We start from the raw sequence: 462,238 nt of genomic DNA, 5'->3' as shown, positions 1-462,238 counted from the left end.
CGTGAGTAGGGTGGCGGAAATCTCCTCCCAAAACCATATATATATTTTAAAATACAACAAATACAACTATTCCAAAAAAAAGAGACCAGAGGATGCAGTACAATAGCCAGGCTACATCTACATCTGTGAGAACTCAGCATCTCATGAAGGGGGTAAGATACAACCCACGGCCCAGCAGGACCTGAGCACTCCCCCACCCCAGCTCACTAGTGGGAGGAAAGAAATCAGAGTGGGGAGGGAGTGGAAGCACAGGACTGCTAAATAACCAGCCCTAGTGATCTGCACCAGAAACGCAGACACACATTGGATGGTGTGCTGGTTATTAGGGAAATGGAACGGTAGGGTCTGAGATGGAGACTGCGAGCAGTTCCCCACAGCCAGCTCCCCTGGGACAAAAGAAAAGTGGAAGCTTTTAACAAGTCTTAAGGGACAGGGGCTCAACAGCTGAACAAAATCATCCCAGCACACTCATCCCAGAAGGCTGGGAATCTTGAGAAACTTCAGGCCCCCTAACCCGCTGGAGTGTAAAGCAGCCCCAAAGCCCCTCACAGCAATAAGCAGCCTGCCACTCATTCCCCCCGGCCAGCACTACAAATAAACCGGCCGACCTGCCACAACTGTGGACTAGCCAGAAAGTGGCCCAGCCCACAGCAACCACACAGAGTCTCCTCCTAGTACACACTACCAGGACATGCAGAGGAATCTGGAGCAAGGTCCGGAAGGCATGAAGGGGTGCCGTTCTCCCAGGAGAACACACCCAGTGTGGCTGCGACCCCCCACAGAGCTCTAGGCTAGCCTGAGGGCAGCCCCACCCACAGCAGCTCAGGAGATTGTCCCAGAGTCTGCTCCCAGGGTGCGGGTAATGGGCATAGGCCCTGGAGGAGGGCAAGGTGACTAACAAGCAGGAAGGGACTTTGATCTCCCAGCTGACACATGTGCAACCTGCTTGCAACCACTTCGATCACCATGAAAAGGCAGAAGAATCTGGTCCAATCAAAAATCACTCAGACAACCACAGACAGAGGTCCTGATGAGATAGATATAACCAATCTTCCTGAAAAAGAATTCAAAATAAAAGTATGTTGATGGATGTGCAGAGAAATATTCAAGAGCTAAGGGATTAGTCAGGAGGGAGATAACAGAAATGAAACAATCAATAGAAGGGCTTAAGAGCAGACTAGATGAGGTGCAAGAGACTGTTAATGGAATAGAAATCAGAGAACAGGAATACAGAGAAGCTGAGGCAGAGAGAGATAAAAGGATCTCTAGGAATGAAAGAATATTAAGAGAACTGTGTGACTAATCCAAACAGCATAATATTTGCATTATAGGGGTACCAGAAGAAGAAGAGAGAGAGAAAGGGATAGAAAATGTCTTTGAAGAAATAATTGCCGAAAACTTCCCCAAGCTAGGGAAGGAAGTAGTCTCTCTGACCATGGAAGCCCACAGATCTCCCAACACAAGGCACAAAGGAGGTCAACACCAAGACATATAATAATTAAAATGGCAAAGATCAAAGACAAGGACAGAGTATTAAAGGCAGCAGAGACAGAAAAAAGAATACCTACAAAGGAAAACCCATCAGGCAATCATCAGACTTCTCAACAGAAACCTTACAGGCCAGAAGAGAATGGCATGATATATTTAATGCAATGACACAAAAAGGCCTTAAACCAAGAATACTGTATCCAGCATGATTATCATTTAATTTGATGGAGGGATTGAACAATTTCCAGACAAGCAAAAGTTGAGGCAATTTGCCTCCCACAAACCACCTCTACAGGGTATTTTAAAGGGACTGCTCTAGATGGAAGCACTCCTAAGATTAAAAAGATATCACTAGAGAAAATTAAATCACACCAAAGAAAGCAGACCAACCAAATACTAATTAAAGGCAAAAAATAAAATCAACTCGGCAAAAACAGTCAAAGAAAAAACAAAAGAGTACAGAATAAAACACCTAACATATAAAGAATGGAGGAGGAGGAATAAGAAGGGAGAGAAATCATCAGACTGTGTTTATAATAGCTTAATAAGAGAGTTAAGTTAGATGGTTAGATAGTAAGGAAGTTACCCTTGAACCTTTGGTAACTATGAATCCAAAGCCTGCAATGGCAATAAGTACATATTTATCAATAATCAACCTAAATGTAAATGGACGGAATCAAAAGACAGAGTAATAGAATGGATAAAAAAGCAAGACCCATCTTTATGCTGCTAACAAGAGACTCACCTCAAACCCAAAGACATACACAGACTAAAAGTGAAGGGAAAGAAAAGATATCTCATGCAAACAATGGGGAGAAAAAAGCAGGTGTTGCAGTACTTGTATCAAACCAAATAGACTTCAAATAAAGAAGGACATTACATAATGATAAAAGGGACAGTCCAACAAGAGGATATAACCATTATAAATATATATGTACCCAACACAGGAGCACTGACATATGTGAAACAAATACTAACCGAATTAAAGAAGGAAACAGAATGCAATGCATTTATTTTAGGAGACTTCAACGCACCACTCACTCCAAAGGACAGATCAACCAGACAGAAAATAAGTAAGGACACAGAGGCACTGAACAACACACTAGAACAGATGGACCTAACAGACATCTACAGAACTCTACACCCAGAAGCAACAAGATACACATTCTTCTCAAGTGCACATGGAACATTTTCCAGAATAGACCATATACTAGGCCACAAAAAGAGCCTCAGTAAATTCAAAAAGATTAAAATTCTACCAACCAACTTCTCAGGTAACGAAGGTATAAAACTATAAATAAATTGTACAAAGAAAACAAAAAGACTCACAAACACATGGAGGCTTAACAACATGCTCCTAAATAATCAATGGATTAATGACCAAATTAAAATAGAGTTCAAGCAATGTATGGAGATAAATGACAACAGCAGAGAGCCCCAACTTCTGTGGGACACAGCGAAGGCAGTTCTAAGAGGAAAGTATATTGCAATCCAGACCTATTTAGAGAAGGAAGAACAATCTCAAATGAATAGACAAAAGCACAATTATTGATATTGTAAAAAGAAGAACAAATGAGGCTGAAAGTCAGCAGAAAGAGGGACATAATAAGGATCAGAGAAGAAATAAATGACATTGAGAAGAATAAAACAATAGAAAAAAATCAATGAAACCAAGAGCTGGTTCTTTGAGAAAATACACAAAATAGATAAATCCCTAGCCAGACGTATTAAGAGAAAAAGAGAATATACACACATCAACAGAATCAGAAATGAGAAAGGAAAATTCACAACAGACCCCACAGAAATACAAGGAGTTATGAGAGAATACAATGAAAATCTATATGCTAACAAACAGGAAAAACTAGCAGAAATGGACTTCCTAGAAAAATACAACCTTCCAAGACTGACCAAGGAAGAAACACAAAATCTAAACAGACAAATTACCAGCAACAAAATTGAATCAGTAATCAAAAAACTACCCAAGAACAAAACTCCCAGGCCACTGAATTTTAACAGACATATAGAAAAGACATAATACCCATTCTCCTTAAAGTTTTCCAAACAATAGAAGAGGAGGGAATACTTCCAAACTCATTCTATGAAGCCAGCATCACCTTAATACTAAAACCAGTCAAAGACACCACAAAAAAAGAAAATTATAGACCAATATCCCTGATGAACATAGATGCAAAAATACTCAACAAAATATTAGCAAACGGAATTAAAAAATACATCAAGAGGACCATCCATCACGATCAAGTGGGATTCATCTCAGGGATGCAAGGATGGTACAACATTCGAAAATCCATCAACATCATCCACCACATCAACAAAAAGGACAAAAACCACATGATCATCACCACAGATGCTGAAAAAGCATTCGACAAAATTCAACATCCATTCATGATAAAAACTCAACAAAATGGGTATAGATGGCAAGTACCTCAACATAATAAAGGCCATATATGACAAACCCATAGCCAACATCATACTTAACAGTGAGAAGCTGAAAGCTTTTCCTCTGAGATCAGGAACAAGACAAGGATGCCCACTCTCCCCACTGTTATTCAACATAGTACTGGAGGTCCTAGCCATGGCAATCAGACAAAACAAAGAAATACAAGGCATCCAGATTGGTACAGAAGAAGTCAAACTGTCACTATTTGCAGATGACATGACACTGTGCATAAAATACCCTAAAGACTCCACTCCAAAACTACTAGAACTAATATCTGAATTCAGCAACGTTGCAGGATACAAAATGAATATACAGAAATCTGTTGCTTTCCTATACACTAACAATGAGCTAGCAGAAAGAGAAATCAGGGAAACAATTCCATTCACAATTGCATCAAAAAGAATAAAATGCATAGGAATAAACCTAACCAGGGAAGTGAAAGACCTATACACTGAAAAGTACAAGACACTCATGAGAGAAATTAAAGAGGACACTAACAAATGGAAATTCATCCCATACTCATGGCTAGGAAGAATTTATGTTGTCAAAATGACCATCCTGCCTAAAGCAATCTATAGATTCAATGCAATCCCTATCAAAATACCAACAGCATTCTTCAATGAACTGGAACAAATAGTTCTAAAATTCATATGGAAACATAAATTACCCTGAATAGCCAAAGCAGTCCTGAGAAGGAAAAGTAAAGCTGGGGGGATCTCGCTTCCCATCTTCAAGCTCCATTACAAAGCTACAGAAATCAAGACAATTTGGTACTGGCACAAGAACAGACCCACCCACCAGTGAAACAGAATAGGGAATCCAGATATTAACCCAAATATATATGGCCAACTAATAGACGATAAAGGAGCCATGGATATACAATGGAGAAATGACAGCCCCTTCAACATCTGCTGTTGGCAAAACTGGACAGCTACATGTAAGAGAAGGAAACTCGTTCATTGTATAACCTCATACACAAAAGTAAACTCAAAATGGATCAAAGATCTGAATGTAAGTCATGAAACCATAAAACTCTTAGAAAAAAACATAGGCAAAAATCTCTTGGACATAAACATGAGTGACTTCTTCATGAACATATCCCCCTGAGCAAGGGAAACAAAAGCAAAGATGAACAAGTGGGGCTATATCAAGCTGAAAATCTTCTGTACAGCAAAGGACATCATAAATAGAACAAAAAGGCATCCTAGAGTATGGGAGAATATATTCATAAATGACAGATCTGATAAAGAATTGACATCCAAAATATATAATGAGCTCACACACCTCAACAAACAAAAAGCAAATAATCCAATTAAAAAATGGGCAGAGGATCTGAACAGACACTTCTACAAAGAAGAAATTCAGACTGCCAACAGTCACATGAAAAGATGCTCCACATCGCTAGTCATCAGAGAAATGCAAATTAAAACCACAATGAGATATCACCTCACACCAGTAAGGATCGCCACCACCCAAAAGACAACCAACAACTAATGTTGGCGAGGATTTGGAGAAAGAGCCATCCTCCTACACTGCTGGTGGGAATGTAAACTAGTTCAACCATTGTGGAAAGCAGTATGGAGCTTCCTCAAAAAAACTCAAAATAGAAATACCATTTGACCCAGGAATTCCAGTCATAGGAATTTACCCTAAGAATTCAGCAACCCAGTTAAAAAAAAACATATGCACCCCTATGTTTATCACAGCACTATTTATAATAGCCAAGAAGTGGAAGCAACCTAAGTGTCCATCAGTACATGAATGGATACAGAAGATGTGGTTCATATACACAATGGAATTATTATTCAGCCATAAGAAGAAAACAAATCCTACCATTTGCAACAACATGGATGGAGCTAGAGGGTATTATGCTCAGTGAAATAAGCCAGGTGGTAAAAGTGTGAAAGTATGAAATGATCTCACTCATCTGTGGAGTAAAAGAACAAAGAAAAAAAACTGAAGGAACAAAACAGCAGCAGACTCACAGAACCCAAGAATGGACTAACAGTTACCAAAGAGAAAGGTACTGGTTAGGATGGTTGGGAAGGGAAGGATAAGGGGGGGGAAGGGCATTATGATTAGCAGACATAATGTAGTGGGTGGGGGGCATGGGGAGGTCTGTGCAACACAGAGAAGACAAGTAGTGACTCTACAGCATCTTACTACACTGATGGACAGTGACCGTAATGGGGTATGTGGTGGGTCTTGATGATGAGGGGAGTCTAGTAATGATAATGATGCTCATGTAGTTGTAGATTAATGATACCAAAATTTTTTTTAAAAGCTGAGGAACTTTAAAAAATACATTTCCTTTTTTTAAAAAAAAACACCTTTTCTCTTCTCCTTAATCTAATATTAACAACCTTAATCAAAATCATGGCTATGATGGATTGAAGGATCACTCTGGGCCAGGCAGTGGGCTGAGTTTGCACCGTGGACCCTCCCAACCAACCCCTCTATTTTATAGAAGCAGCAGCTGAGGCCCAGAGACCAACAGCAGGAGGGTGCCTGGCCCCTATGATGGAAGTGATTGTTGAGAACTTGTCTTCTTGGCAAGTGTGGATAAAGTGAAGGTTCCTGTGGCCAGGGATTGTCACCTGGCCCTGGCTGGCAAGCTCACTACACAGGTGTGGGCAATGCATTGTTATTGACTCTATATAAAGAGCTCCGCCCAGAGCTCTAGGCGACATGGTGGTATGGCTGCAAGGCTGCAGGAGAGCAGAGCAGAGGCTGGAGTGGTGGCAGCACCAAGGACAGAGACTGAGATGGCTGCAGGACTGAGAGGTCCAGAGGCAGAAACTGGCTTGCTGCATGCAAACTCACTCTGAGTGGATGGCATTCTAGTGATTGACCTGCCACTATGGAGATAAAGTTGGGTACAAACCCTTTCACCCTAAGAACGTTCCATTGTCATTCTTTGGTCTCATTGAATCCATAGTGAACTTGCCCAGGGGTGAAACCCATTGGCAAGACAGCAAGTGACTATCATTAAGGGATCTTAGTTATCAGAGGAACAAAATATGGGCCCTTCCTGGTCTGCATAAGCCAGGAACAGCATTCAGTGTCTGACGATAATGTTAGCTAAGTGGGACTTAATGATGTCTAATAAGAAAAAGCTCTGGATTCACTTCCAGGATGGAAAGCACAGAGCTGATGTGACTAAAGATCCTCAGCACAGCTGGTAACTTTCAAGAGTTGTTTTTTAATCCCCACTTTATGGTGGCTGTGGCTAGGGTCATTGGTGATGTGAAGCAATACTCTCCTAAGTTGACCTTCCTTTTTAGGGCAGTAGAGAGCTTTCATATGTGGACCGATCCAATCTCCTTTGAAGCTCCGTTTGTGGCTACCATGTCCTCATCTCCATGCTCTTAAACCAAGCAGCATTTCATCTATCAACACTGTACTGCTTGCTATCCCCAAACACGGTGTCCTTTCCTACCTACCTATTTTTGCTCATGCTCATGCTGTCTTTTCTGACATTCTTGAACTCCTTTGCTGGCAAAATTCAGATTTCAAAGTCAAACCTGGAGATCCATGACAAGCACCAGTGGCTCCTCTGTGCTCCCACACCGCATTTCATCAGGTTTAGTTTCTTCCACTAGACTACAAGCTTCCTGAGAGGAGTGGCCGCAGCTGTGGGCTGAAGAGAACCAGCTCTAGAGACAAGCTGGGTCTAAATTCCAGCCCTTTCACTTACCATCTGTGTGGCTTTGGGAAAGGTGTTCAACCACTCTGTGTCTCATCTGTAAAATGGGGATAATATTACCTACCTCATAGGATTGTTATGAAGATGAAATGAGATAAAACACATAAAGCTCCAGAGCTGAACTTAGTATGTAAACATTCCAGGATCTATTATTATTTGTATCCCTGGTTCCTAGAACACAGAGGAGTATGAATATTGAAATGAATGCTATGGTAGCAATTTGCAATTATGTATTAATTGGAGAGGGTGGCAAGTACAATGAAGAACATGTGAATCAAACAGGAAAGTTTCAAACAGATACAAGGATAGGACATGTACCCAATTCCTAGCTTCAACAACTTTTGGCTCACAGCCAGTCTTTTTGTACCTTTATCTTCTTGTCACCCTGTCCCCAGTACACAACTGGATTACTTCAAAGCAAACTGCAGTTGTGAAGAAAGCCATTTTATGCTTTATGCTCTTAAAGCTTCCAAAAAGGAAACAAATAATTGCATATCATCCTCATTATGACTTGCACCTTGTGATGAATGCAGACAGGAAGGTTGAAGAGAGGCTGAGAGGTCAAGGGCAGCCAAGAGCTCTTTCTGGGACACCTGGGAAAGCTTGTGTATCTCCATCTGGTTTCCCTGGAACCCTCCCTCACCCCAGGACCTAACTAGTTCTTAGCCATCTTTGAGCCTGCCTGAGATATTTGGACTCAAAAATTGAAATTTGTAACACTTTCATTCACTATGGCGGCATGAGAGGTGTGACAGAAAACTCTTCCCAAAACCACATATAATACAAAAATATAGTGAATACAATTAATCCTAAAAGAGCAACAGGAAAGAAGGCTGCACCAGACTGTGTACACCTGGAGAAGAGAGCAGACCTCAAGAAACAGGGTAACATACCAAAGCCTTGATCCAGTGGGACCCAAGCCAATCCTCTACCAGACCTCACCAGTGGGAGGAAGAGAAATGGAGTGGGGAGGGGGTGAAAGTCTAGGACAGCTGAAGACCCAGCCCTGAATATCTGCTTTGGGAACACAAACCTACACTGCATGGTGCTCTGGATATTGGTGGGGTTGGAAACCTAAGACAGGTGGAATACTTGGAGAGACTGAGATTGCAGCCATTTGTGGAGGACAGAGATCCACATCTGGCCAACCTGGGACAAAGGAAAGGTGAGCAGGCTGAGAGGCTTCCTAGCAGTGACAGGGCTGCTGAAGGTGCGGGGTTTGCACAGAGCTTGCTGTGCAGTGGAAGGGATAGGTGGACAAGGTTGTCAGGGTGCTCTGCCCAGCAGGTTGGGAACTTTCGCTCCATCCTCCTGGCAGGCTGCTCAGCTCCAAGGCCCCCCACTGTGATACACAGTGGATTTGCAAACTGGTAGTCTCTGCACTGGCGTCAGGCCAGCTGGAGGGAGACCCCACCTACCACAGCTACAGATGCAAAACACAAAGGCTTACACCTGTGTGCTTGGTCCACTGTTTCTGACAGTGGAGACAGGCACTGCAGCAGGGAAGCAGGAAACAGCTCTTCCCTCCCAGAAACCAGTACTGCTCCCCTACAATCCCCACATCACTCCAGGGGCTGAGCAGCACCAGAGACTAGAGCTTCTGGGCACTAGAGGGCGCCACATACAAATATGAAACATCAAAGGAACCTGGTTCATACAAAAATCTCAGAAACACTAGAAAAAGGGCCAAATGAAACTGAACTCACCCATCTTCCTGAAAGAGAGTTCAAAATAAAAATAATAAACATGCCTGTGGAGGTACAGAAAAATATTCAAGAACTCAGGGAAGAATTTAGGATGGAGATTCAATCATTAAGAAATTCCATATCTGAAATGCAACATACAATGGAGGGATTTAAAAGCAGATTAGATGTAGTAGAAGACATGGTAAATGCAATAGAAATTATAGAAGAGAAATACAAGGAAGCTGAGGCACAGAGAGAAAAAATGATATCTAAGAATGAAAGAATATTGAGAGAACTGTGTGACCAATCCAAATGGAACAATATTCACTTTATAGGGGTACCAGAAGAAGAGAGAGGAAAAAAGGATATAAAGTGTCATTGAGGAGGTAATTGCTGAAAGCCTCCCCAGCCTGGGGAAGGAGATAGTCTCTCAAGCCATGGAGGTGCACAGATCTCCCAACACAAGGGACCCAAGGAAGACACCACGAAGATATATAATAATTAAAATGGCAAAGATCAAGGATAAGGACAGACTTTTAAAAGAAGCTAGAGAGAGAAAAAAGGTAACATACAAAGGAAAACCCATCAGGCTATCATCAGACTTCTCAGCAGAAACCTTACAGGCCAGAAGGGAGTGCATGATATATTTAATGCAATGAAACAGAAAGGTCTCAGACCAAAAATACATTACCCGGCAAGATTATCATTTAAATTTGAAGGAGGGATTAAACAATTTTCAGATAAGCAAAAACCGAGAGAATTTGCCTCCCACAAACCACTTCTACAGTGCATTTTGGAGGGACTCCTATAGTTGGAAGTATTCCAAGGTCAAACAGCTGTCACCAGGGGAAATAAAACTACTGCAAAGAAAGTAGAACAATTAATTATTAGGGAGATTCAAAATCAAATCAACTATCCCCAAAGTCAATCAAGGGATAGACAAAAAGTACAGAATAAAATACTTAATATATAAAGAACAGAGGAGGAAGAAAATGGAGGAAAAAAAGGGAAGCTTTAGGTTGTGTTTGTATCAGCATACTGACTTAAAATAGACTGTTAGATAGTAAGGAAGTTATCCTTGAACCTTTGGTAACCATGAATCTAAAGCCTACAATGGCAATAACTACATACCTATCGATAATTACCCTAAATGTAAATGGTCTGAATTCACCAATCAAAAGACATAGAGACACTGAATGGATAAAAAAACAAGATCCATCTATATGCTGCCTACAAGAGACTCACTTGAAACCCCAAGACATACACAGACTAAAAGTAAAGGAATGGAAAAAGGTATTTCATGAAACTAATAGGGAGCAAAAAGCAGGAGTTGCAGTATTTGAATCAGACAAAATAAACTTCAAAACAAAAAAAGTAACAAGAGACAAAAAAGGACATTACATAATGATAAAGGGGTCAGTCCAACAAGAGCATATAACTATTATAAATATCTATGCACCCAACACAGGATCACCTACATATGTGAAACAAATACTAACAGAATTAAAGGGGGAAATAGAATGCAATGCATTCGTTTTAGGAGACTTCAACACACCACTCACACCAACGGACAGATCAACTAGACAGAAAATAAGTGAGGAGACAGAGCACTGAACAACATATAAGAACAGATGGACCTAATGGACAGCTACAGAACACTCCATCCAAAAGCAACAGAATACACATTCTTCTCAAGAGCACATGGAACATTTTCAAGAATAGATCATATACAAGGCCACAAAAAGAGCCTCAGTAAATTCAAACTGAAATTGTACCAACCAGCTTCTCAGACAACAAAGGTATGAAACTAGAAATAAATTACACATAAGAAAAATGAAAAAGCCCATAAACAAATGGAGGCTTAATGACATGCTCCTAAATAATGGATCAATGACAAAATAAAAACAGAGATCAAGCAATGTATGGAGACAACTGACAACAATAATTTAACAACACAAAATCTGTGAGATACAGGAAAGGCCATGCAAAGAGGGAAGTGTACTGCAATACAGGCCTACCTCAGGAAAGAATAACAATTGCAAATGAACAGTCTAAACTCACAATTAATGAAACTAGAAAAAGAAGAACAACTGAGGCCCAAAGACAGTAGAAGGAGGGATATAATAAAGATTAGAGCAGAAATACATAAAATTGTGAAGAACAAAACAATAGAAAGAATCAATGAAAGCAGGAGCTGGTTCTTCAAGAAAATAAACAAAACAGATAAACCCCTAGACAGACTTATCAAGAAAAAAAGAGAGTCTACTCACATAAACAGAATCAGAAATGAGAAAGGAAAAATCACTACAGACACCACAGAAATACAAAGAATTATGAGAGAATACCATGAAAAATTATATGCTAACAAACTGGATAACCTAAAAGAAAAGGACAACTATCTAGAAAAATACAACCTTCCAAGGCTGACCCAGGAAGAAACAGAAAATTTGAATAGACCAATTACCAGCAAGGAAATTGAATTGGTAATCAAAAAAGTACCTAAGGACAAAATGCCTGGACCAGATGGTTTCACTGCTGAATTTTATCAAACATTTAGTGAAGACCTAATACCCATCCTCCTTAAGTTTTCCAAAAAGTAGAAGAGGAGAGAATACTCCCAAACTCACTCTATGAGGCCAACATCACTCTAATATCAAAACTGGGCAAAGACACAACAAAAAGGAGAAAATTACAGACCAATATCCCTGATGAACATAGATGCAAAAATACTCCACAAAAAATTCACATACTAAATTCAAAAATACGTAAAAAAGATAATCCATTTTGATCAAGTAGGATTTATTCCAGGGATGGAAAAATGGTGCAACACTTGGAAATCCATCAACATCATCCACGACATCAACAAAAAGAAGGACAAAAACCACATGATCATCCCCAGAGATGCTGAAAAAGCATTCAACAAAATTCAACATCAATTCATGATAAAAACTCTCAACAAAATGGGTATAGAGGGCAAGTACCTCATCATAATAAAGGCCGTATATGACAAACCCACAGCCAACATTATACTTAACAGCAAGATGCTGAAAGCTTTTCCTTTAAGATATGGAACAAGACAAGGGTGCGCACTCTCCCCATGTTTATTCAACATAATTCTGGAGGTCCTAGCCATGGCAATCAGACAACACAAGAAATAAAAGGTATCCAGCCTGGCAAGGAAGAAGTGAAACTGTCCCTGTTTGCAGATGACGATATTGTACATAAAAAACCCTAAAAAATCGACTCCAAAACTACTAGATCTAATATCTCAATTCAGCAAAGTTGCAGGATACAAAATTAATACACAGAAATCTGTTGCTTTCCTATACACTAATGATGAAGTAGCAGAAAGAGAAATCAGGAAAACAATTCCATTCACAATTGCATCAAAAAGAATAAAATACCTAGGAATAAACCTAACCAAGGAAGTGAAAGACCTATACTCTGAAAACTACAAGACACTCATGAGGGAAATTACAGAAGATACCAATAAATGGAAACACATCCCATGATCATGAATAGGACGAATTGATATTGTCAAAATAGCCATCCTTCCAAAGCAATCTACAGATTCAGTGCAATCCCTATCAAAATACCAACAGCACTCTTCAATGAACTGGAACAGATAGTTCTAAAATTCATATGGAACCACAAGAGACCCTGAATAGACAAGGCATTTCTGAGAAGGATGAATAAAGCAGGGGGAATTATGCTCCCTGACTTCAAGTTCTACTACAAAGCCACAGTAATCAAGACAATTTGGTACTGGCACAAGAACAGACCCACAGACCAGTGGAACAGAATAGAGAACCCACATATAAAACCCAAGAATATATGGTCAATTAATATACAATAAAGGAGCCATGGATATACAATGGGGAAATGACAATCTCTTCAACAACTGGTGTTGGCAAAACTGGACAGCTACATGCAAGAGAATGAAACTGGATTATTGTCTAACCCCATACACAAAAGTAAACTCAAAATGAATAAAAAACCTGAATGTAAGTCATGAAACCATAAAACTCTTAGAAGACAACATAGGCAAAAATCTCTTGAATATAAACATGAGCAACTTTTTCATGAATGCATCTCATCAGGCAAGGGAAACAAAATAAAAAATTAACAAATGGAACTACATCATGCTGAAGAGCTTCTGTACAGCAAAGGACACCATCAGCAGAACAAAAAGGCATCCTACAGTATGGGAGAATATATTCATAGATGACAGATCCGACAAGGGGTTAATATCCAAAATATATTTAAAAACTCACACACCTTAACACCCTAAAAGCAAATAACCCTATTAAAAAGTGGATGGAGGATATGAACAGACACTTTTCCAAAGAAGAAATTCAGATGGCCAACAGACACATGAACAGATGTTCCACATTGCTAATTATCAGGAAATGCAAATTAAAACCACAATGAGGTATCACCTCACACCAGTTAGGATGGGCAACATAGAAGAGACTAGGAAGAACAAATGCTGTCGAGGATGCAGGAAAGGGGAACCCTCCTATACTGCTGGTGGGAATGTAAACTAGTTCAACCATTGTGGAAAGCAGTATGGAGCTTCCTCAAAAAAACTCAAAATAGAAATACCATTTGACCCAGGAATTCCAGTCATAGGAATTTACCCTAAGAATTCAGCAACCCAGTTAAAAAAAACAATATGCACCCCTATGTTTATCACAGCACTATTCATAATAGCCAAGAAGTGGAAGCAACCTAAGTGTCCATCAGTACATGAATGGATACAGAAGATGTGGTTCATATACACAATGGAATTATTATTCAGCCATAAGAAGAAAACAAATCCTACCATTTGCAACAACATGGATGGAGACAGAGGGTATTATGCTCAGTGAAATAAGCCAGGCAGAGAAAGACAAGTACCAAATGATTTCACTCTTCTGTCGAGCTTAAAAATAAAGCAAAAACTGAAGGAATAAAACAGCAGCAGACTCACAGAACCCAAGAAAGGACTAATAGTTCCCAAAGGGAAAGGGACTTGGGGGTGTGGGAAGGAAGGGAGAAGGGGAATAAGGGGCATTATGATTAGCATACATAATGTAGGGGGGCACAGGGAAGGCGGTATAGCACAGAGAAGAGAAGTAGTGACTCTACAGCATGTTACTACACTGATGGACAATGACTGTAATGGGGTACGTGGTGGGGACTTGACAATTGGGGGAATCTAGTAACCACAATGTTCCCCATGTGATTTTATATTAATGATACCAAAATAGAAAATAAATCCACAGTAAAATTAGTAGACCAATTAATTAACAAGCAAAAAAAATTGAAATTTGTCTTTTCTCAATTCAAGAAAAAACTAATCTAATGGATAGAATTAATTGAAAGTTCTCCTCATACATATTTTCCTTAAACCCATGGTTCTGCCTCCATTTGTCTTCAGCTGAATGCTGGTAGAACACAGAGTGAGTAAGTGAATGAGTGAATGAATGAATGAATAAGGAAATAGTAAAAATTAATAATAATAATAATTAATGGGAAATCTTGGAAACCGGTGACCAGTTTCTAACTCCAAGCTCTCTGCCCAGCAAAATACAACTGACTCAGGACCTGGACTTAAGAAGCACACAGAAATCTGATAAAATATACATTTATTAGAAATTTCCAGCAGCAGCATTTCCATTTGCTTTTCTAATCAAAGCACATTTGAAAGTAATTGTAATAAGCATTCAAAATATAAGCAACAAATATTTTGAGAACTCAGGAATAAAATAATCAGTAGTACATGTTTCATTCATCCATCCATCCATCCATCCATTGATTCATTCATTGTTTAAAATGCGCCATATTAGCACAGAGAGCTGTGCATGCTATTTAGTATTGAAATTGTATATTCCTGCCCTGGTTCCCATTGTGGAAACTATACCTACTATGCAAGAGAAAAGCTAGGCTGTATTATAGTACATTCTGATACAAAGGTATGACTTAGCCAAAGGACCTTTAAAAAGGCTCAGTAAGAATCATTTCCCTTTCTATTCATGTTCAATTTGGGAAATAAATAGTTGTTATAATGATATTTTCACACACATCTAACCATTATCTGGTTAACCATTATTTGGTTTGCACCTTAATGAAGACACAGATTTGGTATTAGGAACTAAGCTACCAAGCTCCAGTTTCCAGGGTGGGTGGCCATCTGAGATGCCAAGCAATTGTGTAAAGTGCCCTACGGTGCATCATGTGAAAGAGTTCCTTCGATTAAATATGAACTCCTTGCAGGACATCTGCACTTAAGGACATGGGGTTTTCTCAGTGACATTACAAATAAAAATGTAGACTTGACAGCAAGTCAGATAACACATATGAAAGTGTTCTGGCTAGACAACGCAAACATGCAGAAGGATAAAACTGAATTGCTTTTTCTATCCTCTGAGTTACCTGAGGCGTCTGCAGTCAAATCGAGATGCCTACACAACACACAGTGTCCTCTAGCGATATGCCCATCAGTCAGGTCACTTTTATTATTGAACATTAATTAAGTGCTGATGTATAAAAATGGTCCCAAGAGTGGGCCCAGATTCCTTTCCTGGATAATTCTATAGGGAATATAAGTGGTGCCTCATCTGTAGGCATGGCTAAAGGCCCCAGGTCACTTATTCTTCTCACGAGATCATTTACTGTAACAATCCCAACCAATTAAGCAGATATTTTTATTAGCAAAGTTACGATGTGATCATCTTTCTGAAACTTACAAATGCACAATATATTTAACGTTATCTTCAGATAGCTTTGGTGCAAAGATATACATATAGTACATTGTGATAATTATTTGTAAAAATATGAGCCAGCAGGAGTAAAAAAAAAAAAAGACACAAGGCATAGTTTCCACAGACACTTTAAACTACAGGCAAACAGGGGAAAAATAGTTTTTAATAAAGTACTGAATGGTAACTTTTTTCCATCTGTTTGCAAAAAATTTATGTGCAAAAGTGTATTTCTAACTATTCCCTAAATAACTGGCATAGCTATACTTAAGGGTCTTCCCTAACAAGGTTTGCGGTGTCTTTGAAAGTGTCTTCTGTTGCAGTATAGGATGGAGTTGGGTCTGCTTTTGTAGGAGTTTCAGCAGGAAGAGCAGGCAGTGAAGGAGGGGCCACAGCAGCACTTCCCTTTTGCTCGCTCTCGGTCTAGGGCCACAAAGAAACATGAGTCAGCCATTTAATCCTGCAACATGATTGGGAACAGTTTCGTGTGAAGATGATGAATCTCTGCCAGTTTGCTCAGAATAATCTGAGCATGTGCCCAGTTTAGCCAAGCAAGTTACTGCTAGGAAAGAATGCCAGTGCTATGAAAAATTGTCAGAAATTACCCTTGCATAGATTGGATTTTCGAAGTTGGTAGTTTGTTTTAGTTTTCGTTTGAAGATATTCCATTTTGTTGCCTAAATGAAAAAGAGGAAAGAGGAAACTTTCAGCAATGGAATTTTTATGGCTTGTCTAGGTTTTAAAATTTCTTCTTACTGGAAGAAAAAGTAATCTGGGCCCTGGGACCATGTGACCAGGCCAGCATGGTAAATTCAATTCCTCCTCCAACAGACCCTGAACAGTAACTGAAACTATGGGTTCTTCATCTAATAATCTCAAAACATTCCTTTGATTTGACATTTATAGTTTACAGAATCTGTGCCCAGAGTATCTAGATGCTTTGACAGAGACAGGCAAGAGATTTCTTCAGAAGCTGCCTGAAAACTAAAAGAAAAAGCCAGGTTGTAACTCTCACTTCCTGAAATGGTGTCTTGACCCTTGGTCAACTCAAGCATATCCCTGCTCCGGTCATCATTTCCTCCTGTAATCCTAATAACAATAGTGACAACAAAATAGCCGATATTTGTGGAGAGTTACTATGTGTCAGGGACTAGGATTTTTACTAGTTTCTGATTTAATCTTCCCAAAATAAGAAGTACCAATGGTGCTCTAATCTCTACTTTACAGATAAAGAAATGGAGTCACAGTGTCATGATATAACTGAAGTGTAGGTAGAAGAGCAGGCCTTGACTACAGACTCAGGGGCCCGCGAACCGAGGAACCCAAGAGAAATCACCCTACACTGTGAGAGGCGGCCTCTGTCTTGCTGAAAAGTTGCCTGTGGTGTCTGTACTGGCAACAGCTCTGGCTGCCGGATGGAAGGAGACAGCGGACAGCCCACTCCAGGAGGAAGCCAAAGCAGCCTCTGTGTTTCATGAGTTGTCTCCTACTCTGTGCAAGTGGGCAAGCGACATGTGAAGGAATGGGAGCACAGGACTAGAGGAGCAGCAGTAAAGGCCACTCACTTAACCCGCACTTAAGTGGGTAGCTACTCTGTCTGTGGTCACCACCAAGGGGAAGGTGAAGACACTCAGGTCAGAGCCTGCCCGGGGGAGCTTAAGTTTAAATGGAGAAGGCCAGGGCTCTTAAAATTGCTTTGGTATAGAATGGCTATTCTGAGTTACGCAGTTACTAACAAGAGAAATGGAGTTAATTTTCATTTTTATTACCTTGGGAAATCCAATGCATGTCAATTAGACTTTTGGGAAAATAGCAGAACTGAGTCTCAGGAGTTCATGTTCTTAACTTTGAGTACTTTGAGCAGATTTATTTAAGAAAAATAAATTTGTGAGCCTCTGGCATATTAATGTCAACTTAGGGTGACCCTAACCAAGTGCCTCTAGTGCTTTATGCCACACTGGCTGTGATGTCAGTGTACCAGAAGATCCCTGGACACACCATGGAAGACAGACCTTAGAGGGGATCAGCCTCAACTGATTTTACAAAGCAAGACCCAGAACTAAAGTACTGCAAAGATGGATGTGAGAACGAGGGGGTCTGTCATTGGTGAAGATGTGCTCTCATTTGAAAGACTCAGGATCATTTTGTTTCTAACTTATGTGCAGGTCAGAAGTTGCAGCATCCCCATGACATGCACCATCCTGCTAGGGTTGGGAGAGAGTTCTGTCAGGGCAAGAGGATTGCTAGACTTTAAAGGGACTGATAACAAAATGTCAACAATATAAGAGAAATATGGCACTGCTTTGGGGTTGAGTCAGAATTGGGAACCAGAGAATTGAATATGTGACATTCAACTGCTCTGGTGTCTGTAGACAATTAATCTTCAAAAATAATCCACTTTTTAATGTAGCTTAGAGAAAAAAAAAATTCAGTCCCTTGAAAAATATGAAACTGAAAATTCCTAAGACAACGTGTTTGTGTGTGTTAGATGAAGGAATAGCAATGGAATATGAAAAAGTGTACATAGCAAAAGCTCTTCTCATTAGCATCAATTTAGTTCAACTTTTATTTTGACCCAAAGCAGAAGAGGAACCCAAGTTTGAGATGGTAAAAATCTAACATAACTTCAAGTTAACTTTGCAGACAGCAATTATGTTTATAGTTATACAACTTGAGAAATAACAACTGGAGAAATTGTGAGATGTCTAACTACCCTTATGAGACTTTTGTTTATATTATTTCACGAAGAAGTCATATAACCTCAGAACTGAGACATTCCAGATCCTGTTGTTCTCAACTGGTAATGGGGTGGGGAGAAGGGGTGGCAGCAGGAGACGGAGAGATAGGAGGGGCGATTTCTGCGATCACAGTGCGTTAGGGGAGACGATACTGGCATTTCATGGACAAGGGCCAGGGATACTAAAATGTCCTGCAATGCAAAGGATAGTTTTGTATCACAAAGAACCATCCCATACAATAGGCCAATAATGCCCCACAATGAGAACATTAAGGACCCTTGGACCCAGAGATAAAATAATTCTGTTTGCCCAAAATCGAACAGCTAGATCTTAGCTTCATATGTGCTTGTTAAAACTACTGCTATACTATCCATTAAAATAGTTTTATATCAAATTTATTTTTTGAATTTCTCTCTGTAGACAAATAGTCTAAAAATTTCAAAGGGCATGAAGGCATAGTAGGGGAGCTCCATCTACTGATCTTTTTTTCTTTTAATGTCTAGTATTAAAGGGCAAAAATTTTGGCTGGATGGTTAGATGGATGTGAATGGACACACGAAGAGGGTATGAATCATTGCTATCTCTTGGTGATCATAAGTAACAGCAGGAGAGCTCAGAGCAACATCCATTACAAAGGGAACAAAGATGCACACCTGACGAACTGTCTCCCACATGGAAGGAGAGGGTTTTCTGTATGTGTCGTTAACACACTGAGCCCCTTATTCCTAGTAAGTCATTTTCTGAGATTAAGTGCCTCTGGCCTGAAGAGGCTGGATCTACAAGTCTGTTGCCTTTCTCCTCCGCATGGTTTCCCATGTCACAAGGAACATTATTCCCATCTCAATGTTGGAATGTGACTTTACTTGGTGGAATGTTTATCAATTTACAGTTTTAAAATTATACTTACTAACTGTCTACACATCTTGGAATCTGTGAGGCTATGAGGGCCTCCCTCGTTACCGAGGATTAATAAACCCAGCAATTCCAAAGTCCTTCCCGAATCCCATAGCTTCTCAGCCACCAGCCCCTATTACCTGCATTCCATCAGCACTTGGGGAAGCCGGCTTTGTATCTGGAGCTAGCTCAGAAGGGTTTATGGGGCTTCCGTAGTTCTTGTTATCCACATTTCCCGATATAGTCACCTGTGCACATATTGATGGCTATTATTCAATTCTGAGAGAATTTTTGCTGTAAAGTTTATCAGCTCTTTGGTTCTTTTTACCACCTTGCTCTCCCACAGACATGGTCAAGCACAGTTTTTGTTGTATGAAGACTAACGCTGTGGTTCAGGACTAAACACCACTCCCATTGCCCCAAAATCAGAAGCACCAACCACAAAGTTATCTATCTTGTGCCTTAATTCTTAGAGGCAAATACACCCATCACTGGTCATACTCTTACTTAGTAGTAGCAGTTTTTATTGTGTTCTCTATGCCCCCCTATTTCCACTGTTGACCATATTTTTGGATAAAAGATCTTGTGGTTGTATTTTGGCAGCCAAATCATAGAAGAACAGCATGAATTATTCCCAAACTCATTGATGAACTGAGAATCTCATCTTGGGAAATTTCAAATAAAATTAATAATTTCAGAGGACTGCTTAAAAGAGACTGGATTTTTGAAACAAGAGGAATAATGGAATTAATAATACCCATCTGGACATTCCTGGAACATTCATGTGATTCCAAGGTTCCCTCTCAAAGTGCAAATTACCATGAATATATAATTAATAAATTACAGAGTAGACATTCACTCCCTTTCCTATATTTTTATGTTTCCTGTTTCATTTCTCAAACTTGGATATGTGTTTGTAAACATGACCTCATTTTATTTCAAGTGAATTGCCAGCAAAGCAGGGTTCTGACTGTTCTCAGGCCTCACACACTGAGGTCAGTCCCGTTGCTGCAGATGGTGAGGCTGAGGAGTGGAGCCCCGTGCTTCCTTCCAGCTGAGGGGGGGCGCACAGGGGCATCAGTCAGTCAGTCAGCAACGCCTGGAAGAAAGGGCTGTGTGATCTCTCACCTGGGTTGGCTGAACTACTTTGACAGTACCATCCCTGGATGAATACATTGGGTTTTCAAATATTATGGGTTGCTTGCCCATCTCCATGGCAAAGTGTTCACTCTGATGGAGAAAAAAACAACAAAAGATCATACTATGCTGATCTCGTTCACACACAGGGGAAGGTGCACCCCCCACACCTGGAGGTATGCCTGCTGCTATGCCACATTGATACAAAAGGAACCTGGGGGGTAGCCAGCTGAGACACAGGCCTCCATAACATACGGCATAAACTCATCAACTCGAGAAAATGGAAACATTCTTCCTATATCCGAGTTTTCTTTGGCTCTTTACTACAAACAACTTACTTGGGGGTTGAGTTTAGACCACAGAAAAAAGGATGGTGGAAGAAGAGCAAAGAAAAGAACAGGGAGAGGGAAATGAAGAAAGACTGGACAATACTGTCCTTCTAGGCAGGAGCAAGGGGGAAAGGTTGGGGGAAAGGTAGAATACTGAAAATGATTTTCCAATACTAATAGAGACTCATAACTAGGTAATAGATACTGCACTGGTCTGCTCATAAAATATCTAATTGACTCTCATAGGAGATATTACTGTACCCACTTTATAGATGGTACAATAGATCTAGCCTATTATCACACACTTAAAAGGTAACAGTTGTTAAGATTCAAAATAGCGGTATGAGAGGTGAGACAGAGAACTCCTCCCAAAAGCACAGATAGTGTGCAAATGTAGTTAATACAACTCACCCTAAAACAGAAACAAGAAAGAAGGCTGAACCAGACTGCATACAGAACTCACGAACAGAGCAGACCTCAGGAAACAGGGTAATGTACCAAAGCCTTGCTCTGGAGGAATCCAGGCCCCACCCCCACCCCAGCTCACCGGTGGGAGGAAGAGAAATGGAGCGGGGAGGGGGTGGAAGCCTGGGACTGCTGAACACCTAGCCCTGGAGGTATGCTTTGCGAGCAGAAACCTACATTGTGTGATGCTCTGGAGGATGGGGAGCTGGGACAGGCAGAGTGCTTGAGAGACAGATTGCAGCCATTTGTGGAGGAGGGGACCCACACCGGCTGCTCTGGGACAAGGGAAAGGCAGACGGTCTGAGAGGCTTCCTAGTGGTGAGAGGGTTGCTGAAGGGGTGGGATTTTCATGGAGGTTGCTGTGCTGGAGAAGGGATAGGGGGACAAGGTTGTCTGGGCACGCTCTTCCCAGCTGGTTGGGAACTTTGAGGAGCTTCAGGCACTCCATCCCCGTGGCTGGCTACTCAGCTCCGAGGCCCTCCACTGTCATACGCAGCCTGCCAAGCCTTTCTCCGGGCATGACAGCATGGCTCGCAAACCAGCAGTCACTTTGCAGGCATCAGGCCAGTCAGACGGAGGCCCTGCCTACAATAGCTGGAGATGCAAAGCACAGAGGCTACACCTGTGTGCTCAGCCCACTGGCTCTGATAATGGAAACAGGCACCACACACGGGAATCAGGAAACAGATCTTTCCTCCCGCCAGACAACAGCTCCGCTCCCCTATGACCCCAACCTCACTCTAGGGGCTGAACAGCTCCAGAGACTGGAGCATCTGGGCACTAGAAAGCACCACACAGAAGTATGAAATGTCAAAAGAACATGGTTCACACCAAAATCTCACAAACCCCAGGAAAAGAGCCAGATGAAACTGAATTCACCCATCTTCCTGAAAGAGAGTTCAAAATAAAAATCATAAACAAGCTTATGGAGGTACAGAAAAGTATTCAAGAACTCACAAATTTAAGATGGAGATTCAATCATTAAGAAATTCCATATCTGAAATGAAACATATAATGGAGGGATTTAAAAGCAGATTAGATGTAGTAGAAGAGAGAGTAAATGGAATAGAACTTATAGAAAAGGATTAGACTCAGAGATAAAAAAGAATCTTTAAGAATGAAAGAATATTGAGAGAAATGTGTGACCAATCCACATGGAACAATATTCACATTATAGGGTTACCAGAAGAAGAAGAGAGAGGACAAGGGATAGAAAGTGTCATTGAGGAGGTAACTGCTGAAAAATTCCCCAATCTGGGGAAGGAGATAGTCTCTCAAGCCATGGAGGTGCACAGATCTCCCAACACAAGGGATCCAAGGAAGACAACATCAAGACATATAATAATTAAAATGACAAACCTCAAGGATAAAAACAGACTTTTAAAAGCAGCTAGAGAGAGAAAAAAGATCACATACAAAGGAAAATCCATCAGGCTATCATCAGACTTTTCAACAGAAGCCTTACAGGCCAGAAGGGGGTGGCATGATGTATTTAATGCAATGAAGCAGAAGGGCCTTGAACTAAGAATACTCTACCTGGCAATGTTATCATTTTAATTTGAAGGAGGGATTAAACCATTTTCAGATAAGCAAAAGCCGAGAGAATTTACCTCTCACAAACCACCTCTACAGTGCATTTTGGAGGGACTGCTATAGATGGAATATTCCTAAGGCTAAATAGATGTCACCCAAGGGATAGACAAAGAGTACAGAATATGATTCATAACATATAAAGACTGGAGTAGGAAGAAAAAGGAGGAAAAGAAAAAGAATCTTTACGTTGTGTTTGTAATAGCATAGGAAGTGAGTTAAATTAGACTGTTAGATAGTAACGGAATTACCCTTGAACCTTTGGTAACCACGAATCTAAAGCCTGCAATGGCAATAAGTACATACTTATATCGATAATCACCCTAAATGTAAATGGTCTGAATGAACCAATCAAAAGATAGAGAGTCACTGAATGGATTAAAAAACAAGACTCATCCATATGCTGCCTACAAGAGACTTACTTGAAACCCAAAGACATACACAGACAGAAAGTAAAGGGATGGAAAAAGATATTTCATGCAAATAACAGGGAGAAAAGAGCAGGAGTTGCAGTACTTGTATCAGACAAAACAAATTTCCAAACAAAGAAAGTAACAAGAGACAAAGAAGGACATTACATGATAAAAAAGAGGTCAGCACAACAAAAGCATATAACTATTATAAATATCTATGCTCCCAACACACAATCACCTACATATGTGAAACAAATACTAACAGAGTTAAAGGGGAAAATAGAACGCAATGCATTCATTTTAGGAGACTGCAACACACCACTCACTCTAAAAGACGGATCAATCAGACAGAAAATAAGTAAGGACACAGAGGCACTGAACAATATATTAGAACAGATGGACCTAACGGACATCTACAGAACACTCTATCCAAAAGCAACAGGATGCACATTCTTCTCAAATGCACATGAAACATTTTCAAGAATAGATCATATACTAGGCCACAAAAAGAACCTCAGTAAATTCAAAAAGATTGAAATTTTACCAACCAGCTTCTCAGATCACAAAGGTATAAAACTAGAAATGAATTACACAAAGAAAATGAAAAAGCTTACAAACACATTGAGGCTTAATAACATGTTCCTAAATAATCAATGGATCAATGAAAAAATAAAAACAGAGATCAAGCAATACACAGAGACAAATGACCACAATAATTCAACACCACAAAATCTGTAGGATGCAATGCAGGCGGTGCTACAATGGAAAAATACTGCACTACAGGCCTACCTCAGGAAAGAAGAACAATCCCAAATGAACAGTCTAAACTCACAATTAATGAAACTAGAAAAGGAAGGACAAAAGAGGCCCAAAGTCAGTTGAAGGAGGGACATAATAAAGATTAAAGCAAAAATAACTAAAATGAGAAGAATAAAACAATAGAAAGAATCAATGAAAGCAGGAGCTGGTTCTTCAAGAAAATAAACAAAATAGATAAACCTCTAGACAGACTTATCAAGAAAAAAAGAGAGTCTACTCACATAAACAGACTCAGAAATGAGGAAGGAAAAAATCGGTACGGACACCACAGAATTACAAAGAATTATGAGAGAATACTATGAAATATTACATGCTAACAAACTGGATAACCTAGAAGAAATGGACAACTTTCTAGAAAAATACAACGTTCCAAGGCTGACCCAGGAAGAAACAGAAAATCTGAATAGACCAATTACCAGCAAGGAAATTGACTTGGTAATCAAAAAGTACCTGAGGACAAAACCCCTGGACCAGATGGTTTCACTGCTGAATTTTATCAAACATTTAGTGATGACCTAATACCCATCCTCCTTTAAGTTTTCCAAAAATTAGAAGAGAAGGGAATACTCCCAAACTCACTCTATGAGGCCAACATCACTCTAATACAAAAACCAGGCAAAGACACCACAAAAAAAGAAAATTACATAACATTATCCCGGATGAACATAGATGCAAAAATACTACACAAAATATTAGCAAACAGAATTCAAAAATACATCAAAAAGATCGTTCATCATGATCAAGGATGGTACAACATTCGAAAATCCATCAACATCATCCACTACATCAATAAAAAGAAGGACAAAAACCACATGATCATCTCCAGAGATGCTAAAAAAGCATTCGACAAAATTCAACATCCATTCATGATAAAAACTCTCAACAAAATGGGTATAGAGGGCAAGTACCTCAACATAACAAAGGCCATGACACACCCACAACCAATATCATACTTAACAGCGAGAAGCTGAAAGCTTTTCCCTTAAGATCAGGAACAAGATAAGGATGCCCACTCTCCCCATTTTTATTCAACATAGTTCTGGAGGTCCTAGCAATGGCAATCAGACAACACAAAGAAATAAAAGGCATCCAGTTGGTAAGGAAGAAGTCAAACTGTCACTGTTTGCAGATGACATGATATTGTACATAAAAAACCCTAAAGAATCCATTCCAAAACTACTAGATCTAATATCACAGTTCAGTAAACTGGCAGGATACAAAGTTAATACACAGAAATCTGTGGCATTCCTATACACTAATGATGAACTAGCAGAAAGAGAAATCAGGGAAACAATCCCAGTCACAACTGCATCAAAAAGAATAAAATACCTAGGAATAAACCTAACCAAGGAAGTGAAAGACTTATACTCTGAAAATTACAAGACACTCATGAGAGAAATTAAAGAAGATACCAATAAAAGGAAACACATCCCGTGATCATGGATAGGGAGAATTAATGTTGTCAAAATGGCCATCCTGCCTAAAGCAATCTACAGATTCAATGCAATCCCTATCAAAATACCAAGACATTCTTCAATGAACTAGAGCAAATAGTTCTAAAATTCATATGGAATGATAAAAGACCCCGGATTGCCAAAGCAATCCTGAGAAGGATGAATAAAGCAGGGGAATTATGCTCCCTGACTTCAAGCTCTCCTACAAAGCCACAGTAATCAAGATAATTTGGTACTGGCACAAGAACAGAGCCACAGACCAGTGGAACAGACTAGAGAGCCCAGATATAAACCCAAACATATATGGTCAATTAAATATATGATAAAGGAGCCATCGACATACAATGGGGAAATGACAACCTCTTCATCAGCTGGTGTTGGCAAAACTGGACAGCTACATGTAAGAGAATGAAACTGGATTATTGTCTAACCCCATGCACAAAAGTAAACTCAAAATGGATCAAATACCTGAATGTAAGTCATGAAACCATAAAACTCTCAGAAAAAAACATAGGCAAAAATCTCTTAGACATAAACACGAGCAACTTCTTCATGAACATATCTCCCTGGGCAAGGGAATCAAAAGCAAAAATGAACAAGTGGGACTATATTAAACTAAAAAGCTTCTGTACAGAAAAGGACACCATCAGTAGAACAAAAAGACATCCTACAGTATGGGAGAATATATCCATAAATAGCATATCGGATAAGGGGTTGACATCGAAATTATGTAAAGAGCTCACACACCTTAACAAACAAAAAGCAAATAAGCCCATTAAAAAATGGGCAAAGGATTTGAACAGACAGTTCTCCAAAGAAGAAATTCAGATGGCCAACAGTCACATGAAAAGATGCTCCACATCACTAATCATCAGAGAAATGCAAATTAAAACTACAGTGAGTTACCACTTCACACCAGTTAGGATGGCCACCATCCAAAAGACAAACAACAAATGTTGGCGAGGTTGTGGAGAAAGGGGAACCCTCCTACACTGCTGTTGGAAATGTAAATTAGTTCAACCACTGTGGAAGGCAGTATGGAGGTTCCTCAAAACACTGAAAATAGAAGTACCATTTGACCCAGGAATTCCACTCCTAGGAATTTACCCTAAGAACGCAGCAGCCCAGTTTTCAAAAGACATGTGCATCCCTATGTTTATCACAGCACTATTCACAATAGCCAAGAAATGGAAGCAACCTAAGTGTCCATCAGTAGATGAATGGATAAAGAAGATGTGGTACACATACACAATGGAATATTATTCAGCCATAAGAAAACAAATCGTACCATTTGCAACAACATGGATGGAGCTAGAGGGTATTATGCTCTGTGAAATAAGCCAGGCAGAGAAAGGCAAGTACCAAATGATTTCACTCATATGTGGAGTATAAGAACAAAGAAAAAACTCAAGGAACAAAACAGCAGCAGACTCACAGAACCCAAGAATGGACTAACAGTTACCAAAGGGAAAGGGACTTGGGAAGATGGGTGCGAAGGGAGGGATAAGGGGGAAAAAGGGGTATTACGATTAGCACACATAATGTGCGTGTGGGGGGGTGCACGGGGAAGGCAGTATAACACAGAGAAGACAAGTAATGATTCTATAGCATCTTACTACACTGATGGACAGTGACTGTAAAGTGGTGTGTGGTGGGGACTTGATAATAGGGGGAGTCTAGTAACCATAAGGTTGCTCATGTAAGTGTACATTAATAATACCACAATAAAATAGATAAATAAATAAAAATAAAGAAAAAGGTAACAGCTGTGATTTGAACCACTGACTCTAAAATCCGTGTTTATTCCATCATTATACATTGATGGGAAAATATATGAGGCTAGGAAACATGTATTTCCTTATTCATTACTTTAAACATACACAAAATTATCAAATAAAAACAGACTATCATGCTTTCTCTACCCCCTGTCCCCAAAATGTAATATTGTTTAAGATTCCAATTAAGCTTAAGACATTTAGGATTCTCATTCAACAATGCGGCTTTGAGCAGGGAAATACTTCAATTTTATTGAAATATTCTAGTGATATTTTTGGACACATCTGTGCAATAGAACTAATGTTTTCAAACTTTATACAGTGAAGACTTTATTATGAGAGGCATACTCTAATTCATTTCTCTCTAGGTTAATTTTATTCTTTACAAAAGGTGTTTCTTTTATAAAACAGTAAAAATGACAAGCTTCAAATGGGCATTTGGAAAGCACACTCACCATTGCCACTGATCTGCCAAGAGTAGACTCAGGCCCAAACCCAGATACTCCAACATCCATGTTAACATCTGCCCCTGGTCTGAAGGTCACCCCATTTCCATTTTCTGAAGATTTGACAAGACTGCTTAAGCTGAAAAGAAGTCATTGAAACAGGGTCTTATTATTTTCTCAATAACCTTTAGCAATAGTATACTTTCCTCCATATTGCTAAATACTACTTCACTGAAATGCTCAATTCCCATTCTGAATTTACCAACAAACATAGTAGTAAGTTCCCTGATCTACCTGGAAGTGTTAGAGCACATTCCTAAATGCCCACCAGTAGGCACAACCATCTGAACTATAAAATGTAATTTGCATTCAGGCTTGAAGGTAGCCCTCAGTTAAGAAGTTGTGCTTTGAAGTGACTGCTTTTCATTTGTGCACTTTACGCCTCTGCAGAATAGATAAACTACATATTGTACTTTTTTCAAGTTAAAAAAAATAACCCAACTATGTTATTCATGCAATCACATCACACACACAGGCTTCTAAAATCAATATTCCACATACTGAAACTGACCTTGGTAGCTTGGGAAGAGAAGGCAAAACGGAGCCAGTTTTCCTATAGTGGAAAAATCCTAATGCTGTCAAAGCTGCAGTTACGATGATCAGGATGGTTGTTAACAGCACAGCCACAGCTGTCACCAAGAAGGAAGAGGAAGCAGATTTATCAACGCGTGGAGAAGGAATAGAGCCAAGAGACTTAGTGGCAGGAGCCTGGGGCAAGAACCATTAATTCTTCAAAGACTATTAAATAGAATATAAACAGCATCCAATTTAGGAGTATGAAGTATTTCCACGTTGCTCATATTAGTAAAACTTACTTGTTCCTGGAGGAATGCCTTCTGAAAGTCCTATTTCACAATAGTTTCCCAGGTAGCCACCAGGGCACCTAAAAGTAAGAGAAGATTTTTTCACAAAATGTTGCCTGCTTAGGCTTCTGTTGTAATTTTATAAGCACAACTTGAGGTAGAAAGATGTTTGAGTAAATTACATGTTCAACAGAAAATGTATTCTGCATGATTTGTGTTTATTCTGTTGCTTATTTTAGGGGGTTTTATTTATTTTTATTTTTTTTATTTTGTTTATAACCATGAGATGATGAGCAGAAAGAATAGTAATCTGATTTTGGAAATTCGCTTTCAACGGAGTAGCTGTTGCACCTACAGGGTCAGCCTTATTCAATAAAGCCTTTTGGTGTCTTCTCTAACCTATGGAATTCTTTCCTCAACAGTAAAAATGGAAACCAGATAGTGTTCTTTCCTTTGATATGCTTTAATTCAATACTTTTTGAAGATCTCTGTTTCTCTTGCTCTCTGTCAGAGCCTCTCTCTGCTCCTGAGCGCCTTGCACAGAAGCAGCTCTGCTGACTGCTGCTCTCCTGCAACCTAGTTGTGATTAACACCAGTAGGTGAGTGGGAAAATGTGATTACCATTTTTCTAACTCCTCCCTCCTCAAAATATAGCCCACGATCTTGTGTCATCTCCTAGGAGCTTGATAGAAATACAGAATCCCTGTGAATTAGATGGACATTTGGTCCAGACCCCAGGTGATTCTTATGCACATGATAGTTGGTGAAGACTGCTTTAGTTCTCTGTGGACTCCCCCACGGAGGGCAAGCTGGTTAAGATGTGAAAATTAGTGAACTGGCAAGGTTCCTATACTTTTCCCCATACAAGCAAGGTCTACAGCTCGGCCCTCAATATTCAGACTTACTTGCATTTGGGGAGGTCATTCTCATTAAAATAGCAAATTCCTCCGTACATACACCTGCATGGGGGGGGCATGATGACAGGACTTTCCATGGCTGCAGAAAGGGAGAACCATGCATGTGTTAGTCAGTCATACTCAGCAGAGCACACAACCTGTGCAAACCTGCTTCCGGCCCAGGGGGATGGGGGCAGGGAGGTGATCGGTCTCCCTATCAAAACACTACCCTCACCCTTAATTCAGATGAATTTCTTATCAATACTAAGGTCTTGGAGAGCAACATACACTTGGTGGAAAGAAAGGGGAAGTTTGTAGTATTCCCCCTCCCCAAAACAGTGGAGAGATACTAGACTCCAGAAAGTACATTAATCGTTGAAAGAAACTAGTGGTAAAGGAAAGTCTCTTAGGACATTCACGTTCTCATTTGACATTTTCAGAATTTCCCTCTGTGAGCCCAGCTAAAATTAAGAGTTCAACTTAGGCACAGCTTGAAACTTCAACTAAAAGTTCCAACTAAAAGATCAGCAACGCATAACTCAATAGACAGATACACAGATGCAGATACACAAATGCCTGGTAGACAGCTGGTTATCATTTTTCAGTTCTCCAGAACTGCCCTGGCTCTGGGTTCCTGCTCCAGCTCGGTCCCCAGGAACTCCCTGGATGCGCCTGCTGGGTCATTAGTGCTTCTATGTCTTATACCTAGAAGATGCTCTGTAAGTCTTTATTGCCTGTGTGTTTATTCACAGAGTTTGGTTACCCTTTTGGCTCATCCCTCACTTTGTGTCTCTACACAAAGTTCACTCTATTAGAGAAGCCTTCCCTAAACTCTACCTAAAAAAAAGAAATGTTTTAAGGCAACCCCACCCCCACCCATCTGCATCCCTCTTACCCGGCTTCAGTTTTCTCCTTTCACTTTTACCACCTGAAATTATATATTTATTGGGTCCCCTATTCATTGTCCTTTTAGAATAAATCTCAACAAGAGCAGGGAAAGTCTGTTTTGCTCACTTGTGTTACTGCCAGTACGTGGTGTCCAGCATAGAATAGCTTCTCTTGGACAATTATCAAATTAACTGACTAATGTACCAGACCAAGATCCCAGTTGGAATGCCTACCATCATCCACATGCCTACTTTGGTTAAAGCTCTTTCAAACAAGAATCTTAATATAATCCACTTGACAAAAATGTAGTGAGGAAAGTGTTAGATCAGGTGACAACTTGGACAACACTTCTTCAATGCAAAATCGCAATACATGGCAGAATGATCCATCCACAGAATAAAGCAAATCTCAAAAGCTTGAAATCATAGTTTTGCTCAAAATATTCCTAAACATTGGAGTCTTGCCAAAATTTCCCTGGTAGCATTGGGATAAGAATGGAAGAAGGGGAAGAGAGGCTGGGGAAGCAGTTTTTTTCTGCCTGAGTTCGTTCTCTAAACAGGCCAACTTTTCAGCCTTGGTGGAAAAAAGAGCCCAAAATGTGGAGCCTTAGGTAACCACTTGCTCCCCCTGAGGGTAGTAGGTGGTTACACCTCTTCATTTCCCTATCAGCTAAAGCTAGGGAGTAAGTGGTAAAACATGCTGCCAGTGAACTGCAGGATGATTCTTTAACGTTCTTATCAAGCACTGGGTACTAGTTAGGGACACTAGTTAATCCCCATAAATAATTAAAAAGAGTCATTGAAGAAAGGGCTTGCCAAGCACAAATCATCCACCATACTTGGAACAAGAACTAAACCACCACTTACTTATTGTAGCCTCCATCTCTCAACAACATAACGTACCTTTTAAAATGTGACTCTTTTCACTTGTCAAAACTTTGAAATGAGCACATGAGGAATGCAGTGACCCTCCTCTGGCTCTCCCCTGTACATGGATAAAGTGCCCCACTCAGGATCTGGGTTGTTGTTCTTGAGGAACTCCAGTTAAGGAATGGATTCTGGGGTGACAGTCACCCAGTATGGTGTGGAGAAAGGGGGAATAGGCTTATAGAAAACCTGCTTTGCAAAATGTCATTACAAAACAACACAACAGGAGATATTGGGGCACTGGGTCTATATCTGCAGATCTTAGCAAAGAAGTCTCAGAAGTGATTGGAATGCAAGTTCTGTTTGTCCCCTTAAGTCCCACTCAGGTCTATTCTTATTCCCCACATTTCTCAGCCCTCCTTCTAGCCATCCCCACTCTATTCTACAAAGAACCAGCACACAGACCCCTGAAGAAGATGAAGCAAGCAGGGAGCCTGCTAATACAGGCGGAAGAGCTCTCCCAGCCCCGTGGCTGCCCAGGCAGTGCTCCTACCTGCGTTACACTCAGTGCTGCTTCCCTCTATAAAGTTGGACCCTTGAGGACAGGCACAGGTGTATCCTCTTGGCCTCAGGAGGCAGAGATGGCTGCAGACATTCTTACAGCGGTTGGGCACTGGAAAGCAGATGATAACAGTGGTTAGGTTCTGGAAGGGAATGAATACCCAAACCAAGGATATGTCCATCCACTGAGGTGTGGCCCTGCTGGGTGACATTTGAACCCAGGAAGCATCCCAACACCCTTAAATGACGTGACACTTGGCCACTCACCCTCATTTACACAACCATCCCCTGGCACCCCACCATAACAGCAGAGTCCCTCTCTGTGCTCTCCATTCCACTTCTGTACCACTCATGTGGTATGGGAGAAGTCTCTAGATTTTCCTCTGCCTGACTCCTAGGTGGCCTTCTCTACAGGGGCCAGATGGGGGTTACCATGTACACTGTACTCTCTACTACTGTCTTTAAAACAATCAAGTATAAGAGCCTCAGAAGCATTTAGGACATAAGAGCTATTATATGACAGGGGTCTGGAATGTTCTGGAGAGGACCTGGAGAATGACAATCATTACCAGCTACAAGGGAACTAGTCCCTAGAAAAGGCATTTGCTGCCAGTGTAATCTCCTGGGTGTTTCACTCTGAGTTCCAATTCACCAAGGCTGATTCAGGGTCTCAGAGAAGTGGGCTCGAGGGGACTCAGTGAACTCAGGCTCCACCTTTGCTCACGTACAGGGATGGGAAGGGATGGAGTTTGTCAAAGGCCACTTAGCCACAGAATTCAACCTAGATCTAGGGACAGTGACCATTGGGCCAGAACAGAAAGACATTGAATGGAACTGAATTTAAAAATCATTTCTATGTTTAAAGCTCACTTGCCAGTTATGTGACTTGGGCTGAGTGGTTAAATCGCTCCTGCCCTCAGTTACCTTACATGTGAGATGAGAATAAAATTTCTTTCTATAGTTTTGAAGGTTAATTCAAGTAACAGATGTCTGGGTTAACACTGAAGAGAGAATCTGACAAACAGAACTTAATAAAAATCATTTTTTTTCCTCAGTTAAAATTTTCCCTTCCCTTTAACCTTATGCCACATGATGGGAAGGATGAATTAGAACATAGGTAACCTGAGAAGTAGAACCCAAAACTAAGAAAGTAAGAACAAGGGGAGGAGGCAGAAATACATATGACTGACATCTTTAAACCAAGGTTCATGTAGCTCAGCATAACTTGACTAGCCTGGCCTTGGAATTTAAAGAATTTAAGACTTAAGATGTCCACAAAGCCCATTTTGTGACTTGTTAACCCAATTCACACTTAGGGGTCTGATGCCTGCCAGATTCTGTGGCCTAGAAGTACATACTCACAACTCCAAACAGTGAAAACGGAAATATTTTTACTTCATATCTGTTAGTCCTGTGCATTTTATTTGACCTCCAATTTTATCTTTCTTTGGTCACAATGATTAAAACACACACACACACACACACACACACACACACACACACACACACACACCTTTCATACACTAAGAGATCAGCCTACTACAATCCACTACCATTTTCCAACAATATAGCCATTAATTTGAAATAAGGATTCCAAATAATAAGGATCATCTTATTCCAAGGTTGGTGATTACCTGATCGATCATATCTATGTTGATGAAAGATTCGAGCTTGAGTGAGCCAAGGATTCACTACCAGCATTTTCTCTTTCTCCTCTTGTCCAAATTTATCTTGCTTCCATATTTCACCCTTATCTTTAGATATCCAGTATAACAAGCCTTCAAAGATGTCCAGACTATAAGGGCTCATTGCTGCTCACCCACAGGGAAAGAGCAAAACAAAACAAGGTTATTGAAAAGAAAACGCCCCAACTGCATTTGTATGTTAGAGGTCATTCTGCTTGAATTAATCCCTAGTAAAATGCCTTGAAATTTCAGGAACATTCAGGCAGACTTTCTGTTCATGTGACCGTGAAAGTGTGCTATTCTGGGAAATCAAGATGACAGAAATTAAACTAGATTAATGCATACTGGCTACCACCAGTTACAGGGGACTTGCTTACTTTTAAGCTGCTGATTTTATTTCAGTTTTGGAAAACAATGTGAATGGCAGAGGTTTTATTTTTTCCTTGAACATAAGACACCACTAATCAGGAAAACCTCATATGTGCTGGATTGCTGGGGTTCTGCAGAATCTGGATAAGACAATACAATGCTTTTCTCCTTCTAGATGTTTCCAACTGTGCATAATAAACAGTCTAGCACATTAAAAACTAATGTGCCTAGAAGTGGTTAGACATGGATCACCATTGGTACACATGAATGCGCACCTCTATTAGGGCAACCTAACAGGAAACTTGGTTATTTCAGTATCTCCTCCTAAGAGTACTTTTTCTAAATTAAGTAGAAAGGACACAAAGGACTTAACTACTGCTAATGGTTCATTTGCATTTAAATCAGCAGCTGCACTTGGGGGAGTGGTAACTAAAAAGCTATATAAACCATTTCCTGAGATCAGAGTTCCTTTTTCTGAAAATGGGCAAAAGGCTGGCAATGCATTATTTAATTATTAAATTCTAACTCATTTCTAACCTGCATTTGCAACAATTCTCCTATCACTCCCATCATATTTTATGGTCTCAATAACGTTCTCCTTGTAGTCACTCCAGTACACTCGGTCATCATTCAAATAATCAATAGAAAGGCTGGTTGGCCAACCAAGATCCTCATTAGCCAGGATGTTCCGATGCTGTCCATCCATCCAAGCAGACTCGATTTTGGGTTCTTTACCCCAGTCAGTCCAGTACATAAGCCTGTAACAGAAGGTTTCCTCATTATAACATTTCATGTAGTGAGGCCTCTCCACTAACATGGAGCACGGACTTCCAACAGGGAAATCAGCTGTTTCTCATAGGGGTCTGGATGCGGAGTGGTGCAGTTCTTACACTTCACCGCAGAAGACAGGGAGAGGAAAAGCAGAGCTGGTGTACCTGTGGTCTATCCTTCTGAAAACTGTACTTCCTCAGTAAAAATTGGCCAGCCCTAGCGGAGGATACACATTCAGACCCTTTAAAATATATAATTTCAAAACTGTTCATTCTTCAAAAACTACTTATTGAATGCCTACTGTGTGAGGAGCACTACTCTGTGTTTACGATGTATCAGAAAAAACAAGGATTACTATTCTCTAGGAGCTTACATTGTAGCTCTTTTTTTTTTTTTTAATTTTTATTGAAGGGTAGTTGACACACAGTATTACATTACATTAGTTTCAGGTGTACAACACAGTGATTCAACATTTATATATATGATAATTCTAGGTACCAGCTATCACCATACCAAGTTGTTACAATATTTTGACTATATTCCTTATGCTATACATTACATCCCGGTTACTTATTTATTTTACAATTGGAAGTCTGTTTATATATATATATATATATATATATATATTTTGTGTGTGTGTGTGTGAGGGCATCTCTCATTTTTATTGATCAAATAGTTGTTAACAACAATAATTTTCTGTATAGGGGGGTCAATACTCAATGCACAATCATTAATCCACCCCAAGCCTAATTTTCATCAGTCTCCAATCTTCTGATGCATAACGAACAAGTTCTTACATGGAGTACAAATTCTTACATAGTGAATAAGTTACATGGTGAACAGTGCAAGGGCAGTCATCACAAAAGCTTTCGGTTTTGTTCATGCATTATGAACTATAAACAGTCAGTTCAAATATGAATATTCATTTGATTTTTAAACTTGATTTATATGTGGATACCACATTTCTCTATTATTATTATTTTTAATAAAATGCTGAAGTGGTAGGTAGATACGAGATAAAGGTAGAAAACAGAGTTTAGTGTTGTAAGAGAGCAAATGTAGATGATCAGGTGTGTGCCTGTAGACTATGTGTTAATCCGAGCTAGACGAGGGCAATAAACATCCATGTATGCAGAAGATTTCTCTCAGAACATGAGGGGGGAGGTTCTAAGCCTCACCTCTGCTGCTCCCCATTTTCTCACCAGATGGCCCCCTGCGACTGTGCCTGTCTTAGGTTGTTCCTTGAGGAATCTTACTCATCTCTGGCTAACCAGTCATTTTCCGGGGCCATACAGGGAAATGTTAAGTTGGTAAGTGAGAGAGAAGCCTTATTGTTTGAAAAGGTTAGCTTTTTACTTCTTTGCATATTTATGCCCTGTGGCTTCTATGCCCAGCATTTGTCTTGAGGTGTCTTTACCACTTGGAAGAATTATGATACTCGGTAAATTCGACATGTGGCACGAGTTCTATTTAAAGGTTGTGATTAGGTAGGAAGAAGAAAAGCTATAGAAGTAGCATGCAGAAGAAAACCTGGGAAGATTGATTATTTCTTTGACATATCTTCTTGTAGAGTAACTTCAGCATGGATAGGTTTTAAACTACTAATTAAATTGTGCACACACATTAACATAATAGGAATACAGTTACATAACCAAAGCATATCTGTAATTACCATCCATCTCCAGTGAAACCAAGAAAACAAGTTAGGTACCTTAGGCATTTGTGAAAACTTATCTATGATATGGTGGATATTGTCCAACTGAACTTGAACAGTCTGAGAGAACTCAGATAAATTAGAACAACCCATTCCTGGGGACTGTTCACATCCCATATGTTCTTTTAACAGTAAATAGTCTGTGGTTGTAAGATTTTGGAGTGCTACAATTTGCACTTCTCCTAATTCTTGGTTGAGTTCCAACAGTATAGATCCAGTCAAATTTGTTGTTTTACTGTATGCACAGGCCCGCTTAGATATCTCCTTCCTCATTCCCATGGCAAGTCCAGGAACTGGTGGGATGAGTGCATCTACACCTGTGGCAGTGCGTGGATCTTTGTTGGGGTTTTTTTTTTTTTTTTTTGCTGATCATCTTCTGTCATGAGTCTTCCCGAGAGTGCTGATGTTGGAAGTTCTTTTTCATATCGTATCTTAGTTGATTTTTGGGGTAGCCCAATTAGGCTTTGATCCACTGTATAAACACAAACAGACCCTTTGCCTACCCTTTTATATGCCCTTTATATCATTGTGTAGAACTCATTGGAGGTCACCACACAGGAACTGCTTTTTTTTTTTTTTAAATTAATCTACACTTACATGACAAATACTTTGTTTACTAGGCTCTCCCCTATACCAGGTCCCCCCTATATACTCCTTTACAGTCACTGTCCATCAGCATAGCAAACTGTTGTGGAATCACTACTTGTCTTCTCTGTGTTGTATAGCCCTCCCCTTTCTCCCACCCCGCTATGGATGCTAATCTTAATACCCCTTTTTTTCTCCCCCGCCTTATCCCTCCATACCCACCCATCCTCCCCAGTCCCTTTCCCTTTGGTACCTGTTAGTCCATTCTTGAGTTCTGTGATTCTGTTGCTGTTTTGTTCCTTCCGTTTTTCCTTTGTTCTTATATTCCACAGATGAGTGAAATCATTTGGTATTTCTCTTTCTCTGCTTGGCTTGTTTCACTGAGCATAATACCCTCCAGCTCCATCCATGTTGCTGCAAATGGTTGGATTTGCCCTTTTCTTATGGCTGAGTAGTATTCCATTGTGTATATGTACCACATCTTCTTTATCCATTCATCTATCGATGGACATTTAGGTTGCTTCCAACTCTTGGCTATTGTAAATAGTGCTGCGATAAACATAGGGGTGCACTGATCTTTCTCATACTTGATTGCTGCATTCTTAGGGTAAATTCCTAGGAGTGCAATTCCTGGGTCAAATGGTATGTCTGTCTTGAGCATTTTGATGTACCTCCATACTGCTTTCCACAATGGTTGAACAAGTTTACATTCCCACCAGCAGTGTAGGAGGGTTCCCCTTTCTCCACAGCCTCGCCAACATTTGTTGTTGTTTGTCTTTTGGATGGCAGCCATCCTTACTGGTGTGAGGTGATACCTCATTGTAGTTTTAATTTGCATTTCTCTGATAATTAGTGATGTGGAGCATCTTTTCATGTCTCTGTTGGCAATCTGTATTTCTTTTTTGGAGAACCGTCTGTTCAGTTCCTTTGCCCATTTTTTAATTGGGTTATTTGTTTTTTGTTTGTTGAGGCGTGTGAGCTCTTTATATATTCTGGACGTCAAGCCTTTATCAGATGTGTCATTTTCAAATATATTCTCCCATACTGTAGGGTTCCTTTTTGTTCTATTGATGGTGTCTTTTGCTGTACAGAAGCTTTTCAGTTTAATATAGTCCCACTTGTTCATTTTTGCTGTTGTTTTCCTTCCCCGGGGAGATATGTTCAAGAAGAGGTCACTCATGTTTATGTCTAAGAGGTTTTTGCCTATGTTTTCTTCCAAGAGTTTAATGGTTTCGTGACTTACATTCAGGTCTTTGATCCATTTTGAGTTTACTTTTGTATATGGGGTTAGACAATGGTCCAGTTTCATTCTCCTACATGTAGCTGTCCAGTTTTGCCAGCACCATCTGTTGAAGAGACTGTCATTTCGCCATTGTATGCCATGGCTCCTTTATCAAATATTAATTGACCATATATGTCTGGGTCAATGTCTGGATTGTCTAGTCTGTTCCATTGGTCTGTGGCTCTGTTCTTGTGCCAGTACCAAATTGTCTTGATTACTATGGCTTTATAATAGAGCTTGAAGTTGGGGAGTGAGATCCCCCCTACTTTATTCTTCTTTCTCAGGATTGCTTTGGCTATTCGGGGTCTTTGCTGGTTCCATATGAATTTTTGAATTATTTGTTCCAGTTCATTGAAGAATGTTGCTGGTAGTTTCATAGGGATTGCATCAAATCTGTATATTGCTTTGGGCAGGATGGCCATTTTGACGATATTAATTCTTCCTAGCCATGAGCATGGGATGCGTTTCCATTTGTTAGTGTCCCCTTTAATTTCTTTTAAGAGTGACTTGTAGTTTTCAGAATATAAGTCTTTCACTTCTTTGGTTAGGTTTATTCTTAGGTATTTTATTTTTTTTGATGCTATTGTGAATGGAGTTGTTTTCCTGATTTCTCTTTCTGTTGGTTCATTGTTGGTGTATAGGAAAGCCACAGATTTCTGTGTGTTGATTTTATATCCTGCAACTTTGCTGTATTCCAATATCAGTTCTAGTAGTTTTGGGGTGGAGTCTTTAGGGTTTTTTATGTACAGTATCATGTCATCTGCAAATAGTGACAGTTTAACTTCTTCTTTGCCAGTCTGGATTCCTTGTATTTTTTTGTTTTGTCTGATTGCCGTGGCTAGGACCTCCAGTACTATGTTAAATAACAGTGGGGAGAGTGGGCATCCCTGTCTAGTTCCCGATCTCAGCGGAAATGCTTTCAGCTTCTCGCTGTTCAATATAATGTTGGCTGTGGGTTTTTCATAGATGGCCTTTATTATGTTGAGGTGCTTGCCCTCTATTCCCATTTTGCTGAGAGTTTTTATCATGAATGGATGTTGAACTTTGTCAAATGCTTTTTCAGCATCTATGGAGATGATCATTTGGTTTTTGTCTTTCTTTTTGTTGATGTGGTGGATGATATTGATGGACTTTCGAATGTTGTGCCATCCTTGCATCCCTGGGATGAATCCCACTTGGTCATGGTGTACGATGGTTTTGATGTATTTTTGAATTCGGTTTGCTAAAATTTTGTTGAGTATTTTTGCGTCTACGTTCATCAGGGATATTGGTCTGTAGTTTTCTTTTTTGGTGGGGTCTTTGCCTGGTTTTGGTATTAGGGTGATGTTAGCTTCATAGAATGAGTTTGGGAGTATCCCCTCCTCTTCTATTTCTTGGAAAACTTTAAGGAGAATGGGTATTATGTCTTCCCTGTATGTCTGATAAAATTCCGAGGTAAATCCATCTGGCCCGGGGGTTTTGTTCTTTGGTAGTTTTTTGATTACCGCTTCAATTTCGTTGCTGGTAATTGGTCTGTTTAGATTTTCTGTTTCTTTTTGGGTCAGTCTTGGAAGGTTGTATTTTTCTAGGAAGTTGTCCATTTCTCCTAGGTTTCCCAGCTTGTTAGCATATAGGTTTTCATAGTATTCTCTAATAATTCTTTGTATTTCTTCGGGGTCCGTCGTGATTTTTCCTTTCTCGTTTCTGATACTGTTGATTTGTGTTGACTCTCTTTTCCTCTTAAGAAGTCTGGCTAGAGGCTTATCTATTTTGTTTATTTTCTCAAAGAACCAGCTCTTGGTTTCATTTATTTTTGCTATTGTTTTATTCTTCTCAATTTTATTTATTTCTTCTCTGATCTTTATTATGTCCCTCCTTCTGCTGACCTTAGGCCTCATTTGTTCTTCTTTTTCCAATTTCGATAATTGTGACATTAGACCATTCATTTGGGCTTGTTCTTCCTTTTTTAAATATGCTTGGATTGCTATATACTTTCCTCTTCAGACTGCTTTTGCTGTGTCCCACAGAAGTTGGAGCTTAGTGTTGTTGTTGTCATTTGTTTCCATATATTGCTGGATCTCTATTTTGATTTGGTCATTGATCCATTGATTATTTAGGAGCGTGTTGTTTAGCCTCCATATGTTTGTGAGCCTTTTTGCTTTCTTTGAACAGTTTATTTCTAGTTTAATGCCTTTGTGGTCTGAAAAGTTGGTTGGTAGGGTTTCAATCTTTTGGAATTTACCGAGGCTCTTTTTGTGTCCTAGTATGTGGTCTATTCTGGAGAATGTTCCATGTGCACTTGAGAAGAATGTGTATCCTGTTGCTTTTGGATGTAGAGTTCTGTAGATGTCTATTAGGTCCATCTGTTCTAGTGTGTTGTTCAGTGCCTCTGTGTCCTTACTTATTTTCTGTCTGGTGGATCTGTCCTTTGGAGTGAGTGGTGTGTTGAAGTCTCCTAGAATGAATGCATTGCATTCTATTTCCTCCTTTAGTTCTGTTAATATTTGTTTCAGGTATGTTGGTGCTCCTGTATTGGGTGCATATATATTTATAATGGTTATATCCTCTTGATGGACTGAGCCCTTTATCATTATGTAATGTCCTTCTTTTTCTTTTGTTACTTTCTTTATTTTGAAGTCTGTTTTGTCTGATACCAGAATTGCAACACCTGCTTTCTTCTCTCTGTTGTTTGCTTGAAATATATTTTTCCATCCCTTGACTTTAAGTCTGTGCGCATCTTTGGGTTTGAGGTGAGTCTCTTGTAAGCAGTATATGGATGGATCTTGCTTTTGTATCCATTCTATTACTCTGTGTCTTTTGATTGGTGCATTCAGTCCATTTATATTTAGGGTGATTATTGAAAGGTATGAATTTATTGCCATTGCAGGCTTTAAGTTTGTGGTTACCAAAGGTTTAGGGTTAGCTTCTTTACTATCTTACTGTCTAACTTAATTCCCTTGTTGAGCTATTATAAACACAGTCTGATGATTCTTTATTTCTCTCCCTTCTTATTCCTCCTCCTCCCTTCTTCATATGTTGGGTGTTTTGTTATGTGCTCTTTTTAGGAGTGCTCCCATCTAGAGCAGTCCCTGTAGGATGCCCTGTAGAGGTGGTTTGTGGGATGCAAATTCCCTCAACTTTTGCTTGTCTGGGAATTGTTTAATCCCTCCTTCATATTTAATTGATATTCCTGCTGGATACAGTAGTCTTGGTTCGAGGCTTCTGTTTCATTGCATTAAGTATATCATGCCATTCTCTTCTGGCCTGTAGGGTTTCTGTTGAGAAGTCTGATGATAGCCTGATGGGTTTTCCTTTGTAGGTAACCTTTTTTTTCTCTCTGGCTGCCTTTAATACTTTGTCCTTGTCTTTGATCTTTGCCATTTTAATTATTATGTTTCTTGGTGTTGCCCTCCTTGGATCCCTTGTCATGGGAGTTCTGTGTAACTCTGTGGTCTGAGAGGCCATTTCTTCCCCTAGTTTGGGGAAGTTTTCAGCAATTATTTCTTCAAAGACATTTTCTATCCCCTTTTCTCTCTCTACTTCTTCTGGAATACCTATAATTCGTATATTGTTCCTTTTTGTTTGGTCACTCAGCTCTCTTAAAATTCTTTCATTCCTGGAGATCCTTTTATCTCTCTCTGCATCAGCTTCTCTGCGTTCCTGTTCTCTGTTTTCTAGTCCATTAATGGTCTCTTGCATCTCGTCCATTCTGTTTTGAAGTCCTTCCAGAGCTTGTTTTATTTCTGAATTCTCCTTCCTTAGTTCTTGCATATTTCTCTGCAAGTCCATCAGCATGGTTATGACTTTTGTTTTGAATTCTTTTTCAGGAAGACTGGCTAAATCTATCTCCCCAGATTCCTTCTCAGGGGAAGATGTAGCAGATGCTGAAGCTGTCTGGGTTAGTCTTGTCTGGATCATATTTTTTTGCCTTTTCATGTTGACAGGTGCTATTGACTGTCAGCTGGGAGGGCCAAAATTTTCACTTGCTACTGGCCTTTCTTTACTGGGACAACTGCGACCCCTAGTGGATTGTGTTGGGTAATTGCGTGTAGAGTGGGTCTTTGTGTCTTGCCTGGCCGGAAGGGAGAAATTTCCCTTTCTGTGGGCGGAGTTTGTCTCAGGCTGCTTCTCTGCTTTCGCAGCGCCTGGAGGGGTAATGGATGGGGGGGCTGCTTGACTGTTTACCTCCATGAGGGGTCTCAGAGCTGTTGCCCAGGGGGTTAGTGTGCCCGGTTTTCCCTATAATTTCCAGCTGCTGTACTGTGACCTGGGTTGTTTCCGTCAAGCTGTTAAGTCCCTGTCCCTTTAAGACTTTCACAAAGCCCCCGCTTTTCTTTGTCACAGGGGCATCAGCTTCGGCACCCGCTCAGAGGTCTTACTGCCCTGTTCCCCCAGTATCCAGGGCCCTCCGCCCACGCACTGTGTCTGTGCTCTGGTGGGGGTGGCTGGGGCTGGTTGTTCAGCAGTCCTGGGCTCCGTCTCCCTCCCGCTCTGCCCATTGTTCTCCCGCCGGGAGCTGGGGGGAGGGGCGCTTGGGTCCCACCGGGCCTGGGCTTGTATCTTACCCCTTTCACCAGTCGCTGGGTTCTCGCTGGTGTAGCTGCAGTCTGGCCACTGTCCTGCGTCTTCTGGTCTCTCTTTTAGGGCTAGTTGTGTTTGTTGTATTTTCAAAAGTATATATGTTTTTGGGAGGAGATTCCCACTGTCCTACTCACGCCGCCATGTTCCATTGTAGCTCTTTTAAAATGGATTATTTTGCATCCAATTAAGTTGTAGAAAAATTGTGAAGACCTGGGATTGCACCATTTCAAATACCCAGAAAAGACCAAGCAGGCAAGATAAATGAGGGCACAGAGCAACCAGAAACATCAGGTAATGGGGAAAACAAGGCCCTATGTAAAATCTCCAGGGAATACTGAACCAAGGAAAGTGTATCTACCTAGTCAAGCCAAAAATACAGATTTTGTTTTGAATGTTGTGGGTAAAATTGTAACATTTCCAGAATATCTCGCCTGGCTTTAGTGTATCTGCATATCAATAGGCGTTCAGAGGTGGAAAGCAGTATGGCTTTAGTGCATTTGCATCTTTCCTCTGGGGTGGAGAAGTTCATCTCCATATCAATGGGTGATTACCTGGGCAACAGAGGGCTTATCTGTACCTGAGAGGTGAGGGGAGGGCTGGTGTGGTTGCTGTTTGAGCAGAGAAGAAAGACGGCCTGGCACTGCAGTTTGTGAGCTATAAGCGGGTTTTAAATTTTATTTCTCCCTTTGACTGATTTTGGATTTTAGAGGTATTTTGCTCTGGGATTTCCTTTCCCTGGACTTACGAATGTGAAATATTAGCAACTAAGTAAAAATATCTTAACACTGTGTAGTTCAAATCAAATATGTCTATGGGTTATATTCAGCCCATTAGCCATTATTTTGCAGCCTCCATTCTAAACTAATCAGGTATTGACCAAATATTAAATTCTATTGAGGAATGTGTAAATTTTAGACGAACCATGCTCTGGAAAAAAAAAAGTAGCCAGAGGTCTCCAGCCTGAAGCCTGTTTGGGCCTAAATGTTTGGTGGGGTGTATTACATTTCTTGAAAAAAGTCATAGGTGCCACTCCAAAAAGACCAAGGACACAGTCAGCACAATCAGGACAAATAACTAAAGGTGTAAGTTTTTCAAAATCCAGTGGAAAATATCTAGAATATTAAAGACTCCTTCAATACTTACCCTAGTTTGGGATTCACAACCACTGCAGCTGGTTGACCCAGTTGGGTGGAAATGAGCCACTTTCTGTACCTTCCATCAAGTTCAGCCACCTCTATCCGCTGACTCTTAGCATCCGACCAGTAAATATGCCTGAATTTAGAGTTACAAAGTTAAACAACAGAAAAGTCTATACTGGTCACTTCTTGGGAAGAGGTTTAAAGATGACCAGAAGTTCTGGCCAGTGAGACAGCTACTCAGACATGGTGATTAAAGCAGTCTCCTCTCTTGAGGATGTCCCAATCTCTTCAGTCAACAAGACATCTTTGGAAGGTTACAAGTGGAAGAGTGAGGGATGGAGGGGACTCCTGCCTGATCTGCCAAAAAAGTTGAAGCAGCTAGAATCAGTAGTGATGGAGGGCCTGCCACTGACATTATCATGAGAATGTACTTCCAGGAAAAGTGGTGAGGTGCTATTGGGCTGTGCTGTGAGTCTGTGTCCTCCTCGGCCAGGAGCCCCACTGGCATCAGCTCCAAGGATGAGTGGAAATAGCCTTTTAAAATAAACTCAGCAAGGCCATCCTGCCCTTATTCCATTCCTAAGGCTGCAGGAGAAAGAGTTCTATCAGTTTCTAAGTTCACTCAATCATTAAGGCTGAAAAAGAGGTAAAACTTCAAGTAAGACAGATCTGTCACTGCACGCTTATTTCAAGGAAGAAGTGCCAAAGTCTAAAGTTGCAAGTTTCTGACTGTTTGTGGCCTTGTTTCCTGACAGAAAATAGTAATATGAATTTCCTGTTAGCCTGCAGGCAAAGTGGGGACCTAATTAACTTCTTCAGAGATGCTCAAGTCTTCCAGGAGCATTAGGCAAATTTGTTAAAAGGTGGAAATTAATTTATACTGCAAATGACTCTGCTCTTCCAGAAGGCAGCAAGACCTTGAGCCTTCCCTCTCAAACATTTTCCCATTATTAGTTCATTTTCAAGGACATAAGGGATGCTAGGAATGCTTGAGCTCTGATTCTAATGTAATCACTTTCCCATAAATGTCACTCCAATGCAAGGCTGTCCCTTGAAGGAGCTTACCAATTTTTCCACATCAGTTTGCATCTCATGTATCTATCTACCTAATGATAAAACTACTTAAGATTCATAGTTAGGGTTCATCCAAAATATCTGGCTCTCTTCCCTGGGATTCTAGAAGGTCTAAAAGAACAGAACAGAGCCAACACTTCAATTAACTTCAAACCCAAAGATTAAACAGGTTAGTCAAATTTCCTATCTGTTCAGACAAGATAGCCTGCTAGAATCACAAGATGTGTATTTTTCATCCCCAAAATAAATATCACAGAGAAAAACATTTCACCTGAACTGCTTCACTGGTAGAATTGTGAGTCTGTTTCAATTCTTCACAAAATGAACAATGCTGCCATACCAAAAGTTAATTTTGGAATGCACCACACTCTCCTAGGTAAAATGTAAAATCTTGACCTTGGTGTCTCCCCAAACCTTTTCATAGAATATAGCAAATGATATTTATATGACACACTGGGATAAGCAAGGTGATTGCTGGGGCTACAACAAGCCCAGTTGTCACCCAGCTAGCTGCACACCACTGAGTGTGCCCAGACATAGACCAGCTGAGGTCATATGCTGTGGTGAGCAGCAGGGAGCTCTGGCCAAGGGATAAAACAAGCATGAGGGCCTTGTGGCTGGACTCACCTTCCGACCCAGTCAACTGCTAACCCATCTGGCTGCATTAGGTCTTTCAGGTCCAGGTTAACTTCTACCACGAGATTATTGCTGCCGGATTCAAAGTTGGGAATGTAGGCACGTTTGATAGCACCGAAATTAGAGCCATGTCCTAGCACAGAGTAATATATGACACCTACAGAAGCAAGAAGCACAAGTCAGTTTCACATGAATAACCAGTAAGGGAGGAACTAGGGACTAACGGCTGAAGTGCTGTTCATGAATTGACATCTCTATGCCCTCATTGTTCCTATAGTACTAATAATCCAGTTACACCAATATGATCAAACTGTAAAACCTATCATATTTGAGCTATTAGCTACAAATGCTTCAATTGGTAAGATTCTATTAGAAGGCAACTAACTAAAATATATTTCATCCAAGAGTCTATTTACTCTCATTAGGATCAAATTCTAGTTTCCAAAAACAGAATGTTGAGAGTTTGAAATCATACTCAGTAACAGTGGCACTTAAGGAGCCATGTACATGAGAAGTTCTATTTTATGTACAAAGTAAAGGATAGTAGAAGGCAAGCAATTTAAAAGGCATAGGAAGACTGTGAGTTTTAAGGCATACACTTTCCTAAATTTATACTATACATAAAAAGCTTAACTAAGTGTGAAACACAATAATAAATCTTACACTGCATAGTTACTGATTTTTTGCAAAGCAAAGTTTGAAAGTTTGCAAAGCATTTTCATATTTATTATCTCATTTGATCTTGAGAACAACTCTCAGAAGTAGACAGACAGAATGAGATTATTGCACTTATCTTACAGATAAGAAATGGAGATACAGAGAATTATTTGAATTATCTAAGGTCATTAAGCTAGTAGATGAGGGAGATAGGCATAGAAGAAAAGTTTCTGACTCTTGCCCCATTACCATTTCCTACACACCATGCAATGAGAGACTCAACAATAAGCATTATTCACTTTTCATTCATTGAACTAAATGTCTTGAGCACCCACCACATACACTGTACTAGATGTTGGGTCAAGTGAAAGGCATATAAACATGAATTAGATTCAACCTCTGGTTCCCAAGGACACATGGTTAAGGGGTAGAGAGAAAATATGTGGATGACGAGCTATAACGCAGAGAAACATGTGCTTTAACAAAAGCGTATGTAAAATGCTACAGGCTCATGGGTGAGCAATCACAGAAACGTGCAGATGGGTTATAGAAGGTGTCACAGAGGGGGTGACATTTGAACCAGGTCTTTGAAATTGGAGTAGAAAATTTCCAAGTGTACAATGGTAAGGAAAAACAGTCTCTGCACCAGCAAAGACAAGACAATATTAAACAAAAGGATGTGAGGTGGTCCAGACAGGATAACCCGGAGACAGGAGTCAGGAGAGGTTGGGGGGGACCCAGGGCCACGTGAAGGTGTCTGGAGCACACTGGCTAAAAGAAGCTTCCTCTTCCTCTCATGCAATAGTATTCACTCATTAAAAAATCAATTCCCCAAAATTCAACACCTTATAATTCAATTAATATCAATGACAGATGCCAAAGTTCATACTCACTGAGGCCTGTGCCCTCAGGATCCCAATCATAATCAACAGCCTGTATATGTTCCTTGTTGTCAAGGTAATCTGAGAACTTCTCGGATGAGAGATTGTATTTTTGAATTCGCACGTTTTCTGGCAGTAACAACACAGGAGGGTTACCTGCAAACAAATGAAGGGCTTCTTTATCTGTTTGACTTCTACTTGAAATTTTTTGTATATATAATAAGATATAAAATAGCAGGCATCCTCTCCCCTTTAAAAAAAACATGAGTTTTTATAGGAATCTGACCATCTCTGCTAATCAATAGAGCTGACTCGCCCACTGGGTTGTAAAATCTGTGACTGCGGACATTCTTGTCTCCATTGCAGGTAGAAGCTAACATTTCTCTTAGGGATATTATTAGTTCTTTATTCTTTGTCCTCAGTGTGTGATGGTTTAGAGCAAGGCAAGACTGAGGCCCCTAGGTAGCATCCTCTGTTCCACTGATTTTTTTTGCTTTATTTACTGATAAGAAAGATTCTTTTCTTTATTCACAGACAAGATTGTAGACATTCAGTCAGTCTCACAGAACAAATACAATAGATACAGTCTTACTAAAAGTTTACCAGGGAGTCCTCATTCCTCACTCTTTACTGACAGACCTTATGATTTTTTTTAGCAGGTAATCAGTTCCATGACCCAATTTAGCTTCTAGCTAATGATAAAAAAGATGTTCTTGGTTTTAAAAAAATTTATTTTTTTTTACCTAAAGCAGCCATTTCAATGGTGACTCATCCCAAGATGCACTGTCCAGAATTTTTAAAAATTTAATTGACTTGCATGTCAAATACAACTTAAGTAACTTCAAAAAATTCATCTTATACATTTCCTCTATCTTGACATTGTTTTATATAACTATTCAAATTAATTTGTTACCTCCTTAGTTAAAAAATTTAAATATTTTTAGTTTGCTGCTTAATTACCAGACCAGTTGTTCAAATACCTTTGTCCTAGTTTTCATTCAGTGTCAAAATGTTTAAAGGTTAAAATATTTAAGTATACTAGGCAAATGTATGACTTAAAAACCCAATTTGTATGAAGAAATTAAACAGCCATTTTTACCCTTAGTTTGCAAAATAAAATGACATTTTCTTATCAATTCCTTATCAATTCTCATGCAAACTTCAAATTCAAATCTGCAAGACTGTAAAGACGTAAATCCCTTACCTGGGATATGCTAATTTAGATCAGATCTCTGGAAATTTGGACTGTCATACTTTTGACTTATAGTCTCTCTCTTTAGTCACTTTTATCTAGTACTAACTATTGTTCTCTATCAAGCCTGATTTTCAGAATACTGAAACTTAACTTGAAGTGTAGAACTAATGACTGAAGTTCTGAATGAGCCAGATTCTTTCTGTGATCAGTAGTACATGATGAATAAAAAAAAATTTTGTCAACAGTAGTATCCTTGATTTGCCTCCAAGTGAATGTGACTGTTTTCTGTGACCCATCTTGGATTACAGGGCCTCAAACCTTAATCTCAGTGGAGTGGGAGCTGAAAAGACTCCTTAATTGCCTTCAGTTGAACACCACCCTACAAACAAGCTTTTTGTCTGAATCTTCTGGAAGGTGATTGATATCTTGCCCACTTTTTGAAGTTTTTATCAAGGAAGACAAGAAGCTAAATCCACAATAATAAGTAACACTCAACTCATGTTTTATTTCCTATGTACTTGTTGGAGGATTGTAGTTGTTTTAATCTGGCAGGGGAGGAAAGAGAAGACTGGATGGGTTTTGGAAGGCAAGTAGCTGGTGAATTAAGTATAGGGCTCTGAAAGTCTAATGTTTATTTTCTGGCACATTGTACTTCATCAGCATCTATTTCTCCAGGAGTCAATCAATCAGGTCATGAGCCCATGTACCTTCAGCGGCACACCGTTCTCCATAGCGCTCACTCAAAGACCTGAAGCCTTCAGCACACAGACACTCATAACTTCCTTTGGTATTTAGGCAGTTCTGGGGACAAACCCCAAATTGCTCACATTCGTTGATATCTGTAAACAAGACAAAACCAAATATGCATCATCTGCTCCCACCCATTCCTTAGAGACCCTGATTCTGTTTAAATCCATGTTCACAAGCAATGAGAACTGAGAAGATTGAAGATGAAAATAAGCAACACCATCAACGTCGGTGGGATGCTCACTAAGTTCCAGATGTGGTTTCACATGGTTTTCAAGCTTTTTCCCTGATTTAATCTTCCAAAAAGACTCCATGAAATATGGACTATATAAACCTAAAGTCCCAAAGCTAGTAAGCAATGAAAACAAGGTCTGAACCAAAGCAGCTGGACTCTACACAAGAGCAGAACAATAGCACCCTTCCAGAAATAGCTGCTGTATTCCCTTCTACTAACTAGCTGCAGGGATGGGAGTCATTCATTTGGCTTTTCAGTGGCTTCGTAAGCTTCAGTTTCCAAAAGAAATGGTTCAGATCATCTAAGTATGGCACATAATGAGTTAGAAATAGTAAATTCAAACAATAAAAGGCATTTAAAGTCATACTCATCATTTACCATCTTGATAAGCTACCTTCCAACTCCATGCCTAAGAACGCATTAATGTCCAGCATACGTAGTTGTGTAATAATAATAATAATAAATTTGACTCAAGATGCAAAAAGTAAGACTTGTGTTTGTTAAAAAAAAAAAAAAGATCTCACACACTGATGCAATAACCAGACATCATAAATTATATCATCTCCACAGACATTACTGAGGATGAGCTACCTGCCAGCAATCTGTTGGGTACTGGTAGGATAATATGAAAAAAAGGAACTGCCATCCTTGAGTTTTTTTTTTCAAGACCCAAAAATTAATGAAGAAAATAGATCTTAACATACATCATCATTGGTTTTACATATCGTGAATGTTCAGCTTACAACTTCATTCAGAGGTGATCACCACCCTCTAACAGTAAAATCATGTGTGCACCTCAGCATTCTAATGAGCTAGAACCATGATATTAATCCCACAAGGGGAACTGAACAGTGGTTTAGTAAAAGGGAATGAGTAGAACACCCAAAAGTTACAAGTTTCTCCTAGTAGGACATGGAGGAAATATACTTCACCATCACAGGAGTTTCTGTCATAAATATTGGCTTTGAACCCAGGTCTACAGGAGCAGATAAATCCTCCTTCACTTAATTGGGTACAGTTTTGTTCACACAGATTCTCAGCACACGATCTTCCTTTTCCTGTATCTGAAAAACAAAATCTCAGCATTACAAATGAAACGTATAAATGAGATAAACCACAAATGAACAAAGCTTCAGAAGGCTACCCATACCAACTATAGGACATCTTAAGATGAACCTTTTCCATAAGTCTTGTAGAAGATCAGAGGCCTCTTTATTTGGGTATCTGGTAATAGCCTGAATGCCATTTATACAAATGTATGTAATGTTGTGTTAGATCCTTGAGGCAATTTTCCCATCATATTCAGCACTGCCAGGTGCATCTTCAGAGCATCCAGTTCTGGACTCCAGCAGTCAGGGGCTCTTTACTTTGTCACCATCTGCTCCACTATACTTAATCCTAATATATATATGATATATTATATATGTATATCATATATATTTATAATATATATGAAATATATATATATAACTACATTCACTACATGTAAGAATTAAAGATATATATAATATACAATCCTACTATATGTGTAATAAAGGACACTGATACAGATCAGAATGAAGTAAAAAATAGGAAGAAATTATAAAGTTATAAGAAGAATATAATTTGCCTAATATTGAGCAACTGAGAAATATATACACAAATATGTCAAGTGTTGTCCAGGGTGCAGCAAAATGAATACAGTTCTAAGTCATACAACTGCGTAGAACCAATAATTTTATCCTTCAGTTTTTGCTTTGTTCTTATACTCCACAGATGAGTGAAATCATTTGATAACTTGTCTTTCTCTGCCTGGCTTATTTCACTGAGCATAATACCCTCTAGCTCCATCCACGTTGTTGCAAATGGTAGTATTTGTTTTCTTCTTACAGCTGAATAATAATTCCATTGTGTAAATGTACCACATCTTCAGTATCCGTTCATGTACTGATGGACACTTAGGTTGCTTCCATTTCTTGGCTATTGTAAATAGTGCTGAGATAAACATAGGGGTGCATATATCTTTTTGAAACTGGGCTCCTGCATTCTTAGGGTAAATTCCTAGGAGTGGAATTCCTGGGTCAAATGGTATTTCTATTTTGAGTTTTTTGAGGAACCGCCATACTGCTTTCCACAATGGTTGAACTAGTTTACATTCCCACCAGCAGCGTGTAGGAGGGTTCCCCTTTCTCCACATCTTCGCCAGCATTTGTTGTTCCTATTCTTTTGGATGTTGGCCATCGTAACTGGTGTGAGGTGATATCTCATTGTGGTTTTAATTTGCATTTCTCTGATAATTGGCTATGTGGAGCATCTTTCATGTGCCTGTTGACCATCTGAATTTCTTCTTTGGAGAACTGACTGTTCAGCTCCTCTGCCCATTTTTTAATTGGATTATTTGCTTTTTGCTTGTTGAGGTGCATGAGCTCTTTATATAATTTGGATGTCAACCCCTTATTGGATATGTCATTTATGAACATGTTCTCCCATACTGTAGGATGTCTTTTTGTTCTACTGATGGTGTCCTTTGCTGTAGAGAAGCTTTTAAGTTTGTATTGTCCCACTTGTTTATTTTTGCTTTTGTTTCCCTTGCCCGGGGAGATATGTTCATGAAGAAGTTGCTTATGTTTATGTCCAGGAGATTTCTGCCTGTGTTTTTTTCTAAGAATTTTATGGTTTCATTACTTATGTTCAGGTCTTTGATCCATTTTGAGTTTACTTTTGTGTATGGGATTAGACAATAATCCAGTTTCTTTCTCTTACATGTAGCTGTCTGGTTTTGCCAACACCAGCTGTTGAAGAGGCTGTCATTTCCCCATTGTATATCCATGGCTCCTTTATCATTTATTAATTGACCACATATGCTTGCATTTATATCTAGGCTCTCTAGTCTGTTCCACTGGTCTGTGGCTCTGTTCTTGTGCCAGTACCAAATTGTCTCGATTACTGTGGCTTTATAGGAGAGCTGACGTCAGGGAGCATAATTCCCTCCCACTTTATTCTTCCTTCTCAGGATTGCTTTGGCTATTCGGGGTCTTTTATCATTCCATATGAATTTTAGAACTATTTGCTCTAGTTCATTGAAGAATGCCTTGGTATTTTGATAGGGATTGCATTGAATCTGTAGATTGCTTTAGGCAGGATGGCCATTTTGACAATATTAATTCTTCCTAGCCAAGAGCATGGGATGAATTTCCATTTATTAGTGTCCTTTTTAATTTCTCTTAAGAGTATCTTGTAGTTTTCAGGGCATAGGTCTTTTCACTTCCTTGGTTAGGTTTATTCCTAGGTATTTTATTCTTTCTGATGCAACTATGAATGGCATTGGTTTCCTGATTTCTCTTTCTGCTAGTTCATCATTAGTGTATAGGAATGCAACAGATTTCTGTGTATTAATTTTGTATCCTGCAACTTTGCTGAATTGAGATATTAGATCTAGTAGTTTTGGAGTGGATTATTTAGGGTTTTTTATGTACAATATCATGTCATCTGCAAATAGGGAGTTTAACTGTTTCCTTGCCAATCTGGATGCCTTTTATTTCTTTGTGTTGTCTCATTACCGTGGCTCAGACCTCCAGAACTATGTTGAATAAAAGTGGGGAGAGTGGGCATCCTTGTCTTGTTCCTGATCTTAAGGGAAAAGCTTTCAGCTTCTCGCTGTTCAGTATGATGTTGTCTGTAGGTTTATCATATATGGCCTTTACTATGTTGAGGTACTTGCCCTCCATACCCATTTTGTTGAGAGTTTTTATCATGAATGGATGTTGAATTTTGTCAAATGCTTTTTCAGCATCTGTGGTGATGATCATGTGGTTTTTGTCCTTCTTTTTGTTGATGTAGTGGATGATGTTGATGGATTTTCAAATGTTGCACCATCCTTGCATCCCTGGGATGAATCACACTTGATCATGATAGATGATCTTTTTGACTTTTTAAAAATATTTGGTTTCCTAATATTTTATTGAGTATTTTTGCATCTATGTTCATCAGATATATTGGCCTATAATTTTCTTTTTTTGTGGTGTCTTTGCCTGGTTTTGGTATTAGAGTGATGCCAGCCCCATAGAATGAGTTTGGGAGTATTCCCTCCTCCTCTACTTTTTGGAATACTTTAAGGAGGATAGGTATTATGTCTTCACTAGATGTTTGATAAAATTCAGCAGTGAAACCATCTGGTCCAGGGATTTTTTTTTTTTTAGGTAATTTTTTTATTACCAAGTCAATTTCTCTGCTGATAATTGGTCTATTTAGACTTTCTGTTTCTTCCTGGGTCAGCCTTGGAAGGTTATATTTTTCTAGAAAGTTGTCCATTTCTTCTAGGTTATTCAGTTTGTTAGCATATAAATTTTCATAGTGTCCTCTCATAATTTTTTGTATTTCTGTGGTGTCCATAGTGATTGTTATCTTCTCATTTCTGATTCTGTTTATGTGTGTAGACTCTCTTATTTTCTTGATAAGTCTGGCTGGGGGTTTATCTGTTTTGCTTATTTTCTTGAAGAACCAGCTCCTGCTTTCATTGATTCTTCCTACTGTTTTATTCTTCTCAATTTTATTTATTTCTGCTCTAATCTTTATTATGTTCCTCCTTCTGCTGACTTTGGGCCTCATTTGTTCTTCTTTTTCCAGTTTCAATAATTGTGAATTTAGACTATTCATTTAGGATTGTTCTTCTTTCCTGAGGTAGGCCTGTATTGCAATATATTTGCTTCTTAGCATAGCCTTCGCTGTGTCCCACAGATTTTGTGTTGTTGAATTATTGTTGTCATTTGTCTCTGTATATTGCTTGATCTCTGTTTTTATTTTGTCATTGATCCATTGATTATTTAGGAGCATGTTATTAAGTGTCCATGTGTTTGTGGGCTTTTTCATTTTCTTTGTGTAATTTAGTTCTAGTTTCATACCTTTGTGATCTGAGAAGCTGGTTAGTACAATTTCAATCTTTTTGAATTTACTGAGGTTATTTTTGTGGCCCAGTATATGATCTATTCTTGAAAATGTTCCATGTGCACTTGAGAAGAATGTTTATCTTGTTGCTTTTGGATGGAGTGTGTTCTGTAGATGTCTGTTAGGTCCACCTGTTCTAGTGTGTTGTTCAGTGCTTCTGTCTCTTTACTTATTTTCTGTCTGGTTGATCTGTCCTTTGGAATGAGTGGTGTGTTGAAGTCTCCTAAATGAATGCATTGCATTCTATTTCCCCCTTTAATTCTGTTAGTATTTGTTTTACATATGTAGGTGATCCTGTGTTGGGTGCATAGATATTTATAATAGTTATATCCTCTTGTTGGACTGACCCTTTTATTATTATGTATGTGTTTTTCTTTTTAATATTTAATCAAGTCACTTCATTATGTAAAAAAAGAATCCAAGCCCCATGGGGAAATTGTGTTAAATAAAGGCCAAATCAACTCATCATAGGTGGTTATTCATTCTCCTTTGTACCCCACAGAAGACAAGTTGCCAGGAAATCCTTGGATGACACAGAAAAAAAATCAATTAAAGCCCTAGAACTTGAAAACATGGAGAGCTCACCAGGAAAACTAAGCCATAGACTCCTGGAGTTTGGAGAACTTTTTTTTCCTATGAAGAAACCAAGGCCCAGAGAGATCAGCACGTGCCCAAAAGTCAGAGAAACTAGAGGCCAGCTCTCCTGGTCAGCAGTCCCAGGCTGTTCACACTCTGGCTCTGCTACTCTGTGTGACCTCAAGCAAATCACTTAAGTGATCTGAGCTTTATTATACAGATGGATTTACTAACAATAATAACAGCAATAATGGGCTAACTTAGTGACAGATACTGTATGTGAAAGTATTTCAAAACAGCTATAAAGGACTACAAAGTTGTGAATTATTAATATTTCATTCCAACGTTTCCATCACAGTATAGAGCTAGAACCATGCCTTCATTGTGTTCATCATCCTGTTCCTACAAAAATCCCTCCACCTACTTTAAAAGTAAAAATAAAAGTTGCTTCCAAGATCCTCTGTGACATTCCCATCTTTATCAGCTACCCTTAGAAGCTTTTCCTCTAAATGCCAAGGATATCACTTTTGGTTTATGCTGGAAAAAAATGGGCAAACTAATAAACAAAGTATGTAGCTTTAAGGTGCTAACAAGCACCTAGTGAACTGGGAGCAGGATGTGCTCTGAAGTTAGGTAGATCCAGAGTTCAAATCCTAACTCAAACTCATAATGGCAGGAAGACGTGGCCAATTTACTTACGCTGTAAGCCAATTTCCTCATTTTAAAAGAGAGGAGAGATTGAGAGAGGCAGAATAATACCTAACTCATAAGACTGTTCCAAAGAGGAAATGAGATAGAAGCCCCTTGGGGTATTGAGCACAGTGTCTGGTGTAGAGTTAGTGCTCAGTAACAGGTAGCTACAGGCTTGCCTGTAGTTCAGAGCAAGCACAAAGTAAGTTAAGGGGAAATATATGGTTATCATCTACTTTATGTTATTGCATGTCTTCATTAGGTAAACCTGAGTTATTACAGTGAAGTATAAAATAAGCCTTTACTTACTGCAACCTGTTTCATCAAACTGGTTCCCACAGTCATCGACATCATCACATACAAGGTGCTGGGCAATGCAGTGTCCATTGCTACACTTAAATTCATCTTCTCTACAAGGTCTAGGGGTTGAAGGTGCACCTATAATTTAAGAACAAGTTGAAGTAAAAACTTTATCTTGTGTGGAACAAGAGGAGAGCTTCCCTCTGTGGCAGAGACAGTATAGCTCACAAATAAGCCTATGCTTCCCAACATTTCCCAGTCTCCCTTGCAGTTAGGTTGAGACCGTGTAATTAGTTCTGGCCAATGAACTATGAGATGGAGGTGTCACTTCTGGACTGAAGCAGTTTGAAGTCCAAGTGCCTGCTTTGGCAACCTCAGATGCCATATGTTCAGGTGGCCTACCTATGAGATGGGAAAGGGCTGTCCAACCTGCATCAGCCTTTACATGAGTGAGAAGTAGGTCTTTACAATGTCACACCACTGAGAGTTTGGAACTTGTTGGTTGTAGCAGCTAGTATTAATGATCACAACAAAATGTAAGTAGGGTACTTCCACTGACTTCATAGTCAGGAGACAAGCAACGAGGAAAGTGACACGGGAGGCAGGAAAGATAGAGACCCATGTTGTGCTGATAAAGCAGTCACCTTGGAAAAAAGTGGAAGTCAAACACATGCCTACTGAATTTGTCAATCTAGGGCAAGAGGTTAGAAAACAAAATGTTACTCATGCACAGTATTTGCCATTGCCTGAGCTTGGCAAGGTAGTGAAGGGGACAAGCTCAGGAAAGAACTGGCTGATTTACAAGCGGAAATGAAAGAAAATAAAGTCCATGAATTTGCAGTGTGGGAAACACTGACTGCATTTAGATCCCAAACACTAAGCTTAAGTCTAAGTTTAAAAGGTTTTGAGACACAAAGCCCTAGTAAGGCTTCCCAGCTGGATGAAATGGCAGCCCACCTGTGTTGCTAGTTTGCCTGAATGTGACTGACAGCTGAGACAGCGGCACGTGAAGGAGACACAGCAAGGAAATAAAGCTGATTCAAGAACTATGCCTCAAAAGGAACACTGTGAGGTTGTTATCTTTTAGAAATGACTAGAAACAAATAGATCAAAAGCCAGCTTGGTTTCTGAGAGAAATATATGATCAACTAAACCAAAATACTGTGAGAGAGATGCTAAATGACTCTTGGGCCTGAGACATTTTACAAGTAGGAAATGGGTGAGAAAGCTGTGCAGCCCCAAAGGAGAGCATATTCTCCTGTTCCATCCATTTGAGGAAGAAAACAGACATGGAAATACTCCCAAAGGGTGGAGGCAGAGTCAGTGAGGAACAGTGGACAGAGGTGTTCTGCCTAAAGCAGAGTCACCACCTCATCAGTGAATCCCACTCCCCACCATAAGGCCTGCACAAGGTACAAGGGTACAGACAATAGTTTCAAAGTTCTCCCTGACATACAGTCCCCTACGGGATGGGAGCCTGTGGTGAGCATTCTAAGCCTACATCAATACAAATGGCGGAAAATAGAAAAATTAAGCATTTATCTAAATTTTCCCAGATAATATTCTCTTAGGAAAAACAGTAATTGGAATCAGGGGAAGTCATTTTCCTCACTTACTTTTTATCTCAGTAAATTAAACTGCCCAGAAAATTAATCAACTCTCCTCTTCAGTGGATAGATTTTAAAACATTCTCAAAATGGAAAAGCACAGATTTTTCTGTACCTGAAACATTATATCCAGACAGTTTGAAACTTCTGTCTTCAAATAATCCACCATTTTTCTCTTCTGGGAAATGAATGTTCATTTTAAAGACAGTTATAGGTAAACTCCGTTAACACCAGCACTATCTCACTTATGATCTTTTCAGCTGGGCAATGAGAAGTTCACACCTCTAGATTAATGATTAGTAACTCTAGGCTAAAGAGTGATCAAACCTCATAATTTGTGAAGTGTGGCTCAACTAGCATTTAGTGTTTATTTTCATTTTCATAAGAGAAAAGAGGGAAAAAAACACATATTGAATATTTAAATAAAGACTAAAGAATTGAGGGGCTTGCCAAATATCCAGCTCAAATGGCATAGGAATGAGCAGGGGATGGGTTGCATCTGAAGAAGGCATGTGTTTACAGGGTGTTGTAAGTAATCATGTCATCAGAGATATGCAGTCGCAGGTACAGCTAGCGCTCGAGCCATAGTCACACAGGACATGCCGCCCACAACTGGGGCCTAAGTTTCCCTTCTTGCTCTGACTTTTGCTTACACAGCTCCTCTTTCTCGTCAGTTCCATCTCCACAGTCATCCACATGGTTGCACAACTCATGACTATAAATACAGCGATTGTTGTCACATCGGAAACGGTATGGTGAATCACAGCGAATGGTCACTGAGAGGAAAGATGGAAAAACAGAGTACAGACTAAGATAGACCATTAAATGTCAGTATCCAAAGGCCTCCCACGACAGTGCCAGGCTTGCTTCATTCATCCATTCATTTGTTCATTTAATTAACTAATCAACAAGTACATCATGAGTATCTAGGACAAAAGTAGGCACTGTGCTAGTTACCAGAAACAATGCAGAACTAGAAAGACACAGTCTTTGTCCTTAAGGGACTTCCATTCCAGCAGAGAGACAGACTTTACAAATTAACTGTTCAGTCACAACTGTGATAACAGCCACAAGGGGAACAGTGTTGGGAAAGCATCTACTGGCGGGACCTGATATAGATCTGGGGGAGGCTGGTTCAGAAGAGGCTTCACAAGGGAAAATCCTGAGTCAGGAAGGAACACAGCAGGCATTTGGACCTGAATAATGGTCTCTGTGGCTGGAGCACAGCACGAGGAGGGCAGTGATGGCCATGAGAGGGGGAGCCCAGCAAGACACAAACAGCCCCATCCTAACAGCCAGGAGGCCATTGCCTGCCTGAATCTCTGGAACATCAAGTTTTACACTGTGATGGACTTTCCTTCCTGAATTCTTTCACCTCTCATGTTTCACGTTCATATCTCACAGTCAAACCCTGACTGATTTTGTGGTCCAGAGTCAGACCTCCAGCTGATGCTTGTGCGTTGTGAGGCACCCAAGCATAGAAATTGGGTCCCTTACTTGTTTGGTGCAGGGGCATGGTCTGCTATGCATGTACCAGCAACTCAGCTGACTCCACACATACATGTGTGCGTTCTTCTTCAGCACGGAGGACCTAGGTTTTCCTTCTGCCTTCACACCACGCATAGGGAGCAAGAAGTTATAATGAGGTTGTTTGAGAGAGAAAAGTCAGATAGAACAGCTGGTTCTTCCAAGTATTGTTAATAGAAATATTGCAGCATTATTTGCTGTGAAAGGCCAAGTGCAACATCGTAAAACAGCGTTGGTCACTTTAATGTGGCTGTGTCTCTGTCTCCCCAAAGTACAATTTTCTTAGTTATGGGCACTTTATGTTACAGATGGAAGCAGATTCCAAAGTATTTCTTTGAAAGAAACATAAGCTTAAGATAGATATTTTTCAAAATTTATTAAATTAAAAACAAAACATGATTAGTTACTAAAAAGAGGTGTCCAGAAAAATTGTTGGGATGCCACTGTGAAAAGATAATGCAGGCTAATTAAAGTTCTTTGAAGGGGAGGAAATACTCTGATATAGCATTCTCTAGAGACAAATCCCTAGACTAAAACTGAATAGCAATTAACCTAGGGAACAGAATGGAAGGAACAATGTGAGCTTCCGAAGGGAGCTGCAGCTGAGTTAGAGAGCGAGCTAATCAAGAACTCAGCAGGATTGTTCTGGGACACCTTCTCCCATGTCACTGGCTTTCACCTACATGAAATTCTTACCCTTTGGCTGGTATCAGAATAACTTGGAGGGCTTGTTATTATCAATGAGAGATTGCTAGGTCCACTGCTAGAGATTCATATCAGGTAGGTCTGGTCTGGGCCCGTTGTTTCGCACGTTACTGACTCTCCTAGCGCAGCAATGGCCCTGAGAGCTACTACTAGAGGCTCTTCAGTGACTCAAAGCACATAGCAAAATGATCAAAATAAACTCATTTTCATTCATTTTGTTTCAGTAGTTTTCAACCAGGGGACTAAGTTAAAGCTCAGGAGCTTATTAAACACACATTTCCCCAGGTCCCAACCTCAGAGATTCTGGCCCACTAGTTCTAAGCCTGGGTGGGGCCAGGCGTGTGATTTTGAAACATCTCCCGCCAAGTGATTCTGATGTGTAGCAAGATTGTGATTCACTGGTTTAAAAAATACACACCATACAACAATAGGGAATTAAATGGCCTTGAATTATGATGTAAAGCAAAGTGCTTTAAGGATGAACTAGTCTTGTGAAGCTCTGGGGGTTTGGAAGAGGTGCTTCAAGGGGCATCAAAAGGAAGATAGAACAGAAAATTTTAAATACCCACCACCCATACTCAGATCTGTCACTGTTTATGCACACTGTCTTTCCAGAGAAGATATCTTTTGAAGAAACTGTTTTCTAAGGCTGTAAGATGTTTAAAACAATGGATGCTTGCCCAACTTTTTCATGTTCCAAATAAAGAACAAGGCAGGAAGACCAAGTGAAATAACAGCAGGGCTGAGCATGTGTCCAGTCCTAAAAAGTTGTACAACTATCCTCCAGGATCACACGCTCTACATAAGAAGCATTGCAATTTTGCCAGACACCACCACTCCCAAGCACCCTATTTCTCTGCCTTACAGCACAGGTGACGTTCTTCATCAGATCCATCGCCACAGTCATCATCACCATCACATATCCAAGACAACTGGATACAAATGTGATTTTTACATTCGAACATAGTAGCTGGGCAGTATGCACCATTGGGAAAGCGAGTGGCTGTTTGAGGGGAGGAAACATATTCAAATTATTAGAAAAAGTTACTAGTTTTGGAAAGCTAGCCTACATTCATCCTGATATCCTGTGACCATAACCAGCCTGCAATTCTGATGGAATGTTTCTTAAGGAGAGTTGTCAAGTTCCACTTTTCAATGACATGCATTATTCTGTGGATACCACTGGGCATTCTCTTTACAGGCAAGTGCAACTTATTAGCTTTGTGAGCATTGACTCTACCCATCATCCATTTATGTAGTCTCTGAAACCATATTTTAAGATGTGGCCACCACATTCTCAACAATATCCATAATGGATAATCAGCAATAATTAGTATTTATTCAAAGATTCATAAAGACTAATGTGAATGATCATATTGACTTTACAGTTTTGAATAACTTCTTCTGTCATCATGCAATTCAGAAAATGTTTAATGCTATAAATTCAGAATGTTCTAATACCCAATCCAGCTTCTCTATACTCATTTATTCATTGCTCAAACATTCTTTACCTGTAATGTTTTTATCCAATTAATGATTTATTTCACAGCTGATAATGTATAAATATTTTTATTAGCATAGATACTTAATATGTTCTCTATTTCAAATATTATTGAAATGCACTTGAATGCCTACTATGAACTATATGGATAAGGTGACTCAGAACCTAGGTGAACTGATAATTATGCTGAACAGAAAATACCTACAGCCTTCTAATCTAAAAAGTGGTGGCTGATGGGAGAGGTGGGGTCTACACTGCCAAATCCCTGCAATTTCAGATAAGCAGTGCCACAGGTGTCTAGAAACTTACGACAAGTGGCTTCATCAGAGCTATCAAGGCAGTCGGCAGTTCCATCACAGGTCAGTTGCTCTGGCACACAGTGTCCACTCTCACACTGAAAATACCCAGGATGGCAGGTCTTCATCTCTGCAGAGAAAAGGCTCCTTGTCACTCTCAGACAGCGGTTAGGTCCACAGAGTGCAGAAGGTACTCCGTCACATTCCTGTCCACACCATGGACTGGCTCACAAGAAACCCACACCTTGTGTTAGTGAGTGAATGAACTCTCAGAACTCACACCTTCCCCATGAAGGATATGAAGATGGAAGTACCTGTCTCTCTTCTATTAAAGAATCTCCAGCGCTGAAGCTTTTCCTCAGAAATCTGAATTCCCCAGCTTTTAATGTTTGCTGATTTTTCTCAGACCCAACCCTTAATCAATAGAGAGCTATAAAAATTACTTGGGGTTTATGATTCCTATTCTAGTGCTTTGATCTCTACACCACGGAGCCCCAGCAGCAGACCCCTAAGGACCGCTATTCTAGGGCATGGTAGAAAGACTCATGCTTTAATTTGCTTAGAAGGCCAACACAGATTAAAGTCTGCTCCTAGGAAATGTTTAAATTAAAGTGAGATTTTTAAAAATCTCTTGCTATTTTCCCCTGCTATTATTTATCTACATTTTCTGTACATTAAGTAGAAAGCATAGAAAATATAAAACAGAAGGTACTGTATTATACTAAGGTTTATCTATTACATATATTTTACACAAAAATTACTCTAAAAAACCTTATTAATATACATTTGAAGTCCCTACTTCTGTCAGATGTGCTGCCCCTGCACTATACGCTATGGTCAGCATCTCAAATAACTCTGACAGTTACCACAGTCCCGCTCGTCTGAGTTGTCCCCACAGTCATTGGTTTGGTCACAGGTCCATTGAGAGGGAATGCAGCTCTGATCGTCACATCGAAACTCACTCTCCGTGCACTCCCGGGGGGCTGAAAAGCAAAGCCCGTGGCCATCAGAGGGCATCAGAAGTTGTACACAGGACAGACTTATGAGTTGGCCAAAGTAACCTTGGTGTCCCAGGCTGTCCTGTGTCCCAAGTACTAGAGGTCAGCTTGAGCTGACTGTCCTTTCTCCAAAAATAGACCTCCCACCACTAGTTTAAGGATGTAAAGAGTAACCTCTATTAAGGGATTTGTTCAAAGGTGATTTAATCTTAAAATGATTTTTGATTTCAAGAAATTCTAGATACTGTCCTCTAAGATTCACATGAATATTCATATAAACAATAAAATGCCAGTTAGATCACCCTTTCTGTAAGAAGGTTTAGCCAGTTGATTTTTGCAGTTATAATCAGATTATCTCAATTATCTATGGCAAATGTGATCACTTTTTACTTACAGAACATGAATAAAGTTATAAGGTATTTCATGTTTGTCCATCTGAAATTGACATATACCATGAGTCAATGATATATGTTCAGACCAGGACCTCATTAAAGATGTTTTCAAAATACATCCAGTTATTCAGGACTAACTCTCTAGTTTGATGTGATCCTGACCTTTGCTTTCCTTTCCTTGACCTCCCTGTCTAATTCCTTGTAGTCAGCCCCTTCACAGAAAGAGAAAGGAACTAAAAGCCTGACCTTAAAGCCATTTAGCCATGAACCCCTCTTAAAGAATCAGCTGTACCAAGATACATGACAATCCAAACTACAAGTCCTCTCTCCTCTGCTATTAAGGCCATTGTGGGGCAAGAGCTTAAGACGCAGGGTCCTTGGGTTAGCACTTTTTCTTCTGGTACTTTACTTAGTCCTGATTTTCTATTTCTATTCTATTTATCTTACTGTATTTGTCCTTTATTATAAGGACACCTCAAATTATTTTTGGAAAACAAGTTGGGTGCAAATAGATTAAACAGACAAAGGTATACTGGGGTAAACATCCTCCTCCCAAAGCTTGATTGATTATAAGCATCTCAGAAGGAAATGCATGTATCTTTAGTCCAAGAAAAAGTAGAAATGTACAAGTCAGCAGAAAGCAAGAGATGAGGTAGTTGTCATCTTACCCTTTGAGGGTGAATGGCATAGACAGTTAAACTACGGACAAAGAGCAGATATCACAGGTCAGGTAGCACCTAAAGATGATGAAACTCCACACACTCACCACAGTTTTCCTCATCTGAGTGATCTCCACAATCATCATGCCCATCACACCTCCAGCGAAGAGGGATGCACAAGTGGTTATGACAGCGGAAGTGACCCACAGGTTTGCACGTCATCTCCTCTGCAAAGCACAGTCATTGCAAGGACTTCAGAAGCCAATGGTTAAGAAATGCCAGAGTTGTACTGGCTTCCTTGTGAGAGTGGGAGAATGCAACAAAAGTGCTATAAAAATAGAACATGTTCTTGGAAGAATCAATAGGTTGTCCTTTTACAGAGGTAAACAAAAGAGAAGATGACATGGGGAATCCACACTCATCTCCTAATAATGGCTCTTGGCACTTGAATTTCTTGTCCCTCCCCAACATCCCTGTGGCCCCTACCACAGCCTTGCTCATCACTGTTGTCCCTGCAGTCATCGCGGCGATTGCACACAGCCCACTGGGGAATGCAGCGGTAGTTAGTCCGGCAGCTAAACTCTGTGTGGTTGTCACAGCGATGGGCAGGGCTTGCTGCAGAGAGAGCAGGTAGCAAAGTCAGAACTAAAGTCACAGTCCTGCCAGGAAATGGCTCAAAAAGACACCTTTCCTTTCCATAGTTACATTTAGCACACAGTACTGGGATGAGTAACGATTACCATGTTACCAACTAAATTGACTCTGGCAACATGTGTCTGTTTTAGGTGTGAGCTGTTCACCAGGGGCAAAAATAGTCCAAACTTTTCTCACTATCTCAGTACTAGTTTGTGTCACACTAATTTTGTGGAGCAGAAAGAACTGAGCTTGAAGTGAAAAATCCTGGTTGAAGTGCTGGCTCTGCTACTAATAGAAATTGTTATCATCCACTTAAGGTAAGCCTCAGTTTCCTCATCTATAAGGAATTGTTAACACATACCTTCCCTACCTCACAATGTTTGTCTGAAGCTCAAAAGAGAAAGCACTATATGCACAAATTGTAAGCAGAGTATAAAGAGGAGGAATCAACCACTTCCCATCCAGGTTTGGCTCATTCCGCAAACCACACCACTTTTCTTTGCATCATAGTGCAGAGTGAGCATGGTAAGCCAGTAAGCAGTTTCTCGTGGGGCTGCAGTAGGGAACCCTTGTCCTCTCTCAAGCCACACAGATGTTCCTGTTGTTTCCTACTCCTGGTCAGGCCACGTCCCTCCCACAGGAACTCACTGCATTCATGGATGGGCTCATCTGAGTAGTCTCCACAGTCATTGTCCACATCACACTTCCAGTTCTGAGGGATGCAGTGGCCACTGGTGCACTTAAAATAACCTGGCTGGCAGACCCTGCTGGCACAGTGGGAACTGTCTTCATCTGAGTTATCCCCACAGTCATTCTCTGAGTCACACTGCCAGGCTTCTGGGATGCAGCGTTTATTGGCACATTGCCATTCATTGGACTCACATCGGTGATTCTCTGCAAGCAGGGGCATTGGGTTATCAGTTTGGAAGGCATCAGAAATGGAAGCTCCTAATTTATAGTGATAGATCCTGGAAAACCAGATCATCATTTCTTTTTGGAAGACTTCCATCCTAATGCACATATTATCAAGCAGTAGTACTGTGTGGTCAGTTATTTCTATGGCCTGTACTGTCTCCTGAGTGTGACATACCTTGTCCTTGAATGCAGAATCAGGGAATAAATACTGAATCATTCATAGCCTATTCAATTTAAATTTAAATTGTCCTGTTCTGCTAATGGACAATGTTTTTCAAACTCTGTGTTTGTTGCTGCATTTAGTGTGATGGGTATTTTTTTTCTTTTTTGGCAGGGGAAGGCTTTTTAAAAATGGAAACATAGATAGCACAACTGAAAAGAAAAAAACTAGTTGTTTAAAATGGGTCTGGTAAACCCTTATTTCACTCTCAATGTTAGTGAGACAGGGAAGGAACAGGGGGCAGCCCCTGTCCAGTAGGAGCAAGATAAGGGCCTGGGAAGGGTAAGCAGGGTGCTGACTAAGGACCTTGAGAATGTGAGAAATGGGAGACTTGCAGCTGAAACAGTGAGACAATGTACAAGAAGGTTCTCACTAAACCCATGTAATAAAGAACCATTTTTACTAACTGTAAGTCCCATAGCTCACTAGGTAAAAACAGAAATGACCTTTAGTATGATTGGCTAAAATAGTTTCTCTCCCAATGCAATAAGCATAAAACTCCTAGACCTGAGCTCAGAAATGGCAGCCTTGGCTCTCCCAGTGTATGCCTGGGAGTTCTGTGCCTTTACTTCTCTCTATCAATAAAAAAATAAAAAGCCTCTTTGTTGCTTGCCTACCTTGAGTGTTTGAGAAGTTCATTCTTCAACTCCATCAACAAGAACCCTGGCATCATTAGCTCTTAAAGAGGATTCTATGCATGGCACATGGTAAAGAGCCACCAAAAGAGACAATTTACTGTCTACCTTAACCATGTACCTTGTACAAACCTTAAGGTTTCATAAAAAACATCACAAAAAATAGATACAGGATGAACCCTGAGTTTTCTCCTAGGACTTTGGAGTTGTTTTTGGTTTATGACACTCAGAAAATCCCCACAGTATCAGGATTGTACACAATCAACTATACAAGTGTGCAAAGAAGACATAAAGCAATTCAACATACCACAAAGAACAGGGTCCTCATCAGACCCATCAGGGCACTCTTGGTGAGCATCGCACAGGAAGTGTGGGCTGGTGCAGTTGCCATCCTTGCACTGGAACTGTCCTAACCGGCAGTAACGATATGGGCAAGTGTTGGGTTCATCAGAGCCATCTAAGCAGTCTCTCTGTCCATCACATTTCCACCAGATTGGAATACACCTGTGCAGAGTAAATACAGCACTTCTCTCAGCAAAGCACCAGGGATAAAACAGCAGGCAATGGCTCTCTGGAAAGAAGTTAAAATTGAATTCCAAGTAATAACATACATATTTGAGTTTCAGACCTAGGAAGTCATAGACCTAGAAGGTCAATTAAACCTGTTACTATGGTATATTTTCAGAGAAAAATCTAGATGAGATAGAATAGGTTGGTTAAAATCCACATACATGCTGAAAAAAAGTACTTTATGTACAATGATTAAATTCCTGCAACAACAAACAGTGGTGTGGGGATTTAGAGTTGTGGTTCTGGTAGGAGGGATTGCTTGGGATTGACTAGCAGGAAAAAATCTAAGTACAAAAGACATTTAGGTATTAGGAAGCTAGAGGGCACTAACATTTGTTGAGAGAGGCTTTGTCATGATAGGCATATGCTAGATTCTTAATCTATGATATTTTATTGAATCATCAAAATATCTGCCATTCAAAAAAATCTCAATCATAATATAAGTTGGTCACAGGGATGGTAGTGCAGCATGGAGAACATCTTCCTATGTGGACAGATAATAACTGCACTAGTTGGGGTGAGGATTTAAAAATGTGTATAACTGTTGAATCATTCTGTTGTATACTTGAAACCAATACTGTGTATCAACTATACTTCAATTCAAAAAATAATCTGCCATTGGATCTTCAATGCTATGATTGCATTAATACCTCCTCCCAATCTCAGTCTCTGACTCAGTTCCCCTAACAGTCAATGACCTATGGCAACTGTTAGGGAAATGATCTGTGGCCATGTTCTCTTACAAATGCAAATGATCAAAAATGGATTAGATTGTGTAACCTGGTTCCTCTGACATAGTTAACTAAGGAGCTACGCCAGTATATGCACACAAAAGACAAAGAAATTCTATCACTCTTGAGGGCTATTTTACAGCATATGCTTACATACACTCTTGGCCCTGACACTTAGGACAATTTATTAGAAATAAAAAACACATAATTTGGAGAGGATTAAAGATGGCGGCAAGAGAGGTGAGACAAAAACCTCCTTCCAAAACCACATATAATATGAAAATATAGCAGATATATCAAATCCTGAAAGAACAACAGAAAAGAAGGCTGTGGCAGACTGTCTACACCTGGGGAAACCAGCAGACCTCAAGGAAAAGGGTAAAGCACCAAAGCTATGATCCAGAGGGTCCCAAGCACTTCCCCCACCCCAGCTCACTGGAGAGAAGAAGAAAAGTGGAGCGGGAAGGGGGTGGAGGCCTAGGACTGCCGAACACTCAGCCCTGGAGATCTGCTCTGGGAGCACGAACCAAAATTACACGGTGCTCTGGAGATTAGCGGGGTTGGAAAGCTAAAACAGAAGGAATACTTAGAGAGACTGAAATTCCAGCTGCTTGTGGAAAACAAGGATCCACATCTGGCCACTCTGGGATAAAAGAAAGGCGGGAAGTCTGAAAGACTTCCTAATACTGAGAGAGCTGCTAAAGGGGCAAGGTTAGCACAGAGCTTGCTGCTCAGGAAAAAGGATAGGTGGACAAAATTGTCCAGGGGCATTCAGCCCAGCAGGTTGGGAACTTTCAGGAGCTTCAGGCTCTCCAAACCCCTGGCTAGCAACACAGCTATGAGGCCTCCCACTGTGATACGCAGCCTGCTGCGCCTTCCTCCCAGTTGGGATCAGATCACAAACCAGCTGCCCGTGCCATTGTGCCAGGCCAGGCGGAGGTGCCCCTGACTATGGCTGCTACAAGTGCAAAACATAAAGGCTTCTCCCTGCATGCTTGGCCCACTGGCCCTGGCAGTGGAGACAGGCACTGCAGTGGGGAAGCAGGAAAGAGCTCTTTCTTACCAACAGGCACCAGGACCGCTCACCTGCAACCCCTGCCATCATTCCAGGGGCAGAGCAGCTCCAGAAAGTAGAGCTTCTGGGCACTAGAAGGTGCCACATACAAATATGGAACATCAAAGGAACCTGATTCAAACCAAAATCCCACAAACACCAGAAAGAGGAACAAGTGAAACTGAACTCATTAATCTTCTTGAATGAGATTTCAAAATAAAAATCATTAACATGCTCACAGAGCTACAGAAAAATATTCAAGAACTATGAAGGAATTCAGGAATGAGATAAAAATGTTCAAGAATATAGTATCTGAAATGAAACATACAATGACGGATTTAAAAGCAGATTAGTTGAAGTAGAGGAGACAGTACATGAAATAGAAATTAGAAAATAAGCATACAAAGAAGCTGAGGCACAGAGAGAAAAACGGATATCTAGGAATAAAAGAACATTGAGAGAACTGTGTGACCAATCCAAATGGAACAATATTCACATTATAGGGGTACCAGAAGAAGAAGAGAGAAAAATGGATAGAAAGTGTCTTTGAAGAGATAATTGCTGAAAACGTCCCCAATCAGAGGAAGGACATAATCTCTCAGGCCATGGATATGCATGGATCTCCTAATACAAGGGACCCAAGGAAGACAACACCAACACATAAAATAATTAAAATGGCAAAGATCAAGGATAAGAACAGACTATTAAAAGCAGTCAGAGAGAGAAATAAGATCACATACAAAGGAAAACTCATCAGTCTATCATCAGACTTCTCAACAGAAACCTTACAGGCCAGAAGGGAGTGGCATGATATATTTAATACAATGAGGCAGAAGAGCCTTGAACCAAGAATACTCGACCTGGCAAGATTATTATTTAAATTTGAAGGAGGGATTAAACAATTTTCAGATAATCAAAAGCTGAGAGAATTTACCACCCACAAATCGTCTCTGCAGTGTATTTTGGAGAAACTGCTCTAGATGGAAGGGTTCCTAAGGCTTAATAGCTGTCACCAGAGGAAATAAAACCACAGTAAAGAAAGTAGAACAATTAATTACTAAGCAGATGCAAAATCCAATCAACTAACTCAAAGTTAGTCAAGGGATATACAGAGTACAGAACATGATACCTAATATATGAAGAATGGAGGAGGAAGTAAGGAGGGGGAAAAAAAGAACCTTTAGATTGTGTTTGTAACAGCATACTGCGTTAAATTGGACTGTTACATAGTAAGGAAGCTACCCTTGAACCTTTGGTAACCACAAATCTAAACCCTGCAATGGCAATAAGTACATACCTATCGAAAATCACCCTAAATGTAAATGGTCTAAACGCACCAATCAAAAGACATACAGTCACTGAATGGATAAAAAACAAGACCCATATGTATGCTGCCTACAAGAGAGTCACTTCAAACCCAAAGACATACACAGACTAAAAGTGAAGGGATGGATATATTTCATGCAACTAATAGGGAGGAAAAAGCAGGAGTTACAGTACATGTATCAGACAAAATAGACTTCAAAACAAAGAAAGTAACAAGAGACAAAGAAGAATATTATGTAATGATAAAGGGGTCAGTGCAACAAGAGGAAAGAACCATTATAAATATCTATGCAACCAACACAGGAGCACCTACATATGTGAAACAAATACTACCAGAATTAAAGGGGGAAATCAAATGCAACACATTCATTTCAGGAGACATCAACACACCACTCACTCCAAAGGACAAATCATCCAGACAGAAAATAAGTAAGGAAACAGAGGCACTGAACAACACATTAGGATAAATGGACCTAACAGATACCTACAGAACACTCCACCCAAAAGCAACAGGATACACATTCTTCTCAAGAGCACATGGAACATTTTGAGAATGGATCACATACTAGGCCACAAAAAGAGCCTCAGTAAGTTCAAAAACACTGAAATTGTACCAACCAATTTCTCAGATCACAAAGGTATGAAACCAGAGATAAATTAAACAAAGAAAACAAGAAAGCCCACAAACACATGGAGGCTTAACAACATGCTCCTAAATAATCAATGGATCAATGACCAAATTAAAACAGATATCAAATAATGGAGAGAAATGACAACAATAACTCAATCGTGCAAAATCTGTGGGATGCAGCGAAGGCTGTGCTAAGAGGGAACTATATTGCAATACAGGCCTACCTCAGGAAACAAGAACAATCCCATATGAACAATCTAAACTCACAATTAACGAAACTAGAAAAAGATAACAAATGAGGCCCAAAGTCAGTAGAAGGAGGGAAATAATAAAGATTAGAGCAGAAATATAAAAAATTGAGAAGAATAAAATAATAGAAAGAATCAATGAAAGCAAGAGCTGGTTCTTGGAGAAAATAAACAAAAAAGATAAACCCCTAGCCAGACTTATCAAGAAAAAAAGAGAGTCTACACACATAAACAGAATCAGAACTGAGAAAGGAAAAATCACTACGGACACCACAGAAACACAAATTATTAGAGAATACTATGAAAAATTATATGCTAACAAACTGAATAGCCTAGAAGAAGTCGACAACTTTCTAGAAAAATACAACCTTCCAAGGCTGAACCAGGAAGAAACAGAAAATCTGAACAGACAAATTACCAGCAATGAAATTGAATTGGTAATAAAAAAAACTATCTAAGAACAAAATCCCCGAACCAGATGGCTTTACTGTTGAATTTTATCAAACATTTAGTGAAGGCCTAATAGCCATCTTCCTTAAAAGTTTTTCAAAAGTAGAAGAGGAGGCAATACTCCCAAATTCATTCTATGAGGCCAGCATCACTTTAATACCAAAACCAGGCAAAGGCACCACAAAAAAAAAAAATTACAGACCAATATCCCTAATGGACATAAATGTAAAAATACTCAACAAAATATTAGCAAACAGAATTCAAAAATACTTCAAAAAGATCATCCATCATGATCAAGTAGGATTTATTCCAGGGATGCAAGGATGGTACAACACTAGAAAATCCATCAACATCATCCACCACATCAACAAAAACAAGGAAAAAAACCACATGATCATCTCCATAGATGCTGAAAAAGCATTCAACAAAATTCAACATCCATTCATGATAAAAAACTCTCAACAAAATATGTATAGCGGGCAAGTACTTCAATATAATAAAGGCCATTTATGACAAACCCACAGTGAACATCATACTTAACAGAGAAGCTGAAAGCTTTTCCTTTAAGATCGGGAATAAGACAAGGATGCCCACTCTTCCACTTTTATTCAACATAGTTCTGGAGGTCCTAGCCACTGCAATCAAACATGTTTGAATTTTATCAAACATTTTTGTTTGAAATTGTACCAAACAGCTTCTCAGATCTCAAAGGTATGAAACCAGAGATAAATTAAACAAAGAAAACAAGAAAGCCCACAAATACATGGAGGCTTAACAACAAGCTCCTAAATAATCAATGGATCAATGACCAAATTAAAACAGATATCAAATAATGGAGACAAATGACAACAATAACTCAACAGTGCAAACATCATAAAAGGCATCCAGATTGGTAAAGAAGAAGTTAAACTGTCACTGTTTGCAGATGGCATGATATTGTATATAAAAATCCCTAAATAATCCACTCCAAAACTACTAGAACTAATAACTGAATTCAGCAAAGTTGCAGGATACAAAATTAATACACAGAAATTTGTTGCATTTTTATGTAATAATGATGACCTAGCAGGAAGAGAAATCAGGAAAACAATTCCATTCACAATTGCATCAAAAAGAATAAAATACCTAGGAATTAACATAACCAAGGTAGTGAAAGACCTATATTCTGAAAACTACAAGACCCTCATGGGAGAAATTAAAGAAGATACCAATAAATGGAAATACATTCTGTGCTCATGGATAGGAAGAATTAATATTGTCAAAATGACCATCCTGCCTAAAGCAATCTACAGATTCAATGCAATCCCTATCAAAATACCAAGGCATTCTTCAACAAACTAGAGCAAAAAGTTATAAAATTCATATGGAACCACAAAAGACACCAAGTAGCCAAAGCAATCCTGAGAAGGAAGAATAAAGCAGGGGAGATTACGCTCCCTGACTTCAAGCTCTCCTACAAAGCCACAGTAATCAAGACAATTTGGTACTGGCACAGGAACAGACCCATAGACCAATGGAACAGACTAGAGAGCCCAGATATAAACCTGAGCATATATGGTCAATTAATACATGATAAAAGAGCCATGGATATACAGTGGGGAAATGACAGCCTCTTTAACAACTGGTGTTGGCAAAACTGGACAGCTACATGTAAGAGAATAAAACTGGATTACTACCTAACTCCATACACATAAGTTAACTCAAAATGGATAAAAGACCTGAATGTAAGTCATGAAACTGCAGAACTCTAAGATGAAAACTTAGACAAAAATATCTTGAATATAAACATGAGCAACTTTTTTCCTGAATGCATCTCCTCAGGCAAGGGAAATAAAAGCAAAAATGAACAAATGGGACAACATCAAGCCAGAAAGCTTCTGTACAGCAAAGGACACCATCAGTAGAACAAAAAGGCATCCTACAGTATGGAAGAATATATTTGTAAATGACATATCTGACAAGGGGTTAACATACAAACTATATAGAGAACACCTTAACACCCAAAAATCAAATAACCCTATTAAAAAATGGGCAGATGATATGAACAGACAATTCTCCAAAGAAGAAATTCACATGGCCAACAGGCACATGAAAGATGCTCCACATTGCTAATTATCAGGGAAATGCAAATTAAAACCACAGTGAGATATCACTTCACACCAATTAGGGTGGCCAACATCAAAAAGAATAGGAACAACAAATGCTGGCGAGGATGCGGAGAAAGGGGAACCCTCCTACACTGCTGGTACGAATGTAAATTCAACCATTGTGGAAAGCCATATGGAGGTTCCTCAAAACACTAAAAATAGAAATACTATTTGACCTAGGAATTCTACTCCTAGGAATTTACCCTAAGAATACAGCAGCCCAGTTTGAAAAAGATAGATGCACCCCTATGTTTATCACAGCACTATTTACAATAGCCAAGATATGGAAGCAACCTTAGTGTTCATCAGTAGATGAATGGATAAAGAAGATGTGGTACATATACACGATGGAATATTATTCAGCCATAAGAAGAAAACAAATCCTACCATTTGCAACAACATGGGTGGAGCTAGAGGGTATTATGCTCAGTGAAATAAGCCAGGCAGAGAAAGACAAGTACCAAATGATTTCCCTCATTTGTAGAGTATAAAAATGAAGCAAAACTGAAGGAATAAACAGCATCAGACTCACATATTCCAAGAAGGGACTAGTGCTTACCAAAGGGGACAGGTGGGGGAATGTAGGTGGGGAGGGAGGGAGAAGGGGATTGAGGGGTATTATGATTGGCACACATGGTGGGGTGTTACTGGGAAGACAGTGTAGCACAGAGAAGACAAATAGTGACTCTGTGGCATCTTACTACACTGACGGCAGTGACTTCAGTGGGATATGGGGGACTTGATAATATGGGTGAATGTAGTAACCATAATGTTTTTCATGTGAGACCTTGATAAGCATGTATATCAATGATACCTTAATAAAAAAATTAAAATACATAGTTTGCTTCCTCACTACTGATATAAAAAAGTACATACACAGGCATAACCATGTGATTAACAAATTCCTTCTACTCATGGAAGAAATTATCTGAAGTTGGAGACCAAGAGTCTTCCTAACTTCCGAATGAACCACATTAATTAGCCAAAATTTTAGTTCATTAGAAAATTCCCAGCACCTGGATCCTCAAAGTTCAATGAGTGTCCATGGGATGGAGAGGCAGTGCAGAGATAGGGAGAGGACCTTACTTTTCATTGTCAGCACACAGGAATTGGGTGCTGGAGCACATGGGGAGGCACTGGGTACTGTCACCCTGCTGGAGAGTATAGAAGTTGTCTGGACACTCGCACGTAAATCCATTTCCTCCTGCTTTGATGAGGCAGAGATGAGAACAGCCACCATTGTTGGCACCACAAGGATTGTTCACTAGTGAAAGAAGGAAGAAAATGTACGCTCATTCATCGAGAGTATCAAGCACAAATGAGCTCATTACCAACCTCATCAAACTCTCACCTCTCAGTAAGAAAAATCATTATCCTGGTTTCATGCTTTTTCCAAAAGGTCATAAATAGGACAGATAGTAGAACTGCATGAGCAACCCTGTGCTTTGAAATTGATTTGTGTTCTACCAGAAGCAAGGTGTAGCTGCTGGTGTTCTGAGCTAGGAAAGATGTGTTTCTCAAGGTCCTCGAAGAGCAGGTGAGAAATAGCTTACATTCATGTGCCCAGAACCTAAGTTAAAGTTTTTTCCAGAAGATGCTATGCTCTCTTCACTCTACGGATATAGACAACAGAAGTATGGCTAAGAATGAAGTGGATGGGTATCCTGAGCAACATCTTTACTAACTTTCTGGGTCACCACCTGGAGGTGAAGATTAATTTACACATCTGTCAAAATAACTCAAAGAACATTAATTTCCAGAAAGAAATACCAAATATCTTCATTTTGCCAATCTCATTTTTCCTTTCTTCCAAGTTTATGTTTATCAAGGCACTGCAACAATGCAGGCCCACAAAATCCATTCTCTCCCCAGTGTATATTCCAGACCTTTGCTAGATTTTCTGTAAATCATACAATGCCTTTAAATGCATCAGGAATATAAGTTCATAAGCAAGTAAAACACACATTCCCTATTTATGAGGCACTGAAGTATGTTGCTCTCAATATTACCTTATAGATGACAAGCATAACATGTATCTAATACTCAATACAATGTCATATGCAAATAGACATTTAACAGTGATATTTTATAATTATTGTAATTTTCTTTTAAACATTTATTTCAAATCAATCATTTCTATAGATTGATCCTGTTATTAAGGAATGACTTAATCTCTTAGGTAATGTAACTTACTGTAGTTATATAGGAAATATCCTTATTTTTTAAAGGTGTTTTCTTAAGTATTTGGGTCTGAAATGTCACAATAGTTTTATTATGTATTATCCAGTCCTCCCATCAATAAATGCAGTGAATGAGCCAACATAACAACTGTTACTCTTATAAAAAACAAAAACCCAGACTGATCTTTAAGAATAGAGTAGGTGTTAAGAAAAAGAAGAGTTATAAGCAGCTTTTCCCAGGAATAAGGGAATAAATGTTTCCTCCAAAGATGTTCCATACCCTCAACTTTCAGCAGCTGTCTAGGAGGAAAAATTAGCAAGCAACATCATTCCCTTTATAAATTATGATGCTTATTGCTTAAAGACACAAGAATGGCAGGCACAGAACCTAAAGTGACTGTGCCTAACTTCTGAACCACCTACTCACCAATTGGCTGCCGGTATGGATGATACACATGGATGTCAAATGGTTTATGTGTTATATTCACCAGCACAACCCTGTTTGATCCATCATATTTGTTTCCCTTTTCAACTGTCCTTGTATTCCAATCTGTCCAATAAATAGTGTCTTCAAAAATGGTGACAGCAAAGGGGTGAGGCAGTGTCCCATCATACACTGTGTGCCGATGGTTGCCCTCCAAGTCTGAGTACCTGGGGTAGAAGGAGACAGTCCCTCAATATAACTCTTCTCCTCTAATGCCTTTAAGGACAGGTGAACTGACAAATTAATAAAATTCTACCTTAGGGAGGTAACTGAAATTTAGAAATGGCAATGCTTTAAACCATCACTAATTCTTGACCACAGCTGCTTTCCTGCACATACAGATGTTCTCCTGATGCAGCTGTTGTAGGCTTACAACCTATAACATGGATGATCTCCATTCAGCATCCTTTTGATATCCTGGGGTAAACACCATTTTTTTTCCCTAAGTCATTGAAAGAAATTTGAGGATGGCAAAATTAAGCTGGAATTTTGCCTTCTCACGAACATTTCAGTGGAGAAGCTACTCTAGGAGACAGCTGGTTTCTCAGTATAACCTGAGAGGAATATGCTGAGTTAAATTTTAGGCCTGCAGGCTTAACTTTGCATACACTGGCAGCACACTTATTAACCATGCCTTGGGCACTATTAATGAACACTTTCCCAGATGAATAAAATTCCAGAGGAGGCTCTCTAATTTTAAAATGTTGCAGAACATCCACAACCTAATTTCCAGGTCCTTCTAGTTACAATATCTCACTCATTACTGAGTCTATGTCAAAATATTAACATTGCAATATTTTAAAATTTTAGAGCAGACCCTAAAACTGAAAAAGGAGGTGGAATAAGCTTGCAACTAAGAAACCTAATAATTCTAGCTATGCAATATTGAAAATATTTTCCAAAATAGCATGATTGGTGGTAACTTATGGAAACCATAGGAAAACTTGAAGATGACCTTCTTAGTCTGGATGGGTAAGATTTCAGGTAAATGACCAGAATTAAGTCACCATCTGTTTCTTTAAAAAACCATAGACGAGAAAGTAGTCTTGAGACCTTTTCTTTCAGTTCTTGCATGACCTCTGTAGAGATCTCAGATACTTCTATGAGTATTTTTTGTCAACTGCAGCACCATAGGCACAACTATAAGGATTTGTTGGCACATCCCAAGATGAACAAGAACTGGATTAGATGCTCTATAAAAATGTATTGCTTTACATAGTCTATGAAATTTATTTCTGAACACAAACATTGCTACCCCTTGATCAAGAGTTGATCAAGTCAACAAGGACACATGAATATTAAAGGTTCATTCATTTCCAGATCATAGTGCCTTATTTGACTTTTAGAAAGTAACCCACTGTCTGAACTTTAGAATCTAGCTATACAAATAATCTACTAGATTCTGACAGACAGTGAGCAGAATTTTAAGCAGCTAGGACATGCCTTTTTCTTCTACTACTCCTTAAAATACTATCTATGTGTATACTATTTCAGTTAAACTTACTAAGTGTCAAGACCAAGAATAATCTGTAAGACCTAAAGGACAACAAAAATCCAATGATAAAGTTGTGGAAGATTATTTGAACACCTTGATGTTTCTTCTAATTCAAAATGGGATTTTTATGGGAAGCTAACTAAGCTCTATGGTGTTCCTTCATGGTGTGGGAAGAGTCACAGGTGTCACCATCTGTATATTACATTAAAATGGCACAAATAAATCAGAATATTTTACTTACTCTGATGAAATTGATTTCTACCTTACAATGAATTAGTATCTGTTATGGTAAAGTCTACAAAAAGAATACTAAAGATTACCTTAATATATCAAATGAATCAGAGACAACGAAGTATTCCCAAAGCTTCACATGTCAAAATCCTAATAATCAATTTTTCCAAAGTCTCCTTCCCTATCTACCCTAGACATATTTCCAAACTAAGATCACACAACATTGTGACTGTAGCTAATAATACTATATTATATATTTGAAAATTGCTAAGAGAGTAGGTCTTAAAAGTTAACACACAAAAAAATTTGTAACTGTGTAGTGATGTTAACTAGACATATTATGGTGATAATTTTGCAATACATATGTATATCAAATCATTATGTTGTACTCCTGAAACTAACACAATGTTACATGTTAATTATGTCTTAATTTTTTTTAGAGAGGAAAAAAGAAAGAAGCCCTAAGATCCTGAGGTAAGTCCAAGGTGCCGAGCTCATAACAGACATTGAGGAGTAGCAGAGGCTGATAGCACAGCCTGTAAGAACAATGCCGCATGCTCAGGCCAGGGGTGGCAAAGAGTCTTCATCACATGTGTGTCAACTGGGGAGGATTCTTGGGAAATGTCCCAGTTCAATAAAAGTGAGTTCTAGGATTGATTAACTCCATCTTCCGTGAGCAGAGGAGGGGAGAGCACTAGCATGTGTCAGGTGTTCCTTCCTTCTGAGTGGCAGTTTCCCGAGGGAACAGGGGATTAGAGAACTTTGAAAATTTCTACACTGGCTTTGGGAGCAAAATTAATTTAACAGAATGAAAGAATATTTAAAGGCTTTTAAAAGCTCTCTACTGAATTACTGACAATTCCATGCTTCTGAAGGCAACAGGTGTGTACCTGGGTACTTATTCATAAATGTTTACCCATAAAGCATTACTATAGCTCAACTAGGCCCTAATTAGCAATGCCACAAAATAAATACATACTGCCTGGTTAATATAGTGTATTATCTTTTTTACAATGAGTATTTCAACACACTTTTTAAAAATTATCCTATTAGGAAGATTTGAATGCATTATCATAATGAATAAATGTTAATAGACTCTATTATTACTCAACACACTTCATTATACTCATCAATAAACACACAAAATTTTAGGGAAAGCCTTTTCAATACTTTTGCTCTATTTCTTTGTTCAAATGCTAAAATACATTATTCATATCTTTGGGAGGGGAGAGCAAAATAAAGATATAGGGAAAATAAGAAGAGTTGAACACCAAACTGACAACCACAGGGGAGAGATTACTAGCTCCATTTTTCTGATGAAAAAAACAATAAGAAGTGAAAGCACCAGGACAAAAACCTGATCTGTATGGCTTCAAAGTTCATGCTCTTTCTACTGTGCCATACCACAGAGCACAGTGAATTGCCCAGAGGCAGTTTTAGTTACAGGTGACCTCAGAGTGACTTCTAACACAGAGGCAAGTTAGCAGCTGCCTGGGAATAATACACTGGCAATACAGGCCCTAGTGTTCGGAATAAACAGCCACCCAGTTTGTTTTATTCTTTTCTATATACGTACTCAATGTAACCCAGGTGTGCATCTGTCCAGTAAAGTAGATCATTGGTGTAATCGATGGTGATGCCATTGGGCCACTCTAACTTGGTAGAGGTGACCACAGACTTATTGGTTCCATCCATGCCTACTCTCCCAATGTATGCTTTGTGAGTCCAATCTGTCCAGTAGACATAGCTGTGGGAGCGAACACAGTGGGTCAGTCCCTGGAGCCAGAAGAAGTCAGTGACAAAAGGGCATAGCTCTTCTCCAGTTAGAGAAGTAGAATACAGAGCCTCTCAAAAACAAAAGAGAACTAACAGAAAATAATCTAAAAGGTGACAATGTACAGCAAATGCATAAGAATGAACATAATTATCTAGGGATGTCAGTGGATTTGACATGGAAAGGCCAGGAAAGGTGGAGTTTTTTATTAACCATAATTTTCTTTGCATGCAGCCAAAAATGTGACTTGAAAAGTGAAATGATGTGTCATGGCAAAGAAAACAGAATAGCTGAGGAATATCATTGGAACAAGCCATGCTCTACCCATTATATTAACATTATACTAAAACATTTACCAGTTAGGAAAAGCAGAAGACAAGGCCCAGCAAGACATTGGCCTTGAGATGTCTACATGAGCAGCCTTTTGGGTAACAGGCAGAGGAAGGGCATGAAAGAAGAGCCTAAGATCACAGGAATACAATACCCATATTGAGGGTGAAGGGCAATTCCTCTGGGATTATCCAAGCAGAAAGTGTTGTTGGCATCCACACAGTGCTCGACCAACTTGCGGCGGTACCGACCATCGAGGTCAGAGACGGAGAGGCAGTTCAGAATGGCATCCACCCAATAGAGCTTCCTGGAATGGAGAGCCGGGAGTTACTGATACAACCATTTTGTGTGTGAAATGTGCATATTTAGCAACCCAATTTCTTATCCAAACTATCTTGGTGTCACACAGACAGCTGTTAGAAGGCACTTTTCCCCAGGCAAACAAAGGCAAGGGGGAACAAAACGCTGACTTTTCTGCAGTGAGGCAACAGAAGATGCAAGAGTGTGAGCTACAATTCCCACTCTGAAGTGGTTGTCTCTTAGGGAATTCTGGGGCCACATCTCACACAGGAGTCTGGCTCTACTTTCTTCATGCGGCATGAGGCGTCCCTCCCAGGCAATGCAAAGGCTTAGAGGAGCAGGAAAGCAGAAGTGAGAGCAATGAGTATCATGAACTATAGTTCAAATGGTAGAGTTGAGGAAGTAGACTTGTCTAAGTGTATCGTTGAGACTGCACAAAAGAACTCTGACTTATGACATCCTTAAGATCAAGAGAAACCTTAGCCCTCCATAGCCCTGCAGGCTTGGCTGGCAAAATGCGCTTCTCATCTCTGTGCCATTTTCTGTAATCAAACCTAAGAAACTTCAGAAACTGATCAGAATCTGTTAGAAACAGCTATCTCAAGGATATTTCAGCTCTAAATATATTGCCATTCAATAGAATCCATGTATTCTCTATGAGGCAGGGGTTCTTAATCTGGAGTCCTTAACCTAACATGAGGGAAGCCTGGGTTTGGGAGTCTGGGAACCCTCTAAAATGGATGCAAAACTGTGCGAACATGTGTTGAGTACTTTTATCCAGCAAGAGGTTCACAGCTTTTACTAGACTTTGAAAGCACCCATAGCTTTCCAAAGGATTCAATACCCCTAGAATTTCAATGTCTTTAGGATCTGAGTCAATTGAATTGGAAGGAGAATAATTCCCTTTCAAAAAGCCCAAATGTCTCCTTGCAAGAAGGAAGCCCTGCTCCAACCACCCTGGGCATCAGAATACTTAACTGTTAGAACCATAGCATCCTTTTAGGCCTGAGGATGAGGGAATGGCCCTGCCAAAATGTACAAGCCCTACTGGCTAATTCAGTTGGATGAAGCCTGATGAATGAGTTAGCCACATGTTTGGATTCCATCACTGTAGAGGCTAAGAACAGTAATATATTATAATAGCAGCTATTTATGGAATCATTACTAAATGCCAGGCCAAGACTAAGGACATGTAAAACATTCTATCACTTAAGGTCACAACAACTCTAGAAGTAGATGCTATTTTCATGCCTGTTTTCCTGCTATGGCTGCTGAGGCCTTGAGGTTGTAAAATTAGTAAGTGGTAGAGTATGTGGAATTCAAGACTGGCTACACCTTAGGACACTTCACTGTCGAGCTTATGCCAACTGATTAATTTCTCTCCATTCCACATTCAAAAGATCTGTCCTTTGAGCAGACTTTTCATGAGAATACAGAGGAGACATTCCATCACCACTATTGGAAAAATTAAGAGGCCTGACAGCTGGTGCAATCTTCCAGAGTGCCTACAGGTGCTGTTAAAAGCCAGTATATCAAGTTTAAGGCTTTGGAAACCAAACACTTGTGTTAGCAGTGGACATCTGTACTGATATTGGAAAATTGTTTCTGATTTCAATGCAGTTCATATCTTAGAAATGTCCCTTATAAACTTAAATGCAGCTGGGCTCTATTCTTCCTCTGTGTTTAAAGCAACTTTTTACCTGGTTGTGAACCTTCTTGAACATCTGAGAAAACACTTTGGCCCATGGGGTCATTTTCCACCACCCTCACCCTAGACCTTCTGGCTCCATCTCCCTCACTACCACACATGTATGTAATTCTCTCTTCTGCTCATGAACATGCCTAGATGGAAAGAAAAGTAATGAAATTCAGAGGAAAATATCATCCTACCAGTTTTGGGAAGAGAGGGCTGAATGGCAATGTCTCAAAGTTAAAATAATATTTTGACCTGCATTGAAGTGAAGGAAGGGGCAGGACCAGAGTTGTGTTTAGTTCTGTTCTTGAAAATCACTAATTGTAGCTGAGGCACTATATATAAAATTCTTTTTCATATAGTCAATATTTTGTTGATTATTCAGCAGACATTAATTGAGCACTGATGGCAGGCCAGTTACTATTCAGGTAGAACTGAGAAGCAAACCCCATCCCCATTTTAGGATCTTTACCCTTAAAAAGGCCAAGATTTAAAGGAGGCTTCTGGAGGCCTGGGCTGACTGCAGCAATAATATTCACAGCTTAAGTGCCTGCACCTTTATGTCTGTTAACCCTAAAGCCAACAACTTCACACTGCCAAGTATCTGACAGACCAATATTCAATACAGATGTTAAAAAGGATGGTTGATCTGGTAAAGTTTAATTAAAATGTCACTTGCCTAGCTTAAAGACCCTCAACTTCTAGAAGGAATTCCTCAAAAGAGTTTCAGGTTAGCCATTTTCTATTTCATGACCCACCCAGGCTGGGACTGACTAACGTAAGCAAGCCTGTGGATTCCAGGAAAAGTAGGACTGTGTCTCACTTGTTTACCTCTAGACTCCTAGTGCCTGGCATAGCACCTGGCATGTGGGAGGTACTCAGTAAGCAGTTTTGAATGACTGACTGTACCACTGAATGCATGAACATTCATTCGCCCCTTAACATCCTCTCCAGTTAACTGAATAGTCAGCAGTAGCAAAGTTCCTTCCTCTCTTATGGTGCCCCACCCCATAAAAATGCTTCCATAAAATCTTAAAATCACCAGATTTTAAGTTCTATGGTATCCCATTGGAGCAGGACAAATTGAGCAGAGGCATTGAATGTATCCACATATTAACCCAAGTTAAAAAGATCAATTTCCTATTAAAATGAAATCATGGTTAGGATACTGTTTTTTAAAAAACTTTTTAATTTTTAAAAAGCTCCTCAGTATTTTCTTACCTGGCAACCCAGTCTACAGCCAGACCTTCTGCAGCTGGTAGTTTGTGGTGTATGACTGTCTCCCTATTTGTGTTATTCAGAAACATTCTCTCAATGACTTTATTCTCTACATCAATCCAGTACAATCTCTTTTCTACTCGGTCAAAATCCAGTGCCACAGCATTGCCCAGTCCTTGCAAAATAAGGGAGTAAAAATGGCCATCTATAGTTAAGTTTCTCAAATAGTATCGGTTGCTAAAAATGAGGTAGGGCTCAATGTTACTGTTCTGCCGGCAGCTCTTTCCGTCTGGTTCTCGGATGTAGCCTCCGGCACACTTACAGATGTAGGAGCCTATTATGTTCTCACACTTCTGACTACAGACGAAAGGTGTCTCCTTGCATTCGTCAATATCATTACAAGCCCGCTTGTCAAACAGAAGCTTGAAACCAGGATAACAAGAACAATAGAAACTGGTGAGGGTGTCTGTGCAGTTTTGATCGCAGCCACTGAGGAAAGAGTCATTGCACTCATTAACACCTGTAGGTAAAAGACAGGTATTAGAGAACCTAAAATGTCAGCAATGGATCCACCATAATGGTCCAAAGTCAACCTTTTCACTGGACAGTCCCACTTCTTAATGGATCATACTAAAAGAAGACAGGAAGTAAGAAGTTCCTAAAAGCCATAGATTACTCAAAAGTCACTATTTTTCAGTTTCACCCCCAACATAATTCCTCAAGAGTGGTTTTGACAACTAATACAACTAATAAGCTTAAGTTTCACTTCTAATTCTATACCTACCAACCTTCTTTTAACCAATAATTCAAAAAGTAAAATGTCAGATGAGAAGAAAAACAACAGAAATAAAGATTCTGGCCAGCAGTATGCTGGGAATACAGGTATCTGTGGGAAAAAAAAGTGCTCTGATTTGTAGCATCTTCCATTTCAGTGGCGTGACTACCACTCACAACATGGCCAATTTCAGGGTTCCAGGGTGACATCACCGCACACAGAGCTGGGTTGACATGATACACTTGGCTCTCTCAAGATGGGATGAGCTGCCTAGCACACCACTGGGTGTACCTCTGGCTGGTCCTGTGATGCAAGGCCAAGCTCATCCAAAAATTGTCTATACAGGAAAAAAAACATGCTCTTATTAATCTATCATTTTACAAATTCTTAATGGGTTTACTTGTGGGGTAGAGGTTAAAACTCTCCCCTTCAGCCACCTGAAGATGGAAATGAAGAAGAGGCCAGAAACCCTAGCGGAGGGGCATTTCAGGTGGATGCCGTGCCAGGGCTCAAAGGCCATCGACATCACCTGCTTCGTTCAACAATGCTCTTAGATGTGGCTAGCCTTGAATTTGCTGATTTTCTGTTCTCTCTGATGACTGCCTGATGAATTAGTCTAAAAATATTTGTGTACTAGCCTTTTTTACTAAGAAACCCTTGCTTTTTGATAGACAAGCAATAGTAATATCCTGGTAATATTCTACTTAGAGGACAGACTAGAAAGTTCTGGTAAAGGGTTGCAAATCCACATTCAGTCTCTCCATTTTCCTTTTCCCAAGTCTTCTATTATACTCACCACATCCTTTTTCATCACTGTTGTCTGAACAGTCATCCAGGCGGTTGCAGACTTTCAACATCTCGGTGCAGTTACCATTGTCACACTTGAACTGATGAGGGGGGCACGTGGTTTCTGGGATGTGGCACAGGTGCTCCTGCTCATCTGAGTTATCTCTACAGTCATTTTCCCCATCACAGACATAGGCCTTATTAATGCAGAACCCATTCTGACAGGTAAACTGAGTCTCGCTGCAGGTAGAGTACGAGCAGTTCCTCTCATCACTGTAGTCACCACAGTCATTGTACCGGTCACACCTGTGTTATGAGACCCAGACCACTCTTGGAGAGGTTGATAACAAGTCCCAGCTATCACCCATTTGGGGCTTTGCTTCTTCTTCTATCTACCTGAAATGCCAAGTTGACCAATAACAAGATCACCAATGTCCTTAGTCCACCCCCTGCAGAATCTTCATCCACCCCACCAACCTGTAGTTCTAGAAGAACCTAATATTGAGCAATCTATACAACTTCTCAGGTTACTGCCAATTGGAAAAGTTGGTATAGAGCTATTAAAAATAATTGTATTCATTTTATCTGCAGTGGACAAATAAATTAAATACAACTTTTATAATTTTGGTGCTCGTCAGCTCTATTCATCAGCTAATGAGAGAGCTTATGGACACAGGCAATATCCTAGGTAGCCATAAGATAGAAATGCCCATACCCAAGTGAGAATTCATAGGGTGAGCGCTGTATATTATAAGTGATGCGATCATTAGGTGTGCCCTCCCAGAACACACATCTTCCAACTGGAGCAGCTTTTGTTCCTTCCACCTTTCATTATGATACTCCTGCCACCTACTATGAGAATGAGTGGTTTTGGTGATGGGAAAGAGGGAAAACAGCATGGACTATTGGCAAAGGAAGAAGGCAATACATAGCCCTACTTTGGGACCCAACATTTTCAGGCATCAAGAAGACAAATAATACAGTGTCCTGATTTCTGTGAGCCAGACTGGTCTTTCTTCTCTACATTATTCCCAGACCCCATTAAAGTTATGATTCCTGAAGGAGTTCCTGCTAACAGGAACAAAACACATAATAAGTATAAAGGAATCTGGGATAAGGGTTGGCAAAGTTAATGTTTGACAAACGATGAAAGAAATTATGATGGAGGGCACAGGAGCTAGAGAGAGAGCTTTAGAAGATGTAAAGGTACCAAAGGTGAATGTCATCAGTTGTACATCTGATCTATAGGCAGTTCACTCATCAGCACTGCCGTCCACAGACCTGGGGCACTGCCAGGGTGGATTGTACCAAAATGTGTGCACATAACTGCAAAGAAAACTGTGATTAAGGCAACCTGGCTCAGGCCCACTTGGTCTCCTGGGAGCTATTTAACTCATTTCCAAATGATATGAGACATCAATGCATTCCTTCCTCTAGTTCAGATCCAACCTTAGGGGGAGAAAAGTCAGTTAGGCAAGCAAATCACCAAGTTTCTTTTTTATTTTGGTATCATTAATCTACAATTACATGAGGAACATTATGTTTACTAGACTCCCCCCATCAGCAAGTCCCACCCACATATCACAACACAGTCACTGTTCGTCAGTGTAGTAAGATGCTGCAGAGTCACTACTTGTCTTCTCTGTGTTGCACAGCCCTTCCCATGCCCACCCCTCCCAACATTATACATGCTAATCGTAATGCCCCTTATCTTTTTCCCCGCCCTTATCCCTACCTTCCCACCCATCCTCCCCAGTCCCTTTCCCTTTGGTAACTGTTAGATCATTCTTGGGTTCTGTGATTCCGCTGCTGTTTTGTTCCTTCAGTTTTTCCTTTGTTCTTATATTCCACATATGAGTGAAATCATTTGGTACTTGTCTTTCTCCACCTGGCTTATTTCACTGAGCATAATACCCTCTAGCTCCATCCATGTTGTTGCAAATGGTAGGATTTGTTTTCTTCTTATGGCTGAATAATATTCCATTGTGTATACGTACCACATCTTCTTTATCCATTCATCTACTGATAGACACTTAGATTGCTTCCATTCTTAGCTATTGTAAATAGTGCTGAGATAAACATAGAGGTGCATATGTCTTTTTCAAACTGGGCTGCTGAGTTCTTAGGGTAAATTCCTAGAAGTGGAATTCCTGGGTCAAATGGTATTTCTATTTTGAGCTTTTTTGAGGAACCTCCATACTGCTTTCCACAATGGTTGAACTAGTTTACATTCCCACCAGCAGTGTAGGAGGGTTCCCGTTTCTCCACAACCTTGCCAACATTTGTTGTTGTTTGTCTTTTGGATGGTGGCTATCCTTACTGGTGTGAGGTGATATCTCATTGTGGTTTTAATTTGCATTTCTCTGATGACTAGTGATGTGGAGCATCTTTTCATGTGTCTGTTGGCCATCTGAATTTCTTCTTTAGAGAACTGTCTGTTCAGCTCCTCTGCCCAATTTTTAATTGGATTATTTGCTTTTTGTTTGTGGAAGTGCGTGAGTTCTTTATATATTTTGGATGTCAACCCTTTATCAGATCTGTCATTTATGAATATATTCTCCCATACTGTAGGATGCCTTTTTGTTCTATGGGTGGTATCCTTTGCTGTACAGAAGCTTTTCAGCTTGATACAGTCCCATTTGTTCATTTTTTATTTTGCTTCCCTTGCCTGGGGAGATATGTTCATGAAGAAGTCGCTCATGTTTATGTCCAAGAGATTTTTGCCTATGTTTTTTTCTAAGAGTTTTATGGTTTCATGACTTACATTCAAGTCTTTGATCCATTTTGAATTTACTTCTGTGTATGGGGTTAGACAATGATCCAGTTTCATTCTCTTACATGTAGCTGTCCAGTTTTGCCAACACCAGCTGTTGAAGAGGCTGTCATTTCACCATTGTATGTCCATGGCTCCTTTATTATATATTAATTGACCATATATGCTTGGGTTAATATCTGGACTGTCTATTCTGTTCTACTACTGGTCTATGGGTCTGTTCTTGTGCCAGTACCAAATTGTCTTGATTTCTGTGGCTTTGTAGTAGAGCTTGAAGTTGGGAAGCAAGATCCCCCCTGCTTTATTCTTCCTTCTCAGGATTGTTTTGGCTATTTGGAGTCTTTTGTGGTCCCATATGAATTTCAAAACTATTTGTTCCAGTTCATTGAAGAATGTTGTTGGTATTTTGATTGGAATTGCATTGAATCTGTAGATTGCTTTAGGCAGGATGGATATTTTGACAATATTAATTTTTCCTAGCCAAGAGCATGGAATGAGTTTCCATTTGTTAGTGTCCCCTTTAATTTCTCTTAAGAGTGCCTTACAGTTTTCAGGGTATAGGTTTTTCACTTCCTTGATTAGGTTTATTCCTAGGTCTTTTATTCTTTTTGATGGAATTGTGAATGGAATTGTTTTCCTGATTTCTCTTTCTGTTAATTCATTGTTAGTGTATAGGAAAGCAAGAGATTTATGTGTATTAATTTTGTATCCTGCAACTTTGCTGAATTCAGATATTAGTTCTAGTAGTTTTCGAATGGAGACTTTAGGGTTTTTCATGTTCTTCTTTTTCCAGTTTCAATAATTGTGACTTTAGAATATTCGTTTGGGCATGTTCTAACTTCTACAGAGAGGCCTGGGTTGCTATATACTTTCTTCTTGAACTACTTTCGCTGTGTCCCACAGAAGTTGGGGCTTTGTACTGTTGGTATCATTTGTCTCCATATATTGCTTGATCTCTGTTTTAATTGCATCTCATCTGCAAATAGTGACAGTTTGACTTCCTCTTTACCAATCTCAATGCCTTGTATTTCTTTCTTTTGTCTGATTGCCGTGGCTAGGACCTCCAGTACTATATTGAATAATAGTGGGGTGAGTGGTCCCTGTCTCATTCCCAATCTTAGAGGACAAGCTTTCAGCTTCTCGCCGTTAAGTGTGATGTTGGCTGTGGGTTTGTCATATATGGCCTTTATTATGTTGAGGTACTTGCCCTCTATGCCCATTTTGTTTAGAGTTTTTATCATGAATGGATGTTGAATTTTGTCAAATGCTTTTTCAGTGTCTATGGAAATGATCATGTGATTTCTGTCCTTTTTGTTGATGAGGTAGATGATGTTGATGGATTTTCGAATGTTGTACCATCCTTGCGTCCCGGAGATGAATCCCAACAGATCATGGTGCATGATCCTCTTGATGTAATTTTGAATTTGGTTTGCTAATATTTTGTTGAGTATTTTTGCATCTATGTTCATCAGGGATATTGGTCTGTAATTTTCTTTTTTGGTGGGGTCTTTGCCTGGTTTTAGTATTAGGATGATGCTGGCTTCATAGAATGAGTCTGGAAGTATTCCCTCTTTTTCTATTTTTTAGAAAACTTTAAGGAGAATGGGTATTATGTCTTCTCTATATGTCTGATAAAATTCAGTGGTGAATCCATCTGGTCCAGGGGTTTTGTTCTTGGGTAGTTTTATGATTACCTATTCAATTTCTTTGCTGGTAATTGGTCTGTTTAGATGTTCTGTTTCTTCCTTGGTCAGTCTTGCAAGGTTGTATTTTTCTAGGACGTTGTCCATTTCTTCTAGGTTTTGCAGCTTATTAGCATATAGATTTTCATAGTATTCCCTAATAATTTTTTGTATTTCAGTGGGTTCCATCGTGATATTCCTTTCTCATTTCTGATTCTGTTGATGTGTGTAGATTCACTTTTTCTCATAATAAGTCTGGCTAGGGGCTTATCTATTTTGTGTATTTTCTCAAAGAACCAGCTCTTGGTTTCATTCATTTTTTTCTATTGTTTTATTGTTCTCAATTTTATTTATTTCTTCTCTGATCTTTATTATGTCCCTCCTTCTGCTGACTTTGGGCCTCTTTTGTTCTTCTTTTTCCAATTTCAATAATTGTGACTTTAAACTGTTCATTTGGGAATGTTCTTCCTTCTTTAGATAGGTCTGGATTGCTATATACTTTACTCTTAGAACTCCTTTCACTGGGTCCCACAGAAGTTGGGGCTTAATACTGTCAGTATCATTTGTCTCCATATATTGCTTGATCTCTGTTTTAATTTGGTCATTGATCCATTGATTATTCAGAAGCATGTTGTTAAGTCCCTCCATATGTTTGTGAGCCTTTTTTCTTTCCTTTGTACAATTTATTTCTAGTTTTATGCCTTTGTGGTCTGAGAAGTTGGTTGGTAGAATTTCAATCTTTTTGAATTTACTGAGGCTCTTTTTGTGGCCTAGTATGTGGTCTATTATGGAATGTTCCATGTGAACTTGAGAAGAATGTGTATCCTGCTGCTTTTGGGTGTAGAGTTCTGTAGATGTCTGTTAAGTCCATCTGTTCTAGTGTGTTGTTCAGTGCCTCTGTGCCCTTACTTACTTTCTGTATAGTGGATCTGTCCTTTGGAGTGAGTGGTGTGCTGACGTCTCCCAGAATGAATGCATTGCATTCTATTTCCTCCTTTAATTCTGTTAGTATTTGTTTCTCATATGTTGGTGCTCCTGTGTTGGGTGCATATATTTTTATAATGGTTATATCCTCTTGTTGGACTGACCCCTTTATCATTATGTAATGTCCTTCTTTATCTCTTGTTACTTTCTTTGTTTTGAAGTCTATTTTGTCTGGTACCAGTACTGCTACACCTGCTTTTTTCTCCCTATTGTGTGCATTAAATATCTTTTTCCATCCCTTAACTTTTAGTCTTTGTATGTCTTTGGGTTTGAGGTGATCTCTTGTAAGCAGCATATAGATGGGTCTTGCTTTTTTATCCATTCTGTTACTCTGTTCCTTTTGATTGGTGCATTCAGTCCATTTACATTTAGGGTGGTTATTGAAAGATATGGACTTTTTGCTATTGCAGGCTTTAGATTCATGGTTACCAAATGTTCAAGGGTATCTTCTTTACTGTCTAACTGCTAACTTATGTCACTTATTAAGCTATTATAAGCACAGTCTGATGCTTCTTTATTTCTCCCTTCTTATTCCTCCTCCTCCATTCTTTATATGTTAGGTGTTTTATTCTGTGTTCTTTTGTGTTTCCTTTGACTGCTTTTGTGAGTAGTTGATTTTGTTTTTTGCCTTTAGTTAGTATTTGTTAGGTCTGCTTTCTTTGCTGTGATTTTGCTTTCTCTGGTGACATCTGTTTAGCCTTAGGAGTGCTTCCATCTAGAGCAGTCCCTCTAAAATACCCTGTAAAGGTGGTTTGTGGGAGGCAAATTCCCTCCACTTTTGCTTGTCTGGGAATTGTTTAATCCCTCCTTCATATTTAAATGATAATCATGCTGGATACAGTATTCTTTTTTCAAGGCCCTTTTGTTTCATTGCATTAAATATATCATGCCATTCTCTTCTGGTCTGTAAGGTTTCTGTTGAGAAGTCTGATAATAGCCTGATGGGTTTTCCTTTGTATGTGACCTTTTTTCTCTCTCTGGCTGCTTTTAATACTCTGTCCTTATCTTTGATCTTTGCCATTTTAATTATTATGTGTCTTGGTGTTGTCCTCCTTGGGTCCCTTCTGTTGGGAGTTCTGTGGGCCTCCATGGTCTGAGAGATTATTTCCTCCCCCAGTTCAGGGAAGTTTTCAGCAATTATTTCTTCAAATACACTTTCTGTCCCTTTTTCTCTCTCTTCTTCCTCTGTTACCCCTATAATGTGAATATTGTTCCATTTGGATTGGTCACACAGTTCCATTAATATTCTTTCATTCCTGGAGATCCTTTTATCTCTCTCTGTGTCAGCTTCTCTGTATTCCTGTTCTCTGATTTCTATTCCATTAATGGCCTCTGACATCTCATCCAGTCTGCTCTTAAGTCCTTTCAGAGACTGTTTTGTTTTTGTATTCTCCCTCCCAATTTTATCCCTTAACTCTTGCATATTTCTCTGCAGATCCATCAGCATGGTTATGACCTTTGTTTTGAATTCTTTTTATGGGAGATGGGTTAAATCTATCTTCACAGGCCCTCTCTCAGGGGTTGTCTGGTTAATTTTGGATTGGACCAAATTCTTCTGCCTTTTCATGGTGATAGCATTGGCTGTAGGCAGGTGTGTGTGTCAGCTGGGAGAACAAAGCCCTTTCCTGCTTGCTGGTCACCTTGCCCTTCTCTGCTGCCTGTGTTGGTGACCTGCACTCCTGGAGCAGCCTCTGCATTAATCCCCTAAGCTGCTGTGGGTGGGGTTGCCATCAGGGTAGCGCAGAGCCCTGTGGGGAGTGGCAGGTGTGCCAGGTGTGCTCTCCTGCGAGAGCCGCACCCCCAGCAGGCAGCTGCACACTGGCAGCAGCCTTTGCGTCTTGCCCAGGCAGCTGTGCACTGGGAGGAGATTCTGGGTGGCAGGTGGGGGCGTGGTTGCTCTGGGGCCACTCATGCGGGCTGCTCCCGGGCTGCTCGGTTGGCCGCCGCCACCGCTGCCAGCTTGCACGGTCTGCTCTCGGGCCCCTCACTCAGCTGCTGCTGCCGCCGCTGGCTCACATGAGCCACTCCTGGGCCCCTCGTTTGGCCACCGCTGCTGCCACTGGCTCGCGCACTACTGGGCCTGTGTGTCAGGGTCCGTGCTGGCTGGGGGAATGACTGGCTGGCTGGTTATCACTGTGAGGGCCTTCAGAGCTGTGCTGCTGCATAGAGGGTTAGGTTGCCCGGAGTTCCCTGGGATTCCCAGCTGCTGGGCTGAGTGTGCTGGGATGCTTCCGTACAGCTGTGAGGCCCCTGCCCCTTTAAGACTTTCAAAAAGCACTCGCTTTTCTTTTGTCCCAGGGGAGCCGGTTGTAGGGACCTGCTCGCAGATTTTGCCCTTCTGTTTCTCTAATATCCAGCACACTGTGCACCGTGTGTCCATGCTCCTGGTGTGGATCACTAGAGCTGGTTGTTCAGCAGTCCTGGGCTCCCTCTCCCTCCCCGCTCTGACGCCTCTCTTCCCTCTGGGGAGCTGGGGTGGGGGTGGCGCTCAGGTCCCGCCAGGCCATGGCTTGTATCTTACCCCCTTCATGAGATGCTGAGTTCTTGCAGATGTAGATGTAGCCTGGCTGTTGTCCTGTATCCACTGGTCTCTCTTTTAGGAATAGTTGCATTTGTTGTATTTTCAAAAATATATATGTTTTGGGGAGGAGATTTCCACTGCCCTACTCACACTGCCATCTTGATTCCTCCTCTCCAAATCACCAGGTTTTTATAGACATAATTGCACATCAGTATTCCAGCAAGCTGCTCACAACTCAGTCTCACCCACATTCTTCAGCAGCATCGGGGATGAGCCAAAAGAAAGAGCCCATCAGGATACTGATCCCTGGACCACTCACTGTGTGAGGACTGGGGGGCACATTCCGTGACACTGGCAAGAGGGCGCATGGGAGCCATGCCGTAGCCTGGGGGTGATGCCACTCCAGGCAAATGGAACTGCAAGTTTTTCTGGACCTTATATAGCTCAGGTTTCCAGACAAAGAGTATTTTTTTTTCTGTTCTGCCATAGACTTCGGCAAAAACAATTCAGCAAGCTCAACAAAAATCAAAGAGGGAGAGAGAAAAGGAAAGGGAGTGCGTGGGAGGGAGGGAGGAGGGAGGAAGGAAGGAGGAAAGGAAGGAAGGGAAAGAGAAAAAGGTGAAGGAAATCAATAAAAGTCTGGTAGGGTAGGGGTGAGTCAGAGATGGGATCACTGCAGGAATGTAATAATGAAGGCAGAGCTCAGAAAGTTCAGAAAGAGAGTGATGAGATGACCTAGAGTCTGCTCAAAATGAAGATGAGATGTAATTCCATTCCTTATATGCCATGCCTAGGTTTTCAGAATATATCTAATGCTGATGGTATTTACTGAACTCAGAAGAACCAACCAACATAATACAACTCCTTAGCAAGTGGGGAGAAAATAAAAAGTTTTATTCTCTTCCACTCACAAATAATAAAAATCTACCAATCAAATCTGTATCAGTTAAATATAGACAAAACATGTCTAAATGCAATTTGACTACAAATGGGGACAGTTCTGTCTCCTGAATGTCTTCAGAGTGCCCAACTACCACCCTCAGCAATGTCTTCTTGGGCTTCGTTAGGGGATGAGTCATCCTACAAAAACACATTTTCTACATGACATTTATCTACCTTTTGAATCATGACCATTTTTGGTCATAATTCCAAGTACCTGCTCCTTTTGCAGCTTTCAAGACCGTGAGTTAACTTTCTCGGGCTTCCTCAGGACCACACGGAGAGCAGAGCTCTGCACCACCCTGAACTCCAGCAGCACCTCAGGCCCTGTTGAGGGGCTGCCCAGCCCTATGCAAATGGTCCCAAGAGCTCTGGTGCTCTGGTCTTGTGCTTGCTTTGTCTCTTTTTCATCTCCGTCCCTAGCAGGCTGTAAGCTGACAGCTCCTGTCGTTCTCCATTTGCATGTTATGTCCTTTAACAATCCTTAGCACATGCAGTATCTCTTCTCAGCTCCAGTTCCACATGTCCAAATCCTTAATACATATTTTCACTTCAGGAAGTCCCACTACATCAAACTCACCTCCCACCTTGGGCAAACTGCTTTCTGGATTCCCCTGCTTTTCTTAATGCTCTTACTATTCTCCTAGTCCATCAGAATTGAAACCTGCATGTCCTTTTCATTTCCTATTTCCCTCTATATCCAAACTTTTTCTAAGTGGGGAAAATGAGAAGTTGGGGCTTTAAAAAAGTAGACACCTTTTGGAATGGCCCATTTGGAGAAAGTGGTAAGAATCAAACAGCAGATTATAGGAGAGGTCTCCCAAAATGGCAGCCTATGAGCTGAATCTCTTTGACCCACACAATGTTCTTAGAATTTTAAAATATGTTTCCAGCATTTAAAATCAGAATATTTCACACGACAACCTAGACTTCTAATTTCTCTCAAAAGAAGAGCACCCTTGCATGATGGTCTGCATCTCCTAGCTGGTGCACGCCCTCTTGGTTCACCTCACTGGCCTGTCCCTCCCGTCCCATCATCTCCAAGCCTAAGCGCCAAGCTCCTTCTATCAATGTGCTTGCACTATTATTTTTCTTACAGCAGAGGGAAGAAAATGATATATTTCTTGTACCTATGCCCTTACTCCAGGTAAAAAACCAAGACAGTCACCTGCTTCAAGAAAGAATTTTCTTATATCAAACCCACTTCGTTCACCTCCCAGGCCTTCCAAACAAGGTCATATTATGCCTTTTGTGAGCTATAGGCACTTTTGTACCTTCATGGGACCCTTACTTCATAAAAATACTAAAAATCATATTTCATTCCCACATTGGTATTAAAGGCAGATGTATTCATATTATATATTAAAATATTTTCTCTGATGTAAACTTTTTCTTTTGATAAAAGAAAATTTAAAATTTCATAGGCCATTAAAAATACCATGGACCTTAAGCATTGTGGCCACCATGGCTAATGGATAGGTCAGCTCTGCCCCCATGGACATTTGAGGTCTGCTGGGAAATTGTTTGATCCTCAATTCACCTGTACCAGCGTGGGACACACAGTCCATTACTACAGGTGAAATCATTTTCAGAGCAAGATCTCCTGGTGCAATTCTGATACTCATCATAGCCATCGGCACAATCTGCATCACCATCACAGACCCAAGATTGGGGGATGCACCTCCTGGATGGAGGCGCGCTGTTTACACAGAAAAATTCCAAATTTGAGCAGGTGTGACTCTCTGAAAACAAAGCACACAAGATTCAGTAACCACCTGAGAGCTCATTCTAGCAGTTAAATTCATTCTGACAGTCATTTTTCCTGCTTATGTTACTTAATAGTCTGAGATTGAAAGAACATGAGAGTAAATCAAGTAGACAAATCACATTGCTGTAGTAACATTATATCATAATAAAAATACCTTCAAAAATTCCATTTTAATTGCTCTGGACCTTAGATTTTTCCAGAAATAAGAAATAAACATAATAAAACACCTCATTTACTTTTCCATAAAATTAATATAATATATTTTTCTCTCAGAGCTTCAGAAAACTATTCTCATTTTGTTAATGAGATACCAAAAATGTCTTACATTTGGCATCATGTTTTAGTTTACACAGTGTAATCACACAAACAGAATGTGAGGAGGTATTGTTATGCCAATTCTACAGATGAGAAAAGTGAAGCTCAAAATAACCACATGGCTCCGAGTCACAGAAATTTCTAAAGACTTAGGGCTTCAAACCTAGGGTTTTTTTCTCCAAATGTAGTGTGTTTTCAACTATATTAAGGGACCACCCATGTAGAATCAGAGCATATAGGTGGGATGCATGTGAGCAAGAGTTGTCGGAAACCATGACACTGGTAGGAAAGAGATAAATGCTAAAATATATTCATTAATGCCCACAGAATAAAAGAACAGGTATTGTCTTATCCAATCTCACTGTGGGTGAATAAAACACAAAAGGATAGAATCCTGCTGATGGAAGGTGGGAGAAAAGTACATGCTATAGTCCATGATTGTACAGCTGCCAACCACCCATTTCAGTGAAGAGAGTATATGTGGAGTTATTTATCTCTTTCCCAGACCACCACCAAAGTCAATGACATATGAGGTTATAATCAAACACAAATATCAGGGAACCATTGTTTTTATTGCTCTACCATTGGAAAACTGTCTTCCAAGACATCTTAAGAGTTCCATGCTCTGTTGGTCATGGAAAACAGTTCCCCCTGATCTGTTCCATAATCCACTTAAAAGGAATAGCCCTCCATCCATTCCCTCCCCCAGATGACAGCACTTAAAGAACAGGTGAAACTGGAGGCACAGTTGATCCTCATACTGTGAAGGATGCTACTACATGTGGCTGAGTCCCCTTTATCTGCTCTAGAAGTGTAGGAAATTATTTCCACTAGAATTATTTCCACTACATGCAAGAGAAAGAAAGTAAATATTAAAATCATTTCTCATTTTAAAACATTTAAGTGGATTATATAAAGCAATTCTACAGTAGAAAAATAAAGGTAACATTCTATCAGTGTACATTCAATTAAAGAGAAATCTGCCTGACAATCATACTCTCCAAGACAGAAAAATACATCTCCTGTGTCCCCATGAATGTAAGTCTCCAGAGGAATGAACAGCCTCACTTACCACAGTGGTGCCTTTCATCCTCATCACTCATGTCGCCACAGTCATTATCACCATCACAGATCCATGCTTTTTGGATGCACCGCCCAGTGTCACACTGGAACTCATCACTTAAGCATTCTGGATCATGATACACTAAAAAAGATAAAAAGCACTTTCAGTGAAAAGAGTGGCTTGAAAGCCAAAAATCTTGAGAGAAGCTTGCTGTACTTTGGGCTGTGTAGAAAACTTGAAACAGAGCATTCTCTACTTGTGTAAAGCTATGCTAAGTCCTCCAAGAAGACTCATACCAGTGACCAATGGTTTGAGATTAAAGTAGTTGATTGACAGTGCAAAGCCCTAATTGCTTTTTCTTATTAGGATGACATCTGGTATTCACTTACAGGTATGACAGAGAAAACAATTTTTCCCCAAGGGGATATAAATTACTTATTATTTCACATCCTTCCATTATTGAATCTACTTTTCACCCAAAAGCATTTTGTTTGCTGCAAACCATCCCCCCAGCATGCCTGACCCTTTTCCCTTTCTCCATAGCACTGATCACCTGTCAACATATTCTACAATTTACTTATTTGTTTGATTTGTTGTCTCCCCTCACTAGAATATAAGCTCCATGTAGCCAGGGATCTTTGTGTTATTCACTAAGGTATAGCCCCAAAGTACCTAAAACAAAAGTGTAGTTAATGAACTAAAGTGGTAAGTCCGCCTTATGCTTTAAGTTAGTCATCACTGACTCAAATTCTTTAATCATATCCCCACATGTCCTTATTCAACTAATCAAACTGTCATAGGCCCATGTCTTGCCAATGGGTTTCAGCCCCAGGCACGTTTGCTATGGATTCACTATGACCAAAGAAATCGACAGCAAAACGTTCTTGGGGTGGAAGGGTTTATTACCCAGCTTGTTCTCCGGTGGTAGGCCAACCACTAGCGTCTCTGCCTCCGCCCAGAGCACTGGGCCAAGCTCTCTGTATAGCGTAATAATAGCTTGTTGCCTACAGGTGTGGAAGCGGCAGCCCAGCAACAGGCCAGTTACATCATCAGGTGGTTTAAGTTCAGTGAGGATCCTGGACATAGGAACCCCAACTTCCCCACAGCCCATAAACCCAGGGACCCCTCAAAATTAGCCTACGGCAAAAGTAAATTTAATTTGCCCTATTAAAAATACAACTCAATGACAAGAGTAAGGAGAAACAGGACTTTTCATAAGCTGGTAAGAAAGATGTTGTGGATAAAATGAGAGTTCCTGTGGCCAAGATTCTCACCTGGCCCTGGTTGACTAGCTCACTGCACACCCGTGGGCAATACATGGCTGTTGACTCTATAAAAAGAGCTCCGCCCAGTGCTCTGGGTGCAACATGGTGGCAGGGCTGCAAGGCTGCTGGAGAGCAGAGCAGAGGCTGGAGTGGTGGCAGTGCTGAGGACAGAGGCCCAGAGGACAGCTGTGCGGACAGAGGGGCCCAGAGGCAGAGGCTGGCTTGCTGCATGCAGACTCGCTCTGAGTGAACGGGATTTTAGTGACTGACCTGCCACCTGGAAATAAATTTGGGTATAAGGCTTTCACCCCAAGAACGTTTTGCTGTCAATTTCTTTGGTCACACTGACTCCACAGCGAACTTGCCCGGGGCTGAAACCCATTGGCAAGACACTAGCCTATAAGAATCTTCCCACACATGCACAAAGAGGTTTCTAAAAGGATGTGCAATCCAGCATTGTTTTTCACAGTGTAAAAAACAACCTAAATGTCTATTAGGAAAGGGATAAAAACACATGGAACATCCATATTGTAGAGTAATATTCAGCATGGCAAAAGAATGAAGTGGATCTGTATCTGCTAACATGCTGACAAAACATTAAACAGAAAAGAGAGGGGAGGGCAAATTGCATGGTAATATCCCATTTGTGTTTTAAAAACTCTATATTAGCATATATAGTTTAAAGTAAGGAGAATTCACACTCACCCTTCACAGTGATTAGCTTTGGGAAATGAGGGGATTGGAGAAAGGTGGAGAAGGATTTTCTGGGAAATTGTTTGATCTTCAATTCACTTCCTTTTTTTTGGAAATTTAATTTTTTTGTTTATATCCCATGACTTCTTTAAAATAATACCTCTGCTTATTATGAGAATGTATTCATATATGGAATCTGTGTTTATTTTTATTTAAACATGGCAGGCAGTTGGTACTAACTGCTACTGCTACTTTGGTTCCCATGGAGAAGTTTGGAAGTTATATTTATTCTTCATATATTTGAACCAATCATTCATATATCTAAATCAATGTCTAAGACTATCCGACTCACTTAACATTTATAAACATTTCCTTTACAGATGCTTAAAATTCTGTGTGCCCTTGCTTTCTCTAAGACTTTCAGTGTTGGGAAAAAGAACTTGGTAGAGTTTCAAATACCACTCTCAAACTATTAGGCACAGAATTGGAACCTGAGAGAAAGTAGGAATAAAAAGTATTCTGAACTCAGCTGTAAAACTATGATAATTGTCCTAAGAAAATATCTCCCCAAATAAAAAGTTTCCTATATGATGGTATTTAAGGCAGCAAAAGTTATAATAGAGGAAAAAAGTAAAGCAAGCTAAATGCTTAAAATAGAAATAGTTACTGATAATATAGCCACTGAAATATCAGGCAACCATTAAAAAGGAGTATGAAGCCTGTGACAAGGATCGGCAAACTTTCTCTTAATCAGACAGTAAGTATTTTAGGCTTAGAGAAGCCACATGTTTACTGCTGTACCTACTTGACAACCGCCATTGCAGCAAAGAAGAAGACATAGACAATATGCTGATGCATTCTAATAAAATTGTATTTATAAAGACAGCCAGTCCATGACCATAGCTTACAGACTATTGACAAAAAGGAAATATAGAAGACCATATCTTTATATGTTTGCAATTACATAAACTAGTGTGAATGGATACAGATGAGAAGTTGCAATGGTTAATAGCAGCCTCTGGAAATATAAACAGGCACAACTGCCTCCAGGAATATATCCAGAGGGCCCCTGGAACATCTTGGGAAACTCAGATGGCCATGGGACCTTACCTCATAAGCCAGTGACCAGACAGAACAGGAAGAGGATGTGTGCCTGTAAAATGCCCCTTCCCCACACACATGAGGGTTTCAATCACTTTTGGACCTTTCCCACAGACTCATGGACCAGAAATCAGTCATATTCAAAAATTTCAGTTCACAGTCTATCAAAATTAATTGAGTTCTACAAGCTAGCGCCAGTACTAGGTACGTCACCAACATAATCTCACTTCATCAGCATCAATCAGCAACCTCCATATCCTAACTGGCTCCCCACACATTACCTGCATGAACATGCTTTTAATGAATGTCTGCTAAGTGGTTTCAGCAGTTGAGAGTAAGAGCACAGACTGCAAACATTCAGCAGCCACGGCCACAGTCTACATTTGGAATTAGAAGGAGGAGGTTTTCTAGCTGCATCATAAAGCTTTTCGGGCTTGCTTACTCTCTTACCACAAGTGTTAGGTTCATCAGAGCCATCATCACAATCTCTGTCTTGATCACAGTACCATCTTTCAGGAATACAGCGTCCAGATGTGCAGTGGAACTCACTGTCACTGCATGGTTGAGTGGCTAGAGGAAGGAAAGAAGATAAAATCCATGAGCAAAACAAACTGTCTTCTCAACAGTCTTAACAGTCTGCCTGTATCTCTGAGCTGGGTGACAGCTGCTGAGAAAGGAAGACTGGGGCATGCGGTATCCGCTTTTGTATAAGCTCTCCATGGGGAGGGAGAAGTACTGAGGAGAGAGAAGGCAGGCAATGCCTCCCAGTTTTCGAGAATTACTTTTCTAGATACCAGAAATCCAAAAGTAAATTGTTTTTGTTAGAAATACTAAAGAACTGTAATTTTGATACATGAAGTCACAAATGACATAGAAGACTTGGATCTATTTTCTACTATAACATAAAATTAAATTAATTCTGTTAAAACACTTAAAAGCAAAAGTGACAATATGACCAGATCTGAAATCACCCACACACAGGTTTTTTGTCAACCATGTTAAAACATGATTCTGGAGCATTAGCAAAGTTCTGCTCTTATCCTTGTTACACAGGACTTTACATGGGTACATGGCCCTGCCTATGTTCGAATATTGGGTCTTTTCCCATGTGACCTTAGGCAGGTCTGGTCAGATGTGTTTTCTAAATTATTATGTGGGCACCAACCAGGATCAAGTTCTATAACTTCTGGTGTACAAAGCTCCCTTGTTTTGGCTCATGACCCCTGGTGATTCACCAGAGAAAAATTAGTAAGGAAGCAGAAACATGGCCTCCAATCTGTCTGCCCCTATCTGGGAACTGCATCCAGACTCTGCTTCCTCTTGCTGCTCTTAGCATGACTGTCTCTTGCTGTTGGACTGTAGCTGGGCCTAGTTACAATTACTAAATTCTTAAATTATGTATCAATTTATACTAACAGACTCAAGGTTATCAACCTTAAGAAAGGACTTTGAATTTCAGCTATAATACAGGACATTGATTGAACCAAGTTGCTAAATATGAAATAAACATTTCTGAAATCCAAACATATTAAAAAGATAGACAAATTTTTTAGTTACTAATAGTCACTATAATCAAACTAAGAGTAAATACAAGGGCTTCACATGCAAATTCTGCCTGGAGTTTCTGAAGGCAAAAGAAACTCTGGACTAAATGGCTCTGCAGCATGTAGAATGTCAGGTATCAAAGCAGGTAGGTCTCTGAAGAAATATTTGGTGTCAGGCCCCCCAGTCAGAGAACAGAGAAAAGGGGCTTCTTATGCTCCTCCAAACACAACCTAAAGTAACTCCTTACTGCATCTACATACAAGGTCAATTTGAGATGACAAATTGGAATCAGCCCAAACCCCAAAGCCATCTACCATTGTATTAGCTTAAGACCTAGGTCCCTAGAACCAAAGAAGAGAAGCAGGTTTGTCTTACAGCAGAAAATGGGGTTTTCATCGCTCGTATCTCCACAGTCATTGTCTCCATCACACAAGTAAAGATGATGAATACAAATATTTGTAGTCAGACATTTGATCTGTCCAGGGCGGCAAGTGCGATCAGCTTGAAAAAAATAACCAGATAAACATTTGTAACATATTGACCACATACATGTCATGAAGAATATCTACGCTAACAGATCTACTGCAGAACTCAAACACCTGAAGAGAGCCATTTTCATAGTCATCACGGAGGCATGATCCATGACATTTATGTTACACCATAGGTACAATGGTAAAAAGAGGTATTTCCAGCTAATACTGTTGGTGGGGGGAAGAGCTTGGAGAGGAGGGGAGGCTTGCTTTGTAGTTCAAATTATGTTTCTATTACTTAATAGCATCAACAAGAGTCCCAACTCCTAGTTAAATAAACTATAGCATACCCACACAGTGGAGTAATATGTAGCTGTAAAAAGGAATGAAGAAGGTCTCTCTTTCTTTTTAAGGAATGATGGTTTGACCTCTAGGATAGATTTTTAACAGTAACAAGGCACTATTCAAAACATCAGGTTATCTTTTGTGTAAGAAACATGATGCTGCTCATGATGATTTGTGTGGATGCGTGTGTGTGTGTGTGTGTGTGTGTGTTTACAAGAGAGAGAGGGAGAGAGAGGTGCTTGTATTAAAAACATTATCAGTGAAAAGATAAACTAAAGAAAACTGTCAACCCTGTGGATAGATTGAGAATAGTATGGAGAGAGCAGGTGGAAACGACAAGGAAGAAAGACTTCATGAATGTATCTTGTCATATAATTTTTAACTATGAATCCAAATACATTATTTTGTAAAATTAAAAACAATGAAATAAAAATGGAAAAAAGAAGGAAATTCTTGAAATTTGGAAACAATAACAAATGAAGCTAATAGCAAATCAGGTTAATAGCATAGCCATATGGAGAAAAACTTAAAATGATTTTAAAACCAGCATTTTGACTGCATATCCCTACTGGGACATAATCTAAAAACAAGTTACATTTAGTAGATTTATTGCTAGTAATTCTTCTATTTTGAAATTATTACAAACATCTTGAAATTAGTGTAGAATAAAGAGAATAAGTAACTATGTTAATGTCATTAGAAACCAAGACTTTAAGCATAAACGAGACATGGTTATAAAATCTAAGAAGCTAAGTTAAAAACCTGTAATTTTAAAATGGGAAATACCAATATAAATTAATTTTGTCCTTAACAATTTTATTTCCTAGTTCTGTCCACTGAAAAGATCTAGAAACAATGAAAGCCAAATAGGAATGAGCACCACAGCACTGTGGTAAAAGGTCTTTTTGAATAAATGGCTACTTCCAGGCCTGGGATGGGAAATGTACAAGTCTGAGCTATGGACCACTGAATAGGCATATGTCAAAATAACAGAGAAGACAACTTAGCAGGGCTCCCACTGGCCTAAGATAGGACCGCTGAGCACCAAAGAGAATAAATGACTTCACTGCATTGAAACTCATCAGATATGTAAAAATCCATGAGTTTACCATAATACTAAAAACAAAACAAAACAAAACAGAAACTTATAACTCTTTGGTCACCAAGTTATTACTCTGAAAACTGACAAAGGAAAGGAACAAATCAAGTATTTATCCTGCAGAATGGTAGTCGAAGGTAACAAAAGTTGATAAGGGACATTTCTTCTTTATGGGGCTTCAGGGAAGGAATAATAGAATTTTAAAATGCTTATTTTATAACCCTCAAAGAAATAATGGATTTATGTAATAACCACCCATGAATGCTAAAGCCATTGGATGAAAGGTTGATGGGAAGTTCCTAAGGGAAGATTCAGGCTCACTTCCAAATCCACTAGTTAATCATATCATCACTTAAAGTAGAACCACCAAATAATATGTGCCTCAGGATACAATACATAGGAAATATACAGCTCCATCTATGAAGAATTTATACCCAAAGAATTGAACTTAATGCAATCAAACACCTAGGTATAAATTTCAATTAATAGAAAATAAGAGGAATAAAATAACAAATTAAATGGCTCAGTTATTAAATGACTCAGTTATGCAGCCATCCATAATGTAGTGCATTCCACAGGACAAATGTGGCATTAAAAAAAAAAGTGGGCACTGCTGTGGCATAAAAGAGATTAAAGAGTTCTAATCACCAAAATCAATGTGTAGACCTTGTCTGAATCCTAATTTGAAGGAGCAACTGTAAAAGACATTTGGGGGATAAGTGAAAAAATTTGAATATAGATTGAGTACCCAAGAATATTAAGGAAGTATCATTGATTTTGCTAAACATTACAATGGCATGGAAGTAGTTTTTCAAAATGTCATTATTAGTAACATGTAAGTCTGGGAGTTGCTTTAAAATAATCAGAAAAAAGCTTGGGGGAGATGGATGAAATAGATTGACCATTTGTTGATAAATGTTGAAGCCAGGTAATGGCCATGTTATACTATTCTTTCAACTTTGGTGTATGCTTGAAATTTTCCATAAGAAAAAGTTCTTTTAAAAAACACACCCAAGTAAATAGTGTGAAACTCTACCTACAAAAGCAGTGGAGCATGTAGATACATCCAAATTGAAAACACTTGAATTTACACTCTGCTCTTTTGTTTTCCCAAGATGGTAAAATTCAAATCCCAGAAATCTTGAAAACATCAACTAGCTAAAAAGAAATTTACCAGAAAAACTAAAGAAACAAATCATTTCAGTCAGCCCTATACTGTATAGCTTTTTGCATAACAAACATTAACCACAACACATTTATGCAATAATTTTTGTCAGTAACTAATGGTAAGGCTTTAAAACAATCAAAAATTGTGTTCAGTGAATTTTTTTGATGCGAGTGTTTATATTTTGAATGAAAAATATAAAAAACAAAATAATTAAAATTAAATCAGTATAATAAGGCCAAGAAAAAGGGAGACACAAGTACATTGACATGAACGTTCTCATTGAACTTCAAATTTGGTTTCATGAATTGTTCTTTCTTGTTTAGATGTCTTTGCTGTTAATTCCACATATCAGATCTTTGTCATGTAAAAAATTAAAATAACAATTTAATAATTTCCAATTATTAATATTTATTTTGAGGAAAATGAACACAAATACTTAAATATAGATTTAGGGGATTCACACACTTCCTCCTATGTACAGATAAAAAGCAGAAGAGTAATGTAGCCTCTGGTTACTTTCAAACACTGAACAGTTTTAAAAACCAGTCCACTTTCCCCTTCAAAGATCTGAAAGCAGAGCATGAACTCAACCCATATTTTTTTTTCTACTTGCCTGACATCAAAGATAGTGACTAAAGCTTAAGGTTGCTTTAAACTAATACTGTATTCCTCAAGTATTCTTAAACTAATACTGTATTCTTAAAGTATAAAGGAGATAGAGTTGGCATCCAGGCAAAAAGAAACACTCTATTGATCCCTGAAGAGACATTAAGAAAGCCGAAGATCACATAAGCAGTCTGTTTGGCAGTGGCGACAGTGCAAGGAAAAGCTATTATTAAAAAGGACTTTGCCCACCAGGATGCAGGAATCTGCTCACAGAATCTCATTTTGCTATTGCAATATTATTTTTGTTTTCCACCAATTGGATAATATGCATCGGTAAGACAAGCAACATTGCTACTCAAACAAAGAAATAGTGGGTAAAAGAACTGATAAATGATTAGCGAAGTCAGATCTACTTCGGTCAAGGACATCACAAGATATATAAATCACATAAGATTGCCAAAGTGCCTACAGGACCACTGAGCAAGTCTTTGGGGAAAATGCTATGAGAGTAGCTCTGTAAATGCATGTTACACCTTGGAAGCTCCTAATAATGTGGGGGTAAAAAACATGTGCATACACATGCATAATGCTCTATTCTCATAATGTTCCAAATTCTAAAAAATATATGTTTTTTGACTGGCATGAGTTGTCTCTATGATACAAGTAAATTACCTGTTTTTCTAGCTTAAAAACTTGGAAGAGCTTTTTTGTAGATTAAGAGTATGCACTGAAAAAAAGGATATATTATTTTCCAGGAACCATAATCATTAGAAGCTTTTGGAGGAGAGAAGAGATTTTTGTAAATTGGTACTGTAGATCTCAGTAATTTTGAGAGTTTTAGTTCCTCCTTAACAGAAAATGTTGAATTTTTCCTCTCTAGTGAAAAGGTGTGGACTAGAGACAATGACTCTTATTTAGGGCTTTGAATTAAACTTCTAAAACGGCTTTACAATCCAGTGAGTGTCTGGGAAGTCCCTCTTCCATTCCCTCTCAATGTGTAGAATAATGTCATTATTCTGAATAATGTATTTTCTTTAACTTGCTTACTTTATTTCTGGTCTTAAGAGAGGCACTGTGAGTTCCCCTGATGCCTACTGTGTCAAGGCAAGAGGAAATATCTCAGAAAGGCCCTCCACCCTTGTTACTCAGAGACCAGCAGGAGGTATCACCTGGGAATGTCCTAGAAAATCAGAATATGGGTTCCACCCCATCGTACTGAGTCAGACTCTGCATTTCAACGAAACTCCAAGTGATGCAAACACAAAGTAAAGTTTAAGCAGCATTGCTTAAAAGCACATCCACTCTTCCCTTCCAGGGATTTTTCTCCCTGGCTGTTCTTCGATTTAGAAAGAAGTGTAGCATCTCTGTGAAACAGTGGCCCGTTTTCAGACAGACATGAAGTAAAGGTAGTATTTTTTATTTACAGTAATCTACTTTCTATGTATATGACCTTCTTCACTGTCTGAAGACATCCATTCAGGGTAGGGGGATTAGTTTTGTTATAGCTGGATTGTGAAGAAAGAGAGAAAGGAAGAGTTCAGCCTACAACATCCAAAATAAATTTTTTAGTTCTGCAAAAGATGAGGTCTTTGTTAAGTGAATTTTTAATCTGACAGATATATATACTAAAGGTAAAATATTTAAGGTTATAATTCAATGGTTGTATGGATCCATAAATTTAGATGATTCAAATATATTTGAGTTGTTTTTGAAAATCAAGTTGATTTAAACAAAAGTGAAGTTTATGTTTTAGATGAATACTTAGTTCTTTTTTTTTTTCCAGAAAGCTTTTATCTCTACATAAAAATTTCATCTCACATGATCTAAGACTTCAGACCCCAAAGCACAATAAATACTTAATGTGAACTTACGGCAGTTTTTCTCATCTGAAGTATTATTATCATGGCAGTTGTTTACACCATCGCAGACAAGGTGAAGAGGGACGCACTTTCTGTTACCGCAGGTAAACTCCATGGTGGCGTTGCACTCCCTGAACAGGCACCCTGCCTCGTCGCTGCCATCAACACAGTCGTTATAGTGATCACATCGGTAACGATACGGGATGCATCGCCCATTGGCACAGGTGAAGGCAGTCGACTGGCAGGTGTGAAGCGCTAAGAGGAGGAAAAAACACTTAAGAAATACTAACTAAAGCATCGTCCTAAGTTCTAAAAAGACACAGTCAAATGAAATGGACGCTTTGAGTTTACGAAAGCAAAAGCATCTGCAAAACGGACTGCATGCGAGGTAAGATGATACCTTAAATCAGTCAGACTAAGTAAAATGTGTTGGATACGTTTTTTAAGAAAATGAAGTATTTTAAACAAATGTCAAAGCCATTTCAATTCTCTAACATCTCTATGTAAAAGTTTATCTGCATCACAGAAAATCATGCAAATTCAATTTCTTTGGGGAAAATAAAACTCTTAGCCACTACATAGTCTACTAGAAAAAGATAACTTTTTTAGAACATCCTAAGAAAGTCTACTGTGTTTTACTCATCTATTCAAGTGGAAGCTGAATATTGGGAGTGATTTCAACAAAATGATTGAATTAATGATCCTTTTGCTATGAAAATTCATAAAGAGGTAACAGCACTTACTGCTATTCTTAGCTCCAAGCTGAGCCATGCCTAACATGCTCCAGGCCCCATGCTGTGTTTTTTATATATTGTTTGTGTTATTGCTTGCAAGAATCCTAGTGATAGCTCCATTTTACAGGTGAGATGTCTGAGGCTCAGAGAGGTTTCCTAACTTCCCCAGAGCTGTAGATTGAAAATGACATAGCCAGGGTTTTAATTCAGCACCAATGCTCTTAACCAAGACCAAGGTGCTTCCTAATAAAGCATCATATACTACTACTCCAAGGCATGGATCAGCTCATATGAGACGTAACAGAAACGTGGTCTGGATTCTCAGAGTAAATGTTTCTCAGTTCTAACAGGATGCTTAGGCACAAATTGCAAACCTAATCGCACATGGCAGGATTCTGTACCAAACACTTGGCGTAAAGACATCATCAGCTCCTAACAAAAGTCCTACTCACCACAGACAATTGTAAGCTCATCACTGCCATCACCACAGTCATCATTATGGTCACACAGCAACTGCTCCGAGATGCAGTGCCCGCTGAAGCAGGTGAATTTGGAACTATCACACCGTGTTCCACTGTCCACGATGCAGTGCTTATTGTTGTTGGCCAGATACCAGTGGCCTGGATGGGGACACTGGCACTCAGCACCATTTGGACCTGAAGAAAGTAGGACCAGAAAAAGCAAAAAACTTGGGTAGCAGCCATGCATATTTTCTCCTCCATAACAGCAGTGGCAACAGCTTCTTTATTAAATTCATTATAAGATAAGCCATGAAAACTCTTCCCATCAACCTTTCAGCTATATTCTGAATAATTTTTCCATGAAGAACCACCACCAATTCTAAAAAATGTAGCTAATTCACCCTAATCTTATTTATTTATTTACTTACTTATTTAATAATTTTTATTGAGGTATAGTTGACAACAATACTATACTCATTTCAGGTTTACAACATAGTGATTCAACATTTATATACATTAAGAAATGCCAACCACACAGTAAGTGTAGTGACCATCTGTCACAATACAAAGCTATTACAATGTTATTGACTTTATTCCCTGTCCTGTACTTTTCATCCCTGTAATTTACTCTAGTCTTTAAAAACTACCTCTTGTCTATACTGAAAAAATAGAAATGATTCTTCTCAGCAAAATCTGCAAAGCACTGGTATCAAAAGATACATTTTCCTATAAATTAATGGTTCCTTATACAACAGATTATGAAACACATAATATCACACTCCAAAATATCATCAGAAATACTTCAAAGTATAAACAGTACCTCCTAACTGGAAGAATGAAATCCTTTAGTAAGGAAGGTAAGTTCATTGATGGAATTTCTATTTAAGTCATGAAATGTGGCAACCAAAGCCCCCACATTCCTTTCTGTCTTCAACAAGCTTGAATTTAAAATGCTTCCGTAAGAGGGCATAGTGAATGGAAATGAAACCTGTCAATGTCTCCCTCTTAGCATACAAACCCCGAAGTCAGTTTTCTGAATTGCCCTGAAACCAAGGGGAATGTGGATTTCTTCTCCCCAGTCAGTCTGGCCCACCACCATCCTCATCATTATCACCCTACATGATTCTGTTTTCATGGGTGATGCCTTACCTGCTGTACAAATATGGCTGCATCCACCATTAAACTGATTGCAAGGATTGCTGCACTGCTGTTGCCGGTCCTTCACAACACAGATACCCTTAGGCCGGGAGGGAAAACTCGGAGTCATTGCCATTTGACCTGACCCATCATATTTGTTAGCTCGGTAAATTTTTTTTGTGTACCAGTCAGTCCAGTAAATATACTGGTCATAGAGAGTCAAGTCAAATGGATGAAAGGTAGTGCTGACAATGACCTCACGCTCTGTGCCCATTAGAGTGCAACGTTCAATCTTCTGCCTGAAATGAAGGTAAAAAAAAAAAAAGCGATGGGATCCAAAATAATGAGCTCCTCAATTAGCAGCCCAATGCCTGGGCCTAACCATTGCTTTACATAAGCTCCCTGCTTTCTTTGTAAGTGCAGTATATGGCAGCAAGAAGTGTTTCTTCTGGTGGTGGAAAGTCTTAATTTGCTTGTCAGGCAATGCCCTACATAAATCATTGATTCCAAATATTAATATAACCTACAAGTAATCCTATGAAAAGGAGCAGGCTGACATTAGAAATAGAAGAACTATGTGAAATAACACATGTGCTACCCAGAACTCTGTGTTTAGCACATAGTAGTCACTCAGTAAAATGTGACTTACATATCTCTTCCCACTTCTTTAATAACTTTTTTGATTTGTCATTTACCTGGAGGGTATTTAACTAGAAAAATCCAAATTCAGACACAAAATATTGCTGCTTTGTTTCAAATGATAAAATGAAGAAAAGATGAGGTTGTGAGATACTCAATATCACAAGACCAAAATCATAAGAAAATAAGCAAGAAAAGTTCAGATTTCTGACATACAGATACCAGCCATAATAAATAAAATCATCTCATCTCTTAGACTTCTCCATTAGGGTGATTGAAATGTGAGTAATTTGGGAGGTACTCGGTACTTGGAGAACTTATATATAAAATTAGAGATGACAAAAGTTTGTAAGAAAAATACTATGAAGTTGGCTGAGAAGAAGCTAGATTAAGAAGAAAGAATTTATTTGAAAAGATGACCAAAACGTTTTTACAGGACACTGAATGCTTAAAGCCCAGAGAAAGCATGATATCCATGTGCATTTAAAAGTCATTCATATTTTAAGGTAGTTTCATGAGGCCTGTAGGTTATAAATTGAGTGATTAACAATTGTAATTATAGTTGGAAGTAATTCTTCTGGGAAGACATGTTTAGATGCCTTTTAATTCATAATTATTCAGTCTCATGATCTATATCCACTTTCACAGGTACATTCACCAAGCTAGAATATAGTTCCTAAGACTGTGATTCTACATTTTGGCCACGTCTATTTGGTTTATTATGTTTTCATCACATTACACAAATCTCTCCTTTTTGGAAGTGGGAGGAAGAACTCTTCTTATCAACACCCTCACGAACAACGAAAGACACATACATGCTGGCATCTGTCCAGTAGAGAAAGTCTTCCTGATCGTCCAGAGTGAGCCCACTGGGCCAGACCAGGCTGCCGTTCACAATGGGTGCCCGGAAGTTTCCTCCCATTGTGGCTTTCTCAATTTTGGCATTAGTACTCCAATCGGTCCAGTACATGTACCTAGTCATCCAAAAGAAGTCATACTTAATTCACCTCAAGGAACATCTTACTCCTTTTTACTTAAAAAAGAATGGCAATGTTCTTTAACTGCAAGTTGACATTAATATGGCTAATAAAATCCTACTTCATTGCCATCCACACTTGCCCAGAAAGGATTTACCGAGTCAAAGCATTGATTTCCTAGGATGCTCCCAAACTTTCTAGCATCAATGAGAGTTCCTTCCTAAGTAAAATCACTCATGCTCTTTTACCCTTGAGCTACAGTATTACAAGCCCATAAACTGTTGGCCTTCTATGAAAATAAAATGATCTCAGACTTCACGCCCTCCAAAAGTAAGCAAATAGAAATGTGATTTTAAAAAATAAGACATGGCATACCCTTGGCAAGGATCTAAAACAATCGCTCTTGGGTTTGAAACATGAGCTAATACAGTGTGATCTGACCCATCCTCAGCCATGGAGTTAATTGTTTGGTTGATGAAGTCACTGTAATAAATTCTTCTATTGATCCAGTCAAAGGCAATGCCATCAGCAGCCCCTACAGCTGGACATACACCAACAAAACACACACATAAAAAGGGCATTAGATTTCATGTGAAATCTTCATTAAAAAAAAAAAAGTCGTTAGAGACTCAATATGTATTTTAGAACCACTAAGTCTCCGTGTGTGTTGATTCCATTTTGTCTACTTCCAATATAAGCTGCACCTGGAGCACACTTACCTGAAACAATGACAGTGGCAGAACTGATCTCTGAATTCAGGTCGATGTAGGAAATCTGGCCACGTCCAGAGTCTAAAAGTTGTGTGAAGTAGATTCTGTTATCTACGCTCTCATAGTCCAGGGCCACAGCATATCTTTCCACGCTTACTGCTTGGAAAGGTAGGGTATGGTCTTCAGGGTCCAAGTGTAAGCTTCTCAAGGAATTATCCAACGTAAAGATGAGGAAATTTTCTGTTGAAATGGCACAGCTTTTTCCATCATCTTCCAGGGTCCCAAAGGCACAGCCACATTTTGGGGTGTGTGATCTGGGCAGAGCAAAGCAGAGATGGGAGCATCCACCATTATTTTCCAAGCAAGGATTGTCATCAACCTCTGCTGGTGACCGGGGCTGGGTATGCTGGTCAAAGATTGTCACATCTCTTAGCCAACTGATATTGTCCCGTATCACTCTTGGTGTCTCTGTGGTCCCTGGTTCCTTGCTAGCTTGGAAGATTTTTTTTAAATTCCTGTCTGCCCATATGATAGAATTTCCAAAAACAGTGATGGCATAAGGAGTTGGGTAACGACTGCCAAAACGTATTGCTTCAGATTCCTTTCCCTCAATACGGATCCTTGAAATTAAATCTAAATAGTCATCAACCCAATAAACGTAGCCACTGCTATAGTCCACTGCCAAGCTCCGTGGTGAGATAATGTACTCTGATACAAGCACAGTTCGATTGGTACAGTCAAGAAAAGAGCGTTCTATTTTGGGAGTTTGCCCATAGTCAGTCCAGAAGAGGTATCTGTTCTTAGGATCTACAACAATATCCCTGGGCATATCTTCTGTGACTTTAAGGAGAACACGACGGTAGGTGGTATTGATCCGCAGAACTTCTATCAGTGTTTCAGACACAAAAGCATTGGTAAAATAAAGATTTTCTGCAGGAAAATGAAACAAAATGCTGATGAATGGAAACTAGAAGAAAAAACAGGACACTTTTTCAAATTCAGAACAAAATATGTACAGTTGAGGTTTGGATCACTATATGTTGCCTTTTCCAAGATGATAAATTTCTCAGTTTAGACTTAGAAATATAAATATTTACTGTTAAGAACTAAAGAGATTTCTTCAAATTTAAAGAAAATGTGCCATCTTCAGCTTCTAAAGCAGATTAGTATTCATAGCAAACGTCCTAACCCACTTTCAACTGAAAGATGTATTTTCCAGAATGTCCTTCCTCTTCTACCTGAATGTTTAACCTAAATCTTCAAAGACTTTAAACACACATTAATACAGCACAATTTCTACTCCAACATGATGAAAAAAGCAAAGAGGGAGAGCCAGCAGCATCTCGGGTTGTTATCAATGTCACAAAATGTTTGTTACACTTAGCATTACCATGAGGTCTTTTCCTAGTCTTTTTAATTAATGTACATATTTTCATTCTATGGACCTTCTAAAGAAACCAGAACACAAGTCCATTTGCCTTTAGATATTACAAAACAATATAAATGCTAGAATAAAAGACCATGATGTGAAAATAGGATAATGCCTAGAGAATAATCCTTTATTGATACCATGTAGCCGAAAATTTGTTGAACTACCAACACGGCCACCAAGGCACACTTCTTTATCCCTATAACTGACCTAAAACTGCTCTAGAGAAATTGAGACCCTGTGCAATATGCTACTGATCTATTCTTTTCCTTACCTATCTCTAATTGTAATATGTATATTCCAGTCTTTTAACCCAGTGTTGCAAACTTTTTCTGTAAAGGGCCAGATAGTAGATATTTTAGGTTTTGCAGAGCATAGAGTTTTTTTCACAAGTTCTCAAGTTATAACATGAAAGCAGCCATAGATAATACATAAACAAATGCGCACAGATATGTTCCAGTAAAACTTACAAAAATAAGCATGGTCAAAAGGTACATATTTCCAGTTATAAGATAAATAAGTACCAGGGATGTAACGCATGACTATTTACACTGCTGGATCACATACAGTAAAGTGGCTAAGAAGTGATTCTAAGAGCTCACATCACAAGAAGAGAAAATTTTCTTTTTTTCTTCTTTCTTTTCTTTTTACTGTGTCTATATGAGATGATGGATGTCAGCTGAACCTATTGTGATAATCATTACATAATATATGTAAATCAACTTATACAGAGCTATATTCATATAATTATTTATCAATAAACAGAGGGAAAAAAACAGCCAGTAGGCTGCATTTGGCCCATAGGCCATAGGCTGCTGACCCTTGCCTTATCTACACCCTCAGAAATAAGGTAGTAAATTAGTCCTCAGAGATTTAGGAACCCAGTTAAAGGCCTATCTAACCATATTACCATACTTACTATTTGCAATAAACTTTTATGATAGTACCTAGATTTTCATAATATATTTTAATATTTCTAAGTGACATCTATTTACCAAGTTTGATAATACACAATGATACCTATTTTTTTAATGGAATAATATTCTAAAAATTTTAATACATTTGTTTCCCAGTTTGTCATTTAAAATGAGTGGTAATTCAAATTTAAGTAAATGAATCAATACAACTAAGCTAATGTACTATTGATCAAGCATTTTGATAGGACTATGATAAAGCACCTGATGATCAAAAGGGTCCTTACACATCAACAAGAGGGAACAGTCAGGAACATGGTGACTAAAATTGCTCAGCTTTAAAATAAATGATTGGAATTTCATGGCTTATACTATATATTAATATCCATTTCTCTTTGAAAATTTAGACATTTCTAATTTAGAAATTAGGTGCTAATCTAAGTATGGAAAACCCAAATCCAAATAATTTAAAATTTCTAGCCATTTTGACTACAGTTCTTATTTTGTTAATAATAGAAGAAAAGGAGATCATCTCTTATGAATCTCTCCACTGAAATACCTTATCATTTACTTGAGTGTATAGTATAGTCTAAAAGCACAATTCAATTTATTTTAAATAATCTCAGTAATTCTCTAGAAAAATAGGTCTGTGGCACATAAAATGTTAGGCTAAACTTTCTAGCATAAAATAAGATGAGAAAGAGATGCAAACACAAACACAGCTTACCTACCTGCTACCCAATCCACTGCAACACCCCGGACTCCATTCTGTCCAATCCCATATGTAACAATATTTGTAAAAGCAGACCCATCTGGTTTGATTCTACGAATTGCGTTACCAGATGGCACAGAGCTGCTAAAATCACACCAATAAATAAAGCCAGAAGATACATCAACATCCACATGCAGTACATTTCGTCCTGGAAGATTTAAGAAAAGAACATTAAACAATGCTCTAGTTAGAGTCACAACTTTCAAATGTTTACCCTTCTTCTCAAACCCTCTTTCCCAACTCCCTGCACTAACCTTACCACCATTACAAAATTAAACTTTGTTTCCCAGTTGCAATTAGCACACCTACTACCCAGATCTTAGTTTCTAAAAACCATTTCCCACAATAAGGAGCACTGGCTCTTGGGAGAAATGGCAAATTACTGGTGTAGAGAGGAAATTTACACAGTAAGTCTGGAACATCTTATTATACCAAGAAGCAAGGAAGCACCCAAACACCAATGGGATCATGTCAAAAAGAGTAATTATTCTAAATGATTACAACATGTTGAATTTTTAAAAAATTAAAATTTGAGTCCCTGTGATAAATTTTTTTGAAAGAAAAAAGGAGAGCTCTCCTTCAGAGAAAAATGTTACTTAATAAATGTAGAAGGAATGATAGAAGAAGAAAATCACCACTTTGTAATCCCAATTAAATAATAATTAAAACAAATAATCATTTTAGACAAGTTTCATCAATGGCCACTCAAGCGAATGGGTGAAAGGTGCTCAGGGAACAAGATATTCTCAGGATGCAAAAATGTGACCCCAAAATTTCACACAAACTACAAAGGGAGAAATATACCCTTAAAAAGCAGAGATTTCATGACGACCACCTTAACCAAGTGATCAAACTTAAGTGTCACTAGGCAGGGGACAAGCCATGTTCTTCCTAATGAGGTTCTGTCTCAAGTACACAGCTTCATCTATGAAGTATTCTTGCCAATTGTGTTCAGCTACAATCTAATCAAGCAATTAGACCTAACTTTTATTTCATGAGAAAAGTAGTGTTTAATTGAATGACAGGTTAAAGGATACCATGAGGAGATAGACAAATCCTTAATGTGAGACACTAAAAGGCAATAGGACTCTCTCTTCAAAAAGTCACCATCATAACAAAAAACTGCTGACAAGTACTACAGATTTAAAGAAACTTAAGAGACATTCCAAATACAATGCATGAATCTTGGCTGGATCTGGGCTGGAACAAAGCAACAGCTACAAAAAAATATCCTGAGGCCAAATGGGGAAATATGAACATGAATATTAGATGATAATGCCCTGAGGAGCTGCATGTCAAAGGTAGGGATAAAAGTGTCATGATATCTGCAAAATATTTTCCAAAAGTCCATTAAAAAAGAGTGTATATGTATGTTTACACACACAAACACACAGAGAGAGACTGAAAGCTCAAATGTGGTAAAATGTTAACAACTGTCAACTCCAGGTTAAGGGTATAAAGATGTTCCTGTACCTTTCTTTCAACATTCCTGGATTTAAAATTTTCCAAAATGAAAACCTGGGAGAAAATTTTATCCATTTCATAATATCTGAACAAGATGGTAACTTAGATCACAACTTTTTAGGTATGGGAAAACAAAGACGAGTCATGAGAAATGGGCCCTGGGCAGGAGCACATGTGGTGCTAGCAGCGCCTTGACTCCTTAGACCTTCGCATGTCTATTTCTTCTCACCATTTCTCCCACCTCATTTCCTTCTTCCTTTTTCCTTCCCTTCCTACCTTCTATTTCTATTGTCAGCCCCTGACACATTCCTATTCAACACCTAGTTCCTCATGTGGTGACACACAGGGAGGGGCCTCCTGGTTCGCTAGGAAGCACATGATCACTTACACATTCATAGTATCCAGGCATAAAGTGCTGCAAAGATAGAGTCATTAAGGAGAGACTAATACTAATATCTATATCAACTCATCAAAAATACATTAATAAATTGTGTTGCAGACTATTTCATTACTATGTAAATGGCAGCATACCCTCTAAATCTCCATTAACTGTTCTTCTAAACACCAGCTCTGTAATACTTCTTGCAATCTTTTGCTATGTTCTGTATTGCTCTAGGCCTATCATTGTCAGTGTGCTCCATGGACCAGCAACATCAGATGTCCTGGAAACTCATCAGGAATGCAGATTTTCTAGTGCCACCCCAAACTACTAAATCAGAAAATCTGGGGATGGAGCCTAGATCTGTGCTTTAACAAGCCCCCCAGTTCTGATGCATACTGAAGTTTGAGAATTACACTCAAGGCTGAACCAATTTACTTAAAGGGAAAGACAAGCTTCGTTATGTACTGAATTCAAACATGAAAAATACTTTATGGTACCAAAGTGTTCCACATGGCCCAATGGGAGTCAAATCTTACTTATATTGGAGCTGGCATACCTTGACCTGCCACTGGCACCATGGCATCTGAATGATCTGAGAATTCCAAGCTAAAGCCTCTGATTGCAGACAGCATGGAAACAACAAGGAAGGAGCTATATGGAGAGCAGGTCAAATTATCATGATTGAGTTTAAATCCAGTGGCACAGGCACATGAGAACAGTCCTCCTGGCACAGGCAGGCAGATCTGCTGACAGGCATTCACATTGTTGCTACAGCCATTTGAGGATTTGTCAGAGTCTAAATGAAATCAGAATTAGTTTGTAACTTTTGACCCACCTACCTGCCACTCCAACGAAAATTGTTTAAATTGGATCACCAAATAAATCATTATAAAAATTAATTAAGAAAATATGATATCTGAGATAACAGCCTAAAAACAATATTGGACAGACCAGAGCTTATAAAATTAACATATAAAGGTATTAAAACAGGAACACAACTATTATATAATAATTAGAGAATAGGGCATCAATTGTCTTTCTTCATGAGTCATGTAAGAATTAGAATAATTAGGGAGGTCAGTATACAAAGTCTGATTTTTTTTGCCTTCTTGATCTATGTACTGGGATTTACAATTACATCACTTTAATTACATGATCAACAATGTGTTGGGCATTTGATTTAATGCATATTAAATAAGAATACTTAAAGGTTTTTTTCACATGCAATAAAAACAAATTCCAAGTGACAAACCTAGGTTATAGGACAGCAAATTATTTAATAATGTTTAGTAAGAGATTAAAAGCTGTAAAATATGTCAAAATTAGAAAAAAAAAGTCTAGATCATAATGCTAATTTAAAGGGGCAAATCAAAAGTTAGATTATCTCTGAAAAAATATGTTGAAAAGGCAATATCTAAGAGTATTCCTTTTAAGATTAAAACTTCTATCCCATTTACACTTTCCCAGCAGGTATCCAACAAGTATTTACTGAGCACTTTCAATGTGCCAGGAGTTATTCTAGCTACTGATTAGAAATCAAGAAATAAGACTTGTCCTTGATACTTTCTAATGAGGAACACAGACTGTTGTGAAGCAAAAGCAGAGTAAGGATTCAAAGTGATGGGAAAAGAATGGGAACAAACTTATTCTAAAATCAATCTGGCCTTTCAGGTGCTACCTTATAGTCTTTGACACCTAGCCATGCTTAAAACATGGTTACCATGGGTCATTTCAATTTGGACGCATGTGTATAAACATGGGCCTGTGTGCGGGCATATATTTATATATGTAAATGTGTAGATGTGTCAATATACATTGTACATCTGTGAATGTGTTTGTTTCAGTGACAAATACTTACTACGTCTGTAATAAACTCGAAGTCCCCTTAGGTTTGGGATATTATCTCTCAAGACCACTTTATTGGCCCCGGTGGCCTTGTCAACCCGTTCAATGGCCTCATAGTGTTCATCAGTGTAATAAAGGAAGGAACCATAGACGGCAATTCCCCAGGGGTGGGAAAGGTGGTTCACCAAGGCCATTCGACTTGTACCATCCACATTGCCACTTTCAATCTAAAAGATCAGAATTATCATTATGGGCTGATTCATGGTGAAATGAGAGAAGCATTTAAAAATAATATTCTCTTAATAGTAATACCTCATATTTATGTAACACTCTATTCTTAACAGAGATTTTTCTTATTTATTTTCTGATTTGACAGTCACAGCTACACAGAGCACAAGGTCGGGCAAATATCCATTATTTCACTGATAATGAAACTGGAGTTCAAGTAAGTCAATCCGCTTTTTCTCATGGCATAATGAAGAAAAAGAGCTAAACCGCCTTAGTCCATTCTGGTTAAGGATATACATTTCATTCCAACTGTGGGCCATTGCACAGGAGTTGACTGGCCCTCCATTTAATATATTCACCAACAATTTCTGCAATGGGGATAGAAAACATGCTCCATACAAGCACAGAAGATAGGCAAACTGAATGGAGCAGGGTAGTGCTGTTACATGAGGACAGGTAACAATCCTTAGTCAACAAGACTCTGACAAACTGGAAAAGAACTCCCAAGAATGATATCCTAATGGGAAATGACAAGCTGCTTGCTTCTAGAAGAAAAACAAAATGTAGACCTTGCTGGTTTGGTTTGATTTCATTCCAGAAACTTGTGCCAAGTGCCTCTTCTGCCAGAACCTGAGCTGAGGTCTGGCAAGAGAGAAAACGGGGTCTGGCTCAGTGCCTCACAGGACAAAGGAACCCAGTTACAAAGATCAGTCAATGCCCTAGGAACTGGTGGGAGTTCCAGAAGGCTAGAGCATGAGGAGGAAAAGCTGGAAGGGCATGACCAGGAGTAGAACAGCTGACCAAGCTCAACTTAAGTACTCAGAGCTAGTCATCTAGACCAGGGCTCTAGGCTGCCCAGTGATCAAACCAATTTGTTGTGGTTTTTGAAGACTACATGTCTCCCTCATGAAAGCAGGGCTCAGCAGTGTGGGCCATGGCCTAGTCAAGGCTAGAGAGAAGTGGTTCTCGATGGTGAAGGTGGCAGAAAAAGGCTGGACCTGAGGTAAGAAGCAGAGAACAAATCGCTAGGATTTTCTGATGATTAAATAAGGACATGGTTCTTAGAGTAAAGGTGAAAGATGAGGGTTCTAGCCTAGGAGAAAGGATGGAGAGTCACACCACTAGGAGGGCTAGAGCAGAGGTAGACACAGGAAGGGAGGGAGATGGGAATAGTTGTCTAGGACATGCTAAGTTGTATGCAGAAATCATAGCACATGGGAAGAGCTTCCTCATCATTACACACATGCAGCAAATTCTGCAAAGTGCTTTCACAAACATCTCTACTTCTTTTTAATCCTCAAAGTTGATCACCATTATAAGTACATATTAGAAGTGAAATCAGTACTTGTCAAACCAAATCTACTGCATTATGGAAAGCTTCCATACCAAAGACAGATCTGAAATCAAAACTGTTTAAAGAATAAGGAAGAAACTAGCACATGTTCAATTCAACATCCTAAGCAATATTTTAATTGATCAATAATTATTGAACACCTTCTACATGCCTAGTTCCAGTTCAGCTGCATAAGCACAACAGTGAAGATCAAATATTATTTCTGTGAATGAATGAAACTACATAGTTTCTGCTTCTTATTGCAGAATATAATACCCAATCTTGGTGTTTTAAATTGCCAATAAAGGGAGTTTTCACATATGCATCAACCACATTAGGACATTAGAGAATTCTGTGTAGCTATGAGGGGATGCTGAGTTCATAAGCTTGCTCTATATTTTTTGTTTTCTTAGTCTCTAAACTGCAGAGCCTAGAGAACTTTCAAATAAAAACACTGAAATCACTAAAATATGAAAGAAATGGCTCTTAAAGGACAAATAAGAAATGAGAAACAGAATTACTTTATGTTGAAGAAAAAAAAAAGGAGGGAAAAAGATGATAAATATTGCTCTATAAGGAAATATGTGCATACTATGATGAACTGGATTGCACTGAGAGCAAGATTTGCTGGAGAGAAAATGGTATAAGAGACCAAGTGAGGTTGTTTGGTAACCACTGCCAGACAACTCAAAACAATCAGTATCAGCTACACAAATCAGCAGCAAAGACCAACAAGCTTAAGGAGCGCTCATACCACTCCCCTGCTGGTGACTGCCCAGTAGAGTTTCTGCTCCTCGATGTCAAGGGTGATAAACTCCAGGTGTTCAAGGTTCCCAGTGAAGAGAGTTTCTGGAGATGTGCCATCCATGTTAGCACTTGCAATCTTAGCAGGAACACCACTGTCAGTTCCTTGGTCTGACCAGTACAATTTCCTACAACCATGAAAAACACCAGCATTTAATGAAGCAGAAAGTTTCATTAAATATTCAAATGAAAAATGTGCATTTCTTGTCTTCAAGGATGTGCACAATTCAATGGAGGAAGTCTTAAGTCTGAACCACTAATATCTTATTACATACAGTGCGGAGAAGTCCTTAACCAGTGCTCTATTGATACCTGTATATTTCCCTGCTATTATTGGGGTTGAGGCCATTTAGAATGTATCTAAAACAGGAGGCTAGAATTCTCCCCTGGTGGGTGACCCTTCAGCTTGGTCAGGACCATGGTGCCTGAGGCCAAGCGAGCAGTGGCCTGTAATTGAGAGTGAGCCTACAGTCAGCAGGCAATCTCCTTCAGGGAGTCATATACCACCTGATCCACTGGGAAGGACACAGCTAATGTGAGACTTGTTAAGTGACTCTCTATTCACCAGGCTTCTTGTTTAATTCTTCTCCGAACCATCCATCATTTACCACAAGACTAGTTACTTTCTTGTCTGACTTGTATGATGAAAAATGCAATATGTACACCAGTCACCACACAGATGGGACAAATCCATGATAGATGAAATTTTTAAAAAATATATGAAGGGTTGTTTCTGTTTCCACTGAAGACAAAAAAACTTCTAGACTTGAATCCAAGTTTTTACTCCTTTCTATCTCACCTGCTGCTATAGTCTAAACAGAAAATCCTCTTACACTCTTTTCCCACTGGTCCTCAAACCCTTTAACTCCAATCAGCTTTGTTTCCACACCAATCCACTATACCCATCCTGTTAACCTCATCTTCAACTAACTCTAAACTCCCCTCCCTCTGAGTTCTCAAAATGAAATGCTCTGCTTCAACAGAACTCTCCCATTTCTTCCCCACTTTACTTCCCCTACTGAGCCTGTTCTTTGACCTTAAGACTTGCCTGAGCTCCCAAACCTCCAGTTTCTCTATGCCTAGACCTCATACATAACCATTTTAACAAAATTCTTTTTTATTCTCTCAATCCCCCATTGAGACCACCTTGCTAATCATTAATGCTGAGTCCCTGCCATGGTTTTCTTTCTCCCCTTCCATTCCAGGCTCCCAGGAGTTTGCTGGACAAAGTCACAAAATTCTTATGAATTCTGAGTTAACTAAAAATTTAAGTTACTTAACTTCAGCTGAGAACTCACCCCTAGCTCACCCTTAGCTGAACATCTTCTGCTAACTGGCCCCCCTGATCCTGGCCTCTTCCACTCCAATCCTGACCAATCTCTCTGAAATACAGTCCTTGGTTCTCTCAACCTTTCCTTCAAATTACCTGCTGGCTCCTTATTTCTCAGAAGAATAAAATACATCTCATTAGCATGACACTAAAGTCCTTCCGTGACTGATTCCTGAATTACCTTAGCTGCTGTACCTCACATCTGGTCAGCTGCCTCCTACTCTAAGCCTCCGGGTCAGGCCCTCTGCACAGTTAAGCTGAGCACTGCCACACTCCTGCTCCTCTACTGCTTGGCCTCAAGGTGTGCTCCCCAATGGGAATCCATGCTCCACAAGTTGGAAGCCTTCTCGTCCTTCAGGTCTATTTCAAATGGTATCTACCCCTTTAAAGTTTCCCGCATTCCCTCAAAGTCAGAATTATTGGTCATTCTTATACTTTAATTTTAAATTGCCTGACATTCTTGCTTCTTTGGAATTAATTTTAAGTCCAGTGTTATTACTTTGAGGAACAAAGAGTGAAACATGAATCGGAGCCTTCACATCACGTATGACTCAAAGCTCTTTCTCGTTCTCACTGGGATCTATATTTTTCAAACGTCGGCCTGTGAAATCAGACAAGGTTCTAAGTTTGAAATCTTCCATTTCATCAGACAATAACATTGACAGACATGGTGCTGTATGGATGACATGTGCCATTCATGAACTCTCACCCATGAACAGGATCAACAGTTATGCCAACTGGAAAACCAACTCCAACAGCAGTCCCATCATTGGTAATGAGTGTTTTTCTGTATCTGACATCTCCCTTTAGCGTCAAAACCTATAACATAAAGTCACTTATTAGAACTGAGTTTCACACATCTGATCTCAGATGTGTGAGCTAACTTTAAAAATATTTTATTCTTCTTTGAATATCCAGGATTAACCAGGGACTGATCTGTAGAAGCATTTGCTAGTATTTGTTGAATGAATCAATAAATGAGCAAGTAAGCCAGACTTAAAGCCAGGTCTTTGGACTCCAAAGCAAATGATCTTTCCTCTGTACTTCACTGCACTGAGCAAAATCACAAACATAAGGTTCATATGATTACAGTGACCTTGCCAGTGTTCACATATGCACACACACACACACTCAGTTATTCTTCAGCTGGTGCCCTTTCATCAAACCTAACACTGATGGAGGAGATATGTTCTCCACTTCTGGGAAAGTATCAGTCCAAAGGGAAGTCCCCCATTTGCAGAGCAAGACAGAGTTGGAACATATTAACTGTCACCCAGAATCAAGACAGCTTTGAACTGAGTAGAGTCTAGAAAGATGTGAGTTTGGAAAAAAGGGTTTTAGGCAGTAAGTGTTGCTTATACTTTGATGGGAGAATAATAATTTTAGTCAAGAGTATGAAAAATAACTTCTGTCACTGTCAAAGGAGATTAAAGCAGACCGATCGCTGGAGCTGTGGTTTGTCACAAGCGAAGTTACAGTGCCACCTGGGAATCAGGGCAGAGAAGCTGACTGTTTAATTAAGCCAAGTTGTTAACTTCTGTGGGCTCCAGGATCCTGTCTAAAAAAAAAGGGTTTGAACCAGATGAGCCTCCAAAGTTCCCCTCATGTTAAGAGCTGATGAGATGATGCCACCTGGCTTGAGATATGCCAGGTGTAAGGTTGGAGGCACCAGAGGGAGGGGTGAGCACGTCAGACACTGATGATGTGCCAAAGTCCCCGGCTGCTGCCCCCTCCCAACCTGAAAAATGTGCCTCAGGCTAGCCGCTGTAAATCTAAGCTCTGCCTCCCCCTACCTTCTTTAAAAACTCGCTGCCTGCCCTGCTGAGTGTAACTTCCCCTGCCTGTGATAGCCAGACCGCGGAACATCACCCGGGAATTTGCGTTCAAATAAACTACCTGGCCCTTTGTTGCCTCTCTTCACCTGCTTATTTCGGCTAAAATTTATCTTACACCAGGAGCTAGTGTTTGCACACAGTACAAATGTCCCCCTCGCTGTGCATGTTTCCTGTGCTTGCCCACCCTCAGAAATGCTGTGAAGATCAAAGATGGGGTTTGTGGAAGATCCTTGTGAGTTTAAACGCTGTTCTGACTATGGAATGAGCACTCCTCCAATTGAAATCAGCCACTTGGCTGCTGTGTGCCTTCCCCATCTTCGGTGTTTATCTTTCTGAATGCCCCAAGGAGAACCGGCTGGTGCCTCTCCCTGAGCAGTGGACCGTCACTCTACATAAACCCAATCTCTGCCTTTTCACAAGAACCTCTGTTTGTCTTAGGAATTTTCATTTTTGAAATTATTATGAATTAATAATCTTTCACAGGTTTAACCTTCCCCAGTAGTGGAGGAAATCAATACTAGTCAAGTTACCTCTCATTTGCTTCATGTAATTTCATACCTGCACCCCATCTAGAATTTCTTATCACAAAGAGGGTAGTATCAAAGGAATTAAAATCAAGTTTCTAATTTCTTTTTCTTTGTTACAAAAACTCCATTGGAGCCATAGGAAGATTTCTATCTTAGAATAGAGGTAACCTATAAGTCTGATTTAAAACTAGAGCAGCATTGAAGACTTGATAAGAAAAGATAATGAAAATTCCCTCACTACCAAATCTTCCCCTTATGCTGAGTTCCTAACACTTCTTTATCTTTTTTTATATTTTTGTAAATTATCTAAAAATAATTTACATGAACAAGTTAGTGTTAACACTTAGGAGGAAACAAAATAGGGCAGAAGAAAGTCCCAATAATTCATTTTTTAGGTGGTTTTCCTCCTTAGCTTCAGAGACTTTGATAGTAAATACTAGAATCTCTTTCCTTTGCTTCCTGCTTAAAAAAAAATGTCAAAATCCCTATGACAGCATTTCCCGAGGATAGATTTTATATGAATCAGTGCTTGTATAACTAGTATTATGGAATCATACCTCAATGGACTGAGATCCAGGATTAGTGTAATACAAGTTTTTTGATATCCAATCTAAGGACAGGCTCATAGAAGACCCCATACTAGACATAGGAACAAGCACTGTCCTGTTGGTGCCATCTGTCTTCACTCGGTAAATTTCACCCTGGAAAGAAAGAGAAGTCAGTTGCTTCAAGGCCACAGATTTAGCACTGGAAACACTTTCTTCACTGTAGCTCCTGCCAGCTGCTGTTTCTCTAACACTCCTTACACACCATACACCAGACAGGCCTACTGTGTATGATGCTAATACCAGCCACATTTTGAAAACACTGATTTTTCAATGTGTCATGGGAATACACAAAGGCTCGCCATTCAGGATACCTCTGATATTGGCTACAAAGATTTATTTCTTAACTACCAAAGGTCAGAGAGACATAAGAGTAACCCAAGTCCCAGGGGAGAACCAGGAGGCCAGGAGTATGTTTTGCATGGAGTGACAAGCACCAAGCTCAAAGATCTTTCCTCTCTTCCTGATTTGTATTCTCTTTACCCCTTCCCCATTCTCAAGGGTTTCTTCTCTGAAGGATGAGGAAAGGGGCCCTATGGAATGGAATTGAAGGAATGTTCTTTTTATTCTAGAGGCAAAGATACTTAAAAAGGCACCAATGCTTTTCTTGAATTCCCTTAGGGAACTTACTGCTTTTTTTCTTGAGTTATGATCATTTGTACATTAGTCTAATATCTTCTATTAGCTTAAAGTCACTTAAGAGCAAGCTTTGTATCTGCTTCCTCTTGGCAGGTTGAAAGCAGCTAGTTCAGTGCAAGGCAAACAGTAAGCACTTAATAAATACTTGCTAAATGAATAAATAATTCCCAGTAGCTTAAATGTGTTTACTGTCTTTGCTCTGGATCAACCTCCCATCTACATCCCTTATTTAATCAAATGAACTCAGTGGTAAATTAATTTATTTCAGGACAATTTTCCTTTTATCAGCCCAGCAAATTTTGGCCATATTAAGGCACCAGTGCAAGAAGGCTGTTCAAGAACAAGATAAATACTTCGAATGTTATTCAAAACTTACTGGATTCTCAACCCAATAGATGAACTGCTCTGAGTCATCAAATTCAGCATCATAACCATTCAGTATTCCTACTATGGGGATCATTGCATCATTGGTCTCCACCTCAGGGTTAAGGGAGATTCCAAAAATTATACTGTGTCTTACAGCTATTAAGAAAGGCTGTTCATCTGTAAAAATAACAGAATATCAGTCAAAATTATATCCCACTACTCCAAGACATTTAGAGTAATGGAAGGCAGTGGATTGTTCCCATCTTTTGAGATAAAATGCCATAGCAGCATTGCAGCAATAAATGTGATAATGCATGGTAGATATTTCATCAGACTATCCAGGGCCTTCCATTGGGTTTCAGTGGGTTGCTGGGTCCCAGACCTCCAGCTTCACACACAATGCTTCTGGACTTTTCCAAAGCACATCAGTATGCACCTTACTCTTCATTAATTCCTTACTTACTGATAAACCATCCATGTTTGCTAAAAGTGTCATAGTCAAGAAGTTCTTCCATTTCTACATAAATTTTACTAATGCTGAATAACTCAGGGGAAGGAGAGTGGGATTTTGAAAAAAAAAACACAACAAAGTGAAGAAAACTTACAGACTATCCTTGGTGAATGGCAGTTTACTAGTTTTAGGTATGTTCATAAAATAAAACAACACTATAAAATGTTGCCTAGTGTTTATTAGAGACATTAATTAACAGATAAATCCAGTTTTTAATCCCACCAACTGGTTGACTAATATCTGTTTTCCACATGAGATTCTAACTTCCAAAAGGCAGTGACTATGTCTGATTTACTCACTGTTATGGCCCCAGAGCTGGCATATAATTACTTGCCTAATAAATATTTGCTAAATGAATGAATGACCACATAAACAAATCAATGGATGGATGAGTAAGTGAATATGTAAACAGTGTTTTATAAAGCAAATGTCTGTACATTACACCTTAAATATCAATGTAATATTTTATTCAAACTATCAGTTCACTTAGCCTTCTTAATAGATAATAAGAGGTCATTTTTCAAAGACAGTCTTTGAAGATAACCTTTATCTTAGCTTATCAAAAAAATCTAAATTGATGACATTGAAGAGTGGGGTTTTACTTTATAATTCCTCTCTGAAAAACGAAAATCTTTGGAATGTGAGTTTTGTGTTATAAAGGCACATATATAAGATATGTCACATATTAAGATTAAAATATAAAATGATTAATCATTGCATAATTTTCATGGGCTAAAAATGATGTTTTCATTATTTTGATAATCTGAGAAATTTTTCATCTTCAGCAGGATTATTCTGACACCTTTTTCTTTACTTATTTTCAAATCTCACTAGCTTTTCCTTATTCTTGGCATTTCTATTACTGAGAAACAACACAGCATTTATCAACCTAGTACAAATTAAAGTAAATTTTGCAACTATAAATTCTTTATATTTTATGAAGTTCTGTAATATATAGCATTTAGTCTTTCACAACAAGCCTGCAAAGTTGTTTTCCACTGAGGCCAATGAGACTTGCAGGGACTATGTGACTTCTGCAGGAAACATGCAATAAGGGGCTGACTCACAGCCCCCCTCTCTTGATTGCTTGACATTGCCTCTCTGAACAACTGCAGTAGCCATATCACCCCCATATTTTGATACTTTGTGTCACACTGTATGCACCTGGCAAATACTATTTTACCTAATTCATCTCCCTGAAGCCTCACTACCCTGTTTGCTAGTTACATGCCCCCACCTCCCAACTTTCAAATGAGGTACAAAGAAATTAAGTAATTTAACCAAGATCACACAGCCAGGTCTCTTGGACTCCAGAACCTATGTTCTCAATCACTACTTTGCAAAAAGTACAGATCAGGCACTACTTACTGAATATCAAGCTACCACTCAATTCATCTGATTTAACTGTGGTAATAAAAGAATGAAAGCTGTATTATGAGTTTCAGATGTGCCTTCAAATTATATTGAAATGATATTTAATTATTTACTGATTATATGTTATAAATGCTCATTGTTTCAGTAAAAACAAGAAGTATTGTTCCCAATTTCACAAGGGGAATTTTAAATTTTACTTAGTCAAAACTTGATACTGTTCTTTCTGCTTAGTTGGAGGAATTCCCAACTAAAAAACTGTTTAAGGCCAAAAAACTTTGCATTTCTCATCTATCAAACAAGTCTTCCTCATTCCTTGGAGGAGCTCTTCTCTCAAGCACTGTCCAGCTCTCCTCTTCCTTTGGCCTTTGCTCCTCCCAGGGGGCATATCTCAGGCTGTTTATCTGATCGCTGCTAGTGTGCTGAAGAGAGCTTAGCACCATGAACCCCAGCAGGCAGTGCACCAGGGCCAGAGGGCAGGTGCCATTTAATGTGGCACTGGCTGAATGTGTGGAAGCCAAAGTGAAGGCCAGGGCCAGAGCTGCACTAGAAAGGAAGTGACCACAGAGATAGATGGCACAGGGAGGGCGCAGGAAAAGTATTCTGTAGGAAAGAATAAAGGGGTGATTTTAAGATGCTCTACACCTACGAAGGAGCAGATGGGTAAAAGACATAGGGCAGGAGAAGGAGCGAAAGAGGATACTGAAGGGTTTGTCATTCGCTTAGCATTTACTGAGCACCACTATGTGCCATAAGCAACAAGCATATGTTGACCAATCAGGTGGACGTTTTGCATAATTTTCATGGGCTAAAAATGATGTTTTCATTATTTTGATAATCTGAGAAATTTTTCATCTTCAGCAGAATTTGGAGTCAAGAGGGCAAAACAAGGTTATCATCCGGCCTTGATGATTCCGAATGAGAATGGCCAAGAAGGATTAGCACAGAACCACCTAGGTCAGGTGGAAAGGAGTTCAGGAGGATGTGATATTTAAGCTGTCCTAGGTTAGTATGTCTCAGTCTTTTGAACTGAAATATCATTTCTTCATTTTTATTTTTCATGTTATGGTCCCTTAAGATTAGTGGTAGCAGAGCAGAGAAGTGAAAAGAACAGCCAAGAATGGGAAATTTATGCTATAATCAAAGGGCAACATTTAACTGTTGGCCTAAACCTAGGACCTCCTTGAGGTGGACCCTGCACAAACTGACCAACACTACAACCTTTCCAAGAACATGGGCAAGGAGGGTTTTCATATTTTGCACAAAATCACTAAAACAATGGCCTGTGTCCCTCCGACTGACTCAGAAACCTATTTGGAATTTGAGGTTGTTTATTTTAGGGGTGATGGAGAGATATTTTGGTTGGACTTTTGTTTGCTTGTTTATTTTTGGCATAGTAGAGGACATATTTTCTAAAGAATTTCTAAAGTTTCTAAAAAATTATTGCATACAGATAAAGTTCTTACTTCAATATTTTATAACATAAAATTAGGAAAAAAATAGAAATATCTCATATTTCCCCTACCTAACTGTAACCACTACTTGTATGTGTTGTCTTCCAGATTTTTTTAATGCATATTTTTACATGGCCGATATAGACAGTATCTATTTTTTCACTTAAACCTTATCAGAAAAGCACTTCTAAACAAACTCTGGACTCTTAGTAAACACTGTTTGAGAGACTATTAAACATGTAAAGCAAGTAATATATTTCCATGTAAATGAGTCTTCTAAGCTTTTTGTTGAAACAACGTGTGACTTTTTTTTAGTTAACATATATTGGCAATTGGTTACCCAACTGCTGTTCAGAAACACATTGGGAAATGCTGAAAAGGTTTCACCTCAGTAAAGTCAGCCCATGGAAAAACCACTGGTGGAATTATTTGTGAAACAACAGAGGGTACTATTTAGACTTAACATTTGTCAATCACCGTCAGAACGGTAATACTGATTACACCAATCCTCAATACACAGTTCCACAATCTTTGTGTGGTGAAAGAATGCTTTGTATCCAATATATCCATAACCCAGCTTAATCTTCTGCTGAAAGACTCTGAGGACACACTAAATTAAACACTGTCAACAAGGATTAGGTGCATAATAAGTTTGTGAAGAAAAATGGCAAATGCCAATCCCTTTGTAAGCATTACCAATAATTAAAATCTCTCATCATGAAGGTATTATTGCAAAATATTACAGGCTAATGGAATTCTATTTTCAGTAAGCCTACATCTGCATAACCTGTAAACACCATAAATTTCCTGGATTCAGAATCTACTTTCCACTTGAAAAACAAATTTTCCACTGGATTAGGATTCTTTTCTCTTAATTTAGGAATTCTATCATTAAACACTTAATTTTAAATTGTCTACAGCCATTTTTATCAGTATCAAGACACATTCACTCCTCTTCACTGAGAAATTAAAGAAACTTGAATTTAGATTAACTGTTGATACTTTTAAACAAAGATGAAGGATTTTGTAATAGTTTATTGAACATCAAGTACATACTCCAGAAGAAATTTCTTTTGTGGATTGACTACATGTTTTCCTTCTTTTATTACTCCCTGAAGTACTTATTATAACACTCCACTACTCTTCTAATACTCTTCAATCACCCAGTAAAACATCTAGGATTAGATGAAGATTAAATTGCTCAAATAATCACTTAAAATATTTCATACCAAGAAACTTTCCTTTTTAAGGTATCAGAGAGTCATAGTAAAGGTACTGAAATTGGAGTCAAAAGATGTAGGCTAGAACACTCATCATTGTTATATGAGATGAACATTAAATAAAAATGAGATAAGGAACCTGAAAAATGAAGTCATACACAAAGGTCAAGAATTTTTCTTCTTAAGGGCAGAATTTGAAACCTCCGTTATTATAGCATGTCTAACTATAACCAGGTAAGAGAAAATGTGAGGTTTAAGAACTTTGAATCACATGCATACATAATATTAGCTCCATATGCAGACACTATATTATAACTGAGATGCTCAATTAAATCACCCCATATAGCACACACTCCACCAAAGGCTGCTGAATCAAAGGGACACAGCAAATATTTTATTAGCAAGTGGCTTAAAGCTCACAGTACTTTGCACAAACTGTGGCAAAATTCACCGTCAGAGACACTTAAAGGGCATACTGTACCTCTTGAGCAAGTCACAGAGTCGTGAGAGAGACTCCACCCTGAAGGACAAGCGCAGGAGCAACGCCCAGGGTTCTGTGTAGAAAGCAGGCATAGATGGCTGCAGGATGAAAAGGCACATGAGTTTGTGGCTGTAGTAAAAAGAGAAGAGAAGAGAACACTGGTGAATAGAAAACTTCCCACATTAAGGTGCACCGAAAGAATGGATAAAGATGTCAGGTATACAGACAATGGCGTATTAATGAACCACAAACAAGAAGAAAAGCCTGCCATTTGCAACAGCATGGATGGGCCTTGAGGACACTCTGCTAAGTGAAATGAGTCAGGGAAAGAAAAATACTGTAATGATTGCCCTTATATGTGAAATCTAAAAGAAAAACAAACTCACAGAGAGAACAGATAGGTGATTGCCAGAAGCAGCAGGTAGGAGGGTGGGTGAAATGGGTGAAAGTGAGTCAAAAGGTACAAACTTCCATTTACAAGGTAAATAATCCTGGTGGTGTAATGTACAGCATGATGAATATAGCTAACAATATGTATTTTATATTTGAAAGGTGCTAAAAGAGTAAACCTTAAAAGTTCTCATCATGCAAAAAAGCTTTTATAACTAGGCATGGTAATGGATGTTGGATGTTCACTAAACTTACTGTAGTGATCATTTCACTACACATATATATATATATATATATATATATATATATACACATAGCGAATCATTATGTTGTATACCTAAAACTAACACAATTGTTATATGTCAATTATTTCTCAATGTAAATAAATTTTTAAGCATGGACAAAGTCATGCTGTTATTGTCCACCCAGAGACCCCCAGAATTTGGAGACAGAAACACATTAACTCTGTTGGTTTGGGTTTTTTCGCTGAGCTACTTTGCCCTTCCCTAGCATCATGCTTTCAGTCAGAAAATTCATGAGAAGCATAAAAGGAAGGGGTGATGTGCCTAAGATCACAGATCAAAGCAGTTTGTAATGGGATTACAAACAAACAGCCATTGAATCCAGAGCTGAGCAATAGAAATATGATGCTAAATAATAGGTGTCTCCTTGCCTGACTTAAAAGACATCTTTTTACACCAAATGAAACCAAGGTGTGTGTTCCCTCTATGACCCTGACATTCACCCACAGTTGTCAAGTTTTACTTAGATAATAATCTTATCTTTTTCTATTGATGACACCTGTGTGTGTCTCTTGTTCTTGAAAAACAAAAAACAAAAATAACGGATCCTGTGTGCATCCAGGCTCACAGGATGCTGTCTAGATCTTATATGCTCTCAGCACATATGCCTTGTTAGAGTCATTAATGCATGCATTCACTCAAAAAATGTTAAGCCTCCACTATGTACCATTCTAAGCACTGGGAATACTGTAAACATGACACAGATATTTTAACAAAGGAAGACAGACCTAAACTCATAAACTGTCTGATTTCAGAAGTGAGAAGAAAAAGCAAAAGGATTATGAAAGAGGCAGGCTACTTTAGATAGAGTAATCAAGGGCCACCAAGAACTATTTGAGAAAATCCTCAATGACATGAAGGAGCAACTCTTACAGACATCTTCAAGCATAGGGAAGAGCTAATGCAAAAGTCCAGATGGGGGAAATAGCCTGGTAGGCTTCTTCACCAAATATATCCAATGAGGTCCAACATGGCAAGAATAAGTGTGAGAAGAGATGAGGGAGATAAGATGGGGACAGGTCCTGAAGGGTCCATTGCAGGACTTTGAAGAGAGATTAAGTGACTTATTCCCTCTTCTCACCAGAAAGAATATTGCCAAGGCCAAATTTTTAAATCACCTAGCCACCCACACAACAAACTCTAGGATGACCTAGGGTGGCTGCAGCACAGCACTTACTGGGCAATGGCACAGAAGTAAATGAGTCCTAAAAATAAGCTGCTTCGTACCACAGAGTGGCAGCAATAAAAGACTCTGAGGAGCTGCCAAGTCTCTGCTACCTTTGTCCTCAGGGACCTGAGACCCGTAGGAAAGCCACACAGGCTGTGGTCTGAACAAGATAGTAAGAGTTCAGACATGCTGCTGTTACATACAAGATTTGCGTTTACCATGTTAAATAAAAGTAATGGTTAGTAAAGAGGAAAAGAAAATTTATTGCCCAAACAAATGCGTATCCAACAAATACCAAGGAATGAACCTAACTAAGTAAGTGAAAGACCTATACCCTGAAAACTACAAGGCACTCATGAGAGAAATTAAAGAATATACCAATAAATGGAAATACATCCCATGCTCATGGATAGAAAGAATTAATATTGTCAAAACATCCATCCTGCCTAAAGCAATCTACAGATTCAATGCAATCTCTATCAAGATACCAACAGCATTCTTCAACAAACTAGAGCAAATAGTTCTAAAATTCATATGGAACCATAAAAGACCCCAAATAACCAAAGCAATCCTGAGAAGAAAGAATAAAGCTGGGGGTATTGCGCTCCCTGACTTCAGCCTCTACTACAAAGCCACAGTAATCAAGACAATTTGGTACTGGTGCAAGAACAGACCCATAGACCAATGGAACAGACTAGAGAGTACAAATACAAACCCACACATGTATGGTCAATTAATATATGATAAAGGAGCCATGGACATACAATGGGGAAATGACAGCCTCTTCAACAACTGGTGTTGGCTAAACTGTATGGCTACATATAAGAGAATGAAACTGGATTACTGTCTATCCCCATTACACAAAAATAAACATGAAATGGATCAAATACCTGAATTTAAGTCATGAAACCATAAAACTTAGAAGAAAACATAGGGGAAAATCTCTTGAATATAAACATGAGCAACTTTTTCCTGAACACATCTCCTCAGGCAAGGGAAACAAAAGCAAAAATGAATAAATAGGACTACATCAATCTAAAAAGCTTCTGTACAGCAAATGACACCATCAGTAGAACAAAAAGGCATCCTACAATATGGGAGAATATATTTGTAAATGACAGATCCAACAAGAGGTTAACATCCAAAATGTATAAAGAACTCACAGGCCTCCACACCCAAAAAGCAAATAATCCTATTTAAAAATGGACAGAGGATATGAACACACAATTCTCCAAAGAAGAAATTCAGATGGCCAACAGGCACATGAAAAGATGCTCCACATCACTAATTATCAGTATATGCAAATTAAAACCACAGTGAGATATCACCTCACACCAGTTAGGATGGCCAACATCGAAAAGACTAAGAACAACAAATGCTGGTGAGGATGAAGAAGAAAGGGAAACCCTCCTACACTGCTGGTGGGAATGTAAACTAGTTCAACCATTGTGGAAAGCAATATGGAGGTTCCTCAAAAACTAAAAATAGAAATACCATTTGATCCAGGAATTCCACTCCTAGGAATTTATCCAAAGAAAACAAGATCCAGATTCAAAAAGACATATGCACTCCTATGTTTATTGCAGCACTATTTACAATAGCCAAGATATGGAAGCAACCTAGTTGTCCATCAGTAGATGAATGGATAAAGAAGATGTGGTACATATACACAATGGAATACTATTCAGTCATAAGAAAGAAACAAATCCTACCATTCGCAACAATATGGATGGAGCTAGAGGGTATTATGCTCAGTGAAATAAGTCAGGAGAGAAAAACAAGTACCAAATGATTTCACTCATTTGTGGAGTATAACAATGAAGCAAAACTGAAGGAACAAAACAGCAGCAGACTCACAGACTCCAAGAAGGGACTAGTGGTTACCAAAGGAGAGAGATGTGGGAGGGTGGTGAGGAGGGAGGGAGAAGGGGATTGAGGGGCATTATGATTAGTAAACATGGTGTGGGGAGGGTCACAGGGAGACAGTGTAGCACAGAGAAGGTAAGTGGTGGCTCTGTGTTGTCTTACTACGCTGATGGACAGTGACTGCAATAGAGTATGGGAAGGACTCAATAATATGGGTGAATGTAGTGGCCACATTTTTTTCATGTGAAACCTTCTTAAGAGTATATATCAATGATACCATAATAAAAAAAAAAGAATAGAGGGTAGTTAGGGTGGGGCTGGGATATCTGATAGATCCCAGATCTCACATATTAATTAGACCTAACCGAGGCCTAATTAAAGTGACTATTTGTGGAAGAATTAAAAGATCAATACTAGCTGCTTGTTAGCATATATTCAAAGGAATACTACAGAGCCACTAAAATGATAAGACAGATCAATTAGTCAGGCATGGAAAGATCCCTGAAACATTTAGCTGAGAAAAATAAAAGGCAAGGTGCATAACTTGTAGGGAGGCTGTGATGCCATTTCTGCATGAAAATAACTTGTGTATTTTAATAAATGCATGTAAAGAAAAAATATGGAGGAATATACACTGAACTGCTGGACTGATGATTTATGGAAGGTGGAAGATTTTCACTTGTAAATTGTAAATGTCTGTGATGTTTAAGTATTTTTGCAAAGAATATGTTTCTAGACAAAAAAAATACATTAAAAGCTTGTTAAAGGTAAAAAAACATGGGTCTGCAACACTTTGCATTTAGCATTCCCAAGTGATATAATAAGTAGTTTTATTATATAAGGTGAATATAGTGTTTTCCAAGTGATTCCCAGCAGCATGTCTCTCTGTATCACTTACAGTTTGGGTGTTTCACAGGATGAACTGCAACAATCCCAAGGGGCTGATGAACATTATATATTATGACTGACTGGTTTCCCCCATGCCACTTGTTGGCTTGCATGACATGGTGAGTAGCATAGTCAGTCCAGTACATGGAATCCTCAAAGAGAGTCAGGGCATAGGGATGCCGCAGCATCTGTGACGCCAAAGAGAGCAACGTGACTTCACCCAAAAATAAAAACAAGGTGGACAAAGTAGAAAAGTGTGTCTGCTCAAGAAGCTGATTTCCTTTAGCATTTAATTATTTAATAAAAACATAGGGAAATCATTGCTAAAGAGGCAGACAAAAAATACACTGCTTAACCTATAAATATCCTTTCACATGTGTATATCATTTCATCTTCATTTTTACTCTGGTAATGACACTGAGCATCCATTTCAAAAATTGAAAAAAAAACTGAAGTGCAGAAAGTAAACTGACTTCTGGATCTAGTTACAAGTTCCCCATCCCTTACTCCCAAGCCCTAGCTGCCAGCCCATTTTCACCACTCCTGAGCCAGTGTTACTTCCTCCATCTTGTTCTGCTGCTCACAGATCCGCACAGACCTGACACAGCTTAGACGCGTATTTCCTGAAGGTAGGAGGCCCTCTCAGAGTCTTCTCAAGTCACAGAATTATAACCAGTGACAGTCTACACAGATGTCAACAACAGCTCTTTGGTAAAATACATATTTTCTGTACTTTACTATTTAACTTGTGAAATAAAATTCACCAGAATTTCATTAATAAAAATACAAAATACATAACAGGCTAGGATTTAATTAAGAAGCATAATTAAAGTATTAATTTTTGCCTAACACAGTTTTTACAGGTATTAAAGCAACAAATTAGCATCTACAGACCAACTAAATCACACTCACCATTAATCCTTCCCCTACATGGCACAGTCTGACCATGAACAAGAGTAAAAATATTTAGTTCCTGTTAGTAGTAGAAGATGGATTGGCCCTCACTCCTGCTATTTTCTGGATTGAGCTTGTAATGTCTATGACTCAAAAATTAATTTCTTAGTTTTCTTGCTCTATATCTGCTTTCTACTAAGCCAATAGTGTGGGTTCAGTTTAGTTTTCCCCATGTCCAACTTACCAAATCACTGGCTATCACCTGCCTCCGATGGTGTCCATCATAATTACACAAGTCTATGTAATCAAGGTAGGCATCCATAAAGTAGATCAGTCTGTTGGCATAGTCAATAGTTAAGCCATTGGGCCAGTAAATCTTGTCCTGGACAATGACAGTGCGCTCACTGCCATCCATGCTGGCTCGCTCGATATGAGGGTGATGGCCCCAGTCAGACCAGAACATCAGATGGTCACTGTGAAAACAAAGTAGTTACCAGTTGGAGGGGTCTCATTTCAATATGCAAACTAACCATCATTTTAAATAACAGAACATCATCTTTGTGATCTTAAAATAAATAATCTCCAGTTCAGAATATATGCCCAGAGCTTATTATTTCCTCTGAGTGTCACAAAGTAAAACTATTATCATACTGCAATCACAGGCCATCTGAACGTTTTTATAATTTCACAAAACATGCAATACCTTAGGACAATGAAATGTCTCAATGCCAATTCATGATTTGTGTAACCCATAAATAATCTAGAAAAATCCATCTGTTCTTATTTATCTGCCCTATCATTTTTGACTTAAGAGAGTCAATTTATTCATCATCAGAGATTCAACATAAAGTTCTGGTGTGTAATACAATATCTAGGAAGTCTACATTGCATTGAACATAATTTGTCTAACTCACCATTCTGCAGAAAAGAATCTAAGTTAGAGAATTTAAGTAAATTCAAGTAAGGAAGTCCTCAAAGTTACTAAGCACATAGAAGAATTTCTCTTTCTTCCCTTTAGGACCAGCGGGCAGAAATTTTCTTCCTCATGAGGTGGAGCCAAGATGGCAGTGTGAGTAGAGCAACAGAAATCTCCTCCCAAAAACATATATATTTTTGAAAATACAACAAATACAACTCTTCCTAAAAGAGAGACCAGAAGACACAGGACAACAGCCAGACTACATCCACACCTGCGAGAACCCAGCACCTGTTGAAAGGGGTAAGATACAAGCCTCAGCCCGGCGGGACCCAAGGCCCCTCACCCCAGCACCCGGCGGGAGGAGAGGAGTCGGAGCAGGGAGGGAGAGGGAGCCCAGGACTGCTAAACACGCAGCCCCAGCCATCTGCACCAGAGCGCAGACACAGTGCGTGCATGTGGTGCTGGATACTAGGGAAACGGAACAGTAAGACCTGTGAGCGGGTCCAGCAGCCGGCGCCCCGGGGACAAAGAAAAGCGAGTGCTTTTTGAAAGTCTTAAAGGGACAGGGACCACACAGCTGGACGGAAGCATCCTGGGACACTTAGCTAAGCAGCTGGGAATCCTGGGGCTCCGGTCACCCTAACCCCCTGGGCAACAGCTCTGAGACCCCTCATGGCAAAAAACAGTCCCCCGTCAGTTCCCCTCCGGCACGGCCCCGCCATAGCAGAGTAGCAGCCTGAGGCTGGCCACGCCCACAGCAAGGGAGCTTCCTCCATAGCGGCCGGGCAAGAAACAGAGACCCAGTTACGTGCAACTGCCCAACACAAGCCACTAGGGGTCACCGTTGTCCCAGTAAAGAAAGGCCAGGAGCAAGTGGAAAGGGTCTTGGTTTTCCCAGCTGACAAAAGGGCAAACAGCATACCACTGCATCTATCAACAAGAAAAGGCAGAAAAATTTGATCCAGACCAGACTACACCAGACATCCTCCACATCCTCCCCTGAGAAGGAATCTGGGGAGATAGATGTAACCAATCTTCCTGAAAAAGAATTCAAAACAAAAGTCATAACCATGCTGATGGACTTGCAGAGAAATATGCAAGAACTAAGGAGGGAGAATACAGAAATAAAACAATCTCTGGAAGGACTTCAAAGCAGAATGGAGGAGATGCAAGAGACCATTAATGGACTAGAAATCAGAGAACAGGAATACAGAGAAGCTGAAGCAGAGAGAGATAAAAGGATCTCCAGGAATAAGAATATTAAAAGAACTGTGTGACCAATCTAAATGGAACAATATTCACATTACAGGAGTACCAGAAGAAGAGAGAGAGAAAGGGATACAAAGTATCTTTGAAGAAATAATTGCTGAAAACTTCCCCAAACTGGGGGAGGAAATGGCCTCTGAGACAACAGAAGCACACAGAACTCCCATGACAAGGAACCCAAGAACTGCAACACCAAGATACATAATAATTAAAATGGCAAAGATCAAAGACAAGGACAGAGTATTAAAGGCAGACAGAGAGACAAAAAAAGGTCACGTACAAAGGAAAACCCATCAGGCTATCATCAGACTTCTCAAAAGAAACCTGACAGGCCAGAAGAGAATGGCATGATATATTTAATGCAATAAAACAGAAGGGCCTTGAACCAAGAATACTGTATCCAGCACGATTATCATTTAAATATGAAGGAGGGATTAAACAATTCCCAGACAAGCTAAAGTAGAGGGAATTTGCCTCCCACAAACCACCTCTACAGTGTATCTTACAGGGACTGCTCTAGATGGGAGCTCTCCTAAAAAGAGCACAGAACAAAACACCCAACATATGAAGAATGGAGGAGGAGGAATAAGAAGGGAGAGAAATAAAGAATCATCATACAGTGTTTATAATAGCTCAATAAGCAAGTTAAGGTAGACAGTAAGATAGTAAAGAAGCTAACCTTGAACCTTTGGTAACCACAAACTTAAAGCCTGCAATGGCAATAAGTACATATCTTTCAATAATCACCCTAAATGTAAATTTACTGAATGCACCAATCAAAAGACACAGAGTAATAGAATGGATAAAATATCAAGACCCATCTATATGCTGCTTACAAGAGACTCACCTCAAACCCAAAGACATGCACAATTAAAAGTCAAGGGTTGGAAAAAGATATTTCATGCAAACAACACAGAGAAAAAAGCAGGTGTTGCAATACTAGGATCAGACAAAATAGACTTCAAAACAAAGAAAGTAACAAGAGATAAAGGACATTACATACTAATAAAGGGCTCAGTCTGACAAGAGGATATAACCATTATAAATATATATGCACCCAATACAGGGGCACCAACATATGTGAAACAAATACTAACAGAATTAAAGGAGAAAATAGAATGCAATGCATTCATTTTGGGAGACTTCAACACACCCCTCACTCCAAAGGACAGATCCACAAGACAGAAAATAAGTAAGGACACAGAGGCACTGAACAACACACTAGAACAGATGGACCTAATAGACATCTACAGAACTCTACATCCAAAAGCAACAGGATACACATTCTTCTCAAGTGCACTTGGAACATTCTCCAGAATAGACCACATACTAGGCCACAAAAAGAGCCTCAGTAAATTCAAAAAGATTGACATCCTACCAACCAACTTTTCAGACCACAAAGGTATAAAACTAGAAATAAATTGTACAAAGAAAGCAAAAAGGCCCACAAACACATGAAGGCTTAACAACATGCCTCTAAATAATCAATGGATCAACGACCAAATTAAAATGGAGATCCAGCAATATAAGGAAACAAACGACAACAACAACACAAAGCCCCAACTACTGTGGGAAGCAGCAAAAGCAGTCTTAAGTGGAAAGTATATAGCAATCCAGGCATATTTAAAGAAGGAAGAACAATCCCAAATGAGTAGTCTAATGTCACAATTATCGAAATTGGAAAAAGAAGAACAAATGAGGCCTAAGGTCAGCAGAAGGAGGGACATATAAAAGATCAGAAAAAAAATAAATAAAATTGAGCAGAATAAAACAATAGAAAAAAATCAATGAAATCAAGAGCTGGTTCTTCAAGAGAATAAACAAAATAGATAAGCCTCTAGCCAGACTTATTAAGAGAAAAAGAGGATCAACACACATCAACAGAATCAGAAACGAGAAAGGAAAAATCACGATGGACCCCACAGAAATACAAAGAATTATTAGAGAATACTATGAAAACCTATATGCTAACAAGCTGAAAAACCTAGGAGAAATGGACAACTTCCTAGAAAAACACAACCTTCCACGACTGACCCAGAAAGAAACAGAAAATCTAAACAGACCACTTACCAGCAACAAAACTGAAGCAGTAATCAAAAAACTACCCAAGAACAAAACCCCGGGGCCAGATGGATTTACCTCGGAATTTTATCAGACATACAGAGAAGACGTAATACCCATTCTCCTTAAAGTTTTCCAGAAGGTAGAAGAAGAGAGAATACTCCCAAACTCATTCTATGAAGCCAACATCACCCTAATACCAAAACCAGGCAAAGACCCCACCAAAAAAGAAAACTACAGACAATAACCCTGATGAATGTAGATGCAAAAATATTCAACAAAACATTAGCAAACTGAATTCAAAAATACATCAAAAGGATCATACACCATGACCCATTGGGATTCATCCCAGGGATGCCAGGATGGTACAACATTCGAAAATACATCAACATCATCCACCACATCAACAAAAAGAAGGACAAAAACCACATGATCATCTCCATAGATGCTGAAAAAGCATTTGACAAAATTCAACACCCATTCATGATAAAATCTCAACAAACTGGGTATAGAGGGCAAGTACCTCAACATAATAAAGGCCATATATGATAAACCCACAGCCAACATCATACTGAACAGCGAGAAGCTGAAAGCTTTTCCTCTGAGATCGGGAACAAGACAGGGATGCCCACTCTCCCCACTGTTATTCAACATAGTGCTGGAGGTCTTAGCCACAGCAATTAGACAAGACAAAGAAATACAAGGAAGCCAAATTGGTAAAGAAGAAGTTAAACTGTCTCTATTTGAAGACGACATGATATTGTACATAAAAAACCCTAAAGATTCCACTCCAAAACTACTAGAACAGATACCAGAATACAGCAAAGTTGCAGAATACAAAATTAACACACAGAAATCTGTGGCTTTCCTATACAGTAACAATGAACTAATAGAAAGAGAAATCAGGAAAACAAGTCCATTCACAATAGCATCAAAAAGAATAAAATACCTAGGAATAAACCTAACCAAGGAAGTGAAAGACCTATACCCTGAAAACTATAAGACACTCTTAACAGAAATTAAAGAGGTCACTAACAAATGGAAACTCATCCCATGCTCCTGCCTAGGAAGAATTAATATTGTCAAAATGGCCATCCTGCCCAAAACAATATACAGATTTGATGCAATCCTTATCAAATTACCAACAGCATTCTTCAATGAACTGGAACAAATAGTTCAAAAATTCATATGGAACCACCAAATACCCTGAATAGCAAAACATTCCTGAGAAGGAAGAATGAAATGGGGGGATCTCGCTTCCCAACTTCAAGCTCTACTACAAAGCCACAGCAATCAAGACAATTTGGTACTGGCACAATAACAGAGCCACAGACCAATGGAACGGAATAGAGACTCCAAACATTAACCCAAACATATATGGTCAATTAATATTCGATAAAGGAGCCATGGACTTACAATGGGGAAATGACAGTCTCTTCAACAGATGGTGCTGGCAAAACTGGACAGCTACATGTAAGAGAATAAAACTGGATCACTGTCTAACACCATACACAAAAGTATATTCGAAATGGATCAAAGACTTGAACTTAAGTCACAAAACCATAAAAATCTTAGAAAAAAACATACGCAAAAATCTCTTAGACATAAACATGAGTGACCTCTTCTTGAACATATCTCCCTGGGCAAGGGAAACAAAAGCAAAAATGAACAAGTGGGACTATTTTAAGCCGAAAACCTTCTGTACAGCAAAGGACACCATCAATAGAACAAAAAGGCATCCTACAGCATGGGAGAATATATTCATAAATAACAAATCCGATAAAGGGTTGACATCCAAAATATATAAAGAGCTCACACACCTCAACAAACAAAAAGCAAATAATCCAATTAAAAAATGGGCAGAAGAGCTGAATAGACAGTTCTCTAAACAAGAAATTCAGATGGCCAATAGACACATGAAAAGATGCTCCACATCGCTTGTCATCAGAGAAATGCAAATTAAACCACAATGAGATATCACCTCACACCAGTAAGGATCATCACCATCCAAAAGACAAACAACAACAAATGTTGGCGAGGTTGTGGAGAAAGGGGAACCCTCCTACACTGCTGGTGGGAATGTAAATTAGTTCAACCATTGTGGAAAGCAGTATGGAGTTTCCTCAAAATGCTCAAAATAGAAATACCATTTGACCCAGGAATTCCACTTCTAGGAATTTACCCTAAGAATGCAGCAGCCCAGTTTGAAAAAGACAGATGCACCCCTATGTTTATCACACCACTATTTACAATAGCCAAGAAATGGAAGCAACCTATGTGTCCATCAGTAGATGAATGGATAAAGAAGATGTGGTACATATACACAATGGAATATTATTCAGCCATTAGAAAAAAAAATCCTACCATTTGCAACAACATGGATGGAGCTAGAGGATATTATGCTCAGTGAAATAAGCCAGGCGGAGAAAGACAAGTACCAAATGATTTCCCTCATATGTGGAGTATAAGAACAAAGAAAGACTGAATAAACAAAACAGCAGCGGAATCACAGAACCCAAGAATGGACTAACAGTTACCAAAGGGAAAGGGACTGGGGAGAATGGGTGGGAAGGGTGGGATAAGGGTGGGGAGAAGAAAGGGGGCATTACGATTAGCATGTATAGTGTTGTGGTGGGGTACGGGGAGGGCTGTGCAACACAGAGAAGACAGGTGGTGATTATACTGCATCTTGCTATGCTGATGGACAGTGACTGTAGTGGGGTGTGGGGGGGGGACTTGGTGAGGCGGGGGTGCCTGGTAAACATAGTGTTCTTCATGTAATTGTAGATTAATGATCGCAAAAATAAAAATAAATAAAAAGTTTTCTTCCTCATATTACATAAAAGGGAGCTCTATTAAACAACATGAAACTGGCAACAGGAAAGTCTGGCTTTTTTCATGTGTAACCATGAGGTGTCAAAGTTGCAAAAAACTGGCCCATCTATGTAATATTACTGTATGTTCATGAGAAACTTAATAATATAATTGTACTACAATCATTTCAATCGCCAGCTGATATAAATCAATGTGGTTTTACAATAGAGTAAACAATCAACTGCTCTTGTGCACCTTGTGAAGAAAACTACTCAGATAAAAGGATAGAAACAAGGTTGTTACCACTTTTATGGAGATGTTTAAACAAGGAATCATTCTAAATTCTGTGATATCCATATCAGCCATACCACACTACTATTGTTTTTCCCTCATAACCATGTCAAGGCAACGTCATTAAAAAAAAAAATAATAAGTCTTACCTAATTCTAGGATCTAATGCTAGTCCTCTTGGATTTGTTACATTGACACTAATCAGCACAGTCCGGTACCTCCCATCCAGTTCAGAGACTTCAATTGTTTCCAGAGCATAGTCTGTCCAGTAAAGTTTGCGACCTACCCAATCTACTGCAATACTTTCAGTCATGGTGACACCACTGTCAACTATCTACAAATAAAAGTGAATAAACAGTGAATTCAAAAGGGAATAAATTAATGCAAACATGGAAATTATATGAAAATCTATAATAAAGCATCTAACTTGTCTTATGATTGTGAGAATTAGAAAATTTTGTCTTTCCATGTAGCTAACCACCAAATCAATAGTAGAGTTTTCTAGGAAAAATATACAAGATTTAGTAGAGTTGAACACTCTAGGGCAACTTACTATTGGATTAGTGTGTGGCTTCATTTGCTTTTAAAGTTTTTGCAATTAAACAAAAGCTCTACACATTTGCTAAGTTGGTAACCCTATGAAACTTTATATTGTTCACATGCCAAAAGTAATGTCTTTATTGATTAAGTGCCAGCAATTACAAAATCAAGTTCTAAGGAGCAGAGGAAATATAACCATCAAGGATCATGAAGCTGAAACTTTGGGAGATGGATTGAGAAACATAACTAAATTAAATCTAAGAAAAAAACACCCTTAACTCCCTGCATTTTCCTCTGCTTTCATCCACAGGAAAAAAAGAAAATCGCAAAAGGGACCTCAGAGACTTTGTGAAGTCTCTGCATTATGTGCCCTGGAATCGAAAAACATGAATCTGCTTTCAGAGGCCACATTCTTATCTAAAACACCCATAAATGAGGAGTTATGAAAGACCAGGCCTCTTGGGCATGATGCGGCCCAGAGGGGAAGACAAGAGCTACCCAGGGTGAGGTACGGCCTTTCTCACTGGTAAGTAATATAAAATAGACCCAAGACAAGGAAACTAGGCAGGTCACAGGTCAGTAGAAATGTACTTACTACTTTGCTGTCTGTTCCATTGTGAAGCGCACTCCAGATTTTACCCTGAGTTCCATCAGACCAAAAGATGCGACCACTGACAGAATCAAAGTCAATAGCTACGATGTGAGAACCATTCTGTATGAGTGATTGGACATTGTGACCCTGGGAGGTAATATTGTCAGCAACAATTTGGTTCCTGCTTGCCACAAGGAGCAGCAGACTTTCAGAAGCTGCCAAGAAGAAAATGCAAAAATGTCAATGATTCTGGGAGAAAACACAGTTAAAGTGTCTCTTTAATATTTGATTCAATACTTTTGGTAACAAAAGGAAAATGTAATTCCAAACTTTAGAAATGAGAAAACACAAAAATCCCTCTAAGAATGATTTTGACCACTTCATTCTTTACCTTAACAATTAGCTGATCTTGGTGAGTATTTAAAATAAGCTTCTTCTGAAATACGATTCTTCCTTGAATTATACTTCAATGTTTGTCTATATATCAATCTGGGGCAAACGATACCTGCACTCTTCCTCTTACTATAGTTACTTTTGTACTTTGCTTATTTTCCTTTCTGGGTTTTGTCTTCTTGATACCAGGAATCATATCTTAAATATTTTTGTTTTCCCCACGACCTTCAGCTGTGGCAGAGACCTCTAATCATCTCCCAGTATCCCCTCTCCTCTTTTTCCTTTTTAGTGATAAATAATGCCATTTTTTAGAGTGGCATGCATGCACCCAGCTAAAGACATCTCTCTGCTTCCATTTCAGTTTGGAGTGGCCATATGATTAGGTTCTGACCAACAGGATGTGAGTAGATATGATGTGTCAAATTCCAGGCCATATCCTTAAAAGGAAGCTACTTGTCCTCCACTTTCTCTTTCCTTTCCCCACCTTCTGAGAGAGGTCAAAGGCCTGAGCAGGAGCCACAGCATGGGGACTGCAGACCAGCGTTACCCCCTGGATGGTCTGCCATCCAGACTCCTACTTGAAAAAGAAACTGTCTGTTTTGTGTTAGATTCCTTTGTTTGTTCACTTTTAAAGTAGCTGAGTCAATATCTTAATTCATAATATAATTACTTTCATATAGTAGAAATTCAATTAACATTGGTTGAACTGAATTACACATTACATAAAGATATCTAAATAAATCACAAGAATAATTTTTAAATGATATAAAAACCATTTTGATATTATTTTAAATAATAAAAAAATCATCTTCTACCTACATATGTTTTATCATCTATTTTCCGAAAGATCTGTATGTGTGTTCACTCATTTAATCTTCACAAGCAACTGAGGTTTAAGGAGGCTACATAACCCATCCAGGATTCAAGTCCATACAGTTCCTAATCAAACATTGTCAAATGCCTACATGCAACACTTGATCTCAAGCTCTGAGGTGTGCTGTTAAGCTGGCTGGAGTTAGTTGATTTTCAAATTCAGTCCTTACCTGCAGCTTTGCAAGTCCTCTGGTCAGCGTCTAACATGTATTCTTTGTCACACCAGCACCGGAAAGAACCTCTCGTATTGTAACAGTGCTGGCTACAAAAGCCTGGAATATCACATTCATCTATATCTTCACAGGTCTTAGAATCATTGGCAAGCAGGTATCCAAATGGACAGACACATTGAGCCCCAAAGGGCCCTTGAATACACTGGTGAGTACAACCAGCATTGGAATCTGAGCAGCTGTCCTGGTCTAGAATAAAGGGAGACAATCACAAGGGGAAAAAGTCAGGAGTCTTTTCCTCTTTTGTTCTCCCTCTATTGTGATACTTACCGCATAGTCTCATGCCACCTTCAACAAAGCACACAGGTAAGAACTAAGAGCAGAATTCACTTGGATGAGCTCTGCAGGTTTTTCAGTGTGTTCTCTAATGTACCTAAGGATTTTACTATCCACTTAGACAACTTTCTTCACCACAACCCTTTATTATATCTCCATTCAGTGCAATATTTGGAAATATTGATGACATCAAGAAACACAACTGTCATTGATAAAGTATGCAAGGAGTCCTAAATTACTTCTCATTTGCTTCCTGTCATTTTTTTTCATAGAAATGGAAAACTGACATTTAAGAGCAAAGGCTGGAAGGTCTATGAAAGTGAATAAATGGAAGGGGAAAGGCAATCAGAACACAGATTCACCAACATGATTACTGTCGGGGCCAAAATGGCAATGCCCGAAGCTGGCAGGCCACATGCCGGGGATGCAAGTGCCCTCTATGTCAATGTGTGCTGTGACTTACTTATAAGAGCTGTGATGTGAAACATGCATTAGAAGGGGAAGTAAGTCAAAATGATTAGGACATTTTCAGCACAAACAAAATGAATATAAAATCATAAAAATTTAAAATACTTTGCAATCATACCTGGATGGGGTTCATCTGAAAGTGAGCATTGATTAAAGAGGAAAGAGAGAAAGGACAGTAATTAGGATTACATGCCAATCACAGGATTTTAATCACAGCAAACATAAATCCCTGGACTTCCATTTGTTTTGTGGCAAGTTCTGATTAAAATTAGAAAATATTAAAGTTAGAAAAACTTATGAGCATATTACAAACAAAACCAAATTTAATTTGACAGTCTAATGGCCTCATTTAGTCTCATTTTTTTAAATGATAAAGAAAGAAGTAAAAACACAGAACCAAGTGCAAAGGATTTAATGAGAAATATATCCAGTGATGATTTATTTAAATTCCAAGATGGTTACCCCCACACAGACTTAAACTCAAAGAGGAAATGAAATCCTTTCCTGCAAAGCTACACAGTGACCAAGTCAATGGTAGAGCACAGCAGGCCACTGCTCAGAATGAATTTATGACCAGTACACTGTGGTCAGGAAACTTACTGCAAAACGGGGACTCATCTGTCCCATTGGGGCAGTCAGAGATGCCATCACACACTGCACTCAGATTCACACAGATGCTATGCCCGGGGCAATGCCATTGCCCACTGAGGCAGTAAAAGGGCTGAGTGGGGCAGTCCTTCTCATCACTCATATCCATGCAGTCATTGTCCCCATCACAGAGCCACCCTCTGTGAATGCAGTTTCCATTGTCACAGAGGAAATGAGATGGAAGGCAGGTCCTGGGGCCACAGCCATGGTGCTCATCAGATCCAAGGATGCAGTCTGAGTGACCATCACACTCCCAGCTCCCCGGAATGCAGACACCATCTCCTTGACACTGAAATTCATCTGCATGGCACATACCAGGAGGCCTGGTTGCTAGGAAAAAAGCATGGGTAAAATGGGCTTGTGAATATAATTCATAATCCCTTTCACAGAATTCCAAAATTCAGAGGAAATGATTTTTGAATCAATGGTAGGTTTATAATAATGACTATAACAAATCTAATATTAAAATCTAAAATGACATAGGATCTTCTCCCATATTGTGGCACCCAGAAATCTTTGTTATATGACTGATTAGTGGATCTGACAACTAAGATCAGGATGCACAATGCTTGAATAGAAAGTAAATCCCTGAGTCAAAAGAAAACTCTGTTTCCTGTGTTTCTAATGCACTTTCAATTATATATTAAATATTAAAATTTCTCTGTCTCTTTATGAAAGAATCACCAGAGTATTTCAACAGAGCTTATTTAAGCTATTAAGCTATGTTTACTTTGAATTCATGTGTTTAATATCATATATTTGGATATTATAGTTTTCCCTCAAATGAACTATATCCAATGAAAGCAGCACACATTAAGTAAACAAAAGGTGGCAATAAATCCTTAATTCTTTGCAAACTTTCTGCCATTCACTGACCAGTTCTTGAGAAATAGGTAAGAACTGCTTCCCTACTTCACAGAGATAAACCCAAATTCCCTCAGAGGGAAGGCACAGCAAGTTAGTGTCAAGATCATCACAGAAGGAATCCCATATTTTCAATGTGAAATATGAGATCAGTGATTAAGAATTTCTGGGTTTATACAAGCCTCTAAAGTATGTAAGAATTTTGTTTACCTTCTCTTTTTTATCCATAGACTTAAACACTTCTTTTCTGATTAGGGAGGACAATTAATGGAATGGTCCAAAAGACTATTATTCAAACAATGACTGCCTCACTGACAATTTTTTACAAGTCTAAAATTCAATTAACACAAAAAGTGGGCAATAACAAGTTCTGTTCATTATAGGTCTCCAGCCTATGGAGATTCTAGGTTCATCAGATTTACATTTCTTGAAGTCCTCCTTGAATCCTCTAACTAGACAGAATTTCTTTTCTCCAAACCTCCATAGAATTTTATCTGTATCATTCGTAAGGCCCTTTTAACTGTCTACCTTGTTTTATCTCTTACTTCCTGTAATTTCTCTTTCCAGACTCTTGGACAAAGACCTGTGTAACAGCTTAGCAGATATTCAACAAATAAAAGCTGAAAAATGAAATGATTAGAACCAATATCATACACCACTCCATACCATATCTATACCATGATTTGACTTCTGATTGAGATTTAAGCCATTAAATATCTTTAGATGTGGTAAGCCTCAAAAATTCGAAAACCACACTAACTTGAGATGTCCAAAACTAATAGGGAGAACATAAATATTCAAGAAATATTTAACCTACCTAAGAGACTATTTGAAAGTGTCCATTTGTATAATCACTTGATTCACAAATTACAAATCATTTGATAGTGCCTATCCAACTTATTGTATGTTCACTACTGCATTCCTTTGACAATATGACAATACTTCGCAATTCAATCTATCTTCCCTCCAGTTTGTCTGAGTTAGAGAAAATCCATGGCGATATCTATCTAAACTGATGAAAATGAAATGATCCCTTTTCCTGAAATATGCTGAGTATATGTACTTACGACAGTCTTTCTCATCAGAATGGTCATTACAGTCAAAAACACCATCACAATGATATGCATCGCTAATACACTGATCTTCACTGGCACATTTGAATTGAGAAGCTGTACAATTAATTACTAAAAATAAAAGAGAAAAGCATTAGAAATTAGCTCAAAGAGGAAATGACTAAGCATTGAGATTTTTTCCTAAACATTAATAAAAATGAAGCAATTAACTTACCACAATTATTCTCATCAGATCCATCAACACAGTCCTCATCCCCATCACAGACAAAAGATAGGTCAATACATCGATGGTCAGGGCAGTGAAACTGACTAGGCAGGCATGTCTCTGTAAATGCTAATGTCATCCAAAAACAAAATAACAGTTATTTCTTGTTCAGTGTGTACAAGAGCCAATCTGGACATGAGTTATCTCAGTTGTACTCTTGTTCAAAATTCCTTCAAATCAGCCACATTGCCAAAATCAGCCCAGCAAAAGCACTCAAGGCTCAGAACAGTTTGTGGGAAAAGGAATACAAAGATGAGAGCATAGAGGCAGAAACTGATAATACACCTTGAAAAACAGACCACGCTTAGAAAGCGAGCACGCTGGGCCTCAGCTGATCTATATTCATGAACGCTGTTAAGACCATGACTCAACACCGAAGCTAAGCAATGGAGCCAATGAGGCAGCACGGTCAGCACGACCCACAGGCCCAGCAGCAATGATGCATATTTGAATGGGAGCATTATGACAAATAAGGAGAAATATGCAAGTCATTGGTATTACCACCATCATCATCATAATTAGCTGACATTTATTCAGCTTTTCTAAGTGCTTTGTTTTTTCTCTCTTAATCCCCATAAGAACAAAATGGGGTATATGTAATTATCTGCATTTTACAGATGAGAAAACTGAGTGTGTGAGAGATTTAGGCATCTTCCCAAGATTCAATCATGACAAGTGGATTTAATCCAAAGCTTCAGCAGAACCTTGCTGGAGAGACATAGCCTTAAAGTCAGGTGTGTTGGCTGCCCCAGCCACAACATGAAGCCATATTAAATATAAACTCTTAGAATGTGACAGCTAGTAGGGTCCTTAAAGCTCATAGGCAAGATAAATGGAAATCTAAATCTGCTGGGCCTTTCTATTCTATTGCCTTTTTTTCTGTGCCAAATGAAAAAACAACAATAGCCAAATATGGATGTTTATATGATTTCAAAAAAATTGTTTTAAATATCCAAATCGTTAGTTGAGGGATTTTTTCTTTTTTTTGCTTTCTATCTAGATGTTGGACATCAGAGACAGTCCTGATGTCTGTTCCATAGAATTCAATATTTAGGAGGAGAACTCTAAGCTTCCCACGTCTTTGCTCTTATAGCCTATTGATACAGAGATTGACAGATGGAATAGAAGTGGTCAAAATAAGATGAAAATTGTGTGAGACTTGGAGGGAAGTGTACAAAGCCTACTTGTTGTTCAAATCAATTTACTAGGCTGACCGACCAAGAAAAATGAGTTCAAAACTTACTACAGTTCTTTTCATCAGAACCATCTTCACAATCATTATCTGTGTCACAGAGCCAGTTCTTTGGGATACACCGGTAATTATTACAGGTGAAGTAGGATGCAGAGCAGGAAGTGGGTGCTTGGGTGGGGCAGTTCTGCTCATCACTGCCATCCAAACAATCTTTGTGCTTGTCACAGTGCCAGCTGGCAGGGATGCACCCTCCTCCATGGCCACAGGTGAATGCTGAAGAGGCACAGGAATTATCTACAACAGAAACAACGTGGTCATGAAGTCATTTGTTTTTACGGCCTTTTAAAGGCCCAATTCTTCTTCTATTTGAATGGGAGCATTATGACAAATAAGGAGAAATATGCAAGTCATTGGTATTACCACCATTATCATCATAATTAGCTGACATTTATTCAGCTTTTCTAAGTGCTTTGTTTTTTCTCTCTTAATCCCCATAAGAACAAAATGGGGTATATGTAATTATCTGCATTTTACAGATGAGAAAACTGAATGTGTGAGAGATTTAGGCATCTTCCCAAGATTCAAGTTCTAGTTGCTGTGACTGTAAGGTCCATCCTTTAATTCTAAGTTATACTACCTCCAATTACAATTTCAAACATACTTTGCAGAAACCTTGCAAAAACCTTGAAAAAATGCAAATTGATAAAATATTTCTGGTAAAAATTTGCACTTTTAAAAATGGGACATTCTAAATACAAAAAAGGAAGACAATTTTAGAAATTTCAGAAAAGTTCAAGTGGGCACTCTCATTTTCAGATTATTACTCTTTTTTCAAAAAAGATTATTATTACTATTAATCTCACTTTAAAAGAGATTTCTCAGATTTCAACTGTCCTATTTTTTTTATTAATTTTAATGGAGTAATATTGTCTTCTGTAATATAGCATTTATTAGGACCCAAACTTTATAGACTGGATCACCACCAAAAGAAGACTATAAAGGTTATATTCTATTCACTCTAAATTCATTTACTACAAAGTGAGAAACGAATATAGCACTTGAGCTTTTCAAAAGCTATTATTTCACATACCTATTATGTGTTATTATTCTCTCAGATACCGAAGATGGTATCCTGTTTATTTTTTGGCTTTTTGAGGAGTTTGCTACTATGTAATGACTGCATTGATCCAAACAGCCAATGTCGGAAAGAAATTTTATTGCAGATAAAGCCAATCAATGCTAGAAGTCATTATAACATTATCTATGAATGATATATAGTATCTAGCTTCCTAAAAGCCTTGGGGTACACATTAAAAATCTGAAATTCTAAAAGATTTCTTTTCCCATAGAGATAACTGAATGACTTTTTTTAAGTACACCTCTCTTTGCTGTATTCATCCCAGAAACTATTACCAAATTATAAGCTACTCACTGAATGTGCCACACTGATGCTCGTCACTGTTATCGTAACAGTCACTGATTCCATCACAGCGGTAGGAATAGGGCACACATCCACCACTGTCACAGGGAAAGGAAAGGGAGCCACATGGTTCCAGGGGTGGTTCGTTGGATGGGTCTTCCACACAAGTCAAGTGACTGGAAGTCAAACTCATTCCATAAGGGCAACCACACACCCGCTGGAAATTTGGCACTGGGAAGCAGAAGTGGCTGCAGTCACCGTTGGGGTGGGCCGGTCGGTCACAGTAGTTAGAACCTGGAAAAGCAATGCCCTGAGATAGTGAGCTGTGCACATTTCCATTAGGCTGATCACAGGTTTGGTTGATGAAGGAAAACAAACAGGAAAGAACCATTTTCAGACCCAACACTAAAAAGCAGCTTCCTCTTGGAAATTAACATTCTAAATATAACATTCAACTTAAATGCATAAAAGTGCTAAAATGTGTTTTTCTGGATAACATTTTGAGGGTTAACAGAGTTGAACAGAGATTTTAAGTCTTACCCTATTAAACTACCTAGAATATAAAACTATTAGGAGCTACAAGAAATAGTGAGTACTTAAAGAGAAAAGGAACCACCATATTAAATAAGTACATCCATGTAAAACAACTTGGCAATCTCACTCACCTGTCTGGGTGTTGGCATCATACGATTTCACATTCATTACATTACTGATGCCACTTCGGAGAACTGTCCTATCTCCACCATCAGTTTTCCTGACTCGAAGGATAGCATCCAGCCTCCAGTCAGTAAGAAATACATAATCTAAGAAGAAACACCAGTGATTAGTATTGTTAGCACAGCTCACTTACAAGTATATCAGTTGGGAAAATGCAATAGGTTTTTAATGCTTCTTGCAAATGTGAGAGGCTTCCTCATAAATATCTGTAATATATTTCAATAGTCATTACCTGTGGCCTGTTACTCTAGAAATGACTTCTTCAGAATCCTAAATATTTAATGATACCAGGGTTCAGGTTCAGGCAAGCATGTATGGAATATTGCATTTAATAGCAATTATTTTAGACTCCAGGGATAAAATAAAAATTTTTAGATTTCAGGATTATTCAATAAAGCATTAGATGGTGGTTCATAACACTCAGTTCTTATGCCAGCTAAAGCACCAATCTTCTGAGTGTTCTTAGGCAATACTTAACTGTCTGTGGGTTCATTTTCTAGTAAAATCAAGGAAATAAGACTAAATCGTCTCTCACCTTCCTTCCAAATCAAACATTTTTTATCACGTGTCCTAATGAAAATTTAAAAGTTCCAAAAAGGAAATTCCATTGTATGTCTAGTGATCAATGAAATTATCCACAGAAGTGTGCCTGCATGTACAACTGTAACAATGTTCCATGAAGCTCCAAGTAGTAAGACAGAGGCGATGTAAAATATTTAAAAATCAAAATTAAATCATGTTCACTTTACATTAGCTACTGAAGCAGAGAAGTAAACATATTCATTTCAAGAGTCTTTAAAAGAAAAAAATTGAATCAGTGGATTTTCTCTTTAACAATAGCTTAGGTAATTAAAAATTCCAATTAAGCAGAAAATGCCTAAAATGTTACAAATTTTATCATTAGACCTATTTCCCTCATCTTTGGTCTAATCAATAACTAATCAGTCATTGGACTCACTAAATCTTATCTAGACTGCCTGGCAATCTCAATCTCACCACTCATGAAGGCATCTTTAAATTTAAGTAGATAAGGAAGTTAAATATTTATATTTAAATAGATAAGGAGTTCAATAAACCTTTCATTCCTGTGTGGCACAGAGTCAAACAGTTCTAGCCTTTGATTAAAAAGGTGCAGAATTTCCACTATGTTGCTGAGTAAAAGAACTTTCCACAAGTAATTCACAAGGAAGGGCAGGTTGGAAGAAACATTATTATTATCATTATCATTATTGTTATTATCATTACAAAGTGCTATACCCATTTAAGTTGTCAATATTATTATGTACAACAGCCTTAAAAAAGTGAAATATTCAGTCAAAAAAACCAAATGTTTAATCTCCACATAATAGCACCACTTTAATTTCTTTGTATTCTAAAGTGACCAGCTCTTCTGAAATCATGAGATTGCCAAATGAGGATGAATCTATTGTTAAAGTTTGCAAAGTATAGCACAACGTTCACTTTGATTGCTTCAAAACATACCTTCAAAGATAGTAAGTCCAAATGGATGTGTCATCTGCTGTATATGGCCCAGGGCTCTTCTATCTGAACCATCAAAGGTGCTGTGCTCAATTTTATCAAAAAGCGCATCTACCCAGTACAATCGTAAAGCACTAAAATCATAAAATACTTAGTTATCTGTTATCCAGGAACTAGCAAAGCAACCTTTACACTGAGGGCATTCAAAAACAGTAGTTCAGTTGATATACTTATTAAACAAAATTTTTAAAAACTAAATTATACTCATTAAAAATTTAATAGTTTTATGCCCCTGAGAAAGATAAAGCTAATCTCATGAAGTGATTTTCAATTAACTGTCTTAGGAAAATTGAAATGCTATTGTAATCTATGAGTTAGGAATTTTTTCTCCTTATTAAATCAACAAGCTAAGAAAAATATTGGTAACAATATATGTCTAGAAGATTAAATACATTTCTTTTTTTCTCTCCTGTGACCTACTTTGGCATTTCATATATGTAAACTTATTAAACCTGTTACCTTTTTCTGTATCCCTATACAGATCATGAATTTCTTGAGAACCGTATCTTATAGTTCTTCAAAAATTCTCCCAGAGTACATACAGGCAACTGCACATTTGTTGATTAATTGGCACTACAGATCTCCTATCCTCAGGATGCCACCTGTTAAAATTACACATAACCTGCATTTCCTCAAATCCCCGTCTTATTTCTAAAGGGATTTAGGCCTTGCATCCCCCATACCGACCTTCCATAGGTCCTATCACTGGACTTCCTCTAGCAATTTCCCCAGAATACTCATGAATGCAATGATTTTTGTCCCAGCAGAAGTTGGCCAACTATGTTTGTGTTCTTATATCAGTCATTCTGTATCCTTCTCCCTTTGCCAATCAATGATGTAAAAATATCTGAAGGCAAGTAGTACCAGTTTCCCTACTCCATCATATTTCCACATCTTATTTCATATGTGTTCCATAGTAAGTGGGAACTCAGTAATTCAGGATGACTCCTACTTACTCCCAATCAATGGCTAATCCATTGGGCCATCCAAGAGTAGTGTTTACTATAGGCAAAAGGTTAGATCCATCACTCCATGCTCTCATAATTTTAGCAGGACGGAACCAATCGGTGAAGAATATATATCTAGAAAGGGAGGTAATAAATAAATTAAAGATGTGAACACTGAGACAAACTACATCACTCAGAGAGATTTAGCCCAAGCACAGATTTCCAGAGACTTGCTGCAACTGATATTATTTTCTGTGTGTGCTACAGGGTTTATAAAGAAAGAAAAAAACTGCTTACTAAGCAAACTTAATGTATAACTGATCTAGTTCTTAATTAAAAGTTCAGTTACTGTCATATAACCAAAGTCACAAATGTAAATGGCATTAATATGGACAGCCAGACAAGAGAACCACTGTGCTACTCTGAGAACCTTAAAGGATTGTCACCAAGTAAATTCTTTAAAAAGATACAATTCAGGCTACATTTTAAATACTCCATGTTGTTCAAATGAAATACACTATGAGCCAGAAAACAGATTTTAATCCCTCTCTCTCTTCTGGATTAAACATCCAGGGTCCACTAGATCACCCTTTAATCATCTTCCACAAAGAACTGATAAACTTACAAGAAGGCATTTCATCCCTGATGCAGAATGCATCTAAATCAAGGTAACTATTAAACAATCTTACCCAAGGTGTCTTTTTTATTCTGAGGAGTGGCAAAAGATTAAATAAGAAAAGAAAAACTTTTCTCCTTCCTATGAACCTGAGGAACTAAAATTAAATTTTTCCAAAATGTAAGTTTCTGAAATGTGATTTCATATTATTTTAAATGAAGGAGTCACTAGGGAAGGATTTATCAGACTTTCAAAATCAGATGCCAAAGATTTAGTTTAAGATAAAGTCTTTGGAAAATCACCTGTTTAACTTTCTATTAGGCAATAACATTTCTTACCAATAATGCCAGTTTTAAAATGTTGCTTATACTCAGATTCAAAAAAAAATATTCACCCCTATGTTTATCACAGCACTATTTACAATAGCCAAGACATGGAGGCAACCTAAGTGTCCATCAGTAGACGAATGGATAAAGAAAAGGTGGTACACATACACAATGGAATATTACTCAGCCATAAGAAAGAAACAAATCCTACCATTTGCAACAACATGGATGGAGCTAGAGGGTATTATCCTCAGGGAAATAAGCCAGGCAGAGAAAGACAAGTACCAAATAATTTCCCTCATTTGTGGAGTATAACAATGAAGCAAAACTGAAGGAACAAAATAGCAGCAGAAGCACAGACTCCAAGAAGGACTAGTGGTTACCAAAGGGGAGGGGTGTGGGAGGGTGGGTGGGGAGGGAGGGAGAAGGGGATTATGGGATATTATGATTGGTGCACATGGTGTGTGTGAGGCCATGGGGAAGACAGAGTAGATCAGAGAAGACAAATAGGGACTCTGTGGCATCTTACTACACTGATGGACAGTGACTGCAATGGGGTATGAAGGGGGACTCAATAATAAGGGTGAATGTAATAACCACATTGTTTTTCTTGTGAAATTATCATAAGAGTGTATATCAATGATACCTTAATTTTAAAAATGTTGCTTACATTATTTCACAAGAAGAAAACTAAAATATAAAATAAACACTCTAGAGGCAGCATACAGAGTTGTTAGACACACAGCCTTTGCAGTAGACAGGCCTGGAATTGAACATTAACTGTTGCTTAATGTTTGTGGGTATTTGGAAGTCACTCTATCTCTCTAAGCCTCAGATTCATTATGTCTAAAACAGGTATTATATATACCTCCATCATAAACTAGTTTTTAGATTAAAGTATAAAATATATATATATATATATATAAGACATTTATATATATATGCCATTCAAATATATATATATACACACATATATATACACATATATATGTATATATATATAATACAACTACCTAGCTCAGACTTGTTCTAAACAAACATATTTATATTAAATATATTTAAATGGGAGAGGGGCAGAAGATGGCGGCGTGAGTAGAGCAGCGGAAATCTCCTCCCAAAACAACATATATCTATGAAAATATAACAAAGACAACCCTTCCTAGAATAAAGACCAGAGGACACAGGACAATATCCAGACCACATCCGCACCTGAGAGAACCCAGCGCCTCGCGAAGGGGGTAAGATACAAGCCCCGGCCCCGTGGGAGCCGAGCGCCCCTCCCCCCCAGCTCCCGGAGGGAGAAGAGCAGGCAGAGCGGGAGGGAGACGGTGCCCAGGACTGCCGAACACCCAGCCCCAGCCATCCGGGCCAGAGTGCAGGGCGCTCGATACTAGGAAAACAGGGCAGCAAGAACAGTGAGCAGGCACTGGAGGCTGGGCGACAGAGGGCATAAGAAAAGCGCGCGACCATTTTTTTTTGCTTTTTTGCTGTTTTGTTTTGGCAAGTGCTTTTTCGAAGTCTTAAAGGGATAGGGAACCCAAAACTAGGGAAACAGGGCAGAAAGACCGGTGAGCAGAGGCCTGAGGCTGGCACCACAGAATAAAGAAAAACGAACGACCACCTTTTTTTTTTTTTTTTTTATTAAAAAAATTTTTTTTCTTTTTTTTTTTTGGTGGGCGTTGTTTTGTTTTGGCGGGTGCTTTTTGGAAGTCTTAAAGGGGCAGGGCGGGTCACGTAATCCAGAGGTAGGGAATCCGGGATCTCTGGGCACCCTAACCCCTGGGCTGCAGGGAGCAGGGAGGCCCCTTACGGAGATAAATAGCCTCCCAGCCGCTCCTGCTCCAACGCGACTCCACCATTTTGGAGTAGCTGCCCGAGCCAGGCCACGCCCACAGCAACAGCAGAGATTAACTCAATAGCAGCCGGGCAGGAAGCAGAAACCCTGTCTGCGCGCAGCTGCGCAGCACAAGCCACTAGAGGCCGCTGTTCTCCCAGGAGAGGAGGGCCACAAACCAACAAGAAAGGAAGTCCTTCCAGCCGTCACTCGTCCCAGTTCTGCAGACTATTCCTATCACCATGAAAAGGCAAAGCTACAGGCAGACAAAGATCACAGAGACAACACCAGAGAAGGAGACAGACCTAACCAGTCTCCATGAAAAAGAATTCAAAATAAGAATCATAAACATGCTGACAGAGATGCAGAGAAATACGCAAGAGAAATGGGATGAAGTCCGGAAGGAGATCACAGATGCCAGAAAGGAGATCGCAGAAATGAAACAAACTCTGGAAGGGTTTATAAGCAGAATGGATAGAATGCAAGAGGCCATTGATGGAATTGAAATCAGAGAACAGGAACGCATAGAAGCTGACATAGAGAGAGACAAAAGGATCTCCAGGAACGAAACAATATTAAGAGAACTGTGTGACCAATCCAAAAGGAACAATATCCGTATTATAGGGGTCCCAGAAGAAGAAGAGAGAGGAAAAGAGATGGAAAGTATCTTAGAAGAAATAATTGCTGAAAACTTCCCCACACTGGGGGAGGAAGTAATCGAACAGACCACGGAAATACACAGAACCCCCAACAGAAAGGATCCAAGAAGGGCAACACCAAGACACATAATAATTAAAATGGCAAAGATCAAGGACAAGGAAAGAGTGTTAAAGGCAGCTAGAGAGAAAAAGGTCACCTATAAAGGGAAACCCATCAGGCTAAAGTCAGATTTCTCAACAGAAACCCTACAGGCAAGAAGAGAATGGCATGATATATTTAATACAATGAAACAGAAGGGCCTTGAACCAAGGATACTGTATCCAGCACGACTATCATTCAAATATGACGGTGGGATTAAACAATTCCCAGACAAACAAAAGCTGAGGGAATTTGCTTCCCACAAACCACCTCTACAGAACATCTTACAGGGACTGCTCTATATGGGAGCACTCCTAGAAAGAGCACAGCACAAAACACCCAACATATGAAGAATGGAGGAGGAGGAATAAGAAGGGAGAGAAGAAAAGAATCTCCAGACAGTGTATATAACAGCTCAATAAGCGAGCTAGGTTAGGCAGTAAGATACTAAAGAGGCTAACCTTGAACCTTTGGTAACCACGAATTTAAAGTCTGCAATGGCAATAAGTACATATCTTTCAATAGTCAACCTAAATGTTAATGGGCTGAATGTACCAATCAAAAGACATAGAGTAATAGAATGGATAAAAAAGCAAGATCCATCTATATGCTGCTTACAAGAAACTCACCTCAAACCCAAAGACATGTACAGACTAAAAGTCAAGGGATGGAAAAACATATTTCAAGCAAACAACAGCGAGAAGAAAGCAGGGGCTGCAGTACTAATATCAGACAAAATAGACTTCAAAACAAAGAAAGTAACAAGAGATAAAGAAGGACACTACATAATGATAAAGGGCTCAGTCCAACAAGAGGATATAACCATTCTAAATATATATGCACCCAACACAGGAGCACCAGCATATGTGAAACAAATACTAACAGAACTAAAGGGGGAAATAGACTGCAATGCATTCATTGTAGGAGATTTCAACACACCATTCACCCCAAAGGACAGATCCACTGGGCAGAAAATAAGTAAGGACACGGAAGCACTGAACAACACAGTAGAGCAGATGGACCTAAGAGACATCTATAGAACTCTACATCCAAAAGCAACAGGATATACATTCTTCTCAAGTGCACATGGAACATTCTCCAGAATAGACCACATACTAGGCCACAAAAAGAGCCTCAGAAAATTCCAAACGATTGAAATCCTACCAACCAACTTTTCAGACGACAAAGGCATAAAACTAGAAATAAACTGTACAAAGAAAGCAAAGAGGCTCACAAACACATGGAGGCTTAACAACACGCTCCTAAATAATCAATGGATCAATGACCAAATCAAAATGGAGATCCAGCAATATATGGAAACAAATGACAACAACAACACTAAGCCCCAACTACTGTGGGACGCAGCAAAAGCAGTCTTAAGAGGAAAGTATATAGCAATCCAAGCATATTTGAAAAAGGAAGAACAATCCCAAATGAATGGTCTAATGTCACAATTATCGAAATTGGAAAAAGAAGAACAGATGAGGCCTAAGGTCAGCAGAAGGAGGGACATAATAAAGATCAGAGAAGAAATAAATAAAATTGAGAAGAATAAAACAATAGAAAAAATCAATGAAACCAAGAGCTGGTTCTTCGAGAAAATAAACAAAATAGATAAGCCTCTAGCCAGACTTATTAAGAAGAAAAGAGAGTCAACACAAATCAACAGTATCAGAAACGAGAAAGGAAAAATCACGAAGGACCCCACGGAAATGCAAAGAATTATTGGAGAATACTATGAAAACCTATATGCTAACAAGCTGGGAAACCTAGGAGAAATGGACAATTTCCTAGAAAAATACAACCTTCCAAGATTGACCCAGGAAGAAACAGAAAATCTAAACAGACCAATTACCAGCAACGAAATTGAAGCGTTAATCAAAAAACTACCAAAGAAAATCAATGAAACCAAGAGCTGGTTCTTCGAGAAAATAAACAAAATAGATAAGCCTCTAGTCAGACTTATTAAGAAGAAAAGAGAGTCAACACAAATCAACAGTATCAGAAACGAGAAAGGAAAAATCACGAAGGACCCCACGGAAATGCAAAGAATTATTGGAGAATACTATGAAAACCTATATGCTAACAAGCTGGGAAACCTAGGAGAAATGGACAACTTCCTAGAAAAATATAACCTTCCAAGATTGACCCAGGAAGAAACAGAAAATCTAAACAGACCAATTACCAGCAACGAAATTGAAGCGGTAATCAAAAAACTACCAAAGAACAAAACCCCCGGGCCAGATGGATTTACCTTGGAATTTTACTAGACATACAGGGAAGACATAATACCCATTCTCCTTAAAGTTTTCCAAAAAATAGAGGAGAAGGGGATACTCCCAAACTCATTCTATGAAGCTAACATCACCCTAATACCAAAACCAGGCAAAGACACCACCAAAAAAGAAAACTACAGACCAATATCCCTGATGAACGTAGATGCAAAAATACTCAACAAAATATTAGCAAACCGAATTCAAAAATACATCAAAAGGATCATACACCATGACCAAGTGGGATTCATCCCAGGGATGCAAGGATGGTACAACATTCGAAAGTCCATCAACATCATCCACCACATCAACAAAAAGAAAGACAAAAACCACATGATCATCTCCATAGATGCTGAAAAAGCATTGGACAAAGTTCAACATCCATTCATGTTAAAAACTCTCAGCAAAATGGGAATAGAGGGCAAGTACCTCAACATAATAAAGGCCATCTATGATAAACCCACAGCCAACATTATATTGAACAGCGAGAAGCTGAAAGCATTTCCTCTGAGATCGGGAACTAGACAGGGATGCCCACTCTCTCCACTGTTATTTAACATAGTACTGGAAGTCCTAGCCACGGCAATCAGACAAAACAAAGAAATACAAGGAATCCAGATTGGTAAAGAAGAAGTTAAACTGTCACTATTTGCATGATACTGTACATAAAAAACCCTAAAGACTCCACCCCAAAACTACTAGAACTGATATCGGAATACAGCAAAGTTGCAGGATACAAAATCAACACACAGAAATCTATGGCTTTCCTATATACTAACAATGAACCGACAGAAAGAGAAATCAGGAAAACAACTCCATTCACAATTGCATCAAAAAAAATAAAATACCTAGGAATAAACCTAACCAAAGAAGTGAAAGACTTATACTCTGAAAACTACAAGTCACTCTTAAGAGAAATTAAAGGGGACACTAACAGATGGAAACTCATCCCATGCTCGTGGCTAGGAAGAATTAATATCGTTAAAATGGCCATCCTGCCCAAAGCAATATACAGATTTGATGCAATCCCTATGAAACTACCAGCAACATTCTTCAATGAACTGGAACAAATAATTCAAAAATTCATATGGAAACACCAAAGACCCCGAATAGCCAAAGCAATCCTGAGAAAGAAGAATAAAGTAGGGGGGATCTCACTCCCCAACTTCAAGCTCTACTATAAAGCCATAGTAATCAAGACAATTTGGTACTGGCACAAGACCAGAGCCACAGACCAATGGAACAGACTAGAGAATCCAGACATTAACCCAGACATATATGGTCAATTAATATTTGATAAAGGAGCCATGGACATACAATGGCGAAATGACAGTCTCTTCAACAGGTGGTGCTGGCAAAACTGGACAGCTACATGTAGGAGAATGAAACTGGACCATTGTCTAACCCCATATACAAAAGTAAACTCAAAATGGATCAAAGACCTGAATGTAAGCCATGAAACCATTAAACTCTTGGAAGAAAACATAGGCGAAAACCTCTTAGACATAAACATGAGTGACCTCTTCTTGAACATATCTCCCCGGGCAAGGAAAACTACAGCAAAAATGAGTAAGTGGGACTATATTAAGCTGAAAAGCTTCTGTACAGCAAAAGACACCATCAATAGAACAAGAAGGATCCCTACAGTATGGGAGAATATATTTGAAAATGACACATCCGATAAAGGCTTGACGTCCAGAATATATAAGGAGCTCACACGCCTCAACAAACAAAAAACAAATAACCCAATTAAAAAATGGGCAGAGGAACTGAACAGACAGTTCTCCAAAAAAGAAATACAGATGGCCAACAGACACATGAAAAGATGCTCCACATCGCTAATTATCAGAGAAATGCAAATTAAAACTACAATGAGGTATCACCTCACATCAGTAAGGATGGCTGCCATCGAAAAGACAAACAACAACAAATGTTGGTGAGGCTGTGGAGAAAGGGGAACCCTCCTACACTGCTGGTGGGAATGTAAACTAGTTCAACCATTGTGGAAAGCAGTATGGAGGTATATCAAAATGCTCAAAACAGACTTACCATTTGACCCAGGAATTGCACTCCTAGGAATTTACCCTAAGAACGCAGCAATCAAGTTTGAGAAAGACAGATGCACCCCTATCTTTATTGCAGCACTATTTACAATAGCCAAGAATTGGAAGCAACCTAAATGTCCATCAATAGATGAATGGATAAAGAAGATGTGGTACATATACACAATGGAATACTACTCAGCCATAAGAAAAGGGCAAATCCAATCATTTGCAGCAACATGGATGGAGCTGGAGGGTATTATGCTCAGTGAAACAAGCCAAGTGGAGAAAGAGAAATACCAAATGATTTCACTTATCTGTGGAATATAAGAACAAAGGAAAAACTGAAGGAACAAAACAGCAGCAGAATCACAGAACTCAAGAATGGACTAACAGGTACCAAAGGGAAAGGGACTGGGGAGGATGGGTGGGTAGGGAGGGATAAGGGGGGGAGAAGTAGGGGGGTATTAAGATTAACATGCATGGGGGGGTAGGAGAAAAGGGAGGGCTGTACAACACAGAGAAGGCAAGTAGTGATTCTACAACATTTTGCTATGCTGATGGACAGTGACTGTAAAGGGGTTTATAGGGGAGACCTGGTATAGGGGAGAGCCTAGTAAACATAATATTCGTCATGTAAGTGTAGATTAGTGATACCAAAAACAAAGCAAAAAAAAAAAAAAAAAGGGGCAGTTCCTGTGTGGTAACCTCCAACGAGTTCTACACAAGGGTATAAAGGGCATATAAAAGTGTAGGCAAAGGGTCTGCTTGTGTTTATACAGAGGATCAAAGCCTAATTGGGCTACCCCGAAAATGAACTAAGATACGATATGAAAAAGAACTTCCAACATCTGCACTCTCTGGAAGACTCATGCCAGAAGATGATCATCAAAAAACCCCAACAAAGATCCACGCACTGCTACAGCTGTAGATGCACTCATCCCACCAGTTCCTGGACTTGCCATGGGAATGAGGAAGGAGATATCTAAGCTGGCCTGTGCATACAGTAAAACAACAAATTTGACTGGATCTATACTGTTGGAACTCAACCAAGAATTTGGAGAAGTGCAAATTGTAGCGCTCCAAACTCTTACAACTACAGACTATTTACTGTTAAAAGAACATATGGCATGTGAACAGTCCCCAGGAATGGGTTGTTTTAATTTGTCTGATTTCTCTCAGACTGTTCAAGTTCAGTTGGACAATATCCATCATATCATAGATAAGTTTTCATAAATGCCTAAGGTGCCTTAATGGTTTTCTTGGTTTCACTGGAGATGGCTGGTAATTACAGATATGCTTTGGTTATGTAACTATACTCCTATTATGTTAATGTGTGTGCGCAATTCAAGTAGTAGCTTAAAACCTATATATGCTGAAGTTACTCTACAAGAAGATATGTCAAAGAAATAATCAATCTTCCCATGTTTTCTTCCGTCTGCTACTTCTATAGCTTTTCTTCTTCCTTCCTAATTACAACCCTTAAATAGAATTCGTGCCTCATATCAAATTTACCGAGTATCATAACTCCTCCAAGTGGTAAAGATACCTCAAGACAAATGCTGGGCATAGAAGCCACAGGGCATAAATCTGCAAAGAAGTAAAAAGCCAACCTTTTCAAACAATATTGCCTCTCTCTCACTTACCAACTTTACATTTCCCTGTATGGCCCCGGAAGATGACTGGTTAGCCAGAGACGGGTAAGATTCCTCAAGGGAGGAACAACCTAAGACAGGCACAGTCGCAGGGGGGCCATCAGGTGAGAAATTGGGGATCAACAGAGGTGAGGCTTAGAACCCCACCCCCCCTGTTCTGAGAGAAATCTTCTGCATACGTGGATGTTTTATTGCCCTGGTCTAGCTTGGATTAACACATAGTCTACAGGCACACACCTGATCATCTACATTTGCTCTCTTACAACACTAAACTATGTTTTCTACCTTTATCTTGTATCTACCTACCACTTCAGCATTTTATTAAAAATAATAATAATAAAGAGAGAAATGTGGTATCCACATATAAATCAAGTATAAAAACCAAATGAGTATTCATATTTGAACTGAGTGTTTAGAGTTCATAATGCATGAGCAAAACCGAAAGTTTCTGTGATGACTCCCCTTGTACTGTTCACTATGTAACTTATTCATTATTTAAGAGTTTGTTCTACATGTAAGAACTTGTTTGTTATGCCTCAGAAAATTGGAGACTGACGAAAGTTAGGCTTGGGGTGGATTAATGATTGTGCATTGAGCATTGACTCCCCTATACAGAATTTTATTGTCGTTAACAACCATTTGATCAATAAATATGAGAGATGCCCTCACAAAAAAAAAAAAAAAAAAAAAGGACAGACTTCCAATGGTAAAATTAATAAGTAACCGGGATGTAATGTATAGCATAAGGAATATAGTCAAGATATTGTAACAGCTTGGTAGGGTGATAGCTGGAACCTAGAATTATGTATATAAATGTTCTACCACTGTGTTGTACACTTGAAACTAATGTAATGTAAAACTGTGCGTCAACTACCCTTCAATAAAAAATAATTATTTAAAAAAAAAAAAAAAAAAACTACCAAAGAACAAAACCCCCGGGCCAGATGGATTTACCTCGGAATTTTATCAGACATACAGGGAAGACATAATACCCATTCTCCTTAAAGTTTTCCAAAAAATAGAGGAGGAGGGGATACTCCCAAACTCATTCTATGAAGCTAACATCACCCTAATACCAAAACCAGGCAAAGACACCACCAAAAAAGAAAACTACAGACCAATATCCCTGATGAACATAGATGCAAAAATACTCAACAAAATATTAGCAAACCGAATTCAAAAATACATCAAAAGGATCATACACCATGACCAAGTGGGATTCATCCCAGGGATGCAAGGATGGTACAACATTCGAAAGTCCATCAACATCATCCACCACATCAACAAAAAGAAAGACAAAAACCACATGATCATCTCCATAGATGCTGAAAAAGCATTTGACAAAGTTCAACATCCATTCATGTTAAAAACTCTCAGCAAAATGGGAATAGAGCGCAAGTACCTCAACATAATAAAGGCCATCTATGATAAACCCACAGCCAACATTATATTGAACAGCGAGAAGCTGAAAGCATTTCCTCTGAGATCGGGAACTAGACAGGGATGCCCACTCTCTCCACTGTTATTTAACATAGTACTGGAGGTCCTAGCCACAGCAATCAGACAAAATAAAGAAATACAAGGAATCCAGATTGGTAAAGAAGAAGTTAAACTGTCACTATTTGCAGATGACATGATACTGTACATAAAAAACCCTAAAGACTCCACCCCAAAACTACTAGAACTGATATCGGAATACAGCAAAGTTGCAGGATACAAAATCAACACACAGAAATCTGTGGCTTTCCTATATACTAACAATGAACCAACAGAAAGAGAAATCAGGAAAACAACTCCATTCACAATTGCATCAAAAAAAATAAAATACCTAGGAATAAACCTAACCAAAGAAGTGAAAGACTTATACTCTGAAAACTACAAGTCACTCTTAAGAGAAATTAAAGGGGACACTAACAGATGGAAACTCATCCCATGCTCGTGGCTAGGAAGAATTAATATCGTTAAAATGGCCATCCTGCCCAAAGCAATATACAGATTTGATGTAATCCCTATGAAACTACCAGCAACATTCTTCAATGAACTGGAACAAATAATTCAAAAATTCATATGGAAACACCAAAGACCCCGAATAGCCAAAGCAATCCTGAGAAAGAAGAATAAAGTAGGGGGGATCTCACTCCCCAACTTCAAGCTCTACTACAAAGCCATAGTAATCAAAACAATTTGGTACTGGCACAAGAGCAGAGCCACAGACCAATGGAACAGACTAGAGAATCCAGACATTAACCCAGACATATATGGTCAATTAATATTTGATAAAGGAGCCATGGACATACAATGGTGAAATGACAGTCTCTTCAACAGGTGGTGCTGGCAAAACTGGACAGCTACATGTAGGAGAATGAAACTGGACCATTGTCTAACCCCATATACAAAAGTAAACTCAAAATGGATCAAAGACCTGAATGTAAGCCATGAAACCATTAAACTCTTGGAAGAAAACATAGGCGAAAACCTCTTAGACATAAACATGAGTGACCTCTTCTTGAACATATCTCCCCGGGCAAGGAAAACTACAGCAAAAATGAGTAAGTGGGACTATATTAAGCTGAAAAGCTTCTGTACAGCAAAAGACACCATCAATAGAACAAGAAGGATCCCTACAGTATGGGAGAATATATTTGAAAATGACACATCCGATAAAGGCTTGACGTCCAGAATATATAAGGACTCACACGCCTCAACAAACAAAAAACAAATAACCCAATTAAAAAATGGGCAGAGGAACTGAACAGACAGTTCTCCAAAAAAGAAATACAGATGGCCAACAGACACATGAAAAGATGCTCCACATCGCTAATTATCAGAGAAATGCAAATTAAAACTACAATGAGGTATCACCTCACACCAGTAAGGATGGCTGCCATCCAAAAGACAAACAACAACAAATGTTGGCGAGGCTGTGGAGAAAGGGGAACCCTCCTACACTGCTGGTGGGAATGTAAACTAGTTCAACCATTGTGGAAAGCAGTATGGAGGTATATCAAAATGCTCAAAACAGACTTACCATTTGACCCAGGAATTGCACTCCTAGGAATTTACCCTAAGAACGCAGCAATCAAGTTTGAGAAAGACAGATGCACCCCTATCTTTATTGCAGCACTATTTACAATAGCCAAGAATTGGAAGCAACCTAAATGTCCATCAATAGATGAATGGATAAAGAAGATGTGGTACATATACACAATGGAATACTACTCAGCCATAAGAAAAGGGCAAATCCAATCATTTGCAGCAACATGGATGGAGCTGGAGGGTATTATGCTCAGTGAAACAAGCCAAGTGGAGAAAGAGAAATACCAAATGATTTCACTTATCTGTGGAATATAAGAACAAAGGAAAAACTGAAGGAACAAAACAGCAGCAGAATCACAGAACTCAAGAATGGACTAACAGGTACCAAAGGGAAAGGGACTGGGGAGGATGGGTGGGTAGGGAGGGATAAGGGGGGGAGAAGTAGGGGGGTATTAAGATTAACATGCATGGGGGGGTAGGAGAAAAGGGAGGGCTGTACAACACAGAGAAGGCAAGTAGTGATTCTACAACATTTTGCTATGCTGATGGACAGTGACTGTAAAGGGGTTTATAGGGGAGACCTGGTATAGGGGAGAGCCTAGTAAACATAATATTCGTCATGTAAGTGTAGATTAGTGATACCAAAAACAAAGCAAAAAAAAAAAAAAAAAAAGGGCAGTTCCTGTGTGGTAACCTCCAACGAGTTCTACACAAGGGTATAAAGGGCATATAAAAGTGTAGGCAAAGGGTCTGCTTGTGTTTATACAGAGGATCAAAGCCTAATTGGGCTACCCCGAAAATGAACTAAGATACGATATGAAAAAGAACTTCCAACATCTGCACTCTCTGGAAGACTCATGCCAGAAGATGATCATCAAAAATCCCCAACAAAGATCCACGCACTGCTACAGCTGTAGATGCACTCATCCCACCAGTTCCTGGACTTGCCATGGGAATGAGGAAGGAGATATCTAAGCTGGCCTGTGCATACAGTAAAACAACAAATTTGACTGGATCTATACTGTTGGAACTCAACCAAGAATTTGGAGAAGTGCAAATTGTAGCGCTCCAAACTCTTACAACTACAGACTATTTACTGTTAAAAGAACATATGGCATGTGAACAGTCCCCAGGAATGGGTTGTTTTAATTTGTCTGATTTCTCTCAGACTGTTCAAGTTCAGTTGGACAATATCCACCATATCATAGATAAGTTTTCACAAATGCCTAAGGTGCCTTAATGGTTTTCTTGGTTTCACTGGAGATGGCTGGTAATTACAGATATGCTTTGGTTATGTAACTATACTCCTATTATGTTAATGTGTGTGCGCAATTCAAGTAGTAGCTTAAAACCTATATATGCTGAAGTTACTCTACAAGAAGATATGTCAAAGAAATAATCAATCTTCCCATGTTTTCTTCCGTCTGCTACTTCTATAGCTTTTCTTCTTCCTTCCTAATTACAACCCTTAAATAGAATTCGTGCCTCATATCAAATTTACCGAGTATCATAACTCCTCCAAGTGGTAAAGATACCTCAAGACAAATGCTGGGCATAGAAGCCACAGGGCATAAATATGCAAAGAAGTAAAAAGCTAACCTTTTCAAACAATAAGGCTTCCCTCTCACTTACCAACTTCACATTTCCCTGTATGGCCCCGGAAGATGACTGGTTAGCCAGAGACGGGTAAGATTCCTCAAGGGAGGAACAACCTAAGACAGGCACAGTCGCAGGGGGGCCATCAGGTGAGAAATTGGGGATCAACAGAGGTGAGGCTTAGAACCCCACCCCCCCTGTTCTGAGAGAAATCTTCTGCATACGTGGATGTTTTATTGCCCTGGTCTAGCTTGGATTAACACATAGTCTACAGGCACACACCTGATCATCTACATTTGCTCTCTTACAACACTAAACTATGTTTTCTACCTTTATCTTGTATCTACCTACCACTTCAGCATTTTATTAAAAATAATAATAATAAAGAGAGAAATGTGGTATCCACATATAAATCAAGTATAAAAACCAAATGAGTATTCATATTTGAACTGACTGTTTAGAGTTCATAATGCATGAGCAAAACCGAAAGTTTCTGTGATGACTGCCCTTGTACTGTTCACTATGTAACTTATTCATTATGTAAGAATTTGTTCTACATGTAAGAACTTGTTTGTTATGCCTCAGAAGATTGGAGACTGACGAAAATTAGGCTTGGGGTGGATTAATGATTGTGCATTGAGCATTGACTCCCCTATACAGAATTTTATTGTCGTTAACAACCATTTGTTCAATAAATATGAGAGATGCCCTCACAAAAAAAAAAGACAGACTTCCAATGGTAAAATAAATAAGTAACCGGGATGTAATGTATAGCATAAGGAATATAGTCAAGATATTGTAACAGCTTGGTAGGGTGATAGCTGGAACCTAGAATTATGTATATAAATGTTCTACCACTGTGTTGTACACTTGAAACTAATGTAATGTAATACTGTGCGTCAACTACCCTTCAATAAAAAATAATTATTTATTTAAAAAAATAAATAAATAAATAAAAATAAATATATTTAAATGTGAAAGGTAAAAAACCTAAAAGGAACAGTGAAAACTGCTCTGTCCTTACTGGTCTGACACCACCAATTATGGAATAGTCTCTGTGATTGGCAAGAGTTTTTATTCTGAAAACTACTGAATGATTAAGCAAACTTTGCTAAGGTCTACATCAATACATTGAAACAAGGAAAGAATTTGAGCCTTTTCTGATAATTTCACTTCATATTCATTCCTTCCCTACTGAATTTGTTCAGTATCTCATTGTTGAGTCCTCTGCAGTGTGGAAAAAACACACTTCTGTGAAGACTGGGAAGGCTAAAATTAAGGAGAAAGTTTTGTTAATGAAATTGATTACTTAAGCTTATGCTAAAAGGACAAATTGAAAGTGATTTCAATTTATATAGCTGAACTTGTCAAATCCGTATGGCATCACTCTTCACTAGCTTTAATAGACATACAGGTTTAAGCCCTTAGGAAAACATGAACAAACTTACCCAGCAATAGGATGAACTACGATTGCTCGTGGATTATTTAAATTCTGGACTATTTCACGTCTCGATTTATCAACTAGCCTTATGACACTGACACTTTTGTAAGACGCATCCGTCCAATAAAGATTCTTTGAAATCCAATCAAAAGTCAAACTTTCAACACTTTGCACCCTGTCAGCTGTGAGAATTTCTCTTCCTGTAAATTAAAATATAGACATGGTTTAAACTAAGCATACTTTGTAAAACATATTTTCCTACTATATATTTAAATTTGTGTCAGAGTTAGGCCATATTTTAGTAATACATGTGGAATTCTTTTTAAAAAACACATAAAACTATTAATGGTTGAAGAGACATGAAAAGATGCTCCACATCGCTTGTCATCAGAGAAATGCAAATTAAAACCACAATGAGATATCACCTCACACCAGTAAAGATCACCACCATCCAAAAGACAAACAACAACAAATGTTGGCTAGAGGTTGTGGAGAAAGGGGAACCCTCCTACACTGCTGGTGGGAATGTAAATTAGTTCAACCATTGTGGAAAGCAGTACGGAGGTTCCTCAAAATGCTCAAAATAGAAATACCATTTGACCCAGGAATCCCACTACTAGGAATTTATCCTAAGAATGCAGCAGCCCAATTTGAAAAAGACAGATGCACCCCTATGTTTATCGCAACACTATTTACAATAGCCAAGAAATGGAAGGAACCTAAGTGTCCATCAGTAGATGAATGGATAAAGAAGATGTGGTACATATACACAATGGAATATTATTCAGCCATAAGAAAACAAATCCTACCATTTGCAACAACATGGATGGAGCTAGAGGATATTATGCTCAGTGAAATAAGCCAGGCGGAGAAAGGCAAGTATCAAATGATTTCACTCATCTGTGGAGTATAAGAACAAAGAAAAACTGAAGGAACAAAACAGCAGCAGAATCACAGAACCCAAGAATGGACTAACAGTTACCAAAGGGAAAGGGACTGGGGAGGATGGGTGGGAAGGGAGGGAGAAGCAGGGGGAAGAAAAAAGGGGGCATTACGATTAGCATGTATAATGTTGGGGGAGGCACGGGGAGGGCTGTACAACACAGAGAAGACGAGTAGGGATTCTACAGCATCTTACTACACTGATGGACAGTGACTGTAATGGGGTTTGTGGGGGGGGCTTGGTGAAGCGGGGGGTCTAGTAAACATAATGTTCCTCATGTAATTATAGATTAATGATACCAAAATAAATAATAAAAAAAAACTATTAATGGTTGAGCAAGAATAGGAGATAAACCTAGAATCTATCCATTTCCAAAAGTTTAGGTCTCAAAGAACAGATATGATTCTGGTAAGTAGAACCCAGAGTGGCATAGCCTGGATTTCCTCTCTTGTTCAACCTTCCAGAAAAATTTCTCATTGCAGAACATCTGAAGAAGAGATACCTGAGCTCATGCACTCACGAACACCCCGCCACAGACAGGTCTGGGAATCTGCCACCGCCAGGTGCAATGGGGCGTATCTCTGAGGCATGACTGCCCAGCCCTCCCATCAACAGTCTCACTGCCACAGCTGCCAAGTTTGGAAAAGACCAGCAAAGACACCAGAAAGGAAATCAAAACTGGGTACAGGAGAAAAAGACCATTTTCCTCTTTGTGAAACTTGTATGCTTTTCCCCTTTTTCCTTTTTGCCCCTAAAGAAAATCTGAATCAGAATAAACAAATCACACCTCTTTCTTTTGAAGTAGGAAAATAATTCTGGTGTTTTTCCACTCATTTATTCAGCAAACATAAAAAGAAAGTTCTCTATGTCTACACAACTTACTAGATTTAGTAAATGTAAATATTGCTAATAATATTAACAATAATAGCTCTTATTGAGCACTTACTATGAGTTGGGAACTTGATATTTTACAGTGAATTCATCCATCCACAACAGCTCAATCAAGTGGGTATTACTGCATCCCTATTTTACAGATGAGAAAACTGACTCATAGAGAAGTATAGTTTCTTGAAAAAAGTATGGACACTGCCTTCAAGATACTTATAATGAACTGGGAGAGAGAAGAGGAGACAATTAGGCCACGAGATAAAAATAAGAGCATAATGGGTGCTGTGATGGAGGTATGCACAGGATAGTATGAGAACACATACTCTGAATGGAACATATGGCAAGGTGGAGGTATAGAGAGGTTTCCCAAAGGAGTTGGTGAATTGGGGGCTGCAGGAAAGCATGGACTTGGAAATGAGAGGGAGAGAGACTGAGAACTCCACATGTTCCAGAGCATGACTGAAGGTTAATATGTTAATAATAGACATTCAAAGAGGGAGAATTTTAGATAATGACCAGATTTCTAGGAAGAATAGCGGGAGGGAGGAAGATGAGTGGTTGTGCTGTTCCCCTAAGACAGCAGGTCCATGAGAAATGGGAGAAAGGTGTCCACTTAGGTATATTAATTTTGAGGGGATTGTGGGATATTCAAATTAGATATCCAAAAGGCAGTTGGCACAATGGGTCTGAACCTCAGAGAGCTTTATCATCACCTACAAGAAGCCTTCCCTGACCTTTCCCTAATTCCCCAGTTAGGAGAATAAACATTCAGAAGATGCCCTACCACAAGTCTCTCCACACTAGTTTACAATGGCTACATAGGTGAGGATCAAAGACATGGAAGGTCAAAATTACATAAGTGAATAAAAGAGGACCAACATTGAGTACTAGAGACCACAGTTATTTACAGGAGAGGCAAAGAAGAAAAGACCTCTAAGAAACACTAGAAAAAATAGCCAACAAATAGACGGAAATCCTGGAGTGTGCTGTCATGAAAGAAAGCATTTTAGAAGTGCCAGAGATAAGGACTGAATATTTAAAACAAAGTTGGAGAAGAGAAGGGATAATTAATGGAGTAAGTTCCCTGAGGGCTTCATTCAGCCAATCTTGACTTTAATTTTATTCCTGACAACTCATTTTCTTCGTATATACTCACTGTTACTCAACCTTCTCACTCAAAAAACAACAATGTAATACATCTCAACAGAGCATAGAGAGTTTAACCACTGACCATAAGAATATTTTAAAAGGTAACTTGCTAAGATGGGGCCTTGAAGCTGACAAAAAGCATAATGAGAATTCCAGTGTGACAAAGCAGAAGGAAGCGAGCTGTGGAGGCACCTGCAGAGCCCTCAGCCTGCACGTGGCTCAGAAACCCAAGACTGCCTTTCTGTGAGAGCCAAGATTGATTGGAGTTCTCCAAGGTCAGTGGATGTAATTCTAGTCCCCAGGAAAGTTGAATTCTGGTTCAAAATAGCAGATTAACCACATGTGTTTATCTCCTCTTCCTTCCAGATTCTAATAAAATGACAATAAAAGAGCAGCAGATGAGAAATTTCCACAGTTTGGAAAAGAAACGGATTAGAGGGGTGGTAACTCACTAAATCAGAGGAGAAAGCTATAAACTGCATGCCAGCAGAGGGGAGATCCACACCCACACACCCACAGAAGCCTCAGCATATTCCCACTCAGAGGCACCAGGCTCCACAGAAGGCAGTGGCAAGGAACTAAGGGGCTTAGTTAAAAGCCGGCATCCCAAGCAATTAGACCCCCAGGTCCCTCTCAGACCCTGAGCATCTATGCCACTTGCCTCCATCTACTTCCTAGAACAGATCAGAGATTTTCTTCTCTGGAGCAAAGGAAGCAGAGAGGTTGTAAGCTCAGGATACAATGCACAACAGAGGGTTGAGACAGACACAGAACTGGGCACAGGGGGATTATGAGAATACTGAACTAAGTGGTCCCAGCTCCCTGTCAAGAACAGAGAGCCAGCTACCCAAGCCTCCTCTCCACCCCAAGAAGAAGAAGGGCACATCTATCAAGGAGAAATTGCCTATCTCCAGAGAAAATGTACTAATACTGACATCTGGAAGCACCCCAACAGAGAGGCTTCTTCAACACCTGAAGTTCACCAGCTGATGCAGCCCATCCATACATATAGATGTTTTGGCCAATTTTTTATAACCCTGCCCTTAATATCAAACAAAGGTCACAGAAATCTGAAGAAAACAAGTTGAAAACAAGCTACATTTATACCCTTAAATACTATCACTCTTATCTCCTCCCTCAACCCCTTGATAACCATCATTTTCAGTTTTTCCAGGTTTAATATTTTTAGATTCCATATATAAGTGTTTTCATGCATAGCTGTCTTTCTCTGACTTATTTTTCTTGGCATAATGTGCTCAAGGTCCATCCATGTTGTTGCAAATGGGAGAATATCCTCCTTTCTCATGGCTGAATAATATTCCATTGCGCATACATACCACACCTTTTTTAACCATTCACAGGCACTTGGGTTGCTTCCTTATCTCAGCTATTGTGAATAGTGCTGCAATAAACATGGAAGTACATATATCTCCTCAAAATTCTGTTTTCATTTCCTTTGGGTACATACCCAGAAGTGGAATTGCTGGATCTTACATTAGATCTATTTTTAATTTTTTGAGGAACATTTTCTTCCAGAAGTTTTATGGCATCAGACATTTTTGAATCTTTGATCCATTTCAAGTTAATTTTATGAGTGATGTGAAATAGGGGTCCAATTTATTGTTCAGCATGTTTCTCCAATTTTCCCAGAACCATTTGTTGAAGAGACTATCCTTTTCCCATTGGTTATTCTTGACTCCCTTTTCTAACATTAGTTGACTATATATGCCAGGGTTTAATTCTGGGCTCTCTATTCTGTTCCACTGATTGATGTGTCTATTTTTGTGCCAGTTCCATACTGTTTTTATTGTTATAGCTATAGTTTTAAGTTTGAAACTATTATGGCTTTAATAGTATAGTTTGAAATCTGGAAGCCCAGTAACTCTGGCTTTGTTCTCCTTTCTCAGGATTGCTTTGGCTATTGAGGTTCTTTTGTAGTCCCACACAATTTTAGGATTGTTTCTCCTATTTCTGTGAAGAATGGCTTTGACAGTTTGATGAGGATTGCACTGAATCTGTAGATGGCTTTGAGTAGTATGACCATTTTAACAATATTAATTCTTTCCATCCATGAACATGGGATATCTTTCCATTTGCTTGTGTCTTTGATTTCTTTCAGCAAAATTTTGTAGTTTCCATTGTACAGATCTCTTATTTTCTTGGTTAAATTTATTTCTAAGTATTTTATTGGTTTTGATGCTATTGTGAATGGGATGGTTTTCTTTATTTTTTTATATGTCTTATTATTAATATAAAGGAATACAATTGATTTCTGAATGTTGCTTCCTTGCGTTGCAACAGCCTAAAATGTATCAGCCTAAAATTCTCTCAAGCTTATGAGCTACGTAGTACTGTATTCTTAAATCATTAAAGATAAAAGATACCCTGCCTCTTTACTGAAATCATGAATTCAATAGTTTTTTGATTCTTTGGGATTTTCTACATACAGCATCATACTATCGGCAATTAATGACAGCTTTACTTCTTCCTTTCTGATTTTGAAGACTTTAACTCCTTTTTCTTGCCTGATTGCTCTAGCTAGGACTTCCATACTATATATATTGAAATAAGAGTGGAGATAACAGACATGCTTGCCTTGTTCCTGATTTTAGAAACACTTTCAATTTCTCCCACTGAGTATAATGTTAGCTGTGGATTTGTCATATATGGCTTTTCTTATGTTCCATCAATACCCAGTCTGTTACAGGTATTTATCGTGAAAGCATGTTGTATTTTAACAAATGCTTTTTCTGCATCTATTGAGATGATCATATGATTTTTATCTTTCACTTTATTGATGTGATATATTATATATTTGTATATATTTTTTATATATTATAAATATATATTATACATTTTTGACTTGAGTATGTTGAACCATCCTTTCATTACAGTGACAAATTCTATGGTCATGGTATATAATCCTTTTAATGTGTTCTTGAATTCGGTTTGGTAATATTTTGTTGAGAATTTTCACATCTATATTCCTCAGGGATATTGGCCTATAGTTTTCTTTCTTATGGCATTCTTACCTGGTTTTGGTATCAAATTAATGCTGGCCTCATAAAATGAGTTTGGAAGCATTCTCTCCTCCTCAGTATTTTGGAAGAGTTTAAAGAGGATTGGTATGAATTCTTTAAATGTTTAGTAGAATTCTCCAGTTAAGACATCTGTGTCTGGAGTTTTCTGTATTGGGAGTTTTTTTTTTTTTCTGATTCAATTTCTTTACTTGTTATTGGTCTGCTCAGGTTTTCCATCCCTTTGTAATTCACTCTTGGTATATTGTACATTTCTAGAAATGTACCAGTTTCTTCTAAGTTATGTAATTTATTGCCATATAATTGTTCATATTAGTTTCTTATGATTCTATGCATTTCTGTGGTATGGAGTATTAATTTTCTTTAGGTAATTCATATCTTCAGAGAAGAAGAATTTATCATTTTTCTTTTTTCATTGAAATATAGTTGATATACAATATTATATTAGTTTCATGTATGCAACACAGTGATTTGACATACATTCATGATGAAATGTTCACCACAATAAGTATAGTTATCATCTGGTCACCATAAATAGTTATTATGATATTATTGAGTATACTCCCTATGCTGTACTTTTCATCCCTGTGACATTTATTTTATAATTGGAAGTTTGAAACTCTTTATCATCTTCTATTTCATCCATCCTTCCATTCCCCTCCCCTATGGCAACCACCAGTTTGTTCTCTGTATTTGTGAGTCTATTTCTGTTTCGTTTGTTCTTTTTTTTTATTTTTAGATTCCACATGTAAGTGAAACTTGTCTTTCTCTTTCTGACTTATTTCACTTAGCATAATAACCTCTAGGTCCATCTACATTCTCACAAACAGCAAGATTTCATTCTTTTCTATGGATAAGTGATATTCCATTGTATTACTTTTTACAATAGCCAAATATGGAAACAATTGAAGTGTCCATCAATAGATAAATGGGTAAAGATGTCACACATCTATACAGTGGCATAAAATACTGAATTTATGAAACAAGAACACATTTTATGAATAAAGGAATAACCAGAGAATAAAAAGGTACTATTCAAAATTGAAAATAGTATAAATGAAATGAAAAATTCAATAGAAAGGATGAAAACTAAAATGCCAAAAAAATCTCATAGAAAGTAAAATAAAATATTAAAGATAAAAGATAAGAAAAAAGTAGATGATTAACCAAACATTTTACCATTAAGAATTACAGAGAGCTTAGAAAAAAACAGAGGCAAGAAAATTCTTCACACTAGAAAGACATAAATCTCAAGATTAAAGGGATACAAACGGGACCTAAAATCTTCCAGAAAGGAATGAAAATAAAACAACATCAACAATAACAAGTCATATACAAAAAAAAGTCATATACATTAAAATGGCATTCCAAATGGCACTGGACTCTCAACTCTGCAAACTAGAAGAAGGTAGGGCAATTTCTTCAAATGTCTGGGATAAAATTACTTTCACCCTATAACTCTATACCCAGCCAGTCAAGATGGAAGGCAAAATCAAAACACTCTTGGACATTTAATAACTCAAAAAACATACCACTCTACTAATTCTTCTTCAGAAGCTTCTATATCATGTGTTTCAGCAGAGTGAGGAAATAAATCTTGAAAGAGAAATAAATGGCCTGCAGAAACAGAAGATCCAGCACAGGAATGGGGTGAAGAGAAGTGAGAAGACAAGAGCTGTGAACCAGATTCAGAGAGAAATGAGTCCCAACTGGGACAGGGGATAGAAGTTTACAGAGGGGAAAATACTTGAGATCATTTGCATTCAGTAGATAGATAGATAGATAAAGCATTTGATAGATCTGTTGGAGCACTGAGGAAAATACATGAAAGTTAAATAGAAAACTAAGCAAATGAAGATAGGGAAACTGTTAACTCCAGTAAAAAATAAAAAATTGTTCAAGAAATATCATCACAGAACACTACTTGGCTTAGCAGAGAATATTAATATTTATACTATATTAATAATATAAACAGCTACTACAAACTCAATCAAAAATTACCATCTAGGTTTTAGGGAGAATCAGGGTAGGAATGTAAAAGAGCTAAATTCTCAACTATAACAAGGAAGTAAATGTCTAAAATAACAAATCAAAAAACAGTATTATAAGCAAAATATTTAGAAACATGGAGACAAATAATAGAAGAAACCCCAAGAATGGCAGGCAATTAACTCTTGAAGAGTAAGTCTGGGTCGGGGACAGGATAGAACAGGGTAATATGGCTTTTCACTAAAAACAACTATAATAATTGCTAACATTTACTGAATATTTACTATTTTCCAGTCATTACTAGAGGTGTTTTTCATGTATCAGCCTAAAATTCTCTCAAGCTTATGAGCTATGTAGTACTGTATTCTTAATCCTTTTTAACAGATTAGGAAAATAAGGCATAAAGAAATCAAGTAAATTCCCCAGGATTACACCACTACGAAATGAAAGAAGGCAGGATTCAAAACCAGGCAGTGTAGCTCCTGAGCAGGTCCTTATCGCTGCTGTTATACTGGCTTTCAATTTTTTCAAATTGTCAGTTTCAACTCATTAGTTAGTTGTAAAATCAAAGTACCCCAACAGTAAAGTGTGACTGGCTGTAATTTATCTTTCTGTGATGATTATGAAAATGTAACAGAATTCCAATCAATTAAAAACTTAATGTAAATCTGTATTTACATACAATTCATGCCTTTTTAAAGAATTACTATTATTCCAAGCCCAGCTTTAAGGTAGCCCAACATCCCTTAAAGAGAGGTCATCCCATTGCTTCAATCTTGCTTTTAAATACGAGGAACAGCCTCTAGTCAACTAACTCATACACCCGACTCTCCTTCTACAGAGTGTCTTCTCTATCTATGATAGTATTTGTCATTGTTAGAATGCACCCTCATTTAGAACTTACCTTGAAAATAAAGGAAAAGTGTTTATTTCAAGATAATTCATAAGAAAAGCAATAGATTTCTTTTCTCCATCTAAAAGTATCTAATAAGCTTAGTAAAGGACCATGCTTAAGAAGTGAATGCAAAGGTTTACTGGGAAAATTATTAGTATTGATACTGAAAATGGATAAAACATTCAAAAAAATTTACAAAACCCATCTCACCTGTGCCATTGACATATTGTTTAAAAATTATGTGTTTTGATGTATCTGAATAAAAGATAGTGTTCTCCCAGGCATCAAAATCAATTCCAACAAAGAAAGAAGGCATTTCTGTCACTGGAAGTATGACATCTTCCTGAGTAGAGAGGTTGAATGGGATGCCACGAACAGCCACTTCGGATGAGAAGAGCAGGAACTGCCTAAGAGCTGTAGGAAGAAGTCCCAGTGCCATCAGCCACAGCATTGCTCTTGCCCTCTCTGAATTAGAGAATTACTATGCCTCCACAAAGCACATTTTATTATTCTGAAATGTAATTTTGAATAAACATAAAAAGTAAATCTGTGGAAAACATAGTTGGAGATAATGGAAGAAAGGGAAGAAAAAGATAAGCAGTTATGAAGGCAATACAAGTATTACAATCTTATTTCTTCCTCAGAAATTTATCCTTAAGATTTATTTTTATAAAACATGGTCCATATGCTTAATTTCTAAAGTAGTATTATTTGAACTGCAGAGTAATTTCACCAAATTTCTTGGGCTAGATTAACTTTTGTATAGAAACCTATACCAAAACTCCTATGGAATGTCTGCTACATTTATGTTAATACTTGTCATTGTTAGAATGCACCCTCATTTATAACTTACCTTGAAAATAAAGGAAATGTGTTCCTTTTAAGTTATTTCATAAGAAAAGCAATAGATTTCTTTTCCCCATCTAAAAGTGTCTAACAAATTTAGTAAAGGACCATGCTTAAGGAGTGAATGCAAAGTTTTACTGGGAAAATTATCAGTATTAATATTGAAAACAGACAAAACACGCAAAAAATGCAGTTTTTGAGATATTAAGACCAGTAAAAAAGAAGAATTAATAGCAACCAGGTAAACTATTTAGAGAGAAATAAAGGAGGGAAAGAAAGGAGATGGAAGGAATGGAGGAAATAGGAAAGAAGGATCGATGGGAAAACAAAGACGGCAGTGACAGCATGTCAGGGGGTCAGAGAGGTGAAGGAGGATGGCCAAGGCAAAAATAAAAATTGTAGAGGGAGTTTAAAAGCAAAATTATTAGACAATGTACTGCCAATATACAGTTAGAAACATGTGGTCTTTTAAATGTGGGTGATTTTTTGTCTGAGTTAGAAAAATAAAATTTACATACTAAGCCAGAGCAGCACCATCTGGGGAGCAAGAATTTGTTCAAGGCATTAAAAAGGAGAGCTGTCAAGACAGGGATGCCCACTCTCCCCACTTCTATTCAACATAGTACTGGAGGTCCTAGCCACAGCAATCAGACAACACAAAGAAATAAAAAGCATCCAGACTTGCAAGGAAGAATTTAAACTGTTCCTGTTTGTAGATGACATGATATTGTACATAAAAAACCCTAAAGAATCCACTCCAAACTACTAGATCTAATACCTGAATTCAGCAAAGTTGCAGGATACAAAACTAATATACAGAAATCTGTGGCTTTCCTATACACGAACAATGAACCAGCAGAAAGAGAAATCAGGAAAACAATTCCATTCACAATTGCATCAAAAAGAATAAAATACCTAGGAATAAATCTAACCAAGGAAGTGAAAGACTTATACTCTGAAAACCACAAGACACTTGTGAGAGAAATTAAAGAAGATACCAATAAATGGAAACACATCCTGTACTCATGGATAGGAAGAATTAATATTGTCAAAATGGCCATCCTGCCTGAAGCAATCTACAGATTCAATGCAATCCCTATCAAAATATCAAAAGCATTCTTCAACAAACTAGAGCACATAGTTCTAAAATTCATATGGAAACACAAAAGACCCTGAATGGCCAAAGTAATCCTGAGAAGGAAGAATAAAGTGGGGGGGATTATACGCCCTGACTTCAAGCTGTACTACAAAGCCACAGTAATCAAGACAATTTGGTATTGGCACAAGAACAGACCCACAGACCAATGGAATAGACTAGACAGCCCAGATATAAACACAAGGATATATAGTCAATTAATATACAATAAAGGAGCCATGGATATACAAGGGGAAATGACAGCCTCTTCAACAGCTGGTGTTGGCAAAATTGGACAGCTGCATATAAGAGAATGAAACTGGATTACTATCTAACTCCATACACAAAAGCAAATTCAAAATGGATCAGAGACCTGAATGTAAGTCATGAAACCATAAAACTGTTAGAAGAAAACATAAGGAAAAATCTCTTGAATATAAACATGAGCAACTTTTTCCTGAACGCATCTCCTCAGACAAGGGAAACAAAATAAAAAATGAACAAATGGGGCTACATCATACTAAAAAGCTTCTGTACAGCAAAGGACACTATCAGCAGAACAAAAAAGACATCTTACAGTATTGGAGAATATATTTGTAAATGACATATCTGACAAGGGATTAACATCCAAAATATATAAAGAACTCATATGCCTCAACACCCAAAAAGCAAATAACCCTATTAAAAAATGAGCAGAGGATATGAACAGACAATTCTCCAAAGAAGAAATTCAGATGGCCAACAGGCACATGAAAAGATGCTCCACATGGATAATTACAAGGGAAATGCAAATTAAAATTGCAATAAGATATCACCTCATGCCAGTTAGGATGGCCAACACAGAAAAGAATAGGAGCAACAAATGCTGGTGAGGATGCAGAGAAAGGGGAACCCTCCTGCACTGCTGGTGGGAATGTAAACTAGTTCAACCATTGTGGAAAGCAGTATGGAGGTTCCTCAAAAAACTTTAAATAGAAATAACATTTGACCCAGGAATTCCACTCCTAGGAATTTACCCGAAGAATGCTGTTTCCCAGTCTCAAAAAGACATATGTATCCCTATGTTTACTGTAGCACTATTTACAAAAGCCAAGAAATGGAAACAACCTAAATGTCCATCAGTAGATGAACTGATAAAAAAGATGTGGTACATATACACAATTGAGTATTGTTCAGCCATAAGAAGAAAACAAATCCTACCATTTGCAACAACATGGATGGAGCTAGAGGGTATTATGCTCAGTGAAATAAGCCAGGCAGAGAAAGACAAGTACCAAATGATTTCACTCATCTGTGGAGTATAAGAACAAAGAAAAAACTGAAGGAACAAAACAGCAGCAGACTCACAGAACCCAAGAATGGACTAACAGCTGCCAAAGGGAAGGGACCCAGGGTTGGGGAAGGAGGGTGGATGGGAAGGGAGGGAGACGGCGAATAAGGGGCATTACGATTAGCACACATAATGTGGGGGGGTGGCACAGGGAAGACAGTATAGCACAGAGAAGACAAGTAGTGATTCTATAGCATCTTACTACACTGATGGACAGTGACTGTAATGGGGTATGTGGTGGGGATTTGATTATGGGTGGAATCTAGTAACCACAGTGTTGTTCATGTAATTGTATATTAATGATACCAAAATAAAAAAATAAAAAGAGAGTTGTCAAAGTGAAAATATGAGAAACAAATATTGCAGGAGTACATTTCATTATCAGCCAAGGCCAAGGCAATCGCCTGTTTATGTGTAGATTTATAGGCAACCAAAGAGGAAGAAACGAAGTGTCTGAGGTAAGAATGAAGTCCAGAGCACAGAGCCAGGCATGAAGAAAAATATCCTAGAAAATCACTGAAAAGTGAGGAACTAGAAGAGGAAATGACCACCCAATGCTTAGGAAAGCTCCTTCACGGTGAAGCAGCAGGACAGGGGCAGGCCCAGTCCAGTAGCAGTACATTCCCCCTGGCCACCTGTCAAGCAGAGACAAGGGCCAGCTCCTTACCGACGCAGTGGCGGCTGTCCACGTCCAGGTCGAAGCCAAGTCGGCATTTGCAGCGGTAACCCAAACCGTCATTATCTGTTCTGTGGCTGAGGATGCAGACCTGTTCACAGCCACCATTGTCATCTCCACATGGGTTGTTAACTGGAGGAAAGCACACACAGGATAAAATCTCAATAGAAATGTGGAATTATCCAAGACAGGTGAAACCCCTTTGAGCCTCGTAGGTGAAATTGAATAATGGTTTTGAAATTCCTTGAAGACATCAGTACCCATGGCTGCTATATATGTATATATACAGTTTAGCTGTACTGGCCTTCCAAATTTCACTGCTGTTCTCCGATCTACTTTCAAACTGGTGGTGGTAAAACAGAAAAAAAACAGGATTCCCACAACTGGATAACTTTGGGGATTCTTTTTTCCCCAGTAATTATGTCAGACTCTGCTAGCTTCAGTGATTAGAAAAACACTGTGCCCCCAATAAAAGATTTAGTGCAATTTTGACCATTCGCATGATGTGATAACAACCATAATGCTGGATGCTTACTTTATAAATAAATCAACTTACGATAAATGACTCTGCACACCCAGTTCCGCATCTGCCTCTGCGGCCTTACCACAGCACTCTTTCTTTCCACTCTGTATGTGTGCATGTAGTAGTTTCTCATGTCCTTCTTTGAACCAACTTTGTCATTCTGCTGGTCCCCTCATTAATGAGTTAAGTAAATCTTGATATATCCTTACTGTATAATTACAGGAGTCCTTTATAATTTATAGAAAATTATACAATGACTGAGGCCTCCCTATGCTTCCTCATGAATATTCCATCTTGAGGTAGTCTACTGAGCTTCTGTTTACATATTGAGCTTCTGTTTACATACTTAAGTAGAAATAATCACATCCAACTACCTGAGCTAAAGTACTCTCTCTCACCCATATAATAATATCCACTGGACAAAGTTTTGTAATCACTTAAGTTAAAAGATGAAACATGTAACGCGTAAGTAAAGCACCATATGACTGTTGGTTATGGTTCTTGACAAAATCTAAACCTTAGGTACTAAAGCATAGGAAGAATTCCTATTATGTATGAAAAATATAATAAAATAAAATAAATGACTCTAAGAGGTAAGTATCATTATCCCAATTTTACAGAAGAGGAAACCACAGCTCCAAAAGGTTAACAACTTGCCCAAGAGTATCAGCAGCTAAACAGCTAACTAAAATTCACATCCACATCTGATCTAAGACCTTTCCTGTCTGCAACACAAACCAGTTTATACTTCCCAAAACCACTCTCAAAGCAGTGACGTCTGGAGGCGTACTGTACACAAGGCTGTTACAGCTAAAAATGTTTTATTTTTTTATGATATTGTCTTCTTACCTTTCACTTACTCTTTAAGATAAAGAATACTTTTACCCTATCAGGTGGGTTGATTTGGGGAGCCAACAGACAGACATCATTCTGAGGTAAATAAGAGAAATTACTTGGATGACAAAATTGGGTGATATTTTTGGTCAAGGGTGAGATGTGAATTTAGTAGCACGTGAACTGGCTATTACAAGTAAAGATTTCAAAAATGTTTTCAGATATATTGCACATTTCCAAGTAAAGTGTGTGTCTCCAGGGCAACCACACTGAAGGAAAGCCACCTGAATGTATCAGCTCCAGTGGGTGGTCTCTTTTTCCTTCTCAATCAACCTAGTTAACTTACAGTCTTTCTGCATCCTGAAGTCAGACCCATCACTTTAAGAGTTTTAAAGTAAAATCTATCTTTCTCTGAATTACTGTTCACTGGTATTAAGCTTTCTACCAACACAGTCTAGTTTATTATATTTCTTTTTTTTTTTGGTGCACAAAAAGAGCCACATGTAGTCCAGGTAGTCATGTCAATTTAAAACCTTGAAACACAAACAAAACTTACTGTAAAATAACTGAAGACTAAACAGTGTCCCAATTGAAACATTTCTTCCCTTTGTAAGTGACCAGCCCAAGAGACATCAAACCCACTTGGCCTATGACAGACCCAATGTAAAACAAATAAAAGGTGTCACACATATACAACACAACAGAGAAGAAAGAAAAAGGGACTCTGATGCTATCTAAAAAGAGCACTTCTTCTTCTGCCTTCAGTTTCTTCAACTGTGATATCATAGGGTCAAATCAGATTTCTCTCAGTAGAATGAGGATAAGTATTTTGCTTTGGTTTGCTTGCTGATCTAACCCCACCATCTAGACAGGAACTGGCACTAGCAAGTGCCAATATCTGTTAAATACATCTCTACATTCCCTGTAATTTGACATTTTAACTGTAAAATACATTAATTTTTCCAGAATGTCTATGATTTGCAGAGCCAATGTCAGAGGGTTTACTCTCTAGATAACCCATCATATATTTGAAAACACCACCCAAATCTCATGAGAACCCTTATCATTAATCTCCATAACTGAGAAAACCTTTTTACCAAGGCCAGTGCCAAGGATGATTTCCATTGTTCTGGGACATACCATAGGGCTGCCTGAGAGAATGATAAACAGCCACTCCAAAGGGCCTCAGGGAAGACTGGTAGTACACTTCTGGGCTGGTCTCCTTGAACTTGTTTGCCTTCATTACTGCCATCTTTGTCCAATCAGTAAAGAATATGTGATTTTCAAACAAGCTTATTCCAAAGGGATGAGGAATAAGTGAGCCTCCATGCATTACTGTCTTCCTGTTATAAAAGACATGTATTATTTTTTTTAAAAAGACATGTATTATATAACTTTTTTTGTTTTGCTTTATTTTGATTAGATGTAGAATTAGTTTAAATAAATGCCTAAGAAGCTACCTAATTTCTTGTTACAAATACAGAATATATAGAAAAATAGATTTTAAGATACAGGCATATTTCCATCTACATATGATAGGAGAGCTTTCATATTATCTCTTGGAAAAGACCCTAGAAACTGAAATTCTAGTTCCAGTCCAACTTATTTTACATTTTTTTGAGAAATTACCATTTTCTCACCTGCTCTTCATTCTTTTAAGGTTACTCCACATATAAAAGGGCTAAGATATGAAGCAGCACTTTGAAACCATAAAAGAAAGAGTGTGACAAGCAATTGGAAGTCTGGTAGAAGATACCTTCAACACTTACTGCAAACTGCACCACTAACCACTTCTCAGGACAGCGAATGTTAGAGCTCAACCCACAGGAAACATACAGACCTATTCCTGATGTCATTCTCAAGAGAACCAAAATCCGAGCTACCACTGTTACACTTCTATTGGATGAAATTGTCAGCTAATCATACCTGGGGAGGCACAAAGTCTCCAGAGCTGCTTAAACAGAGGGAAACAGAAGTGAAAGGTGTGAAGACCGCGGAAGAAATCAACAGTTCCTGCCATCACTACATTTACACGAACAGTTCAATTGGGCCAACATAGATAGAGTGAGGTAGAAGATGGTTCATGGGGAAAACCTCTTGCATTTTTTTCTGTTAGCATAATAGAAAGATCTTAAAGAAAAATCCTACTAGCCCCTGAAAACTCATAAGCACAAGAGCTCTAAGAAAAAACTTCAAGATACTATGGCTGAGAAACACACTAAAAGTGATAAAAAACAAATCTAAGAGGCAAGTTAATGCACACTTTGAAACATTCGACAATGACATGGTATGTTAAGATTAGACAATGGTTTTCTTTTTCAGTTAGCAAATTCCAGAACCCTGAATGCCACCTACTAGCAAAATTAGAGGCAGTGACTTTATTATTTCAGCTTACTCATGAGCTTTAATGTCTCTTTGATGTTTCTTCATAGCCAAACCACCCCAATCTTTCTGAACATTCATTTTTACCCTTTATGTTCTACTTCAACCTTAGCACAAAAATATTTAGACTATACAATATAATGTTGAAACACCCATTGAAAAGAAAAAAAGGCAATTTTTCAAATGTTTTATATGATTTGTTGGGTTGACTGGTATTTTTTTCATTACATTAATTCATATTTTCACTATAAAAAACAGCTTCAGAGATAAGAAGTCACTGTCTTAATAGTCAATCCCTTCATTTAACCAAGTAGAGATTGTTCTAAGAATATAAAATCCAGGGACAAACTGTGATACCATCCTTAGAAAATAGAGATAAAAGAGGGAAAAAAAAACTATAACATTCCTTTCATTGAGAAAACAATAAAATCAAGTCATTTGGAAAAATTAAATGGCCAGCTTATTTGCTGAATCCACAAAGAGTAATTTTTGTTTGTCAAAATTGCTCTTTGTTTTAACCAATTTTTGAAAATATGAAAATGAAAGGATCTAAAATAAGTTAACAATTTAACTAACTTACAGTTAGCTCTAATCAGGCTAAGAAGATGGAGAAAAAAGAGTATGCCATATTCTATATTCAAATATTGTGTTTAAGTACTTTTGAAGTGTATCAGGTAAAAACACAAGTCAGAATTTCTCTTTGAAATTTTAAATACATATATAAGGGCAGAATAAAATCCAACTAATTCACACCAGATAGTGTTAAATAAATGCTAAAATTTGTGTATTTACTGGGGGGAAATTAGCTAAAAGATAAAGATGATTTTTGGAAACAAACTGTAAGGGACCCAGAGAATAAACAGACTCACGAATTAATGAAAATAATGCCCGTCATCTGGGAGTGGGAAAGAGACTGGAGAGAAAAAATCAAATAACAAATGTTCTAGATAATATTAAATGAATGTTATTATGGAATGCAAGAAAAGTGAATAAAACTCAAAGTATGTCACTTCATGCAAATGTCATCACAAAAGTCATTCAAGTTATAATGTCAACCAACAAAGCAATATTTTAATTTTGGCCTTTCAGTATCCCTTTCCATAAATTTCATGCACTTTTGCCCAAAAAAGCTATAAAAGAAAACACTTCTTACCTTTGAATTCCATCATAAGTTACAGTCTCAATGTAATTAAAACGGCAGTCAACCCAGTAAACACGCTTTGATACCATGTCCAGAGTTATCCCAGCGGGCCATCCCAGCTTTGTTTTTACCAACTCCTTACGGTTGGTGCCATCCATGAAAGCCCTTTCCACCTTAGGTTCCCCAGAAAGGCTCCTCCAATCTGAGAAAAATAAATAACTATAAAAGAAAAACAAAGTCAGTTATTTTACAAGTTTACCTGGAAAACATTTAGATTATGTGTTTGGATCAATGGAGATTTCCTCCAGCTGATCAGAGAACAATAGGGGTACAAACAAGAGAGAAATAAAAAAGCATTAAAAATCAGAGGCTCTGAGGGCCAATCAGGAGAGTCAACAACTCCAAACAGCAACTGTTAAAAGGCTGAGATGACAGCCTAAAAATCCATAGCCACCTTCTTAACTTTCTCCCATGTTCCCCAGCTCTTTCACTTCTCTTTTTTACACTCAGGAAAACTTACAGATACATTTTAAAACAAGCTATCAAGCTATTTCCCTCCCTAATTTCCCATTCTAAAGCATAGTCTAGAGAACATATCCATCATTTTCATGAAAGGACAACTGATATCATCAAGTAGAAATGAATGATCACTGTTCACTAAACCTTAAGTAGCCTTACATCCATCCAAGGGCCCTAAGACCCAGCTGAAAAAAAAAAAGATGAGAAAGCTAAGCTTCCTACAGCTGCTCTCAAGTGTGGAGATGAAGGAAATTTGAATTTATACCTAGAGAAAAGTAAGCATTATCAGTCTTTCTGGTTTGATACACACCGAACAATTATAATGAGGTGTCAGCACTGTCGTCTCAGGCCCAGCCTGTAAAAAGTAAGCCCTAAAGGGAGAGCTCCAATCTTCTTCTCCCTCTTAATAATCTTTACAGCTAATTCATGTCAGTGATCATCTTAATAATGGTGAAACAAAAGTAATGCTTAGTTGTAACAGTAATTTTAGATTGAGTCAGAACACAAAGTCCAAAATTTCAGCTAGTCAAATGTGGCAAACACTAAATATAAAATTCATACCCAAAGACATCACGTATTTTTAGTACACCAGTTAGTGTACTCCTTTAAAGCATCTATGAATGCAGACATAAAATACATGTGGGTTCTAGAGTACAGAGCATAAAAGAAATTAAAATGAACCTTCAATTAATCCAATGGATGTTTTATGTATAGGGGATGTTTTATGTATCACTTACCCAAGAGTTGGGTCCAGGGCAATTCCTCTAGGATGCCCTAAGTTTTCTGTTATAAGGATAACCCGGTTGCTTCCATCCAAATTGACCACTTCTATGCGGTTGACCTTGGTCTCCACCAGATAAAGTTTATTATTAATCCAGTCCACAGCCAGATTTTCTGGATCATCAACAGAAACATTGAGAACTTCTTGGATATTTAAACCATTAATATCAACTGAAAAGACCTGAAAGAAAAATCAGTATTTTTATACTTCCTAAGCATAACTAATTGTGGTGACTGTTTTCCTATATTCATTTAACGTATCTATCTATGTTGCACAAATCAGTCATCCTGACAAAAAAAAAATTCACCAGAGACTTGCTATTTTATTTTACATCATGGATTACTGGGGGCAATGCAAATATAAAAAAGCTGGGTTAAAAAAAAAAGCCTGCATTTCTCATTCTCAGCATTACTGGAAGTTTAAAGAATATGGATTTATTTGGTGGAGGAGGTGGTGGTGGTTTGTTCTGATTTTTAGCCATAATCAAATCACAACTGCTAATAAAACAAATTCTCAATTTTTAGAAATTTTATGCAAGTTATCATTTAATTGAATTAGAACTTTATTAATGGTACAAGGAAATATAAGTAGAAATTAAATTCCATGACTCTTTAGTAGTCTCTAAAATTTGTCTTAAAAATCACCATTGCATTACTCAAAGTCGAAAATAAATCCATCACACTTTCCAAATAAGAGAGCATAATGAACTTTTGACTGTTAAACAAAATACTGTCAATATTTGTTACCCGATCCTCAACTACAGATCCATTTAGAAGATGGAGATAAAATCTGATTTTTATCATCTAGGAAAGCAGAGTACTTTTTACATTTTAAATGATCAAGTTTCAAAATTGCTACCAAATATCTACCCAGTTTTGAAAGAATGTCTATTATTTCTTTTAATTAGGCTTTTGGACTCCTTTTTGAATAAAATTAAAAGTTGCTCAAGGCTAAACCATATAACAGACTGCTTTGTTTGATAGGTCATATATGTAATAGTATAACATGGAGAAGGTGCCAATTAACATAAAATATCTCAAAGGCCTTTTTTGTTAGAAAACAAAGGAGTGTTCCTTCCTACTCCCCTAAAAACGAAAAGCTATCAACACTTTGTGCTTAGGGTTCTATCAGCTCCCAAGCTACACTCCTGAAATTCCTATTTACCTTATCTTGCACAGTGTCGGTCCAAAAGACTCTCTGTAGGCGATAGTGAAAGTCCACACCCACAGCCACTCCATGACTTTGAGACTCTACCAGCAACTCAAAGTTCCTTTCACCAATATCACCCATTAGCAAATCCTGGCCATTGGAGAAGATAATGGAGATCTGGTCAGCTAAATGTGAAGAAGGAAGCCATTATCACTCCAAGTGAACAAAGAAGACGGAGTAATTTACAACTGATGCTTTCTTCTTTTTCAAATATTTTCTTCTATGTTACCTAATGATTTTAAAGTAAATTTCTACTCATTTTACAGATGGGTAAATTGAGACAAAGATGTTGAATGACATGTGCAAAATCACAGTAAATTAGGAACAGCCTGCCAAGAATTCAAGTGTCCTGACTGCTAGTCCAGCGCACTCTCAATGACACAGAGAGGAATAGCTCAGGCATTTTCAAGAAGCCTTGATGATATGAGCACCTTACCCCATGTGAAACTTTAGGTTGTATGAAATACAGAACATGTTTTAAGGATTACTGAGAAATCACTCTGAAAAATATGGCAATGATGGATCCAAATTTGCTTTACATATATATTCATGGGCATGCAAATGGCATATAAATAAGGCTTTTCACTGTAGTTTTGTTTATAATATCAAAGGATAAGAAATGATATAAAAGTCCATTAGTAGGGGACTAGTTAAATCAATTATGTACACCCAAAAAATGGAGTATTTTGCCACTATAAAAGAAAGAATAATAATGAGATCTGTCTTGATATGCATTAGCAAGATGCAGAACTGTGTGTATAACTTTACTGTCATACATGTAAAAACAGGGTTAATATCTATATTTCTGGATCCTTTTTATTCATTTAACAATCTCTAGAATTGAAATAAACAGTGATTATGATGGGAAAGGGAAAACTGGGCAGAGGGGCACAGAATTGGGGGGAGCATTTTACTATATATCTTCTTTTTTATATGTATCTTCTTATAAATTAAAATTTTGAACATATGAATATATTATCCATTCAAAAACAAGTAATTGTTAAAAATCAGCTGTTCCAAAAAGTTAGTACACAGCAAATCAGGTATTTTTACACAAAAATAACTTGAATATGGAACCATTTATCCATCATGTAGGCAGATAAATGTAAGAAGGCCACCAAAGCCACTTCAAAGTTGAGAATGAAACAGTTGGAGAAAAGCAGCAAAGTCAAAATCTTCTCATCCAGAAGTCCAAGGGAACAAAGCTGTTTTGGGGGGCCCATCTTTTTAAACAGATTGTCTCTTCAACTGATTCCAACAAAACACACAGAGCGAAGGCATTCACAGAAACTGTTACCCAAACTTAGCTTCCCTTTGAAACAGCCCTAAATTTTGCATAAGCAAAGCCAAAATTATTTCTATAGATACTTGTCAACCATATTTGTGGTAGGTAATTAAAATTAAATATCTATGTAATCCAATGTAGGCATAAAATTTATTCCACAAAATTCAATGTGGTGGATAACATAAGACCCCAAAGGGAACAAGCAACCAATTAAAAAAACTATTAATAATGGTCATCATTAATGCACAGATTGGCCCCTAATAATTGAAGTACAAAATTAATGTGGACCCAATCTCCCAACAGCCGATGCTCTTCGTGCTATCCGCATAAAGGCTGACATTTGTCGTCTGCTATGGAAAGAGGATATTTGTCAGAAGTTTACTATTCAAAATATGATAAATGTCCTTAATTTACTCACAGGAACTATTAGCTTTGCAGTGCTTCTGATGCTCCAAGACATACCCTTCTGCACAGTGGCACTGGTGATGGCCAGTTCGGTCTTCACATATCTGGTCACAAATTCCCCATATCTGGCAATCATCAAAATCTGCCATATGGGAAATGAATGTTTGTAATCATGTTTACTAGCATTTCTGGAGTACCAACTGGCAAAAATCTTAGACAAGCTGTAGAGAAGTATGGTGCTGCCCTGTCTAAATAAGCATTCTCTGGAGGTACAACAGATTCTGGGCATATAATAAAAAGGTAGGAATTTAGACCAGGCATCTTCATACTGGGGAAATTTCCAGAAAATTTAAACAGTTTTTCTAAAATCTGCTTGAATTCACAGTCCTGTGGTATTACATTTCATTTCTTAATATTGGCTTACAAAATATCTGAATTCTGGTATACATGCTCCCCTTTAAGACTGTGCTTTTCAATATGGTAACCACTAGCCCTCTGTGGCTTCTTAAACTTATATTTAGATTAATTATACTTATATTTAGAAAATTATATTTAGATTAATTCAATTTCTCAGTCACACTTGACACCTCAATAGCTACATTTTATTAGTGGCTACCATACTAGAAAGCACAAGTACAGAACATTTCCTTCACTGCAGAAAGTTCTATCGGACAGTGCTACATCAGAATAAAGAAAGATTTGTCTTTTATCCAGACCCTCTACAAGATACAAAATTAGGACTGCAGTAAAGTATTTGGAAAGGTCTATTTATCCAGCTGCCTTTCCCCTGATGCCAAAAAACATAACCAAAATTAAATTTAAATTATTTTTAAGACAGGAAAAGTATCTTCCCTTCTACTTAGTCATTAAGTTATTATTCATTTGTTTAATAAGTGTTTATTGAAAGTCAATTACATGATAGAGCTCTGCTCACCATTAGAGTAGTCCAAGTTCCACTGTGCAAAAAGAAATTCAACATAATTGACGATACACAATACAATATGCTGAGGGTAGGGAGAGAAAAACACAATATATAAAGAGCCTTGCTTAAAGGTTGTAAAGCCTGAAAGGTACAGAACTTGGCCTATCCTTGGTAGATTGGTGCCAAATATTTTGTTTTACCCTCCAAAGTCACATCCGTGCTACACCCTCCTTCACCCTGCTCTCCTCCCTGGAGGACGACCTCCAAAGGCTGTAACCACAGGGTTTCCATGCCCTCAGGCTTCAGGAAATTCTCAAGTAAATTATAATTTCTGAAACCACTGTACCCTCAGGCCTAGAATCCTCCACACATCTAGGATCTGATGACCTTTGCAGCAAATGTCAGAGTGGTTAACTGGGTCCTACTGAATGGCCACCATCTCATGACTCCCAAGCTACAAAGAAAGTCCTGGGATCAAGCTAATGGTTCCAGTTTTCCCTCCAAATCAGATATAACAACAGAAGCCAGCATATCTTTCTTTCCAAGGACTGCAACTAACCAATAAAAAATTAACCCAGTTTGGACACAACCAGGTAAAAGGACGTGAGGGCATAAATAACAGGCCCACATCGATCTCCCTTCCTGTGCCCTTGCCTCAGTCCTGCGGAAGCACCACCTACAGCTTTGCTTCCATGGCAGTGAAAGTACAGGACATTCACCCTCAGCCCCGAGAATGTCATGACCTCGTTTTGAATGCAAGACCGATGAGAAGGTGAGTCTGGAGTCGCCCTGAGGTGTGAGCTCGGATGCCAACAGAAGGAGTGCGAAGAGAAGAAGACATGCTAGGGATTCTTGAGTGCAAATGCCCTTCTTATCACCTGGACCACCAGTCCTTTAAAGGCTTGAATGAATGTATAAAATCACTCACTTGTACTGACTAAATAAGAATATATACTCCATTGTGGACAAAAATAAAGGCTAATAATTATCCATCATCAGCCAAACTGAAAACAAGAAAAATGAAAGGAGACTTAAGGCTTTTCATGAGAGTAACTAAAGTAGTAGAAGCTGTAAAGCACTGCTTTACAAGAGCCCTTCACCCACGACACCTTGATCTATTTCTCTTTCCTTTTTATTCTTTGTCCACTACTATCAACAAATACTGCTTTGAAAATAATTCAGAAGACTTTTTTAGCCAAGACCCCCTTGGACACCCTCTGATCCATCTGGCTGTGTGAAAACCCACCATGCTGAATGACCTTCCTGCCCTAACTGGGTACCACAACGTCATTCTGTCAACAAACAGCATGTTCTGTTAATCAGAAACAATAACCCCGGCAAACTGCTGCAGCATGCTCAGAGGTGCCACAGCCAGGTCAGGATGACCAACGGCAGTTGAATGGTAGAAGGACACAAGATTTCAAGTCAGGATTATTCAATTTTATTCTTGATTACCACCGAGGCATTTACAGGAGAACCATGTCTAAGATGATAAATGCTGCATAGATTTCCAACACCTGAAGCCTCTGTAATGAGTCAGCCATGCAGAGGATTACAGCCATACAGAGAGATTTGTTGAACTGAAATGCTTGAAAGAGCAGACCAAAACAATTCCCCTAAAATCTCAGCTGTAACAAGTGTTACTGGTTTCATAATGTCATATATTGAAACTAATGAGTTCTCTTTACAAAGGCAGCAAATATATTCTTCTGTGAAATAAATCTGAATCTAGTTTCAGAACTCAGGGGCCAAGGATACGTCTTGAACGACAGGGAAGGTCACAGAAAAGGTCTCTGCAGGTGGCAGGGAGCCTCCCATTCACAAAGGCCCCCAAATGTAGACTTCTAAGGTTATCTTCAGATGAGGTTATCTGTACTAAAATCCCAGACATATACTAAAGGGACTGAAAGATGTTCTTCACAGAACTTAAAACTAGTGCCCCAATATCAGACCATGCCACTTCCAAAGTTCTATGAACTAAGTGTGTTCTATAAATCCTAAAATTAATGTATGTGCAACATAATATAGGAAATTGCAATATTAGGTAACAACATAGTTACTTAAGAGGAGCAATCAGATCATGAGCAAACTTTGGGGCATGGTCCTGATAATAGGAACCTAAAATTACCTATTTTGAATACCACAAGGACAGCCTCAATTGGATTGCTTTACCAGATATAAACTTCCTGTTTTTCTTGGCATTATCACAGGTAAATGAGCCCCATTATTATAGTTCCCATAACACTGAGGAGCAGGCTTTCTCAAGAGTTCCATATTTAATTTGTAAAGCAGAGTTTACTTCTGCCATTAAAAGATTTTCTAGCTACAAGTAGTTCATTGAGATCAATCCTATTTGGTAAAGTATAATTCAGCTGGAAGCCATAAGCTATGACTAAAGACTAAATAATTTCAGTAGGTTTATCCAAATTCAACATTTTTGGCTAAATATTAATATTTTAGAAATTATTTCAGCAGAAACACTTTTGTAAAAATATTTTCTATGAATGCCATATTTGTATTATCTAAAAAGCTCTGAAGACTCTCAAATTTTTAAGTAATACCCAAAGAACACAAATAATCTGGGAAAATTCTGAACCTTTTAGAAATCCTTCAGAAATCTTTTAAGAATCCACAGATGACTACCAAGCTTAATTGTAATGAGTTATTTTAGTTGCCTTCCAGGTGCCTTTTCCCAACAACGGTAAAAACAAGTTTTAAAACCTTGGTTGTCCCTTTCTGCTAATATGTTTGTTGTTCATATATCTAAAATCAGAACATTAAAAATTCATTACTTATACCCTAGAAAACTAAAAATTGATGATACTTGGCAAAGTGTAATTCTCCCATTATAAGACCCTGTTCCAATCACAGTGGGATGCAAAGCTGGCCCACATCAGAATCAAAACTTTCCCATTGGGAAAATCATTGTTATCATCCATGTAAGAGAGGTCTATCAAGTACTCGGTGCACTGTTGTCTAGTTCAATGCCAGCCACCAGTTGGAAGCAACATGAGAGTTTGTCCTTGAATGTTAGCTTCAAGAAGAGGTGAAAATCACTAGGACCAACAACCAGCACAGCATGAGCACTGACTGGCCGGTATGGCTGGCAGAGCAGTGACCCAGTGATCCTCTGCTGGGTCAGGTGGCCACTCTTTTGCTGCTGGATCCTAGGGAGGTTTAAGCGTCCTGGAGAAGGGGCCAGAGGAGAACAGGAGTGTACTTGATGGCTCAAGGCAGCAGCTACTGACCAACAGCATGGAAGTATTTCAATATTTAACAACCAGTATGGCCATACCACCCTGCTTCCAAATACTTAAAAAGAAAACACAGAAAGACTTCTTCCAGCATCAAGTAGCTGATAAGTATCCATGCAGCTAATCAACTCACTTAAAACAGAACCACTCTTTTGCCTTGTGCACCTCATAAAAGCTTCTCAGGATTAAAACTTCAAATTCCCAGGTTTTCTGGGAGGTTTGTTGCTGTTCATTATACAGGCCATCACTCCTAACCGAACCCCATGGTGTCTGAGGTCATAGAGCCCACCAGTGGTTCGAGACTGTGATGAGAGGCCAAGCACCCCAACCTGTCACTTACCAACACATCTACGGGTATTATTTTGGTTGACGATGAAACCTGGGGGACAATAACACTCCCCTCCAGTTGGTGACATGTGGCATTTGTAGTCACAGCCCAAGAAAGGACAGAAAGTCACATCTAAACAGAGAAAAACACTTCATTAAACGAATGGTGACCTCTGGACAAAAGTGACTTTACCCATGAAGAGCCACTTTTCTCAAAAGTAAAACCTAAGTAAGCATGTAGGAGAAGCACAGAAAATCTGTCACCATTCAAGCCTTACTGCAAAATTATGCAATAACATTTTTAGTGTCATTCTCAATCCAGTCACTAGCTTTAAGTGGTGAATTTCAGGTGACGTTATTTTTTTTTGTTAATCTTTATATTCTAATTTTTGTACCATGACTCTGTCTTATTCATTTTTGAAGTGTTTTTAAAAGGGCTCCCAAATGAAATGGGGATGGGGGGAGAGGGTGGAAGCCATAGCAGTCTCTGCATACTTAAATATTACATGTTTTTTCAGGAAAAAAAAGAACCTTAGGGTTACAGTTATGTGGCCACTTCTAGGCAATTACTAGACAATTTAGGAAGTATATTATTGATGAAATCAAGGTCATAAGTTGTATTCCCTTACAGTTCAGCTGGCTGTCCCCAGAGTTGATGAGTTGATGAAGAAAGAGAAAAAGGGGAAAAAATCTAATTCAATATATATATATCCCAGGAACCAGAAGCTTCTTCTTTTTAATATAGCCAGACAAGAGTCTTTCCATAAGTATAAGCCAGAGAATTAGGTCTCCAAAACACCTTTAGAGTCATCAAAACTGTAATTAAAACCATTCTGCCTGGCTGAAGGGTAAAAAATGTCATAAATATTTTGAAACTCCTCCTGTCAAGAGATGGAATCTATTTCTTCAATCCACTGAATCGGGGCTTGGCAAACTAATTTGCTCTGACCAATAAGACATTTAGCAAAAATACACAGGCAGAGGCTTTAAAGAGTTTGTACGCTAGGGTTTGCCCTTTCCACCACCACATAAACAATGTGGACCAGCCTTTCACTGCAACACCCTGATATGTGAGGGAGTTGGTCTAGGCCAGTAGAACTACCTAGCCAACCCACAGAACTGAGAAATAATAAATATTTGTTTGTTTAAGCCACTAAACCTACAGATCGTTTGTTGCACAAATGCCAAGTGTTATAGAGAAAAAAAATCTTTATCTGAAAGCTACCCAGATAAATTTCCAAACTCACTACAATATCGTCCTTCTGTGACACTGGTTTCATCTTCTCCTTCTAGACAATCTGCAATCCCATCACAAACTTTTATAATTGGTATGCATTCTCCAGACTTTGGACAAGCCCATTCATTTGGGTAACATTCATCAGTATGATGAGGATGGCTTTCTGTGGGGAAAAAAAGAGGGGCCACATGAGCGGTGGATACAGGTTTCTGTCAAAACACACTTAAGACAGGTAGACAAGAGAAGTCTATAAATGACCTATATTTTATAATAACTCTACTACTGCCCTTTTATTGAGACTCTAAGGAGTGGCAAATAGAATTATTTAAATTCCACTCTTTCTTGGGGAAGTAGCCCCCAGCCTGGTCATCAGAATAAAAAGCAGACAAGGGCCCAATTACCAGGAAACTAGATGAATAACCACTAGGAGAAGATTCATTTTTTTAAACTATGAATTATGGAACTAGGGTTATCAAAGCAATGCTAGGACTTCTGAGTTTTTATTTTGTTTTGGTTTTTGTCTTTTGGGGTAGTTTAATTTGTTTTGTTTCTTTAGTGAAAAGTTAACAGAGTAAGAAAACTCCACCCCAAATATAGGAGTACTAGTTCCTGAAACACCAGAACATGAAACCAGTGGATGTTCCCAGAACAAGCACCACTCTTAGGGTATCTGAGGCTAGAACAGTGCAGGCATCTTGCTCTATGATGTGGGCGTTAGTAGCTTCTGAACTGATGATAGCAGCAGAGTGAAGGGGAGGAAGATCTTTGGCAATTTCTTTCTCATAGAATCCTTCCTTCGGCTGCAGCCTCTCCTGAAACTACCAATCCCTAGCCCCACCTCACATGTTCCCCACATAGCCATTCTTCCATTACTGGATGTCAGTGACTCATATGGAAATCAGAATTTCAAAACAAAACATAACTGAACTGTTACTGAGGCTGAAAATCATTTTTTAAAAATAAAGCACATACAATAAAATGAATAAATCCTAGTGTACAGCTTGATTAATTTCCACATGTACATACACTCATGTAACCATCACCCAGATCAAGGTATCCAACATTCTCACTAATTATCCCTCCCTTCACCTACTTCAGCCATCCTCCCAACACCGTCCCCTACAGCAACCACTCTGTTTCTCTAAGACAAACCACACTTTCCCCCTTTTTCCCTCCTTCCACTGCCTAATTCTTTTATATAGTAAATCTAGTTAAAATAAGCAGTCTTAAACGGAAAAAGTTAGCATGGGCTATAGACAGCGGAGAGACTGACCTACCTATCTTGCTTCAATGATAGGTGGGAGGGGATTATAATGTACACTATTTTTGGGTTCTGAGTCTTTTTAGGAAAAGCTCAGAGTCATATCCTCCCTCTTCTACTAAGTCCCTTAAAACCCAACCAACCCAACGAGTCTTGCTTATCACACAGATAATATGCAACAAGGAGAGTAGGAAAAACAAGTTCTGGAAAGCACTTTAATAAAATGTTTCTCAATCAAACTCTCACATCTCTCACATCAATCAATCTCCTTCTTACCACATCCGTCTTCATCTCCTTTATCTTCACAGTCATCCGCTCCATCACAAACCCAATTTTGATCAATGCAGTAGCCATTGGAGCATGTGAACTGGTTGCCTCTGCAAGTCGGATAGTCTGGAAGAAAACAACAGCTGCACTCTAAAGACATAGACCCCTTGGGAAAAAGTGCTCCCCTTACTGCCTAAACTGAGCTCCTGAAAGCTGAAATCTCTATCTCAGTTTTGTCCTTAAGGACCTTGACAAAAATGAAAAACAGGAGGAAGGGGAGGAGGAGGAGGAGGACACAACAGAGGCTTCGGGTCCAGAAGATGAATGCAGGTGCCAGTGTGTCTCTCAGCATCGCGAATAGTAGGCTGACCCAGAATAGAGAATGCAGATAGATAAAGAGGCCACAGGCCTGCCCACGTCCAGCGTCCTCTGATGTTAACCACAGGCACTGCAACTGCCGTTTAGGACTGAACCATTCTGAACTGCCCGTTCTGTCATGGCACATTCTCTTTAATATGATCACTGAAAGGAGCCCAGGTCTAGACAGGAAATCAGGCATGGCTTATAGAAAATTAGGATGATACTAAAAATACTCAACAACCTGTAAGGCATAGGTACCAACCAATTACAATGGGTGTGAAGAAAAAATCATACATTCTAGTAAATAAATGACCACAAAAAGCTACCAACTTATCAGAATTAGTAAAACTCTCTCATGTAGACTTCAAACTACATATTCCAATAAAATGGGTCCAGAGGTGGCAACAGTAAGAGAGAGGTGGTTTGCACTACACAACAGATAAGGAAAACAGGACTAGAGTGCAAATGTGGGGGCAACAAAAGCCATCTGCACACCAACACATTCCTGACCATCGAATTTTAATGTGGTAAGAATTTCAAGTAAAGAGGAGTTAGGACCATTGCTATTAAGGACCTTTCTCTCACTTCCAAGCCCTTTCTCTGGTTATCTGGGTTATCAGACTGATTCTTGAGGGATGGGTAATTTGATAATCTAGATACAATATGCTCTGTACCATCGTAGCCTAAGGGAAGAATGCAAATTGTCCATCAGCAACCCTTCAACTCTACAGATCCTTGGGAGATAAAGGAGCCCGGGTCCAGCAGCACTGCTGAGGTTCATGCTGTGGGCCCTAAATGACTTTCTGGCTGTGTCTGCCATCAGACATAGTGACCCTTTGGTTTGAGAAGAGTGGTACATTGGCAGATGGAAAAAACAACCACATCAGAATTTCTCACAGGACCTAGCATAAAGAAATCACCGTACTGCAAGCAAGCTCATCACTGCTGTCATCACAGTCAGAGTCATGGTCGCAGACGTAGTCACGGGGGATGCACACCTCATCGTCACACTGAAACTCATTATGTGAGCAGTGCTTAGCTGGAACACAAAATTAAGAAGGAAAAACATAGAGAATTTCAATTCTACTGTAGCCATTTACTCTCAAGAGTATTCTGTTTTAAGTTTAAAAAGAGATTCTTATTATGCACTAATGTGCTGTAAATGTTTAACAACCATTCTCCAGGAACATAAAGGCCTGACTCGTAGTGTTTGCATTTCCACTGTGTGAATACTCCCCACTATGGATGACTTCAAGCTGCCAACAGGAATCCACTGGATGAAAACTTGAGACAAGATGTCCATAATTGGCCAGTATGAACCAGCATCAGCACACCAATGCACATCACATACATGGTACTTACTGCAGTTGGCTTCATCAGAAGAGTCTCTGCAATCAGTTTTCCCATCACATTTCTGACTAGCGTTATAGCAGGCTCCACTGGCACAAGTAAGCTCTTCACATGTTGGGTACTCTAGAAGAATGGAAACAGCACACAAACCTTAAATTAAGACATTCCTTCATCAAACATTTCCTGAGTGACTACTACATGCTAGACACTAAATGCTGAGTATATATTGGTAAACAAAAGAAACATGGTCCCTGGTTTCATGGAGGTTACAGCTGATTAGGGGAAAACAGACATAAATCAAATAATGACACAAACAGCAAATTACAGACTGGGCTATGAGCTAATGTGGGAAGTACAGAGGGTTGCGAGTATGCATAGTAAGGTCAGGGGCCTGGATCAGGGGTTGGGAGAATGGGAAGAAGGAATTTAATTTATTTCAAAATGGAACCTACTTTTAGTACAAATAACATCTCAGGAAAATAATGTACCACCACACATTCTTTGGGAAATGAAGGGCCATTTCTTTTGCTGGAGGGTTGTAAAAAGAAAACAGGTCTGAAGTCAGGAGACCTGGGACCTGGGGCCACTCAGCAGTTTCTCTTCCCCAAGGAGCTCATCCTCTGTGTCACCACCTCCTTATCCATACATTTGGACAATTTACTTCACAGGGTAGAGGGACCACAAAAGACAACGTCCAGGAAAACATAATGTGCTCTACAGCAGAAATAATTGTTAGCACATAATGCACCTACAATCACCTTCTTGCTATTAACCAGATGCTTAACCCTAGTTTTCTCAGTCACAGCAAAAAAAACAGGATGTGCCATGAAGGACTAACACGCTCTCAGGGCCCCACGACCACGCTTCCCCAGACCTGGAGCAGGCTCCTCTCCCGGCTCCTCACTGCGGCTCCCCAGGGATCTGGTGAGACACTCGGAGGTCGGAGAGCCAGCCTCATTCATTGTAGAATCCCCAACCCTTAGTCACAGGAGCTCAGTTATTACTCCCAGTGCCTGAGAAGAGCTCAGTACTGCTGTTGAGTTATCACAGGCAGACTCTGTAGTTAAAAAGCTTTTATATGTATTTTAAACATCTGCATTTTATGGTCTCTTAATACTCTCCTCACAACTATGCTATTTTTCTTGGTATGACTATTTTTTTTCCTTTAAGTTCATATTCATAGTGATTATTAGATTATCTTTGGATTTATTTTTAACTAAGGAAAAGGCAGGTCCAGGATCTCAAAGACCAGACAGCACAGCCCCAACCTTGAGGGCCAATTTTGCATTTAGGAATCCGATTTAAGTTTACAGATATAGACAGATACCTCAAACGACTCCTTGGATAGTCCCAAAGTCTCCTCCAAACAGGAGCAGTGCACAAAATTTTGTGCTGAAAGTATATTAAACTTGTCCATGTTTACAACTCACACTTTAAAAAATGGACTCTCAAATTATCTTTTTCCATCACTTCTGTAGTGAAGGAATATGCCCAAATATTCTTATCTCTGGAAGTTCAAAACTAGTCTATTAAGTGTCTTTAAGTACCTAAACTGCCGAAGTTACATATAGTCAGGCATATATTAAAATGGAAGGCATTTTTAAATAATTGATTAGAAACTTTGATTTGTTCTGAAATTTATTTTTTAATAGTCCAAGATTAGGCTTAGAGTCATTGCCATCTTTTCATCACTGAGATGGTATGCACTGCAAATGTGCCATCAAAGGGCCACACAACTCTGTTTTATTAATTCTCTCTTCAAGAGATACAAGAGGCCAGGTGACTCCAGTAAGCTATCCCCTTCCCCTGTGAGACAGAGAGCTCCTAGAGCAAGTATGTTATCCAGACTTTGAAGAGCAGCACCAAGCAAGAGAAAAGTCTTAGAAAACCCAGCTATTTGCAATAGATAAGCTATGTGAGGAGGAAAATTTATTTGGGCTTGGACTGTGACTACCTCATTGAAGGCAGTTGTTGTAGATAAGAGGGCTCTGGGACAAATATGCTGGGCAAATCTCTTGTTCTCCCCATCCTGCTTTTTCAGAACCTCATGCCATAAAACTGAAAAAGGAAGAACTAAAATAGTATCTACTGACATGACTAAACGTTTACTGACATAGCTTATTCCCCACAACCAACAAGCAGGCCAGTTTGATGTCATCAGGGAGAGTATTGGAATGGCCAGAGGTCATCAGTTTAACATTCAGAATAAAGAATGAACAGCTTTCTTGTCCCTATCCGTGCTGATACTGAGTCTCTCTCTCAGTCAGCAAAGGACCTTCCTCAAACTCTGAACACATTCTGGTCTCTCCTGTGCGTTGTTAACTGGAGGGGTATGTCCACAGGAAAGACTGCACAGAGCTACCTGATTGAAATACTTGGAAATCTGTTTCCAAAAGTTTACCCCTCCTTGGAGACCCACAAAGGAGGAACTTTTTCCCATTGGAGAAAATCCATCATCATGTAGCTGAAATGTACTGCAGGTTCAGTTGTTCACACTGAGAAAGTAAAAAATGAGCACAGTCTACTTCCCTGAAAGACTTCTAGTGTTAAAGATGTTAATTAATGAGTTTCAATCTATCCCAGGAAACAGGAAGTCACATGCTTTGAGACTGGAGGTATCTAAAATCTTCTTTTTTGGTTTATTTGCTTGGCAAGTCTGAATCTAACCTTGTAAACTTTTTCCCATTGGAGAAAATCCATCATGTAGCTGAAATGTACTGCAGGATTTTAAGTAAGGGAAAGTGTATTAAGAGAGGAGACAATACACAAGAATACCAGGGGGGCGGAGCCAATATGGCGGCGTGAGTAGAGCAGTGGAAATCTCCTCCCAAAACCACATATATCTATGAAAATATAACAAAGACAACCCTTCCTAGAATAAAGACCAGAGGACACAGGACAATATCCAGACCACATCCGCACCTGAGAGAACCCAGCGCCTCACGAAGGAGGTAAGATACAAGCCCCGGCCCGGCGGGAGCCAAGCGCCCATACCCCCAGCTCCCGGCGGGAGAAGAATAGGCAGAGCGGGAGGGAGATGGAGCCCAGGACTGCTGAACACCCAGCCCCAGCCATCCGGGTCAGAGTGCAGACACAGTACGTGCCCAGGGGGCCCTGGATGCTAGGGAAACAAGGCAGCAAGAACAATGAGCAGGCACTGGAGGCCGAGTGCCGGAGGACATAAGAAAAGCGCGAGACCATTTATTTTTATTTATTTATTTTTTTGCTGTTTTGTTTTGGCGAGCGCTTTTTGGAAGTCTTAAAGGGATAGGGCCCCCAATACTAGGGAAACAGGGCAGCAAGAACAGTGAGCGGGCACTGGTGGCCTGGCGCCGGAGGACACCAGAAAAGCGCACGACCATTTTTTTTTTTTTTTTTTTTTTTTGCTGTTTTGTTCTGGCGAATGCTTTTTGGAAGTCTTAAAGGGATAGAGCCCCCAATACTAGGGATACAGGGCAGCAAGACCGGTAAGCATATGCCTGAGGCTGGCGCCGGAGAATAAAGAAAAACGAGCAGCCACTTTTTTTTTTAATTAAAAAAAAATTTTTTTTTTTATTTAATTTTTTTTTTTTCTTTGTGGTCGTTGTTTTGTTTTGGAAGGTGCTTTTTGGAAGTCTTAAACGGGCAGGGTGGACACTTAATCCAGAGGTAGGGAATCCGGGGATCTCTGGGCACCCTAACCCCTGGGCTGCAGGGAACAGGGAGGCCCCTTATGGAGATAAATAGCCTCCCAGCCGCTCCTGCTCCAACGCGACTCCACCACTTTGGAGCAGAGGCCCAAACCAGGCCACACCCACAGCAACAGCGGAGATAAACTCCATAGCAGCCGGGCAGGAAGCAGAAACCCTGTCTGCGCGCAGCTGCCCAGCACAAGCCACTAGAGGTCGCTGTTCTCCCAGGAGAGGAGGGCCACAAACCAACAAGAAGGGAAGTTCTTCCAGCCGTCACTCATACCAGCGCTGCAAACTATTCCTATCACCATGAAAAGGCAAAGCTACAGGCAGACAAAGATCACAGAGACAACAACAGAGAATGAGACGGACCTAACCAGTCTTCCTGACAAAGAATTCAAAATAAGAATCATAAACATGCTGACAGAGATGCAGAGAAATAAGCAAGAGAAATGGGATGAAGTCCAGAGGGAGATCACAGATGCCAGAAAGGAGATTGCAGAAATGAAACAAACTCTGGAAGGGTTTATAAGCAGAATGGATAGGATGCAAGAGGCCATTGATGGAACTGAAACCAGAGAACAGGAACGCATAGAAGCTGACATAGAGACAGATAAAAGGATCTCCAGGAATGAAACAATGTTAAGAGACCTGTGTGACCAATCCAAAAGGAACAATATCCGTATTATAGGGGTTCCAGAAGAAGAAGAGAGAGGAAAAGAGATGGAAAGTATCTTAGAAAAAATAATTGCTGAAAACTTCCCCAAACTGGGGGAGGAAATAATCAAACAGAACCCCCAACAGAAAGGATCCAAGGAGGACAACACCAAGACACATAATAATTAAAATGGCAAAGATCAAGGAAAAGGAAAGAGTTTTAAAGGCAGCTAGAGAGAAAAAGGTCACCTATAAAGGAAAACCCATCAGGCTAACATCAGACTTCTCAACAGAAACCCTACAGGCCAGAAGAGAATGACATGATATATTTAATACAATGAAACAGAAGGGCCTTGAACCAAGGATACTGTATCCAGCACGACTATCATTCAAATATGATGGTGGGATTAAACAATTCCCAGGCAAACAAAAGCTGAGGGATTTGCTTCCCACAAACCACCTCTACAGAACATCTTACAGGGACTGCTCTACATGGGAGCACTCCTAGAAAGAACACAGCAAAAAACACCCATCATATGAAGACTCGAGGAGGAGGAATAAGAAGGGAGAGAAGAAAAGAATCTCCAGACAGTGTATATAACAGCTCAATAAGCGAGCTAAGTTAGGCAGTAAGATACTAAAGAGGCTAACCTTGAACCTTTGGTAACCACAACTTTAAAGCCTGCAATGGCAAAAAGTACATATCTTTCAATAGTCACCCTAAATGTTAATGGGCTGAATGCACCAATCAAAAGACATAGAGTAAAAGAATGGATAAAAAAGCAAGATCCATCTATATGCTGCTTACAAGAAACTCACCTCAAACCCAAAGACATGTACAGACTAAAAGTCAAGGGATGGAAAAACATATTTCAAGCAAAAAACAGCAAAAAGAAAGCAGGGGTTGCAGTACTAATATCAGACAAAATAGACTTCAAAACAAAGAAAGTAACAAGAGATAAAGAAGGACACTGCATAATGATAAAGGGCTCAATCCAACAAGAGGATATAACCATTCTAAATATATAGGCACCCAACACAGGAGCACCAGCATATGTGAAACAAATACTAACAGAACTAAAGGGGGAAATAGACTGCAATGCATTCATTCTAGGAGACTTCAACACATCACTCACCCCAAAGGATAGATCCACTGGGCAGAAAATAGGTAAGGACACAGAAGCACTGAACAACACAGTAGAGCAGATGGACCTAAGAGACATCTATAGAACTCTACATCCAAAAGCAACAGGATATACATTCTTCTCAAGTTCACATGGAACATTCTCCAGAATAGACCACATACTAGGACACAAAAAGAGCCTCAGAAAATTCCAAAAGACTGAAATCCTACCAAGTAACTTTTCAGATGACAAAGGCATAAAACTAGAAATAAACTGTACAAAGAAAGCAAAGAGGCTCAAAAACACATGGAGGCTTAACAACACGCTCCTAAATAATCAATGGATCAATGACCAAATCAAAATGGAGATCCAGCAATATATGGAAACAAATGACAACAACAACACTAAGCCCCAACTTCTGTGGGACACAGCAAAAGCAGTCTTAAGAGGAAAGTATATAGCAATCCAATCATATTTAAAAAAGAAAGAGCAATCCCAAATGAATGGTCTAACGTCACAATTATCGAAATTGGAAAAAGAAGAACAGATGAGGCCTAAGGTCAGCAGAAGGAGGGACATAATAAAGATCAGAGAAGAAATAAATAAAATTGAGAAGAATAAAACAATAGAAAAAATCAATGAAACCAAGAGCTGGTTCTTCGAGAAAATAAACAAAATAGATAAGCCTCTAGCCAGACTTATTAAGAAGAAAAGAGAGTCAACACAAATCAACAGTATCAGAAACGAGAAAGGAAAAATCACGACGGATGCCACAGAAATACAAAGAATTATTAAAGAATACTATGAAAACCTATATGCTAACAAGCTGGGAAACCTAGGAGAAATGGACAACTTCCTAGAAAAATACAACCTTCCAAGACTGACCCAGAAAGAAACACAAAATCTAAACAGACCAATTACCAGCAACGAAATTGAAGTGGTAATCAAAAAACTACCAAAGAACAAAACCCCCGGGCAAGATGGATTTACCTCGGAATTTTATCAGACATACAGGGAAGACATAATACCCATTCTCCTTAGAGTTTTCCAAAAAATAGAGGAGGAGGGGATACTCCCAAACTGATTCTATGAAGCTAACATCACACTAATACCAAAACCAGGCAAAGACCCCACCAAAAAAGAAAACTACAGACCAATATCCCTGATGAACGTAGATGCAAAAATACTCAACAAAATATTAGCAAACCGAATTCAAAAATACATCAAAAGGATCATACACCATGACCAAGTGGGATTCATCCCAGGGATGCAAGGATGGTACAACATTCGAAAGTCCATCAACATCATCCACCACATCAACAAAAAGAAAGACAAAAACCACATGATCATCTCCATAGATGCTGAAAAAGCATTGGACAAAGTTCAACATCCATTCATGATAAAAACTCTCAGCAAAATCGGAATAGAGGGCAAGTACCTCAACATAATAAAGGCCATCTATGAAAAACCCACAGCCAACATTATATTGAACAGCGAGAAGCTGAAAGCATTTCCTCTGAGATTGGGAACTAGACAGGAATGCCCACTCTCTCCACTGTTATTTAACATACTACTGAAGGTCCTAGCCATCGCAATCAGACAAAACAAAGAAATACAGGGAACCCAGATTGGTAAAGAAGTTAAATTGTCACTATTTGCAGATGACATGATACTGTACACAAAAAACCCTAAAGACTCCACCCCAAAACTACCAGAACTGATATCAGAATACAGCAAAGTTGCAGGATACAAAATCAACACACAGAAATCTGTGGCTTTCCTATACACTAACAATGAAGCAACAGAAAGAGAAATCAGGAAAACAACTCCATTCACAATTGCATCAAAAAAAATAAAATACCTAGGAATAAACCTAACCAAAGAAGTGAAAGACTTATACTCTGAAAACTACAAGTCACTCTTAAGAGAAATTAAAGGGGACACTAACAGATGGAAACTCATCCCATGCTCGTGGCTAGGAAGAATTAATATCGTCAAAATGGCCATCCTGCCCAAAGCAATATACAGATTTGATGCAATCCCTATGAAACTACCAGCAACATTCTTCGATGAACTGGAACAAATAATTCAAAAATTCATATGGAAGCACCAAAGACCCCGAATAGCCAAAGCAATCCTGAGAAAGAAGAATAAAGTAGGGGGGATCTCACTCCCCAACTTCAAGCTCTACTATAAAGCCATAGTAATCAAGACAATTTGGTACTGGCACAAGACCAGAGCCACAGACCAATGGAACAGACTAGAGAATCCAGACATTAACCCAGACATATATGGTCAATTAATATTTGATAAAGGAGCCATGGACATACAATGGTGAAATGACAGTCTCTTCAACATATGGTGCTGGCAAAACTGGACAGCTACATGTAGGAGAATGAAACTGGACCATTGTCTAACCCCATATACAAAAGTAAACTCAAAATAGATCAAAGACCTGAATGTAAGTCATGAAACCATTAAACTCTTGTAAGAGAACATAGGCAAAAACCTCTTAGACATAAACATGAGTGACCTCTTCTTGAACATATCTCTCCAGGCAAGGAAAACAACAGCAAAAATGAATAAGTGGGACTATATTAAGCTGAAAAGCCTCTGTACAGCAAAAGACACCATCAATAGAACAAAAAGGATCCCTACAGTATGGGAGAATATATTTGAAAATGACACATCCGATAAAGGCTTGACGTCCAGAATATATAAAGAGCTCACACACCTCAACAAACAAAAAACAAATAACCCAATTAAAAAATGGGCAGAGGAACTGAACAGACAGTTCTCCAAAAAAGAAATACAGATGGCCAACAGACACATGAAAAGATGCTCCACATCGCTAATTATCAGAGAAATGCAAATTAAAACTACAATGAGGTATCACCTCACACCAGTAAGGATGACTGCCATCCAAAAGACAGAGAACAACAAATGCTGGCGAGGCTGTGGAGAAAGGGGAACCCTCCTACACTGCTGGTGGGAATGTAAGTTAGTTCAACCATTGTGGAAAGCAGTATGGACGTACATCAAAATGCTCAAAACAGACCTACCATTTGACCCAGGAATTGCACTCCTAGGAATTTACCCTAAGAATGCAGCAATCAAGTATGAGAAAGATCAGTGCACCCCTATGTTTATCGCAGCACTATTTACAATAGCCAAGAGTTGGAAGCAACCTAAATGTCCATTGATAGATGAATGGATAAAGAAGATGTGGTACATATACACAATGGAATACTACTCAGCCATAAGAAAAGGGCAAATCCAACCATTTGCAGCAACATGGATGGAGCTGGAGGGTATTATGCTCAGTGAAACAAGCCAAGCGGAGAAAGAGAAATACCAAATGATTTCACTTATCTGTGGAATATAAGAACAAAGGAAAAATTGAAGGAACAAAACAGCAGCAGAATCACAGAACTCAAGAATGGACTAACAGGTACCAAAGGGAAAGGGACTGGGGAGGATGGGTGGGTAGGGAGGGATAAGGTGGGGGGAGAAGTAGGGGGGTATTAAGATTAGCATGCATGGGGGGGTAGGAGTAAAGGGAGGGCTGTACAACACAGAGAAGGCAAGTAGGGATTCTACAACATTTTGCTATGCTGATGGACAGTGACTGTAAAGGGGTTTATAGGGGGGACCTGGTATAAGGGAGAGTCTAGTAAACATAATATTCGTCATGTAAGTGTAGATTAGTGATACCAAAAAAAAAAAAAGGGCAGTTCCTGTGTGGTAACCTCCAATGAGTTCTACACAAGAGTATAAAGGGCATATAAAACTGTAGGCAAAGGGTCTGTTTGTGTTTATACAGAGGATCAAAGCCTAATTGGGCTACCCCGAAAAAGAACTAAGGTACGATATGAAAAAGAACTTCCAACATCAGCACTCTCTGGAAGACTCATGCCAGAAGATGATCATCAAAAAACCCCAACAAAGATCCACGCACTGCTACAGCTGTAGATGCACTCATCCCACCAGTTCCTGGACTTGCCATGGGAATGAGGAAGGAGATATCTAAGCTGGCCTGTGCATACAGTAAAACAACAAATTTGACTGGATCTATACTGTTGGAACTCAACCAAGACTTTGGAGAAGTGCAAATTGTAGTGCTCCAAAGTCTTACAACTACAGACTATTTACTGTTAAAAGAACATATGGCATGTGGACAGTCCCCAGGAATGGGTTGTTTTAATTTGTCTGATTTCTCTCAGACTGTTCAAGTTCAGTTGGACAATATCCACCATGTCATAGATAAGTTCTCACAAATGCCTAAGGTGCCTAACTGGTTTTCTTGGTTTCACTGGAGATGGCTGGTAATTACAGGTATGCTTTGGTTATGTAACTATACTCCTATTATGTTAATGTGTGTGCGCAATTTAAGTAGTAGCTTAAAACCTATTCATGCTGAAGTACTCTACAAGAAGATATGCCAAAGAAATAATCAATCTTCCCATGTTTTCTGCCGCCTGCTACTTCTACAGCTTTTCTTCTTCCTTCCTAATTACAACCCTTAAATAGAATTCGTGCCTCGTATCAAATTTATCGAGTATCATAATTCCTCCAAGTGGTAAAGATTCCTCAAGACAAATGCTGGGCATAGAAGCCACAGGGCATAAATATGCAAAGATGTAAAAAGCTAACCTTTTCAAACAATAAGTCTTCTCTCTCACTTACCAACTTCACATTTCCCTGTATGGCCCCGGAAGATGACTGGTTAGCCAGAGACGGGTAAGATTCCTCAAGGGAGGAACAACCTAAGACAGGCACAGTCGCAGGGGGGCCATCAGGTGAGAAATTGGGGATCAACAGAGGTGAGGCTTAGAACCTCACCCCCCCCGTTCTGAGAGAAATCTTCTGCATACGTGGATGTTTTATTGCCCTGGTCTAGCTTGGATTAACACATAGTCTACAACAGGCACACACCTGATCATCTACATTTGCTCTCTCACAACACTAAACTATGTTTTCTACCTTTATCTTGTATCTACTTACCACTTCAGCATTTTATTAAAAATAATAATAATAAAGAGAGAAATGTAGTATCCACACATAAATCAAGTATAAAAACCAAATGAGTATTCATATTTGAACTGACTGTTTAGAGTTCATAATGCATGAGCAAAACTGAAAGTTTCTGTGATGACTGCCCTTGTACTGTTCACTATGTAACTTATTCATTATGTAAGAATTTGTTCTCCATGTAAGAACTTGTTATGCCTCAGAAGATTGGAGACTGACGAAAATTAGGCTTGGGGTGGATTAATGATTGTGCATTGAGCATTGACTCCCCTATACAGAATTTTATTGTCGTTAACAATCATTTGATCAATAAATATGAGAGATGCCCTCACAAAAAAAAAAAAAAAAAAAAGGACAGACTTCCAATGGTAAAATAAATAAGTAACCGGGATGTAATGTATAGCATAAGGAATATAGTCAAGATAATGTAACAGCTTGGTAGGGTGATAGCTGGAACCTAAAATTATGTATATAAATGTTCTACCACTGTGTTGTACACTTGAAACTAATGTAATGTAATACTGTGCGTCAACTACCCTTCAATAAAAAAATAATTATTAAAAAAAAAAAAAAAAAAAAGAATTAGGAGAAGTGCAAATTGTAGTGCTCCAAAACAACTACAGACTATTTACTGTTAAAAGAACATAAGGGATGTGAACATTCCCCAGGAATGGGTTGTTTTAATTTGTCTGATTTCTCTCAGATTGTTCAAGTTCAGTTGGACAATATCCACCATATCATAGATAAGTTTTCACAAATGCCTAAGGTGCCTAACTGGTTTTCTTGGTTTCACTGGAGATGGCTGGTAATTACAGGTATGCTTTGGTTAGGTAACTATACTCCTATTATGTTAATGTGTGTGCGCAATTTAAGTAGTAGCTTAAAACCTATACATGCTGAAGTTACTCTACGAGAAGATATGTCAAAGAAATAATCAATCTTCCCATGTTTTCTGCCGCCTGCTACTTCTATAGCTTTTCTTCTTCCTTCCTAATTACAACCCTTAAATAGAATTTGTGCCTCATATCAAATTTACCAAGTATCATAATTCTTCCAAGTGGTAAAGATACCTCAAGACAAATGCTGGGCATTGAAGCTACAGGGCATAAATATGCAAAGAAATAAAAAGCTAACCATTTCAAACAATAAGTCTTTCCTCTCACTTACCAACATTACATTTCCCTGTATGGCCCCAGAAGATGACTGGTTAGCCAGAGACGGGTAAGATTCCTCAAGGGAGGAACAACCTAAGACAGGCACAGTCGCAGGGGGGTCATCAGGTGAGAAATTGGGGATCAAAAGAGGTGAGGCTTAGAACCTCACCCCCCCGTTCTGAGAGAAATCTTCTGCATACGTGGATGTTTTATTGCCCTTGTCTAGCTTGGATTAACACATAATCTGCAGGCACACACTTGATCATCTACATTTGCTCTCTTACAACACTAAACTATATTTTCTACCTTTATCTTATATCTACCTACCACTTCAGCATTTTATTAAAAATAATAATAATAAAGAGAGAAATGTGGTATCCACATATAAATCAAGTATAAAAATCAAATGAGTATTCATATTTGAACTGACTGTTTATAGTTCATAATGCATGAGCAAAACCGAAGGTTTCTGTGATGGCTGCCCTTCTACTGTTCACCATGTAAGAACTTATTCACTATGTAAGAATTTGTTCTCCATGTAAGAACTTGTTTGTTATGCCTCAGAAGATTGGAGACTGACGAAAATTAGGCTTGGGGTAGATTAATGATTGTGCATTGAGCATTGACTCCCCTATACAGAATTTTATTGTTGTTAACAACCATTTGATCAATAAATATGAGAGATGCCCTCACAAAAAAAAAAAAGAATACCAGAGAAACTCATCCTTCGAAGTTTTCTCTTATTGGAAAGATTGACAAGTAAATACTAAGTAAGTCCCAAATATCCAAAGTTTATCAGACACAAAAATGCAAGAACACCCTTGCTCACACCACCTTTTCCTTCTCCCTTCCTTACTTTCTCCAAATTCCAGATGATACATATACAGGTTTATTCTTCCAAAATTGGGTGCTGCTCCCAAATATGCATATAATAATGCCTGAAGATTTTTTAAACATTTTCTCTGCTAATGATTTAGGTTAGAGCAAGAAATGTCCATGTTTTAGTTCTGTTTACATAATCAAGGAGGAAAATGTGATTTGAGGACATCAAAGACTTCACAGAATGGAAATTATTCACAGCAGAGGAAGATACAAATATTAGGCACTACTCTTCATTGTCTTGACAGGAAGCCTGTAAAAAATTCTATTCACAGAATTTGACAAAATGGCCATAAAGAACATAGAAAAGAAAACACATTGATAATAAATCAAGAGAAGGCATCTTAAAGGCAGATTATGAAATGTAAGCCAAGATTTAAAGAAAAACAAGAAGTTACTGATTGATATAAGTCCTGCCTAGACATCTGGGACTGTTTAAGGTCCTAGAGTCATCCTTTATAAGTTACCCTACATTATTCTATCCATGCAGGTTAATCCAGCTAAGGTAATGATTTGCCAGAAAAAGTTAACTAATTTGGCCACCAGTAGTTAGTTGTAAGTACTACCCACAAAGTTAAATGAGCAATAACAATAACAATCATCATAACAATGATAATAAACATTTTTTAACTCTATGCACCAGACCCTTGTCTCAATTGTCTCAATATGCATGAATTTATTTTATCCTTATAACAACCCTATGAGGTAGATACTACTATTACTCCTATTTTATAGATTTATTTTTTATGGATTTTATATACATAGCTCTATGAGATACAGAGAGGTTAATTAATTTGAAAAAGGTCATACAACTGGTAAAATGAAGAGCCAGAATTCAAAATCAGGCAATCTGGCTCCACAACACATGTTCCTAACCACTGTAATAGATACAGCTACTGCTTACAGGCTCCAGAGTAAGTGATAGGAAGAAGCATAAAACTGAAGGAAACAGAATGAAATTGAATGAAAGGAAAAGCAAATCTTAAAAAGATAGGACAAAAAGAAAGAGAAGAAATAACCCAAGGGGAAAAAAGGTTTTCTTTCTTCTTTTCAGTTTCCCATTCCACTTTGGAAAGCATGGAGAAGTGAAGCCAACTCTAGATTTCAGCAATTTATGGCATGTTCTACTGAAGGCTTCAATCTGTTATAATCTAGGAATTCCAGAAAACCCTTTGCTAGGAAACAGAGCTTTCCAGTAGCACCAGTACAAACAAGAGAGTCAATACCAAAAAAAACAGGCCACAGAGAGGCAGGGAATCCATCCCCTACCCCAGTCACATTCAAGTCCCTGAAGTGACCACCGCCACGGACAGACACCTGGGAATGCAGCAACATCCAAGAGGGCAACAGAGGAGCATTTCCTGACCCTTCCCAAAAATAATTTGAAATGGCTACACACATACTAAGATTTATATGGAATGGAAATAGAAATTCAGTACCATGGAAAGAGAAAGCAAAGATAGTCATCCCATGGGCTAGTAGAATTGGACTAACACGTTTAGTCTGAGCAGCTTTCAGGAAACTGAAGCCAAGAAGGGAAATAGATTGCATTATATAGTTTTCTTTAACTTGATCTCTTTGAGCTACAGGGTCATAAATCCCAAATTCCTATCTGGTCTTTATCTACGGTGACCTGAACTTACACCTAAATTAGAAATGTGCCTGAGAAGCTGGCTCCAAAGGTTTTGGATCTACAGTACCTCTTTCTTCCCATACACAGAACTGCTGCCAAAACTGCAGAAGAGGTAAAGACTGACATAGTTATAAATTCTTAAAATATAGTAAAAATTTCACATGAGCCCTAATATAGGAGTAACTGAGCAACAGATGGAAAATTGCACATTAAATGCTCTAAGGGGTAGTGCAAAGAAGTAATATGGCTTCTCATAGGTGGACAAATGTTTATAATGTGCACCAGGTTTAGTGGTACGTGCTCTATATTGAAGGAGTTAAGGGGCTTGTACATATTCATTCAGAGCCACACAGCATCTCAGTCCCATTCTAGCTCTTCCTTACAGTTATCCCCAGTGACTCATCTGAGCAAAACAAAGTCTAATTGAAGAGACAGGAAGACTAGCTGCACCCCAGAATTATAAAAGTGGCCACTTTGAAATCACTGCTAGACATAGTGTGGCTCAGTGCTCCTGCTAGGCTTCAGGTAACTGAGTACTTGTCAGCAAATCATCACCAGGTGAGCGTCAGTATTCCAGAAACCAGTTATTCTACAGAGTGCTACCTTCCTCTTACTTAAAATTTTATTCTAGCTAATACATATTTATTGAAATCCACTTTCCTAGATTGTGCTAAGAACTGGATAAAGAAATAAAATTACAAGTGAAGTAGAAGTTCCCACAGCTATTAAAAAATATTTCATTCAGTGAATTGTTAGATACCTATAGGAGTGCTAGGTACTAGAGATAAAGTGACAGGCTTCATGACTCTGCTCTCATGGAACTCACATTTTATTTGGGAAAGTGGAAAGACAGACATTAAAATAAATGTCAAAAAGAAAAAAATGCTATGGAAATATAGCAGGGTAGAATGATAAAGAGTGGCAGGAGCAGCTCTCTGATAAAATGATGCTTGAACAAGAGCCATTAGGTTTAGCAAAATGGAAGCCACTGGTGGCATTGACAAAAATGTTTTCAAGAGACTGGCAGAGCTGAAGGACTATTTTCAGTGAGTTCAAGTAAGAAAGGAGAAGAAATGGAGACTGTGATTAAAGACAATTCTAGGTAACTTTGTTCTAAAAGGGAGTAGAGAACCTAGGCAAGAGCTGAAAGGGACCTCAGGGTCTTTTAAGAGGTCGGAGGTATTTACAGTGTGCTTGTATGATGAAGACCAAATAAGGATTTTTCTTTCCTCAAGGTTTCAGGGTTCTGAATCCTGTCTCAACTGTAAGAAGACTAAAAAAGTGCATATGTGGTGAGATTTGTAAAATGGGGTAGGTCTCTGATGCTTCCTCCTCCCTTCCAGCAGCAAGAGGACATCAAGAGCAAAGTCTGCCAGGCAGTTCAAACACGAGCCCTCACAGTCCACAGAATGGCTTGACCGCCCTCTTTACCCTGCCCCCCCGAGCTGTCCCCCTGGTTGGAGTTTCAGCATTTAAGTATATAAAGGAAAATGTTTAAATTCTAAAGAACCGAAAGTCAATAGAAAGAAAACCTCAGCCCCAGTTGCAAGCTGACCAAGTCCCGCTGATCACCAGCAAGAAAGCCTTCATTGTAACAGGGGTTTTACCCTTTCCTTGGCATTTCTCAGTAAAAAAGAGAAGTACTGCAAACCAATGATCATTAACAATAGTTTTGCACCAAAATCATTCTAATAAGGTACTTGATAAAAACAAAATACTCTGTTTACTTAACTGGGAAAAAAAACATACTACTTTGGGGCAAATTAAAGTCACTGCAATATAATAATGGAATGACCCATAAGTGTTCTGATTTTTATCTTAGACTGTCTGCATGAGTGGCTTTTTCTTGATGCTAATCCCATGAGAAGCAAATGTACTGCAGTTTTGAAGCTCTTTGTTCCTTAAAAAAATTAATTGACAACCCTTTAATAGCAGATGCCATTTTACAGATGGCCAGATTGGAGAGCAAAATAATTTAAGGGAAATGAGCTTTTACCTGTTTCACAGCTTTTAACAGAGAAATAGGAAAATATACATGCAGAAATAGTTCTCAAACAGTAGAATAACCAAAAATACCCTATGCATATTGGAACATAGCAGACAAAAAACCAAATACATAAGAACCTTTCATACTACACCAATTTTATTTCAAGAACAATCTTTTTATCAAGACCTTCGTGCCCTTGCCTCCCTCACCACCTCACCCGTTCTCCTCCCTCCCCTCCCGACCTCCCTGAGAGAACTCTCACACACCATTCTTTGTTCTGTGAAAGGAATGCCTAGAAGAGACACAGGTGCTCTGTCCTGGAGCTCACATCTTGATTTTAGAAGCTTGACAGGGCAGTGACTATAACTCAGGTGTCTGAACCAACACACAGGACTATGGTTCCCTCAAATATTTGGGAAAAATAATTAAGTCCTTTTGTTAGACTTTTTGGTGGACTTCTCTGGTTGGAGTTTTTCCAGCATTCATTACCATATTTAAGTGGTTTCTGGGTGCCTAATATATTAAGACATGTTTTTACAGATAACCTTATTTCTGAGAAACAGAAAAATAAAAGTCACATTCATAGGCAGATTCTAAATTCTAAATTCTAATAAGTAATGATTACTATGTATCATGACTGCAGAAACAATAGAATAAAGTGTCATATCTCATGAAAATGGTATCTAGCCAAGCCTCACTTAATCCTTCATCATGTAGGAACATTCTAATTTAAAATAACTAATAAACAGCTACTATATATCTGAAGTGACATTTAAAATAGCTAAGTATCTCTATGACAAAACAAATCTCAGCAATAACCATCAATAGCTGCTAACATCACAAAGAGACAGACATTAGGTGCCTCTTAATATAAATACATACCTTGTTACATGTAAATCATGATATATACTGTTGTTTAATCAGATATCAGTCCAGTTAGATTAACAAAGTATCATTGCCCCTACACACACACACAAGACACACAAATCCTTGCATCTGTTCAAGCCTCTAGACTAATGCTATTCTCAGCTGGACCAGGGGAGGGGGATTTTGCTCTTGTAGGACATTTGACATTTTTTTCTTTTGAAATTAGAACATTTTCTGGAGACATTTTGGTTGTCACAACTGAAAGGTGCTGCTGGCTTCTAATGGATAGAGGACAGGGATACTGTTTAGACATTCTGCAATACTAAAGACAGCTTCCTATAACAAAAAATTATCTGGCCTCAAATATCATTAGTGCCAAAGTCGAAACCTTGCTATAGACTAGCTATCAACTTTTAGGAAATACAGGACACAGAACATGTTAAAGAACACCAGGGCATGCAATGAGCAAGACAAAGACTGTGAGAAATAAATTGCCAGGGGTAAGAAACAGGATTGGGAGGCAGATCTACAAATTGAAAGATAGCAATGAATCCCAACATACAGATTTTATTTGGATTTTGATTTAAATTACAGCACAAAAAATAGTAACAAGTTGACAGGGATTTTAAAAGCTGACTGGATATCTGATTATTTGAAAGAACAGTTGTTAACTTTTAGGTGGGAGCATGATATTGTTATGTTTTAGTCCTTATATTTTTAGAGATAAATATTGAATTATTTTTATTTAAAGACTAAATTATATGATGTCTGAGAACTGCTTCAAAATGACGGGGAGAAGAATAAAGGGATACTGATAAGATAAAATTAGGTGTAAGTTGATAATTCACATAACTGAGTGATTAGGACAAAGGAGTTCATTATGCAGTTCATTCTGCTTTTGATTATGTTTAAAACCTTCCATACAATAACTTTTTTAAATAATAAAATAGCTAAGTAACCTTCAGGCAAAAATATTTTGTAAACTTCCATTACTAAAGAAAAGTATTCTGAGACCATGGGCGTGGGTTGAGACCTAGGTTAAAATCCTGGCTCCTCTGCACTTGCTTCTTGACAATCTTTAGAATCTCTGTAAAGTGGAGATGGTCATCACACCTAACCTAGAATAGTAATGTGAAAACTGCAGAAGATAGTGAATGTTGCCCAGGAAATGGCAGTTGCCTTTCCCATTTTCCACAGGAGCTCCAAACAAAGAAGGAAAATAAGATCAGACCATTCCTGCTTCTACACCAGCACCTTCTAAAGACTTTGGTCCAAGCCATTTGTTCCCTTCTTGTATGAATCTGCCTATGGACAGGAGACCAAAGCACTAAAAATTAAGTATGAAGATTCTTTTCTTAATTTCCTCTGATTTATCAGGGTTTTTTATTACACTCTTCTATAAATAACACATAGCAATAAATAAACAAGGTAGACAGAAATAAGAAAGGGTACCTCACTGTAAAACCCCCACACATATGTGAGATTCATTTTAGGGCCATGAATGCTGAAGGATTTGTGACTTAAAAGATTCCAGAAACAATGAGCTATACATCTGGTTCTCTTTTCTTAACAAATCCTATTTCACTAATTACTTGTACTTAATAAAACAAACAAACAAACAAAGAGTTGATTAAAAATAACTGGCCTTCCTTTCTGTCATTCCTTTCTATAAGAGCTGCTTGCATGCTCGTGCCCTGCCAGCTTTTTTCTGAAAAGGTCCGCTGGCAAAGTCATGAGGCAGTTGTACTGGTGACTTTAGGCTTGGCTCCAGGGTGTTCACATGGAATAAATCCAAAGTCTCAGCCCTCTTTTTTTTTCCCCTAAAATAGCCTTTCTTTCAGTCCCATTGCATTTGCAATAAAGCACCCATTTTTATCCACCTATAAAATAAGGATTAAAGAAGCAAACTATTGGCTTGTGGCACAGGCCTCTGGTTTTCTCTTAAACTTGCACAAGGTAGGACTTCCTCCTATGAAGTCCTTCATGAAGAACAGTCACCAAACTTGGAACCAGTAGATGGGCGAAGCCCTAATTCTACCACACTGTCCAACCTTGAACAAGCCACTCTACCCTCTGCATGTTTCTTTATTCATGAGGGAGTGTAATAATACCTACTACTCATTGAAAATTCTAATAATAATAACAACTGGAATTTATATAATGCTTTAAAACTTATAAAAAACTGCAATACATGGTTTATCACTATTATTAATCAAAAATATTTTCTTCATTTGCCACAAAGAAGACCTATTGTTAACTTCAAAAGTACTGAAAGGAGAGTCCTTGACTAACAGATTTGTAATTTTATGACATCCAGACACACACTACTACTTTTTAAATTCCAGTACTAAGTATAAATTACTGGTAAAATTTCCACAGCAAAATGAGATCCAAAAATTAGAGGCCATAATCTCTTTCAAAAGATAATATTTAACTCAGTGAAATAAGCCAGGGACAGAAAGAGAAGTATCAAATGATTTCATTCATCTGTGGAGTATAAGAACAAAGCAAAAACTGAAGGAACAAAACAGCAGCAGAATCACAGAACCCAAGAATGGACTAACAGTTACCAAAGGGAAACGGACTGGGGAGGATGGGTGGGAAGGGAGGAATAAGGGAGAAAAAGAGGCATTATGATTAGCACACATAATGGGGTGGGGACAGCACACGGGAAAGGTAGTATAGCACAAAGACAAGTAGTGATTCTATAGCATCTCACTATGCTGATGGACAGTGACTATAATGGGGTATGTGGTGGGGACTTGATAATGGGGGGAGTCTAGTAACCACAGCATTGCTCATGTAATTGTACATTAATGATAGAAAAAAAAAGTAATAATAATAATAAAAAAAGAGAGCATTTAAGGTGGAAATTACACCACAGCAGAACGGTACCAGGATCGGTGCCAGGAAATGGAAATACAAAGATAAAGGGCGCAGACTCCTCTCAAAGAAAAAATACCATACAAGAGAAAAAAGCCCTGGAGGAGAAGTATTCTTATTTCTAAAGGTAATGGGATGACAGCATGGATGCAGTGTGAATCTGGGCCTGTCTGGGCCCAGGTCTTTCCTTTTCACATTTACAATTTCTTCCATTAAGAGTATAGTTTGAACAGTACAGTGAATCAGAACAATCTGCAACCAGTTTACATCAGCTCTCACCCTAGACGGGGCACCATACTGGGAAGTGTTGCAAAATATACAGAAGATGGTTCTTTCATCAGGATGTATAAATTACACCATTCAGACTAAAGGAAGGAATTTAGGGACCATCCAAAAAATGAAAATTAAACCAAAATGATCAAACTATAGAGGAGATGTTGCACAGGAGAGCACACTAAAGCTGAAGTCTTTAGTTGGAAACAACAGTAACTAAGAAGTTAATGATCAAAGTTTCTAAGGTACACAAAATAATCTATACACCAATTATTGGAATACTGGAATACCAAAATAACTCCTTGAAGCTTGAAACATAAATTTAAGAGCAAAAGAAAGGAGGTAACTTTACTCAGCTCATAGTAAACTTATGAAATGCAGTATACCAAACATAATGTCAAGAAAAAAATGTATAAAAACTCAAAGTTCTGGATAAATTCAAATGGTAGACTTCTTAGGGCTCTTAAGAGAAAATGTATGTCTGAGACTAAAGGCAGGTTAATGGGCCAAGGGACTGACACAGTAGAATGATTCCTATATTCCTCTATTAAAGCAACTCTATGTAAACCTCAAGAGAGGGCGTTTACCCTTTATTTATTTGTAAGAAATATATCATTCACCATGATTGCACTCTTATTTTGGGTATGGTAATATTTAAACATTATTCATAGAATACTGTGATTTGTGTGCCTTATCTTGTAGTTTGGTTACAAACTGATATAGTATGCTGCCATTATAGAGAAAGCCAATTGCAAAATATAACACTCTTCCAAAGGTGATCTGCAAAATATTGAGTCCATACAAGCAGAAAAATGAGACATTTGACTTAGAAACTCACCACAGTATTGTAGTAAAAGTTAAAATTGACCAAACTAGATTTTATACTCAATGTATTCAATAACCTTTCCAAATTCTATGTCAATGTTACAAGTTTCTTACTTTAAAAATACAGAAACTTGATGTGCTAAGGCAGGATATCTTGCTAAAATACACTATCAGAGAATCACCTCTAATCCACAGAAGAATCTGCCAAGGAATTTCAATAACAATAGGCATATTGTAGGCATTTCTGTCCATCAACAAATCTAACAAATTGATTAAAATGCCAAAGGGACAAAGGTGAAACCAAATACAGAGCAAAGACTGGAGGGGACTCACGGCAGTCCCTCTCATCGGTGCCATCTGAGCAGTCTCTGACGTGGTCACACTGGTATTCATTTGGGATACATTCACCACTGGAGCATGTGATCTGCTTGCTTGAGCATGTTCTCCCAGCTGTGAAGGGGAAACAATATTACTTTATAATTACTGACAAACACAGACCAATCTACTGACATTTACCATCTATGAATGTAGAAATTTGAAATCAAAGGCAGGTAGAGTATACTGAACACAAAGTTCATAGGGTCACAAGGTAGAGAACCCAGTAACACCAAGGTAGAGGGCTTACAATGCAAACACAAAGATATTATTATTAGGATGCTATCAAAATGCCCACAGAATCATACCAACATTCATGCAGGTTAGTGTAGACAATTATACCTGTTAACAGGTAACAAGAATATGATTGAAATACAATTGAATACAAATATAGATTGAAACTCATAAGGTAAAGAGGATGAATGAAGTAAGAATTTTGCAGATATAGATATTAATCAAGAATCAGTAAGGTCTCCTCGTTGAAATCCTTATTTAAACAAGGAAATATGCCAAAGGGTTAGCAGTGGCTATTTCTGAGAGGTAGGAGTGTGGATGATTTCATTTCTTTCTTTAGCATTTTCCCTATTATATAAACTTGCTACATTGACATGTGTCAATTTTATAAACAGAAGGGCAAAAATTTAAACTAGTTAGTTTGTGTCCTAGGATGGCTAGCACAGGTGGAAGCAAGGCAGCAGTAGATCAGCAAACCCATTTCTGGAAAAAACAGATGAAATCAAATGAATGATACCACAAGCATCAGGTGAACAATATTTAGCTGAGCCTGAGGCAATAGTTATCATGGGATTCTTCAACTGTCCAAATAAAAAAAGAAGCATGTGGGGGAAATGTGATCTGCTAAAAAATAAGATAATCATCAAAGGAAGAAAACAAGTTTTCCCCTGAATTTTTGTATTATTTCCTATCCTATATAGTAAAGATACTTAGGTTCAGAAAAACTCAGTTTTCTCATGAAATTCCTTATCTATTAAGGGATGTGACATCTAAACTTAAGAAGAAAGACCTTTCTAAAAGGCAAGTGCACAATGACAGCTTTAGAGTTGTACTTGAAAATTCAAACACATCAATTACCATGTGATAACAAGATGTAAAAAATTAGCCATAATTCATAATTACTACACTTTTCAATGCTTACTTGATTATATCTTCCTTGTCATCTTGTTCTTTCTTTCTGTTTAACTAATAAAATGATTGCAGCCTTTCTTGAATAACAAATGAAATTTTTCCAGTCAGCCTATTTCTGAATTTGTATGATTTCTTCTAGGACTTTATATCTGTGACTTAAATGTTGCTCTATTAACAGAGTTGGAATATACCAACTTTTCTGGAAGTCATTTAAATATCTGAATTCTGCCCATTTGATAGATGCAATTTTATCTGAATAAAGATAAAGAGATGAATACTTCCTCCTTAAAATCCTAATTTATTTAAGTATATATTGTTAATTAACATGTAAACTGAATGACCTCACTTTTATTCTTGAAAAGGCAAGTCATGAGTCTTCTTAAACAAAATATGAAAAGAAACTAAGTGCCAGTATTACTTTAATTATATTTGGCTTTCTTCTTAAACTCAAGCCCAAGTCAGTTATACATTTTGTGCTTGACTTAAAAGGGTTTATGAGGGAGAATTAAAAGCTCATTCAAACATAGAAAAATAATAAATTAAAATTATGTTGTTTCCTCAGCCAATCTAATGCTGGGTTTCACTTTTTCCTGCATTACATAAACATCCATTGAGGGCCTATTATTTGCCACAAAGTACACCATCAATGGGAATATAAAGATGAAGAAGACACTGTCCCTACTCTCAAAAAGCTCATAGTTTTCTGGGGAAGACTTTAAGCAATAATTAGAAAACAATGATGAATGTGGATTCTCAACAAAAAGCATCAGGGATGGGTGCCTAATTCATTCAAATGGAAGTGTGGACAGGGACAGCTACCTGGGTCTTAAAGGGAAAAGAAGGTCAAAAGGAAAGAGGGACTGTATAGCAATGAGAATTCAGACAGCATGCATGGCAGGACGGCTGGGATACAGCATAGCACCCAAGGAAACTGTGGGCACCACTGTGGCCCTACATGGACATTTCAAGGCCGAAGTGGCAAGTGATAGATGTGAAAAACTAAACACTGACCACATCTCAGAAGCCACTGCAAATTGTGTTAAGGAGGTGGAGCTATCTCCTTGAGATGAAGAGCTACCAAAGGGTTTCAGTTAGATCTTTCTAGCAATAGTGTCAGGTAGCATCTGAGGAGGCACAGGACTAGAGGCTGGGAAACCAGTCCAGAGGCTGCTTCAGTTGCCCAAATGAGAGAGGGTGGCAGCGATGGCATAAATGGGGAAGAAATGAACTTTAGAGTGTCAGACAGGAATTGATGGTTAAAGGTGGACACTGAAAGAAAGGAAAGACTCAAGAATAACTTCCAAGTGCCTGGCTTGGGTGCCTATAGGATTGTGATATCCTTTTCATATTAATTGATTATCTCTTTGCTGTAAAACATAGCCTTCTTTCTTTTTCATCTAATAAAATGTTTTATATGAAATAAATTTTGTGAAGTTCTAGGTTAACAAGGAAAACAGCCTCAATCTGCCTATTTCAGGTAGCTAAAGATTGATTCTGCATTTTCTGCTAGTACCTTACAGTAGGTTAACATTATTTCTATAATAAAGATAACATGTGTAGACCAGTAAATATAGAAGGGAAGCCGTTCAGGGGGTAAGATGATTAATTGCACTTGGGAGAACTTGAGTTTGAGGCATCTTGGAGATGTCAGGCAGCTGAATATGCAAAGCTTAAGTGTGGGCAAGATATCTGGGTCCTAAGCATAAATTTGGGTATCATCAGGCCATACAGGGTTACTGAAATGAGAGTGGGCGAAATTATCCTGGGAATGTATATAGATGAGAATTGTTGCTAAGGGCAGGGCTGTGAGCACCGTCAATACTCAAAGGCTAGGTAAAAGAGGAAAACAAAATGGAATGAGCAAAGCAGTTAAGAAGAGAGCCAGGACAGGGAGGAGTCAGGGCAGCAAGGGCAGTAGTGTCACAACGGAGGGAGTGACTGCCAGAGCCGAGCACAGCAGAAAGGTCCACCCAGCACAGTGAGGAAGGAAAAGTGCCCACTGCATTCGACAATCAGCAATCTTTTGATGACTTTAGTGAGCACAGTGGGGGCATATTCTGTCTGTGGTTAAAGGATGTTTAATAAATAATTTTATATCATTAACAATGCAATAATTATTTTAAGAAATCCATACTCATTTAAAATGATGTGTGACACTGTTTATAAATTACTACTGCAAAGTTATGTCCAGTCTCTTTTCACCAGCAGTTGCCCACAGTAGTTCTCACCCCCTCTGTAAAATATTATTAGCAAGGGGTCATCCACCACATTGTATCACAATCTACAGCTCAGCTTTCTTCTTACTCTGTGTGAGAAGCAAAGGAAAATGGAATCAAAATGACATATGTGGGCCAAAGATAAATAATGCATCATTCATTCATTCATTCAGTTTCCATTTATCAGAACTGACCATTTGCTAGACAGAATACCAAGCCTCAGAGATGCAAGCTGAATAAAACAATAACTGCTCTCCAGAGACTTCACATCTAGCCCCATCCTGTGCCCACTGAGCACTCACTATGTGCAGGTCACCAGCTCCTTCCCCTAGGACCTTTGAGAGGCTATCCAGAGAGTATCATAGCCCAGACAGATCTCCTAGAAACAAGGATTCCTTCCCATACCTTACCATGCCTAGCACTCCTCCCTCCTCCCTTTAGTTCTGCCCCACCATCCCATCTCCCTCTTGCAGATCTGCTCGTTTCCTTTTGTCACTCCCTCTCAAACCCTGACATGTAACCGGACCCAGTTTAGATACATCATTCTCCTGCTTGGCCACAGCCAGCTCCTGTCCACACCTTCCTCAGTCCTGCCATACGTCACCATGATCCTCAGCAGCCTTGCATAGTTTGCTGGTTTCCCCTAAACCACTTTGTCCTGAGGATCATTGTGTCCTTGTTGCCAGCCAACCCCATGACCAACAATGACAATCCCTTACTGTTTAATTATGCAGTCTTCATCTTAGGTTTAAACCTAAGTTGAACCCTTGGTATTTTGAAAATTTCTGTTCTCTTTCTCAGGAGACCCTTGGCATCTAGTGGCCTGACTGAAAAGAATTCACACTCAATGCTGGACTCAAAAATCTTGTGCTAAATTCCAATCTTTAATACATGCATCCAAGACCTAGTAAATGTGATAAACTCTCCATTGCTAATCATCTAGTGACTAAACAAGTTTCCACAGGAAGTATCCATCAAAAACATCTTCTTTGGTCTTTGTGAACAATGACAGGATCTCGGCTAACATCTTGAAACCAACACAGAATGATGGTAGACGTCCATGATTTGTGTGGTGTGCATGTAATGAATGGGGGCAGGCTCAAAGGTAAATGCCACACAGTGATCAAAGCCGCACTTGTCCAGAGGACAACTGGGGTCAAAACCCTGAGGTGGTTCATTACAGCTTGATATCTTCTTCCCAACTTCCATCTCAGTCCAATCTAGACTTACTAAAATGTTTTGGTTTGGGTTTTTTTTTTTTCTGTTGGGGTGGGTACTGTCTTATTAAAAAAGACAGGAAAAGAGTATTGATGGTCTCTCTTCTACATGTTGAAAGCTGAATTACAGGGTTGCAAAATTCAGGTTTCCTGCAGCTTGCATGCAATCATAAAAAGTCAGTAGGCTAAAGATGGCAGAGCAGAAAAGTGGGAGAAAATCAGGTGATGCTATTCAGCTAGAAATTAATCGACACTGGGATAACCCTACACTTGAGCTTCTTATTGTGGAAGACAATAAATTTTCTTTTTGCTTAACGTTTTTGAGTTGTGTTTTCATTCCTTGCAAACAAATTCATCACCATTGTACAAGAATTATTGTTAATTTTACAAATATCCTTAAAAAAGCACGGATATGATACACATGATAGACATTTCTCACATCTTGCCATCTTATATTTACCCAAGATTACTCTCTTGTCCAAAATTATTTTCAAGTCCATTAAAACTCTCTTTTCCAATTTGAATTCCTGAAGAAATTCGAATATAAGGCTTCCTTGCAGGTTACGGTCCTGACCCCCTCAGTGTCCAGGAACACAGCAGTTGCCAATGTCCTCTTCATCGCTACTAGTTTCTTTCTTATTGTAGCTCATGCTATGGTGGTCATAGAAGCAGACACTGAAATAACTGCCAATAATGTCTCCACCAGGCCCACCTAATAGATCCTATTCCACTCAAAGAGAGTTTAATACTGGAGCAGAAGGGGTGGAAGGTGTGAATTCAGAGTGCACTGCAAGAGCAAGAAGACTCATCCAACCACTAACCACCCAAATGAAGACCCCACCTATAAATACCAACAAATGTTTTGTTTCTTTTTTGAGTGTAACATGATCTGAATTAGATACTGGGAACCTAACCCATTTCTAAATTCTGGGGTATTTTTATAATTCTTCACACTATAATTCCCAGTTTCAATATCATCCAACCCGTGAATGAGATTGCTGGCATAGGTTCCCTTTATCACTTAAGGCCCAACTCAGCATTTGTAAAGAATCATCTAATTAATGAGCTATTACCTCACACCACTAAGGATGGCCAGCATTGAAAAGACTAAGAACAACAAATGCTGGCAAGGATGTGGAGAAAGGGGAACCCTCCTACACTGCTGGTGGGAATGTAAGCTAGTTCAACCATTGTGGAAAGCAGTATGGAGGTTCCTCAAAAAACTAAAAGTAGAAATACCATTTGACCCGGGAATCCCACTCCTTGGAATTTACCCAAAGAATACAAGTTCTCAGATTCAAAAAGACATATGCACCCCTATGTTTATTGCAGTCCTATTTACAATAGCCAAGAAATGGAAGCAACCTAAGTGTCCATCAGTAGATGAATGGATAAAGAAGAGGTGGCACATATACACAATAGAATACTATTCAGCCATAAGAAAGAAACAAATCCTACCATTTGCAACAACATGGATGGAGCTGTAGTATATTATGCTCAGTGAAATAAACCAGGTGGAGAAAGACAAGAACCAAACGATTTCCCTCATTTGTGGAGTATAACAATGAAGCAAACTGAAGGAACAAAACAGCAGCAGACTCACAGGCTCCAAGAAGGCACTAGTGGTTACCAGAGGGAAGGGGTGGGGTAGGGTGGGTGAGGAAGGAGTGAGAAGGGGACTGAGGGGTATTATGATTGGCACACATAGTGTGAGGGGTCAGGGGGAAGACAGTGTAGCTCTGAGAAGACAAATTGTGAATCTATGGCATTTTACTACACTGATGGACAGTGGCTGCAAGTGGGGACTTGATAATATGTGTGAATGTAGTGACCACATTGTTTTTTCATGTGAAACGTTCGTAAGAGTGTATATCAATAATACCTTAGTTTAAATAAATAAATAAAGACACTTCAGATATTTAAAAAAAGAAGAAGAATCACCAATTGTGTTTTGTATTTATAAAAGTTACATGTCAAGTATTCAAAGGGCCAAAACAAGATTCTTCTGTAAACACTTACGGCAATGCTGTTCATCTGAGCCATCCTCGCAATCCTGCTCTTCATCACAAGCCCAGAGGAGCGGGATGCATAACCCATCACTCTGACACTGGAATTCATTTGACTGGCAAGAAGCATGAGCTATAACAAACCAGAAAGAGACTCAATATGCCAAACATCCACCCTATCATACAATAATACAATAAGCAATGCTTATTTCAAAACAGTGCATGTCAACTCCTCCTCAATATATTTGATGGCAAAGAGTAAACAATCCCAGAGTACAGGGACTCTAATCAGCATCGACCATCAGATAATCTCAGCAATGGCATCACAACAAACTGATAATCCAAAGCAATGCATAAGCACAGAAATAAAACAAACAGCCCAAACATACATATATACAAAGTTATGACCCCAAAACAGTAATAAAAAAACATGAGTTATTATTTAATTATTTGAAATGTTTTGCAATAACTTATAATAAAGCATCATGATGATTTGGAAAACTCATGATATTGGGGAAAGAAAACCCAGAACCAAACAATTATTATTCCACAATTTACTTGTTTTAGAATCTTTGGCAGGTTGTCTGAGCCTCAGTATACACATCGTAAAATGGGGACTATGCTTTATCTCATGATTTGCTACAAGAAATAAATAGTGCATGTGAAATGCCATGTGATAGCTATTTTCATCATTAAGTAGACATTGAAATGTAACGAGTCTCTGAAGAGTTGTTGGTATAGTGGTTCATTTATTCCTCATCACAGAATATGCTGTTTTTGCCTTTCTGCTCCTACTGTTTAACCTAAAATAAATTTACTACACCCAGAGGAGGCAAATAAGCAGCATATGGTCACTTCTTATCCTTGAGCAGCATGGGGATTAGGGGTGCTGACACACCCCTTTGGGCAGCTGAAAGCTTCTGACTCCCCAAACACTTAATACTAATAGCCTGCTATTGATTTCATGGTAGTTTATGATAAAATAAGCTAGTATCTACATATATTTTATGCATTTGTGACATACCTAACTTTATCTTAATTTTCTCAATATTTCTAAACCAAACAGTTCATCTGTGAGTTTTTTCAAGTTTTTGCAAATCTCCAAAAAATTTTCCAATATATTTAATTGAAAAAAATCCGTATAAGTGGACTTTTTGCAATTCAAACCCATGTTGTTCAAGGGTCAACTGTACTCCCTTGCTCAAAGTTTGGTTCACAGTCTAGCAGCAGCATCAACTGGGAGCTGGTAGAAATGCAGAATCTCAGGTCCCACCTCAAACACTGAATCAAAACCTCCACTTTAACAAGTTCCCCAAGTGACCCATTTGTGCATGAAAGTTTGAGAGGCACTGTGACTATTACTGACCCTTCTCTCATTTTCAAATGCATCATCATTCAAACAATACATCAAAGTTTGTTCTGTTGTGTGGTAGGACAGCCAACAATTTTTTAAAACTTTAATTTTTTCACCTGCTTTCTTCGCTTTTGGATGATAAACTCTGTCTGTTCACCTATCAGAATGAATGAAATTGCCATAGTGTGATTGATCACCCACAGCAAGCTGGGAAAGCAATAGACACTAGGGTTGGGATTTGTGCACCAACTGGGAGGCCTTTAATAAATGACTTAACTTCTCTACACCTATTTCCTAATCTGAAACCTATCTCAGAATATTGTTAAAGAACTAAATGAAGAAATATATGTGAAAGTGATTTTATAATCAGTTAGATTTGGGGCTTACAGTATCATTGTCTTTTTAACTACAATTTTCTTTTAAACATAAAACCCCACTAGCCACTTTTATGATCTCTTTATGCTAATTCACACAAGTTACACTAGATCCTTCATATAAAAATAGACTCCTCTTGAGTTACAAATCATAGTCGTTCAGATAACACTATTTTTTGCTTGTTCTTGTTGGTGCACAAAATTTCCAGAGTGAATAGTCTAAAATAGCCACTTAGAGGCTTCAGAAAACTGCTCACAAATTTGTTTCCATATTAAGGTCATGAGATAGGGTAAGATAGAAACTGAGGTGAACTGAACCCCTTCCTCAAAAGGGACTAAAACAATTATTAATACCAGCAGTTCATTAGTTCCCTAATCAACCTCAGAGATCTCAAAAGACTTGAGCCCAGTCCTGAGTCTGTTCCTAAAGGCACAACTCTTTCTCTGTGTTATAGCTGAAATCACCACAGAGCATTGAATGTCACTCAGAACAGAATTCAGCCTGACCCCCTCACTTACCGCAGCCACTTTCATCCGTGTCATCTAGACAGTCCCCGGTTCCATCACATCTCCAGGATGCAGGGATACAGTGTCCATTTCCACAGCGAAAATGCTCACTGCCACACCCTGCAATCCACAAGCAAGAAACAGCAAACTAGTTTGAAAACTCAACCACACAGATACTTCACCAAAGAAATATAAATTTTTGATAAAAATGAAAAATCATTCAACTAATTAGCAATCAAAGGAATGTAAATTATTTATAAAATTAGGATAATGTTTTTATAATGAACACATTCTCTGTTACAGGGTCTGCAGGAAAAAGTTCATTTTCATACACAGCTAACTAGAGAGGGCCTTGATGTAAACCAGTCTGGAAAGCAATTTGGCAACATGCATCTTGCTTTTTAAAAGTGTTTATTCATTAACATAATACTTTTATTTCTAGGCATTTTTTTCCTAAGGAACTAACTAACCAGAGAATTAGACAAAGATTTATGTATGAAGATTTTAGCCTCAACATTATACATATAATAAAGGAAATCGTAAACCTCCTAGATGTTCAATAATAGGAAAAGGTTTCAATTATCTTATGTCTCGACATATTAGCAACTCATGTAAACGGTCATGAAGAACTTCTAAGTGATTTGAAGAAATATGTATAATATAACACAACACAGACAAGGATGAGAAATTTTACCTATAACAGTGTCACATATATGGGGAAAAAGAGCATAGAAAAGGACCAGAATGCTAACGGTGGTTATCTCTGCTGATGACATCATGAGTAACTTTTCATATGCTTGACTCTGCTTTTTTTCAGTTCCCCAGTTTCTGAAAGTGCCATTTTATTACTAAATGATGTGTAGCAATTTATGGTCCTTCATTCTTAGATTCAGACCAATATTTGGGCTTTTGTGTTTTAACTGATATGTAAGATGACAGATCTTTAAGCTCACCTCTGCAAACAAGTATTTTTTTTAAAGAAACAAACAAAACAACTTCTGCAGCCAACCAGAGTGAGCAAACTGGGCACCAGAGGCTGCCACATTCCCAGGCGGCAGTGATATACGCCGAGGAATGCCAGAAAGAGAATGTGACTTAAGTTCATTCACTCAACCATTACATCCTGTGATTCTCCTGGGTGTCCCTAGAGGATTAAATTGGTAGTTTCCCCAAATATCTAACCAGTGACCTCCTCGTGCATTATATGTCAAACAGAAAAAATTTTTAAAAGAGAGCAGTCAACACCAGCCCAACTTGAAGAAAATTCAAAATTATTCTTTCACAAACCCAAGGTGGTAGAAGAGCAATTTGTGGGGATGGAAGAATACAATTATTTTCCTCATGTATTTAAGCAATCATGCTGAATTACCCATTTCAAGTTTTAGCTAATTAACCCAAAACTAAGTAAACATACGGTTCAATTGCCTACTCCTAAAATAAATAAACAATGTGCTGTCCTGACTTGTGTAAATGCAGGCATATCAACAGCATAACATAAACATAGTTAAGTGATCTATTTCTAGGGGATATGGGCTACTTTTTCATGGAATGTTCAAATCTGATTGTCTGGTAGTGACATCCTGATTTATAATGTATGCTGCAAATGGTCAGAAACTTCCTTTGGCTAAATGGTGGTACCGAGTGGTACAGGAATACGTACACCCGAATACTTTCTGTAGACTAATGCGTGATGGTGGTTGGTGGTGCAGGTCTGGGGTTGGTGGTGCAGGTCTCTTATCAACTACCTTTAAAACACAACAACCTCCCTTGCAAAACTGCCCCTAAGGAATGTAAAAATTCACTCTGGAATCCCAGAACTTCTCATTGGATTTTGTTCTACAAAGCAATATTTCCATGGGAGATTAGGGGCTTTGGAGGTTTAGCTATTAACACAACATATATTAAATCACTTTTATCAATTAGGTCTATTGTTAGTAATTCAACATACTACATTTGTAAGTTTAGTACATTTGTCTCCCTTAGCACCTAATGATTTCTGATTGAAAAATTATCATAATCTAAAGGTCAGTCTACTTACAAAGAGTTTCAAATTGCTATGGAAAAAAAAAGCATAAACTTTGAGTTTACAAAAGAAAAGTCTCAGAATATATTATTGCATGTTTTTAAAATATATCTAATTAGTGCTATTTCTTGAGTAACTTTCATTACAAGTCAAATATTGAGACTGTTTTTTGTTTTTGCTATAATACAAAGTTAAACACATCATGAAAAGAACACAAAATAAACACCCAAAGATCATTCTTTAAAGTATTTCAAAGCCAATTCTTTAAAATCACACATATTAAAATGAAATTGATAGGGAACATGTTGTGATTAAGTGAATCTAATTCGTGTTTTTCACACCTGATTGCCCAAATACTGTTATCTAAGTAATGTATCAAACCTGATTTAACTCAATTTACCAACAGATCCATAATAATTCATTTGTCAACTTCACCTTTTCAGTATTAACTTCCATGCCTGTTATAACTCCCAAATGACTATTGTTTGGAAATATCTCTCCAGAAAAAACAAACTGATGATCTATCATTGCTGGGTGACCTTTTAGCAATCAACCAAAATGCTCACTTGTGTCAGAAGCCTGTCATTCTTCTATTATAAAGGGAATATGTGCTGTTTAAAACAGACTGCTGGTGGAAAGGTCTAGATCACGTCTGATAACAATCACAGGTGCCCCCTGATTTCAATTGGTCCATATGCACCTATCTCATTTTCTGAGTGTTTTGTTTTAAATAACTAGCCTTTACTTCACAACCCCTCCAAAGGTTTTTAGATATTATCTACACTTTCTTGTCCAATAATCTGAAGCCCAAGAAAGGGAAGGGGCATACACTGGAGCCAAACACAGAGTATATGGGGGAAAAAATCTAAGTAGAGCAAAATTTAAAACTTTTTTCAAAAACGGTCTCTAAACATCCATACTCAACCAATCCAATTTTAACGAAGAGGTAATTTTGCAAACAGTAACTTTCATATCTTTAAAATATTTTCCTTCTAATAAAAACCTAGAAGGTAAACATCATAATCCACACTGAAATAAAAACTTTTTGTTAAGAACCAGACAGCTATTGACAAGGAACTATTAGAACCAAACACTCTGCCTCCCCAACATTAACCCCTGCCTTGCCCAAGAATCAAAATAGTGAAAAGATGAAAAAAATACTCATGTCTTAAATGGCACACACCATTCTAAACAGTTTGCCAACTTTGTCATTTAATCCTCATAACAACCCTATGAGGTAGATGCATTATGAACATTCTATCAATATAGCAATTGAGGCATAAAACTATTAGGTAACCTGCCCAAGATCAAATACAAACACATGCAAAGCAAGGATTTGGACCTGGCAGTTTTGGTGTCAGCCTCTGCTATATCACCACTGCTCTTTGTTCCCTCTCACCCTCTTCCCCCCAAAAAAATTTATGTTACCAAACTCAAGAGTGAATATTACAAATTTTATTTTTTCCAAAGTTGCTATCAACATTAATTGAATTCATTAATTGGACCTGTGTGGAATCCATACCGCACAACATGCTCATATAATTCACTTAGGGAAAAAGAGTAGTCTGCTTAAGCAGCAAACATTGCACATAAAAACTCCTGGCCTTAGGAAAATTTGCAACAGCCTAAAGCAATACAGGAAAATGTAAGAAAGAGTTTCAATCCCGTCAAGAAAAATTATGTTAGAAGTATAGGAATAAACTTGTTTTCCAACTTTAGAGAGCCCCAATTTGGAGAAAAACAAGAGTAATCCCGTCTTTATAAATAGCTATATCCCAAGCTTCCTGGTCTAAGTGTAGGACTAAGAATAGGTTAAGATAAGATATTAGAGTAACAGATAATGCCTAGAGGAGGCAAGAAGTCATTTGTTTGTTTTTCCAGGATGGGGAACTACACTGAATTGAGAACATCATTTTTATATCTTCACAGCCTCTAGTACAGCGCTGAGCAGAGGTGGTATAGTCAGCACATATTCATCAGGTAATAAAGATTCCTCTTCGTAAAATTCAGTTTTTTTTTTACAAGTCAAATTGAGACTTTAAGTTGGAGTTTCCTATCTTAAATCCACAGAAAGAAAAATGAAATCTGGAATAATTTGAAATGAGAGGAATATCCAGAAATTTTTTAAAAGAAAGAGAAAAATACTGTGTCATATTAGTGTTTCATTCTTTTTTTTTTTAAGTGAAGTTTATTTAAAGCAAAAAGGTGCACACTCAGAGAAGGGGGAGTGCAGGCTACCTCAGAGAAGAGGCGCCCCTAAGGTTTTAGGGTCTGGGGTTTAACAGGCGGTTGAGGACTTTCAAAGGGTTGGGGGTGTGGACTTGCTAAGTGGTCCCAGGAATGTTCATCATTGATGAGTCATTACATCTTTCTTTTTAGTAGTTTCCAGGTAATTCTCCAAACCAGCCCGAGGACCCTGCCAACTCGGCAGGTCCCCGGCGTCCCGCGCCCCTCACAGAGCCCAGTGCTGCCCCTCCATTCCGCTCTCCAGGTGCCTCCATACTTCACGGACACGTCCAGCTCGGCGGGCCTCTCGGAGGGTGACGTGCTGGCTCCGGGCGAGCCTGGGGAAGGCAGGCGCAGGGCTGGGGCGGGCGTGGGCGGGAGCCCCGCAGGGAGGGGCGAGGGCAGGGAGCCGGGGGCGGGCAGGGCGCGGGCGGGCGGCACTCTGTCACCCTCTCTTCCTAAGAGTTATTTTTCCTTTCATGAATTCTCTTCTCAGAGGAGAAGGGCAAGTCGTAATCAATGGGACATTGTCCAAAGTTAACAGAGTAAGGTAGTTTCTATGGCAAATCCTATTTTCCTGCTTGATCCTTTTAACACATGCTGGTCCTTCCAGACACTTGGTCTACCTGAAGAGGTCCATGTGGTCTTTTTAAAAATATGTAAAACGTGATCTTTTTAATAGTTCAACCTATCTTCACTGAACTTAAAGAAATAAATAAATTTAAAAGTCAATCCTTTATTCATCCAAAATTTTTACTTCACTTTTTCTGTGCTTTATTTTTATTCTCTTGGTATACGTCTGAGGCTTATAAATTGAGTGATGGTTTACTACAATCTCACACCTTATCCACACCAGGGCCAGTCCTCCTTTGAAGATTTAGAGTCCCTTGCATATTTCCCAGACTTTACACTACAGCCACTATAGCCAAGGGAAACAAATCACGCAGAAGCCCCTGCCCCGCCTGCTGTCGGCTCGTGGGGGAGTCAAGGACCCGACCGGCGGGGCCGACGCCCGGGAGCACAGCGGGCCGCTCTGCGGACTCTCCTTCCGCGCTGTATTTTAGCTGCCTGGTCTTCATAACACGTTGCTGAATAGAGGGGCCAGAATTCTTTTTTTTTTTTTTTTTAATCCAGTTTACAAGCCAGAGTTGACTACTTTTTCCAAATTACTGTTTCAAAGTCCTGATGTTTTGTTAGAGTAAAACGATATTAAGAGGACATTTCAAGAAGTCAAAGACTTGGAGGCAAACCCACAAAGCCAGCTGATGAGGGATCATGCACACTCTTAAGTGTGATAAGAAGAAAAAGGACTAAAAGAATATGATCTCAGATTCACTAAGGCCACAACAAAATGCATATCCGCTATGTACAAAACATTATTCTAGGGTCTGTGGAAAAAAACAAAGAAATACAAGACATGGTCCTTTTTTTTATAGAGCCTACAAAAAAATTTATTAGGGGCAAAAGTTATTTATAAATCATGAATTAAATAGTCAAAACAACAATAGCTACCATTTATTGGGCACCTACTATGTGTCAGACAATATGTAAAGCTTTATACACAGCCACTGGGTCCTCTTAGAAATACATGAAGTGACTCTTATACTTACTTTAAAAAAGGGGAACTTTAATCTCAGGCACATTAATCAACTTCCCTCAGGGCCACAGAGGTAGCAGATGTCAAAATCTGATTCAAACCCCAGACCTGTGTGATTCCAGAGCCAACGCTCATTTTGGCATCCTACTTTCCACAAAACACATGACAGCTTTCATTTACCCAGAACTTACTGTTTTCCACAGCGTATCTTGCTTATCCCCACAGTCCCCTGAGATGGAATGAATATCCTATTTCATGGATGAGGACACTGAGGACTGACACAATCTCACAAATGGCAGGTGGTGGAGCGGGGACCCAGACCGAGGTGGTCTGACTCCAAAGCTGTGCCATATAACAGTAGGTTCCAAACAAGCAGCAAAGACAAAAAGAACCAACTGGTCTCAGCTGAAAAAAAATTAATGCTGCAAGCTGGAGTGATCAGAGAAAATTCAAGAGGCAGAATAAGACTGCATCAGGCCTTTGTGGATGAGCAGGATTTACGCAGATGAAGAACAGGGACCAGGTTTTGTGTAGGGCCCAAAATACTTGAGAAAAGCCCAGCACAGGTGAGGGCCTAAGGACCAGGTTTCTCTCCCAAGTGCAGAAAATCTCTAGTAGAGTGGTGGACAGAGAGGTTAGGAGGCGGAAAATGTTAAAGGGTCTTGGATGCCAAGCATAAGAGTGACATGATCAAATGCAATGAGAATGAGAAAGCTTAGAGCTAACTAGTTCCAGTAACTGTGTCAAAACTAAAGGTCATTCTGGGTAGATGCAAGCCTGGGCTGGCATACAGAATTTGGCCATGAGAAAGACTTTGTTCCCCAGAACCTTGCCCAGAGCTTGACTGAGCCTAGCAAGCAGTAGGTGATTCACCAAGAAGCTGCTAGCAGAGATGGTTTTCACCTTGCTGCCCCTCCAAGTGCCCCAGGCCTGAAGCAAAGCAACTCCACTTGCATGGCAAATGACCAACAATTACATAGGTGCCACCAAAGGTGTTGTAGGGTCCTTTCCCCACCGTCCTCTCAAAGTTGAACGTGTCTGAGCATCCAGCCTACAGAATTCAATCAGTCTTCCAAACAGTCAACTGATCTCAAAGACTGCTTAACTATTTCCTTAAACATTTTTGTGCTTTCTCAATGATCAAAAGCCAGCAGAAAAATGTGATGTATTATCAGAGTAGCCTTTCAATTCTGAGAAGTGGAAAATTAAGTTTCCACCTTTCCTAACTGAGCTACTCTTCTCCATTTTCGTTGAAACTCTAGCTGTCTGGCTTTCTCCCCTTCCCCTAGTCCTATAAATCCCACTTACTTTTCATGGACTGCCTCCTGCCCCTACTACCAGGTTGTTAATCAGCACTGCAAAACATTATAATTAAAACCACAACTCTCAGTAATGCCCATTGCCCAGCCACTGTGACAACAACAAAGAGAGAATAGCCACCCGTACGTTCCCAAGCGTCCCGTGAGAGTGGGGTGGCACTTCCAACTGAGAACAACTTAGAACGTCTAAGCAGCTTGGACATTCAGAGCTCAAACTTCTTAACCCACATGAAAGAGACTGTTTAAGAAAACCCCTATAGCAAATACTTCCCTTCTAAAGATAATCAAATTTCTTAAACAGCAATCCCACTCCCTCCCACCACCAATAAGAGGGCCTGGGATTGGGCAATATCATGCTGCAGCTGCTTGTACCAGCAACCTGAAATGAACTCCCCTGGGAGTGTGATAAAGAATCTAAGTTCCAAGGGGGCCTGCCTCACCCTGGAATGCTCCACTGGACATCCACAGGCATGCCCATTCAAGGGCAGAGGGAGACATAACAAGCTGAAAATATGAAATCCTCAAGCAGTTCTTCATTAATGTAAAGGATCGTTGCCCTGAAAAACAACGTCATAAACACACCTGCTTTATGGTGCAAAGTTTTCCTATCTGCATAATTATCAAAACAAATAATAACTTCTCCAAATGTTATTTGAAACACCCTGGCCACATACACTCACAAAAAATACTAACTGGTAATCAAGTAAGTGCCTAAAACATTCAAAAGAACCTCCAAGTTTTTACCAAGAACACTCAGCAATGAAAACTTCCTGCCAGCCGGTACCAGAACACTGAAATGGTATTTGTATTAGGCTTTTGTGTACTTGCCTGGATAATTCATGCAGTATATTCTCCAGCAACTAAGTCCCTGAGGTTCTTGTGCACGGACTTTCCCACATGGAAGAAAACAAAGCCCAAGACGTTCATCCCCAGTCCCTCCAGGGGACTAACTGAATATCTACATCTTTAATGACCAAAGAGCTATACTTATAGGATGCTGAAAAGAATACTGTCCAAGCAGAAGAAAATTTTAAATAGTCTGCCTGCTTGGGTAAGTAAGGACCCAATGAATCAACTACATAAGAAAAGAGTAAAACACCCTTCAGCACTTAGTGATTAACACACCTTGTACAAAAACCATACATCACCCCTGTTTAAGAGCTGACTTCCAACTCCAAATGCCCCATTATTCCCATATGGCTTATCACCCAGCAATATAAATTATTGGGAAATGGTTGAATGGAATCAAATACTAAAAAAGAAAATAGACACTTGTGAGGAATAAGCAACTACACCCATCTCCAGGCAAGTTTTCCTCCTTAAGGCTTATAAATGGCATGGCTCTTAGCCCAAACATGGCATTTACAGACAGCATCAAACAAAGGTTTTTCTAATTAGTCAGGCCCAAATGTTGAACCATAAGTCAAATTGACACAGATGTGTTAAGGCTCCAGGCATAACTGCTATTCTGGGTCATCTTGACAAGCATATAACCAAGTCATCAAATGAGCAGTGACTTGATACTAGAAATCAAGACAAAGCAGTAGGAGAAGAGACTGACTCCCAGTCGGTGAGCCTGGTGATTCCTGACAGTCACAGGCTTAATCGTTTGTGGCTACTAATTAGATCTTGACTGTATCACACAAACACCTTACTGTTTACTTCTTCCTTACTCTGTATTGTTTTTAGTTCTTAACTGTCACAGCAGTTACACAAACAGTTTTAGACGTAGGAAAGGGGAGAGAAGAGACAGAGAAAAATAGGAAGAAAAAGGGAGAGGCTGACAGGGAGAGGCAGAGAGACATTAAGGTTAATAATCAGTGTCCAGACACTAAATTTAATGAGACCTAGGGTCTCACACTCCAACCTCAATTTGATACAAAATGGTAACTCATTCTTACTTAGCTATGGCCCAAATCCAGACAGGAAGAGTATGTAATTGCTATGTGGGTTTATAAGTCACAAATTTCATGCTAGGAAATAAATAATCTCTCATTATAAAGTGTCATTTTCAGAAAGTAGAGAATTAATGTATGTATATATACATATATATATATTTACTCTGAAGCAACCAATGCTGGCACCTCAGTAAACAAGTCCGGCATCAGTTCTGGTCAGGAACACTGCTGCTCCTGGTGGGGCTCACACATCGTCACTTGCACAACACTGACCTTTATCAGTAGTTCCTTCTTTTGGAGACCAGCTCAGCTGCGCACACATGCATGACTCAACCTCGATGATTTAGCTGTAGGCATGTATGATTTCTGCCAACACAGGATTTTCTTAAACTCTGAAGAAATACTGTGCAGCAAGAATTGAAAAAATTTCCACCAATAAGTTTTAAAGCCTATTCTTGGGCAATAAGTACTGATAATTAATCATCTGGTAAATTGAAGTCAACATTTTTAATAAAAATGTATTGTATCATTACCTTTTTTAAAAAACTGGTTTTCTGAATGTTTTACATGGTATTTTTGTACTTTTTTTCCCCTTCTAGTGGCAAGTTATACCTCAGAAAGGATTTTATGAGCAGAAATCTAAAATTCTCCCACCATATGACATATGAAAAAGAAAGAACAAAAGAATCAGATGAGATTAAGTGATCAAAAGAGGAGTGACAATAAGGTGGCAGGAACCTATTATGATTCTACAGTGAACGGAGCATTATTCTAAACCCTGAGCTTCTAAGTACAGGAATAAATGTCTCAGTAATCCCAGTGCTTACAGCAGTACCTCCTAGTACCCAAATGAACCTCAGTAAATGAACAATATGTGACCCATTGGCATATATGGGTGAAGCCAAGTGGATTTCCAAAAGATGATAAACTCTTGAGATCTTGATGGTTTGTGGACTTATATAATGCATCCCGTTGGTTAGAGTCACTATTTCTTCCAATCTACTTAATAATTCAACAATCATCTATGTTGACCTGGCATGAGTCAAACCCAAATCCCTGGGATCCTATTTATATGTTCAGGTCATTCTCTGCTAATTCCGTAAAGGATAGGAGCTCCGTGTCATATAAAACATTACATTCCTATCCAGCACTATTCTGGAGTAGTCAGTACCCCATCACACACACACACACACTACAATAGGACATCTGATTTCACAAATATAAATTTGTCATTTTTATTATAAGCAATTTACTAACAACGTAATAGTGATTTTAGTTTCCTTATACAGTGTCAGAGGTAAAGCTGATTTTGTTAATTTGGGAACCTACAAAATAGGATCTATTATATTCACAAAGACTTTCATGTCTGAATGATGCTAAATTTCCTGTGTATCCTCCACTGTATTGATTTTAACAGACTGAGCAAAAAGAACTGCCTCACCAGCAGGTAATCTGTTCAAGCAAGAGTCTTTGGCCCTGGATCATTATGCCTGGGCTCAAACAGCATTTATAGGTCTCCAGATCACTTCCAGCCTCTATTAGTGTCATCACTTTGTTTTATAATGTGATTGTGAGGGTTTGAAACAATTCAAAACTTGTTGACACAGAATCAACAATACTGTACTGTCACTGACTAATACCCATGTGTAATGACATGGTATTTGGGTTTCTGACTATATATGGTGGACTTATACTGCTCTAATATTAGAAGTAGCTTAAATAAAATTACAATTTGCAGTGATCGTCAGAAGAAGGAAGAAAAAAGTGGAGTGTATTTCCTGAGATTCTGCGTAATCTGTTTTTTAAGTACCATAAGTAATAAGAGTAAAAATCCTGAAATTTATTATAAATATAAATGTTTAATCATGGATTAAAATAGAATCTTAGACCTTTAATGCTGAAAAAAGGTAATAGTTTCAGTAATAAACTATACTAGAAAGTACATACAATAATCTCTAATGACACACAAGAAATTAAAACTATTGTTTATTGGAATTCTGTCTGTATTACACTTTTTAAAAAGGCATCACGAAAAAATAAACTGGTATTAGGGATTTGGTCAAAAATAGAGTTTTCAGTGGCTGCCTCAATTCTGAAAATTGGGTGTCCACAGTGACAATCCTGAATTAGACAATGAATGAATGAATGCGATGATATTCAGAATATGGGTCTTTAGTTATTCTAATAATCAAATAATAATTTAATTAAATTTAGTAAAAATTCAGATTTTTTCCAGTAACAGTTAAAATAAGATTCTAATGGGGAAAATACTGGATTAAGAGCCAAGAGACACGTGGGTTTCAACTCTTGCGAAAGCACTGATGGTCCCCCCATACCACTCTAAACTCTAAGTCTCATGGGGCAGGAATTGTTTTATTCATCCCTGAATCATCACTCAATAAATATTTGTTGTTCAAATAACTTAGCTTGATGTACATGAATTCAAACTCTCTGCTACACAATTTCCTTACCTGCAAAATTTCTGACCCACAAAATCAGGCTCTGGTGAGGATTAAAGAGGCACTTGTAAACCACTAGTACAATGCCCGAAGTACAGCAGCCCCTCCAGGAAAGCAAGTTCCCTCCCAGGTACTCCCAACCCTCATCCAAAGCTAACATTCTAACAGTCTAAGAAATAAAATACTCAGCCATCAATACCTTTACTAAATAAGACCTGTTTGTTCCCCCCCCCCCGATACCTGAGAGAAGCTTCCAAAGCCTGCGCCACCTGCTGGCAGGAGGCCCCGTGCTGAGAGGGAGGAAGGAAGGCCGCCGCCCTGCCTCCTGCCCTTGAACAAAGCTTCCCAAGAACCCCGTGCGCCCAGGTCAAGCTAAATCCAAGACCAAGACAGAAATAAAATATCCCACTGCCATGAACCTCAGCTTCCCTGGTGATGAAACAGACTGACCTCACCACCCTCCTGAGGATTCTCCACCTGAAGGAGCAGAGGCTCCAAGCTCAATTCAATCCAACAAACATATGGTGCAATGCAGGCACACATTTATCTGCATGCTCTTAAGGAGACAGAATAACAACTGTCAGGACACTACTGTAAAGAGAACAAGCCCACAACAATTTGGCTGTCCCCATGCAACCCAATACAACCATCCCATCTCCTGCCAGGAACTAAGTGAAGTCAGTCCTTCCCTGAGAAGGATTATATTCACTCTGTTTACTAAGAGCACTCAACACTTCACTGTTTAGTGGGTGAAGTTACAAAGAAGGAAAAGTAACTTAAACTTAAAAGGTTCTTCTCATAGTCCAGGAATGAGGCAATTAGGACCTTATTTGGTTAAAGGATCCCACCTCTACTTCAGTTCCCCACCCTTGCCTAAAAATTCTTTCCTTCTCCCTCCTTTGCATCCCCAAAACATGGCTTGAGTTTTCAAGGCTTTCACCCTGGACCCCCCAAATCTGCTCTCAGATGAACCATTCACAGCAAAGGTTATTTTTAGAGCCCTGCCCTAAATATTTGCATTATCAGCAGAAAATAGGAAATCCTCAAAGGAGTGAATTTTCTAATTGAGGCATTTTGGGGCAATAGCTAATGCTCAAATACCTTCTTGGCCAGCTTGATGGGACAGGTCTTATGGAGATGCAGTATTTCATCAGGGCTCCTTTAGCAAACCACACAGGTAGTGATACATATACAAGGCCATCTTTGTTAATGACAGAGGCCTCATCAGCAGTGAGACAGACTTTCTCCATAAAACTCCACAGGCCAGTTAAAATACAGTCAGAGGGTTTTCCAGGAGAATTTGGTGACATCTCTGGATCAGTGAATTTGTCTAAGATTAGCTCAGCCTGAAGAAAAATGCCCTAAAGAAATATTGCCGAATCAGTGATTCCAAAAGCCTAAAGAGGATTAACTAATAAATGAACATGATTTATTGAAATACTGTAGTTTTGGTTCTTTTATAACTGCAATCCCTTACTCTACTATTTGTAATCGAAAGAACTCCTCCCACTGGAAACACAAGATCCACCAATTCCACCCAATGTGGAATATATGTATATATGTGCATGTATACACACACACATAAGGAAGCCCAGAGTTACAAAGCCTCTGATCAAGGAATGGACTTTATACACATTCCTAAAGTGCACTTTGAGGAATCCATACCAGTATGAGAGTCTCTATTTCCTTTCTTCCATTCAGCCCAGCATGTAGACATGCCAACAACTTTTCCAGAGAAGGTTAAGAGACAAAGTCTAAATGACCAGATAGCCTGTATGCTTGATATACTACTATAAAATTGGGGGAGGGAAGGGGAGAAAAGGAGGAGGGGGGGGAAGGGAGGAACAATTGCTTAAAAGCCAAGTAACTTTCTAGAGGTAAGCTCCTGGAGTCCTACAGCCTCTGTTCAAACCCCAGCTCCACTTCATATTAACACTATGGTAGGCAGGCATGTGATTTAAGTATTATGCCTCAGTTTCCTCATCTAGACTGGGAATAACTAGAGCTCCAATTCATAAGGTGAGTATGAAGATAGAATAAGGAGCATGAGCCTGGCACAGAAGTGTTCAACAAATGTCAACTCTTCTTACTATTTTTAAGCAAGTGTTTTCTGATTCTTTATACTCTGTACGTTGTCTCCCTTTGAATTTCACAGAGCTTTTCTGTTTCAGATATAAGTGCTTATGCTTTAGCATATGTATATTCATAATCTGCAACCCAGTTTAAGAATCTTTTAAAGATAACCTAATTATAATGATAACTTTATCCCAAAAAAACTGATTTAATACAGAAATTTAAGTATTATCTTACTAAGTTATCACTTTCATCTTAAATAATATGCTCCTCAATGAAAACTTATTGTATCTGAGGTTCACAAGAGAAAAACATCTATACGCAAAATAAAACTAGTAAAACAGACTTTAATTCACTAAGATAGGCCAGTTTTCAACCACACATCTATTCTACGCACTTTCAAAACTACCTCACTACTTAGTGAAATAAACTAATATATTGCTAGCTTATTTCCGTGGTTGATAATACCTCTGTCTTTAAGACATTTCAATAATTACACTTCAGGGGTGTTTAAAATGTTTAGCAATAATAAAAGAAATTCATGTTCAACTAAATAACATTAATCAGTTGCCTAAACACAGATATCTTAGTCCAAAGAAATTGACAGTGAAAATATTTACTGAGTTAAACAATATGGAACTACTAAACCCTGAATTGTCCTCACTTCACTGTAAATGTGGAATTGTTTTTGACTCGATGACATTCTGAAAAAGGCCAAGCATGAAGGAAACAGGAGCCACATACATATCAAAAAAGAAAAAGTTCTGAGATTTTCAAAATGTAAACTGCTAACAGTATCACCACTACAACAACCATTAAGAAAAGGGATTCTGATACAAAGAAACCAAAGAACAAGCATTACTTCTAACCTCAAAATCAGAGACTCACAGATGCACATATATAGTACACATCTCTGCTATATACGGTCAAAGTTTAAAAGAGATCTTAGAGTCAAATCCAACATTTTTTTGGTTTATGCTACTCACCTACAATCTCCTTCCCACCCCTTAGAATTATTAAAAATAGGCTTTCTTCTTCTTCCACATGATGGCTCTTTGAATATTTGGAGAGAGCTAACCATTGTCCCCCTGATTCTTCTCCAAAAGAAACATCCCCAGTTTTTCCATAATTCCTCCCATAACATGGTCTCCAGTTCTCTCATCATCCCTGTTTCTCTCCTACAAATTCAGTTCAAACTGTCTGTGTCTCTCCCAAAATGTGGTCCTCAAAGCTGAACAAATGCCCAGTGTCACCTGACCATCTGTTGCCAGGATCACAACAGCCTACCTCAGAATCTATTTCTGCAACCCAGTTTAAGAATATTTTTAAGATAACCTAATTATAATTAGGTTACAGCCTACCTCAATATCTATGTCCCGTTCTTCTTCAGAAGCAGAATCCCAATTTTATTCAGGGGAACCATGTGTTCAGCTAAAAGGCTACATTTCCCAGACTTGAGTTAAATGTTGTCATGGGAACAAGTCTTGATCAGTGAAATGAAATGCAAGGAATAGTGCTGCATAGGACTTCAGGGAAGTCTCCTTTAAAGAGAGAAGCACACCCTTCTTTTTCCTCCTCCATTCCCCCTACCTAGCATGGAGCAGAAATGGCTATGGCTATAGCAGCTGTTTTGGATGAGGTGAGCTTAGGGATGGAAGCCACCAGCACAGTATGGTGGAGCAGGAAGGTAAGTAAGTGCCTGAGTCTCTGATGATACCACAGAAGTACCAAACCAGCCTTCTACTGCTCATTATGTAAGAGAGAAACAACCATTTATCTTGCTCAAGTAATAAAATCCTCTCTGCAAAAGCAATCCCATCACCTCCCGTAGGTGATGGAGTTGCTGTGCTACAACCCATGTAGTTCTTAACTTTCCACTAAATGAAGAATTCTTGAGTTCCTGCTTACAGTGTGGCTCCAAGCCAGACACAGGAGACCAGAAGACACAGGCATAACTCTCAGTATTAGTGGTCCTTTTCTAAAAGGAGAGATAAAATACATACATAAATAATTATCATTCAATAATTCATGGCATGATGACAAGCATTGTTAAGAGAGGTCCAGGTAACGTTCAGTGGAGATCAGGAAAGGTGCTGTGGAGGCAGGAGTGCTGAGGCTACAACAAGCGGGTCTGAACGGGGGGTACGCCTGGCAGAGGACACAAACAGAACTGGCACAGAGGCGAGAAAGGGCGAGGCAGGTCCAGGGAAGAGCCACATTTTCACCCTATGGCACTGACTTCAAATTGCAAAGATTGTTTTTGAGGCTGATTCCCTTTTATGTGAGGTAAAAACAAATTTGCAAGATCATGACACCTTCTAAAACCACTGAGTTAATTCAAAACACCATTTATGGAATGTCTATTTTGCCATCAAAGGACAGTTTCTCTCAATTCATTAAGATTTTCCCCCAATCTATAAATGTGACCAAACATGTTTCATATTTTAAAAACCTCTTGGAGGTGATACTGTGCCAATACTCTACTAAACTTGAAGAATTATTTTGAAGAGGTGTATTGTAAGATTTAATAAGCTAAAAGGACACAATTCAAATGTATTTCTCCTTTTCCTCCCATAATTTATTTTATTAAATTGAATATGTGTTCAATAAAAACTACAGAATCAAGAGCGTAAAGCATGTGGAAAAGTAGAGTTTAGAGTCAAGCATACAAACCCCTCCTGCTCCGCCTCCATTTGCTCTGTTACTCTGGATGCTGATGGTATTTACCTCCCAGGACTGCCAGAAGGACTAAATGCTACAGGCTGAGTGACCATGCCACAGGCATTCAGTAAGCTCCAGTCAATGTTCCTTCTTGCTTCTCCATTCATCCCTAAGAGCCAAGATTGGTCCTCAACAGAGGCATTATTGGCATTTGGGCCTGGGCAATTCCTTATAGTGTGGAACTGTCCTGTGTATTGCAGCTGGGTTAGCATCCCTGTCCTCTGCCCTCCAAATGCTAGCAGTGGTGCTCAGGCATTGTGATAACTGAAAACAAATGTCCCTACATATTTCCAGATGCTCCCTAAGGGAGCTATACCAATAGCATTCAATGGGCTAAACCAAAGAAAACACCACACACCACGTCCAGACAGTCAATAAGCTAAAACTTTTTAAGACAAGAAGATTCAAAAATTTACCATTAAGTACTTATGAATGTATGTAACATTCATGTACACTGAGAATACCTAATAGTCCCATATATAAAACGTCAACTTATAAAGCAAATAATGTAAATTATCAAAAAGAGTAACAAATAAAAGCTTCCTCTGCATCCCATGGTGCCTCTCTCCCCTTCTCACCACCTCCAGGTCCACAAGTTCAGTATGACCCTCAGCATCTGTCACACAGAAAATTGCTGTAAGCCTCTAACTGGTCAGATTGATGACCTGCTTCTCCTCATTGCAGCAAAGTATTATCTTTGTAAAATGGAAATCTGATCAGTGCACTTCCCAGCTTACCTTTCCTCAAAAGCACCAAACTTCTTAACTGAACTTACAAAGCCTGCCACTCTCCCCGACTCCATCTCCTGCCAACACAGCTCAAACGGCAGATCTGTGTGGGCTTCCCTGGCACTTGGCATCCCCGGCAGACTTTATTGCACCACTGCCTTTCCTCTGTTGCTCCAAGATCTCTAGTATAGCACCTCTCAGCATGTAGCATAATTGTTTATTTGTATCTTATTCATCTCTGTGTCTCCAGTTCTGGGCACAATAAGATCTCAGTAAATGTTGTGGAATAAATGCATTAAAGATAATATTCACTGTAATTATTAACCAAATCTAGGTTGGCTAATAGTTTCCTCACACCTTGAACTTCTCATGGGCCTTTTTCTAGTTTCATGAAGTAAAAATGAACTATTATGTTAAAAAAAATCATTGATTGTGATTCTTACACATTCTGTCTAAAACCTCTCACAAAACCAAGTGTTCACCTTTGAATATACTCTTCCTTCTGGAAATGCTTCTTCTTGCTTAACCAGAAGACACACCTGACCTCTTCTTAGACCCATGGCTCTTGTTCTCAGAGTTACAAAGTCATCATCAGTAAACTCTGCACAAAACCAAGTTTATAAGAAGCATGTGCAGAACACCTGAAATGGAAACACTGGATCTATTCAGAAACCTGAAATTCTCTATAACATGACATTTTGGATCTGTGCTTTCAAGACCTCAGAGGTGAAGGACCAGACATTCTTGGGGGGAGAAAGGCAGATTGCAAGGCCTGTATTGGAATGCTTCTTTGTCTGATAGTTTCACCCCCTCTAAAAAGCTATATTTTCCCTCCAGCAAGTTCTATGAACAGAGAATTTGACAAGTGGTTCCTTTATTTCAAAAGACCACAGCATGGTAGCTGCTCTGCCCACTGACCTAACCAAGAACTGGTCAACTATGAAAGACTTAGCACCAGGTTCCCTGCAGGGCCACGTGTTTACTGAATGCTCACCAGTGCCAAGGCATTGCATGCTCACAGTGTCCTTTAAATGTTCCCATGAACCTGTAAGGTAGAAATTACTAATATTCATTGTATAAAATAGGAATCTGAAGCTCAGAGAGATCAAGTGGCCCAGGGATACACATCTGGAAAGTGACTGAGCTAAATCACCAAGCTCTAACATCAGGCAGTGTGCCAGCACCAGAAAGATTTGACCACAGGGGAACTATATCCAGAATAGACCCTTGAGATTGAGAATCCTTGGGCAGGTAGAAAGGGAGTGGTCGGGGCATGGCCCGAGAGCTTCTATAGCAATAGAAAGAGCCCTAAGTTTTGCTTAGAAGCCAGAGATTTTTAAATTTTCATCGCTGACTTCAGCTCATTCCCACAATTTAGGCTTGCAGAGTGGGGATGAAATCAGGAGAATATTTCTGTACCTTCAAGGAAACTATAGGAATTTTCTCTTTATGTATATAACGTGAGTTATTTTACAATAGAATTTTTACAAATATAAATATGTACTAATCCTTCAAGTTATTTGAGATGCCAAATATTTCTTCTTGAAGGAATCTAAAAACAACTAATGTATATCACCTGTCCTGCAATTCAAATCCTTTTGTGGATTGAGTGTTCAATGCCTTTCAGGAAATGCAATGGCATATCTGAGGGCAGGAAGATAGTTTTGTAATAATGTTCCAGCTCACATGTTTCACTGGAGGCCAAGACATAAAGTCATGTAAGCAGCAAAAAAGAATTTTTAATTATTAAAGATTCTAAAAAGTAACAACATTTTAGTTGTTTATTTTTATGGTATTTTTAAACTGTAATCAAGCTTTACAGACTAATGCAGTCACTATATCCCAATATTTTTATAAATTTCCTTCAAATACAACACCTAAGATATCCATTAAAGGTTACTTCAACTAAAAGCCAAATTCTGTTTCATTTTCTATCACTCATTCAGATTTAACTTAGAAAAACAATATAAGACATTAAAAAACTTAATAGTAAAAGTATATCCTAGAGCAAGTTGCATTATTTGCTACCTTCATTCTCCCTTAATGTGGCTATGTACACATGTACTTATTAAGCTTTTTCCCTAAATCATTCTTTCAAAATGTGCTGAGATGAAGGAGCAAAGGTATCCTTCAGCCTGACTTTCCTTGAAATCATACATTAAAAGTTACCCCCATGTGTGTTCCTCTCAAACTATAGCCAGCTTATGAGTTCTCATTTGTAAGAGGAAGGCTAGCAGAGAGGGGATGAGATCAGGAGAAAATTTCTAATTTGCCATCAATAAAATAAATCAGGAAATAGCCTTTAAACTTAAGAGTACAACTTAGTGATTTAGTCATTTATTTACAAAACTGATGGAAATTGTTAACAGTGAGTTAATTGACTTAAGTCACCTGATTACCAGTTAATTAACCACACTGACTTAATCTTCTTTGAAAACATCAACTAATCATTTCCCAGGTGTCAAGGGGTAAGTTGTTAAATAAAAAATAAACCTCTGTCCTCCTCTTCAAGGGGGATTTCTTCAGTGTGTTTTCTTTGCAGATTCCAATCCAGCAGCAAGACAAGTTTGGGGAAATTTTTTTCTTATATATCTATACTGAACAAGCTGCCAACTTTTCAGAGTATTTTTCTCCATTATAATATAGAAAAAGGTGCCTTTCCAACCTTACCATATGTGTCATTTTGAATTACTTCAAAAATAAGCTAGGAACACTTCTTGAATAAAAATGAACACATGAAAAGCAATTGATATGGGAAAATGAGTTTTCAGAAAAAAAACTTTAAAATTTTATTTGGAGGGTGTGACTACCAAGGACCAGCATAAGTAAATGAGGGGTCTGGGGACTGAACTGATCTAATCCTGATGATGGTGGTGGCTACACAAAGGTATACATGTATTACAACTAAGAGAACACAGATACAAAGTCAAGTTTAGTCTACATTCATTTTTAAAAAGCACTTCATTAATGACAATATTCAAGCCTGCACCATGAGAATGATAAAATCTTGTTCCCTTTTTTATAGATAGAAAAAATTGAGACCAACCACTGGCTCCCCACCTCAGAAAGGGCCAGGGTTGGGGGGCCAAAGGGATGTCCTAGGAAAACCAACACTGTTAGAGAAAATCATAAGGAATACAACCTATGTGTTTCATGTCGATCCAGCTCTTAATTAATAGAGCCACTGCTTCTCTGCAAGAAAAACAGAGCCAGTTGTCTTTGATCTATCAATGTACCAATGGTGCAAGAAAGCTCTGTAGGGGACCAAAGTCCCAGGTCACTGTGACAAATCACAATTAGGCCTCCTAAAGGGAAAAAGTGCTAGGGCCTTAATATAATGCCTCTCCTCTTCCTTTCACCTTCTCATTACTTCAGTCACAGCAAAATGCTTGAAAACTAAATCTGGATTACAGTGAGATTTTGTTGCACATATTTTCCATCAGCAACAACTATTAAAGACCTCTTTGATTTCCTGTACAATATGCATCCTTCTGAGCATAAGTCCCACTTTGCTCAAGCCCCATGTTTTCTCTCATCTGCACTACTGAGTTTAATTATTTACAGCAAGAAGCATCTAACTTTCACTGTCTTCCAGTTAGTACATTCAATTTTTAAACCATGCATTTTGTTTTTACCAGAATCTCTGTTTCTAAAGATTACTTAGCAAATTCTTTCAACACCCCATTGCACCAAATATTAAGGAAGTAGGTTTTTATGTGAGAGGTGAACTGGAAAAAAAAAATCGATTTTGGTACATAAAAACTAACCATTTAGCAATTGACTTGGGAAATGTATGTATTTTACTGTGTTCATTTGCAAATTCTTTTTTTACTACATGTTAACTAAGAAAAAAACAGGATTTCCTATCAATAGGCATCATTATGGTATAGAAAAATTATACCTGCTATGTACTTTAAGTCTAAAAGCCCCCTCTCAGCCTCACCTAGACACAGTGACTCCCTGAGAAATGACTGACATGATCTCGCGGCTGTGTCATGTTCAGGGTCAACCTCTCCTTTTGTTCTAACAATCTTATTTCATCTGAGCTGACCACAGGGAGAAGAGCCATACTACATGTAAGAAGTTCTACCTTTGACATCATTTTGACAGATTCACAGTAGAAATTCCCCATAAAGCCATTCTAAGAAAAAGCACGACCAATAATATCTTCTGTTTCCCAGAAAAGCTGACTCAGACAAAAAAATCAAGCAATGAAGTTTGCTCCCTTCCAAAACCACCTCTCGCCTTCTGGTATCTTCTTCCCTTCTCTCATCTCCCCCAACTACGCTCTAGCAAACATCACTGTGTGTTATTATCTCAACTAACCCTACAGTGCAAACATTTCTGGACTTCAAGCAGAGTCTCAAGGGGAAGGAATACCTCACTCTACGGCACTTGCTGCAACTGCGACAGAGCAGATGCCCGTGGCTGGCATGAGAGGACCGTGAGGGCCACAGGCCTTTCAGCACCCGCAGCTCAGGGGTAAGTGCCTCCCCTGTCCCTGTGGGAGCAGCCGCCTCGGAGAGTCATGGCTCTCACTTGGTTCTTCATTACTTTCTTCTAGGACTTTGAATAGAGAACTTCATAGGAATTTTGCCATCGGTATTAAACAACAACCTGTAAAGACCTGTAGAGCACTGCCATCCCTACCAGAAAGCTAGAAGAAAGCTCTCTGACTGGATAAGTTTATTTTGCATTAAAAGACATGTCATTATAGGGAAGAGGACATGCCCAGGTAATGGAATGGTAGCACAGGAAAAAGCCAGCAGGCAACAATCAATTGGTACCCAAAGAGTATAGATGGAAAACTAGGTTAAAATAGAAATGCACTCTTCTCAACAGTAAGCATTTCTGGACAGGCCAGTGTCACAGGGATCTCTCTATCCTTCACTGTACCTGGTTGTATCGTGCCTGAAGGTCTTGATTGACATGTACTGAGTGAATGAATGATTGTCAAAAGTAGCACAAAAATATCTAACTGTTGTGTTGCAAAAGCACCAGCCCTTAAAATGAGTTCACCTTTGCATAATACAAGTCATTAAATGAGGCTTTGTTTGTGCACAGAGGCACTATCTTCCACTTGCTCCTATGTATCCACAGTGAAAACATGAAAGAATAAGGGCTCTGGACTCAAATCTTGGTTCCACCACTTAGTAAGTAGATCGCTTTGGGAAAATTACATTGTTTGTCTTTGCCTGGGTCCTTTACCTATAAAATTCAGACTGTTAATGTAGAAGTAGGTGAACTAATACCTGTAAAACACTTAGGACAGTGTTAGGCATGTAGAAAGTACTCCAAAAAATTTAGCACAATTATTTAGTTCATTCCCTCTACTTCTCCACCCACACATGCATATAACTAAAGTCATCCCTCTGCCTCTAACTTACTTGGTCATGGTTGTATATGGAGTCCGCAAAAGAATAGGGTCTGAAATAAGAAAGGTTGTGCCCACATTGAAGGAACATCAAGGGATAAGCTAAGGGATAAGCACCCATGGGTGTTTTACAGCAGTCTGGGGCCTTCTTTGGTTGGGCCCACTTTTCCTTCATTCATCAGGAGCAAGACCCATGAATGTCCTGAGTTGACACGTGATGTTCTTTCCACACAGTCCATGCTGCCTCTCTGAATTGCAAAACCACTCCCCACTTCAAAAGCGGTCTTTTATCTAATCAAGGCTATTTTCACTATGCCATGGTCTCAGACAGCTTTCTTTTGTGTTCTGTTTAAACACAGAATGACATAACATCTGAAAACTTTGGCTTATCTTTTTGTAAAAGCTACTGCACCAAATCTGTCCTAAAAATAGCAAAATGAACCATTCTGTCTGTACAGTGGATTAGCACAGGGTAACCAAGTATCTGGGATGGAAGTTAAAAAGACTCATGCAGAATCAGCTACTCTCAAACACACTGAGAGTCATCAATAGCTGAGGGGCAACAAGGCAAAGGAAAGGGAGGAGTCCAATGGGGAGAAAGAGCATTGCTCGGCCACTCGTTTTGACAGAGGCAGCAACTTTCTCATTTCTCCATCGGGTCCGTGATGGGGCCTCAAGGCACGCAGAAAGCACTCCAAAGGGGAATTAAAGGCTGGCAATACCAGGGACACGATGACAAGCTGAGGGTGGAGGGTGCCCCTTCTAAGCTATGGGGTCCATATGCTGTCTACCCATTCATTCAACTTAATATTTATTTACTTAGCCCTATTTTGTAGGGATAAAGCAATGAATAAAAGATTTAAAAAATCCTTGCCCTCATGGAATTTTAGGGAAGGAAGGAAGGACAAAAGTAAATAAATAAGCAAACAATTAAGCTACATTCATTATGTCAGGTCTTGCAGACCATTGTAAGGACTTGGTCTCTGACTCTATGAGATCAGAAGCCATGGAGGACCCAGAGGGGAGCCATCTAGAGCCCCCTTCAAGGATTTCTACATGCACCCAGCAACTATGGGGTACACCTCAGTGTAGAAAGGCACCTTGCCCAAAGTCAAGCCCGCCCCAAGGCAGGCCACATGTAGCAACTGAGGAAAGCTATTTCAGCCTGACACTGAATTACAGGTGATAATGGTTGAGTTATGGGAGTTTGTGAAGTTCTCTTCTGATTGCTTCTGTTTTCACATTTAAAAGAATCAACATTGTCTGAGCAGGTAGTTTTGGAAGTTTGAAGAAAAAGGAGAAGATATAAGGAAATAGGAGAGCAAATCGTCGAGCCAGGCAGCATGTCCTAAAATTGAGACTAGTTTCATCAATTTCATAAACTGAGACCAGTTAACATAGTTTTGTTTTGTTTTTCCTGCCATGTTTAGTTACAGTGATGCAGATATGGAGAATTAAGTTTTAACTAGGACTGTGTTTTGCAGAGCACAACAGAGCAAGATAAAGAGGCCAGACTGCTGAGGGTGTGGGCAAGGAAGCGATGGGCCGTAAAATATAAGCTGAGGAAGTAAATCAATGAAGGATCTGAGGGACAGTGGAAAGGTGGTAGGGTCAACAGACTGTAAGTCCCAGTGGGCCAACAAAGAGTTGGACTTTGGATATAAAGGAAATGATCTATAAGGTTTCCTAATACTGCCATTCTAACCATGGAATAGATGGCTGCTCTAGATGCCAGTAAGCCCCGTCAGGGATGCTTTAAGGTGAATCCCTGACTTGGGTGAGAAAGGAGTAGAAGACTTTCAATAGCTGTTTAGCTCAAACAATCTAACATTCTTGGAGGGCACAGGAAGGCTTCAGGAATGTCCAGAGAAAGAACAAAGAATACAATTAAGACACAAGCAGTGGCTATAAGGAGGGATTGTTGTGTTGGCCAGGAGTGGGGACAGTACTTCATATCACCCTCAAATGTAAAAGAGTAGTTTTCCTTGTTACTGTAGCTACATTTCAAAAGAAAATATAGGTTTAACAAAGCATGCTTAACTGCCCCAGAAGGAATTTGCTGTGGCAAGGTAGTTCATCTATAGTTACAAAACTAAAAAGTAAGAGAGGGTACCTAAATCAGTTCCCAAATTACCCGACTCTCAGAATTACCTGGAATCTCTTTGAAAAACAGACCCCCATAATCCTGATTTACTAAGTATGGATTTTGGCCTAAGAATCTATATCCTTTTTAAAGCCCCACCCAAGTGATTTTGATGATATGCCAAGTTTGGGGAGCTAGCTGACTTCTATATAGGGCCCTTAGACATTATAGCATTCTGTAAGTTGCAGTGAAATAATACTTTTGAGAAGATAACCAAAATCTTCTCAAAATTGAATTGCCCCTAGATATGATCAAGAAAACATGCAGCCCCTTTGCCCTAGCAGCTATAATATAACAATATGGGAGGCCAGAATGAGAACAAAGGTGAAACCTAGAGGGGAGTAGAATCAAGAAAAACACAAAGGGAGAAAACTGGAGCCCTGACTGCACCTCACCTGAACTCCACACTGCCTCAGAATTTTCTGCTCACATGAGCCAAAAAATATTACTTTAAGCCAGTCTGAGGTGGGTTTTTGGTTTCTTGTTTCTTCCAACAAAAGTATCCTCCACAACCTTCCCCACATCAAAATCAAACCAGTGTGGAAGTACATGCTAGACTTTTCTCCATTAGTGAGATTAAATGTGGGAAAGACTGAGAGTTCAGATAAAAGACTTCCGTTCTTAAATTCAACTTTATTTGAGGATTTCTCTATACAACAAATGATTTTGATTATTCAGCCTTTACTCAGAAAAGCTTCTCTTTTGTTAATGAGATTAAAAACCAAAGAATTAGGCCCAAGGTGACAAGAACATCTCTGACACTACAAGATAGGACATTTTTATATAGGAATCCAAGATAGTTCAGCATAACAGAACTGTAACTACTCTCTTCTTCCTTCCAGGTTTCCTCAACACCCATCAGACCCTCAAAAGTAGATACATTGTTACTTAATGTGAATCAGTGAATGTAGATCAGTGAATAAAGGCTTATTTTTCAAAGATACTGAGAATCTTCGCATGTTCTTGGCTGATGGTACATAAACTTAAAGGAGCCCTCGCGTATTGCTTACAAACTTGGATCTCAAGACCTGTACAATGAAAAAGCTATTGTATCCATGGTAACAGTGGCTTAACTTTTCAATGCACAGAATGGTAATTATATTTCCTCCTTTCATTCATTTTTCCATGTTTCCAATATTCTTGAGGTTCAAGCATGACCTGAGGGCTAATGACCAAAAGCACAGAGATTTCAGCATGAAACCCACATTTCTAACCTGTCATTTTCTCAGAAAGACTTACTTATATTTCCTTGCATTGTGCTTTGGGACTGTCTTAAGTCAAAAGTACCTCAATATAGAAGTTAACCATCTTACTTTTGGAATGATACTGTTTCCAGTTTGTCAGCACACACTATTAGAAATAAGACCTAAAAACCCACAAAATAGAGTGCCTATATTTGGCATTTTTTAATTACTCCAGTGAAGTATGAAAGATACCTGCTCTATTATTTATGGAAGTCCCTAGGTTAAATGCTAAGGACTCATGGATTTGCACCACAGTGTATTCTGTCTCCATAGAAGCATCTTAATATGTTCTCAAACCTTTCTCTCTTCTCTCTCTACCTCATTCCCATAGCTGAGGCCCATTGCCTGGGAAAAGGGGCAAAGTCTTAGGAATATAAAGAAGGAAGCAGAATAAGTTGGAAAAGGAGAAAGGGTCTAGAACTTAATGAAAACTGAAAATGTACAATGAACTCAAGAGCTCCTGTATTCTGATCGCTCAGCTCATTTTCCAAAACTTTTCTGTTGCTCACAAAAGTCTGTTCCAAATAAGAATCCTTTAGAACTCAAAGAAACCTTCTAGAAGTCCTTCTTTCTCGTATTCTCTTTCTAATCTTGAAAGTTGAAAATGACCACATGAATACAGAGCATTAATGTCTTTTGCTTTAATGTTTCCTGTACTATTCTCCTCTTCAATTCATTGAGTTATCCCAGGATTGCCTACTCTTTTTAGCTTGATGTAGTCCCATTTGTTCCTTTTTGTTTTTGTTTCTCTTGCCCAAGGAAATGTGTTCAGGAAAAAGTTGCTCATGCTTATATTCAAGAGATTTTTGCCTATGTTTTCTTCTAAGAGTTTTATAGTTTCATAACTTACATTCAGGTGTTTTATTCATTTTGAGTTTATTGTTGTGTATGGAGTTAGACAATAATCCAGTTTCATTCTCTTACATGTAGCTGTCCAGTTATGTCAACACCAGTTGTTGAAGAGGCTGTCATTTCCCCATTGTATGGCCATTGTTCCTTTATCATATATTAATTGGCCATATATGTGTGGGTTTATAACAGGGCTCTCTATTCTGTTCCATTGATCTATGAGTCTGTTCTTGTGCCAGTAAGAAATTGTTTTGATTACTGTGGCTTTGTAGTAGAGCTTGAAGGTAGGGAGCATAATCCCCCCCACTTTGCTCTTCCTTCTCAGGATTGGTTTGGGTATTTAGGGTCTTTGTGGCTCCATATGAATTTTAGAACTATTTGCTGTAGTTCATTGAAGGATGCTGTTGGTATTTTGATAAGGACTGCATTGAATCTATCGATTGCTTTAGGCAGGATCAGGATTGCCTACTCTTGAGAAATTTCTATAGCCCTTTCAAGTCTGTCTTCATAGGTAAAATGAAAATGCCATCAGTTACTTTTATTCGACAAAGAGTTCTAGAACCTGCTGTGTTTGCAGCCCAGCTTGTGGCCAGCTCCTGGGAGCTTTACCCATTTCCCACTGCAGTCCATCCTTAGTCCATGACTTCAGGGACTGAGCACACAACCAGCCATAGCCACTGGCACACTTCATACAGTGACTGGTTCTCCAGTGAGCTTATGATCTAAGCAGAGCCCCTGCAATGCAAATGAGACTTTTTCTGGGAACGATTTAAGACAAAAACTCTTGCTCTTTTCCAATGGACATGACATGAAAGAATGTGAGTCCAGAAACCACTGACAGCCATCCTATAGCACCAGATGAAAACACATTTGAGAACAGTCATCTCAGAGCCAGGAGACAGAGAAACCATGTCTAAGATCACTGTGACTTAGATTGAGGCCTAATTCATAGTAGCTTCAACCAATTGAAATTATCAGTATCTGACTATTTAAGACCTAGAAAAATGGCAATACCATATGGTTCAGCTTAACAGATCTTTTCAATTATGTATTTCAATAAACTTCCTAGGCTTCAGGCAGTTTAATTTGGGTTTCTGTTATTTTCAAATGTAAGTCCAGACTAATATGTAAGGTTGTTGTAGCCACTAAAACAATATGTGAATATGCACAGATGCAAAGGGCCATTAATTAAGAAAAGAAGGAAAGAAAAGAGAATAGAAGGAAGGAAGGAAGGAAGGAAGGAAGGAAGGAAGGAAGGGAGAGAGGGAGGGAAGGAGGGAGGGAGGGAGGGAAGAAGAAAGGAAGGAAGGAAGGGAGGGAGGGAGGGAGGGGGAGAGAGAGGGAGGGAGGTGGGGAGGGGAAAGAGAGAGAAAAAGATGCCAAGACACTACCTTTCCTCAAGTTTGGAAAAACTTAAATTCTTGAAGAGGACAATAATGATGGGTGAAAATATACATATGAGACTTCATAATCTATAAAACATTTCATATTCAGTTCATTTAATTGGCATAACACCCTTAGGAGGTAGATAGGTGCCCATTTTACAGATAAGAAAACTGATCCAGAATAGTTGAGTGTGTTGTGTTGAATTTCCCAGATAGTAAATGGCAGAGTCAGCCAAATCCTCTAACCCCCAGCTCTCACTCACTCTTCCCACCTCATCTCACAATTCTGAAATGGTCAAGAAATTGCTTGGGAAACATTTGCATGGACCCACTATGGAACATGAAGCATTAAAGTAATGTCTCTGACATGTCAAAACAACTACCAGTCTGATCATTTTTTAAAAGCAGCCAAAACTCTGAGGCTAACCCATGTCAAATCTTTCTAACTTTGGTGAGATCCTGACCAGGGTTAATAGAAACTAGTGGACTATCTCAGAATCTTGTACACAAGGTTGCAGTCCTTTTTAATTTTGAAATCTAGGTGCCTCTCAGTTCTTACCTCCTCAATCTTTCTTTAGTATACTAAAGATATTACTGATTCACTAGCACACTGCAGACACTTAACATTAATAAATATGTGTGGACTATACCACTGCAGTGACAATTTCTTTAATTCCTAAAGAACATAAAGTTAATAGGATATAACCATTTGAGTCATATCAACAAGGCTCCATCAAACTCATTTTCCCCATACTAGAATACAGCCTCACAATGAGTACCTTTCTTATTTGTTCTGTATCATGCAGTCAACCCTGAGAATCCCTCTCCTTTCAACAAACTTTTTAAGTACCTGTTCTTTCCGCATGCCTTGTTTTAGCTACTAGGACTTAACAGAAACCCCAAAGCAATGTTACAATGTGCTTCTAGTCACTCAGGAAATACATCTAGGTTCTCAATATCATTATTAATAAATGATGCTAAAGATTTTTAATTAAACATTTTTTTAAACCTGTCAGTGTTTCTCAGAGTACCTGCCTAGAGAACATGAACAGTGATCAGTCATGACCTAATAATTACCTTAAGTAACACTAAAACCTAGTCTTACTAAGGCTAAAAGCCTAGTCATGAAGCAGCCTGAACTATGAAACCCAGAGAGCTTCAGAAAAGATCTTCAGGAATGTGCTTTGATGGCCCAAGATTTTGAAGAATGAATACAGAGGTATGATCTTTGGGAGCTGGGCACTGACATTCTGGACCAAGCTGAAAACACATGACACATGGTTGTATTAAGCTTTCATAGGAATTCTCTCAGGCCTAGGACAGGTGACCCACCCAATTTTTTAAGATTCACCAAGGTCACCTTTTCATCATACTTTGCCTCATCTTGTAAGTCAGGATCAACAGAAAAGGAATCTGGAAATCTCCTTAACCAACCAGGTTAGAGACATTTAGAGGACATGTATCTAAAAACAGTGAAATAGAAAGACAGGACTAGCAAACAGGTTCAGATCTTACCTCTCCTGCAGGCCACACACCCTTAGGCAAAGAAATCCACCATCTCCCTTTCATTCCTTTCAGTCCCCTCCTTCTCCCTCTGGGTTTAGTTATTCATCCACAAAGTAATGCAACTAGACCAGTTGATAACTAAGATTTCGTCCACCTGTAAAAAGTCTAAGTTTTTATTAAAACAGAACAGGCACTTATTGAAGGGTGTTTAAGCAGAGCCCTGTAAAAACTGGGAAGGAAGAAGTTCAAGCAGAAAAAAATAAGTCAATTGCTGTGAAATAAAGGCAGCAGTGAGATACCAGAGATGTGATGGAACCAAAATGCTGCATGTTTTGTTACTGGCCCCATGATCCTTTTAAACATATAAACTTCACACAAAGATAGACTCAGCACAAAACTTGATACTATTAAAGGCATAACCAAACTTTTATTGCATGAAAGAGTATCTTTGTTTAAGATCTACACCATCTTCTCAAAAACTTCAAATCACATCCTGGTGTCTGGGAATTCCTCAAAGAAATGTTAGTGAAAAATGGTTAGTAACTATCCTATGCGCATTTGGAAATTGGAAATATGAATAGTAAACAAAAGAATATGTTTTACTTTAAGTGTTGATCAATATAACAAAAATAGCTACTAGTTTATTATTATCTATTTGTCTTACATCATGCTAATAAGCACTTTTCTCTCTTTATGTTCTTAAAATGCAATGGAATAGATTCCCTTGTTTTCCTATCAACTTTGCAGTTAAGCAATCTGAGTCATGCAAAGTTAAGTGACTTCCCCAAGGTCACACAACTAGAAAGCAGTAAAGCCACTGAAGGAACTGAGACAGAGTTCTGGCTCTCCCCAGTTTTTTTTCTTAAAGCTCTATACAAAATATGAAGAAAATGCAAATGATTTTTAGCTGCAGATAGGCTAATTTTTTAAAGACTAACATAAAACACTCAGAGTTCTTTTCCAGTTTCTAATGATGCAATGTTTGCAGGAGGATCGTGTCTAAAATGTGGTATTAAAATAAGGGCATCTACAAAATTATCATACTTTATTTCATCTGCTAAGTCAGAATCAATACAACAGGAATCTAGAAATCTCCTTAACCTTCCTGGCTGAGGACATTGAGAGGACATCTATGTAAAAATGATCAAGTAAGAAAGACTGGGAGTAAGGACACTTGGGTTCAGGTGATAAAAACCTGAATAGGTTCTGAAAAAAATATCCATAGTTATGGAGCAGCAGGTGGATTTTACCTTACAGCAAAGATTTGCAAAATACCCCCTCAGCTTCTTTAGTAACCTTACACATGCACAGTAAAACTTAGGGAGCATGACATTTTTTTTTTAACACAAAAGAAAAGAGAGAAACTGACAGAGAGTCACACACTATGGCAGTTGTTTTATAGCCTGTGGAGTCAGAATCTCCTGGATCTGCCTCTCAGCTCTGCGGCTTTCTGGCAGTATGGCCAGACAAGTCACTTCATTGCTCTGGGCCTCCATTTCCCATCTGTAAAACAGGGAGAGTGAGAGTACTTACTTGGAAGGCGTATTAGAAAGTTTAAATGTCAATCAGTGTAAAAAACTTAGAGCAGGGCCTGCAACATACATGTGACATGTTATTACTACTACACATACTATTATTATATGTTACTATTATAGAATGTAAGATGGGTAAACATAAACTTCCAAGAACATGATTTGGTGACTAAATGATCAGTCCAGAAGAACATCTGTTTGCTTGTATGGGGACAACCTAGCTGTATCCCAGATGAATCCTGACAAGATTTCCTTCAGCCAGGCACTGACAGGAACATACACTGAATCCTATGGCTACATTTAGGTCATGAGACATAGATAACGTAAGCGCTGCGGCAAGCCCTCCACAATAACAGTAAATCCGCTCTCTGTGTTACCAATACTGAGAAAAGGTGTTAAACGGAAAATTATTAACAGTCTCCCCTTGCCTCCCCCCGACCCCTTCCAAAGATTTTCACAAGACTTTCCCAGGAAGTCTGAAATGGGTGCTGCTAGGAGTTGATTCCCTCTAAGAAGCTTACGCTCAGAATTGAGGAAAGAAAGCAGATTAACCATTTGAATACATGCCACGGCCCATCAACAGCCTTCCCCTTTCTCCTCCATAAATGACAGCTTCTACATTCCCGTCCCGTCAATCCCAATATGTGATCCAGGGAAATCAATTTATTGCTTTGGCTAATCCTACAACAATAGGGGTTTCATTTTCATTGTGAGGCAATTAAGTTGCCCAACGCGAAGGAAGGAACAGGAGGAGAACAGAGGGGAGGGCTCTGCCATCCGCACAGACTAGACCTGCGGAGGCAGCAGCGTTTCTGGGTCTGTCCGGTGGTCCGTCCCACGCAGCTCCCTGCGGCTACCTAGCAACGCAACGCCCGGGACAGAGCCCTTCGGCTCCCTGCCTCCTCCTCGGCCCATTCACCCCGGGGTTCTCTCTCCTTCTCTCTCGGTATCCCCCACACCCACACACTCTCCTCCCCTCCCCCCTCTTTCTCCCCCTCCCCTCTCCATTTTCCTCTGTACTTGTCTTCTTTCCTCCCCTGTTTTTATTCTCTCCACTTTTTCTTCCTTCTCTTTCTCTGTCACTTTAAAAGCATAGACTCCCCGACAACTTGGGAGAAGTTTAAAGCGCTTTATACCAGAAACTTTTCCCATTCGAGCCCTCGAAACTGGCCGCACAGACGGGTCCCATTGATCAACACAAAAGCCCCCACCTCCCGGGTAGAAAGGAAAACCCTTCAAGAAAACGCTCCAGGGTGTCAGCCTCTCCCTTGGCCAATCCCCACCTCGCGGCCTTATCTTGGCTCCTAAACGATCTGTAACGAGAAGCGCTCTCCTGGGAGTCACCGCGGGCCTAAGTTTCGTTGGGGAGGAGGGGTGGGAGGCCCCAGAGCGCAGCCGAGCCGGCGAACTGGTCTCTCCCGCCGCGCGCGGCAGGTGGAAGTCTGCGCGCGGAGCAGCGCCGAGACACAGCTCGACCCAGAGAGAGTAAATCCGTGGGGGAAGCAGGCTGCCCACTGGCGGGTAGAACCCCATTCTCCGGCTTTCAACTGCAGAGTGCTTTCCAGAAGGGTGGGAACAAAGGAGGGGTCCCCGTGGGGTGCGCTGTCACCAAAACCGGTGGCGCTGCTTTACTCGTTTGCTGCACGGTTCCCGGGCGGGCGAAGCAGGGGCGCTCCCGCTTGACCCTCTCTGGGCAACCCGAGCGCCCCGGGGGAGCCGCTCGAGCGCCGCCGCCCGCCCGCGGGTCTAGGGCAGCCCGGCGTTCTGCACGGGGCTCCGGCTGGCGCGCGCTTACCTTGACCAGCGGCCGGCGCCAGGCAGGCGGAGAAAGCCAGCAGCAGCGCGCACGCCGCCGCCACGCGCCGCATCCCCACCCCGTCCCGGCCCCTGGCCTCGCCGTTCCGACCCGGGCAGGTGGGCGAGCGTCGCACGGAGCACGGGCAGCGCCTCCTCTCGCCAGCGCTCCTTTAGGCCCGCACCTCCTCGAGTTCGCGGCGGCAGAAAGGCGGACCCTGCGCGGGAGGCCTCCCGTTTTCTACCCTCGCCAGTCCCCACCCTCCAGACAGTGCATAAAGCCCTCTAGACCCGGCCGCCCCGGAACTAGCATGCGGGAATCCAGCAGGACAGGCCCCCTGCCGCCCGGCCCGCCCCCGCACACTTCGCAGCGTCGGGGGTCGGGAGGGGGAAAGAGAGGACTCCAACACTCGTGCACACACTCAAACACTTACCCATAGCCTCACACACAGTCACACACACTCCTCATCGTCACACCAACTGACAGCCTCTCTCCTCACACGCGTGCACACACAGTCACACGCTCACATGCGTGCACCTACTTCACAGCCACACAAGCTTAACACGTGCACGCAAACTTCAGATACACACTCATTCATACGCGCGCACACGCCTCACACTCACATGGGAACACTCACACGCGGCACGCTCTGCCCTAGTCTCTCCGCAGGATTTGCCTCCGCAAGGAAGTCGGCTAGGCGGTCCCCGGGGAAATCTGCCAGCCACACAGTCTTAGAGAAGGAAGAGGAGGAGGAGGAGGAGGAAGGGCAGGAGCCAAGAGCTTGCTGCAGCCACTGGTGACCTTCTCTGATCTGAAATCCTTAAACTCCCTCGAGCACCCTCGCTGCCCCCAGAGAGTTGAGGCACTGTGGTGGGGTGCTGTGTGTTTTTACAGGTTTTGGAGCGGGGTGTGGATCAATGCTGGGGAAAGAGTTGGGTCTTTGTTCAGCTTTTCTTAAGCACTACATATACAGGTTTCACGGCCCGGTCGCTCTTCTTACAAATCTGTTCATTTTGGAGCAAAACTGAACAGAATGAACGTCTTCTCGATAGCATTGGTGCCCCTTTATACAAGGGAGAAAAGTGGGGGGTTCAGAGAATCCCGCAGCTCCCTGATTTGGGGCAACGTTAGCCAGGCTGGCGGGGTACCAGCCCCCAAGTGCCTGCGAATGAAACACCCTCACCCGAGCATCCTCTTCAGCCGGTGCTTGACACCAGGGCATGCAGGGAAAAAGCAGGGCCGGTGTAACCTGTTCTGGCCCTGGAGCCCTACGTGAGCGGGGGCGTTTCCAGTCACCCTAGAATGTCCTGCCCCAGCCCCTGGAATAACTCGACAGCGGGGCCCCAGGATCTGGCTCCGGGTCCAAGGAGCCAGGCTTCCTTTCGCTCAGTGATCATGGAGGCGGCAGCCCCGTACCCTCGAGGTTCCCGGGCAGGGTCCCGCCGCCCCTCACTCCCCGGGAGCGAGAACCTGACAGTCACTTCCACCACTTCTCCCGGAACACGGACCTTTTGGGACTCAGGATCGCGTACCTTCCGTGGGCGTTAGTGGTTGGTGGAGTTTTGCTGGGAGACGGGAGAAGGCGAGATAGGTATTATTTTTGAAAGACGGAGAGCGGAATAAATAGAAAACTTAAGAAGAGTGCGGTTGTGAAAAAGGGCAGGAGAGATTTCGTGGCTTTCGAGATTTGTGGATTTGGAAATCCAGAGTTCTCCGTTCTGACCAAAGTCCCTGGAACGCTATTTGCCTCCCTGCGCACACCGTGGAGCAGGCCGGACTGGGGACAGAGGCAGGCGGCTGAGAAGTGAGACGCACGGGGCGGGCGGGCGGGGGAAGCGGTGAGGGGGCGAGGAGCTGCGCTTCAGTCTCGGCGAGTGATTTATGCCGGTTCCGGGCGGTCGAGGCGATGGTACGAACCCGCGCCGGGGTCAAGCCGCTCCGACGCCCTGCCGGCCGCGCTGCACGGTCAGTGAGCGGCCAGGCACTGCTGCGTTACAAAGAGCGGCAGGCGCTGGGGAGGAGCGCGCCCCGGTCCGCAGCAGGCGGAGATCGGCGTGCGCGGGAAGGGCCGGGTCGCTCCCAGTGCGCGCGCGGGCGCGGGGCTGCGGGAACGCCGGCGCGAGTGAGCGTGCGTGCGTGCGTGTGTGCGCGGGTGTGTGCGCCCTTTCACTGCAGCAGCCGGGCTCCAAACATTCCTTTCTGCGCCGAAGGGTTCTCCTCATTGTTGTCTTTGTGCTCCAGTGTTGCTAACTTACTGGAATTCCTAACGTGGTTGCACAGCAGGGCTCCAGCTGACCGGACGAGCCAACGGCAATTGTGTATGGGGCCGTCCCCGCCGTTAATCCCAGAATAACGCTGGAGAAGGGGGAAAGAATGGAGGGATAACGGGAAGGAGAGGAGGCGATAAAAGGTGGGGACGGGGGAAGAAGGACCGCTAACGGAGCACGGTCGATAATTCCCAACACCGTATTAGTAAACTCACACATCCACATTATTTTCCACTAGAAATTACTCTTTTCTCAGTGCAATCCCATACTCGTGCTGCTTGAGGCATCTTTTGCAGCCTGCACCGTGCGTCTATTTATCTCTAGTATCTATTCCTGAGAATGCTGGTTTCTAGAATTTGTAGTATTAAATCTAAGGAGCAGCATCTGGGAAAGCCCAGTTCAATGCAGCTGTAATTTAAGCTAGCATTGTTTCTGTATATTGCAAAAGTATAATTCTTTATTTTCCACATTTCCCTGTACATATATGTATATAGGACTTTACAGAGCAATTAACAAAAGAGAGGAGAAGGTGCTGAAAAGTGAAATTCATTTTAGTAAATTTATGTTAGTTGACTCCTTGTCTATATTATTGTATTTATGCACACCAAATTGCTGGAAATGTTTTCAAAGCATTTGTCCCTATCCTGAACCAACTTCTGCTTCCTGCTGTGGGCATGAAGTTGTAAAATCCAACTTCAATTTGCTATTAATCCAACCCAGATTTGCCTCCTGAGTGCCATAGTGCCAACTGCCCCCTGGACAGCTCCAATCCGATGTCCCTAAGACCTCAAACTCAATATAATGGAGCCTGAACCATAAACTTTCAGTGTTCCTTATCTCAGTAAGGGGCACCACCATCCTCCCTAAAGGCCAACGTCAGAATTGTCATTCTTGACTCTTCCCTCTTCCCCAATCTTATATACAATCAATCATGAAATTCTGTTAACTCAAGTTCCTCAATCCATTCACTTCTCTCTCAAACCCCCGCCCCCCACTTCTCTCAACCTCACTGCCAGTAGTCACCTACGTCTCTCACCTGAATTATGGCATGATCCTTATAATGGGCTCCTTGCTGTCAGTTCTGCTCCCTCCCATCCATCCATCTAGTTCCCATTCTGCAAGCAAATAATCCAAAGCGGTGTTTCCATCAGACTAGTGCTTTCAAACAAAGTTGATTAGCAATCGGAGGGTTATGAAATCAATTTAGTAGGTCGGACAAGCACTATTTTTAAGTGAAATAGAACAGAATAGAAACTAAAATAGCTTTTATGTGGAAAGGATATGTATTGTCTCACAAAACTCCTGTTTCAGGTATATATATACTGTCACCTTGTGAAATATATTGCTTATACATCTCACTCAAAAGAGTTTAAGGTATTTCCCCACAAATTACTTATTAGTTAAAAATCAAAAATAGTAAGAGAAGTGGAGAAAGCAGCAGATGTTTTAATAGGTTCTATTATTATTTTGGTATGGTAAGGTCAACAAATCAGATGACTGCCATTGGAAAGATGATTTATTATACTCACAGATCCCAAGAAAGGCAATAAAGGTCACCCCACTGTGGGGGCCACACAGGGAACCACTGGAGTTGTTACTTGGCAGAGGGAAGGGGGAAATTGTGGGCAAGCACCTTTACTATGATTTGTGGGGAAAGGAACAGGCAGACCTGGTGACCAAGCTTAAGTTTGTATTTGGTTTCTATTTGAAAAGCATTCCCTGGGATGAACTCCCAGAAGAAAGAGGCAATAAGGAAGGCGCAATGCCAAAGCAAGGGGACTCAGGCATGTCACCAGGTCATCCTGCACAAGGGGTATCCAGCATGTGAATGCAGGGTGAGTGAAAGCATCAAGATTACAGAAGCTAGAGACGTGATACATACAGCAGGTATCACTTCCTCTCTGGCCCCTTCCCCTGAGGATCCAGACTTCATGGAATTGAGTTCAAATATTGAACAGCATTATTTATTTATTTGCTAACTTAAAATCAGAGGAAAATTACATTGCTTTCAAAGAACAATGCATTACTATTTTGGTGGAATTATGGGAATTTGGAATTTTTGAATTGGAAATAATAAAGTTTCACTTTGTACATATAATTTGGGGGGAAAAGTACATGTTAAGAAATAAAAATTCATCTAATGTTACATAATTTCAAACCTACCCAGACAAATGCTTTGGCATCTGTGTTTATGATATTATCACATGGTTGTACCACTTCTGTTTGCAAGTAGAAATACCCACTATCCTTTGTTCGGAAGTACTTTGGATACAAGAGTTTTAAAATAACTATGCAAGGTTGAAATTATGTTATGTTTTCAGGGCTTGAGCATTCTAATAAAACATGACTTTCCCTATGCAGAATCCAAATTTAGCTTTCTAAACTTAGATAGGAAAATGGAGGCCTCCAAGGAACATAGCCAAGGTCACATAGCTACTGAGTGGTACTGCAGGAATTAAAACACACGCCATTCAGCTCCAGGGTCCATGACCTTCACGACTCAATTCTTATTCTTCCTGAATTCTACAAAACAGAAGTACCCTGTACTGTCCAAAGCATTTGGTCCTGTTCAATAGCTAAAGAACTCTTTTTCTTCCCTCTCTCTACTTTGGCTTCAAGTCAACACTGGTTTTCTCATTACAACTGGTTTGGACATATGCTGGCCCAACTAACAGCGATAAACACGGCAAGCTGTCTCTGATATGCCGCTGTCATCCTGTGAGCAAGTGGAGTTTGGATGTTAAGATGATGCTGAGGAAAAAGTTGCTTTCAGAAACTGTCCTCCTTTTGAAAAATACTTAGATTCTTGATTTTAAATTATATGATAAACCATGGGATACTTTAAAATACACATTGATTCAATGTTGGTGTAGGCATTTGAGATACAAAGAAAACTAAAACATTATCCTCCTATTCATGGATTTTACAATTTAAAAGGATAAGGGAAAGCATAGGGCACAGTCCAGTCCAAATATGAGCTTAGAAGTAACTTTACAGAAAATTGTACTTGCTATGTCTTCCAGAAAAAGAATGTATAAAATTGAAATTATGAATACTTTAAATTGTGTTTTAATATCCTATTAGTAAAATATTAGTGCAAAAGTAGTATCTTAACCAAAAGAATTAGAAATAGAGGCCCACCGAACATCATAAGCACATGGTACATAATAATTGGGAGGAATGTAACTATTTTAGTGCACATAATTGTTATTCAGAATGAAAGATATTATTTTAAAAATTGGTAAAAAAAAAAATACAGCAGATACCATGTAGAATGCTGACAAAAATACATAACCTGAATCTAATCATGAGAAAGCATCAAATAATCGCAAACTGAAGAGAATTCTATGAAATAACCAAACTGTACTCTTCAAAAATAGCGAGGTCATCAAAGACAAGAAAGCCTGAGGAACCTTTTAGAGCTATGACAAGAAAATGCAACACAGAGCCTTTGGCTAGATTTAGACTGGGGGAAGAAAATAGTTCTAAAGGACATCAGTGGAATAATCAGAGGCATTTCAATTTGGACTGCAGATTGGTTAACAGTATCCTATAACGTTAAACTGTCTGATATTGATCAGGAAAAGAAATGTCCTTGCTCTTAAGAAATATAGACTGAATTACTTAGGGATCAGGAACAAGATTTTGCAATTTATTCTCAAATAAGTCAAAAACTGAGTGTGTGTATTAGAAAGATAGCAAATGGGCAAAAGGTATGTAGGAGTTTCTGGCACTATTCTTGTAACTTTTCTGTGAACTTGAGATCATATTAAAATAAAATGATTTTTTTTTTTTAGTTTAAGAGACTTGCATTAAATCATAAATTCCACAAGGACAGTTCTCTTGTCTCCTAGTGTTGACTCCTATTATTCCCTCTATCTGAACATTATTACCCCCCCCAATCCCTCCCTTCATCTGGTTCACTTCTATTCAACTTTTCAATCCTTTATAAAATACCTCTTCTTCCAAGAAACCTTTCCAAACCCCCAATACTGAATTAGGAGGCCCTTCTATATGCCGTCATAGCTCTCTTTGTTTCCTGCAGCCCAGCTTTGGTCACACTTGTGTGCCCATGGCCTCCTCAAGGCTTTGCCCTCTGCAGCAGAATAATTTTTTGCAGACCATTTCCAACACTTGGTTATAACACTTCAACAGTTTTCCATTATTCCAAGAATAAAATTCCAAATTTTTAGCATAGTCTCCAGGCCTTTGCATGATCTGACCCCTGGCCTTCTCTTTAATCACATTTGACAGTCCAGCCATACTGGTTTCCACTTGGTTCCTCAGACATAAAGAAATAGGCAGAGGTTTGTGGAGTTGCCTAAATTCCTGACTATGTTGCAGTTCTAGTTCCTAACCTAGTATAGCCTTACAATAATCCTCCTTTTGCTTGAGAAAGCTTGAGTGGATCTCTGCCCCTTGCTAAACCAAGTCAGATTGAAACATCAAAAAGTGCTATAAAGCCATCATAAAGTGTCTCCCCTTACCAGGCAGCCCCAGTATGCTTCTGATGTAATAACAACTGCAATCCATAAAGGAAAAACATTGTATTTATGACTGCTTTTTTTTTTCACAACTTTGACTTGCCAACCACAGGACTAGGTCCTGAGCCACAAGTGGCCACCTGTTCCTGGTGGGTAGCCGAGGTCAGGAAGCTACAGCAACTCCTAGAGAGACACCCATACAAGCAGCTAACTTCGCCAAACCAAAAGTGAAGATAACAGGTGTCATATAAAGGAATCCTCCTGATTTGTAAATATAGTCATAAGAAAAGTCTTGGCAGATGCTTAAAGAAACAACAGGGAATCTAACAAGTCTCACTGATTGAAAGCATGTTCAATAAACTTAGGACTTCTCTGAAAAATGTAGGACTTAAAGACAATCTCAGGAAGCCCTGGGAGTCAGGTAGCCTAAGGCAAGCACAAATGTTCTCATCAGGCCAGTACTACAAACACCAGAGCCAAGAACCTGTGCAGAAGTACTTCACAGTGCATCGTGAGGAAGACTGGGAATACAGGAAGCAGCAGCAGGGCCACAGTAGTCAGCCTCACTACTTGTAAATTCCTCTCTCTTAGGAGCAATTTCTGCAGGTAAAAGTCAGCAGATAATGACTCTAGAGGGCCAGACCCAGAGTCCATCTCTTATCTTAGGGATTGTGAAGGGTTGGAGAATGTGTGTGATAAGGAGTAGTATATGCAGGAAGAAAAGGCCTGTTCAAAGTCAGGATCTCTACATGATCATTCAGGTGAAATTAATTAGGACAGTTATCTCTGTATACCTCCATTACATGTAAATTCAGTCTTCAGTGTCCAAAGGTTTCGAGACTTGCACCAGAATTCAACCAAGTCTCCAGAACCTAGCATTGGATCTGATACATTGCAGGCCCTCAATAAATGCTTGGTGAGTGAATGAGTGAATGAATGAAACAAAACAGCATGAACTCTGCATATGGCTTCTGGCATTTCACTCATATCAGGCCTTACAAGATACAGCTTATTCTGAAGAGATCTTGAGATCTTGTGTACTATGTATGGGAAGCATCCTCAGGGTATTTCATAGTTTTAACTTCTCCTTAGCAATATCTGCCTTTAGGGACTACAATTAACCTTACAATCAGAGTTTTCAAAGGAACAGTATTTCTCTAATGTCCTATGGGAACATTTAGCAATATTCAGAACACTTTTTGGTTGTTGCAAGGGTGGGGGAAGATTCTTCTGTCATCTAGTAGGGAGAGGTCAGGGATGCAGCCAAACATCCTACAGTGAGCAGGACAACCCCCCACAACAAAGGGAGAATTATCTGCTGTCAAATTTCCCTAGATTAGGATGGAGAAACCCTGAAATAGAGCGAGCAAATTGTTTGTGACAACAAAGTCTTTAAGTTGGATTTTAGACCTTTAGATAAAGAAGAAAATCACAAAATCCATTTTCAAAAACCACTTTTGTTAATTTCATCTGCTTAATAACTGGGCAGCCTAGTGGGCAAAGGACTATAATCTATACAGATCAGAGGCCAGTCAAGAGAAACAGACATTAAGATGGGGTACGCAGAGAAGAATTTCAAAATGGAGAAAATGCATATTGATTCTTATGCTTCATTTATGTTTAAGTAAATGCAAACTAAACAAGAAAACTATTTCTTTCCCCTCTTCTCTCTGGTTGGCCAACTGCTATTTTTTCCTCAGGCATCAACTTAAATATTTCCTCCTTTGTGGTAAGTCTCTTCCTCCTCTCCCAGACAGCAGGTTTCTTTTCTATAATCCCACCCCTCCAAACACTTACCTTCATTAGGATTTTCACCACGTGGTATCAATCTTTGGTTACATTCATATCACCTCCAATAAACTTTGTATTCCTCAGTCTTCTTTTTAAAATAAACTTTAAATTGTAGAATAGATTTACATGAAAGTTGCAAAGGTAGTACAGAAAGCTGCCATATATCCAAGACCTATTTTAGCATACTAGCAACTCACATTAGTAGGGTACCTTTGTAGCAATCAATGAGCCATTATTGATATGTCATGATGAACTAAAGCCCAGACGTCATCAGATTTCCTGTTTCACCTGGTGTCACTTTGCGTTCCAGACCCCCACCCAGGCCCCACGTCACACTCAGTCCTCATGACTCCTTAGGGTCCTCTTGGCTGTGACAGTCTCTCAGACATGGCTCTGTTTTGGGCAGGCTCTGGCGGCTCTGAGAAGTAATGGTCAGGTGTTTTGTATGATGCCCTTCAACTGTGACCTGTAAGAAGCTGTTTTCATGATTAGCCTGGGGTTATGAGTGCTGGGGGCAAGAGGTAAAGGGCCATTCTTCTCAGATCTCCTCACCCACTATCAACATGACTTATCATGTCGATGTTAATCTTGATCACCTGGCTGAAGGAGTGTTTGTCCAGTTTCTCCATAGTAATCACTCCACCTCCCTCTTTTCGTTCTGTACACTTTAGAAGGAAATCATTATGCACAGCCCATACTCAAGGAGTGGGGAGTTTCATACTCCACCACCTTGAGATAAAGTGAGAGAATTCGGCATAGATTTACCTCTTCACCCTTACCTATTTATTTATTTATTCAATGATTTATTTATATCAATACGAATTATGCATATTTATTTTGTAGTTTGGGTTATAATTCAACACTGCATTATGTTATTGCTCAAATCGTCCAAGTTTCAGCCATCAGCAGCTTCTTCAGATGACTGTGTGTCCCTCTGGCATGCCCCCACCATTGTTTTGGGGCTCTGTTTGTCATGTTGAGCACCTACCTCCTTTCTGTCACTACAAGGTGCTCCAGGCTCATCTTGTATATTCCCTATCCAGGCCCTAGAATCAGTCAAGATCTTTTTATTTTTTTCTTACAAAGAATGAAAATAGTAACTAAAATTTGCTGAATAGTCACCATGTACCAGATCTGAGCTAAGAAACTTACAACTTACATGCATATGATCACTTACGACATCAAGCAAAGTTCCAGCTAACAAGAAACTAATACATCTTGTTTTTAACAAATTGCCTGGGGAAACTATTTTCATTACATTTTATTTTTATAATCTTAGGATAGGAAAGCCTGCCCAAGTAAGGCATAAGCCTACAGTCCAGAATTGAAAGGATTGATAGTTTTGTCTATATAAAAATCTAATGATTTTGTAAGGCAAAAAATACAATAAACAATTTTGAAAGAAAATTAGAAAATGGTTTATACAGCTATGACCAAAAAACCTAATATAGAAAAGTTCTTAAAAAGTCATAAAAAATTGAGTACCCTACCAGAAAAAATGACCTGTGAACATAATAACTAACATTTATGTAATGCTTACTATGTGCTACATACGGTTCAAAGTGCTTTATGAATATCAACTTATTTAATTCTCACAGCAACCCTATGAAGTAGGCACTACAATTAATCTTATTTTACAATAAGAAAACTAAGCCCAGAGAAGTTAAGTGATTTCACCAAAGTCACACAGCTAATTAGTAGCAAACCTGGAATTTGAACCCAATCTGTTCAGCTCCAAAATATCTAAGCTTGCACTTTGGCTGGAAGCAAAGCTCCCCAAAACAGAGACTTGAGTGCATGTAATTTATTTGAGAAGTAACTCCAGGGAGCAATATTGAGGCACCAGATAGGGTGAGACAGAGAAGGAGGAGACACTATATAGGGTTGCTCTATCAATGTTACCACCATGTTATCTGGCACTTAGTTATCCCAGGACCTTCTCAGAATTATCCACCTTGGATCTACCACAAGTATTTACCCATCAGTTTCCATCCCCTATTGGTTAAGAGTCATCATCAGGGACATTACCTTCCCAGTAAACTGGGGTGTGCATGTGCATTTACAGAGCCCCGGAGAGTCTACAGGAATGGAGATGCTCCAGGGCAGAAAGTAAACGATATGCCACATGCACCTGAAGCATAAAGATTTCAGTATAAGGTGGGTTGAAGCTTGTATGAGGAGTGACCAGGCAGTTGTCATTCATTAATGCTCTGTGGTATACTTACTGTGTCCCTTGGTGGAATCATTCTACCTGGGAATAGGGAACTTTAATCCAACACAGCCTAAATTACACTCTTGTGAGCAAATCCTTGAGGTGATGATGAGAGGCAGCAATCTTTCTTCCACTCCTGGTGACAGAGCATCATATCAGATATATCTGCCACATACTGCATCCTTGAAGACAGCACCCCAATACCACCATTTTGTCCTTGAGCTATTAATTTAAATGAAAATTTAATGGGTCACTGCATTGTACTCTTAGGGTGGCTCCTTCTGGGTTGTGAGGTATACAAATATCCCTTGACTTGCAATGGTGTTACATCCTGATAAACCCATATCATAAGTCAAAAATGCATTTTAATACCTCTAACCTACCAAACATCATAACATTAAACATTATTTGTATCTTCATAAAAATGTTTAAGAAACCAGTTTGAAAATTGACATGTATATGTGCTGTTCTGTTAAGCTGCATGTGTGTGGGGGGTGGGGGGTGGGGGGGGTGAGTGGAGAGAGAGAGAGAGAGATGCATGAGATCAAGAATAAATTAAATTCTACTCTGAAAAAATGGTCACTGAAGCAGTACAGGTCTTCAGCTCCAAATGGTGGGATTTGAAATGATCTTTTTTTAACTTTCCTATATTGTTTAAATTATCTATAAGGAACTCACGTTAACTTTAAAATTTATTTGATTACATATCTTACTCTTTATAGCCTAAGAACATTTAAGGAATTCCCTAAACTCACCAACAAGCTGCCAACACAGCCAAAACCCAAAGTCATATATAACAACTGCTAAACTGGGGTTCTTACTCTGTTCTTACTGGAGTTTTTTGTTTGGTTGATTGGTTTGAGGGCTTGTTTGTTGGTTTTCTGGCATAACAGAAAATGCTCAGAAATTGACTTTGCAGTGACTCTTAAGGAAGCTGAAATAAGCAATTCCCCTAAAGTCCCTGATTGGCATTTTATGACCCCATGGATCTTCTTTTAGGAAGATGCACAGGGTTAACATTTTCTTCTTGAGATAATATCCTCTATTTTCCAATTTTTTCTCAGTTTCTATCAGCCATAAGACCCTTTCATTTGAATCCATCCTAGGTTGAAAAACTTAGCATCTTAATGGAGGGAAAGGGTACAAATATTAATTCTTTTTCTCACTGGCTAACAGATTGACACTAGTCTTCAGCAATAGTGAATGTAAAAATGTGAATGGCAAAAATATGGGTTCTCAGTTTAGGGCAGGCTACAGCTGATCTTGGCATCGGAACCCTTTTTTCCTCTTCACCTATTTTATGGCCAATAAACGGCAGCCCTTGTGTCCTGCCTCCGTAATTCATAGCAATAGGGAATGATGCTCACCAAGTGCCCTCATCAGCATGATCTGGCTCGTGACACTTCAGAAACATATTTCTAACCTGGAGAACTGAGACTGAATTGGTGATGTCAGAATGAGCAAAGAATCTGAAGTTTTTAGTAAGTTTGCTCAGGTGTTACATCTTTCATTCTACCTGTGTATACATATTTTTATATTCTTCCTGTGGTATAATTTATTTCTTTCAGAAAAAAACACTTGAAAAGACTTTCATAAGGCACAAAGTTTTTTCACAGAATACATAAATAAATCCTGAAGGTAAGCCATGCAGGGCTTTTCAGGTGGTTAAAACAGCTTTGCATTTAGCCTGTATACATTTACCAAAAACCTATGTGCCGGGCATTGAGGCTAGAGATGAATAAAATTTTAGCTCTTTTTTCTGAGAAATTTATGGTCCAATAAAGCAATCCAGCCTGGTAAATATTATAATCAATGTATTCACAGGTGTTATAGAAGCACAAAGAAGGGTTCACTAACTCTCCTTTGGGAGGGAAAAATAAGGGTTGGAGAATAAAATTATCTAAGCTGATATTGCAATTTGTAAGGCTAACAATAAGAAAGAAGGCATAGAATAATAATCCTTTATTAGTTCATTATAGTTCTCAACAACCTTATGTGATAGGTATTTTTTATCTACCTGGGACCACCATAACATGTATTATTTATATTCAAGTTCTTGTTTTAGGTATGTTTTTGGATACATAGTCTCCCTCAAAAAAAAATGTTTTCATTGATAAAAGTGCCTACTAGAGACATAAAAGACTGTAAAAAGTTAGGAATCTTACACATTGGTAGCTCTGACAGAGGGTAATCTAGAAATATCCTAAATGTTTATACACTAGGCATAATAGACAAAAATTTATCTATCTATTAAAGAATATTAAAACACTGGAAAACTTTAAGAATCCTAAAGCAAGAATTTTATATATTATGATCATTTTAGCTTCTAGCTAAATCTGGTAGATTTCCTTAGAGCTAGAAAAAACAAAATGTATTGAATAAAATGGACAAATTCATAAGACACATAAACTATCAAAACTGACTCAACAAGAAAGACTATCTGAACATACCTATAACAAGTAAGGAAATTGAATCTGTAATCAAAAACTTCTCAACCAAAAAATAAACCAGAACCAGATGACTTCACTTGTGAATTCTACCAAACATTTAAAGGCCCTTTATGTGGCAACAGAATTACAAGGGGTCGACTCTGCTTATGTAAAGGTGCATGAGCAAAATCCATCACATTTTTTTATTTCTCCAAACTTCCTTGTAGCTGAAAGAATAAAATAATGAATGAAATGGTCATAAACTGCTTATGTTTTCCTATATTTTTCAATGATGAAGATATATCTCTTTTTTTATATCACATTAATTCCTCAAGTAACATTGACTTGGCATTGGAAGGTTTTATGACAAGCATTGTCTAAGACAGACACAAAGTTGTCTTACATGTGGCTGTTGCTTTCCAGGGACTTACAATCTTGAAGAGAGTTAAAACTTCAGGCCAAATCTACCAGGTGCCTGTTTTTGTATAGCCCACAAGCTAAGGATAGTTTTAGCAATTTTATATAGTTAAAAAAACAAAATGGATATTTCATGATGTGAAAAGTATGTGAAATTCAAATGTCAGCATACAAAATCAACTTTTACTAGTACACAGCTTTATTATTCATTTGTATACTGCCTATGGCTATTTTCACACTATAACAGCAGAGTTGAGTAGCCATGACAGAGACCATAGAGCCCTCTCAGCCTAAAACATTTACTATCTGGCCATTTGCAGAAAAAGATTGCCAGCCCTGATCTAGAAGGTGAAGTGAAAGCATATGGAAATCAGCAAATATAGGAAGGATAGGGGAGGTGTCATGTGAGTGGCAGCCATGCAGCGCTGGGTTGGGGAATGCTGCAAAGGAGAGCAGGATGATCAAAGAAGGATCATGAAAGAAGCAGCTTACAGACTGGTCTGTGAAGAATAGCAAGGATTTCAGTAAGTGACAATCCAGAAAAGAGAATTCTAAACAGAGTTTGTACAGATAAAGGAGAAGAAATAATATAAGCCAGAAAAGGCTTTGGAGATAAGACACCCCACATCTATCATCAAAAGGAATTATTGGGAGAAAAGAATTGAACAGCTTAGTGGTTGCTCCTTCTTTATTACATGCTACAAATCACTAATAATCACAAACATCAAATTTTAAATATAGTTGCACTTCAATACTTAACACTCTCATCTGAAATTCAGTGCATTGCAACAACTATTAAAAGCAAAGTTTGCTACAAAATTGTGTAATCTGAGAAATAGAGACTTTTGTATTGGACTGGTCAGTAGTCACATTATTGGTGATTTGAATAAAACAGACATGAACCTGTATGATTTCATTCTTAGATGTGTCATTCTACCTAAAAAATGCCCCAGCATTTTATAACTGTGTTTTAATATGTTAAGTCTACATTTGCATGTCTGATGGCTTAAAAGGCAGTTAATAAAAATGTGCTAGTCCCCAGAAATCCTATATGACTGTCAAAGCAGATGAGCTGTGTTAGTAATCCAAAGATCCTGAGCCCCCTGGATTGATAATCACTAAGTACTCAATTTTTTACCCCTTCACCAAGATGTTAGGAATCTTAGTTAGGAATCTTCCCAGAAAATCATCTCTTAGGGAAAAGCAAAGTTCCAACCTTTGGACCTTGAGATGATTAAAGTAACTGTTTTACCTGAGAAACCATCGGGGAGGTTAGAAAAGGACATGTTTAGCTCTTGCTGCGCCTCTGTACACATTCAAAGATTCAAAGTGTAAAGGGCTTCATGGCCAAGCTCGGCTGGCAGCACTTCACAGGGGATCCTTGCAGGCCTTACAGAAAGACAGTATTTTCAGCAAGTTTCCCCAGATCCTCCCAGTAACAAAGCAATGAGCCTATCACAGGCAACCATCAAAATTAAGAGCTACATTGCCTGAGTTCAAATCCCAGCTCTACTCAGTTATTATTATTAATGGGTCCAATCTATGAGTCCTCTAGAAAATCAAGATATCCACTCTTCTCCTCCTATCAAGAAGACCTCAGTCTTCCCCAGGACCCATTCTATTAATTGCCTCATATATTTCACCATATAGTATAAAATTCCATTTCAGTGAACCTTTTCTTGCCACCATTCATCAGACCTCATGGAGATGTTAATAATCTCAACCTAAGAAAAGGCCTGACCTTTTAATTTGCAAGAAGGATGGACAGACTAGAGCTCTATTATTAGAGGTATCTTATCTATTGCTGGATAGTCCAGCTGGAGATCATCTGAACTGTATTATATTTACAGCTGAGTTCCCCACAGCTGAGAAAGGGACCATAGATACCCTTAGATCCATAGATACCATAGATACCCAAGGATCTCTAAGCCCTTATTGACTAAAGATATTCCTTTGGTTCAAGAGCTAGGCATGTGACTATTAGGATAACAGGCAATGACAAAGCCACTAACATTTAGCACTCAAAGAATCTCATGAAAAACAAGCTATAAGGTCAGGGGAGTAGGAGGTTATTGAAGAATTATCAGTGAGAAGTCTATTATTTCAAAGGAGCTTCATTAAAGATTGAAGTTTTTTGTCTTTACTTATCAAAGACCTGATATAGTGTCTCATTTCAAACCTCTAGTAAAGGTGCAAATTTTTTTGACTTATGAAATGTCAAGACCTACTGGGGTCAATGGATCATTTCTGATGAAAACAGGGGCTCCAGAAAGCAGCTTCATTTACTTTGCACCAGATGGATTATAAATACTTAATTTACGTCTTTTGGGCTGCTATGAATTCATCAACAAAAAGAAAAAGAATGTTATATTCCCTTTTCCATTCAAAAAATATGTCATGTCTTTGTGCTTGAGTTTGGGTTCCTTTGCCCTTGGAGAAAAATAAGAGTGGTTTGAGTGTTTCCTAAACTTTCTTTTGGGAAGACTCAGCCCATGCAAGGAAATGATATTAAGGACTCTATGCTTCTAAGGAAGGAGAGAGTTTGCTTGGACTTCCAGCTGTATTGTTGGATCCCTGCAAGACTGAGAGAAGAAAAGGATGGAGTTCTGTGAAGAAGGAAGCCTCCACTAGCTTCCTCACAGTACAATGGATGTTGAAGGAGGTGGATGAGCATGGGGATCCCTATGGAGGACAAGAGCCTTGGGAATAGCAATGGGACTTTCCATGCTCAAGTGTGTAGAAATGAGAAAAGACCTCAGTGTAGCATATCTCTGTGGCCTACCTGGAGCCAAAGTGAAGGACCACAGCATGGCAGTAGTAGGAGTGGACTGAGAGTGGTGACCACTAGTTCACGGATCCCGCCCTCCCCATCCTGTCCATAAGGTCAGGGTTCTTGTCAAGTCAAGGGCAGGTGAGTGATTTATATTGAATTATTTATTGACCTTGGCAATCAGGAATTCAGAAATAGATTTGATATTATTTCAAATAACAAAACAATATGACAAGTTGTTATGGAAAAACTCATACTTGTTATAGATTCCTTTACTCATTCATAAAATGGGAATAATACTAACATCCATTTCTGAGGTTATTGGTATGACCAAATGAGACGTACCATGTAAAGTAGGCAGTGTACTTCAAATAGTTTCATACCATTATAGACACCCTTAGACATGTTTAGCATGGACTTTCCACCCCTTTCTGGAGTGTTGACTCACCATTTACCCCAACATAATCTCTTTATCCTTTGAACTTAAATGAGTGAAAATTCAGTTCATTGAAGCCCACAAGAGCGGTTCTATGAATGTCAGGAAGAGAAGATTGGTATGACAGACACCGACCGATGGCCAGGCTCTCATCTTTTGAGAGCTACCTCCCCTGCCACACCAACACCCAATGTTAACATAAAGCCATGGATCAGAAGCTCATGTTGATGTTCAGGCTCCACTCCAGACCAATCAAACAGTCTCTGGGAGCACAGCCTGGGCATTGCTAATTTTTAAACCTCTCAAGGGATTCTAATGTGCAACCAGATGGAGAACCTTGACCTTGGGAATGCTATTGCTGAGACAATATTAATAATTGTACAGACCCATGCAAACAGGATGATTAAAATGAGGGTTTTTAGGAGGTTAGATTTTTCAATCAATTGTTGTAAGATTCTTTCTGGCCTTATTGTAATTTTTGCTTGTAAAATATATACCTATGAAAGGTTTTTCTAGGCCAAATCTATTTTCCAAGTCCAGGAAAACTGATTTAACCCTTTTCTGCACATGCACAAAAAAAAAGGATTCTTAATCCTTCCCTGTGGGTTTTTTTTCCTAAACATTTCTCTTATTAGCTACTCTAGGGATGATTTCTGAAGTTCGTGACTTTTAAGCATAACCATTGTGAATGCAGAAGTCTAGCCAAATAATGTAGGAAGTTTTATTCAGCCTGAAAGTCACCTATGTGACTCTCTTGGAAGAATTATATTGAAAGGGAAATTATTTAAAATTCTGACTTGATGATTATGAGGGGTAATCAGATTGGATAGGTAATATTTAGATAAGTGTCTAAATTTTGCAAATGTACCCCCCGTCTCGGAATTTTAGTAAATGTTCTCTAATCAATATCTTAAAAGCAGCAAAGGGATTTCTAGGTTAACAAAACTTTTTATACTGGGAATAATCATTCTCTAATACTTCTTGAAACAATGCTATAAGGGAGATGTTATTAGCACCACATACAGATGAGGAAGCAGCTTAAGAATATTTAATCAATTTGTCCCAAGTTCCAAGACCAAGGATATGGTAGATCAGGATTAGAGCCCATACCTATCTGAACCAAAGTCTAGACTGAACTATAAAGCTTTAGGGTCATTCTAGCTTTCTGAGCTGCACCAAAAATATTTTGCTCCTTTCAAAGTACTATTTAACCCAACCCAATTCTGCTTCAAATAGCAGTTTCAACTCAAAGCCTACAGAGCCCAGGCTGATAACGCAAATGAGTTTATATGGGTCATATTTAAGAAAAAACCCACACTGTTCTACAGTGTATAATTTGGCTACTGTTCAGCTTCAGCCAATTGTTGTCCTGGGAGAAGTTAGTCCTAGTGTTACTAGCCACTAATTCTGTAACAGAAGCCGGAAATTTGGATTTTTGTGAAAACTCCCCAATTTTCAGATGTTGGCAATAAACTTACTTGTTTCTAAAAGAAAACTTACAAGGGACGACACTGAGCAGGCTAAATTAGGTGAGCCACAGTTTGGGGAGAAAAGGCAAATTCATTCAATAATACCTTTTGATTTCTGATAGATAATAGTTTAAATCAACTTAATCAGTAATGACTGTAAAGACAATACAGTAAGAGAAAGGAATAATGCCCACAAGTCCATGGTAGGATAAAAACAGCACATTAATTAAACAATCTCACATATATACCATTAAAATAACCTTTTGTGATCTTAAATCAGGATTTATTTCTTGATGACAAAGGTAAGCATATAAAAATGCTGTGTACCAGTTACTGAAAATACAGACATTATATGAAATTTATACATATCTCCTTTGAAAAATTCACTGGAGTAATTTTAAGCTAAATCAAAATCAGCTCATTCCTCTATGGCAAAAGCTCCCTTATCTGCAGCCAGCTAAGGAGGCATTATCAGGTTTGGAGATAGATTTTTGTTTTCCCCAAGGAATGACAACCTAAATAAAAAGCCCACAGGTTGAATTACAACAAAAAGAAAAAAATTCCTATTTTCTAAAATCTCTCTTTAACTCTGACTCTCAGATCTCTAAACTAGAGATAGGGCTGGAATGTGGATGCAGACGGGAGTAATACTGCCGAGATCTTTTCAATGGATGTGCTTTTAATCACACCATTTTTTTAAAGAAGTTTCCCAATACCACTCAATGGAAAAAAACATTCATTTCATCTCTAAACCTCAAAATAAGCACTGAGCCAATGCTTATGTCTCTATCTCATACACACCAGCCACTCACATTAGTATGTATTTAAAACTAGTATTTTCATTTGTCTCTTTGTTTTTGTTTTCTCCTCTCAGCTACCTAAATTTTTTAAATAGAAGCTGTGTTTGGAGCTTTGCAATTTAAATTGTTATAGATGCTTCATTGCATTTGTTAAGACATGTAATATGTACCAAAATAATATATGTACTTTCAAATAATATGTACTGAAAGACTGAAAGATCAAAAGAGTGGAAGTGCAGAACAAAATGAGTCTCAGAAACCCATTTTCTCTTTTAGTTAATGTCTCATACAATGATTTCATTCTCAAGTTAAAGAACAATCACACCCCTTCTGTCCAAATGCAACTTTGAAAGTCATTATTCTGTGTAATCCCCAACTTGGAGTTTGATACAAAATGAGTAGACCATAAGTGGGATTGCTGAACCATATGGCAAACTAAATGGCAAAGATTTTGTAAAATCTGAATTCTAAACAGAACTAAGTCAAAATGTTGGCGCTCTTTGAACTTCTGTTTTTATTTACTCATAGGTGTCTTTGGTAGGTCTTGAGTAGCACAGAGCTGAGACCATGCAGTTTCTGCACACTTTAAATAGAAAAACCAAACAGTATGCTAAGTGAAATGAGCCAGTCTTACTCTAATACTGCATGGAATAATTTATATGTGGAATCTGAAAAAACAAAGCAAAAAAATAGTTGAAGCTCACAGGAACAGAGAGTAAAGTGGTTGCCAGGGACTGGAGGCATAGGGGAAATAGAGGTTGGTAGAAAAGTACAAACTGTCACTTGTAACATGAGTACGCTCTGAGTATCTAATGATCCAATGTACATAACATGATCACTTTAGTTGCTAATACTGTATTATACAATTGAAATTTGCTGAAAGAATTTAATGTATGTTCTCTCACATACAAAAAAAAAGATGGTAAATATGTGAGGTGATGGATGTGTTATTTAACTGGATGAGGAAATACTTTCACAATGTACATGTACACCAAATCATTACACTGTACAGTTTAAATATCAGACAGTTTTATCGGTCAATTATGCCTCGGTAAAGCTGGAAAAAAATAGAGAACAAAAGGCAGTGAATGATTATATGAACCAAATTAAAATGTTTGACAAGGGTCTTGCCATTTATGAATGTTGGAAGCCATGTTAAGAAGAACACTTTGCTTTGCTAAAATTGACATTTTTTTCAAATGAATATTTTTATTTCAATCAGAAAAGGGAAAGTGAAATTGAAGGAATTTTCACTACACTTGAAAAGAATTTCTTTGCAACTCTTGTAGCAAAGAAAAAGAGCAGCTTTATGTGCTAAGTTGTCATATTAAACAAAAAGTAGTTAATGAATAGGATTACAGAACCTGAGACAACTACCATTATATTTCTATAAAGCTGATAGTTGCTTTACATATAAAATGACCCAGGTTTTCTATAATTAACTTAGATTTTAAAAACCTATAAAACTGCAAGAGCTGCACTTGCTCTGGGGTGCCTATAAGGATGCCATATTTTCCATGATTAAAACTTTTAAGTGTGAAAATCATGGCAAAAGATCAAAGAATGAGAAATAGGTGGCAGGTTGTAGTCAGTTCTACATCAATAGCATTCAGCCTCCTCCTCCTGCTATTTCTTGATAAAAAACCATTAATTCCCACTCCCTTCTGTGCTAACATTCATTTCAAGAAAAAAATGCTTGGACCTGCCTTTCACATGCCCTTCACACTGAGCAGAGCAGAAGCAGAAGTGTAGAAATATGCTAAACAACTGAAATAGCTCTGCTGGACTCATGCTTGTGCATCTGTCACCTCCACCCATGTGCAATGTCCTTGCAAGGCCCAGAGGAGGAATTATCATCCCTTTACTGCCTGGGGTAGAAAGATCAGATAAGGGCACATAAAAAGATTATAGAGTGACCAAACAGAGACAAGCATTTCTAACCCTGGGCTCATGGCAATAATCAGAAATGTATAAGCCCCTGTATTTTTTCCATACAGTTTGGTCAAAAGATGCCCATGGGGTAGATTTTTATCTGTGACATTTCTTAAATAAACTGTGTTATTTTGAAGAAACTGGACTTCAGGAGCAAATCAAAGGACAAAGGTGGAGGATTAAATATGACTTTTCTAAAAATGTGAATCTCTGCCCTACCACTATTTGTTTCAGTTCATACTTTAATGTGGGAAAACATAGCACTTCAAGGTCTTAAATAGAGATGACATCTAGCCAATCTGTATACTTCTAAGTGAACTTTTTAAAGAGTAAAATACATATCGCTAATTTGTAAAATACAAATCGTTACATATACAATTAGATACATATTATGTATATATATATATATATATGTTTGTAGATACACAAATATATACAGTTAGATGAATTTTTCACAAATTAATCTTTGTAGTCAGATCAAGAAACACAGTATCACCAACATTCCAGAAGTGCCCCTCCTGACCCTTTCGGTCACTCACTTCCCCCAAGACTGACCACTGTTCTGGCTTCTCTCCACAGTGGCTCATTTAGGAAGTATATATCTTTAATGCAGTTGAACTGTGTCTCCTGAGTACACACCAGATAAAAACTGCAGATATGTATTGAGCCAACCTTGCTATCCCAGGCATTCATTGTTTGACTACTCTGGTACACTGAGTACTACACAGTAAATATCATTTTGGAAAAAAAGACCAAGGTTTAGTCCTTGCTCTGCCACTGATTAGCTGTGAGATCAAAAGGAAGTAACTTCTCCATTCTGGCTCTTTAATTCCTCTTTGTAAAATAACTACATTTAACTAGAAAAAGTACAAGGTCTCTTCTGAAAGGAATATTCATCAGAATGGAAATATTAAGGATATATACTTTCTATTTTATATAATATATATTAATATATACTATATATTAAAATACAATATTCATATTCATAAATATTCAGTGCATATTAATGTAAATTCCATTGACTACATATATAATTATATATAAATATGTAATTCAATTGTACATATGCTTTATAATCACATATATAAATACAGATAGATTTATAAAATAGTGAGCCTATTTACCTTCCTTCAAAGACATATATTTATTACAGCACCATGGTATCATACATGCAGTAATAAGAGCATATCTGGAGTCCCTGACTTCACACTGTTTCCAGTCTTACTTTAACATAAGCAAAGATATTAAAGAGTGATTAATAGTGGAGAAAAGGAACCATGGAACTAAATACACATGGGTCAGTCATTAGGTGACGTTTGCTCCCAAAGGGACACAGAATTCAAGGAAAAATAAAGGAGCTCTGTATAGAATTCCAAAGCAGAAAAAGTTTATCTGTGGTGTCCCAAGCCTTGGCAACAACCTTTGCTTCTCTCTGACCCAGGGGGAACCCTTTCTCGTCTCCAAAGCGCTCAGTTTCCTTATTTCTCCCTATCAGAACCTGTTATTAAGATCAGTTTATTCTCACTGACCTGTAAATGGTTGCTGAGGCTGAATGTTCTCTCTCACAGAAGTTTTTACCAAGACGTTTTGATTTTAAGGAGTGAATTTCTAGTTACAGAATTTCACGTATTGGAGAGTCAGGTGGGCAGGACCCTTTTTTAAAACAAGAAACAACTAAATCATCCTATTTGGATAACTACTAAAGCAACCTTCTCTCCTAATGCTAGTGGCCACTATTTATTGAAGGCTTACAATGGACCAACATTGTGTCAAGCTCTATATGTACATCATCTCATTTATTTCCCCAGACGGTACCATTATTATCATTTTTATTTCGCAGATGAAGAAACTGTCAGTATCTACCCCAAGGGCACACAGAAATGGCACTAAGTCCTATATGCCTACCTGAAAGGCCAGTCTGACCCTGGGTTTGGCAGCAGTTACCAGTCAAAGACAAAAGCAAAAACTAGAGGCTAAAGTTCCACCAGAGCAGTCCCAGGAAAGGAACTCACTCTTTGGGATCATTGGTCGTGAAGGCAGGACAGGCAAGAAAACAGCTGCCTATTTTTGTGTTGCTGGCACCACTCACCCTCAGCCTTTCTGCTGAACCCTAAGCTGCATCAATGTTTTCAAGGACCTAAGTAAGTTAAATAGCAGGAAGGTTCTAAAGGTACAGAAGTGCTGCTCCAGAAGCCTGCAGATCAACCTGCAGGGCCGCCCTGACTTAGAGGTATTCCCATCCAAGGCTTCAGTACAAGCTTCTGAGGCCAATGTGAGCTTCAGCAACAAATCAAAGACAGGCTCTAAGCACCCTAAGAGGGCATAAAACATCCAACACTCCCCTCTGAATACAAGCACCTGACCGTGTCTCCTAATTCTTAGTAGACAATGCCACAGAGTCACTCCAAAGTGTCTGTTTTCTTTGTAGAATTATAAAACCCTGAGGATTTTCAAAGGGCCATTTACCAAGCAAGGGTTCTAAGCACCGTGCTGAGAACAGGAACACAGCTTGGTAGCAGGTACCACCAGCACTTAACTAATGATCCCAAGGGATATGAAGCAATACCTTAAAAGTGCCCAAAATCAAATGAATTCAAAACCCAGGCACAGCTTCCCACAGCACTTAGGACAGGAGGGGATGTTGAAACCCAATAGCAGAGCACATCAACTCCAGAAGTTAAGAATCACTGGCTCCCTGCTGAAGCTCTAGTTCAACACATGATGATTGCCTTGGTTTTAGAAAGATTACTGGCATTTGTACAGAATGGTTTCAGTGTCAGTCCGACATAATGGGAGGGTAAATCTGGAGCCACTGCACCCATAATCATGATAAGAGATTTATTTAGAGCAGCTCTGTTTATAGGATGACAGATTTAAATTTTAAAGTACTAAATTCAGAAAAATGAAAATATGCCTAATCCAGTTCAGTAGCTTAGAAATGAATGAAATCGAGCTGTATTGTTTTAGAGTTTTTAAATGTTATTTGCAAATATCCAACTTCACATAATTTTATGAGCCCTTACAATGCTGTGGGTGTCTTGAGGGCCATGATATGGCTGTGGTGTGGCTTAAGTGGGCCACCAGCTTCTAAGAAGATTTATCAGGGACTGTAAGATAAACAGAAGTTAGATATTTAGGACTCTTGAAACAGTTTAAAAGGAGGAGGAGGAGAAGGGAAATCAAAGACTTGCAGACCATCAGAGGCGAGGACGTCCAGCTCCTCTGTGTTCTATTTCTTCTGACCTGGATTGGCATGTCTAACCAAATTCTTGCCTTTAGTGCCACTTTAAAAATCCTAAGAGATGAGAACATCAAAGCCCTATTTATTATATTTTTTAAAGGGATGGTCTCAATTCAGAATGAGACAGAACTATATTGACAGATACGAAGCAATTTCTAAGATATGTTATTAAATGTAAAAAAATAAAGTTTCAGAATAACATATTTACTGTGCCATGTGTATAAAAAAGGTAGGGGATATGTACACATAAATGCTTGTGTATAGATTAGAGGATATCTAGATTCTAGGATACATTAGAAAGAGGTAAAGATAAGGAGATTATGGAACTGAGATGTCCCCCTACACTGTACATCTTTTTCATTTTACCTTTTTCCTAACCAAAGAAGGTAATCATGAAATAAAATACACCATTTCACTAAGGCAGTTATATTTCCCAGAACAATATTTGATCTAAGGGACAGAGTACCCATTTGATCTTACACAGAGTACTGCACAGAAATAAAGGCAACCAAGGATGTCTTACACAGACAGTCAAGATAACCCCAAGATTTTACAAGCATAAACCTCATTTAAATCAGTCCATCTTTGTTAAAGCTGCTCCTTTTCTTGCTATTTTTTAGTCTTTTTTTCCTCCCCAGATTTTCTAAAGACTAAAATCTTCATGGTAGTGAAAGAGAAATCACAGACTTTAAAAGAAAATGTGTTCTTGTGCTAGTTATTGAATACAATTGCTCTGCTGCTCTCTGGGAAAAGAATTAAAAAGAAAAACTGAAGTCATTTAAGATTTCCCGTCCCCTAACTACTTGTGAATATGGATCAAGATTGACACCCAGTGGCCAAATTTAATAGGTCTTTTCCCACTGAAATTCTCTCTCTCTGTAATTAACTATTTTCTGAAATTTCCCTTCTTCAGTTTCAATTGAAAATACTATTGAAATCTATGACTTGTTCACTGAAGTGAATTATATCTTATAAAGCCAGATTAAATTAGTAAATCTTGTTTCATACATAATTACTAGATATATTTCTGTATCTTCTTTGTTTGCATTTTTTAGATAACATTAAAATGCAATTTGCCTTTGGTTAACAAAAGAAATGTATTTACTTTCTAGTAGAAACTAATGGGACAAATTGGAAATAAGTAACAAACCATATTAGACAACAAGATAATTTAAATCCTTGACTTTCCTACATCAAATAGCAAAATTGCCTATTTCAAATAAGTAAGTTCCTTGTAATAATCAACCATTCAATAATTTTAACTTTAGTCTTGAGGATAATTGTTCATAAAATATGCTATTTAGGGATCCTCTCACTGTTGAATTTTACCTCTATTTAAAGAGAAATGGGAAAAAAACATTAAAAGTATAATTTTGTAGAACTATCTCCTATGTGAATGCTTATTTAAATTGACATTTAATTTAAATTGGTGTTCAAACACTAATTTGGAAGTTTTGTGATAAAGTTTCAACACAAAACCTTATTTTTTTAGAATCAATTTTAATTGTAGGTTAAATGGATTCTAATCTTATTGTAGAACCTAATTTTATTTTAGAATCCATTTTAATAGATTTGCATCCATTTCTAAAGAAGAAAATGAAAAACACCTTGATTTTTTGAAGTTAACATTTTAGCAAATACATCTGACATGTTTAACACAGATTACCAAGCAAGAAAGTTTTGAAATGTAAGAGTCAGAAAGATCAAAGTTCAAATCCTGCTGGATAATCTTGGGCAAGTGCCAGCATTTTACTAAATTTCAATCCTTTTCTCCATCCATAAAACGAAGCTATTCATCCTGACGTGCAGGGCCATTGTGGGGATTAAATGAGATACTATTTAAAATGTTTATCACGGTACCCAACACATAAATATATGAACAGTAGATATTATTACTACCAGAATATCAAAAAAAGCAAGGTTACAAAAGTCAAACCCACATGAAGCAGACATCTCTTGTTTTTTTTTTTAAGATTGATGACTTTGATATCGTAGCTAAAAATTCAACATGACAAGGTATAGTACCAGCTATCGACTCTCAGCTCCAAATTCATCCTTAATTGTCTGCTGTGAAATAATGAATATGGACTCTGTAAATATTTCTTCTTTGTCACCTGAAAGATGTTAAGCTTTGCTAGTAGAGTGCTGAAGAGACCCTGGAGGAGAAAAAAGGGCTTCTTTTGCCAGTTCTGGGATGCTCGCTTAGACAGGCTCCTGCAGTGTGCATAGCTTAGCAGCACCAACACATGTCTTCTTGAATCAATTTTCCAGTACCTGCTTTGACATAGGAAAACAGTAGCCCCAGATAATGTAATGTATAAGTAATCCAAAGATCAAAAAATCCAAATAAAATCATTTACAACTGGGTTTCTATCAAACAATATTTTTTATGGCCTATTTACTTTCATAGTCTTTTTTTTATTAAAAATTAAGATCAGATTGAAAACCAAGCTTCTCTAATTTCCTTTCAGGAGAAAAGCAAGTGTAGTGCATACCTCATAAAACTCATAAATGAGGTATGCAAATTAATTTATTTGTGAGTTACATAAACATACTGTTACACTACTTATGTACATTATAATATATGCCCCCAAAATAGAAATTTTTATAATATGAGATAGATATAAATCAAAGTAGAGACATTCTTTCCTATCCCCCAGTGGAGTATGTTGCACGTGCCTGAGGAGGGCACCCCCCAACTCAGGAAACTGTTACACTTACAGTTCCCTGACTTCTTACCAGTAAAGGAGGAAGACACAAACTGGTGATCTGGTTGCAGTCCTGCATTAAACATTGCTCTTTCATTTGTGGCTGGTGTGGCCTCCACAACAATCATCATCTCCTTGAGCCTTAGGGGCATCTTCTACCAAAAGAGGGTGATTACGCCTATAAATGATACTGTCCCAAAAACACAATGCTTGGAGCACAGTATCATTATTCCTTAGAGCTGAAAGAAGCTGTCAAAGGTCACTCGGAACACTGAGACTAGCAGGACGGTGTCCTGTATCTTTAAGTCTGGAAGACTTGCCAAAAGCTCGCCAAACACCTGGCTATAGACAAATCCAGAGCTATCCTGTCCTTTTTACTGTGCCATTGACTACCTCAATAAGTGCATTTGTCAGGCAAGGTTTCCCTGGAACTCGGAATTTAAATTCTGCCACAAAATATCCCATAAATTTCATTCCATGTGTAATCTAGATAGAGGTACAATTAAAAGTTATCCATATATTGGTATTATATGAATTTAAAAACTACCACATGTCACAGAGGAAAATACGTCTTATTTCCAGCACCAAAAATCCCTTCACTACATTTTATTTTTAAAATCTAAAAGCTCTGTCCTAGAAGAAATGTTACCTAGATTCTAGTCCCAACTGTGACATGAACAAGTCACTTTATGACACTGTACCTTATTTTCATCATTTATTTATCACCATTTATCATTTTCATCATGTATTTAATGGAAATGATAATTAGTAGTCACACTTGTTGCAAGGATAGCATACAATAATGTAGGTTAGTGAAAGGATTGTATGAAAAATTTATTGCTAGTGTCCTCTCTTCCCACAACAGTAAAATTGCAGTGCACACACATTTGTGAGAATTCAGTATACCCCCAAACCAAAATATCTGGTTTCTTTAGGAATGAGAACAAAGACCAGCCCACTAGGCCACAGGTAAGTCCTACCAACAAAAAGCACTGACATTTCTGCCCTCTCTAGTCACCCTTTTTGTCTTCTGCTCCCTTAGGGGCCAGCTTCAGTCCTGGACCCATGCTGAGCCATTCCTTATCTGCAGCCCGAGGCCCTTCAGGGTATAGACACAATGTCCAGTTTGCTAGAGACGAGCCTTGCAAACCCAGGCTCACATAGCCAGGTCACAGCATTTCCTACTCGGTCTCTCCCTGACAGTCATGTCAGTCCTTGAGACTGAACATCTGCCTTGGCTCACCATTTGGAGCTCTCATCCTTTATTAGGACTTGTTTGGTCTTAACCAATTAAGAATAAATGCCATGTTGTGGGACTACAATTGTGCTGGATATTTTACATATAGTATTTCCAATCTGTACAACAACCCATGAAGTAGTGATTATTATTTCACTTCACAGTTATAGAAACTGAGACTCAGTTTAAATAATTTGCTGAAGTCACACAACTAGGAAGGAGAAGTGCCTGGACAGCCATTTATTTTGGTCTAGCTCCAAATCACAGGTTCTTTCTAAAATATTCACAGAATCCTGATTCCCTTCCTAGTTCCTGAGTAATTTACTGCTAGATTCTGGAACCAGGAACCTCAGGGCTGGCATACCACACAGTCTCCTGCCTCTAGGTTTACCCACTAAGTGGAGCACATATTGAAGCCCAGAGAAGCATTCTCCAACATGTATATGTACCTCAATTAACTAAGTGCCAGACAAGCTCATATTGCTAAGCCCTTTAGAGCCAGGGCATTTTATCACATGGCCTTCCCTCCTGCACACTTCATTTCTCTCTTAACTCAATCCCAGCTTCCTTCTGTTTCAGGCCAGCCTGTGTTCCTGACATTGCAACATGCTTCACTTCTGAGCTGGACTTCATTTTAACACTATGTAGCACCTTCTTATCTCCCTAGAATGATGACTTAAAGCACTGAAAAATTATTCACTACATTGGAAAATACCATATTTCATTTGAATGGATAATTGTGATTCACCATTAAGGGGGAAAAAAACACAGAAAACATACAGGTTTTTCTTTGAAATACAAAAAAGTCATTTTAATTGAAAGTATATGTGAATATCAAGAAAGCAAAAATCATTTTAATCTTTATAGATACAAAGAGATCAGAGTGGGATAGTGCACCCCTCCCTTTTTAAAACACAGGGACATTGACATAAAGCCTCAACAGAGGGCAATAAGCTACATGAGATTTTAATGAGCTCACCCTAATCCTCTAAGTTCAGTGAAATGGAAAACACACTACAATCACATTTTTATAGCATTTGAAAAATATTTAGGAAGCAAGAATTGACTATGATGTTCTAGTTAGTAAGCTTTGCAGATCTTGTAGAATGGGAATGATGCTATATATTTGCTACAGGTCACTTTACTGTAGACCTAAAGCCCAGATTTAAAAGAAATACCAAAGAGAGGAAGAGCCAAGATGGCAGCATGAGTGGGGCAGCAGAAATCTCCTCCCAAAACCATACATATTTTTGAAAATATAACAAATACAACTATTCCTAAAACAGAGAGCAGAAGATACAGGACAATAGCCAGACTACATCTACACCTGTGAGAACCCAGCACCTCACGAAGGGGGTAAGATACAAGCCGCGGCCCATCGGGACCCGAACGCCCCTCACCCCAGCTCCCAGTGGGAGGAGAGGAGTCAGAGTGGGGAGGGAGAGGGAGCCCAGGTCTGCTAAATACCCAGCCCTAGCCATCAGCACCAGAGTGCAGACACAGAGTGCGTGGGGTGCTGGATACTAGGGAAACAGGACATTAAGACCTGTGAGTGGGTCCCCGCAGCCAGTGCCCCTGGGACAAAGAAAAGTGAGTGTTTTTGGAAAGTCTTAAAGGGACAGGGACCCCACAGCTGGACGGAAGCATCCCAGCACACTCAGCTCAGCAGCTGGGAATCCTGGGGAACTCCAGGCACCCTAACCCCCTGGGCGGCAGCACAGCTCTGAGGCCCCTCACGGCAATAAACAGCCTCCCGCCCGTTCCCCTTCCACCACAGCCCCACAATACCAGAGCAGCAGCCTGAGGCCAGCCACACCCACAGGAACCGTGGAGCTTACTCCACAGCGGCCACATAAGAATCAGAGACCTTGTCTGTGTGCAGATGCCCAGCACAAGCTGCTAGGGGTCGCCATTCTCCCAGGAGATGCAGGACACAAACTAGCAAGAAAGGACATTCTCTCAGACAACACACGCGCCAGCTCTGCACAACTACCTCTATCGCCATGAAAAGGCAGAAGAATTTGATCAAGACCAGACTAACAGAGACAACCCCTGAGAAGGAGCTTGGGCAGATAGACCTAAACAATCTTCCTGAAAAAGAATTCAAAATAAAGGTCATAACCATGCTGATGGAGTTGCAGAGAAATATGGAAGAGCTAACGGACATAGTAGGGACGGAGACTACAGAAATTAAACAATCTCTGGAAGGACTTAAAAGCAGAATGGACAAGATGCAAGAGGCCATTAATGGAATAGAAACCAGAGAACAAGAATGCAGAGACGCTGCCACAGAGAGAGATAAAAGGATCTCCAGAAATGAAACAATATTAAGAGAACTGTGTGACCAATCCAAAAAGAGCAATATCCACATAATAGGGGTACCAGTAGAAGAAGAGAGAGAAAAAGGGATAGAAAGTGTATTTGAATAAATAATTGCTGAAAACTTCCCAAAACTGGGGAAGGACATAGTCGCCCAGATCATGGAAGCACACAAAACTCCCAACAGAAAGGACCCAAGGAGGACAACACCAAGATACATAATAATTAAAATGGCAAAGATCAAGGACAAGGACAGAGTTTTAAAGGCTGCTAGAGAGAGAAAAAAGGTCACCTACAAAGGAAAACCCTTCAGGCTATCATCAGACTTCTCAACATAAACCTTACAGGCCAGAAGAGAATGGCATGATATATTTAATGCAATGAAACAAAAGGGCCTTGAACCAAGAATATTGTATCCAGCATGATTATCATTTAAATATGAAGGAGGAATTAAACAATTTCCAGACAAGCAAAAGTGGAGGGAATTTGCCTCCCACAAACCACCTCTACAGGGTATTTTAGAGGGACTGCTCTAGATGGGAGCACTCCTAAGACTAAATAGAAGTGACCAGAGAAAATAAAATCACACCAAAGAAAGCAGACCAACCAAATACTAACTAAAGCCAAAAAATAAAATCAACTACTCACAAAAGCAGTCAAAGGAAACACAAAGGAGCACAGAATAAAACTCCCAACATATAAAGAATGGAGGAGGAGGAAAAAGGGAGAGAAATAAAGAAACATCAGACAGTGTTTATAATAGCTCAATAAGCGAGTTAAGTTAAACAGTAAGATAGTAAAGAAGCTAACCTTGAACCTTCAGTAACCACAAATCTAAAGCCTGCAATGGCAATAAGTACATATCTTTCAATAATCACCCTAAATGTAAACAGACTGAATGGACCAATCAAAAGACACCGAGAAATAGAATGGATAAAAAAGCAAGACCCATCTATATGCTGCTTACAAGAGACTCACCTCAAACCCAAAGACATGCACAGACTAAAAGTCAAGGGATGGAAAAAGATATTTCATGCAAACAATAGGGAGAAAAAAGCAGGTGTTGCAGTACTGTTATCACACAAAACAGCCTTCAAAACAAAGAAAGTAAAAAGAGATAAAGAAGGACATTACATAATGATAAAGGGGTCAGTTCAACAAGAAGATATAACCATTTTAAACATATATGCACCAAATACAGTAGCACCAGCTTATGTGAAACAAATACTAACAGAATTAAAGGAGGAAATATAATGCAATGCATTCATTTTAGGAGACTTCAACACATCACTCACTCCAAAGGATAGATCCACCAAACAGAAAATAAGTAAGGACACAGAGGCACTGCAAAACACACTAGAACAGATGGACCTAATAGACATCTATAGAACCCTACATCCAAAAGCAACAGGATACACATTCTTCTCAAGTGCACATGGAACATTCTCCAGAATACACCACATACTAGACTACAAAAAGAGCCTCAGTAAATTCAAAAAGATTGACATCCTACCAACCAACTTTTCAGAACAAAAAGGTATAAAACTAGAAATAAATTGTAAAAAGGAAGCAGGAAGGCTCACAAACATATAGAGGCCTAACAACATGCTTCTAAATGATCAATGGATCAATGAACAAATTAAAATAGAGATCAAGCACTACGTGAAAACAAATGACAACAACAACAGAAAGCCCCAACTTCTCTGGGACACAGTGAAAGCAATTCTAAGAGGAAAGTATATAGCAATTCAGGCATATTTAAATAACAAAGAAAATCCCAAATGAATAGTCTAAAGTCAAAATAACCAAAATTGGAAAAAGAAGAACAAATGAGGCCTAAAATCAGCAGAAGGAGGGACATAATAAAGATCAGAGAAGAAATAAATAAAATTGAGAACAATAAAACAATAGGAAAAAAATCAATGAAACCAAGAGTTGGTTCTTTGGGAAAATAAAGAAAATAGATAAGCCTCCAGCCAGACTTATTAAGAGAAAAGGAAAATCAACACACATCAACGGAATCAGAAACGAGAAAGGAAAAATCATGATGGACCCCACAGAAATACAAAGAATTATTAGAGAATACTATGAAAACCTATATGCTAACAATCTGGAAAACCTAGAAGAAATGGACAAATTCCCAAAAAAATATAACCTTCCAAGACTGACCAAGGAAGAAACAGAAAATCGAAACAGACCAATTAACAGCAATGAAATTGAAGTGGTAATCAAAAAACTACCCAAGAACAAAACTCCCAGGACAGATGGATTTACCTCGGAATTTTATCAGACATACAGAGAAGACATAATACCCATTCTCTTTAAAGTTTTCCAAAAAATAGAAGAGGAGGGAATACTCCCAAACTCATTCTATGAAGCCAACATCACCCTAATACCAAAACCAGGCAAAGACCTCAACAAAAAAGAAAATTACAGACCAATACCCCTGATGAATGTAGATGCAAAAATACTCAACAAAATATTAGCAAACTGAATTCAAAAATTCATCAAAAGGATCATACACCATGACCAAGTGGGATTCATCCCAGGGATGCGAGGATGTTACATCATTTGAAAATCCATCAACATCATCCACCACATAAACAAAAAGAAGTATAAAATCACATTATCATGTCCATAGATGCTGAAAAAGCATTTGATAAAATTCAACATCCATTCATGATAAAAACTCTCAACAAAATGGGTATAGAGGGCAAGTACCTCAACATAATAAAGGCCATTATGAAAAAACCCACAGCCAACATCATACTGAACAGTGACAAGCAGAAAGCTTTTCCTCTGAGATTGGGAACAAGACAGGATTCCCACTCTCCCCACTATTATTCAACATAATACTGGAGGCCCTAGCCACGGCAATTAGACAAAACAAAGAAATAGAAGGAATCTAGATTGGTAAAGAAGAAGTTAAACTGTCACTATTTGCAGATGACATGATATTGTACATAAAAAACCCTAAAGACTCCACTCTAAAACTACTAGAACTAATTTCGGAATTCAGCAAACTTGCAGGATGCAAAATTAACACACAGATATCTGTGGCTTTCCTATACACTAACAATAAACTAATAGAAAGAGAAATCAGGAAAACAACTCCATTCACAATAGCATCAAAAAGAATAAAATACCTAGGAATAAACCTAACGAAGGAAGTGAAAGACCTATACCCTGAAAACTACAGGACACTCTTAAGAGAAATTAAAGAGGACACTAACAAATGGAAACTCATCCCACGCTCTTGGCTAGGAAGAATTAATACAGTCAAAATGGCCATCCTGCTCAAAGCAATATACAGATTTAATGCAATCCCTATCAAATTACCAACAGCATTCTTCAATGAACTGGAACAAATAGTTCAAAACTTCATATGGAACCACCAAAGACCCCAAATAGACAAAACATTCCTGAGAAGGAAAAATAAAATGGGGGGGATCTCACTCCCCAACTTCAAGCTCTACTACAAAGCCACAATAATCAAGAAAATTTGGTACTGGCACAAGAACAGAGCCACAGACCAGTGGAACAAAATAGAGATGCTAGACATTAACCCAAACATATATGGTCAATTAATATATGATAAAGGAGCCATGGACATACAATGGGGAAATGACAGCCTCTTCAACAGATGGTGCTGGCAAAACTGAACAGCTACATGTAAGAGAATGAAACTGGATCATTGTCTAACCCCATACACAAAAGTAAATTCGAAATGGATCAAAGCCCTGAATGTAAGTCATAAAACCATAAAACTCTTGGAAAAAAACATAGGCCAAAATCTGTTGTACATAAACATGAGCGACTTCTTCATGAACATATCTCCCCGGGCAAGGAAAACAAAAGCAAAAATGAACAACTGGGACTATATCAAGCTGAAAAGCTTCTGTACAGCAAAGGACACCATCAATAGAACAAAAAGGCAGCTTACAGTATGGGAGAATATATTCATAAATGACAGATCCGATAAAGGGTTGACATCCAAAATATATAAAGAGCTCAGGCACTTAAACAAACAAAAAGCAAATAATCCAATTAAAAAATGGGCAGAGGAGCTGAACAGACAGTTCTCCAAAGAAGAAATTCAGATGGCCAACAGACACATGAAAAGATGCTCCACATTGCTAGTCATCAGAGAAATGCAAATTAAAACCACAATGAGATATCACCTCACACCAGTAAGGATCACCACCATCCAAAAGACAAACAACAACAAATGTTGGCGAGGTTGTGGAGAAAGGGGGACCCTCCTACACTGCTGGTGGGAATGTAAATTAGTTCAACCATTGTGGAAAGCAGTATGGAGGTTCCTCAAAAAAGCTCAAAATAGAAATACCATTTGACCCAGGAATTCCACTTTTAGGAATTTACCCTAAGAATGCAGCAGCCCAGTTTGAAAAAAGACAGATGTACCCCTATGTTTATTGCAGCACTACTTACAATAGCCAAGAAATGGAAACAACCTAAGTGTCCATCAATGGATGAATGGATAAAGATGTGGTACATATACACAATGGAATATTATTCAGCCATAAGAAGAAAACAAATCCTACCATTTGCAACAACATGGATGGAGCTAGAGGGTATTATGCTCAGTGAAATAAGCCAGGCGGAGAAAGACAGGTACCAAATAATTTCACTCATCTGTGGAGTATAAGAACAAAGAAAAACTGAAGGAACAAAACAGCAGCAGAATCCCAGAACCCAAAAATGGACTAACAGTTACCAAAGGGAAAGGGACTGGGGAGGATGGGTGGGAAAGGAGGGAGAAAGGGGGGAAGAAGAAAAGGGGCATTGCGATTAGCATGTATAATGTGTGGGGGGTACATGGGGGGGCTGTGCAACACAGAGAAGACAAGTAGTGATTCTACAGCATCTTACTACACTGATGGACAGTGACTGTAATGGGGTATGTCAGGGGGACTTGGTGAAGAGGTGAGCCTGGTAAACACAATGTTCTTCATATAACTGTAGATTAATGATACAAAAAAAAATACCACAGAAATGACAACTACATGTAGTACACAATTGTAGATTGGGGGAAAATTTGTTATAAAGGATAGGCATTAGGACAGTCAGTAAAATGTGAGTATGGATGGTGTATCAGACAATAATAACCATCAATGTTAAAATAAACTTCCCTAATTTGATAATTTAAAAAAGGAAAAAAAAAGAAAAGAAATACTCTGCGCTTCTCATTCCCCGGTGAACAAAACTATCTCCAAAGTTGGAGTTTTAGCTATGATTTCACGTGTGTACATTTAGGAATCAATTTAGCAAAAATGCAAATCAACAGCAGAAGGTAGGCAAAGGGCTCTGGCAATGACTTCAACTCCTAGATTAAAAAATAAAATGTGAACGTATTTATACAAGGCAACTCCAAGACCTGCACTCAGTGGGCCTCCTGCACACTGCCATGGCTCTAGGTGGCACTCCTTGCTCCGAGCCGGCATGGTGATTCCGCTGCCTTTGGGATGGAGTGGAAGCCTTCAGGGGACATCCAAAGCTGTGGTCCCAGCCTCTGTGTCCCTGCACCCCTGGAGTGGGCACATTTGGCAGCTGCTGTGGGCAGTCCTCTGGCCCTCACTGTGGTTCAGGCTGTGGCCACCCTGCAATGCTCCTCCCATCCTCGCACAGCCCCTTCCACCCTGCAGGCCCTAGTCAAACATCAACGCTCAGAATGGAGTTTGCACAGATTAAATGAATGCTGTCCTGGAAGGGCCGGCATGGCGCTCTGCCCTGCTCCCCCCGGGCTGTGACAAGGTGCTCCGAGGATGTCTTGGAAATGAGCAGCAGGCCTGGAACATTCTTTATTCACTTACTGGTCTCCACATCAGTGCCCCTCCCAAGAGACAGACCTGAGTTCTCCTTTGCCTGCTTTGCCCATCAAGGGACCATCCATAGGGGGCAGTGCTGCAGGCCTCTAGAAGGCTGCCCTGGTGAACGAGGTGGGCCCTCCAGGGCAGGAGCTCCTAGGAACATGCCCGGCCCCAGAATTTGACGCTGAAGAAAAGGACACAGAAAGTCACCATCAGCACTTCTAATTCTGATGTTTCTTTAAAAAAATAAAAGTTCCCATTAAAAAAAAAACAGAATTCCCCACCCTGAACCAGCCAAATATAACAGGTCAGCCACTAACAGAATACAAAGACATAGTGAGACCACAGATGCCATCCCGCGGCAGGGGCGTCAGGCCCTGGTTGGAACACAGCAGTGACACAGGACAGCCGGAAAGCTGCAGTGCAGCAAGGATGAGTGGCCACCCTACAAATAACCCACCGAGGTGCCAAGAGAATCTTTAAATCAGTGACGTCAGGATACAGCAACACAGAGGAACCACAGGATTGAGGCTTGCTGTGCCAGGGTTTGGTTTAAAAAGAAATATAACCTCACGGATGCCAATGTTCAGGACCCTTGTCAATAGAGTGGTCAGAAAGAGCCAACTCTGCCCCCCCAGGCTGTGTGAACACGGAGCCCTGGGACCCTATGGTGCACTGTGGGGCCCCCAATCTGCCGGTCTGCAGGCTGCCAGAACAGGTCATGTGGGAAGGACACCATGGTCTGATCTGGACAGGGCCACCTGGCTCCCCACATTGCCAGGGCCATATCCACTCTCCCCAAACTGGCAGTTTGACCTATGATGGTATCCCAAGGGCAGCCCTCAAGGAGGGAAGAAGCTGACATCCCGCTCAGATGCTGCTGGACATCTGTGTACAGGCAGGTGGGCCGTGTGCCCAAGGCATCCCAGCACCTGTGCACAGGGCTGCAGTCACCACCTGCCCAGTCTCCGGGAGGTGCACACACCCCCGTGCAGGGACATGCCAGCTACTGCCCTGCTTGTGGATGAGAAAACTGGAGACCGGGGCAGGGGTTCTGCCCAACATGGAAAACCAGGTCTTCTGGTGGCTTTCTGCCTTCAGGCTTCAAGCTGAACCCCTAGGTGAGAGGACTATGGCCCCAGAAGCACTGAGCTCATGAGATGTCTGTGGAAGTCAGTCCTTACACATCATGAGCCGTAGGTGGCATGGTCCTGGTGCAAAGCAGGAGGGACAGAGTCAGCTCCATGCCCAGCTCAGGCACCCATGCTGCCTGTCAGGTCTCTCTGGCCTACTGGACTTACGTGGGGGCCCAGCTGGGTAGCAGCAGGCTGGACTAGTCATTTGCACACACGGCACCAGGGGGCCTACAGCAGGCCTGCTCCTGAGGGCTTGGCTCCACCTCCCAAAGGGAAGGGCCGGCAGTGGGAGCTGCTGGCACCTGAGACGGCCTGGAGGGAGGCAAGCTGACCTTCCATGGTGCTGCTCCCCAGGCTGGCTCAGGGACACGGCAGTCACTCGGGACGTACTGGCTGGCTGCAGCTGCCTCCCCCGGGGAAAATGCCATGGAGCCACAGAAACAAAAGACTGCTTGTGTAGCCTCTCTGGACAGATCCATCAAGGGAGCCAGACTCTAAGAGCCAGGGCAGCCCCCACGGCAGGTGCAAAGTCAGAGCACTGGGAAGGCTTGTTTCTGCTTCCTAGCAGTTGGGATGGAACTGGGACAGGCAAGGTCCCAGGAGGGGCTGCTTGTGGACTGCGGGTAGGGGAGCCACCAGGGGTCGTGGCATCTGCCTTATTTGTCTATTTCCAGGTTTCAAGCTTGGGGCTTTGTCTGAAAAAACTAGACATCAGCCTCAAAACTGGATGCAGAGTGGGCCAGAGGGCAGCATCAGACACAAGCCAGGCCCGGTGTGTTGTCCCAGGCCTGCCTGCCTGCCCAGGGGAGGTGTCCAGGTTCTCCTGTGGCTGTGATTTGCCCCAGGGCAGGATGTACAAAGTCAGGAGCCCAAGAGCATTTGAATGACCAGGTCTAGCCCAGAAATGGCCCTGTTCTACGTCCCCGGCAGTGCACTGCAGTGGGATCTCCAAGATGGTCCCACTGCCGGTGAGCTGCTCAGAGGTCCCCACGTGCAGATGCTAGAAATAGGATTCGGCTCTCTGCTGAGCTGGGGCCAGTGTCATTTTTTTCTCCTATAAACTACTCGGAAGGTGGCTGTTGAAGAGCTTTCCTCTCTTCTGGAGGTTTGGGGAGGGATCTACCCTGGGTCTTTAAGGCAAAGAGACGTAAGCCCTGGGTGTTAGTTTTCACCACCGAGCACATACAGCTTCACTGCATCCATGACAATGAGAACCAGGACGACCAAGCACAGGTCTGGTGTCCAGTGCTACTCTGCAGCCCATGCAGCGCAGCTCTGCCGGCTCTCAGGACCCTGCTGCTGAGACAGTGCTGGCTCCTGGGGTCCTGCCTGGGGACAGGACTTGCCCCTCCGAGGCACATAATGCTGCAGAGGGTGGCAGAGGAAAACTCTTCTCCAACTTTCCCCCTGCCCATCTCTCTAAAAAATAGTCATTTTGGTGACATCATCCTGACCCAAAATTTAAGTTGCAAAAATAATACAAATGAACAAAGGTGGGAAGGGAAGGGCCCTGAGTGGCAGGAAGTCTATGGTAGGTCATCCCCGGCTGCTTCTCAGCTCAACAACAAGGAAGTATTGATGGGAGCTCGACTTCGGTCTAAATTTGTACCAGTTTTCACAGTGGCCCTGGCACCTGGCCTAGTGTCAGGACAGCACAGGGCACTCAGTTGAGCTGCCTGGAGGTGGGGCCTGGAGTTGCTTTTTAGGCAGTGAGTTGTTTCCACATGACCATTGTGAACTTTCTTTCTGGCAGCTTCCTGGCACCTCTTGCTTAAGTCTCCTGGGGGATGACCTTCATGAGTTTCTGGCAAAGGATGGTCATGGAAACTGACAGGAGAGACAGCGAGTCAGCCCTGTGTCACCAGGCCTTCTCATGTTGTCAAAGCATCCAGAAACCCAGAACTCTACGTGAAGCCTCACCCCGTGGGCACGTGCACATGGGCCTGGTTAGAAACAGGATGCACTGCACATCTATCCTGACTATAAGCCACTGGGGGTGCAGCTGAGGGACTCATCAATGGGCAACCCCTGGCTCCCCCTTTCCCCCCCAGAATGTTCAGGAGTCCCACTGCTGGAGGACTGGGAGAGGCCCTTCCTGAGGGTCCACCCTGGGCCTATGGACGGTGGGCAACTGGGACTGGCCATGAGCATACCCCCCAACCAGGTGACAGTGTATACCTGCAGTCCTGCAGATGGGCTGCAGCAGGGGGTCGTGGGCAATGGGGCCAGGGGACACCGGTCACCCAAAACCCCAAGCACCCATTCTGGAGGGCTAGCTTCAGGATGGAGGGCTGTGTGCTCAGACAATAAAGGGAGTCTGTGGCACAGGCAAAACTCTGACAAGTGACAGCTTCCTTGTTACCAGGCAGTTGCTGATCAGAACTTGAGGATGGTCATCAGGGATTTAAAAGGCCATCCAGGGTGGGCAATCAGGGTGCAGCCCCACAGCCACCAATGACTTTTCCCATTAATCATGGTCCCTGCACAGGGTCCCAAACTTGGCATCTATGTCAGTTCTGTGACCATAGAGTAGGGATGCTGTTTCTCTTCCTGTCTAAGCCAACTGGCTGTGTTTAAGTTGGCGGCAAATGGTGGGATTTTGTTACTTGGGAAAAGCAGCCTGGTTTTCTGGAATCCCTTTTTCTGAGATGAGCTGGTGCCAAGCCGAGCATCTTTTGCCTACAATACGTGGCCAGATGTCACCACCAGACACACAATACCCAGTCCCAGGGTCGGTGTCATAAGAGCCTGTTGCCCAGCTCTCCTGCTGCTGGCCCCTCAGCCGGTGTCTGAGCGCTGCCCTCCCAGCTGCGCCCAGCTACCCTGCTGTGGGGCAAGGACGGCTGTGGGGGACACTCACAGATGCCCTGGTGGCCACTTGGGCTATTTTTTTCCACCAGACTCCTAAGAAGTAGACTGGCAGTCTGCTGAGAATTATGGCAAAGCCGATGCCACGCTCGACGGGGGTCTTCCAGAAGAAGACGGCAATCAGGGACAGGCAGGCCAGCAGGAAGAACACCGTGAGGGCCAGGTTCACCAGGGACAGGGGCAGAGTGGTGTGCGTTACCTGAGCTGGTGCCAGCTGCCGGTCACCCTGTCCTCTCCTCCCACCCACCCATGGCCTGGGGCCCAGCCATGCCACCAGCGCCACGCCCACTCCCCTTCCCTGCCCCGGGCTGTCTAGCATTTATCCGGGGCTGACCTAAGCCACTTTTCTCTGCGCCTGGGGCTTGACAGCTGACACCCCCACCCCATCCTGGTTCTCTGCTTTCTCTCACTCTGCACACAGTGCTGGGGATAATTACCCAAGATGCAGAAGCCCTGAGGAGTGGACAGAAATAACCAGGTTGGTCTCTCCAGACTTCCCAAGGTCAGGGAAAATTGGCCTCACTGGGTCCCACATCACAGGGTGGAAACCCCTGGCTGGCACCCCATCCTTGGTCACCCAGAGGAGCGGGCGTGGTGCTTCTGGGAGGACCATGGCTGACAGCTAATAAGCCAAGGGCACCATGTTCTCAGAGAGCCCTTTGTGGACAGGCTGAACCATATTCTGCATGGCCATTGGCAGACAGGTCCACCCACAGGGCTTAAGGTATAGGAGCCAGAGAGATCTCCCCAGCCTGGGCCAGCTCCAGACATGCCTTCCAGCTTTTGCACACACTGAGCCTTCTTCTGCAAGGCAGGCTTGCCTGTACCTGGGGTCTGCTGTCTGCACACTGGCAAGACACCCCTGGAGATAAAAGGTAGGCTTGAGGGCTACCAGGTCAAACCAGACTGCATGCCCTCCTCCTGCCCAGCCCCACAGGGATACAACATGCCACGGGCCCAGGCTGACAGGGGACAGAGCCTCCCCAGGCAGGAGTAAGGTGGTCCAGAGCACTGAGGTCCCCTTCATCACCCCCAGGAGAAACCCTCCCAGGCAGGGCAGTGGTGCCCTGATGGCCTCTGTGGGACTGCTGGGTGGGGGGCTGGGGAGAAGGCCTGTGAATAGGTACAGACATGCCACCAGGAACTGGATGGGAACAAGCTGCTAGCCAGCAGCCACCATGGGCTCTGCCCCTTGATGTGCCAGGACCTCACCAGCAGGAGAGTGACCTCCATCAGTGGCCCCTTGGAGAGATGTGGTCACTCCTAGGCAGCTGTCTCCACAACTGAGTTGATGGGGATAAAGAGTATACCTCCAGGCCAGCCTCAGCCAGCACCCCCACTTCCTCCAGGGCTGCTGAGGCCAGGGTGGGCACAGCGGGCAGCCTAGCCCAATGATGCCTCACTAGTCAGGCACAGCCAGTCCCAGCTATGCCTCACCCAGAGGGCACATGGCCCCTCACCTGCGTTCACATGCCTCTGCCAGTCAGGCCCTCCCCTGCTTGCCCCAGGGTCCATAGGCTTCCTGAGCACAGCCCCTCCCCTCAGGGGATTATATGCCTGAGGAGGGCAGGGACATGGGGCCTGCTTTGTCTAGTGGGAAGCCCCAGCACCTGGAAGCATGCGCTTAACCCTCAAGATGTTGCCAACATCATCTACTGGCTTAATGACTCCCCACATCTAGTTTGGAGGCAGGCTTACACATCTACAGTTGTCAGTCATAACCAGACTGCTGGAGAAGGTACCCTGACAGTGGTTTACCAGAGGGATGGAGTCTAGAGGGGAGGGTGGCTCGCCGGGGCACGAGTCGGCGGGTCAGGGCCAGAGCTGTGTGGGTGCTGGCTCCTCCAGGGCATGACCCTGCAGGGCCCCAGTGGCCGGGCCTCACCCTGATGGGTCATGGCAGCTCAGGCCTCCTGTAGTGCAGTCACAGCATCCCAATGATGGCCATGGCCACACAAAGCCAGTTGAAGAAGCTGAAGAACTTGATGACAGGGAAAACATCTCTCCGTCATTGAGACAGAGGTGTAGAGCAGGGTCATGATGCACTGCAAGCAGAGCAGCAGGCGGGAGAACCCTGGTGAGCTGCTGTGCAAAGCTCTGCCTCGGGGCTGACTGCACCTGCTCGCTCTTGCTTCACAGGTAGGCCTGATCTGAGCAATATGTGAGTTCTTAGGAAGGAAAGGCAGGTGCAAGTGGAAAAATAGTGAAGATGCCCAAGGGTGGAAAGGCAGCTGCAGGGCCACCTGTGAGGGTGACGAGGGGAACCTCCCTGAACCCACCCCGGGTCACTGGCTGAGCAAAGGGACAGATGAAACCGCACACAAGTTTCAATCTGAGAGTGAACTGTGCAGTGTTTTGTGACATGTCCAAGAATTATCTGATGCTTCTCCCTGTGGACTTGGACCTAATCCCCCTCCCTCCACTGGGCTTTGATTACTGAACTCCTTGTAACTCCGGGTAAAGGAAATCTTTGGCAAAATACCTAGCTGAAACTGAAATCAGTCTAAGGGAGTGTAGATAAAATGAGAGTTCCTGTGGCCAGGATTCTCACCTGGCCCTGGCTGACAAGATCACTGCACACCTGTGGGCAATACAGTGCTATTGACTCTATATAAGGAGCTCTGCCCAGTGCTCTGGGCAACTCGGTGGCAGAGCTGCAAGGTTCAGGAGAGCAGAGCAGAAGCTTGAGTGGTGACAGCGCCGAGGACAGAGGCCTAGAGGATGGCTGTGCGGGATGACTGTGTGGACAGAGAGGCCCAGAGAACGGCTGTGTGGGCAGGGGCCCAGAGGCAGAGACCAGCCTGCTGCATGCAGACTTGCTCTGAGTGAACGGGATTTTAGTGACTGACCTGCCACTGTGGAATAAATTTGGGTATGACCCTTTTACCCCAAGAACATTTTACTGTCATTTTTTTTGGTCACATTGAGTCCATAGCGAACTTGCTGGGGGCTGAAACCCATTGGCAGGACAGGGAGAAATAGTTTAAAACCTATTTATAACTTACAAACAGTGGTCCAGGGCCATCTCCTTCCTGCTCTGGCAGAAGCAAGCAAATCCTCCCCCAACCTCTCAGGTTCAGATAAGCCTTAGGTTGCCCAGGGATTAGATACCCATTGATACGGAGATGAACTACTTCTCTCCACCCCTTAAGAACACCTGTTGATATGGATATGCACTAAAGCCAGGTGAGAGATTCTGGAAATACTGCAATTTTACCCACACTCCTGATGAAAAGGAGACAGAATAATGGGTCGCTTTCTCCTGGCTGTGCCCGTGGACCCACCAGCTGCTGTGTGGTGAGTGCTCAAGCAGCAGTCAGCAGGAGCCTGGATCCTGAGGGGCTGAGCCTCCCACCTGTGACTGAGGAAGTGGATCCTCGAGCTGCCGCAAGTCTTCAGATGACATGGCAGTCCCACCCACCACCCCAATCACCCCCTCACAAGGGACCCTGGACCAGGGTCATCCCACTCAGCTGTCCTGGGCTCCTGAGTCACAGAAACTGAGACTAGCAATGCTTCCTGTTTAGGCCACTGAGTTTGGGGGTGATTGTTACACAGAAATACAGGATGAATAAAGTTGTGCGTGCTGGTGATGTCGGGGTTCTTGTTTGCGGAGTCAAAGAATGAACTTAGCAAACAGTCAAGGCAGGAGAACCAGGGTGAGGCTTTTATTTAGAGATACAGTGAGAGACTAGAGCCCCCAGCTCACACCAGGAGGGGACAAGAGAGCCCAGGGTGGTGCTTTATCTAGGGGATTTATAGGCAGTTGAGGATTTGGGGGAACTGAGGGCTTAGTGTGTGGACGTGTTAAAAGTGGCCTTAGGATGTTTGTCCTTGATGAGATATTAAATCCCTTTTAGCATGCTACAGTGAATCTTACACATGACTACAAACAATTAACATAGTAAAAACATGGGTTACTTTCCTTTATCTGGGGAGTATCAACTGATCTCACTGAAGAATGACTCTAGAGCTTAATGTTTAACACAGAGTTTTGGTAGGGGGTTTCCTTGCATGCAGTTACATTGCTCTGACTGTAAATACGTTGCCTTGCTTTTACCAGAGGCTCTCACCCTATTCTAACTACACCCATGGTCCCTGTCTCATTCTCCCCTCTACAGATGGAGACCCTAGCTGCTGCTAGGGAAAGGGGACGACGACTGCTCTGGCCGCTTCATGCTGAGAAGGGGCGCAGTAAAGGGTGCAGTTAGGTCTCCATCAGTGGTCAGCTGAGAGGGCCTCAGAAGATGGGCACTTCTATTCCAGGTTCCATTTCTATTATTATTTGCAGTTTTATGGCTTCTAGGCAAGATAGAACAAATTGTGTTATTAGGTTATGTAGCAACATCTGGAGTTGGATTTTCCATTCTGGAAGGACAAACTTGATGAGATTAAGAATGCATGGTTCCACATATAAATCAAGTTTAAAAATCAAATGAGTATTCATATTTGAACTGACTGTGTATAGTTCATAATGCATGAACAAAACCGAAAGCTTCTGTGATGACTGCCCTTGCACTGTTCACCATGTAACTTATTCACTATGTAAGAATTTGTGCTCCATGTAAGAACTTGTTCGTTATGCATCAGAAGATTGGAGACTGACGAAAATTAGGCTTGGGGTGGATTAATGATTGTGCATTGAGCATTGACCCCCCTATACAGAAATTTATTGTGGTTAACAACTATTTGATCAATAAATATGAGAGAAGCCCTCACAAAATATATATATACATATATATATATATATATATATATATATATAAACACACTTCCAATTGTAAAATAAATAAGTAACCGGGATGTAATGTATAGCATAAGGAATATAGTCAAAATATTGTAACAACCTGGTATGGTGATACCTGGTACCTAGAATTATCATGTATATAAATGTTGAATCACTGTGTTGTACACCTGAAACTAATGTAATGCAATACTGTTGTCAACTACCCTTCAATAATAAAAAATAAAAAATAAAAAATAAAAAATAAAAAAAAAAAAAGAATGCATGGTTGAATATGAGAACTAGAAATAGTAAAACTTTAACTGAAATAATGGGAGAAAACTAATACATCTGGAAAATCAAAGCCAGATATTTTGGGGAAACTAGAATTCTGAATCTAGTTTATGTCCCAGTGACTAGTATTAGGATTTAGTATAGATAAAGACTGCATTATTGAAACAATACTTTTCTTTAAAATCACCCTCATTTTTATTAGAAGTAACCAGATTAAGAAAATAATTAACACTTGGCTTGATAATTTGCATAAGTGCATCAAGAAGAGCAATTGATTACATAGGCTTTTTTAAATGTGCTTTGCTGGTACTTTTTATAAGGAATTTCAGATTGGACTTTCAAAGACCTCTCAAGGCCAAAAAGCCTAGCCAGACTTGCCATCAGGTTTTGCCTGCAGTACCTGTAGATTTGGACAAATTCCTCTCTTCTCGAGGTCCCCAAGACTTCCTGAAGTTCCTGCACCTGCCAGGAAATGTCCTTCCTTACTCACCTGGTAAGGCTGCTGGGAACCCTGTAAGCAAGGTACCAGGCTAGTTCTTCCAAGGGGCTTTGTTAGCTCTATAAAGCCAACCTTAGTTCCTTAAAGCTGTTCATATCTGAGTTTATGCACGTGTCTCTCAGGTATGACATACCAGTCAAAGCCTTGGTAATATAACCTGTGTTTTTAATTGGTCCTCTTACAAGGAAAGCAGATTCTTATTGAACTTATGAAAAATATACATACTGCCATGAAATATAAAAATAGTCACTGAGTTTTTAAATTGTGGAGAGATCAGGTAGAGAGAAAGACAAGTTTCAATTCTGCTTATAAAGATAGTCATTTACTAAACTGTTGTCAGCTTAAAAGAAAAAGCTTAAAACACTGTATCAGCAATATTTGAAACAAAAAGCCACAAAATCATCTTCCTTAGTTTACTTAATCCTATGTAACCAATACCTGTTCTGCTGAAATCTAGTTCTTTACTAGTTTAGGAGTAATAAAACAGTGACTATAAATGATAAAAGACTTACAAATGACCATGGTTAAAGATTTGATGAGAGCTTACTATAAGACAGTTGACATAAGGAAATTTGGATATTTCTGTAACACAAAACATTTAGTAACAAAGTTTAGCATCATTCCCTTTGACAGTGCTTTACACTTTACACTTAATTACAGGTAATTAAGCAGGTAATTATATATCAGATAAATAAGCCAAATTAGCCAACTACTTTCCCCAATGAGGAAAACTTCCTCTGACATGTTCCAGGGGCCCTCTGGAAAATATCAGAGTTAACTAGAGGTAAAAAGCACCTTTTTGAATTTGATTTTGGGAAGTTGTCAGAAGAAAGTTTATTTGGCAGTTGCTTAAATAGGATTATAGGTTGCCATGAAGCAGTACTTATCCATTTAACCAGAATGACAAAAAAATACCTCAAAGGCAAATACAGAAGGTTACAATTGTTAGCAAAGTTTAGCTTTTAGTCCTTTTAATATTAAGATCTCATTTTCTTAAATATTCAGACAACTCATTGAGACTTTAAGCATGAGAAACTGCTTTGATAAAACAATTAGAAAACCTTTTGCAATCTTTCAACATTAAAAGCAGACTAACAGTTTAATAAAACTTTGTCCTTTTAACTGAAAACAAAATTCTAATTTGCTGTGTACTTGATATCGAGACTCATTTGCTTTAATTTTACATAGCAGTTTTTCCAAACTTTCTACAACTTTTACATTCAGAGTTCTCCCTTTAAATAAACAGCTGTACTTTAGAACAAAGTTACTTTTATTTATCAAAAGACACATTCTTTAGCATGCAGAAATGTTTTCCTTATTACTTTAAGTAGTTTTAATTAGAACTTAAAACCATTAGGAACCTTAATTTTCAGTGAACACTGAAATGTAGGCTATTGTAAACTGTTACACTAGCATTCTTTAGATTGACGAATTTATGAATACATTTTATAATTTCTAGAACCGTGTGCTTTACAGCACAATCTCACTAAGCACAAAATATATCTACTTAACTTAGCAAAACTTTAAGGTTTTAGGTTACTACAAAAATTATCAGGCTGTCTATAGGTTATATACACTGTAACCCACAATTATTATTAAGATGTTCACTTGCTACACTTAGTTTACTCATTCCTAACAACTATGCTAGATTACTTACAAAACCTTTACTGAACATTAGACAAATGTCTAAACATTTTATTCTTGAAAGACTTAACAGATGACATCAACTTAAATGACTTTAGGTAAACTTAGGCAGCTGATACCATAAGGACATGTCGGTTTCAGTTCAACTTAAATTAGCATTAATGCTTAATATTTTCTATTAGAATTTTCTGGAAGTTTTAGAATGCCCAATTTTCACAAGTGCTTATCTCAAAATAAATTTTTAATACCACCCGGAGGTAGAAAAAATTTTCATTTGCACACTTAGACACACAAACATACAGATTGAGACGTAATGACAACAGTTAGCAACACTTATCATAAAAGAACATATACACAGACAGATAAACTGATACAAAGATTTGAGTTACTGATATCCAATTGCTTTCTTTCCTTTTAGCGTATTTGACTAAAAGTATCTCAGTTTTCAAGAATGCACTCTATGGGCGAGCAGTTTACCTAAGTGGGTTAAGGTTTAAATGGCCCCAGACTAACAGGGCCGATGAAGGCTCTGAACTGATAGGGACTGTGTGTGTCCAGGTAGCTGGTAATGAAATGCAAGTACAATTCTAGCTCCAGTCATTGAAAGCCAGGCTGTATTGTAAAAGATAAATTTCTTCTCTTTCAGAGAGTTTAGTTTAAAAACTACCCATTTTTTAGGATAATGATGAACCCAGTAAGGAAAACAGATTTCCACCAAAATAATGTAGAAAACTAGTCCCATACTGTAGTAGTTCACAGGACTTTTGACTATTTTCTTCGCTTGCATTATAATAAATTTGGCTTCCATAAGAAAGAAACAAATCCTACCATTTGCAACAACATGGACGGAGCTGGAGGACATTATGCTCAGTGAAATAAGCCAGGCAGAGAAGGACAAATGCCAAATGATTTCCCTCATTTGTGAAGTATAACAATGAAGCAAAACTGAAGGAACAAAATGGCAGCAGACTCAGAGACTCCAAGAATGAACTAGTGGTTACCAAAGGGGAGGGGTGTGGGAGGGCAGGTGGGGAGGGAGGGAGAAGGGGACTGAGGGGTATTATGTTTAGTGCACATGGTGTGGGGGATCACGGGGAGAATAGTGTATCACAGAGAAGGGACATAGTGGATCTCTGGCAACTTGCTGCACTGATGGACAGTGACTGCATTGGGGTATGGGTGGGGACTTGATAATATGGGTAAATGTAGTAACCACATTGTTTTTTTTTTTTTTTGAGAGGACATCTCTCATATTTATTGATCAGATGGTTGTTAACAACAATAAAATTCTGTATAGGGGACTCAATGCACAATCATTAATCAACCCCAAGCCTAATTCTCAACAGTCTCCAATCTTCTAAAGCATAACAAACAAGTTCTTATATGGTGAACAAGTTCTTACATAGTGAATAAGTTCTTACATGGTGAACAGTGCAAGGGCAGTCATATCACAGAAACTTTCGGTTTTGATCACGCATCATGAACTATAAACAATCAGGTCTAATATGATTATTCATTTGATTTTTATACTTGATTTATATGTGTATGTGAATCCCACATTTCTCCCTTATTATTATTATTATTATTAATAAAATGCTGAAGTGGTAGGTAGATGCAAGATAAAGGTAGAAAACATAGTTTAGTGCTGTAAGAGGGCAAATGTAGATGATCACGTGTGTGCCTATAGACTAAGTATTAATCTGAGCTAGACAAGGGCAATAAAACATCCACGGATGCAGAAGATTTCTCTCAAAACGGGGGGGGTGAGGTTCTAAGCCTCACCTCTGTTGATCCCCAATTTCTCACTTGATGGCCCCCCTGCGACTGTGCCTGTCTTAGGTTGTTCCTCCCTTGAGGAATCTTACCCGTCTCTGGCTAACCAGTCATCTTCCGGGGCCATACAGGGAAATGTAAAGTTGGTAAGTGAGAGAGAAGCAATATTGTTTGAAAAGGTTAGCTTTTTACTTCTTTGCAGATTTATGCCCTGTGGCTTCTATGTCCAGCATTTGTCTTGAGGTATCTTTACCACTTGGAAGAATTATGATACCCGGTAATTTCGATATGAGGCACGAATTCTACTTAAGGGTTGTAATTAGGAAGCAAGAAGAAAAGCTATAGAAGTAGCAGAAAGAAGAAAACATGGGAAGATTGATTATTTCTTTGACATATCTTCTTGTAGTGTAATATAAGCATGTATAGGTTTTAAACTACTAAATTGCGTGCACACATTAACATAATAGGAATACAGCTACATAACCAAAGCAGACCTACAATTACCAGCCATATCCAGTGAAACCAAGAAAACCAGTTAGGCACCCTAGGCATTTGTGAAAACTTATCAATGATATGATGGATATTGTCTAACTGAATTTGAATAGTTTGAGAAAAATCAGACAAATTAAAACAACACATTCCTACGAACTGTTCACATCCCATATGTTCTTTTAACAGTAGATAGTCTATAGTCGCAAGATTTTGGAGCGCTGCAACTTGCACTTTTCCTAATTCTTGGTTGAGTTCCGACAGTATAGATCCAGTCAAATTTGTTGTTTTACTGTATGCACAGGCCAGCTTAGATATCTCCTTCTTCATTCCAATGGCAAGTCCAGGAACCGGTGGGATGAATGCAGCTACAACTGCAACAGCGCCAGGATCTTTGTTGAAGTTTTTTGATGATCATCTTCTGGAATGACTCTCCCAGAGAATGTTGATGTTGGAAGTTCTTCTTCATATCGTATCTTAATTCGTTTTCTGAGTAGCCAAATTAGGCTTTGCTCCTCTGTATAAACACAAACAAACCCTTTGCCCACACTTTGATATGCCCTTTATACCAAGTGAAGAACTTATTGGAGATCACCACACAGGAACTGCTTTTTTTTTTTTTTAAGAGAAAGGAATATTATCAGAAAAATGTACTTCAATAGCTGATCATCTGACACCCTTTAAATGATCACAATTAAGGATATTTAAAGCATGCATTAATCAGTGATTTGCAGTTAGTTTTATCCTATCAGGGAGTAATCCCCCTTTTCTTTTCTTTTTTTTTTTTTGTTATCATTACCACATTGTTTTTTCATGTGAAACCTTCATAAGAGTGTATATCAATCATACCTTAATAAAAAATTTTAAAAATAAATAAATAAATTTGGCTGCCTAACTTTATAATACTGTATATTTCTCTCAGGGGCCAAGCCTCTCCATTAGAGAGTTTGTATTGAGGCCAGGCTTCTGTGCAGAAGATAAGACACTTTTTCAGGGTCTAGGATTAAAATTGCTCCCAGTTCTTTAGAATGCATGCCAGAGGTGTGTCTGGCTCTAAACTTGCCTTGATTACCCTCTTGCCTTCCCACTGAGCAAGTGTCGCCTCAGAGCTCTGGATTTAGTGGGACCTTACCAGTGTGCTCCTACTTTATGCCTTTTGGGAATTTTCCTAGTTTTCTCTGCAGTAGCTTTAGTCATTCCTTGAGAGCTCCCTTCCTGTCCAAAAAGTGCAGGGACTGTGTGACTTCTTGATGCCAGACCTTGGTCAGAGTCACAAGCCTGTTTTGCTTCCCTGGGGGCTGCAGAAAAGGAAATGCCTGGCCCCAGGATGACTGCCTCTAAGGAAGGGAGATCAATAGAATAGAGTCATTTACATGATGGTCTCAGGTTTCAGCTTGTTTACTTTACAGACTTCATTTACATTACACAGGAGAAAGTGGCACAGGCCTAGGAGGACTGCTTTGAAGGGGGAGCAGAAGAACTTTTTCCAAGGCCAGAGGTTATTCAGAGGCTGCCACGGACACTTATGGGGGAGGGTCTATACTCTCAAACACCAGTTTCTGCCACTGCCTGGGAATTATCTTTCTAGTCACCCACTGTAAGAAATCTGATCTATGAGACAAGAGATCAGGTGTCATCTGCAACTCTCCCATAGGCAGCAGCATAGCGGGAGGTTCACTCAGTGCTGTTGGATCAATCGGCCAGAGCTGAGATCCAAGGAGCACTGTCTACTAGTCTGGTCTGCCGTTGGAGTCCGAAGATTAGGAGAGGAAAGTAGGAAATCGGCTCAGCTGCTCCCCGACATTCCCGTCTGTCCGGAGGTGGGGGATCAAGGAGCAGCAGACACTGAGAAACCTTTCACCCAAGACTTAAGATGGGTAGCTGATGCTAATCATCTTTTAAGTGGCTAACGAGTGCCCAGACACATTTTATGAAATAAACAGTACAGCATTAAGTCAGGAATAAGAGTGAAGCATAGATCTCCTACCTTGCGGTGGTAAGCATCGGGTTTGGTGAAATTGATGAAGTTAGGAGAGAGTTAGGAATGCCCCCTTCCTCACTGAGGCCAGGGCAGCCTGAAGAAGCAGGCTGGAAGTCAGGGAGACAAAGAGACACTCCTCATTGTAAGATAAATTTTAAATGAAATAAGCAGGCGACGAGAGGCAACAAAGGGCCAGGCAGTTTATTTGAGCACAATTCCCGGGTGATGTCACAGGCCAGGGAAGTCACACTCAGCAGGGCAGGCAGCGAGTTTTTAAAGAAGGTAGGGGGAGGCAGAGCTTAGATTTACAGCGGCACGAGGATTGGCTAGCCTAAGGCACATTTTTCAGGTTGGGAGGGGGCAACAGCTGGGGGCTTTGGCACGTCATCACTGTCCGACTGTGGGAGGGGGCAGCAGCCAGGGACTTTGGCACGTCATTAGTGTCTGACATGCTCACTCCTCCCTCCAGTGCCTCCAGCCTTACATTCCATCCTTTTGGTCATAATGGGCGACGACTCGATCTGGCTGACAAGGAACGTCATGGGTGGGGGGTTTACTAGTTTATCAGCAACATTTGAAACAAAAAGACACAAAATTATTTTCTTTAGCTTACTTAATCTTATGTAACTAATATTTGTTCTGAAATCTAGTTCTTTACTAGCTTAGAAGTAATAAAACAGTGGCTGTAAATGACAAAAGACTTATAAATGACAATGGTTAAAGATCGGATGAGAGCTTACTATAAGACAGTTGACATAAGGAAATTTGAATATTTTTATAACAAAACATTCAGTAACAATGTTTAGTATCATTTCTTTGACAGTGCTTTCTAGGTAATTAAGCAGGTAATTATATATCAGATAAATAAGCCAAATTAGCCAAATACTTTCTCCAATGAGAAAAAATTCCTCTGATATGTTCCAGGGGCCCTCTGGAACATATCAGAGTTAACTAGAGGTAAAAGCACCTTTTTGCATTTTTTTTGTTGCACTTGCTAAAATAGAATTATAGGTTGCCATGAAGCAATACTTATATACTTAACCAGAATGATAACAAAATACCTCAAAGGCAAATAAATAAGGTTACACAGTTGTTAGCACAGTTAGCTTTTAGTCTTTTTAACATTAAGATTTCATTTTCTTAAATACTCAGACACCTCATTGAGACTTTAAGCATCTTATATAACATAACCATCATGGGGATGATATTCCATCTCTTTTACATCTCATTATCTTTACCATATGCTATTAGCTAAAAGCAAGTCACAGTTTCTGCCCACACTCAAGGAGGGGTATTTCACAAGGGCATGAGTCACTGGGGGCCTTGTCTCCATTACCCTCTTCAACTTGAAAAAATTCATTGCCTTTTTACATTAGCACTTGCAGTGTTTGGCAGTCTGACACATACGGGCTCTAGGTAATTAAAAGTTTCAGTTATCGAACTTTTGATCTCAGTACACCTTTATACTTTTAAAAACATTATTGAGGACCTGAAAGAGCTTTTGTTTATATGGGTTATGTCTATTGATATTTACTGAGACATTTAAAAATTCATTTTTGATTCATTAAACAGTAACAAAGACTCATTATATATTAACATTTTTAAAAAACATTTTCCAAAAATATTTGTGAGAAGAGTAACATTGATTTATATTTTTGCAAATCTTTTTAATATCTGACTTACTGGAAGATAGCTGGATTCTCATAATGGCTTTTACATTCAATTACATATTATATGACTTTTGGAAATTTTCACTATGCATTTAATGAGTAAATGAGAGTTAAAATATCTTCATATTATTATGAATACAGTTTGACCTTGTGAGTGCCCTGAAAGGATCTTGAGGATTCCCAGGGATCTCTAGATCACACTTTGAAAACCACTGATTTAAAGAACTGTGAGGTGAAGGAACCAAGGCACTCTGGTTCATTGAAAAAGTACTTTTTGAATGTCTACTCTGTGCTAGGCACTGTTCAAAACGGACCTGGTAGGCAGGGTCTGTCCTGGGGGTGCCCACAGTAGAACGATCAGGACAGCATCAGTGGCATTTGAGCTGAGACTTAGGGGGCGGGCCACGCAGAGATCTGGGGAAACAGAGCTCCAGACCGAGGAAGGCGGCCTCCCGCAGACTCTGAGCCACGGGAAGGTAGAGGGAGGGAGAGGGAGAGGCAGGCAGGTCGCAGGAGGGGGCAGGGTCAGGAGAGAGGCGGCGGGCGAGGAATTCAGGTTTCGGTCTTAATTTCTTGACGGTGTAGAGCAACAGGGGGAATGGGTGCAATGGCTTACGAATGTGTGTTTGGAAGCCAGGAAGGCCTGTCAGAGGCCAAGCCCCCGCTCCCGGTCCGGGCCAGCTGGGCTCCTCTAAACCGCGGACCCCTCCCTCCAGCCTCCAGTCCGCTTACTGACGCGAAGGCAACAGGGAAAGCGCGCGCCCGACTCTGGGAAACTTTGGTCTCGGCGGCCGCCGTAAACCCCGTGACGAAGGTGGCCCGTTGCCTGAGAGCCAGGAGACGCCGCTCGGCCTCCCCCGCGACGGAGAATCGGGACCTTGGGGCGCCGTTACCATGTCCGTGCTGGATGCGCTGTGGGAGGACCGAGACGTCCGCTTCGACGTGTCTTCGCAGTGAGTTGCCGGGATTCCTCAGGGACCGACAGCCTTCAGAGGGCGCCGCTGCGCGATTGCAGGACCCGCGGGGCTCGCGAGGCTGGGGGCCAGTCGCGCCTCTTCCCCGCGCTTGGGGCCCTGCCAGGCCGGCGCCGCGTCCCGAACGCGTGGATCTCGCAGTGTGTGTCCCTCGCGGTCCCTCGCCCTGGCCTGGCCCGGGCGCGCGTCAGAAAGCCGGGTAAACACCGCAGGGACCGCCCAGGGCATCCGAGGGGGCTTGGAGCGCCAGTTTCCTGTGGTGGAAGGAACGAAGGCCCGGCACTCCGGAAACCAGGGTCTAAAACGGTCTGGAATAGCGACACACGTGGTGGGCCCTTAGCCTTCACCTTTCTAAGCTTGAGCCTCTTCGTCTGTAAAACACGGAAGGTGGGGAGTCTGCGAACTCCAAAATTCCCAATGACGCAAAGTTTTTTTCCGTGATAAGCCGCCATCTCAGTATTCATCTGAGTAAGTAGGAAGAAGTGGCTGCTCTTTTGGAGCCTCTCAAACAGAAACCCTGTTTTTGGAAAATGTCATGCTTTAAAGAAGAATAATTAGGATCCTCTTAGCCAAAAGTCAGTGGTGGGTGAAAGGAAAGGAGCGACACACAGCAACAATTCACCGGAGAATTCTGCTTTATTAGGGAAAGGTGCTGGGTTATATAGGAAGGGGCATGAGCTGATTGAGGTGTCACTTCTACGGGGCTGGTGGCTATTGGCTAGGTGCTGGGATTAGGGGGGCGAGGGGTGATTGGGGTTCAGGTGGCGCCGGCGGGAACCGAGGACCCGGAAGAGAAGCAGGAATTTCGCCATCTTATGGGTGGGGGCCCTTCATTCCCCCCTTTCTCCTATATGGGGTTGTGGACATTGCTTTCTCTCTGACTTGCTTCCTGCTGAATGGGGGCGGAGAAGGGAGTGAGGGCTTGAGGACTGGGAGGAAACGGTTGATAGGACTCTCCATAGTAAGGACGAGTAGATGTGGACTTCTTCAGGTTGGAAATCAATGAAGGTTCCCTGTAACCATAGGTCGAGGACTTGTTGATTCTAATGGTGCCAAGAGGATACGGGTGCCAAAAGCCAGGCGTCTGCGGCCATTGTTTCCAGGAACAGTTTCCAGCGGAGAGAAGGGTCCATCTCAGCATGTGGTGAGGAGGTTACGTGAGGGTGAGGGATCTTCTGTGGCTAAAAGCTGGTAGTTCCTGAGTAAAAGCTGGTTGAAAGTTTGATTAGAGATTTTACCAACTTGGGATTTGATAAACTTTACAAGGCAAGAAGAGACAGGCGAGGAGAATGATTATTATAGGGCCTGCAATGGGCTAAAGCCAGGTAAGGAAGGGGTTTGTTAGTATTGAAGAGAATGGGTTGGAGGAGTAATACTGTGGGTACCGGGAGTTACCCATGTAGTGAATGGCACAAGACCAGTAGGGACACCCCGTAGGGGTCTGGCCATCGCCTGCAATAGGCTTGTTTTTGGTCATAGAGGAAGCAGAGGTAGGGAGAATAAAGGTAGCTGCTAGTGAACACTTCGGTGGAGGGAGGAAAGGCTCGGAGCAGCCTTTCAGAGGGCAGTCTGATGTGGCAATGAAGGCAGTAATTTTTGTTTGATGCTCTGTGTAAGTCTGTCTGACTTTGAATCGCCATACAAAGGAGGCTGGGGTGGCGGGGAAGACAATAGGAATGAGGAAAAAAAGCGAGAGAGAGCGAGGGAGCAGTAAAGGAGGAAAAAGTCATGATTTGGGTATGGATGGCAAAGGGGGTGAACGGGATTTTGGAGGAAAGAGGACAGTAAGGTCAGGAGTCTGGAGGGAGGGAGAGTCTGTAAACTTTTGTAGGTTAAGAGATCCTTTAGGTGATGTGGGGACAGAATGGTAAGGGGCACCCCGAATGTCAGTTTATGAGCTTCCTTCTGCAAGAGCTGTCCAGCGGCTAATGCCCATAGGCAGGGGGCCCATCCCCGAACTGTGGGGTCTAATTGCTTGGAAAGATAAGCTACTGGGGCAAAGGATGGGCCATAATATTGGCCTAGGACTCCTAGAGCTTGACTGGACCTCTCATGAATGTATAATGAGAAGGGCTTCGACAAATCAGGAAGATGGAGAGCTGGGGCTTCCACAAGGGCTCGACGGAGCTTAATGAAGGAGTGTCGGGGTGAGGAGGATAATGGTTCTTCAGGGGGGCCCTTGCTGAGGTCGTATAGGGGTCTTGCCAACAGGGAGAAGTTAGGGATCTATGCTCTAAAATACCCAGCCAGGCCTAGAAAGGAAAGGATTTCTGTCTTGGTTTTGGGAATGGGCAGGTCAGAGAGAGGTCGTTTTCTGTCCAAGGTAATGGACTTTCTTTGTTGAGATAGAAGGAATCCGAGGTAAGTGACAGAAGGGGAAGAGATTTGAGCCTTGACCGGGGATACCCGGTAACTTCTGGAAGCTAGAAGGTTAAGTAGGGAGGCAGTGTCAAGTTGAGACTGTTCCCACGAGGGACTGCAGAGTAGAAGATCGTCCACGTATTGTAATAAGATGGACTCGGAGTGATCATGATGAAACTGTTTGAGGTCCTGAGCAAGGACCTGTTCAAAAATATGGGGACTATCTCGGAAGCCTTGTGGCAAAACTGTCCAAGTTCAGAATGTCTTGTGTATGGGTCCGTCCAGGTGAAGGCGAAAAAATCTTGGGAGGAGGGGTCCAGAGGGATAGAAAAAATGCGTCCTTGAGATCTAGGACTGAGAAGTGGGAGGCCGAGGCAGGGATCCACGATAAAAGGGTGTATGGATTTGGAACTAAGGGATGGATAGGGACAATGGCCATGTTAATGAGGCAGAGATCTTGGACTAGGCGGAAAGATCCGTTGGTTTTTTTAACAGCTAATATGGGGGTATTAAACGGAGAGTGAGTGAGTCTGAGGTAAGTTTTGTTTAAAAGGTCCTGAGTGATGGGTTGGAGGCCTATGAGGGCTGAAGTGGTTAGGGGGTATTGGTCCTGACAGATATACTGTGAGGGGTCCTGTAATTTAATAGAGGCAGGAGGACATAGAGCCATGGAGGGACTTGTAATGTCCCAGACCTTGGGATCTACAGGGTGTATGAGGGCGAAACTGGAGCTTTCATTGGATAGAGGGGGGTCATCGGCTATGAGGGCCATCAGAAAGGGGGTAATGGGGGCTGTGGGAGTGGATATAGTTATGGAAACATGGAGGAGAGAAAGGATGTCCCATACTAGTAAAGGGATAGGACACTGGGGCATAACCAGGAAGGAGTGGGGAAAAAGGTATGGGATTGTCCTGGATTGTGCATAAAAGGGGAGGGGTTTTCAATGGGACGATCTGTTTTCCTCCTACCCCAACTATAGGAGTAATGGCTGGCATGGTAGGGCCCCGGTATTCTCGCAAGACCGAGAAGGTGGCTCCTGTATCTAGGAGGAAGGAGATGGGGTGACCGTCTACTGTTAAAGTAACCGTGGGCTCCTGTTTGGTGATGGAAATGGTCGGGCGAGAAGACCCCAGGCCCCATCAATCTTCCTCTGCCAGTCCCACTATGGCGGGCTTAGGATGGGGGTTGTTCGTCCAGCCTCCCCTTCGGGTGGCTGGGCAATCAGACCCCCAGTGGCCCTTTTTGTGGCATCTGGGGCATGGGGTGGTAGGAGATCTGGGGGAGAGGCACGCCCTTGACCAATGTCCTTCTTTTCCGCACTTGAAACAAGCTCCTGGGGGGGGGGCTTGTTTGTAGAAGGGCGCCCAGGTTGTGGTTTTATCAGCTGGGCCAACATTTGGAAATTGGCCTGATCAGCCTTTTATTTACGGCATTCTTTCTCCTCCTCTCGGTTATGGAAGACTTTAAAGGCCACTGTTAGGATCTCAGTCTGTGGGGTAGCGGGGCCCTGTTCTAACTTTTTGAGTTTAGCTTTAATGTTGGGGTAGCTTTGAGCTAGGAAGTATGTCATAAGGACATGTCTCCCATCAGGCATTTCTGGGTCCAGGCTCGTATACTGTAATAGGGCTTGAGTGAGTCTGTCTAAGAACTCGGAAGGAGTTTCCTCCCTCCTTTGAATTATGTCTTGGAGCTTTTGAAAATTGACTACTTTACGAGCTGCATTTTTCAGACCTGCTATTAAGCAGCAGGCAAAGATATCTCGAGAGCAGAGACCCATGGTGGTGGGGGACTGAAGGGTTCTGGCTCAGTCTGTGGGGGAGAAACAGGTATGGGGGCAAAGACGGAGGAGGCTCCTGGGACTTAGAGGGGGGCTGAAAGGCTCAGGCTTGATCTGCAGGGGGGTGAGGTGGGGGAGGAGATGGTGGTGGAGGAAGGGGGAGGAGCTGTTGTAGGAGAGGAGGGGGAAGGGAGTGAATGGGAGGCTTCTGCGGGGGTGAGATGGCTTGCAGGCTAGGAGAACTTGGGGGGAGGTGGGAGAAGGAGGAGGCGGCGGCGGCAAGGGAGGCGGGAGAAGGAGGCGGAAAGCTTCGGTATAGGGAATCTCCTTCCATTTTTTCAGGCGCTGGCAGTAGTTAAAGAGATCGCGAGTGATGTTAGGATCAAGAGTTCCCCCTGCGGGCCATTGGTTGTTATTGTCTAGGGGGTATGTCTGCCAATCTTGGGAGCAGTATTTGCGGAGAAGTTTTGGTTTTATATCAGGTGTCAGGGAGAGGGTGGCTAGATACTTGAGCAGGCATTCAAGAGGTGAACTTTCAGGGAGGGATGAGGAGGCTCCCATGGCTAAAGGACAGAGAAGGAGACAAACAGGGGAAGATGAACGGAGACCCTCGGACTGGGAGCAGACCGCAAGGAGACAAAGGGCGTCTCCGATGATCCTTGGTGGTCTGCAGAAACTCATATACGAGTCGGTTTCTTAGGAAGTGTGGGTCGTCACCCAGACTTCTCTAAGAAGGCAGAGTGCCGGAGTCACGAGGAACCTAGTACTAGGAATTTTCGGCGGAAGGAATTTTCGGCGGAAGGAACGGGGGGATGGGGAAGGGAGTGTTCTCATCCACAAAGGAGTCACCTCGTTTATGGCTGTTGAAGGAGGGGCCTGAGGGTCCGCCGCAGCCGTGAAGGCCTAAGGCGGGGAGAGTTCCTTCTTCGTCAGGGAAGAGTGACCCACTCCGGGGAAAACTTACCCAAAGGCTAAAGAGGAGCGGTGAGTGTGAGGAGCCAGCGCCGGAAAAAGAGGACGAGGGCAAGCTGCTGGTGTCGGGGGGAAGACGGGGCCCAGTTGGGGTGTCCCGTCTCCCGGGTGTCGGCACCAGTGAAAGGAAAGGAGCGACACACAGCAGCAATTCACCGGAGAATTCTGCTTTATTAGGGAAAGGTGCTGGATTCTATAGGAAGGGGCATGGGGTGATTGTGGTGTCACTTCTACGGGGCTGGTGGCTATTGGCTAGGTGCTGGGATTAGGGGGGCGAGGGGTGATTGGGGTTCAGGTGGCGCCGGCGGGAACCGAGGACCCGGAAGAGAAGCAGGAATTTCGCCATCTTATGGGTGGGGGCCCTTCAGTGGGGGAATCCCATTGGGATGCTAAGTATTGGAATAGTAAAGCTTGAGTTAACAGGATGGAGCTTCTAAGCCACTTCTTACAGATTCTTTAACAGGAACAGCAGTCTGTTGGATAGAAAATGATTTATTAATTTTCCAGGCTTAGTTGTGGCTAGATATCTTATACTAGCATGGTCTTAGATCCCTCATGTTGTGAGGGAAGGGAATTTTAAACTTTTAAGCTAGTTACATATTCCACATGTTCCATGGCTTTTTCTCTTATTCTTGGAGGGTTCTTAATCCAAGCAAAGGTCCATTTCATAAGCATTTTCGATTTAATAAACATTTATCAAATGCATACTATTTACTGGTCACCGTGCTGATTGCTAGAGATAACAGGATAAGAAAAATATTCAACACAGCCGTCCAGGTCAGCAAACCGCTTTTTTTCCTCCAGTTGGCAACGCTCTCCCAGCCCCCTCCTCCCCTCCTCCAGGCTCCTCTTTTGCCCTGCGCATGCTGAAATGCCACATATCAAAATAATATAAATTGTTCCCTTGCTTGTGCTCAAGGCTCAGACCTTGGGAGATTGCTCTCCTCTGGGCCCACCAGTGTAAAATAAACCTCAAAACTCCAAGACCTCCGAGTGCCGCTTAGTTCTTCGTCAGTGATCCAGTCCAGGTTTTGCAGTATTTTCCGTAACACTGATAGCTAGAGATATCAGGAATAGGAACTTATTATCCTCCCCATCTCCATTCTAGTGCAAGAGACACACCCAGACAATTAACTTTAAAACTGTAAATACCATTCTGAAAAAAAAAAATGAACAAAAACCTGGGGACCATAAAAACAGAGTAGTTCATTTTGCCTACAGAAGGCCCCAAAGCAGAAATAATGTTAGAGTTGAGCCCTTAAGAATGGGTAGGGTCTTGTCAGAGTAGACAGACAAAATGAGAGTATTACAGAGGAAACCAACCAAACAAACATTAGAAGCGGAGTCTCGAATAATAAACTTCATTGGCTTGAAGGCAGGATCTGGCAGGTAGAAAACGGAGGTACAAATAGAAAGGTAGATTAGCCAGATTGTTGAGCTGAGGATTTTGGACTTTAGGTAGTGGAATGACGTGAAAGGCTTAAGCAGGGAAGTGATATGATCATATCTGTATTTTTACTAGGTAAAATTGAGTTGGCTCAATGGAGAATATGTTAGAAGGCTCTACCACATATTCTGTTTTTTTGTTTTGATACCTCAGAATGTGTTCTATTAGTCAGCAAACTATTCTTCATTCTTTATTTCCTTTTGTCTCCTGTGTCTAGTTGTTTATCAAGAAGTCCTGACAGTGCTTTGCTTTAACCTGTCCTTCCATGACTGACCTCCTTTCCCTCTACTCAGAAACCTATGAATCTCCACTCTCCACAGGATAAGGCCCTTACCTATCTGAATGGCATTCAAGGTTCCCAATAGTCTGGTTCCTCCTTACGTATCCTACTGTATTTCTCATTACCTTTCAGCATGGACTGTCTTCCCCAGGCAATCCAGTTTTCTGACATTCCCTTTTTTCTTAGTTCTGTTCTTTGATCATGGACACTCCTCTGTCTGTCTTACTTTGCAGCTCCTACCTTTCCATCTAGTTCTGAGTTCTATATATGTTCCTGGTCACTCCAGGCCCCACTTATTTCCAGATTCTTAAAGTTCTTGGAGACCTCATTTTCAAAATGCATGAGTATTTGGTACTGTATCACTTATATTGTTGGCAGTTTTATATGCATATGTCTCTTCTCTCCCTAACTAGAATAGTATAGGTTGAAGCTTACAACTCTCTCTAAGGCATAAATAATAATTTTATTTAATATAAAATTAAAACTTTTGTGTTTGTTTTAGACAAATGAAAACAAGACCTGGAGAAGTTCTTATTGATTGTTTAGATTCAATAGAAGACACCAAAGGAAATAATGGAGATAGAGGTGAGTATATTTTCTAATATATTTCTGGCTTTATTTACAAATGTTAAATCATGTTAGCTGGAGAATGAGATATGAAACTACATTATATGCAAATTTAATTGTAAGAGTGGGAGATTTAAATCTACATAAGACTTCTCAGATTGAACCAGAAGAAAGGGTAGGTATTAAACCTGTAGCCAGATACTCAGTTTCTCTGTCAGAACTGTAAGTCCTGGTGCTGACATCCACTTTATCAAATATAACTTTTAAAACTCTAGAAGCCCTCTTTGCAAGGGGCTGACTTTTGGATCTGCCTCCCTACAAAAAGAATATGTGTAGAGTAATGGCAGGTCATAGCTGTGTTACCTTTTAAGAAATCCAAGAGTAATGCACAGTCCCCAAAGGCTGACACCTAGAGATGGACATATGGAGAGCAAATTTGGTGCTGTGTTATGAGGTCTTTCTATAGGTTAAGCAGTGGAAAACCTGTGCAATGTCTCTGAATGTCACTGAGAAGCAGCCAGGTCTGGACACTAGAGTCCCTCCCAAACCAAATTTCCCCAAGTCTGGAACTTTAAAAAGTCCAGGCTGCATACATCAGCTCTACATGAAGCCAATATGCAGCAATCAGCAGGTTTTATAGGCATCACTACTGTACTTCAATGAAAAAAATAGGGGATGCATAGACAGCTTAGTGTATTGGAAATGGTTTTTTAGGGGAGGGAGGTTTAGGAGGGTAGAAAATAAATCTCTTGTTCAAGAGAAGAGTAAGTGGGGAAAAGGAGCAGACCCCATTCAAGTAAAAAGGATCAGAAAATCCTAGAAATGGAGCAGTAACCCTTACTTAGCAGAACAGATGAAGATTAGTAAGTCCCGGAGATGGAACAGTCTCTTTTGGCTCACTGCAGCCTTTCAAGTAAGTAGTCACTTGCTCTCTGACTTTCTTCTGGTTGGCTTTGGGGTGGTGTATAAGCAGCAGGCTCATTTGTGGGCCTTCCTTCTCTGGTGAAGGACAGGTGAGGGAAACCTGTCATCACCACTAGCTATAGGCTGATTCTGTCAATGGCTAGAGCCCATCCTTAAAGGAATGCTTAGATCACATTTCTGAAATGTTTCCTAATGTCAGCCAACCCCAGGTGAGAGTAAGATAAGATCTAGCAGCAAACAAGTCTTTTTAGGGGAGAAGAGGTTTTTAGGGGAAAGGAGTTTGTGCCTTTGAGAGTAGAATATTGTCTAGATGGCCACATCTTGACAAAACATGAATTAGCCTGAGGAAGCCAAGAGAATTTTGGATGTTCTCATATGGATTGGCAGGAACTCCTCTCCCTGTTTTGTGCGTGAACTATCTTTTTCCATCTCTTCACTTTTCGTCTGTGTATGTCTTTGGATCTGAAATGAGTCTCTTGTAGGCAGCATATAGATGGGTCTTGTTTTTTATCCAGTCTGCTCCCCTGTGTCTTTTGATTGGTGAATTCAGTCCATTTACATTTAAGATGATCATTGATAAATATGTACTTACTGCCTTTTTATTAATTGTTTTCTGCTTGTTTTTATATCTCCTCTCTGTTCCTTTTTTCCTGCTGATAGTCTGATGGGGTTTCTTTTACTTCTTATGTTACTATATGATGGATTTCTTTAATGTTGTAGTTAGATTTTCTTAATGTTGTAGTTAGATTTTCTTTCTCTCTCTCTTTTTTTTTGTTTTCTGGTTTATCTATTGTAGGCTTTAGATTTGTGGTTACCAAAGGCTCAAGGATAACTTCCTTACTATGTAATAGTCTATCTTAAATTGGTAATTATTTCAAACACAGTCTAGAGGTACTTCCTCCCCCCCTTCCTCCTCCACACTTTTTGTATTAGGTGTCATATTCTGCACCTTTTATGTATCACTTGACTGATTTTGTGAGTAGTTGATTTAATTTCATATTTGCTTAGTAATTAATTGGTCTACTACCTTCACTATGGGTTTATTTTCACTGGTGAAAGCTGTTTAGCCTTAGGAACATTTCCGGGTAGAGTATTCTTGGTTGGAGGTCCTTCTGTTTTATTACATTAAATATATCATGCCTTTTCCTTCTGGCCTGTAAGGTTTCTGCTGAGAAGTCTGCTGATAGCCTGATGGGGTTTCTTTTATAAGTGATCTTTTTTCTCTCCCTGACTGCTTTCAGTTCTCTCTCCTTGTCCTTGATCTCTGCCATTTTAATTATTATATGTCTTCATGTTGTCTTCCTGGAGTTCTTTTTGTTAGGGGCTCTCTGCACTTCCATGACCCAAGTGTCTATTTCCTTCCCCAGATTGGAGACGTTTTCAACAATTATTTTCTCAAAGAGACTTTCTATCCCTTTGTCTCCCTCTTCTCCTTCTGGTACCCCTATTATGCGAATATTTTTCCATTTGGATTAGTCACACAGCTCTCTTCTTATCATTCTTTCATTCCTAGAAATCCTTTTTTTCTCTCTGTTTTTTGGCTTCATTGTTTTCTTGCTCTCTAATTTCCAAATCATTTACAACTTCTTCAACCTATGAAAGTCTGCTATTAAATTCTTCCATTGTATGTTTATTTCAGGTACTGTATTCTTCAGCTCTGAGTGGCTCTCTTGTGGGTCTTCTGTCTGTTTGTTGAGGTCCTCCCTGAGATCCTGAAAATTTTTTATAGATCTGTGTGCATGTTTATGACTTTTTTTACTTTGAAATCTTTATCAGAAAGTTTGGTGATTTCAATTTCATTCAGCTCTCTTTCTGGTGCTTTGTCTTGTAGTTTTGTGTGGAACAAATTCTTCCGCCTCATTTTTTCAGTGTTTCCTGTGGAGTAATAGCTTTCTGGGAGAGGTGTCCACTAGTGCCCAGAAGCTCAAGACACTTAACTTTCCAGTGCTGGAAATTCAGCTGTTAGCATGCAGTGGATGGCACCTTTCTGTCTGGCTTGTAGTGATCTGATTTCAGGTGGGCTGTTTGCTTTGGTCGTGCATTTGTGATCAGTGCAGAAGTCTATTCTGGAGTTGTTTTGGGTGGGGCCGCTCTCTGCCTGGGCTACAGCAGTGTTAATGGGGTGTGCAGGCTGTTGTGTGTTTCTGCCCAGGCCTGTTATACAGGATCCTGCACCCCTCGGGAAGAAGGAGCTCCTGGGGTTGGCTCCTGCAGACAATTCCTTGGCTGGGCTGAAAGAGGACCAAGAAAGCTGGGAGGGTCTCCATCTCCCTATCTGGCAGCAAAGTCTGACAGCATTGCCAGGCCATGTGGGCTGTCTGCAGGCCGTGCGCTGCAGGGAGGAGTCTCGGGGCTGTATTGCCATTGGGGGTATTGAGCATCTGGGGCTCCCAAGAGTTCCCATCCTGTTAGGCGAAGAGCAGGCTGGGGAGGTGTTGTTCACCTGCCTTTTCTCCTGAGCAGAGAGCTCCATGTAACCCTTGCCCCTCTGGTGTCCCTCCCACTGCTGGGAAGTCTTTCAAACTGCCTGCTTTGCTTTTGTCTCCAGGGGCCAGTAGAGCATGCCTGTTCTCCACAAGCAGTTGGAATCTTAGCCCTTCAAGTGTTCCGCCTGTCTTCGTTGTCCACCCCACTGATCACCAGAGTACCATGTAATGTAATGTGGGCTCCTGCTCCTGGAGCAGATCTCCAGGACCAGGTGTTTAAAATCCTGTGCTTCTGTCCCCTCCCCACTTTGTTCCTCCTCCTGCTTGTGGCCTGGGGTTGGGGGAGGGCTTGCGTCCCGCCAGATCTCGGCTTTCCCACTTTGCCTTTTTCTGTGAGGTCTTCTCTTCCTCCCTAGATCTAGGTAGTCCTGCAGTCTTCAGGTCATTTTCAGGTTTAGTTGTGTTTGCTATATTTTTGTGTGGCATGTGTTTTTGAGAGGAGGTTTCTGCCTTCCATTCCTACTCTGCCATCTTTTTCCCAGAATACAGATTGGCAGGAACTCTTAGGTGACAGTCCGTCCATCAGTCCAAGCAGTCTGTGGGTAATAGAAATTTTCCAATTCATTAAGTACTCACTGAGTGCAGAATCCTATACCAGCATTTTGGAGTAGGGAGGGAAAAACACTTCCCTGGTTAGATATCTCCATCATAATACCTGAAATCTCACTACTAATAAAAATAACTGTGTGTGCTCACACTTCAGAAACAGTTCATCAGAAAATGGAATTTTACAGGAGTGTGCAGAACTTCTGGTTAATACGGTAGAGAAGATTCCCCTGCTTTCCATCAGCTGGAGAATGAATAAGTTAAGGCATTGCCAAGTTCAGGACACCCGATGTTAAAACTATAAATACCCCCAAAAGAATACCACATTTCATCCATTTCAACTGTAAGTACCCTGACATGGAATTATCAAGATTAGCTTTGCACAGTGAGGCTATATAAGAATGAAACAGCTATATGTCAGTGTTTGGGAGATTAGGAGATGTTAAGGACAGTGATATTTTGGTGTTTGAGAGGACAGAGAAAAGTCCATGCCTGAAACCCTGGGCTAGTAACTCTCAGGCGGTGTCTTTCAGCAGAAAGGAGATGACATAAGAAGGCTAGGAACTTTCAGGAGAGGCACCAAGAACAGAAAATCAGGAAAACAGAGCTGGGCGGTTTTATAAGGCAAAAACTCTTCCCACCCCATTATTTTTTTCTGTCATCTTCTAATAGAAAAACAAAGAATCAATGGATATTCTGGGCTTATAGCCAAGTTGTAGAGACACAGTGTTACTTATATGAAATGGCATAAGGAAAACATAAGTCAATATATCTATAATAACAAAATCAAGTCATAAAAATAAGTTTGTAAAGAATTAAAATATTGAAAAATAATAGAAGTTAACATTTTAAATGTTTACTATTTGCCAGTCACTGTTCTCAGTCTTTTATAGAGTGTGTGCAATCTCATTTAATAACAAAGATAATGAAACAAAAAATGCAGTAGACCTACTCCATATATGACCTTTGCTATTATCTTTTTTTTTCAAACAAGGAAACTGAGGAAGAGAAAGGTTAATTAACTTTTCCAAGATCACACAGCTACTAAGTGATGAACCAAACTGCCTACATTGCCTTCTGAATTTCTAGGATCATGTTATTCTTTTCTCAAAAAATTTCAGATCTCTCCAGTCCCAATAATAAAACCCTATCCCAACTCTACTGCCTCCATTGCTAACAGATCTAAGTCTGAATTTCTTCGTCTAGCATTGAGTAACTTCTGATTTGCGCACAAACTACCTTTCTTGCCTGTTCCACTGTCTTCCAATCATCCCTTTGAGTCCACCCTTTTCCCCTTCCATAGGAAGACTGGAGAGACTAAGTCAAAGGGTTCCCTGTGTGCTCTACCTTCTGGCTGGAAGAGCCAAGGCAGAAGGTCCCAGGGAGGCAGGAGGGTGAGGCCTGAGTATTTATTCCCTGGTTCTTTCCTCTCAAAGCATTCAGCTCTACAGACTCATTCCTACCAGATTTGGTTAATTGCCTCCTATCCTTCTCCCATTGGGCTGGTGGAGTAGGAGGTCTGCTGCACTCACTCAGTGGTTCCTGACGTCCTATCTGTGCCTTTGTAGTAAGTTCTTTTGTAAATAAATGTCAGTTATTCTAATTTGAGTGTACCATCTGTTTTTTATTTGACCCCAGCTGATAGATGCAATGTTTACTCTTCTGTGATCTTTTGTGGACCTTACATATAACCGTGCTGGGTTACTTTTTTTTTTTTAGATAATTATTTTTTTATTGAAGGGTAGTTGATACACAGTATTACATTACATTAGTTTCAGGTGTACAACATAGTGATTCAACATTTATATACATGACAATTCTAGGTACCAGCTATCACCATACCAAGCTGTTACAATATCTTGACTATATTCATTACATCCCGGTTACTTATTATTTTACCATTGGAAGTGTATACTTTTTTTTTTTTTTGTGAGGGCATCTCTCATATTTATTGATCAAATGGTTGTTAACAACAATAAAATTCTGTATAGGGGCGTCAATGCTCAATGCACAATCATTAATCCACCCCAAGCCTAATTTTCGTCAGTCTCCAATCTTCTGAGACATAACAAACAAGTTCTTACATGGAGAACAAATTCTTACATAGTGAATAAGTTCTTACATGGTGAACAGTACAAGGGCAGCCATCACAGAAACCTTCGGTTTTGCTCATGCATTATGAAATATAAACAGTTCAAATATGAATACTCATTTGATTTTTATACTTGATTTATATGTGAATCCCACATTTCTCTCTTTATTATTATTATTTTTAATAAAATGCTGAAGTGGTAGGTAGATACAAGATAAAGGTAGAAAACATAGTTTAGTGTTGTAAGAGAGCAAATGTAGATGATCAGGTGTGTGCCTGTAGACTATGTGTTAATCCAAGCTAGACAAGGGCAATAAAACATCCACGTATGCAGAAGATTTCTCTCAGAACGGGGGGGTGAGGTTCTAAGCCTCACCTCTGTTGATCCCCAATTTCTCACCTGATGACCCCCCTGCGACTGTGCCTGTCTTAGGTTGTTCCTCCCTTGAGGAATCTTACCCGTCTCTGGCTAACCAGTCATCTTCCGGGGCCATACAGGGAAATGTAATGTTGGTAAGTGAGAGAGAAGCCTTATTGTTTGAAATGGTTAGCTTTTTATTTCTTTGCATATTTATGCCCTGTAGCTTCTATGCCCAGCATTTGTCTTGAGGTATCTTTACCACTTGGAAGAATTATGATACTCGGTAAATTTGATATGAGGCACGAATTCTATTTAAGGGTTGTAATTAGGAAGGAAGAAGAAAAGCTATAGAAGTAGCAGGCGGCAGAAAACATGGGAAGATTGATTATTTCTTTGACATATCTTCTTGTAGAGTAACTTCAGCATTTATAGGTTTTAAGCTACTACTTAAATTGCGCACACACATTAACATAATAGGAGTATAGTTACCTAACCAAAGCATACCTGTAATTACCAGCCATCTCCAGTGAAACCAAGAAAACCAGTTAGGCACCTTAGGCATTTGTGAAAACTTATCTATGATATGGTGGATATTGTCCAACTGAACTTGAACAGTCTGAGAGAAATCAGACAAATTAAAACAACCCATTCCTGGGGAATGTTCACATCCCTTATGTTCTTTTAACAGTAAATAGTCTGTAGTTGTTAAGATTTTGGAGCGCTACAATTTGCACTTCTCCTAATTCTTGATTGAGTTCCAACAGTATAGATCCAGTCAAATTTGTTGTTTTACTGTATGCACAGGCCAGCTTAGATATCTCCTTCCTCATTCCCATGGCAAGTCCAGTAACTGGTGGGATGAGTACATCTACAGCTGTAGCAGTGCGTGGATCTTTGTTGGGGTTTTTTGATGATCATCTTCTGGCATGAGTCTTCCAGAGAGTGCTGATGTTGGAAGTTCTTTTTCATATCGTATCTTAGTTCATTTTCGGAGTAGCCCAATTAGGCTTTGATCCTCTGTATAAACACAAACAGACCCTTTGCCTACACTTTTATATGCCCTATATACTCTTGTGTAGAACTCATTGGAGGTTACCACACAGGAACTGCCCTTTTTTTTTTTTTTTTTTTTGGTATCACTAATCCACACTTACATGACGAATATTATGTTTACTAGACTCTCCCCTATACCAGGTCCCCCCTATAAACCCCTTTACAGTCACTGTCCATCAGCATAGGAAAATGTTGTAGAATCCCTACTTGCCTTCTCTGTGTTGTACAGCCCTCCCTTTTCTCCTACCCCCCCATACATGCTAATCTTAATACCCCCCTACTTCTCCCCCCCATCCCTCCCCACCCACCCATCCTCCCCAGTCCCTTTCCCTTTGGTACCTGTTAGTCCATTCTTGAGTTCTGTGATTCTGCTGCTATTTTGTTCCTTCAGTTTTTCCTTTGTTCTTATATTCCACAGATAAGTGAAATCATTTGGTATTTCTCTTTCTCCGCTTGGCTTGTTTCACTGAGCATAATACCCTCCAGCTCCATCCATGTTGCTGCAAATGGTTGGATTTGCCCTTTTATTATGGCTGAGTAGTATTCCATTGTGTATATGTACCACATCTTCTTTATCCATTCATCTATCGATGGACATTTAGGTTGCTTCCAATTCTTGGCTATTGTAAATAGTGCTGTGATAAACATAGGGGTGCACTGATCTTTCTCATACTTGATTCCTGCATTCTTAGGGTAAATTCCTAGGAGTGCAATTCCTGGGTCAAATGGTAGGTCTGTTTTGAGCATTTTGATGTACGTCCATACTGCTTTCCACAATGGTTGAACTAACTTATATTCCCACCAGCAGTGTAGAAGGGTTCCCCTTTCTCCACAGCCTCTCCAACATTTGTTGTTCTCTGTCTTTTGGATGGCAGCCATCCTTACTGGTGTCAGGTGATACCTCATTGTAGTTTTAATTTGCATTTCTCTGATAATTAGCGATATGGAGCATCTTTTCATGTGTCTGTTGGCCATCTGTATTTCTGTTTTGGAGAACTGTCTGTTCAGTTCCTCTGCCCATTTTTTAATTGGGTTATTTGTTTTTCGTTTGTTGAGGCGTGTGAGCTCTTTATATATTCTGGACGTCAAGCCTTTATCAGATGTGTCATTTTCAAATATATTCTCCCATGCTGTAGGGTTCCTTTGTTCTATTGATGGTGTCTTTTGCTGTACAGAAGCTTTTCAGCTTAATATAGTCCCACTTATTCATTTTTGCTGTTATTTTCCTTGCCCGGTGAGATATGTTCAAGAAGAGGTCACTCATGTTTATGTCTAAGAGGTTTTTGCCTATGTTTTCTTCCAAGAGTTTAATGGTTTCATGACTTACATTCAGGTCTTTGATCCATTTTGAGTTTACTTTTGTATATGGGGTTAGACAATGGTCCAGTTTCATTCTCCTACATGTAGCTGTCCAGTTTTGCCAGCACCACCTGTTGAAGAGACTGTCATTTCGCCATTGTATGTCCATGGCTCCTTTATCAAATATTAATTGACCATATATGTCTGGGTTAATGTCTGGATTCTCTAGTCTGTTCCATTGGTCTGTGGCTCTACTCTTGTGCCAGTACCAAATTGTCTTGATTACTATGGCTTTATAGTAGAGCTTGAAGTTGGGGAGTGAGATCCCCCCTACTTTATTCTTCTTTCTCAGGATTGCTTTGGCTATTCGGGGTCTTTGGTGCTTCCATATGAATTTTTGAATTATTTGTTCCAGTTCATCGAAGAATGTTGCTGGTAGTTTCATAGGGATTGCATCAAATCTGTATATTGCTTTGGGCAGGATGGCCATTTTGACGATATTAATTCTTCCTAGCCACGAGCATGGGATGAGTTTCCATCTGTTAGTGTCCCCTTTAATTTCTCTTAAGAGTGACTTGTAGTTTTCAGAGTATAAGTCTTTCACTTCCTTGGTTAGGTTTATTCCTAGGTATTTTATTTTTTTTGATGCAATTGTGAATGGAGTTGTTTTCCTGATTTCTCTTTCTGTTGCTTCATTGTTAGTGTATAGGAAAGCCACAGATTTCTGTGTGTTGATTTTGTATCCTGCAACTTTGCTGTATTCCGATATCAGTTCTAGTAGTTTTGGGGTGGAGTCTTTAGGGTTTTTTGTGTACAGTATCATGTCATCTGCAAATAGTGACAATTTAACTTCTTTACCAATCTGGGTTCCCTGTATTTCTTTGTTTTGTCTGATTGCGATGGCTAGGACCTTCAGTACTATGTTAAATAACAGTGGAGAGAGTGGGCATTCCTGTCTAGTTCCCAATCTCAGAGGAAATGCTTTCAGCTTCTCGCTGTTCAATATAATGTTGGCTGTGGGTTTTTCATAGATGGCCTTTATTATGTTGAGGTACTTGCCCTCTATTCCCATTTTGCTGAGAGTTTTTATCATGAATGGATGTTGAACTTTGTCAAATGCTTTTTCAGCATCTATGGAGATGATTATGTGGTTTTTGTCTTTCTTTTTGTTGATGTGGTGAATGATGTTGATGGACTTTCGAATGTTGTACCATCCTTGCATCCCTGGGATGAATCCCACTTGGTCATGGTGTATGATCCTTTTGATGTATTTTTGAATTCGGTTTGCTAATATTTTGTTGAGTATTTTTGCATCTACGTTCATCAGGGATATTGGTCTGTAGTTTTCTTTTTTGGTGGGGTCTTTGCCTGGTTTTGGTATTAGGGTGATGTTAGCTTCATAGAATCAGTTTGGGAGTATTCCATCCTCCTCTATTTTTTGGAAAACTCTAAGGAGAATGGGTATTATGTCTTCCCTGTATGTCTGTTAAAATTCCGAGGTAAATCCATCTGGCCCGGGGGTTTTGTTCTTTGGTAGTTTTTTGATTACCGCTTCAATTTCGTTGCTGGTAATTGGTCTGTTTAGATTTTGTGTTTCTTTCTGGGTCAGTCTTGGAAGGTTGTATTTTTCTAGGAAGTTGTCCATTTCTCCTAGGTTTCCCAGCTTGTTAGCATATAGGTTTTCATAGTATTCTCTAATAATTCTTTATATTTCTGTGGGTTCTGTCGTGATTTTTCCTTTCTCGTTTCTGATACTGTTGGTTTGTGTTGACTCTCTTTTCTTCTTAATAAGTCTGGCTAGAGGCTTATCTATTTTGTTTATTTTCTCGAAGAACCAGCTCTTGGTTTCATTGATTTTTGCTATTGTTTTATTCTTCTCAATTTTAGTTATTTCTTCTCTGATCTTTATTATATCCCTCCTTCTACTGACCTTAGGCCTCATTTGTTCTTCTTTTTCCAATTTCGATAATTGTGACATTAGACCATTCATTTGGGATTGTTCTTCCTTTTTCAAATATGCTTGGATTGCTATATACTTTCCTCTTAAGACTGCTTTTGCTGCGTCCCACAGTAGTTGGGGCTTAGTGTTGTTGTTGTCATTTGTTTCCATATATTGCTGGATCTCCATTTTGATTTGGTCATTGATCCATTGATTATTTAGGAGCGTGTTGTTAAGCCTCCATGTGTTTGTGAGCCTCTTTGCTTTCTTTGTACAGTTTATTTCTAGTTTTATGCCTTTGTCGTCTGAAAAGTTGGTTGGTAGGATTTCAATCGTTTGGAATTTTCTGAGGCTCTTTTTGTGGCCTAGTATGTGGTCTATTCTGGAGAATGTTCCATGTGCACTTGAGAAGAATGTATATCCTGTTGCTTTTGGATGTAGAGTTCTATAGATGTCTCTTAGGTCCATCTGCTCTACTGTGTTGTTCAGTGCTTCCGTGTCCTTACTTATTTTCTGCCCAGTGGATCTGTCCTTTGGGGTGAATGGTGTGTTGAAATCTCCTACAATGAATGCATTGCAGTCTATTTCCCCCTTTAGTTCTGTTAGTATTTGTTTCACATATGCTGGTGCTCCTGTGTTGGGTGCATATATATTTAGAATGGTTATATCCTCTTGTTGGACTGAGCCCTTTATCATTATGTAGTGTCCTTCTTTATCTCTTGTTACTTTCTTTGTTTTGAAGTCTATTTTGTCTGATATTAGTACTGCAGCCCCTGCTTTCTTCTCGCTGTTGTTTGCTTGAAATATGTTTTTCCATCCCTTGACTTTTAGTCTGTACATGTCTTTGGGTTTGAGGTGAGTTTCTTGTAAGCAGCATATAGATGGATCTTGCTTTTTTATCCATTCTATTACTCTATGTCTTTTGATTGGTACATTCAGCCCATTAACATTTAGGTTGACTATTGAAAGATATGTACTTATTGCCATTGCAGACTTTAAATTCGTGGTTACCAAAGGTTCAAGGTTAGCCTCTTTAGTATCTTACTGCCTAACCTAGCTCGCTTATTGAGCTGTTATATACACTGTCTGGAGATTCTTTTCTTCTCTCCCTTCTTATTCCTCCTCCTCCATTCTTCATATGTTGGGTGTTTTGTGCTGTGCTCTTTCTAGGAGTGCTCCCATATAGAGCAGTCCCTGTAAGATGTTCTGTAGAGGTGGTTTGTGGGAAGCAAATTCCCTCAGCTTTTGTTTGTCTGGGAATTGTTTAATCCCACCGTCATATTTGAATGATAGTCGTGCTGGATACAGTATCCTTGGTTCAAGGCCCTTCTGTTTCATTGTATTAAATATATCATGCCATTCTCTTCTGGCCTGTAGGGTTTCTGTCGAGAAGTCTGATGTTAGCCTGATGGGTTTTCCTTTATAGGTGACCTTTTTCTCTCTAGCTGCCTTTAAAACTCTTTCCTTTTCCTTGATCTTTGCCATTTTAATTATTATGTGTCTTGGTGTTGTCCTCCTTGGATCCTTTCTGTTGGGGGTTCTGTGTATTTCGGTGGTCTGTTCGATTATTTCCTCCCCCAGTTTGGGGAAGTTTTCAGCAATTATTTCTTCTAAGATACTTTCCATCTCTTTTCCTCTCTCTTCTTCTTCTGGAACCCCTATAATACGGATATTGTTCCTTTTGGATTGGTCACACAGTTCTCTTAACATTGTTTCATTCCTGTAGATCCTTTTATCTGTCTCTATGTCAGCTTCTATGCGTTCCTGTTCTCTGGTTTCAATTCTATCAATGGCCTCTTGCATCCTATCCATTCTGCTTATAAACCCTTCCAGAGTTTGTTTCATTTCTGCGATCTCCTTTCTGGCATCTGTGATCTCCCTCTGGACTTCATCCCATTTCTCTTGCGTATTTCTCTGCATCTCTGTCAGCATGTTTATGATTCTTATTTTGAATTCTTTGTCAGAAAGACTGGTTAGGTCTGTCTCCTTCTCTGGTGTTGTCTCTGTGATCTTTGTCTGCCTGTAGCTTTGCCTTTTCATGGTGATAGGAATAGTTTGCAGAGCTGGGACGAGTGATGGCTGGAAGAACTTCTCTTCTTGTTGGTTTGTGGCCCTCCTCTCCTGGGAGAACAGCGACCTCTAGTGGCTTGTGCTGGGCAGCTGCGCACAGACAGGGTTTCTGCTTCCTGCCCGGCTGCTATGGAGATGTGGATGTGGTCTGGATATTGTCCTGTGTCCTCTGGTCTTTATTCTAGGAAGGGTTGTCTTTGTTATATTTTCATAGATATATGTGGTTTTGGGAGGAGATTTCCGCTGCTCTGCTCACGCCGCCATCCTCCGCCCCCTCCTGGGTTACTTATTTTTGTAAAACATATCATGTAATGTTCCAGTTTCTCTTGAGAATACCTTCCTTTATTTTTGGAACCTCCCACCCTATTTCACTACAGCATTCAAACAGACTTAGCTTCTTCAGTTTTGGGTATTCTAGGGGTTTTTTCATGGAGGAAGAATTATGATCTGGCTATAGGTTACCCAAGAGAATTCTAAGGTTTGTTTGTTGAAATTTTGTGTTAAGCAGAGTTAAGTGAGTTTTATTATTTCAGGATACCTCAACGCTGTCCTAATATGCTGATTGCATTATAAATCTCTAAGACACTTAATTTACCATGTGAAGATTACTTGACTTTTTTTTTTCTTCTTGGAGTATCTGTAGGGACTACTATTCCACACACTTTGAGAAATGAAGTTATCCACCAGTGTATTTCACTGTAAGAATATCAATCTGAGGCTAACAATGAAAAGCATAAAGCCTTAAACAGACTTCAGCCTGGCCATAACTTCATGTGAGAAAAGAAAAAAAGGTATATAAGTATATGGTTCATTTAAATGAAGACTGTTAAAGAGAGCCACCCACATGTTAGAGTGTATATGTGAGATTCTTTGAGAAGTGTGATTTCACTGAGGCTTTGTAATTATACTATTCCATACTCATTCCCAGTTGTACACATAAGACCTGCCAGGATCTTCAGGATAGCTTCTACTAAAACAAAAACAAAAACAAAAAAAGAAACAGAACAATGCGCAATTTCCTCTATCAGTTTGAGTCAAACCAGGCTGTGTTGACAGTGAATACCTGTGCCCTTCTATAACTCTTAGATTCTGTTTCTCTGGGATTCTGAATGATAACATTGTATGCATTACATAGGATAAATACGTGAAATAAATACTTTAAATTAATAAGTATATTTAAAACATCTGTAGTATTTACTGATACTGGACCAGAAGTTCTGTATCTTCCTCATTCTGTACTGCCAAAATGGGTCCCTTAGATATAGTAACGAATTTTTTTCTGCTTGCTTTTAGGTAGACTCTTAGTAACAAATTTAAGAATTATCTGGCACTCTTTGGCATTACCCAGAGTCAATCTTTGTAAGTATCTTTGTTAGGTAACACTAAAGGAAAAATACTTTGTCAAGTAAACTTACACAGTGGCTTTTGATACCAAAAAGCTATTCCATGAAATATGTGGGAGACTTAAATTGATAAAAACTTAAGAAATCCTAAACTAACCACAGACTGCATCATTATGCAAAGGAAATATTTTTCATTCTGTGCATTTTGTCTCTTGGACATAATATGAGATGGTGCTTTTACAGTGAATGATTTTTGTTTTTATTTTTGCTTATCTTGAAACTTGCTAGTACCTGTTTCAGGTAATCCCAAAGAAGAGAGATCTGAAGTCTAATAAAAGTACAACCTTTCATTTTGTTAAATGTTGTTTCACTTATTTTGAAAGACTATTTTAGGTTATCTAGCTAGACTTTTTCTCTTGATGTAGTGGTGCTAAGATATACAGTAGATAATTCTGTATAGGCTTTAGAGAAGCAAACTTCCTTTTTCCCCATGTTATGGATGTTTTAGTTTTGTTCAAAGAGGCAGAATTAACTTTCCTGTTCTTTTACTTATACAGCTGAAGTTTGTAATTATTTCATAAAAATTTTTAGTTCTATTTTTATATATAGTTTTAAAACTACTAAAAATTCTGTACAGATTTTTTCCTCAGTTTATTGTATCATATTCTTTAAATTCTTTGCTTTTGAATTTTAGCCATCGGTTACAACTGCATATTGAATATTACAACAAGGACTGCTAACTCTGTAAGTCTGAAAAATCTTACTGAAATATATATAGAGAAGAAATACTGGATATTTGAGGTTGAGGCTTGTTTTCACTGTAAATGAGAAATTGCTCTTAAAACCTGAACTTTTAAATAAATTTGTCCTTACAGAAATTACGAGGCCAAACTGAAGCTCTTTATATACTAACAAAATGTAACAGTACTCGTTTTGAGTTTATATTTACAAATTTGGTTCCAGGAAGTCCTAGACTCTTTACTTCTGTGATTGCAGTACACAGGTATGGCAGTACTTTACATATTATTGAATATTTTTAAGGTTCTATATATATATAAGGTTCTATATAATATGAAAGTTTAGAGGATAAAGCTTAGAGGTGTGCTATCTTCCTCCAAGCTCTGTTGCAAAATCCTGTATTTATATATGAATATTAGATATAGAGAACACATTGTACTATCTTAAACACTTTGCAGGTATTTATAAAACCCATAAGACTACTGAAAATTCATAAAAATTTCTAGTGAAGATTCTATATAATTAACTAATTAAGGTAGTTACAGTGAAATAGAGAATTCTTTCAATGAAGATAACCAAGTTGGACAACTCAATAAATGAATTTAAAAACTTATTTTTCTAGCAATAGAAGGCATGTTTAAGTGTTTTCCCCAAAGAGTTTTTCTTTTATATTTGCTAAATGCATCTCTTTTCACTACCTCAGCTTTTTTTTAACCAGCCCTAAGTACTATGATTTTTTTAAAAACTTGGCTAAGATGACAGGCAAAAAATACATACATACAAACTTATACACACACACATGCACATACATGTATATAATACATTTATACCAAGGGTTTAATTTGCATTTTCCTTATTACTATAATGTTGAAATTTTTCCTTTCTTTGGCTATATATAGTTTTCTATTATAAATTTCTTAATTATGCCCCTGTCATATGTTGAAAATTTATTTTTTACTTTCCTAGTTTGTTAATTGATTTTTAATTTTGTTGATCATTTTTTAAATCTACATATAATGGTTTAATTTTTTTCAGTTATAATTCACATAACATAAAATGGTAAATTTTAAAGTTTATAGTTTAGTATATTCACAAGGTCGTGCAACTGTTACCAATACCCAATTCCAGAATATTTCATAACCCCAAAAGGAAACCCTTATAGCTGTCACTCCCCATTCCTTCCTCCTCATAGCCCCTGACACCACTGATTTACTTACAGTCTCTATGAATTTACGTATTCTGGATATTTCATATAAATGGAGTAATACAATATAGTGGCCTTTTATCAATTATGTAATGTTTTTGAGGTCCTTCCAAGTTGCAACATGTATCAATACTTCATTCCTTTTTATAGCTGAATAATATTTCACTGTGTATGGACATGTATTTTGTTAATCCTCTCATCAGTTGATAGACATTTGGGTTGATTTCACTTTCTGGTTATTATGAATAATGCTGCCATGAGCATTTATATACAAGTTTTGTCTAAGACATATTTTTCAGTTCTTTTGGTCATGTACCTAAACCTTAATTCTTTATTACTTTACTGATAAAAGTAATAGGAAATGGGGTATGAAGAAAGCATAGAAGCTGCTTTTCTTTAGTAGTATAAAAATGTTATAAATGTTCCACCAAAATAATATACAGTATAAATAGTTCACCACTTTTTCCTCTGGTTAAATATTGATGATTACAGCACTAAAGGAAATTAGGATTTACAGTCAAATGCTTGAATCCTGCTCTTTCACAATTTATATATTAGAAGGTTAATTAAAGTAAAAATCAAAAGTTTAACAATGAATATTATCTTTCATATAAATGACTTCTGAAGTTATTAAGCCTAAGAAAACTCTTTAGTTTTATTAAATGGGTAATACATTAGCCTTTATTTTTGTAAAGTAAAATTAGAAGTGACCAAAAGTTATAGTAAAGCTAATCAAAACTAATAATAAATACATAATTTTCATCTGTATTTATCAACAGGGGGACCTGAAGAGAAAGAAAACAAAGCTATAGGGATTTTTTTAATATCATTAATATACTATTACATGAGCAACATTGTGGTTACTAGATTTCCCCCCATTATCAAGTCCCCACCACATACCCATTACAGTCACTGTCCATCAGCATAGTAAGATGCTATAGAGTCACTACTTGTCTTCTCTGTGCTCTACTGCCTTCCCCTTGTCCCCCCTCGCTACATTATGTGTGCTAATCATGATGCCCCTTATTCCCCTTCTCCCTCCTTTCCCACCCACCACCCCCAGTCCCTTTCCCTTTGGCAACTGTTAGTCCATTCTTGGGTTCTGTGAGTCTGCTGCTGTTTTGTTCCTTCAGTTTTTGCTTTGTTCTTATGCTCCACAGATGAGTGAGATCATTTGGTATTTGTCTTTCTGCACCTGGCTTATTTCACTGAGTATAATATCCTCTAGCTCCATCCATGTTGTTGCAAATGGTAGGATCTGTTTTCCTCTTATGGCTGAATAATATTCCATTGTGTATATGTACCACATCTTCTCTATCCATTCATCTACTGATGGACACTTAGGTTGCTTCCATTTCTTGGCTATTGTAGATAGTGCTGCGATAAACATAGGGGTGCATATGTCTTTTTGAGATTGGGAGACTGCATTCTTAGGGTAAATTCCTAGGAGTAGAATTCCTGGGTCCAATAGTATTTCTATTTTGAGTTTTTTGAGGAACCTCCATACTGCTTTGCATAATGGTTGAACTAGTTTACATTCCCACCAGCAGTGTAGGAGGGTTCCCCTTTCTCCGCATGCTCGCCAGCATTTGTTGTTCCTGTCCTTTTCTATGTTGGCCATCCTAACTGACATGAGGTGATACTCATTGTGGTTTTAATTTGCATTTCCCTGATAATTAGTGATGTGGAAAAGCCATAGGGATTTTACACACACACAGAGATACACACCCTTGTCCTGGGGTTCTCTTTGGAGTTGGCACAGATTCATTTTCTATACAGAGGTAGATGTAGCATAATGTTTTCAGGTTGCAGCAAGAAAAATAATAGGACTCCTATTGACATCAAAAGCATAATGGTGCCTTTACTAAAACAAAGAAATGAAAGGAAGCATTTTGATAGAATAGTTTCTATATCTGTTATACACAAGCAATGTTTCCTTTCATTTGTGTTGAATGATACATGTTGCCTTAGAAATTAAACATCTAAAAATGGGCTGCTGAGATAATATGTGTAAATACGACACTAAAATGACAAAGTTGACAAAAGACTGTAATCACCAAAACATTGGAAAGAAAATTATTTTAGTTATTATAATAACTTTTAATTGATGTATGTAAGTACTAATAACTGTATATTTTAGTAGATAAATAAGCATAACCTGAGAAAACCACATTTTCATTTTGGGTTAGTCTTTTGTTTGTTCTTTTTCACAGAGCATATGAAACTTCTAAAATGTATCGTGATTTTAAATTGAGAAGTGCACTAATTCAAAATAAGCAACTAAGATTATTACCACAAGAACATGTATATGATAAAATCAATGGAGTATGGAATTTATCCAGTGATCAGGTATTGTGCAACTAATGATCTTTTGGGGCAGTGCTTTGGTAATCATTTTGTGTATTCATTTAATTCTGTTGAAATTAGCATTATAGCATTATAGCTCTTTATATAAAATAATACTCTGATTTTTGTATTTTTATGATTTTGTGCTATTTTTAGCAACATTTGTTCTACATAGAATTTAGAGCTTGAATAGACCTTAAAGATTATTTAATTCAGTCCCTATCCATTAGATGAAAATCTCGGGACCCAAGGAAGTTACCTCAGACATCTAGTTCATCCCAGAGCTATGCTCTTCCCTATATACCACGCTACACTCCACATCTTAATAACGTATGCTGATGGAGGAGAGCTATGGGTGGACAGTCACAGAGGCTTTTTAATCTGGTCTTTATGGAATTAAATATATAACCGATTTGGTGACTACTACATCCGTTACTGTAACTTTTCATTTGCTTTTGAAATTATGGCCTTTGAAACATATAAGCAACTGATAGTTGAACTGAGTCACACATCAATTTCTAGAGAAAAATTTCTTTTACTAAGAGTAGTTTCCAGCCTTTGAGTGTGTTATAACCTAGATTTGACTGATAACCACTGTATTAAGGCTATAGCATGTGAATGAAGAGCTTTTTGCTAAACACTGATTCATATACTTAAATTGTAAATAAACTTTGCTCATTTGACAAGTTGTAGATTTAAACTATGATAAAGATTTTATAGGCTATAGACAGCTCCCCATCTGAATAACTCCTCAACAGGAATCAACAAACTTTTTTCTGGGGAGGCGGAGCCAACATGGCGGCGTGAGTAGGACAGTGGGAATCTCCTCCCAAAAACATATATACTTTTGAAAATACAACAAACACAACTAGCCCTAAAAGAGAGACCAGAAGACGCAGGACAGTGGCCAGACTGCAGCTACACCAGCGAGAACCCAGTGCCTCGCGAAGGGGGTAAGATACAAGCCCCGGCCCTGCGGGACGCGAGCGCCCCTCCCCCTAGCTCCCGGCGGGAGAACAATAGGCAGAGCGGGAGGGAGACGGAGCCCAGGACTGCCGAACACCCAGCCCCAGCCATCCGGGCCAGAGCGCAGACACAGTATATGCCCAGGGGGCCCTGGATACTGGGAGAACAGGGGGTAGACCTCAGAGCGGGTGCTGAAGCTGATGCCCCTGTGACAAAGAAAAGCGGGGGCTTTTTTGAAAGTCTTAAAGGGACAGGGACTTAACAGCTTGACGGAAACAACCCAGGTCACAGTACAGCAGCTGGAAATTACAGGGAAAACCGGGTGCACTAACCCCCTGGGCAACAGCTCTGAGACCCCTCACGGAGGCAAACAGTCAAGCAGCCCCCCCATCCATAACCCCACCGGGCGCTGCGAAAGCAGAGAAGCAGCCTGAGACAAATTCCGCCCACAGAAAGGGAAATTTCTCCCTTCCGGCCAGGCAAGACACAAAGACCCACTCTACACGCAATTACCCAACACAAGCCACTAGGGGTCGCAGTTGCCCCAGTAAAGAAAGGCCAGTAGTAAGTGAAAATTTTGGCCCTCCCAGCTGACAGTCAATAGCACCTGTCAACATGAAAAGGCAAAAAAATATGATTCAGACAAGACTAACCCAGACAGCTTCGGCATCTGCTACATCTTCCCCTGAGAAGGAATCTGGGGAGATAGATTTAGCCAGTCTACCTGAAAAAGAATTCAAAACAAAAGTCATAACCATGCTGATGGACTTGCAGAGAAATATGCAAGAACTAAGGAAGGAGAATTCAGAAATAAAACAAGCTCTGGAAGGACTTCAAAACAGAATGGACGAGATGCAAGAGACCATTAATGGACTAGAAAACAGAGAACAGGAACGCAGAGAAGCTGATGCAGAGAGAGATAAAAGGATCTCCAGGAATGAAAGAATTTTAAGAGAGCTGAGTGATCAATATAAAAGAAATAATTTAAGAATCATAGGCATTCCAGAAGAAGTAGAGAGAGAAAAGGGGATAGAAAATGTCTTTGAAGAAATAATTGCTGAAAATTTCCCCAAACTAGGGGAAGAAATGGCCTCTCAGACCACAGAGGTACACAGAACTCCCATGACAAGGGATCCAAGGAGGGCAACACCAAGACACATAATAATTAAAATGGCAAAGATCAAAGACAAGGACAAAGTATTACAAGCAGCCAGAGAGAAAAAAAAGGTTACCTACAAAGGAAAACCCATCAGGCTATCATCAGACTTCTCAACAGAAACCCTACAGGCCAGAAGAGAATGGCATGATATACTTAATGCAATGAAACAGAAGGGCCTCGAACCAAGACTACTGTATCCAGCACGAATATCATTTAAATATGAAGGAGGGATTAAACAATTCCCAGACAAGCAAAAGTTGAGGGAATTTGCCTCCCACAAACCACCTCTACAGGGCATCCTACAGGGACTGCTCTAGATGGGAGCACTCCTAAAAAGAGCACACAACAAAACACCCAACATATGAAGAAGGGAGGAGGAGGAATAAGAAGGGAGAGAAATAAAGAATCATCAGATTGTGTTTATAATAGCTCAACAAGCGAGTTAAGTTAGACAGTAAGACAGTAAAGAAGCTAACCCTAAACCTTTGGTAACCACAAACTTAAAGCCTGCAATGGCAATAAATTCATACCTTTCAATAATCACCCTAAATGTAAATGGACTGAATGCACCAATCAAAAGACACAGAGTAATAGAATGGATAAAAAAGCAAGATCCATCCATATGCTGCTTACAAGAGACTCACCTCAAACCCAAAGACGCGCACAGACTTAAAGTCAAGGGATGGAAAAAGATATTTCAAGCAAACAACAGAGAGAAGAAAGCAGGTGTTGCAATTCTGGTATCAGACAAAACAGACTTCAAAATAAAGAAAGTAAAAAAAGACAAAGAAGGACATTACATAATGATAAAGGGCTCAGTCCATCAAGAGGATATAACCATTATAAATATATATGCACCCAATACAGGAGCACCAACATACCTGAAACAAATATTAACAGAACTAAAGGAGGAAATAGAATGCAATGCATTCATTCTAGGAGACTTCAACACACCACTCACTCCAAAGGACAGATCCACCAGACAGAAAATAAGTAAGGACACAGAGGCACTGAACAACACACTAGAACAGATGGACCTAATAGACATCTACAGAACTCTACATCCAAAAGCAACAGGATACACGTTCTTCTCAAGTGCACATGGAACATTCTCCAGAATAGACAACAAACTTTTTTCTGTAAAGGGCCAGATGGTAAATATTTTAGGCTTTCTAGGCCATGCAATTACTGTCAGAATTTCTCAGTCCTGCCATTGTTAGTATGAAACAAGTCATAGACTATAAGTAAACAAGTGAGCCATGACAGTGTTTCAATAAAACTTTATTACAGACACTGAAATTTGAATTTCAACATGATCGTGTGTCATGAAATATTATTTTGACCTTTTTCCAACCATTTAAAAATCTAAAAATCATTCTTACATTGTAGGCCATACAAAGTGAGGCAGCAGGCCAGATCTGGCCCACAGACCGTAGTTCACTAGCCCCATGGCTTAGCTGTCACTTTCTGAAAGCTTCCTTCTGCGTGCTCCTTATGCAGCCTGTACCTAATCACCACTCCAGATTATTATTACCCTAAAATACAGAGCTTGTGTATGCCCCCTCGTGATTGTAGATCTTATGGTGGTAGGGGTGAAGTTACTTTGTTCATAGTTAGAGCCTTACCAGCTAGCACAACACTTGGCATTTTAAATGAAGTAATTAAAATGTTCCAGGATTATCAGAAATATCATTTTATTGAAAATAGGGGTTATTATCAACCTAACTTATGTTTGTTGAAAAACAATAAAGCAAACAAAATATGCCCCATTATTTTAAAAAGTCTTTTGGAGTTATGCAAGTTTTTTTCTAAAATAGGAAACAATGACATAAAGAATTATTGCTTATGAAGTTAGACTTGGTAAAATTTAATGGGACTTGGGCCAGGAATAACAGGGGCTAAAATTTTTTGTATAACAATTTCTTGCTAGATGAGTGAAGAAGGGAAGTATATATACTTGTATATATGTTTATTAATTTAATCATTATTTGAAATAGTCTTTTCTGATGCTTCAAACTTGCCATCCCAAAAGAGGGATCTCTAGGTTTGGAGTTTTTGATTTAATGTTTTATGGCCAATCTCAAAGCATAAAATAAAGAAAATTCCACCAGATGAATATGGTGGGGAGGAGGTGGAAGTAGAGCTAGAAAATGATAGATAAATGGTAGAGGTGATAATTTTGGTACCATGTTATTAGGCGTTAAAAATTTTTTAAGACCACTTAGCTATCATGGTGGGATACTTTTGAGTAGATGTCCAGGGGCCATGTAACTGGAAAACAGTTTAGATTTATAGTCAGTGTTAACCATGAAATACTCTGTGGGTTGATGGGAATTATCACACGTCTTGTTCTGTCTCTTACTGCAACTCGTTTGTCTCAACTTATCTCAGGTTTTGAACAGTGGTCATAATAAGATCTAACACTTGTAGAATATTTACTATCCACTGGACACTATGATAAGGGCTTTATTTACGTGGGTTATTTTTATCATATCTCCATTTTATAGTTGATACAATGCACCAAGAAGAAATTTGCCCATGGTCAGACAATTGTTAAGTGCTGACAGTGTAATGATTAGAATCTTAACTCCAGAGTGCAGGCTTTGAGTTGTCCAGTTGTACTGCCATCTGCTATTCTCTGCTGCTGTGATAATCAGAATTATTCTGGTGTTTAGAAAATAAAGAGTAAGTATGCCAACAAATGATTGTTGATGTATCTCTCATTCTGTTTTGAAGGGAAATTTAGGAAGTTTTTTTATTACCAATGTGAGAATTGTGTGGCATGCAAATATGAATGGCAGCTTTAACGTCAGTATACCATATCTACAAATTGTAAGTGTGTGCATTTTAGTGACCTTATTTTTATGTAGAATAAATAATTTCTGTTCAGTAGTTAATAGGACTTTAAGGATTAGATGAATTCTCTCCCTTTTTTATGTGGCAGCATTTAGCAGTTTAGCTGAGCGCAAACTTCTAAAATGTTGATAATTTACTGTTTCAACATAGGAAAGATCCAATACATTTACATACAAGGAAAACAGCACCATTATTAATTTACTATTAGAAGAGAAATATACTGGATTGTAAAATTTTAAATGGTTAGCATACAGATTAAGGTGTCTCTGAGATTCCATTCAAAGGGCTCTAGCTACTAAATTTTCCATAATCTTCCCAAGAGGCAGGTTTATAGTGGTTCCTTTAATGGCCTTGGCACGCACTGACCCATACACTTTGTTTTATGTTCAGATACAACATGTAATATACGGGATTCATACTACAGATTTAGTGAAAGGAATCAAGATGGTTTTTAGTGATAGCAGTTTTAGCTTAAACTCAGTTAAAGCTGTTAATCCAGAATAAGAACTAACTATATCTGATACTGTTTGTTTTAAGAGTAGATAAAGACGGTTCTTTTTTACTCCACTCCTGCTGCTATGATAAGTATGTGATTCTGTGAAACAAATGGTAAACTCCAATAAACTGAATATTTTCATTTTATCTAAAGAAACTACTTATATATTTGAAACCAATGTAAGATTGTATATCAACTATACTTCAATAAAAAAAAAGAAACTATATGACTAGTGCAAATTAGACTGAACATAAACATAATTAAAATTTTATAAAGGTTTTCTTTAAAGAAAAATTCTGTAAAAATCCTATATTAATTATTAATCACCCTTACTACAGGATACCTTACTACAGTACTCTTCAGACTAAACCATTTCATTAATAAATATTGATAGATACAATATATGTGTTATTTAGAAAATACCATTTTTAAAAATGCCTATCTTTTGCTAAGTTGTTTGATTTCTGAGTTACTTTAAAGTATCTGATCATCCTTTTGCCAAATATTGATCACCTACTCTGTGCTATGTGCTAGGGATAAAATCATGATAATCATGAATCAGTACATAGTTGTATCAAGGAGCTTTCAGTCTGCTTGGAGAAAAACAACACATCGAACTGAAAATCATGAAATTTGATAGGAAGAAAATTATTTTTGGTCATCTAGAGAAATGTAATGACTTATAATCATGGCTGGGAGTGTGTGACAGAGTCTGCATACATGATAAATTGGTATTTGTATTGTTCATTGCTGTTTTTTATTGCATTTACATGTGTTAATTGCTTGCCTGACCTAATTTCTAGTATACTGAATAATTACTGAGCAGTAAACAATCTGTGCTTTCTGTTTTTCAAATAGGATAATTTTTGTTATTTAAGAATACAGTTGCCAAATAGAGCCTTTGGAATGAGTTCAGCCTGGCTAAAAGAGTTTGCAATCTGATGTCATCACAGTCTCTCCCTGCAGCAGTCATACTTGTGCAAGTTTTAAAAATGAACCCAGCCTTAGGAGCCACAAAAGACACTGGCTCACCATAACTAAAAGACTGTTGGCCCTTGGTTTAAAATATTCAGATAAGTTGTGGACTCCCTGAAAGTGGAGGATATTTGAGCCTGAGAATTTTGTGCATACTTCAGAGATGAATTATTTTTATGGCTTTACAAATTTGCTGCCCATTTCCACTACAAAAATTGTCATTTACTTGATCTCTGTGGGAGTGTAATGAAGAAAGGAGGAGAATTCTGTTCTTTAATAGTTACTGTATAGAAGTTGAGAACTTGTGTTAAAGAGTTGCTACACAGATAGCAGGTAATAAAAACTAAACATTTTTTTTTTCATTTTATCTAGCGTTCAATAAAGGTTAGAGATTCAAAATTTGGTCTAGCTCTTGTCATTGAAAGCTCCCAGCAGGTAAGATAGTTTACATTCTATTAATCTTTAATACATTTGTAAAATTGTGTGAGTTTATATTTTTAGTTTTATTTATATAGTAACAGTCTACATTCAAAATGAATATTAGCTGTAAATGAAGTTATATGAAGAGTTTGAAGTCATACAGTAATTGTTCCCATAGGAAGAATCCTACTTATGTTTCTTTGTTGGACAGATATAATCATTATTATCATGATTATAATTTTTTTTAAAGTTTTTACATCTTTTCGTTGTTGTTATCATTAATGTACAATTACATGAACAACATTGTGGTTACAGACTCCCCATATTTTCAAGTCCCCACCACATATCCCTTTATAGTCACTGTCCATCAGTGTAGTAAGATACTAGAGAATCACTACTTGTCTTCTCTGTGTTATACTGCCTTCCCCGTGCACCCCCCTACATTATACATGCTAATCATAATGAACCCTTTTTCTCCCTTATCCCTCCCTTCCCACCCATCCTCCCAGGTCCCTTTCCCTTTGGTAACTGTTAGTCCATTCTGCGTTTCTGTGAGTCTGCTGCTGTTTTGTTCCTTCAGTTTTTGCTTTGTTCTTATACTCCACAGATGAGTGAAATCATGTGATACATGTCTTTCTCCACCTAGCTTATTTCAGTGAGCATAATACCCTCTAGCTCCATCCATGTTGTTGCAAACGGTAGGATTTATTTTCTTTTTATGGCTGAATAATATTCCATTGTGTATATGTACCGTATCTTCTTTATCCATTCATCTACTGATGGGCACATAGGTTGTTTCCATTTCTTGGCTATTGTAGATAGTGCTGCAATAAACATAGGGGTGCATCTGTCTTTTTCAAACTGGACTCCTGCATTCTTAGGGTAAATTCCTAGGAGTGGAATTCCTTGGTCAAATGGTATTTCTACTTTGAGTGTTTTGAGGAACCTCCATACTTCTTTCCACAATAGTTAAACTAATTTATTTTTCCACCAGTAGTGTAGAAGGGCTTCCCTTCCTCTACATGCTCACCAACATTTGTTGTTGTTTGTCTTTTGGATGGTGGCCATCCTTACTGGTGTGAGGTGATATCTCATTGTGGTTTTAATTTGCATATATCTGATGACTAGGGATATGGAACATCTTTACATGTGGCTCATGGCCATCTGAATTTCATCTTTGGACAAGTGTTCAGCTCCTCTGCCCATTTTTTAATTGGCTTATTTGCTTTTTGTTTGTTGAGGTGCGTGAGTTCTTTGTATAATTTGGATGTCAACCCCTTATTGAATATGTCATCTATGAATATATTCACCCATACTTAGGCTGTCTTTTTGTTCTACTGATGGTGTCCTTTGCTCTACAGAAGCTTTTCAGTTTGGTATAGTCCCACTTGTTCATTTTTGCTTTTGTTTCCCTTGCCCGCAGAGATGCGTTCATGAAGAAGTTTCTCATGTTTATGTCCAAGAGAGTGTTGCCTTATGTTTTTTTCTAAAAGTTTTATGGCTTCATGACTTACATTCAGTTCTTTGATCCATTTTGCATTTACTTTTGTGTATGGGGTTAGACAATGATCCAGTTTCATTCTCTTACATGTAGCTGTCCATTTTTGCCAACACTGGCTGTTGAAGAGGCTGTCATTTCCCCATTGCATGGCTCTTTTATCGTATATTAATTGACCATATATGCTTGGGTTTATATCTGGACTCTCTAGTCTGTTCCATTGGTCTATGGGTCTGTTCTTTTGCAAGTACCAAATTGTCTTGATTACTGTGACTTTGTAGTAGAGCTTGAAGTCAGGGAGCATAATTCCCCCTGCTTTATTTTTCCTTCTCAGGATTGCTTTGGCTATTCAGGATCTTTGTGATTCCATATGAATTTTAGAACTATTTGCTCTAGTTCACTGAAGAATGCTGTTGGTATTTTGATAGGGATTGCATTGAATCTGTAGATTGCTTTAGGCAGGATGGCCATTTTGACAATATTAATTCTCCCTATCCATGAGCATGGGATGTGTTTCCTTTTATTGGTATCTTCTTTAATTTCTTTGATGAGTGTCTTGTAGTTTTCAGAGTATAAGTCTTTCCCTTCCTTGGTTAGGTTTATTCCTAGGTATTTTATTCTTTTTGATGCAGTTGTGAATGGAATTGTTCTCCTGATTTCTCTTTCTGCTAATTCATCATTAGTGTGTAGGAATGCAACAGATTTCTGTGTATTAATTTTGTATCCCACAACTTTGCTGAGTTCAGATATTAGATCTAGTAGTTCTGGAGTGGATTCTTTAGGGTTTTTTATGTCCAGTATCATGTCATCTGCAAACAGGGACAGTTTGACTTCTCCCTTGCTAATCTGGATGCCTTTTATTTCTTGTGTTGTCTGATTGCTGTGGCTAGGACCTCCAGTACTATGTTGGATAAAACTGGGGAGAGTGGGCATCCTTGTCTTGATCCCGATCTTGAAGGAAAAGCTTTCAGCTTCTTGCTGTTCAGTATAATGTTGGCTGTGTGTTTGTCATATATGGCCTTTATTATGTTGAGGTACTTGCCCCCTATACCCATTTTGTTGAGATTTTTTATCATGAATGAATGTTGAATTTCATCTACTGCTTTTTCAGCATCTATTGATATGATCATGTGGTTTTTGTTCTTCTCTTTGTTGAGTAGTGGATGATGTGAATGGATTTTAGAATGTTGTACCATCCTTGCATCCCTGGGATGAATCCCACTTGACCATGATGGATGATCTTTTTGATATATTTTTGAATTCAGTTTGCTAATATTTTGTTGAGTATTTTTGCATCTATGTTCATCAGGTATATTGGTCTGTAATTTTCTTTTATTGTGGTGTCTTTGCCTGGTTTTGGTATTAGAGTGGTGCTGGCTTCATAGAATGAGTTTGGAAGTATTCCCTCCTCTTCTATTTTTTGGAAAACTTTAAGGAGAATGGGTATTAGGTCTTCACTAAATGTTTGATAAAATTCAGCAGTGAAAACATCTAACATAGGAGTTTCTTTCTTTGAAAGTTTTTTGATTACCAATTCAATTTCTTTGCTGGTAAATTGGTCTATTCAGATTTTCTGTTACTTCCTGGGTCAACTTTGGAAGGTTGTATTTTTCTAGAAAGTTGTCCATTTCCTCTAGGTTATCCACTTTGTTACCATATAATTTTTCATTGTATTCTCTCATAATTCTTTGTATTTCTGTGGTGTCCATAGTGATTTTTCCTTTCTCATTTCTGATTCTGTTTATGTGTGTAGACTCTCTTTTTTTCTTGATAAGTCTGGCTAGGGGTTTATCTGTTTTGTTTATTTTCTCAAAGAACCAGCTCCTGCTTTCATTGATTCTTTCTGTTGTTTTATTCTTCTCAATTTTATTTATTTCTGCTTTAATCTTTATTATGTCCCTCCTTCTACTGACTTTGGACCTCATTTGTTCTTCCTTTTCTCCTTTCATTAATTGTGAGTTTAGACTGTTCATTTGGGATAGTTCTTCTTTCGTGAGGTAGGCCTGTATTGCAATATACTTCCCTCTTAGCACGTACTTCTCTTCGTCCACAGATTTTGTGGTGTTGACTTATTGTTGTCATTTGTCTCCATATATTGCTTGATCTCTGTTTTTATTTGGTCCTTGATTCATTGGTTATTTACAAGTATGTTGTGAAGCCTCCATGTGTTTGTGGGATTTTTCATTTTCTTTGCATAATTTATTTCTAGTTTCATACCTTTGTGATCTGAGAAGCTGGTTGGTACAATTTTAATCTTTTGTAATTTACTGAGGTTCCTTTTGTGGCCTATTATAAGATCTATTCTTGAAAATGTTCCATGTGCACTTAAGAATGTGTATCCTGTTGCTTTTGGATGGAGTGTTCTGTTGATGTCCATTAGGTCCATCTCTTCTAATACGTTGTTCAGTGCCTCTGTCTCTTTACTTATTTTCTGTCTGGTTGATCTGTCCTTTGGAGTGAGTGGTGTGTTGAAGTCTCCTAAAATGAATGCATTGCATTTGATTTCCCCCGTTAATTCTGTTAGTATTTGTTTCACATACATAGGTGATCCTGTGTTGGGTGCATAGATATTTATAATAGTTATATCCTCTTGGTGGACTGACCCTGTTATCATTTTGTAATGTCTTTCTTTGTCTCTTGTTACTTTCTTTGTTTTGAAGTCAATTTTGTCTGATACATGTACTGTGACTCCTGCTTTTTCTCCCTGTTAGTTGCATGAAATATCTTTTTCCATCCCTTTACTTTCTTTCAGTCTGTGTATGTCTTTGGGTTTGAAGTGAGTCTCTTGTAGGCAGCATATAGATGGGTCGTGTTTGTTTATCCATTCAGTGACTCTATGTCTTTTGATTGGTGCATTCAGACTATTTACATTTAAGGGAGTTATCAATAGGTATGTACTTTTTGCCATTGCAAGCTTAGATACGTGGTTACCAAAGGTTCAAGGGTAATTCTCTTACTATCTAACAGTCTAATTTAACTCACTTCGTATGCTATTACAAACACAACCTAAAGGTTCTTTTTCCTCCTTTTTCTTCCTCCTCCATTCTTTGTACATTATGAATCATATTCTTTACTCTTTGTCTATTCCTTGGGTGACATCTATTTAGCCTCAGGAATACTTCCATCTATAGCAGTCCCTCCAAAATGTACTGTAGAGGTGGTTTGTGGGAGGTAAATTCTCTCAGCTTTTGCTTATCTGAAAATTGTTTAATTCTTCTTCAAAGTTAAATGAAAACCTTGCCAGGTAAAGTATTCTTGGTTCAAGGCCCTTCTGCTTCATTGCATTAAATATACCATTCCACTTCCTTCTGGCCTGTAAGGTTTCTGTTGAGAAATATGATGATAGCCTGATGGGTTTTCCTTTGTATGTGATCTTTTTTCTCCCTCTAGTTGCTTTTAAAAGTCTGTCTTTATCCTTGATTTTTGCCATTTTAATTATTATATGTCTTGATGTTGTCTTTTTTGGGTCCCTTGTGTTGGAAGATAGGTGCACCTCCATGGTCTGAGAGACTATTTCCTCTCCCAGATTAGGGAAGTTTTCAGCAATTACCTCCTCAATGACACTTTCTACCTCTTTTTCTTCCTCTTCTTCTTCTTCTGGTACCCCTGTAATGCAAATATTCTTCCTTTTGGATTGTTCACACAGTTCTCTCAATATTCTTTCATTCTTAGAGATTCTTTTTTCTCTCTGTACCTCAGCTTCTTTTTATTCCTCTTCTCTAATTTATATCCCATTTACCATCTCTTCTACTACATCTCATCTGCTTTTAAATCCCTCCATCGTATGTTTCATTTCAGATATGGAATTTCTTAATGATTGAATCTTCATCTTAAATTCGTTTCTCAGTACTTGAATATTTTTCTGTACCTCCATAAGCATGTTTATGGTTTTTATTTTGAACTCTCTTTGAGGAAGTTCAGTTTCATTTGGCCCTTTTTCTCGGTTTTGTGAGATTTTGGTCTGAACCCGGTTCTTTTGACATTTCATATTTCTGTGTGGTGCCCTCTAGTGCCCAGCTGAGTGAGGTTGGGGGTCATAGGGGAGCAGAGCTGGTGTCTAGGGACAGGAAAGATGTGTTTCCTGATTCCTGTCTGTGGTACCTGTCTCCAATATAAGAGCCAGTGGACCGAGCACCAAGGTGTAAGTCTCTGTTCTTGGCGTCTCTAGCTGTTGTAGGTGGGGCCTCCCTCTGGCTGGCGTGATGCCAGTGCAGTGACTGCTGGTTTGCGAGCTGGTGCTGTCAGGCCAGGAGGAAGGCTCAGCAGGCTGCATGTCACCGTCGGGGGCTTGGAGGTGAGCAGCCAGCCAGGGGGATGGAGCGGCTAAAACTCCTCAAGAGTTCCCAACCTGCCAGGCAGAGCGCGCTCAGAGAACCTTGTCCAGCTTTCCCTTCTCCCGTGCAGCAAGCTCTGTTCAAACCCCGCCCCTTCAGCCCTCTCATTGCTAGGAAGCCTCTCAGCCCACCTGCCTTTCCTTTGTCCCAGAGCAGCTGGATGTGGATCCCGTCCTCCACAAACGGCTGGAATCTCAGTCTCTCAAGCACTCCGCCTGTCCCAGCTCCCCAACCTCCAGAGCATCACACAATATAGGTTTCTGCTCTCAAAGCAGACCTCCAGGGCTAGGTGTTCAGCAGTCCCAGGCTTCCACCCCCTCCCTGCTCGAAGGAAGTTTCTCTTCCTTCCACCAGTGAGCTGGGGTCGGGGAAGGGCTTGGGTCCCACTGGATCAAGGCTTTGGTACATTACCCTATTTTGTGAGGTCTTCTGTGTTTGTGAGGTCTGTATGCAGTCTGGTTCATCCTTCTTTCCTGTTGCTGCTTTTGGGTTAGTTGTATTAATTAACTATATTTTTGTAGTGTTTGTGGTTTTAGGAGGAGTTCTCTGTCTCACCTCTCACACTGCCATCTTGAATTCCATGATTATAATTTTTAATAGAGTCAAGTTACTATACTTTTTATGTATTATCTCATTCTTTACACAATCCTGTGATACAGTTATTATTTTTTCCCCATTCTACAGTCAAGGAAACTGAGGGTTAGATAAGTTAGGAACGTTGCCCATGGTTTCACTATTAGTCAGAGATGGGGCTAGAATTTGATTCCAGATCTGACTGATTCACAAGTCTGTTGCTGAGAAACACAGATCTATATAGATACACACACACACACACACACACACCCTATTTGAGATTGTGTATTCTCATATGCAGATTATACTGTATCTAATTATAAACTCCATTATGCCAGGTTTCTACAGAAATGCATTTAAATAAAACATTTACTTTTTTATACAATCACTTCTTTTCTAAATTCTCAATTTAAACATGACTGTCTGTTCATTCCTTTTTCCTGACCTGTAGATTAGTAGCTTCCATTTATTGAGTGGTTACTATGTTCCAGAAACTGTACCAAATGTCATATATATTTTATTTTATTTTATATAATAACTTTATAAGCATGTTACAGTTAGAAAATTGAGGCTAGGAAAGATTAAGGAAAGTATATTTCCCAGCATCATATAGCTAGTTTGTTGTAAAACCAGAATTTGAACCCAAAAGTATATGCTCTCACCTAGTACAGTATGCTCCTTAATATATTTTTTAATTCATTTTATTATCATTAATCTACAATTACATGAAGAACATTATGGTTACTAGACTCCCCACTTCACCAAGTCCCCCCCCACAAACCCCATTACAGTCACTGTCCATCAGCGTAGTAAGATGCTATAGACTCACTACTTGTCTTCTCTGTGTTGCACATCCCTCCCTATGCCCCCCCCCCACATTATACATGCTAATTGTAAGGCACCCTTTCTTTTTCCCTGCCCTTATCCCTTCCCACCCCTCCTGCCCAGTCCCTTTCCCTTTGGTAACCGTTAGTCCATTCTTAGGTTCTGTGACTCTCCTGCTGTTTTGTTCCTTCAGTTTTTCTTTGTTCTTATACTCCACATACGAGTGAAATCATTTGGTACTTGTCTTTCTCTGCCTGGCTTATTTCACTGAGTATAATACCCTCTAGCTCCATCCATGTTGTTGCAAATGGTAGGATTTGTTTTCTTCTTATGGCTGAATAATATTCCACTGTGTATATGTGTCACATCTCCTTTATCCATTGATCTATTGATGGACACTTAGGTTGCTTCCATTTCTTGGCTATTGTAAATAGTGCTGCAATAAACATAGGGGTGCATCTGTCTTTTTCAAACTGGGCTAATGCATTCTTAGGGTAAATTCCTAGAAGTGGAATTCCTGGGTCAAATTATATTTCTATTTTGAGCTTTTTGAGGAACCTCCATACTGCTTTCCACAATGGTTGAACTAATTTGCATTCCCACCCGCAGGGTAGGAGGGTTCCCCTTTCTCCACAACCTTGCCAGCATTTGTTGTTGTTTGTCTTTTGGATGGTGGTGATCCTTACTGGTGTGAGGTGATATCTCATTGTGGTTTTAATTTGTATTTCTCTGATGACAGGCGATGTGGAGCATCTTTTCATGTGTCTGTTGGCCATCTGAATTTCTTCTTTGGAGAACTGTCTGTTCAGCTCCTCTGCCCATTTTTTAATTGGATTGTTCGCTTTTTGTTTGTTGAGGTGCGTGAGCTCTTTATATATTTTGGATGTCAACCCTTTCTCGGATCTGTCATTTATGAATATATTCTCCCATACTGTAGGGTACCTTTTTGTTCTATTGATGGTGTCCTCTGCTGTACAGAAGCTTTATAGTTTGATATAGTCCCACTTGTTCATTTTTGCTTTTGTTTCCCTTGCCCAGGGAGATAAGTTCATGAAGAATTCACTCATGTTTATCTACAAGAGATTTTTGCCTATCTTTTTTTCTAAGAGTTTTATGGTTTTATGACTTACATTCAGGTCTTTGATCCATTTCGAATTTACTTTTGTGTATGGGGTTAGACAGTGATGCAGTTTCATTCTCTACTCCTTAATATTTTTAACATTCTTCCCTAACAGTCTCACAGTCAAGTTTCTCAAGTCTTCAAGGAGATAGCCTCAGATAGGCATTCCATATCTTCTTTTTTTAATATAGTGTATTTTCAAGGTGTAGCCCAAGAAAAACTTAGCTCCCATGGCCTTCACAATCTCATGTATGTTTTTTTAATATTGAAATAATCAGCTTTGATCTTTACACATGAAATGATATGATATCTGGATATGCTTCAAAATAATCTTGAGTGAGTGAGAGAAGGAGATTTGGGGGAGGGAAAGGTTCCAGATCCAACAGAGTTGGCCGTGAGTCGTTACTTGTTGAAGCTGAATGATGACTACATGGATACTGAGTATACTTCCCTATTTTTGTGTATGCTTGGCATATAGTTAAATAGTAAATTTTAAAAATTAGCTTATTTATTGTCCTCTGGAATAAGGACATTAGAGCAATAGTTTATTGAGTACTGGAAATACCATTCTTCAGGCTTGTTTTTTGTTTTTTCATTATTTTTTCATAGAGTGGAGGGTATGTCCTTGGCTTTAAAATAGATCCTGTGGAAAAACTACAAGAATCAGTTAAGGAAATCAATTCACTTCACAAAGTCTATTCTACCAGTCCTATATTTGGAGTAGATTACAAGATGGAAGAAAAGGTAATTTGCTCAGTATGTGAAATACAGTTTGCTGAATTACTTTTATATAATCTATAAATATTCAGATATAAACACTTTATAATTTAATTTTAAATTATGTTTAAAATTATGAATATACAGACTGCTCAGTGGGCACAACCCCTAGGCCATCACTAACTCGTGCCGACCTCTTGTCTTCTCCCTGTTGCCTCATCTGTTCCTGCCCTTCTAGGTGAGCAGCCTATCCAGGGAAGTCTCTAAGTGCAAGGCTTCTCTGATGTAGACAAATTCAAGTCTCTCATTCTGTCACCTTCATTTTTATTCTACTTAAGCCTCTTAGCATTTGGACAAATTTTATAGGCCTCATGGACACCATTCTCTTCCCCCAGTGCCTTGCCATATAGCAACTCCAGGAGTCTGCTCCATCAGTAGGGCATATGCCCATTCCTGTTGATCAATATCTCTGCCCTACCAGCTATGAAATATCTTTAATCTCACACCCACATGTCTGCTCTCTGCCTTCTTCATGATTTCTGGTTTCTGCTCCAGTTTGTGCTCCCAGTTACACCATCTCTCTTTGGCTTTTCTCTTCAGCCTCTCCAGTTGGGGCCCTTGTCATCTGTCTGTCCCTGGTGTCTTCACCAGTCACTGCATTCAGACAACCTCACCATGCTCTATCAGTGGTACCCTTACCAAAGGTGCTGTCCCTGGTGCCCTTGCTGACCACTCTTACCTGAGGTCTGTTCTGCTGGTGTCCCTCCTGTGCATGCTATTGCTGGTGCCCTTGCTGTCCATTTTTTCAGCAGTGTCCTGCCAGTACTCAGCATGTCGAGGCATAGCACATATATTCTCTCTGTCTGTTCTGCTCTTGGACTACAGCCTGTGACCTGACAAGATCAGGAATAGAGCTGAGCAGTTAAGTACAGATTCACACACTCTGACTGCACCAAGCTCTGTCACCTGGTACTGCTCCTTATACTTAATTTTTTTATCTCCCTGTCAAATTCCTTTACCTTTCCATCTGAAACTTCTCTCTGGGTTGCTGTCATGCATGCATTCTATGTATTTCATCTCCTTAACTATCTTTTCTGTTTTTTTCCCAACCTGCGTTTCTTTCAACATTCTCCCTCTGACTCTACTTTCTTTGTATATTCCTCAGTAATATCACCCTTCCTTCAGTTTCTTCAACTAGTACTTCTGTAAATCTTTCTTTCTGATTGTGACACACTTTTTCGGCTTAATCGTGGTTTCAAATATTCTGGAATATCTTCACATAGGTGAATATTCCAAATAACATAAATTGAATTTCTCATTTAATGGTTTATCTTAATAATATATTTAAGTAAATAATGATCCAAGTCAGTAAGGTACACTAGAATTTAGTTAAGCATTTGAACTTGACACACAAAAAATTCCACCATTTTTCTCAGAAGTACCATCCTGCTGATTTATCTGTTTATTATTTTATTTTTAGCATTGTCAAAGTCATCTGTGCTCAAAATCTTGGAGTTTTCCTTTTCTATTTTTCTGATTATCCAGTGTTACACATTCAGTCAGTCCTACCAGCCTCCTGTCTGTTCCTGTCTTTCCTTTTCGCTCACGGTGCAGTTACTGCCATTGCTTTTGCCTGCAGAATGATGTAGAACAAGCATGATCCTTGGAACCTGACAAACCCAACTTCATTTATCAGTGACCCTAGGAAAATTTGAGTTTCACTTTTCTCATCACAAAATGAAAATAATCTCTCTCACAAAGTTGTTAATCATTCTGTAAAATGCCTGGTATGTGGGAAACACTTAGGTTAGTTCTCTTTTCCCCTTCTTTGGCCCCCAGTACAGAATAGCCAGCCATAACAGCTCACTCTTGTCACCTGTGAGTCCCTACCATAGGCTACCCCTGACTAGCCATCTAAAGCAGCAGCTGCCACCATTGTTTTGTCCCTTGCTTGCTTGATTGCTTTACTTTTGGTAACACTAATCAGTCTCTCCTGTTATAAGTCATCTCTGTGAAGTCATGGATTTTTGTCTGCACTGTATTTCCAGCAATCTAAACTAGCAATAATAGGCTCTTAGTAAATATTCATAGCTGTTGAATGACTGTGTTGAACACCTACTTTTTGCCATTCACTGCTCTAGAATTTTATATGCATCATATCATTTAATCCTCCCAACAATACTGTGAAGTGTATCATTATTATTATTATGCTTATCTTACAGTTGAGACTGAGGGTCACATAGGTTAAATTATTTGTACACAGTCATACAGCTCTGAACATGACAAACACTGAGGCTATTCTCAGATTATGGGCTCAGGTCAATATTGTCAAACAATATCCTTCCATCCTCAATACTCCCTCACCTATAAATAAAGTTGGGCTGGTATTAAGGGATTTCAGTAGAAGCCAGTCTGCATTTTCTGCAGTGTCTGATTGTGCGTACTGTGCACTGCCTAATGCTAGAGAACCTTGTTCACATAGACTTTAATGTGGCTGATGCTCACTGAGGTGGTTCAGCACAAAGCCCTGCTTAGCTCCATCTGTCTCATGGGTCTCCTGTAATCTGACTCTACCAGATAATTCATCATTCTTCAGCCACATCCTGAGTTTTCTCACCTTTGCTGATGGTGATCTCTTCTGCTAGAAATACTCTTTCCCCTAATTCTACCAATGAAAATCATCCTCATCCTAAAAGGCCTAGTTCACATGCCAACCTTTTCTTCATGAAAGTTTCTGGGATTCACAAATCAGAAGTTGTTCTGTCTCCAACTCTTTTACTATAATAGATACTGAATTTGGTGCAGCTACTATGCATTGGTTGAACCATATGATATTATTAATATTGGATCTTTTTTTACTAATGAAAATGGCAATTTCAAATGGCTCAATCTAATAGTTATTTGTAATTGTGCTTTATCCTTTGCTCTACTCCCACTAGATCACAGACTTTGTGGGTAGGGCCAAGGATTCTAAACCCTTGATAGTACTAGCAAAGTCTCTAATACACCAGATACTCAAATGTTTGGGGAAAAAAATGAATTAATAAATTAATCAGCCTATATTTTATTCTGTTTTACCTCTAGAATATTCCATACGAATCTCAGTTCTTTTCACAAATTCTATTTAATAAACTATTTTGAGGAAAATTGAGACTTTGCTATTAAACAAAACTTAGGTTTTTAACTATGTAAAGAAAATCAGATAAAGTCCAGTGAGAGGTTTTCTTTAAGGATAACTCTAAGTGTCATATGAAGTATCTGTAAATTTGTCATTTTAATCCTTTTGATGATACTGACTTCAGATTTAAAAGCTTAGGTTTAACTGACTCATTATCAAGTTAGTTTTAGTAGAATGTAAATATGCAGTGATATTTTATAAGACTTGAGTAGTTTGTAATTGTGTTATCCTTTTGCAAATATTTACAATTCTCACAGCATATTTTCCTAAAATTATTTGTTTATTATTATCTCTGATGCATTTTAACATCTACTGATTTTCAGCCACAGCCCCTTGAAGCTTTGACAGTTGAACAAATTCAAGATGATGTAGAAATAGATTCTGATGATCATACGGATGCTTTTGTGGTGAGTATCACAAAGAAGAGCTACTAAATTTCTTGTGATTGTTTTTTTATCTCAGTCATGTTGAATTAAATACTTGGTTAATTAGTGATGAACCACAGAACTTGAATCTTTTGAGAGTATCTTAAACAGGATTAGAGAGTAATTTTTTTTTTAAGTTACGGATTTTTTATGTGTGTGAAAATACTTTTGAATCACCAAACTGGAAAATTATTTGAGAACACAGTTATTAAGAGGATTTCAGGTTTGTGAAGTTTTTTCATATCTTGGAATAATAGGGCATGTTAAGTATAGTTTAATATAAAATCTATACTTCTCATAATTAATCTGTATGAGATGGACTTCCATTCAATTTATAGATATATTATCTTTAAAAAGGTATTTGAATAAACTTTACTGTTTCTAAATTTATATTATTTAATAGCCACAATAATAATAATGCTTTCTATATATTTTGATCTGTGAATCTGATCAACATACTCCTCTAAGAAAAAATGTCTCTAAATAGAAGTGTGAAAATAGTGTAAAATATTTAATTACAAACTACTACCTCAGACTATATGGATTTGCTGACACACTGAAGCACTGATTATTTTGTTATGTAAGCATCTTCTAAATCAAAAGTAGGGATAATATTTTATAGCTTATTTTTATCTCCTTTCAAAATAACAATGCCAACTGTACACTAATTACAAAGCATACTTTTTAGAGCTTAAGCAGAGATCTTGTAACCATTAATAATCATTAACAGAAAAAGAGAATTCTGCTACCAGCACTGTCAAAATAGGTGGGAAAACCATTAGACACACAGTAACAGAACATAAAATACATTTAGTTGCAGAATTGTTCTATAAATTAATTACCTATTCCTTAGCCCACTGAACTATATTATATGTTGAGTATGTGAAATATAATTTTCTTTGTCTTATAGGCTTATTTTGCTGATGGTAATAAGGTAAGGACAATTTACCTATAGTATATGAGAAAAAAAAACTTTCTATATTCCAACATTTAGTATTCACAAACTTAAGTGTAACCTATTTTCTGTTTTTTTCTCTTCCTTTCCCACCTTCTGATTCCCATATCATCCTCTTATCTCCCAAAAAGCAACAAGATCGTGAACCTGTATTTTCAGAAGAACTGGGGCTTGCAATAGAGAAATTGAAGGATGGATTCACCCTACAGGGACTTTGGGAAGTAATGAGTTAATCTTGAGCTGGATTTCATTTAAAGATAAACCAAGATTAAAGATACTACTCACCTTCTATGAGCCATGGAATCGTTTTTACGATTACAGAAAAAGCCTTTAAGAATGATTTTTTTAATGATTAAGGAAAACCCATGACTTACTTAATGATTAAGTAAAATCTTAGATTTTACTGACAGTTTTCCAAAAATTGTAGTTAAAATTGTAACCAAAATGTGTTATGTATCTGGTTTGTAAATATGTTTATTTTATACCCAGTATATGGCTATTAAATGACTGTATCATACTTGTTTTAATAAAGAATTTATGCAGCACTATTTAATGTTTTGAAAGTATGCTTTAAAAGAATAAGACTATACCTAAAAAGTAATCAAAATACTGTTTTAATTATAAAAATCTGGTTAAAATATATAATCACATAGCTCAAACTGTAAGCCAACTTGAACATAAATTATGACCCTTAAACTTGCCACGTTTAGGTGATCATTTCTGTAAAAATAAAAATTTTAAGTAACTCTAGATATAGCAAACCCTATGTAATGTTTGGGCCCTATTTTGTAAATAATTTCAATATTTTGGCAAGAATTTATTTTGTAAGGAAATATTTTTAATTACTTTGTAAATAAATAGTTCATGTATTGGTTTTCTCCTCATTTGTATTCTTTAAAACTTTGAAGCTTTCGAAAATAGGGTACTATTTTTTCATATCTTGGGTAGGTAAGATTTGTTGACTTCTCTGGCATAAGTCTTTTGCCACAGCTTCAGTGTAAAGAAACATTGTAAGGAACCTTTTTCAAATCATTCCTGTTAGCCAAAGGAGCCGTGTTTCTCTAGAAGGAAAGGAGTAAGTGTGTAGAGACATTTAAAATAAGAAACTGGGGGATTAAAGATGGTGGCGTGAGAGGTGAGACAGAAACCTCCTCCCAAAACCATATAAATATGAAAATATAGTTAATACAACTAATCCTGAAAGACCAACAGGAAAAAAGCTGTGCCAAACTGCATACACCTGGAGAAAAGAACAGACCTCACATAACAGGACACTAACACCACTCACCTGCAGCCCCCACCATCCCTCTGGGGACTGAGCAGCTCCAGAGAGGAGAGCTTCTGGGCACTAGAGGGCGCCACATACAAATATGACACGTCAAAGGAACCTGGTTCAAACACCAGAAAGAGGACCAAGAGAAACTGAACTACTCAATCTACCTGAAGAGATTTAAAAATAAAAATAATAAACAATCTCAAGAAGGTACAGAAAAATATTGAAAAATTCAGGAATGAGACTCAATCGTTAAAGAATACAGTGTCTGAAATGAAACATACAATGGAGGGAATTATAAGCAGATTAAGTAGAGGAGACAGTAAATGAAATAGAAATTAGAGAAGCAGAATACACAGAAGCTGAGGCACAGAGAGAAAAAAGGATCTCTAGGAATCAATGAATATTGAGAGAACTGTGTGACCAATCCAAAAGGAACAATATTCAAATTATAGGGGTACCAAAAGAAGAAGAGAGAAAAAGGGCTAGAAAGTGTCTTCAAGGAGGTAATTGCTGAGCACGTCCCCAATCTGGGGAAGGAAATAGTCTCTCAGGCCAAGGAGAAGGAAATAGTCTCTCAGGCCAAGGAGGAGCACAGGTCTCCCAACACAAGGAACCCAAGGAAGACAACACCAAGACATAATAATTAAAATGGCAAAGATCAAGGATAAAGACAGACTTTTAAAAGCAGCTAGAAAGAAAAAAGATCACATACAAAGGAAAACCTATCAGGCTATCATTGGACTTCCCAACAGAAACCTTACAGGCCAGAAGGCAGTGGCATGATATATTTAACGTAATGAAGCAGAAGGGCCTCCAACCAAGAATACTCTATCCCGGTAAGATTAACATTTAAATTTGAAGGAAGGATTAAACAACTTCCAGATTAGCAAAGGCTGAGAGAATTTACCTCCCATGAACCATCTCTACAGTGTATTTTGGAGGGACTGCTATAGATGGAAGTGCTCCTAAGGTTTAATAGCTGTCACTAGAGGAAATAAAACCACAGTAAAGAAAGTAGAACAATTAATTACTAAGGAGATGCAAAATCAAATCAACTACTCCCAAAGTCAGTCAAGGGATAAAGTACAGAATATGATATACATAAAGAATGGAGGAGGAAGAAAAAAAGAAAAAAAAGAACCTTTAGATTCTGTTTGTAATACCATACTGAGTTAAATTAGACTGTTAGATAGTAAGGAAATTATCCTTGAACCATTGGTACCCATGAATCTAAAGCCTACAATGGCAATAAGTACATACCTATCAATAATCACCCTAAATGTAAATAGCCAGAATGTACCAATAAAACGACATAGAGTCAATGAAAGGATAAAAAACAAGACCCACCAATATGCTGCCTACAAGAGACTCACTTTAAACTCAAAGACATACACAGACTAAAAGTGAAGGGTTGGAAAAAGATATTTCATGCAACTAACAGAAAAAAGCAGGAGTTGCAGTACATGTATCAGACAAAATAGATTTCAAAACAAAGAAAATAATGAGACTAGGGTGTTACATAATGGCGAAGGGGTCAGTCCAACAGGCGGACGTAAGTATTATAACTATGCACCCAACACAGGAGCACCTACATATGTGAAACAAATATCAAAGAATTAAAGGGGGAAATAGAATGCAAGGCATTCATTTTAGAAGACTTCAACATACCACTCACCCTAAAGGACAGATAATCCAGACAGAAAATAAGGAAACAGGCACTGAACAACACATTAGAATGGATGGATCTAACAGACATGTATAGAACATTCCACCCAAAAGCAGCAGGATACACAGTCTTCTCAAGTGTACATGGGATGTTTTCCAGAATAGATCACATACTAGGCCACAAAAAGAGACTCACTAAATTCAAAAAGACTGAAATTGTACCAACCAGCTTCTCAGACACCAAAGGTATTACACAAAGAAAATGAAAAAGGCCCACAAACACATGGAGGCTTAACAACATGCTCCTAATCAATGGATCAATGACCAAATAAGAACAGAGATCAGCAATATATGGAGACAGATGACAACAATAATTCAACACTGCAAATTCTGTGGGACACAGTGAAGGCTGTGTTAAGAAGGAAGTATATTGCAGTACAGGCATATCTCAGGAAAGAAGAACAATTCCATATGAACAGTCTAAACCCACAATTACCAAAACTAGAAAAAGAATAACAAATGAGGCCCAAAGTCAGTAGAAGGAGGGACATAATAAAGATTAGAGCAGAAATTAATAAAATTAAGAGGAATAACACAATAGAATCAAGAAAAGCTGGAGCTCATTTTTCCAGAAAATAAAATATATAAACCGTAGCAGACTTATCAAGAAAAAAAGTCTACACACAAACAGGATCAGAAATGAGAAAGGAAAAATCACTACGGACACCACAGAAATACAAAGAATTATTAGAGAATACTATGAAAAATTATATGGTAAACTGGATAACCTAGAAGAAATGGACAACTTCCTAGAAAAATACAACCTTCTAAGGCTGACCCAGGAAGAAACAAAAAATCTGAACAGACCAATTAACAGCAACACATTGAATTGATAATCAAAAAACTACCTAAAAACAAAACTACTGGACCAGATAGCTTCACTAATGAATTTTATCAAAAACTTAGTGAAGACCTAATACCCATCCTCCTTAGTTTTCCAAAAAGTAGAAGAGGAGGGAATACTCTCAAACTCATTCTATGAGGCCCACATCACTCTAATACCAAAACAAGGCAAAGACACCACAAAAAAAGAAAATTACAAACCAATACCCCTGATGAACATAGATGCAAAAATTCTAACAAAATATTAGCAAACTGAATTCAAAAATACATCAAAAAGATCATCCATCATGATCAAGTAGGATTTATTCCAGGGATGCAAAAATGGTACAATATTCGAAAATCCATCATCATCCACCACATCAACAAAAAGAACAAAAACCACATGATCATCTCTATAGATGCTGAAAAAGCATGAGACAAAATTCAACATCCACTTATGATAAAAATTGTCAACAAAATGGGTATAAAGGGCAAGTACCTAACCATAATAAAGGCCATATTTGACAAACCCACAATCTTCATTATACTGAATGGTGAGAACCTGGAAGCTTTTCCTTTAAGATTGGAAACAAGACAAAGATGCGCACTCTCCCCACTTTTATTCAACACAGTACTAGAAGTCCTAGCCACAGCAGTCAGACAACACAAAGAAATAAAAGGCATCCAGATCGGTAAGGAAGAAGTAAAGCTGTCACTGTTTGCAGATGACATGATATAATACATAGAAAACCCTAAAGAATTCACCCTAAAAAACTAGAACTAATATTTGAATTCAGCAAAGTTGCAGGATACAAAATTAACACAGAAATCTGTTGCATTCCTATACACTGATAATGAACTAGCAGAAAGAGAAATCAGTAAAGCAAATCCATTCACAATTGCATCAAAAAGAATAAAATACCTAGGAATAAACCTAACCAAGGAAGGGAAAGACCTATACCCTGAAAAAGGCAAGACACTCATGAGAGATATTTAAAGAAGATACCAATAAATGGAAATACATCCCGTGCTCATGGATAGGAAGAATTAATACTGTCAAAATGGTCATCCTGCCTAAAGCAACCTACAGTTTCAAAGCAATCCCTATCAAAATACCAACAGCACTCTTCAATGAACTAGAGCAAATAGTTCTAAAATTCATATGGAAACACACAAAAAAACCCAAATAGCCAAAGCAATCCTGAGAATGAAGAATAAAGCGGGGGTAATTATGCTTCCCGACTTCAAGCCCTACTACAAAGCCACTGTAAGCAAGACAATTTGTTACTGGCACAAGAACAGACCCATAGACCAATGGAACAGACTAGAGAGCCCTGATATAAACCCAACCATATATGGTCAATTAATATATGATAAAGGAGCCATGGACATAACAATGGGGAAATGATAGCCTCTTCAACAACTGGTGTTGGCAAAACTGGACAGCTACATGCAAGAGAATGAAACTGGATTATTGTCTAACCCTATACACGAAAGTAAACTCAAAGTGGATCAAAGACCTGAATGTAAGTCATGAAACCATAAAACTCTTGGAAAAAAAAATAGGCAAAATTATCTTGGACATAAACATGGGCAACTTCTTCATGAACGTATCTCCCCAGGCAAGGGAAACAAAAGCAAAAATGTACAAGTGGGACTATAACAAACTGAAAAGCTTCTGTGCAGCAAAGGACACCATCAGTAGAACAAAAGGACATCCTACAGTATGGGAGAATATATTCATAAATGACATAACCAATAAGGGGTTGACATCCAAATTATATAAAGAGCTCATGCACCTCAACAAACAAAAAACAAACCAATTAAAAAATGGGCAGAGGAGCTGAACAGACACAGACACTTCTCCAAAGAAGAAATTCACATGTCCAACAGGCACATGAAAAGATGCTCCACATCACTAATCATCAGAGAAATGCAAATAAAAACCACAATAAGATATCACCTCACACCTGTAAGGATGGCCACAATCCAAAAGACAAACAAAAACAAATGTTGGAGAGGATGTAGGGAAAGGGAACCCTCCTACAGTGCTGGTGGGAATGTAAATTAGTTCAACCATTGTGCAAAGCACTATGGAGGTTCCTCAAAAAACTCAAAGTAGAAATAAAATTTGACCAAGGAATTCCACTCCTAGGAATTTAAGAATGCAGGAGCCCAGTTTGGAAAAGACATATGTACCCCTAGGTTTATCGCAGCACTATTCATAATAGCCAAGAAATGGAGGCAACCTAAGTGTCCATCAGTAGATGAATGGATAAAGAAGATGTGGTACATATACACAATGGAATATATTCAGCCATAAGAAGAAAACAAATCCTTCCATTTGCAACAACATGGATGGAGCTAGAGGGTATTATGCTCTGTGAAATAAGCCAGGCAGAGAAAGACAAGTACCAAATGATTTCACTCATGTGTGGAGTATAAGAACAAAGAAAAAACTGAAGGAACAAAACAGCAGCAGACTCACAGAACCCAAGAATGGACTAACAGTTACCAAAGGGAAAGGGACTGGGGAGGATGGGTGGGAAGGGAGGGATAAGGGGGAAAGGGGGGCATTAAGATTAGCACACATAATGTAGGCAGGGGGACATGGGGAAGGCAGTATAACACAGAGAAGACAAGTAGTGATTCTATAGCATCTTAGTACACTGATGGACAGTGACTGTAATGGGGTATGTGGTGGGAACTTGATAATAGGGGGAGTCTAGTGACCATAATGTTGCACATGTAGTTGTACATTAATGATACAGGAAAAAAAAAACCTCTTAGAAGAAAACATAGGCAAAAATGTCTTGAATATAAACATTGGCAACTTTTTCCTTAATGCATCTCCTTGGGCAAGGGAAACAAAATAAGAAATAAACAAATGGGACTACATCATGGTAAAAAGCTTCTGTAAAGCAAAGGACACTATCAGCAGTACAAAAATGCATCCTACAGTATGGGAGAATATATTTGTAAATGACATATCCGACAAAGGTTTAACATCCAAATATACAAAGAACTCACACCTCTCAACACCCGAAAAGCAAATAACCCTATTAAAAAAATGGGTGGAGGATATGAACAGACACTTCTCCAAAGAAGAAATTCAGATGCTCCACATCGCTAATTATCAGGGAAATGCAAATTAAAACCACGACGAGATACCACCTCACACCAATTAGGATGGCCAACATCGAAAAGACTCGGAACAAGAAATGCTGGTGAGGATGCAGAGAAAGGGGAACCCTCCTACACTGCTGGTGGGAATGTAAGCTAGTTCAACCATTGTGGAAAGCAATATGGAGGTTTCTCAAAAAACTCAAAATAGAAATACCATTTGACCCAAGAATTCCACTCCTAGGAATTTACCCTAAGAATGCAGGAGCCCAGTTTGAAAAAGACAGATGCACCCCTATGTTTATTGCAGCACTATTTACAATAGCCAAGAAATGGAAGCAACCTAAGTGTCCATCAGTAGATGAATGAATAAAGAAGAGGTGGTACATATGCACGGTGGAATACTATTCAGCCATAAGAGAAAAGAAATCCTACCATTTGCAATAATATGGGTAGAGCTAGAGGATATTATGCTCGGTGAAATAAGCCAGGTGGAGAAAGACAAGTACCAAATGATTTCACTCATTTGTGGAGTAAAGCGATGAAGCAAAACTGAAGGAACAAAACAGCAGACTCACGGACTCCAAGAAGGGACTCGCTGTTACCAAAGGGGAGGGGTGTGGGAGGGGATGAGAGGGAGGGAGAGGGGGATTGAGGGGCATTATGATTGGAACACATGGTGGTGGGGTCATGGGGAAGACAATGTAGCACAGAGAAGACAAGCAGTGACTCTGGCAGCTTACTACACTGATGTACAGTGACTTCAGTGGGGTATGGGGGGGACTTGATGATGTGGGTGAATGTAGTAACCACATTTTTCATGTGAAACCTTCATAAGTGTATATCAATGATACCTTAATAAAAATAATAAATAAAAAATAATAACTTGATAAAATTGTCCCCCTTTTCCAGATGAGGAAGCAGAGAAATTATTCATATAGTGAGGGAGACACAAGTAAAAGAATAAATAAATAAATAAATAAAATAAAGTGCATCTGTATGTACAACCTTAAACAGTATAACCAAGTGCTAACCTGAGTTTAATAAAAATCAATGAACAAATGGTATAAAGTGGTTTCTTTATTTGGGAAAGGATTTGTACATTTTTTTAGGGACGGATTTATGATAACATATATTAAAGGAAAATAAGAAAGAAATTCATACAGGTCACAAAATGCTGCCAGGAATATTCTTTAAAGTTTCTCAAGCAAAAAACTGTTCACCTTTACAAAAACTGCCAACTAGTAAAGAAGAATCTCAAAAGTCTTATGGTGTTTGCCTCTGACTCATTAATCTTTTCAAATGTTAGGTGTTCCATGTAGAGAGAAGTGAGTCATATTTATTGTTTCAACAAGGGAGCAGTTGTTGGTTTTTTCTGGTGTGTTAAAACCTTTAGTGGCATCTATAAATGGAAGAAGAGTCAATGAGTTATTCTTTCAGCTGTTGCTTTAGCAGCTGACAGTATTGAGTTCACCGTGATGTAAAATAGAAAAATCTTTACTCATAGAGACCTTGAAGTTTAAAAATACATAATTCCCTGGTCGGGGCTATTCATTCATTCAACAAATATTTATGGAGTACACATGTGCTCTGGGGCTATAGCATTGAACAAAACAAACAAAAAAAAATCCCTGTTTTCATGGAGCTTAAGTTCTTTGGAGCATGTTTAAGAATAAACAACCTTTGAAATTACAGTATTTCTACAGCCCCACTGAATTCAGAAAATGTAACAGTATAAGAGGTTTATGTGTCATCTGTATATAAACAAAGGATCAATTTTCTTTCAAATCATGCCTTCTGCAATACATAATATGTTCTACTGTAATAAACAACTCAAATTATGATTTTAGTTATTTTTTTCCCTTGGATAAAGCCTGTTTTCCAAAATGTAAAGGTAATACATTACTTTATTCCTGATTTTGCTATGAACTGTTGATAACATTGTTCTCATGGAGTTATATCTGTTCTATTTTTAACTTTATTTAATGAAAGATCATCTTCAGCACTTAAAATCATAGAATATCTTTAGTTGATCATATGTATCTCTGTTTTTCTTTCTGTAGTGTTGACTTCTAACTTTCTATATTTTTTTGGTCTTGATTTGTTTTAGACTTTTACCTTTATCTTACTTGTTTTATTATTATTATTGTTTCCTATGTCAAATCCTTTATAAAGCAAGGCAGGATATAAATAAACTAAATTTAATCTTGTGTCCTCTTTCCTGAATATAAATAACATTATATTTAATTCAATACTAACAGTTTTTCCACTTAAGAATAAAGATAATTTAGAAAGTCTTAGAAAATTGGCAGTTTATCTGCATTTATTGTTTCAATTATGATGGGGGGGACTGTTATTTTAAAGGTTATTTTTATAATTATAGTACATAAGTAGAAATCTTTAAGTTTCCTACTCCTAAAACTGATTATCCGATGTTTTAAGTAGAAAATAAAAATGCGTGTGTAACAGTTATTGGAAAGGGATCTTGCTTATGAGCATTCAAATGAACTCACCTCATATTCTTGGCCTTTGCATCATTATTTCAGCCAGCTAAATAGCTTGCTTGCCTCTAGACCATTTTTAGTGGACTGACTCATTTTTATGATTCGGTTTTCTGTTATTTCAATAAACACTTTCTTTAAACCTTCCTTTATTAGAGCATCTTCTAATGCTGTATATATTTTAAAGCTTTCTACTTCATTTAAATCTTTTGTTTCATAGTTGTTTCCTTAGTGATTAAAAGTTCCAGTTGTTCCTTTCAATCTGTAACAGCTGCAAGAACAACTCTTCTGTCCAAACTAGCTCTCATAAATTCCCGTTGTTAGAGTTGGTGTCTATATTTAACTGGTGGGATTAAATTGCAAAGGCTTCAGGCTGGGCAAAGCACACCGACCTGCCTCTTTACAGCTAGACCTGTGTGCTGCGAGGAGCTAAGGCCTTCAGTGTCCCCCTCCTTACGCAGGTCACTCACAAAATGGATTCCCAGCGGGAACTCACAGAGGAACTGCGGCTTTACCAATCTACTCTTCTTCAGGATGGTCTAAAAGATCTCCTGGATGAGAAAAAATTCATCGACTGCACCCTAAAAGCTGGTGACAAAAGTCTTCCTTGCCACAGACTGATTCTGTCAGCATGTAGTCCTTACTTCCGTGAGTATTTTTTATCTGAAATTGATGAGGAGAAAAAAAAGGAGGTAGAATTAGATAATGTGGATCCTGTTGTGCTGGATTTAATCATCAAGTACCTTTACTCTGCCAGTATTGATCTCAATGATGGAAATGTGCAAGATATTTTTGCACTGGCCAGCCGCTTTCAGATACCCTCAGTGTTCACTGTCTGCGTTTCTTACCTTCAGAAAAGACTTGCTCCTGGTAACTGTCTAGCCATCCTAAGATTAGGACTTCTTCTTGACTGCCCACGACTTGCCATCTCTGCCCGTGAATTTGTCTCTGATCGCTTTGTACAGATTTGTAAGGAAGAGGACTTTATGCAACTGTCACCACAGGAACTGATCTCAGTCATTTCAAATGATGGCCTAAATGTAGAAAAGGAAGAAGCAGTATTTGAGGCAGTGATGAAATGGGTGCAGACAGACAGAGAAAACAGGGTTAAAAACCTTAGCGAAGTATTTGACTGTATCCGTTTTCGCCTTATGACAGAAAAATATTTTAAAGATCATGTTGAGAAAGATGATATAATTAAAAGCAACCCAGAACTCCAGAAAAAAATCAAAGTTCTCAAAGATGCTTTTGCAGGCAAACTCCCTGAACCTAGCAGAAATGCAGAAAAGGCTGGGTCTGGTGAGTTGAATGGTGATGTTGGGGATGAAGATTTACTTCCTGGTTACCTGAATGACATTCCCAGGCATGGAATGTTTGTCAAAGACCTCATCCTCTTGGTTAATGACACTGCTGCAGTCGCTTATGATCCCACAGAAAATGAGTGTTACCTTACTGCACTGGCAGACCAGATTCCCAGAAATCATTCCAGCATTGTTACCCGACAAAATCAGGTCTATGTGGTAGGAGGACTATATGTGGACGAAGAAAATAAGGATCAACCTCTACAGTCCTACTTCTTTCAGGTGAGAAAGGCTAATTGTTAAATGAATAGAGACATAAGGGAAGAGCTATTACCCTTCAGTTAGCTGATTTGTGAATTATTCAGGCTACTGTATTTTATTCTACTTGATGGCTGATTTCAGTCTCTTGCACTATCACTATACTTAGAGTGCTGACAGAAATATTTAGCTCAGTCAATTTAACTGCTTGTTAATATTTAATAAAAGGTTTTGTGAGGAAGGAAGTCCTAATTAATGTGTAAGTGATGATTCAAGATTTTCTTTATACTGATGATTCAAGTTTCCTTGAACTGATTTGAAGCTCTTAGGACAAGCATTTCATCTCTTATTTATGGTTACTACCTAAAATGTAATTTTGTTGCAAAAGAAAAGGATCTGTACATAATTTATACACTTCGGATTGCTCTTCCAGGAAAAACTGTCTAAACAAGTGTCATTAGTTTGAATTGACTAATTATATTTAGAAATTTTTGTGATAATTTTTAATTTATGACAAATGATCACATTTAATTGGATCGAAGTGGTATTTAGGCTTTATTGAAATTTAATCTGTTTTGTGAAACTGCAGAAGTTTCCAAGAAAAATGCTCCTAAACTAACAGACTCTTTGTTGTTTGTTTGAAGGGACTTTGTTTCGTATTACCAACACATTATGAAGGAATCGGCGGTTTAACTTTCATCTTTTATAATGTCAATACCAGGACTTTGTAGTTTACAACTAGCTCCAAGGAGTTTATTTAGGTCATAGCTACCTGGGGTTTTATGGGCACTTGAGTTGGAAAAGCCAAAGATAAGTGTAGAATGTCACAGCACAGTCACTGTGTGCTAAGTGAGGGACATACAGTAAATTCACATACAGTGCATTCAGCTTTTTCTAAACTTGAAAAATGTAATACATGTTGACGATTCTTAATTTTCAAAGTTCCATTGAAGAATGTTAAATACAAAATACATAAATAAAGCAGAATCTATAAACATAAGTACCTGAATTCAGGCCAGAAAATTTCCTAAGCTCTAACTTTAAATTCAGGTAGTCAGAAAGGGCAAATTCAATTGAAAAGACAGTAATTATATCTTGGAGGTTAAAACTACATCAAAACACAGACAGATACATAGAAATCATAGATCTGAGGAATACTTATAGAATTATCTGTATTCTCTTATATTTATACTTACATTTAGACTTATACTACCCTTACTTTTATTAACATAGGCTCTCATTTCTGGTTCAAGAAACCTGCCTGATATTCTTTATAGCTACAAAAAGAGTTATGGAAAGTTGAAAGGGTCAACTCCCTGCCATGGTCCATGTCTTGCTCCTTTTAAAAGGCACAAATAATGGAGCAAGATGCCAGGGTAAAAACACCTGACCTGTAAGGGTTATGACTCGCAAGAAAATATATGTATAAGAATTTCAGGTTTTATACTTTTTGACTTGGTCACATATATTTAAAATGTATTAAGTTAGGAATATAACCTTGGATTGTATACTCGATAGATTATAAGGATTTTTTTACCTAGGTAAGAGAGGGTTTTTTTTTTCATAACTTTCAACAGTTTATCTTAAAGTAATCTAGGTCCAAACCCTGATTTTAAGGATGTGGAAACTGGAGCCAGAGAGGTTAAACAGTTTGACAGCTCATCTGTTAAAAAGCCTGAAAGATGGTCTACTGTAATATGAGGATGTAGGTAGTACTATACAGTGTGGGCGTAAACCCTCATTTGAGATTATGATGGTGGTTGTCCCAATTTTCTTAAAAAACTGTGTTTATATACCTTGCATTGATTATCAGTTTTTAAACTGTGTGAGCTTTGGAAATTATTTAATCTTTCTGTGCCTCAGTTTCCTCATCTGTAAAATAGAGATAATAAATGTACCTATTTTGGAAGACTAAATAAGATTACCTAAGTAAAGCATTTAGTATGAAGCCTAGTATAAAGTCAAAATAATATAAATGTTCATTATTATTTTTAGTATACTAAACTCTACTTTCTTGATCAAAGGATTTTTTTCAAAAGTGAAAACATGGGTGATAAAAATCTAAATGTTGAAAATAGTGAACACAAAGGTAACAACGGACATGTGGGGATTAAACTACTAATCTTACCTAGTCTTAATTAGTGCTTTGCTTTAACCAGAATTGCCAGACCAGCTATAGATAGACTTCCAAAGGGACCCCCTCCCTGTACCATAGCTTTTAATTCTGCATATATTCTTGGTATCCAATTATTCTTGGTTTTGTTTCCTTTTCTTTTGCTACATAGAAGTAGCACTAGAGAGAACAACAAATCTGTGACTGTACTGTCTCCAAAAGCAGTTTCTTGTACCTTGGTGTCCTAAAAGGCAAAGTGGAAAAATCTTAAAATTACTAATAGTAAGTGCTAAACCTGACGCCAGTCATACCAGAATCACCTGCCCCAGACCAGGGGCACTTGAAAGGCTATCTTCAGCTTGCAGAAGTGGCAGTCACCAAAATGAGCAAAATTATTTCCTAATATAAATTAAAAAGAGAAAGATATTTTAAATATCTCCCAACAAAGGCTAGGAGGTTATAGCTGTAATACTTGCCTATACCAGAAATAATAAAGTGAAACATAGAGAACCTGTAAAATATTGAAGGAAAGAAAAAAGGTATTGCCGAATGCCCCAGTTGTCTGTGGGCTGAGTGACAGGCGCCAGCTTGGGGAGCGTGTTAAATATAGCATCAAGGGTCACTCACATACTGTGACCTCCCCCTACAAAGACAATCTTTCCCCTGTGTCCTAAAAGTATTATAATTCCTTGTTTAAACCAGAACAAGGAAGGCAACATGGGAAGAGAATTTGACAAGAAACCTCACAGTTCTAACCTCTAATGACTCTATTTTGTTCTCTTCTTTCTTGAAGTCCTGTGGATTTTGGTACTTGTAGCTATTTTGGTAAGTCAAGTAGATTTTCTCATTTTTCTTGGTAACTGAGAGGTAAAATATGATACTTTGGATTGTAGTTTTATTTTACTTTTGAGATCTTTCACTACCTCAACTCACACAACACATAAAGTGCAATTTTTGGACACCTGTAACTTTTTTTTTCTTATCAGCTCCACAATTTCTCATATATTGTTTTTTCCAGCTTGATAACATAGCATCTGAGTGGGTTGGACTTCCACCTCTGCCTTCGGCCAGGTGTCTCTTCGGTCTGGGAGAGGTAGATGACAAAATCTATGTAGTTGCAGGCAAAGACCTTCAAACAGAGGCTTCATTGGATTCAGTATTATGCTATGATCCTGTGTAAGTTGGCATGATTTTCCTGTTTGCTAAGCATTCAGATATATGAATACCTAGAACATACTCTTATTTTTAGAATCTGGAATTTACTGAAAGCATATAAATTCTATCATCTTCTGATTTTAGGGCTTCAAAATGGAATGAAGTTAAAAAACTTCCCATCAAAGTCTACGGCCATAGTGTGACTTCACATAAGGGGACAATATATTGTCTAGGAGGAAAGACAGATGACAAGTAAGTACCCTGAAATCTCCTTATGATTTATATCCAAATGATTTTTTTACTACAAAGATGTCTTCTTCTTTTCTTTTGAATCTACATACTGAAATGGGACCGGGCTCTCACACAAAATATTTTGGAAGTAAAATTTTAAAATAAAAACTTTAAAAGTTATTGGAGGATATTTTTAATGATTCTGAAGGAAAACTATATAAAATTTAAAAGTTGCTAAAGTAAATTTGTAGATGCCCAGCATATTGCTAGGAGTAAGTGTAATACTTCCATACAAGCATTCTTACAGTGGAAAAGTAGCATTTAGGAGCATACTCAAATCCCTTATTTGACTAATTTATAATTATATTTTACTACATTAAAGCCAATGGGCTTTCTTATTCATTTAGCTGTAAGTAGATAAAATTAAGTAGAGCTCTTTAATGTAGTATTTAAAATATAACTCCTAAAACAATAGCACAGAAAGATGGCAGTGTGAGAGGTGAGACAGTGGCTTCATCCTAAAACTGCATATAATATGAAAATATAATTAATACAACTGATCCTGAAAGAGCAACAGGAAAGAGGGCTGTGCCAAACTTTATACAACTGGAGAAAAGAATAAACATCACAGAACAGGGTAATGTACCAAAGCCGTGGCCCGGAGGGACCCAAGCCCTTCCCCCACCCCAGCTCACTGGCTGGAGGAAGAGAAATGGAGCAGGGAGGGAGTGGAAGGCCTGGGACTGCTGAATACCTAACTCCAGAGATTTGCTCTGGGACCACAAACCTACATTTCATGGTGCTTTCATGGTACTCTTGTGATTAGTGGTTGGAAAGCTAAGACAGGCAGAATACCTGGAGATTCCAGATGCTTGTGGAAAGCAGGGATCCATATCCAGATGCTCTGGGACAAAAGTAAGGTGGGAAGTCTAAGAGACTTCCTAACAACAAGAGGGCTGCTAAAGGGGCAAGGATTTCACAGAGCTTACTGCTCAGGAGAAAGGACAGGTAAACAAAACTGTCCAGGTGCACTCTGCCCAGCAGGTTGGGAGCTTTCACGATCTTCAGGCCCTCCAGCTCCCTGGCTGCCTACACAGCTCCAAGGCCCCCCGCTGTGATATGCAGCCCCCTGCACCTTTCTCCGGGCCAGCCCCACCTGGCTTGGAAACCGGAAAACCCTACCCTGACGTAGGCCAGCCAGAGGGAAGCCCTGTCTATAGCAACTACAAACGCAAAGCATAGAGGCTTATACCTGTGTGCTTGGCCCACTGGTTCTGGCAGTGGAGGCAGGCATAACAGCAGGAAAGCAGGAAACAGTTCTTTCCTCCCCCCAGAAACCAATACCACTCCCATGCAAGCCCCGACATTGCTTCAGAGGCTGAGCAGCTCCAGAGAGTAGAGCATCTGGGCACTAGAGGGTGACATATACAAATATGAAACACCAAAAAAAAAAAACTGGTTCAGTGTAAAATTATGAATACAACACCTGGGAAAGACACAAATGAAATCGACCTCATCAATCTAACTGAAAGGGATTTCAAAATAAAAATAACATGCGCATGGAGGTACAGAAAAATATCCAAGAATTCAGGAATGAATTCCAGTTGGAGATCCAATTGTTGAAGAGCACAGTGGAGGGTATTAAGAGCAGGTTGGATATGGTGGAGGAGATGATAAATGAAATAGAAACTAGAGAAGAAGAAAACAAAGAAGCTGAGGCACAGAGACAAGAAAGGATTTCTAAGAATGAAAGAACACTAAGAGAACTTGTGTGACCAATCTAATGGGAACAATATTCGTATTATAGGGGTATCAGAAGAAGAAGAAGAGAGAAAAGGGGATAGAAAGTGTCTTTGAGGAGGTAATTGCTGAAAACTTCCCCAATCTGGGGAAGGAGATAGCCTTTCAGGCCATGGAGATCCACAGATCTCCCAACACAAGGGACCCAAAGAGGACAACACCAAGACATATAGTAATTAAAATGGCAAAGATCAAGGATAAGGAGAGACTATTAAAAGCAGCCAGAGAGAGAAATAAGATCACATACAAAGGAAAGCCCATCAGGATATCATCAGACTTCTCAGCAGAAATGTTACAGGCCAGAAGGGAGTGGCATGATGTATTTAATCCAATGAAGCAGAAGGGCCTCTAACCAGGAATACTTTATCCAGCAAGGTTATCATTTAAATTTGAAGGAGGGATTAAAGAATTTCCAGATAAGCAAAAGCTGACAGAATTTACCTCCCAGGAACTGTTTCTACAGTGTATTTTGGAGGGACTGCTATAGATGGAAGTGTTCCTAAGGTTTAATAGCTGTCACTAGAGGTAATAAAACAGTGTTAAAGAAAGTAGAACAGTTCATTACTAAGCAAATGCAAAATTAAATCAACTATCCCCAAAGTCAATCAAGGGATAGACAAAAAGTACAGAATATGATACATACTATATAAAGAATGGAGGAGGAAGAAAAAGGATGAGAATAAAAAGAACATTTAGATTACGTTTCTAATAGCATATTAAATGAGTTGTTAGATTCTTAGGTAGTAAAGAAGTTAACCTTGAACCTTTGTACCCACAAATCTAAAGAATGCATTGGCAATAAGTACATACCTTTTGATAATCACCTTATATGTAAATGGACTGAATGTACCAGGCAAAAGACATAGAGTCACTGAATGGCTGAAAAAATAAGACCCATAAATATGCTGCCTACAAGAGACTCACTTTAAACACAAAGACATACATAGATTAAGAGTGAGGGATGGAAAAAGATATTTCATGCAGGTAATAGGGACAAAAAAACGGAGTTGCAATACTTATATCAGACAAAATAGACTTCAAAACAAAGAAAGTCACAAGAGACAAACAAGGACATTACATAATGATTAAGGGGCCAATCCAACAAGAAGATATAACCATTATAAGTATCTATAAACCCAACATAGGAACACTGACATATGTAAAACAAAACTAACACAATTAAAAGGGGAAATAGAATGCAATGCATTCATTCTAGGAGATTTCAAAACTCCACTCACTCTGAAGGACAGATCTACCAGACAGAAAATAAGTAAGGAGACAGAGGCACTGAACAACACATTAGAATAGATGGCCCTAACAGATATTTACAGAATTCTACACCCAAAAGCAGCAGAATACACATTCTTCTCAAGTGCACGTGGAACATTTTCAAGAATAGATCATATACTAGGCCACAAAAACAGCCTCAGTAAATTCAAAAAGATTGAAATCGTATCAACCAGTTTCTCTGACCACAAAGGTATAAAACTAGAAATAAATTATGCAAAGAAAATGAAAAATCCCACAAACACATGGAGGCTTCACAACATGCTCCTAAATAACCAATGGATCAATGACCAAATAAAAACAGAGATCAAGCAATATATGGAGACAAATGACAACAATAAGTCAACACTTCCAAATCTGTGGGATGCAACAAAGGCTGTGCTAAGAGGAAAGTATATTACAATATAGGCCTACATCAGAAAAGAAGAACAATCCCATATGAACACTCTAAACTTACAATTAACGAAACTAGAAAAAGAATAACAAATGAGGCCAAAGTCAGTAGGAGGGTCACAATAAAGTTTAGAGCAGAAATAAATAAAATTGAGAAGAATAAAACAATAGAAAGAACTAATGAAAGCAGGAGCTGATTCCTCAAGAAAATAAACATAATAGATAAACCCCTAGCAAGACTTATCAAGAAAAAAAGAGAGTATACACACATAAACAGAATCAGAAATGGAAAAGGAAAAATCACTATGGACACCACAGAAATACAAAGAATTATTAGAGAATACTATGAAAAATTATATGCCAACCAACTGGATGACCTAGAAGAAATGGACATCTTTCTAGAAAATACAACCTTCCAAGGCTGACTGAGAAAGAAACAGAAAATCTGAACAGACCAATTACCAGCAACAAAATTGAACTGCTAGTCAAGAAATTTCCTAAGAACAAAACCCCTGCAGGACCAGATGGTTTCACTGCTGAATTTCATCAAACATTTAGTGAAGACCTATTACCCATTTTCCTTAAAGTTTTCCAAAGAGTAGAGAAAGGGAATACTCCCAAGCTTATTCTATGAGGCCAGCATCACTCTAATACCAAAACAAGGCAGACACCACAAAATAAGAAAATTACAGACAAATATCCCTGATGAACATAGATGCAAAAATACTCAATAAAATATTAGCAAACTGAATTCAAAAATACATAAAAAAGATCAACCATCATGTTCAAATACGATTTATTCCAGGGATGCAAGAATGGTAGAACATTAAAAAATCCATCAACATCATCCACCACATCAACAAAACGAAGGACAAAAACTACATAATCATCTCCACAGATGCTGAAAAGGCATTCGACAAAATTCAACATCCAGTTATGACAAAAATCTTTCAACAAAATGGTTATAGGGAGCAAGTACCTCAACATAATAAAGGCCATATATGACAAACCCACAGCCAACATTATACTTAACAGTGAAAAGCTGAAAGTTTTTCCTTTAAGATCAGGAACAAGACAGGGATGCCCACTCTCCACACTTCTATTCAACATAGTTCTGGAGGTCCTAGTCACGGTAATCAGACAACATAAAGAAATAAAAGGCATCCAGATAGGCAAGGAAGAAGTAAACTGTCCCTGTTTTCAGATGACATGATATTCTACATAAAAAACCCTAAGGAATTTGCTCCAAAACTACTAGAATATCTGAATTCAGCAAAGTTGCAGGATACAAAATTAATACACAGAAATCTGTTGCATTCCTATATACTAACAAGCAGAGAGAGAAATCAGGAAAACAATTCCATTCACAGTTGCCTCAGAAAGAATAAAATACCTAGGAATAAACCTAACAAAGGAAATGAAAGACCTATACTCCGAAAACTACAAGACACTCGAGAGAAATTAAAGAAGATACCAATAAATGGTGACACATCCCATGCTCATGGGTAGGAAGAATTAATATTGTCAAAATGGCCATCCTGTCTAAAGCAATCTACAGATTCAATGCAATTCCTATCAAAATACCAACAGCATTCTTCAATGAACTAGAGCAAATCATTCTAAAATTCATATGGAACCACAAAAGACCCCGAATAGCCAAAGCAATCCTGAGAAAGAAGAATAAAGCTGGGATGATTATGCTCCCCAATTCAAGCTCTACTACAAAGCCACAGTAATCAAGACAATTTGGCACTGGCACAATAGACCCATAGACCAATGGAACAGACTAGAGAGCCCTGGTATAAACCCAACCATATATGGTCAATTAATATATGATAAAGGAGCCATGGACATACAATGGGGAACTGACAGCCTCTTCAACAACTGGTGTTGGCAAAAATGGACAGCTACATGCAAGAGAATGAAACTGAATTATTGTTTAACCACAAACACAAAAGTAAACTCAAAATGGATCAAAGACCTGAATGTAAGTTGTGAAACCATAAAACTCTTAGGAGAAAACATAGGCAAAAATCTCCTGAATATAAGCATGAGCAAGTTCTTACTGAACACATATCCTTGGGCAAGGGAAACAAAAGCAAAAATGAACACATGGGACTACATCAAACTAAAAAGTTTCTGTTTGGCAAAGGACACCATCAACACAACAAAAAGGCATCCTACAGTATGGGAGAATATATTTGTAAATGACACATCTGACAACGGGTTAGCATCCAAAATACATAAAGGACTCACATGCCTCAACACCCAAAAAGCAAATAACCAATTAAAACATGGGCAGAGTATATGAACAGACAAATCTCCAAAGAAGAAGTTCAGATGGCCAACAGACAAATGAAAAGATGCCTCACATCACTAATCATCAGGGAAATGCAAATTAAAACCACAATGAGATATCACCTCACACCAGTAAGGATGGCCAGCATCGAAATGACTAAGAACAACAAATGCTGGCAAGGGTGTGGAGAAAGGGGCACCCTCCTACACTGCTGGTGGGATTGTAAGCTAGTTCAACTATTGTGGAAAGCAATATGGAGGTTCCTCAAAAATCTAAAAGTAGAAATACCATTTGAACTGGGATTCCCACTCCTTGGAATTTACCCAAAGAATATAACTTCTCAGACTCAAAAAAAGATATGCACCCCTATATTTATTGCAGCACTATTTACAATAGCCAAGAAATGGAAGCAACCTGAGTGTCCATTAGTAGATGAATGGATAAAGACGATGTAGTACATATACACAATGGAATACTATTCAGCCATAAGAAAGAAACAAATCCTACCATTTGCAATAACATGGATGGAGTTGGAGGATATTATGCTCAGTGAAATAAGCCAGGCAGAGAAAGACAAGTGCCAAATGATTTCCCTCATTTGTGGAGTATAACTAAAGGAACAAAAGAGCAGCAGACTCAGAGACTCCAAGAAGGGACTAGTGGTTACCAAAGGGGAGGGGTGTGGGAGGGCGGGTGGGGTGGGAGGGAGAAGGGGACTGAGGGGTATTATGTTTAGTACACATGGTGTATGTGGGGTCACAGGCAAAACAGTGTAGCACAGAGAAGGCAAATAGTGACTCTGTGGCATCTTACTACACTGATGAACAGTGACTACATTGGGGTATGGGTGGGGACTTGATAATCTGGGTGAATGTAGTAACCACATTGTTTTTTCATGTGAAACCTTCATTAAGAGTGTATGTCAATTATACCTTAATAAAAAAATTGTTGCTCCAGAAAAAAAATGTTGCATAAAAATGTCATGGGTTTGTACTTTACATTCATAGGAAAGAATTTAGATGGGTGAGTTTGAAATTGAAATGCATGGTGTCTGAAAAGAGGGCAATACTTCATTTATTTACTCCTGGACAGAGGTGATACTCAAAATATTTAACAACAAGTCACAAGCAGGCACTGATGAGGTAGGATATGTTTACCTGGTATACCTACTAAGACCCAGTCTCCTGTTGGAGAAACAGGAGGACATGTCACACACCCTGATTTCAAGGCACTTCTCCAAGGATGGGTAAGTAGAAAAAAGATCTTACAACTCGAAGGGACAAGTGAGTTCAGAGTGCTCCAGAAGCCAGTCACTTAAGCCAGTAGCCTGTCCAGTGAAATGAAGGTTTTCAGCTTTAATAGTGAGAATTAAATTCCTGCCCCTGAAAACACTGCCAAATTTGTCTTGTCATCATTTTCCCAGGTTGTTTGATTAACAGAGATGTCCAATCCTGGAAGGGTAGCCAGAATTAAGAGTTATAATAGCAAAGCAGGAAAGGAGAATAAAATGTAGAAATGTACTAGAAGAAAATAACTCTAAATGCTGGGGTTAGCAATGAATGCTTATTATTCAATTAAAATGACAAAAAGCACAGAAACTTGATTTTAAAAAGCAATGGGAATCTAAAAACAACAACAAATGAACAAACAGAAAGAGACTCAGAGGAAACAAATTGTTGGTTACCAGAATGGGAAGGCATTGGAGGACGGGTGAAATAGGTGAAAGGGAATAAAAGGTACAAACTTGAAGCCAAAAATAAGTCATGGGGATGTACAGCAAAGAGAATATATATAGTCAATAATATAGCAATAACATCATATGACAACAGACGGTCCTACTGTGGGGATCATAATATATAAAAATTTCAAATCACTATGATGTACACCTGAAACTAATAGGATATGTATGTTATGTCAATTACACTTTAATAAAAACAATGACTTAAGTATTTTTAAAAAGCAATGGGTATTTATATCTATCCATATTCAATGATAACATGTTTTAAATTTTTGATACCTTCCTTAATCCCAGCAATTCCCATCAAATAAATATTCAAAGGCAGGCCATACTATAAACCCACTCAGTGCAAAATCTTATTTGGGGCATTTTTCCTGAGTAAATGGAATGGAAAATCTGTATTAAGCAGTGCTCTGACTTTGGAAGCATAGTGATCCTGCCAAATGATTTAAATTGTTTCCTTCAAGTAGTATTAGTAACTAGGAAATTGATATATCAGTAAAAATCATACAGATCTTCTTAGTAAGAATATATTAATACTGAGAATATGATTAACCAAGATAACATTGCTGGACAAATGCCAAAGCTGAGAGCTTTGAAATGAGTCATTATCTATAAGTAAGCATGGAATTGCATTAGTTATCACCACTGGATTTGAAGAACATGATTTTGCATCATGCTCTTTACAAGAAGTTTTAAAGTAATACTTATAGTCAATAATTAGAGGAAATGCTTCTACTCCAGAAATCTTGTCTTTTATAAAACTAAAAAGAAAAATTGTCCTCACAAAAAGTTGAGGTTTTTATTTGCTTTCTGGCTTCACCAAAAATATCCAGTTAATCAATTATTATTTGGAATTCTGAACTCCCATCAACAAATTACTGCTAACTTTCAGGAACCATAAAGAATATACTAAGAATAATAATTCAGATGAGTCCAGATTTTTCTGATAGCATTTAGCATTTATCATAAAACTATTCTCATTACTCACCAGCTCATATGACTAGTTGTCTAAACTACAGTCCGATTTTTTAAAATGCATTGGTATACTAGTGGTAGACTAAAATGAAATGATCCATCATATTACAGTTAAATTTAAATTAGGTATATTCACACCTAATTTTTTGGTATCATTAATATACACTTACATGAACAACACTGTGTTTACTAGATTCCCCCCATTATAAAGTCCCCACCACATATCCCATTACAGTTACTGTCCATCAGCGTAGTAAGATGCTATAGAATTACTAATTGTCTTCTCTGTGCTATACTGTCTTCCCTGTGTCCCTCCCCAACTACATTATTATGCTAATCGTAATGCCCCTTATTCCCCCTTATCCCTCCCTTCCCACCCATCCTCCTCAGTCCCTTTCCCTTTGGTAACTGTTAGTCGATTCTTGGGTTCTCTGAGTCTGCTGCTGTTTCATTCCTTCAGTTTTTGCTTTGTTCTTATACTCCACAGATGAGTGAAATTATTTGATACTTGTCTTTCTCCACCTGGCTTATTTCACTGAGCATAATACCCTCTAGCTCCATCCATTTTGTTGCAAATGGTAGGATTTGTTTTCTTCTTATGGTTGAATAATACTCCATTGTGTATATGTACCACATCTTCTTTATCCATTCATCTACTGATGGACACTTAGGTTGTTTCGATTTCTTGGCTATTGTAAATAGTGTTGTGATAAACATAGGGGTACATACGTCTTTTTAAAACAGCACTCCTGCATTCTTGGGGTAAATTCCTAAGAGTGGAATTCCTGGGTCAAATGGTATTTCTATTTTTAGTTTTTTGAGGAACTACCATACTGCTTTCCACAAAGGTTGAACTAATTTACATTCCCACTAGCAGTGTAGGAGGGTTCCCCTTTCCCCACATCTTCGCCAACATTTGTTGTTGTTTGTCTTTTGGATGGTGGCCATCGTAACTGGTGTGAGGTGATATCTCATTGTGGTTTTGATTTGTATTTCTCTGATGATTAGCGATGTGGAGCATCTTTTCCTGTGCCTGTTGGCCATCTGAATTTCTTCTTTGGAGAAGTGTTTGTTCAGATCCTCTGCCCATTTTTTAATTGGATTATTTGCTTTTTGTTTGTTGAGGTGCATGAGCTCTTTGTATATTTTGGATGTCAACTCCTTATTGGATCCATCATTTATGAATATATTCTCCCATACTGTAGGATGCCTTTTTGTTCTATTGATGGTATCCTTTCCTGTACAGAAGCTTTTTTTATATAGTCCCACTTGATCATTTTTTATTTTGTTTCCCTTGCCTGTGCACATATGTTCATGAAGATGTTGCTCATGTTTATATTCAAGAGAGTTTTACATATGTTTTCTTCTAAGAGTTTTATGGTTTCATGAGTTACATTCAGATCTTTGATTAATTTCGAGTTTACTTTTGTGTATGGAATTAGACAGTAATCCAGTTTTATTCTCTTACATGTAGCTGTCCATTTTTTCCAATACCAGCTGTTGAAGAGGCTGTCATTTCCCACTGTACATCCATGGCTCCTTTTATCATATATTAATTGACCATATATGCTTGGGTTAATATCTGGACTCTCTATTCTGTTCCACTGGTCTATGGGTCTATTCTTGTGCCAGTACCAAATTGTCTTGATTACTGTGGCTTTATAATAGAGCTTGAAGTTGGGAAGCAGGATCCCTCCTGCTTTATTCTTCCTTCTCAGGATTGCTTTGGCTATTCGGGGTCTTTTGTGGTTCCGTATGAATTTTAGAGCACACCTAATTATATTTTAAGTTAACTGATTCATTCCTAGAATATTCAGATAATGAAATAAATGTTAACATTTTATTACACAGGTACCTTAGAGGGTTTATGATTTTTTTTTAACTCTATGCATGTCTTCCATTGAAGTTAGTAGCAGATAGGATTAAAATCTACTCTGGGTTTCTAGGACGTTGCCAATAGTGAAGGTACCTTGCCTTCCAGTAGTACAATTAAGTTACAAAAAATAGTTTTGGAATTTACCCAAAGAAAACAACTTCTCAGATTCAAAAAGACTTATGCACCCCTATGTTTATTGCAGCACTATTTACAATAGCCAAGATATGGAAGGAACCTTAGCATCCTTCAGTAGATGAATGAATAAAGAAGATGTGGTACATATACACAATGGAATACTATTCGGCCGTAAGAAACAAATCTTACCATTTGCAACAACATGGATGGAGCTAGAGGGTATTATGCTCAGTGAAATAAGTCAGGCAGAGAAAGACACACACCAAATGATTTCTCTCTTTTGTGGAGTATAAGAAGAAAGCAAAACTGAAGGAACAAAATAGCAGACTCACAGACTCCAAGGAGGGACTAGTGGTTACCAAAGGGGAGGGTTGGGGGTGGGAGGTAGAAGGGGATTGTGGGGTATGATTGGTGCACATTGTATGTGTGGGATTAGGGGGAAGAAAGTGTAGCTCAAAGAAGGCAAATAGGGACTCTGTGGCATCTTACTACACTGATGGACAGTGACTACAATGGGCTATGGGGAGGGACTTGATAATAGGGGTGAATGTAATAACCACATTGTTTTTCTTGTGAAACCTTCATAAGAGTGTATATCAAAGATACCTTAATAAAAAAATAGTTTTGGTAATCATGTTTGTAATTGTCCTTTGCTTGGTGACATATGTTCAGATTAAGAATACTTTGGAGTATATACACAATGGAATATTATTCAGCCTTAAGAAGAAAAGAAATCCTACCATTTGCAACAATATGGATGGAGCTAGAGGGTATTATGCTCAGTGAAATAAGCCAGGTGGAGAAAGACAAGTATCAAATGATTCCACTTATCTGTGGAGTATAAGAACAAAGCAAAAACTGAAGGAACAAAACACCAGCAGACTCACAGAACCCAAAAATGGACTAACAGTTACCAAAGGGAAAGGGATTGGGGAGGATGGGTGGGAAGGGAGGATAAGAGGGGGGAATAAGGGGCATTATTATTAGCACATATGATCTAGGCCATGGGGATATGGGGAAGGCAGTATAACACATAGGAGACAAGTAGTGATTCAATAGCATCTTACTACACTGATGGACAGTGACTATAATGGGGTATGTGGTGGGGACTTGATAATAGGGGGTGTCTAGTAACCATAATGTTGTTCATGCAATTGTACATTAATGATAGCAAAAGAAAAAGGAAAAAGAAGAATACTTTGGAGTGTAAATATTTGTTGAATGGCTAAGTGAATGAAATGTATGACAGAGGAAGACCAACTACATGCCTAACTAGGGCCAAAGCAAAATTATTCCTAAGAAGATGGTAATGGATAACCATTAGACTGACTATACTGTTAGAAAAGTTTTTCAACAAATCATTTATGAGCATATGCAAAAGTTCTGTTTCAGTCTTACAGGACAAAACGTTTCTGGTAAGTCATTTCAAAAATTCATTTTTACTAGGGACATTTTATAAGAATAACAGATGGTTAGAAATCATTATTAGACTAGATTTAAAAAATACAAGAATACTTTTTGAGTATTCTGGTCCTCTTAAGTATGTACTACATACTTCACATGAGAAGCAAAGCTAAATGAAATTATTTCTTTCAAACAACAAGATTCTTTAAGGAGCACTTTTTTGTCTTTTATGTTTACAGAAAGTGTACAAACAGGATGTTTATCTACAGTCCCAAAAAGGGAGACTGGAAAGATCTGGCACCAATGAAAACCCCTCGTTCCATGTTTGGAGTAGCAGTCCATAAAGGCAAAATTGTGATTGCAGGAGGTGTCACGGAAGATGGCCTTTCAGCTTCAGTTGAAGCTTTTGACCTCACAACCAATAAGTGAGTTGTTATATCTTACTACAGCATAGGAATCATATACTTAATTTTTAACTTTGGATCAAAATTAAGCTTTCTAATTAGGACCTGGGGAGAAGAGTGCAGAGAGGCAAGAATTAAAGAGAAAATATCTTCATCTGGATTTCTTTTGCTATTACTGGGTGTTACAACATTTCAATGCATAACTTTTTAATGAATTACGTGTCTTTATTATTTGGAACACATGACCCTCAACAATGCCAGAGTAATAAAGAGCTACCCAATGACTAACTCATTCTAGACTCTTGATACTTTCAACTAATTTGATTGATTTTATCTTTAGTTGTCCTTTTTCATATGGCTGTTAATATTAAAAAGTTCCCTTAAATCCTCTATTTAAAAAATGAAGTACAAATTATTAAAAAAGAAATTTTCCAACCCTACTTTCTAAACTAGGATAATATAAGGATAATCATATGACTTCGTTGCAAAAGATTTGGGGATGTGATGAGGAAATGATGGAGATCAGTTTAAAAATTTGTGTTAGCATTCAAATGAAACTCAACACAGTAGGCCCTAAAACGGCCAAGCCCCACAGTTTATGGCAGAACAATTTGTTAACCACTGCCGAAGGTGCTGAGGAAGTATTGTAGGATTGACATATTGAGGGCTTTCTATCTAATCCGGCTACATTTTTCAAATAAAGGAATGTCTACATGTTTTCTAGTAGCAAACGTTATCATCTAATACTGGATGTCTATGCTACTTGAATTTTTAAATTATAATAGCTTATAATTGTTTAGTAAATGCATTTGGCATTTAAGTTTTACATGAACTATATTTTGAATTATTTTTAGATGGGAAGTAATGACTGAATTTCCCCAAGAAAGAAGTTCCATCAGTTTGGTCAGCCTGGCTGGATCCCTATATGCCATTGGTGGTTTTGCCATGATTCAACTGGAGTCCAAAGAGTTTGCACCCACTGAAGTCAATGACATATGGAAGTAAGTTTTCACTCCAATTTTCTGAATGAAATATTAAATCAAGTAACTGATAAAAAATTTTGAAATAGTAAGCCAGACTTTCTCAGCCTGCATTCTTGGTAGTAGACTAAATACTCTTTGAACCTAACTGAACTTTTATACTTACTTGATCAAGTACTGCTTCTAATTAGCTTTGAACTTGGAAAAGAACTTATCTAAGCCTGTTTCTTAATCAGTAAAATGAGAGGTGGAACTGTTCATCTTTCAAGCTCCCTTCCACCTCTAAAAGTATAATGCTCTAAGCATCCAGTAGAGCAAAAGCTACTTTCAAACCACTTACCTATCAGAGAGTACTTTATTTCTTATGAAAAAAAAAAGAGTTCTGAATAAACATTTAACCCCTTGAGTTTTCCACGAATTAAGTAATCCTATTTTGAATCTAATTTAAATAGTTTTCCAATTTTTAAAAGGTCCTTCAAGTATAACACTTGCAATTGTTACTAAATTGAACTGTTTTACAGTTAGGCTTAAAATGAATGTAGTATTTAAAAAGAATGGGGGAGTGGATTTTACCATAGTTCCTAATGCAGCGAATGTCAGATGGAGACCAGGGTATATCCAGGAAGTCTTGGGAGCAGACGTGTAAGTTGTGTCAGGGTAAGTCATGTAGTCGGGACAGGCTGTGCAGCATGTGGATGCCTGGTCACCATTAGGACACCGCATGTGTCTGCCAAATGGCGCCTGTTGCCTTCAGCCCAGGCACTGAGCTTGCTGACCTAAGTTTGTAAGAGGTAGATGTCAGTTGCTTGAGGTGAGCCTAAGTTCATACTGCACACTCATCCAGAAACTGCCAAACTTAGGCTTTCCCTCTCAGCTTAAAGGCCAACCCTCACTCCCAAGGCCAGAATGCTTTTACCTGGCCTGTCAGCGGATCATCCAGAACTTAGGTACTCAAAGTATGGTCTGTGGACCAGCAGTGTTGGCATCTCCTGGGTGCTTCTTTCAAATGCAGAACCCCAAGCACACCCCACAGCTACTCAATCAGAATCTTCATTTCAATATATTTCCAGGTGACCTACCTGCACTAAAGTTATAGGTCCAGCTTTGGAAGAGTGGTCAGTAAAGGTGTACCACTAAGCATGAGAGAGAAAAGTGGCTATTATTGGTTCTGTATCGGAACCAGCCCATGTCTTATTCCCAGCTTATGAACTGGAAGGCTGAAAGGCCAGTAGCTTAAACAAACAATTATTTTGTATATCAGACATAATTTCCGTATCTTGTAATAGTAAGTAGTTGCATAGAGGGCAAGAAAAAAGTAGTTATAAAAGAAAGTTAACCTCTGTCTTGCCAATGGGTTTCAGCCCCAGAGAAGGTCACTATGGATTCAGTGAGACTGAAAAAATGACAGTGGAATGTTTTTGGGGTGAAAGGGTTATACCCAACTTTATTCCCACGGTGACAGGTCAATCACTAAAATCCCGTCCACTCAGAGTAAGTCTGCGTGCAGCAAGCCGGTCTCTGCTCTCCCGCAGCCATCACCCAGAGCACTGGGTGGAGCTCTTTATATAGTCAGTAACAACATACTGCCCACATGTATGTAGTGAGCCAGCTGACCAGGGCCAGGCGAGAATCCTGGCCACAGGAGCCCTCACTTTCTCCAGTCTTCTCCCAAAAAAGAAAGAGGAAAAGAAAGAGCCTGGAAATTTCCAAGGAGAGAAAAGGCTAGACTTAGCAAGAGGGTAAAATGCGGAAAGGCTGGAAGTAGTGTAAAAAGAAAAAAAAAGGATGAAATGATGGAGGGCTGGAAAGGTTAGGGTGTTTGGAAAACAGGAATAGGTATCTGTGAAGAGGCAGTGATTCTCAACCATGGCTATACCTTAAAATCATCTAGGATGTTTTTAAAATGCACCAGTGCTTGGGCCTTAATGCAGACCAATTCGATTTTCTGGAAGTAAGGCCTGGGTATCGCTATTTCCTAATTCCAGGAGATTCTAATGTGCAGCCAATTGAGAAACGCTGATGTTAAGGGTGGCGCTGTCAGTCAGCTGAGCCCCGCGTGAGCCACTTGGTTCCTGATGGTGGTCAGAAAGCCAAAGCACTTCAGCAAGAGAAGCTGTAGGCAGCAAAAGAGGTGCAACATGTCCTGCTCGAAGTAGCCCTTTTATTGCTGAAAGAGGGATTCTCTGTATCAATTATTTTACAATTAGGGCAGTGGTTCCCAAATTTGCTTGCTCATTGGAATCACCTAGGGAACTTCAGCAAGTATTGATGCCTCGGTCCCACCTCTTTTGATTGTGATTTAGCTGTTCTGATATGTGGTCTAGGCTTTCAAACTTTCAAAAGATCCTAATGATCCTAATGTGTAGACAAGCTTGGGATGGGAAAAAAAGGGAGGCATATATAACGATCTACTTGACTATGAAAGTTTAAACTTAAGTATTGGTATTTTCCATTCAGGTAATAAAATCTTAAACAGTAATTCTCAAACTTTGCTGCATATTAGAATCACTTCAAGAACTTAAAAAAATCCTCATGCCCAGGCTGTACTCTATACCAGTCAAGTAACTCTCTGGGGGTGAGACCCAGGCATCAATATTTTTAGTATTTCCAGGTGGCTCCAATGTGCAAGTCACGTTTGACAACCAGTGATAGGCAGCACCAAGGTACTTAGATATGCAAATTCTTAGACCTCGCCTCAGACCTACTAAGGCCCAGCGATCTGTGTTCCAGCAGGCCTGCAGGTGACTCTTGGGTATGTGCTGGAGCTGAGTGCCGCTGATCTGGAGAAAGGTGGCTGTCCCCTTACCACTTTCTCTACTCACACAGCAGAGATAAAAATAAGATATGAGAACTATGAGTATTCTACATTCTACAATATAGACCTTCTTACTGTGATGTGTAAAAAAAATTTCCATTCTTGTATTTTTTTCTTGAAATCCATCAGCCCATTATTTAGGATTGGTCAAGCTTAAAGTAAAAATGTCACTGCCAAGAGACATGCTTTTAAGCCTCATTTAATGTCGATCTCCTATTGCTTAAATGCAGTCGCTTTTTTATTAGGTGTCTTGCCTCAGGCAAGTTATTAGGGTTTCAGCCCCAGGCAAGTTCACTATAGATTCAATGTGACCAAAGAAATGACAGTAGAAGGTTCTAGGGGTGAAAGGGTTATACCCAACTTTATTCCCACAGTGGCAGGTCATTCACTAGAATCCCGTCCACTCAGAGTGAGTCTGCATGCAGCAAGCGGTCTCTGCCTCTGGGCCCCTCAGCCCGCACAGCCGTCCCAGTCTCTGTCCTTGGCATTGCCACAACTCCAGCCCCTGCTCTTGCTCTCTTGCAGCCTTGCAGCTGTGTTACCGTGCTGCAAAGAGCAGTGGGCGGAGCTGTATATATAGAGTCAATAACAATGTATTGCCCACACATGTGTAGTGAGCTAGCCAACCAGGGCCAGGTGAGAATCCTGGCCATAGGAACCTTCACTTTATTCACACTCTTATTAGTGGTAAAATATTTTTTGTCTACATTCTCTATATAAAAATTACTTGGTGTACCGCACCAATTAAATTTGGACCATTGATGAAATTGTCAACACCTATCTCACAGAGGTATCAGCTAATTTAAAAAATTATTTTAAATCTCATTCATTCATCATAGAACCATTTGGAGTATTTCCTGTGTGCCAAGTGTTTATAGCTTCAGAAAGAGGGAAAACACTAAGATGAGTAAGAAATATTATTTGCCCTCCAATACCTTTGAGCTTGGTGAGGACATAAACATAGGGAAAAAACTAAAGAATGATAATTGCCATTGGAGATAATGTGAGAAATGAGTAGAATGCAAGGAACTCTGCCTGAGGGAGGCAAGAAAGGTTTCCAGTGAGAAGGCGGTGCTGAGGTTCTCATGCAGAGTGCATGCCAGGCACTGAAGAAGAGGCATTTATCTTTCAGAGCAATTCAAGTTGTCTGTGTCTCTATGACCCTGAGTATTCAGAAAGGATGAGCAGTTCCTACCTTACATAAAGTGCAGTCTAAGAACTCACACAGGGCAATAAAGTGGAAGGAGGACAGATTCTTAGGGAGTAACCACTAGTGCCCTGCTGGGCAGCAGTGTCTAGGAACAACTGATACATCAGGAGACTAGCAGTCCCTGCTCCTCCCAGTTCTTACTCTTAAGGTAGAATCTGCTGACTTTGACTCACAGACACCCGCCATCTATATTGCCCAAAGATGAATGATTATTGCATAACTGTCTTACTCCTTATGTCTGGATAGTCTTTGATTCCCAGAGAAGGCTTAATTATCTAAGCATCCAGATTAAACATCAAGGCAGTAGTTCAGACATATGCTCATTCACGGAATTCATATTTGGAGAGGAATCCAAGTGTTAGTCTGCCAGTCATATGCATGGTCCTCTGGGTAAGAGCCAGTAGGGTTTTCTTAAAGATCCACATTTGCATATTTAACACAGGGAAACCTATAGAATTATCTACTTAAAAACTGCTTATTGATTACTTTTTTTCTCCATCAGGTATGAAGATGATAAAAAAGAATGGGCTGGGATGTTGAAGGAAATACGTTACGCTTCAGGAGCTAGTTGCCTATCAACACGTTTAAACCTGTTCAAACTGTCTAAACTATAACCGAGAAGGTAAAAAAACAGAATAGAATAGGAGGTGGTTTGTTTAAAAAATAGGGCTTTAATTTATTCTGTTTTTTAAAAGCCTACACGGAGATTCATGTAGAAATTATTCACTAAAGTATTGTCCAAAAGATTAGAAGTGGTTATCAAAAAGTTATTGAGTCTTCAATATAATAATCAGAGTTTAAAATCATTTTTTAATAAAAATTAAATGTTGGACAGATTATTTCCTTTGTTATCACTCAATTTATTATAAAGGAGGTTCCTAATATAAATTGTTTACTAATGCTTTCATTTGCATTGTTAGAGTATCTTTACACTCATTTTCTATTAATAATGAAGTTGGAGGATGAAATATATACATCTACATTATTTTAAATGTTCAAAATATCAAATATCAAAAACCCTTCCCTCATGCTTTGAGATATGACAAGAATTTTGTGCATTATGTTGAAGAGTGATGCCAAAACAGAACTTTGGAACTGCTATTTAAGGTCTAAAATAAATCAGTCTCATTTGAAGAGGAAAAGTCTCTAAGTAAAAGTGATCAAATTCAAGTAGTCCCTCTTTTTTCTCCATTCTCTTTGCGACACTGGCATATTGTTTGTGACTTAAGTCAAATTTTTATATTTTTAAATTTAAAACCAGTAAATCACAGTCTTCAAAACCACAATATATCCTATCCCCCATTCTGAATTTGTCTCCATAGCATTTAATATCATCTAAAGTAAAATATACTTTATTCATTTATTTTGACTAACACCCATGGCAGATATGTTATAGACACTGCTGTGTCCCCAAGCATCTAAAACAATTCCTGGCACATAGTATGGACTTAAAGAATAAACTGCAGTTTCTTAAAAGCCACACATCTTTTCTGTTAAGAATTTTAAACAATTTCCCAACGAGATACTAGACAAAGTATTCCATTATAAAATGTCTGTTTATTTTAATAGGTATGTAATTGACCTTAAAATGAGTCAGTTCTATGCTATTATTTTTTAATTGAGTCAGGCCACTTAAAATTAAGTTCGTATGTGCCACACCATGATAGCTAATTTTAAATAAAAACTAAAATCATGATTTGCTTTCTCCAAACACACGGTCTCTCAGGTAGTCAATCCGAGCACCCTTTGTTGACAGTGCCATAGAGTTCCATTCAAAATGAGGAATCTGTAAAACAAGCAATGTAGTTGAATGGAGGTTTTAAAGCAACAACATCATGAAGACTTAGGTACTGACATGAGCGGGAGGAGCCTTGTGAAATTGGTTTCCATGAGCACAGCCTCTGGACCATTTTTGGAAGCCAGGTGGGCCCTTCTTCCGGCCGAAGTCCACAAGACCTGTTTCTGCCTCGCAGCCCCTGTCATCCTCCTGTTCCTATAATACCAACAATGGACATTTTTTTCCCCTACATACCTTTCCTATATTCATATACTACCCTTTATCTCTTATAATTCTATCCATCTCCACAGTGCCTCTCTCTCGTAAAGTAAACGTAAAAATCAACAGATCTTCTAGAGACAATTATTTTTATTTATTATTCTTAAAAAAATGGAGACCTATTCTGTTTCAGAGATATTTTAATGTAACTTTTAATATTTAAAAACATAATTCTAGAACTTTCATATTAAAAGGAAACACATGTATGAATAGTGACTCTGGGTTTTTTAGAAGCTTAATTACATGAATACTTCATACCTGAATTACACGATAGCCCAAAATTTCCAAATGTCGTTTTTTTGTAGCAGATTTTCCTTTTAAGTGAGGGATGTTTCTACAGAAAGCTTTTGAATCCAAAAATTCCAAAGCAATCCTATAGAAGATTTTTAAAAATACTTACTTCTGAAATCAAAATGAGAAACTGAATAATCACAAGCCTTTCAGGAATAAGATTGTATCTTTATAAACTAACAAAAGCCTAATGAATATAAATAAATATATCAAGTTATTTTTCTATTTATATTAGTAATATCTGACAAGTAAATCTATTCATTGGAATTTACACCAAATTATAGTAAGTATCTCCATACTTTCATCCATTTGTTTCTTTGTCCAATATATATTTATTATGCACCCACCATATGTAAGGCGCTGTGAAGGATAAAGAGATAAAGAGACATAGCTTATAGTCTAACAGAGAACATAATATGACACACAGTATCTTAATGCAGTGTAAGAAGTGGCTAAGTGCTATCAAATAAATAGAGAGAGATGGGAGCTTCAAAGAAGATATTATTTACTTCCACTGAGCACAATTACAAGGTTAGCACTAATTTAGTTCCATCACTAGGCTTTGGACAGCAAAGGACAGATATTAAGGCAGAAGGAATAGGAAAAGGAAGGTACAGAGGCAGAATGCCTGAGATACATGAGCAGATTCTACTACAATCCTCAATAACTACCTGAGTTCATTTAATTATTAATGTTAATAAATCTTAATGTTCAATTAACAAAATCTGAAACTAAGAAATAGGTTACCTTTCAGCTCCTGGTGGCAGACTTGATCCAACTATTTGTGTATTTGATTCCCTGTGCACTTCTGACAGTATTCCTGAAGTTCTAAAATGGCTTCCATAAGGAAGAGGTTTTTTTCTTTTATCCAAAATACACTCAAAATCTATAAGAATGTACAGGAATCAACAGTATTGATTAGTAAATTCTTAAAGGTAAAAGTTTGACATATATTTTAAATATATGTACATGTATACAGACATGTATACATGTATGTCTACACACACACACACACACACACACACACAAGAATGATGTACCTCCCTAATTATTCAACTTATTTTATAAGATCTTGTCCAATGGTCTCTTTGAAAGTCAAACAATAAAAATCAATCAGCAAAAAAGATGCTAGCGTGAGAGGTGAGACAGAGGCCTCTTCCCAAAACCACATATAATATGAAAATATAGTTAATACAACTAATCCTGAAAAAGCAATAGGAGAGAAGGCTGCGCCAGACTTCATACACCTGGAGAAAAGAACATACTTCACAGAACAGGGTAAAATACCAAAGCCATGATCTGGTGACCCAAGCCCTTCCCCCACCCCAGCTCACTGGTGGGAGGAAGAGAAATGGAGCAGGGAGGCAGGTGGAGGCCTAGGACTGCTGAACACCCAGGCCTGGTGATCTGTTTTGGGAGCACAAACCTACACTGCTTGGTGCTCTGGAGATTAGCAGGGTTGGAAAGCTAATACAGGCAGAATACCTGGAGAGACTGAGATTCTAGCCGCTTGTAGAAAGCAGGGATCCACATCCGGCTGCTCGGGTACAAAAGAAAGGTGGGCAGTCTGAGAGACTTCCTAACAGCAAGAAGGCTGTTAAAGGGGCAAGGAGCTTGCTGCTCATGAGAAAGGACAGGTGGACAAAATTGAATTTGGGAATGAGATTCAATTGTTAAAGAATACAGTATCTGATGAAACATACAATGGAGGGATTTAAAAGCAGATTAGGTGTAGTAAAGGAGGCAGTAAATGGAATAGGAATTAGAGAAGAGGAATACAAAGAAGCTGAGGCACAAATAAAAAAAGGATCTCTCGGAATTAAAGAATATTGAGAGAACTGTGTGACCAATCCAAATGGAACAATATTCGCATTATAGGAGTACCAGAAGAAGAAGAGAGAGAAAAAAAAGATAGCAAGTGTCTTTGAGGAGGTAATTGCTGAAAACTTCCCCAATCTGGGGAAGGAGATAGACTCTCAGGATATGAAAGTGCACAATCTCCCAACAAAACGAACACAAGGAAGACAACACCAAGACATATAATAATTAAAATGACAAAGATCAAGGATAAGGACAGACTTTTAAAAACAGCCAGAGAGAGGAAAAAGATCACATACAAAGGAAACCCATCAGGCTATCATCAGACTTCTCAGCAGAAACCTTATAGGCCAGAAGGGAGTGGGAGGATATATTTAATGCAATGAAGCAGAACGGCCTCCAACCAAGAATACACAACCTAGCAAGGTTATCATTTAAATTTGAAGCAGGGATTAAACCATTTGCAGAAAAGCAATAGCTGAGAGAATTTACCTCCCACAAACTGCTTCTACATGTATTTTGGAGGGACTGCTATAGATGGAAGTGTTCCTAAAAATAAATACCTGTAACCAGAGGAAATAAAACCACAGTAAAAAAAAGTAGAATGATTAATCACTAAGCAGATGCAAACTCAAATCAACTACCCCCAAACTCAGTCAAGGGATAGAAAAAGAATACAGAATATGATACCAAATATACAAAAGATGAAGGAGGAAGAAAGAGGAGGAAAAAAACCCATTTAGATTGATTTTGTAATAGCATACTGAGTTATATTAGACTGTTAGATAGTAAGTAAGTTACCCTTGAACCTTTAGTAACCATGAATCTAAAGTCTACAATGGCAACAAGTACAAACCTATCAATAATCACCCTAAATGTAAATGGTCTGAAAGCACCAATCAAAAGACACAGAGTCACGGAGTGGATAAAAAAAAGACCCATCAATATGCTGCCTATAGGAGACTCACTTTAAACCCAAAGACATACACACAATAAAGGTGAAGGGATGGAAGATAATACAGGGAGAAAAAGGAGAAGTTGCAGTACTTGTTCTCACACAGAACAGACTTCAAAACAAGGAAAGTAACAAGAGACAAAGAAGGACATTGCATAATGATAAAGGAGTCAGTCCAACAAGAGGATATAACCATTATAAATATCACCCAACATAGGATCACCTACATATGTGAAACAAATACTAAAGGGGGAAATAGAATGCAATGCAAAGCATTCATTTTAGGAGACTTCAACACAGCACACACTCCAAAGGACACATCAACCAGACAGAAAATAAGTAAGAACACAAAGGCACTGAACAACACATTAGAACAGATGGACCTAGTGGATATCTACAGAACACTCCACCAAAAGCAGCAGGATACACATTCTTCTCAAGTGCACATGGAACATTCTCCAGAATAGGTCATATAGTAGGCCACAAAAAGAGACTCACTAAATTCAAAAAGATTGAAATTGTACCAACCAGCTTCTCAGACAACAAACGTAAGAAACTAGAATTAAATTACGCAAAGAAAACAAAAAGCCCACAAACACATGGAGATTTAACAACATGCTTCTAAATAATCAATGGATCAATGACCAAATAAAAACAGAGATCAAGCAATATATGGAGACAAATGCAACAGTAATTCAACATTGCAGTATCAGTGGGACGCAGTGAAGGCCATTTTAAGAGGGAAGTATACTGCAATACAGGCCTATCTCAGGGAAGAAGAACAATGCCATACGAACCAACCAAACTCACAATGAACAAAACTAGAAAAAGAAGAAAAAATGAAGCCCAAAGTCAATAGGAGGGACATAATAAAGATTAGAGAAGAAATAAATAAAACTGAGAAGAATAAAACAATAGAAAGAATCAATGAAAGCAGGAGCTGGTTCTTGATAAAATAAACAAAAGAGATAAACCCCTAGCCAGACTTAGCAAGAAAAAAAGAGTCTAAATACATAAACAGAATCAGAAATGAGAAAGGAAAAAATCACTATTGACACCACAGAAATACAAAGAATTATTAAAGAATACTATGAAAAATTATATGTTAACAAACTGGACAACCTAGAAGAAACAGACAACTTTCTAGAAAAATACAACCTTCCAAGGCTGATCCAGGAAGAAATAGAAATCTGAACTGATCAATTACCAGCAATGAAATTCAACTACTATCAAAAACCTACCTAAGAACAAAACCCCTGGACCAGATGACTTCACGATTGATTTTTATCAAACACTTAGTGAAGACTTAATACCCACCATCTTCAAAGTTTTCCAAAAAGTAGAAGAGGAAGGAATACTTCTAAACTTATTCTATGAGGCCACCATCACTCTAATACCAAAACCAGACAATGACACCACAAAAAAAGAAAATTACAGACCAGTATCCCTGATGAACATCATTGCAAAAATACTCAACAAAATATTAGCAAATCGAATTAAAAAATACATCAAAAAGATCATCCAGCATAATCAAATGGGATTCATCCCAGGGAAGCAAGGACGGTACAACATTCATAAATCCATAAACATCATCCACCACATCAACAAAAAAGACAAAAAGCACATGATCATCTCCACAGATGCCAAAAAAGCATTTGACAAATTCAACATCCATTCATGATAAAAACTTTCAACAAAAAGGGTATAGAGGGCAAGTAGCACAACATAATAAAGGGTATATATGACAAATCCACAGCCAACATCATACTTAAAAGTGAGAAGCTGAAAGCTTTTCCTTTAAGATCAGGAACAAGACAAGGATGCCCATTCTCCCTTCTTTTATTCAACATAGTTCTGGAGGTCCTATCAACAGCAATCAGACAACACAAAGAAATAAAAGGCATCCAGATTGGTAAAGAAGAAGTTAAACTGTCACTGTTTGAGGATGACATGATATTATACATAAAAAACCCTAGAGAATCCACTTCAAAATTACTAGATCTAAAATCTGAACTCAGCAAAGTTGCACAAAACAAAGTTAATACACAGAAATCTGTGATACTCCTATACACTAACAATGAGCTATCAGAAAGGAGAATAAGGAAAACAAAACAATCCCATTTACAACTGCATCAGAAAGAATAAAACACCTAAGAATAAACCTAACAAAGGAAGTGAAAGACCTATACCTGCAAACTACAGGACACTCATGAGAGAAATTAAAGAAGATACCAATAAAAGGAAATACATCCCGTGCTCATGGAAAGGAAGAAATATTGTTAAAATGGCCATCCTGCTAAAAGCAATCTACAGATTCAATGCAATCCCTATCAAAATACCAACAGCATTCTTCAACGAACTAGAGCAAATAGGTCTCAAATTCATATGGAACCACAAAAGACCTCGAATGGTCAAGCAATCCTGAGAAGGAAGAATAAAGAAAGCAGGGGGATTACGTTACCCAACTTAAAGCTCTACTATGAAGCCACAGTAATCAAGACAATTTGGACTGGCACACAAACCAATCCATAGATCAATAGGACAGAATAGAGATCCCAGATATAAACCCAAGCATAAAGGAGCCATAGATATACTATGGAGAAATGAGAGCCTCTTCAACAACTGGTGTTGGCTAAAATGGACAGCTATATGCAAGAGAATGAAACTGAATTGTCTAACCCCATACACAAAAGTAAACTCAAAATGGATCAAACACTTGAATGTAAGTCATGAAACCATAAAACTCTTAGAAGAAAATATAGGCACAAATCTCTTCAACATAAACATGAGCAACTTTTTCATAAATGCACCTCCTTGGGCAAGGGAAACAAAAGCAAAAACGAACAAAAGGGACTACATCAAGCTAATAAGCTTCTGTACAGCAAAGGACACCATCAGCAGAACAAATGAGCTGCTTTAGTATGGGATAATATATCTGCAAACAACATATCCAACAAGGAGTTAACATCCAAAATATATAAAGAACTCAAATGCCTCAACACCCAAAAAGAAAATAACCTAATAAAAATGGGCAGAGGATAGGAACAGATACTTGTCCAAAGAAGAAATTCAGATGGCCAACAGGCACATGAAATGATGCTCCACATCACTAATTATCAGGAAAATGAAAATTAAGACCACAATGAGATATCACCTCACGCCAGTTAGCATAGCCAACATAGAAAATACTAGGAACAACAAATGCTGGCGAGGATGCAGAGATAGGGGAACCCTCCTAAACTGCTGGTGGGAATGAAAATTAGTCCAACCATGTGGAAATCAATATGGAGGTTCCTCCAAAAAACTATAGAAATACCAATTGACCCAGGAATCTCACTCATGGGAATTTACCCAAGGAAAAGAAATTCTCAGACTCAAAACAACATATGCCCCCTAGCTTTACTGCAGCACTATTTACAATAGGCAAGATTTGGAAGCAACCTAAGTGTCCATCAGTAAATGAATGGATAAAGAAGATGTCGTGCATATACCCAATGGAATACTGTTTATCCATAAGAAGGAAACAAACCCTACGATTTGCAACAACATCGATGGAGCTAGTGGGTATTATGCTCAGCAAAATAAGTCAAGCAGAGAAAGACAAATACCAAATGATTTCCCTCGTTTTGTGGAGTATAACAGTGAAAGAAAACTGAAGGCACAAAACAACATCAGACTCACAGACTCCAAGAAGGGACTAGTGGTTACCAAAGGGGAGGGGTGGGACGTAGGGAGAAGGGGATTAAGGGGCATTATGATTAGTACACATGGCGTGGGGGATCATGGGGAAGACAGTGTAGCACAGAGAGGACAAGTAGTGACTCTGTGGCATCTTACTGCACTGATGGACAGTGACTGCAGTGGGGTATGGGCACAGGGATCGATAATATGGGTGAATGTAGTAACCACATTTTTTTATGTTATACCTTCATAAGAGTGTTTATCAATGATACCTTAAAAAATCAAACAGCAAAAATTATTAAACTATATTTACAGTTGGGCTATTTTTAGCACTGCGGAGGCAAAATCACTTTATAAAGAATTTTATTTTAATCCCTTTCACTTTCTTGGTAACATCAGGAGGAAACTAAACCCCCTCATCTGAAAACTAGTAAAGACAAAGATTCAAGTATGTATCTTGTCTTTCCTGTATGAATTGTACATAAGGGTAATTAAACCATTGATATGGGAAAGTTCTTTTTAGACAAATGCAGAAGAAACGACAGATGTAGAAAATCACTATTTTACTACCCATAATGAGTGATGATTAGGCAATAATTTTAATGGCTGATAAAATCAGCATGTGAAAACCTGAGAGAACTTTCTAGTTGATAAGCTGATGGCATAAAAACCAGTGATAAATCTTAATAAAAAAGACACCTAGCATTGTGTGTCTTCTGATATGATGCAATTAAGAAGTACACACTACCTACGAAATAGTCTGGTCAAAAATAAAAATAAAAACTTACCTGAATCTAATCAAGTAACCAGACATAACTGTTCTTTTATGGGAAAAAGGGATGCAAGGCTTGTTAAATGACATGACAGGGTTGCAAATGGGAAACTCCAGAATCTTAAAAAAATTTTCAATAAATAAATTATAAGGAGAAAAGAGAAAAAGGTAGAAAAGATATAGCAACTAAATGGAATGTTTAAATCCCAATTTTAACAATAGTAAAATAAAACAGACAGTTGAGACCTTTGAACATTGACAAACCACGTGATATTAAATTATTATGAGTGGTTGTAGTGGTGATGATGGTACTGAGGTTACTTACATATTCTTTTATACATTCTGAAATGATTTGCATGAAAATGATTATCTATGATTTCCTTAAAAAGGATCAGGTGGAACTCTGCTGAATGAGTGTTGATAATTGTTGATGCTGGATGAGGATTCATTACTATATTTTCTCTATTTTTATATAGGTTTGAAAATTTTCCACAATAATCATATTAGTATTGAAATCAAGAAAAAAAAGTGAAGAAAGAAACTGAATGAAAAGGAGGAAATAGTAGGTACTTTTTAAATTTTGGTAACATTAATGTACAATTACATGAGCAACATTATGGTTACTAGACTCCCCCCATTACCAAGTCCCCCCCACATACCCCATTACAGTCACTGTCCAACAGTGTAGTTAGATGCTATAGAATCACTACGTCTTCTCTGTGTTATACTGCCTTCCCTGTGTCCCCCACCGCTACATTATATGTGCTAATCGTAATGACCTTTTTCCCCCCTTATCCCTCCCTTTCCACCCATCCTCCCCAATGCCTTTCACTTTGGTAACTGTTAGTCCATTCTTGAGTTCTGTGAGTCTGCTGCTGTTTTGTTCCTTCAGTTTTTGCAATGTTCTTATACTCCACAGATGAGTGAAATCACCTGATATTTGTCTTTCTCCACCTGGCTTATTTCACTGAGCATAATACCCTCTAGTTCCTTCCATGTTGTTGCAAATGGTAGGATTTGTTTCTTTCTTATGGCTGAATAATATTCCATTGTGTATATGTACCACTTCTTCTTAATCCATTCATCTACTGATGGACGCTTAGATTGCTTCCATTTCTTGGCTATTGTGAATAGTGCTACAATAAACATAGGGGTGCATACTGTCTTTTTCAAACTGGGCTGCTTCATTCTTAGGGTAAATTCTGAGGAGTGGAATTTCTGGGTCAAATGGTATTTCTATTTTTAGTTTTTTGAGGAACCTCCATACTGCTTTCCAAAATGGTTGAACTTATTCACATTTCCACCAGCAGTGTAGGAGGGTAACCCTTTCTCCACATCCTTGCCAACATTTGTTGTTGTTTGTCTTTTGGATGGTGGCCATCCTTACTGGTGTGAGGTGATATCTCATTGTGGTTTTAATTTGCATTTCTCTGATGATGAGCAATGTGCAGCATCTTTTCATATGCCTCTTGGCCACCTGAATTTCTTCTTTGGAGAAGTGTCTGTTCAGATCATCTACCCATTCTTTACTTGGATTATTTGCTTTTGGTTTGTTGAGGTGTGTGAGCTCTTTATATATTTTGGATATCAACCCTTTATTGGATATGTCATTTATTCTCCCATACTGTAGGATGCCTTTTTGTTCTATTGATGGTGTCCTTTGCTGTTCAGAAGCTTTTCAACTTGATACAGTCCCACTTGCTCATTTTTGCTTTTGTTTCCCTTGCCCAAGGAGATATGTTCTTGAGAACTTGCTCATGTTTATATCCAAGAGATTTTTGCCTATGTTTTTTTCTAAGAGCTTTATGGTTTCATGACTTATATTCAGATATTTGATCTATTTCAAGTTTACTTTTGTGTATGGGGTTGACAATGATCCAGTTTCATTCTCTTACAGTTTTGCAAACACCAGCTGTTGAAGAGGCTGTCATATCCCCATTGTATATCCATAGCTCCTTTATCATATATTAATTAACCATACATGTTTGGGTTAATATCTGGACTCCCTATTCTGTTCCACTGGTCTGTGGGTCTGTTCTTGTGCCAGTACCAAATAGTCTTGATTACTGTCGCTTTGTAGTAGAGTTTGAAGTCAGGGAGTGAGATCCCTCCCACTTTATTCTTCCTTCTCAGTACTGCTTTGGTTATTCGGAGTCTTTGGTGGTCCCATATGAATTTTAGAACTATTTGTTCCAGTTTGTTGAAGAATGCTGTAGGTACTTTGATAGGGATTGCATTGAATCTGTAGATTGCTTTAGGCAGGATGGCCATTTTGACAATATTAATTCTTCCCAGCCAAGAGCATGGGATGAATTTCCATTTATTAGTGTCCTCATTAATTTCTCTTAATAGTGTCTTGTAATTTTCAGGGTATAGGTCTTTCACTCCCTTGGTTAGGTTTATTCTGTGGTATTTTATTATTTTCGATGCAATTGTGAATGGAATTGTTTTCCTGATTTCCCTTTCTGCTACTTCATCGTTAGTGTATAGGAATGCAACAGCTTTCTGTGTATTAATTTTGTATCCTGCAAATTTGCTGAATTCAGATATTAGTTCTAGTAGTTTAGGAGTGGATTTTTAGGTTTTTTTATGTATAATATCATGTCATCTGCAAATAGTGAGTTTGATTTCTTCATTACCAATCTGGATGCCTTTTATTTCTGTTTTGTCTGATTGCCGTGGCTAGGATCCCCAGCACTACGTTGAATATAAGTGGGGAGACTAGGCATCCCTGCCTTGTTCCCGATCTTAGGTGTAAAGCTTTCACCTTCTCATTGTTAAGTATGATGTTGGCTGTGGGTTTGTCATATATGGTCTTTATTATGTTAAGATACATGCCCTCTATATCCATTCTGTTGAGAGTTTTTATCATGAATGGATCTTGAATTTTGTCAAATCGTTTTTCAGCATCTATGGAGATGATCATGTGGTTTTTGTCCTTTTTGTTGATGTGGTGGATGATGTTCATAGATTTTTGAATGCTGTACCATCCTTGCATCCTTAGATGAAACCTACCTGATCATGGTGTATGATCCTCTTGATGTATTTTTGACTTCAGTTTGCTAATATTTTGTTGCGTATTTCTGCATCTATATTCATCAGGGATATTGGTTGGTAGTTTTCTTTTTTTGTGGGGACTTTGTCTGGTTTTGGTATTAGAGTGATGCTGGCCTCATAGAATGAGTTTGGGAGTATTCCCTCCTCTTCTATTTTTTGGAAAACTTTAAGGAGAGTGGGTATTATGTCTTCTCTATATGTCTGATAAAATTCAGCAGTGTATCCATCTGGCCCAGGGATTTCATTCTTGGGTAGTTTTTTGATTACCGATTCAATTTCTTTGCTGGTAATTAGCCTATTTAGATTTTCTGTTTCTTCCTTGGTCAGTCTTGGAAGGTTGTATTTTTCTAGAAAGTTGTCCATTTCTTCTAGTTATCCAGCTTGTTAGGATATAGATTTTCATAATATTCTCTAATAATTCTTTGTATTTCTGTGGCATCCATAGTGATTTTTCCTTTCCCATTTCTGATTCTGTTTCTGTGTGTAGATTCTCTTTTGCTCTTAAAAAGTCTGGCTAGGGCTCTGCTGCCCTGGCCCGGCGCGGTGGCACATGGAGCTGCCCGCCGGGGCTGGTCCTGGGCATCGCCTGTGCCACCGGCGTCTCCCGCCCGAGCCGCGGCCGGGTGGCCGCCCTCGCTTCCTCAAGGAGAGAGATAAGCCCCTCTGCTGGGAGCCTGCAGCTGGAGTACAAAGCAAGAGATTTCACCTCTTCTGGGAGTAGGAAGCTCTACTTTGGCACTCATGCCTTGGTGTGTTTACTCAAAGAAAATGGGTTTACTACTCAACAAGCAGAAATCATTGTATCTGTGTTGGTCAAGACCGTAGAGGCCAACATGGACATCGTCTACAAAGACATGGTCACCAAGACACAGCAGGAGATCACTCTTCAGCAAATAATGTCTCAGATTGCTAATGTGAAAAAAGATATGATTATTTTGGAGAGGAGTGAATTTTCAGCCCTTAGAGCAGAAAATAAGAAAATGAAACTTGAACTACATCAGGTAAAACAACAAGTAATGGATGAAATGATCAAAGTCCGAACTGATAACAAATTAGACTTCAATCTAGAAAAGAGCAGAGTGAAATTGTATTCATTGAATGAAAGGAAGCTGCTGGAAATAAAGAAAGAAATGGTGGCATTTCATGCCCAGCAAGATCGTGGCGTCACCCAGACAGGAAGATAAGACACGGAGGTCGCTGGCCTTAAAACTATGCTCGAGTCACACAAGCTTGACAATATTAAATATTTAGCAGGGTCTGTGTTTACATGCCTAACAGTAGCTCTGGGATTTTATCGCCTATGGATGTAATAAATTCTCTATTTAAAGAGCAAAAAAAAAAGTCTGGCTAGGGGTTATGTATTTTGTTTATTTTCTCAAAGAACCAGCTCTTGGTTTCATTGATTTTTTTCTATTGTTTAATTCTTCTTAATTTTATTTATTTCTTCTCTGATCTTTATTATGTCCCTCTTTCTGCTGACTTTAGGCCTTATTTGTTCTTTTTTCCAGTTTCAGTAATTGTGACATTATACTATTGATTTGGGATTGTTCTGCCTTCTCTAAATAGGAGTGGATTGCTATATACTTTCCTCTTAGAGCTGCCTTCACTGCATCCCACAGAAGTTGGGGCATTGTGCTGTTGTTGTCATTTGTCTCCATATATTGCTTCATCTGTTTTAATTTGGTCATTGATCCATTGATTATATAGGAGCATGTTGTTAAGCCTCCATGTCTTTGTGAGCCTTTTTGTTTTCTTTGTACAATTTATTTCTAGTTTTATACCCTTGTGATCTGAGAAGTTGGTTGGTAGAATTTCAATCTTTTTTAATTTACTGAGGCTCTTTTTTGTGGCCTCATAGTGGTCTATTCTGAAAAATGTTCCATGTGCAGTTGAGAAGAACGTGTATCCTGCCACTTTTGGGTGTAGAGTTCTCTAAATGTCTGTTAGGTTCATGTGTTCTAGTGTGTTGTTCAGTGCCTCTGTGTCCTTACTTATCTTCTGTCTGGTTGAGCTGTCCTTTAGAGTGAGTGGTGTATTGAATGCATTGCATTCTTTTCCTCCTTTAATCCTGTACTTGTTTCACATATGCGGGTGCTCCTGTATTGGGTGCATAGATATTTATAATGGTTATGTCCTCTTGTTGGATTGCCCCCTTTATCATTATGTAATGTCCTATTTTATCTCTTGTTACTTTCTTTGTTTTGAAGTCTATTTCGTTTGATACAAGTACTGCAGTACCTGCTTTTTTCCCTAGTGTTTGCATGTAATATCTTTTTCCATCCCTTCACTTTTAGTCTGTGCATGTCTTTGGGTTTGAGGTGAGTCTCTTGCAAGCAGCATATAGATGGGTCTTGCTTTTTTATCCATTCTATTACTCTGTGTCTTTTGATTGGTGCATTCAGTCTGTTTATATTTAGGGTGATTATCGATAGATGTGTACTTACTGCCATTGCAGGTTTAGATTCGTGGTTACCAAAGGTTCAGGAGTAGCTTCTTTACTATCAAAGCACCTAACTTTTACTCACTTATTACCCTATTATAAACACAGTCTGATGATTCTTTATTTCTCTCCCTTCTTATTCTTCGTCCTCCAATCATTATATGTTAGGTGTTTTATTCTTTACTCTTTTGTGTTTCCCTTGACTGCTTTTGTGGATACCTGATTTTATTTTTTGACTTTAGTTAGTATTTGGTTGATCTGCTTTCTTTGCTGTGATTTTATTTTCTCTGGTGACATCTATTTAGCCTTAGGAGTACTTCCATCTAGATCAGTCCCTTTAAAATACCCTGTAGAGGTGGTTTTTGTGAGGTAAATTCCCTAAACTTTTGCTTATCTGGAAATTGTTTAATCCCTCCTTCAAATTTCAATGATAATCTTGCTGGATAGAGTATTCTTGGTTCAAGGCCCTTCTGTTTCATTGCATTAAATATATCATGCCATTCTCTTCTGGCCTGTAAGGTTTCTGTTGAGAAGTCTGATGATAGCCTGATGGGTTTTCCTTTGTAGGAGATCTTTTTTCTCTCTCTGGTGCCTTTAATATCTTGTCCTTGTCTTTTATCTTTGCCATTTTAATTATTATATGTCTTGGTATTATCCTCCTTGGGTCCCTTGTGTTGGGAGATCTGTGGGCTTCATGGTCTGAGAGAATATTTCCTTCCCCAGCTTGGGGAAGTTTTCAGCAATTATTTCTTCAAAGACACTTTCTATCCCTTTTTCTCTCTCTTCTTCTGGTACCCCTATAATGTGAATATTGTTCCATTTGGATTGTTCTCACAGATCTCTTAATATATTTTTTCATTCCTAGAGATCCTTTTATCTCTCTGCCTCAGCTTCTCTGTATTCCTGTTCTCTGATTTCTATTTCATTAACAATCTCTTGCACCTCATCCAGTCTGCTCTTAAGTCCTTCGATTGATTGTTTCATTTCTGTTAGCTCCCTCCGGACTTCATCCCTTAGCTCTTGCACATTTCTCTGCAGCTCCATCAACATGGTTATGACTTTTATTTTGAATTATTTTTGAGGAATATTGGTTATATCTGTATCGCCAGGCCTCTCTCGCATTGTTTGAGTGATTTTGGACTGGACCAGGTTCTTCTACCTTTTCATGGTGGTAGAAGTGTTCACCGGCAAGTGGCACATGTGTCAGCTGGGAGAACAAAGTCTCTTCCTGCTTGCTGGTTGACTTACTCTTCTCTGCTGCCTGTGCTGGTTACCCACACACAGGGACCAGTCGCTGGATTAATCCCGAGTTGCTGTGGGCAGGGCAGCCCTCAGGATGGCCTAGTGCACTGCTGGGGATCGCAGGCACATGGCATGTGTTCTCCTGCAGAAATGACACCCCTTCATACCTTCCAGACTTTGCCCCGGCTTCCTCTGTCTGTGCAGGGCAGCTCTGTGCTGGCGGCCACCTCTGGGTCTAGCCCAGTTAGCTGCATGTTGGGAGAACACTCTGTGTGGTTGCTGTGGGTGGGGCTGCTCCCTGGCTGGTCCGCAATGGTGGGGGGTCAGTCGGTTTGCCTGCAGTGCAGGTGAGAGGTAATGAACAGAAGGCTGCTTATCACTGTGAGGGGCTTTGGAGCTGTGTTGCCACTCAGGGGGTTAGGGCACCTGAAGTTCCTTAAGATTCCCAGCTTGCTGGGCTAGGTGTGCTTGGATTTTTTCCCCCTGTTAAACCCTTGTACCTTTAAGACTTATAAAGTGCCTGCTTTTCTTTTTGTCCCAGGGGAGCAGGCTGTGGGGACACACTCACAGTCTCCATCTTGGATTTTACTTTTCTGTTTCTCTAATATCCAGTACACCATGCAATGTGTGTCTGTGCTCCCAGTGCAGATTACTAGGGCTGGTTATTTAGCAGTCCTCTGCTTCCACTCCCTCCCCACTCTGATTCTTTTTCTCCCACCGGTGAGCTGGGGTCGGGGGAGTGATTGGGTCCCACCGGGTCACAGCTTTCTATCTTACCCTTTTGGTGAGATGTTGAGTTCTTGCAGATGTAGATGTAGCCTGTTGTACTGTATCTTCTGGTCTTTCTTTTAGGAATAGTTGTATTTGCTGTATTTTCAAAATATATATGGTTTTGGGAGGAGATTTCCACCACTCTACTCATGCCGCCATCTTCAAAGGCTCCCGGAAATAGTAGGTTTAACTATTTACTTTTTACATATAAGGGAAACTGGATCACTGAAGCATCCTCAAGTTAATTATCAAATATGAAATATAGTTATCTCATTAAAAGAACTAATTCTGGAGCTAGAATGCCTAGATCAAATCCTGGCTCTGCTATTTGCCAACTATTCAACTTTGGGCAAGCAGTAGTATCTCTGGGTCTCAGTTTCTTTATCCATAAAATAAAAATACTTTATGTACCTTGTAGGGACATAATAAGTTTATTATATATAAGACAAAACAACCTTAAGCAAAACAACCCTAAGGGTTGATTAAATAAACTACAGCATACTCATTCAATGAAATTATGCAGTCACCAAAAATAATGTATATTCGCTGGGATAGAAAAATAGTGACAATATAAAAACAAAGTTAAAACACTATAGAATAAGCCATTTTTGTTATAAACAAGTCAGTAAGAAGTAGAAAAACAGACAACAAAAATAAACAATAGTTGTATCATAGTGATTTTTTCTCTTGTTATCTGTTTTTTCTATAAGCACGTATCGTAATTTTTAAGTGAGTTTTTTTAATACATTAAGAAATGTCTAAAATCCACAGTTATTAATCATCTTATTTGTTTCACGGCCCTATATGTCACTGTCTCTCATAAATAACAATGCTTTAAAAGAATTTTGAAGGAAGAATACAGAACTAAGATGTGTCTGAAAGACAGACTACACTGGGATTACCAACTTTGTTATTTTTAATATAGTTTAAAACAGTATTTGGTTTTTGGCAACCACTTATATTATTAGTTTATATCAAGCTTTAAATCTTTTAGAACATCCTATATATAATGCAGATGTTTTCTAAATTGAAATTTAGAAAGTTTGTTAATCCTCTTAAAATTTATCTTTTCATTTAAAGCCCACCACTTGAATTTAGCTATTTTTAAAAAATCTTACTACACTGATGGACAGTGTCTGTAATGGGGTATGTGGGGGGGACTTGATAACAGGGCAAGTGTAGTAACCATAATATTGCTCAAGTAACTGTACCTTAACAATACTGAAAGAAAAAAAAGAAAAAAAAATCTTATATTGTCATCCAACATATCTGCTAGACTACCAGCTTTATATCATTCTCAACAAAATTAGAATGCCTTCTACAGCTAAACCACTGAAACAAAGTTACCCAGGTTAGAGTTAAGCACACACCTATGGAAATCTTTGTCCAGGTTGATAACCTAACTTAGTTTTGAGATGAACTTAAAACAATGAAATTGTGATGTCATTTCCTTGATTTTAGGGCACTTAGTGGATAGGAAAGAATCTTGAAGATCCTCAAGGGTTCAGTGAATCTGAATCTGGGTTTTACTTAGAATTAATGAAAGACTAACCTTAAAAATTTTTTGAATTACAACAAAATGTTGATGGTAATCAAAGCTGCACCATGGAAACCTGGGATTCACTGTACTGTTCTTTGTATTTTAGTCTATTTGGGAATTTTCATAACTTGAAAAAGATTAAAAAACTTCTTTAGAATTCCAATCAATGAGATGACTCTATTTAAATTAGTGGTCTTACCTATTTTGTGGTAATAAGGCGTAAGAACTGAGGTTTTTACACAATTGATTCCTCCTAGTATCTCTGCTAACATTTTATAAATCTCCTGTTGTGCTCCGTTCATGCTGCCAGTATCTTTATGAAAATAAAAATAATTAGTTCACTTAATCAGTTTTTTAATAAATCATCCCAATTCTACAAACTGAAAAATAAAGATTGATATTTTCAACAAGAACTTCAGTGTAACACAAAAAGCAATGACACTAAAACTTCAGTACAAGTTCTTTGCATTCTACCAAAAGAGGTTTAGTACCCTAAAGATTAAGTGATTCTGTAACACAATCTCACCTACAAAATGGTTTCATTAAACAGGTCATAGCACTCTTGGGAACTCTGGTGTCACTATTAAGCTTAACAATAACACGAACATACTGCCTAATAAGTTACTTTGGAATTAAACTTTGCTATCTGACCCAAAGAAAACTCAGACCTTTACTATACTGTTGTTGACAGAAGCGGTCATGAAACCATGGAATCTGATACTCAGGGCACTCCAAGCAGACTGCTCTATTTAACTCCATGAGACGGAATTGGACCCGTGTATTTAGAGATGAACAGACAACTGAAATCAAAAACAAAATATTAATAGATTTTGGAAGCTTGGACCTAACAAAGACAATTCATTTTTCACATTCACTTATCCCTATTATTTATTGAGACTTTTATTCTCATATTATAAGTCATTTCATTAGCAGACATATGCTTTATATTTTTTAATTACTACATTGAGAGGCATGATTAGGAACAATTCCTATACTGTTTCGCTATGAATGTTAAAACTACATATTAAAAATTATTATCTAAGAATTTTCATTGACCTAATATTCCACATTTAGAAATCTATCCTAAGGAAACAATGATGAGATCAATGATTCATGCATAATACACCAAAACATTAAAAGAGGTAGTTTCACTTGATTATGATTATGAAGTAATCGTTATGAGATTATGAGTAATCTTTAACTGTCTAGTTTCCTTTGTTTTCCAGATTTTCTACAATAAGCAGGAAACACTTTTATAAACATTACTAACATTTATATGCTTCAGTATAGAGCTGAAACTTGGATATAAAGTACACTTGGATAAAAAGTGCTCTGATAATAAATTAAAATGTATATACATACATTCAAGTTGAGAATCCATTTTGGCTAAGAATTTGATGTTAAAAATTGTCCTTAGCAGATCTTCTGGAAAATATTCAAGCGTGGCCAAAGAAAAACCAACAAACACCAACATGAGAGGATCCAATATACCTAAAACAAAATTAAGATTAAAAAAAAAACTATATGTAAAGCTGCCTCACATACACATAAACACATATTTTATTCCCAGTAAAAATGGGTCTCTATAAAAAATATACAAATACAGCCTTGACAAAATGAATCTATACTGTTACAAAGTAGGGTAATGGTGAAGTAATTTACCTTTGGGTCGGGGTAGAGTAGGAAAGGAGAGAAGGGTGCTGTGGAAAAGGCTGTTTCTTGATCTAGGTACTGATGCCTTGGGTGACTCAAATTGTATAAATTCATACTAATTGCTGATATGTGAATGTTTCTTTATTATTATACTTCAATAAAAGTTGTTAAAATTGCCTTTTAAAAAGAAAATTCAAAACAAAAAAGATGTGATCCCAGTTTCTATGTGTTGATAATAATGTAATAGTGCTCAGAATGTTAGGTATCATCCTAAGAACTTTATATATGTTAACTAATTTAAATCTCACTTCAGTATACAGTAGGAATGATTCTTATCTCTGCTTTGTACTTAAGTATACAGAGGTACAGAGAAACTAACTGATTTACCTGAAGCCACACAATTAGCTAGTGGAGGGTGAGATTTAATCTGGAGAGTCCAGGTCTGGAGCCTGGTCTGGACCACTATATATTGTACTGCTCTCTAATCTCCAGGCTGAGTGAGACACACATGCAGCTCAGGCTCCACTAGCACCTCCTCCTTTACCTTTCGCTCAGCAGAATAGCACATGTCTCAGGGTATAAGGCTTGAAGTTATTTGGCTGATCTGCCTTACCCACGAGACATTTCTGATGAGAGGGAGCTGATCCCTACTGGCAGAACTACTCTTACAAAGGAAAAAAATGTTAAATCTTTTCTTTTGGATTTTTTATCCAATAAATCAACTCATAAAAGAGGTTAATTGTGACGATTTCTGCCAGCAAAATTTGTCAAAACTAATATTTATTCAAAATTATTATTCCATTACTTAAAATTTTACTTGCAAAGGTCGCCAAGAACTTTCCAAATACTTTTAAGTCTTAAAAAAATCAGAGCTGTACTTCTCAACCTTTCTTCTACTTTCCTTTATCTTATCTCTTCTTCTCCTATATTCTATTTTTTTTCTTAAGGATGTACTTTCATTTCCTTCTGGCTAACACATGACTGAACAACTTGAAATGCACACTCTTTTTTTTTTAGCATTTTTTTAATTGAGCTTTTTTGGTATCATTAATATACAATCACATGAGCAAGATTGTGGTTCCTAGATTTCTCCCCATTATCAAGTCCCCACCACATACCCATTACAGTCACTATCTAGCTCCATCCATGTTGTTGCAAATGGTAGGATTTGTTTTCTTGTTACGGCTGAATATTCCATTGTGTACAGGTACCACATCTTCTTTATCCATTCATCTACTGATAGACACATAGGTTGCTTCCATTTCTTGGCTACTGTAAATAGTGCTGTGATAAACACAGGGGTACATACGTCTTTGTCAAACTGGGATCCTGCATTCTTAGGGTAAATTCCTAGGAGTGGGATTCTTGAGTCAAACGGTATTTCTATTTTTAGTGTTTTGAGGAACCTCCACATTGCTTTACACAGTGGCTGAATGAGTTTACATTCCCACCAGCAGTGTAGGAGGGTTCCCCTTTCTCCATATCCTTGTCAACATTTGCTGTTGTTTGTCTTTTGGATGGTGGCTATCCTAACTGGTGTGAGGTGATATCTCATTGTGGTTTTAATTTGCATTTCCCTGGTAATTAGCAATGTGGAGTATCTTTTCACGTGCTTGTTAGCCATCTGAATTTCTTCTTTGGAGAAGTGTTTGTTCATATCTTCCGCCCATTTTTTAATAGGGTTATTTGCTTTTTGGGTGTTGAGACATGTGAGTTCTTTATATATTTTGGATGTTACCCAGTTGTTGGATATGTCATTTACAAACATATTCTCCCATACTGTAGGGTACCTTCTTGTTCTTCTGATGGTGTCCTTTGCTGTACAGCTTTTCAGCATGCTGTAGTCTCATTTGTTCATTTTTTATTTTGTTTCCCTTGTCTGAGGAGATGCGTTCAGGAAAAAGTTGCTCATGTTTATAGTCAAGAGTTTTGCCTATGTTTTCTTCTAAGAGTTTTATGGTTTCATGACTTACATACAGGTCTTTGATCCATTTTGAGTTTACTTTTGTGTATGGGGTTAGACAATAATCTAGTTTCATTCTCTTGCATGCAGCTGTCCAGTTTTGCTAACACCAGTTGTTGAAGAGGCTGTCATTTCCCTATTGTACATCCATGGCTCCTTTATGGTATATTAATAGGCCATATATGGTTGGGTCTATATCAGGGCTCTCTAGTCTGTTCCATTGGTCTATGGGTCTGTTCTTGTGCCAGGACCAAATAGTCTTGATTATTGTGGCTTTGTAGTAGAGCTTGAAGTCAGGAAGTGTAATCCCCCTGTGTTATTCTTCCTTCTCAGGATTGCTTTGGCTATTAGGGGTCTTTTGTGGTTCCATATGAATTTTAGAATGATTTTCTCTAGTTCATTGAAGAATGCTGTTGGTATTTTGATAGGAATTGCATTGAATCTGTAGATTGCTTTAGGCAGGATGGCCATTTTGACAATATTGATTCTTCCTATCCATGAGCACGGGATATGTTTCCTTTTATTGGTACCTTTAATTTCTCTCATGAGTGTCTTGTAGTTTTCAGAGTATTAGTCTTTCACTTCCTTTGTTAGGTTTATTCTTCAGTGTTTTATTCTTTTTGATGCAATTGTGAATGTAGCTGTTTTCCTGACTTCTCTTTCTGCTAGTTTGTTAGTGTATAGGAATGCAACAGATTTCTGTGTATTAATTTTGTATCCTGCAACTTTGCTGAGTTCAGATATTTGATCTAATAGTTTTGGAGTGGATTCTTTAGGGTTTTTTATGTGTAATATCATGTTATCTGAAGTACAAACTCTTAATTCTCAGTTTCAAATCCTTCTTCCTTCACATCGTTGTTAATAAAAAGGGGTGTATGTGAATGCCACACATGTATAGACCAACACACGAGTAATGTGACACATCACAGCAGCTCCTTTGTCTCATCCATTAGCAGCCTCAGTGGTATTCAGACACGGTCAGACTCTATACTGCCAGCAGATCCCACAAGAATCCAGCAAAGTCCATAAGCACAATGCTGACGTAATTAATGTATTCACACTGGTCTCCCACCAGCCTAACTAGTAGTGTCCAGGTCTAGAGAACATACTCTAATATTGAGCCTAACATCTTAGGCTGGACATGGAAGCTCTCAGAAAGGATCTGCTGCTGGTGAATGACAGGATGCACCTCACTGTCCAGGCACTGCCAAAAGCTCTGAGGAAACCAGTCGCCTGCTGCCTCTCCAACCTCATCTCCTATCAGCTCTGTCTCCCTCATTCCATTTCTGCCACACTGGATGCCAACAGAAATGAACATGTTCTCACCTAAGGGCCTTTTGTACTCGCTTTTCTTTGTTCTGTGATTCTCATTCCCAGAAAGAGAATTGACAGGGATCATTCCTCCATTTCAACCAGTTCGTGGTCAGATGACATCATCAGAGAGGTGGTCCCAGACCCCATTATGTAAAGTAGCACTGCATCCCACCCACACTGCTATGCTCCATCCTATACACATTCTTGAATACTTAGCATCACCTGATCTTATGTATTTGTGTACTCTTTATGCCAATGTCTCCCTACCGGAAAAAAAACTCTATGATGGTAGGGTCTGTTTTCTTTTCTCCTGTATCTCCAGTGACTGGAAGACTGACAATAGGTACTTGGTGAATGTTGACTGAAAAGGCAGTAACTTAACCGAGCCAGGTATTTCACATCTAAAGCTTCCACAATTAATACTGACAAGTAAAAGATGTGGGCCTGAAAAGAGAAGCCCCATAAATCCCTACTCCTTGAAGGACAAACAGTCCCAAATATAATTCTGGAACCAAAATAAAATTGAAAAGGAAAAAAAAAGTAACTTCCTTCCTCTGCTATCCTCACATACTGCTTCTGCCAAGACCAACAGCAGGAAGGGTATTTCTGTTCTACTCGTTTCCAGTACTGTAACACTACTTAGAGACACATAGTAATTAGCACAAGAACTGCAACCTTTCCAACAATTAATAAACATCTATTCAGGCCATGAGAAATATTTGCTTTCTTTAAAAGAAAGCACAAACTATTAAAATTTACAGAAACAATCCAGTATTATGTGTCTCTAGATGCGACAGAAACAAGTTAGCACATTACCTGAATCTGACCAAAGCTCTATACCTAACTTGTAGTTTATTAGAAATACAAGAGATGGAGAAGCAAGTTAAAAGAAGGCAATCAGACAAATCCGTAGTGTGGTACAGTGTACAAAAAAATGGGTCATCTATTTTATTAAAAATAAATATCTCTTTTAGTAAAAATAAATAGCAAGAAAAAAAGAGGGAGAAAGTAACATAAAAAAATCAACATTGGTTCCTTTAAAAAAAGTTACAAAAGACAATTTGGTGATAATTGGGAACATCTGATTATGGACTGTGTGGGTAGAAGATATTTGTTCATTTTCTTAAGTGTGACATTGGTATTGTGCTTATATAGGAGAATGTCCTTATAACCTGACGTTTTTAGGGCTGACACTTCATCATACACACATAAATACAGCAAATGTGGCAAAACATTAATCATTATTCAAAACCTAGATTGTGAATATATAGTATACAGATGTTGTTTATATTCTTCTTTCAATTTTTCTGTGTATTTGAAAACCCTGAAAACAAAAAGTTAAAAAACAAAACCTTTCCCCCAAGTCAATGTCAAGGAAAACAAAAACACCAGAGAATATTCTAGACTATAAGACACTAAAGGGATAACAACATAACACAATGAGTGAAACTTGGTTGGAGTCTGTGTCCAATAGAATGAGGGAAATTTAAGCATGGACTGTGTATTATTAGGGTATTATTAATTTTCTCGGGTGTGATGCCAGCATTGTGGTAACATAGGTTACTATTCTAAGGAGGTGTATACCCAAGTAATTAGGGGTGAAGGGCCTACAAGTTCCTTTAAAATAGCTCAGAAAAAAATAAGACAGCAAGAGAGACAAACAGTAAAGCAAAATATTATAAAACGTTAACAGTAACTGAATTCACCCAGTAAGTATATAGGTGCTCCTTACTTGACTCGTTCCATTTTTTCCTGTAAGTTTGACATGTTTCATAACAAAAGTTTCAAAAATGGATACAAACTTTTTTTTAAGGTGTAGAACTCATTGCTATTATGATTATCCTTTAATCAAGAGAGAGGTCTTCCAGCACGGCAGCAATATTCTCTAACCCACTCATTCAGTGTATCACCAAACAATATACCTACTTAAGTAAGAATGAAGGTATTGGATGCATGTTCCAAAAAATTCATCCCTTTGAGAAGGATCATAGTTCAAGGTGCTGAATGGAAGAATAATAGCAGAGATTGCAAAAGGATGGATCTGTATAAACAGAATAAAAAACAGAATAGTTTAAACTTCAGTAAAACAAGAAAAATTTTAACCTAATTATTATTTCAGGTAGAAATCTTTTTCTAATATGCTAATAGTTAAATGATCATGCCTATAGTTAAATGATAAATGTACTACTGCTGATACTTTTTTTCTACCCTGCTATAACCAATTTAAGCCCACCACTAATTTCTAGGAACTCCTAATGTTAATATAAAGAAAATCAATCTGATAATCTAAAACTTAATATTTTTAGATATGAAATCCTGTTCTAAAAGTCACTAGTCATTAAAGTGAATAGGAATTAGTATCAGTAATTTCCATATCAGTGTATTTAATAAACTCATCACATAATGTAATTAAGGAAGTTTCTCAGTTTACAACCATCAGAATTTATTTTTCTTTCACTTGTTCATTTTCATTTCATTATTCACTCATTCATCTAAAACATAATGATTGCCAGGCAATATGCTAAGTAAATAAGACTAATTTGTGAGAAATACTGTCTCTTAAATAAAAGCCTTCTTCTGATACAGATTTTAAGTAAGCTACTTCTCACATAATCCAAAGGCAGCATTTTACAAGTAAATTCCAGGAATAAATCTGTAAAACACACTGACAATTTAAGAATACTAAAGCCATTGGATACCTCTTATTTTTCTTTTTTCACACTTACCTCACACTTTTGAATGTAGTTGTTTTTAAATAGTAAAAGCAGTATCACAGGATTATAGAAAATAATAAAAAAAGGAAAACAAAAAATCATTCATACTCTACTATCCTAATACAATTAGTATTAAGTATTTTCTTCTAGACAATGAATTTTGACTATTGATCTTAACAATATTGTAATAAACAAAACCATGGCTGCTAATCTTCCCAAATCTAAACTGCTGGAGGAGGAGGCTTTAGGGGAGAACAAGAAATTGCTGAACATAAAGTAGAGTTTAATTTTTAAAGTTCAAATTCCAACCGAGTTCTCGGAGTACTTATGACAAACATTTATGCTCTAGAAGTTGACAGCTATGTAAAACTAATGTATGACATCTCACTTTCACCTTTTCAATCTGTTGAACAACCACTGAGGCTATCTTATCAAGTAGCGAAGTACTGAGGTAGTTGGTTCTAGACACAAAAGATGCAATCCCTGCAACATTTATGTAATTAATTTCACCCATCAAACGATGTAAAGTAGCAACTGTCTCTTCAAGAAGTGACTCAGCAAACCAGTCTCCCTTTAAAGATTTAAGTTCCTGACATAACAGATTCAAATTGTTGCATTTTTGTAGTCTCTGATGACCATAGTGATCTAATCTTTGAAGTAGTTTCAGTTGTTTCACAGTAGTACTATCCAGATACATCTGATCACCCTGAATCCATCGTAAAACAGATGTGGCCAAACCATTCAGGTCACTTAGGTCACAATGTGGTGAAACTGCTTCAATTTGAGATATCCCCACTTCATCTAGGTGAGGAGATGGAAGCATGGAAATAGCACAGACCAGAATGGAAATCTCACTGGGTATGACACTAGTTTTCAGATAACTATAAAGGAAGGGGGAGAAAGTGAAAAAAACAAAATCAATACATCAGCAACAAAAAACAAAATACACATAGTTATTAAATTAAACATAGAATTATTTTAATAGATGTGGTAAGCTTAAAATATAAGTTGGATAAATTCAAAGATGATAGGGCCATAAAGGGTTCCTAAGGGAAGCCTAAGATGTTCTAAGACACAGCCCAAATTTTTTTATGCAAAAATAAAACCCCAACAAACAAATATCAGTGTCAGAACAATGTTTTCAATGTAGCTAGAAACAGAATTTGGGCTGAATCTCTGATATGACCTGTCAGGCCCTGCCATACAGTGATCACTCAGTTAACATGGATTCCTCTCTCACCTCTGCTATATAGGAAGTTTAACCTCAGAAACAAAACAAAACAAAAAAGCAAGAAACAGAAAACAGAACATACAGTTGGTCCCATTCTCTACTCCTCCTTTCCCAAAGCCCTATGGTAACAGTTCCACCCCCAAGGTTAAGGGTCCCACCACCTTAGCAGTTGCTAAAATCCAAATAAAAAATTGGGAACTTTTAAACAATATTTTGGTTTAGAAATACTAGAAAAAAAAATCAGATCTAAATTTAAACAGTTACATTTTGAAATATTAAGTTAGCATATTAAACTAATCATAATATTCAATTCAAGCAAGGGTGTACTGATACAAGCATTCTCATTCACTATGAGTAAACTTAAAAGGTTCTTGTAACCTTTCTGGAAAATAATTTAGCAATATGGCATAAGAACTCTAAAAGTAATTATATCATTTGACATGGTCAATTCCTGTCTAGGAAAGTAGCCTATGAAAATAACCTAAAATGCAGGAAAAGATTTGTTATATTATATTATTTATTATATTTTTAATGAAACTAAAATTTGAACACAATCTAAGTACCCAATGAGGGTAACACTTAAGTGAATCGTAGTGGAATCATATGATGGATAATATCCAGTCATTAAAAAGATTTACAAATAGTTCTACATGATGTGGGAAAATGCTGATAAATAGAGAAATTAAAGAGTACAAAATTATATGTTCATGATTCTCAACTTGAAAGAAAAAAATTATATATATACATGCATAAATACAAACCACAAATTAATAAACCAAATTGTTGACTGTGGATGAATGGGTTTATGAATGATTTTCTTAACACTTTTTCCTATTTTCCAAAATTCTCAAAATTACTTTTATGAAATATTTGTCTGACACAAAATACATACTCAATTAGTACTAAATGAATATTTTATGCTTATAACCACAAAAAATGAATACACCATTTTGTATAAAGGAAATCCCCAAAAAGCTGTATCTGTTTGCAGAACTGACCCGAGATATAACTCTCAATATTTTCCAATTTTCTGGTACTTGTCTAAAAATAAACCCCCTAACGGACACAATCTCTCCAACCTTCACTTGATATTTTTCCTTGTATCACTTCCTCAAATTCCAAAACCTGCATGTGTGTGTGTTTACTTAGAATACCACCACAAACACAAACACACAAATACAACTAAAATTAGAAAATAAAAATATACCAAATGTTGGCAGGAACATGGAGCAATAGGAATGCTCACATTTCGTTGGTGGAAATATAAACTGGTACAAACACTTTAGAAAAACATTTAGTAGGATCTAGTGAAGATGATATGTATAACCTATGAGCCAACAATTACATTACTTGGTAAGTATCCACAGAAATGCATACATGTGTTTACTAAAAGATATGCAGAAGGATATTCATAACAGCACCACTTGTAACAGCCAAAACTGGAAATAAATCAAATGCCCATCCATTTGGATAAAAATTTCTGTTATAGTCTTACAAGAGAATACTAAATATAAGTGATCCCAAATGGACTTTTACCTTCCTCAGCAGCTCTAATCTTTTCATAGTTATTCTATTCCTCCAAGAAAGGAGAATGTCTTAGCTTTTACTGTCACTCATTAGGGAACTCATCACTCTATTGGCTTCATTTCAAAATATACCACTCATGAGCATTGGCAGAATAGGCATGGGGCACTGGCGAAATAAATGTCTTAACATTTTAAATAATAAGCTGCCCAATTCTTTCTCCAACAGTTAGAACAATTCTGTGCATAACTGAACAAACTAATATTGAGGGCAGATTATAAAAACTAAACAAACACTTCTATTTTAACCTTACCTAAGCAGTAATTCTCTAAGTTTTACAAAAAGCTCTTTACTGTGAAAATGTAGAAAAACCAATCCTCGAGTTATCTTCAATAACTCTACTGGTTTATAGTTATCCAAATGTTTAAGCAGAACTGAAGCAATTCTAAAAAGAATGAAAAACATGTATTATAACCAGTTTTTTCATTTATTTATTAAACATATACTGAGGAGCTCTTTCATGACAGACATGCTCTATGCTGCCAAAACAGCAATGAATGAGATAAAGTTTACTGTTTTTAAAGAACTGTCTCAAAAGGGCAACAGAAATGTAAACAATTAAAAAGAATAGTGCTACCAATGAAGTGTGAATGAAATAATGTTTAATTAATAGTAAAAGAAAGAAAAGCATTTAGTTTTACTTCCTAAGTAAAAATATCTCATGGAAGAGCCATCAAATTCCACATCTACCCCCAAAAAAATCTTTACCAAGAGTTACTAACAATTAGTAAAATGAATTTATTTTCTTCAATAAATCCACTGGCCCTCTAATGGAGATGCTTAAAATCAATGGGAAATAACTAAGAGGAACTAAGTTGGAAGAAATGGAGAGGAATATTTTTAAAAGGAACATATAATAGATAATGAAAAATTAAGTATATGAAATTTGAACTATGTATTTTTTCTTCTTAAATCTCAAGTTAACAAAAAGAGCCAATATATGTCAGTATGTGTTAACAACTGTGCTGTGAAACAATTCAACTTCACATAGATGTTAACTACTATGCAGAAATTTATCCTTTTGAGAAGTCAGTTTCTGCTCTTTCCTCTCCACTTCCCTAGATTACGATGGTCTGCTTGAGAATGACACTGATAGCAAATGAAATGAAAAATGCTATAAACAACTTAACAATCTCTATTTTGAAAAATAAACTATATAGATAATAAACAATGCGTTGTGTTAATTACTTATTTCTTCAAACCCAACAACCAGATTATAGAATATATAATGTGTCCTCAAAAAAAACCCCAGCTATGTGTGAATGATAACTAAACTTAACACCATGAATTTCAGGAAAGACTACTTTTCAATCAGACGTGAACTTCTGCTTTCCATCTCTTCCATTGCTCCCAATACTTGCAGGGCTTGCTGGCTGGTCAGTTCCTCTGACATCAGTAATATAGCTGATTTAAGTCTAGAAGCAAAGAAAAATATTTTTATGATGAAGAACTGATGATTAGCTTATAAAAAGCTTTTTAAAAAGAAAGTTCTTAGGTAATGAATACAAGAGAAATAATATAAACAAAAAGTGAATCCCATATATAATTCCAACTTTCTCCATACATAATTGGGGATAATATATTATTGAATAAAGAAAAATATATTACTTTCTTCAAAGCATTTAAAGCCTCGGCACAATAAAATCTTCAGCTACCTCTTACAAAATATAGACAAAATGTTCTTATTTTAAAATAAAGTAAGGTTACAATGGTTGTAAGATACAATGATTCAGTGAAATTACTCAGTAGTACAAAGGTAAAGAGCTGACAACTGATATTCTAACAATACCCAAATTTTAAAAATTGAGTAAGATCTCATCAAGAAGCCAACATACCTGCATACAAAGAGAAATCTTATATATTAAATACTTGCTGTAACACTATAAACTGAAAGTTTACAATGATCCCTTTTAAAACTATCCAAAGCAGCCCAATAATAAAGTATCTATATATAAACTGAGCCTTTCAGAGTAATTTAGAAAATATGCCCAAAACATGAAATCTGCAGAGAGCAGGATAAACTAATTTTCTATTCATCCTAGGTAGCTCTACACCATCCTCTCTACCAACCTTATGAAACATTTCAAACCCAGCTTCTCCTCAAAGCTTTTCCCAACTACTTAACGTCTTCATTTTTCTCTCATTTGTCTCCCCATAGCACTTACTATCTATACTACTAATTTGAGTACTCATTCGTAAATAATATTGCAGTGTTGTGGTATTTACATATTTCAATTATGTATTTCTGTTCTCCCAATTGGAACAGAAATTCCTTGAAGGCAGGAACCCAGTTAAATTAAACTTCCGTATTGCTTTAGCATATGAGATTTTAATAGCACTGGATCACCAAAAAAAAAAAAAAAAGATTCCAATAAAAGCTTTTTGAATAATCACCTTGTTCCCAACTTAATACACTCCTAAAATGTGCCCTTTAATTTCCTCATTTAATTCAAAGGACTCCTAAACATAAAACTCTCCATGAAGGTTTTGCTAGCAGAGTAATGATGTAGATACCTCTATTAACTAGCTCCTGGTACCTGTTAAATTCTTACAAGAACCTGTTATATTCTGCTTAAATGTATCTATTAATCATATTTATTTGCTCATAGCTACTCATTGTGTATTAAATAAGGAAAAATATATTGTTTTATATCCCAAATATTTCTATCTACATTAATATCTGGCAAAAATTTAAAGGACAGAGGACAGGCCAAATTCATTCAAACCCGACATGGAAACATGTATCAGTGCGCACAGTACATCCCTTTAATGATGAATGTGAAGACTACTATAGATAGTATAGTAGTCTATACTATAGTATATAGTGAAGTATATAGATATAGTGAAGACTACTATAATTCTGAATATTCCACACCCCATACTGGAGGTGAGGGAGTCTTATACCTCTATGTAAAGCCAGTCACATGGCTAGGGAGGGAGAATAGGAGAATTTGAATGGTGTTCTCTGCAGTGTTCTCCCTCATCCTTTTCTGTGTTGGCCATCACCCAGGGGTTATTGGCCCTCTTTCAGAACCCAGCAGAGACTAAGTTTGAGGTGTAAATTAAAGTAACAGAGAAAGAATCAAGAGCAGAACATAAGAGATTATTCTCCCTTCCACAGATGCACGGAAAAATTTGTGTGCCTTCCAGAACTGCAAGGAGATCTAAGATTAAAAGCACCATATAGTCTCAGTAAGAAAAAGCATTTTTAGCTGAACTTACTGCTTTTTTTCTTCAGGCCCTGCCATGGGTCCCAATGCTACAAACAATTTTACAAAGCTAGCAGGGTGATCAAATAGAGGAATCATTTCAGTTAGTCTCTTTTTAGCTATTATAATAAAGCCAAAACTATGAAACTGTAGAGAATTGTATAGACAAAGTATTTTACTGATGGACTCCAAATCAAGGTGGTTCACGTTTCTTAAAAACACTTCATTGCACTTTTCTAATAGTGGATAATAACTACATTTAATATTTCGAAGAAATTGTACTATTCTTTTTGCAACGTCGACCTGGGAAGAATCTATAGTATCAAAAAGTTGTTCTGTTTTGCTCACTAATTGTTCTTGAAAATGTTGTGATATTAAAGAAGATATGTTGACCATCAAAACAGACAAGGACCTGGAAATGGAAAAAGATACAAAGATTTTTACATTATATAGGAGTAGTGAACAATTCTAACATTAAATGATTAGATATGAAAGGAACTGGTAAAAATATAATGGGTTTTATGCCAAATTTTTCCTTTAAATATTACTGGGACCTGAACTTAGATATCCTAGTAATTAAACACCTTTAGACAAAAAAGCATTGAAATTGTATTTTTTATTGAGTATGTATAGTATCTCTTTCTATAGATTAACTGTTTTAAAGGAAATATTTCAGTGACATTTACTCAGAAATCATTTTGGACCAACAATCTATGAATGCAACATTAAAAGTCTCATTTTAATTTTTGGAAGTAGACTTTGCTTTGTTACTCCTTTCTCTGTGTGCCTGTAATTTACTAATAAAAATCTTGGCAAAATTCTCTCACTAATGAATGATTTCATATTTTTTAATGTTTCATGATAGACTTATATTAATAAACAACAGTAAGACAATACCAAACATGAGATACTATTTAATATTTCTGCACTCAGTAAATACTTCTAAGGAACATCAATCATTCTCTAGGCACTGGGAAAGATACCAAACTTACAAAGGTGAGGTCGCTGCTTTCAAAAGTCAGTTCTTACATTATACAAAGATCAGAAAACTACAAATATGAGAATGTACCTATAATGAATAGGGAATGCAAAATGGAAAAGACATTGAACAAACACTTGGGGATGATAATAAGAATCTACACAAGATACAAAAATATAAAACTATTTCAAACATTAGCATAGTGGGACTGTTTGTATTTTTTTTCCAAATTTCTTCAACCTTTTCAATAAAATTAACATTTTTTAAAACCCAGTTGAACACTTCACCTTCTCCAATTAAATGTTTAATGTTAGTGTTAGTTAATATTAATTAGTAACCTAACAGTACTATTTAGTCTAACCACAGAATCCCCTGGAATGACTTTTTAAATTCTGTATATATTTGTAATTTCAGTTTTGAGTGGAAAATGTCCAAAGACTTCATTAGATTCTCAAAGGGATCTATAAGAAATTTTTAAAGTTAAAAATATTTAATGATTTTTATTGTCTCAGCATTTATAAGCTAATTTAGTGTATGCACATGTGTGTGAAAATATTTACCATTTTAAACATGTTTAAGTCTACAGTAGTGGTATTAAGTACATTCACATTGTTGTGCAACCATCACCACCTGAAGAACTTTACCATCTTCTCAGAGTAAAACTCCTTACCCATTAAACAATAACTCCCCATTCTTCCCTTCCCCCAGCCCCTGGCAATAACCATTCTACTTTCTGTTTCTATGAATATGACTATTCTAGACACCTCACATAAGTGGAAACACATAATATCTGTCCCTTGTATCTAGGTTATTTCAGTTACCATAGTATCGTTAAGGTTCACCTGTGATGTAGCCTGTTTCAGAATTCCTTCCTTTTTAAGGCTGAATAATATTCCATTAGGTGTATATACCACATTTTGACTGTCCATTCATCTGTCAATGGACATTTAGGTTTGTTTCCACATTTTGGCTATTGTGACAAATGTTGCTATGAACACTGGTGTTTATGTTACAGACTGAATTATGTCCCCTCAAAAATTCATTATGTTAAAGCCCGAGCTCCAGACTATATTCTGAGATAGGACCTTCTGGGAGGTCATTAGGGTCATTAATTATTAAATGAGGTGATAAAAGTGGCAGGCAAAATTGTTAGCTTACAAATTAAGTAAAATCTCCAAAATTTCAGGACCTCAACAATATTGTGCTATGCTTTATATACTTTAATCTCTAACTCCCACAGCAACATTGCAAAGTAGATACTACCATCCCTGTTGCATAGATAAGAATAATGTATTTCCAAAAGATCAAAGTCACATAGCTACAAACTGGCAACTCTAAGTGTGAGTACATCCAAAACCCAGAATCGTTCCAGTACAACACAAGGACCCCAAATAAATTTACCTCAAGTCCTGTATGGTATCCAAGTTCCTTTTTACAATATCAGCGATTTTTCCCATTAATGGACTGAAATATAAATGTTGATGTGCTAGGCAAGAGGAAAATTTTGACAGCACATTAATATCAAACCTATTAAAGGAAATACACAAAGGAGATCATTACTCTTTACCTTCAGTTAAAACATACTATAGTCATAAAATAAAAAGCAATCAAAAGTACTATTACTAACAGAAAAGAAATTGTTCTAAAATGTTGATCATTATTATTAAAGCAACCCATGCTAACAGTTAAAAAGTCAGATACTATTGGAAGAGCTTTAAAAAGAGAAAAACACTCAAATTAATTTGAACCATTATTAATTTTCTGAGGTGACAGTTGTATAAAACAAATAGTAGTTGTAGTAACAACCAAGCAATGAAAAACTTCATAATTTTTCTACAGGAAAATGACCCAATTTTTTAAAAAATTAAATGGCAAGATGAAAGAAAGGAAAGGAGAGAACTGGCATAGATCTTCAAACACTCTGAACTTATTAAGACAAGAATAAGGGCGTTCAGAGCAGTACAATATGTAATAGCAAAAAACTGCAAATAAATCAAATGTCCATGAACAGTACAATGGCTATCACAGAATACCACACAGCAATAAAAAAGAATTACTCAATCATGCAAAACTTAGAGGAATCTTTGAAACATACTGAGAAAACAAAATTTATAACATTCCATTTCAATAAAACCAAAAGTAATTTACGGTGTGACAAGTCAAAATAATGATTACTCTTGCGGGGAAGGCATGACTGGAGAAAACATGTAGAGAATTTCTGGTGAATTAGTGATGTTCTATTTCTTTACCTTGGTGCTATTACACACAAGTGATCAAGTTGTACACTATGATTAGTGTAATTTCATATGATATACTTCAAACAAATGTTTACTTACAAAAAAACTTGAGATAAAGCAACCAAATGTAATGTGTGAACCTTGTTTAGACAGTGATTTAATAAACAAAATCAAGGAAATTTGAATTTTCATGAGTACAATAATGGCATTGTTATTGTATGCATTTTTTTGGTATAATTGATATACAATTACATGAGCGACATTGTGGTTACTAGATTCCCCCCATTATCAAGTCCCCACCACATACTCCATTACAGTCACTGTACATCAGGGTAGTAAAATGCTATAGAGTCCCTACTTGTATTCTCTACGCTATACTGCCTTCCCTGTGTGCACCCCCCCACATTATGTGTGCTAATTGTAATGCCCCTTATTCCCTTTCTCCCTCCCTTCCACCCATCCCCACCCCCAGTCCCTTTCCCTTTGGCAACTGTTAGTCCTTCCTCGGATTGCGTGAGTCTGCTGCAGTTTTGCTCCTTCAGTTTTTGCTTTGTTCTTATGCTCCACAGATGAGTGAAACCATTTAGTACTTGTCTTTCTCCGCCTGGCTTATGTCACTGAGCATAATAACCTCTAGCTTGATCCACGTTGTTGCAAATAGTATGATTTGTTTTCTTGTTATGGCTGAATAATATTCCACTGTGTACAGGTACCACATCTTTATCCATTCACCTATTGATGCATACTTAGGTTGCTTCCATTTCTTGGCTATTGTAAATGGTGCTGTGATAAACATAGGGGTGCATATGTCTTTTTCAAACTGGGCTCCTGCATTCTTAGGGTAAATTCCTAGGAGTGGAATTCCGGGTTCAAATGGTATTTCTATTTTTAGTGTTTTGAGGAACCTCCATACTGCTTTCCACAATAGTTGAACTAGTTTACATTTCCACCAGCAGTGTAGGAGGGTTCCCCTTTCTCCACATCCTCGCCAGCATTTGTTGTTCCTAGTCATTTCGATGTAGGCCATTCTAACAGGTATGAGAGGATATCTCATTGTGGTTTTAATTTGCATTTCTCTGATGACTAGTGATGTGGAGCATCTTTTCATGTCTGTTGGCCATCTGAATTTCTTCTTTGGAGAACTGTCTGTTCATATCTCCTGCCCATTTTTTAATAGGGTTATTTGCATTTTGGGTGTTGAGGTGTATGAGTTCTTTATATATTTTGGATGTTAACAACTTGTTGGATCGTCATTTACAAATATATTCTCCTATACTGTAGGATGCCTTTCTGTTCTGCTGATAGTGTCCTTTACTGTACAGAAGCTTTTTAGCATGATGTAGTCCCATTTGTTCATTTTTGCTTTTGTTTCCCTTGCCTGAGGAGATGCGTTCAGGAAAAAGTTGCCCATGTTTACATTCAAGAGATTTTTCCCTTTGTTTTCTTCTATGAGTTTTATGGTTTCATGGCTTACATTCAGGTCTTCGATCTATTTTGAGTTTACTTTTGTGTATGGGGTTAGACAATAATCCAGTTTCATTCTCTTGCATGTAGCTGTCCAGTTTTCCCAACACCAGCTGTTGAAGAGGTTGTCATTTCCCCACTGTATATCCATGACTCCTATATCGTATATCAATTGACCATATATGGTTGGGTTTATATCTGAGCTCTCTAGTCTGTTCCACTGGTCAGTGGGTCTGTTCTTGTGCCAGTACCAAATTACCAAATTGTCTTATTTACTGTGGCTTTGTAGTAGAGCTTGAAGTCAGGGAGCGTAATCTGCCCCCCAGCCCCCACTTTATTCTTCCTACGCAGGATTGCTATGGCTATTCGGGGTCTTCTGTGGTTCCATATGAATTTTAGAACTATTTGCTCTAGTTCGTTAAAGTTGCTGTTGGTATTTTGCTAGGAATTGCATTGAATCTGTAGATGGCTTTAGGCAGGATGGCCATTTTGACAATATTAATTCTTCCTATCAACGAACATGGGATGTGTTTCCATTTACTGGTATCTTCTTTAATTGCTCTCATGAGTGTCTTGTATTTTTCAGAGTATTGGTCTTTAACTTCCTTTGTTAGGTTTATTCCTAGGTATTTTATTCATTTTGATGCAATTGTGAGTGGAATTGTTCTCCTGATATCTCTTTCTACTAGTTCATTGTTAGTGTACAGGAATGGAACAGATTTCTGTGTATTAATTTTGTATCCCACAACTTTGCTCATTTCAGATATTAGATCTAGTAATTTTAGAGTGGATTCATCAGGGTTTTTATGTACAATATCATGTCATCTGCAAACAGGGACAGTTTAACTTCTTCCTTGCCAATCTGGATGCCTTTTATTTCTTTGTGTTCTCTGTTTGCCATGGCTAGGACCTCCAGAAATATGTTGAATAAAAGTGGGGAGAGTGGGCATCCTTGCCTTCTTTCCGATCTTAAAGGAAAAACTTTTAGCTTCTCCGTTAAGTTAGATGTTGGCTGTGTGTTTGTCATATATGGCCTTGATTATGTTGAGGTACTTGCCCTCTACACCCATTTTGTTGAGAGAGTTTTTATCATGCATGGATGTTGAATTTTGTTGAATGCTTTTTCAGCATCTATGGAGATGATCATGTGGTTTTTGTCTTTCTTTTTGTTGATGTGGTGGATGATGTTGATGGATTTCCTAATATTGTACCATCCTTGCATTCCTGGAATAAATTCTACTTGATCATGATGGATGATCTTTTTGATGTATTTTTGAACTCAGTTTGCTAATATTTTGTTGAGTATTTTTGCATCTATATTCATCAGGGATACTGGTCTGTAATTTTCTTTTTTTTGTGGTGTCTTTGCCTGGTTTTGGTATTACAGTGATGTTGGCCTCACAGAATGAGTTTCAGAGTATTCCCACCTCTTTTTTTTAGGTGATTCCCACCTACTTTTAGGAAAACTTACAAGGAGGGTGGGTATTAGGTTTTCACTAAATATTTGATAAAATTCAGCAGTGAAACCATCTGGTCTAGGGATTTTGTTCTTAGGAAGTTTTCTAATTACCAAGTCAATTTCCTTCCTGGTAATTGGCCTATTCAGATTTTCTCTTTCTTCCTGGGTAAGCCTTGGAAGGTTTTATTTTTCTAGAAAGTTGTCCATTTCTACTACGTTTCCAGTTTTCTAGCATACATATTTTCATAGTATTCTCTCATAATTCCCTGAATTTCTGTGGTGTCCATAGTGATTTTTCCTTTCTCATTTCTGAATCTCTTTGTGTGTGCAGACTTTTTTCTTGATGAGTCTGGATAGGGGATTATCTATTTTGTTTATTTTCCTGAAGAACCAGCTCCTGCTTTCATTGATTCTTTCAATTGTTTTATTCTTCTTGATTTTATTTCTGCTCTAATCTTTATTATGTCCCTCCTTCTACTGACTTTGGGCCTCATTTGTTCCTCTTTTTTCCAGTTCCGTAAATTGTGAGTTTAGAATGGTCATTTGGGATTGTTCTTCTTTTGTGACATAGGCCTATATGTCACATATTAGCACAGCCGTCACTGCGTCCCACAGATTTTGCAGTGTTGACTTATTTTTGTCATTTGTCTCCATATATTGCTTGATCTCTCTTTTTAGTTGGTCAGTGATCCATTGATTATTTAGGAGAATGTTATTAAACCTCCATGTGTTCTTGGGCTTTTTCATTTTCTTTGTGTAATTGATTTCTAGTTTCATACCTTTGTGATCTGAGAAGCTGGTTGATACAATTTCAAACATTTTGAGTTTACTCAGGCTCTTTTTGTGGCCTAGTATATAATCTATTCTTGAAAATGTCCCATGTGCACTTGAGAAGAATGTGTATCCTGCTGCTTCTGGATGAAGTGTTCTGTACATGTCCATTAGGTCCATCTTTTCTAATATGTTGTTCAGTGCTTCTGTCTCTTTACTTATTTTCTGTCTGATAGATCTGGCCTTTGGAGTGAGTGGTGTGTTGAAGTCTCCTAAAATGAATGCATTGCATTCTATTTCCCCTTTAATTTTGTTAGTATTTGTATTATATATGTAGGTGATCCTGTGTTGGGTGCATAGATATTTATAATAGTTATATCCACTTGTTGGACTGACCCTTTTATCATTATGTTATGTCCTTCTTTGTCCCTTGTTACTTTCTTTGTTTTGAAGTCTATTTTGTCTGATACAAGTAATGCAACTCCTGCTTTTTTTCTCCTTATTAATTGCATGAAATATCTTTTTCCATACCTTCACTTTTAGTCTGTGTATGTCTTTGGGTTTAAAGTGAGTCTCTTGTAGGCAGCATATAGATGGCTCATGTTTTTTTATCCATTCAGTGACTCTATGTCTTTTGATTGGTGCATTCAGACCATTTACATTTAGGGTGATTATTGATACGTACTTATTACCATTGCAGGCTTTAGATTCATGGTTACCAAAGGTTCAAGAGTAATTCCCATACTATCTAACAGTCTAATTTAACTCACTTAGTATGCTTTACCAACACAACCTAAAGAGTTTTTTTTCCTTCCTTTTTCTTCCTCCTCCATTCTTTATATATTAGATATCATACTCTGTACTCTTTTTCTATCCCTTGACTGACTTGGGGATAGTTGATTTGATTTTGCATCTGCTTAGTAATTAATTGTTCTATTCTGCTGTGGTTTTATTTTCTCTGGTGATAGCCATTTAGCCTAAGGAATACTTCCATCTATAGCAGTCCTTCCAAAATGCACTGTAGAGGTGGTTTGTGAGAGGTAAATTATCTCAGCTATTATCTGAAAATTGTTTAATCCCTCCTTCAAATTTAAATGATAACCTTACCAGGTAAGAGTTTTCTTGGTTCAAGGCCTTTGTTTTCATTGCATTAAATATATCATGCCAATCCCTTATGACCTGTAATTTTTCTGTTGAGAAATATGATGATAGCCTGATGGGTTTTCCTTAGTATGTGATCTTTTTTCTCTCTCTAGCTGCTTTTAAAACTCTGTCCTTATCCTTGAACTTTGCCATTTTAATTATTATATGTCTTGGTGTTGTCTTCCTTGGGTCCCTTGTGGTGGGAGATATGTGCACTTCCATGGCCTGAGAGACCATCTCCTTTCCCAGATTGGGGATGTTTTCAGCAATTACATCCTCAATGACACTTTATATCCCTTTGTCTCTCTTCCTCTTCTGGTACCCCTATAATGTGAACATTGTTCCATTTGGATTGGTCACACAGTTCTCTCAATATTCTTACATTCTTAGAGATCCTTTTTTCTCTCTGTGCCTCAGCTTCTTTGTATTCCTCTTCTCTAATTTCTATTCCATTTATTGTCTCTTCTACTACATCTAAACTGCTTTAAATCCTTCCATTGTATATTGTATTTCAGTTATGGAATTTCTTAATGATTGAATCTCTGTCCTAAATTTGCTCCTGAATTCTTGAATATTTTTCTGTACCTCCATAAGCATGTTTACGATTTTTATTTTAAACTCTCTATCAGGAATATCAGTGAGTTCAGTTTCATTTGGACCTTTTTCTGTGGTTTGTGAGATTTTGGTCTGAAGTATGATCCTGTGACATTTCATATTTCGATGTGGCACCCTCTAGTGCCCTGAAGCGCTAGTCTCTGGATTTGCTCAGTCCCTGGAGTGAGGTTGGGGCTTGCAGGGGAGTGGCACTGGTGCCTAGGGGGAGGAAACAGCTGTTTCCTGCTTCCTGGCTGTAGTGCCTGTGTGCAGTGTCAGAGCCAGTGGGCCGAGCACACAGGTATAAGCCTCTGTGCTTTGCGTCTGTAGCTATCATACACAAGGCCTCCCTCTGACTGGCCTATGGCCCACGCAGTGACTGCCAGTTTGCGAGCTGGTACCAGCAGGCCAGGAGGAATGTGCATCAGGTGCATATCACAGTAGGGGTCCTCAGAGCTGAGCAGGCAGCCAGGGTGATGGAGCGCCTGAAGATCCTCAAAGTTCCCAACCTGCTGGGCAGAGTGCACCCAGACAACCTTGTCCACTTATCCCTTTTCCTGTGCAATCCCCACCCCTTCAGCAGCCCTCTCCCTGCTAGAAATCATCTCAGACCGCCTGCCTTTCCATTGGCCCAGAGCAGCCAGATGTGGATCCCTGTCCTCCACAAACAGCTGGAATCTCAGTCTCTCAAGTATTCCGCTGTCTTAGCTTTCCTATGCCACTAATCTCCAAAGCACTATGCAATGCAGGTTTGTGTTCCAAAGCAGATCTCCAGGACTCGGTGTTCAGTAGTCCTAGGCTAGCCTAGCTGGGGTGGGGGAAGGGCTTGGGTCTCGCGGATCAAGGCTTTTGTACGTTACCCTGTTTCTGAGGTCTGCTCAGTTCTCCAGGTGTATGCAGTTTGGTGAAGACTTCTTTCCTTTTCCTCTTTTATGATTAGTTGTATTAACTATATTTTGGGAGGAGTTCTCTGTCTCACCACTCACACCACCATTGTGAATTGATCCATTTGTATTTTTTTTAAAAGAGTGCTGTCTCAGAAATACATAATGAGGTATTTATAGATGATACGATAAAACACATTGAACTTTACTGTGGGGGAGGGAGGGAATGGGAGATAATCTAGATAAAAGAAGACTGTTCTAGGTTGGTAACTATTGAAGCAGGATCATGGGGACATGGGAGTGTATTATACTAGTCTATTTCTGTGAATGTTTAAAATTTCCAACAATAAAAATTTTTAATTTAAAATTTTATTTTCAAATATATGCTAACTATCCTTGCTATATGATCCATTATGTAGTGCTTATCCATAATAATCTATCCTATTCGACTGACTACAAATTATATTTATATGAATTCATAAATCTTTTTGCAAAATCACTGATTAGTAGCAATTGTAACATCATTAGCCACAGAGACTATAAAAATAAGAAATTAATGCTAAATTTATGACATTCTCAGAAATTCTACATATGGAACACAAAAGAGTGATTTAATTTTTGTAACCGTATTATAAAAAATTGAAGTATGATAAAAAATACATATAGAACAAAGCCATTATCCTCTGAACAATTCTGAAATGAGGAAAAACAATGTCTGATTCACTACAACATACAATAGTGTATTTATAATTTAACTGATTAGCTAGTAGGAAAAAAGGCCATCTATTTTTACAAGGGATATGTTTAAGCTGCATATTACATATAATTGCTGCTTTGAAGGAAAAAATTTTCAGCTATTATCCAAAATTGCCCAATTTAATATCAAAGAGTCAGAAGTTCAGATTGCTGAAGAAAGGAGTAAGATTCTCCTTACTCTCAATAAAAGACAGTTACAGATAACAAGAGTGTAAAAGTGGAGAGGATGGAAGACAGATAATGAAGTTAACTAAAATCACAACTGAATAAAGAACTTTAGAATTTCTAAGCCCAGAGAACTATCCGGTATTGTTTAATTTAATTCAGCCAATATAACAAACATGTACAGAGATCGCCCATATATGACTACAATCTGTAAGAATTTATCATGGTTTATGCTTTAAGAGGAAACATGTTTTAAAAAGCATTATGGGAAAGCATAATAAAAAAGCCTATTCCAGATGGACCTAAAAGATATCTACACAACACTGTGTACAGAACAATGTACAGACACTCTATACAGACCAATGCATTCATTTTAGGAGACTTCAACACACCACTCACACCAAAGGACAGATCAACCAGGCAGAAAATAAGTAAGGAGACAGACACACTGAACAACACATTAGAACAGATGGACCTCATGGACATCTTCAGAACACTCCACCTAAAGCAGCAGGATACACATTCTTAACTGCACATGGAAATTTTGCAGAATATGTCATACACTAGGACACAAAAACAGCCTCAGTGAATTCACAAAGACTGAAATTGTACCAACCAACTTCTAAGACCAAAAAGTTATGAAACTAGAAATAAATTACACAAAGAAAATGAAAAAGCCCACAGACACATGAAGGCGTAACAACATGCTTTTAAATCAAAGCATCAATCACCAAATAAAAACAGAGGTCAACCAATATATGGAGATGAATGACAACAATAATGCAACACTGCAGAATCTCTGGGATGCAGCAAAGGCTGTGCTAAGAGGGAAATATATTGCAATACAGGCATACTTCAGGAAAGAAGAACATCACAAATGAATGGTCTAAACTCACAATTAATGAACCTAGAAAAAGAATTAATAAGGCCCACAGTCAGTAGAAGGGACAAAATAAAGATTAGAGCAGAAATAAATAAAATTGAGAATAACAAAATAGAAGTAATCAATGAAAGCAGGAGCTGGTTCTTTGAGAAAATAAACAAAATAGATAAACCCTAGCATATTTATCAAGAAAAAGTCTACAAACCTAAACAGAATCAGAAATGAGAAAGTAAAAGTCACTCCGGACAGCACAGAAACACAAAGAATTATTAGAGATTACAACGAAAATTATATGGTAACAAACTGGATAACCTAGAAGAAATGGACAACTTTCTAGAAAAGTACAACCTTCTGAGACTGACCCAAGAAGAAACAGAAAATCTGAATAGACCAATTATTAGCAACAAAATTGAATTGGTAATCAAAAATTACCTAAGAACAAAACGCCTAGACCAGATGGCTTCATGGCTGAATTATATCAAACATTTAATCTAATACCCATCCTCCTTAAAGTTTTCCAAAAAGCAGAAGAGGAAGGAATATTTCCAAACTCACTGTATGAAGTCAGCATCACCCTAATACCAAAACCAGGTAAAGATACCACAAAAAAGAAAACTACAGACCAATATCCCTGATTAACATAGATACAAAAATACTTAATAAAACATTAGCAAACCAAATTCAAAAACACATCAAAAAGATCGTCCATCATGATCAAGCAGGATTTATTCCAGGGATGCAAGGATGTACAGTATTAGAAAATTCATCAACATAATCCACCACATCAACAAAAAGGACAAAAGCCACATGATCATCTCCATAGATGCTGAAAAATCATTTGACAAATTTCAACATCCTTTCATGATAAAAACTCTCAACAAAATGGATACAGAGGGCAAGTACCTCAACATAAAAAAGGCCATATATGACAAATACACAGCCAAGATTATACTTAACAGCAAGAAGCTGAAAGCTTTTCCTTTAAGATAGGGAACAAGACAGGGATGCCTACTCTCTTCGCTTCTATTCAACGTAGTATTGGAGGTCCTAGCCACAGCAATCAGACAACACAAAGAAATAAAAGGCATCCAGATTGGCAAGGAAGAAGTTAAACTGTCTCTGTTTGCAGATGACATGATATTGTACATAAAAAACCCTAAAGAATCCACTCCAAAACTACTAGATCCAATATATGAATTCAGCAAAGTTGCAAGATACAAAATTAATTCACAGAAATCTGTTGCATTCCTATACACTAAAAATGACCTAGCAGAAAGAGAAATCAGGAAAACAATTCCATTCACAAATGCATCAAAAGGAATAAAAGACCTAGGAATAAACCTAACCAAGGAAGTGAAAGACCTATATCCTGAAAACTACAAGACATTCTTAAGAAAATGGAAATTCATCCCATGCTCTTGGGTAGGAAGAATTAATATTGTCAAAATGACCATCCTGCCTAAAGCAATCTACAGATTCAATACAATCCTTATCAATATACCAACAGCATTCTTCAACAAACTGGAACAAATAGTTCTAAAATTCATATGGAACCAAAAAAGACCCCGAATAGCCAAAGCAATCCTGAGAAGGAAATTTAAAGCAGGTGGGATCTCACATCCCAACTTCAAGCTCTACTACAAAGCCACAGTAATCAAGACAATTTGGTCCTGGCACAAGAACAGACCCAAAGACCAACGGAACAGACCAGAGAGCCCTGATATAAACCCAGCCATATATGGTCAATTAATATATGATAAAGGAGCCATGGACTTACAATGGGGAAATGACATCCTCTTTAACAATTGTATTGGCAATACTGGACAACTATATGCAAGAGAATGAAACTGGATTATTGTCTATCCACCTACAAAAAAGTAAACTTGAAATGGATCAAAGACCTGAATGTAAGTCATAAAACCATAAAACTCTTAGAAGATAACATAGGCAAAAATCTCCTGAATGTAAACATGCGCAACTTTTTTCTGAATGTATCCCCTCAAGGAAGGAAAACAAAAGCAAAAATGATTACATGGGACTACATCAAACTTAAAAGCTTCTGCACAGCAAAGGACAGCATCAACAGCACAAAAAGGCATCCTACAGTATGGGAGAATATATTTGTAAATGAAATATCTGACAAGGAGTTAACATCCAAAATATATAAAGAACTCATATGCCTCAACACCCAAAAAGCAAATAACCCCATTAAAAAATGGGTGGAGGATATGAACAGACAATTCTCCAAAGAAGAAATTCAGATGGCCAACAGGCACATGAAAAGATTCTCCATATCACTAATTATAAGGGAAATGAAAATAAAAACCACAATGAGATATCACCCATACCAGTTACAATGGCCAGTATCGAAAAGACTAAGAACAAGAAATGCTGGTGCGGTTGTGGAGAAAGCGGAACCCTCTTACACTGCTGGTAGGAATATAAGCTAATTCAACCATTGTGGAAAACATTATGGAAGTTCCTCAAAAAATTAAAAATAGAAATACCATTTGACCCGGGAATTCCACTCCTAGAAATTTACCCAAAGAATGTAATTTGTCAGATTCAAAAAGACATATGTACCCCTATGTTTATTTCAGCACTATTTACAATAGCTAAAATATGAAAGCAACCTACGTGTCCATCAGTAGATGAATGGATAAAGAAGATGTGGTACATATACACAATGGAATGCTACTCAGCCATGAGAAAGAAACAAATTTTATAATTTGCAACATCAATGGAGCTGGAGAATATTATGCTCAGTGAAATAAGCCAGGTGGAGAAAGACAAGTACCAAACGATTTCCCTCATTTGTGGAGTATAAGAATGAAGCAAAACAGAAGGAATAAAACAGCAACAGACTCACAGACTCCAAGGAGGAACTAGCAGTTATCAAAGGGGATGGGTAGTTGAGGGTGGTTTGGGCAGGGGGAAGAAACGGATTTAGGGGTATTATGATTGGCACACATGGTGTGGGGGGGATTCTGGGGTAAGACAGTGTAGCACAGAGAAGACAAATAGTGACTCTGTGGCATCTTACTACACTGATGGACAGTGACTGCAATGGGATGTGGGGGTGGACTTGATAATATGGGTGAATGTGGTAACACATTGCTTTTCATGTAAAACTTTCATAAGAGTGTATATCAATAATACATTAATAAAAAAAGACTAAAAGAAAAAGAAATAAAGGGAACATAAATGGACAAAAAAAACTGAGATTGAAACATAGGAAAAAGTCTCTTGAATATAAACATGAGCAATTTTTTCTTGAACGCATCTCCTCAGGCAAAGGAAACAAAAGCAAAAATGAATGAATGGGACTACACCAAGCTAAAAAGCTTCTGTACAGCAAAGGACACTATCAGCAGAACAAGGCATCCTACAGTATCGGACAATATACTTGTAAACAACATGTGCAACAAGGGGTTAACATCGAAAATATATAAAGAACTCACATGCCTCAAGATCCATTAAGCAAATAACCCAATTAAAAATGGACAGAAGATATGAACAGACAATTCCCCAAAGAAGAAATTCAGATGGCAAACAGGCACATGAAAAGATGCTCCACATCTCTAATTATCAGGGATATGCAAATTAAAACCACAATGAGATATTGCCTCACATCAGTTAGGATGACCAACATTGAAAAGTCTAGGAAAAACAAATGCTGGCAAGGATGGGGAGAAAGGGGAACCCTCCTACACTGCTGGTGGGAAGGTAAACTCATTCAACCATTGTGGAAAGCAATATGGAGGTCCTTAAAAAACTAAAAATAGAAATATCATTTGACCTGGGAATTTCACTCCTAGGAATTTACCCAAAGAAAATAAGATCTCAGATTCAAAAAGACATATGCACCCCTATGTTTACTACAGGACTATTTACAATAGCCAAGACATGGAAGCAACCTAAGTGTCCATCAGTAGGTGAATGGGTAAAGATGTGGTACATATACACAATGGAATACTATTCAGCCATAAGAAAACAAATCCTACCATTTGCAGTAATATGGATGCATGGTGTTAGAGGGTATTATGCTCAGTGAAATATGTCAGGCAGAGAGAGACAAATACCAAATCATTTCACTCATTTGTGGAGTATAACAATGAAGCAAAACTGAAGGACAAAACAGTAGCAGACTCACAGACTCAGTGAAGGGATAGCAGTTACCAAAGGAGAGGGTGGGTGGGAAGGGAGGGAGAAAGGGATTGAGGGGTATTATGATTAGTATACATGGTGTGGAGGGGATCATGGGGAGGACAGTGAAGCACAGTGAAGTAGTAACTCTGTGGCATCTTACTGCACTGATGGACAGGGACTGCAATCAGTTGTGTGAGGTGGCTTGATAATGTGGGTGAATGTAGTAACCACATTGTTTTTCACGTGAAACCTTCATAACAATAAGACCTTAATAAAAAAAAAAAAAGAAGCCTATTCCTCTGTCTACAAACACCATGTTTTTTCTTTACCTTAGCCTTTCCTTTCTGCCCTTGGTTTCTATCTGGTCTAGAAGAAGAGTTGTTCTGTGGGGTTTTTTTATATTGAAGTATAATTTAGGTACAATGTTAGTCTCACGTGCACAACATGATGATTCAATATTTGTATACATTGCAAAATTATCAGCCCAATAAGTCTAGTTATCCCCATCACCACATAGAGCTATATAATCTGCAATACAGTATTGACTTTAGTCACCATGTTGACTTTACATCCCCATGACTTAGCGATTTTATGACTGGAAATTTGTACTCCTTGACCACCTTCTCCCATTTAACCCACCCTCCTGTGCTCCCTGCCTTCTAGCAGCCACCAATTCTGTCATCTGCATATATGAGTTTTGTTTTGCTCAGTTTTTTCTTTTTTCTTTCCACATATAAATGAAATTACATATTTGTCTTACTCTGACTTGAGATTATTATGCTAATTTCACTGAGCACAATGCTAATTATTCACTTAGCATAATACCATCAAGATCTATCCATGTAGTCACAAATGGCAAGATTTCATTCTTTTTTATGGCTGAGTAATATTGCGTGTGTGTGTGTGTGTGTGTGTGTATAAAACACATCTTTATCCATTCATCCATCAATGGACACTTTGGTTGTTTCCATATCTTGGCTACTGTGAATAATGCTGTCATGAACAAAAAGGTGCATATTAATCTTTTCAAATTAAGTGTTTTCATTTTCTTTGAATAATACCCAGAAGTGGAACATCTGGATCATACAGTTCTACTTTTAGTTTTTTGAGAAACCTCCATACTCTTTTCCACAAGGGCTGTACCAACTTATTCCCACCCATAGTGCATTTGGGTTCCCTTTTCTCCACATCCTCACCAACACTTGTCATTTCTCTTTTTTCATAATGCCAATTCTGACAGGTGTGAGATGACATCTCATGGTTTTGGTTTGCATTTCCCTGATGGTTAGTCATGGTGAGCATCTTTTCATATGCTTATTGGCTCTTTGTAATTCTTTATAGAAATATGGGATTATTTTTCTTAACTTATCCTTCTGACAGTTCATTACTGGTGTTAGGTTAAAAAAAAAAAAACCTCTTTGTTGTATAGACTTTGTATCCTGTAACTTTACTGAATTCATTTATTAGTTCTAACAGTTTGTCAGTGAGGTCTTTACAGTTTTCTGTACATAAAACCATGTCATATGTAATTAGTGATAGCTTTACTTTGTTCTTTCCAATTTGGATGCCTTTCTTTTTTTTTTGCCAAATTGTTCAGGTTAGGACTATACTGAATAAAAGTGGTATGATTTGGCATCCCTGTCTTTCTCCTAACTTAAGGGAAAAGGTTTCAGTTTCTTACTGCTGAGTATGATGTTATTACCTCTGGGTTTGTCATATATAGCCTATATTTTCTTGTTGAAGTTTCAGTCCTTCTACACCCACTTTGTTGAGTTTTTAATCATAAATAGATGTTGAATTTTGTTAACTTTTCTGCATCTTTGAGATATCATGATTTCTATTATTCAGTCACTGTGATGTATCAGTGATTGAACTGTCATTGATTTGTGGATGTTGAGCTATCCTTGCAACCTTTGAATAAATCCCACTTGATTATGGGATATAATCTTTCTAATGTATTATTGAGTTCAGTTTGCTAATATTTTGTAAAGGATTTTTTCATCTGTGTTCTTCAGGGATATTGGCCTGTAATTTTTTTATGGTGCCTTTGTCTGGTTTTGTTATTGGGCTAATAGTGTCCTCATAAAGTGAGTCTAGAAGCGAGGGGGAGGAGCAAAGATGGCGGCGTGAGCAGGACAGTGGAAATCTCCCCCCAAAACATATATATTTTTGAAAATACAACAAATACAACTATTCCTAAAAGAGAGACCAGAAGATAGAGGACAACAGCAAGGCTACATCTAAAACTGCAAGAAACCAGTGCCTCATGAAGAGGGTAAGATACAAGCTGCAGCTCGGCAGGACCCGAGCAACATCCTTACTCCAGCTCCCCAGCAGGAGGAGAGGAGTCGGAGCAGAGAGGGAGAGGGAGCCCAGGACCGCTAAATACCCAGGCCCAGTCATCTGCACTGGGAGCACAGACATACAGTACGTGGTGTGCTGGATACTAGGGAAACGGGACAGTAAAATCGGCAAGCAGGTTCCCACAGCTGACGCCCCAGGGACAAAAGAAAAGCGAGTGCTTTTTGAAAGTCTTAAAGGGACAGGAGCCTCACAGCTGGACGGGAGCATGTGGGCACACTCAACCCAGCAGCTGGGAATCCCGGGGAACTCTGGGCGCCCTAACTTCCTGGGCAGCAGTGTAGCTCTGAGGCCCCTCACAGCAATAAACAGCCTCCCACCCGTTCCCCCTCGGGTGCGGGCCCACAATACCAGAGCAGCAGTCTGAAAGTGGCCATGACCACAGCAACCGCACGGAGCTTACTCCACAGTGGCCCGGGCAAGAATCAGAGACCCCATCTGCGTGCAGCTGCCGAGTACAAACAGCTAGGGGTTGCCGTTCTCCCAGGAAAGGAAGGCCATGAGCAAGTGGAAAGGGACGTGGTTCTCCCAGCTGGCACACACGTCAACTGCCCATGACTACCTCTATCGCCATGAAAAGGCAGAAGAATTTGATACAGACAAGAATAACCCAGACATCCTCCCCTGAGAGGGAAACTGGGGAGATACATTTAACCAATCTTCCTGAAAAAGAATTTAAAATAAAAGTCATAACCATGCTGATGGACTTACAGAGAAATATGCAAGAGCTAAGGAAGAAGAATACAGAAATAAAACAATCTCTGGAAGGACTTAAAAGTAGAATGGATGAGATGCAAGAGGCCATTACTGGAATAGAAATCAGAGAACAGGAATGCAGAGAAGCTAAAGCAGAGAGAGATAAATGGATCTCCAGGAATGAAAGAAAATTAAGAGAACTGTGTGACCAATCGAAATGGAAGAATATCTGCATTACAGGGGTACCAGAAGAAGAAGAGAGAGAAAAAGGGATAGAAAGTGTCTTTGAAGAAATAATTGCTGAAAACTTCCCAAAACTGGGGGAGGAAATAGTTGCTCAGACCACGGAAGCACACAGAACTCCCAACAGAAGGGACCAAAGGAGGACAATACCAAGACACATAATATTTAAAATGGCAAAGATCAAAGACAAGGACAGAGTATTAAAGGCAGCCAGAGAGAGAAAAAAGGTCACCTACAAAGGAAAACCCATCAGGCTATCATCAGACTTCTCAACAGAAACCTTACAGGCCAGAAGAAAATGGCATGATATATTTAATGCAATGAAACAGAAGGGCCTTGAACCAAGGATACTGTATCCAGCACGATTATCATTTAAATATGAAGGAGGCTTTAAACAATTCCCAGACAAGCAAAAGTTGATGGAATCTGCCTCACACAAACCACCACCTACAGGGTATTCTAGAGGGACTGCTCTAGATGGAAGCACTCCTAAGGCTAAATAGATGTCACCAGAGAAAATAAAATCACAGCAAAGAAAGCAGACCAACCAAATACAAACTAAAGGCAAAAAATAAAATCAACTACCCACAAAAGCAGTCAAAGGAAATACAAAAGAGCACAAAATAAAACACCTGACATATAAAGAATGGAGGAGGAAGAATAAGAAGGGAGAGGAATAATCATCAGACAGTGTTTATAATAGCTCAATAAGCGAGTTAAGTTAGACAGTAAGATACTAAAGAAGCTAACCATGAACCTTTGGTAACCGCAAATCTAAAGCCTGCAATGGCAATAGGTACATATCTTTTAATAATCACCCTAAATGTAAACGGAATGAATGCACCAATCAAAAGACACAGAGTAACAGAATGAATAAAAAAGCAAGACCCATCTATATGCTGCTTACAAGAGACTCACCTAGAACCCAAGGACATGCACAGACTAAAAGTCAAGCAATGGAAAAAGATGTTTCATGCAAACAACAAGGAAAAAAAAGAAGGTGTTTGCAGTACTAGTATCAGGCAAAATAGACTTCAAAACAAAGAGAGTCACAAGATATAAAGAAGGACATTATATACTGATAAAGGGGTCAATCTAACAAGAGGATATAACCATTATAAATATATATGCACCCAATACAGGAGCACCAACATATGTGAAGCAAATACTAACAGAATTAAAGGAGGAAATAGAATGCAATGCATTCATTCTAGGAGACTTCAACACACTGCTCACTCCAAAGGACAGATCCACCAAACAGAAAATAAGTAAGGACACAGAGGCACTGAACAATACACTAGAACAGATGGACATAATAGACATCTAAAGAACTGTACACCCAAAAGCAAAAGGATACACATTCTTCTCAAGTGCACATAGAACATTCTCCAGAATAGACCACATACTAGGCCACAAAAAGAGACTCAGTAAATTCAAAAAGACTGAAATTCTACTAAGCAACTTCTCAGAACACAAAGGTACAAAACTAGAAATAAATTGTACAAAGAAAGCAAAAAGGCTCACAAACACATGGAGGCTTAACAACATGCTCCTGAATAACCAATGGATCAACGACCAAATTAAAATGGAGATCCAGCAATATATGGAAACAAATGACAACAACAACACAAAGCCCCAACTTCTGTGGGACGCAGCAAAAGCAGTCTTAAAAGGAAAGTATATAGCAATCCAGGCATATTTAAAGAAGGAAGAACAAACCCAAATGAATAGCCTAAAGACACAATTATCGAAATTGGAAAAAGAAGAATAAATGACACTTAAAGTCAGCAGAAGGATGGACATAATAAAGATCAGAGAAGAAATAAACAAAATTGACAAGAATAAAACAATAGAAAAAAAACAATGAAAACAAGAGCTGGTTCTTTGAGAAAATAAACAAAATAGATAAGTCCCTAGCCAGACTTATAAAAAGAAAAAGAGAATCTACACACATCAACAGAATCAGAAACAAGAAAGGAAAAATCACGACAGACCCCACAGAAATACAAAGAATTATTAGAGAATACTACAAAAAACTATATGCTAACAAGCTGGAAAACCTAGAAGAAATGGACAACTTCCTAGAAAAATACAACCTTCCAAGACTGACCAAGGAAGAAACAGAAAATCTAAACAGACCAATTACCAGGAACGAAATTGAAGTGGTAATCAAAAAAGTACCCAAGAACAAAACCCCCAGGCCAGATGGATTTACCGCAGAGTTTTATCAGACATACAGAGAAGACATAATACCCATTCTCCTTAAAGTTTTCCAAAAAACAGAAGAAGAGGGAATACTTCCAGACTCATTCTATGAAGCCAGCATCACCCTAATACCAAAACCAGGCAAAGACCCCACCAGAAAAGAAAATTACAGACCAATATCCCTGATGAACAAAGATGAAAAAATACTCTAAAAATATTAGCAAACCGAATTAAAAAATACTTCGAGAAGATCATACACCACAATCAAGCGGGATTCATCTCAGGGATGCAAGGATGGTACAACATTAGAAAATCCATCAACATCATTTCCACCACATAAACAAAAAGAAGTATAAAAATCACATGGTCATCTCCATAGATGCTGAAAAAGCTTTTGACAAAATTCAACATCTATTCATGATAAAAACTCTCAGCAAAATGGGTACAGAGGGCAAGTACCTCAACATAATAAAGGCCATATATGAAAAACCCACAGCCAACATCATACTGAACAGCAAGAAGCTGAAAGCTTTGCACCAAAGATCAGAAACAAGACAGAGATGCCCACTCTCCCCACTGTTATTCAACATAGTACTGGAGGTCCTAGCCACAGCAATTAGACAAAACAAAGAAATACAAGGAATCCAGACTGGTAAAGAAGAAGTCCAACTGTCACTATTTGCAGATGACATGATATGGTACATAAAAAACCCTAAAGACTCCACTCCAAAACTACTGGAAATAGTATTGGAATTCAGCAGTTGTAGGATACAAAATTAATACACAGAAATCTGTGGCTTTCCTATACACTAACAATGAACTAATAGAGAGAGAAACCAGGAAAACAATTCCATTCACAATTGCATCAAAAAGAATAAAATACCTAGGAATAATCCTAACCAAGGAAGTGAAAGACCTATAACCCAAAAAATACAAGACATTCTTAAGAGAAATTAAAGAGGACACTAACAAATGGAAACTCATCCCATGTTCTTGGCTGGGAAGAATTAATATTGTCAAAATGGCCATCCTGCCCAAAGCAATCTACAGATTCAATGCAATCCCTATCAAATTACCAACAGCATTCTTCAATGACCTGGAACAAATAGTTCTAAAATTCATATGGAACCACCAAAGACCCCGAATAGCCAAAGCAATCCTGAGAAGGAACAACAATGGGGAGGGATCTCGCTCCCCAACTTCAAGCTGTACTACAAAGCCACAGTAATCAAGACAATTTGGTACTGGTACAAGAACAGAGCCACTGACCAGTGGAACAGAATAGAGTCTCCAGACATTAATCCAAACATATATGGTCAATTAATACACAATAAAGGAGCCATGGACATGCAGTGGAGAAATGACAGCCTCTTCAACAGCTGGTGTTGGCAAAACTGGACAGCTACATGTAAGAGAATGAAATTGGATCATTGTCTAACCCCATACACAAAAGTAAATTCAAAATGGATCAAAGACCTGAATGTAAGCCATGAAACCATAAAACTCTTAGAAAAAAACATAGGCAAATATCTCTTGGAGATAAACATGAGCAACTTCTTCATGAACATATCTCCCCGGACAAGGGAAACAAAAGCAAAAATGAACGACTGGGACTGTATCAAGCTGAAAAGCTTCTGTACAGCAAAAGACACCATCAACAGAAAAGGCATCCTACAGTATGGGAGAATATATTCACAAATGACAGATCCGATAAAGGGTTGACATCCAAAATATATAAAGAGTTCACACACCTCAACAAATAAAAAGCGAACAATCCAATTAAAAAATGGGCTGAGGAGCTGAACAGACAGTTCTCCAAAGAAGAAATTCAGATGGCCAAAAGACACATGAAAAGATGCTCCACATCACTAGTCATCAGAGAAATGCAAATTCAAACCCCAATGCGATATCACCTCACACCAGTAAGGATCGCCACCATCCAAAGGACAAACAACAACAAATGTTGGCAAGGATGTGGAGAAAGGGGAACCCTCCTACACTGCTGGTGGGAATGTAAACTAGTTCAACCATTGTGGAAAACAGTATGGAGGTTCCTCAAAAAGCTCAAAATAGAAATACCATTTGACCCAGGAATTCCACTTCTAGGAATTTACCCTAAGAATGCAGGAACCCAATTTGAAAAAGACAGATGCACCCCTACGTTTATCACACCACTATTTACACTAGCCAAGAAACGGAAGCAACCTAAGTGTCCATCAGTAGATGAATGGATAAAGAAGATGTGGTACATATACACAATGGAATATTATTCAGCCATAAGAAGAAAACAAATCCTACCATTTGCAACAACATGGATGGAGCTAGAGGGTATTATGCTCAGTGAAATAAGCCAGGCGGAGAAAGACAAGTACCAAATGATTTCACTCATATGTGGAATATAAGAAGAAAGCAAAAACTGAAGGAATGAAACAGCAGCAGAATCACAGAACCCAAGAATGGACTAACAGTTACCAAAGGGAAAGGGACTGGGGAGGACAGGTAGGAAGGGAAGGATAGAGTGGGGGAAGAATGGGGGCCTTACATTTAGCATGTGTAATGTGGGCACAGGGAGGATTTTGCAACACAGAGAAGACAAGTAGTGATTTTACAGCATCTTACTACGCTGATGGACAGTGACTAATGGGCTATGTGGCGGGGATTTGGAGAAGGGGGGAGTCTAGTAAACATAATGTTCCTCATGTAATTGTAAATTAATGATACCCAAAAAAAATGAGTCTAGAAGCATTCCCTCCTCTTCAATTTTTTGGATTGAATAATTTGAGGATAAGTATTAACTCTTCTTCAAATATTGGTAAAATTGACCAGTGCAGCCATCTCTGGAATTTTTGTTGGGAGGCTTTTTAATCATTGAATCAATCTCTCTGCTAATAATCAGTATCAGATTTTTCTAATTCTTCATGATTCAGTCTTAGAAGAATGTTTCTAGGAATTCATTCATTTCTTCCTTGTTATCCATTAGTTGGCATAGAATTGTTCATAGTAATCACTACTGATCCTTTGTATTACTTTTGTGGCAGTTTTAACTTCCCTTCTTCCATTTCTGATATTTGAGCCCTCTTTCTGAGTTTAGCTAAAGGTTTACTTTAGTTTCACTGGTCTTTTCTATTGCCTTTTCAATCTCTATTTCATTTATTTCCACTCTGACCTTTATTATTTCCTTCCTTCTACTAACCTTGGGTTTCCTTTGTTCTTTTTCTGATTAAGTATAGATTAAGATTTTTCATTTCTCTTTGACGTAGGCCTGTATCACTATGAAGTTCCCTCTTAGAAATGCTTTTGTTAAATCCCAGAGATTTTAGAAAGTTGTATTTTGATTTGTTTCAAGGTATGTTATTTCTCCTTTGACTTCTTAATTGACCCATCAGTTGTTCAGCAGCATGTTGTTAAATTTCCACATACCTGAGTTTTTTCCAGTTTTCTTTTTGTGACTGATTTCTAGCTTCACACCATTGTGTTCTTTATATGATTTCAATTGTCTTAATTTTCACTGACACTTGTTTTGTGGCCTAACATGTATCTGTCTCAGAGTGTTCCATGTACACATGAAAAGAATGTATATTCTGCTGCTTTGAGTGGTATGTTCTGTATCTATGTATTAAGTCCAGCTGGCCTAATGTGTCCTTTAAGGTCAATGTTTCCTTACTGATTTCTGTCTGGATAATCTAGCTATTTATGTATATGGAGTATTAAAGTCCCCTATCATTAGAATATTGCTGTCAATCTCTCCCTTTAGGTCTGTTAATATTTGCTGATATATTCTGGGGCTCCTATGTTGAGGGCCTAAATATTTACAATCATATATTCTTGATGGATTGATCCCTTTACCATTATATAAATCCCACTTTGTATTTTATTAGTCTGTTTTGAAGTCTATACCTACTCCAGCTTTGTTTTGGTCTCCATTTGTATGAAACATTTTTTGTCTATCCCTTCAATTTCAGCTGTTTTCTTACATATGAAGTTGAGTCTCTTGTATTGGCATATAGATGGGTCTTCTTTTTTTATCCATTCATCCACTCTACATCTTTTGATTGGAGAATGTAGTTCATTTACACTTAGGGTAATTATAGATTGTATGCACTTAATGCCATTTTGTTCATTGTTTTCTAGCTGTTTCATAGTCTCTCTCTGTTCTTTTCTTCTTCTCTTGCGGCTTGATGCCTTTCTTTAGCATTATGTCCATTCTCATTACCTTTTATGTTGTCTACTATAGGTTTTTGTTATATATAAGGATTATATATATCAGCCTATGTGTATACCAATCTATTTTAAATTAAATGAACATATTCTAAAACTACATTTTTACTCCTTCCCATACTTTTAGATGTCACATTTTACATCCTTTTATTTTGTGTATCCCTTAGTTATTGTAGTTATAGTTATTTTTACTACTTTTGTATTTTAACCTTCATGCTAATTTTATGCTTAGTCCATTACCTTTACTATACATTTACTTTTACCAGTGAGATTTTTTACTTTCATGTTTTCTTCTAATTAGTGGCCTTTATTTTCAGCTTAAGTCTCTTCAACATCTTTTGTAAGACTAGTTTAGTAGTGGTGAACCCCTTTAGTTTTTGCTTCTCTGGAAAACTTTCTCTTTCTCCTTCCATTCTGACGATAACCTTGCCAGGTAGAGTATTCTTAGAGTTTTTTGCTTCCAGCACTTTGAATATATCTTGCTACTTCCTTCTGGTCTGCAAAGTTTCTGCTGAAAAATATGCTGATAGTCTTTTGGGTGGTTTCCCTTATACATAACAAGTTGTTTTTCACTTGCTACTTTAATATTATCTCTTTAACTTCTGACATTTAATTTTAATGTGTCTTGGTGTGGATCTCTTTAGGTTCATCTTATAGGGAACTCTCTGGGCTTTCTGGGCCTGGATTTCCTTCCCCAAGTTAGGAAAGTTTTCAGCCATTAATTCTTCAAATAAGTTTTCTATCATTTTCTCTCCTCCTTCTGGGACCCCTATTATGCAAATGTTTTTCTGCTTGATGTTGTCTCATAGATCCTGTAAGCTATCTTCACTTAAAATTTTTGTTTTCTTTCTGCTACTCTGTTTCAGGGAGCTCCACTCCTGTCTTTCAGGTCACTGAGATTCTTTCTTCTGCTTCATTCACTTGTGCTTGAATGTCTCCAATGTATTTTTCTGTTTAGCTATTGTATTCTTCAGCTCCGTGACTTCTGTTTGGCACTTTCTTATATTTTCTATCTCTTGGTTGAAGTTCTCTCTGTGCTCATCTATTTTTCTCCTGAGATCTGTTATGATTATTACTTTCAATTATTTTTCAGGTAAATTACCTATCTCTGTTTCATTAGGGTTTCACTGGAGTTTTACCTTGTTCTTTTGTTTAGAACATATTCTTCTGTTTCCTCATTTTGCCTGACTTTCTGTTTCTTTCTGTGTATTTGGCAAAACAGCTACCCAGTTTTGAAAGACTGGTCAAAGGAGGACCAGGGATGTTTCAGCCGGCTGTCTGTGCAGTGCCCTGGGGGTAGTAGCCTGCCGAGAACTGTCTCTGATTGTTTCAGTCCCATGGCCCAGAAGTGCAATCCCCCCTGGTCACCAAAGCCAGGCATTCCAAGAGGTATCTCACATATGGATTGCATGCACCCACCATCTTTGGCAGGGCCACAGGGGAGGTCTGGGCTGAGGCAAGCCCACCTGCTAGTTTTGGTAGGGTAGGGCCACGGGGAAGCACCATCCTGGAAAAGCCAGCCTGCCAGATTTGTGGCGGCAGGGTTGGACCAGGGTGAGTCATCACCAGGTTTAGCAGGGCAAGCAGTACTAGCAAGGTAGAGAGTAAAAATGGTACCATCAGCACCACCATCCCCAGAGAGAGTTCCAAGGTCCTCTGTCCTTCCAACAGGTGCTTTCAGCTTAGTCAATGAATCTCCTTCACATATAATCTAGGTGCTTTTCAACCTGCTGCTTTTGTGCTTTAAGAGCAGAGTCTATTCCTTACAGTCCTTTGGGTCCATTGGACATTAAGTCCATTTGGTTTTCAAGCTAGACTTCTCTGCCTCTTGTCTCTCTGGTGCGGGTCCCATGGGTTGGGGTGCCTGATATGGATGCAAACACCCCACCCTTCCAGGATACACTCTGTATTTGTGAGATCCCTCCTTCTATGGACTGATGCACCATGTGTGGGGTTCTTGGCAAGATAGTGTTTCTGCCTCTCCTACCCACCTAGATGTGGGCTTTTCATCACTTGTACAGAACCTGTTCAGCTAGTCGTCAGATCTTTTCAGAGAGAATTATTCTATATGGAGCTGTTGACTTGGTGTGTCTATGAGAAGCAAGCTCAGGGCCTTCCCATTCTTTCACTACAAGATTTCACTGTACTAACCCTGAAAAGGATAACCCTGATTTTAGATGAGGAACACAAAGTACTTGCCTTTCCAGTCTTCTCCATGCTTCTGCAACTAGTGCTTCAACTAGTGGGTCACGAGCCTCAATAGCAAACCTCAATAAAATTAAGAGAAAATAATTATCCATACATAAACATTTCAAAATTATTAAAAACACACATACAATGAGAATTAGAGTGCAAAAGTAAACCTCAAGTTAATATACTCTTATACAGTCAACCTTATTTCTGGTCCATTGCCATTTCATCATTCTGACTTCTTCACACAATCTAATAAATATTTATACTTTATCCCATGCCTCCCATCCTTTTATTCATTATAATGCCCTCCACTGAACAATGAAAATGAACAGGTCCAAAGCATTTTTATAGTTCTTAATACATACTGTACCGCCAGCAGCAAATAAGAGTTCCTCTTCTAACATACCTTCACTAACAATGGCTATTTTACATAATTATTTAAGCCACATATACTATATATTTTATGTTTAAAAATCTTTTTAAGCAATTTCTACATAATGTTAAGGCTATAATACTTTTGTCTCCTAAAAGTCAAAGACTTTCAGGTTAAGTCATGAGGTAAAATCAAACTACTTGCCGTTTTAAAAACTTAAACACAAAATTATATTTTACTCTTGAAATCCCTTCATTACTAAAATATGACTTAGGAGAAAAATACAGAAATGCAGTGTTTAGGCAAATCATCACCAAGCAGCATTTCTTCATCTGTGCCTGACAGATATTATTAGTCTTTTGAGGTTTTCAAAACAATGTTTTGTAGTTAAGTAAGTTTGGAAACTGCCCTCACTTAGAGATTCACAATACACATTAACATCTCTGAAGAGTCCTGCAATAAAGACCTAAGTTTTATCTGAGTTAGCATTTTCTAAACTAACATGACCACTGATAAAGCAAAATTGGTATCTTGTCCATTATCATCGCATACTCTTTTTAGGTACCTCAGAGAAAAAACTCTGCAACCTGAAAAAGACCACAAAAAAGGTAAGTCACTCTTTTTTCAGTCTGACACCAATCCCCAAAATAAGTAAAGCCTTATGCCCCTTTCCTGTATATGCTGACTGCCTACAAAAGCAACTGTATCTCTGCTTTGTACAATGCTGACATCTATCTTAAATAGCTCCCTAAGGTTGGATAATCATGTGAGAAAACTGCTGCTTTTCCACCGATGGGACCAATAAACAGACAACTGTAATTTTTGTGTGCTTCTCTATGCACTTGCTGAATCCTTTACTTAGGGAATCCAGTTCTTCTGTAGGCTGAATTCCCTTGCAAACAATGTAAAATGTCTATTCAAATTCTTTCCCAGCAAAATTGAGAAATGATTAACAAACAAAAATTATATATATTTGGGTTGTACAATGCCCTATTTTTTATATACATATACACTGTGAAATGATTGACACAAAGAATATATTCTAAACATCTTAAAAATAGTAAATGATCAGGAAAACTATTTACAAAAAAATCCCACAACCCACAGTTTTTCATTTTAAAGAGATTTTTAGAAAATTAAAATATAAAAATACAATCATTTCTACAAAATCTAAAAGTACATTGCTTACCGTTGTGTGATGTACAACACATTCACTAGGGTACCATCATTCATGAATTTCATTTTACTTGTTGTTAAATTGTGAAGAGTAGGAAACTGGGGATGGTCTCTGATACATTCAACATATTTTAACAAGTTGGTTTTCCTCTTTCGAAACTGCCAAAGTATATTAAATGCATATCCCACTTGCTTCTCTGAAAGTATGGCTTTGTTTTTCTCAATAAGATCAAAGACTTGCTCTTCATCTGTACACTTACTCATCTGGCTAATTAATGGTTCACAACTGAAAGGTCGAAATTTAAACACTCTCCAGGAAAATGGACAAACAGCTCTTAGGCGAAGCATGTTTGTAAACAATGAGTCTAGAAAAAAGGTATTTTTTCATTTACATCACAAATTTTCTTAGGTAAAACCATTTGCAACTAGTAGTCAGATGAAATATGCTGGTAAAAAAAATAACTGTTTTTCCTTCATGTATTTTGCTTCCATTATGATGACTCCAAATCTCATTCCAATATGCAGCTTCTGTGAAAGGATTGGTTTAACATGACTTTGCTTACATTGTTAATATCAAATTAATTACAAAATACAAATTAAAATAACAAGTTTTTATGCATTAACTAGAGACTTTATTCTTAATCTGACCCAGATGGTAGGATCTGCTCCAAAACTTAATGCCCCAGGAAAAGGGGCTCCTTTCTGCACTCCACTTAAAAAGAATGTTTGCTAGTTTTCAAATTTGACCATAAAAGCAGAAGGGAAAAAGAAATCCCAAACTGAGTACTGTCTTTTCAAATAAAAGAGTAAAATTGTTTGCAATAAGAAAATATATAATCTTCAAAGTTTCTACAAAGAGTAGCCATTAATTAAGAGCTATAATTGTTGAAAAAATTATTTTTCTGAATTATAGTCTCTGGTATATTTGCTTTCAGGATAATTTCTTGTCCCTTTCTCCTCATACTCTAAAAGAACAAACAATTTAATCACTACCTTAGTGTTTAACCAATGAGATGAGTAAAGCTTACCCAAAGGTGGGGCCTTGGTAATGAGACAGGGACCATGGGTGCAGTCAGAGTAGGTTGAGGGCCTCCAGAAAAGGCAAGGCAGGATATTTGCAGTCAGAGCAATGTAACTACATATATGGAAACCCCCTACTAAAACTCTGTTAAACATTCAGCTCTAGAGTCATTCTTCAGTGAGATCAGTTAATGTACCCCAGATAAAGAAGAGTAGCACATGTTTTTATTATGCTAATCGTTTATAATCATGTGTAAGATTCACTTTAACATGCTAAAAGGCCCAGGCCTATGTGCTGTCCTTCCTCCTTCAGATCTGATGAAGTGATTTTGCAAACTTGGGCAAATTTATTTAGTATGCAGGCCCAGCCATAAACAACACAGTAAAAGGCAAGTGGGATTCCACCTTAAAGATAAAATTGCATTTTAATACCCAAGAAGTTAAGATGTTAGAAATTCTTAACTTACTCTTTAGCAAACAATACCTCAGCCCACCATGGGAGCTGGGCAGGTGGCCTTGTTTCATATGCCCCCAGACCAAGATGCTGGTATTCCAGGGAGAAATCATCAGAGCTGGAAATTGCTCTTGTTAAGTTAATTCTAAATATTCACGTACTACCTAACCAGTCCACACCCCTAAGCTTTATTTCATATTTTCAAAAATCCTTAACTGCCTATAAAACCCCTATACAACGCACCACCCCAGACTCTCTTGTCCCCTCCGGATGTGAGCTGGGAGCTCTGTCCTTTCACTTTATCTCTAAATAAAAGCCTCTGTACCTTGAGTGTTTGTGAAAGTCCATTCTTCGGCTTCGTGAACAGGAACCCCGGCATCAGTACTATAAATGAGACAGGAACCAGCTGTGAACAGATACAGTGGAGTTTAAACAGCGACGGCCTCTGCCACTGACGGACATCCTCTGCGCCGGTACACTAGACGAATGACTGGGTCTCGGGGTCCCCGGCTAGGAGTGGGCTCAGTCCTGCCCACGTCCGCCGCGCTTGACAAAAACCCAATACTCGGAAGGAGTACCTTGGTTTCTCAGTCGAACCCTGAACACCCGGGTGAACACGTGCCGTGTGTAAAAAGAAAACCTGCTGCCAGCTACCCGACCCTGATTTGCGGTCAAATTCACCCCTCAACGCCCTGTTACTTTTCCGGTGGATCTCGGGATAGGCTGGTTATGATGGCTCGGATGTCAAGACAATTCCTGGGCCCTAACAAGTGGCCCAACGGCATCACTCATCCTTCCCTCTTATCCCAGAGCTTTTAGCTTTTTCTCGAGAGACATCACCTTTCGTGGCGGGCGTCAGTCCCAATACAGAAAAAGCCGACAGGGCCCTGCGCGCACGCAGAAAAGCACGCACTGCGCGCCCCCGGGACGTCGCGGCGGGGGCGACAGGTTAACACCGCATATGCGTCTAACGGAATTCTGGGTATTGTAGTCCGTCACCGGGAGAGACGCGGGGGCGGGCAGGTTTTTTTTGTTTTTTTTTTTTTTTTTTTTAAACTCTTCTAGTTCCTTTAGGTCAACCATCTGAGGTTTTCTTCCGTTCTGTGGAAGACTGATGTTTTTATAATATGCAATAAAAATGAATATTTAAAAAGTAAACATGGAAAAGACACGTGTGGAGTTTTTTTACAATATTCAACGTATATGAAATAACTGTCAAATGGCTATAAAAGTATCTGAAGTCTTACTCCCAATTTCTGCACTTTTATCACAGCGGGCAGGGGCCAGTCCTTAGCCCGCACTTTTTTTTTTAATAACCTCATAGATAAATAATTTACACACCATAGAATTCACCCATTTACAGTGTACAGTTCCATGCATTCA

General features: G+C 38.8%; 5 protein-coding genes across 10 annotated transcripts; 3 read left to right on the top strand and 2 right to left on the bottom strand.

Moving 5' to 3' along the window:
• Positions 1-14,950: 14,950 nt before the first annotated feature.
• LRP2 (LDL receptor related protein 2) lies at positions 14,951-265,887 on the bottom strand. Its single transcript, XM_057503939.1, has 79 exons — positions 265,622-265,887; positions 232,762-232,869; positions 230,528-230,647; positions 223,888-224,004; positions 202,583-202,693; positions 202,146-202,259; positions 200,870-200,986; positions 199,343-199,495; positions 198,109-198,228; positions 193,606-193,734; positions 191,858-192,027; positions 190,650-190,873; positions 189,406-189,612; positions 187,011-187,213; positions 184,505-184,645; positions 180,737-180,940; positions 171,632-171,824; positions 156,017-156,142; positions 155,004-155,134; positions 153,470-153,607; positions 152,817-153,098; positions 151,436-151,678; positions 150,142-150,261; positions 149,922-150,038; positions 147,943-148,320; positions 146,539-146,787; positions 145,106-145,317; positions 144,120-144,304; positions 136,864-137,092; positions 135,736-135,913; positions 131,112-131,240; positions 126,085-126,251; positions 125,022-125,165; positions 122,812-122,921; positions 120,723-120,900; positions 118,421-118,634; positions 117,119-117,358; positions 114,676-114,864; positions 111,611-112,531; positions 111,267-111,432; positions 110,730-110,888; positions 109,288-109,574; positions 108,130-108,333; positions 106,956-107,198; positions 101,772-101,897; positions 100,302-100,421; positions 96,802-96,933; positions 95,187-95,388; positions 84,758-85,053; positions 83,190-83,706; positions 80,130-80,282; positions 79,448-79,618; positions 76,089-76,312; positions 74,568-74,745; positions 66,632-66,828; positions 65,203-65,448; positions 64,405-64,533; positions 64,026-64,145; positions 62,736-62,852; positions 61,883-61,999; positions 60,938-61,075; positions 58,494-58,616; positions 56,243-56,371; positions 50,677-50,808; positions 49,470-49,601; positions 47,580-47,723; positions 46,021-46,186; positions 44,324-44,452; positions 34,806-35,026; positions 33,849-34,025; positions 32,207-32,326; positions 29,909-29,999; positions 29,016-29,083; positions 28,712-28,829; positions 28,150-28,279; positions 20,841-20,942; positions 19,853-19,960; positions 16,686-16,757; positions 14,951-16,503 (listed from the first exon to the last, which is right to left on the bottom strand). Exons 1-79 carry the CDS (start codon positions 265,692-265,694, stop codon positions 16,348-16,350), a joined length of 13,944 nt encoding a protein of 4,647 aa, XP_057359922.1. The 5' UTR covers positions 265,695-265,887; the 3' UTR covers positions 14,951-16,347.
• Positions 265,888-319,739: 53,852 nt separating this feature from the next.
• BBS5 (Bardet-Biedl syndrome 5) lies at positions 319,740-367,197 on the top strand. Its single transcript, XM_036888075.2, has 12 exons — positions 319,740-319,994; positions 327,355-327,437; positions 341,483-341,548; positions 342,227-342,276; positions 342,408-342,535; positions 345,688-345,823; positions 350,682-350,777; positions 352,645-352,707; positions 361,652-361,786; positions 365,261-365,344; positions 366,273-366,296; positions 366,449-367,197. The coding sequence occupies exons 1-12, from the start codon at positions 319,936-319,938 to the stop codon at positions 366,548-366,550; spliced, it is 1,026 nt and encodes a 341-aa protein (XP_036743970.1). The 5' UTR covers positions 319,740-319,935; the 3' UTR covers positions 366,551-367,197.
• An 8,931-nt stretch (positions 367,198-376,128) lies between these two features.
• Positions 376,129-398,980, top strand: KLHL41 (kelch like family member 41). Its single transcript, XM_036888074.2, has 6 exons — positions 376,129-377,347; positions 380,455-380,612; positions 380,736-380,843; positions 392,972-393,157; positions 393,991-394,137; positions 398,644-398,980. Exons 1-6 carry the CDS (start codon positions 376,238-376,240, stop codon positions 398,753-398,755), a joined length of 1,821 nt encoding a protein of 606 aa, XP_036743969.2. The 5' UTR covers positions 376,129-376,237; the 3' UTR covers positions 398,756-398,980.
• Positions 398,981-399,678: 698 nt separating this feature from the next.
• Positions 399,679-461,814, bottom strand: FASTKD1 (FAST kinase domains 1). 6 transcript variants are annotated; one of them, XM_036888069.2, is made up of 15 exons: positions 461,696-461,814; positions 459,395-459,909; positions 457,839-457,907; positions 432,813-432,938; positions 430,446-430,844; positions 428,528-428,638; positions 427,477-427,608; positions 424,803-425,289; positions 423,621-423,735; positions 418,127-418,255; positions 417,433-417,564; positions 416,964-417,077; positions 401,236-401,374; positions 400,456-400,570; positions 399,679-399,927 (listed from the first exon to the last, which is right to left on the bottom strand). In XM_036888069.2, the coding sequence occupies exons 2-15, from the start codon at positions 459,727-459,729 to the stop codon at positions 399,832-399,834; spliced, it is 2,499 nt and encodes an 832-aa protein (XP_036743964.2). In that variant the 5' UTR covers positions 459,730-459,909; positions 461,696-461,814; the 3' UTR covers positions 399,679-399,831. The 6 variants fall into 6 exon arrangements, with proteins under 6 accessions (XP_036743964.2, XP_057359920.1, XP_057359918.1 ...); XM_057503937.1 differs by lacking the exon at positions 459,395-459,909 and adding an exon at positions 461,181-461,261 and having other exon boundaries at positions 461,696-461,791; XM_057503935.1 differs by lacking the exon at positions 461,696-461,814 and adding an exon at positions 461,181-461,682.
• On the top strand, positions 408,017-412,112 carry LOC118913821 (mitochondrial calcium uniporter regulator 1-like). The gene is given in 2 exon segments (XM_036888104.2): positions 408,017-408,022; positions 411,290-412,112. Coding segments are annotated over 2 exon segments (798 nt in total). The 3' UTR covers positions 412,082-412,112.
• Positions 461,815-462,238: the final 424 nt, after the last annotated feature.

This window comes from Manis pentadactyla, chromosome 6, assembly GCF_030020395.1.
Source record: "Manis pentadactyla isolate mManPen7 chromosome 6, mManPen7.hap1, whole genome shotgun sequence".
NCBI lineage: Eukaryota > Metazoa > Chordata > Mammalia > Pholidota > Manidae > Manis > Manis pentadactyla.
The sequence above is the reverse complement of the archived record's forward strand: the minus strand, read 5'-3'. Positions and strand labels throughout refer to the sequence as shown.

Coding starts and splice junctions, on each gene's coding strand:
- FASTKD1 (XM_036888069.2), bottom strand. CDS start 459,729: ATGCTTCGCCTAAGAGCTGTTTGTCCATTTTCCTGGAGAGTGTTTAAA. Junction 425,290..427,476: donor CTTAGAGAATTACTGCTTAG/GTAAGGTTAAAA, acceptor CTTCCTTTATAG/TTATCTGAAAACTAGTGTCA. Junction 417,565..418,126: donor AATGGATTCTCAACTTGAAT/GTATGTATATAC, acceptor TTTTGATTTCAG/TTGTCTGTTCATCTCTAAAT.
- KLHL41 (XM_036888074.2), top strand. CDS start 376,238: ATGGATTCCCAGCGGGAACTCACAGAGGAACTGCGGCTTTACCAATCT. Junction 377,348..380,454: donor TACAGTCCTACTTCTTTCAG/GTGAGAAAGGCT, acceptor TGTTTTTTCCAG/CTTGATAACATAGCATCTGA. Junction 380,613..380,735: donor GTATTATGCTATGATCCTGT/GTAAGTTGGCAT, acceptor TTCTGATTTTAG/GGCTTCAAAATGGAATGAAG.
- BBS5 (XM_036888075.2), top strand. CDS start 319,936: ATGTCCGTGCTGGATGCGCTGTGGGAGGACCGAGACGTCCGCTTCGAC. Junction 319,995..327,354: donor CGCTTCGACGTGTCTTCGCA/GTGAGTTGCCGG, acceptor TGTTTGTTTTAG/ACAAATGAAAACAAGACCTG. Junction 352,708..361,651: donor TCATTGAAAGCTCCCAGCAG/GTAAGATAGTTT, acceptor ATTTTTTCATAG/AGTGGAGGGTATGTCCTTGG.
- LRP2 (XM_057503939.1), bottom strand. CDS start 265,694: ATGCGGCGCGTGGCGGCGGCGTGCGCGCTGCTGCTGGCTTTCTCCGCC. Junction 100,422..101,771: donor TGAAAACCCCATTTTCTGCT/GTAAGACAAACC, acceptor TCCTTCCTCTAG/CCACTCAACCATGCAGTGAC. Junction 35,027..44,323: donor GTTGTGAATCCCAAACTAGG/GTAAGTATTGAA, acceptor CTTCTGTTACAG/GCTTATGTACTGGACTGACT.